Below are 480004 nucleotides of genomic sequence, written 5' to 3' on the forward strand. Positions count from 1 at the left end.
TTACCAAAAAGTCAGCAATTAATAAAAAAAAAAATATATATTGTTGGTTTAACTTAAAAATAAGTAACCTGGTTGCCTTAAAATTTTAAGTTCATTGAAATGGAAAAATTGAGTTAATACAATGGAGATTGATTTAATAATCAGAAACTCAAAATATTATGTTATCTGAACTACATGAATTATCTAAGTTGATTTGACAAAAGAAAAAATGTTGTGATTACAAATCATGAAAATATTTTTTACAGTGAAGAATAACTCTATTATTGAGATGTCACCCATTCATTGATCTCAGTTATCATTCTGTGAAATATCAACTTTGTCTCAGATGTTTCTCCTAAAACTCCTTTAGTCCTCCTTATAGAGTCAATCAATGTGGATACTAGAATTCAATGAGAAATTTGAGAGATATTTGAACAATGTTTGAAACATCTAGAGTACAGGTGAGATTACTTCAGTCTTTTCTCAGAGAAGCTGGAAACTTCAGGCATTTTTTTCAATTTGAACATTTAATCTCGCTATCTCGAAGAAACAACTGAGACTTGTATTTGAGTTTTCATCTAAATACACATTAGATATACAACGACTATAATTCACATTAAATGAGAAAAAAAGATTTTTCAATTTAGAATCTACTTACACTTCACTGAAACACACAAGCATATATTTAAAAAAAAATCACAGAGTGGAATTAAAGTAGCACCTCTTTTTAATATAGTTCTATTTTCATATATCTATTATAAAGTATCAACATTTGCTCAGTTTTGATATTTACATCTGGTTGTCAGGAATACAGTTTGCATAACTAAAGGAGTACTGAGTAATGTAATGTCAAATCGCAACCAGTAGAGAGAGTCTTAGGGGCTGCCACTGCTTTCTCCCAATGGAGGAGAAGCCAACAATCATTTATTAACACAAAAACCCTATAAAACATATAAAACGGTAATAATACAAGACTAAAATTGATGTTGGTCATAATAATAATTTCTGACATGCAGCCAGTTTCACAGTTGGACAAATGGACAATGAAGTGGAGGGTTTATATCATCCTTAAACAATGAAAAAAAAAAATGATTCCATTACCATGAATAAATGAATAAAAGCTAATATTTAGTCACTGTATGCAAATAATACAAATCTTACCAAGAGAACTCATTCCACTGCAAATAATGAACGATGCGCATCTCTTCAACCTGCTTGTTATAATCTCTACACTAGTAGTCCACTGTCGAGGGTTTAGTTGGTTTGTGGGTGGTTCTTAAGATTTTGGGGCATAAAGAATCACAGAAGGGAGTGAAGCTGCTGGCAGACTGTGGGTGGAGGTTTAAAACGCTGAGCAACAGGAATTGGTGGGAAATTGCTTCCGATGCAGAGGTGTTGATGTTTGCTGTGTGTCTGGGCACCACGAAAGCTGGGCCGCCGCACCTCGATCGTGGGCAAATCACCCGTTCTCTGGTGTAAATATGTGTGTGAGTATGCAAGTGTGCGTCACACCTGGCCTTTCGTTTGCTGGTGAATCCAGTCTGTGAACTTTATGACTCGTGTGTAAACTCCGGGCCGGTTCTGTCGAGCGCAGCCCTCACCCCAACTCACGATGCCTGCTAGAAACCACCTGCGGCCCCGTTCCAGACACACTAAAGGTCCCCCAGAGTCTCCCTGTGCGAACAATGACGCGAACATAAGAACCGTGGCCATTGACAAGCCCACAAACAGTGACTAAGTGCACACTAACCTGACAAGCATCCACTCCTCCCTGAATGTTTCCGGCGCAAAGCATTCTGGGAGTGACCGCATCGTCATACATTTTATTGCAAGTGTGGTGACTGATGATGTTAACAGAGGCCTCCTGCAGCAATGTGGCCAGTTCACCTGAAATTTAAAAGGTTTCAGGTTTCATTAAACAGTCAACATAATTACTTTTATAATATTTCCCAAACCCTTCAGATTTGTAAAGTTGACTGATTTGCAGATTAATTGCTAAGTTTAACAAATTACACATTCAAGCGATTTTAAACCAGTAGAGAACAAGAAGAGGAGAAAGAGAGAGAGAGTGTTACAGATTACACTTAAAATATAATAAATTAAAACCAACTTCAGACATTTCTTATTAGTTACACAGTACAAAAATATTTTCATGATTTTTAATCACAACATTATTTCTTTTGTCAAATCAACTTAAAAAAACGATGTAGTTCAGATAACATAATATTTTAAGTTTCTCATGATTAAATCAATCACCTTCATTGTATTAACTCAATTTTTCCATTTCAATGAACTTAAATTTTTAAGGCAGCCAGGTTACTTCATTTTTTAAGCTAAACCAACAATATTTTTTTACATTTTAGGATCAATTTTAAATAAGATCATCATAAAAATCTTGGTACCAACCAAACTCAGGTAGCACTAGAGGTAATATATCTTAATGAGTGACATTCCTGTTTCAATGGGGATCCTGGGGGATTTTTCAGTGGTAGTGGTTTAGTTCATTCTGATCTTTAGTCATCATATGTTTAATAGTGTGGATAAAGTCTGCAGAACAAGAAGCAATTGTTTGTTCTAAATGTGTTTCTACATTGTGCCGTACCTTCTTCTGTCAGAACCCCCCATCCAGTGACAAAGCAGCTGGTTCCAGAGGTGAAGGCGTGAGAGGGGGCGGGCACACAGACGGGCTGTACCAACTCATTGAAAAAGACAGGGGCGCTTAGTTCTAGTAGGGCGATGTCATAGTCAGAGGTGAATTGGTCGTATTGCGTATGCAAGACAATACGGCGGATTTGCCTGGTGGCTGCTGCGTTGCTGACCGAGTTCATTACTCGCATACCCATGTAGGCCCTCCATGAGCGCGCATCAGAATACCTGCCAAAACATGAGCAAACACCTGTAGCGTCACATGTTTGGAGCCAACAGATTTAGACATAGTTAATATTTAAGAATAAAATAACTTAAAATAAAATATTCGTTTAAAGATTAAGTTTTGGTTTTAATGTTATTAATGTTGTTTAATATATTATTTAATGTTGTAACTTGTGAAATATTACAATTTAAAATAATTGTCTATTTTAAAAAATAAGTTATACCTGAGAATAGAAAGTTCAGTCATACTTTAGATTAGGGTCCAATTCTCACTATTAACTATGACTTTTGGCTCAATAAACTCCTAATTACTGCTTATTAAAAGTCAGTAAGGTGGTTGTTAAGTTTAGGTATTGAGTAGGATTAAAGAGGTGGTTTACTGCTTTTTTTTCTTTGCATCGTGGTGTTTATGGTGTGTAATTTGACAAGTATTTGTGGTTTTTCTTTTTAAAAAAAGTCTTATTTTTCATAAATTTCACCTTTATTGTAAGCCGCTTTTTCCTCTGTCATTTGAACGACCGGTTGACTTCCTGAACCTATGAAACCACTCCCTCAGAAACAGGCAGTGGGCTTCAGATTGGTTAGTTTGGGCCGGAACTGTTTCATGTTTTAGTAACAGTTTTTTGTTGAATCCGGCATTGAATTCGTTGAGATTCTGGAAGTTGTTTTTCTTAAAATGAGCAGCACAGAGAGCTATGTCATTTTCAGGAACATAATCAAACATAAATTGTATCCATTGTTGACAAAGTGCGTCCGTGGGAAGCCCGAACACAGAAGACCTGACAGCTGGGTGAACATAACACAATTTTGACAAGCCGCAGAAATATGGCCATGCCGTTTTTTGCATATTCCGGAGGGAGGGTTGATGGAAATGTGTGGGTTAGTGACGTCTAAAACCCATTGTAGTCTCATTCGAGTCGTTTTTGTAGGCACTTCCTAATTTTTAAAAGACGATATCTCTGCTTACACTGAACTTTCAGCGCTGCAACTTTGCAGATACTATTCATGCACCCTATATCAACCACCCCTTTAAGGGATGCAGAAAATGGCCATGCAGAATAAGGCATTAAAATGTGCTTCATAAGTACTAATAAACATACAATATGCAAGTAATATGAAACTAGTTAATAGTGAGAACTGTACCGTAAACTAAAATGTTGCCGAAAGTACACTTTCGGAAAATATAAATATTTTGTAACATTATATATTAAATATCTTTACTGTCACAGGTTTGAATTAATTTAATGCATCCTTTCTGAATAAAAGTATTCATTTTAAAAAAATAAAATGTAGGTGCCTGATTAAAACCTCACTTGATTGCATCCGAGTCCTGAAAGCAGTGAGCAGCAGAGACGAGCCAGCGGCTGGCCACCAGAGATGCCCCACACACATGACCATAGCGCTCCATTTGAAGGCTGACCTGCCACGGCCATGAGCCTGTCTGGGCATCCGTTCCACCCACAATCTTTGCCCTCTTCCTGGGCCTTGTGCCACAACCTTCACGCACAGCATGGCATTTATAGGTTGACATTTATAACTGTTGCAAGCATTATAGGCAGTAAACACGTCATTCTTTGAACATGCTCACCGCAGCGCAACTCATCCGAACCGTCTTTGCAGTCCTTGATGCCGTCACACTCCGGATTGATCTTACTCAAGCACTTTCCACTGGCACATTTGAAGGAGGAGGGAGAGCATCCTTTTGAAACTGCAAAGGATCAGGCAGACATAAATCTGCATCATTAATAAAATAATGAATCAAAAAACACTATGCTCATATAAAACATTATACATGTGTGCTTATTATGAATACGTTTGTACAGTCTAAATACTTTTTTGGGCCAGTAAGCCCTGAAAGATGACTGAATAGAACCGAATTGTAGGCAAAGTGGGTTTTAATCACATGCTCTTGTGCAGTTGAGTTCATCGCTGCGATCTTTGCAGTCCACTATCCCATCACACACTGAGGCTTTGGGGAGGCAGATTTTGTTTGGGCACATATGGTAGCATTTACCTCCTAAAAAGTGGGCAAATTGAACACAAAAAGAAATGAGCTTGACAAACTCATGGGTGTATACACGTGCGCGCGCACACAAACACACACCAGAACTTAGGTAGGTCTTACCACAAACTCTCTCCACACATCTGTAGCAATAAAAAATGACATCTCTGGCTATCAGTGAATGCAGGAAGTATTAAATCTTCATGAGGACTGATAAAGACACTCTTACCACAGTTAGACTCTTCACTGCTGTCACCACATGCAGTGTTACACTGGCTGTGTGGTCTGCACTGACCGTTACAATAAACTTCTCCTGGTTTACACGTGTCTAAAAGCAAAGTAAAGCAGGTTTAAATAAGACAACAATGGAAAGAATGTAAGTATAACTTATGAACTTACTGCATTTAGCCTCATCTCGTCCGTCAGAACAGTCTTTTTCTCCATCACACACTTTCCTCAGAGGAATGCACTTGCCATCTCCACAGCGGAACTGCCTCGGACAAGCTAATATCGGAGAATGAACATGATCATTACTTACTGGGGTGTACATCTCTGCTCTGAAAATGATTCAGAAAGATTGTATTTATTTTCTGTGTAATAAGTCAAGAATTTTATTTTGTTTAAGAAATGAATCGGTAACTACATTTTTTATTTCTTAAGTGAGGTACAAAATATGGCCTCATACTTAAAAAAAAAGTAGATTTTTGATCAAATCGATGTTTCTATAGTATCTTGGGTAACGGTGTATTTTTTTTTTTTTACAAAATGTAATGATATTATTTATTTATCTTTCCACCACACTGTAGAAAGGTCCAAATGATGTTGAATTTTAGATTTCAAAAGGATGATTCTGTCCATTTTTTGTAACAGGGAAAAACATGTGGCAACAGTCCACCAGAGTATGTCGATTTACTCTTATTAATTCTGATTATGTTCAAAATGGACATCTTTCTGACTGTGGAAAAAAAACTAGCAATCTCATCTGAAATGAGCAGTGTTGGGGTTAGGGCGAGGGTTACAAGTAACATGCATTATGTAATCTAATCAGATTACTTTTTGATGTAACAAGTAAAGTAACACATTACAAGTAGCGTGAATTATGTAATCAGATTACATTTTTGACATAACAAGTAACGCATTACAAAAAAAATGCATTACAAGTAACATGCATTATGGAATCAGATTACTTTCTGATGCGAGTAAAGTAACATTATAAGTAATGTGATTACGTAATCAGATTACTTTTTTGATGTAACCAGTAGTTACGCAGTACAAGCAACATACATTACATAATCAGTATCTTTTTAATGTAAATTACATTAGTGTTGAAAAATTTATTTACAACCAAAAAAGTTACTGCAGATGAAGTATTTAAGAACAACAGTCACAGTAATGCATTGTTGCTGAAATATAGCTAGAGACGCATGATGTCCAAATTAGTGGACAGATGATTAATCATAATTTCCTCCCAATCTAACAACAAAACTTGGAAAATGTAATAACGATATGACTCCTTAGACGTTACAAAAGCAAATTTCACCTGCAAGAGTCTTCTAGGACAAAAGGAATGGATGGATATTCCTGGAGCAACTTGGCATTTCTGACAGGCTGTCACCATCTTGGTTTGGAGAAAAAAAATTCCACATACAATGGCTTGCCACTTGGTGGCAGTGTATAGGATGACGCACTAGTGTCCACTCTAGTTGATGTGCAACTGTGCAATCAAAACCCATGCATACGCAAGAAATGGCTTTTGGAATAGCTGTCCACTGTAGTGACCTCTATGCATGAAAGGGTTAAAACAATTAATAATCTAAAATAATGCTTTACTTTTAATGGCCCTGAAACATCACAAAGCAATAAAAGAGACAATGGTTTCAGATGCAAAACACATACCACAAACCAAACCCTGTCCTACAAAACACTTAAAACAAAAACGGATAAAAACAGAATACTAAGATCTCACCGCTTTCAGGAGAGAAGGCTCTGTAGATCAGGTAAAAACCTTTATGCGTCAAAGACTCATCCGAATGAAAGTGCAGCAGGACGGGTGAAGAATAGATCCTCTTTCTGCTGTTGTCCCCAATTGGGTTACAGAGCCTGTGGAAACGTAGAAAAAAAAACATACACATGCATATATAGACATGCACACAAACAAATATGATCGGATTCTCATATTATAAACCTAGTGCACGTAGACCCACAGCTCGTATTCCGAAGTCTAAGCCAACTGTTTACAACACGTGAAAGACATGACACTCACTTGACGCCACCTATTTCCAGCCAATCTTTTTCACAGGTGCTCGAGGCTGGTGAATCCTGAATGTCTAGCATCACAATGGTCACGGAGAGAAGGTATCCCGGCAACGGAGCCTAAAAGTGAAACCAGACTCTCAACGGACGCACTCGTACACAAAGCAGCGGCCACCCCGCGGCCCTCGTCTCAAAGAGGGAGCATCCCAGGCCTCTGAATGGGGTTCACAGGGCATGCATGCTAACACTGGGGAAGAGGCTCATGGGAAACATGGGAAAGCCTTTAGCCTTAGCTCACCCTGATTTTCCAGTTACAGTCCACATTTGGAGGGTAGTAGGCGGGGTAGTAAGGGGACGTCACTGTGCCGTTCCATGCAGTGAGGAAACCACCACACTCTATAGAAAAAACAGCGACACGGAAACCAAAGACATTCGAACATCTGAGAGGAATAACCACTACAATGATAGAGTCTCATGCTGACCACTAATTCACACACCGGTTTTGGGTATAGCCTGGAAATAAGCTTTGAAGATGGCTCCTTGCCTCTGACGACTGAACGAAAACGTGACGAGCATGACGTTCCCAGACGATGTCAGTTTCATTACAGGGGACGTTCCTGATATTGGCAGACCACACCATCTGAGAAGAAGAGAGATGATGGTTGATGCTTTGGCATCTTCAATGACGGCATTAAAACAAAAACACAGTATTCAGGTGTGGATTGGAGAGGAATCATATTGTTTGGGACAAAGCAGCATGTATGCTCAGATCTTATTTATGATCACATTCAATTCAAATCTTGATGCGGCATATTTGAGACAATTATCGACTTAAAATTCTGTCTATTCTTCACAACAAACAATCATATTGATTCAGTATGTTTAAGGTCAATAAAATTTACTACATTTTTGCAAAGACTTCTTTCAAAAACTTTAAAAAAAATCTTGTACAGATGTCAAACATGTGCATGGTAGTGTAGTTATGAAGTCAAACGAAGTTATGAAGTGCTTTTTTGGGGCATTTTTGGAGCTTGACAGCATCTCTATCCATTATGGAAAAAAATTATTCAGCAAAATATCTTTCTTTGTGATCCAAGAAAGAAAGAAAACATAGGTTTGGAATGAATTTTTTTTATTTTTGGGGGGGTGAACTAAACCTCTAAGCACTATAATTCAATTGTAGAGCACCAAATTGAGGCCAGGAAACGTACAGAGTATGTTCAGTGCTCATTTAAAACCATTGAGATCCTGCAAATGGACAAAAAATGCTATTCTCTATGTGGTGTCACACTTACCTGGCGATGATCTTGTTTTGAAGCGGCAGAAGGAAATCATAAGCAGACAGTTTGTTGGCGGAGCAGCTTCCTGGTGTTGCCCCTTGAAGTGTGAGAATGACCAGTCGCACGACGTGGCCGGACGGCACCCGCAGCCTCCACTGGTAATACGGCTTCTTCGGACTGACAAGACTGAGTGTGCGATTGTTCCCGTACTTAGCGTACAGGTCAAAAGACATGGCTGTTAGGCAGATGGGAGCAGGAAATGATCAGAATGAGAAAATAAATGAAGAATACAAACAGAAAATAATGATTGTACATGAGTTTTCATGACAGAATGATATAGTATGGTAGTGATAGTACACTGTAAAACCTGCCTGGTTGAGGGACTTGCATGCAGTTTACTCAGAGGATTAATGGGACATGGTTGCATTTGAATTGCCTTACCTACTTGTGGCGTAAATTGTGTTTTTCTTACGATGTATCATGGATGGAGGATACAGACGACCTAAAGTTAACCAACATTTGGCAACTCAAACGAGTCAGTGTTCATAAATCATGCGAGTAAACTCAACAGGCTTTACAGTGTATTATGGTTGTACCCTGCAGCCCCAACTGCCACTTGCCACTCTGCAAAGAGTTTGGGTTCTTTATTTTTTCTGCTTTGTCATCAGAATCTTCATCGTCATCATCCCCAGCATCACCACCGTCATCTGGATTCAAACCTGCAGACATAGAAACACAAGTTTAGGTGTTGTCCTTACTTTGGAAAGGACAAAAACAGAGGGATGAAATGCTCTTAACCCAGCAGACGCAGTGTGTCCTCATCCCTCTCCATGTAGTAGCGTTCCTCGTTCTTGCTAAAAAGGACCTTGTTGGTTCCAGGTAGACGACGCTGCAACCGGGCCGGATTCACTCTCCGCAGTTCCTCAGCAATAGCAGGAGGAGCAGAGAATTTACTCCAGTAGTACACACAAAGACCTTCCACTCCTTCACTGTCATCAGGACACATGACTTTTAACAAGATGACAACACCTAAAACTGGTGTAGTTTGAGTTGACGGGCTTTGAATTTTAATTGGCTAATGGCTGAATGACCACATCAGAGCAGCCCTGGAGTGGTAAATATAACCACTGCTGAAAATAACATCTGCATCCACTACAACAGCTGTAACTATAAGTTTACGTTAATTGAAATAAATCTGAAATAAAATCAAATTTAAACTTGATTTTGAAAAAAAAAATCTGAAATCTGAAAATGGTTACAAATGTTGCCTGCAAATTACTCAAAAGAAATGAGAGGTAAATAGAATTATTTAAAAAAAAAATGAAAATCACATAAAATTATAAAACTTAAAATATAAAAATAAAAGTTAATTCAATATTAACTATTATTAACAATATTAAATATTATTTTAATAACTTTAATAAATATTATTATACTAAATAAATAATTCTAAAACAACAATGGATCTTTGTGGTTTATGTTAACAGTTGTCAAAGTCTTTTTATTTGTTATTGATTTTCTGTTATTCCCTGATTTTAGTGATCGTTTTTGAAAGAAACATGCAAAATAAGTCCTACTACACGACAGACATCACTGTAATAGATGTTCTAATGAATGTCTCTGACAGCTCTGTAAAACAACAAATAGTCACAGATTTACACATTTCTTAGCCAATCAGAAATAGCCCTAATTTTTCATGTTTGGGTTTGTTGAGGATGGGGTTTTGGAGAGAGGTAGTTAAAGGGACAGTTCACCCAAAAATCATGTCATCGCTTACTCATCCTCAAGTTTTTCCAAACCTGTATGGATTTCTTTCTTCTGATGAACACAAAAGAAGATATGTTGAAGAATGTCGATAACCAAACAGTTGTTAGGCCTCATTGACTTCCACAGTATTTTTTTCTATAGGCTATTATGGAAGTCAGTCGGGCTCATCAACTGTTTAGTTACAGTACCTGTATTCTTCAAAATAGCCTATCTACTTTGGTGTTCATCAGAAGAAAGACATTTATACAGGTTTTGAAACAACTTCAGGGTGAGTACATCACATGATGACAGAATTTTAATTTTTGGGTGAACCAATCCCTTTGATTATTGTGCACAAATGCAATGAATAAAAAAACGTTTATAAATCATGACGTGTGTTTATGCACAGACTCACCTAAATGCAATAATTCCTGAGTTCTGGTAATACGAGCTCCACGGTGAAGAATCATACAACTCTGAGAACTTAGATCCAAGGTACATCGTACATCAACCGAAAGGAAGTAAAGAGATGACAGAGACACCATGAAATAACATCAGCCGCAATTGTATTTCACAACCATTTCTACACACCGCAAAAAAAAAACACTGATAACATCTACCAAGGTCGTGAAGTTTCCGTATGGTATAGCTCAGTGGTTCTCAACTCCAGTCCTCGGGACCCACTGCTCTCCACATTTTGCATGTCTCTCTTATCTGACACACTCAGTTCAGTTCATAGAGTCTATCCTAACGAGCCGAGCATCTGAAGGGAGACATACACAACATGCAGAGCAGTGGGTCCCAGCCTATACAGTATTCCGGGACGTCGCAGTGACATCAGAGCCACGAAAGGCGTGACATCACTGAAGAAGGTGAGACATCAGTGGCCCAGGCGAGACCTGCAGCCATGGCACAAAAGCGCCGTTCTTGTGAGATTGGCTTTGAGCAACAAGAGCTTTGTGCAACAACAGCGCCATTGTTTGGGGCTCAATGTCATCCCGAAGTGCTGGATGGAGGGGCGGGCAGCAGATTTAGACCAACTTTTATGAGCAAAGGCGCACACTTGCAGGCCGTCACTTCTCACAATCGCATTGGCTTGCTATTAAACTGGATTACAGGCACAACACAGATTACGGTTAGGCTAATTAGAGCATCGCACTGGACGAAATGCAGCACTTGGGCAGTTTCCTCATCTGTGGACACAAATGCCAACCATTCCCATGACACTGGCACACACTGGCCCTTTTGGCCCAGACTTTCCTGCGCTCTCTTTCAGTGGCCTATATCCTTACTCTCTCTCTCCTGGCCTGCTCTGTCCCCTGGTCTACCTTTCTTTTCTCCGCTGGCTGCAGCCTCTCAGCAGAGAGGTACAGAGCATCTGATTGTGTGTGAGGAAGCCCACAGACAATGTTTTTATTGAAGGACTGCTCTTCCTCTCACTCAGCCTGCCTGGGCCCTGTCCCTCTCACAAACACCGTTCTTGTCCTCGGCCCTGAAAAGCTGCGGTCCTCTGGGAGCCGGTCTCACCGCACCGCCTCACACCGAGCCGAGCTCCGGTTACAGCTGGCTTTACATTTAAGAGGGCCACGGAGCGGCCGAAGACTCGGCAGGGCCTGCTTTACATTTAAAAGGGTGACAATGAGGGACGAGCGCACCACTGGACCTGCAGCTCTGGCGGACTTTGCGTTTGAAAGTGCCAGGGGCGAGCATCGTTCCTTGAGTGGTCTCTGGAGAGCGGCCGCATTCCGGAGAGATCACGGAGAAACCGGCTTTGTTGTCGAGGGCGGCACAGAGAAACTGTTATGTATGTTTATGCTTACGTAATGGCTTAGCGCCTGAGACTGGAGGCGGAACTGTGTAGACGACGGGTCTGCCAGGTCTGGAGAGAAACTGAGGTTGGAGAACTCGATGCTTCCTCCAAGGTAGAACACTGAGGGCGATGGAGAGGCTGCGGGAACAGGAACATACATAATATCTTTCTATGTTCTCAAAAGTTTTAAATGTTGATTAACTATCCTAGACCCCAAAAGTGACAAAAGTAAATTATATGACAAAAAATCAAATCAAGTGACATTAATTTTAAAGAAAGAAGCACACAGATACTTTTCAAGCAAGATATTTAATTTTTAAGAGTTTATACAGGGAAAAGATGCAATTTAGATGCAATGTCTAGGACTATATATACTAAGACTGTAAGACTGGCATGTATATAGTGTATACACTAAAAACACGTGATCAAAAATTTCACTTTTTTTCTTGTTACACTAACTTTTAAAAATTTGTGGTTTGTATTTATTCCCTTTTTAAAGAAATAGACATAGGCGTCGATTTCAGTGGGGACACCAGATTTCATCATTAGTCATTTTGTACCCACCACTTTTGGAAACATTGAGGCTCGGGGATGAACCTAATACAAAACTTAAGTAGCAGAGTATTAATTTAGTTCGCTCTTAAATAAGAGATCTAGCGCTAAAATGTTTTGTTTTTGAAATAAAGCTGAGCGCTTGTTGCCGCTGCTGTCAGTTGCATGGATACAGTGTTCTCTTGTGGCTTGCGCAGTCTTCATTTGGATTGAGTGTGCGCACTTCAGTCTATCGCCGCTGTGGAGACTCTAATCATTCTGGTGAAATCACGAAATAAAATGCACACAAACGTGTCCCTGCTTGATATAAACTGTAACCACTGATGAACATATTCGGTTTTGATGAGAGAAAAAAAAAACTATACCGAGGGCGGATTCGAACCCGTAACCTCGGACACTCTTGGCAAAAGTTCTACCACTAGACCATTGAAAAATCAAGCAAATTTTTGACAAGTTTGTACCCAGCACTTTTGTAAATGCACTTCCGAATGCATCTCTGTTTTCAGCACATTTCAAACCAAACTGACGCCCGTGGAAATGGATACTATTATTAAGCAAAAGTGACAGTAAAACACATTTGCATTACAAAATATGTTTATGAAGGATCATTTTATACTAAAAGACTGGAGTAGTGCCTATTGAAAACTTAGCTTTGCCATCGCAGGAATTAAAAAAAATAAATATATATACAGTATATATATATATATATATATATATATATATCAAATTTCTATTTCACAATAATACTGTTTTTTTAATCAAATACATGGAGCCCTGGTGAGCATAAAAGACTCACCAGGAGCATAGAGCATAAAATGTTTTTCAAAAACATTCAAAAATATTACCGACCCCAAACTTTTAAACTGCAGTGTTTATTTAGACAGAAATTATTTGAACACATTATTTAAACACTAAAATTACTGTATATCAACTAAAAATAATCTTCATCAGTTAATTAACAGTAACCGCAAAACAACTATATATATATATATATATATATATATATATATATATGAAGTTAGTTCTGACAAAAGGTCAATGACATTCATACATTTTTATACAGTAATACAGTTAAGTGCAACATGTGCTGTCATATAGTTAACATAAAATTAGAACATTATAATTGTGTGCTTGGTGTAATCAGACTCTTAACAATTCAAAATGTATATATCGGTGCATCCATAATTTTTTTGTGTGATTTTAATAACCAAAAATGTCTATTTTTTTTTTTTTTTAGGGGGTCACTGTGGATGACGTGAATAAAAAAAAAAGAAAATCTACAGCAGCCTAATGTATACGGGTAGCTTATCAAGCAAAACTAAATAAGAATATTTTCATGTTCTGAAGACACTTCTTGGACAGCCGAGGATGAGAGGCGCTTCACTAGCTATACTGGAACATACCAGATCATAATCTCAGCATTCCTCTACAGCAGAGGGTCTTAACTTACATGCAAGGAAATGAAGAGTCAGTGCAATGGCAGCCGAGAGAGGGAGGAGGGGAGAGGCTCTCAGCGCCCACTTACTCCATGCCCCGCAATCCGCTCTCTTGCCCACAGGGCTCTTGATGTCAGACTCGCTGCTAGATGGGCTTGACGTCTGGACAGGCTTTGTCACAAAGGCCTGTGAAACATAAGTCGCGAAACGTTGCCTTAATGTCACTTGTTGAGAGAGACAGCATACTACATGAGCTGAAACCTTTCTGTCACCCTACAACAACATATGTGTCGTATTTAATTGGCTTCCCCTCATCATTCTAAACATCTTTCATTGGGAGGAAGGGGTCGCGGAACTAGGATATCCTGGTGGGATTCCCCTGTGGAGTCGCACAAAGCGTAATTTGAGGGTCTGCTTTCCCACGGCCTCTCTCCGCGGTGTCAGCACTCCATCTTTGACAAGCACATTCATGAGACCATCAAGACCAATGTTTAGACACAGGCAACCCCGTGGCCAAACTAAAAGGTTTAAGTTCATTATCACAGCTGAAATGAGCTTAAAATACCTTTTGTAAGTTTGCATAGGGGAGAGGTTAGTGTTGTAACACAGGGTGAGTTGGAACAGTTTAACCAATTAGAAACTATCACACACTCTTGAAAATAAAAGGTTTCCAGAGATGCCATAGAAGAACCATTGATTTCCCAAAATAACCTTTAAGTGAGCAGTTATTTAAAGAACCATCTTTACAGTGTGAAGAGCATTTAAAAAAAATACTTTAAAAAATATGAAAAAAAAAATATTTATAATATTTGACTCTAAAATGACAACAGGTATGATATACAGTATAAATCAGCAGGTTATCTTGGATAATTGAATATATAACATTCAGGCAAGTTTTTCATCTATGCGTTAAAAAAAAAAAAAAACTAGAACTATTATTGCTGACCAGGATCAATGTAATACTGAATATTCACAGAATATAGACATTTGCATCAACTGTGAGTAACTAATTTACATGTTTTGTCTATTTCAAAATTTTTCCAATTGCTGTTTTAGGTTAAAATGTGTCCTTAAAAGGAAGTGGTGATGAAAATAATACTATGCACATGATTTAAAACATCCATGTTTTCTTAGCTAGCTATATGTAGGTGGCAACAGCTGCACTAATTAAGACACAAATTTGCTACTAATTAAAATAGTTTAACCGAAGGCTATTTTAATATTATTCCCGAATCTGCTACAAAAATAAAATAGCCTACTTTAATATCAAAGTTTGAGACACAGCACTAAAAACACTGATAGACAGATGTTGAAACAATGTTTCCCTCAGACTCACAAAACATAATTATGTATTCTGTAAGTAAGAATAAACACATTTTACAGAAGTCTAAAAGTGCTCGAAAGCATCATCACCGTGTATAATTCGCTAGACGCTGCGTCTGCGCGCGCGGTGCTGATGGAGGGTCGCTCCTACCTGTGCAGGTGCACCGGCGGGGGCGCAGGCTCCTAAACCAGAGACGCTGTAAACTTCGCAGCTCCTGTTTTTGGGAAAAGTCCTCATGGCCCGCTCTGTTATGGCTCCAATGCAGCGATACAGAACAATTCCACGGGCAGAGAAATCAGCCCGGTACGTAGTGTGATCCCGGAGAAACCCGACCTGAGCGGGTCTGGCGCTGCGAGCAATCACTCTCCGTGTCTCTCCGTGAACAGGTGCTGCATGGCACCCAGCATGCACCGCGGCACAAAGGGAGCACTATGAGCAGGTACAATCCACACAGCCATCCGTGCGACAGAAATTGTGGGCAAACTTCTCCCGTGGTGTGCGTGTGCCATGGGCCACAATGGGCAGTCTGATGTTACATGATTAGAGAGTCATTAAATTAATCGCGATGAATGCATCATTAAAGCGACCCGACAGCTGGGGATGAAAAATAGCAGCGCATAGCTAAAATATTTGTTTAAAAAGAGTCAGTCTGGATGAAATATTTCCCTGTTGTTTCCCCCCGTGTCTCACGTTACGAGCCAGCGAGGCGTGCAGCCTGGGAACAAAGTAGACCCAATATATCCCCGTGTGCTGCACACTGTATTTATTTCTCATTGACTCTACATTGGGACCTTTTCCGCCTTATGAGAGTATATTTACTTTATGCTTTATCATTCTTGAGGTGGGTGGGGTGTTTTTTTTATTTACAAGACACCATTTTCAACTAAAAACTGAAAATTTGTATGCGTTTTGGCCGTTCACGACACGTCGATGATGTCATGGCCTGTTTCTCTACAAGGTGACATCATCAACCGCTGACCTGGAATGCATAATACAGCGTTACAATTTTTGTTTTCATGAAGACAATACAATCATTTTCAAAAAACTTTTTTGAACACTTTGAAAAATGTTTTCAAAAGTTTAGAGTTTTCAGTGCCCCAAAACACTGTTGTCAACTAAAAAACTAATAAATATATTTTAGTTGAAATAAAAAAAAAATATTTATATATATATATTAAATAAAATAATGATATATGAGGATCAGGCCACATATCATCATCTCATAGCCATCATTTACCTAATTATATGAAATATGGACAAATGGACATTAATTACTGATTTTCTTGCAACAAAACAAACACTGCAAAAACAATATTAAAGCATTGTTTCATATAGACTATTATTATTAATAATGAACATATCTACAAAGTAGGCCTAACATATCTTATTTTATTAAGCTCTCTCGTATCCAGCTCTTTGTGTCCAAGTCTTCCAAGGTTCAGAAACCAATACAGAAATCCATATGAAATGTTGCCATGTATTGATATTAAAGTCTACCAAGGCCATTTTTAACATAGCCTAACTATTTTGAATCGGAATATGGTGCCAATGAGCTATAAAGAGCAATTTGCACTTAAAAACAGCTGTGTAAAAAGTGCAGCCCATATTTTGCCACATGCAACAGTGAAACAGTATAGGCAACTAAGCCTAAGTAGATCGTAGAACCATTGGCACCAATGGTATATTATATTACAAACTATTATATTACATTTAATATAAAATGTGTGTGTCTGTGTGTATTATATATAGTATACATGTTAAACTTAAAAACACCAACAATAACTTTATTATTCAAAACAAATGTATTATAATGGTGTTACATGATTGAATGACCATTAAATAACACATTTAGTTGTTGTTTAGGTGAAAATGGCTTGTTTTAAATGAGTTAAGTTACAGACTGAATTATAAGGTGGATTTACTTGGCTTTGCATTTTAAATATGTCTTTGGATCCAATCTATGAACTTGGCCACTCTGGTGTAAACTCCGGGAAAGTTGGGTCTGCCACAGCCGGAACCCCAACTCACAATACCCGTCAGAAACCAGCGGCTGCCTGCGTGTGCTTGACAGGACAGAGGACCACCCGAATCCCCCTGCAATCAAAAACTGCTTATGTAAATATCCAAAGAGACAGCTCACTTCAAACAACGAGAAAGGTTAGTACTTTAATAATGCTCTGAAATTAGATAGGCTAAGCTTATGTTTGGTTCATGAGGCAGGACCAAGTCCAATGCCTGTTATCTCCCCTCACCCGGCAGGCATCTTGTTCTCCTGAGGCCACGCCAGCACACAGCATGCGAGGTGACACGGGGCTGTAGCTTCTCTTGCATTCACTCTGACTTAAAATGCTAACTTCTGCCTTCTGCAATACTGTGGGTGGCACCTTTTCTGTATAAACAGAGGAAAAATATGCTATTTCATTGTAATTTATTATAGACCTTTAAAATTGATTTCATTTTTCTAGTTACTCTCCTATTTTAAAGTTTGGGGTCTGTAAGACTGAATATTTTTTTCAGCAAGTGACAGTAATGACATTAATCTGTTACAAAAGATTTCCGTTTAAAATAACAACTGGTCTTTTCATCAAAGTTTTCACAAAAATAGGAAACAGCACAACTGTTGTCAATACTATTAATAAATCATGTGAGAGACTGGAGAAATTATACTGAAAATTCATCACAAGAATAAATTGCATTTTAAAAAAAGAATAAAGTAGATTTTAAATGGTAATACCATTTCAAATTTTACAATTTTTACTGTATTTTCAATCAAATAAAAAAATATTGTTGGTTTAACTTAAAAAATTAAGTAACCTGGTTGCCTTAAAATTTTAAGTTGATTGAACTGGAAAAAGTGAGTTAATACAATGAAGGAGATTGATTTAATCATCAGAAACTCAAAATACTAAGTTATCTGAACTAAATAAATGATTTAAGTTGATTTGACTAAAGAAAATATTTTTACAGTGTGGTAAGCACAGGAAACTTTTTTTTTTTTTTTTTTTTTAAATCTTTTCAATCAGCTTTTGAACAGTAGTTTACACCATCTGACATTGTTTTTTGAGCTCTTTACCCTGTTCCGAACGGTAACCCCAACCGGTGACCCAGCAGCGGTGCCCGTCAGTGAAGGTTTGAGAAGGGGCCGGCAGACAGATGGGCTTGATATATTGTTCTAGGCTGCTGGGCCAGGCCTTCTTCAACTGCACGAGGGCAATGTCATAGTCAAAATTTCTTGCATTGTAGAATTCATGAACCACAATTCGACGGATCTCAGCCACGTGCTTGGCATTCCCCTGGTTTAGCATGCCCAGATGAGCCATCCACATACGTGGATCTGACAACCTGTAAAATCACACATGCTCAAACTGCATTAAGAAATATCATGGTTTACTTACCTGATAGTATAACTTTGATATTCAACAGTTTAGGTCTACCTGACGTTCCTCACCTCTCTTTGCTAAAACAGTGCGCTGCAGAAATGAGCCACTCATCAGTGAGGACCGATGCTCCGCAATACAGCTGACCGGAAAAATGCATGCTGACCTGCCACGGCCACTCTCCTTCCACCGCATTGATCCCACCTACAATGCGCTGTTGTGGGGAGGCGCTATCAAATATGCGCTTTAAAGGGGTGGGATTGCCACAGGCTACAAATCATATGGAAACAAATAAGACACAAGCAGATAAAAAAGTGTGTTAGTGTACAGCCATCAAAAATGACTACGTAAGGATGTATAAATGTGTACACTGATACAGGTGTGTACACTACCACTGGTCAAAAGAATTTTCAATGGAACAATAATTGAAAAATGAATTAGAATGATTGATGATCATGTGACACTGAAGACTGCTGAAAACTCAGCTTTGATTATTCCAAACATTGATAGTGCATAAACTGTTCAATCATGACAGGAGCATCTAATGAGCCAAATCCAATAAAACCAGAGAGCGTTTAGAAAGAGAATGAACCATGAACAAAGCTCAGCTTGTCTCCTGTAATCTCCCTCTGATTCAACTCCAACACACACCAATTACCAAACATAGTTTCAAGACAACCATTGTAAAAAGGTCAATAGATCATAATAACAGCAACAATATCATCATAGTATAAGGAGGATGTTTTAGGTTGAGTGGCTGGCAAGTCATAAAATGGTGGTCCTAAATTAACTTTTGGAGTCTCTTTGAAGGATGTGAAACTTAATTAATTTATAGCATCATTGTGAATCTTAAAGGCCACTAAAGTGCCTTGAAATGTGGAGTTTTATTCAATGTGTTGATGAAACAGGAACACAAGGCTGGACATATTGAACAGTTCCTCCTCTTTTTTTAAACAGCCAATAGCGTTTACGTTCACAGCTCGGCCAGAGTGGTTGAGCTCAGAAAAGCCGCTGTTTCTCTTAATCTCCTCTATATCGCTTTAAAATATAGCATTCTGTGCAGAATTCAAATGAATCCAATGCGTTTTCTGGAGAGCAAAGAAAATCGAAGCGTGAGCAGGAAGAAAGTAGGCTAAAAGTGCAAGCAAAAAATGCCAGCGAGAGCAAAAAACCTGATCATTTTATGTAAGATGTGTCTTTAATTCTTTGATTCGCGTATATTATTTTTAATTCTGTGACCGAAATACATTTGAAGTCAGATTGATTCCGTATTGATTCCTTGTGTGGATTTGAAGCTACCATATTGTTGATAGTTTGGCTCAAAGGAGATTTTATTAGTAATAGTTGAATTTAAGAATAAAAGATTACTAATAAACGAATAAGAAAAACTCAAACAGACATAAACTGTATTTCGAGTTGGACTAGTTTACAAACCAATCTAATGAGTAACATGATGCTTTTGGATGTTGCCACTGTAAAACTCACCACAGTCCTTCTCATCACTGCGGTCGAAGCAGTCGGGTAAGCCATCACATTTTGCATTTTTCTTAAGAATGCAGGCTCCATTGTCACATTGGTAACTGACTCCAGAACAGCTAGTCTCTGCATAACCAACACATTAATGACTGTACAAACAATTGAGACTTAAATTTGAATTTTTTTAAATACTTTTCACATCACCTTGAGTACAGTTGGTCTCATCTTTACCACTGGAACAGTCCATCTCTCCATTACAGATGTATAATGGGTGCAAAGGGGACGAACCCCCACAGATTTTAGGAGGTTTAGCTGTCAGATAGATATCACACACAATAAAATATTGAATGTTCACATGAATACTATTTTGGAATACAGAGATATTGTTGTAAACCAGTTCTCAACCTTTCTCTCTTGCATTTAAGACAACATTCAAAGATCCTCCTAATATCTAAGCTGATATGTACCTCTAATACTACAAATAAATTCAAAAATATGTCAGCATTTTAATTAAAATTGTCTTGATTTTGTTTTTGGGGACTACTAGACTAGGATATCATGTTTAAATGTTCATAAATCACATTATTTTCAAATATCTTATATTGTTGCAGCACCCATAGATGTATATATGCAGCACTCTATGAAGCCCAATAACTTCTGATTGGTCAGCAAGACCAGTGTGTTGTAATTGTTCAAGCGCCTTAAGTGCAAGTCTCAACATACTGCTAACACAACTAAACCTGGCCTCGCACCTTTTTGTGAATGCTTTGTGCGGGAATTATTTAAATTAGGAATATTGTGACATGTATATTCCCGGAAGAGAACTCAAGACTACAATCGAGGCATTTCAGGTTCATAACAGTGCTTATAGAGTATATTAGTTTGTTACATGTTTTACTATAGTAGAACTACTTGGATTACATGATTTTGTGGTTTACATACAACAAAAAATCTCATCGCTCTCATCCTGACAGTCATCCAATCCATCACAGCGCTTGGACTTTTCCACACACAGGCCTGTAGAGCACAAGAAGTGACTTTCTGGGCACGCTAGGAGAAACAAACAAGACCAGAATACACCCATTTGGTGCCATGAGTCATTTTACTGGCATACAATTATAAATATCATTAGTTTGCTCGTAAGTCAGATTGTACTACTTAAGAAAAAGGACTATTTGTTCTCCATGTCCTTTGTTTCAGCAGCATTGTTCTTACGCTGACTGATGTTGTAACTGCTGTAAGTGGCACTGAAGGGTTGGTCAGCACTTCGTGAACTGCAGCGGAAAACCACTTCAGGCTTTTGAGCGGGAACACGGAAGACAGTTGAGTGGTCAATGTAATTTCCACAATATCTGTAAATCAATCACAGTTATTTCTATACCAGTTAACAAACGTTGAATATCAGACGTGATAAATATCACATACTGTCAACACTGAAGGAATAGTTTATAGTAGTCATTATTTACTCACCATCATGTCTTTCTAAACCTGTTTGAACTTCTTATGTGTGACAAATTGTGTTTTATGGACCCTTTTTATGGCCCTTTTTTTGGTGTTTGGTCAGTGGGAACTATTGCTGAACAAAAAAGAGAATCCATCTTTATTTTTTTTAAATTCATGCGCTCTCATAACCTTTAATCAAAATAACTTCCCTCTCTTGAAGTGACATCTCTTCTCTGATGATGTGTTTACTGGCGCGAAGGCCGGGATAACCTGTCGCTCACATGACATCACAGCAATAGAGTGCCGAAGTGATGACGTTACTTTGTACGGCAACTCGGAAACTAGCGGCGCATGGGTTCCTTCGATCGAAAAGCTATGCATTTTCCCCATAGACTTTTGGAGAATCGCAAAAAAATAAGATCTGTGTTCAACAAAGAGTTGTGACCCTTACACGTTTTGTCTATCAAGATAATCTTTACAAGTTAATCCAAAATGTATACATTTTGAAGCCTATATAAAGTTTAAAAAACCACAAGCAGGTTATAACTGGTGTGTTTTATGTCATAGATCAAAACGTGAAAATATTTAGAGGCTTTGTTAACCGCAGACCTTATTTCAGGCGATTTAGTAAAAACCCATTCAAAAATCCAATAGACTTCAGAGCGAGGGAACCGGTAGTGCTAAAATGCTAACTCACTTCCGCGTTTTGGCCTACAGAGAGACGTCGTAACTTCGGCACTCTAGCAAACCACAATTATCCAACGATCCAATAATTTCCTGATGGACAAAATCAAGTCGCGCCTTAAATTTTTTCCTGTTCAAGAAGCCATTTAACTCGGCTATACGTCACAATAGGGAAGAAAAGACTATCGCAACTTCCGTTTCATAGCGATCGGTGAGTAAAAAAATGACTTAACTATTCCTATAAGAAATAAAAAGTAGAAAAAATAAAAGAAAAGAAAACCTAAAGATAACGGACACAGAAATGAGGTGAAATGTACCCTTGACAAAGCACTTACATAATCTCATTGACTTTCCACCAGCCGTGTTCACAGTTTTGCAAGTCTTTTAGTTTAAGCATGTAGTTCTGGAACCTGAGAGCTACACCCAGAGCACTGCTGGGCATCTGATACATCAACAGCCAACAAAAAACACTCTGTCACGCAAATACTGTGGATAATATCTCTACACATAATAAAATAAATAAAAACGCTTTCGATTGGGTGCAGTACCTGAAACATCCAGGAGCAGGAGCACTGACGGGGCAACAGATTGGGGTAGAATGGACTTGTTATCACTCCAGCATCACCTGGGCCAGCGGGTAACGCTATCATATTTATACACTCTGTATGGGAAAGACAAAAGAGGCTCAGCATCACCAGACACAAACATACAGATACTTTAGTCGAAGGACTCACGCTCCTCCATGAGAGCCTGGAAGAATCCTCGGAAGATCTTTCTGCCTTGTGTGAGTCTGAATGAGAGCAGCATGACATTGGAGGTGGAGACCAATGAGATTGGGGCTGACACTGATTCACAAAACCTTGAAGAGAATGCATGAGAATTACACTGATCATCTCAGATTATTTTGTCCTTCGTTTCCCCAACCCAATCAAGACTGACTTCAAGATTTTTCTGACAAACCTGTAGAGAATCATGCCTCTCATAGGGAGCAGAGCGTCATACACGGTGAGGGAATCATAGACACAGTCACTAGGGTCAATACTCAAGCTGTTCACAGTGAGTCGGACGACTGACCCTGGAACACTTGTCAGTTTGATGTAGCAGCTCAAGCTTCCCCATGAAGAGAACACGTTGAGGGGAACACTCACATCAGGAACACCTGCGTACAGCTTATCCACACACTGAGAGCCTACACACACAGAGAGATGATTACAGAACCCATCAAACATTTTACAGAAACAAGACTCTGTTAATAATAATAATTCACATTTAAAAGGTGTTTGTTGTAGGGTTGGGAAAAATCAGAATTTTATAGCTGTAAATTTGAATTGAATTTGCATACAGGATTTGAAATATATAAGTTAAATTGACTGAATTGCCATTCAAAGAAACTCAACACAGTTACTTCCAGTTTTCACAAATTACATTAATCAACTTGCTAAACATAAATACAATATTAATAAAACATTTCTTTCCAGAAAGGAAGATTTTTTCTCTACGTATATTTTGTCAACTATAAAATTCTGTCAAAACACTGAACACCACCATTAAAAGTTTTTAATTAAGATGTAATTGATAATTAAATCAATTAATTTGATAATTGCTTTTATAAAAACAAATATTGACATCCATTGCTTCATTTTAAAGACTAGAGTAAATTAGAGCATGTAGGAAATGCCCTTACACCATAGTCCACAAAACGACATATAATTAATGAAACAAAGAAATATGTGTGTGTATTGATCAAACGTGACAGTAAATTTACAAAAGATTCATAAATATTTTGTAGAAGTCATTTAAATACTGTTTTTTAATCTTTCTTTGTATAAAATAATCTTTCTATGTAGCACAACTTCAACATTATAATAAGAAATGTTTCTTGAGCAGAAAATCCTGGAATGATTTCTGAAGGATCACGTGACACTGAAGACTGGAGTAATGATGCTGAAATTTCAGGAATAAAATAAGTTTTAAAATATATGAAAATAGAAATTTTACAATTTAAAATAATCACAATATTTCTGTTTTTACTTTATTTTTGATCAAATAAATACAGTTTTGATGAGAATAAATTACTCTTTTTTCAAAAACGTTTTTTTTTTTTTTTCCCCAACCCCAGACTTTTGAATGGTAAATGTACGTTAAGGTTCAAATTTTCTATAATGTAAATTCAATTCAAGTCAAGTTCTAGAAATAAGCTGAAATTTAAAAGGCTTCTCAATTCAGTTCTAAATTGCACAAAACCCCGGTCATACTTAAATATCTGTCTGGTCTTGACTGACTCACCCACAGCTGTTGATGTGTAATCCGAGCGTAAAGCAACTGGGAAGACAATATACATAAATAAATTCATCATAATAATGCTTCTGAAGCTGAAATTCACAAAAAAAAAAAAAAAAAAAAAAAACAAGAAACATGCACACAACATTTAACATGGTGTAAAATGAGTTATTCATAAGAGTCTTGCTAAAAAAGGAGTAACAGTGGCTAAGATTACCATTGACAAGAATGGAGTCGATGTCCACAGGCAGGCCTTGCAAGAAGCCCACTGAAGACCTGTTCTTCAGACTCATAAGCACAGAGTCCCTGAGGATGGCACTCAAGCACTCCTCACACACTGCTGGAGTCTTCAGGTGCGGCACCACGAAGATCATCCAGAAATGCACCAGTACACCACCTTGATTATTATTACTGATGGGGTGAGAAGTAATTGTAACCATGTGACATGTAACCATCTCAATTGACCTAATGAAGTAAATCCATCTAGCAGAGTAGTACCTCAGATCAGAGATGACGGTTTGTTTGTAGAGTCTGGACACCGATGAAGTTCGGTATACGCTGGTTATCTTATTGGAAGATAAATATTAAAGTGATGTTGACAATGGCTTTTGAAGGCCTTTTATTCCAATGACATATTTTGCTGTGTCACTCACCACATGCTGTACGCGGTTAGCCATGGATACAAACTCACTCGAGTCAGCATGCCTGTACTCTGGTATAAACTCCACGTTGGCAACACGGAACATACCAGCAAAATAAACACCACTGTTGCTCTCTCGCCGGACTACAAAATACATAGTGTCCACTTCAGTTAAATGATGTAGCATGTGGACATAACTTTGTATACCCTTGTGAAAAAGCATACTTTTAAAAGAAGGAAATCATTTACTTTAAAATAAACTTTTAAGTACTACCTGAATGTAATGATTTAATTTGACATTATTATAAAGTGCACTTTTTAAAAGTGTTTAAGAAACAGTACTTTGACTTTGAGTACACTTAAGTGGTCGTTCATTTCATTAATATTATCTGCGCATATATTTTTTCTAAATATACACTTAGATTATTATACTTGGATTACTTGTAAGTACAAGTCTACACAATACAATAAAGTGCACTTCTTTTTCACAAGGGTATGTATATGAGTGTATTTGTTGAGCTTACATATAAAAACCCACAGAAGAGACCACATTATCACCACAATGACGAACACCACCACTGTAATGAGGATGGCCAGATTCTGTAGATCTAATATTGGGTTTTTCTTCTTTGGCTTTTTTGCTCTTCTTCTGCGTCTGTTGTATCTTCTGCATAGTTTATTAAGAGTTGCGTCCACCGTAGCCACTTCCACGGACACGTCAGCTACCTGAAACCACAGGTATGTATCACATTCTGACCTGATGCAATAAAGACACACTGGTGAAAAAAGCAAACACTGTTAGAGTCAAGTGTGATGACCTACCTGGATTATAGTAATTTGCATCATCATGAGTACCATCATAACTTTCATCAGTAACTTTCTGATAATTTTATTACACAATAGTCACAACAAGATTATATAAATGTTCTGCCACTAAAGTGCTGATGTCATTTCAGGACTCCAGATGTTTTACATTTCTTGAACAGAAAAGACGGCCTCACATTTTAATTGGCTCAAATGGAGAATGAGTGGGGAATCAGTGGCTTTGGATTTAAGGTGTGTGTTGTGTGGTCTTATCACAAACAGATATTATTGCATTGAGCGGTTTGAGTTACATGGTAAAGCCACTCAGTAATTCTGAGAGAGATCCAACTGGGTTACAAAATCCACCTAACTCTGAGTTCACAATGACTCATGGGCACTGCCTCAGTCATTTCTCCCATAATACATGATTACAACCAATTACCACAATCTCTATTGTCCATCAACTAGATGCATGCATTTAAGGGTTTTACAAAACGTATGAATATAGATTTTTTTTTTTTTTTGCAAGAAATTTACCAGACGAGGATAAATATTTCTGAAAGGTAAGTTAGAATCATTTGTTTCGGTACCATCACAAATGACTCTCGCGTTCATTGAGGTTGTTCAGTCATGCATTATTTACATGATGTCATCCCATCTCTTTCGCCTTATTTAATTTACAACGAGGTAACACGGTATTTCCGAGGAAAATAAAGCTAAAATATTATTCAAAAACAATCAAGCGTTAAAATTTAATTTAATTTCGAAATGTCTCAAAAATTATGTTGATGTACAAAAATAGCAGGTACAGTACCCTACATGGGGACTATCTACAAAATGTAAACGATAAGAAAAACGTACAATGGCCCTGTCACAAAGAAAGAAAAAGAGAGAGAGAGAGAGAGAGAGAGAGAGAGAGAGAGAGAGAGAGAGAGAGAGAGAGAGAGCAATGTTCTCAGATAGATTTTTTTTTCTTCAAATCTTGGAGCAAACTTAATTTTTTATATATATATTTTGCGTACACTTGACAGAGTCATTGGACGTTTTTAGTAGAACCTGCTTTGTAGACGGTCCCAATCTTTCGCCAAGTTAAGCATAGTAAGAACAGTTTGCAATCCATCGAGGCAGGTTACAACAAATAAATTGCGATCACTTATGTTCATTCTTATGATAGACTATTGAGATAAACCCACTTTCATGCAGTTATGTGCTTTATTCAAATCGTTAAGTTATTATTTTCGAGGCTTAGGCTAGAAATGTCAAACCAATAACTTCACAGCCGCCCCAAGAGGTCAAAATGGTTTTACTCACAGAAATCACCATACTGACAAAATACATACAAATACAAACAAAATACATACAAAATAACTTAGTTACTGAAATTACAACTACAATAAAATTATAGAACTTACCACATAAAAAAAACGTTCATTTAGTTTTGTATCAAAATAGGCTACTAAACTAAATAAACATTGTTTATTTATTTGAAAGATAGATTTTTCAGAAAATAACAATTACTCAAGAGGCTTTTACTAAGTGCCTATTGAATACTATAACAAAAATTGTTATTTTGGTTTATCTAGGTTTACCATGGTGATATTCAAAGTATTAATTACTCACACTTGTGGCGTCTTCCCGGGCCGCATCATCCTCGCTCCCCTTCCCACCTTCCTCTCGCGCAGTGTCCATGGCATACAGTCATTCATTTGGACCGGTAATCTCAAATGCTGGTAGGCCTACCCTGCATTGTTAAAACAGTTTTCCCTAAAATACCTGTCTGTAACCACGACGTGAATGTGAGCAGCGGAATAAAGGCAAACGACACGAGCAGCTTCGTTTCCACCTAACAGTGTGTAACTGTATCCTGGCAGGTGTGCAGACAGTGAGCCCTGTGTTCAGTTATCCTATAGATGCATTCAACCTCTTTGAATAAAGATAGAAAATGTTGAAACACATGCAACTTAGATTAACATTTTTTAACATTCAGGCACAGACTGTGTATATTTGGTTCAACTTTATTTACAGAACATATATCAGGTTAGTGTTTGATTTTTTACACCGTTCAAGGCTCCAGCCTCATGGATTGGAAAGCAATAATATTATTTAGTCATGTAGCTAAAAATCTGAATATAACTCATAAAATACATTGTGTAAGACGGCGAATGGGAGAAACCCAAAGGGAAGCAGCTTTTTTCACAAAAAGATAAACACTTCCCATACTAACACACTGACTTAGTTAAGGCTAAATAATGAGCCTTTATACTAAGGCACACGTCATTTACACATACCTGCTTATACGTATATAAGTATACATATTCGTGTGTATGCATTTCAGTTTGACATAAAACCAGAAAGTGTCTCTTTGTCATTTCCTGAAGAGGGCACTGCGTGCAAGTGAGTACAGCAGGTGAGAGGGTTTCTTCTTTGGCTCTGCTAAAGAGAAGACCTGCTGCTGGGGGATGCTGGTTGGCACAGTCACATGTCGCTGATGGAGAGGATGTAGGGGCTGATGGTGGGGAGGAACAGGATGACCAGAATAATTCGTTTCTGGAAGCAGACAGAAAATCGTTTCACTTGATAAGACCCTTATTCATCATCTGGAATCGTTTAAAGCCCTTTGAACAGTTTGCAGTTTGCACTGAAACTGTCTTTTGGACCTTGAACCGTTTGGTTACCAGTAAAGTGCATTATATGGAGAAAAATCCTGGAATGTTTTCGTCAAAAACCTTAATTTCTTTTCGACTGAAGAAAGAAAGACATGGATATCTTGGATGACATGGAGGTGAGTAAATTATCAGCAAAAGTTTTTTTTAAAAAGTGAACTACTCCTTTAAGATAAAAACTAAAACTAGAAAACAAATTATAACTAAAAAAAACAAAATTAAAAATGACAAATAAAATGAAAATATGATCGAAATAAATACTACATTTAAAACTCAAATCGAAAACTACCCACACAAAGATAGTTTGAAAGACTGGACGTACTTTTCATTTTGCCTTGTTTAGATTTCCTGGCGTTGTGAACTGCTTGCTTCCTCTGGGCCTCAGTGATCTCCATCCCTGAAAAGAGGCCAAAAAAAAAAGAAAGAAAAGAGAAAATGGCACACTTTAAATACACTGGTATATTCCTATCCTTACAGATGCCTTCAGCCGTGAGACTCACCCATCTCTTGGTCTTCCTGTACCCGTCTGCGCTCTTGAGCAAACGCTTGGAGCCATTTCTGCTTGTCCTGGCTCTTCTTGCAGCACAGCACACACAGCACGTTCAGGTTCTCCGCATGCCGTAGCAGAAACGCGTTCTTCAGCTGGCCCAGCTCAGCGTGCCGTCCATCAGGCAGGTCGATCGGCTCGAGTAGGTCTGTGTCCATACGGCCACGGTAGTGTAGCAGGTCTCTCCGCAGGACGTCTTTCTTACAGAACACCAGCTGGTGGTCAAACAGGAAGTAGCTGCGTTGCTGCGTCTTACCGGGTCGTACTAGCCGCGTGAGCTCGCCGGAGTGGATGAGCTCGGAGCTTCGCGTTAACACATCATCACCCTAAAGGAAGCGAAAGAAGGATTGCTTTGAACAGCTTGTTTGAAACTTGAAATTATTATTCTATAAATTGTACACAAAGCCACATTTAGCCCTGTGAATGACCCAGCGTATTGACTAATAAGTAATCTAATAAACAGATCAACGTGGTATCCAATTAACATCTTATTGCATTAGACACGCACACCACGTCTGCCAAATCAAATTTCTTTATACAAAAAGATCAGAGGATATGGCTGCTACCTTGAATAATTCAGAAATAAAGAGTAATGTTGACCACAGTGTAGATATGTGTTGTCACTGACCGCCCAGTGGAGGATGGCCACCTGCCAGTGAGCGATGGTGTCGATGCTCTCAAGTCTCCTTTTTCCCTCATTTATCAAACTTGCCACGTTCTTCATTGCTTTATGTGCGGCACACACCCCTTCGTGGTCACTGAGGAGAATTTTATTATTATTATTATCATTTTGATATAAAAACGTACAAATATACACAATAAATTTCGGGTCAGTAAGAATTAGTTTTTTTCCTAAAGAAATGTATACTTTTATTCAGCAAGGACGCATTAAGTTGATCAAAAGTGACAGTTATCAAATTAGTATTAAACGGCACAACTGTTCAACACTGATAATAAGAAATGTTTCTTGAGCAGCATATTAGAATGATTTCTGAAGGATCATGTGACACTGAAGACTGGAATAATGATGCTACAAATTTCAACTTTGACATCACAGTAATAAATTATTTAAAAAAATCTAAATAGAAAACAGTTATTTTAATTTGTAATATTATTTCAGGATATTGCTGAGAAAATAATACACTTTTTCAAAAATCATACCAACCCCCAACTTTTTGAACGGTAGTGTTTTTAAGACAATGAGCTACCTGTGGTCTTTGGGTGTGTATTTCAAAAGCTCTCCCAGCTGAAGAGGGTATTTACAAATCTTCTGTACAGGTGTGAGTAAGAAGCCAGAAATAGAGATGTCGATCATCTGCTGTAGGAGACGACAGGATTCAAAGAAGTGTTTATATCTCCCTTGTTTCATCAATCGCTGTAATTCGGCACACGCCACAGGATGCGTGTTACAGTACTCAGAGTATATGGAGAAACCTTCCTCCTGACAGAGAGAAAAAGAAATGTAAAGAAATGCGTGCAATTTGTGAGGAGAACGTTCTTGTGCGTGTAAAGGTACCTGTTGAAGGAAGCAGGAGCCAATCTCACTTAGATGAGGATTTTCACTGTTGTATTTCTTTTCTAGGTCCTTGAGAAACATTCTCTGGAACCTGTAGATGTCCTCGATGTTGCTGAAGATTGTCTTTAGCTGTGCTTCAGTAAACATGCCAGGGTGTTTCCTGCATTGACGGATATATCCCTAAAACAACAAAATGAACATACTCGTTTTAGAGATTTTTGCTTTGGAAAGTTTTCCTTCACTTCACAATTATTTTAAGCATTTTACCAGCAGAGGTCAGCAATGAGAAAGGTTCCATTTTCGGTTACTATTATGCAAATTTGAAGTTTGTACAGAACACCCAGAGGACATTTATTAATGTGAGCCATTTACTTCTGAGTTTACATGCAACTCAGTACAAACTCATTAATGAAAGTAAAAGAAACAAATAAAAAAAGCAATATGATGAAGTCACATGATCACACTTTATCATACTGCTGTGAAACTACCTTATATGCAATGGTGTAAAGGACTAAAAAAATACTCATCATCTTCATCATAAGTATTAAGTATTGAACAACTTAAGTATTGAAACCTCTCTTCAAAAGTTCGGGGTTGGTTTTTAAAAAAAAAATGTTTTTGAAAAAATAGTCTCTTATGCTCTCCATGGCAGTAAAAACAGTAATACAAATATTATTACATTTTAAAAATAACTAAAAATAAATAGATACATTTCTATTTTACTGTGTTTTTGGTGCCCAAGAAACATATCTATTGACAAATGTTGTGCTGGTTAATTTTTTTTGTGGAAACCATGAATTTCTTTTCTTTTCAAGAATCTCTGATGGAAAGAAAGTTTCTAAAGTATTTAAAAAAAATTGATTTGTAAATACATAATGTTTACTTTCACTTTTAATTAATTGAATGCATACTTGCTGAATAAAAGTATTAATTTCTTTCAAAAACAAAATATGAACGACCAAAAAAATGTCTAATAGTATTCCTGCTTTCCTCTAGGGTGGAGTTACTACTCCCAGAACTACACCTATACTCGGAGATAATTTTATCTTGAAAGAAGGCAAACATGTTTCAACCATAATCTCATATTTAAAATGATAAGCTGATTACCATTCAGGCTAAATTGACGAAGGGTTCCTTTATGATGCATGTACACAGACCAGTAAACAAACTACAGAAGGTGGTCAACGTGAAATGGCTTGGAAGGAGGCTCACCTCGCAGATATCTTTGAGATGTTTTATGTAAATGCGCTCTGTGTCCATGATCTCTTTGACCACATTAGCTCTCATCTGCTTCCTGTGCTCGGAGTTTTGTTTGTGTGCATCTGATGGGACCGACTCTTCCGCACCTGGAACGCTCTCCACACTGTCACTGCTCGAATCCCCCTGATTCACTCGAACCTTGATGACAACAAATCATTACAGTCAATTTCAGTGGATCAAACTGAGGGTAACCATGAGCAACACAATTTTAATACAACAATCAACTGTGATTGAGGCAACTGGTTAATCCACTTTTACAGGAAGTTTAGATCAAATCACCTACAGCCTCTTTGTGTCTGATTGACTCATCTCGTTGGATCTTGAAAGAGTCATCGATTTACAATGGAATGCATTAATCTAGAGCTGAAAAAATAAAACACCATTCTGTACACCCTCATTTCCTCCAAACCAGTCAATCAGCAGCACATGCATTCATAATGACACATCTATTTCATTTCGGGTCTCACCTGGAGCAACCGTGAAGGGCCATGATATAGTTCAAGCGAAAAAAAAAAAAAAATGAACTGTTCTAGTGTAATTTCAAACTAAATCAGGCCAAAACAAAAATTGTTCCAGGAGCTTAAAAAAGCTTTCCGAAGTAAACTTTCTTGAAAAGTAAACATCTTGAGCACAAAGATGAGCATATCCAATGTCCATCCAGAAAATCCTTTATATTTTTCTTCTTCTCAGTAACATTTAGATAGTTAAAATCGGACCAAACGGCAACATAAAAAGAACTAGCTAAGGTAGATGATTACCTTAAAAGCCTATATATATCGCCGTCAGTTTGTACCGCCGTTAACTTTCTCCGACAAGTGGATTCAATGAGACCTGTTTTCCTGTTTGTTCATGTGACGTTCGGCATAAAGCCCATTCTAACTGAAGGAAACACTGACACTCTCTTCTCATGTTTAATAGTGTAAAGCTGCTTGCTTTAAAGCAATTTCTTTTATAAACAGCTTTACAAATAAACGTGACGTGACTGGAAAAACTAATTGCAGAGCTCATGTAAACATATTCAGATTGCTATAATTAGATGCTTTCTTAACTACTGGTTTCTCATTGGTCATTTTTGTTGTGCGTTTATTTTGCGATTGAGAGGAAAGTCCACCACACACATTTACATATTCATCTAAATGCCGTTTCTAGCCGAGTGGATGGCATCGGGATGTTTCCTAACAGTATACCACTGCAAAGGCATTTCAAACTTTGAACAAAAAACAACTTTGCCATGAGTTTATTGGGACCTTTACTAGGTTCAAGTGTTTAATTATTAGATTTAAGATCTGTGTGTTTGAACTAGCTTTCGTTTCACGTTCATTACTCCAAGAGGCTCACAGTGCGACTCACCCGCACAAAACTGGAGGGAAACCAGGCCTCGCGGTCCCCCACCATCCCCCACCACCAGTCCTGCTCTCGAACATCCAGAACCCGGATCACCTCCCCGGCTTTGAAGGCCAGCTCCTGCTCTTCCATTGTGACATGATCCCACAGGGCCTCTGCATACACGGCATGGCCTGATTGTATGTACTGGAGAAGGAGAAAGATTAAAGTCAGGCTAAAATATTGAGGATAAAGGTCAGATAAAATTATATGATAAGAACTGTATAGGGTGACATCATGCACCATGTATCTTATCTGTTTATTCATGTGTTTGTATGCACAGTTGTTTAAGTGTATATACTATATAATTAAACAACTCTGCATACAAACACGTGAATTAACAGATAAGATACACAGAATATAAAATATGACCTGGACTGTATAACAGACTGTAAGTGAAAACAGCAATAAAATGATTTAAAAAATGATTTTCACAACCTGATTGAGAGTAAAAAGATCAACTTCTGGTTGGAGATATGGTGTTCCTTCAGTCAGTTCTTCAAAGCTGCCATCCTCCTCACTAACACTGTCATCGAGCATTGCATCAGAGCTGCCATCTATAATACAACCACACTGAATGAGCTTAGGAATTATGCACGAGAGACTCAATATTTCCTCTCCATCACACCACTGAGCCCTTTATATATACATGCATATAAACAAAAACACACTAACCACTGAGCAAGCGGCGCCCTTTGCGTCGTCCCATCCTATCCAGACCGATAGGTGTGCTTTGGGAGAAGACGCAGGGTCTCAGACGGGCAGACACCGCCCGGTATGGAGGCACTCTGTGAGAGGGCACTGGTGGACGAGAAACCGGCTGAAACAAAACATGACATTTTAGACTTTAATCAGCAGCCTTAAAAGGAGCCCACCATCCAGCAGGCCTTATGTTTAGAGTTCAGTGACTGAGCAGAGCAGGACAATGACCTGCGAGATAATAAACACTGAAACGCCTGCTTATCCCCTCGGCCAAGTGCGTAACATTACACGCTTTGAATGTTATGGTGAATCTCACAAAGAAATGTTTAAATTATATTTGCCAGAAATTAAAAAGAAGAAAATATTAATTTTGAATAAGGAAAATGAAGCCTATTTTAGTTTCATATGTTTTTTTTTTTTTTTTTGTTTATTGGTTGGAAATATGCTTAAATAAATGTCACAAACAATTATTACTATAATATAAAATAATAACTATTCTGATTACTTTAAAACAATAATAAAAATCCTGTCTGGACACATTTTATCTAGGCATTAGTAAAAACCTAAATACCACTTTAATATTAGGTATAAATACTTACAATTAAAACAACACACTGCTTTCTGTGCTACGCACACATCCAAAACGTTGTGTACACAGAAAGCCGCCTAGAGCTCGTTACTGTATGATGCCCGATACTAAACTGAGTTCTCTACCGTGTCTTTTTCCACTTAAACAGACTTAAAATATGTCAAAATATCCTTCACAGTCATAAATATCTGACAGCAGCTTAACATTCCTGCTTCCATCTCTATAATATTGTTAATCAAACAAAAAAAAACAATGCTGTTCTTGACTGAATAACTTTTGTAACTATATTTGTAATGTATATTTTATTTATAAAGTCCAGTGTTATTTTACATTATGATTACAGTTTCTGTCCCAGGATTCCTGAAAAACTTAAAACACTTTTTTTTTAAACCGTATCAATGTTCAGGCAAAAGTTCCTTGTGTTCTTCAGCCTGTTGATTTTTGTTCATGGTTTTCAGCTCCGATTAAATGTTTCGCAATAAGACTTAGATAAATGTGATTGATTTTTTGTGTTTTTGTTTTTTACCTTTTTGGAATCGATAAGCAGAATCGGAATCGTTAACATGACCCAACCCAAAGCAGCATATTGATAAATAACAAAATCAGTTGCAATCAGGGCCTGAACAGTTCTGTCAAATTACCTGAAGTATGACATTATAAACTCATAATGCTACACCCCAAGGGAGAGACCTAATGGGACCATATTAATGTTTAGATCACCAAACATGTTTATCTTATTAAAGATTGAGCCTATAAGATAGAGAACCTCTAAAATAGCCTTGTAAATTATTTTCACTAACTAAATTGTTAACTACTTAATTTATATAGTATATACTATACTATATAAATTAAATGTCACAATGAACAAAAAATAAGACTACTCACAAAATAAATGTCAATGTAAGCAGGTTTCAAACTCCACAAGGCCTATCAGAGCCATGGTATAGAAGGAAGTACACATGCTGGTAACACATAAATAGCAGTAGTACTCAAAGGCACATGGGTTTGAATCAGGCCTTTAGCATGTCTCAATGTAGCCCCTCTCTATTGTCAGGTCTCAAATGCTCTTCATTAAAAAGGCAAAATGGCCTTAAAGCTACTGTAATTTCCATCTCGACTCTTGTCTCTGTGACAGCCCTTTGCAGGCATAAATAGATAAAAAGACTGTTAGACAATAAGATTTTGTTTTCTTGACCTATGAGGCAAGACAATCGTTTGTCCAAATAATAAAAGATAGAGAGAAGTGTTTGGGAAATCTATTCTACTTCTGATTTTTTTTTTTTTTTTGTAAAAAATATATACATATATAGAAGAAAGAAAAAGTGCAATAGGCCTTACAGAAGGCAAACTTTCAGTGTCGTCCTTCTGCTCAGCAGTTGGGGATGAAAACAGATCCACTCCTCCAATAACTGAGATGGGACGTCTCTTTCTGCTCTCTGTCTGAGCGCACAAATGACCATTCTCAGGTCTGTTGCTCTCTATGTAGCTGCCATTGCTATTGTAGTCCTTTTGGGAAGTGTAGTCCATATTCTCTGACTCCCTGTCCTCCTCTGGGATGCAGTACTTTGTGCTGGCCAGATGGCCATAGTCAGACACTGGACGGGGTTTGGAGCGCCCTGCCCTTTTCCTAGGCACTATAGAAGTGGGAGAGTCACTGGAAAAGGCTGGAGAGTTTGGTGTTGTTGGAGTTGCCAATGGAGATTCTGAGGAACAGATGTTTGTGACAGATGAAGCAGCAGTGGCTGAGATCGCATCACTTTTGAGAAACGCGTTTCTGACTAGGTCATCTGATGAAGCCTAGAGGAGAAATCAAATGCCAGCGGTTAGTTTATTCTATTAACATGTCCGATGAATGATCACTAAAAATTACATTAAAGGGGTGGTTAACTTGGAAATGAAGCCCAATATCCAAAATTCTGAAGCACCCCTTTAATGTGTTCAAGACCCAGTGATAAATACAAATACTAAAACAAACATTAAAGAGATTTGAGTTTATTTAGGTCAGAGAGATGAATAATGATTACGGATTCATTAAATAAAATGATTAATTAAAATTAAATTATTAACATATAACAAATAAAGTCATAAAAAAGTGGTTTTAGAGGCTAATTGTCTACCCAGACAGCAACAGTTTCGCCCAGATCCAGCCCACATCTGATACGTGTGGAATTCACGTTTATCAGACGTGGGCCGGATTTGTGATTTGTTGTCTGGGTAACTAGTTACCCTGTTTATATCAGCCATTACTCAATATTAACGATGACTATATTAACTCTACTTTCTTAACCACTAAAACAGACCACTGATTTTATTTGTAGGCATATTTTCACAAAAACATGCAATGCACTACAGTATTTTTATTTACTACAAATATTTTTATACAGGAAATTAATGAATGTCACTCAGTGATAACTGAATTCATAGGCGCACTTATGTTGGAAAATGACTGAATACGATGAAACAATTACTGGTTTTTACTATTTTAATTTGACAAATTAGCCATGTGACAGTGACAAGATAGATTCAGAAATATGACTTGTAGAACAGTAATGTTGTTTGACAAAAGAAATAAGCACATTTTAGTTTTCTAGTTTGTGCTGATGTAATTTTTGCTATCAGCAATAGAAACAAAAACAGATCTTACCTCAAGATCATCAGTTTCTCTCTCTTCAGTCCATAAACACTGAAAAGGGACACAATAAATCAGCACCATTGTGAGGAAGACTCAAAGTATAAATGAAAACACATCAATGCACACAGAAACACAAATAGATAAGCAAAATAAAGTTTCGCTGAGCTTGGCTCGCTGTAGCTTGTCTACATCTTTCTATTAAATTTCCCTGACCTACTGGAGTCCATTTGTGCCTAAGCAAGCTTGGTTACTGGACTTCAGCCCTTGGGTGGTTCTTCTGGGGAGGAGACACTGTCCTTGTTAATACGTGTCCAGACACAGGTCCAAGAGCTGCATTTAAGCAATCCCGCTAATCATAAACATTGGTTAATCATTAACTCTACTTGCTGTGTGGCACACAGCTGAGCAGCCCATGTGACACTGTAGCAATGTACCACTTCAAAGGAAGTACTGCCAAATGAGATGTCAGTCATCCAATAACACTTTTTGGAAGGGGTGATCTAATCAAGCCAGAGCGATGAAATGCATGGATTTGTCCTGATCGATTACTAAAACTTATCAGAATGAGGCTGTGGTTGCATCATCAGATACAAGGGTCACCTGTGTGGACACATGACGCGAAGCACAAAAGTTAATGCTTCGACAAAAATCTGTCTACTGTAATAATTTATGACTTCCTGTGAAAAGGTCAAGGTCATCCAATGAACTGGTCTATTCCAGTTAAATGTTTAGAATAAGATTACCATGACCTCTTTGACTTTATAGGAATGGTTCATCTGACATCTACAATCTGACAGTCAGTAAGAAAAGTCATTGTCCGACCTTGCTCATCATCAGTCAGACTAATTCAAGCAACAACAAAAACATGTAATCAATATCGTCTCGAGGAGAGACAAAAAAAGTTACACATGAAAGCGCACAGCAAATCTTACCTTAAATCTTGTAGTTCAATTATAACTGTGAATATTCATGTACTGTCTGTACTTTTTTTATATTGAAAGCCACATTTTTCTGTGGTAATAATCAACATTACACCACGAATGTTGTCAGGAGATAAAGGCCAACATATTAAATGTAACAATATAGGGTCCTTACCTCCAAGTTAGCGTTAAGGCCATTGACTGTCTGCTTTTGACTTGGACTTGAACACTGCTTTGGCATTTGAGAGTAGTGGCCATTTCTTCCATTTTGATGGCACTCCATAGGTTCACAGTATTTTTCCAGTGGACAGACTGGGGCATCTGAACAAAGGCCTGTTGAGGACACAGCCACCTGGACAGACTCACTTACGAGGGCTGTTGTTTTGCTAGGAGGCTCCAAAGAGTCATCTAGGGTGGAGCTATAAACGGCGGGGCAGGAGGGAGTGGGGTGTAAAGTTGGGATGTGTTCATGAGCATTGGCCTGCTGGGCTTTGCTAGGAGTGGGTAAAGGCCTCCGTTGACGCCCACTCATGGATACGCAGGGAGTTCTGCGGGAGTAGTCATCATGTAGCCTACTGAAAGGTGACAGCGGTACTCTGGGAGTGGGGTCTGGTGTGTTTTTACGCTTGACAGTCAGGTCTGTTAAACTACCGACAAGCTTTTGCAAATGCCAGCGCGACCTCATGGGGCTTTGATTCCTAACTGTACCATGTTCCTGTAAGTCAACCGATGAGGAACTGGAGGTCCTTTGAAGAATTATAGAATGAGTGCATTCTGGGTTCTGTGGCTCAGTTGAGGTGACTTTGCGTCTAAAATGGCTCTTGAAGACATGTAGATTATCTGCACTTTTGCTTAGTCTTTTGAGAACATTTTCTTGAGTCTCAAGGTTCTTACAAGGTGCAGCAGATTCCACAGTGTTGCTAGGAGAAGGCTCACTGGTGGGTGGGCTGTCGGTCTTGACTACGTCAAGCAATGAGATCCGTCCTGCCGCATAAGCTTTGCGTATACTCTGAGAGAAGTGGGAATTCCTCTGAAACCCACCATTTTCCTCCTCACAATCATCCTCATCTGAAACCGAAGACATCTTCCCAGTTTGAGACGTCCCATTCGTCATGTTGTCATATTCCTGGGTTTGATTGGTCGCGCCCTCTCGTTTGGTTACTAAGAAACTAGCACCATCCTCAAGCATCAAGGACATGTTTCTCTCCTGACCGCCAGACATCGCATTGCTCCGGCTTTGGATTCCTTGGAGCACAGAAGTCCGCAGTTTTTTGAAAGAGCCCATGACGCGGAAACCAGCCAATCCAGACCAAGCCTGTGGCATGACAGGTGGACCTCTACTGTCCTCACATTTTGTCTGGGTGGAAAACAGACGCACAGTCCTGGAAGGGTACAGCTTGGCCTGGCCTTCGGCAACAGACTGGGCTTGACAATTCAGTCTGTTAAGATGGTTCTCCTCATAGAAAGCCTCGGATAGCAGCGGTTGCACCTGGACCCTACAATCTGACCTCAGATTTGGATTCATCAGCTGTTCCTTTGTGAAACAGTCACTCTGCGGGTCATTGTTGTGAGAGGATCCCTGCGGGTCCGACGAAGGTGCCTGCTGAACCAGATCAAAGAAAGTTATTTTTAATTTATTTATTTCAAGCAAATAGTGTAACAACAGCACAGTAATGATAATAACAATGTAATATAATGTATACACTTATGCTTGAAATGGAGTGGGGAGAAGTAAAACTCATTGAACCCAACCCCGATCTGTCAAAGAATTTATACAAACAACAACAAAATAATTATAACCGCTTCCTCCTTCAAAACAACAACAACAAAAAATCTCAAAGAGGATAATAACAAAACAGAAACAATAAATAAAATAAAAACCACACATACTGTACATGCCATACATAATCATAATATACAGATATTACCTCAGGTAACAATGATTATGAAATACCAACAATGGTAGACAGAATACCACAAGGATACTGACAGACAGCTACCAGTTATGGTAACAGGAATACCACAAGGGTACATAACAATGACAAACAGCTACCAACAATGATAGAAGGAATCCCACAAGGGTACATAACTGATCCAACAAACCACACCACATGAATACAATCAAACCTCATTGCCCCTGTAATGGGACCAGACCTTTTGTTTGTAAAGATGTTTGAAATTCTGAATGCCTTGACATTACTTTAATTCAAGCCCCAGATTATTCCACAACCTAACCCCACATAGAGACATATAAAGACCTTGTGGAACCCGCCATTGGTACCGCAAATGCTCTCAAATTATACGACTGCTCTTTATGAGAAAACATATTTTGAACCTTCACTGGTAATAAATAGTGATACGCTTTAAACATAAACTGTGCATTATATAATTTTACAAGATCCTGCATTTTTATTAACTTTTATTTAAGAAAGAGAGCATTTGTATGTTCAAAACATTATATATATTTCGTATAGCTCTTTTCTGTAACAAAAAAAGTCAAGCTGACTAACTCAAATCAAGTCTGGGAACAAAGAACAAAGAAAGCATGTGACGTGGAGTGAGACGATCAATTAGGCTACCCATTTTTTTGTCTGAGGAAGATCTTAACTTTTAACACACTTCAATGAAACAATACAACACCACTGTGATAACCATAACTTTGATAAGTCACATTTTTAACGTTAAACTATTTACTTATACTACCGGTCTGCTTACTTGACCTATGAAATATTAAAAACTCAGCAGAGGTGAAGTAATTCAAAGTGTACTTATCCACACACAGGTGTAAATTAAGCTTCAACATTCCTGCTATGGATGAATAATGCCTTTATCTGGCAAATTGGAGGGTGTCGGTACTAAGTAGCATGAGAGCTTTGCTCATGAGTAGGTTACAGAAGTACTGTAAGATTTCCTGTAAAAGATTTAGGCTGTGCTTTTTCAATTCCTGAGAAAGAGAGGCCCCTCTACCAGGGTGTGGAGGTTGTTGCCTGGTGTGATGTTCGCTATGATGAAAGGCATTTGCGAGCATGACTAGGCAATGAAAAACCCTAATCCATTGTGATTAATGTAATAAATTGCCCAGGATTTTCTAGCCATATTCTGAGTGAGGAGAGAGGGGTAGACCTTAGAAGGTTGAGCTGTTTTTTAACCCATTTGTTGCAGAGTAAGTATGAACAGAGATAGCACGATATGCTGATAAACTGATTAATCACAAATAAATCGCATCAATTTTAATATTATATTTTCTCAGACATGCTCACAAAACACAGATGAAAATAAATCATAGCACTTGCTGTGAAAAAAAAAATCTAATTAAAAACATAATATATTTTTTTGAGCTGATTCTCAAATCTCTGAAATCAAAGCTTTTGACATTATATATTTTATGACCATTTAATTGTTCAGGGTCAACCCACTGTGTACAAATTATAAACAATTTCTACATAAAATATCAAACCCTTCATCATAACTAACTTTCCATTTCTCATTTTTCAAACTAAAGGCAGGGCTTGTATTTTGGCGAGTTGAATTTTATAGATAATACAGTTTTCAATTGTAGTCTTTTAAAAAGGCATCTGAAAAAAAAAAACACTAAGTGCAATCAATGCAGTGTTGTCAAAAGTATAGATTTTTGATATTGAAATATCTGAAAACTCATTTTAAACAGAATAGATAGATGATAGCAGCTGTCTCCGACAGCAAGTTGACACAAAAACCCGGCTCCCCTCACTCGCTTGTTTCATTTGCTCTGGAATGGATGAATATTGTTGGTGTTACAGGGCTTGAATTTCTGCATGGGACTGCACATATTACGCATCATTTTACTAATTCCTGCAGTTTTGTGTTCTCACCCAAAGTGCGCGCACATATAGCTGCCTCTCAGTAATGAATGGAGCTCTTATTTGTTGCTTTTTGCACTTAAATTGACAAAATAAATACACATAAAATAATGTCCAAAAGCCAGACTTGGTGAATATGCACGTAAGCAGTCAGTTGTGTTTTAAGTATTTGTAAAGTTGAGAAATAAAATGCATGTCTAACAGTATAATGGGTCTGTGCATAAGATCTTAAAGTGACAGCAGCCTAATATACCCGCCGTCAAATTATGAGATAATATTAAAAATATATAAATGAGTTTTTCCCCATGGCATTGATGTCAAAATTGTGGCCAGAGGAAATGCTGAGTGGCTAGTAACTTTGGAAAACCACTAGCCACCGTGGCTGGTGAGCAAAAAAGTTATTGCCAAGCCCTGCCAAAAACTATTTTTAATCAGCTGGTGTCAAAACAAATTAAATACATGTCATGTACTTGTTTGCGACATGTATTACTTGAAACATGTTTTCTTTCAAATAAATATTTTGTTATATTCATTCATACATTAAATGTGGCTTGAGTGTTCAAATACTTCTTGGGACCACCGTTTATAGATTAACCACATGCACCTTTTGACTTTTTGTCTTGTTTGCTGTGTGAGTATAGGTTGATTCTAGCTCAATTTTCAACTCTGATCTCTATCACTTCAAGTCCTGCTACCCATTAGCACTCAGCTCCATCGAGGCATGAGGAAGAAGCTGCCATCTGACCTTTTTGTTTAACTAGAGCTTTGAAAGAAAGCAATTAATTCAACTTTCAAGTCACTCCTCAGTCTACTCACACGTCCAACGTATCCGAGTTTAAAGTTGAACTTCTCTCCTACTCTTCCTCCTCTGTATCATCACTGATGCGGAGTAAGAATTAATTAAGAGTTCAAACAATCTCTGTGCAGATACCAACTGTAATCAGGCTCAAACAAAACTCCCTAAACAAGGTCTCAGACAAACATAAACACAAGCATGCCTACAGAAGCCTCTATACACCCAAACACACCTACAACTAATATGCACTGATGCAAGTATACTAAACACTGACTCAACATTCTTAAAGCCACGCACGCTTTTATTTTATAAACAGTCCACAACTCATTTTCTCATTTTCCAACTCCAGAGGAGGATAGAAAATGTATACTTCCTTTTACCAGACATCAAACTACGTACATATATAAGAAGTTTAACACAAGGAGGGATATGTTCACATCGAACAAATTCATATGCACCTCGTAACAGTTAAGGGTTCCTGCGAGATCAGGTAAAAATCCCTTTTGTAATTTTAGTACTGTTTTTAATTGTATAATCTTACATGTATATTTTATTTAGTAGCAGTAATAATAACATGATACTTTTTTTAGTCATCATGACATCTAACCACAACATTTTGGGCCATTTGTTTGCAGCACTACAAACCAGCACAGCTTCAAAACAAAACCAAAAATTGCCTTTTAAATCACAATTTTTATTAGAGAAATCACAATAAGAAATTTACCCCAAATCGTGAAGGAAAAATGAAAAGAGTCATCATTTACTGATCCTCATGTTTGACCAAATCAGTATGACGTTTTTTTATTGTTTTGGAACCAAATGACTTTCATTGTATTAAACATTCATCACAAATATCTTCTGCTTTCCTCAAAACAAAACAAAAAGTCATATTGGTTTACAACAACATGATGGTGAGTAAAAGATGACCGGATATTTATTTTTAATTTTATAACTATCCCTTTCAAAATGAAGGTGTCAACAGTTAAGGATGACTTAGTACAGCACAAATAAAAAGCACATAAGCCCAAAATGATGCTTCCTGACTAAGGAAATTCCTAAGAATAACCAACCACACAAGTTCTAATGATCTGCCCATCAAGATGAGCAAGTCTTGCCATGCTGTCACCTCACTATGGAATGCCAATGCTTTCTTTATTTACTCTTTCATTTTGGATACAGTACACGGCCACGCCCTTTAGTCATTGATAATTTCAGATTTAGTTGTATCCCTTATTGATTATCTTGTGTTTTAGGGTTTAAAGTGAGAGTAAAATCTCATTTGACTCACCCGTTGATGATCCTTTCACTGGATGAATGAGTTTCACAATGAAATGCTAAAGGACTCTAGCTTTCCTCATCCCTTCCGACAAGACTATACTCGCTCAAACCCACATGATAACATGTGCAGCACCCCTCTCCCTGTCCTAATCTGATTATAAGGCTTTATCAGTCTGGACTAGCATCAATATATCTGCATACTGTCCAACAACACACTCACACACACACATAGACACATATGCAGAGCGTGCTTGAATGTTCATTGAAGCAATAACCTTCAATCAGTCTGATAGGTTTGGCGTATGACAGAAAGACCACGAAAGCAAAGATTTATTATTTTTTGTTTGGTTACTGATACTACCTACCACATTACGACCCAGTTCTCCTTTTTATCAGGGAGAACAAGAATAGTTAGGAGGCAGACACACCCTGCCTGCTTCAGGCATGGGAAGCGTCAAGTAATGCTACATTTGACACCACATTCATCTCACCTGTTTCATGACCTGCATTTGTCTACTCCATGTCCACTGGTGGAAAACATGTCAATGGCATGTCTATGCATTTGAGAAAAACAAGGCTAAGCTATATGGAAAGGTCAGAACTTTCTCTATACTCCCATGTCATTCCAAATCTAAAGGACTGGATCTGAATTATAAATGTGTTACACTTTCTGTGCAATTACAATGAATGGGGACTGAAAAAAGGAAGCAATACTATATTATAAGTCTTCTGAGGATAGCTTTTGGGTGAGAAACAGACTTAAATAAGTTAAACTGATAGTCTAAGAATAACGAGAAGAATACAATAAGTTTGTGAATTGCATCAATGGTGACTCAATAAGGTCAGACTCAAAAAAAAAAAAATATATATATATAGCGCAAAAGTCATATGAAACAATTTTATGGTATGTTTAAGGCGCGTTTACACCAAGATAACTGCAAAGATAACTATACCGATAATATTAGCGCCCACACGCTAATAGTGCATGCTGAGTCATCTGCCGCTTTAAATGCTCGAGTTCTTTAGAGTAGGATGGATTCTGATTGGCTGTTGTTGTTGTTATCGTTCATCAGCTGGAAAAAAATCGTTCTGAAAGTGATTCCAAAGATATCGTTCCACTGTGGCCTTATTATCGTTATAGTTGTAGTCTGGACTCTGCTGATCTTTTACATTTAGAGTGATTTTTAGAACTATATCTTTAGCGTTATAGTTATTACTCTGGGTGTGAACATGCATTTATGGTGTTTTATTAGTCATTTTGGAGCAGCCAGTATATTTCCCAAAAAATGACTATTTTCCACAGAATATGGGATTAATAATTACAGATCTTTACTTTTTGTTGGTAATTTTTCATAGAATTCAGGGAATTATGACTTATGACTTTAATACAAAAGCACATTCAAGCAAAGGCAAAACACCATTAAACACTTAGTACATGAATGCATTTGTGTGGTATGAGAGTGAGATCATTGAGAAGAGGGGTGGGAAGTGAGATTTAGTCTTAATTTACGGCAGTCATGGCTTAGGAGGCACCCAGTGAGGCATTAAAGTTCCTTGTGCGTGTCTTGTGATAAGGAAAACTCTCATTATGTGTGGAGGAGTGCATTCCAGCACAGACGTGTTGACGTCTTAAAGCAAAGCAATTGTTTAGAGAAGCGAAAGTGCGGGGCATAGAACTTCTAACAAACTTTACAAATTCAGTGACGTTCTTTTTCTGGCAAGCTTCTTTTATCTGTTATAAATTATGATGCCAACTGCAGCACACTGCAAACGTGTGGTGGACTTTAGACATTATATTACAGTATGAGAAACGAGTCCCTTACAGACCTAAAGGTAATCAATTTTACAGGGCATTAATGTGCTTCTGTACTCCGAGGACCCCTGCTGTCAAAGACAGTGTTTCGAAGGCCCCCCATGTAGGCTAAAATACTTTAATTCTGGTGCTTTGGCTTTAATAATGACAAAGCTGCTTGTTTTCAAACGTTATGCAGATTAACGTAATTAACCTTGATTATATTCGTCGTTTTAGAAGCGTCAAGAAGTGTATGTTCACAGACTTTTTGATCAATGAATTTCCATGACTCCAGTTGTTAGTGATTATAGGATAAGGATTTTAATCATTTAAACCTTATAATGAATTATAATATCAAAGAATATCATTTTACAGACATTGTATTTATCTCAGAAGATATTTTAGAGCTCAGTATAACTAAATATATATATATATATATTGTAGAATATTTCATGACATTTTAATATTTTCCAGGCCTTCAGATCACATTTTTAAAATTCTCTAATATTTCCTGAGAAAAAAAACTGGGGTAGTTTTAACTAGGGTAGTGTAACAAATAAATATATTCACTTTAGATAAATAAAGTTTACTGGTCTCCCACAGTGTGGTCAAGCTGGTTTTAAAAGAGCTGACCAACTAGCTAAACATCAGCTTGGCCAGACTGTGAGACCAGCTAAACCAGTTAATAACAGCAGACCTTTGTAACCTGGTTTAAGTCATTTGTCCCACTATTTGCACCAGTGTTGCTGATGACCCATAGTGTGCCCTGGGTCCCTGGCTGAGAAACAGATTTATAAAACACTGAGTGAAATATTTGTTTCTTTCCATACCGGCGTTAGCAGAAAAAAATATCCCTTTTGGTTCCACCACAAAGAAAACCTTTCAAGCAATACAGATCAAAACAAATATTTCAGGTTTAAGAGCGGGCTGCTGGAATGAATGAAGGCGATTACAGAGTTCTTTTTTTTTTCCACAGAAGAAAAAAGCTCTCGTTTATTTGTGAGTTTAATTAACTCAGTCTCTCTATAAAGCTCTTTAAGAAGCACCTCGCCACCCCAACCAACCCCCTCCTCGTCTTCTCCGATCTCCCTACAAGCTTTGCGCGCTCGAACACCCCCCACATCACTATGGCAACAAGTGGGATAGTAACGCATACACAATACCCCCCTCCTCCCTTCATCTTCCTTTTTGAACCCAACGGCACTGGCAACATGATAAAGTGCTGCCAAACTCATGAACGCACATTTTAAATTCACGTGACATACATATAGAGTAATTTTAACAATAATAAAAAGAACATAAATATCTCCCTTCTTAATAAACCCCAAAATTATGTGTTATTTAGACGCGGAATCTTACCTTTATCATACTTCTTGAGTGGTGTCTTGGCCGGGTGTCACAACAGTTGAGCGGCTTCGATCGAATCGTCAGCCGCTGCTAACTCCTCCGACAGTCCAATGTCCGACGAATTACGCATATTAACTTAGCGGAAATCGTTAAACAGACCAGTGATAAATGCGAAAGTACAAAGTGAACAAAAACCAGCCAATATTTCGTCTGGTGCGTGATTCACACGAACAAACACCCCGTAGTCACAGATCTACCGGGACGGAAAACTTTCCATTAAGTGTGTGGCTCGAGCACTCCTTCGGGCAATTTAACAACACATGACCGAAACCAAACGGACACGAAGCAGATTTGCGGGTCCAAACAGCCTCCGTTGAAATTTTAAAGCTGGTTCGCTGCGGTGGAAAAGCTCAGCCAGAGAGCCATGACTCCAGGCAGCGTCGCGACAGGACAGCATCAGTGCACTTGTTGCGCTGATTGCTTTTGCTTCGGGGCGGAGAAACAGGGCGGTTTGTATAGTTGCCCACGGGACGCTAGCCAAAATCACCAGAGCGATATCAATATGCTTGATATCACAGTGTCCTGTAATTATTTTTTGTTTTAACATTTAGAAAATCTAGAAATCTCTTCTGACTATCACGACCGCAGACTTGTTTCAGACATTAAATCAAATAAATCATGCGTATGTTCTGTCCTGCCTGCCTTGTAAACATTAAGTAAAAAGGGTTTTTAGATTTTCGTTAGAAACATCTTACTGCTGCTTGTCATCGCAAAATCGCCAGATTGGATGCCATGATGTGTGTTATGGATGTTAAATAGTGTTGAGTGGTTTTAGCTCATAGCTCAGTGCTAAGTGTTTGCTAGTTAGTTAACGTTAATTAACTGGCCATTCCTATCGCCTCCTACCTCATTGTACGGCTAAAATGATTGTAACAGAGTGGGATATGCACAAATGTTAGCAAAAGGGTAACATTCAAATTCTCCAATGAGCCTGCATATTATTTACACATTTGGCAGATGTGTATCCAAATTTATCCCACAAGCAGTCAACCCCATGCATGACCTTGAAAGCCTCAAAATGAACAATTCCTGTTTTTTTTGTATGGAATATATTGCAGTGTTTAATAAGAACAAACATTGACATTGACACAGGTTTTGAACTTTATTGAAACAACAATGTTCTGAATTAAGCTAAATAATACACTATTATCTGCTGTAGGGCTGCTTATTGGAATTGAACTCATGTCACAATTTACATTTAGCCTACAGTACATTTATACAGTAGGCCTACATTTATAATTTATGACCGGTGCAACACTGACATTTATTCAACCAAATTGAAACAATTAAATTGAGCTGAATAATGACAATGCTTTACAGCTGAAATTGAATTAATTTCATAACAGATTAATTTTACAGCACTAATTATCCTGCTAGTTAATGTCAAGCTGCTTTGAAAAAATCTGTATTGTGTAAAGCGCTATACATAAATGTGATTTGACTTGAATGTGACTTATTATAAAATATCCATAATCATTTTTTTAGATTCTAAATAATTCATCCTAAATATTAAGTTCACTCCCCCATCTCTTCTCTGATGGTGTCAGCGTGAGGGTGGGACAAAAATCTCTCTTCTCCAGCAACCTTCCACTCACATGAGAGCTAACAACCCAATCAGTTCCCAATTGAGAAAATCAAGTCCTGTCTTTCACTGTTTTTCTTGTCAGAGAAGACGTTTAAATCAAATAAACGTCACAATAGAGAAAAATGGCAATCACAAATTCCATTTCATGCCGATTTTAAGCTTTTGTTCATCTCGGATCTAAGAAGCACAGAGGATGATTTACAATTATATTGAAAATTATAACACCATTTAGTGGATTTTAAATATTTTCTTTTAAAGCATGCTTTTGCACCACTGTATTCCTCTTCGGGGCAGCATCTTTAGGTTGCAAAAAGAAGAAATCCAGAAAAAACAGTGTCGTCGTCTTCATCTGCATATAACCCGTTAAATAGCTGTTTATCAGCCACTTGCAACCACACTTTATCTCCGACCTCCAGTTCTAGGACTGCCCCTCCAGAAGCCTGGTCTTCACCTGTTTGGTAGCTGTCCATAGTGTAGATCACTTTCTGACCATTCTTCACCAGGGCCACTTTGACATTGCGAGAGAAGACAGTGATATGGTAGGAGAAAAAATACGCTCCGCTGATGGCACAAGTAAAGCGGCCGGTCTCAGGGTTGTAGTGACCCTGACGGTTATAGAGGATTTTATCAAAGCGAATTGGAGCATTAATAGGAGGTAACTTGTTGCTTTCGCTCAGTCTAGCTGAGAAAGCACTTTTTGGTATCTCAGGCATGTCCCCCTTTGGACCTTGCTCCCCGATATCCCCTTTTGACCCTTTCTCACCACGAACACCAATGCTGCCTTTGATACCTGGTTGGCCGATCTCACCTTTTGGTCCTGGTCGCCCTGGGGGCCCCAAAGGACCCTGTATGCCCTTGTCTCCCCTAGAGCCAATGTCTCCTTGTGGTCCTTCAGGGCCTATAGGACCCACGTCCCCTTTGATGCCCTGTGGTCCTGTTAAACCAAGTTCTCCCTTCTGGCCTTTCAAGCCCAGTGGCCCTGAGAAGCCTTGAGGCCCCATTTTGCCAGGTGGGCCCCTTTCTCCATTGTCTCCTCGCTTCCCCTTCACTCCAGCTATGCCAGGAACACCTGAAAAAGCACCAATCTCATGAGAAGTAGTCATATGAAATTAATATTGACTCTATTCTATTCAACTGAATTGTATCCATACATGTTTAATTATATGCATACAGTTAAACCTTATAAAATGTACTTTAAGGGGCAGGCAAGAAAATATATTTGCAATCTTATATCTTAATTTGCAATTTTGGAAAAAAAAAATATATATATATATATATATATATATTTTGGACAATACAAATAAATGTATAATAAATGACCAATAAATATATGAGGAAATATAACTACCTGGAACTTATCAAAATATATTTATGTAAATATATTTTAGATTTTAATAATAGAAATATGCATTTTGTGTATGCATATTATGTATTTATGTTTTTTTTTTTTTTTTGCCATATGGGAGGACTTAGAAAAGGACCACACAATATTTACCATGTTCTCCTTTATCTCCTTTTGGTCCGACTTTTCCAGCTTCTCCACATGTTCCTATATCACCTTTAGAAAATATAAACAGTTGTATTTTGTGTATGTATTGCGTGAAACACATTACATGTAAGGAAGTCAAAATTATATCAATCTGATATAACAACGCTAGTGTCTCAGACTTTAACATTTTAATGTCAAACAGTATGGCAAACATCTTTCCAAAGAATTTTTTTTACAATGTATAATTTGTGTACCTATCTGACATCATACCTTAGCTTAAAGGTGACTGATTAACTGGAGTCAAGACATTTTTGCTTTCATTCTTACCTCTATCTCCTTTATCACCTTTGGCCCCATCTCTGCCATCCCGACCCGGCATTCCATTGTGTCCTGGATCTCCAGGGATCCCAGGGTGACCGTTCACACAGCCAGAATTTTTGTCAGGAACATTCTGCTCTGCAGAATTGAACAATACAACTAGAAAAAGCATAAAAATCTGTCTGGGAAAGAGCATGTTCCTCTCAAGCACATGCGCAGCAAGAGTCCAAGAACACTCGCTGTGTTTGAGGAGGCACAAAACATAGAATGTGCACAAAGATCTGAAGATTTTTCAGACTTGACTTTGCAAACCTGCCATTTCATTGGTCAGAATGTCGTTGTTTAGATTACTTATTTTACCCAAATATGTTACACATCACCTGTGTCCTCAATTGTAATTCATTTTTATATTTTAGTTTAGATAATGATCAACCTGAAACATGCTATTGCACAATCCATATTAGCATAGAGTTTTGCCAAAAGCTATTTATATTCATTATATTGTGGAGTAAAGCTAATATTAAACTAAGCCATCATGAAAGTCAGTCTGTCAATTCCCTGAGAGCTTGGGATGTTATGTGACCCAAGTATCTTGTGCTTTAATTTACCATGATTGATTTAGTTGCTTTATAAATGTTACTGAACAGTCATAAAGTTAGTCTAAAGAGCATCATGCAATTCATTGCTTAATGAACATGCCCCCATTCAGCTCCACATGGGTGTTACTCTATCTTGATTACATTTCCAGTTCAGTGACACTGCAAATGCAACCCAACGCTTGACCTTATGGATAATGCTTTTCCATTTGGCTTTAAGCTTTATAAATATGTCTCTCTTCCTCCCACTCTTAAACATAAAGGTTTCAATTAGAGCTAAAAGGTTTCTACAGCCATATAAGAAAACTTATAACAGAGCCACAACAAGCAGAAATATAAACAGGCTAGGTATTAAATTGTGAAGGCGAAATCCAACTGAACCTTTTTTTTAAATTTTATTTTAAAAACGTTTCAGTCTTAAGGTGCTGTCACATTTACTGTCGCTCAGTGAAAGTTTGTGGGCAAAATTTTCAATAGGAAGCTTGAACTTTTATCCCACAAATAATTTTTTTCCCCTCAGATTTTTTTCCACCCACAATTGTACGCTATAAAGTCCGAAATGCGAGTTATAAACTCACAATTAAAATAATTTCGCAATTGCGCGAAGAAAATTCTGAATTGTGGGAAACTTATAAGGTAGTCGCAAATGCGATAAAAAATGTATAACTCGCAATTCTGACTTTATAACTCGCAATTGCGTGTTTATATCTCGCAATTCTGAAAAAACTTTTTGCAATTTTTAATTTGGTGGCGGAAACAAGCTTCCATTAGATTGTGTTTCGCATGTTGGGCAAAAAAAGTTTCCCAAACAGATTTCGCTCTTGTTCAAGTTGGTCACACAAACTCGCCACATTTATGAACAGAAATTTGCTTGATTTGAAAGTGACGTTATGCCCGCGAAATTGACCACACCTTAATTCTTTATAAAACCACATTTTATTGATTTTAATAAACTAGAAACCAATCTCCTGATCATAAAAAATGATAATGTAACATCAAGAACATTTTAGATCTGTATAGACAGCCTATAATCAAACTAAATAACCATCGTAAAAACTATAGATATATTTAACATTTTTTACAAAATTCATTAGTTTTAAAACTTATGCAACCTGAAATATTATTTTAATGAAGACAAGAACGCATTTACCAATCATGTTAAGGTACCAATTTATTAAACATTTTGATCAAACATGGTCACAAAAACCAAACTTATGAAACTGACATGGAATGTTCACATACAACAATGGACGACACAAACAAATATTTATACATTTATCGACTATTATTAATCTGCATACAGTACTGGTTAGTATGTGAATTGACATTCTTAATTGTTCTCGTTTTTTTCCATTTTTCCAACAGCAAAAGGGCAGATCACAATATCAACAGGTGCAATACAGTATCTGCAAGGGCAAACATTTGTCCTTTTACTTTTCATTCGAACACTATGTAAACTGTTACAGTTGCTGTCTGTTATTTGGTATATCAACACACTGTTTGCTCATACAGAATAAGGCAGTTGTTTTGACTTGCTTAGATAAAACTTTAAGAATCACTATCACTATTTGCATACATTAAATAAATACATCTTATCACAGGCTGAGCAAACCAAAAATAAAATAAATATATCTAGCATGCTCTAATGTCTTAAAACCCCTTCTCATCTTCATCTGCCACCATCAAAGAACACTGCTTGGTAAGGGCTGAGGTGAGGGGGGAGGGGGGTGTTAAGGTTTTTTGGGTGTTTATGCAGGTTGCTTGGCACTCGTATACCTTCACATAATCTGCCGATGCATGCCATAACCAGTCATGCCAGCCTGAGATGCCCCACGGTTACTGCCCATCTGTAAGCCAATCAGATTCTGACCCTGCCGCATCTGCTCCTCAGAAAACTCTCGACGGTTGCCTTGAGATTTCCTGTCAGACGAGATCAAAAAGAGTTCACATGACACTGAGACACAACAAAGTCCATTTACAAGCCCAACCAGACAGGACTTAACACACCATTATGAATTAGTCTGGCAGAAATCTTCCTCACCTGTGAAACCAGTCCCGGTTACCTCGGTAATGTCCATCGTCTTTTGTGACAGCCACGCTACCCAGCGACATTAGAGTTCTCTGGACGGCTGCCATGTCTTTTCCTTTAACCAAGGGAACCAACAAGCACTGAAGTTTGGCTACACACCAAGAACGCAACTTGCATACTACAGTACATCACCCCAGAAAGCATTCAAAGGCCTGGTTGGTTAAAAGCAATCCCTTCGAAACAATTTAAAACTCCTATATTAATTTGCTACAGCCGCATGCTTTTACAAGCTAATTCCGAAGATCAAGACGTGCTGCTCCAGAACTTATAAAAACAAATTTCACTGTACCTTCCCACAAGTCTACTGTCTGAAAAATGTCTGTGGTGATTACTCCATAGGCTTCAGCTGCCTGAAGGAACTGGGAGATCTTTTCCATCTGCTTAAAGGCCATCTGTGTCTCTGGGATCTTCGTAATAGGCTCCTTACCACGCGGATACAAACTGTTAATGAGTCTACAGAGGATCTGCAGACATAAATAAAGGGAAAATTCAGGTAAATACAAGAACAGAATCATGTTGGTGTGATATTGTCAAAGTGAAGTTTACTTACAGTGCCATCCATTAGCCAGTTCTGAAAGTTTTGTCTCCCTGGCTGTGGTTTTTCAACATTTCCTCCGCACTGAGCAACAATCCAGTCCACCAGTCGAGATTCCAGCTCTGTGTCATATTTCTGCTCGATCTTCTCCTGCACCTCACGGCTCAGTCCATAACTGGGTCCTCGGTTCGCCATTGGTCACTTAAGTTTAATAATTCAAGCTATTTCCCCAGAAGCCTATATATATAAAGACACTAGCTGAACCTGTGCTACAAAGAGAGAGAGAGATTTCTGTATAGGCTACTTGTTGGGTACTTAAAGTGCCTGCAAGTCTTTGCAAATCTTAATTGTCAGAATCAGTCTTTAAGATCTGCAGAATATGAATTGTCCTGTATTGTGTTTATATTTTATTGTATATTAAGATCACGAACTGACAAGGGGTAATATTGACCGGGGTGTGGTCCATGCTTGTTTCCATGTGACTTCAAGAAAATGAAAATCTATAGGATATGTTTCAATCTAAACCTATCTCGAACTTTATAAAAGATGATGAATGCAATCATCCTATTATTTATTAGAATTAGATAGAGCGTGCAGATGCAAAAAGAAACTGCCTGCGCAGGTTTAGCCCAAATTAGTTTTAAACTATTACATTAATCCTACCGATAATTCTGGCTGCGATGTCCACAAACAAATTATTTTGTCAAGGATAACGTATTACTTACTGAAGGGAGATGTGCGTGTCGTCCTCTGTCGCAGCGAGGTCAAATCCTTCCTGTGGTCACTGCTGGAGATGCTGGACTGAAACATCCATGTAGCGGGGACGGGGCGTGGCTACGAGCGCACTGGCCGGAGTGCGGAACCCTACTACGGTGGAGGCTTGGCCTTGGCTTATTGTGAATATTAATTAGCTTGTAGCTTATGTTGATGGAAACGCTGATGGAAAGTTACCAAGTAGCGGCGGCCTGACTCAATTGACATTCATGAGCTTGTCTGGAATAGCAAGACTGTTCAAACAAATGCATGGAACAAAATCGCCCTACATAAGCAATGGTGAATTCACTTATTTTAAAAACAAGATTTTATATTTAGCTACCTCTTTACAACGTTATGCATTTTCATAAGGCGAGAATTAAAAGTTCAACCAAAAGTAAAAATTCTGTCATTAATTACTCACCCCCTCCCCTCATCTCGTACCAACCCCATCTTCGGAACACAAGCGAAGATCTTTTTGAGGAAATCTGAGAGCTTTCTTTACCTCCATGACATCTACACAATTAAAGTTCACTTTAAAAAAAACAAAAAAACTTTTGCTGATAATTTACTCACCCCCATGTCATCCAAGATGTCCATGTCTTTCTTTTTTCAGTCGAAAGGTTTTTGATGAAAACATTCCAGGATTTTCTCCATATAATGGAATTCAATGGGAACCAAACGGTTCAAGGTCCAAATGAGAGTTTCAGTGCAGCTTCAAAGGGCTTTAAACGACACCAGACGATGAATAAGGGTCTTATCTAGCGAAACGATCAGTCATTTAAAAAATAAATAAAAAAGCTTAAGTTTTATAACCACAAATGCTCACCTTGCTCTGTTCTGTGATGAGCGTTTGTGACTCTCCTGTTCAAACTCGTTCATCAAAATGAACAAACCTTTTTTTGAGTCATGACTCGAAGGGTCCTAGATAAGACCCTCGTCTGGTGTCGTTTGAAGCTGCACTGAAACTCATTTTATTTGGACCTTGAACTGTTTGGTTCCCATTGAAGTGTATTATATGGAGAAAATCCTGGATTGTTTTCATCAAAACCTTAATTTCTTTTCAACTGAAGAAAGAAAGAAGTGGACATCGGAAGACATGGGGGTGAGTAAATTATCAGCAAAAGTTTTTTTTAAAAGTGAACTACTCCTTTAAGCTTCAAAAAGAGAATCGTAAAACTAATCCACATAAATTGAGCGGTTTAGTCAAAAAAAAAGTTCAAACATGTTCGCTTGACGTGTGAGAACCAATGATGTTCATTCTCGTTTGAGCTTCTACACGAACCAATGAGGTTTATTCTCACGTATCAAGCGTTCAGTTGAGGTTCGAGCTTCAGTTTATTTTTGCAGATCAATGTTTATACCAATAAAACTAAAGCCTAAATTAAATTTGTTCATCCTATAAAGCGATTGAGTCGAGGGGATAAAAAAAAGAAGAAAAAGCCCCCGGACCATTAAACACAGCAACACTAATCCTGGATGTTAATAAACAACCAAGCAGTTCATAGAGCAGTGGCCCAATATGTCCTCCAAACAAACAAGGAGTGCAGGGGTGAGGAAGAACTGAAAGGTCAGATTGATATAATGTGCTCAGTATACTGTGCCTGATGGGATGTTCAGGTGGGCTAATGTAATAAAACACACACCATTTAACTCCTTACATTTAGGCTTCAGCACAAGCTCTATCCAGTGTTTGTGGCATAATGTTGATTACAACAAAAGTGAATTTCCAAAAAACAATCTGGGTTACGGTGACGTATAATAGAAATTAATGGGGCCAATTCATAAACTTTAAAATACTCACCTTTTCAATATTATAGTCACAAGATGCAAACAATGATTTAAGCGTGGGAGAGAGAGAGAAAATGATCACTTAAAGTTGTATGCAATGACAACGCAAAGCCATAAACACCAAAATGACAATAAAATTAAGTAAACAGCTCAAATACACAAGATCTAACTTTAACAGAAGTGAACGATGAGACATTTTATTTAGTTAAAAAAATTAAAATAACAGATCCATTGTTTTAATCAATGGATCAGATGAATTTACTTTTAAAATTCTGTGCTGTCGACTGAGCTTAACTTGCACTGAAACTGGAATATTCCTCAGAGGAATACAGTATATCATTATGTATTGGTATACAGAGGTTTTATTTGCATAAAACGGTTTGAAAAAATGGTTAAAAAAAAGGCACAGGAGATCTAGACAAATCTTGTGCTAGATAAACAGCAGCTTTGCCTTAAAGGCTTAATGGCACAGCATTGCACTGGTTAAACATGTAAAAGAAAGATTTTGCCCTCCCACAGTTCACTCTTTTCCCATCATTCTTGTCTTGCGAGATAAAACAGGAAGTGAGTGTTTGGCAAAAACAAGTGGGAGAGGGTCCGAAGGCTAGTTGCATGGTAACCTGTTCCAAAACGGTGGCTCACACCATGGTGGTAAGTTTGTCAATGAGGTCATCGATGGTGTAGACAATGAGCTTGATGTCATCTTTTTCAGCCATACGGTGCAGGCCGTGGCGCCGTAGAATGATGTCCACGTCAGGGCTCAGCACACGCTCAGCCACTTGCATGGAGATGTGCCAGGGCACGTCCTCGTCTTTCAGGCCGTGAATGAGACGAACCGGGCAGGTGATAGGGATGGGGCTCTGTAGGATGCAGTGGTTCTCCGCATCATGCAGGAAATCCATACTCACAGTGTACATGCCCTCCTCGTTACTTTTCGTGGGGATCGTCCATGAACCCTTGTCCTCACACTCTTTTCTCACCTGAATAACATACGTAGACTCTCTGACTAATTTCCAATATCACCACCCCAACATTTGAGACATTTAACGTGATGTAATGTGAACATGCAACCGCTACTTTAGTTGCATCTCACCTCTATAGGAAGTGTCTTAAAGGCTGTAACAAAATGATCTGCTGCTGTGGAAATGCCCACCAATGCCTTTGTCTTCTCTGGGCGAGCAATAGCAGCCAAAAGCATCAGCCAGCCACCCATACTGGAGCCAACAAGAATCTAGGAGACAACATGCATACTAACAGTCAAAACCAGTGTTCAATGGCATTAGTGACCTCTAGTGACACTCTTTAAAATTAATTAAGAATAAAGCCAAAACACTGAGCATGATTATTCCAAAATGGAAAATAACATATGTATTTTGGTTTATATAAATTAGTTTAAAATGCAACAACTGGCAATTCTTCAATTGGTCCTAAATTATAACGTCTAACAGGGCAGTTGTTGTGGGCTAATGGTTCAGACTGGTAACCTGAAGGTTGTAAATACTGGTAGGAAACGACTGAGGTACCCTTGCAGAGTACGTTTACTACTCACAACTCCTAATAAACTTGGATGGGTTAAATGCAGAGGACAAATTTCAAGTATTGGTTACCATAGTTCACGTCAATGTTTAGATAGCATCTGGAAAGTCATTGATGCCTTACCTGAGGACCTTCAGCAAGTTCGTCTAACATGAACAGGACATCTTTTTTCCAAGTTCCAATGGTGCCTTCTGAAAATACCCCTTCAGAAGCTCCATGACCAGAGTAATCAAACCTGTAAATCCACGTAAGAGTTTTGTGTGAACTTTCACCTAGTGGAATTCAACAGTTTTTCAATTGACAAGGGGTTTTGTCTGATCCAAATTATGGTAAGCAACATGTAAAGAGGGGACATCAAAAGAAAATGCTTCATTTGCAGTCAGATTAACCTCATGTTTCATCATAATATCATGGTGTAAACATCAAACTGCTCTGTAGTGAGATATGCAGGACTATGATGTCGCATTTATCTGCCTCCAGTCATGAGTGCAATGACCATGTCAAACTTGAATCAACAACCTTTGCATAGAAGAACCAAGTCCATGTCCAACATTTTTTTTCTTTTTCGATAAAAAACAACAACACTCAGATGTACGTAACAATACAAAAGAAAAGATCTGTCACTACTTGTTTCAACGGGACTTTAATACTTCTATTGTTTTATCACAAAATATATTATCAGCAAAACAATTTGATGTAAATATACAATTCATAATGTCAGCTTTAAGTCTCAGACCTTTGCACATATATGTGATTGTGAATATCAGACACACACCTCAGGTAGGCATGACCTAGAGATCTGCAGAACTCCTCCATGGCCTCTGCCTTCTGTCCGCTCATGTTGGATCCATATCCAGGCAGGAACACGACACCAGGACTCTTGCCCTTCACTCTACGATAGGCCAGCTTAGGTTGGTCTGGCCGTGATATGTACTGTACTGTAGATTTATGTCTAACTCCTGCAAAACACACATAGCAGTATGTGGCTTTAAAAGGATACTCCACTTTTTTTGGAAATAGGCTCATTTTACACCTCGCTCAGAGTTTCAAATCCATTCAGCCGATTTTCTGATATTTAGAAGAATATCAGTAACCAGACAGTTTCTGGTCCCATTGACTTCCATAGTTTATATTTTTTTCCTACTATGGAAGTCAATGAGACCAGAAACTGTCTGGTTACTGACATTTTTCCAAATATCAGAAAATCGTCTGAATGGATTCGAAAACGGTAAATCTCACTGTTTAACTCTGGGGGAGTTGTAAAATGAGCATATTTCCAAAAAAAGAAGAAAAAAAAGTGGAGTAACAGTTATCCCTTCAAAGTTTATTTCTGCATTTTGTGACCAGTCAAAAGTTTGGGGTCAGTGATGTCTATTAGTTTGTATTTATCAAAATATTCTGGATTGTTTTTTTTTTTAAAATATCACAATTTAAAACTGTTTTCTATTTTTTTCCCCACGCAATTCATTCATGTAATGCCAAGCTGAATTTCCAGCAACATTGCTCCAGTCTTCAGTGTTACATGATCCTTCAGAAATCATATTCTGATTTGCTTCTCAAAAAAACAGTTCTTCTTATTATAAATGTTGAAAAAAGTTATTCTGCTTAATATTTTTTCGGGAAAACGTGATTGATTTTTAAATGATTGATAAGGAAGTTGAAATAGAAATCTTCTGCAACATTATCACGTCAACAACATGTATTAACTCAATTCCTAACAAACCTGATTTGAATACATTGAATCCCATAAACATTTAAGACTTTAAGTTGAAGCACACTTTTACAGTTTTGAAGGTTAAATATCACTATAATTCAATCTTTGAGCAGTGAGTCCCACTCCCCCAAGGCGTCCTGATACCACACCCCCTTCATTCGTCCAGTTTTCAACAAGCATAGTTTGCTTGTTTGTAACCTAAATTTAGTTTGTTAGTTTAGTAACGTTAGTACGAACCTTCCAAAACCCTCGGTCTGACAGCGTCGACAGCTCCATTACCCGAGTTTAGCAAAAGTCCTCTCCAACAATGCTTCAGAACCAGCGCTGCCATGCTGTCTCACCACCCACCACCGCTGAGATAATAACGCGAGAATATCGGGGTTGCCATGTTTTAAAACGCACATGAAATCCCCCATTGCAAACCTTTACGTTGTTGCCAAATACACCGTGGAATTAAAATTTCCCCTCACTTTTTATGCACAAAAACCTATGTTGCACCTGTAGTACTCAAATAATTTCCAAAGAAACTTAAAAAAAGATAATATTAGTTTGAGCGGTTGCAAAATCTATCAGGCCAGAATTTCACCTCTGACTGAAAGAATAAAATGTTCATGCAGTTTTTGACCAAATTAATTTACAAGATTGCCGGGTTTTCTGAATTAGGATTATAGAGATTTTTATTAATTACTGTGCCCTTTTTAAGCTTGAATCAAAATAACCTCACTCTTGCAACGATTTCTCTTTTCTGACGACATGTTTAGTGATGTGACGGCAGGAGGACAAGCTAACATGAGATCACAGTAATAGCAAGCCACAATGATCCAATCAATTCTCAATGGACAAAATCAAGTCCCATCTTACATTTTTCTTGTTCGAGAGAGGCAATTTAATTGGCTATAAGTCACAACAGGGAAGAAAAGAAAGACTATCACAACACTAGGATTTTCCAGGAAGCATCGGAAATTACCATTTTAAAACAAGATGTTCAAAATGTTAAGATCTGATGGAAAAGGAAGGGAAAGTAATGCATTTTTAAAATTATGTAACCACACACTTTTCAAGGCCAGGTACCCTATCAATGTCTGAATAAGTATGAAAAAATAGCAGATGAAAATGTTCCCAGGGGCAGGTTTTAGGTAAATTTTTGGGTTTAAGATGTCACTAACCCAGGACGAATGTTGTGTAGTCCCTACCAGCCGTTTGTTGTAGTCCTTAAAAAAAAACGATTTCTGTAAAAGTAAATATCTTTCTTTGCTTTGAACTTTGAGCGTTGTAACTTTGTAGATATTGTTTATGCTCAAAAATCAATATTACACACTAACTAAATTTAGAAATGTGAAATCATAATCAACTACCCCTTTAAAACAACGTAACGTCATTGAAAGAGCTTAAGAAAAATTACAAACATAAACGTTAAATTAGCGATTGCTGAATTTATTACATACTTGTGTAACAGCTGTAATTAGACATTTACAAAATTAAAGCAGAATTTACATATACACACACACTCATTTAACTGTAGTAATGAATGTTGGAGAAGCTTTATGGTGCATTTCATCTTCTCCAGACATCCCAGAATACTCAACTTTGGGTCCTCATTGTCTCATCAAAGTGCCTCTTTCCATCCAGGTAAAGCATAGACTCTGCAAATGACAACAATATCAAGTTATGAATAATTCTATTCAAATGGAGTGTAACGATATGCATATATAATATAAATTATATTTATATCTAACCTCCATAGCTCTGTGGTACAACAGATGGGACCTCCTTCTCAACATGAAAGGTGAAGTGGAACACATTGGTGGTGCTGTGCTGCCGGGTCAATGGGTCAAGCACCTCTGTGTGAACCCTGACCTGGACGTGCATCCCTTCTGTGTAGCAAACCTGATTAAAATATCACAGTGCTGTTAGTGTGAATGATATTTAAATAAGCAGCATCAGCAAAAGTTACTAACCTGAGAAGACAACATGAGCAAGGATCCGATTTCTACTGGCTTCTGAAATAAGATGTCATCGACAGCCACCACTGTTGGTCTGCATCCACTGAAAGACACAAATACAGCCATGTGCAGAAATCAATAACATTTCCACAGCAAATATTCCACACATAGCTGTTTTTCTTCTTACGCAAATGCACAGGCATTGGCCCGACCGAGCTCATAAGCCTTTCTCATCAGAAAACCACCAAATATCCGGTTGAAGATATTTCTTTCCTGTACAAAGAACAAATTAAATTCACATATATGGTTACAATATTTAAAAGTGCCCCTATTATGAATTTCTGGGGAAATGACCTTGTAGTGTAGTGTAGTATGTAATATAGCTGTTTGCGAACTTCCAGTATGAACTTATGTAAGTTTGCAACAAATTTGCATTATGGCAGCCTATGTTCTTCACTAGCTGCCCACGAACAATGTGTACTTTAATGAGCCCTGTAGTTGTAGCTGAAGTCTGGAAGGGCATTGGTACATGTCGAGAAGGAACTGTTGTGATAAAACTGGAGGCATCGTTACTATTCGTGCACAAAATAAACGAATCACTCTCTGAGACAACTCGGTAGTCCCGAGTCATATTAAAATGAACAATTTGAGAAAAGAGGTGATGCTGTAATGTATATTATGAGAAAAGTAATATACATTGCAGTATATTATTGTAAGGTGTCTTTTTGGCCTTGGATGCATCATGTAAACCTAGTGTAGGAGACCTCCAAAATAAGATTATGAACCTTTAATATAGCATTAGAGGGGTACTTTAAAAGTTATTTAATTTTTTTTTTTATAATACTGATTTTCTCACCTGTGGATGGCAAATTTCAAGCCCTTTCAGTTTGGCATCTTCCATCCACACTGAATTTGGTGGTAGAATACGACTATGGAAACTCACACGTCTACAGGAAAGGCATTTATTTTATTAATTTATACCCATAGTGAAAATAAAGGCACAGCGATTTATATGTCTATTGATAATAAATCTCACCTCGAGTCTAGAGTGTTGAGGAACAGGTTGTGAACGAGAGTCCTCTCCTCAGCTGTAGGGGCCACTTTAAGAAGAGAGGCTGTGCTCAGCTCCACACGCCTCTTCTTGTTAACTGAGAATGTGAATTTGGTAATTAATTCAGAAGCCAAAATAAATAAACTAAGGCACCCTTTGCATAATTATTAACTTAATAGTTTGAATTTATCTCTAATAAATTACAAGCCGCACACCTTTTTTTTTTAAATAAATGTAATCCATCTGGGTTGAAAAGACGAATAATAGACAAAATAAAATGTACTCACTTTCACCCTGTAGAAAAATTGCCTCTTCATCCGGGCCCTCTGGTTTGAGTGGGTTTACAAAAGCTGCCCTTAGGAAAGAATATACGTATCAACTCACTGACACCGCATATCAATTTCTGACTTATCGACTGTATCATTGAGCTGTGATACCTTTTGTTTTCAGGATCTCGAGCCACCATTACAAACGTGGCATCTAATACATCTGTGTAAGCCCCATCCTGACACTGAGAGTTCATTTTATTTTAATTATTTTAATATGTGCAACATATAACACGTATATTTAAAAAAAATAAATAATATATACCTGAGACATGTGCATTTTAGCTTCTATTGAGGTCTTTCCAACCCATGTCACATGACCTGTGAACTTGATGTCACAGTCTGGGTAGATGATGTTTTGTCTCATGTCTGATACATATTAACAATAGCACATGAATAAATAATTAATCATGCATTCAATTTTACATTCAATCAACTTGAATGGCAACATAATAACTAGCTGTATACTGTATCTATTTCTGCATGAATGAGATGCAGTACCGATCTTGTCCACTAGGGCGGTGACAATAGACAGTGGAGATCTTTGTTGCTCCTCATTCCATGTGTGAGAGTAACAGATGAGCACTAAGGAGACAAGAATGAGACAGCATAACACCCTACGTGTTCATGTACATAATCACAGCATACATCTGTAGTACCTCCTAAACAGTCCAAGTCCTCCAAAATCCGTCCAAACCTGTGAAGAAAAAAGCATTTTGGCTTAAAACAGTGATCAGAAAGATATACAGTACATTCACTCTTTTTTTTGCATATACAAGCAACCAGCAACTAATAAGCATGCTGCGTGTGCATGGTAATGGTCTTTTAGTACCTGACACTGTTGTGAGAGTTGAGATATTTCTCTCTCAAGGCAGGCTGGGTACCCAGAGGAAGATGAGCCTCGATTGCACTGTCCTTCATTGTCTTTGCAGGCAGTTCATCCTGACTCCGAGCAAGATACTGGCTTAGAGATGCACGCTCAGTTAATACTTGCTGATGGTCTCTGTATGTTATGGAGAAAATGCATTTTTTGTCCAGTTGCATTTCTAATTGATTTGCTTATTCCAGAATAATGTGTGATTATTGCAATTATGATGCATCAGTAACATACTGCCAGTTGGTAGATGCCCCGACTATCTCTCTCAGCCGGTTGCGAACTGTGAAAAAAAAAAACCCCCAGCAAAATGTATTTTTATAGTAAGAGTCATTGGTTAGCCTTTTAGTTTTGGTATTAGAAACACAGATGGTTTATCTTCACACTATGTTGATTCATTTAAAGCCAATTATTATGACAATTGCATTATGTTAAAACAGGAAACACAGAAAGGTAACACAGAAGGGTAAAGCATAAAAAAAATGAAATCATAAGATGTACTAAATGGTAAATAAAATGCATTTATATAGCACTTTCACAGACCCAATGGCCACCAAAGCGCTTAACATATTGCCTCACATTCACCCATTCAGTGTTTCATTCATACACCATTCATACCATGCAAGGTGCCATCCAGCTCGTCGGGAGCAGCAAGGGTTAGGTGTCTCGCTCACGGACACCTCGACACTTGGTCAGGTGGAACCAGGGATTGAACCACCAACCTTTTGGTTTGCATACAACCTACATGAACTACTGAGCCACTGCCACCTTAAGTATATACTAAGTATGGACTACATGCTTGTATACCTTAAAATAGCAGGAGGGCAGCTGCATGCAGAGAATTAGTAAAAATAACTTTCAAAAGCTCAATATACATTCAGAATAAATTATATATGAAGGGAAATTAAAATTTCTTCCGTTTTACCATTGCTTACAAGAGAAAAAACAACATCATTGCTGCTGGGAAAACAACAAGCATTTGATGAATGTTGTGATGTTTAGTGATATTAGTCTGTGCTGTCTGAAAGAAACCAATATGACATAAAAATGTAATAAATGATTCAAATGATCAAATTAACACCCTCAAAGCTTCACTGAACAATGTCTAACTTTAGCTATTTATTTAGGAATCCTGTTAATTGCGTAAAATAATCAAAAAAGATTAAACCTGCATACTTTAAAAGTCTGCAATATAACATATTTTCAAAAGGTAATGCCGGTAATACAAATTAGGAATGACAAGTGTGATGGTCACTGTGATTTTGCAAAGTTAGACAATTCCTGTCCAAAAACTTTGTACCCTTTCTACCCATATATTATCCCTAAAATCAAAGGGAAATGATAGAATGATGTAAAAATGTTAATTGAATTGTTGTAATGCTAAACTTGACATAAACTGTGAACTTCTCCCTCAAATCTGATGGTTGCTTGGAAAGTTGATCCAGGAACATTGCACTTGGTGAAATGACGTTCACCGCATAGCCTAGTGTATTCCTGTTGTTACCTTCAGCCATATCAAGTGCATTTCCTTGTCGGGATATTTGACCCATGGAAAACTTCCTGAACGTGAAGGACACCGCAGACTTCAAGACCCTATACAATGCGAGTGAGCTGCCATGAGAGGCACGAAAAAGCCTGCAAAGGGTGAAGACATGCATCAACGTAAAAAGAAACAAGTAGTCTTACAGATACAATAGGCATACGAGTCAGAAGATACAGATGTAACTTACCGTGGACAAGACATGTTTTTGTTCTTCCCTCGCTACTTTTGAGAATAGCAGGAACGTTAGTTTTTCTTTCAAATCAACAACAAATCTCATCTGAACTTGATCTTGATTTTCTTTCACTTCTCGATCCTCCGCTCACAGTAGCCTACTTTTATTAATACTCAGTTTTAACAAACAAAAACACACAATGGTCCAGTTTATAACGTATTTGCACCCATTATTAAGAACGTTTTCAAAGCGAGTAATGAGCGTTATTTAGGGTAAAAAAAAAACCATCTCAACAACATGACTAAATATAATTCTGTCGTCATGACGTAGTGGCTCTGGCTATTTCTCACTCTTTCAATATTACGAGTTGGCCACTCGGTGGCAGCAATTGTTAGCTTTATCGTTCACTAACATTTTCCTCAGTAAAAATGTTTTAAACAAATGAAGGAATATCTTCAGTGCCACTCATACACAAACAATCACACACACATAGTATTTGTTTTGGTTAATAATATGGTTAAAAATGGGCAGAAATTCTGCTGAATGTTTTACTGCTTCTGGTTTGAATTAAATGCTCAAGTTCTTTATATTTGTCCCCTCATTATAACTTTAGGATCTGTGCCAACTAACCTCTGTAACACCTGTAACCCCTGTACACAACGCGACTTTAATGATGAACAAAACATTTCTAGCAATAATTTATGAACATTAAATGTATCTGTTGATTAACTGAGATCTTAAACTTTTAATTGTTACTGGTTAGACTATTTGAACATATATAGCATGACTGAAAAATATAACAGAGAGAGAAAAATGTGCCAACCAACCCCACTTGCCCCAACAACTCACTTCAGTAATCCACCTAATATTGGACACGTTTACTTGTGGAATAAGTCAATATAAGAATACATGTGATATATGAAGCAATATAGATGTAGATAAAGATATTTAAGGTTCTGTGTAGTTACGACATGTTATCAGAAAGTTAACTAGTTTCCTAGTTAAAAAATTGGACATGAATGCCCACTCAAGTCAAAATTGCAAAATGGCATGTGAAGGCAGCAGCATTATACATGTGAATAAAATATTAAAAGCATTTAAAAAAAAAAAAAATATATATATATATATATATATATATATATATACACACATATCAACATATTAAAAACATTGAAATGGCATGCATTCATTTATCAGTTTTTGATCATTCTGGCACAGGTAGTGTGTACATGAAAGGCATCATGTTAATTTCCATATTAAATCTGTAGTTTTAACTGTACTGTCCATTGCAGGGCCAAACTACCATTTTTCACAAACTTCCATGGTTGTTTATAACATTTACAATAATAATAATAATGACAAAAGTTAATATTACCCATATTGTCAGCATTCTGAAACATAATGCAGATATAACTGCAAGACCTGATTCTTTCCCATTCTGTCACTGAGCTCTCTAAGACAGATGTCTAAGGTAAAGTTTTTGGACTTATCTGATCTCCAGTTTAGGATCTCCTCATTTCCTTTTGAAGAGAGCAAGAAAGGAAGACTGGATTTATACTCCGAGTTTGTGCATAAATCTCGGTTGTTCATGAATTGCCCTGGCAGGATTTAGATCAGCAACTCTACAAAATCAATCAAATCAAAATCACTTGGTTGAATAGTCTTTAAAGTCCTCTTTCCTTATAAATGTAATTCTAGTGCAAATAAAACATGGTCTGTTGTAAGTCTCAATAACTATATAGGTTGCAACAGTACAACCATTGATATATGGCCGCATAAAAAAACACCCTTAAACAGCTAAACACACCATTTCCTAAAATGTCCTCTCCCGATGTTAACTTGAAATTGCTAAAAAATATTTTACATTCATGTAAAATACGGCGAGTAATAAAATATATAAATATAAAATGGCAAACTAAAATAAAAAAGCTGAATCCACACATACAAATGGTCATGTAACCACAGCTGAGACTGTCACTGTAGCTTTGCCAGGAATCTCATCCTATCAGCACATCTTGGAATGCTCAAATTTGGGTCCTCATCGTCTCATCAAAGTGCCTCTTTCCATCCAGGTAAAGCATAGACTCTGCAAATGACAACAATATCAAGTTATGAATAATTCTATTCAAATAGAATGTAACGATATGCATATATAATAAATAATATTTATATCTAACCTCCATAGCTCTGTGGTACAACAGATGGGACCTCCTTCTCAACATGAAAGGTGAAGTGAAACACATTGGTGGTGCTGTGCTGCCGGGTCAATGGGTCAAGCACCTCTGTGTGAACCCTGACCTGGACGTGCATCCCTTCTGTGTAGCAAACCTGACAGCAGAGTATTTTCAACAATCTTAGTCTGAAAAATTGTCCATAAACTAGTGCATTTGCTAATGATATTACAGAACTTAGAGACCTGTGAGGAAAGCAATAGCAAGGAGCCAATTTCTACTGGCTTCCGAAATAAGATGTCATCGACAGCCACCAGCGTTGGTCTGCATCCACTGAAAGACACAAATACAGCCATGTGAAGAAATGAAAAACTTCTTTACAGTCAATATTCAGTAAATAACAAAGGTGAACCCTCTTACGCAAATGCACAAGCATTGGCCCAACCGAGTTCATAAGCCTTTCTCATCAAAAATCCACCAAATATCCGATTAAAGATATTTCTTTCCTGTATAAATGCAGATAATAAAGAAAATTCAGGCACATAAAAAAGCATTACATCAATGTACTCTTTTCATTAGTCAAGGATTGCAAGAAATTTTCCCTCACTTGTGGGTGGCAGATCTCAAGCCCTTTCATTTTGGCATCTTCCATCCACACTGAGTTAGGCGGTAAAATCCGACTTCGAAAGCTAACAGTTCTATATGGAGAAGGTAACTATTCTTAAATAAAATGGCTATACAAATTAAGGCACAGATATTTATACCGGTGTATTGATAATAAATCTCACCTCGAGTCTAGAGTGTTGAGGAACAGGTTGTGAACGAGAGTCCTCTCCTCAGCTGTAGGGGCCACTTTAAGAAGAGAGGCTGTGCTCAGCTCCACACGCCTCTTCTTGTTAACTGATCAATATAAAGACCACCAGTCTTACTCTCTATGTTTCAAGTTGAAGTGGCAATTGTGATTGCAAACACACAAAAGTGCTACTCACTTTCACCCTGTTGAAAAATGGCCTCTTCTTCTGGTCCTTCTGGTATCAATGGGTTTATAAAAGCTGCCCTGGATAAACAGTACATAACCATGCTTTAATTTGCACACATAAATCATAAACGTATTGATCGTACAAACAGGTTTAACGCTACCTTTTGTTTTCAGGATCGCGAGCCACCATGACAAATGTGGCATCTAATACGTCTGTGTAAGTCCCATTGTGATACTGAGAAAACAGTTCATTTTATTTTAATGATCTTAATATGTGCAAAATATAACATGTATCTTTGATAAAAAAAGACTTTATACCTGAGACATGTGCATTTTAGCTTCTATTGAGGTTTTGCCAACCCATGTCACGTGACCTGTGAACTTGATGTCACAGTCTGGGTAGATGATGTTTTTTCTCATGTCTGTGAAACAATAAAAAAGTGAATTAAAATAATTATTATAACATAAAATAAAACTATTTATAAGACTTCTATACAAGATGCAGTACCGATCTTGTCCACTAGGGCGGTGACAATAGACAGTGGAGATCTTTCCAGCTCCTTATTCCATGTGTGAGAGTAACAGATTAGCACTAAGGAGACAAGAATGAGACAGTGTGTGATTAGACAAAGCAAGTTATGATCTGCCCATACACTGCTTTGCTCATTTACAGCTTAACCACTGTTGGGCCAAACTGTTCTCGTTTCTTAATCGTTCCATTCCGTGCAGTACAGATACAGTTTTATTTTCCACTGTGAGTGAGGCTGATAAAAGAGCTCTTTGGAATGTAATACGAGTGCATTAGTTGTTTACAGACAGTGTGAGAGAAACTGGTAGCAAGGCAACCAATCCTGAGTGTTGATGTCACACAAGAACTGTTCGTAATCATGCCGTGCCAAACCAAGCTCAAGTGGGAATAATAACGGAAAGTTTTTTTAGTACTAACAGGGGATAGCGGTTAATGGTTCTATGAAGAACCTGTAACATCCATAGAATCTTTCCATTGCAGAAAAGGTTCTTTATAGTGTAAAAAGGTTATTTTGAATATTAAAATGTTCTTCACACCGAGACAAAATGGTTCTTTTAAGAACTTTTCACTGAAAGGTTCTTTGGGGAACCAAAAATGGTCCTTCAATGGCATCACCGTGAAAACCCCCTTTTGAAACCTTTTTTAAATATATTACCTGCTAAACTGTCCAAGTCCTCCAAAATTCTTCCAAATCTGTTGAGAAAAAGGTATTTAAGGTAAGGTACTTGTCATGAAAGCAAAACTGACCCAATTTACGTTGTTAGTACTTATAGTCTTGTGGTGAACAATTAATCAGACAAAGTTAATACACAGAAAAAAAAAATATTTGTCAAGGCAATTTTTTATTAAAATCTGAAAATTTGCTTCTACTTTGGGATGGAAATCCTATATGGAAATGGAAATATATCGTGGAACCGCTCCCCTCCAACCACCAACTGTCTGCTTTGAGCAACGCTAAAATAAAACCCTGTCCTCTATTCAATGTTTTGTTTCACTTGCAAATACGTCACAACACTGCAGGACAGTTGGTAACAACTTCCAGTTCATGGCGACTTTAAGCAAAGGAAAATGTACTGATTACAATGCATATTCAAAAATTGTTGGTTATTATCTGAATGCCATTATTTGTATAACCTGCCTTTAGGTACCTGACACTGTTGTGATAGTTTAGATATTTCTCTCTCAAGGCAGGCTGGGTACCCAGAGGAAGATGAGCCTCGATTGCACTGTCCTTCATTGTCTTTGCAGGCAGTTCATCCTGACTCTGAGCAAGATACTGGCTTAATGATGCACGCTCAGTTAATGCTTGCTTATGGTCTCTGTACAATGCAATGGAGAAAATAAAACATGTTATGTAAAGTGGTCACAATCACCAAGGACTATCATTCTGCAAAAGGAATAACATAACATACTTCCAGTTGGTTGATGCTCCAACTATCTCCCTCAGCCTGTTGCGAACTGTAAAAATAAGGAGGAACAAAATAGAGTTTGAAAGATGCACTGAGACATCACATACTGTACCCTATTATGTACTAAGTTTAGTGTTGGATTGGAAAGTGTAGCAGAGTCTGTATCATCCATTAACAATATGGAGAAAGTAAAAAGTAGTGAGCAGAAATAATGTATTAGAGAGGAATCGAGACTAGTCTGTACGAACAGGCTGCTCACAGGGTGAAGGCATTTGAAAGGAAAAGACACTAGATGTCAAAGTACAAAGAACTACATGCAATGCACATGTACCATGAGATAACAGCAGGACAGTTTATTAAGCCACATGCAGAAAGAGTGTCTGAGCATTTCAAAGAGAGTAAATGTTCTTCCATTTTACCATTGCTCACAAGTAAAAATGTGTTTCCTGTGGGGACATAAAAGTGGGTCAGGAACACCAATGGGAAATAACTATTATAATATTTCAAAATAATAATTTTATATAATACTAAATATATATAGAGAGAGCGAGACATAAATAAATGTAGTCCCACTTTAGCTGCATTTATCCCAAATAAAGAAAGTAAGCACTAAAACGTTGTTTCAGCCTGATAACTAGCACACTCACTGACAATATTTCAGTGATTGTGACTGACTAAGTTTAAAGTGGTGATTGGATTGGGAGTTTAAACACTCTTTTTGTATATATTTACCCTCAGCCATATCAGGTGCCTTCCCCTGCCTTGACATTTGACCCATGGAAAACCCTCGGCACATTAAGGACGATGCGGACTTCAGGACCCTTTGAGCAAAGAAATGGGAGAGAGAGCTGCCATTACAACAAGAAATTACTTACAGCAAAGTCACAAAAACATGAAATATAATGAAAATACAAAGCGTAGCAGAGCCTGTATAACCCAAAAACAATATGGAGACAGGTTCCCATTGAAAGACTACGCTAGTCTGGAATTCAATATTTGACTGCAGTACACACCATAGACGTGTGTATATGTCTATGAGTACACACAACAAATGAGTGAAGTAAGATGGTAAAACTCACCGCGGTGAAAGCATCTTCCTTGTTCTTGACTAACCAATTTATAACAACACGGACTTCGTATGATATACAACAGCTCACTTCTTGCTTCTTACAGCGATGTCTGCAAGCTTTCTTGCATAGACAGTGAAAGCTTTCTTGACAATGATTCTCACTTCCTGGTCTGGGACGTATGTGTGGTTAACTACCGTACTTACCGTATTAAAAGCGCATAATAAAGACTTCTTCACTGACGGTCCAAATGTCAATGTTTTTTTTTTTTTTTTTTTTTCTTCTACTATCATTTAATTAAAAAAATGAATATAATACATTTTCCAGGGATCGTTGTAACATGCACATGTTTTGGATACAATAAACAAGATTGCAACGGAAACATAATAATAATTAAATAATAATAATAAGCTAATAATAAACATAACGGTCCAGCTTGTCCCGTAATTACGGCCGTTATACTTTTTTTTAAGTTTTCAAAGGAGTCAACGAGACTTTTTTGTTAAAAGGTCTTTTCAATAACTTTTTTTTGTAAAAAAAATAAACGTTATTGAAACATTTGACATAAGTTTACACATCTTCTATAATCGATTATTCTAGAAAGAAATGTGCTTCCAAGTGCGCAAAGACATACATTCCTACAGTGTTTTGATCCCGACCAGCATGAGCGAATAATAACGGTTGCGTCATGACGTTTCTCGAATGGACAACTGCTATTGGTCCGCAAACGAAGTATTCAGACCCCTCCCCCACCGGCAAATATATGCCCGCTCGAGGTGATAAACAAAAGACATTTACAGGTGAAAACCAAAACAGCCGGGTCAGTTGCTGCATGCGAGTCCTTTACAGGAGAAACCCAAACTTGACAGCGGAGGGTAATACTCTGGGAAGCGAATGAAGAAACACCTTTTGCTTCAATTCACATATAGAGGACTAGTGAGAAAAGGAAAAAAGAGCAAAAGAAGAAAATGGCCAATTTTATTTTGCGTACAGCGGAGCCCAAAGACGTGCCTGACATATTGCGACTGATAAAGGTAGACTTCACACTGGTTTATACATATGGATATTTTAAAGTAAAATATGTAAGATTAATATGCTGTGACTATGCTTTTTAAAAAAAAAAAAAAAAAAAAAACTTTTTAAATAGGTAACGTTATAAATGTGCTTTAGAATACGTTTATTTAATGTTCTGTCTCACAAAATCATATTACAAGTTATCATCACATCTATTCTGACTTTTATTTTAATGTTAAATTGTTTAAAATCAGTTTTATGTCGTTGATGAATTATCCAAAAATGACCCTGCTTGAAAACAAGAACATGATGTTCAACAGGAAGCATTTTTTCTTTACTACCTTCTGTAGGAACTCGCCAAGTATGAAGAAATGGAAGATCAAGTTATATTAACTGAGAAAGGTGAGACGACTCTATATGTCAAATGTGAAAACTCATCAATAGTTTGGCCGCAATGACAAGTTTTGTTTTTTAGATCTGCTCGAGGATGGATTCGGAGCTCACCCGTTTTACCACTGCGTGGTCGCAGACGTGGCAGCCGAGCATCAGAAAGTCGAGGGTAAAACACCAAGATGATCTTTAATGAACTGTTGAATAGCTGAGTAGTCTGTGCTGCAGTTGAATGTGAAAAGTTACGTCCTAAAAGGTTCTTACATCCCTTGTTTAAGTTTAACATTCATACACAAAGCACATTCATGCACAAGTAATGCAACTGTGTAAGCCACCAGTGTTCACACTTATAGGTTATTCTGTGATTGGATTTGCCATGTACTACTTCACCTATGATCCTTGGATTGGCAAACTGCTGTACCTTGAAGATTTTTATGTAATGAGAGAGTACAGAGGTAAGGGTGTTATTAAGGGTGTCTCTTATGAAACTGCAGGCATTTCCTCAATCCTTCTGACTAATTTCATACTTCACAGGTTTTGGAATTGGGTCTGAAATCCTGAAAACCCTCAGTGAAGTAAGTTACCCATTTTCAGACACTAATTCATAAAAAAATTGCTGACACAAATAGTAGAAGCAAGTAGTTTCAAACTCAAAATAGACCACAGATTATGTAAAGGTTTTATGTTGTCTTTCGATGGTTGTTGTTTTCACGTATTACACATCTAGATACTACCATAAAAAGTTGTTTCCTCCTACAGACAGCGGTGAAGAATCGTTGCAGCTGCATGCATTTTATCGTGGCCGAGTCCAACAAGGCATCCATCGACTTCTACAAGCGACGTGGGGCTTCTGACCTCTCATTGCAGGAGGGATGGCGACTTTTCAGGATTGATAAGGAGAATCTCCTGAAAATGTCTGCTGAAGAGTGAGCTGGCCCAAGGTTCCAGTGTTCAATGAGGGAGTAGGGATATCTCACAGCCATTTAAAGTTTAAAAAAAAAACTTTAATGGCTTTAAATATTTTATACACTGTGGGTATTAATCATGTTAACATAACAATTTAGTCTTGAGATGGAGTTATAGCAGTACTTATAGTCATATTCTATAGTGTGCATGTTAGATTAACTTATCAATAGTCATTTATTCATTGAATGCATTGAAAATAAAAGAAAAAATCTAAAGTATTGGTATTTAATTTTAAGCATAAGATAACACCTTCTGGCATTCCTCCCACAACAAATGCGCAAGTCATAAGGGTAAAAGAGTAAAAGCATAGTGCACTGTACTGTAAATGAACAGAGAATGGATTGTTTCCTGGAGGGTGCTGTACTTTGGAGAATGTCCCTTTGTTTATGTCCAGACTAGGCCAAGTTCATGTTTCATGGGACAGATTCTTATCAACGTAGTTTGTGAAATGGTAATGTAATGTAAACTTATGAAAGTTTAAAATCTTTGTTAAACGATACTGAAAAGCTCTAGAGAATGCAATGCCAACACTGGTGTAGGATACTCTGGAAATACAATTGGACCCATCAGTAAGACCTGAAAGTCATTGAGCTGCTGAAAAGTATCAGAAATTTCACAGTGCAGGTCAAGTAGGTAATTCTCTGTTTCAGTTCAGTCCAATTGGTTGCAGTGTACATTTATAAAGTCAATTTAATTTACATAATGCACAGAAAAAGGTTAAATATACAGTTTCAGTAAACGCAGTCAAGTCAATAACATAATACAGCAAAAAAAAAAAAAAAAAAAAAAAAAACACAAAACGAATACAGTGCATTGATGAGAGAACACAATCCAGGTGCAAAACAGGAACTTCTCAAAACTTACTGCTTAGTCTCAACTTGATTTTTGGCTGTCTGATTTATGCGTCTTCTCAACCTGTGAAGAAAAGGGTAAACCATTACAAAGAAGGAAAAGTATTCATTCCAACATTTTAGGAGGCTCTTGGTGTTAAAGATAGATGCCATCAAAACAGCCTCTCACGATTGATTTTGGGGTTACCTTGCTAGATTATTGTGATCGATTTTTTTGTAAAGAAACCGATACATTTATCAAAGATGCATTAAATTGATTAAGAGGTGACCATAAAACCATTTATAATGTAACAAATTATTTTCTATTTCAAATAAATGCAATTCATCAAAGAATTAAAAAAAAAAACAACAATGCGTGAAAGCAGCATGAACCATATCTTTTGAATGGAAGTGAAAGTTTCTTCAAGAATGCGGCATAACAATTTAGTCAAAGGCAATTAAACCTTTCTTTGGTCGTAACCTGTTTAAGACATTAGCACTGTATGCACTCTTATCTTGGGAGAGTGGGAAAAAAAACAGGTCAACACTGTGCCAGGTATAAGATTTCTCCTCACTTTGTCCTTGGATGGTGACTTCCCTCTCAGCAGCTCCTCCAAAACAACTCGCCCTTCTGAACCCCGGGAGAATATGTAGTCTTTTGTGGTCTATTAAAAACAAACAGAAACGCGTTGAGAAAACACAATCAGGTCATATTACTCATCATCAGTAGACTATACAGTTCTAATATTTAACTCACCCTAGAGTGGTTCCAAACCTGCATGAGGTTCCATAGTACTTTCCACTGTACTTCCATAGTATTTTTTCCCCATACTATACAAGTTAATGTTTGATTACCAACATTCTTTAAAATATCTTCTTTTGTGTTCAGCAGAAGAAAGAAATTCATATAGGTTTGGAACAACTTGAGGGTGAGTAAATGACGACAGAATTTTCATTTTTGGTGAATTATCCCTTTAAATGTTGTACTTTTGAATTTTAAACAATTGTGCAAATATTAAAGCATTAACTTACTAAACTTATTGTTCCAGTGAGGCAGGGTATATTAATAGTATATTATTCACTTTAATTGACTGAGCTTATGCATGGACAAATTCTCAAAATATCCCTCCACTTTCTAGTTTTACACTTATGGATAAAGAGGAAGGAACACAAGACTATCAGAACACACAATTCACAGACCGAATTTCCTCCAGGCAAGTGCTGTTAATATCCCAGGGTGCAAGTAATTTTCAAAGCCTCAGTTACTGCTGTGTATTGGGCGGCCTGCCGAGAAACATCCAGACTCTGTCCATCTGTACAGAAAGAAATGTATACTTGCCCTGGCAACAGAGGCGGCATGTTGTGGGTAGAACATAGAGGCGCTGAGAGCCATCAGCCCAGTGGGGAACATCAGTCTCTTGATTGTACTGCCTGTCCAGTCAAAACAAACCAAAACAGTAATTAATAATAACACAGAACAGATGTTACAGGTCAAAGACCTTGATATGATTAAAATGGAATAAACAATAACAAATAATGAATAAGAAATCATACCTTTGGCTAAATAAAGTCCCAGAATTCCAGAAAAACCTATAACACCCACACTGGCATAGAACTCAGATGGAGGGTCATTCAAAAATGCATATATATCTGAGAAAATAAAATAAAATACTGTTTAATATATACACAAACAGTAGTACAGATAAGGGGTTTCAAACTGAGGTCCAGGGATGGAGTGCTAGGGGGTCAGAGGTAATGTTTAGAAAAAAACAGTGTTGAAAATGTAATTGTATAATTGATAAAACATAAATAAATAAGATTACAATATAAGAAAGTAATTCATACAAAATAATTACATATATATATATACACACACACACACAAATGAATTAACAAAAACAATAAAAAATTATTCAATACCATATATCAAAATTAATTATAAAAATACACAAATAAACACAAAAATAGGAATAAAATAAATAATACGTAGTAAAGTACTATAGTGAGTAAAAAAACGTAGTAAAGTAACAAACTAAATTTAATATATAACATTTTACAAATATTATATATTTTTAATCATTTATAATATTTATTTTTCACAGTATAAAATTGTGTCTCTGCCTTTTAAATTTTAGGATGGGGGTCCTCACATTGAAAAATCATGATAAGTGTGTGTTTTTGTCCGTACCCTTTACAATATTTTGAGTGTTACTCACTCCGGGCTCAACAGTCTTGTAGTAAGACTATGATTAAAAGAGAGAACATTTTAGGTTTATTTTGTAATAATTTATCACAATCATAAATTAGTGGCATAATAATTGTGGCTAAAAAAATCCAACATAACTTGCCTGTACTTTCTCCACGGTAAACTGTGTCTTTTCCTGGAGGTGGACAAGAGTCATAAAGAAATCATGAGAACTATAAACCAAACATTATGACATTTAAATAATAAATGAACACATAAAATATGGAGGAGATGCATAATACAGATATCCTCTTTATCTTATTTATCTGCATCTACAATGTTTCCCTAGTCAAGCTTTACTTTCTAAATCGCTAAACAAAGTCAGTTTTAAAGCATACCTCAAACCATGAAATATAAGGTTGTGCTGTCTTTCTCAGAGATGCCACACCTTGCTCAACATGACCAACCTCGGGCTCCTCGTACCTCAGCTGGGACTCAGGAGTGTTATAGAGTGAAAGCTGAAAATAAAAGGGGTATGTTAAAAACACTTAACATCAAGCAAATAACCTCCTCGTTCTCACCCACTCCAACCCAAAACAAACTTCACAGGAAGTACCTCATCAGTCTTAAGGGTGGTGTTATTTTCTTTGGCCTCGCTTGCAGCGAAAACAGTGGCAGACATCAGGCCAAGGGCTCCAGGCACTGCCATGGGCAGCACCACCTGCAAAGGAAAGTGCACAGCACAGAAAACAAACATTAGAAATAAGTACCCCAGAAGCAGTGCAAATAATTTATTCGTATATGTTTGAGCATTGGACAACTGAAAAACAGTATTGCAATGGAGCAAAAAGTAGCACGTTTTAACATAATAGGAGGTGCCTTGTTTATTAGGCAGAACACCAAAGCATCAGTTTAACATGATTCAGGAGGAGACATGTCACTCTCTAAAGAGACTAGAATTCCAGGCATAACATAATTTATTAGAAAACGACAGTAATAGTAATCATGCAGCCAGAAAATTATAGTTCTTAAACATATGAATAGATTATAATCCGGTAAAATATAAACATTGCAATAAAAAAAAACCTTATCCGATCAAGCTACAGTTAGCTTAGCTAACGTTACATCAGTGCAGTAGTGCTACCTATGGTGCTGTAGCCAATGCGCGCATTTTTAAAACAATCTCAGCTTTCTTAAAATGCATAATTATCAACGTTAATTACAAATATGAACACAGTAGTATTTCCATTATTTAAATACATACACATAGTACCTTGGCTATTTTCCTAAAATTTGACATTTTTTCTCAAGAACAGCGCTCTGCTACACAGGGTTGCCAGGTCTGCACAACAAAACCAGCCAAATTGCTAATCAAAATTAACCCAATCACGGCCAAAATTAGTCAAAAAGCGTTCTGGGGTGTTTCCAATGTTCCGGGATATTTCCTACGTGCCAGTGGGTAAAAGAAATTCGCTTCAACCCGTGCACTACACAAATAACCCGCGGAAACAATGTAAAAGCATGTGTAAAAGTAGCTCCAATTGACTTGGCAACACTACTGCTGCTACGGCAAGCATGTAAGGACACGCAAGAGATGTAAATATTTTAAACGTTTTTGTGAACAATTATGTGAATTTATCATATTATTATCAATCTCGCATTCTCCTTGTTGTTGATCTAAGATTTTTTTTTACTACCGTATTACAAACAAGATATGCATTTCATAATTTTGTGTTTCAATCATGTGTAAACAACAGTGTTCATTTTTTAATGATTAAAAATTGTTTATTTAAATAAAAATTATTCAAAATAAATATATATATATTATAAGATGTTTATAGATATTAAATTGTTGGCAACTAACGGAAACTAAATATAAGTTAGTAGCCTATTGAAATGACTAAAACTGCAATAAAAATAAATACTGATAAGAACAAGCACATAACAAAATTACTAAAACTTAAACAAACTGAAAACATACACTATACATTTTAAATGTTATACCAATTTATTAACACTATTTGTCCGATTGTTAAAACCATGTACTTAAAATCCCTTTTACAACATGGAAATGACACCCTATGAAATAACCCTCAACAGTTTAATCTACATAGAGCTATACAATTATTCAGAAATATATATATATATATATATATATATATATATATATATATATATATATATATATATATATACAGTTATTATACAGCTATACAGTTGTATAATATATTATAATACAATATATATAATAAACTATAATATTATATAACTATACAATTATTCATAAAACTTCATATAGAGTAGCCTATAAAGACAAAAAAAAAAAAAAAAAATACTACTAGACAGGCTACTTAAAGAACAAGAGACCCAACCAATAAACATGACTTAATAAGTAACTGGTGGTGGTACAATCTCAACATCTTTTGGAGTGAGTGGGGAAGGAAGAACAATACCAAACTTCTCTCTCAACAACTCTGTAATTTCTTCATTTGAAAGATCTGTAGTGGTTTTCACAGCTTGTCCACCCTCTGAGGTCAAACTGGTTATAATCAGTCTGTGGCCCATGATAGTGATTCTTCCAGTGGGCAGTAAGAGTGAACAGAGAGATTTGCAGAAGAAAATCGAGCTAACAGAACTCTGATGGTAGTCACACATGGCTCTGAAATCATCTCTTTCACGTGACTCCAGGGTGAATTTGTACTGTTCCACCCAACATTCTTCTGCACTCCCTGATACCTCAGTCTCAGATTTCATTTCCATGAAAATGAAGTCTCCCTGAGGTCTGATTCGATACACTCCGTGGCTCTGGGCTTGAGGACTATATGTCTCAAGGGAAAGAGGGAGCTGGAATCCAGATCCAAACCCAACATCACAGAGCCATCTGTGTCCATCCAGCTTCACCATCATGATGAAGTGGTCGAAGGGAGGCCCGTAAGCGCCGGTGAACCGATTCCTGACCTGTGCGGAGAGAATAGTCACGTCAAAGCCCATCTGAGACAAAAGCCAAGAGAAGAGTCCATTGTTCTCAAAGCAGAATCCCCCACGGCGCATGAGGACGATTTTTTCATATAGAAGTGGCAACTCAAGCCTGACCCGCTGTCCAATATGCACAGTGAGGTTCTCAAAGGGAACTGCCATTAAATGATTCAGGTGAACGTATCGTAATGTCTCCAATGTCGGAGGACATAAACCCGAACAGCTGATACGTGCCAAATACTTCTGAATATCCATTGTTGTGCAAATATCGCTTGTAGGTTAGTGTTGCAAAGAAAAGTTTAAATAAAATAAAGCTGCTTATCACATTAACGTTAGACAACCTCATGCAAGCTTTCACTTTGCACCAGAGACTTTGAAAGTCGTAAACTCGGACTTTTCACGGAAGTCCACGTCTTGTGCTAATGAGCATGAAGTCAAGAAAGTCTTATAATTACATCTTTAACTGTGTGTAATGTTTCTGTAACACGATGAAAATCATACAGCAAGTTCCTGAATAAAATAAATAAATAAAATAGACGTAAACGGAAAGTTTCTGTTTGAGTGTTGCCAGATATCCAAAGAGAAAGCAACTCGGTTAAAAAAATCAATTCCTTGGAAATAAGTAATCAAATATATTAATTCAACGCTAAATATTTTTAATGTATGTCTATTTTGAGTATAGTCTCGAGAAATAACGAATTCTTAGAATAAACCCCTCAGTTCCATTTTTAAGAGAGAGAAAGCCATTTACGGCGGACATGGCAACATTTGCTCTGGTTAACGCCCTTTGTATTGGCATTGACCAATCAGATCTTGGAGCCCTTTTCGGTTTCTAGGTGATGCTTGCAAACAACCCGTTGCTGTGAAAAATAAAGATGCAAGTCGCTGCTGTCCTATATGATGACAAAGTAGAATACTACAAAGGACTAGAATATATTTATTTAGAAGGACCAAGGACATAACTCTGTATTTAAAATAAACTTAACTCAAAGTGGTAAGTCCTTTAGTGCGTTAAGAGTAGATGTTATGTAGTTTAGCTTGAGCACCTGTGCTAGCCTATTTAAGTACCACAATTTTCTAACTTTCCTTTTCCATATCATGTATTCAATGATATCTTGACTGTTTTATTTGTGCTCACTTTCTTAAAATACAACAGAGTGATGCCTCCTCCTGAAACAATGTATTGCGCCCAGCAGATCAACATCCCCCCAGAGTTGCCTAATATTCTGAAGCAGTTCACCAAAGCTGCAATTAAAACACAGCCATGTGATGTGCTACAATGGGCAGCTGAGTAAGTGCTGTTGTTAAAAAAAGAAAAGAAAAGTGTCTTATGATTACCAAGGCTGCAATTTAATTGAACAATCAAAAACAGTAATATTGCAAAAATATTATTTACCATTTAAAATCAGTGTTTTCTATTTGAATCAATTTGAAAATGTTATTATTTGTTCCTGTTATAGCTGAATTTCCATCATAATGTCACATGACCTTCTGAAATCCTTCTAATATGCTAGGTTGCTGAATTATTTTCAATTATTAATAATGATTCTTATTATTATCAATGATGAAACAGTTGTGCTGTTTAATTACACCTTTATAATAATAAATTACATTTAAAAACAATAATAAAATGCAAAGTATTTTAAATTGTAATAATATTTTACAACATTACTGACTTCTTTCAAAAAAAAATCGTAATTATTCTAAACATCTGATCGGTAGTGTATGATGTATGCTCTGGTTTATATTGCAATGGAAATCTAATGCAGTATGACAACAATAAAACTGCTACTCCTTCAGCTATTTTTCAGCTTTATCAAAACAAGGTCAGGACATATCAGTCAAGGAGAGACTGGAAATGCCAGTGGCAACTCAGAAAACGGACACAGGACTGACACCAGGCTTTCTAAAAATCCTTCATCAGCAGGTTTGATCCACTGCATCTCTCTTGTATGTTTTATACACAGTGCATCAGATTATGTATGAATATTGATGAGATTTATCTTGCCTGTAGTTCGCACCTAACAAAATCATTACAAAAGAGGAGCTCATTTGGAAGTGGAAAGATCTGTGCTTGCCAATTGAACAGCTTGACACAATCCTTGCCCTTGGCAACTTCGGTGAAAATATCAATTGGATGGAGTTTTTTGCTTTAGGATGCAGTGCATTGGGTGGGGTGAGTAGCTATAAATATCTTATTTATGTACTTTAATGAAATTGTGTGGTGGTGGATTCATTTGAGGTGTTGTAATTCTACTAACTGACTCTAGATGACAGTGTTGGATTTTTAATGGTCTCAACATTCAAGGAGTTGAACAAGGGTGATTCATAAAGAGTGATTCATACACTCTAAAAAATGCTGGGTTGTTTTAACCCTGTTTTGGGTCAAATATGGACAAACCCTGGAAAATTTTTAATCCAATGTTTGAGTTTGTCCATATTTAACCCAAATTTGGGGTTAAATAAAACAACCCAGCATTTTTTAGAGTGTAATAAATTCATTCAAAATGAGCTAAATTATGTTGTAAAATGTAAGTTTTGAAAGAAAGCCCACTGTACTGTTCCCACAGGCCATCATGAGTGCTTTGAAACATGCATGTGAAATACTCACAGAGGACACTGAGGGTGGTTCAGCCCAGATTCCTTTCGACACATTTCAGAGGCTGTACACATACTTGGCCCATCTGGATGGAGAAATTCCTAAAGAACAGATCGACGGCTTGTTGCACGGTTTAGAGGAGTGAGTACACACACGCACACACACGCAAACTCTCTCTGACACACACAGACACAGACCCAAAATGGTCTGATCAAGATGACCAATTGCAGAAGCAAAAAAACGCAAAACGCTTAATCATTCTGACAGCAAGCAGTTTGCAGACGTTGAGAAATGAGAAAAGGCTTGATTTTGAGGGCGATAATTTCTTTCCTGTTTTACTTTTGTTGCCAAAGAGGAGTTTTAGGAGGTTATAAGTGATAAAGAATAGAAATTAATTGCTTTGACATTTTAGCTTGAGGTGTATTAGTTTTTTTTATTGTTGAAATTTACACCTGTGAAATTACAAAGCCTTCTGTTGTTTCTTTCTTTGACCCCCCCCCCCCAAAAAAAAAAAAAAACTGTTCTATATTCAAAACTACTTCAAAAAATGACTAAAAAGATACTCATAAAAAAATAAATACGACTTAAAAAGTAGTTTTGCAATTGCATAATTTAATATATTTGGCCCCATAAATACTGTCCCAGGTTTAATGACTTCATGACATGTTGAAATAAAACATGTTTGTTAGTAGAAATATTAATTTAGTATATTTAATTACCATTTAGACATTACATCAGAAGGTGCTTTGTACTTACCAGTCCTTTGAAAGCCAGTCATTGGTGTTAAGCAATTTGAAAGACTGAAATGAAAGACTTATTGACTCTTTTGCAATTTAAATTATGAACTAAAGACAAAATGGACATGGACTTACACAGCTTTTACAATGTACTAGATATAGAACCTCTAACTAATAAAAATTATTAAAAAGTCCATATTGTAATTAAATAATTTCTTAAAACAGTAATGACCCTTAAAAGGATAGTGCATCCAAAAATGAAACTTCTCTCATCATTTTCTCAGCCTCACATAGTTACAAACTTAGCAAATCGTTTTTTGGTTTTTTTTGTCGATGCAATGAAAGTCAAAAGTCCAATATTGTTTTAGAACCCACAAGCAAAAACAGTTTTGTGTTTCAGGGAAGAATGAAATTCATAGAGATTTGGTTTCATTTTTTGATTCACTACCCTTGTAGCTTTTGTTATCCAATAATTTGATGTCATTGTTACTGTGGGATTTTTTGCAGTGATGTCATACCATTTTACCAGAACCATTTTAGTTCCCCAGAGAACCTTTCAGTAAAGTTTTTTTTTAACGAAAATAAAAACTGGCAGAGGGACAACAGGAAAAACAGATAAGACTTGTCTTCAGCTTTACATGTCTGTATATGTGTAGCAGTCACTGCTACAGCTGAACCAACCCAACATCCAACCAACCCAACATCCAACCAACCCAACCCCAGTGTGCCCTTTAGAACTCTCAAAAGATACAGCAGCACACAAGTTTTCTAGTGTTCATAGAAACAGGAACTCCTGAAACAAAAGCGGTCTATTCCTGGGAATACACAAATGTTTGGGAAGTGTGTTAGTGAGACAAATTCAAGTGAAAAATAAATGAAAAGAGGATGGTAGTATGTAATTAATAAGCAAAAACCGTTGTTCTCATAAGATCCGGCCAAGTGCAGTTGAATGCAGCAATCTCCTGTCATGATGAAAAAACAGATTACACATGACATTTAATAGAAAACTTTGTTTTTCCTGCTTTCAGAGAGTGCCAAGGAGGAATGGTGCAACCTTCAGATTTTACAAGCTTCCAAAGCGCTGAGAAGTCGGAGTAGAATCTAATCCAGTTGTACCTCAGGTGGCAATATCTTACATCACGCTCTAAAAATATTGATCCTAGTTACTATTGTATGTCCTGTTTGCACTCTTTCTTCTGTATATTGTGAGGTGATTTGCATATTTAACCTAAATAAATCCTCAAATCTCCAATCGAGGTAGCCTGGATTAATGTTACAAAAGTGAAAGGAAGCCAAAACAGGGCTACTGGTCTATTAGCTGCTTATTCGAGCATTATAAGCTTTCAGTTTCAAAATGATTGCACCACTGTGGTTGCCATGTGCTTCTATTTGAAAGAAACTATATTCTGTTGCAATCAAATGTACCACCTCTCATATCTACCTCAACACACATGTTAATGATATTCTCTACAGCATAACCCAACCCCCACCCATCACAGAAACATGTGCAAAACATTAAAGTTTTTTATTTTTATTGTTATTTTTTACAATTGCTAGGACACATTTCTCGATAGCTAGGTCATTTTTTAAAAACTGGTCACACAGTGAGCATAACAGCAGTTCCCTTTCGTTCGGGAACTCCTACGTCTCGTCAGAGGAGTTTCCAACGAATCGGGATCACGCTAGGGAGACCAATTGCCTTCGAGTGAATTTAAACGAGCCAATGGATATTGGCATGCAGGACTTGCATTCTGCAGTATAGTTTAATTCTTGTTTTGTACAGAAATGTGTCTTAGCGAGGACATTTGGCCCTCACAAGTGGCCAAACCTGTACACACACATACATTACATTGAAAACAATGACAGGATCTATCACATTTTTGTACCACACATTTGTCTTTGTCACACTGTTACATTTGTGTGTTTTGAAGAAGCAGAGGCACAGAAACCGGCAGTCACGCAGTTGGTCTGATTAATTACCTTTTTGAGGAAAGAGACTAATTTGGAACCAAAAAGAGGTACTCAACCTTCACAGACCTATAAATGAAAGGCATTTTCTACGAAAATATTAACTGATTGACCCCTAAGTAAGCTAATTTTAGATTGAAAGCCCTTTCTGGATGATGATAAATTCCCACCAGTGAGATGTTGTTCACAACAACATTTGCAACAAGGATAACTATTTAAAATTATAGGTTTTGAATTCGAAACAGACTCAGAAATAATTAGTTTGACACAGACACATCACTCTTGGACAAGTTGCTTTTGGATCGACAGAGAATCCCACATCAACCTTTTCCAAGGATGAGGTTCTCCTTCTTGATCAGCTCCTGGGGATTTATTAACCTAAGCAGGCCAGAGTGCTGAGCTAATGTAATTGTCTAAGCCGAAATAGCCAAGGAGCAGCAAGGCTTCTTTTATTTCTGAGAGAGATGGCAGTCAATTCCTGTTCTGATCCCTCACTAACAACTCACTCCAACTGAAGAAGCAGAAAGAGCATTTCAAAATGTTCAAATTGCATGTCAAATTACAGTGAATGGGGCAATTTTTTGAAGGATTTAAAAGCTAAAATAGTTTAAGTAAGGAACAATTAATGACGTGGCCGTTACATTATTTTTCAATAATTCACAGAGTCTATTTCTCCGCTTATACTACGGTTCACACACCTTTTGTCCTTAAAACGCTGATGTGTGTAGGACTACAGTAATTTCTTAAGCATCTAATCCCAAATTTCCAGTGCTAATTCCAGTACAAAAAGTCATTTTAGAGCTAGTAACAGAGGCTCGAGTCATTGATAGCAGACTAATGCAGTTATTGAGAGAGAGAGAGAGAGAGAGCGATTAACATGTGTGAATTACCTGAGTCTGTGAATCTCTCAGGCAGCAGTGTTAGCAGCCGCGTCTCTACTGTAAGTTCATCTGCTCCAAGGACAGCGAAGTTATTACCTCGCTAGTGAGAAATGTCATGCAGCTTTTAAGTTGCAAAGTATTTTATTTATAAAATCGCCAGCGCAGTTTCTGTCAGCGCAGTCTCATCCCAAGACGTCATATAACTGACGCCTTGGGACGTCTTTTGACCATACGTCAACATCCGCCTTTTTAGGGTACCCTTAAAAGTCGGTTAGATGACGTTATCGGATCCTAACCCTACCCCAGACCTAAACCTACCAAGGTAAAGCGTCAGTTGAATGACGGCCGGGGATCGTAAACTAACCGACGTTTAAGGGTACCCTAAAAAGGCAGATGTTGACGTATGGTCAAAAGACGTCCCAAGACATCAGTTATATGACGACTTGGGATGAGACTGTGTTATTTCTGCGCATGCAGGTGTGTATCCGTACTGAATGTGTGCGTGTTGGAATGGGAGAGACAGCGGGAAAAAGAGAAGAGAATACTGTATGTGCTGTATATGTAATAAATAATACATTAATAAAACGTAAATTAATGGCCATAAAAAAACATGGAAGTAATTTGTCATTTTTATCCTATTGTTTACTACATGTATTTGCTCGGTCAGTGTCGATGTGGGTTTTGGTATAGGTTGTAAAGCATGATGTAAAGACCTTTGAAATAACTCAAATTCTTTGTGTTCCAAGTGATATGGAACTGTAATGTGTTCAAGACCTGCCTGGAACTACTTTAGACATACGTTTCCCTAAAATAATTGCACACCTTAGAACGTTTGTCAACTAATCAGATTCAAGTATTCAGCCCTGTCGTATTATAATAAATAAATTAAAAAATAAAATAAAATAAAAAGCACTTACAATTAAAACATTTGTAGTATTTGAGCTGTAGAGCTGTTTAAATCGTAATTTTTACAACCGGTTTGGGACGTTTAGGGTCTGTGGCATTTGGAGTTGTAAAATAAATTTTAATTACTTTAATTACTAATTAAAAGTAATTTTTTCTCACTAAAATCATGTTAACTCTCATATTGGTCATATCTTGTGGCTATATTGCTGATAGGATTTTAATGTTTATGTATTGGGTCCATTCACAGCTCCAACTATGCCAGACTGTATCCCAGATTTTTGCTTCTTATTTTTTTAAAGGGTGGACAAGTGGGAATAACTTTTTTGTGGTAATCAGCATTATGATACAAATTGTAAATTTAATAAATAGCTATTTTATTTACTATGGTGTAGCATTGTGCAGAGTATATAGTGGGATATATATGGAGGGTATTCATTCACAGTGAATACAATTCACTATACAATTCACAGTGTGAATACAACTGCGTCACTGGCTGTAAACTGATAGTCAGGTCATGGCAGTTGGTTTACTCATTTTTGGCAGGCAGCACAGGTTACTTGTTTTTAAAACCACAGTACTTCCCCTCTGTCACAGATGTTTAACGGTCAAACACATGCATACAAAGCGGTGTGGACTGCTTTGCTGTATCTTGACTGATAAGATCACAGATGCAAGTGAAGGGGATGGAGCCCGAGCTCCCAGCTGTTCGGGGCTAAACGACTCACTAATTAGACACAGCAATTATGGCACTTATCTAAGAACTAAGAGGAAAAGGGGGATAAGATTGTGGAAAAAGCTTTAGCTTGTAGAGCACACACAATAATGTGTGACAGAGGCGTTTGTGAGAAGTTTGAGTGTGTATGTAATTTCCCTAATAAGAACTGATTTTTTTAAAGTGCATGTGAATGACATCATTTGAATGGGACTGGAGTGAAGAAAACTGAAATGAGGCAATACAAGGTCCACAGTTTTTAAAGATGTGAAGTCTAACAAAAATGAGAGAAAAAACAAGTGTTGGAAAGTTGATAAATTACTCTGCTATTGTCAGGGACATCCCCGACACAGCCACAGTCACTGAGAAAAAACGGAAAACCCATGATGATGGTTAACAAAACTTTGTACTTTCCAGAAATGAAAAGTTTCAGCAGCTTTGTGTTTAGTGAACATAGTTAACGTATAGGCTATATTTTACATTTTATATATTAAAAACGTATTTTTATTCAAACAAAACATATTTTAATTCAAACATATTTTCTTTCATATGTTTTGTGTCATTTTAAATGTTCGTATTAACTGAATTTAATCTGAGTGGGGGGATGCAAATATGCAAAACTGGAGAGAGAGAGAGAGAGAGAGAGAGAGAGAGAGAGAGAGAGAGAGAGAGAGAGAGAGAGAGAGAGAGAGAGAGAGAGAGAGAGAGAGAGAGCATCTAATCGGATTATGGAGGCAGAGTTTTGTACCGCACGCGTCTATTTCTCCTCTTATCTTCAACGTGAATGTCCGGCGTTTCCACACTTAATGCTGTTTTTTGGAAACATCACACTATCTGAAAAGTTTTTCCTGGGCAGAAATTGCGACATTCTGAAGATTATTTCACATTAGACGACATGGAACTGCAAATATTTATTATTGGGACTTTTCGGTTTCCACACGAGCTTCTGCTCGTCTCCGGGTGTTACTGAGGAGGAACACTAGCCTATTGACATTTCGCGTTATAGAGACATCAAGTTATTAAAATGAGTTGACAAAACTACGTTAAATTATTTTTATATGGACACTAATCTTATTTATAATCTGTAGGATATATGAGTGGGGCAACATGACGTCGCACACACTTAAAAGAAGTTTCGAACCTCAGTTTGGAGATTAAACGTGTTTTTTTTTTTATTATTGCATTTTTGCTCAATTTGGGATATATGATTTTAATGTAGGAAATGCCGACGAAGGAGACCAGGAGTTTGATCCGCATGACTTGAGGATTTTATCAAGGGGTTAAATGGTTCTGATAACAGACAGCAGGGATGGCGGAGGATCATCTCCAAGAAAGATTCAACCACTTAAACATGCTACAAGCGGCCAGAACTGTCCCACTATAGTGGAGGAATCACCTGATCGAGCAGGCGATGACGATTATGATGAATATCTCGGCTCGTGCGAGACGGAAGGGAACGATGAGGACTTCGAGGAATTGGGGGACTTCTCAGAACTGCCGGATGACAGGAGTATCGTCTCAGATGACTCATTTTATCCACCGGACGATGACTTTGCGGACTCCGAGAGAACCCCTTCTCCGGAGAGTCCAGAACCGCTGTCCTTTTTTCAAGCGTGTTGCAAAAACAATGCGCTCATAGTGAAATTCATGATAAGACAAGGTGTTACGGAGGAGGACGTTCGGGAGACGGACAAAAACAAAAGAGTAAGTATGAACATCCCACTTTACAGTACACTTATTATAAACTAGCCTACATACAGTGAAGTGTTTAACAACGATAAGATTCGTGAACAAATCTGAGTCGGAGTTATCAATGAACTGGTTGAACCGTTCATTATCGGTCTGAAGGATTCGTTATTTCGTTTGCGATTGGACTGAATCCGGAGTGTGAGAATCGGTCAGAGAAAGTAAATCTTTTCGAATCTGTCCTTCTAACGTTAGGTCTATTCCGGGTTAAATGGATAATTCAACCCAAAAATAAAAATTCTGTCATCATTTACTCCTCAAGTTGTTCCAAAGCTGTATGAGTTTCTTTTTTTTCTGCTGAACACAAAATAAGATATTTTGAAGAATGTAACCAGACAGTTCAGTTGACACTCTGTAGCCATTAAAGGTTGTATCAGCAATTTCAGGCCCAAACAAAAATTATCTCATTCATCTAATCTTTCCTAACGACCCGCTAGCTGCCTGCCGCAGGCTGACAAAAAAAAAAAAAAAAAAAAAAAAAAAAACAGGCTCTGAGATCTGCACACAAAAACAAATGGGTACAACCACCACTCAAAATCAAAATAAACAGTGTTCTAACCAATCACCAACAGGGGCGGGTTTTGTTTGTTTTTGCGCTAGTGCATGGCGCCTGCACACAAGAATAAGCCAGCGCTATCAACCTTATGCTATCAATGTACTAGATACATTTAACATGGAAGAGGCAATCCCCAAGAAGAGAATGAGGTTTAGGGCGAGGAGAGGGAATAATATCGTTATTCGTTAAAGAAACGAATAATAATCGGGAAGGCTTTTGAACGGTGGAGAGAACTCAAAGAATTGAAAAAAAAAATTTAATCAGACAACGCAAGGTTACAATGTTTCTTCTGGACAGGTGAGTTGCCTCTAGTGCTGAATTTTTTGTTTGTGAACTGAGTGTAAAAATATAATTGAGTAATATAATATGATATAATTGAGTGAAGCTCTACTAAACTTGAAAAGTGTGTGAGTTTTTGATGCACGAAGCGGGAGGGAGGGGCGAGCTAACTTGATTTGTTTGGGATCTCGCTTCAAACACAAACAGAAGTGACGTCACCCACAATCGCTGATACAACCTTTAACTTTCATTGTAGCCTATTTTTTTTTTTTTTACTACAATGGAAGTCTACCGTTGTGATTCTGAACTGTTTGTTTAAGCCTACCAACATTCTTTAAAATAGCTTGTGTTCCACAGAATAATGACAGAACTTTAATTTTATGGGTGAACTATCCCTTTAATAAATCACTGGTCCGGGTTGCTGCCTTCTCGTTCGAATAGTGTGTTGCCTAATAATTCTTACCTGTTTAATTGTGATTGTCACAATAACTTATATTAAGGCACTGCCCATAACAACTGCCTTACATTGATAAACTGATCCTACAAAACCCAACACTTCTTGTTGGGGTAGTGTGATATTTTGTTTGAATGTGGTAGTTTTATATACTTTCTCTAAAACGTGTTTTTAAATGTCAGAAAGTCAGTTAGACAATCAATTCTACTTGAACATCAAACACAAGTTTAAAGTTTGATTCTGGTAGACTGCTGGGACCTCTAAGGCATCTGCAAAACAACTGTAGGGGTGCAAAGTGTTTAAAAGTAATGCACAAATAATTTGCAGGCCTTTAGGTTTTAATGGAGTTGCACAGTCCCAAAAACAAGCCTCTTGCCTTTTCTCTTCTAGCACAATCCTTGTCATTCCTCGCAAAAATGAGTCCCTCCCTGAGTAACATCAACCTCCCAGAGCTTGAGCCCTCGACAGTTCAGAATGTATCACGTTACAACTTAAAAGCTTGGATTTTGGAGAATGTGTCTAAAAAAGTAAAATCAATACACTCAATAAAGAGAAGCTGATATGATGTCATGGCTAATGCAGTCCTGATAGCCTAACACACAGCTCTATAGGAGAATGACTGTTGAATGCTTTTAAAGAACCTCAAGAGCTCCACTTCACACAGGCGCTTCCCTTATCTCATCTGTCATCACTCTTCTATACTGGACAGTTCAGAGACACAGGCACAGGATTTCCCCACTAATAGTTCCAGCATGTGCACTGTTCATCTGAGACATCTCTGCATGGTGTAATGCTGTAAATGGGGTTATTAGTCAGTGCCCTTTCATAGGCCGAATGACATGGCAAAAAACAACAACACACAAAACATGTAGACACAGTAGTGGCTTAAAGTGATTTTTGGAGGGGGAACATTCGTTTTTAATGACCCCACATCTTTCATAGTTCGTATACATATAAAGTTGTGTTCAATATAATCGCAGTGTGTTTAAAAAAACTGTTTATTCAAGATCAAAACATGAAGAAAGATTTGTTTTTACTTAATAGAAAGTAAAGAAAAGGGAATATTAGGCTGTTCAAAGTCAAACAGTTACTGTATAAACTGACAAATGCGTGAAGATTTAGCTTTCTTGTGAATCACTGAACTAATATTTAGTTGTCTAACCACGGTTTTTGAGAACTGCTTTACATCTGTGTTGCATGGAGTCGACCAACTTCTGGCACCTGTGAACAGGTATTCCAGCCCAGGACGATCGCACTTCAGACCACAGTTCCTCTGCATTTCTTGGTTTTGCCTCAAAAACAGCATTTTTTATGTCACCCCACAGGTTTTCTATTGGATTAAGGTCCAGGGATTGAGCTGGCCACTCTATAACGTTAATCTTGTTGGTCTGGAACCAAGATGCTGCTAGCTTTAGCTTACTGGTGTGTTTTGGGTCGTTGTCTTGTTGAAACACTCATTTCAAGGGCATTTCCTCTTCAGCATAAGGCAACATGACCTCTTTAAGTATTTTGATGTACTGTGATCCATAATCCGTAGTATGCGATAAATAGGCCCAACACCATGGTATGAGAAACATCCCCATATCATGATGCTTATGCCACCATGCTTCACAGTCTTCACAGTGTACTATGACTTGAATTCAGTGTTGGGGTCTAGACCCAAAAAGAACAATCTTGCTTTCACCAGTCCACAAAATATTACGGCATTTCTCTTTAGGCCAGTCAATGTGTTCTTTGGCAAATTGTATCCTCTTTTTTAACAATGGGACTTTGCGGGGGCTTCTTGCTGATAGCTTAGCTTCACATAGGCATCTTCTAATTGTTGCTGTAGTTATGGGTAACTTTAGATCTTCTTTGATCACACTGGAGCATGTCTTTGCCATTTTGGCTATTCTTCGATCCATTTGAACCGTTTTCTTCCACGTCTTTCTGGTTTTGGTTGCCATTTTAAAGCATTTGATACCATTTTAGCTGAGCAGCCTATCATTTTCTGCACTTCTTTATAAGTTTTCCCCTCTCCAATCAACTTTTTAATCCAAGTACGCTGCTCTTCTAAACAATGTTTGGAAAGGCCCATTTTATTCAGATCTTCAGAGAGAAATGCACTATAACCACCATTTTACAGCCCAGTACTGCCTTCATCCTTAAATAAGGGCCACTTATTGACAGTTTTTTCACAGAATGATTAACTTCACTAATCAAACTCCACTCTGCTATTATTTTGAACACACCCCTTTCAATTAATTATTCAATTATACAGAATTAGCAATATACATGCCATGACTGTTACTCTACTACACTACTACTAATAAATTACTTGCCATGTAGAAATATAATTTCTACCAAAAAATGTATATATATTGCTACAGGTTTTATTACTGTGAAAAAAGAAACGCATACACAACATCTCACAGGAAAAATTATATTACAGTGACTACAACTTAATCAGTTATTAATATTATGTTGGTTTTCTCTTGTTATTGCACGTGTTAATAATTTATTTGTATGACAGCCTGCCATGCTTCATTGCGTTATCACAAATAAAACAATTGACTCCAAGCACAACTTTGCAATATGCTTACAAAATTTTAAAAAACTATTTTTTTTTTAAATACTTTTTTAATAAAGGGTGAAAATGCCAATTTTTTCTACAGCAGACATACATAATAATACTAAATAAAAGCAACTAAAATTGTTTTTATTTAGTATTTTTAAATAGTATTAAATAAGTATTTTATTTAGTATTATTTAATAAAAAAGTATTATTTATCATATATTTATGTATGAGAGAGCCGATCTAAGTGATTTTTGTTAGCAGAGGTGCCATAGTATATCATGCTGTCTTTTAATGTCATTATATCGCTAAACTTACATTACGAAGCAGAAAAATATCTAAGCAGTGCTGCTGATTTAAAGGTCCCTTTTGAGTGAACTGTTAACATCATTACGGGATGCATAACATCTGCATTTTCAAGCCCATCTGTATTTTACATTATATACACATGACCCCTAACATCCTGTTTACCATACAACTAATATTGCTAGGAGTTCACTGCACTTGTTCTTGCAAATCTGTGGCTGGGCTAGATTGCATTTGTTGGAAGAAAAATAGTATAACACTCTTAAACTACACCACCAAATAAAACAGGTCTAGCCTATTTACTAGAAAGTCTCACTCACTGGAAGATTCATGGCCTTTCATTCACACACTGCTTTGCAGGTAGTGCTTTCCAGTTTATGTACGCATCAGAATCACATTGAGCTCAGCAATGATGTAATATCAAGTCATGTTACCCACTGACCTGTTTTCTGGGACTGCAATGATTCACAGCCAGACTGACATGATATTATCAAATCCAGGCCAGCATGCTCACAGTTTTTTAGGACAGCTTCTGTTTCAATGTGGTTTGTCCTGTTATATACTACTGTTCATCCTAAAAATGAATGAAATTACAAGTTAATAAGTAATCTAATGTTCATTACAAAACACTTTAAAACTTAGTATAGTGCATAGTACAGTGCAGTATTGAGATTTAGCATTTCACACACACAATTATGATACCCACAAATACATCCACAATTCTATTAGAAGTATCAAAGACGCCGTATTTTGTCTTCTTTGTCAAAGCTGAACTGGAGGACAAATCCTGTAACTCCTCTTTCATTCAAATGCTCACAAGGCTAATCCTTTCTATTTTAAGAATCAACCAGGCCACAGATTACCCACAACACGTCTACATTTGTATTAATACCAAGCTGACTATTTGATATAAAGTTTGATATAAAGAGAAATGGGTTGAGTCCTGAATTAAATTTTAACGTTTTAATAAATCTGCCTATGATTTTTTTTAACAGTTCAACTGTATTGCTTGGTGATACAAAACATAAAAATTGAAAATGCAATTAATACCTTACAGGAACATTGAACATTAAAATTATTTGTCATTCCACATATGCTGTTTTTTTATTTGTTTTTATTTTTTTTGTACATGAAACATTAAAGGAGACCCAAAAAGATTCCAAAAAAGCATAAAAAAGCACAATTAAACTCTTCTGAGCCCATATAATAATTTTGTACAGAAGCAGCTTTTGACTGTAAATTACAGAAGGGCAGATTTTGGGTCTTAGCTCTGGTTTGATAAGCATTTAGTAAGATTGTCTAATCACTGACACTTTTGGCAGAGGTGTAACGTCCTTGCATTATTCACCCTGAAAAGGGTGCTCTAATGTTGATTGCCAGGCTTTAAAGGGTTAGTTCACCTAAAAATGACAATTCTGTCATTAATTACTCACCCTCATGTTGACCCAAACCCGTAAGATGTTCGTTCATCTTCGTAACACAAATCAAGTTGTTTTTGATGAAATCCGAGTTTCTGAAAAAAAAAAATATGGGGTAAGTTGTAACATTTGCACTTCTGTCACTTTCAGTACAACAAATGGTAGGTCCTAGAATAAAACTTTAAGTGTCCATTTGTAGCAGAGATGTGTATGTTGTGTAAAAGAAAAGTTGTACCTAACTTTTTAATAATTGAGCCAAAACCAAAATGTGTTAGGTTGTGCCCCGCTCTCCCCTACCCAAAAGAAGTTCTGCTCTCTGCTTGTTTCCATGGCTCTAGTGGCACCAAATGGAACTGAAAAAGGTCATCTGGGTACTTTTTGACTATTTTATGAGTACTATAAATTCGGACAAACATCTTTCATCACAGACTGTTTTTCACCTGTACTATATAGTATGGAAGTATGTGATTTCGGATGCAGCTTGAGTCACATTCACTAACTCTGAATATGCACAAATGTGTAACTTTTTATCCTAAAATTTATTAAATATGATCAACCGCAACCATATGTGGAAAAACGTATTCTAGGTGTCCTGTTTATTGTTTGAACTAGTTTTAAGGTTCTTTTAGAGAGCACAGTACAGTATGTTTTTGGAGAGTGGCAAAAGGCTATAGGAAAGATTGTGTGGAAAGCCCTTACATGAAGATGGTTTGGACATGTTTTATGCTGATTATTATTAACATTGGGCATTCAGGTTGCCTGATTTAGAATTCTCCAAATTCATTAACATTAGAACGAGGTTAAGAACAACTTGTGCTGTGAATTAGATGGAAATATTTAGTGACAAATGTAACTATTGGTTGTCTCCAGTAATTATGTAACTATAGTTGGGATTCTCAAACAGAGCAATGTTTTGATAAGTGGCACAGAGCCATTACATTTGCACTTCAAGGGAATTAACCTACCAACACCAAAATCTTGGTAAAAAGTGGTTATTCTGTATTATTATTATTATTATTTTCAGTTAGAACTGATAAGGCTGGGTAGACACTATCGTTAAATCAATTTTAGTCAATCTTCTTTGATGAACCAACATCAATCCTTAAATCTCAAAATCTATATTTTAGTGCAAGCGGCACATGCACTGTAAAAAAAGTTGCAAAGTATTTTGAGACTGTTTTCCTCAAATGTATCAACTACTAGTAAAAGTTTCCTGGCCAGGGTGGAAACTTCTTCACTGTATTGTCTCATGTGTGTGTTGACTCTACAGACTGGACTAATAGTGGCGTGCTACCAAGGGTATGTGGATGTTGTGATTGCTCTTTCCCAGTGTCCTCACCTGGATGTGAACTGGCAGGACAATGAGGGAAATACAGCCCTCATCACAGCTGCCCAGGCGGGTAAGAACCATCTAACAGCCTTCAATCCAATCCTGACATATTTACATTTATATTGCCATCATAAAGTTTAAACAACTTGTTTCTCAACATTCAAAATAAATGGAGAGTAAAACTTCAAAACACTACTATAACTGAACTGTCGAGTGCCCTATAAAGGTTATGTATTCAACAGTTGACTGCATTTCCATAATTCACCTGAACAATTGCAGGTCACATCACAATCTCTAACTACCTTCTCAACTACTTTCCCGGGCTTGACATCGAGAAGAGGAACTGCCACGGTTTCACCGCTCTGATGAAAGCTGCTATGCAGGGTCGAGTGGAATGTGTCAAAGCCCTGATGCTGGCAGGTACTCGAGCCTCAGATCACTGTGAAAAAGAACTGCCAGGAAACTGCAATATAAACCAGCTGTTACACGATTAGCTACAAGACAAGGATACAATACAGCCATAATCATACCACAGATTTAGTATTTTGTCATTTGCTATTTCTTTTGCCATTCTGAATCGATATGCTGCTATTTTGATTGGAAATAAGCAAACAAAGTGTTATGCAGCTCTTGCACCATGCAAACTAAAAGCACAAAAGTGCATTTCTCTCTAAGGTGTGTTAACTACTGTGTTCACTATTGCAGGCGACACAGACACTACTAAACAATAAAAATGTCTCCTTGCTATATTTGAAACATTCATAAGCATTACTTTTGCCGGTTCCTTGTGACAGCTTTTGCGTCATTGGCATCGTTTAAACACTCTCATTCCTGCGTAATAATCAAGAAACTTCACTGTCGTACCATGAGTGCAGCAGGCGAGATGACTACACAAACTTAGTCCCGGTCACATTGGAAGCTGGGCACTATTTTCAGGTGCTGCGTCATAACATTACACCTGCTGCACTCATGGTGCGACAGTGAAGTTTCCTGATTATTACGCAGGAATGAGAGTATAGTTCCTAGTCAGATCAGCCTAGAAAATCGCAACTTTACATTTTCCGTCTGTCTTAGTGCACGATGTAACTATAGAAGAGTCAAGTTTTAAATAGGAAAAATATCGAAACACTTTGGTAATTTTTTTGGGAGAAATGCTAATGGTCTTGTGCACTTCAATGATGTATGCTAAGCTATGCTAAAAGTGGTACCGCCAGAACCGGAGATCGGCTGAATGGATTCAAAAAAGGTAAAACTCAACAGTTAAACTCTGGGGGAGTTGGAAAATGAGCGTATTTCCAAAAAAAGTGGAGTATCCCTTTAAGTTCCGTGCTAGTCTCACGATGGGGATCTTAGATTTACGCCGGGCACTGGTTAGACTGGTAACCCCATTCGTTGTCATCCAACGTAACTCGGAGTGACAATGAAAGGGAACGTCTCGATTACGTATGTAACCCTCGTTCCCTGAGTAGGGAACAGAGACGTTATGTCTGCCTGCCACTTCCGCTGTGCCGCGGGAAAAAAAATAACCAATGAGAGTGAGTAATTACTTTTTTGGCTAAAACCGAAATGTTATTTAGTAGAATATTGTAAATGTGCCGTAACTCCAATCACATCAGTGCATTTACTTTTTCATCAGGGGCTGATCTGGAAGCCAGGGACAATGGGAGGAAGTTCACTGCGCGAGAGTGGGCCATCTTCACAAGCCGCTACGAGACCGTCTTTGCCATGATGCGGCTGATGCATCAGCCGTGTGCGGACCAGTTCTGTGACGCCTATCGGCCAGAGTGGCCCCTTCTGTCCGCATTGGTGGCCAAAGCTCAGGCGCCCAAAGGATGCATCCGTAAAATTTCAGAGACACTACGTGACTTCTTTGACATAAGTAACGTCACGGAGGCTTCAGAGGACGGGGTTCTGGATCACATGGTGCGCATGACAACAGCACTGAGCAGTCCGTTCATCGCAACGGCGTGTCGAACGGTGTGTCCGGACAGCCCGCCTTGCGTGGGAAAACGACGTTATTCAGTTCAGGAGATCCTGAAGAAACAACGCATCGCACAGCTGAAAGGTCTGGGACCCGAGCGCCTCGAGAACTACAAACGTCTTTTCCAGAACTCCCGCGTCCTGCTGGTGCCCAAACCCAAAGATCGCCGCGCGAGTCTGCAGGCCCAAACGGACATCTCTTCGTCCTCTCAAGTCATCCGCAGGACCAGTCTGCTCCCCTTAAACATGCTGAGGAGGAGCAGCGTCAGACCAGGTATGGTGGTGCCCAAGCTGAGGATTAGCAAGGCTCCTACGCCAACCTACGTGCCGGAGAAAGTGCGGCGGAAAAGCAGCTTTGTAGAAGACCAGTTCCTTCAGATCCCCAAGTGGAGATATAAAGAACTTAAAGAGGAGAGAAAGAAAGCAGAGGAGGCGGAAAGGAAAAGACTGGAGGCCATAACAAAAAGACAGCTCTCTACTGGCAAAAGGAAATAAGTGTGTGCAAACTCAACATTTGATACTTGAAATTCATTCCTGATATTGGATGGAAACGTATTTTACTATTTATTGTTTTTTTAGTTATTTTTTTGTAATGGTAAATGCTTCTAAACTATTTTTACCCTCTTCAAAATGGGGGTAAAGTTATTGACTTAAAGAAGCTCCTTTAATATTTTTGCAGGTTTATGAGCAACAGGAAGCTAGCCAAACCAGATCAGCTATATGGGTACACTACTAAAACAAGATGCTACTGTGTGTTTACATCCTTAAAATAGGACCAAATGCTAGCATTGGCTCAGATTTGTCAGTATTTAATCATCATGAATGTACTTAACAAAATACATTTTTAATACCTCATTTTTGAAAGTATTTTTCTAAACATTGTAGGAGACAAATAGTCAGACAATCGCCAGCAAATAATGAAAGACGGAGTAGTGTAGTATCACGGATCAGCATCTTGTTTGATATTTTCTATACATGTATTTTACTACGTTTTATACTACTAAAGCACAGTTTGTCGCCCCTATAAATTTGCACACTAAATGACTAGCCTTTGCCAGTAATTAGCAAGGACCTGCTTGTGATGAAGAGATCCACTTGAAAAATGGCTAAACAGGTAAAATGAACGGCAAAGCAAATTTACTCATGTTTAAAAATCATATAAACTACTGTTAAAAAACTTGGCATAACAGATTTCTTTTTAAAAGAAATACATTTTTTTTCTCACATTAAATTGATCAAAAGTGATAGTAAAGAAATTTAATAATGTTATAAGTTTTGTATTTGTAACACTGTTTACACAAAAATATTGGACAAATGTTAAAACATTGATAATCATAGGAAATCTGACAATGAAGGATGCAATAATGGCTTTATTCACAAGAATAAATTACATTTTAAATTAAATTAGAAAACAGTTATTTTAATTTTCACTAGATTACTGTTTACTGTATTGTTGATCAAATAAATGCATCATAGATGATCATTAGCCTTTTATTTATTTATTTTTTAACAGTAATGAATCTTGGCAAACTAGTAGTTTAAAAAATCAAGTCAATTATTTAGCAAAAGAGTAGCCATCAATTATTAAGTTGAAAGGTTTTTCCTAAAAAGATAGCTTTGGGGTAAGCTGTGCCAGAGGTTCAACTAACAGTGACACTGAAATTTACCCTCAAATCCAGAAAATACCGTTTTATTTTATACTGAATATTTAATATTATGCCAGCTATTATGAAAATGCAAATAAGGTGCAGCAAAATACTTGCAAAATGCAAACATTAGCAAACTATTCCCCAATTTGAACTTGACATGACACAACTTACCCCCAACATGGGCAAATGCTTTGGGATGGGGATTTTTTAAAAGGCCTTATAAACACTTTCTAACAATTTCAGTTTATAGGATCCATCCTGAAATATATATTAAGTAAAAAGTGGCACAACTTACCCCGCTCTTCTTCAGATCCAGGAACACTAAAACCAAATTCAACAACAAATCTCAGGTATGAACGGTTCTGTATGCAGAATGATAACTTTTTTTAAATGAAAGTATATGGAGTGATATCTGTTTGAAATGTCTTCTCACTGACCGTCTCGTCATCTCTACCGCACCACTGTGCCTCGGACTACACAAAACAAACACACACTACTCATTTTATATGGAAGTCAAAACCTACCAGTGCTGACGTTATGTCAGGTAACCCTGTTATTGTAAAACAGTGCTGTTTACACTATTTTAGGTTGTACTAAATAAACCAAAAGTGATGACCAGCAATACCTGGAATAAGAGTGTCATTGTAACTGGAATAAAACACAGCTGCTTTGTAATACTATAAAGTGTGACATCATTTTGTTGAACTTTAAGCAGGTGTAAAGGTGAAGCACTGACCTTATTAAGCTATTGAGGTCACCGGTATGAGCTGATAGACGCTGAGGTACTTATCTATCTGCAAGGTCAGCGCTTGCTCAGGAAAATGAAGCACCCTCTGCTGGAGAACCAAAGCACTGACATGTGATCTGCAGCAGGACTGATAGCCGATCAAAGACAAATACCCTGAGAGGACCTGAATGTCAGATAGACCCCTGGGTCACTCTGAACTGGCTTCAAAGTCACAGCTCAATTTTCAGATAGCACGCGATGGAAAAGTACAACCTTGACCTGAAACATGACATTTCGTAAGGGTTTAGCCGCCATTCAAGCTTTTGAGTTTCACCTTGAGGTTTGGCCAGCTGGTGTGCTAATGGCATGTGCCACAGAAGTCTTGCTGTTTCGGGCCCAGAACACGCCGTGGGATCAACCCGTAGCCTGCGGCAGCTGCTGACTCTTATCGCACCTGAGCGGAACACAAAGTCAATGGATAGGGATAGCAAAAGAGCAGGAGAAGACGAGATAATGAAAGAGAGGAAGAGGAGGAAGCAAATCCTGAGTGGCATTGGGAAGAGAACAGGAAGCCGTCAGGGCTTTGCCACCCTCAACTCGTCTATAGACCATGAAAACTAGGCCATGGGATTACACACAAATTTTTCCTGCTGTTCTCATTAATAATATTCAATAGGACAAAACAGACATGGCAATTGTTTGATTTTTTTATTACAGTGCTTGCAATGCAAGTATTGAAATCCCTCTACTTTTTACTTGCCACAAATTCAGTTTATTCAGCTCAAACCACTGTCATAAACATAGACAACTAAAACGGCATTAATTTGATCAATTCTTTCTTGTAACTACAACCTTCTACTGATTATTTTTCTTCTGGAAATGCAATTCTAACAAGAGTACTGAAATCCCTCTACTTTTTATTCTTCGCAAATTTCCCCAAAATGTATAAGAAGTAAATGTGTGTGCATGTGTAATATATATATATATATATATATATATATATATACACACACATACACATACTGACTGGAATCGATGATCACACTATTCATATACTGTCTCGCAAGCACTATTTTTTTTAAGGATATGCAATTCTAGCATATGAATGTTTTTTAAACGCAAACAAACTGTCCTTTTTACTCTCCATAACAACTTTTAGCAATTCATTTAAATTGAACCACGTAAAATTATTTTGTAGATGATTTCAGCTTTACATGTCACTACCTATTTGTAAAAGCATTGATATTTGCATCAGGTAATGGAATTGTAGCAATGAATTTGTTTTTAAGAGCAAAAAGCCGTGCATGGTTTTATATTAACTCTTTATTTAGATAACCACACCTAGTACCTAATGCCTAATATACAACATTCACCGAGTTCAAAAAAATGATTTATACAATTTACATCTCTCTGGAACTATTCATGTAAAACAAAATTAAAACACAGTTCCACATATCCCTCATGAAATGAACCCACGGAATTAGCATGTTTCTGATTAGTGATTGGCAATGGAGCCTTTAGTGTTGCAATGATTTACAGGCTAGAGAGATAGGAACGTTTGTCATGATACTGGTCGAAACAGGACGCTTGCAGGCACATACGGAATGGGGGGGGGGGGGGGGGGGGGGGGGGGGGCGTACGGAATGCTTGATGGCAAAAGATCCCTGGGAACCTGAGCAGGTGTTTGGGGTGGTGTGGTCCTGGCCCCGTGCCCGTGGTGGTCTACAGCTGGGTTAAGGCCTCACTTCCGAGGCTGGTGGATGTGCTGGTTGATGTGATGAGGCCCAGGAAGCTTCTGTACCGAAGGCACAGGTTTCTGATGGGCCACCTGGGCAGCAGCAGGGGTGAAGTCTTTATCTCCCTGAGGAGGACAAAAAAATAATAACAGCCAATTATAATGTGTCCCTATGATAAGTGACATGACAAATGATCTGGTGCAGTGAATAACACTGAAAATTATACAACACTCAGTCCTGGTCCTCTCATCTGATTGGCCGAGATGTGTTCCAAGAGTGCTATCTATTGTAACAGCACTGTGATGTTTTCCAGGGGTATCATTGTTAATAAAACTATTACATTTTGTTTTGTTATTTGAAATAAAGCTTAAATAAAATAAAATACAAATATTAGTCAAAATCCTTAAACTAAATTAAAATTAGAAATGTTTAATTGAAATTAAAGTTGTAGCACTAAAATTATGAACTGGACATAAAAACAAACTAAACTTAAATAACAAAAAAAAAAAATTACTAAAGTCAACCAAAATTAAACAGAAAGACGATAAATTATGGATTACTTCCCTCAACTGAGAATTCAGATGTGCACTGTTCGTCATGATGGTTTTAAATGACTTGAAATATGAATAGAATTACTATTTTTTTGGTAAGGAACTTTCCATAGGAGTGTGAAATATTAAACTTACACAGGTTCAAACTAGGCTAATGCTCTTTTTTATGTAATTTATGTTGAAGTGCTTGGGTGGCTTTTAAATGGTAAGACTTTTGTTTTTGTAATCAGGCTCTCAAAAAATTATATAACAATGTGGATTTAGATTTATTAGCCAATACATCGGCTTTTGATAAGAGACTGAGATCTCTTTGCCCTTGTTTCATGTCTATTAACATGAAAAGGAAAGCAGCACAGAAGCATCTGACAAAAATCCCATATTGCACGAAAGCAGCAGACATTCTCCAACATCACTTTAATCTGTATGAGAGAGTCTTTCAGAGCAAGCTTTTGAAGTAGATTACGGGGTGGACAGTCCAACACAGTGTAACAAGTCAAGACTGAACACAAGCGTGGCATTTTTCTATTTTCTGTCTGTTTACTCGCTTGCTGGAGGACTAAAAGAGCCTCAGATGTGAGTATTTAGAGAAGAAATGTTGCAAAAATTGTGTCACTAGAAGCCGTTTAGATGACTTCAAAAGTAAAAGGAGGCCAATGGCCCAGTAAAAGGGCTCCATGTGCATCGTGACGTCCTCTAGGGTCCCTCGCAATGGCCTGTGACATATGTACTCAAACACATCACACATCTCGAGCATGTTTACACAGAGGACCCTATATAATTAAATGGCAAACTCTCTCAAAACGCTGCACGCTCATCCTGGTAAGCATGCACAGATTTGTCACATCAAAACATAATAAATCCTGAGACACGGCCAGTCCCATGGCGGCAGAATGGATTAAGGTCAGCTTGGGCTGGGAACAACCAGAGTGAACTCTATGTGACGAGCCATTCAACAAACCCCATACAGAGTCTCCAGCATATCGGACTATTGATATGATCTCAATAAGTGATGCAAGGCTAAAACGGCTTTTATCGGAGCAAACTATGTCTCAGGAGCCTCAGGCTAGGATTTCATGAGGACAAACTTTGGGGATTTTAGATACGAGTAGGTTTAAAATGAATTTGGCTCTGCTTTCACACCAGATGTAAATATTTTTTGCAGGGAAATGTTTGATTATAAATAAGGCAATTCTATGGTCATATTCAAAATGAGTATAAACATTTACAAGCAAACAATTCGACAGTTTTTATGTGTACAGCAGTCCAAAATGTCTTTGGACAAGGAAAATTGACTGAAAAATTAGAATAAAATACCGGTAAGTACATAAACCTGGAGCAGCATTTCAATGCAATTTTTTACGCAACGCAAATTTAACGCAATAAATAAATACTATATCATACCTTCACATTTTATCCATTTATATTTCATCAAATTATATATATATATAGGATATATTTTATTTATGCACATTAATGCATATTTATATTTCAGTCCCTTGTGTTAAATTATTCTGAGATTAAAACGTTCAACTGTTTATTTATTTATTTGGTACTTATTTGGATTTAACATGAATCACAACAGCTTGCTTGATCTGTGTTTCTCTCATGAAGCTGTTAGACCATCTTTTCCTCTCTCTACTCTGTCAGCAGACCAGATTGTGAATTTTCACATCACTATCACATATCACACATTCAGGAATCTGTCTTTGGTGTGAATAGACCTTTATGAAACAATTTATCTCACATTTGCTATGAACAGGTAGCCTGGGAAAACCCAGACAACTTCCGGCAAATTTAGATTTGCTCTGAAAATTAGTCTGGCAAAGAGCTCATTCAAGCCCATTTCCAATCCGTCGAAATCACGGCACCAATCAGAAACGTTGGGGCGGGCTTTACACAATGATAACAGATTTTGAAGCAGATTTTGTAGTCTACATTACAAAGATGGATGCCGCTGTCGAACATCTCTCATTCGAATCAGCAATCACATCTGTTTTAAGCGATTTGAACGTTTCCTTTTTGTTACGTTGTTTCTCGCCGGCTGCCGCTCTGAATACGTCATCTCTTTCATCGCTCTGATTGGTTTTAGGTCTACCCGCGACGTCCGTTGGTGACGCCCCTCTGGAAATGATTCGTCTATGACGCTTTGCCTCAGTTACAACTGAGAATGGTCTGGTTTTATTCAAGCTAATGAACAGGCCTAGTTTCTATAAGCCATTTAAACTGTTGGACCAGGAATAATTTGGCCTTTGCTTTAGATTTTATGATGTCAATGGACATGTGTACCAACCTTAGTGACGACTCCCGAGACCACAACATGCATCTTTGGTGGGCTAAAGATTGGAAAAAAAGAAAAAAAAGAAGAGAAGACCACAGTTACAAACAGAAAGCAACGTCTCTTATACAAACAACCAAAAAAACATTTAAATATATATGCTAGTTAATGAAGCACAAGCAAAACAGATAACAGTGTTTGTGAAGCAAATCATTCTCTTTTCATGACAAACAGCAACTGATCGTAAATAAGCCTGTGTTTTAATCAGTCTCTGATTTTTTTAAGGATCATTAATTTTCCACAGGGAATGTGTGAAGGAGAACACAAACAACTCTCTAGTCTGGTAATGAATGAACCACTCATATTTCAGAAGGGTGAAAAACCCTCCGTGGGTTTCAGCCAGATTCGGCTCAATAGTGCTGCCTTGTGTCCAGGAATGTATGCAGAAGGTGAAGGCCAACATTTGACCAGAGAACTTGTTTGTGCTTGCAGGTAAGAGTATTAGTGAAATGAGATGAACTTATAAACCAATTAAAAGCAAAAGGTTCATACAGATGTAACTTTAGACAGCAGCTAGTGAGACAGAAAAAATTATATATATGAGTCAATATTTTTAAATTAATTAATAATATGTAGATAATTATTAACATACTGTATAATAAATATGTACCAACTAAGGCTTTACCAGCACCATCCATAATTGGGTAATTTATAAATTGATCAATGCCGAGCTGACAGCAGTTTGTCGGGCTGTGTGTGATGAAAGCGTGAGGCCTGAACTGATTAGCTGAAGGTCAACAGCCAGCTTCATTATGGGTGCAGGAGCTCGGAGTCAAATTGAGCTCAATCAAAGATCTGACGTGTCTGTCAGCAAACGCCCTCTACTCCAGAAAGCCTATTTTCTATGTCCGGACACGCATCTGATCAGGTGCATGGAGGGAATTCTAATGCAACAAATTAGCTACAGCGCTGATGGAAACACCATCATATAGATCTCACAATCAGCATGTGTGATCGAAATTCACCAGGCCACCAATTACAGTGGGATTAGCATGATAGTTCTAATTGTAGCATAACATGGTCTACAATACTACTGATGAGTGAAACAAGATAATGAACACGATATTGCCTAAACAGCCATTTGCATATGTGACATTGATGATGTAAACTAACAGACAGAAGGGACTCGTACTGTTTTCGCCAAAAGAGCAACCCCGCTATGTCGCATACCGCTCTAACAGAGACGTTATAACATTTTTTTTAACAATTTATTTTTGGCACTGGCCCACCAAATGTGATCGACACTCGGGACAGTTAACGGGCCAGTGCTGCATCATCAAAAAAGCTTAGAGTTCTCTTTCACGTCGTCTTGTGCTTGAAATGATATACTCAAACAAAATTAAAGCTGCAATCCATAGCTTTTTTTGGGTTAGAAATTACCCATAATACATATTTGAGAAAATACATAACCAGCCAGTGTTTAAAACTATCTGCTTGCTGTAGCCCGATTCAAAGCGGTAAGCTTATAATAATGTTTTTAATTCCAGTGGTACTGGTGGATTTCCGCGGGAGATTCGAGCATGTCTTTGCATCATTACGTCACATCTGTACACATAAGGAAGAAGTCTCGGCTAGTAGGCTATATTGTGAGTGAGGATGTTGGAGGTGGAGATTTATAGCCTTTTCTCACAACACTTCATATGGTTAAACTTATCAATTTGATTAGGGATTCAGAAAGGTTCAAAAGACTTTGTTCGGACTTTGGATTGGCTACAGAAAAAAAGAGACTGCAACAGGACCCATGTGAAAACAAGGATACATATCGGAAGGACATTACATGTAGTCACGCAATGCTGACGTTGTTAACATTATCAATTTGAGAAAGTATAATTTGCACGGTTTTGCCTGATATGATAACTTTGGTTTAATCAGCGCTATTTACTGCAGAATCAGAGCAAATGTGGATGTTTCTTAGTTCAGATGACATTTTCCATTGAAAATTCTTATGTTGGTCATACTTCCAAAAAGAATAATCTGTGATTCTGAATGCCAGTATCCGTGTCAAGGGTGTTGAACAACTCGCATAAAGTTAATAATTACGCTAATTACTGCAATTGCAGATTTCGAACAGAAATAGGGACAAAGAGGAAAAACACCAGACAGCAGCTTTAAGTCCCAATGCATATCTTGGTAAGTATCCTTGAAAACAGTCAGTTATGACTGGTAAAAAATATTTAAGCCTGCAATTTTTTTTAAGTCACTGGCCATACGCAGGTGTGGCAATGATTTAGTTTTTGGCACTGCATATACAATGATAGTCAATGGGATCCAATGTCATTGACTTTCAATGTATGAACCCTCTACAGGAGCAATAAAGACAAACAGGTCCAGAGCTAAATGACTTGAAAATTTGAACTCTCTCTTTAAGCCCTGGTCACTTCTCAAGGCCTGCATGAATATGCATGTGTGGAAAGTAGGGGGAGTAAATGGAGGGGTCTGATGTAAAACCAGGTGCTCCAGGCAGTTGGTGAGGTACAAAATGGCCTATAAAGATTCCAGAGGGACAGGGAATTTACCGCCACCATATGAGCACAGAGCAGAAACATAGCTCCGAGCATGTGGAAGCCGTCAGCCTCAGAAATGACTCTCATTCATTTTCCAAAGCCAAGCGTTTCCCTTAAAGCACTAACTCAAAAGTGAAGGTCAAAAGTGATAATTGACCTTGACAGGAAAAACAACTCAATTTTCCAGTAGCCCTTCTCAAATACTACACCGTCTGTAGTACATTACACCACCAGTCGCACACTGCAGAAAACCGAGCTGTAAAGGTATGGAGGTATTTTTGGTGCAAAATGCACCTGTGCCGCGCCTCCGTGTTGTGATTATTGTATGCAATATATTTACTTCTTATTTATTAAATCCAGGTAATTGGTTGATAAAACGTTAATTTAAAATTAAGATAAAATTACTACAAAATGAAATTCACTTTAGAGAAAGGCTTTGTGCTTTTTTTGTTTGAGGTTTCTGTGAAAGTTTTAGTACCGCTTCCAGAGAACTGTCACGTCCATAACATTGTTTTTTCCTCATAAATGTGAACACGAAAAACTAAATTGAGTAATTTATGTTTTGGGAGAACCAACCCTTCTTCATCCGGTGTTACTTTTGGTAATCTGTTAGTATGTAAGAGCCAACAACGCATCAAAGATGCTCGCAGACGCGTCGCCGAGCCCAGAAAAAGATCTAGCATGCTAGATATCCACAGCTGTCACATGACTCAACCTACAGCCAATCAGAGCGAGGTATGGGTTTAAGGTCAGAACCGCACAGTTCAGCCCGACGTTTTGTAGCATGAACAAGGCTTAAGCAACTCTTCTCTCTCTGTGACTTCAAATTTACTGATACACATGTGTGGCTGGCTATTCTCTACAACTACAAATTCCACTGTCACAGGCGTTCAGTTGTTTTGCACCAAAAATACCTCCATAAAATGAGACAATTCAATTGCGATCACAGCATGAGACATCCTGATGTCTCAACATATTAAAGGCTGAACATAAATGAGGGCATTGTGAGAACTGTGGGACTTTGTCTGTAATGCTGTGAAATCTAGAATATGTCAGAAGTTTGTGGCTTTCATCTTGCTGTGAGGAGGAGGAAACTCCAAAGATTCAACACAGTGAGAGAGAAAGAGAGACTTGCCACAGGGATAATCTCCCTTTGAGGCATAACAGTGCTGCTCAACCCATCTCATAACTTCCTATCTGTTATAATCTCAGATTAAACAAACACTCCTTTTAAGGGCACAAATCATATAAATCTTATAAAGCCCTATTTGGGGCTTAAAAAAAGGTGAGATTTTGGTATAAAAGCTCAAGTTATTGAAATCATAGTGTAAATTAATAAAAAAAAAAAAGGAAATAGGATTATATCTCTCCCTACAGAGGTCATTCACAACCTTATGTGTTGGGATATAATTATTAACCCCCTATGCTTTGAACTACGTGTGTAGCTAAAGATTTATCATACAAAAATGTTGATCAGGAGCATGTTTTAGCCACATTTCTTTTTTTAAATTCCATTCTACACCTGAGGATGGCAGCGGTGTGCTTGTTTTCAAATGAGGAAATCAGGCCAGAGATGTTGCAAGTACATTAACTACAGTGCCTAATTAGTAAAAATCATTGTTTAGAAAAATACATACTGAAATACATTGCAGGGTAAATATCAAGGTCAAAAACTCTTTAGAAGATTTAATTGTTAATCTTAATGGTGTGGGGGATGTTTTCTTGGCACACTTTGGCACACTTTAGGCCCCTTAGTGCCAAATTTAGAACCATTCCAAACTGGTTTCTAGAACATGACAATGAGTTCACTGTACTAAAATGGCCCCCACAGTCACCAGATCACCAGAGAGATGGAACACAGTGGGGTTTGGTAGAGGGAGTGGTTTTGGCCTTTCTGTGTAGAAAGAGAATGAACTGCTATGGTATAACCCAAGCTCAGCTTCAGGAGCAAAGGCGATTGCTGCAAAAGTCGGCACAGACGCTCACAGTTTGCTGTCGTCATGGCAACCACATGGCATAACTTTTATTTACTGATGAGCTAAATCGGGAGGAAAAAGTAAAATCCACTTGTCTAGCTGATGGAATGCAAAAGTTGAACCACACCTGAAGCTCCATGCTTAGCTTCTGCTGCAAAAACAGGACTGAGAATCAACATCAACAGAATACAAATACAGGGTGGACGGAGGAATGCATCTGCTCCTTTTTAGTTCTGTTTTACGCAAAAGAGTACACGCTTATTGACATATAAAATCCATATTCGAATGAACCAAAATATTTAATAAACGAATACACAAAGGCGTGATATGAGGGGTTTGTTAATGGGAGGCGTTGACATTCTGCTGAGCTTTCTGCAAAGTTCTGCATGTGCACATTCTGTGTAACCATGATACGGACACAACAGAGCTCTGATGAATGGCTTACAAATATCCAAATAAAAGCCACCCTGCTCTTAAATTAACTAAAGTAAGGGGGAAAACTACATTAGTATCTGTTCCTTATAATTATACAAAAGTAGTAGTGAAACTAACCCTTGATGCTTTTCCTAAATAATAAATTCACATTTCTACCAAATACTGATGATGAAAAAGGAAAATGTGAATTGCTAAACTAAAATACTTACAAATATAACATCCAGTTATGCTTAAAATCTAGATAATGCACAAGAGATCTTTTGCTCAAAGCCACTGGGTGAATGGGGAGGTCAGATTTGGACTTTAGTTATGCAGCTCCATGTGTGGTTTGACTGACAGGCAGAACATTTGAAAAGTAACTTCTGTGGTAATGAGATAACATATAGTTATACAGAAATTCTTCCGACACAGCAGTGAGGAAAATTTAAGCAGATTAACTGAAACAACAGACCAAGAGCCCATTATTCCAATAGCGTCAGCACACTTCGCTAAACAGCAGAGAGGGGGAAACTAGCGTGGAAATAATTGTCATCAAACTGTCAATTTTTATTTTCCTTTTTAAGAGTCAACATCCCATCCCACTTTTTGCAGTCGCTCCATCCATAGCAGAACGGAGGAACTGGGACCGTTCCCTCAACGTTGTGGGTGAAGTGTCCAAAAATTGACAGCAGTGTGTGAGAATCATTGCAAGTCAGCCTATGGGTTCAGCTAATGACATGAATCTGCCTGCCAGTTACTAGTAGTCACACACTCCATGTGTTACACGCTCTTACTGTCTAATTGAAACAGTTTACAACATCTCAAACATGAACATACTGAGATGCTCTATTATTCTGACATATTTTTTATTAAAAACAAAAAATAAATGTCTCAAGTTCAACTTAGCAATATTTATTATAAAATGTATTTTAATATTGATAACTATATTACACTACTGTTCAAAAGCTTGTGGTCAATTGATACTTTTTTATTATGAAAGTATTATCATAGTTGTATTAATATCTAGTTCAGTCATGAAACTCTAGAGGGCGCAGTCTAACAGGTCCTTTATATGCAATCACATCATTACAGCATGGCACAAGCTGATTGGCCTCTGTTGATCCTGCAGCCAATGAGATTGCTTGCTCAACATTTAAATAGTCCGTTTAGTCTTGCAGCACACTATAAGAGTTACTCTGTGGGTACATTTGCACGACAATGATATGCTTAAAACAGAGAGCTTTTCTTGAGTTTTCCGCGTAAAGACGACACCCATTCACACAGATGCGACTAAAAACCCTATCTGCTGCCAGGCCATTAGATGGCGATGAAACACTAATAGACCGAATGTGCATGACGTCATCGGCTTTTTTGTTGTTTACACAGAGACAGTTTTCAAAAACTTCCACAATGAAACTATTTTCAAAATTTGTTTTTTTCGGGCACCTAAAAATACCGTTGATGTGTAAATAAACGGCCAAAACGCATAAAAAGTTTTACGTTTTAATTGAAAACGGTGCCGTGTAAACAGCCCTTGAAACTCTCCACCTGTCTATATCTGCTACAGGATTTATGTATGACTATTCATGCAGCAGTTGCCATATTCAATTATATGCTAAAACTACTCCAGAGAGTTGTCATGATTAAATATTTAAACTCGAGAATAGTTTTAGCATGTTATTGAATATGGCAACGGTAATGTATTTATTCTTAGAGGACTAGATCTGCTGTGCTGCTAATAGATTGTTGTGAACATGTAAGATATGCTGCTGCTGCATTAAATATAGTCATACATAAATCCTGTAACATATATAGGCAGGTGGAGGGTTTTAAGAACTGTTAATATAAAAATATTGCAACGGTTCAGTGAATTCACCCTTGTGTCTTCTATCCCAAACAAATAAGCCGCAGTCATCAGAGCAGCCACCTAGCAGATACTATAGTCTTGGAGAAGGCCAGGGAAGACACTGGAGTTTTCTGCATCACGAACAGGCATACACGTCTAAGATCGAGCTCACCAGCATAGCACATCACATTAGCCATTCCATTTGAGCCTCTGATCCATCTCAGAAGACCAAATTACATTTGACAGGTGGTCCCCAGACAGTGCCACTTGACTTGCTGCGATAAATGTGCAGTTTTTTCATCAGAAGCCACCTGCTTGCAGGTCATCTCTCTGCTAGCACAGCGAAGTGGGAGGGAGAGAGACTAAATGCTTGTCAGACATGTTTGATGGCAGACACAATATTCAGCAGTCAGTCTAATGACTCAATTTTGTGATGTATTAATGTGTTTAATCGTTATCTACATGCATCGAGGGCTTCAAGTAATGTCCTCTTGGTTTGCAAATGTCATTTTATTTTAGGTTTGCGTAATATTCTGAGATTACATTTCACTTTTTTTTATTCATTTTGAGGAACACTGAATTTATTTTGTGGAAGTGAGATGAGTAAATACATGATCACATTTACATCCAGATTTACTAACAGCTTGTGTCACTCAGTGCAAACCCTCTTTTGGTGTTAAAAAACTACTGTCAGGATATATTAAATACAGGCCGTGAACAATAAGCACTGAAAAGAAAAAAGTAACACCCATTCACTAGCATTATATGCTCATGTGACGTGAGTAACATTGGTTTCGCTCTGTTTCACAGGACCAATATATGCTGTTGTTGTAATGTCAACTATAGTAACAAGACAGTTTTGAGTGTCATTGTTTGTCTAGTGCTGGTGTGCTGCTGGTGACTAACAACAAATGCTTGCTTTTATATACTCTTGTGTACTGTATGGTATGTGTTTGTTCTTAATATTCGTTTTATTTTTCGCAAAGCATTATTTTGCTCCGCTTCAGCTATGATAGAGATTCCTCCACTATTGCATTGACTGTGGAGGAATGAAGGGATTCTCAGAACTGAATGACTGAATTCACAGAAATCACTTACTGCACAATCAATGATACAAACCACCATCCAAGAAATCTCACTGGTGTCAACAACTAAAACAAGCTTTTTAAAAGATCTGAACACAAAGAGACTACACAGGAAAAGGACGAATTTCCTCTCGGCTTGCCAGCGTTGCGATGCCAAACATAATAGCGTGGGTGCAGGGATCACATTCTAACATCACAGTGTTTTTTTTGGGCACTGAAACCAGATTTTAACCTCTTCTCTTAAATGTCCAATCGCAAACGGCAGCCATGTTTCTGAAGGAATGCCAAAGAGATATTAAAAAAGCAGCTTCAGGAATGAAACACCTCGTGGGATTTCCTGCAGCAGGTTGAGTGAGCTGATAAGGGCTCGCTTGTTGTAACAGGGCGGCCGATCAGGTACCGGTGTGGAGGGGACAATGCCATAAAGCCTATCCAAACCCTGTGGACACACCTCAGTAACACTGAAAACAGGTCAGCTACAACACAACAAGAGCACAAAAGAAATCTGAGGACTGTAAAACCTTTGCACTACATATATACACTTACACAACAAGCAACAAGACAGCTACCCCAACCAGCAGCAGATAACTCACTCAATGCAAGCCATTCAACTTAAACACACTCCACCACAATGAAGAAAAACAACATGTGATATCCGGCTATTGCCTCATCTTTTTTACTGACACACCCAAGAAGATTGTTACGCTTAGTTTGCAACTTAAAATGATTGTCTCGAGCTCAGCAAATCAGAAAGTTGTTCAAAAGACAACATGTGCGCTGCTATATTCACCTTCACTCTTACTCATCGAGAGACAGATGGGCACTAACAGTGACTTAATCATCATATTAAATATTCTGGTTTAGTGTGGGCCGCTTAACCTACACAGAGCAGAGTGAGTTTAAGCTAAGAAAAATATTCTCGTTTAGCAGAATCCTCTCCATGTGCCCGCAGTCAAATGGGAATTGCACACCTGTGTCACTGATCAAATGTTTTTCAACTTGTCAAGGACTCAATGTCAATTGTCATTGGACTCAATGTCAAGCCAAGACTTTATGACCTTTTAAATGTGTTACTAGGGTCTAGTAAGAATTTTGTTACTTGCAATATTAATCACAATAAAACCAAAATCACAATATGCTTTAGTGCGATTTAATTAAATAAAAACATGCAATACATTTTTGTTTCAAAGTGAAAGTTTCAAATTTTTTTTTTTTTTTTACATGTGAGCCAGTCATGATAAAGTGTTTTCAGTGTCTCACAGAAGTTCGGTTCACAGCTTTCAAAAAAGCAATTTTTATAAGAATCAACTGCAGTTTAGTGTCATTATGCAACATATCCATTTGCAGAATTCAGCCATCAACCAAAACAAATGATATATTCCAGAGAGTTGTGAAATTAAGTAATACATTTAAAGTTGATAAGAGGCTGGTTATGGCTAGAAAGAAGTCAACAAAATGAATGTGTAAACATGAGGACACAGATACTAAGGTAAATTGATACATAACACTGAATCTTATTTTATCTTTTGGGCAACAAGCCCTAAAATTAATCAGTTAAAAAAAAAACAAAGCTGCAGCTTTTTTCCTGACAAGTCTGCATCTGAAAATATAGTCTACTATGTGTTTCACTAGAAGAAACAGCCTATCAGCGCAGAGAGCAGGTCCAGAGCCTTGACAGCTGGCCCGCCCAATCAGAAAGAAAAAAAAAATACTAGGCTACTCTGTATAGTTAAACATGTTATTTCAATAGTCACATTTTTGTCCCGCCAAAGTCTTTTTTGATCGGTGAGTGATGTAGAATTCAATGACAACAAAATGGGGAGAGAGAGAGAGTGAGAGAGAGACAGCCCCGGCCACGCGTGCGCACTCTCACGTCTTCAAACAACACGAGCGCTGTTTTGCTCTCTCTCTCGTGCGCGCATATTAATCAAAATCAATTGACATGATAGTAAAAGGTGGAAAAAACGCAGTTTCACGTGGAGCATTTGGATACTTTTTTCACCTAAATTACCGCGGTGTGTGAATTGTGCTTAAAAAACATGTTGCCTTATCTTCTCTAAAAAGCGTTCCGCCCATTCAGCTGACATAAACCACATTTCAATAAACGATAAAACCTATCCACTCCAGTGATTAAATGTTTTCTGTATTGACGCAAATCTTGTGCAATGTCCTAAACTGCCGAGATCACAAAAGCGTGCCGTGGCTAGACGTCCACTAATGACATGTATACACAAACGAATGTTCACTTTAATGAATAGTTAAAACAACTGACCTGTCCAACACTGAGCTCACGAGACCACTGAATCGGTGTATATATATATATATATATATATATATATATATAAAATAAAAAAAATCGGTAACACTTTATTAGATTAGTTAACATTTACTATTTATTTTCATACAATATAATCATGGAGGTGCGGGCACGATTGCACTGCAAGTGAACTAGAGCACATCTCATCATACATTTTGCTAATTTAAATAATAAATGTATGCATGTGTGTGTGCATGCATATATATAAAATTGCACAGCTCCCCCTGTCAATGATCTAGAACCCCCTCAGCACCTGCGTTAAAAATGATCTGGCGCCACCCCTGCATAAGAACGACGTAGTGATAAGAAGGTTTCAGAAAACCCAGCCCTGGATTCGGGACACCCGTAGATTCAGGCCCACCTCAAATTAATCCAGGCCTACCCATCTGTCACGTTCTGCATCCGCCACCGCCAGAGAGATGGTGAGCTGCAATTGGAATGCATACTGCAGAAATGTGAAGGTCAGCATACTTACATCTCGGTCTCATATTCTTCACTGTCTTTGTCATTCTTCTTGTCTGGCACTTCATTTGCAGACTGGTGCTTCTGAACTATCCTCATGCCTCCTCCAACTTTCACTGTCACAAATTAACAAAAACAAATTCAGATTTTTTTCCTGCATTTATTATATAAAGTTATAAAATGACATTAATCACAAGCGTCTATTTAGTGTGCAACAGGTTTCCCTTGGCCTACTTTTAAGGGTCATTACACATGTTGTTATCTGATTTTCTTGTGTACTTTACACCGCACTGATAGATATGCTGACGAAGTGAAACACAATGTGAAATCACACATTTACACCACGTGAAAGGAAAAATATGTGGGGGAAAAAATTATGCCATGTGTCACACGTGGTTGATCGGAACATACACTTTTCTTTTACAGACGAATGATTACTTGTGGCATGCAATGTGTAAGCATTTCCTATCAGCTCAACCCTGCACTGAGGACACTCCATGAAAAGTATGCCTTTCACATCACTTATGACCATATGGGTAAGCAATGAAAGGCTGACACCATCTTTTACTCTATTATTATAGGTATTTTGCTTGACACATCAGCAGAAATTCAGCAATTTTAGTCTATTTTTGTCAGATGCCTTTTATGGCTCATCCCAGCCCTGTAATTATATATTTCTATACAAAAATAAATGTATCTGGTATAATATTCTTATTCTCTCCCCATATCATTTCCTAAAATTAAAAATTATTAAAATAACATACCCACTTTCAGAATTTAACTCTTTAATTAGCCAAGCATGTTCCTTTCGGACAACAAACTGTACTGAACTATGGGTATTGTAAATATCAGCATATATATATATATATATATATATATATATATATATATATATATATATATATATTTTTTTTTTTCTTCTTCTTCTTCTTTCTTAAACCTACAGATGACAGGGCCCAGAGCACAAGGTTAATATAACTGGCACCCTATTCACTTTTTTTTCAGAGACAAAGCTATAACCCAACTAATAAGGCCCAATACAATTTATTAGCATTAAATCTGATGCAATGTCTAAAATCTACAGAGATGCAAACAAAACCAAATTTTCTAAATAAAAAAGGGCACAAATTTGTCGGAATGATCCACTAACATTAGACCTCCCAGCAGAAAAACAACAATAGCTAATCAATAGCATAACAGTTACATTACCAGCAGGAAGATGTCCAGCTTTGGTCTCGGTTTTCTCTTTGGGCGGCGATGACATGACTGCTGTCAAGCGCTTCTTCCAAAGAGTCGCTTCGTAGTCTTCAAAATAAAAACAATTCTCCTGTTTCCTGGATGAAAAACAACGCAGACTACTGTCGACTTCGTCAACGTGGCTTTTCCCTGCCCATTGTTTGGCAACGGTGCGTGATGACGGCAGTAGTCTCTCCAACCAATAAGAGCGTTTATTGAGGAAGGACGTTCCTCCTCTTTTCTATGGAAAGTCTGATGGAACACACGGAGAAAATCAGAAAATACAAATCTGCATGCGCTGTGTATAGATTAGATTTGATCTAATAAGCTTACAGGTCGCATATTTTGGAAACAGGTGATTTAAAGAAATTTAAAATGAGAAAAAAGCGCCACAAATCAGTAGTAGTATGTTTAAAATCATGCAAAATATGACTCGCATATGATTAAATCATTATTATAAGCTGTCAATATACTCGGTTTATGTTTGAAGGGTAAAAATAATGTCTGGAAAGTGTTAGCAGGCATAATAACCTTTAACAAAATGGGTTAGCCTATCTATGTCTGGAAAACTGTTCGCTTAACTCAAGAACATTGCTGAAAGTGTAAATAGACAGCAAATCACTGCTCTATTTGAATCTGGGTTAGAAGTCAAGAAAGCACACTGTTCTCATTAAAAATACAATGTGCACTATGGGGGAAAATGAATCTTGTCAGTCTTCACTAGTGGCCTACCATAATGGAGTTACCTTAAATAGACACAGAGGAACGCATATTTGAAATCTAAATCCTTATATTTTATTATTGTATGCAGAATCATATCATAGCCTACCAAAGTGCCAGAGTTTGGCCCAGTAAGGCTATCTGAGTAAAAGGCTGTGATGCAAACACAATTTCTTAGTATTGTTTGTCAGTATCAGTAAATCAAATTCTGTTCTTCACAAGTACATAAAGCAGTTCTTCAATAGGCCTAGATAAATCTCAAATGTGTGCCCTATTGCACTGCAAGTTGTGCAAATTCATCTGATGAATTGTGTTGATGAATTTACACTGAGGTGAATCATGACCACTAGATGGGAGACTAATGCTTTAATAAATGACAGGAATCTTCAATTTGAAACAAGCCATACATGTAATGGCACTTTTTAGGCTGCTGGTAAAATAATGAAAACACCATTCAAATCAATATACTGTAGAGTTTATTGTGATGGAGCAGAATTGTTTGCAGCATCAACTGTTAGCTGTTAGATTAGTTGCTAGGTGAAGTGTATCCGATCATGAAAGGAAATACATCCTCACTGAGCTCAAAAAGCAATGTGGCTCTGAGTTTAATAAACACTGTACGGTGAAAGGCAATAAAACAGTTATGAAATATGGTTTAGGGGGTCTACAAGCTTCTGATATGTAGGCTATAGCTTGTGCCATGACTGACTGACTGTCAATAATGTGGACGTATATTGATGGGAGCTTTATGTAAACTTGGATCATGCTCTAATCACTGAGACCTTTTGTTCCTCTAACATTGACAACCTGAAATGTCCGCAAATAATTTTACCCCCCTCCCCTCCCCCCGTTTTAATATTTTCACATATTTTCATGACAATTATGCCCATCCCTACCCCCAACTCTCATCTCATGTAGTAATATCTCTTAGTAGCTATTTTAAAATAGTGACCACTCTAATCGACATTGTTTTATAGAATTACAGTAGGCCTACAATTATTATTTTAATATTATTTACAATGAAAAAAATCAAACGTCACTTTAAAAATGAAACCAAAATGACTAAACCTAAAATATATTTAAAAAAAAAAAAAATGCAGTGTTTGGAAAGTTATTTTAAAGCATCAGGCTGAAGGAAATGCAAATTCACGCCTGTACAGTAGAGGGCGCAGCTTGGCGCAGCTCCAACAAACCTGCAGAAGAAGACTAAAGTGATGTTTATCTTCATGGGCGTCTCGCAGCCTCCACATGCACACTGGATATGCGTCAAAATATTGTGTTTATTTGTGCTTTGCTCCTTTTTTGGATAAAAGCGTCTTCTACATATGCAGCCTATAAAATGTTACAATAATGATAATTATTATTATTATTTGCGGACACGGAGTTTTTGCGAAATGGAATTGCCATGTGCGTATTTTCAGTTGGCAATTTCAGTTTGAAGGGTGATGGAAACGCGGCTTTACTGCTCTGAACTTACCACTGCGTTTTATTTCTATAAATTAATTTCGTTTCAAATGGGGTCCAACCAGTTATTAAAGGTGTTAAAAAATAACTCTGTATCGAGGTTGCGGCGCGCACACTATAGGTTAACCGAGTATTAACCGAAAGGGCCTCGGTTAACGGTTAATGAAAAACTTGAAAACGTGCAGCCCTAGTTTGCAGGTATTTGTTCGTCCTTTCTTTGTTGATGACGAACACAAACTTTCTTCTAAGAGCAACAGAGTCGCGCGATGGCACGAGCGTCATCACTAAAGACACATCCTTTACGGCATTGGTCCTGGCTTTTGTTCACACAGCGCGCGTTCCGGGACTGATTACGGCAATGTTACTAGGTCCCCAACCTGGGATCAATCCCAGAAGCAATCCCAGGTCGTGTTTGCGTTCACACAGAAGGCGTTCTGGCAATTTGCCGGCAATTTCCTGGGATCAACTCGCTGTGTGAAAGGGGCTTAAGTCATACTAGCTTATTAGTATATTTGAATTGGAAAACTCTTTACTTTTGAGGTTGTGAATGTGTTGAGACATTCTTTTGATTTGGGACTCGGGGTCAAAGGAGATGGATGCCCAACTTTAGACTTTTTTTGTGTTGATTTAAAATTATTTTATGACTCTCTTTGTTTATCAGCTAATAAGAAAGCTGCTAAAACTACTTTGTCTCTCAAATAAATTATGGTTTCATTATAAATTACCTCCTGATTTTCTGAAGATTATTATTTATTCTATGTTTGTATTTCACTGTTTCTATTACTTTTGAGGAATACTGAATCTATTTGTGTGCACGCGAGATGAGTAAATGTATGATACATGACTGAGACTGAGTATGGATGAGTAAATTTAGTCAACAAATACAATAAGCATAATGTTTACGCAGCGCACTCACAAGTTCACAACGCCTCGCTTACTTTTGATTTCTCTCAACATGGAAACTCGAAAGCTGTCAGTCAATAAATGAGAAAACAAAGTGCGTTGCCAATTTGAAAAAGTAACTCAGATATTTTGTCAATTTAAAAGCAATGCTGCGTTACTCTACCAGTTATTTGAAAAGGGTAATCTGATTACATAACTTTAGTTATTTGTTACCCCCCAACACAGCTAATACACTCGAAGGGTAAATAAGGTAAAAGTGGATCCTACCTTTTGAAAGGGTTCTGCCCCAGTGACAGCTTCTGTGCCTTTTCCTGAGAGTGTATTTAATTGTGGAGCAGAATGAGTTTAACTGAGCTTAAAATAATTTTACAATGCATACAATCTTTATGGTCCTATATCTCCTCTTCATATTCCCCATTACATGAAAAATAAGCTATTGTTCATTTTGGAAAGAAACAATGATGTAATCATATCTGGCACAAAGATGTAGCGCTGACATTCACAGATGCCTATGCTAACAACCCTGTTCAGTCCAAAATGAATCCTGACAAAAATTCATTTTCCCTTCATGAATAATTTAATCCGCAGTGGGATGATGATTCTTTTGTTTAACTTTTGTCGGCACAGAAATTGATTTTGTGGCAAATCTGCATTTTAGGGGGTTCTAATTCATGGATGTGTCACTGTCAACAGTAGCTATGAAAGAGAGATGGGTTTCGAGCTGCTTGCCGTATTTGCCCTGGCATAAAATGAATCACATAGTTGAATTGAAGACCTATTTTCATGCCACATTAGATTATAATCCCAGTGTGAGGTGGGACACACTGAAAATGAAACTTTGGATATTGAACACTTAATCATTGCAAGAGTTCAGGGGAAATTGAGCTATTCTACAGTCTCTTTGAATTTACAACTTCACAGTGCCGAGGGGACGAGACAGTGAAGGTCTGACTCTGAGTCTTGCATTGAAATACTTCAACCTGCGAGTCAGTAACATTTACAGGCTATAACTGAGACAAGTGCTCTACAACTGCTAACATTCAGACTAATATCCTAGAATTCAAGTGTCCAAAAAATGCTAATCTAATTTAACATTATCGACTCAAATATAGACAAATCCAATTATGGTATTTTGTAAATGGTCTAGGACTCAAGACTTTTGTTTATTGCAAGAAAATCCATATTTTGTTCCTGTAGTAGGCTAGGCTACTGTGCATGTGTCAGGGAGTGTCTTGAAAACAAGAACACACTGCACAATACACAATATTACACATAACACTATGACAATGAACAATATTTCTACAGAAATTATGCTGGTGACACTTTACAATAAGGTTTCATTTGTTAATATTAGTTCATGTATTGTAATGTTAGTTTAAAACTAACAACGAGCAATACATTTGTCACAGTATTTAGTAATCTTTGTTAAAGTTAGTTAATAAAAATACAGCCATTCGTTGTTTGTTCATGTTAGCTCACAGTGCATTAGCTAATGTTAACAAATAGAACTTTGATTTTAATAATGTATTTGTTAATGTTGAAATTAACATTAATTGAGATTAATAAATGGTGAAGAAGTGCAGTTCATTATAAGTCGCTAAGTAATTACCTTATTGTAAAGTGTTACCGAAATGGGTAATAAGTTAATCTCAACATTAATTTTTAAGATAAAAAGTTGTATTTGTAAAAATTAGTTAATGCACTAACATCAAATTTTGTATATTATTGACAAAGATTCATAAATGCTGTAAACATAGTTCTCTCATATTACGCAAGTTTAGCTTGCACTACGGGAAAGATTCATCTTCTTGAGATATTAAAGGCAAAAATTATCCTTAATTTTGTGTCGATTGTCAATGCATTGCAGCAGCTAGCAGACCAAAAGCAGGCTGTCTAGCGACCATCATTTTCAAATCCATTCAGCTGATTTTCTGATATTTAGAAGAATATCAGTAACCAGACATACAGTTTCTGGTCTCATTGATACCATATACTATGGAAAATATCAGAAATATCTAAATATCAGAAAATCGGCTGAATACATTCGAAAACGGTAAAACCCAACTGTTTAACTCTAGGGGAATGGTACAATGAGCCTATTTCCAAAAAAGTGGACTATCCCTTTAATGCATTTACTAATTAATAAATAGGCCTTGTTTTATAGAATTTCCAATATCTTTCAAAAGTTCATTAATTTTCTTTCTTTTTTCTATCCAGCAAGGATTCAAAAGTGACAGTAAAGACATTTACAGTGTCATCACAGGAATAAATTACATTTTAAAATATATGTAACATAGAAAACAGATATTTTATATCGTAATAATATTTCACAATATGACTGTTTTGCTGTATTTTAATCAAATAAATGCAGCCTTTTGAGCATAAGAGATTTCTTTCAAAAATGACTTGCTTATAGGGAAGAATTTTACCAGATATCGCTCAGGCAGATTTCAAGTTGTGTGTCAGAAAAAAAAAACCAACAAGGACACTTACTAGTGTACAAATGTCTCCAATAAGACCCTCAGCGGACAGGCTGATGATATCACGATGGCTCGAGGGCAAGTTTGACTCCAGCTACTATATCTGATGCAATATTCCAGAGCAGAGCAAACCTAGAAAAACATGTGGCTTTTTCCATGACTTTCACTTCAAAATCAATTTTACAATTCCCTTACATTTCCATGACCATCATGACCCTCATTGTTGTGCCACAGATCAGAACACACATCTCATTTCTGTATGTCCTTCCTGCTCTCTTCAGTGCTGGATGCTGGAACTCTGCCCCTGGAAGGAGAGAAGTAATGACAATACTCACACTGACAGGAAATGAGATCTCAAAAGGCTAAATTTAAGGTGCCTGTTACTTAATCCCCATAATGCCTCACCAAGCATGAGCCGCCACATCCTCCTTCACTAAGAGAATCCATGTGCTCATAGTTTTACCGTTTATCCATTTTATCTTTTTAAATATTTAAAAGTGATGTTCTTATCTTGTTTTAAAAATGTTTTATCAATTGTTTTGTATGTTTTCAGTCTTCCGTGCAGCACTTTGGTAACAAATTGGATGTGTTTTTTTGTTAGGTCACCTGCTACAGGTAATAAGAGATTCCAGGCCCTCTCTTCACGTCTGTGTGCCCATGTGCGAATTGTTCGGTAACCTAAATTGGCACAAAAGACCACTGTTGTACATCCTGCAAAGCCTTCTGTGGATGTAACACTCTGAAACTGTGCTCTCCACTGAGCTATGGATTATGGGAAGGATTCAACACCAGCCCCTCCCACTTCTGTTTTTCTGTTTCCTAGGGAACACTCCGTAGTCTCTCATCACGGTGATAGAGCATTCGGATGGATGTGGATCTGACAATACGGCACCCGACTGGAAGTGGTTGAGGAGCAGATCAATAAAATGAATTGTGGGTAATCCTACTTGGGCAGTCTCCAAATGTTTAAAAGACATTTGCTGTTTGGAATCTTTAAAAAACACTACTTAACATAGTACCACATTAAAGAGGCCATATTATGTATGCCCTTTCAAACATACATAATGCATTGTATGCATTTCTACATTTCTTTCCTTCTGATAAACACACACATCACACATACAGTATTTTTTAACATATTTTGTATTGTTACAGCACCTCTCTTCACAGTCTGTCAGTAACACTGGTTTACTTCCTGTCTCGATGAAGCCCCTCCTTTTGAAAAGAACAATGCGCTCTCATTGGTCAGCTGGACCAGTGTGTTGTGATTGGTCAACCACTTTGAGAGTCCTTACCATAACTGCGAGTTTCAAGATACACCGATACTAACAAAACTCAACCAGGCCTCGCCCCCTTTTTTTGTGTAGCCTTGGGCGTGAATTATATAAATGAGGAATATAGTGACATGTAAGTTCCCCAAAGAAAATCAAGCATATAATCGAGGCATTTCAGGGTCTGAAATCACATTTCAGACGCAGTAGGAACTTATCTTGGACAAGTACTTACTTTTCAACTGCTAAAAAGTATGTTTTATAAAGGATGAATGTGTGTATAAATGTAATCTGGACATACCAACCCGATCTCACCGGAATTCGTACGAATTTTACGAGGTGGCTAATTCGTAACAATTTGTACGACCTCACTCGTACGAATTAGTACGATTTTGCTAAATCGTACATATTTTACGAATTAGCCAATTCGTATGAATTCGTACGAATGACCTACCCCTGACCCCGCCCCTAAAAATAACCGTCACGTGGGTTTAGACAAATTCGCACGAGTGAGGTCGTATGTATTAGCCACTTTTGAATCACTCGTACGAATTCGTACGAATTGGTCGTGAGATAGCGTAGGACATACTGCTATGATTGTCATGTCACCTTCCAACATTTGCATTATGCGTTGAAGCCACTGTCATTCACACATCCTCTCCTGTGGCCACATGGGATCGTAAAGTGGCCATTGTATGTGTCCACTTCAAAATTTTGCCTGAAGTAGGCCCTGTCCCAAATGGCCCCCTTAACACTTGTGGTCTTCCAAAGAGTCGTCATTTTCGTGATGTCACGTCACTTTGAGTGATGGGAAGAAGTCTGCTGCTGTGCATATTGATCGCAAAAGGGGCGCTTGCAAGCACCCTTCTAAAACCTAAAACGACAAATGGGACATCCTACATTCTCGTGGACTTCACTATCACGTGCACGCCATTGCAACTCCACAAGACTGTAAGTGCATATGACGTGTGCCATTTGGAATAGGGCCGAAGTAGGAGGTTCACTTTGAATCATAACGAAATTGTACTAAATTTGAATAAAGGATTTTTAGAAGTAGGCGGATCCAAAGAGCACATCACGTAATTGCAATGCACCAATTTGCAGGTGTTTAGTTGGAACTTTACCAGAACGTTTTCTTTGGCAAGCTATTTCGAACTCCAAACAAACTTTGTTTTGGTTTGATTTTGCTCAAAATGACATCACACCAGTTTGTTCTTCGATTTTGCTTCGCGGAGTCATTCCAGAAATCATGGCAACAGCACTATCCATTATTAATTTAATTGAGGAAGACGCAGGCGTGTTATCCAAGCAATAATGGGAAGCCCACATGTGAGGTGTTTCATTTCTTTGTTGTTTAGAATCCCGTATTGAGTTTAATAAAGAACATCGTCTCATCTTCTGTCCATAACATACCGCGACTTCTTTAAAGAATGATCAACTTTAACGTACGCCAGGTAACCTGTAAATGCGGAAAAACGTTTCCATTCCAGTTTTGCGAAATATTCCGTTTTCGAGCTGCCTGAAAAACCACCTCATGTGAGTGTAGAATTTTTTTTGCGATATATGGACGTTTTTGTGCAATTGACGTGTTTCCATTGGTCGTATTTAAAATTTGCGCAATTTAAAGAGTAAAGGAAACGTGGCTACTGCCTTGTGCTAAACGTGTAGCGAAACTTACCCCATAGCACCACCGCCCCCTAGTGGTAATACTGGTGTAACTGGTTTGAAAGCGAAAACATTCGGTGTGAATATCACGGCAAGTCTAGTGGACATAAGAACACAGCTTCAAATCGCAAAGAGTAATTTATTGTCCTGACATCAGAACAAAATCCAAATCCAGCGTGATTATTTTTGTAGCTTGGTAACAACACAACTGGTACCAGGTCCACATTTCAAGTTTCATTTTCTCTTTTCTCTGTTGGAATCAGAACATGAAGGTAAACAGAATCGTTTTTTTTTTTTATACTAGTCTTCTCGGGTTTGTTGCTTTCAGTGACACTGACATCTGCACATAAAAATTATATAGATCTATATTTATATTCATATTTATATATTTATCATTCTCTATTAACATCTCAGTGTAGCAGTTCATCATCTCTTGTCAAGTCAAACAGTAGAAGCAACCTGTCAGAAACAAAGCCTCTCATATAAAACACTGATCGACGTACAGCACACACTCAACTAACATTGAAAGACAGGTTTTTTTGTACATCTTTGGAGGGAATTAAGCTTGCAAAGTTAAGTTTTGCCCTCCTGGTAGTATTCCAGTGTTTTCTAGACTCGCTTAATTCCAGTAAAACACACTTATGAAAAAAAAAATGCATGTACAAATCGAAGGAATTTTTAACTGAAAAACTCAAAGAAAATGTCTCCAGTGCTGATTGAAGAGATTTGAAAATTTGGCACAGTCATTTAGCACAGAAAACCGAGATCACGGTCTAAAACAGACAGTTTTCCTGCAAATATGGATGATTAAGTAGCCGCATTTATTTTTTCTTCCACACCGAGTCATCAAGAAAGAAAAAAGTGAAATAAAAAATTAATCTATGTCAAAAATCTACATCTATTTTTGTGGGCAGTGAGAAAGCACTTCATCGACAAGGAGAGGAAAGGAGAGGAGAGTGGAATGATGCTCCGGTCTTCATCTGCTTTTTGTTTTTAGTTGCCACAGACATATTCACATTTTCAGAATGAACGATACTGGCAAATACATCCTTGCTCTTCGAATGAAATTTTGGGAAAGGGACATTGAAGGTTAATACATCTCTCCAAGGACTTTTTTTTTTGTCTTTTTCTTTGTATTGTAAAACAAATACCTAAAGCCACAGGAAGAACCGAGTGGTCTGTGTAATTTACACAATGCACTTGTGTAATGCATCTCTAAATACTTTACATCAAATTAAAAAAGATCAAATAAAAATAGAGGGGAAAAATGTGAAAAAAAAAGCTTTTTATCCACTGTGACGTGAAAAGAAAGTTTAGAAAAAGGTGAAAAGCTGTTCCCATAGCTCGTTTTACAAACTTAATTTTCTTGTGCTTACACACTTCGCCGCCTTCAACTATTCGTCTTTTTTCCTTTTACACTTTTCAAATACCTTTCAATACAAACCCACTTTCTACACCAAAGGTTAAGCTTTCTTTTCTCTTTAAAGTACGTGCTCTTTCTCATCTCACGCGCATTCGTTCTCTCTCTGTCAAGGCCTTCTTTTCTCTTTCGCTTTCTTTCTTTTTTTTTTTCCTCACTCATTTTCACCATGGAATCAGCTTAGATGAACAAAACTCTCTGAAAAATGTTTTGTGACACACATGCACATGCAGTTTCCCGGCCTCTCGACGTGCTCCAAGTCCTAAACCCAAGAGTCGGGGGACGCGGGGTAGTGACTCGTTTCGTAGTTGAGTTCGCTATAGGGCCGGGCGGCGGAGTAGAAGTCCACGTAGTTTCCGGTGGACTTGAGTCCCAGGTGCATATTCAGATCGTTGGCGGGAGGGGGGCGATGGGCCTGATCCTCAAAAAATGGCTCCTCAAAGTTCCTAGTGGAGTTTTGATAGATGGGGTAGGCCTCGTAGTCCTTGTGCGGGGGCTCCTGTGGTGCGGGAGGCACTGGGACCTGTGAAGAAAGAAGCATTTGTGAGTGAAGTTTGCGTCCAGGGGCTCGAAGGAAATATTTCGAAGGAAAAGTCAGCTGCCTTTTCCTCTATTCCAAGCTGATGTGCTTAACAATAAGGATGGCTATATCCATTTTTTTTTTTGATAAATGTAGGCCTACCGGTATTTTTATGCCTTGCAAACATCAACATTTAGTTTTCTGTGACATTTGGGTGCAAATTCTACTAGTCAACTTTTTTTTTTTTATCTCGTCAGCTACGTAGGTAAAACTATCTTTGAGTTTTTGTTAAACGTGCAAGAATGACTTGTGATAGTCTTGGTAGCATCAGTAAAAATCGGTTGAAAATTACAAATTAGTTAGTAATGTTTGGCCATGTACTGTATATATTTATGAATTATTGCCGTCTTAAGAGTTTCCTGTATAATTATTTAATTTACAGCTATTATTTCACATTTTATTTGTCTTGGATTTTTTAATATACTTAAAACTTCAATAATTTACAGCTATTAATGCATGACTTTGTAAAAAAAAACCATAATATTTAATATTTCTTTAAAAGTGTAAGAAAAATGTATAATAATAATATTAATAAATATAGAAATATTTGTTAAAAAATGTATAAAATATGTAATAAATAATACAAATATACATTTACAATTAGATATGCAAAATTATTAGTGCTGTCAAATCGATTAATCGATAATAATACTATTAATTTAATAAATATAGAAATATTTGTTAAATTTTTTTTTATAAAATATGTAATAAATAATACAAATATACATTTACAATTATATATGTAAAATTATTAGTGCTGTCAAATCGATTAAACGATGATAATAATATTAATTAATAAATACAGAAATATTTGTTAAAAAATATATAAAATATGTAATAAATAATACAAATATACATTTACAATTAGATATGTAAAATTATTAGTGCTGTCAGATCGATTAATCGCGATTAATCCCATTTAATGTGTGTGTATTTACGTATATGTGTGCGCTTGCATGTATATGTACATATATATATATATATATATATATACATATATATATACACACACACACACACACACACAGTATATATAAACCTATACAGTATATACACTACAAATTATTCATTTGAACATAATAAAAAGTTCAGTGAAAATTTAGACATAATTTAAAACCTGAACTACTGACACAACCCAAACAAATCTTGCCCTGTTGAATCTTTATACCTGATTGGGTTTGTTAATGAAATAAAAAATGTACATTCCATTATATACTCATTCTCAATTCTCAACTCATTCCAAACCCATATGACTATTCAGTGAAACACAGGGGAAAGGTCACACTGATCTTTTTTCATATGCAGATAAAGATCTAAAATATCATAACATTCTGCATTCTTCATAATGTTTTCTCTTCGTTTTCCATGGAAGTCAGCAAGTCGTGCTAAAGTTTGGAACCACATGAGTTGGTAAACGATCACAAAATGTTCATTTTTGAGTGAACTAACCCTTTAAATTCATGTTATTCAGTCCATTCAGAGCTGCTTTGGATAACAGAGAGACTCGGAGCAGAAAATGAGATGTTACTAATTGAAAAAGATGCAGAGCTGAATGCTCTCCAGCTACAGAAAGAAAGATCCATGTGGAAGCCAGGCTTATCGGCACCCAGCCTCCTCGCAGCTGCTCGTCTGGGAAAGCATTACCGTCAACTAGCTCAACATACGCTGTATTTCAGAAGCGTGCCAGGGACATCTGGCAAACTTTATCCATATGAAATCGGAAAATTTACCATTATGAACCTTGTCAAGCAGAAGTAATATATCTTCTATATGGCCAAAGTGCCAAATATACTTCATCCCTTGGAAGCATATACAGTAGTTGCTATTCATTGGCATTCACAAAGTCAAATAAACAACATCTGACAGGTCTATGCAAGAATGAATACATCTTCATGCTTTTGTTTGCCAACACAGTTCTGGATTGGTAGATAGACATCTGCCTTGCGTTGAAAACATGCGCTAATGACTTATCCTCACATAACCGCATAACAGTTGTAGTAAATGTAAATGGCGTCTGATTTTAGGCAGGATTTCCACAGCCGGAGACACGTTTCACATGCTGCAGTCCCTGTTTGACCCTGGTTAGTTGAGTCATCTCAGGCTGATTCATCGCTCACCTGGTTGTGTTTGATCTCGTCATTTGAAGTCTCGTACGAGTTCCGGAACAATGTGGATGTTCCACAGGAGGTTTGAACTGCGGGATGAAAGAGAGAATCTGAGTGTGCAGAGAATGTTTTACTGTTTAAAAAAAACTGAATTTTACTAAATAAATCAACCATTAAACAACTATGAAACACTCTGGAACTGACTGAAACAAATCCAACCTTTTATAAGATGCACTGGCAGATCGATCGATCGATCGATCTATCTATCTATCTATCTATCTATCTATCTATCTATCTATCTATCTATCTATCTATCTATCTATCTATCTATCTATCTATCTATCTATCTATCTATCTATCTATCTATCTATCTATCTATCTATCTATCTATCTATCTACAAATTACACTCAATTAAAGGGACACTACGCAGCTTTTTTAGCTTAACTGAACAGCTTCAAGGTTTTTGAGTTGGTTATATGACTTCTTTCTGGTTGAATAATGGCCGTCTCGCCAAATATGACTTGCAACTTTGGTCCGGCGGGCTGCCGGCGTCAGGAAGTATCGCGTGATATCCACTCTCGCGATGTAACATATTCCTTTACGGCACTGCACACATACACACCCTAATCCAGGAACAAGGTCGAGAGGGATGGAGTTTTTCCACAATAATCTCGTCATGGCTGAGCCGGCATATAAGAGGCAGAAAGCTAGGAAAGCTGCTATTCTATTCGGAGGAACAGAGAAAGAGGAAACCACAGACTGACCGAGCGAGGAGTCGGACACAAGCATAGGCGTAATTTGCGGGTGTGATATGTCCCCATTGAAACATCTTGCAGCACGGATGCACCAATACAAACAAATAAAACATCCCCAGTTAACTCTAGTTGAGCTTTCATTATGTTCATTTGTTAAATAAGTGTCGATCTGAAATGTGTTTTTGAAATCAAGTGACCAAAGTGCTCGTTGCCGCTGCGATCAGTGCCACATACAGTACTCTGTTGTGACGCATCTTCACACTGAAGCGCGTTTCAATCCTTTGGGGACTGAGAGACTCTCAATATTTGTTACGGTGAAATCACAAAACCTAATGCACAAAAACGTGTCCCTGCTTGATGTACCACCACTAATAAACAATCGGTTTTGATGAGGAAAATAAACTATACTACTAGTGCGGATTAGAACCCAAAACTTCTGACACACCTGGCAAAAGTTCTACCACTGGACCATTAAAGTACACGGGGATAGGCAAATCTATTTAATCATGTAAAAATTCTCACCACTATCAAACGCAAATTAAACACAATGCACTATTGTATACTATGTGACACGTCACGCTCTGAGTGAGTGGTATTTACGACAGTAATGTTAAACACAAGTACTCCACAGCAACTCTAGGGGTCATTGTTTGACAAAAACGGAATTCCTGCATAGTGTCCCTTTAATAATGGATCATACATCAGTCCAACTAGAATTATTGTACCCACCTTAATATTTACAGTATATATACATAAAAAGCACAGAAAACAAAGTGGAACCCACAGTTCTTTAAGTGTATATAGTTTACTTGCTGTAAAGTGCTTCAAACTCTCTATCTCCTCTTTCTCTTAAAGTTAGACCCACCTGCCATCGTGTCTTTTCTGGAGGTGTGCTCTCCTTTGTTTCCATGGTAACCGGCGTTGGTTCCAGTGGAGTCGTAGTCGCTCTTCCTGTCCTTGAGGCTGATCATCTCTCTGGGTGAGGCGGGGGCGCTGGCTGCAATCCAAATAATCACACAAACCCTTCTTATGAGCATCTGGAGACACACTGGCCTGATTTCACACTTTGTAGCTTTCTCTCTCTTTTAGCCGTCGTTGTTCTGTTTGCCTATTCTCATTTTGGTGTAACCAACTTGAACTTTTCAATTCTCTGCTCCCCCCTTGCCCCAACCCTCAGTTTATTTTGTACAAATTATTTTGTTTCTCTCTGTTTCTTACTGACTTTGTTCATCGTTTCCTGCCTGTATGAGAGTCTGGACATGCAGAGATGTTCATCATTATTCATGATTAGTGCTGTTTAGCATGACAGCATGAAGGACGTTTCCAACAGGTCTTCAATAGCCCGCTTTCCCAAGTCACGAGAAATAATAAATCACACAAAACACTCTATTTTTGTCCTTGAAATGCCATTCTCTAAAATAAAATAAAAAGTCAAAGCACAAAAGAAAATTGAGTAGTTATAAGAATGTTGCTACATGGTTGGGTACCTCATAACTGTATATTAAACATCAAATTTATTCCGATTGGCTGTGATTGTGTCACATCCCATTGTGTGGACAGAAAAATTGCTTATCTCTGGAAATGCCACAGACTTTGGAAATGCTATTAATGTGCACAAGTTAATTAAAATTCATCACAACTATACATCTCCACCATTCCTTCAGACAGAATTATTATAAAGGCAGCATTCTTGTTTGCTAACACTTTAGTTATAGGGTCCAATTCTCACTATTAACTATCACTTCGCCTCAGCAAACTCCTAATTACTGCTTATTAAAAGTTAGTAAGGTAGTTGTTAAGTTTAGGTATTTGGATGTAGAAAATAGTCATGCAGAATAATAAGGCATTAATATGTGCTTTATATGTACTAATTAACAGCCAATATCCTAGTAATATGCATCTTGTTTGATCAAACTGTATCACTTGAAGTACATTCAGGCCGTTCAGAACATCTGTATGAAGGTCATAGAGATCGGGAATGAGTCTTCCCTCCGTGCCTAAAAATCCCTTCCAGCCTCAATGCTCTAACCGGATCAGCGCCACTCCCCCTCCGGCCCTCCCACAGCCTGGTCTGATAGAGCCTGGATCCTGGGCAGCGGCACTATCTCCAAAGCACACAGCTACCCGAGGGCTCACGGGCACGGAAGACCTCTTTGGCCAGCACAGAGGTATTTAGACACACCCACATATACAAACACACACACACATACACAGATCAGCCCTGACCACAACACATAAACCGGCTCATATACACACGCTCTTTAACAGACTCCAGTTTTCACCAATAAAACACATAATAGCTTTAAGCACCACTCTATCCACAATGGTCAAGAGAAAGATTAGCATGCTAATCATTTCAAACCCATAATCAGATTATATCTGCAAGTGATTTAGCCTCCTCTAAATTGCCTTGATATGACTCCTAATCATTGCTCCTCAACAATGCATCATTTTGCAAAAATATGCACATTGCTGATTATCAGTCTTAAATTTACCAAATGTCTGTAGAGGAGCGCTTCCAGGACTCAAAATGTTAGCTTGAGGTGCTCTTTGGATGGGATAACCAAATTTTGCAAAAATTCAGGAAACTCCAAGGCACTCTCTTTAGAAAGATTAAAAACGCAGCGTTTTGGCATACTAGCCTTCGTCAGGGAGTCAACGTCTTAAATATCGAGAAGCTCCGACTGTTATTGAGTCAACAAGCGCGGAAACTCTCAAAGGCTCCGGTCATGTTTCCATAAACCTCACGAATATGGATTCTGAGAAACACGCAACACAGTTTTGCAGGAAATCAATACTGATGCATTTAACTTAATGTGCAGTTCATGCTGATTTGATTTTCTTCAGGTAAGGCTTTGACTTTACAGAACAGTCCTGTCCTTAATGGTAGAAAATGAAAACAATATGTTTCGAAAGACATGTAAGAAAAATGGATATTGGGGAGAGATGTGCTCCACTGCAGATTGTACTGATTTCTGCTGGCGAAAGGGCTTTTGTGTCTGAGCTCCACAGGAACATTATCGCTATTGTTACACTTATATCACTTATATCTACTTGCCCACAGCACTAAAAACACTAGATTCTGTGAGAAATATGCCTTGATATGCCAGCTAATATGCACAACAGTTTGCAAAATCAACCATTATTGTCAATGAATTCCACTCAAATGGAAGTGAATTCCTATTAAATCATGCAATTTTGCATTTGTTGAATGTTAGTTAACTCGACCAACCATGTCACATAAGGGACAAAGAAAAGCAACAATTTGCCAGTATGACAATGAAACTCAGATGTGAAGGCCAACCCTGCCCTTGTTTCTCAGTGATGTAACATGAGGGTCAAACACTCAAGAAAGTGTTTAGCTACATCACTTATTGTATTTTATAACATATATTGTGGAGATTGCTTGCTGTCACCTGTGGTCCAATGAAGATACAATTAGTATTTTATATTTCCACTTAAACACCAGGAATGGACTTAGTTGTTCTCTAAGAACTCTTGAGTGCTGCCCTCAATGTGTAATACAGTAAAAGCTGGCAACGCTACATTTACATTTATTCATTTAGCTGACGCTTTTATCCAAAGCGACTTACATTGCTATATATGTCAGAGGTCGCACGCCTCTGGAGCAACTAGGTGTTAAGTGTCTTGCTCAGGGACACATTGGTGTCTCACAGTGGATTCGAACCCGGGTCTCTCACACCAGGCATGAGTCGCTGTGTTTTTAGGGTTTGGCATCCCATAAAAGTATTTTTGAAGGCCTTGTCTGGTGGCATTGGAAGCATCACCTCAATGCTTCATGATTAAATTATAAAAGTGAGCTAAAACATGTCAACTGCATTGAAGTTCATGCCAAACTCCTTGATGTGGCTGCAGTGACCAGGCAGAGCTCCAACTTCACTGAGCAACAGCCTCAGTCACACATTGATCAGTGTGTATTTTAAAGGGATACTCCACTTTTTTTTTTGAAATAGGCTCATTTTACCACTCCACCAGAGTTAAACAGTTGGGTTTTACCATTATCGAATGTATTCAGATGATATTTTGAGAATATCCATATACCAGAAACTATCTTGTTACTGATATTCTTCTAAATATCAAAATAAATCGGCTGAATGGATTTGAAAACGGTAAAACCCAACTGTTTAACTCTGGGGGAGTGGTAAAATGAGAATATTTCCAAAAAAAGTGGAGTATCCCTTTAATGTGTGGTCAGTTGATATTAGTCACACTAGTAAGTAAAAAGGATAGCAACATGTTTTTTTTTTTTAGTTAGTAGTCTACATAAAAATATTCACACATGTGCACCAAGCACAATACCATAATCTACTCTGCTAACTGTGTTGCAAATTCAAAGATGAACACTTTCAGCATATTCGTTGATTATAATGGGAGCGATTCACTTTTTTGATGTCACAGCCTTCTGCTCTTTTTATTGAAAAGATAAAAGATAGAATGTGCTGAGAAGGAGGGTGATCAAATGGCCTTTAATTTGAACTAAAACATGCATTAAACTCGCCTGCTATGCTGGTTTGTTCAATTTACTATTATTATTATTATTATTTAAAATCAGAGCTTAGCACAACAGAAAGGCTCTTTCTGGATCTCTTTCTGAATGTTGCCAGAACTGGTAATAATGAACACATAAATATTATTTCCCCCAGAGTGAATGCATGTCTCTAATGCTGCAACAAAATGACATGATCATGGTATTAGAAATAATTGCAGTGTTTGCCATTTTTTTTGCTCTTGACATGTACTGTATCTCAGGAAATGTTAATCTAGTAGCACAGGCGAGGACACTGATGTCACATTCTGATGCTGTGTGAGCTAAAAAGCACAGCAACCCACTCGCTCTCCAACCTTCCTTCTTTCTGTCTAACTCTGTGTGCTTTGATCTCCTGCAAGAATCTACCGTACCATTTTTATGACAAACGCTAGAGCTCAAACCATTGAGGAAAAGCCTGCAGACAACAAAACAGTATGACACTAGCTGCAAACCAGAGGATGACTGGATACATCAGTGATTTAACAGAGAAAAACAAGCAGAAAACAAATCAATTTATTTAAAAAAGCTGCAGAGAGCATGTTGCAATCATGCGAGCTCTTCTCTACGTCGAATTTCATATAGCGCTAGTCAACTGAATCCACAGTGTCACGGCAAAATGAATCACATTTTACATTTAATGTGAGCTTGCAGTCTGAATTGAATGCAAAGACAACACACTTTTGTCTGCATGCAAAAACACACAAACAATGTGTTTAGATAAATCCGTTTGATGAAAGAATAACTCTTATGACCTGGATCTTTTCATGAATCACTCAAAAAGATTTTGAAAATCAGCCTAAAGGATCCAACTCACTCACTTTCTGCCATGTTAAAATCCAATCAATAACTGCATTATTTATTATCTAATTAATTTATCGGCACATCGTGTAATTAATTAGATTAAAAAATCTATATGTAAAATAAAATATAATATAAAAATACTTTTAATATTTATGATTATTTAAAATTTATATTTAATTAAAAAAAAAAAACTTTAAAACTGCAGGATAACACAAGCTATATTATCATAAGCCACAGAAACGGCCTGGGAAGGAATTCAATACAAAATTTAACCCAACACTTAAATTTTTCATTGAGAAAGAAAGAACTTAATTTCATCACTGTTTACCTTCCAGCCATTTAAAGACCCATTAGTCCTAAAAATCCTGAAATACTGCGCCGCCAACGGCCCTCTCAAAAGCTGAATCCAGGAAAAGTACTTTTCTGCTTCAGCGAGATGCTAAGTCCACCGGAAAAGGTATTAGAGCCACAGCCAGCCGGCCATGAATCCACTAACCCCACTAGTAGAGAGGATCATTAACCTTGAGTCCCAGGATGCACTGAAAAATCCCCATCAGTTTAATAGGATTCTATCAGGGTTAAAGACAGAATCAAGCTACTATTTGTAATCGTTTTAAATCCATAAAGATCTGGAGTTGTTAAAATCAGACTTCAGGACCACCAACATCGTGTCTCAATGTTTCAGCACTTTCGATCAAAATGTATACGTTGTCTTTGTTAAGAAAGAAAAAAAGAACATTTGAAGGAAGAGATTTAAATACTCACCTGATCGATTGTTAGGTGAGGTCCGGACCGGGGAGACTGATGGAGTGCGTGAGGATGAGTATGGTCTCTGTCTATCTCTCTCTATTGTTGAGGCAGAGCCAACAAAGTGATACTGCGAGTAGCCATCCTAGAAAATAAATATAGAGACAGAGCAAAATCTACAATAATGGACAAAACAACATGCTTTCTTCAGGATCTAAGTACGCTACATTAGCCCACTGTTATCCTGTCAGTTTAGTTTAAGGCCTCCTAGTGTGGAGTCATTACTAAAATCAATGACCGGATTAAGGTTCAGAAATCAAAGGATGAATGATCTGGAGTCAGTGGTTGTGGAGAAAGCCTGTTTGATGTGTGACTGGCTGATGGAGGAGATAAAATAAAGCCATTGGCCACCGGCTCGATGACACGTCAACTGCTGAAGTTGAGTAGATATATTGTGCATTCCTAGTTTTAAAATATGGCTGTACTCTTTAAAACTGAACTATATTATGAGCATGCATGAGATTATAAGTTTTCCCTCACTGAATAAAAGATCAAAGGATTCATACAGCTGATTCATGTGGATATTTATGTAAATGCAGATTAGACTGCAAGAATAAAAGCTAAGCAATGACGAAACATTCATTCTATTACAAAACTCAAAAGTCTCACAAGGTCTCAGAATGAGTCAATGGACAAGTTTCGCAAGCTAAATATTCAGGCTATGAGGAAACGTTTTTTTAACAGGGACACAGAACACTACCCTTGACATCCCATTTGCCCCTCCGTGACACTCCTTTTGTTGGAAAGGTGAGGTATAGATCAAAGGGCCTGTCCCACCGACTCTGTGCGGTTCAAAGCTGCCCCACTTTCCCAACACAACTGGAACTCTGGGAGAAGGAGCCATCGCTCTCCAACTAATGTGCCTGTTGCGAATAATGACATTGGACAAGTATTTGAAGGCTCCAAGGGGTGTGACGAGAAGAACGGAACGGGGGGAAAACGGCACTTGTTGCCTGTCGACTAAGACCTCTTCAGTAGGGGACTGATGTAAGTATTACTTGAAGTTTCAGGTTCCCAGAAGAGGAAGAAATGAGAACTTTTTACCTTTATTCTTTATGATGATGGGTAGTTGGGGTGGCTGTGCAATAAAAAAATACCTCTACGGATGGTTCAAGCTTATGCGAGCTTGACTAACGTGACCTGAACTAAATAAGCTTGATATACTTCCTTTGAAGACGTTTCCACCATTTGAAAACAATACATTCAAGCAAGACTGAGTTTCAATGTGATTAAAGAATCTTATTGCATTCATTACGTCCCATAACTCCTTTCTTTCTTTTTTATCAGGTCTGAGAGAATAAGATGCATTGGATTGATGGATTTTCACGATAAGGCAAATGATTTCAAAGTAAATTCACTTGGTTAAACACACGTCTTATAGACCCGAAAACCTCAGTTAATTCCAGTTGAATGCATGAAGCATCATTCCAGGACTGATTCTGAGTGAAAAGACCAACCAGACCATGCAAAGATGAGGCATTTATTGCAACCTGCCTACCCATGATTACTCAATAATACTGCTTAAGATAGAAAAAAAAAAAAAAAAACCTTATGGTGCACTGAAGCAAGCCAATGGCAAGCGCTCATTATTATACTCCCAGAGGCGGATGGAGCCAGGAGCGCTGCTCTTGCTGCGTTGGCTCCCTTGGGTTGCTGAGGCAATTGACTACCCTGATACTTCCTTGTGGAGAGCGTTGGGGAAGGATGACTGCATCTCAAGAGGCTGCCAGGCTGAATGTAACACCTCTCAGCACAACATGAGTGAGGCTTCAGGCTCAAGATCAATGGCATAAGCTACTTCTCTCTTCTCTTAGGCTAAAACTTCACTTCATCTTAGTCCAGCTCTACGTCATACTGAGTAAATCAAGCCAAGTGCTCCTGGGCTTTCTCAGAAACGCACACACCTTATTAGTAGATGGAGCTGGAACCATCTCTTCAAAGATCTCTAAGTATCTATCAATTTGAAGTCTTTGTATGAAATGCATTTTATTATGCAAAATTATACAACAAATTGGGACTGCAATTATTAAAATATTTTTAAAAATCCATTTCCTGTACTGTACATCTGATTTTTCCCAAAGCATAAATGAGGTGAACAAACTAAATCTTTTTTTTTGAAACATAAATCATTGAAGTAAACATATTTTATATTAAATTGAATAAATAAATAAATAAATAGTGCTAAAATATTTAGTACTTTTCCCACAAATAAAATATCAACAAATTTAATACAAAATATAAAACAATGGCTAACACTTTACAAAAAGGTTTTATTAGTTAACATGAACTAATAATGAACTGCACCTATACAGCATTTTTAATCTCTGTAAACGTTAATTTCAACATTAACAAATACGTTATTAAAATCAAAAGTTGAACTAACATGAACTAACGTGAACAAATATAGTATTGCTCAATGCTCATGGTTAGTGCATGTTAACGAATGAAACCTTATTGTAAAGCGTTAACAAATAAAGTATTAAAAAACGAATGAATGAATTCCTAATTACATTATAAAACCAAATGAAAATAAAGCACACTGGACATACAGAACTTAATACATTATTAAACACAGAGTATTATTAAAGACTGTTTAACTACATAACACAATTTCCTCTCATACTGGCTAGAAGCTTCCTGGGCACAGGGCCATTGTTCACAGCCTTGGGAGGTGTCTGGCTTCCCAAACCTCTTGTTTCTGCTTCTCTTGTGTTCCCTCTTCTCTCTCAGCTTCATCAGTCACACCACCCCAAAACACCAAGAATCGCGCCTCAGGTGGCCCGACTCATCCAAATTGACACCTTTCATTTCAACGGAGGGGGAGAAAGACACATCCACGTGGAACATCTGTCATTATGCACTCATGAGATGAGAGACCGGGCTCTGCAAATGTTAATAATAGCAATCTCTTTCTTGCTGCCCTTTGCTTAATACCATCCCGGTGACATTTCCAGGGCTCAGCTGGGTTGGAGGGAACAGGTTAGGTTGCGGAAGGTTTTAAAAATCTTTGCAAACCCAGCCTGAAAAGGGTGCGAGAGGGCTCTATCCCTCCAAAATCAACGCAAGAACTGTATATAGCAATACTGTAGATTTAAGGACTTCAGCCTCTCTGATGATGCACTTAGAGCCTGCGGTTGTCCTCCACGCCCTTGACCTCATCTCTTTATATGCGTCAGCTAAAGCAGCAGTTCGATATCCTGCCTCAAGGCGGCATGCCAACACAACGCTGCTGAACCTGTGAGTGCTGTGGTCTTTCGTTCGATATTATTTATAGATGTTTAGTCAGCAAGCACAATGGGAATCAGCGTTCTAATTACTCTCTTTCATGATAATCTACGCATGCTACCTTTTCGTCAAACACTCTAAATATTTAAAAAAAAAAAGACAGAGAGGGTAATTAATAGTATGTGCACACGAAATTAGAGCTCTTAATTCGACATTGGTTTCGATGGGGACGAGCTCAGTGGGGTAAACTCACAAACATCCGTAATTACATATCATTACAGACATTTTCAAACAGGCATTGTGAATTAGCCCAGCGCTGAGCTCTCTTTTCCGACGCGGTTCGGGGGAAGGGACGCCTCTATTCCTGCAGACACACTTCTAAACTCATCTTGGTGGTGCAGGCAGTCAGTTCGTGGCCTTTTACTCATCTCTAAAGGTCAGCGTGGCAGCCATCGCCGTCTCCGTGGGCTGTAATTCTCCAGCACCTACTCTTCAGAGCAGAGTTGGCAAAACGACACATTACAGAGCTCAGTCTGGGACGTTCCTCACCTCCCAGCGTCGTATCTGTCAGGGTGGAGATTGCTTAGTGAAGGGGAACGGTGTGTTCTCGCAGCCTAAAGGCTTCTAGTGCTTGTTAGGGGGCCAACATTTGTGTCCTCATGCTCTACTACTACTAGTTAATTTTAGGAGATTTTAGTTTGGTTCGACCTCGTTAATGTGCTATTCGTTGTCTGTGTTTGAACACCTTAATTAGGTTAATTCTAATTGCCCTTAAAGGGTTAGTTTACCCAAAAATGAAAATAATGTCATTAATGACCCTCATGTCGTCCCAAGCTCGCAAGACCTCCGTTCATCTTCGGGACACAGTTTAAGATATTTTAGATTTAGTCCGAGAGCTTTCTGTCCCTCCATTGAAAATGTGTACGGTAAACTGTCCTTGTACAGAAAGGTAATAAAGACATCATCAAAGTGGTCCATGTGACATCAGAGGGTTCGTTAGAATGTATTGAATAGGGCTGTCAGTTTAACACGTTATTAACGGCGTTAACGCAGACCCATTTTAACGGCGTTCATTTTTTTTTAATCGCGCAATTAAGGGTCTTATTGTCCTAGCAAACTTTGTAGTTTTTTCACATGCTTTTGCAACAGGGCGTGGCATGCGTCCTGATCCATTTCGCCGTCTCGCGCTCGTCAGCCACTCAAAGCCGGCTCGCAAGCCCAAACGTGTGTTTGCGGCGTGCCTGTTGTTTTGTTTATGGTCTTGATCCGCTTGGACTAAATCTAAAATATCTTAAACTGTGTTCTGAAGATGAACGGAGGTGTACCGGGCTTAAATCTCCAAAGGTTAGCTAAAAAAAGATTTGATTTTGTATTTCAATAATAAGACTGTTTGATTAGTCGTTAATTAGTTGTTAATTAGAAATATGGGAATTCATACAATTCATACATTCATAAAAGTTCTCTTCACGTCAATCTATTTGCAATTCTATTCAGGCCCCAGTGCGTTCTAAATGCAGTCAGCGCTAGCCAAGGCCAAAGTTTGCCTCAATAATCAGTGACTGTGAGAGACACATCTGAATGAATACACACAATAGTAAGTGCAACAAGTGCTTATTGAATGGAAATATCTCTTCAGCCTGGCAGTTACTGCTCAATAGAGCATTCTTTGGTATAGTCACAGTGGATTAATGTTTGTAGTCGGCTACAAGGTGTCGTGCTGAATAAACAGTGGCTTGCACATCTTTGTCTAGGTGGAGCGGTACAAAAAAACCCAGTGTTTTTTCTCCAGTGTTTTTTCATTCCAAACTATTTTTTTCAAAAAGTTTAAACACAACCGTTTGGGAGTGGGAGATCAGTTAGCATGCTAAATGAAGTCCTTAGATTGGGATGGATGAAGTGGGACACAGATGTCGTGAGTGGAAGCATGTCTCCTACCTTCTTATATAGGCTCCGGAGATCTCTGTACTGCCACATGCTACTGAGAACCTGAGATGCTGCCTTTACCACTTTAGGTGAGTGTCTGAGAGAGAGAGAGAGAGAGCAGTCAAGTAGAGTCATGCAGAGATTTACCAGTAATAAATGGACATGTGGTTTCAATGGTTTCAGCAGTCATTCATTATTTTGTTTGTCATTATTGTTGTCTGGGTCCAGATGATAACAGGCGTTGAAAATAAAGCCATTTGATAAAAATTTGAGAGCATGTCACTGGAAGATTGATTCAGTTATTTATTTTATTATTTATTGAAAACTTCTAATTTATTAAATTAAATATTATTAAACAAAACGTAATAAAAAAATAAGCCATCATTGTATTAAAAAAAAGGTCTTGGGTTTAGACACTCTTCTACTTGTAAAATACATACTGTTCAATAATTTGGGTTTAGTAAGATTTAAGGACATTTATTTACTTTTTCTTTTTACTTCTATTCATCAAAGAATCTGAAAAATGACATCCTGACAAATTTCTACAAAAATATTTTCACAACACGAATGTTTACAACATTGGTAATAATAAGAAATGTTTCTTGAGCGGTAAATGATTTCTGAAGGATCATGTGACACTGAAGACTGGAGTAATGACGCTGAAAATTCAGTTTTACCATCAGAGGAATAAATTATATTTTAAATTATATTTTTTTACATTGTAATAATATTTCACAATATTACTGTATTTCAAATAAATGCAGTCTTGATGAGCATAAGAGACTTCTTCCAAAAACATAAAAAGTCAAACCCAAGCTCTTATATATCTAGATTAGCATCACAGACACGCATTTAAAACAACACATTTTCCAGCAAATTGAATGTAAATGGTTTACAAAATATCCAAACACACACAAGATCAAAATGCCAATACCAAAGCAAAATTAAAATCTAATCCTGGGACATTGTTGCTGAGATGAATGTTTTTTTTTTTCCCTTCTGTTTTCTGTGCAAACATCTCACACGGACAGCAGCTTTTGTTATAATTAACAATGCACCACAAACAAAAGAAACAATCTCTTGGTTCTCAAAAATGACACAAATTGTTTGACTTCAGCCGATTTGATACAACAGCTGCCTCTTTTGTCTTTCGCCGAGCCGAGGCAACCCATTTCAGCTCAAAGGACACAATGGAATGATTTACAATTGCCACTTGAAACGAAGTTGGAAGAAATCTTTGACGTTCTTGAGTGAACACGACTTTAATAGAGGAAATGAATGCCGCTCATCCTTCATCATTTCTTCACATAAATGACAAAATGCATTCTTAGAGGTGGAGCTGTACGTACGTTTGATTTGTTCTTCCCCTCATCTTTCAACATGGATTTTAACACTCAAATCTTCTGTTGAGCCAGGACCTTTCTTAACTTAAACCATAAAGACTGTCAGATCTATCTATCTATCTATCTATCTATCTATCTATCTATCTATCTATCTATCTATCTATCTATCTATCTATCTATCTATCTATCTATCTATCTATCTATCTATCTATCTATCTATCTATCTATCTATCTATCTATCTATCTATCTATCTATCTATCTATCTATCTATCTATCTATCTATCTATCTATCTATCTATCTATCTATCTATCTATCTATCTATCTATCTATCATCTATCTGGGGTGTAACTGTACACAAAGATGATGGTTCGGAGAAATCTAAACACAAAAATTGCTTCTTTTTTAAATTAATTTTTTTTTTTCAAAAAAATGTGTACATTTGTTTAAATAAATTCTCAGGGCTCTCAAGTTTTGAAGACAGGCAAGAGTGACATCCGCTCACTTGGGTTGGATGGGTCTCAGCGTTTTCATTAATAATATTATTATTAGTGTTTTTGTTGTCGTTATTAATAATTGCTCAAACTTGCGGTAGAAAAGCCACCGTTATTCCACCGTCTCCTCTAATGGGCCTACTCTTTTCGTCACCATCTCTGGGCCAGCATCCTCTAACCTGGCCTTTTTAGGGGGCTTTCCTCTCGGGGCAAATCAGAGGATGCCTAATTGACATCTTTGAAAGACAGATGCAATGATTAATGTATCCCAGGATATAATTATAAAATATGACATGATTTTAAAAGTAACCTAACATCGACTATGCAATACACTTTAATCCATTTAATGCTAATAAAATGATTAAGACTGTTTGGAGAGAGAGATGTTTGTAATGTGACAATATGTCAGCCATCGTGTGAAAACGAAAATATGACTAGACCTAGACGACTTGTTCTGAGCAAGTGTTGTCAGTGAACAGGCTGTAAAACTGTTGGCTAAGTTACAGACACTCATGAAAAGATGATGCTAATTATCTGGGAAATATTCTCTAACAGCAGTCAAGTTGTCATTGTTTGTGTCAAACAAGTTGTGAATTGTTGTAACATTAAAACAGGAGACCATGACTAACAAGATGTTGTAGCAGAATCACGTGAACAATTCCAGGATATATTTTTTTTTTTAATTGGCTGTTGCGTTAAATCTTACCCAGATACAATAGTGCTATTTTCTGATTGGCTATTGTGTAGCCCCTTTCTTTTCTTAGATTGGCTGATGAGTGGCAAAAGACGGGAATGAGTGACTGTATAATATGTGACACTTGAGAGCCCTGAATTCTATTGTAGATTTTATTAAGGATAATTTTTTCATATTAGCTAATGCTGTAAACTATATCGGGAGCCATTTATTACACATTATTATAATATTAAATGTTACAATTAACAACAGAGCCCACATTTTTACATTTAGTTGCTATTTATATTTTAAATAATCAGCATTAAAAAATGTTTTACTTGCATTAACTTCTAAAACAAACGTAATTTTGTACTCCAATTCATTTTTGAAATATAATCATTTACACAGTGGCTGTCATAACTTGTTTTCATGAGAAATGTATTTAAACATTCATTAAATAAGACATCACTTAACAGGTTAAGTAAATACAATGAATAGGCTAATATAGCGCAATACGAAATGCTTCTCTCTAGAGTCCCATCCATCCATTTCTTTTTTGGAATTGTTTTGCTACATCTTCAATATTAAATGGCTTATTTTCATCCATCCAAGAGCAGTGAGTCTATTATTTCGCTCTGCCATGCGCATTGCATTGAGAACATATCACAAACTGCTCCAAATCAAAAATGATCGAATCTGATGCATATCAGAACGAGAGCACACTGGTTGCTGCCATTTGCTGGTACTAAATCAACCGGTTGCATTTTCTATATCCAGACAAACAAGCACCCGAGTGGCTTGTCCCTTTGATAACCTCTCTGCAGGAAACTGAAAGCAGCTGTCATCACCATATTGGCTTGAACGGGGTGGGCACAGAGTATGAATAGCTGATGGGGGATATAAAGCAGTCGTATGAAGTGTCAGCTTGATGAGGGTCAGATTAATGTCTTTGACAGTGTGCATCCTGACTCGAGCAGGAAGTATCATCACTCACTCAAAGTCAGGCTGGCTACGCTTACGGTTTCTAAGAGACTAAAGCAAACACCGTAAAGAAATGATTACTTAATGACTATAATAATATATATAGTTTAGATTCTGAGTGAATGTTGACTTGAAATCTGATTGGATGACTCACATTTGAAGCAACCACCTGTTGCATGCATATCATTTATATCAAATTAACACACCTATATTAATACATCATTCTACATACAGGGGGCTATCTATATTTATATATAGATTTTCAATCTTTATATCTCCTGATGATTCACAAAAGTGATAAGCCAGTGCCAAGGCTGTGTTACAGTTGTTTTTAATCAAAGTTAAGGGTAAAGTTTTTTTGGTCATTAACCATTTTAAAATCACTGCTACATAAAGCCTCTTGTCGTTGTTTTCTTATTATTATAGCTTGTTATTACATGGCTTGGTTGAATTCTAATGTAGAATGCGGTCTGTTATGTAAGCAATAAGGTACTCGAGGCAAGTGCTGTATCGTGAATAAGTAAAGGCTGAAGGGCGTTGTTAGGCACGACGCGAAGAGAGCCTGCAACCCCTTCAGCCGTTACTTATTCACAATACAGCACTTGCCTCGAGTACCTTATTGCTTTTATAAAATGGTTACTACACAATAAAAATATTAAAGTAAAAAGAATATGAAGAGTTCAGATGCAAAAGCCTCTAAATGCCATTTGAAATTTTCTTCTTTAATGATGATTTTTATCAAACTTGTATATTTAAGTTCAGTAATTTCACTTAAATAACAATTAATAGGTAATTATCATTGCCATTTAAGTGAAATCACTGAACTTAAATATACAAGCTTGATAAAAATGATCATTCTAGAAGAACATTTCAAATGGCACTTAGAGGCCTTTGCATCTGAACTCTTCATATGTATTAGTGCAACTTTCATGAAGTAAAATCAATAAAAGCCTTCCTTCTGCTCGAAAAAAAAATAGTCCCTGACCGTAAACAGCAACAACGTTCCAATGTGTAATATGCAGGAAAGCTCAAATAAAAACAACATAGGAACTGCAGTGTTGCAGTGAGAAATAAAACCGTTAGGTAAAGCGGTCATAGCCGTGTTTTATCATGAATAAAGCTTGTATTATTGATTAACACACCGCTGCCAAGAAAACAGAGCGTTGCCATGGACAGTTCAGAGACGGAACGGACTATTTTCTTTAGTGGAAGCAATAAAATTGTTTTTAAATCAATAAACTCCTTTTTAAATCAATATTTTGTGTCAAATTATTGATTTATTTGGTAGGTAGCCATGTAATGTATAGAGAGACGGTTGTTATAGCAAATACAAACCCCTTCCCTCGCTATACAGTGCATTATCCCTTACGTATGTCGCTATCAGCTGGCACATAAGCACTATTAGGCTACAACTTGTGCAGTACTGATCATTTGTTGGGAGATGGCGTGATTCATTTTGTCTAGCAAAACTTTGTTTGCTTGAATGGTGTGCGATTTAGAGTGAAAATGAATGGAAACACACTTTCACCAGCTATATTCGCATGAGTTTTTTTTTACTGAACTTCAGATAATTCGATTGACAAATAGATGGAAACTTGGCTAATGTGGCCTTGAAGCTCATAAAATGACTCATGCTGTTCATCTCTTTAAAAAGGTGCTGGCATAAAAGTGGAACTGTGTAGCTGGAAAAATAAAATGTCTCCAAGAGCAATGCACAGTTTACAAAAAAACTGAGTTGTGAGAGAACACCTAACAGCGGTTACACCGGATTGCAAGTGGTTAGGGATAAGATGCCAATCTTTTATCAAAAAACAAACAAACAAACAAAAAAAACCTACTTACTTGTCTCCTTTACTTCTAGCAATACCGATGAGCTTCTCAATGCCACCGGCGTCTCGTAAGGCCTTGGCGTTCTCCATGTTCTTGGTGATGACCTCGTGTAGGGCGCAGCATATTGCCGTAACGGTGTCATCACACATGGTTTTACCTGCTGTGCTGTTTACCGTACCCCCGCTGCTTCCACTAGCATTACTCCCGCCCGGGAGCCGGTGCACGAGGTCCCGCATGGCGTACTTTCCTAGTCAAAGAGAAAAAAAATTGACAGAAAGAGCATATGAGGATGTGCTGATTAGCACTGGAGTAATTATGATAGTCAGGATGACATTTTTCACAGTCAGTAGACTATTGTGCTTCAACTTTTTCTTAATCTAAAGAATAATAATGCAGGAGCTGTGACAATTCAAGAGTGTCAGATGTGTCAGTTTAAGCGTCACTGGATTTCTATGGAGGGGGTGTTATCCTGACGGCAGAGCGGATATATGACTCGTGCTATTTGAACAAAGGAAAGAAAATATGAGAAAGTGGGAAAACTCTGACATTAACAGAACAGCAGGGGAAGTGTAATTCAAATGGACTTGGCAGCGCGCCGCTCACACAGCACTGGAAAAATAACTTGACCAGTGGGAGAAGCAATATGATTCTTGAGTTTGTGTGTTTGTGTCGGTGAAGCATGAGACCAATTTGAGCTGTAACACACTAAGTGATACTAACAGGCAATCACAAGCGCAATGATCGCTACAGGATGTTGAGTGCTCCTTCCTAAAGCCAGTGGTGTACGGGACACCCCCTCATGGCATTATGAGCCAATTATATGGTTACATTTTCTTAGAGTGGTTTTACTCCACATCAAAGCAGCAAATATAATGTTTGTTTATACACACTTATAATGCCATACAAATAAAGATTGCAGTAATTTACCCTGAAATTACAAAAAAAAAAAAAAATGGCACTGATTCACATGCACAGTGGACAGTAAACAAGACTTATTGTGAGATTAAGTTAAAGGTAAACGTTTTGTGAGATAGACACAAGCATTCGGACATTTTTCCGTTAGGAGACCATTCACACATCAGCACCAAAAAAACGGTCAATTATGTGATGTCAGTCATTGGAAATGATTGTTGAAACGGTAATTTACCCGTAAAGACTATATATGGGACCTATCTTGCACCCGACGCAAATGAACCACATTAATTATCTAAGTTTCTGGAGTCAGGACTACTCAAATTGAAGGATTTGGTTTCTTTACAAACTTTGTTAGTTGTTCACAAAGCTGATGGTCTGCAAACTCTTTTCACTTTAAATAGTGAGACAAGCAGAAGAAACAATGACTTTACACAACCTTTTGCTTGAAATACCCTCAAACAAATGTGTGTTTCAGTCTCTGGTGTGAAAAGATTGAATCTTCTAGAAAAATATCTAAAATGTTGTTCAAATATCTTACAATTTAAAAATAATTATAAACAAAAGATACTTAAAGTATATAAAGAGGAATGTGAAAACTAATAGAATTATTACAATAACTATGATTTCGTTGTTATTTTGTGAAGACTAAAATGTCATCTTTTAATGTTATTTCATTATTAAATATTATGTATCTGTATTATTATTCTTTATTAGTTTCCATAATCAATGTATTATCTTATGGAGTTTCAAAAGCATGAGTTTGAATGCATGAGAGGAACATATGTCAGGGGAAACCTATATATTGCTTAGAGAGGTATGTGTGCAATGTAACATGTTCACTCAGCATAAATGTTTCCACTGATGCAAGTGTATCACAGATGTAGACAACAAGGATAGTCGCGTACGTATGACATATACGTTCTAAGTTGAGAAGCTCAGAGCAACATGTTTGTTACCTTACAAGGAAGCTGTAAGACTGTGCGATGTATAAAAGCTCAATGTCATTGTATCGCCCTCAGAGAAACATGTAGGCATGACCGGGTGAGAGGGTAGAGAAACATTGAGAAACGCATAGACCTGGGATGAACACAACATCTTGAAGTTTCTCTCCTGACATATATATAATATATAATAAAACTTTCTTGGCAAGATAATGGTGTCCGGTCCCGTAAATTGAATAATAACGGGGAAACACAAGAGGCTTTAATTCCAAGTCTACATTTTGGTTGTTGGATCTGTCATTATTGCATCTTTGTTGGCTTTGTTTGTTTAGTATTATGCAGAATTAGTATTAATAGATAATAATAATAGACAAAGAGAGATATAAAATGTGTTGAAGATAGATTATATCTGGTCTGGGCTAGTCTGTATATGTATGTGTATATGTATGTATATATATTTTTCCTTTAATTTTTTGGTGTTTGTCATTTTATGTTGGTGAGGTCATCTAATTTGTGAAGATTTGTGTTTTTTCTTCATCCTAGTCCTGTTTTTTTTTTTTTTTTTTTTTGTCTTGTCACAACTTTTGTTGTGTTTGTTGGATTTGTTAAATTGTTCTTGTGGCACATTGTGTTGCATTCCCATGAAAAGAGAATAGAAAAATAAATGAAATGAAATGATTTGTCAAAAGATAAAAAACAACTTTTTTTTACAGTTAATAGTATAATAGTAATAGATAGGCTAATAATCATTTTCTATTATTAAAATGCTCATAATAAATTTTAAAATCCACGAACAGCCACTGATGACAGAAATATGTAAAGATATGAAATAAAGATAAAATTATTTAAGGAAAGACTAAATTGCTTAAAATGATCTCAACAGATGTCACCGCTATGTCAAAATACGCCATAATATATTTGTTGCTTACACTTGAGGGGATCTAGAATTGCCTACATGTCACACATTTAATTCTGCAATGGAGAAATGCAAACAGCTTGAGGGAAACCCAGTAGGCATAGATCACAAGTGTTTACATTTTGTCATTTTGTTGTTGTTTTGCTGCTCCACTGCATTTCTAATTTTAATTAAGAACAAAACATGAAATGCTATTGTGTAGAAATTTGTATTATTGGTAAAAACCGGTGTACAGACACAAGCCTACAAGATACTTCTGTGAAGTAGCCATCCATTTTCAATAAGAACAAGAAAATAGTTTGCAACTGAGTATTTTCCAGAATTCTTGCCACTTTAATCATCCAAACACTCAATGAATTGACCTTTGAAACACAGAAGAGTCCTTCTCCTTCTGGCATCCTATTATTCTATCACAGAAGCACACAGCTAATGAAATTAATCTAGGGCTGTTCAATTCTTTCCGCTAATTCCAAATGGTCTCCGAAGAAGAAACACAGACATCATTTTCTACATGAAGCATACTGCAGAAGGGCTTCGTTTTATCACCAATAAGCTTCCAGTTAATTGGTGTCTCCTTATCTTGTACCCGCAGGCAAAATCGTCTGTCTTGCGTGAGCTGGCATTACTGAGGCGGTCCAATGAGATGTGAGGTTTCTCAGAACAGCGAACTGGGCGAAAAGTATTTTTTTATACAATTATTGATCATTGATATCTCTTTGTTCATTTATTCAATATTCAATAAATAAACTGTGAAAGTTCACAATAAATGTAATTGGTGTAAAGACTGAACGGGAAAGATGTCAAAACTGTGTATGAAAAGTTATAACAAATGATCTGACAAAAAAAGCTCGTGATCAGGATCCCACAGAGGAAGAGTGGCATGAAGAGGTGAAACAGGTGAAGTGTGGGACAGTTTTAGTTCAGTTTTATGCTGTTTTATCACAATGATTGCATGATTACGAGTAATCACGAGCCACGGATGCTTTAAGCTGCTGATTTTCAAGAACACGAAGTACTGCAATTCGGACCGGTTGTTAATTCTGAACACCGATACAAAGATCTCAAAGTCAACATCAGAATGAAAAACAGCACTGGAGAAGTAAAAAGGGCTTTAAGTAACGCATTTACACTCCTCGTGATAAATGAAGAGTCTCTGCTACATGACGATGAGATCTAGCGACTGTATATGACTCAAGGCTAACCTTGAGTGCTTCATCTACGAGCTCTTGGGATACGAAGCCTTAAGCCTAGTTCACACTACGTGATTTTAAGCCCGATTTAAGCCCGATTTGCAAATCGTTGAGTCGCCGACAAGTCAGGGTGTTATCGCGTGCAAATCGCGGGCGATTAGCGGACGATTAACGCTCGCCAATCAGTTAGTGTGAAAGAGCCAACAACGCATCAAAGACAGCTCGCAGACAGCTCGCAGACAGGTCACAGAGCTCAGAAAAATATCTAGCCTGCTAGATATCTCGAGCAGTCGCGCGACTCAATCTCAGTGATGTCATGAGTACAGCCAATCATAGCAACGCGTGGGTTGAGGACACCAGGTAAATCTTACTTTTTCTTTTTTGCATTTTTTTTTTCTCAGAGCAGATCGTCGAGCAAACAGTGTGCAGCAGTTTCTGTCTGACGTCCATATTCGCGTGTTATGTTCTTCTCTGAAGTTTCGCGTCATTTCTGGTTCGTTTTATTGCGTGGTTTTTCGTTACAAAACATGGTTTCTAGACCAGATAGAATCGTGTTGTTGTCAACTCGTTATTTGTTTGATTATTTTCAGGATTTAGACCGTATTATAGTACTGAAACAGCTCTCATTGAGTCACAAATGATATGCTCTTATCATCCGATCGTGGTTGTATCTCTATGTAGTGCGTTGTTAACTCGTGTAGTGAGTTACCTCCTGTTGTGGATCAATCACGTTGTGTTGTGTGGTGTGAACGGCTAAACAACTTGAACACTCATGATTTCACTGAGAGCAAGTCATGTAGTGTGAACTGCACAGTTCAGCCCGACATTTTAAAATCATGTAGTGTGAACTAGGCTTTAGTGGTAATCAGAGGTAAGTGCAGACCCTCCAGCCTATAACAGCCCATTCTCCCGGAAACAGGCAATCAGCAACACGGCCCTGGGCCATCATGAGCTCCACAAATACACACGCTCACACAGACGTTTAGAAAGGGAAAGAGTGCCCTTCCGTTATTGCTGCTTTTATGTTCACTTAATTCGCGCTGACCAAGTTAGTAAACCTACGCTGTAAAGGACATTACAGGAAAAGTTCAGTGTTATTATTTATTTACTCGACTTTATGTCAAACCTGTTTGCTCTTTCTGTATAACACGGATAGTTAGAGAGACCATGCCTGTCATGCTACAGAAAGGACAAAAAAATGAATCAAAAAGCAAAATACAAGTTTTGACTTGTATACTATGTTGCAAAATATCACGCATTAAATCATTTAATTCAGTTGGGGTCTTCAACTTATAAGGGTTATATCCGTTATGAATTTGAGTGTTATATTTCAAGCTTGGCCTAATGTAACATGCATATAGGATCATATTAATGCATTTATACTGCCTTACAAAAGTTTGGGGTTTATAAGAAGTTTCTTATGCTCACCAAGCCTGCATTTACACCAATATTGTGAAATATTATTACAGTTTGAAATAAGCGTTTTCTATTTGTATATATTTTAAAATGTTTTTTTTTTTGTGATGGTAAAGCTGAATTTTCTGACCTCTTCGGTGAACGTCATTTCACCAAGTACCGCATATTCCTGGTTCAAAATTTTTGTTGATCCTGGATCAACTTTCTAATCAACCAATCAGATTTGCGGGACAAGTTTAGAGTTTATGTCAAGTTTAGGGTTCGAACCAGGGTGAAGTACTTAAACATCAGTGTTATTCACCTTTCATTACCCTCTGATTTTAGGGAAAAGTTATGGATAGCGTTAGGTTTAGGGGTAGGGATTTTGAGACAGGAATATTGATCCAGGATCAACAAAATATGTTGATCCAGGACCATGTCTTACTTGCCAAAATCACAGTCTTCAGTGTCACACGATGCTTCATTGCTTATTATGATCATCATCATGTTTGAAAACAGTTGTGTAGATTAATATTTTTGTAGAAACCATGATACATTTGTATAGAAAGTTCAAAAGAAGAAACACGATTTTTTTTGTAATATGCAAAAATCTTTACTGTCAGTCTTGGTCATTTCATTTAAAAAAATCAGATACAAATTTATAAGACAATTTGGCTGAACTTTAGTTTCAGCTTCATTTTCATTTCGTAATTTCATTTATATGTCATACTTTATTATCATGTTTACATGATTATTTTTAGCTTTTAGTTGAAGTTAATTTCATATTGTTTTGCTTAATAAATATATTTGATTATATATGTATATATATATATATATATATATATATATATTAAGATAAAACAATTACAGTATCATTGTGGACACGTTAAAAACAACTCATAACGGATGAGTAAATAATGATAGCATTTTTATTACACTATCCCTTTAAGCTGAAAGCCCCTCTGTTTCTCTAGGAAGAACACACACAGGTGGTTGACAACTGCATATAATGACTGAAATGGCATATTAAAATGGAACTGAATAAAATGAAGAGCATTCATTTTCTCAGTCTGAGTTCAAAGAGAGTTGGTAAAATGTTCCATGAAGGCCTGAGGGTGCTCGGCTAGGTTTGAAATGTCACAGTGGTGAAAGGCTTTGGGCAGCATTTCTGTGAGCCTTTATCCTCAAATAACATTTAAATGGATCCAAAGAGGTTGATTTTTTATTTAACGAAGCCAACAGCAGGTTCAAACCCCACAGGCAGAAAATTACCCACTTGGACATAAAAGAGAAGACAAGGCATTCGAAGACAGACCTTAAAACAAAATTATTCTTAAAGGTCAGGGAGCAAATTAAATTGTAAATCAGCCACCATGGAGACTATTTAAAAGGAAAACTTTTAAGTGCTATATCACTCCCTATTTCCACCTTTGATGTGTGTCATAATGGATTAAAAGCAAAAGCATCTTACTGGAGACGCCATTTTAAACAGAGCCATCTTGTGGAGGGGGAGCCGGGACAGATGGAAGGATAGATTGAATGGCTGGATTTAGCCACAGAAAAGATAAAGTGGTGATTTTCTCGTGTCATTATTATGAAGCAGCTCTTTTGCTTCTAGGCACCTCTGGCAATCTCCTAATGAAAGCGAGAGAAAACAGATAAAGGAAGGGAAGATGGAAAAATGACCAAACGGATGCATGAGGGAGCGTGTGAGAGATGGGAAGATTGGCTGCAAATTGAAGCAGGAGAGGACGTCGATTGGTCACAGCTGCGCACACACACACACACACACACACACACACACGGTTATTTCTCTAAAGGCCACTCTGTAGAGCATGGCCTCTTTTCTCATCCTGTGTGCAGGTGGGCGGCTAATATGAGTCTTTCAGTCATCAAATCCGGGATGAAACTTTCAATGATGGATCAGAACTTTTCAAATCCCTCTCCATCAACTCAAATGTCGGACCTTCGAAACAAGCCGAGTAAAGCTGGTTTTCAAACATACAGCACAACTTCAAACATTTCCAACAAATCCACCGAGCTTTGTCTGCTAGTCCTCTGAAGAACGTGTCTCATCATGGTCCGTATGCCCACACCAATACCCTCCTATTTCAATGTCTGGAAAAGTTTTCCCACCTGAAAGCTTGGAGAGCCTTTCCGATTGCAAATCAAACTGCTCTGCTGCTCATCCAATGCTATGCTTAACTTAGGTGTGTGTGTGTTCATTCATGCCCGTTACGCCTAATGTTGTGTGTGTTGAAGCTTCAAACAGCATATTGGGGATTACAAACTCAGCCACCGAAACTCACATAAACCCCACTGACAAATATACATGTTCTCCCTCAACTCAGTTTGTAGACCAAGTTTTTTTTACTTCTAATACACAAAATATTTCTTAGAGCCCATAAAATAGTAATATATATATAAATAAAAAAATGATATTATACGAGAGAGAATTTGTGATCTTTTTATAATTTCACATAAAAAAAATACTGTTACATCTACATATATATATATATCATTAATGTTTTTTTTACTTTTATTTTACATGTTGTTATTAAAAAATATATTATATAATTAAATATATATTTTTATTTCAATTAAAAAATGTATTTCGATTAATATACATTTAATATACATTTTTTTAATTGAAATAAAAATATATATTTAATTATATAATATATTTTTAATAACAACATGTAAAATAAAATTAATGAGATACATATGTAGATGTAACAGTATTTTTTTAAATATGAAATTATAAAAAGATCCCAAATTCTCTCGCACAAGGAAATCCAGTAGATGAAGTGCTTCTCTCTCTGGTAACACTAAATATTAAATAGGATATTTCTTGAATCACACATCAACAGGAGGCGGAGTTTTTTTCACTTGCTTATTTTATCAAAACAATGTAATACAAACAGTTTGAACCAGTTTCCAAATTGAACAAGAAATCAAATTGACCCCCCTTGACCCCTTAACTAAGCCTTAAACCTACCCGTACCACCAAACCAGTCCTTAACCAGTATCACGCCTTAATAGCAAAAGTATTTTTTTCGTAATATAGAGCCTAACAATACTTTTTCTTTTGATGTTTTTGATGAAGTACATAGTAGTTAAAAACACTATATAATATAAAGTGGGAACAGTCATTCTTATATTGTTCAATTTTCTGTTGAACATCCGGATCACTCATACTGTTGCTACAAAACATGTTTTGCATTGCAATATATGAACTGAAGTTTAAAGACACTTCTCATGAAGGGCATGATCATATGAATTGAAAGTTTAATGAAATTCATAAGCATTGTAATGATTTGTAGTGTTTAATACGTTCATTAGTAAACATTAACAAGCACATTATCTCATATTTTAAGCTTTGTGAATATATATTAGCTAATGATCTGTTAAGCATTATATAATGTTGGTTAATGATTTATTAATGAAAGTTATTATAAAGCGCAACCTAAAAATAATGATAAAAGAGAAAAAGACAAAGCAGAAACAGAGACTGTACCTGAGGGCTTTTAAATGGCAATACGTTTCAAAAGTGTACATAAAACTAAAATGCAGAAAAATCCATTCTCTTTTAATCTTGTGTAACAAAATCTTCCAGTGTGCAGTTTATCAGAAGAATACAGTATCAAAGCTCCAGGATAAAGCTTGATGCTGTGAGACTGGATTTATACAAACAATCAATCTTCAATCCATCCCTGAGCTAAATGTTTAAGAGTTTCGTAAAATAGTTCAAATATAGATTCAGTAAAATACATCCCTGATGAAAACACAAGACTGTGGGAGAATATACAAAAAGAGGGACCTTGCTTGATTTTTTTTTGCTCACGGCTCTGAAATCTTTTGAAGAATGGCCATGTTGAACTGTCTATAAAAAGCAAAGTGTGAGAACAGCCGCCAGTCACAGACCGTGTTTACATGCACACACTTCTGTCAATGCGAATCAATTGAGCCCGAATGTACTATTTATAAACTCTGATCTGATAAAAAAAGCAATTTACATGCACTGTATGCAATCTATTTTTGAATTATCTATGCATCTTTACATGCTAAATCTACAAAGACAGGAATCACATTTCAATGGCGATCAATAACCGAAGACAATGCGATCTGAATGATTTTGGATGATGTGCAAATCTAGGCAGACTCCAGGTGGCAAATGCGCACCAGTTGTTTTGGGAGCTGAGAGGGGCAGCGGAACGAGACTGGGGAGCCGTTTCCATGGAGACGCCGAGACTCGCCAGGGAAACCACATTTATTAGCGGGTGAGATCAATAGTCTGCTGGTGATGTCACTGGGAGAATTTGAAATGTTGTGAATCAGTGTGAGATGAGATGAAGGAAGAAGGAAAACAAGCTCTAATTATGCACCTGATGCGGCGGGTCAGCATGTGACAACAGGGACCCGCGGCGGACCCAGTGTCTGATCCTGTCATGTACATGTTAATGTGTTTAATAATTCGGAGGCAGTGCAATGCTAAACCCCAGCAGCTCTGTATGAAGGTAAGGTCACATCACAGTTGATGAAAACCTCAAAAATAATGACACATGATTGGAGTTACTTGTTTATGGTCATGGATGGGATGGGAGGCACAACTACTACCCTAAACATAGTCACTTCAACCCAATTCACCTCTTCGTTGAGAGTAAACAATGAAAGAACTACCAGCATCTTATTCTAACAGACACAGAGAAAGTTAATTTTTGGTCTGCAGTGATAATGAAAGATTGTGAAAACATTGTCCTCCCTATTCAGAGGCATAACTTGAGCTCTACTAATGCGGTGCAGCGGGCCAAGCGATTAAACGCATCCCTTCCATGTTAATCTTGTTCTAAACAGTGGAAATGTGATGAAGTACCACTCAAAAAGATATTGGGTGAACTCCATTGAAAGTGAGCATCACTATGCCCTACTTACTCTGAAGGGCAGAAGCACTTAAAGTGAGCACTCTGAAGGGTTTTGTGAGAACAATATAAGCGTTAGGAACTTGTATATTGTATCTGATTGTTACCGCATTCACACAGCACAATCAATCCATAAAAATTTTGTAGCTAATAAAACATTTGCATTAGTTTTAGTCATGGGTCATTATTTCCTATTTATTGTGGCACTTGAGGTAAACATGAAAATACACCAATTTGCAAGAAACTGATATTTTCTGTTGGGTTTTTAGTTACAAATAAATGATCTCAGTTTACAAATTTTTTTGAGGATGTGCCACTCATGATCATGTGATGGGATTTAGACAGTTGCTGACTTTTATTTGGAGTGACCCTTTAAATAGCCTCTGAAACCTTTTTTTTATTTTTATTTATTTATCAGGGACAATGCACAAAATACATGAGTCTTACGAAGAGATGCTTTGTGCCAGAGTTAGCCGAAGCTAATTTTCATCCGCAGTCCCCGGGGCAGGTGCACACAATTTAAGACATTAAAACATTGCATTACAAAACAACTATCAATAGAAATATAAGCTACACATAATATTATTCTATGAAGATTATATAAAAACAATCAGATGTACAAGATGAGAGAACATATTCAAAAGACCATTTCTACCTCTCTAACTCTCTTTTTGAGTTGCATGTCACTTTCAGTAAAGTCAGCTGGACAACACAAGCAAAAAACAAATAAAAAAACAGACAAAAAGCCAAAGCTAAAATCAAAACAGTTAATATGGAATGATGCTTTCTTATGTTGCCCCAAAGCAAAACCATAAAACGCACTTTCAGAAGCAAGTCGAACAAAACAATAAAAGAGAAACAAAACATCCAAACCAAAACAAACAAAAACCGATGCATGTCACTTTCTGTAATACCAGAAAACAAAACAAATGAAAACTTAAAAGAAAACAAACAAAATACAAAACAAAATCAAAGCATTTCAAAAGAAACAACTGGAGTAGCCTCCTTGAAAAACTTCAAAAACATCATGTCAGTTGCACAACCCAACCAAAAAACCAGACCAAAACAAAACAAGCCAAAAAACCAAAACCAAAAAACAATTACTTTTGAACAAATTTTAGATTAGCCTCAATGCAAAATATTCGAGTCGCACACTATGTCCAGTAAAGTCAGCAATGAAAAAAACCCCCAACCAAATCAAAACCATTTATACTATATATAAACAGTTCCACAAAAGCTGTCCCCCAAGCCTAGAATGTGCAGCCTGATGCCTCCTAACCCATTTAAAAAGATGAGTGGCCAGAAAATGTGTAATAATAAAATGACAGTTATCTTCCTTTGAGCTGAGAGCTATGAGCAGCCCTCTTTACCACACTGGCTAGGAGAAGAGACTGGACTCCATTACAGAGAAGCCAAAGAGACCACAGCTGTTAACCCTGAGCTCTACAAATCTGAGGGCTCAGAACCATATGAAACAAACTGAATAAAAGAAGACAGTCAAGAGACGGGGGAAAAAAAGGGCCGTACCGATTAACTCTTTATTTCTGATGTCCAAGGCCATGTTTCTGAGTGCAGTAGCGACGGCGCACACCACGCGGTCGTTGTCTATCCTCAGCAGCTCCACCAGGATGGGCAGACCCTTCTCTTTCCTCACCGCCGCACGGATGTACACTGACCACTAGGGGAGACACACACAAATAAACAGGTATGAGTTGCTAAGTATGACAATATTATTATTACAGTTTTCCAACTATATATAGTTCTACACATCAGCAGTTTTTGTGCATCTTCATAGTTGGATATGCCAGATGTCTGTAAAGTCTCATTTTGATTCAGCTTCCCGCTGATCGTGTGATCACACTACCCAGGTTGCAATGAAAGACTAACACTAGCTCAGAGCTTTTGCTCTCACAGGTTCTCTATGTATGACCCCAGCTGTGGGATCAGGCTTTATCAGTGACGGAGTGTCAGCTCAGATTAGACTATCTGCTACCCGGCACTTCTGCTGCAACAGGGGAGACCCAAAGGGCATCCCCTCACATTCCTCATTTTTGATGACCTCTGAATGTGTGCAATAGAAAAAACAGAGAGCTTCCAACCTAGACAGCATTTACACACTCAAGCACTCAAGACTTGAAAATTGTTTTAAACAGTAGGCTGTATAATAAGATACCTAATTTGGACAAATTCAAAAGCATCACATGGGTCCGTCACAGATGTAAGACGATTAAATTATTTATTTATTTGATTCAATATAATAATATAACAATATATATTTGATAGAGACAAATTTGCAAGAGACAACTTCTCACTTTGAACACATGAATGCACATGTCATTTATTTATAGAACGTAAACACAAGAGAAGCAAATGGCGCTGACAAGCATCCCACGTGAGTACGCATTCAGAGCATTTAAAGGGGCCGCGATCACTGAACAGTCATTAGCAGTCAACTGTTTTGCGTTTACAACCAACAGTGTATAGAACTACGCTTAACAACAAAGGTGAATTATGTATCTCACATTCACTACAATATAATATATATTATATATAAACAGTGATATTGTAAAATATTTTTCACAATTCAAAATAAACGTTTTTTTTTTATTTTATTTAAAGCCCGGCCAAAATCAAGCAGCATTTTGAGTTTAAATAGGCAAAAGTCCTAGCCTGGCTAAAACCAGACCATTCTCAGTTGTAAATTTCAAATCATTTCCAGAGGGGCGTCACCAGCGGACGTCGCGGGTAGACCTAAAACCAATCAGAGCGATGAAGAAGATGACGTATGCAGAGTGGCGGCCGGCGAGAAACATCTCCGAGCGTTGTTCTTTGCTCGTTTTTTTTTTTAAAAAAGGAAACGTTCAAATCGCTTAAAACAGACGCGATAGCTGATTCCAACGAGTGATGTTCGACGGCGGCATCCATCTTTATAATGTAGGCTACAAAATCTTCTTCTAAATCCCAGCGCTGTCGTCATCGTGTAAAGCCCGCCCCAACGTTTCTGATTGGTCTCGCGATTTCGATGGATTGGAAATGGGCTTGAATGATCTCTTTGCCAGACTAACTTTCAGAGCAAATCTAAATTTGCTAGGAAAGTTGTCTTGTTCTTCCCAGGCTACAAAAGTCCAATTAACGTGATTGGTTACAAGGTAGTTTGTGACGTCAGAAACACCAACGATTTCAAACCACGTTTTTTTGAGACTGTCTTTGGTTTACTGCAGTTTTAAAGGAGAAAATACTCAGCAATGGTGTTGACTTGTGAATTTTAACATGGTTTGTCTTTATGCATTTTAAAAACACCACATATATAAACAACATTAAAATCTTGATTTTCATCGCAGGGTGACTTTAAGAGTCTTTTATTGGACCATTATTGCAGTGATTATTATGTTTCTATCATGTTATATGTTTGGTTACAGTTCTTTTAACCCTAATCGATGGAGACCCAGAGAGACCATTTCTTGATGGAGATAACAATCACAACATTCATTTCCATCAAGAGGTGTATCATTTTTTTGGACAATCCAAGAGTAAAGCACTCAAAACAACAAATTCTCATCCCAAGGCATCATCTAACTGACACTTTTGACCATGCTTCAACATCCGACGCTTTAGGCACCCTTTAGCGTCAGTTAGCTATCCTAGGGCGTCATCTGCAGTAACTGGCGTTTTACCTTTAGCGTCAGTTAGATGACGCGGGTAGGTTTAGGTCTGGGGTAGGGTTAGACCACTAGGATAGCATCATCTAACTGACGCTAAAGGGTGCCTAAAGCGTCGGATGTTGAAGCATGGTCAAAAGCGTCAGTTAGATGACGCCTTGGGATGAGAACGGGCTGTCAGTAATGTCTACCCAAGCAAACTCCAAAGACTTCCAACAAATTTAAAGTCTGGACTCAGAGGTGCCAATTCATGAGTGAAAATGATTCTTCATGCTTACTCCCAACAATTCTTTCACTGTTTGAGCCTGATGAATCTTGACATTGTCATCCTGGAATATGGCCATGATGTGTCTTCGTACATGGTTGTTTAAGTAATGAAAAGCAACACATCCCAGATAGCAAACTGACATTGAATCAACGTGGAAATATGACATCGAAACAACGTTGATCTGACATTGTTTTGCTCATCGAATTAACGTTGAACCAACGTCAGACGCGTCATTCTTTCAAAACTAACGGAAAATCAACTTGAAATCAACGCGTTGTTTCAACGTTATGAAAGCAAACCAATTTTCGATTTTCATTTAGCTTTGAAGAATGCCGCGTCTGACGTTGGTTCAACGTTAATTCGATGAGCAAAATCAACGTTGTTTCAATGTCATGAGAGACGTTGTTTCCACGTTGATTCAATGTCAGTTTGCTATCTGGGATTCCATTAATTCGAGTTTGAAGAACTGTTGCCAAACATAACACGCTAGAAACAATAATCAGTGCAATAATGATTCAGTCACAGACTCCCAAGCATTGGCCTATTTAAATACAAACAGTCAGTGTATTTTAAAATGTAATTTATATCTGTGATTACATTTTCAAGGAGCTTTCATACTATTATCAATGTTGAAAACAATAGTGCTGTTACCTCCAAAGTGTTAGACTAGCAGCAAGCTAATTAGTTAGTCGAGGCTCTTGCCCTCTTTACTTGAGTTGCTGCACATGTAGAGTGTTTCAAATCAATCACTTGTAAGATTCATTTGCAGTTAGGATGCTGCCTAACATGGTGTCTAACAAGCAATCGGTTTAATTTCTGTGGTGTGCTGGAAGCCAGATGCCTGAGATTGTATTGAATATATCACAGAGGTAGTTTACTAGATTTAGGAAAAGAACAGAATAGAAATATTGCTATGTGGATATGTATATCTGTCATTTAGTTCAAATCAACTTGTATCGGTGCTTAAAGTAATTCAATTAAATAAATATCCTTGAAAATGTGTTCTTGACGACAAAGCATTCTTCACAAGTGGTTTTTTTTTTTAATGTTTTATATCCGTCTTAAGTTAAGGGCTTTGATTCCATTTCCTAGAACTCCCGGCGTGGGATTTATTAATCCCACTGTCCAAAATGAACTTTGAAAACATAAACAGAGAGCTTAGTTCACATATTAAACCAGGGCTCAATGTCAGCTCTTCTAGATGAACAAACAGAGAAGCAATTTTTGTGAACCGGACAAAATGGGCAGACAGACTCTGTCTCTTCCTCTCCCTGTTGCTTATCCCTTTGTCTCTCCTACAAACTCAACCCGACAACAAACACGTATGCAACCTGATGCCCTGTAGGTGTAAAGAGAGGGGTCATAGGGACGTCACTTTCATTTAACTTCTCGAAGGGGGTCTAAACCTGTTATGAGACTTCAAAACCAATCCAATTGCATCTGTCTCCATCTAAGAGTATTGATCTTGCAGAGCACATCTGGTGGATTAGAGCTCTCGAGCAACAGAGGTAAAACAAGCTTTTGTCGCTGAGAGACGGTAAAAAGGATGTGAGAACAAAGAGAGAAGCGGAAGCCAAGAGGGAGATTGGTGCTGGTTTAAACATCTGATGTAAGCAACAACTTTCAGATCAGGAAAAAAGCAATATTGCACCATTTTTTGTCACACTGTTCAATAAATGTAGATTCTGACAGCAGCGAGAATAAGTGTTTTGAGTGGTTCTTTGCATGTTGCTATGAATTGTACAATACTCAGAGCCATAAAAAAATATATAAATGTTTTAATCTATTTTTTAAAAATATTTTAAAGTTTTTTAAATATTTCTAAAGACCCATAATGCTATCAATACAAAAATATAAATAAATAAAATATATACAAATATAAATAAATATTATTTGAAATTATTTAAATACCCCCAACCAGTTTACATTTGCTTGCATTTTATTTTTTTTAAAGCATTGAATCCTTTTAAAAATATTTTTAATGACCCCTAACGCCACGTAAACAATGGCTTCCACTCAGAAAGATACCAATAACTAAGAATAAAAATAAATAAATTGGACGATGCAGATGCAGGTATCTGTACCAATCAATAAATTGGCCTAAATGGTCATATATTTCAAACAGTTCATCACCAATGATGAATGTTGACACATGAATTTCAGTTAATTTATTTGTATCTTAAACTGCAATATGCGTTGGATACCGAGCCAAGAGCTTACCTTCCAACTCCCGGCAGCCAGGTTCTGCAGCGCCCCGGCGGCCCCCTCCAGCGTGTCTGGGTTGGAACACTCGGACAGGAGGGTGAGGTAGGGCTTTACTATCGACGGATGCCACAGCATCTGAATACCCTTGGGGGGATCTGCAGTATCCGGCAGCGGTCCCACACCATCCCACTACAGAAACAACGAGTGTGACATGAAAAACAACAAAGTCAGATGGGAAGACACACATAAATCCCTCACTATTTACATTTAAAAGGGGTGTTCACACTGACATAAATCTGCAGCGAGCAGCTATTCGACTACCAATGAGAAATCAGAGAAGAGCATGTGATCTGACTGAGAAGTTACTGTGAGGCTTTTACTGTTCTGTATGAATATATATACGCTAATGTTCAAAATTTTGGGGTCGGTTCGGTACGTTTTTGAAAAAGTTTTTGAAAGAAGTCTTCTAAATTCACCATGGTTGCATTTATTTGTTTAGGACACACAAAAATATTTTAGAATTGAATAACTTTTCTATTTGAATGTATTTTAAAATCTAATTTATTCCTTTGATAAGAAAACAGAATTTTCAGCATCATTACTCCAGTCTTCAGTGTCAAATGATCCTTCAGAAATCATTGTAATATGGTGCTGAATAAACAATTATTATTATTAAAACATGTTTTTTCCACTTAATATTTATGTGGAAACCATTTCTTCCCCAGGATTCTTTGATGAATAGAAATTTCAAAACATTTATTTGTATGCAATTTATTTGAATAAAAATCTTTAGTCACATTTGATTAATTTAACACCTCTGCTGAATAAAAGTATGTTTCTTAAATTTTAATGAGACCAAACATTTTTTAACAGTAGTGTATATCTATCTATATAATAATAATAAAAATATATAAGGATAACCATATCAGAAATTGTTTGCATTCATGTATGAATAATTGTTTCTCTTCATCATGATATGATGTATTATACACTGCTGCGTTTTCTATTACAGTACAAACAGCTTCAGAGCTGACACAAACATTTTTCACTTTTACTTATTTATCTTTTGATAACAGAGTTTTCCACCAATAACATCACGGCATCCGACCAACAGTACAGCGACCTGGTGAACTCCGGAGATAAAATCACTGTCATTCTGTTCAGGACAAAAGTCGACTGTAACCCCGTGGCACACACACACACACACAAACCCAGATCTCTTGACAAATCTGGGCCTGAATAAACACAGACCCGGGCAGGAAAGACGAGCTGTAAGCCAGTGTTCGGCTGACGCTGAGGCGTGTGGGTGAGTCAGTTTGAAAAGTGCTGGTCTCACAGGCTGACCTACTTTCAGGCAGAGCAACTTGTGAAAAACCTCAGCATCTCAAACTAGCTCTGGCACTCAGCCTCACTCTCCCTTCATTATTAATGAGTCTGTTTTCATCTCCCCTCTGTTGTTCAATCAACTGCTGGAGGGTGGAGAAGCCCCTGTGAGGCTCCTGCTTTCCATACGCTGAACGCAAAGAAGCGGAGAGGAGATTTGGATTAATCTGTGGTTTCACTATATGCAAACAGTGAGTGCAACATTTAGCCTTACACCGTGTCTACACCGGAAGTGAGCGGTGCAAAGCATGTGACAAAAGCCAATAGAGGCCATTATAATCAGTGTGCGAAGTGTGATGTGTCGGGTCCCCCAAAGTAATCTGATGCTTCTTACAGTACAATACTCCACACACACTTACATTTCTGAAAGCAGGACATTAAATTGAATAAAAATGACGATAAACTAAATCATGATATTTTTGTAAACATCTACTCTTCGTTATAAGGTGTCCTTACAGTGTAATTATACATTTAAATACAGAGTAATATTAATTAACTACATGCATTTACTATAGGGTTAGGATAAATGTTTGGTTTAAGGTTAATTGCCCATAATGATGCATAATATATAGTTATTACTATAGTAACTACAACATGCATCATGTGTAACGAACACTAAAATAAAGTGTTACCAATATCTTATTATTAGATGGCTCTGCATTTGACCACTTGTCAAGGAAAATGTACATATCTGACCACTTTTCCATTGAAAATAATGTTCATATTTATGAAATTACAAAAATGTATGTGATTCTTTAAACAACAAAGATTACATTTCTAAGAACTTCTCTGATACATCATCTCGCACATCCATATTTATTGCACATTTCAAAGGGATACTCCACTTTTTTGGATATAGGCTAATTTTACAACTGCCTCAGAGTTAAACAGTTGAGTTTTACCGTTTTCGAATGCATTCAGTCGATTTTCTGATACCAGACTGTAACCAGACAGTTTCTGGTCTCTATATATTTTTTCCAACTATGGTAGTCAATGAGACCAGAAATGGTCTGGTTACTGATATTTTTCTAAATATCAGAAAATCAGCTGAATTGATTCAAAAACGGTAAAACTCAACTGTTTAACTCTGAGGGAGTTGTAAAATGAGCCTATTTAAAAAAAAAATGGAGTATCCCTTTAAGCCTCTAAACTCTGGTGTGCACCACTAATATTTTATCCAGCAAATGTACAAATCTAGATTGATTTGTCTCTTTTTGGAATGAGTCAAATCTGCTCAAATGCTTGTCTTTAAGCACAAAACGAGAGTGAAGATGAATCTAAAAATGACAATGTGATCCTAATGCTTCCTCTGAACTATCAGAGCGTAAAACCGCATCTGAAATTGTCAAAAAACTTTCTCTTGCCCTTTCCTTGTCAGCGATCTTCGAGAGTAATGAGCACTCCATGCACCATTTCTCAGCGTAAACTCAAAGAAGGGTATCAGTGCTCGGTGGGTTGAAATTGGTCTGGTTTACATACTCTCTCCTCTCAGTCAATTAGCTCCGCTAAACACTGCCCTGCCCCAACAGTGCCGTGGCGGCACGCTCTGGTTTCCTGGGCTACCTCACTGCCATTTAGTGATAAATGATTCAACAGAGTACATTAGCCTTCTGTTGCCCGGAGGCTCAGGTGTCCTCTTTCAAAACGTCTCGGCTGAGGAAAAGTTCCGGCACATGATACGAGAGGGCACCTTAGGTAATGGGGAGAAACGGCCCTCTTTTTACAGGACAACAGGTATAGATCCTTGTTGCATCTCCTTCATTTCTGTGATCTGACTGAAGGAGACACATCTGACTGAATCCTAAAACAGATCTGCAAACTTATGTACGGGTGTTCGAGGCGATGAATGAGGGAAAAATATTTAACTGCAAAAGAAAATGCAAAATATCCCCGAACTATGTTTAATAAAACAGTATATGCGCTCATAATCTCAACAGAGCAATAGCTTTGATGTATTATTCGAATCTGACTGCATAAAAATGTTCCCTGCTTCTTGTTAGAGACTGGAGAGTGTTGTGATGGACATCTCTTTCTTGCAGCAAACGCAGGTCTTCTTTTAGCTAGTATCAAAGTTATAGAGGATTATATCAGTGGCTACAGTATATCACTGGCTATTAGCTTTATGGCTCCTCTGGATCGGGACATCTCCAGAGGGAGTTGTGTTACACAACTGCTCTCCCACCTCCACGTCTGCATGGAGGATCCCGGCTGGCTTTTTCTTGCGTGAGATTAATGAAGAGATTCCTCTGCTATGGAGGAGCTGCCTGTAAAAAGCTTGTTTTTTTTCCCTCCTCCCTTTAGTCTGACGCCCACAAACAGTGTGATTTATCAGCCGTAGAGCGCTTCCCTGGGGAAACTCACTGTCTGACGGTGTGTTTCTGTGTAGGCGGTGAGGGTTACGTTTGGAAAGGAAATAATTGATAAAAGGCTGCCGTGTAAATCTGTAATTTGGGGAACTCACTGAAACATAAATTAGGATTATTCTGAGGTGACGAGGGGTGTATGTCCAAAATGTTAATTGTGTTATTCCTATTTTAGTCTAATTTATGCTCGGTTCAGCAGAAAAAGCATTTTACTGTGAAATAAAGCTACTATCTCTAGTCTGTTATATGTTCCCCGTGTCTTGTAAGGACTTTTGTTGTATTTCCTGTTTCTAGTGCCATGTTTGTAGTTCGTTGTAATTTGTCCTGTTGATTAGTTTGATTGTTCCAAGGTCTTGTTACTGTGTGTTCACACTGGACACGAATAGCGCGTCAAATTCGCACCTACCACGTCTAGTTATACGCTTGAACACTTTGAATCCATTTGCGCGTCAAAAGCGAAATTGATGCGTGTAAAAACAAAAGTTTGAAGCGAAATTTACGTGCGTCAGAATCGAAACCCGTTGGCGGCCATCTTTTTTATGTTGATCAAGCATTCATTGAGAGAGTCACCGCTCTGTATTTGCTGATGATTGGGGATAATCGTCGCCGAATTTGTGTCCACCAGACCGTTTGGCGAGTTTCACCATTTGCTCGCTCCAGGAGCTGCGCCTGGATGACGGCCACTGTCAGCGGTATTTCCGCCTGTCGCGCCCAGTTTGATGACCTGTTGTCCCGCATCGGAGCGAGGATCACCCTCGCCCTCATCCACCTAATATGTCATTTATTTTTGTTTTGATGATAAATAGAGCCAGCCTACAAAAGTTATAACCTGTCGTGTGATTTTTTTCTCTCTCGCGTCCAGACACGAACTTATGCACATGTATGTTGGTTGTCTTTACATTATAATAAAATTTCATATAATCTACAGTAGATATGGAATAAATAACATTCAATACAAAATGAACATGTCTCATATATTGAAATAAAGTTTTAAGTCATAAAATATTTGCTTTGTTGTGCATTAGAACCACACTAGGCATTTAGTCATCTTACAAAAATGATTGAATCCCGATACTTTACCACGAGAGCAAGCAGCTAGGCTCCTGATTGGTTAACGCGGCGCGAATTGACTCCAAAGTTCAGATTTTTCAACTCGGGCAGCAGGCTCGAATTCACGTCAAACTAAATAACTAAATCATTCGCGCTTAACGCGGCGGGCGCTCAATTCGCGCAAGACTCATTCACGTGTGTGACGTGTCTTTTCATTGACTTAACATTGAAATCACTCCCACTTTAAAGATCCTCGTTCATGTTACTTTGAACCTTGATTCCCAAGCAAATGTGTTCGAGTTATTGTTAGCATGTGTAAGGGTCACATCACAGCTACAAATGCCTGTAAATGCAGCACTTAACCGGCCCACCTGGTCCTGAGACGACTTCTTCTTTTTCTTCTTTCCCCAGCAGCCTGAGGTCTCTCCGTCCTTTCCACCTGCGTCGCTACACAGGAGGCCGTCCAGCTCATCCGTCCCCATCTGCTGTCCCTGAGACGTTTCAGCCGCAAGCCGATACGAGAGGTTCCTCAAAATGCATACACAGTTTTCTATGGTCTGACGGAGAAAGAGAGAGACAGATATTGGGCAGGTATTAGTCTAGCTTCACTGAGCTCTTGATAGAGCCCATCTGGCTAGAGGGGCCAAACTTCATCTATTCAACCCCTGCTGGACAGAAGACAGGAGCACACACACATTTGTTCACTCTCACACACAACACTCTACATGCACTACTTGTTTTGCCGTTTAGCTGAATAACGAATAACAAGAGGAACAAAAGCAGCCGTTATAGCAAGTGTGTCAGTTATTTACTTTCGGAATATTGCTTGTCATCCAGTTATTAAAAATGTCTTTACTGTTAGGTGATTGACTTTGAGAAAACACTGATATTCCTAGGGCTTGCCAAAGACAACAAGGTTACATGTATGTCCAACTGTGTTTAAAACCTAGCTTCTATTTCAAGACCTTCTTCTATTTCCTCTGTCTATGTCTCTCTTTCACTTCGTCTTACTTCCTTATTTCCTCTGTCTCATCTTTCTTAGTGCTGGCTGGGAGTATAGGCTGCATTGGCACTAAGTATATGAAAGTACTTAATTATACGTCTGACACGGTCTCCCATTTAAATGTGATTAAAGGATATACCCGCAGATGGGGAAAAATGACCAGCCAAATCCATCGGCTCACACTCCATTTAACAGGGTATTACAAGGAGACACAGCAGAGCAGGCACAATGCTTGACAGCACAAAATAGAAAATAAATGCTTGCAAAATGATGATGAAAAACGAGTGTTTTTCACAATCTCCATGTTTTTTCCTTTTCCCCCATCATGAAATGAGGAGGACTATTCCCTTCACAAACAAAAATAATGACTGTAATCAGAGAAATGCTCTGAGAATTATGCACTGGCATTTCAGACGTAAGGATACGTATTGACTCTCAAAAGCCCTTCTCTGTGCCAGACAGGGCTGGCTTTGCTTTCTCCGTTGGTGTTTGAGGAAAATGAAACAAGTTCTGCTGAGATTTCCCTAGAAATGTGCGACAGAATGAATTTTGGCGACATGGCGACATTTGGGGCAACACCATCTCTCTTACTGGCAGCGATTCAGAAAGTCCTCATTTTAAATGCAAAAGTCAACAGGAGAGAGCTTGACCAACCACAGGGTTAACAGCACATTGAGACCACGGGTGGCATGCTTTCAGCAATTACAGCTCTGCTGGGCCAACACCTGGTGAAAACAGCTCCAAATCACTTCACAAAGAAATAGGAGGGATTAGGGTGATTGACCTTTTTTAAAGCCAAAGTGTTCAGTGAAATGGTTGATGTTAATGGATGAAAAAGGGTGCTTAGTGCTATAAAAGGAGCTAAACGGGCATAAAGAAGAAGAAAACAGGTCACCATAGGTTGGATGTGCGTTTACAGGAAGTGTTACAGATTTAGTATTTTTAATTTTAGAGAAAATACAAAAGTCACAGTAAAATGGGGACAAATGGCCAAGCCCATTATACATGATTTCTATGCTTAGCACAAAACAGATCAGATTACTCAAGGGTGATGTAAATTTCATCATCAGCGCATTCGCTCAAATTCTGACTGTTGCTTCACAGTCGAAAAAATAATTGGATGAGATCGAACTAAAAACTAACTACTGGAGATGGCGACATCAACAGTCGTCTGCATAGACTCACTTGTGCAAGGAGGATAAGAAATACCACAACTCTAGTTTAAGTACAAAGACATTTTTAACACTCATAACATCCGGAAAGAAAAAGCGCAGAGCAGACACAGAACAAGATGAAACTTTCTAGTGCACATGTGTCAAGCAGCAAACCGAGTATACTTTAAAAGGCTGTGCATTCAGCTGTATGTTAAGCATTCGCTTAAACACTAGCACAATTTAAATTACTTTAATTGCGCAAAACTGCAATGTGATTTCAAAACGGGATGATTTTTGAGTTTAAGCTTACGAATTACTGTATACCTCATTTAATTATTACTAAAATATGTGATTGGGAAAAAAAATGAGATAAAAAAGCGTGCCAACTGGCTATAGCCTATTCACTAGCTTTCAAAATATCTAAATATATAAAAAATAAAGTCATATAGATTTGGAATGACATGAAAGTGAGACAAATTATTTTACATTTTCGGCAGAATTGTTTATTTAACCCTCAAAATCCTCCACATACAGGCTATAAAAGCTGAAGAGTTCTCACAAGTGCTGTGCATTTGGAAACTGTGAAAAGCGGCGGTTGAGAGCGCGCCACAGGGGGATTTAGACAGCGAGAATTGTGGGAAAGTCTGAAAATGACCAGAGGGAAAAAACTGTATCACACTCCAACATTCACACCCTCTGCTCTTCAATTCTCATTAGGACAGATGCATCCCCTCCGCTCTTCTATTAGCGCGCTGGGCCTGACGAAGGGCTGCCAGTTAAATCATGATTAAAGAACGCCATTTAGAAGAGCGGGCATTCGCAACCTTCAGAGAGCAGCCAACCACAGAGCTGTTTATTTGTTACAGAGCATTCCACGCACCGGTACACAGTCCACACATAAAAACTTTTACAACATGTTGCCTGCCTTTATAACACAGGGAGAGATGGACAGATCCCGAGAGGAAAGTGTACCTTGCTATCAATCTCACTGCTTCCGAGAGAAGTCTGGATGACGAAAAGCAGCGTGTCAGTCAGACCCTCACACTCTCTCATCCGCCTCCGAGCCTCCTCTCCTGCTGAACTCACATTCCTGGGAGAGAGAGAGAGAGAAGGAAACACAGGTCAGTGATGAGTGCATTAAATCCGGGAGATTCAATCACACGGGTGCAGATTCCCTCCGGGGATAGAACCCACTTTATATCGTACCACTGTGACAAACAAAATGCAAATGTCTCACATTTCACAAGACATTCAAACAAATCGCTCCAAACCTCCCACCTCTGACATGTATTAATACATGAATATATTAGTCTTCAGGGTGAGAAACACTGATACAGCTAGGTATTTGACTGTTAACAGTGTGAGAGAAACAAAGAATATTGGCATCATTCCAATTGGATAATCCAATAATGATTCTTATTAGTTTGTGTATTAAAAAAAAAATCAATCAGGTGTACACTGTTGAATATGGACGGATGTAATAGGCTTATTGTACAAACACAAACACATTGTTCTAACCAGATACAACAGCTACAAGTAAAAAGTGAAAGTGAAAATGCTGCCAATTTGACAAATCTCATCCGATTGGCTGATCCGAACATATTTGATGTTTAAAATGTGGTTTAAAAGATGATTGAGGACCAATGAGATTTCATTGTGGGTGGATTGACAACATTCAGTTGACAATTCTGGGAGGTAGTAGCCAATCATCTCTCAATAAACTATTAGTCACATGACTTGATACAGTAGTCACATGACTTTTTTGTGCTATGCATTTGGAAAATGTGTTACCACTTTTGCTTCTATGCATATTTTCTTATTTATAATAAGCCATGTACAATTTATGTACAATTCGGACATTTTTGCTACCATTCGGTACTTTACCTGAAAAAAGTATCATAGTTTACAAGAAAATATTAAGCAGCACAACTGAGCCAATTTCCATACGAATTGGAACAAATTTGAAGGAGGAAAAGTAGAAAAATTGAAAAGTGTACTCTTTCAGTGTACAAAATGACCACTACTGTAATGCGTGGAGTCTTATGCCTGGTTCAGATTACACGATTTTTTTTGTCTGTTACGATAGTCATGTTGTCAGATTACGCGATTTTGACTCCTAAAATCTTGTCGTGTCGTGGACAAGACACATGTCAGACTACATGTTGCTTCCTGACCAGTCATCGCATGCCGTCTTTAACGGCGCACGTGATGTCATCGAGAAGGCGAAACTAGTAGCGAGTGACTTCCGGAAACAAACGTAACAATGGATGAAGCGGTGAGTGTTGTATTGGCTGTCCTGTGTTCAGAAAAAGTAAAAAAAAGAAAGAAAACCCGACAATGGACACGTTTCCTGGATTGCTCGAAGAGGACAGTATGGGCTGTCAATCCCAAAGAGAACTTGAAGTAAAATATTGTTTTCTTATATATTTTTACTTTTAGTTTTAACGTTAGCACCATCGTCTCTCTTTCGTTTCGCCATTTTTGAAAGTTGTGTAAGTGCTCCTATTAGTCATCCTCATACATGTGACGGAACCGTCATGGACGACTGTTAAAAAAATTAAACATGATAGTCTTTTTTTCGTAATGTCGTGAAGCATCGCAGATGCCACGTAGGTTGTCACCCACTATGACACACTATACGAGAAGATACGATCGAATTTTCCGTCCCGACGCCGTTGTCGTTTACGAATCCCCACGACACCCTACGTCAAACGGATCGTGACAAAATCGGGCTAAAATCGTGTAATCTGAACCAGGCATTAATGTAAGATGTTGAATGTAATCAGCATGATGAGAGGAATCAGGTGTACTAACTTTCATTTTTCAAGATCAAAGGGTTCAGACGTTTTTTGAACTGGTGGTTGTGCTATAGACTTGGTCCTAGAAACCCCAAAGTTGGTCAGATTAATGTTCTTTACCATCACGACAAGTGTGCCAATTTTCATAACTTTCCTAGTTACGGTTAATAGAGTTCCATGGACTCCCAGTGGGGAATAGTAATAATAAAAAAAACATTTTGATTACGTATGTAAACTCATTCCCTTAAGAAGGGAACAGAGACGTACATCGAACGTGACCGACTGAAAGAGAACTAACAATCGCTAAAAATCGTACCAACCCCAATATTTTTAACTTAGATTATGACTTCTTCCAGACTGTATCTGCCAACTGTGACCTTTTCAATATCGCGGGCATGCTGAAGAATAATCGTATTTAACAACCCAATTACTCAGCATGACATAGCAAAACTAGAGGCCAAACAGCTAACAAAATGTATTGTCATGGTCAAAGCTGTTTAAGACAAAAACATTTAATATTTATCGTGCCTGGTGTAATGCATTCAATGTCTCTACAAATGAGACAACAGACATTAAAACTCCATCCGCATGTCTACTAAACTCTCCATTACAGCAAATCATAGTTCCATTAAACGCTCTACTCCTCATCATATCATTGTACTGAAAATGGTTCGATATTAGTTAAAAACTCCCTTGTGTGCCTGACCAAAAGAATATGACACATGTGTTTCTACACACACCATTTGAAACTGCTTTTGGGAATACAGCCCACTCGTTATGATAAATTTCACTCACATCATCTATAATGAGAAACAAGTCAACAACTCATAGGATTTGCATTTCTATATTCACCAGAAGCGAATCAATTGCTATGTATCATTTATTAGAGCCTGGCCTCCACCTCTATTATAGATGAATGAAACTGAAAAGGCATTGGAAATACATAATTTAGCCTGCATATGGAGCATTTGAATTACAAACTTATCTATTTAGTTTCTTTATGGCCCTGCTTTATTGCATCATTAAATATTCAACAGGCCTGACAGCACCAGCGTTTGAATTTAAGACCTATAGGTTTTACATCCAATTTGTTGAGCAAGTTTTCATCAAAAAGTCATATGAGGAGGCACGGCTTACAGAAACACTCATGTCGCAACCTACATGTTTCATTTGAATGGTGAAATTACTAATTCAATACAACAGACACCCTGAGGACTGAGTCACGTGCTAAATCATTGGATGTTTATGAGGTTAGTCATTGAAACCTGAATATGGTAGTACATCAGAAAATCTTTAATATGAATTACAGCCTAGGTAGACAAAGTCATAACTCTTGAAGTAATGTTGTGACTTTCTGTATTAGCCTAGGTCCATCTCTCTTTGATTGGGTGGCTTGGGGGATGTGAGATTATTGATATCCATTCTTTCTCTTTTTTTTCTTTTTTTTTTTGCCTATGTATTTCATTCTTGGCAATTAATGACAATTATTAATGTGCTTGTGACTGAAAAAAAAAACACTCTAATTAGTCATGTCACCCTTTTCTTTTGATCCACTGCATTTGACAGATGGAGGGAAAAGCATGTGATTGCTGGTGTGGGTCAAATCACAGCCAAAATGGCAACTGGAGCATGAGGACACTATCACTCCTACTGAAGAAATACATTTTAACCAGAGACCAAACATATAATGTGAAAAAATGAAGTCAGTCAGTGCTGAACATGTTAACCCTACTGTGACCCGAGTATTGCATAAATAGCATTAGTATGGAACGCCACAATTTTAGATTTGAATGCAAGCTGCCTAAGAGTGACAGACTGTGACAGACATGGAGATTATTTGCATTGGCCAATAACATGGCTGCTTGGCTCACTCACAGAGGTGTTACATCAACTAACACCCCTGTAAACAGATAAAGGACAGTTTCCGTGCTCAATTTAGGTTAATTCAGCGTAAATAGTGTTTTGGGTAAACACACATAGACTTTCAGCTTCAGCGATTATCTTATTTGTTTACATTACTTTAGACTATAATATAATTAATAAAAATAGATAATGAAATCCTAACGCCAATAAATTTCCCTATAAAATGAAGAAGACATATATAACTATAAATGTAAAGAAATATAAATAGATATGTGCATTTTATATATAAACACATTAACACACAAAAGCACACAATTTTTGCACACATAATTAGAAAAATCTATCTATCTATCTATCTATCTATCTATCTATCTATCTATCTATCTATCTATCTATCTATCTATCTATCTATCTATCTATCTATCTATCTATCTATCTATCTATCTATCTATCTATCTATCTATCTATCCATATTTGACCCAAAGTTGGGTTAAAACAACCCAGCATTTTAGAGTGCATCCATCCATCCATCCATCCAATATATGAAGAGTTCATATGCAAAAGCCTCTAAATGCCATTTGAAATTTTCTTCTTTAATGATGATTTTTATCAAACTTGTATACTTAAGTTCAGTAATTTCACTTAAATGGCAATGATAATTACCTATTAATTGTTATTTAAGTGAAATTACTGAACTTAAATATACAAGTTTGATAAAAATCATCATTCTAGAAGAAAATTTCAAATGGCACTTAGAGGCTTTTGCATCTGAACTCTTCATATATTATTATACATATACACACATATTAATTTATAGAATAATACAATTTGTTACACACACACGCACGCACACAAACAAGAAATGTATACATATTAATATTATGAATTTAATTATATTAATATTTATATATAAATCTACAATATTTCTTTAAAATAAATGCCAGTGGTTTGATCATTTATCTGTAAAGTTTTCTACACTTTTATATGTGATTTAAAATGGCACTACTTGACTTGCTGTTATAAAAAAAAGTTGTATTAAAACAACCTGAGTTCCTCTCAGGTAAATAAGAGGTAAAATGCTTTACTCGTGGACATCAAGCTCAGTTCTTGGCATGAAACGATGCTGTTCTCACTTAATGGAAGGCTCATTTTAGCCTTTTGTGTGGGAAATTAAACATCCAAGCACCACAAGGGCCATATGGGAAAACAGTTAATCAAAGGTTATGCTAATGCACATCAGGCTGAGAAGAGCGCAGGGCTCCCGACGCTTGCCTCCCCTTTATGCAATAAAACAGTTATGCGGGAGACATAAATGATGAGACTTTACAATTCATAACCAAGCGACTACCCAAACCAGATGTCGGAAAACACAACTGCTGTGCTTTTAGTCAGATTTTCAATTTATTTCGAGTTATTTCAAATGAATCTCTGCCACAGAGCAGTGAAACAAGCTTCCTAATTTTTCTCAATAAAGTTTATACACTAATTTTAAAATGAAAGCCAGACCCTCTGCTAATGTCACGGGGGAACATCCCATTGATCGTTTTGATGGCTTACACTAATCTATAAAACCACACAATTGCATGTGCATGGTACATGCCTCTGTGACTGAAACAAATTGGCACAAACTTCATGAATTATTGATAGTGACGCTACATAACTGTGGACAGAGCAAAAAGTTATCATCCACTGCACAAGACAGGAGGGAGTAGCAGTTGGAAAAGTTTCTCTCTGTTTGCTGTTTGGCAAGAGAGTGATATAAAGTTCATGGGCAAAAACCTATATCTCTACAGGGAATGAAGACAAGACTTCAAACATTGTTAAAAAAATGGTATCATTACATCACAAATCCAGTTCATTTGTGATAACGTTAGTGCATTAACTATTAACTAACTTGTGATTTTAAAAATGCAAATCATTAAATTAGCATTAGTTGTTGAAATTAACATTAGAAGTATTATATATATTTACCTGTAAAAGAAAACCTACTTAATACTGATGCACATATAAGGCGTTTTTCACTTCCAGCCCTCATTAACAATTATATTTCACTTATAAATGATTATATACAAAATTAATAGTAGTTATTAAGATTGATGTGGTTTGGATTTGGCAAAATGTGCTGGAAAATATGATCAGGATATCAACTTGACTAATACTGTGCATTAAACGATATTAATGCACTTTGCGACGGGTGGTTCATTGCCTCCATGACGTACCCTGGAATATCCCTAACATTTATACATATATATGTATATAATCAAAATGATAATACAAATCCAACCATTAGCTTTCAATAGTGAAAGTCATTCTGGGTTATTAAACAGTCAAATGAGTCTCATTAACAGCACACAGGGAACACTAATGGGAAGAGAGGAGACCTCAGGGTTTGAGTTCCTCCATAAACACAGATCATGAGCATCTACTCCCTCTTCTCAGCCCGCAACAGCAACCAATTAAAGCGTTTCATTTCCTGTTGGCCTTTTTCTCCCATTTCCTCTCGGCTCACAACAGTTTTTGCAAATGCATCAAACTCTTTCCTGCCTGTAGGAAGGGGTGTCCCGAGGAACACGTGGAGCCCTGTAATTGAGACCGAGCCATGAGAGATGATTCACTTCTGATGGTGAGTGATGGATGCGACTGAGGGTGCCTCCGCTCGCAGCTTGGCAGGAACGTAGATGATGCATCACGCGGGCCGAGAAGAGAAAAAGAGAAATTGTTTCATTACTTTTCAAGGTGTGTCATGCTGGACTGATATTAGAGGGAGAAGAGGGAGGGCAGCAATTAGAGGATGGTGGCGGCTTGATTTATCAGAACATCACTTTGATGGAGTATTCCAAAACGAGGAAATTATTTAATAAATCCCCCTCGGCTGATGCTGACAGGGCAAAAGTGCAAAGTGGCTGATATTGTCCATAAAGCATTTCGGCGTGAATATTTAGAACAGCTATACGCCTACGATAAGCACAAAAGGAGCACTGCACCATTGTGTACAGAGTGAAGGTGGGTAAGGGGAAAAGGGTTATAGAGAGATAACAGAGCATTACCCTACTTTTGATGCTGCCAAGTATCCCCTGTGCTAGTTTCATGTCTCTTGTGTCACTCCATATTTACATTCTTCTATCAAAAAGTAATAAATTAATAAAATTGATTAATGAGTACATAATAAATAAAGATAATAATTAATACATATTTGTGCATTCAATTTGTATTTGAGGTATAATAATAATAATAAATTAACAAAATAAAAAAATGTTTTTTTTTCAAATACATAATGACCATTTAAAAAAAAAAAATCGTTATAAGCTTTGCGCCACTCCACAGTCACTTTCTTCTCACATTATAGAATAAATACGATTAATAAAACAAAGCTAATAGTTATTAAATAAAACTAGCTTTGCATAACTTCAGTCATTTTCTTATCACATATCAAAATAAGTCAATTAAAATAAAGTTAATAAATCATAATTAATCCTTTAACTGACTTCTCAACCAAACGGTCACTATGAGAGAGTCACTATATTTTATTGAGAGGAGTACCTAATTTAACTCAAACTGATTGAGCGATCTCGATCATCTGGTTGAGGTATATTATGCCAAAAAAATCCACTTGATTTCACAGTGTCAATCGACAGCATTTGTCACAACACTATTTCTAACATGGATGTCAGATGCAAATAAATCACCCCTGCCAAGTGAACTGTTTCTGGTGAAATTTTGCAAGCTAAGCATTTTGATTTGATTTGAAGCGGTTGATTTGGCACATAACTGATAATTGTCACCCCCCTTTTTGAGAATGAACATTACAATGCACTATTAAAACTTGGTTGTAATTCAAGTATGCTTTGGAATAAAGACCTAAGTTTAGTCTAGTTTAAAAAAAAACAATCAGCAGATTATTGCTGAAGTAAAAGCACTTCAAAAAATAAAATTATGAAAAAGTTATGGAAGTTTTCAATTTACATTCAATCAAAAATACTATACTAAATATTTTTTTTATTTTATACAAAATATATATTTTACAAAATATTTTTTCCCCCCCATAAAATTACTATAACATCAAAGCCATATATCTAACCAAGTTGTGTTCCAAATTTAAAGTTGATATCACAAAAATTGAAGTTCTCATGAGATTTTGTTTCGGCGTAATACCAAAAATGACATAAATTCCATTGAATTTAATTGTATGCATTCTGCTGTAACAAATTAATAAAATTCTGTCCAAATATCACTTCTGTTACAAAATATGGGACTTTGAGACCTTTCTGACAATGTGTTTTGTCAAGACTAAAAAGGTTTTGATCATAAATTATAATGGGCAAAGAAAAAGTATGGCAAAGTATGTGTATGAATTCCGGTACCATTTATTACCATTAAGTGACATCTCAACCATTTGGTCAACCCGGTCTCATCCCAAGACGTCATATAACTGACGTTTTGGGACGTCTTTTGACCATACGTCAATATTCGCCTTTTTAGGGCCCCCTTAAACGTCGGTAGATGAGGTTATGGGATCCTAACTCTACCCCATACCTAAACCTAAACCTAACCCTAAACCTAACCCGTCACCTAACTGACGTTAAAGGTAAAGCGTCAGTTGTATAACGGCCCGGGATCGCCATCTACCGACGTTTAAGGGGGCCCTAAAAAGGCGGATATTGACGTATGGTCAAAATACGCCCCAAGACGTCAGTTATATGACTTTTTGGGATGAGACTGTGTTAATTTGGTAGAGGCTGAAATTTTAAAAATTATGGGATGTTTTAAAAAAAATACATTGAGTGTGGTTACTAGTGACATAAGAAGATAAGAAATGCAAACAAAAAAAAATTGGTGCAGACTTCAAATGGTTTTGGGTAAAAAAAAAAAGTTTTACACTCAAATATACTGTATAATATGTGTAATCTGTGTGTAAATTATTAGCTTAGCCTGATAAATTTCAGAAAATAAAGCAAAGACTTTATAATACTGTAGTAATAGGTAGATCTAACAATGTACATGCATGTCGTATAAATAACCTTGTTGTCAACACTCCCTCAGTGCTTTTACTACTGAAAAGCTGCATTAATTAAGTGCACCAGTGCCACCCCACTGCTAAGAAATACAGTTCATCTAGCACTATTTGTGGCAATGCTGCTTTACACACACACACACGCACACAAATAATAATAATAAAAAAACCAGCCCAGATCACATTGCTAGATCTAAACTTATGCTTTTAAATTAACAACAGAGGCTTGGGTGTGTCTTCTAAGCTTCAGTAGTAATGTTTTTGCATGCCTGTATTTGGCTGTACAAAATTTCTAAACACAAGACTGCTTAAGGGATAAATGGAATGATTGTCTCCAAATATAGAAAAACTTTGTACACAGTGTCCATTGTAAAACAAGAAAGCGCCATTGGTGTTTAACAGTTATCTGAAAAATACCAACATTGGTCAACACAAACACAAAGCACTGCAATTAATGTCAAGACTGAAGTATGCAAGGTCACACGATTCAATGTGAACTCGTCAATCGAGTTCTTGGTAATTTTCCACAATTAATGAGCCCCTTAGATTTTATTGCTTATTCATTCACTTTCGTTTCTGTCACCCGCACACTCCATCTAATTAATTAGCACACTTTGTTAGCAAATTACTTATTGAAACACAATTAGTGGTGTTTTCAATCAAGCACACCTTAAAAAATCCTTACAAGGAGAAACGTCTGTTCCTTCGTGCTTTAATGGCCTTGGTTAAATGAACTATTCAACAGCTGCAATGTGCTCTAGTAAAAATAAACTCGAAAACACTAAGGTGACCACTGGGAATACAGGGGAAATGTCTTCTTCAGGCTTGCTTAGCAGGGCTAATACTTTACAATGTCTAAACCTTATCTGAAAGATGCAGATTTTGACCAGTATCCCTTATGTGAGGTTTCATGACAGCAGCCAAAATGAAGATGTGCCCCGGTTACCACGGTTACAGAATCCAAATGGCAAGGTGAGCCAGAAGCACCTGAGCATCTGGAACACCAACAGCATCATTTCCCTTTCCTGCAGTCCAACATGGACCTCCACAGCTGCTCAAACACTGAACACAATTACCTGCTGTGAGGACAGAGCAGCTTCAATGTCTTACAAGGCATATCAAAAGTGTTCATCTCTCGGCAATGTCTGCTAACAAAGGGTTTTTGATTTTGTCAACAAAGATGAGAAGAAAAATGTGAAGCATGAGCACGATGATAATTAAGCGGCTTGAAACATGACAAGAAAATAACACTGCACAATGTTAATAATGCACTAACAATGTTTAGGATTAAGAAGAAAGGTTTCAAATAATCATTGTGAATAATTCTTCTGAGGATAATATGTTATATGAATAGTTTCATAATAACACTTTTGATCAATTTAATGTGTACTGTCCTTGCTAAATTAATGATTTCCTTTACCTTTGCAATGAGTTTGTAAAATGTCATCTCCGCTAGAGATTCCACAGTGGTATTATTGGAAAGTTGAAGAGTTTAGGAAGAACAGCGACCCAAAGTCACAGAGCGGGGTCACTGAGTGCTAAGGCGCATGGTAAAAGTCACCGAAACACTTTTGATTCCATACCTGAACCGGACAGTTGATGGACCCCCATAGAGTGCCGAAGTTATGACTTCACTTTGTAGGAGAACTGGGAAGCTAGCGGCGCATGGGTTCCCTTGATCGAAAAGCTATGCATTTTACCCATAGACTTTTGGAAAATTGCAAAAAATAAGATCTGTGTTCAACAAAGAGTTGTGACCCTTACACGTTTTGTCTGTCAAGATGATCTTTACAAGTTAATACAAAATGTATACATTTTGAAGCTTATATAAAGTTTTAAAAAACACACAAGCAGACACAATAAAGTTAAGAACTGGTGTGTTTTATGTCATAGATCAAAACGTGAAAATATTTCAAACAATTCAGCAAAAACCCATTCTTTGAACCCATAGACTTTAGGTTGAGGGCCGAGGGAACTGGAAGTGCTAAAATGCTAACTCACTTCTGTGTTTTGGCCTACAAAGTGACGTCGTAACTTCGGCCCTCTATTGTCTTCCATAGTAGGAAAAATAAAATACTATATAAGTCAATAGTTACAGAGATTCTTAAAAATATCTTCTTTTGTGTTCAACAGAAGAAAGAAATTCATACTTGAAACAACTGTTCCTTTAAGAACAAACTCATAACAGGCCTTTAATGCAATTTCTTGGGAAAAAATGTTTTACATTAGCAAGTCTAAACTTAAGTTCTCATGTTTACTTTTTGATCTCACTATAGGAAAAGTCAATTTTGCCTCAAAAACAATCTCTAAATCAACATTTGAAGGGTTTGAGGGAAGCTTTGACACGGGTTCGATTAAGATCCTGCTGACAGCTGGTGAGTTGCTGAATCTAAACAGAGTGAGGAGCTGTTTAACTCGGAAAATGGCTGATTCATCCATTCACTGAAGTCTGAAAAGGAAAATCCAATGCTGTGATGCCTTTTTGGGATGTCACAAGGGATTGTTCTTTGTGGCTGAGAATATCTCTTTCTATTAGATAGATTTTTTCCCCCCACGGAGACCCGCAGGTTTCAGAAATTTGATTTCTGCTTGTGGAAATGATTTACAGCAGCAGTGTGTCAAACTCCCATTGGGATGAGGCTCAATTCCAAAAACACTGCTTCACTGATTTTCAATGGCTTGCTGAAGTGTTCCCGCCTCCAAGGGAGAAAAAAAAAATCCCACTTTGACGAACATCATCAATCCGAATTGAAGTATTTAATGTCAGAAATTGACAACATGACTGTCTCCAAAGTGATACCCAGAAGAGTTGGCAAGAATGTAATGTAAATGCCTCAGTCAAATTATCATGAAATATTTTCAGAGCATGATGCATATTTCAGTTCTAATGTCTTTTTTTGCTTGCAGTATATTTTAAATAAAACATCTTACTGCTAAAGTTGTAAATTGTACAGGGCAGTGTTTATGATATATTCAAAATGGTAATTCATCTTTCTGAATAAGTCATTAAAGGATCTGGCTCATGAGTCAATCGTTTCAGGAATAACTCTTGTTTTTGCTTCAATACAAGAACCCATTCAAAAGAGGCATCTATCTATCTGCTCATGAAATCACACAACATTGGTCTCACTTTAAGTTTTTCAATCACTAAAAAGAAAGCGTTCATTCTTTTTCAGTCACATGCTCATGAATCACACTACATTGGTATTGCTGTGTGCTTTTAATTCACCAAAAATGTCTCTTAAGAGCAATTTGATGGCAATTCAGACAGCATATGTTTTCAATCACTAAAAAGAACCACAACACAAGTTATTCTCTTGTGAATCACACTACACAGGCCTCGCTGTTTGTTTTGTGATTCAATAAAAAGTAAATGTTTGAGTCAGTTACTTATGAATCATACTACATTGGTCTGACTGTAGGCTTTTGCAGCCCGTTCTCATCCCAAGACGTCATCTAACTGACGCTTTTGACCATACGTCAACATCCGACGTTTTAGGGTACCCTTTAACGTCAGTTACTGTAGATGACAACGCATTCTCACCCCAAGGCGTCACCTTTGACCATGCTTCAATATTTGACGTTTTAGGCGCCCTTTAGCGTCACTTACATGACGCGATCCTACGGCGTCATCTAACTGACGCTAAAGGAAAGCGTCAGTTAGAGGACGCGGTTAGGTTTAGGTGTGGGGTGGGGGTAGGGTACACACGATCCTAGGGCGTCATCTAACTGACGCTAAAGGGCGCCTAAAGCGTCAGATATTGAAGCATGTCCAAATGCTTCCCAAGGCGTCAGTTAGGTGACGCCTTGGGGGTGAGAATGGGCTGTAGATGACGCTATCTAATCCTAACCCTACCCCAGACCTAAACCTACCCGCGTCATCTAACTGACGCTAAAGGTAAAGCGTCAGTTAGATGACGCCCTAGGATTGTTAAAAGGGTGCCCTATAATGTCGGATGTTGACATATGGTCAAAAGCGTCAGTTAGATGACGTCTTGGGATGAGAATGTGTTGACTTTTAAAGGGATAGTTCACCCAAAAGAGTTTGTCATTACTATTGACCCTCAAGTTGTTCCAGTTGTTCCGTACAACTATAGTTTGCTGCTTCACTACCATAGTACGATGCATCGTTGGAGAAATCAACTAGCTAGTCACGACTGTTTCCCGAAACCTATTGTCGCACAGAATCGTCCAACCACGTTGGTTTCACACGTGGTGGAGTAATAACTACATTTAATGAAACTGTTTGAGATCCAATTAACGCTAGATTTTTTATTGTCATCTGAGGACTATTTCTAGTTGTTCTCAGTTATTTTGCTTTATTACCAGATTCAATATTTGGCTCGTTCTTACATAGTAGAGCACGTTTGCACATGCGCACTCGTCAAACACGGTACTTTAAACCTTTTGAAAAACTAAAAGACGCAAATTACATTTGTATGTATTCTAAATATATGGCACCGGTTGTACTGAATGTCTGTTTACTTGTTTTACTCAAGATAAGGATTTATTATGTCCGAATGTGATGCAATGTAGAAACTATACCTCTAAACACAGCTCGAGAGCTATCGTTCAAACCACACAACTTTGCGATGCTGCTTGCGAATGTTCGTTGGAACGATTGTTTCGGGAAGCACCGACTCATTGAACTACAGTATGCCGATAACGACAGAACTTGCGACCATAGTTGGCTAACGATGCTTTCGGGAAACTCACCCCTGTATGAGTTTCTTTATTCAGTCGAATATTTTAAAGAATGTTGGTAGCCAGACAGTTGACAGCACCCATTGACTTGGCGCTCAATGGTTACCGTCAACGAACATTCTTCAAAATATCTTCCTTTGTGTTCAACAGAAGAAAGAAACTCATACATAGGTTTGGAACAACTTGAGGGCGAGAAAACGATAACAAAATACATTTATGGGTGAACTATCCCTTTAAGAGCCATTTGCACATTATGTACACTATACTGGTCTGGCTATGCATTTTTGATTCACTAAAATAACCTGTTTATAAGAGTCATTTACTCGTGAATCACACTACCCCAGTCTCACTGTATGTTTTTGATTCACTAAAAAAAAAATTGGAAAGATCGTGATTACTCGGAAATTCAACATTAAATTGCACTGTGCATGTGGTAGAGGATACGTGTGGTCCACAATTACACAATACGCATAAGATACACATTTTACTTTCAGAAGCATGTGCGTATCTGACTAATACAGTGTGCGGAGGACGGTAATTGCCTCTTTACAGCGCTCCGACAGAAGATGATTTGTTTGAAACACAAGACATTGCCATTCACTTGGAGGAGTAATTTACTGCTGGAATCAGAAGCAGACTTGTTATTTACAGAAATATTAAAGTCAAAGGATAAGACGACTGTTTGTATTTGCATTTCGGTGTATTCGCATACAGTAGGTGCGCCTCTTTTTTAGTAAATCTCAGTTTAATGAGGTGAAACTGCAAAAATATGGTTTGAAAAGGTTTCATTCATTTAGTCAAGCTTGGGAGGAAACTGGGAAAGCAAAACAAAAGCAGTGTGATCCTCTCATAGCATGGACTTTAAAGTAGTTTAACACTGCGCTGTTGCTATGGATACAAGAATAAAGCCTTACGTGAGACTAGTACTCAACCCAAGAGAATCAACACTTTCTCACAGATATTTTTCAACCAACTCTTTGCAACAAGAAGCTATGTATAAATCATAATAAGCTAGATTTGCACTCCACATAAACATCATTATGCATTATTGCATAAATCATGAATCAGATGCTTTGACTGGAGTGATAGAAGTAAATCTTTGCTCACTGTGACAACGGCGTACAGGTTATGATTCAGTTTTACCCCGGGCAATCTCGAGATATGAACAGAACAGACGTGGCTGGGGGGAATGGCTTATCAGGGTTGTTCCTCACTCCATATAAAACAGGAAGGAGGTTGTAAAAAATTCCAAAGCTCACATTTTGTGTTAGTTAATCAAAGAAACCATCATTCTCAGTGGGCTGCATATAGTATAAAAGGACTGTTCTCTAAATCACATGGCCAGCTGTCATAGAAACAACTGCACGGAGAAAACCACAATCGGTTCTTAATGAGAAATCTGCCTTTTCGGCTCACACACAATCAATGTAGCCGTGAAGGTGCTTGCATTCGAAACAGGTGCCGTATGCCAAGGGTTGTTTCTAGGTACGTGGGAAGACTCCTTTTCATTCAGAAATAATTAATTTGAGGCCAAGAGCCGCCTGCTTACTACATGAATGGGTAAATACACAGGGTCAATTTGATTTTTAATGTTTGAAGTCTCTTTAATGAAAGAAGTCTCTTATGCTCATCAAAGTTGCATTTATTTGATGAAAAATATAGTGAAAACAGTAATACTATAAAAACATATTACAATTTATAATTGTTTTCTATTTGAATATATTTTAAAATGTACTTTATTCCTGTGATGGCAAAGCTGAATTTTCAGTCTTCAGTGTCACCTTCAGAAATCATTCTTATATGCTGATTTAAAGCATTTCTATGATGAAAACACTTTTTTTCAGGATTAAAATCATTTACATTAAATAGAAATTCTATATGTCATTACTGTCACTGGTGATCAACTGAATGTGTGTCCTTGCTCAATATACAGCAAGTACTAAACCTTTTGAACGGTGGTGTAATTCTTCTTATTCTTCCTCCTTCATGAAACATGAGCAGAGATTTTATGTAAGTATGACATTGTTTAAACATTGTCATTACAATGGCACAATTTTTGCACAAATGGATCTGTAAACAATTCACACATACCAACAATCTGCAGTCATGTCATTCCAAACCTGTATGAGTTTCTTTATTCTGTGAACCCCATTCATTTTCATTATTCGGACAAAGACAGCTGAAACACTATATAAAATATCTTTTGTGTTCCGCAGAAGAAAAAGTCAAACACATTTGAAAGTGAAAGTTCTCCATCCGTCACCCGGGATCCGTCATCCGGGCCCTATACGAAAAAAACACACACACACTCACCTCAGGCAGCCAGTGGCGTTGCGAAGGACTTGGGAAGTGTGCATTTGTAGCTTGCGGTCCTCCTGATGCGGGGACACGTCCCAGGTGGAATGGGGAATAATCACGGTGTTGGTCAAGACGGCAAGAGCGTCCTGGATTATAGGCATCTTCAGAGCATCACACGAGGACAGGTTCCACAACACACCTGCACAGGAAAACACATTTAAAGATCATCTATTAACATTTGAGAGACGGGTAGTTTGAGACCCCTACCTGAAAGTGACAGCGCTACTGTGCAAGAAATAATGCTATTCTGTTATTATTCTTTCAGAGGAGTAAAAAATGTATATCATTGTCCATTCTATGCTTGAGCTAGCCTGAGACAGGTTTTGACAACGTCTCACAAAGACTCGGAGACCCACATAAACGTAGAGCTGAACCCAGAGGGAAAAAAAACACAAAAAACATAATTTGACAAGCCTGCGGTCTCACATTACAATGTAATTTTACCAAACTCTTTCACAGCTCCGCCAAGTCTCCGAGGAATATGCGATATGATTTACTAGATGCAATTTACATAAAACAACTGTACTGCATAAACCTACAGATTACACTTTTGAAACAACAAATAGAATTTGTTAGCTGGTCAAAATTAAAGAGTCAATGCCAACTTTTGCAGACTATTAAAGGGTTAGTTCACCCAAAAATGAAAATTCTGTCAGTATTTACTCACCCTCATGTTGTTCCAACCCAGTAAGACCTTGGTTCATCTTCGGAACACAAATTAAGATTTGATAAGGTATTAAGATCGCTCCTGCATACTAGTCCATAGGCTTCTTGAGGGAATGACTTGCTGTCCTCGAAAAGTCATTAAAGACATCGTTAAAATAGTCCAAGTGACTACAGGGGCTCAATCTTAAGTTTATCAAACGACGAGAACACTTTTGTGCGCAAAAAAACAACAAAAATAACGACTTTATTTCAACTATTCGTTTATTTCTCCCTCTGCGTGAGTCAGGTTTCTAGTTTAATAGCGTAAGCTTCTGTTATTGTACGTCACACGCATCACACACATGACCAGCGTCGGCCAATAGTGAGCCTACGTGTGACGTAGCTCTATGCAATCACACTACGTTAACTGACTACAGACCCATGGAAAAGGAAGTGAATAGTTGAAATAAAGTCGTTATTTTTGTTTGTTTTTGCGCACAAAGAGTATTCTCGTCGTTTGATGAAGTTAAAATTGAGCCACTGTAGTCACTTGGACTATTTTAACGATGTCATTATTTAATGACTTTTCGATGCCAGCAAGAGTCATTCCCTCAAGAAGCCTATGGACTAGTATGCAGGAGCGATCTTAATATCTTAAATATCTTAATTTGTGTTCCGAAGATGGTCTTACGGGGTTGGAACAATGGGGTTGGGTGAGTAAATACTGACAGAATTTTCATTTTTGGGTGAACTAACCCTTTAAAAACATGCCAAGACTTAATATCTTTGGTTCCACACGTAGCATGTTCCTGTTATCATTATCAGTGCAGCCATTAGAGATTTATGAGAGCAATTCTTGCAGAAACATCATACTTCTCTCAGACAGTAATTTGATAAACAAATAGAAATTATGGAGAAGAAGAGAGGGGAGTCATTAGCATTTTAATTTTTTGTTCAGGAATGGATAATGACAGTGGAAGAGGCAATCGATATGTTTGTTCGGTCAAGACCTTTTGTTCACTAACATATGCATGACATTGTAATATATGCATTTCGATGGTGGATACAATGTGTTGAAGGATAGAAAGTGAAGCATACACAGTATATACGCATATATTTGTGTGGAAGCCCTAAACTAGCAGAGATCAATCACCAATACTCACATAAAGATTGTGGGCATAACGCATAAAGTGACTAAGCAGACGTCTCCTTTTAGACTAGTAGGAAAACCACTCATTTTCATGTTTTTGACACAAAATGATGCGCCTAGTTAGAATTTCAAACATGCTAATTACCAGACCCTAAAGACTGGAAGAATTCATACAGTTCGACAGCATTGACATATTAACACGACCTAAGGTTTCATCAGTTTAATCACACGCAGTCTATCAAACATCTCAAGATCTGCACAGACAGCTCTAATTTTCTTACATCACCATGGTGATAAGTCACACTGAAAAGGTCAAGTCAAATGCACTGCATTGTTGGATACAGTTGTTTGCACAGTGCGATACTACCATTTAAACCGTTGGGGTCAGTAAGACTTTCCTGCAAGGATGAATTCAATTAAATAAAACAGTAAAAATATTTATAATGTTTTAGGTTTCTACTTTAAATAAACGCTGTCCTTTTGAACATTCCATTCATCAAAGAAAACTGAATTTATAACATTTCCCACCAAAAATGCAAGCAGCACAAATGTTTTAAAAGTTTATGATAATAGTGCGAAAAGTTACCATGCGTCACTGAAGGCTGGAATAATGATGCTGAAAATTCAAATAGAATATGAAATTCAAATATTCAAATAGAAAACATTATACTTCACAAAATTAGTTATTTTTGATTAACTAATGCAGCCTTGGTGAGCATAAAGACTTCTTTCTACTAAAACATTTCAAAAATCTTACAGACTCCAAACTTTTGAATGATCATGTAGAATATTTGGCATACTAAGCGCACAGCATATATACTTACTGCATAAAGGAGTAGTTTACTTAAAAAAAAAAAAAAAAAAAACTGTTCGAGACTCTACTGTTCGAACTCGTTTATCAAAACAAACAATTTTTTTTCGTGTCATTTGGTTCATTCAATGAATGAATTGACTCGGGAAAAGATTTGTTCATTTGGAGTTCGAACAGGAGAGTCACGACTCACGGACACGCATCATAGAACAGAGCAAGGTGACCATTTGAGCTCATAAAACTTAAACTTTGTATTTTTTTTAAAATGAGCGATCGTTTTGCTTGATAAGACCCTTATTCATCGTCTGGAATCGTTGAAAGCCCTTCGAACAGTTTGCAGTTTGCACTAAAACTGTCTTTTGGACCTTGAACCGTTTGGTTACCAGTAAAGTCCATTATATGGAGAACATCCTGGAATGTTTTCATCAAAAACCTTAATATCTTTTCAGCTGAAGAAAGAAAGACATGGACATCTTGAATGACATGGGAGTGAGTAAATTATAAGCAATTTTTTTTTTTTAAAGTGAACTACTCCTTTTAAAAAAGCAGGTTCAAGGATTCTTAATAAAGAGTGACTTAAAAAAGTTATTTAAAAAATCCAGGCCGTGTTTACCATCGATCATCAGCTATAAAAGGTTCAAGTTACAACACGAAGAAAGTCTTATTAAGGTTATAGGAGGTCAATTTTCAAGCAGTCAATACTTAAACAACCTGCAAATGAGAAATAACCAGATTAGCCATGCGTGTGGCTAATAAGCCTATCCTGAGCTCATCAATATCTCACCTGAGTGAGCTCACTGTTTGAAGTGGTAATTTATCCTGACAGATGCTATATCACAGAGGATATCTCTAATTTCCTCTAAACCTCTATAGAACATTTTATAATGTTTAGCAGCTGCAAGGACACACATTTTAGGACACGTTTCACAACTATTGTGTTCTAATCACAAAACAGCATATTAGCTTGAATAAAATGATTAAGATTATGATTTATTAGATTCAATTTACATTATTTTCAGAGATGCATAATTAAACTCTTTGTAACAGGAAGCATTATCAAATTTGCCAACATTTCATTAACAAACATTTAGGAAAAGGTTGATGACTAGTTCAAATTCGGTGAAGCTTTAGAAATTCTCAGAATGTACATTGTATTTACTCATTAAGCATATGCTTTTAGACAAAGTGACTTAATAGGCAAAACATGTCTTTGTTTAAATGCGGAATATCAAGAGGTTTAACAAAGAACAGTAGTTGCCCACTCTCACCGGCCTTGGTTCCAGAGATATTTCTTTATAACTCACATTCTCAATAGAGATTAAACAAAAAATCTGCCAACAGCTCTGAAACGAATCACAAACTTTAATTTGAAGGCAAGTATATGAAAAAAGTTTGTAGTTGAATTATGGCTAAATATAAATTATAACCATTGCACAGTTATAAAAAAGGAAATATTTTATATTATTGCAAAATATTTATATTTATCTATTTATTTTTTGGAATGCTTAATGGGTAGTTATTAAGATTAAGTTCACACTGGCTTGTGGCACCAATACAAGCATGAGTACTATTGACTTAAAGGGATACTTCACCTCTGGGAAGATGAATGTGTATTTAACACTGGTCATTTATATAGTAGAAATGTGAAATTATTTTTGAAATTGAAGCATTCTAGACTGAGAAAAGGCAGAAAATGCTAATCCATACTCTACTAACACTAAAAGTTTATAAAAGAACCACAACCAAAGTGAGTTATAACTTATAACAACAGATCTTCGAAATCCCCTTCAGCCATTTCAACTTCAAAACTACCTTCCACCATCGTGATTAGCCTACTATACAAACTTTCTTTGTATAGTACAGTAATTCGAAAATACTACTGTTTTTTTACTGATACAAAGCTTAATGCTAAATCCTTAAAGGGATACTCCACTTTTTTTTTGGAAATAGGCTCATTTTACAACTCCCTCAGAGTTAAATATTTGGGTTTTACCGTTTTCGAATCCATTCAGACGATTTTCTGATATTTAAAAGAATATCAGTAACCAGAGATTTTCTGGTCTCATTGACTTTCATAGTAGGAAAAAAATATACTATGGAAGTCAATGAGACCAGAAACTCTCTGGTTACTGATATTCCTCTAAATATCAGAAAATTATCTGAATGGATTTGAAAACGGTAAAAACTCAACTGTTTAAATCTGGGGGAGTTGTAAAATGAGCCTATTACCAAAAAAAGTGGAGTATCCCAAGTATCCCTTTAATAAAATTAGTTGATGGGAAAAAAAGAGAGCTAAAATTGCTTAACTTATTTTGATGAGTTAAAGTAAAAACACATCTTATCATGACTATTTGGTCACATTTAAAAAATATTTGGCTTAATCTCACCTCCTGCTGTACTGAATGAACGGCCTTGCAGGGGCTCTGCTATCGCCTGTAGTGTGAAGAGCTTCTTGCTAAAAGCCACTCTGTCACTCAGCGCTATGAAAAACTAGCAGATGTCAAAATGGAGGACAAACTCTAAAAACAGCGATGATGATAAATTGCAGAACACTTATGCCACCTATTAGAACGAAGCCAACCTTCAGCTCAAATCCAGTCGCTTCTTTCCACTGTCCATCAGCTTCACAAAGGACACGTGAAATGAGTCAGACCAAACTTCTATTTTTCCTATTTGCCTATCTTCACTTTTCCTCTCCTATGCCCTATTCTCTCTCTCTCTCTTTCCCTTCTTTAAGAAACTACCCACATTTATGAGTCAGTATGAAGAGGTGGCAGCTGAATAGTTGATGAAGCTGACCTTGCCATTTTCTTGCTCTGAAACACACACACACACACACACACACCGTGAGTCTTTAATTCCAGAACCCATGAGGGCCGACTGTGGCTGATTGCAGGCGGTAAGTAAGAATGTGAAACATATTGGTCATTATTTTCAGCATCTTCAGCATAGTTTTTGCAGAATCTCGCACACGACACAGCTCTAAAAACATGGCGCTATAGTTAAAACGAAGGTCAACTTTGAAAAAAAAAAAAAACACGCCTCGAGACCTTACGTCTTTCCCCATTCCACTGCACGTGAAAGCAAAGCGAAAATGCACTTTGTGTGAATGGCCTCTTATTCTGTATACGTTTATAAACGCGATATTCTTATTGCAGTAGTAGTCTTCTGTCGTCCATTTTTTTCTTGACTTTCTTAAATCTTTGAACAAAGGCACGCATTCTGAAAGGGAAAGAACAACCTTGATTGCTGAACTGAGAGGGTATCTAATCAGAGGCCGCTTCTCATGAGGGAACAAGAGAGAGAGAGAGAGAGAGAGAGGAGGAAAGAGGAAGAAAGGAAGGCTCAATACTAGAGCACTGCAAGGACATAATTGTCGTCAGTGGTGACATTGACCAAGATCAAATCTCATGCCAGCAGAACACAGGCCCAGATTTAGACGGCTTAATTTCACTTGGGTATCTCACTGTACCGAACACAAATCCCACAGACATCTTCACATGTCTACACTTGCCTCTGTGGAGAGAGACAGATGTAAAAAGGTGAATTTCTCTAGTCCTGTAGTAAATAGTTCATTTACAGTGTCTTAAATAATTAGTGGAGCTTACAATAGCAACACTACTAACCACTGTTAACATAACTAACTATAACTCATAGGATTGGGTTTTAAAGGAGCTGTATGCAAGAAATTCATTTCAATTATTCATAAAATACTTATATCACTGACAACAGTTAGTCTGGCCAGGATATTGTCATTTAAAAAGTGAAGTCGCAGCCCTTGACTGATGTTGATTTTGTCAAGTTTTGTTCTGATGCGTCACCCTCCACCGATCTACCAATCACAGACTCAGTAGTGTTGCGGCATTCGGGTTGCCAGCTCTTCTCTAGTTACCACAGCTGCAGATACAAACGTGTCGGAATCTGATAAAAAAAAATTCTAACGTTGCGAAACCCCCAAAAACTCGATATGAATCCAAAATACTTTGTTACAAAGTCCGAAATAAATAATTAACAGAAAGAAAAAAAAACTCACTGTGTAGGACTCGTCATTTGCAATTGGAAGCTTCTTCACTCTAAAAATTGGTGGGTTGTTTTAACCCAACTAATATGGACAAACCCAGCCATTGGGTTACATTTTTTAAATGACATTCTTAACCCAACGTTTGGGTTTTGTCCATATTTGACCCAAAGTTGAGTTAAAACAACCCAGAATTTTTAGAGTGTTGTAGCAGCCTACATTCCTGATGGAACCTGCAGCATATCTGGCAACCTCGAGTCATGGGGGAAGGCGGGGATACACCCTAATTTGAAAGTGATTGCAGTACCAGTTTTGGCCACAATCTTGCATACAGCTCCTTTAAAGAAAACGTATAAGGGATGCACAACAGGTCCGGACCAAATCGGCTATGGCCACATCTGAGGCAGTAAGTGCATCATCAAATTACATTTTTACCTACTTACAGGTAATAAAGTTTACAGTAGATATGTGGGCGCTCGTTTTTTTTTTTTCTGTCTTTTGGCCAAAACCTCATGTTAAAGACAAAGTGACATGCATAGGCAATTTAAGATTGGCTATAAGACTTAACTGCAAATGTAGACTAATATACTCTTCTCCGCTCCTCAAATACATAAAACAGTAAAGAAAATTCTGTACTTCTGTACTTCTGAACCAGTTCTTTATTTACCCTTGTATTGCAAACAGGCAGAGACGGTCCAAACTGCGTGCAGCACTTCATTCACAATAGAGGAGAGGCGGAGTTATGAGGTTTGACAGACCATTTGAGGATCTAATGGAGTTGTGAGGTTTAGTCACAAGCTCTTTTTAACACTTTTCATTGGTTAAATATTTAAAAAAAACAACAACAACAACATACAGACGTAAAGGGTGACTAATAGTAATGATCTATGAAAAAATATAACACTGATGAAATATGGAGATACGAGGTTTCCGCCTGACCGTGACAATAATTAATGGTCTATTTTAAGATTCAGATCATCATCTATACAGCAACTTAAAGCGATTACTAGACAAGGGCATAGGTTTTAACACTTTAAGATTATGAACTATTCATTAATAGCATTCACTATGTAACTATTCATTATGTTTAAACTAAGGACGACCAAGTTTTTCTTGTTATGTTACCAAAGATTTAGAATTGAAATAAAGGCTGTTCTTTCGAACTTTTATCAAAGAATCCTGAAGATAGCGTGTCATGGTTTCCACAAAGTAGCATGACTATTTACAAAATAAAAATTCATTCTTGAACACAAAATCATATATAAGAATGATTTCTGAAGGATCATGTAAAACTGAAGACTGGATTAATGATACTGAAAATTCAGCTTTACCATCACAGGAATAAATTACATTTAAAATACATTAAAATAGAAAAAAAGTTATTTCAAATTCTAATAATATTTCACAATATTACTTTTTTACTGTATTTTTGATTAAACAAATACAGCCTTGGTGAACATAAGAATATTTTTACTAGAATCCTACTAACCCAAAAACATACGAACAGTAATGTAAATGGAAAAAAAATAGGCCACAAGACCCATATTTCATATTAAGCACACCATTTGAGACAAAGCCGTATGCTAGAGAACTGCAGCACGAAACAAAACCCAGACGGCGAGTGGAATTAGGCTAACAAAGCAAGAATCCTCCTTAATTTTAGCATACGATCACACTGAGCAGTGCAATTCAAACATCTCCTGCTGCCAAATGATTCAGACAGTTTCTCAGGGGATGTTCTGTCGTCTGGGTTTCTTGCGAGCTTCCTGTTCCTGCAGACCAGTGTTCCATCTGTTCTTCACAGCCATGCGATTCATAAAGGAACATGCTCATGCTCACAAAAGCCAAACACTCTTTTTGTCTTTCATATTGGCTCTGGAGAGCCATATGTCAAAATGTGTTATAGCTTATTTTGTTTGAGTATAAATAATAGGCTAAACAATGATTGAAGGTTATAAAGCTTCATACACAATTCGATGAATGTGAAATCAAAATAGGATTCATTTGGAGTGTGACAGCAAATGAGACATTTGTGGAGACGTTGGTTTTGAAAATGTTCCAAGATAGTCTCAGAACAACTGGCCACTGACAGGACAGCAAGCTGACAGGACACCTGACCATCAGGTCTGAATGGGTCCATATGGCTGCATTTACATTCTGCCTGTCAACAAAAAGACATCACTTTTCTGCAGAGTCAAACAGACAGGCAAAGCATGACTCACATGTGCTGTTTTGCTTGAGATTGAGAGACTGAGAATCCTCCGGGCAGCCGGAGACCTTGAGGCTTCCAACTCGCTGATTAATTTGTGACAGGAAGTCTCTCTAAGTGCCCAGTGTGCAATGCTTTTAATTTATATGTTAATCTAAATTCAGCGCATAGCAGGCATTTCCAGCGTGGCTCCGTTCCAAATTTTATCCATTCCGTTACAGAAACAATTTAGAAACATGTTTGGGAATGCAAAGCCTTTGGGGGATGTGGTGATTTATTTTGTAAAAAATATCTCTTTCCGTACTTATCACTAAATGGACAGTACGGACAATTTGAACTTTTTTTCTACATCATTGCTAAACTACAGGATGGGAAGTTTTAGTAAACATTAGGGCTGGGTATTGAGACAAATTTCACAATTCGATTCAATTTCGATTCACAAGCTCGCAATTCGATTTGATTTCGATTACGATTCGATTCAATATCGATTATTTTGGATATCAGTTACAATAAATGGCAATTTTCTAAAGGGAATCAAATCTCTTAAATGCTGTAAACTATGGGAGTCTAGTTGTAGCCTAATAGGCTTCATTAGCCTAATATGAAGGTAATAATTAATTGTTTTGTAGCTACACAAACACTTAAATTACACTTTTATTTATTTTTTATAATTAGAAGATTATATGAAATATAAACATTTAAATGGTGGCTGTCATAAAAACTTGCCAGATTTATTCAAATATGCATTAAATATGGAAGAACACTAACGAGTGTGGACTTAACGAGTTTATGTGGGTTTTCTGAGGTAAATATGACGATACATGACATTGATTACAAGCTGTTTAATTGACGTCTTTCCACGGTTGAAACGCAGATTGAGCGAATCAATGTGACATGATAGGGATTTAGATAAGTTGTACTCTATCTTTTAACACACTTTCAGATGCTCATTCATGTTTATTTCGAGCTGTAGATGATATTATTAACCCGGAAGAGAGATCAGCGCTGCTGTTTCTCTTGAGCTGCGCCAGAGCGATCTCACGCCACAGCGCCAAAACACTACTTATGTTTTTTGAATTTCTAAAGAAAATGGACGTAATTTGAAAATTGAGACTTTGTTTCATATCAATAGAAACAAAGGACAAAGATTATTGCGATTTTTGGATGCGCGCAGCCACGATACAATGTCTCATTCATTCAAATGATACAGGATGACGATATCGGTTTGTAAAAATGAGAATCGATTAATATCGAGAAATCGATATATATTACCCAGCCCTAGTAAACATCCAGAAAATAAAATAACATACGTAAGTATCAATAAATACAGTCACTGTAAAAAAAATATTTTCATGATTTGTAATCACAACATTTTTTCTTTTGTCAAATCAACTTAAATAATTTATGTAGTTCAGATAACATAATATTTTGAGTTTCTGATGATTAAATCAGTCTCCTTCATTGTATTAACTCATTTTTTCCATTTCAATGAACTTAAAATTTTAAGCCAACCGGTTACTTCATTTTTTAAGTTAAACCAACAATATTGTTTTACAGTGTAGTACAGAGACTTCTGTATTGCATTTCTTTAAACCATTTGAATGTACTGATTCTTTTGAAAAAATAATGAAAGAAAGAAAATGAAAATGAAATACTTCTGCTAATAATAATACATGGGTGGTGATGGCGTAGTGGATAGGACACATGCCTTTGGTGTGAGAGAGCCGGGTTCGAATCCACTGTGAGACACCAATGTGTCCCTGAGCAAGACACTTAACCCCCAGTTGCTCCAGAGGCGTGCAACCTCCGACATATATATAGCAAATGTAAGTCGCTTTGGATAGAATTGTCAGCTAAATGAATAAATGTAAATGTAAAAAATGTAAATATATATATATATAGAGAGAGACAGAGCATGAGAGATTAAGCGATAGAATTGATGACTTGTCTGACAGATGAAAATTCTCTAACCCGAAACACTGTGATAGAGGAAATTAAAATTCCTATAATAAAACTTAAACTGAAGAGTTATGTCAGAGCCAGCACAAGTTCTTACCTGTGACTAGTTCTCTGACTTCCACATCAGAGGTCTTGCGCAACAGGCGGACCAGCGCAGGGATCCCACCGCAGTTCTTCAAAGTGATTTTATTATCATCGTTGGCCTTGCCGTAAACCAGGTTCCTCAGGGCACCGCAGGCGCTTCTGTGTACTTCAGCCATCCTGTGATCCAACAGGTCCACCAACAACTGAATACCACCCTGCCTCCGTATCTGAAAGAAACAGACAGATAGAGGGTGATACTGTACATGTTTCCATATTTTAAGACCTGACAAAATAAAAGACGATCAAGTTTTCAACACAGTAAAAAGAATCTAAAGTTGAAGAAACACTCATATCATCTCAGGATGCCTTTTTATCCACTTGAGGCGCCAGAGGGCTGAAAATGAATTTTTATTCAAATTTTGAACTTGAACTCCTGATTTGAATGCAGCTTAAATTGATCTGAGCAAGAATTATTGGTGAGTGAGAAAATGACGGCCTTGGCATCTACTCATGGGAAGTCATTCGAAACGTTGACCTTTCCCAGACATTCCTCAGAGTCACATAAAAAACAAAAAGGAAAAAAGGCTGAAATTCAGCGTTAAGTCACACCAAAACAGCTTAGCGTCAGTGCATGAGATCATTTGGAGGATAAATGAACAAATAGGAGGCACTGAATCCATAACCAGTGTATTTGAAAAATCAATACAGAGGGTGCGGGAATGAATCACTCTTCAGACAGCTAAACAGACTGAGAGGTGTGAGTAAATCTCTATCAACAGGGCTTTGCTGTTCTACACTTAAGTCAATTAAAGCCAGCCAAGTTCATTACAGGATCTGAGACTGCACTAAAAAAAAGCCACGTGTTTCTGAAGGATATGGAAAAACAACAGTGAATGACATCAACTCAATCCCAGCCTTTGCATCTGGTTAAACCGCTGTCATTTTAGAATATTTTCAGGAGTAGTTCCCTCACAAATAAACATGCTATCATTATTTTCCCACCTTAATATCATTATAAATTCTGTGTGTAAATTGTGTAAATTCTAAAAATAAAATATATAAAATTAAAATATCTTAATTGACTATTATAATAGTTTTCATTAACTGAAATAAAGCTGAAATAAAATACATTTAATTACATAAATATTAGATGTTGCCTTGGCATAAATAAATAAGTAAATAAATAAGTAAATCAATAATATATATTGTTAATTGACAAAGCTGAATTTTATAAATTTTATTTTTTAATATATATATATATATATATATATATATATATATATATATATATATATATATATATTTGTGTAAATTCTAAAAATAAAATATATAAAAGTAAAATATCTTTTACTTGACTATTAAAATAGTTTTCATGATTAAAACAGTTTTCATATTAGATGTTGCCTTGGCATAATATATATATATATATATATATATATATATATATATATATATATATTGTTAATTGACAAAGCTATATATATATATATATATATATATATATATATATAAATAAGAGGAATACATAAAACAAGCACAAAAATACTTAAAACTTAAAACAAATTCCATTATAGTATACACATAATATATAAATAATAAAAAAATAACAATACAATGAAGGTGCATGGTAATTTTTACTGCATGTCAAGTACCACAAAAAAAAAAAAAACCCATAAGATTAGCCCAAATAAACATCATACAGATTTGGAATGAGATGAGGGTGAATAAATAACAGCATTTTTATAATAATAATAATAATAATAATAATAATAATAATAATAATAATAATAAAATAAAAAAACATTTGGCAGATTATTTTTGCCATAGTTTGATCCCTTTAAACTAACACACACCACACCAAAAGCATTTTGAACGATTTTGTCATAAAACCTGCAGGGCTAAATTATTAAGTGAGAAAGTCACACCTGTGTCTATCTGCAGATTCATCAAGTGATTGCACTATGAGTTTTCAATTTCCTGTCCCACAGCCAATTGGCACACACAATCCCCCGCTGCATCAGCCCTGGCAGATGTGCTTCTGAATAACACGTCACTACAGATCATCGCTGTGGCTTCACATCGACACTCACTCCAAAAGAGATTACAAGCCCGTTTCTTTGCGTGGCTTTGTCTGAAGGTGAGAAGTGATCTACTAGTCCATTCCAAGAGGTTACTTCTGAGCCTGTCTCTTCCTGTTTTTGGGTTGTACTGCATATACAGCATGAATATTCAAACCACACCTAACAGGAAAACAAAGGCACAGCACATCCCGAGCGGCAGACAGACATGTGCGTCACCAAACAGAAGCCTTCCTTTCATTCAAGTGGTGAGATTTGCACACAAGAGATGCGGTGAGACGGTACACAAACATTATATAAAAGGAAGCGCAATTAATTATCGAGATGTTCGGAAGCAACAGATGTTTGGAAGCCACTAAACAACAGAAGATAAAAGCAGAGACTAGGGATGTTTCTGGCATGTTCTATCAAGCAGTGCGGGTGAACTAATGGCGGCCGCATTCCCAGATAACAGGGAACGCTCTTAGTACTTTAGACAACCTTCTGGCAAAGTTCTCTGGGAGCTATGAACAAACAATCTTCCAATAATGTTAATAGAATGTTTGTTAATAATGTTCTCAAAACGTTAGGACAAATACATCATTTATATAACGTTCATGTTTTTTTCTCTGAAAAGTCATAGTTTATCCAACATTTTTTTTTAAATATTACGACTTGTTTCAGCGCGTTCAGAGAACAAAACATTACTATAACATTTGAAGAATTGATATTTGGATAAAACTGGTAACACTTTACAATAAGTATACTTTTGCAAAGTATTTGTTTATAGTTGATTCATAGTTAATATTTTGTACTCTCTACATTGTTGATATTTATATGGCTATATTCCATTAGTGAGTTCTTCATTCATTTTACTATAAATAACATAATTATTCATTTTTAATCAGCTCATATGTAAAGAGTAAGACATGGATTTTTTTATGCTTTGTTGACAACTTATCAACTGTAAATAGTTCCCACTTTAGATTAGGTCACGGAAAATAGAAAAAAATGTCATGAATTAAGTGCTTTAAACCAAGTTTTTTAAAGACATTAATTGCATTAGTATTAAAGGAGTAGTTCGTTTAAAAAAAAACAACAACTTTTGCTGATAATTTACTCAACCCAATGTCATCCAAGATGTCCACATCTTTCTTTCCTCAGTCGAAAAGAAATAAAAGTTTTTGATGAAAGCATTCCAGGATTTTCTCCATATAATGGACTTCATTGGGAACCAAACGGTTCAAGGTCCAAATGAGAGTCTCAATGCAGCTTGAAAGGGCTTTTAATGACACCAGACGATGAATAAGGGTCTTATCTAGTCATGACTCGAAAAAAGATTTGTTCATTTTGATGAACGAGTTTGAACAGGAGTCACAGAACAGAGCAAGGCGAACATTTTTGGTTATAAAACTTACACTTTTTAATTTATTTTTGAAATGACCGATCATTTCGCTAGATAAGACCCTTATTTATCGTCTGGTGTCGTTTAAAGACCTTTGAAGCTGCACTGAAACTCTCATTTGGATCTTGAACCGTTTGGTTCCCATTGAAGTCCATTATATGGAGAAAATCCTGGAATGTTTTCATCAAAAACCTTAATTTCTTTTCGACTGAATAAAGAAAGACATGGACATCTTGAATGACATAGGGGTGAGTAAATTATCAGCAAAAGTTTTTTTTTAAAGTGAACTAACCTTTAAGTATTACTTAAAAAAAGTTTTTTTTTTTTTGTTATCTGGGTTGTTTGAGAAGTGAACTGCTTTGTTCTGCACTCGGAGCAGCTAAGAAATGAATTGAGTGTTAACATCATCCTGAAGCAGCGGAGAAACTGAGATATTCAATTAGAGGCATGTGCCGGACGGAAGTGCTTGCTCTCGACTCCACAGAGCACGTGCAAATGGATATTGACGGTTTCGATTTTCTCCCCCAAAAGGGCTGATAAAGCTGAACTTTAGCCAGAGGTGGGCAGCAAAGTAGACAGAGCTTTTCTGGAGCCACCTGCTATAAATAGTGGCCAGCTGAGGACAAGAAAGAGCTGCCTTTGCACTTGGCCAGTGGTTCAGCAGAAAGACCATAAACATCAGAGCTCGGTCTGTCTGGCTGAAATGCTGTGCTAATCAGTATTCTCCTCACCTCTGCTGTGGGAGATACGGCTCTGTCATCTGATAGCCCGCTCTCAGTCTGCTTCAGTGTGTGTACTAGTTCCTGTCTGGTTAAAGTTCATTACATCCATCTTTAAAAACATCAATATGAAATGGCATTCACAACCCATTTTACCTCCGTAATGTGATGTTTTTTTTTTTTAGAAAATGATGTTCGGATGACGAATTGAGTTTGGTGAGGACAGAACACTGTAATAAAACACTCTAACAATGTTTCCTGCAATAATATTTAAAATACTGCAACTGAATCTACAGTTCAAAACATACTGAATCCAATTTCTGAACAAATGACCCTGTGGTGAATAAAAAACCAGCAATGGGAACAGCCCAAAAAAGATCATTATGGGCTAGTGGCATCATTTACTCACCCTCATGTCATTCCAAACCTGTATGCCTTTCTTTCTTCTGTGGAACATAAAACCACTTTAAGGTCAATATAACATAAGCAGATGCGTTTGAGTCACTGAAAAGAACCATCTCATAAGAGTCATTTGTTGGAAGTGCTCTAAATAGTATTATACACTAAATCTGTGTAATCTGACTTGTATATTTACACTTTATTTTATAGTATAGTAAGACTTTACTTTGATGGTGCCCTTTATTCTGTTGACTAGAAGTAATGTACGATTACGAACTCGTTCATCAAAATGAACAAATCTTTTTCCGAGTCAATTTGTTCGTTTCGTTCGTTGAATGAACCAAATGACTCGGAAAAAGATTTGTTCATTTTGATGAATGAGTTCAAACAGAAGAGTCACGAACGTGCATGGCAGTACAAAGCAAGGCGAGCATTTGAGCTTATAAAATTTAAACTTTGTTATTTATTTATTAAATAAGCGATCATTTCACTTGATAAGACCCTTATTCATCGTCTGGAATCGTTTAAAGCCCTTTGAACAGTTTGCAGTTTGCACTGAAAATGTCTTTTGGACCTTGAACCGTTTGGTTCCCACTGAAATGCATTACATGGAAAATGCTGGAATGTTTTCATCAAAAACCTTAATTTCTTTTCGACTGAAGAAAGAATGACATGGACATCTTGGATGACATCCCTGCTGAAAAATCCAGCTAAAACCAGCCTAGGCTGGTTGGCTGGTCTTAGCTGGTTTAAGCTGGAAGTAGCTGGTTTTAGTTGGTCACCCAGCCTGGCTTAGCTGGTCAAGCTGGTCTCCCAGCCTGACTTAGCTGGTCAAGCTGGTCTCCCAGCCTGGCTTAGCTGGTCAAGCTGGTCTCCCAGCCTGACCAGCTAAAACCAACTTGACCAGCTAAGACCAGCCTGACCAGCTGAAAAAATGTTCAAAACCCCTCTAAAACCAGCCTGATAAACCAACTATAACCAGGCTGGGAGACCAGCCAAAACCAGCCAACCAGCCTTGGCTGGTTTTAGCTGGATTTTTCAGCAGGGATGGGGGTGAGTAAGCAAAAAGCGCTTTTTTCAAAAGTGAACAACTCCTTTAATCCATAATTCATCCATAGTCATCCTTTATGCTGTCCTTGTGATGTCATTTCAGATGGAAAGACTGACACAGCCTAATGCAGAAGTGAATCTGGATGTCCACTCCGGATTGAATTAGAAAAAAATATGACAGGATTTGGACCTTTACTGAAGCAGATATCAGGGTCAAACTAAACTGCACCTAACTGAGACTGAGACTTTAATCCCATTGTAGAAAACCTCTGAAGTGTGAAAATGTATCGCACCAACGCATGCTTGTTGCATAATACCATGAGTTGCATAATGTATTGGATGTGTTAAGTCCATGAGCAATGAATGTTTGACCTTTTTAGAGACCTCTGATAGGATGACTGTGGGATGAAACCGATCAGTGGTTCATTACCCAAAAGTGGGCTGCAGTGGTTCTGATTGGGTCATGAACTGCAGGGAAGAAATGAATGCTGAATACATAATAAAATACAAAACAAATAGAGTGAGAAACATCAATGAGAAAAGAAGAAAATGAGAAACATCTTAGTTCACTGCCAGCATTCTAGTTCAGTCAATGGATATGCATCTAATCAAATTCTACAATATTTTTATGTAAATTCATTACTAAATTAGGCAGATGCCAACATGGACAGGTTGTGTCTTCAATCAGGATGTTATTATATTTTTATTTAATCATCATTTAAATGATAAAATGAAATCAAAGATATATATTACTGTGACAATAATACTACTGCGGTGTTTCATGTCATCTTAATTTCAAACATCAAACTATACAGCTTTTATTTGGTTGGAGATCTTAAAACTTCCCTTTTATTGACAAACGACTGATAAATCATTGCAATTGCAAATTTGGGAGGATAATTGGTAAGTGCCGCATTTTAAAACACATTACAATCTGTCGTAAAAACAGAAAACCAGTTGAGTTTATTTCCAAGAAAACAATAGCACACCACATAGAAGCTGAATATTATAGGACCAAATCTAATCAATCAAGATTGAACATTGCTCCAAATACTTTATGAGAACAACATGAAACAAGTTCACTTTGGTGTATGGTGAAATTGATGAACGGGCAGATCAAAGAAAGCAGAGGGATTCATTCAATGTCTTTTCTTAATAAAGAAGACATTTTTCAGATGAAGGAAAAATGTTGGTTTGGAGTGGAGCTCATCGCTAGATAAACTAATTTGGGTCTCACTGTTTTTTTTTTCCATTAAATATCATTTAAAAGTTTGTCGGCTAGCTCGTCTCTCCCTCGGTTGCTGTTTTGTTTCCACAGATTTATTCTCCAAATTTAATTTCCTCGTCCTCCAAGCCTCTCTTAAGCCTCTGGGATACAATTATGGAGCTGCTGTGTAGAGAAGGGCTGTCAATACGCAGCTCTCCCAGCATTGTTTGGCTGTGCTATTAGTGCTTAATTACTGGTACAATCCAAGACCCTCTTTATAATTCAGAAAACTTACTGCTGGGGGATCTACCATAAGAGACCTGGCATCAGATCTCAATAAAGGGGTGAATTATTTGTCAACGATACAGAATGTAAAACAATGAATTTCATGCAACAAAACCTGTCAATAAAAATCTTTCATTAGGTATTACAAAAGCGTTTTCCCAAGATAATGTACACTGTTAATATCCCACTGCAGATAGAAAACACTTCATCACCTACAATTGTGTCTTGGTAAGCAGATACAGATCATTAGAGCTTAGACCAGTGATATAAAGTTATATTTACCTCAGCTTTAATCTTGTTGTCTCCAAAACATAGGTGTTGCAAATATGCCGCTGCATTGGATTGAACTGATGGAAACTGGTGCTGCAACATCTGAATGACTTCAGGTAACTCGGGATCTCGCCAACCGAACTCCCTACGGGGAAAAAAAGAGAGTGGGAAAGTGAGTTTCACACTTCTGTTGTACAGTAGGTGGTGAAGTAGGACTTGTATGTTGTCGGCTGCCAGACTTGCGACATTACCGTGAGCATCTCTTACACGCGGAGGTTAAAGTGAAATAAATGTCTTTCCAGAAACTGTTCCAGGGAAAATGTTTTCCATTATTGTGTTATTGCGCTGAAACATTGGGCTCTGAGAGGTAGTAGGAGTTTACAATTGTGAATGCCTGTGTGTGAGAGTGTTTCTCTGGGTGAGAACTACTAGATTTTATCATTTCCACTGATGTCGAGGAAGTTTGACAGAAAGATTGGTTGTGCTCTTGAGGGTTTTTATATGATCTTCAGAACCGTGCTGCAGTAATTCTTCTCTTACGCCATAGCAGCCAATATCATAAAGCACCAAAACAATTTTTAATTCTTTTTTCAAGTTCAGTGCATTTTTTTTTTGACTCAATGTTAATGGCTTCAAAGAGTTACGAGTACATGAAATATGTCTCCCGGTTTGTTTGAGTTTAACGTGAGACCAAATATTCACTCTAGGGTTCAAATCTCGACTTATTCTCAAGCCACTTCTTGGTTGTCTTTGCAATCTTTGTCAGGCAGGAGTGAATATCAAGAGTTCAGATGCAAAAGCCACTAAGTGCCATTTGAAATTTTCTTCTAAAAATGATCATTTTTATCAAGCTTGTATATTTAAGTTCAGTAATTTCACTTAAATGGCAATGAAGATTACCTATTAATTGTCATTTAAGTGAAATCACTGAACTTAAATATACAAGCTTGATAAAAATGGTCATTTTAGAAGAAAATTTCAAATTGCATAGAGGCTTTTGCATCTGAACTCTTCATATACAAAATACACAAGAACAGTATACAAAAGGTAGCGACACAATAGATGCTATTTACACTTACATTAAGTGAAAATGGTGATCGATTCTATTAAGACTATGTAAAAATAGCAGGATTTTCTTTGCTAGTGTAGTAGTTAGATGCCCTTTATACTTATAAATAGTGGCAAATACTATTTGCACCTCAGTGTTGCACATTAAACAGTATGCAATAACAACAGAGTATAAATTATTATATTTATTCAAATTGTTAAATAGATGCCAACTTGGGACAATAAAGCCTTCCATACACCCAACCCTTAATGGATAAACACTTTAAGGGATACTCCACTTTTTTTGGAAATAGGCTCATTTTACCACTCCCCCAGAGTTATACAGTTGAGTTTTACCATTTTCGAATCCATTCAGCCGATTTTCTGATATTTAGAATAATATCCATTTAGAATGGATTCAAAAATGGTAAAACTCAACTATTTAACTCTGGGGGAGTGGTAAAATGAGCCTATTTCCAAAAAAAGTGGAGTATCCCTTTAACTTACATTGAAAATAAATGCCTTTCTGATCTGATATGTGATGGGAAAAGGGAGTAGAGCGAGTTCGGCAAAAGGAGGAATCGAACTCGGGTCGAATCCAGATGTCAGTAGGCGGAGTTAATGTAAATAGCCTCTGCCAACAAGGCAGACTTTATAGTGTAAATAGACACTCCGTATACAAAATACCTGACTTATGATAAAAATAAAGACTTGGTTGGACAAATTAGCATGCACCAAACACAGCCACATATCAATGACCTGGCAACCACAGACAAGACCTTCAGTTTTAGACAGTAATACCATTTTTCTCAAAAGGTGTAAAAGTCTTTCACTAGTACCAAGGCAACACAAACAAAAGCACACCTGCCATGGCCAATTCTTTGTTTTTGTGAAGAATTAAAGCTAAATATTTTCCATCACAGAGCGTGGCAGCCTTTGATAAATAAAGGCCTCAAACAAATGCCTTTTTATCTGAGTGAGATTGGATTTGATAGAGATAAGAAGAGGTTCAGGAGGGATGCGGAGGGTTGCTGGTGTGTCTGAAGCCCTTAACCTGAGGGCCAGGAGTGCTTGAAGGCGGATGGTCTCTCCTGGCTCTGCAAACAGCGATAAGCATCAGCCTGCCTGCAGTTAGGGGCCCGTTCCTCCTGAGGATCTGTCTTTTCTGACTCGCCAGCCCGTAATCAAAATGAAAACGATCAGCTGATAAGATAAGCATTGTGCTTTTTGATTAATTAAAACTTAGCAGGGACTCTCGGTTCAAATGAAACGCCAGGCGTGTGCGTATGCGCCAGGCTTCAGAGGCGCTGTGCTAAACACTGTAAAATAGGGCCAGTTGACAGTGACACCATCTGAACAGTTTCTTTTTCTTTTCCCCCATCGATGTGCAGAAACTTCACAGGCAGCATGACAGAATTGGGGCAGAAGAAAGAAGTTTTATATGTGTGTATGTGCATTTCGGTGCGTTTAACAGAGAGGAAAGATCAGAAGTAGTGCAACGCAATCCAATACACGATCATAGAGGCATGATCATGTGCAGACAACACACACACACACACACGCAGAACAGTCACCATGGCTACATCTTCCAGATTTTCAAATCAATTTACATCACAATTATCCATACAGATTCAGCATTTGCATACATAACAAAATTTTGAGGTGTTGAAATTCAAGAGTCAGTTTCCACTCAAAGAACAGGGACATGAAATATTTGGGTATTGTTCCTCTATATCAACTAAAAACTACTCTGACTTTAACAAATCAGACCTTTTACCTGGGGTGCACTTACGAAATTACACATACAAACTTCCTGCTCATCACTTTATATTAAACAATAAATATCACCCAATCAGACTGCAACACATGCAACAGTCCAGAGATTGAGAAAACCACAAATTCATAAGCTCGCATGCACAAATAAATGAACGTGACAGAGTGAGAGAAAGCACGAGAAGCCTGCAAAAGTAATGCTGTGTAAACATCTTTCCTCTCTTTGTCTGTTTAAACAATCGGTATCGCTACATCGCAGTTCCAGCTCACAGCTGCTGGACTTCAGGATAGCACAATGCCTCCTCCACCCAGCAAATCCGGGGAATGATGGGTCCACCCAAGACGACCACTGGCAAGGCAATGGGCAGTGGCTAATGCGAGCAGACAGGTGTTGCCATGGCCCCCGTCCAACGGCCTGCGGCCTTTCCTGGCCAGAGGATTATTTTTAGCAGATGTTAATAATGGACTTTCAGACATAATCACCATGGTCGTGTAATCGAGAGGTGCTGTAAAGTGAAACTGTCCCTGTGATTCCTTTAATGGCCATTTAGTAAAATAACAGGCACCCGGCAACATCATCATGCATTTAAAGCCATTAATACAAGTACTTAAAGCTGCCATAGTGAATAAAGCCAATTTAATCCCATGGCAGTTTTGCGGTCAGTCTCAGAGTTCATTGACAAAGCTGATTTATCCCACTTCAATCAATACCCCGACAGATTGTCTTACAACTACAGCCCCAAAAGGCAAAGGAGCAGTAAATAACTGGCACAGAGACATTAAATGAAACATAATGAAGTCTGCTGCGAGAATTCAAAGGGTTACATTGGTCATACGGACGAATTTGGAGGAGGGGATAAAGCGTAAACATTCATACTTGTGTTTGCGGTGTCGGAAAGAGACTCTAGTTCAGGGTAGTGAGGCGATTTCCACCTACACTACACAAGTCATGCACTGCTCTACTCTAATTTCACCCTCGCAGACCATGACATTCACGATTTCACTTTTCCAATCCACTGTGTCCTACAGGTTTATATGAACCTCTTCAATAGATTTGTGTCTGTGCATGTGCAAATGAATGTGTGAGTACTGCATTTATTTGTGAGTGTGATCCAAAGGTAAAAATAGCTGGGTTTCCATCCATATCACTTTAGACCTTATAAAAATGCTGGATGGAAACCCGAAGATGTGAATAATGTGAAAATTTCAAAAATGCTCACTTGAGGTGGATATACTGTAGGAATATATGCACATAATATATGATGGAAACATTTACAGAACACAATTTTAGATACACTACTGTTCAAAAGTTTGAAATGTTTTTGAAAGAAGACTTATGTTCAGTAAATCTACATCAAATTTCATTAAATGATACTGTACAAAATTGGTAAAACTCTGAAATTTTATTACAGATAAAATACCTGTTTTCAATTTGAACCTGTTTTAAAAGCAATTGTACTGATATACCCCAACAGCTGCTAAATTCTAAAGTACAAACTTTTTAGCTGTCTTGTCAAATCTATATATAATCAAAACCACCATCGATTCATGTGTACACATACAATTTTTGAACATGCATACTATTTAAATTACAATACAGTAGTGAATTGGCTATAGTTGTATAGCAGCAGAACACCATACTAAACTATCAAGCATCATTGCTGAGACACACTTAAGTCTCCTTCAATGAGATTTTAATAAGGTAAGAGTCCAGCTACGTTCCACATTTCTACATTCCAGGCCTGATTTATTGATAAGCTTGAGGAAGATAAAGAAACGAAATGGTGATCCATTGATGCCCTCTGAAATAGGAAAAAAAAATCTCCTGGGTAATGATCAAATTTATTCTCAAGAGTGAGGGGTGGAATTTGATTTTAAATGAGGCAATTAACAGGGCAGAGTTCCTTAGAGAGCCACCAGACTCCATCACAGTGGCACCACAGAAAGGATGGTACAAGAGTGAGAGAAACGGTCATGCTGGTTAATGGTGCTGAAAAAAAAGGTTGCTAATACATGGATTTGACATATTTACAGCTCTCAGAGAAAGACAGAAGGTTATGCGGGCTGTATATAAGGGATGCTCCCAAATTTAGGCTACCTGAAATTTCTGGCCGAAGCAGTTATTTTTGGTTTCTGGCTGAAACGGCCAAAATCAGTGAACAAAATGAATTCAGCACTTCTCCGAATGGCATGTTTGGACTGTTGAGAGTCCATTTCATGTGCACAGCATGGATAAGCTACAACAGTTAAACAAGTCAGTTGTGTGGACAGCTCTGGATTGACAATATTAATTACCATGATATGGTTTCTTAAATCAAAAATCTTATTGGCAGTGCTGTTTTCTGTTGATACATGAAAAAAACGTGTTACTTTTAAGTAATTTGTTCTTTTTACTCCAAGCAAAGTCTCAACTTTAAAATTCTGCCGATTTTATTATGAAATTCAAACAATAAACGTTGTTTTGACGCTCTTTAATATGGCGAGCCAGATCACTGTAGCCACCTCAGTTCAAGCGCATGTTTTATCTCCCCTTTACTAGTTACAGTAAGAAATAAACATGGGTGAACATCAGAAGGTATGTTGAAAAATGCATTACAACTTACCGAAATGGAACACAAATGTTCATCTTTTTGATGAAATCTGAGAGCTTTCTGTCCCTCCAGAGACAGCAACACAACTGACACTTTGACGCTTCAAAAAGTTCAAGATCACACAACTAATCCATGTATTGAGCGGTTTAGTCTAACATTTGAGTGAAGAGACATAATCGCTTTATGACAAACATAATGAATTTTATATAAACATTTATCAACTCACACATCAGTTGTGGTAAACAGAAGCTCAAGCATGTTCGCTTGACGTGCGAGAAACCAATGAGGTTCATTCACGTGTTACGCAGCTTGTTTGAGCTTCTGCAAGAACCAATGAGGTTCATCCTTGTGTAACGCAGCGTTTTTGAGCTTCTGCAGGAACCAATGAGGTAGATGTGAATAGAGGGACAGAAAGCTTTCAGATTTCGTAAAAAAAGATTTTAATTTGTGTTCTAAAGATGAACGAGAGGCTAATGACTACATGAGTGTGAGTAATTAATGACAGAATTTTAATTTTTGGGTTAAATGTCCCTTTTAAGTTACATTCACCTCAATAAAGCTATTAAGTGTCAATAAAATTTCCATATTCTTCAGAATAATCACCATTTATTTAGTCAACAGTTTACGTCACTATAATAATTATACTGACCTCACCAGCTACTTCAAAATGAATAAAACAAATCTTCATCAGCATTCCTGCTTCTTGGTGGCAAAACTGTGTCAAGTTCATCAAGCCATGATCTTGATTTAACCTAGAAGGCCCCAACAATTTTCCTATTCTAATCAGGAATATAGTGACACAATTAAAGAGTCAAACTTCTAGTCAGTAATTTAATTAAGCAAGGTGCTATGCCACGTTGCATACTAAGAGCTGTTACCCAGGTGACGTGACTTTAATGAATCCCTGCCTGGATGACTGCTGATGGAAGCTGAAGTTGTAGTCTCTAAAGACCTGTGTGTCTTTGCTCACTCGACTGTAACCGGTAACAAATACGTTGACAGAACAGGTCTGAACTCCACTTCACATCATCAAACCTGAAATAATTAGGCTGCGCAAAGGCGAGCGGAACGAAGGCCCGTCAAGAAGTTGTTATCCTTTGTCACACAATTATTACTAATGTGACATCACATCAAAAGGAGATGACACACCGCACAATGAGTCCTTGGTTTGCTTTAAAAGGCGAGATAGTTGAAGTGGAGGTGCAAGTTCGGAAATGAAATGAAAGTGAGGTTAATGAATATAAACATCCAGAGTTTGTCTAACACATCTAGAGAAGTCATGATTTAAAAGGCGAGATAGTTGTAGTGGAGGTGCAAGTTCGGCAATTCAGAGCTGGCGGTGCTCATTACTAGGCCTCCTACCGACGAATTCCATCATTCCAATACCTATGATTCCCAAACATCAACTCAACCTTCCTTGCATGTTTACACATTGAATATTCAGGGGTATTTGATCATTTTTTCAAATCAATGTGTTATATATATAGTAAAAGTCTTTCTTTATTACTATCATTTTCCACAATTCAGAATAACAGTAAAGCCAGAGAAGGTATGAAATTACAAAAAATGGAGGTATGGGAATATGGGAATGGGAATTAAAACTCTTAAACTTAAAAAGAAATCATTCTAATATGCCGATTTGGTGTTAGGAAACATTTCTTATCATTATCAATGTATGAATAAAATAAAATCTTACTAATCCCAAACTTTTGAATGATAGTATATACTGTATATATTTTTATTTACATTATTCTACATCCTTAGTTATTTTATCGTAAACTTTTAAATAAAAATCTCTCTAAAATCAGTCAAGGGTGTCCACATTTTTGCCTGATGTTGAATGCATATTTCCAAATTCAAATAAATTAAAAATTCCAACCACATTCTGCAAGTTTTTTCTCTTAAGTACAGCAGAAAATATGAAAAGTGTGTGCCTGTTCATTACCTTGATGAACTAAGCAGATTGTGTCGAGATGATGTTGCATTACTGAATGACGTCATGGCAGAGCAGTGGATACATATGTGCCTCTATCGCGTCGACAGGACAACTTTAAAGAGAGGTACATCTGAGGATTCACATCTAGAGGTCAGGTTGCATCTGGCATGGAACATTAAATGAATGTTTCTGAAAGCCTGGGATGGACGATCTCTGGGGTCTTTGGAGCGTCAGATCTACTCCATCAGGCGCAGCTCCACAATACTGATGAAAATGATCATATCACAAGTAAGTGACAGAGGAGCGCCATTTCCTGAATCTCTAAAGATTGCGTCCGTGGTGAATGGGTTTGTTAGGAATCCTGAACGCTCAAAGTTGCGTCCGGGTATGATTCTCTCTGACTCATCTGATGAAAGATGACAGTTGTCCTTGGTACTCTTCCCTCAGAGGCTCTAAGGTCAGGTACATGTCAATTAAAGAAGAAAGGAAAGAGGGACAGGAATGTGTGCACCATGCTGTGGGCGGTCAGTAGATATGAAGCAAAGGCTATTTATACAGGGAAAACATTAAGTGAAAACACATATAGTACAGAGGTGATGAGTGGATGTCGTTCGCCCAGTGACAGTGCTCATTACTGAGAGTATCCAATTAAAAATGGATTTACACTGATGAGCGTGGGAGTTGATATCTGAATAGGTTGTACAGGACAGGTTCAACTAATTAATGTAACATATGCATGGACACATTCACAAATGATGGGATACGCCTCTACCACTTATTTGCTAATCATTCATATTTATAAAGTTCCTTTTTGAAAGCTTGTTTAACGAAATTCTGTTACAATTATTATAGAAATTATTTTAAATATTTGTGACTATTTTTATATCAAAGTATCCTTTAAAATTACATAAGTGTAGGGAACTCGGGATATTCCTATTTGCTCAGAAACCAGGAATATAATCTTAATAACTAATCATGAAACATAACGGGGAATCACCTAAAAATTATAAAATTATTTTTAAGATTTATATATTTATTAAGAGAGAGAGAGAGAGAGAGAGAGAGAGAGAGAGAGAGAGAATCTGGAAGGATCAGTGGCAAAGTACAGACCTTAAAACCTTTGAGAGACAAAACGAAAAAACACAATCTTAATGCTCTGAAAGCTCGATAAACGAATATACTTGTATATATGGTTCTCTTATGTTGCTGAACACAGTTGCGTAGGTGAGCAGCCTCATGTTGTGTGTGTGTGCCGTCGGAGCGTCACTTGGTCTGCAGATGGTCCGGAGCGCGTGGTTTTAAAGAAGATTTAAAGGTCTTTGACGTACAGTATATTACCAAAGAAACAATTCAGGCTAGTTCATTTACTTGACTAGGAAAATGAAAGGAAAAACAAAACTTAAACAAACAAACAAAAAGATCACAAAGGAAGAAATGAAGAAGAGAGTTTGCAAACATGAGATCCTGACTTTTAAAAGGAAAGAGTTCACACCTCCATTGGGAGGAACCAACCAATGAGACTCAGTTTTCTTTGTCTTGTCAAGGCTCTTTATTTGCATGTTTTATGACAAGGGGGGTCAGAATCATGACGCGCATCATTTAATACATTGTATCCTAACCTAAGATGATTTTTTAAATGGAGGAAGCCGCAAGGATTCCAATGATACCAAGCGAGGCGTGCAAACAAGAAAGGAAGGCAAGGTCAATGAATATAGGCATCCAGAGTTTGTCATGATTATACTAAAATTACAATAAAACACCTGGGTATGCAGGAATATATCGTATTCTTTTCAGAATTAGTCAAGTTACAGATTTCAATGAAGGAATGTCTGTTTATGTGTGTGTGTTTCTAGAGTGAGCTTTTCTGGCCGCCTGGCCTGGCTCTGAGGAGATAGCAATCTCTCTTAGGCCTGATCCCCGACTGTGTGTGTGTGTTGTACACAACGTTCCTTCTTGCCGGAAATGGGGAAGGCTTTGTTTTAACTCAGTTCGCTATGAAAGTGTCAATGAACTCCATTAGGAACAGACCTCCTGGCGCTCGCTGGTGAATTACTAGCCGCGAGTCAAAGGTTAAAAGCTCTTCAACTGTAGATTTGAATGAGTCCCAACTGACACATGAGTCCAGATACCCACAAATTCTAAATATTATTCTAAATTATTTTTTATTACATACAACACATAATACATACACATACAATTTGCCACCCTGCTTTGCCAATATCACCACGTGTCAGATGACCATTAATCCATGCCTAAATATATACAGTACAAACACTTTCCTCTAAACATATCTTATGGAACACCTTAAGTTCTTAACAAGAGATCAGATAGTCTAAATGACCATTTCCACAATGGATCCTTGCTAAAAACGGTCCGTGTGAATGGATTTTGTGGCTTCTGCGAGATCTGAAGGTGGCTTAAATCTGAGATCCCATCTATTTGTCCCAGCATGCATCCAAAGGTAAGCAGAGCTGAAAATAATCCCATTCAATAAATCTCTATTACAACATGAACGGCTCCCATGGGACCAGCATCACAATTAGATGAAAAAGACTTAATGTCCTATGATACTATTTCGGGTCTTTCCTATGTATATACATGTGCTTTGTGTTTCAGCAAGTTTGGATCTGACTCCATGGTTCCACAACAGCGCACGTATATGGAAGAGATATCTCACAATTCTGTTTATATCTCACAATTCAAGTTGAGCTTAGGTTGAGATGACAAATGGCTTGAGATTGTATATGGTGTGTGGATTCTGTGAATATAATGCATTTAATACAAGATCTGGCAACTGGTCAACATTAGACAAACATATTGGTCTGATTATTAATAAAGGAGTTTGGGCCATGCAAATTACGGGAGTTTCTCGTGAGAAATAACAAACAGGGCTAGGGCTAAAAAACGCGAGAAACCCGAGAAAAACAGGAGTGTTGACAGGTATGGTGAGGCTGTCAGCTACAACTCTCTCTCTCTCTCTACCTTTCTTATCATGCAAAACGCAGTCTTCAGTTGTGCTGCCATAGTACAAACCAGAATGAATATGCTAGTTCACTGTAACATAACATGAGAGAAGAAACGACAAACTCCCCCTTGTGATAAAAACACAGATTATAGCTCTTAATGGTGGAATTGGACAGGAATTTAAAGCAAAACCCTTTATGGCCATTGCAATTTTCAGTGAAAATGTTTCCACAGCTGTGCTGAGATCGACCCTACCCAATGAATAATTGTTCCACGGACAGAGATGCTTCCAGAAACTCAATGCTGGGGAAAGTGTGAAAGAAAAAGATGAATGCTGCCTCTCAAAGTAAGTGATCCATCAATGCATGTGCTGTGTGTGTGGATTTTTTTACTCTGTTTGCTTTGAATAAACACTGAGACAAAAGGTGGATGACAAACACAGAGAACGTGTGAGTAAGAGAGGGATGGAAAGATGTTTAATTCATGATTCAACCTCTTCAAACAAAGATAAACCAAGGTTTAAACATTCTTCAAAAGTTTTTCCTGATGTCCAACAAGATCAGCCTGCAAAACTTTCTAAATCAACATGAGAGCTTTGCACACTATGCTTAACCCTTGGTTAAGCATGTCTCTTTAGTTTAAACCCCTCAGTAAAGGACTTGTTTTACACTAATCAGTTTGAAATGGGTTAGTGCAACTTTAACCTTGCACTGTTTTATCAACCCGGTCTCACCCCAAGACGTCATATAACTGACGTTTTGGGACGTCTTTTGACCATACGTCAATATTCGCCTTTTTAGGGCCCCCTTAAACGTCGGTAGATGAGGTTATGGGATCCTAACTCTACCCCATACCTAAACCTAACCCTAAACCTAACCCGTCACCTAACTGACGTTAAAGGTAAAGCGTCAGTTGTATGACGGCCCGGGATCGCCATCTACCGACGTTTAAGGGGGCCCTAAAAAGGCTGATATTGACGTATGGTCAAAATACGTCCCAAAACGTCAGTTATATGACTTTTTGGGATGAGACTGTGTTAGTTTTATCGTAGAATGCGACTGTGAATTGTTTAGCAAAGCTTAATAAATGCGTAATATTGACCAATAGAGATGCATACAAATCACTAATAAGCAATTTCATACCAATCCCCAATATAATGACACCCCCCCCCCCTCCATTATATTATCATTAATCCCAATATAGACTCCAACAAACAAAATGAAGGGGGGAAAAAAAAACTATACTGAAAAAAAGCATGGCCAAACAGGGAATACCCAAAGTTCTTTCCTGTACATCAGTGAGTAATGCTCTTTCAACAGCAGGCTCTTTTTGATCTGCTATTCAGTAAAGTGGACAGTAAAGAGGTAATGCTTCTGGGGACTCTGCAAAAAACACCATATTACATTTTTACTGCCTTGATCCATTTAGAGATCCATCTATTTTCAGAGACAGGCAGAGGAAGTAAAGGCCATAGCAAACAAACAAACTTAGACAAGCACTTAAAAACCATCAGATAAACGGTTAAAAGTCAAAAGCTTTGTGGTTAGGATTACAAATAGGTTACATAAAACTTTCTGATTACAAATTTACGATTTGTGTCCAATGGTAAATGTGGCAATTTCATTATTGTGATGAACCAAGGAAAAAGACTTTAAAAGACTATACAAAAGGGGAACTGATAAATGGATCAAAACGTCTGCCTGAGTGTTAATGACACAATGCTCAGCGGCCCAGATGGAGTTTTGACTAGTTGAGTTTGGCCTAAATAATTTGACAACCGAATGCCTACAGGAAGAAAAGAGAAAGAACAGACATCAGTCCAAAGGCTCAGTGAATGCGATATCTCAGCCTTTGGGAATCCATGCCCTTACTTTTAGCTTGAGCTGCGTCCAGTGTAGTTTTCATTCCCTGTGACTGACTAACCGCTATTTGATGTATGATATATGACAGACGCGTGCTGTACTTGTGAGCTGTATCTAATGTGCAGTCTGAGGTCTGGAAGTGATGGAGATGAGGAGGAACCAGATGAAAAGGGATGCTTATTGTTCGGCACAAAAAAGGAGATGATTTAGACCACGCTTTTACCAACAAAAGTAACAACAATTAAAAGTAAAAATGCTACTAACTTAACAAAAGACTCAGATTTCCTACTAGGAATAATGACTACTTTTCATCAGGTCCTAAGTAGCCTGTATTTGCTCAATGATTTTCTTCATACATTTAGAATTTTTTAATACTCTTGAGTATTAAGACATATTTTTAATGTTATGTTAATCTACTTTTTTGTTCCAGATTTCGTCATTTTTTATTTTCATGTTAGGACAAAGACTAGCAAGACAGGTAATAAACTGTATCTAAACTGTAATCTGTAAATATTGTCATAAATAAAGTCTTACGAAACTGACCTCCACTTGTAGACTTGAACTGGATAAATTCAAGAGGTTGTGGAATGGATTCTTGAAATTTATTCAAACAATAAGATCAGACTTTATCTGATTCATAATACCTGAGGCGCTCCCCTGTTTTTGTTCTTGCTACCATGTTTTTTTTTTTTTTTTAATTTTTTATTATTTATTTATTTACTTATTTTTTATTATTGATTTTCTGTTTCGTTTTGGGGAAAAAATCATGATGTAGGACAAGGACAAATATGTTGTATAATATAACCAAAAGTGTATTTTATGTCTTGCAACTTCAATAAAAAATAAATTAAAAAAATAAAAATAAATAAAGTCTTACGATGCAAGTTGTATTTGGGGCCCTTCATATTCAAGAGGTTTAAATGTGGCCCCTTTGGCATCTGAACTTGAGTACCGAAGCTGCCAGATCAGACAAAAAATATATTAATTCAAGAATCCGGTAAGAACGCATTTAAACTTTTGTCTTTCCTAATGGAATTTATGTGCTTATTTGGAAATGTGCTTTTTAGTGATTGGATTATTATTTTCACTCTTCACAATTATTAAGATTGAATAGAAGCGTGCAGTTAAAATTAGTTTTATATTATATTATTAATGACATTCATAGCGCCGTCATTATCATTTTTATGAAGGCTATTAGCAATTTTAAGCATGTTAACATCACTGCAAAAAAGACATCTAACATAAAACCAATATAAATATTTATGTTGATTTTATATTAGATGTCTTTTTGCAGTGATGTTAACATGTTTTAAATAGCTAATAGTGTCACAGTGTCTTGTTTGTGTTCCCTGGGTTTTGACTAGAGGTCTCTTTCCCTGATCGTCAACCTTATCATATACTGCATTTCCCATAACCCTTTGCCTGAACTCATCACTGATCATTGCACACAGCTGTTCCCACTCACATTGTTTGCACCTGTCTATTTATACCCTGTCTGTTTCCCTGGCTGCACTTCAGAGTTCTTTTCTTGTTTGTTTCTTGTTTTTGGACTGTGTTGTATGGATTTTGGTGGGTAGGTTTTGGGGTGGGTTTAGGGATCAGGGCGTGGAGCTGGGTAGGTTTAGCAATTAGGGGGTGGAGCTGGGTATGTTTAGGGGTGGGTTTATGGATCAGGGGGTGGAGCTGGGTAGGTTTAGGGGTGGGTTTAGGGATCAGGGGGTGGAGCTGGGTAGGGTTAGGGATTAGGGGGTGGAGCTGGGTATGTTTAGGGATCAGGGGGTGGAGCTGGGTAGGTTTTGGGGTGGGTTTAGGGATCAGGAGGTGGAGCTGGGTAGGTTTAGGGGTGGGTTTAGGGATCAGGGGGTGGAGCTGGGTAGGGTTAGGGATTAGGGGGTGGAGCTGGGTATGTTTAGGGATCAGGGGGTGGAGCTGGGTAGGTTTAGGGGTGGGTTTAGAGATCAGGGGGTGAAGCTGGGTAGGTTTAGGGGTGGGTTTAGAGATCAGGGGGTGAAGCTGGGTAGGTTTTGGGGTGGGTTTAGGGATCCGGGGGTGGAGCTGGGTAGGGTTAGGGATTAGGGGGTGGAGCTGGGTACGTTTAGGGGTGGGTTTAGGGATCAGGGGGTGGAGCTGGGAAGGTTTAGGGGTGGGTTTAGGAATCAGGGGGTGGAGTTGGGTAGCTTTAGGGGTGGGTTTAGGGATCAGGGGGTGGAGTTTGGTAGGTTTAGGTATATCTTGATCTTGATCCGACTCCTCCCCGTGGATTTCATGTTCTGCAGTGAGGACCATCTCAAAGAAGCTGGTTATGCCAGTGATTAAAGAGGCCATCTCCACCATCATGGAGAGAGACCTATCACCAGAGATGCAGGCCATCCCGCTCAGCAATGACAGTGTGGCTCGGAGAATAAAGGAGATGGGGCTATCAATGACTCTATCAATATAGTTTGGTGTATTTGGTAATGTTAACATGAGTCAAATGAAAAGGTCTTTCATATTCACTCATTTCTGTTAGTGCAAGATGCTTTGATGCCCGGTTGCTTCAGACAGCTTCGAATGATCTTTTAAATGACCCTTCAAATGTTCTACATTTCAGAAGCTGCACCTTAACATAAACAACTAAATCTCTATTGTCTAAAGAAGGGAATATTATTTGCATATTATAGCAGAGTACAAGTAAGTTGATTTCTTGCCCTGTGTGTGTGTGTGTGAGTGAGTAAATGTGTCAGTATTCTGTTATTATTCAAGAATTGTTTACACGGAGACAGATGCATTCCCCTCTTGTAGCCCTGTGCTGTGGGATTTGCTCAATAACAGCGGTGTCTCTGATGAGACGAGCTGCCAGAGGACCATATGGACGGCTGTCACTACCAAACTGTCCGTCTACCTTCTCACATCTCCTGGTTTCAGACAGTGTCCTGACTTGACTGATTTCACACTGACAAACAAAGACCTCAGATAGAACTGCTATGCTCAACTGTTGATAAAGAGAACTGAAGCCAACAAAAATCAAAAGGAAAAAAGACATACGGGTATTTAGCAGCCAAAGAGTACCAAAAATATGATCAAAGGATGTGAAATTTAATAGCTAGTTGGAGCCAGCGCATTAACAACATGCCGCAAGATGCAGGCAGTCCTGTGTATCGAGTGCCGCAGAAACACAGGCTTGTTCAAATATAGTTAGAGGGGGATTAGACCGTGTGAGCACAGTCCCAGGGAGAAGCTACTGTATTCCCTTCCCTTAAGCTAGCTAAAGGTTATATTTGATATGCATGCATTCATTTGCCACAGCAAATCCTCTTCATTGCAGTGTGACGAATTTTAATAGGTATGCAATTTACCTAAGAGCGATAACCAGACGGCTATATTGTGTATGCGTCAATAGCTTCACATAACTATGATGTAAACAGTGGTTCGTGTATGCTCATGATTATTGGTTCTGAAGGTGTGCACACGGCAACTTGTGACACGCAACACAACACGTTTCTCGTGTTCTTCTTGTTCACCTGTACAGATCATATGCCAATATGGACACAATCAAAAGAAAGTCTCTAATGCTCACCAAGGCTGCATTTATTTGATCAAAAATGCAGTAAATAATTATTGTTTCATATATATCCATATATTTATTTGATTGCAAATCTGAATTTTCAGCATCATTACTCCAGTCTTCAGTGCCACACGATCCTTCAGAAATCATTCTAATCTGCTCTGCTGCTCTCGAAACATTTACTTATTATTATCAATGTTAAAACAGGATTATTTGCCTAATACAAAGTTAGAAATAATTGTTTGAAAATAGAAAACTTTTGTAGCATTGCACGTGTCTTTACTGCCACTTTAGATCGAATAAAAGTATTAATTTCCTTTAAAAGAAAAAAAAAAGTTTTGAAAGATAATAAAATATTGAAAATGTTTTTAGGTGAACTATTCCTAACGTTAATTAAAAAAGCCAATTGAGTAAATAAAATTAATACAAAATAAAATTATTCTCTGAAAATACGTCTCATTATAATTGTTGGATGTTTAGATATTTTGCAGTACAAAAATACTTAAAAAAGTATACTTGGAAAAGGTCTGAATGACTTTCTGAATAAAACGTCAGGGCTTTTTCGAGTGATTTTGCCCTCAAATGCTGTTATTGAAGTGATGAGCGTGAATTAAAGGGTGTCGGCTAGATAGTGTTTCGAGTGTATTACCCCGAAGTGGAGTCGGGACAGCCTTCTGGCCTGATTCACTTGCTAAGTCAATAACCCGCAGGGATAAATGCATTATGGATTAGCTTCGGTTATGTAGCACACAGCTTGCTGAAGTCACATCATATTAGCATTCATGTGTGTGTGTGTTTGTGTTGGTTTGTGGAAGAAAACAGTGAGAATATGTTGCTCAGCATGCATAACTTGATTGTCACCGCAGAATTCTTCATCCAGCAGAGACTTTTGCCAACGCCCGACAGAAGAAGCTCCGCCGGCCTCCCTAGCAGCGCGAGCATTACGCAGATGTAAATGTTCTTGAGTGGTTTCCATAAGGCTTTTCAAACGGCTGACTGTTTTGGCATCACCGGTGGGATTGTAGTTCTGCGAGTGAAATAATGAGAGCCAAAGGACTTTAGCAACATGGGTTTAAGTGCCAAACGCCGCGCTGTCGAGTCGACTGGTGCTCCATGAACACGGTGTAAAACAACAAGGACAGTGATGGGGGAATGTACGACCCTCGAATAGACCCACTGTCGGCACACATTCCCTTTCATGGAACAGAAGAACAAGGAGCAGAACAAATTAAAACGCAAGAGTGAGGTGACTCACATGCACCTGTGTATGTGCGCAGCAGCGTTGCAGCAAACATTTGCTTTTCATTTCGAGGGAGGTCAAAGAACTGATGGGGAAGACCTTTGAAGATATTAGTGGCTTCTGGAAAGAGAAAGCTGAGCTTCAATCCAGAGACGAGCTGTAGGCTTCGGTATTGCTCTGCAAATAGCCCCACTCGGGTTTACAAATGGATCCTCACGTCCTCCCCCTGAAGAGTCTTGTTTTATGCCTCATCCTTTGGGGGAGATGATGGCCTATTTCAGAAAGCCGTTGAAGATAAATAAAGATGGAGAAAATACAGTTTGCCCTCTTTTGTGACCGTGATACCAAACAAAACACCTGGAGATGCATGGAGAACGACTACAATGGAAAGCAATATCGTAGGCAAACCATTCTTTCATTTCATTGTTTACAATCCTTGTTTCCAGTTTTTTTGCTTTAGCTCAAATCTCGATTGAGAATTTTTTTTCTTAGCACAGTTAGTTCAGATCTCTAAATCTTTAACTGATACAGTTTGAAAGAACATATACTGTATGAAGCTTTCCTGGACGTAATTTTGAGACAATTTTCTGTTCATTATATGAAGAGTTCAGATGCAAAAGCCCCTAAATGCCATTTGAAATTTTCTTCTTTAATGTTGATTTTTAAGTGATTTCACTTAAATGGCAATGATAATTACCTATTAAATGTTATTTAAGTGAAATTACTGAACTTAAATATACAAGTTTGATAAAAATCATCATTAAAGAAGAAAATTTCAAATGGCATTTAGAGGCTTTTGCATCTGAACTCTTCATATGTGACTTTAAATGTAGGAAATGGACACGAGGATTTTCGAATTACATGTAGGCCTATAACACATACAGTAGAAACACAAATAAATGTACTGTATTTACAAATGTGCATATTTTTTGTCTGTATAGTATTGACTTTTCCCAGTAAAAATATACCGTACTTTTGAAATATGTATGTAAAAAGCTCAGTGTGATGCATAATAGCATTCAGCTAGACAAAACTGACAATATTGTATAGTACACTGTAAAAATGAATATGCTTTATATAATCAAAAAAATTGTGGCAACATTACAAGCAATATTATTAATTAAATTTAACAAATTAGAATTGAGTAATAATTAATCATATTAATTCCTTAAAAGTTAACCATTAATGAGTACAACTTACAACAACCAAAAAACATAAATTTGAGTCACCATTATGGTGATCGGTGTTAAAATGACGGTTTTCTCCTTTAGTGATTCTGCTTGTTAACATCAGGTGTCTTCAATGTTGCCAATATAAAATAAAGAGTTCTTAATTAATCTTTGACGCCTGTCTGTTAGTGAGATGTTTTTGTTAAATTTTTTGGTTTAAACTTTACTCATTTTAAATGGTTAACTTTTAAGGAATAATTTGATTTACTCAATTCTAATTTGTTAAATTTAATCAATAATATTGCTTGTAATCTTTTGCCACAATTCTATTGATTAGATAAAGCAAATTCATTTTTTACAGTGTAAGCAGTCAGTGTCAAAAAAAAGAAAAAGAAAAAAAGAAAAAAAAGAAAAAAAAAAGAAAAAGTTACAATGTATTGCAAAGTTTCCAAGGTTGACAACTATTGTGAAAATAAAAAAATAAAAAATTGATCAGTACAGCTCACACTATGACAAAAAAAGTGGTGGCATTGGCCATTTTTCTTACACAATAACAAGGTTTTAAAACATAACTACATTTTTTTTGTGGGAGTTAATATATTTAGGAGACATGTTGTATCCATAAAACAGTCATGACAATTACACTTACAGTTTAGAGTATGTTAAGCCAAAGTGATTTAAAAAAAAAACTGTAATGTAATGGTCATGCTCTATACGGGTCTTGGGGTCAACCATGTTTATGTTGACGGCCATTTAGAAAACTAATTGGTCAAGAGCACTTAATGTCATTAAGTAATCCTTATAAAGCTTATTAGTGGAATTAATTGAATCACAACAGAGCCGTAAGCATTAACAGCCATCATGAAACATGCTATTTGCACACAATTATGGGTTTACAAACAAATGCGCTGGAAGGAGAAAGAGAGAGGGGAGGACACATGGAGAAATTTCTGAAACTGTAGATGCAGGAATCCAACCCAACAGATTAATCGCATTAGATGGTGGTAAACACCACCACGTGTTCGCCGTCCTTATATTGAGATCCGCAATCAGGACTAATCTGTTCCCACAATTTTCAGGCTCAAGACGCAATCACCGTCCCTGTATGTGTTGGTTGCTTGTTTGTGCAATTAGAAATATGCAGAAAAACTATGCCGAAAAACAAAAACAAACAAGATAACCTTCAGAACACATTTTTTCTTTTAATGCTATTTTTTTTTTTCTGTCTCGCCACCCAACTAAATGGTATTTAACATCAAGGTGGTGTGGAACGCGTGCATGCTATTGCTTTAAATCAATGGCTGTGAGGAAAAAAGATGATGCGTCTCTGAAAGAAGGGATGACTGTGAATATAAAATGAGCTAAAAATATTGCTGACCAATCAAGTGTTGCCATTACCACAAATAGCTGGTGTTCTTTTCCAATGTAAGTATATGGGGGATCGTGAGTTTTAAGTTCAATTTTTACATATATATATATATATATATATATATGTACACTTTGCATAGTAAAATATTGCTATGCAGATCCAAATGCTTGGCCATCTAGCCAATAATAACCAGCCAATGTGCAAATTTTACGAACAAATCATACTGTTCACAAGAATCTCCATTTCATTCCTATGAGATGTTCTGAGTTAGCAACAGTAAACAAGGGGGAAAAACTTAGGAGTCAATTCAAATTAAATAGGCAAACCACAACAGAATAGGTCTGCATGATGGGGAGCCATTTGTGATGTCTAAAATTGCACATTCATTCACTATTCCCATATAGTGAATGTCACTTTCACAATGTCACCTCTCTCAAGGCATTTCATAATCATAACAATTTCATCAAAAAAGATCTAGACCGTGTGGTGTTAAGTCATGCATAACTGTAGCTTTTTTTGCTGACTCTCTCCTGCTGAAAATTAACTGGGATCTCACGGTTACCGTGTAAATGACCTTTAGGTATTGTACCCAACCTCATTGACTCATATAATTGATTTTGAATGCTTGATTTGGTTTGAGTCACTGTCAAGACAATGTCACTGTCAAGATTCAACATGGTGGAATCTCGACCTCAGCCCAAACACATGACTCAGCCGAACGACCTCTGCCTCTACCACATAAAACACACCACCTCAGATAATGTTATATTCATAAACACTTATAAATGTGGTGACCCTAAATATCAAAGATTTTGCTTAGACAACATTTTCCTATAATTCAACTTGGGTGCTCTGGGAATGTCAATGAAATTAACCTGAAGTACCTGACATGACCGACCAGCACTGTGCATTAACCTAGCGTACCGCACATCTTGTTGTGTTCATTGATTCACTCACCATAGGTCTATTCCAGGCATCCATACTGCCTTCACTTTTGCTTTGTTTTTAATACAGAGCACTCTGGTAGCATTCATATACACCATACCAACGCTCAGCTCAACCACATAAGCATGCTTCAAAATACCTAAATCGAAATTTCTGTGGCCCTAAAACACTTTTTTATTTTATTTTAACTTTAAAAATTTGAATAAAAATTCTCTCACATTCGAGTTTGTGTGAACTTTAAATGATAGTTCACCAACAATGAAAATTATCATCATCATATTGTTATAGATTTTTTCCTCAAACCTAACTATTTTAGACTTGTTTCCCTAAAACTAACTATATTAGTATAACTTATTTGCTAGCGCGTCTATATATTAACGTTAGCTATGTTAAGCTTTCAGCGTGTCTCCAGACCACTCCAGCATCCGCTTCCTTATTACCGTATACTCCAGTGTGTCTCCAGACGACTACAGCCGAGTCGATAAATCTAACTTACTTGTTTTCTTGCTGTGCAGCTTAAATGACAGACAGACTTGAGTAATTGTCCTTTAAATGCTCTTTATAACTACCGAGGACTTGTCAGAGAATCTCAACCAAAAAAGAAGAATACAATAAGCTTTATAGGATAAATCAAAATAGAATCATCATTACTAACATGTCCTATCAATATGATTGGTTAAATTGCTTGAAGCAAGCCACCCCCTCTTCTCTAACTTTCAATATGAAGGTTAAATCATATCGAAAGTTCATCTGATGGATACATCAGGAAAAGCAAGTAAGATTTCTTTTGGTTTATTGTCAGATCTAGAATGGAAAATTAGTCACCATCAGACATTATAATGAGAAGTGTGATACAAGTTTATCACAAGATGCTTCATCTATAATCAGATTTTTATGGTTAGTAACATCATTAATCTTATCTATTAAAAATCCACCACAATATACACACCCTCGTGTTACAAACCTTGCAACTTTTCTTGTGTAGAACACAAAAGATAACATTTTGAAGAATGCTGATAACCAAATGGGTTTTGTGAGCACTGATTGGAAAAAAAAATGGGTCTGGGTTTGGGTCTATTTTATTTTCAAAACACAGATGATCCAAAACACCTTCAAATCATACTTCTAATAATGAGAAAAGCGAGAGTCAAACAGAACGTGCATTTACACTAATGTCAGCTCAAACAGGCTAAAGGAATATTTGACAGATACAGTAATTACCATAAACACCAGTGGCAACTTGGTAGAATGAAATGTGACAATGCCATCTTCCCATATGTGACAACACTGAAAAACTCTTTGCCACCTAAACTACAAAAAACTGAAAAAGCAACAAATACACCAACAAAAGCTGTCGCTTGCAAGGCTATTACGAACAAACCCCAAGGCACTCAATTTCCATCACAAAGCACTTGGCACTGAGTCACACTGGAGTCATGCGTCATAATGTTCCTTACTGTACGTTAACACAGGATAAATCCACCTGTACAGTCAATGGCATACACTCCTGCATCACAATGTAACCACATACTGTAGTAAATGCATCATTCATAAAATTCAAGGTGCCATTCTGTTTCGCTATCAACATCTTCATGTTAGGGGTTTCTCAAGTGACTGATCTGAACATATAAGTCGCACTCAGGGTCACAGATGCAGCTTGTCTATAAGTCTTTGTGAAGGGAAACACAGAAAGGTGATTTATCAAGTCAAGTCAAGGTTAGGTTAAAGATAGCATGGCTAAGGTAGAGGTCATGAATCTCCAGCATTTTATTACATGGAGGCATTTCTCAACTTGAGCTGGGTGTGTTTCTAATGCACAACAATCACCTTTTCTATGGCTATTCTAAAAGGTGGCGAGCTACATCACAGCTGTGCTAACATTCAAATCAATTGCGAATGTGATATTTTTTTTAAACAACGGCACAATAAAAAGAAGGAAATATTGAGTAACTTAAATTTTAGACAAAATATTGCTGGTTAGAAAATAGTTCCAAACAAATCCAGAGCAGGACCGTCACGCGTCTCTCTGAGGAACAGTAAATTATAGTTTTGAACAACTCATTCAGTATCAGTAATGCTACTGCAGAGACTAACAGTCCATATGAAACATGTATGTTTTATGATTTTCATTAACTGTTGGCAAAGTATAGAAGCGAATTGGTATTATGGGAAAAATCCTGTTGTAAATACAACAAAGATTAATGAAATAGGTTTTACAAGAAAATACTATTTCAGTCTTTCTATTTCACTTTTAATTCAATGTGTTACTTGCTGATTCTTTGTAATTATTTTAGGACTGTCAAACGATTAATCGTGATTAATCGCATCCAAAATAAAAGTTTGTGTTTACATAATACTGTATATGTGGGTGCACTGTGTATAATTATTTTGTATTTAATTATTTTGTAAATATATATAAATCTATATGTATATACATGAACATATTTCTTAAATATATAGCATGTGTGTGTATTTATATATATATATATATATATATATAGTATATAAAATAATTATACACAGTGCACCCATATTTATATTTTGTAAACACAAACTTTTATTTTGGATTCGATTAATCGCGATCAATCGTTTGACAGCCCTAAATTATTTGTAAAATTTCTGAGTGAAAATTATTCAAATTTGTTTATTTTTTTTCAGTATAAAAGTCTTATAATAGTATAAAATAATCTTTTCCATTGACTTGCATTCAAACAGATCTCTTTTGGGCCTTTTAGTGATGGAGGCACTTCGGCTCCCTGAAATAACCCTGATTGGTGAACCGGATCAATCTTAAACCGGTGATTCTTTCATGTCCCTTATTTCACACGGCAGACTCTGTTTCATCTGGAGTCATCTATGTCTCAGTTTTCAATGGTAATGGACCTTACATGACCTCAGACTCAATTATTGCAATATTGAAGCAGTGTTCATTTTGTTGCTACACTGAATAACTGAGGTATTTCAAAAGACATTGTTGGATCTAACTTAAAGGTGTGTATGCAAGTTAGAGCTAACAATGCATCCAACACTGAGTCTTATAAAAATCTCACTCATGTAGAAATCAAAATACCACTGCTTAGCTAAAACTAGCCAAGCACTGCAGTGCATAAGCCGCTTAATGTGTCAAATTGCTGCTACACCCTGCTACAGTAATGTATATCTGAAGATTGACCTCCAATTTCACAGACCCTCCACAGAACTTTTTACAAGCACTGCAGGGTTCTCTATTAACCATCCTTAGGCGACTACTCAAGGGCATCACCTTCCAAAGTCAGAGTGGCACAAGATGCTCTCTGTAAATCAGTGTGCATTTGTATATGTCCATGCTGCAGCGTCGAGAAGTATCTTTTTTGTCCCTGAGCGGACGAGGACGCCACTCGAGTGCACGTTCACATTAAAACAAAGCAGAGAAAAGGCTCCTTGGTGCCTGGGTAATAATGACTGTGTTGAAGAGAAGGTTTTGCACCTAAGCTTTGATCAATAGAAGGGGGAAGGCGAAGGGTAAACCCCTTTATTTTCCGGTGGCAATCCCTTCTTTTCTCCAGTCAGGGGCGGATCTACAGGGGGGCTCTCACGCTAGAGTCTTGGCCCCCCTGCAGCTGCCCCCCTATCTTTGATGATACTTGTAAAAACAACCCGCCACTATGTCCACAAGCTTCTCAAAACAGTCAACTAAACAATACATTTACCAAAAGTGAACAATTTAATTTTTAATTTTAAATGTATTATTAGCCCATGTACCGTATACCCCTGCCACCCTGCCGAGACCTCTTGCCACCCCATGTAAAATTTTCTAGATCCACCACCGTCTCCAGCTCTGCGGGATATGCCGGCAAATCAATAACCCCCATTCAATCACACTCATCTATCTTCATCCCTCAGTCTCCCTTCTTCCTCCATGTTCTCTCGCGCTGCAGATGGCTCATAACTTTGTTTATCGCTCCACATCAGCAACCGTAATGCGATAACGTCTGCCAAAGATTTTCTCACAAAATCCGTGCCAAGTGCCATGGTGTCGCAGCACCGATACAGACAGCACAGCAGTGGCTTCAAATTTAGACAGTTTACTGAGTGCTTTAACCATATTGTTAGCCAAATGATGAATGTAACAATGTTAAAGGATTAGTTCACTTTTGAAAAAACTTTTGATGATAATTTACTCACCCCCATGTAATCCAAGATGTCCATGTCTTTCTTTCCTCAGTCGAAAAGAAATTAAGGTTTTTTGATGAAAACATTCCAGGATTTTTCTCCATATAATGGACTTACATGGGAACCAGACGGTCCAAGGTCCAAACAACAGTTAATAACAGTTTCAGATGCAGCTTCAAATGTCTTTAAACGACACCAGACGATGAATAAGGGTCTTATCATGCGAAACGATTGGTTATTTCAAAACTTATTCCAAAAATGTAACTTTTCTAAGGACAAATGCTAGCCTTGCTCTATTCTGTGAGGCGCGTTTGCAATGTCACGTAATACGTAATTACGTTCAAAAGGTCACGGGCGACGTAGCCGGAAGTACAGAATCAAAATCGTCTGACATCGTTGTTTTGCCTTTTAATTCCTTTTTTGTAAACGGCGTTTGAGTTAGTTTGCACGTTCAACCTATGCGTTCAACTTGTAAACACTCTGGCTACGTCGCCCGTGACCTTTTGAACGTAATTACGTATTACGTGACGTTACAAACGCGCCTCACAGAATAGAGCAAGGCTAGCATTTGTCCTTAGAAAAGTTACATTTTTGGAATAAGTTTTGAAATAACCGATCGTTTCGCATGATAAGACCCTTATTCATCGTCTGGTGTCATGTCGTTTAAAAACATTTGAAGCTTCATCTGAAACTGTTATTAACTGTCGTTTGGACCTTGGGCCGTCTGGTTCCCATGTAAGTCCATTATATGGAGAAAAATACTGGAATGTTTTCATCAAAAACCTTAATTTCTTTCGACTGAGGAAAGAAAGACATGGACATCTTGGATGACATGGGGGTGAGTAAATTATCAGCAAAAGTTTTTTCAAAAGTGAACTAATCCTTTAATAACTTGCTAAAGCACTTTTTGTTTATAATCACACCGTGTCATTGACAGATTTCATATATATGGATCACAACTCCCAAACACCTGTCTAAGATTCTCTTTGAAGCAGATGTTCTCGCCGCCTATTAGTCGTGGGAATAATGGATTTCCCACAAATTTGATAACTTGCATGTTGTGGATAAAAACTGCTCGAGCATGTTTTGACACTTGAGAACAATTCTGACTTTACACTGTTAAATAGGGCTGTCTATAATGTGCTTTGTTTCTCGCTTTTTGGGTTGTACCACGTGCCACCCTTCAGGTGGAATGGTCAAAGACTATTTTTGTTGTTTTGAATAGTTTAGCGTTTCACTCAAGGAAACACTTTGCCCTTCCAAATTCATACAAAAAAAAAAAAACATTTTAGCAGTGCTTCACACACTTGCCGTGGGCCGGGGATGTCTAAAGTTGTTATGAGCTGCAGCACTTGTGGCAGTGTGCGGTTAGCATACCTGTCCTCCCTCATCCCTTCATCTCTAGGGAAGGAACACCACAACAGAACAGAAATAACCTTCATTAGAGTCATAACCTGCTTAAAGCCTATTATCACAGGAAAATACACAAAAATGCAATTAAATAAGCCATTTTCTCAAGAGATCAAGCTGGAATTTTGTCACATGTGAGAACAAGTGCTGTTCAGTGTTTGGGTCATCGGCTATTTGCCTTGCGTTCGCTCATAAATCCAATGGAGCAGAAGGGTTCCTGGTGGGGTAAAAACATTTATTTTCACCATAGAGACATTGATTTTAAACAATAAAATATAATCAATTCAACACAGACCTACTGTGAGCTAAAATATGTTAAAATATGTTATATGCTTATGTAGATCCCACAAATGTGATTTAAAAATATTTCTGTCATGACAACTCTAGACTCTAGGCAAAATAGATTTGATATGCTGCTGCAGAGAGCAAGTACGGACTTGCTACTGCCAATACACTCACAAACATGCTGCTGGAAGCAAGCAAGACATGCTGGTGCTGTACAATGTAGCATACATGAATTACTATAAAGAATGATGTGATTGCAACCAGATTGAGTTAGCCTGCGCCATCTAGAGTTTCATGACAGAACTTTGTATTATTTTAATTAATAAATTTTTTAAAGTACTTGTTTTAAGGACAGAAAACCCAGTAAAGAGGTACTACTATTGAGTTAGGGGCCGTTTACACCGGGCCACTTCATGCGTTTTCTGTGATCGGATAGCTATCCGATCGTTAAAAGACAAGTGTAAATGCCCTCCGAAACGCATACGAGACGGATTTGAATCCGATCGCTCAAACCACATCAGGTGGTGGGGTCTGGGCCGCATTCCAGACAAAACTGGACATAGATCTGGTTGTTGAAACCACATATGTAAATTTTACTCCTCCCAAAAATGCGGGAAAAAATAAACATGTGAGAGCGTGTTATAGGCTCATGTTTATAGGATGATTTCATGTTTATAGTCAGATATGACGACGCTACAGCGATACCTATGCTATCTCACGACCAATCCGTACGAATTCGTACGAGTGATTAAAAAGTGGCTAATTCGTACTAATTCATATGACTTCACTCGTACGAATTTGTATGGTTTGTCCTAACCCACGTGATGGGTAGGTTTAGGGGCGGGAACTCAGTACGAATTCAGTACGAATTCACACGAATTGGCCTCAGTACGAACTCAGTACGAATTCACACGAATTGGCCTATTCGTAAAATATGTACGATGTAGCAAAAACCCACTAATTCGTACGAGTGAGGTCATACGAATTGTTACGAATTAACCACCTCGTAAAATTCGTACGCATTCTCGTGAGATCGGGTTGGCGATATGCAATTTACGCATCACCTCAGATGAGCAGCTGAGCATCTAATCATCAAACCAACGCGCCGAAAATTATCGCAAATCAAAGTGAAAGTACCAATAATTTTGCAACCAAGATCGCAGAAAAAGTGGGTGGTCCCATTTGTGCTCCATTCACACTGAATCACACTTATTCAGACTCAGACAAGAACTCACACTTCATCCATCCATCCATCCATCCATCCATCCATCATTTAACATTATGTGTAGCTTCTACCATTTCCAAGTAGTACCAAGTAGTTTTTCCAACACTAATAGTACGTAGTCATCAGCTCTGCAAAGACTAAAAACACTAAACTGCAACATTGCTAGGCTGCAGTGCCTTTATTAGCCTAACCAAGATCAGCCCCAGCAAACGCCTGCAGAGTGTAGGTGTCACCAGTAATAATTATCCGCTGTCCAGTTTTCCAGGACTCCTGTAAAACTGAGCAGATGAGGAGCCACTTTGCATAATGGCAACATGCGATCAACTCGGTCCAATTAACAGAAGAAATAAATGGAGAAGAAGTTTAGTAATTTTATCAATACCATGGCACATATAAATGACTCCTTTAAAAATAAATAAAGTTTTATAATTGAGTGGTACTGAGAGAATGTGTGAATTTAAAGGAAAACGTGTTTTTTTTTAATGAACAATACAAATGATTCTTTATGGCATCTGTATCTTTATAAACAAAGTTTGAAGAATAAAAAAAGTATTCATATTTAAATGGAGCTGGCACATACCCCAAGTCTTCATTACTATGGTTTTTCACCAGTAGTCAATATTAAATAATGGTGTTTGCTAAGGCAAGCATCACTGTTAGTTTTCTCATTCTTAATAGGTTAGTGACTCCTACTCATTACATACAATTTGTACTATGGACATGAATATGGTGTTCTATTTTTAACACATGCGTAAACACCCAGAACAATGCATAGCAACACATTAAAATCACTGATAGCACCTTAGCTACCACCCAAAACACCCTAGCAACAGCATAGCAACATATTAAAATAACTCAGCACCTTAGCAACCACCCAGAACACCATAGCAACTGCATATCAATGCAGAATCCACCAAATTAATATGTACAAGTCAGAGAGCCAAAAAAGCAGCAAAATATGTTTTTTTCCCCCCCTTTTACATTAAATGTGGAATAAGTGCACTACCATTCAAAAGTTTGGGGTGAATTACACAATATATTGTGAAAAATTATTACCATACAAAATAACACTTATTGTGAACGCAAAGCTGAATTTTCAGCATAATTAATCAAGTCTTCCGATGATCATTTAAAGATCATTCTAATATACTGATTTGGTGCTCAAGAAACATTTATTATTATTATCAATGTTGGAAACACTTGAGCTGCTTATGTATCCACGATATCTTGATAAACAGAAACTTCAAAAGAACAACATTTATTTGAATTTGAAATCTTTTATAACATTATAAAGTTACAGTTTATGCTCCCTGTCATTTTGTTTTATGATCATGCCTGTGTGTTCAGTGCATGTTTTGAGTGAGTGTATCTCTATTATCAGCACGGGGCTTTAGAAACCTCATCCTCTCGAGAAACTATTCAGAATGTATTTTGATGTCTGTAAAAACTGCATAGAGTTCAATGCATCTGGCAGCCAAAGAGCAATCCACATCCTTCCAAAAGCTATTTACTTAGCAAATATATAAACGACAAGTGTATTTCAGCCAGAAATCCCATTCTAAACCAACACAAATACGTGTAAAAAGACTCTGCAAGCCCTTTGTGGTGTGACCCTGTGCAGAGGCCAACTAAATGCATTTACACAGAATCATAATCATGGGAAACAGAGTATCACATGCTAAAATATTAATTATACTTCCCTTATTAATTCAATTGATTTATTTGCACAACCAGTAGACAGAAAAAAAAGATGTGTCTGCAATATAATGACCCAGCAGGATTAGCCTTTGATAAGTCAACTGCTTTAACGTGAAGATTACAAAAGGAATCTCTTTTGGTACAATATGATTTCCTTTTCATTTATGTCATGACCAGTTGTTTACTGAGAAGGCTGAATATGCTTTCACCCCTGATCCAAACATCATGACATGGTCATGACACAAGAGATCAAATTTGCCAGGATCTTTAGAAGTCTTTGTACCATTAAAACATTTTGAAAGTTTCATAGCTTAAAAAATACTCCTCTTTATAAACAAAGCATTTATTTAACCAAGCTCCAAAAACAGCTCGTTTCGATATTTCGGGATCTGTGACGTCACATGGGCAAATACAATTGCAAATGACTGCTTCCAGAGCAAGACGTTAGCAAATACATTGTCGCATAATAGGCTCCGCCCACTTCACTGGATGTGAGCGAAACACAAATAGAACCCATTATAATCACCGACGATGTCTACACTGGATACAGTATACAGATGTACGTCGATTTTCAGACATAGTTCACATACTTAAATCTGTCGACAAATGGACAGATGGAAGACTGAGAGAAAACTGAAATAATAATTAAAAAAAATCCATGTGAAGAACCCTTTAACATCCATGGAACCTTTACATTACACAAAGGTTCTTTATAGTGGACATTTAAAAAAAAAAAAGTTATTTTAAGTATTGTTTACTGAAAGGTTCTTTGGGAAACCTAAAATGTGCTGTGACTGTGAAAAAGGTCCAGTAGGCATGCAAATTCACCTGGGATCCTTCTGAATGCTGTCAATGGAGGGAGAGCGGGCCAGGGTGCCCTCGGGTGGCAGGGTAGGGCCGGACTTGCTGTAGGGAGACTCCACCGATGAGCAGTAGGGCAATGTGCGGTAAGTTTCCGTGTAATTGGCACTGTGACCGGACGCGTAGCCGCCTCTGGGAAACGTCCCTGTGGCATTCTGACTTCCTGTTCGCTGCAAGGGTACGGAGTCAACACCAGGGGAGGACGGGGCTATGACAGGAGAGTAGGGACAAAACAAGAAGTTCAGGACCTGCTCACAAAACTGGTTCACTAGGTCTAGGTGCAGGAACAATGAGAGGACAGCGAGAAGACAAGCAGACAAAGACACGATGATGAAAGAGTGAAAAGGAGGGAGCGGAAAGGAGAGGAAGAGACGGCAGTAATGAGAACGACGGCAATAAAAAGCTCCTTAACAGAAACATATTATACAAGTGAGTTTAAGGCCCGTTCACACCAAGAACAAGAACTTTACAGCTAACTATATTACCGTCCACACAAGTCTTTATCATAACAGTTGTGGTGCGAACACTGCTATTCGTTTACATGTGGAACGATTTTTAGATATTTATCGTCCTTGGTGTGAGCAGGCCTTTATAGACACATTTTATATTTAACAGTAGAAACAGAAGCCCATGTGCTTGCGTAATCTCTAATTTTAGATGAACAATGTGAAAAATGATCATCTCCAAACATGGTGAGACAGGGTGTATGACTGCATCAGAAGCAAACTTCAAAGGTAGATCACTTTAATGCGTATTTGTTTGGTTTTTTACATATTGAGGTGACAGAGTGTATCCATTTCGCTCAATATGAGGGTAATGTGGCAGTCTGTGTCTGCAAGACAGTCACAGTGAGTGTCTCATAAATCTGCAGCAACGATCAATGGCAGGGTTCTGAGTCTTTACCACAACACTGCCAGTGAAGCCGTAAAACAGGACTATTAGTCACCATACACAAAGTGCACCCTGGGACCCTGGGAAAAAAAGGATCAATGTATCTTCTGAGACCATCCATGACTCTTCAGCTTCCTTTAGAGAAAATGTTGCACTCGCTCAGTGTAGGCTAACGATAATTAGACAGAGTTTGAGATTGATGGAGACTGGTTGCAAAAGAAACAAAGAGAGGGAGAAGGAAAGAGAGCTAGAAATAGGGTGAAAGAGGATGGATTGAATTAAGCTACCTGAGCCGGAATATATAAAGGGATGCTGACGGACAGAGATGTCAAGTTCAGTGATCGGACATAAGTTTTCCACATTAACCAAATCAGGTTCATTTTTCATTTCTGCTGGGCACATCAGTGTCAGCATTGAACAAAAGGTTCTTTAAAGTGGAAAAGGTTCTTCAGATTATTAAACATTTCTTCAGATCTGTTAAGAACAGTTTCATTAAAGATTCTTTGGGAAACACAAACATGTTCTTGGTAACACTTTATTTTATAGTGTCTTTGTTACACGTTACATAGTAATTTAGTAATTACAATAAATTGTCCTTAATTACACGCAACACACCCGAATCCAAACCCTAACCCTATAGTGAGTATATAGTTAATTAATACTACTCAGTACACAGGTGGATGATGCTAAATGAGATGTAAATGGGGTCTAAAACATTTTGAGCTTGTCCACTTTCAACCACTTCCAGAGGTAGTTTCTCTGGTATTTTCCAGAGACCACGCTCTTGCTCAAATGGACGCCGCCCCCCTCCGCGTGGGCCTCGGCAAAACATTGAGATAAAGCTTGAGGCCTCAAAGTCTTCCTAGCCCTCTAGAAAAACGACAGTGTGAAAGTCTCACAGCCCTCTATCATAATCCAGAGTTTTGAGAAGATTGGAGAAACTTAATTTTTCGCTCGAAAATGAGTCTCGCCGCGGCCAGACTTCCACCAATACTTTTCGCTCATTCAGTTCCAAAAAATGCGACTGTTCCAGTGTATTTTTCGGTAAACAAGCCAATACCATGGCCCGCTTGCATGCACACAAATGCCGTTTTCCGATAAAGAGTGTAATTTATGTTATTCCGACCTTGGCCGATGGTGTTATGAGTGTAATAAAAATGCCCACAGCCCAGTGTTCATTCCTACACACAAACACAGACCACCACAGTACAGGGCTCGCACATATAAAATCGACTCATGTCGGTTGTGCATTAAATGTAGTGAATGTGCCTACAACCCAGTGCCCACTAACACTACGCACTGCATGGCGCACGGTTTCTATAATATCGAAACCAACTTACATACAGCCCGCCGTGATCGGTGTTTTACACTGTGTTCCCCTAGAGTAAGATATTACGCAGTACGAGAGAACCTCTCATATGAGAACGCAGAGTGTTGTGTACTCGAGACTCGGACTCGGTCTCGAGTCCATATTTTAATGGTCTCGGTCTTGTCATGGACTCTGCATTTTGACTCGGAATTGACTCATACTCGAACATATTAGGACTCGACTTATTCCCAAGTCCACTCGAGTCCCATTCAAAATATGTCATGATTATTGCTGTATGTTTATATTTTTTTAAATTGTTTGACTGAAACATCCAATGACTGCTGACTTTCTTGTGCGAAACTGCCCATGACTTAAGACTATAACGTTCTCGGCGCGCAAATGCAGCAGGACCCAGGTCAGATGTGATGTGGAGCCTCTAGCTCAACTATGTTTTGAAAATGTCTGTCTTCTCATCCAAAATTCAGTTTGCATATAAGAGCCACACAGAATTTGTGTGCAGTAATGTTATGTTAAAGAGCAGTTAATGATAGTAGTAAGTAGTAATAATTTTAAGTCATGATTGTGATGAAATTACCTTTACACCACTATGTGGCTTTTTTTACCATTAAAGTGTACATGATTCCATGGTATATTTGGTTTACTGTTTGAGTATATGATGCCAATTTTATTGTTACCACCAAATATTTTCCATATTCTTAAAGATACCTTTAAGTCTGGTTTCAGACCCAACCTTAGGTTATCCTCTCTGGTCCCGACTCGGACTCGACTGTCTTTGGTCTCGGTCTCGATCCTCTATGGTCTCGGTCTCGACTCAAACTCGACTCCCTTTGGTCTCGGTCTCGACTCGGACTTGACTCTCTTTGGTCTCGACTCGGACTCGACTCGGACTCGACTCTCTTTGGTCTCTGTCTCGACTCGGACTTGATTCTCTTTGGTCTCGGTCTCGACTCGGACTCGACTCTCTTTGGTCTCGGTCTCGACTCGGACTCAATCCTCTATGGTCTCGGTCTCGACTCGAACTCGACTCCCTTTGGTCTCGGTCTCGACTCGGACTTGACTCTCTTTGGTCTCGACTCGGACTCGACTCTCTTTGGTCTCGACTCGGACTCGACTCTCTTTGGTCTCGGTCTCGACTCGGACTCAATCCTCTATGGTCTCGGCCTCGACTCGAACTCGACTCCCTTTGGTCTTGGTCTTGACTCGGACTTGACTCTCTTTGGTCTCGACTCGGATTCGACTCTCTTTGGTCTCGAGTCGGACACGACTCTCTTTGGTCTCGGTCTCGACTCGGACTCGACTCTCTTTGGTCTCGGTCTCGACTCGGACTTGTAACGTCGGTTCTCTCTAGAAGAGGGAACGAGTAATGTGTATCTTTGCCATGCCTGCAACATACTCTGGTTCGCTTCAGCGATCAAAAAACAGATTATATCAGCTCAGAGCTGTATTTATAGGCCCAGGCCACGCCCGTCTCACCACGGGCCTCTCTCAATAGGCTGCTGCAGTTGCTGCAGGACAGCCAATAGGCACACGAGCCGTCTTGCCTATGTCTGCATGCTGCCGCAACGCGTTTTACAATAATTCAAATTAAAGATAATTTTTGGCTTCAAATACGCTTGGGGAAAAAAAGGGTTTTTCCCAAGCGTAAGATATTACGCAGTACTCGTTCCCTCTTCTAGAGGGAACCCAGGTTATGATCTTAACCGAGTACATTTGGCTTTGGATGTGATCAAACTCATTAGTCCAATTGCGAAGACTTCAAATAACTCAAGGTCTCTAACTGGGCTTAGCACTGAAAACCCTAGAGACTTAATTTACAGCTCCAGCCGCATGCAAACACCTTTAGCAGGTGGAAATCTATCTGTAAGTCATTAATTAACTTAGTTAATTAAATTTATGTCTGTAACTGAAAGCAACGTACCCACCTCTGAGCGTCTTTAACGTCACCCGACCTTGAAACATCAGATAGTAAGGTCACACATTGATACAGTTAATGAAGGAAAGAAAAAATATATGCATTGGAATTGCAGCATTATTTTAATAAATACAGTTATTTGAACGTAATCATATAATGCTGCAATTCCAATTGCACATATTTCTTCTTGATGCACTTTTTCAAACAGCAAGTATCCCGCTTATCACAACTGTATATGTAGGCACTCCAGGCCCCTGCAAAGACTTTATCATTATGATGTGTTGCCACTCTGCCACAGCGGCGATGACTCGGGAGAATGACCTTTCGGTGACCTTCAGATTCTATTAGCTTATCAGAAAGAGTGTTAGAACCTTATGCGACCCCACACAGCACTACATGGACAAGGGCTTTCCGCGGCACATCGTGAGATTAAAAGCAAGGACTCACACAAACCCACAGCGCTACACGAGGTGGATAACATCTTGCATAAAATCTCGACAACCGACCCATCTCTCATTCATTATTTGTCATCGGCGATTGTAAACAATGTGAGAGCAGAAAGCAATAACTGGTAAATATCAGACTGCATACTGTATTTTCTGTATAAAATGATAAAATGAACCCATAAACAACAATAAAGCAGGTGTTTATAAACACACAGTAGCCTTTTCATCTTTTTTCCATCTGTGAGATCACTTAACGGTCAGTTCCAGCAGTGACTCAACACATTTCTCTGCAACTTTATGATCCAGTGCCGGTTAATTCGACTACTGTAGAGTCACATACACAGACCCTCTATCATCACGAATAGTTGAGAATAAAACAGTGTATTGCCTGGTAAACACATCTCTCTAGGGACTCATTGAGCGCTCACCACCTCAGCTGAAATGCTGGCAGTTTCTCTTATTCATTTTGCAAAGAGGCTGTTAACGAGGGCAACTAGCCGATAATGTGCTTCAGTGAATCCTGCCATTTCCTGACAACAGCGTTTGACGATGTAATTCTTTAATTAACTCGCATTCTAAGCCTTTTTGCTGCTGTTCTGCTTCCTTTGACACCGTATACAATCTCTTTTCTTAAGCCAGTTTGAAGGACACTTGTGAATAACAGACAATCTGTGCCTTCTCTCTCTGAACCGGATAAAGCAACACGACAACCAATAAACTTTTTTTGTTTTTTTGTTTTTCTGCTCAGAATCACAATACGATACAAAAAATTAAATTGAAATTGAAAAAGATGCATTAAACACATCATGATTTCCACAAAAAATATCAAGCAGCACAACTGTTTTCAATAAATGTTTCTTGAGCAGCAAATCAGCGTATTAAAATGATTTCTGAAGGATCATGTGACACTGAAAATTTGAGTAATGATGCTGACTATTCAGCTTTGCATCACAGGGATAAATTACATTTTAAAATATATTAATAAAAAAAAGTTAAAATTGTAATATAATATTCAGCATTTTGGATCAAATAAATGGTGAGTCTTCTTCCCGAAACCTCTTACTAAAGAAATAGTAATTCAACAATAGTGTATACTAGTAGAGTATACACTATTGTTGAATATGTAGTATACTTACGCGAAAGTGTAAAATATATATATTTTTATCCAGTCAGAATCAAAATATATATGGTTTATCTCAATGTTCCTGGTATCCCGGTTCTAAATTCACCCTGAGGAACTTTTTATTGTGATAAAGCAAGATTTCCTGTAACTGTGGATGTATATCAAGAGCTGGATGTAATTATTTGCATTTGGTGGTTTGACTACGATGGATAACAGGCCGCCGCAGCTGTGGAACAGCGATAGATCGAAGTGCATGTCTGTGTACACAAGAGAAAGATTAACACTGCTGCCTTCTGCCACTGATAACAGCCATGAACCCTCAGCTTTCAGTGCCAGATCACCATCATTATAACACACACTAACACAATGAAAAGTCCTGCTCAAGAATTGATGCTTTTCTGTTTATGTAGCCTATATATATATATACACTCAATTGAGGCTAAAGCATAGGTTTTTTGATTACTTGCTCACTCTTGAGCATCTGGCGTGAGTGATTTCAATGTTACGTCAATGTAAAGATGCATTTACGCGCGTCTAGATAATCCCGCGCCGTGATTGAGGCGTTTAGCCTGGTAGACGCGCGAATGAGGCGAATTGACTACCAAAGATAATTCTACTGTGATGGTTTAACTTTGCAATCAATCCGTGTTTAGCAGAGGCTGATATATTTCCTTCATTTATTTATAGCATGTTTTTTTTGCTGTGCATGATCACAGTTCTGTAAGATTGGAAAACTGGTTAAAGAGAAAATATCTGACCAGTGGCCTCTAAAGACAATGGCATTACTTGCAAATTAACATTTGACCCCCAACCCCCTTCCTCTGAGCATCTCATCTACATTTTCTCTCGCTCTCTCTCAGTCAGTAACACTGAAAACTCACACAAGAATATATATGGTTTTAATGTGAATGTGATAATCTTTAAGGATTGTTTAGTATCATTTTAAAGGTCTGAGGATGACTGGTACAGATGTCTCAGTCCCAAAGACGCAAATCAAAAGAAGAAATATCAGAAGGGTGTGCCTTCGAGTTAACACCTTTTGTCTGAATGCAAATTACAACTAAGCAAATGGTTACCTTCTGGTAAATTTCCAATGGAACTTACATATGAAATGAGGACTGACTACGTATATAAAGAAATGCAATGTTGTCTGTTTTCAGATTAGCCCGTGAGGGGAGTATCACGACGCTCCTCACGTATCCACATGTCAGGTAATATATGCTCTTCTTTGTTCTAGAAACATTTGATGGTTTGCATTGATTATCTTTCAATTGATTATGGAATTGTAATGGTACATTTACCTGACATAATATATTGTTATATTTGATTATTCTAACACACTTTGACTTTGTTTTCATGAGAGTTAAAAAGGAATACATCACACGTCAAACATTAACGTGTATTTAATGATGCACAGATATCATTGATAAACCTTTTTCATTTCATGGAGTCAGATGAAACGAGTTAATACATAAGATTAAATGTTATGCATTTAATTAAAAATCACTTTGCCGTGGGAAACACGGAACACGCGTCAGACCTAATCTTTGGATCGATTTTGTAACCCTTACAGTTCATATGTATGGGGAAAGATAAGCTATTAGAGTAAAAATATTGCGTTAGGCTACTTCATTATGTAATAAGAAAAAAATATTTTTCAAAATTCTTGCAAATGCAGTGATGAAGTTCATGTTCTCATGATTTATTTTTATGAATAAAAATGTTTCAAAACATCCCCCCTCTGTTTTTTTTCTACAAATCGCACCATTTATATATACATACATATATATAACATGTAAATCATGCAATCAACATGCACTGATTGTCATATAAACACCATTTCACACTATATTTAAATAAGAAATATACAAGAACAGTTGAATAAGAAATATACAAGTGTTAAAAATAAAAAGCCACAAGACCTTGACATTAGTATGAATGTGTTTCATTAGAATGAAAGTGCATTCTTCCAACACTGACGCTGAAATGATGTATGAAATACTCTGCACTCTCTTTCAATCTTCTATCTGCCATCTCATGAATCAAACGAACACACACACACCCCATCTAATGTTTTTTAATCTCCTCTTGCAGAGGGGCTTTGAATATTCTATAGGTTTGATAATGGGCTGCTCTTTTAAATTACCTGACCTTTCAGATACGAATCAGAGGATCCAGCATCTCCTTAGCATTGGCATCAGATTCAGTGCTCTGTTACAGTGTGTAATGTGATCATAAACAAACTGCCCTTTCTTCTTTTGCTTGGCCGCGTCTAGCATTTTTTTTTCTCTGCATGATATTACTACCAAAGGTCACTCCCACTCAACAGAAACATAGTAGAGGAATGATTTGCTGCTCTGCCATTTTCGATGCAGGAAAAAAAAGGTGCAACCCAATAAAGCGCTTTACTGTGATATCCGAATGACACTGTCTTGAATGGATTCATCTGTTTGCTCAGAAGTGCGATCTTCAAATGCTAACATTATGCTAACCAAAAATGCAATTAATATTGTGTTTATACTTAACTAAGATGTAATTCAGAAGACTTTCCAATACAGAAATACATGTTATGTGGATGAAATTATGTTGTGCATGTTGTCGATCTGAGATGTTTAGATGCAAATGCGCATCTTCTAAGCAGCAGAAATGCAACTTGCTGGAGTGTTTCATTTTTAATTATAAAACTTTTAGCTCCAATTCTTGATTGTGATTGGACAATAGCTGTCCTTTATTCATGATAAATCACGGCCGCTTCACCCAACAGTTCGATTTCTCACTGCGGAACACTGCAGTTCCTATGTTGTTTTTATTCGGTCAGGGACTATTTTTTTCTAGCGGAGGGAAGGCTTTTATTGATTTTACATCATTAAAGTTGGACTAATATATATATTTTTTTACTTTAATATAATTATTGTGTGGTAACCGTTTTATAAAAGCAATAAGGTACTCAAGGCTTCACGTCGAGCCTAACAACGCCCTTCAGGCGTTACTTATTTATGATACAGCACTGCCTCTCGTACCTTACTTATAAAGTGGATAGTTCTGGTTCTGTATTCTGATTGGTCAAAACATTATTCCAGATAGTATAATATAAATATACTTAAAACTAAAACTTTTATGCAGCAAGGATGCATTAAACTGATCAAAAGTGACAGTAAAGACACTGTCTAAAAAGTTTGAATTTACTATGTAATAAATGATTTTAAAATGAATACAATAAAATGAATCAATAAAAATCAAACAACAATAGTTTCCCTTAATATTTTATTACAAAGTAACTTTTACATAGAGGTAATGCTATATTGTGAATGGGTAAAGTGAGTTGTTAGGCATGTCACATAGTGAGATGCAAACTGCGGTGAACTAAAACTCAGTGTGAAAAATTCTTTAACATCACTTTGGCTTGGACTCACTCATGCAACAATCCCAACAATAACTGATCTGGGGTGCGTTTCCCGAAAGCATCGTTAGCCAACTACAGTATGGTCACAACTTCCGTCGTTACCAATAGAGTTCAATGGAAATTGCGACCAACTTGCGACCATAGTTGGCAAACGATGCTTTTGGGAAACGCACCCCTGGCCTGTTGAAAGATGTCTGGATGCTCCAGAATGAGTCCCACCACACACATGGCATTTCACTCAGAGCTCATGTGTGTGTTAAGGCCTTAAACACATGGCACAACCACAGCACAGGGGCCGTTCTGTCAGTAAATATCATCCGTGTTACGCCTTGCATCCTTGGAGCGAGGCTACAGGACAGTTACAAGGTGATGCTTCCCGTGAATCAAAACGGTGCCTCCATGTCTCACCGCCAGCACCTCAGCCTAAGTTATGAGTGCCATCCATCTTTCCTAGTGTGTTTGTATGTCTCTATGTGAGCGTGTAATTGCTCATTAGCCATGCTTGAGAGGAGCAGAAGCCAGATTCACAGGATGGTATTAAACTGAGCTCACAACTGGTTCAAACTGTTATTGTTCCAGTGATTTACAGACTCAACACAAACACTGCATACAATATGAGCTTTTGAGATCTTAAAATCTTACAGGTGAGGACTGTGGGTTATTTTCTTTTACTATTGCACTGTTACTATTTTCTAACAGTAACAGTGTGTGCAACTCACACATATATATCTACGCTATCTCACGAGCAATTCGTATGAATTCGAATTCGTACGAGTGATTAAAAAGTGGATAATTCGTACTAATTCATACGACCTCACTCGTACGAATTCGTACGATTTGTCCAAACCCATGTGATGGGTAGGTTTAGGGGCAGGGTCAGGAGGAGGTCATTCGTACGAATTCATACGAATTGGCCAATTCGTAAAATATGTACGATTTAGCAAAAACGTACTAATTCGTACAAGTGAGGTCGTACGAATTGTTACGAATTAGCCACCTCGTAAAATTCGTACGAATTCTCGTGAGATCGGGTTGTACATATATATATATACTAAAATAGCTAAAAATATAAATATCACTAAAAGTCTTTGTTGGGCTAATATGTTTTTGAAGCCTTAATCTAGACAAATTTATTCAGTACTTGATTTGCATAAACTCACTTTTTTTCTTTAGAGGAATAGGCTACCTTCTAGCTCTTACTAGTACATATAACATTCTTCAAAGGTATTACTCTCTAAATAATATATTACAGCTCAAGCAAACTTCAAATTGAAAAAGGCATGCTAAAGTAAAATGTTAATGTCTAGCTTCTGCTACCACAAATACCCTGAATATTTATAGGTCATTTAGTTTGTTTGAGCATTTTAGAATAACGTGAATGTGGTGAGCAGGACGGCCGAGGGACGTGAGGCCGGTGGTGCGATTGCTAATGAGCAGCACCTGCGAAGCACACCGGTCTCGCATCTCTCACGAAGGAGCGGAGCCATAAAGGGGGAGCGACGGAGTGGATGAGGGAGAGAGGAACAGGCCTGCTTTTGTTTGTGTTTTATATTTTATTTGGTAAGCCAGCAGTCGTCCGTGAGGGGCTGCTGGCCGGTATTTATGTTTTATTTTGGGTAGCCAGCAGTCGTCCGCGAGGGGCTGCTGGCAGGTAATTTGTTTGTTTATTTTATTTAAATAAAGTTTTATTTTTATTGTCATCCGGTTCCTGCCTCCTTCTTCCCTGAACTTTGTTACAGTGAAAAACCACTGCAAATCAAAACATAAAATAACTCCTATTCATCGACTCCGCATGATCTGCTGTCCAGTAAAAACTCATGAGCAGCTCCCGTTTCTCTTGTGTGTCTGGTAAGGGAAATAAATCAAGAACAGTCAAGGTAGATATATTTTAGGTGCTTCATCTTACATAACATCTGGAACAGACTGCTATATTCAGGTACAAATTAAACGGAGCTCCTCAATTGGGAATTGACTGCTGATCTCCATAAATTATGTATATGTGTTACAGCGAGCAACTAATACATTCTGAAAGCTCAGCAAAAACACAATGTGCCATTATATAAAGCACAGGTTTTAGAAATGTAAGGATGGGATGAAGACCAGCAAGTGAGACGCACATATTCTGGGAAGAGGACGTGTTTTTGTCCAATAAAGATGATTTTGGTGGTGCTTGACAAATTAATTGATTTTATAGCAATCTATAAAGTTGCTGAAATACTCTCCCTTATGTTTCCGCTTCGGTCTCGAGTGTTGCTGTAGACTCTCAAATCAAGGTTTAACCACTGAGCTACAATCAAAGTTCCTTCCTTATATCTGAAGCCACCCAGCAGTTCTCATTGGGGGTATGGTAGCCCATTCTTCTGCATATGACGCAGACTCAAGAATTCTCCTTGTGCGAATCTTCATCTTTTATGTTGAAATTCAGGGAAAAATGCACACTGTTTCAGTACACCGTGTCTTTTTCTGTGAAAAAGCCTGGCCAGTTATACAGGGATGTGAGCAGGAAAGCTCCATCAGCATTTGATAGAGCATTTCCCTCAAGCTCGGGTTAATTCCTCGCTCGGTTCCAAAATGAGTCTTTTCAGCACATTCTTAGCAACATATGCTGCTCTTCCAGTCCCTCTCACACAAAGCCTAATTAACTTCATGAAGTTTGAATTTCAGAGCTGAAAATGAACGAGTGATCCTGCTATGGTGCTGCAGCAGAATGAAAGGCCACAAGGAGCTTAATCACATTCACATTATCTGGAGCTTTGAGCAAGATCAGATTTGACTCCTGGATAGGCAAACTTATGATGAATAAGGTACTTGAAAGGAATCACCATTACAAGGAATCCATAATGGGCCAAACTAATAAAATGTGATACTATCATAATGTTAAGCTCAAACTATTTTGGGGAATCTCACGAAAGCTGACCGGATCATATCTCAAAAGACAGAAACATAAAATTGTGTTTTGCAAAAGGACTATGAAAACTATTTTGGCCAAGATTTTTTTCAGACCAATACAGTGGCACATTCAAATTAAACTCATTTTCACCAAAAATATTATCATTATTGTAATTTTATTGAAAACTTTGTGTAGTTCTTATTAATCTCAGCGATGACCTTGGATCGATACAAGCCTTTAAATAAATGAATAAAATCAGAAAAAGCCGCACAACTTTTACTGGATAATTTATTATTTAGTCTAAATAAATAATTTATTTTGGATATAATGTCCCATTACAGTAAATTAATTCAAAATATAAATCCTATATAGTAGCAAAATATTTTCAAAATTGATAATAATAAATGTTTCTTGAGCAGGAAATTTCTGAAGGATCATGCGACACTGTTTTTTTCTCCATTAGGTCACTTGATGGAGTTTTTCGGTTCCTTGCCGCTGTTGCCTTTGGCTTGCTCAATTGGGGATATTCAAAATAATTAACCAATCAGTAATACCCTTGATCAGTTATACCAAACGTGATTGTTTTTCCACGAACATTGTTATTATGTTTTGATTGATACTGTGAAGCTGCTTTGCTGCAATCTATGGAAGCTTGTTTCCACCACTGAATCAATTTTTTTTTAATAATTGCGACTTTTTATCTCACAATTGCGAAATATGAAGTTAGAATTGTGAGAAATAAAGTTGCAATTACGAGATATAAAGTAGCAATTCTGAGAAATAAAGTCTAAATAAATATCTCACAATTCTGACTTTACAACACGCAATTTCGACCTTATATCATGCATTTCTGACTTTATAACACGCAATTGCGACTTTATATCAATCAATTCTGACTATATCAATTAATTCTGACTTTATATTACGCAATTGCGACTTTATGTCACGCAATTATGACTTGATATCACACAATTCTGACTTTATAACACGCAATTGCGACTTTATATCACGCAATTCTGACTTTATATCTCACAATTGTGAGAAAAAAGTCGTAATAACCTTGACACTTTTATTTTTCATTCTGTGGCAGAAACAAGCTTCCATAGCAATCTACAGTATATGTGAAAAGCACTATATAAATATACTTGACTTGACTTGACTGAAGACTGGAGTAATGATGTTGAAAATTCAGCTTTTCTATCACATGAATAAATTATATATGAAATATATTAAAATAGAAAACTACGATTTAATTATTATTTTATTTTTTATTTTAATGTATTTTGTACAGACTGTATAGACCCTACCTAAATGGTATACACAGTAGACTAAATAAATAAATAAATATGCATTATTTTGTGAAATGACCCAGATATGTTCTTGACACTCATCCATGAAAGTCTTTTTTCTCTCTGAGAACATTTCACCTGCTTTCTCTTTATGAAATTTGAAAACTCCAGTGACTAAGTCAGTGACTTCCTTGCATGCACAGATAGAGATAAAAAAAATCATAGAACGGTTTTATACATGATTAACTTGCTTTATTTCAACATTATCCAATTTTGTTATTCCAATTTAATGTACTTACGTTGGGTCAACTTAATTTATTAAGGCTATGGTTGTTTTTTACTATGATTGGGCAAAGCTTCATTTAATATTGTCAGTGAATTTAAAAAGAATCCCTGATGATTCAGGAATTCAAATTCATAATATTCATTCATCCAATACAATCAAATTTATTTTAGTCTCACACTAATACATTTCTAGACTATAACCAAGTATTAGCTATATAGCACTTGTTAGCATCTTAAATTAAAAGATTTACATGCTTCATCAATCAAAGCATTTGCTGAGAGTATTGTTTAATTGGTTTTCAGAATAACCATATGCTCCACTCTTCTTGTAATTTAAATGGTGCTAATAATTGCAATGTAATTGAACATCAAACACAATTACACACTATAAAGTCTTCCCCTTTTCTCATTTTCTCAAAAAAACACATACAGTAACACTTCATTTACAGTAGACATTTATTCTCTCTTAATTCTGCAATATGCAAAGCATGCTGGGAACTAAGCACAGCCCAGTTTCAGTTAATGCAACACAATCATTCATGTAATCCAACACAAACGGATTAAGTAAACTTAAATTTTACATATTTAAGTAGATTGAACATAATCAAATTAAGTTTGGACAAAATGTATATCCATTGTGTTGCTTAAGCTCATTTTAATTAAGCAATTTCGACAAGCAGCAAAAATCTTTTTTTTTCAGTGATCATGCCAGGCTCTGCACCAAGACACAAAATAGATGCAGTCCCCCCAAAAAAATACTAGAGACTACAAAACATTTCATAAGAGAACACTGCCCAGCGGTCGACCTCGCAGTCTCTCTAATCTGCTGGTAATAGTGTTGGCCCTGAACCACCCTGATTGCTTGAGTCATTTCCACCTGGGGATCACAGGTAGGACAGTCTTCCAACCAATGTTATCTGTCCCAAAAAAACAAAACAAAAAAAAAAAAAAAAAAAAAACATGGCCATAAATCTCTCTCTTTATCTCTCCAGCACAGTGCTATAATAAGTAGAACACAGCTGCCACATGTTAGCAGTGTATTTGTGACGGTTTCTAATGTCGTCATTAGCCCTATACTTCATCTGCGGGTCTAATGAGACACTTAGCAAGGGGAAGCAACACAACTTGGAGGAAGAGAACAGAGACGGCAAAAAAAAAAGTAAGGTCAATGAACTCACAGACAGACTGAGCAATGTGACATCAAACACAAGACTGCATAGATCCTCATTAGTGACTTTTCATAAACTACTTGTTACTTTCAGGTGCTTCAGGGAGTCGAACTTGATCACATAAAAACACAAGAGTTGAGCTACTTTGTTCTCGAGACTCTGTTAGGCATTGTGAGACTTTGTCAGGCGTCTCAATGTCAGCCTGAATGCTATCGTTTCAGACACCTCGAGCCACAGATGAAATATGCTGGATGGAAAATGCCTGTTTATTATTGGGGGTGCGAATGCAGTGCACCAATTTTGACTGACTTGATTTGATCATGTTCCAAACGTGCAATAGGAGAAAAGAGAGGCTCTCATATTTATAAATGTATTTTTACAGTGCTTGCAGGGCGCTCTCATACATGTTTTCCTTATTTCTTTAACTTACTGCATTGAAGTCACTCAAATTCAATTTTGTAGATAAATTCAGTCTGAGATGTGCTCTCAATTTTTGGATTTTATAAACTTTGCCAGTTTTTTGAGGTTTAATCTCCCACCGGCATAAAAAAAACTACTGCCAGAATGAAGTTATATTTTCATATTGAATTGTGATTGTGGTTTACATCAAACAATAAGTTTATACTGTTTTTTTTTCATGGAATTTGGATTGGAGAGTCTAAACCCATCTCTCCTAATATCAGTTATAACAATATTTCAGTTTATAATATTTCAAAAGTATCATTTTACGTATTATTATTCATTATTTTATTCTCCAAGAGATTGAGTCTCAATAGTAGTAAGTTTGGTAAAAATCAGTAAGTAATTTCTATATACATAAATATTAGGGGTATCAAATGATTAATCGTGATTAATCGCATCCAAAATAAAAGTTTGTGTTTACATAATATATGTGGGTGCACTGTGTTTAATTATTTTATATATATATAAATGCACACACGTATGCTTGTATAAAATTAAGAAATATTTTTATGTATATTCTGTATATAGATTTATATATAATATATATATTATATATAAAAAATGATATTTTTTTCTTAAATATACATGTGTGTGTATTTATATATATAAATAAATAATTATATAAATACAAAATAATTAAACACAGTGCATCCACATATATTATATAAACACAAACTTTTATTTTGGATGCGATTACTCGCGATTAATCGTTTGACACCCCTAATATTTATGTTTATATAAATTACTTATTCATTTTTACCAAACTTACTACTATTGAGGCTCAATCTTTTGACGGCCCTAATAAATATTAAATTAAAATATTAATTAAAATTAAATAAAATATTATTTAAAATAAATACATCCCATATCTAACTACCAACAAAAAATTTAATTAATGAACTAGTTTCAAAGTTTCTATAGGAGGTTGTACATCACACGCATCACACACATGACCAGCGTCGGCCAATAGTGAGTTTACGTGTGACACACAACCTAGAAGTGCTGCGCCGTTACACTACGTGAACTCAAGGCCCACAGAGAAGGAAATGAATAGATGATTAAAGTTGTTTATTTTTTTGCACACAAAAAATTATTCTCGTCGCTTGATAAACTTAAGATTGAGCCACTGTAGTCACAAATTTGTAATAACTTTCTAGGCCGACAGGTTTCAATTACAATAGAAGCATATGGAGGAGTAATCCAGCTCTCAGATTTAATCAAAAACATCTTGATTTGTGTTCCGAAGATGAACGAAAGTCTTACAGGGTTGGAATAACATGAGGGTGAGTAATTACTGGGTGAACAAACCCTTTAATTTAACACTGGAAACTGAATTCTTAATCAAAGTGCTAAGGCAGGATTATATACTTTCTTAAATTCAGTTCCTTATAAATAGATTTAGTTTGATTTATGATCAATGTAGCAGATGGGCACTCTAGCTTTAGTCAACCTTTAGCTTCAGACAGAAAACCACTACAATGACAGATTTAATTCCTTCATTTACCTGTTTAATTGCATTTTAGCGCCATTCAAGGCAAATACGAGACACAACTGCCCTTGTTCTGTTGTGTTTATCTAAGCAAAGCCAAGGCTCTCTATTTTCCTCTTAAATCACAGTAACATCTTGAGGATGAGAAAATAAAAGGGCTGTGATATGTGAGAGCTCGGAGCGGAGAAAGCCAAAAGGAGACAGAGCATAATTTTCAACAGTCTGCTGATGCTGCCATACCATTAGGCAGAGGCAACAATTTTGAAAAGAAATAAAGTCTCTGAGGTACATTATAAGCTCCACTTCTCAAAGGTCACAGCAGGATTGCAGCAAGCATAGGAAATTACTACAGCAGACCTCAATTAAAATAGACCATATAGATTGTATCTGCTCTACTAAGCTAGGTGAGAGTCAACACATTTTTGCTTCAGGGGAGTCACGAGACCCTGTCATGATGCCTCCCTTCCACGCTCACAATTACAGTACATACAGTATGTTGAATTTTTGATTCCGATTGGATCACTGCCATTCTACCGTTTTGATCTCCCTTTGATTACATTACACACTATGTATGAAACCAAACACATTCAATAAAAATGAACACAGAGATACTTAATGTCAACGCTACAATTGCTATCCAACCAATAAAATAATTTTGCCACTAAAAAGCTGCATTACTTAAAAAAAAACAGTGATGCCACCACCCCACTTGTAAGAAATGCAATTAAACTAGTAGCTTTGCAATGTGTACATTAAAAAAATAAATGAATGAATCCAAATACATACTGTATAACTCTTCTGAAATGTTCAATATAAAACTTATTCTGTTTTTTATTCACATTAATAGTTGACATAAATATTTGTTGTACATATGTATTTTTTATATATGAAAAAATGGAAATATATTATATAAATATATATAAATATATAAATAAATACAATATATATATATATATATATATATATATATATATATATATATATATACATATAGTATGTATGTACTATAAAAGTATATTATAATTTTTTTAATATAAAACTTACAATTAACAAAACATATGAAATAATATATCATAAATAAATAAATGATTTGAATGCACACATAATACAAGTATCTAAGGTATTGATGTACAGTATAAAATCAATAATTCATAATATGATTATATTGGTACAGCTTTTGTAATCTACCCGGTCTCCTCCTCCTGAACTGGATTCACACTACACTTTCTCAATGAGATGTGAGGAATTAACAAAACTGGCGAGCCACATCAGATTATCATGCTACACCTGACCTACAATCAAAACAAAACGAACAATGTGCTAATTGAAAAAGACTGCTGAGGTGTTTTAATGTGATATGGTAAGACAAGTGAAACCTTTTAAGTAAAAAACATGCTCACAAATACAGATTGTGTGATGTGCTCTAACTCAGATTAATTCTAATGAGGTCAACACTCGGCTGTGAGCAAGAACCGTGTCCGATTTGGATAAATGCTCTCTGAGGATTTGGCTCTCTAGCAGAAATCCTGGAGGTGGGTAACTTGGGGATTAACACACTTCAGCACACACACACACAGAGAGAGAGAGAGAGTGTGTGTAAACTTTACCCGTGTTATTCCGGTAGGTTCCCGTATGGCCTGGAGGGAGCACTTCTCCCTGGCTCTGGCTCAGGCTTCTCATGGGGACTTTCTGGTAGACCCTGTCTTCATATATGGGATCGATGTGATGCTCAGGGGACTGCAGGGGCCTCAGTTCAGGGCCCAGGTGAGTGTGCTGACTGCTGTACGAACCTCGAGATCCTGCACAAAAGGCATCGTTCCTGTTAGTGTTGAGGATGAAAGAAAAAGTCCTGCAAGCTAAACCCCTTATGAATGAGAACAACAATACAGGAGTGCTAGCACATCATCGAGGCGATCATACTGTACATAACCTGTTGGCTATCACAATAGACCTGCCAAACAAAACATGTCCAAGGCATCAGAAAGTCAATATTTTCTTCCTGATCAAAAGTGTACAGTATCTCTGCAGAGCAACAACGAGACTGTGAAGATGGTGTTTTATGATCCTTACGAACCACTGGAGGAAGGCAAGTGATGTTAACATTCAACAGTGATCCAACTCTATTTGTATCCTGGCAGGCATAAATATCTACTTCACATATATGTGAAGTAGAAGTTTATGAACCTGAGACACGAGAGGAATGCGAATGCTAACACAACTTTCAATCACATTCCAGAATCGATCCACACACTTTATAGTCTGGCTTTGCACCGGCCCATAGGGACGCCACACTCACACAGACACACAATCTTTAGAGTTGTACCTCGGGATTGGAGGTTTCTCTGGATCTTGGCAGCTTGTCTCGTTGGTTTTCACTGGTGTACTACTCTAAACGCCTATGCAAACATTCAACGGAATGGAGATGCTTCCTCAGGGCCATTGGAACAGAACAAGCATGTGCATGTTAATCTTCAAACTACTGCAATGTCCGATCTGCTTCTGGTGCTCTGTTGATTCGCAGGACTTAATTGTGTAATGTTCTGAAAATAAGAAGGTGTAGATAGAGGGGATTTCGTGTAATCACCTTATCGGTGTCCGGCAGGCAAACGCCCATCCCTAACCTGATTTCTTTAGAATCAGGAGGAGATCCATCATACATCCACAATCGCTAAAACCCTATATAAAGCTCTCTCACTCTGCTTTATCATCTGAGATGCTCTACAGGATGGAAAAGATGAATGACATGAGATTCGGAGAATAAGACATGAACTTTTGTAGATAACACCAATAGTTGATTTGATTTTTTTTTTTAACTGATGTCTGGAACCTGCAGGGGGCTGCAAGAGGGTGTTTGAGGGTTTCAGAGAAATAAACAATTGGTAAGAAATACAGACCAAACCAGGTTTTTTTTATATATTTTAAATATTTGAACATTAATACCAAGTAAAAAAAAGAAAAGAAAAATACTGTCAATATACAAAGTAAATATTCTCCAGAAAATATTTAAATATATTTTTTTAGTATATGATTATTGATTATTATTATATGTTTATGATGAGTTCATTTCATCTTTATAATGAAACTTCAGTTGTAATTTATAATTAAACTTCACGTCAATTGAAGCAAATAATTAGAGAATATAAGAGTTCTATAAGAAGAAAAGATGTGAATTATGATGTTTTTGTGGGATTGAAAAAGTGAGTGTGCCACCAAGAGGGTGCAGATTTTTACCCCAGACTTTTTTTTTTAAGTTTTAAAGTTTTATCACCCAGGGGTATGAATAATGAAGCATTATTTAATGTGATGTTATAATTTTAAAAAAATGTTTTTTTAGTCCTTTTTGTTGTTGTTGTTATTTTCCCTTGTTTTATTATGATGTTTGCTCCTGTTTATGATGATGTGATGTTAATTATGTATTCAGTCATTGAGCCCATTTGGTTACAAATGGATCTGTGTGTTGATTTGTCATGTGATTATTTTAAATGGGATTAAGTTTGAAAATTTGTATATGCCTGATGAAGATTGTGAGACTGAAACGTTGTAAGAACAATTTTTATACTCATTTGCAAGTACTGATCGGGAGTTCCTTGATTTTTTTTTTGTTGTTGATTTTTTGACCTACTTAGGTGGTATCACGCTCACCTGATAGAGGTGTGGCTGTCTTCTGTGTACCTGTCTCTGCCGTCTCCCTTGCGTGCTGTCCCACATGATGTGACCGCAGATACCCGCAACCCACGTGTGACGTGCGCGCCCTGGTGTATACTCGTCCAGGTGAATTAAGTTGGAACAATTAGAAGCGCGTGCCCAGTTCAATCAGCGGTTTTCAAATACACGCATCAGTCATTTGTCTGGTATGCAGCGGACTAATGGCAGAGGCACAAACGCATCCACTGTGAGGAACTAAGACTTTTGATTGTGACGGAGCTCCAATGGACTCTTGATTCACATGGACTCATTTTGGTTTTTAATGTGTTAAATGTGTAAATGTCATGGGTAAAGTTTTAAAGTAGTTGTTATTGCATGGCTTGAAGAGATACTAAACTGATAAGAGCAAAATGCTTAAAAAGAAATAGGAATTAATCTATATGGAGTAAGTAAGATGCAGGGTAAAGAACCTTTTCTTTGGTTTGGTTCATCCTTTTAGATGTGCATTATTTACCTTTGTGTGAGTGTGTTTGATTTAACATTTAATTAGTTAACAAAATACTTAAATTGTAAGTACCTGTTTATTTAAAATGCTTTTTGTCTTTTTATTTAAAGGTTTTCACCTGTTTCACCTGATCCTGTTAGGTTGGTACCTATTCAACTGGTCAAAATAAATATTGTTCTGAGTGAAATCCGTCTAGTCCTTTTCAAGTGTGGGCACCTCACAGTTAAATACACAGCAGCTGCGGTCTGCAGCTGCTGATAGATAGGTGATGCGTTATTGGGTGGAGACGCTAACCGGTGAGAGGAGCCTGAAGCGTGAGTGCCAGGTGATCCTCCGATTCCCACTGCATTGATCGGCGAGCTACTACTGTAGGAATTGGCGAGCCAGCCCGGAGAAGGTTTCTCATGCACCTATCACCTGCAGGTGTGTGATGGCGTTTGCTAATTGATCTTTATAATGAATAAATATCATAAATATTTAGGCAACATCGGTTCCAGTGTATTATGGTATCTCCAGATAATTGTTCTTAATACTGTACAAAAGCCTCACTCGCCCGCTCTATCCCCCATGATTGGCCCAAATTGCCTGCAGCTGTGATTCCCTCGCGTGTTGCACAGGAGACACACCTGTCACTAATTATTAGGCAGGGGATATAACTTACCTGGTCAAGCAGTGCTTCTGTTTGCATCCGGGTGTGACCTAACCGAACTCGCATCTCCTATTTCCAATCTCCTGATCTCCTGCTAGCCTTGTGATTAATCCTGTGTGCGTCTTCCAAACGTGAGTTACTTTCCTTTCTCCACTTGCAACTGTTAGACGTGGTGGTTGCGGTGATATTACGTTTGCCACACCAATCTCTAATGATCTCAGCTGCCCTTTGCTGTCCATTGTGGGCCATCAGCGTGCAATTGAGTTGGCTGCGAGTGTCTGTGCACTAACAACAGTGTACTATGCAACCGGAAGTAGCATAAATTAATTATTCTCCATGCCTTGTCATGTTTGTACATGTTTGTTCTTTATCTTTAATGTGTTACTATAATACCGTTGTGTTATATAATTATAATATATATTATTATATGATATATTGTGATTATTTATGTTAATATTATGTTGATGGCAATATGAACTTTGATTTAAACTGTTATTGCTGGTTGTGTGCTGATTGTTTCTTTGTTCTTGTTACAGCACACACACCCATACCCACACGCTCATATACCAGCCAGGAAGACAAGAGACAATTTAATAAATACACCCTTTGCGGTGAACTTGGCTGAATTCTGTCTGTGTCCTCCTCCTTCCAACCTTATTCAACTCTCCAACCATCTGACCGTGGTTTGCCTGTACCCTGCCTCTTTCCAAAGTGTCCCAGCCCCCCACTGAGAGTAGCTGCTAATTTGTTCAATGGTCCTTCGAGCCGGAGGAAAGAGACGATGTCAGGTAATGGGTTGGAGGCAGAGAGGCCAGACGAAGAACGTGGTCTCCAGCGACCAGATGCGATCAGCCATGAATCTGAGCCTGAGCCAGGTGATGCCACTGTGACCGATCCACGCCCTCGCAGAGTGAGGAGACCACCAGACCGCTATACTGTCCCAACGAGCTCCAGCCGTACCCCCCGTGCTACTTTAGCCATTAACTTGAGTTCCCCCCCTTCACCAGAGAGAGTGGACGGCGCTAATCCGGATCCACCTCCAGTCCCTGTAGAGCCCTTGGCAGAGCTTCATGAGCCCCCCGGGAGTGGAGAAGGTCGAGCTGTTCCTCTTCAATCCAGTGATGCTGTGATCCCACGAGGTTTTGCAACAGTTCCTAGAGCTTCCGTCTCTGATGCTGCAGGCCTTTCCAGGCCACATGTTAGCTTGCTGAAGGCTTCGCCAGGGGTTGTGCGGATCCAGCCAGACGGCCCAGCCCCAGTACAACCTGATGAACGAAAGAAGCCTTTTGCACGTAAAAGCGAATCATCCTCCACATATACTAATGATACTGGAGGTAAATCCGGTAACTCGGCCTCTCGAATCTCTCTCAGTGACAGACAAGTAGCCACACTGGAGGAGAGGAGGAAGCTCCTGGCCCTGGAAGAGTTGGAGGAGCAAATAAGGGAAGAGCGAGAAGTGGATATGAGGTACCAGCAACTGGATGAACAAACACGCCAGGCCCTACGAGAAAGAGAGGGGATTACCAAGAGGCTGCAGGAGGAGAGAAGGCTGCGTAAAGCGAGACGCGAGTTGGAAGAAGCTCGGCTGGTTGCAGCTCTGATCAAGGAGGAGAGTGAGACAGAGCAGCAGGTGGACATCCACCCCTCCTGGAATATTCAGCAGCCGGGCGGACCGCAACTGAGACCAGGCCCTGCCCTACATCTCAGCTCATTCCCAACCGAGGATCTCCATTCTTCTCTATCTCGTCATGTCCATACCATCTCCCTTGGCGCGACAGAGCAAAATCAGAGCCCGACGCTTACCCAATCACCTTTCCGTCAGCTTCCACAGACTAGAACGAGTGCAGATGCCCCGGTGTTATGTGCCCGCATCAGTTGATTCCCCTGCAACAGAATGGGATCTCCACGTCTGTTGTGATGCATCTGAGAGGGTCTATGGGGCAGTAGCTTACCTCAGAGCACAGCCTGCAGAGGGTGAGGTTCAGGTTTGCTTTGTCTTGGCCAAGTCAAGAGTGGCCCCAAGGAGGCAGATCTCTGTGCCCCGCCTTGAGCTCTGTGCTGCCCTCCTCGGAGCCCAGCTCTCATCCACTGTGCAAACTGAACTTACCTTGCCCATCCGCAAGGTGGTTTACTGGAGTGACTCTACCACCGTGCTCTCTTGGCTGAAGTCAGAGTCCTGCAGGTATAAGGTCTTTGTAGGGACACGCATTGCTGAGATACAAGACCTCACTGATGTGAACAGCTGGAGGTATGTGGATAGCAAGAGCAATCCTGCGGACGACATTACGAGAGGAAAGACACTGCAAGAGCTAGCACAACGTCAAAGATGGAGTGAGGGACCATCGTTCTTGTGGAAACCTGAAACTCAGTGGCCGGTCTTCCCTCCGTTGTCCATTCCACTGCCCGAGAGTGAGACGGATGAGCTCAGGAAGTCTATTGCCTGTTACCTGACTCACGAGATACCTGCCTCTCCGCTGCCTGATGTTTCACGATACAGCAGGTTAGAAGATCTGATTGCAGCAGTATCCAAGATGGCCTCTGATGGGGCGGCTACTGCTGCTTCTCACCTTGCAGCGGAAACACTGCTGATCCAGGGAGCTCAGGCGGAGAGTTTCCCAGAAGAGCTTCAAGCTCTACTCAAAGATAGAGACTTACCGAGGAATAGCCGACTCGTCTCCCTCTCCCCTGAGCTGGACCCTGCATTGAACGTGATCCGGGTAGGCGGAAGACTGAGCCGGGCAGAGTTGGAACCTGATGTCCTACATCCGATTGTCCTTGACGGTGATCATCCTCTTTCCAGACTCATTATAAAGAGCTATGATGAGCAGCTTCTGCACCCTGGACCAGAGCGAGTTCATGGCGAGATACGGCGGAAGTATTGGGTGCTGAGGGGCCGGAGTGCCATCAAGCGGCACCAGAACACCTGCCCGGAGTGCCGCAAGTGGAAAGCCAAGCCAGACATTCCAAGAATGGCGGACTTACCAACTGCCCGTCTTCGCCTGTTCAAGCCTCCCTTCTGGTCAACGGGGGTCGACTGCTTTGGACCATTCCAGGTCAAAGTGGGCCGCCGGTGTGAAAAACGCTGGGGAATACTCTTCAAGTGCCTCACTACCCGATGTATACATCTGGATATACTTGAGAGTATGGATACAGAAGCATTCCTTATGGCCCTCCGTCGCTTTATATCTCGAAGAGGGAAGCCATTCGAAATCTTGGCTGACCGAGGAACCAACTTCAGGGGAGGTGATGTGTTACTCCGCAAATCGTTTGAAGCTATGGAACCCAATCTGAGACAACAACTGGCTGAGCAACAGATCACCTTCCGCTTCAATCCTCCCCATGCACCTCATTTTGGTGGTGTATGGGAGAGGGAGATCAAATCGGTCAAAACTTCCCTCCAAGTGGTCCTTGGCAGTCAGCCCATTCTGGAAACCGTTCTCCGAACAGTACTTATAGAGGTGGAGGGTATCTTGAATGCGAAGCCTCTAGGATACATCTCAGCCGACCCTTCAGATCCTGATCCGATCACCCCCAATCTGCTCCTCATGGGCCGTCGTGACTCCTCACTTCCGCAAGCCACCTTTGCATCAACCAGCTTTATCGGGACATGCAGGTGGCGTCACAGTCAACTTCTTGCTGACCACTTCTGGTCGAGATTTATCCGAGATTACTTACCCACCTTGCAGCCGCGAGGGAAATGGAGGAGGGATACCAGCAACATGACCGTTGGACAGCCAGTCCTGATAGTCGATCCTCAGTTCCCTCGGGCTCACTGGCCGGTTGGACGGATCACCCAAGTCATCTCAGGAGTAGACGGGAGAGTCCGAACAGTGGAGGTGAGGGTCGGTGAGAAGAGGTACATCAGACCTGTTGCAAGGCTCATCCCCTTACCAGAGTTGAAAGATGAAGAGGAGGAGGAGGGAGGCAGGAGCTCGTGATACTTTCTACGGTATGGAATTTGTGACAAATTCCGGGGCGGCTGTACAAAAGCCTCACTCGCCCGCTCTATCCCCCATGATTGGCCCAAATTGCCTGCAGCTGTGATTCCCTCGCGTGTTGCACAGGAGACACACCTGTCACTAATTATTAGGCAGGGGATATAACTTACCTGGTCAAGCAGTGCTTCTGTTTGCATCCGGGTGTGACCTAACCGAACTCGCATCTCCTATTTCCAATCTCCTGATCTCCTGCTAGCCTTGTGATTAATCCTGTGTGCGTCTTCCAAACGTGAGTTACTTTCCTTTCTCCACTTGCAACTGTTAGACGTGGTGGTTGCGGTGATATTACGTTTGCCACACCAATCTCTAATGATCTCAGCTGCCCTTTGCTGTCCATTGTGGGCCATCAGCGTGCAATTGAGTTGGCTGCGAGTGTCTGTGCACTAACAACAGTGTACTATGCAACCGGAAGTAGCATAAATTAATTATTCTCCATGCCTTGTCATGTTTGTACATGTTTGTTCTTTATCTTTAATGTGTTACTATAATACCGTTGTGTTATATAATTATAATATATATTATTATATGATATATTGTGATTATTTATGTTAATATTATGTTGATGGCAATATGAACTTTGATTTAAACTGTTATTGCTGGTTGTGTGCTGATTGTTTCTTTGTTCTTGTTACAGCACACACACCCATACCCACACGCTCATATACCAGCCAGGAAGACAAGAGACAATTTAATAAATACACCCTTTGCGGTGAACTTGGCTGAATTCTGTCTGTGTCCTCCTCCTTCCAACCTTATTCAACTCTCCAACCATCTGACCGTGGTTTGCCTGTACCCTGCCTCTTTCCAAAGTGTCCCAGCCCCCCACTGAGAGTAGCTGCTAATTTGTTCAATACTGTGACATTTTAATAATATTTTCTCAATATTTTATACTATTTTTAATCACAGTATAAAAGGGTATTTATAAAGAAAAAATAAAAAGCTGATTGAAAAGAAAGTTGGTTAAGTTAAAGCCTGTTGGGGACAGCAGAATCCAAAAAGCAACATATGCTGGTCTCTTCAACAGGGTAGACACTGAGAGACATGGACAGCCTGAGACAGACAGATGGTTAACTGGGCAGATAGGAAGACTGACAGACAAGCAGCTAGGAGGACAAGAGACATGTAAGAACAGAGAGATAGACAGATGTTGCCAACAGGTCCAAGTGATTACAAGCAAAGCAGCATGACTCACTGCAGGAGAATCACAGCTTTTCAAAGGCAATTTCTTGGCTAAACTCTTTGTCCAATTGAAGGATTTGGACTGGCAGGTCAGCAGCTCCTGCAAAGACACCTATACAAACTAGCAAAAGCATTTGCGGAGACGTGTAACATCCATTCAATCTGACCTTAAGCTCCCTACCCTCCTAATGATGAAACTTTATATCTAAAAGAGAAATTCACATGCCTTTGATACAGCTGGCTGAATAAATAGGTTTGTACATCTGGAACACATTTGGAAGAACTTAGACAAGCGCTCTGAAGCACCTCTTCACTGTCTAATCACAGGCAAAGTGCTAATAGCGCTTCAGACGTCAGAACATGGGCTGTGCATTGTGTCCTCTGTTTGCTGTCATTAAAGCTGGAGGATGATAGATTGAGAGTAGGATCTAATGTGGTACCTAGTGAAGCTCTCAGGCTAAACCTGTCAATTAATCTCAATTATAAAAACATAAAGCTCTGGCTCTAAAATCTGAGCTATGTTCGAAACCACTTTCAAAATTCTATACACACACAGATGACTGCCCATCAGTTTAATTATGCCTTAATGTGTCAAGTTGCTAAATTCATTGGCAACAATAAACAGCCTTTTGAGCTATATTATTTGTTTTGTTTTTTATTATTATTGTTTATTATTACAATGATCATTCTTATTTTTATTCATACTACTACAAATAATAATAATGTATTAATTTAATAATAAAGGGTATTTAATAATAAAATAAGTCGTTGTTCAATAATTGATGAACTTATTAAGTTAACTTTAATAAAGTATTGATCATTCAAATAATATATTGTGCTTAAATGCATGATTTTTTATTATTACGACTCCTTCTACTGTTAAAAATACAAATATTACATAAATATACCTTATTTTAATGATAAACTAATATAATTTCATAATATTTTAATAACACCACCACCAATATTAATAATAAATACAAATATTAAAGTCATTCAATTTAATATTTAATAATGAATTATTTAACAAAAATAACAGTTGCTAACAATTTATCATTAAACACCATTTATTATTAAAATGCAATATATTTATATTATACTTATGTATTTTTAAAATGTATTATATTGTTAATTTATTGTTAAATAAAATTTAATCATTAGTAAAATAATATTTCTACATTTGAAACTATGAATATTACATACATATAATAAGTTTTCATAATATTTTTAACAACAATAATTATAAAAATAATAATATTAAAGTCTTTATTACATGCAAGAAAATAAATGATCTGAGAGAAAAAAAGTTTGAGAGAAAAAGTTTTCACACTGTTAGCAAAAATGTATGTTTGATTTTTTTTTTCTCAAAAATAATTTTAAACATTTCAAATTTATATTTTTTGTGTTCTATGAGAAAATACTTTCTCTCATCCTTTTAAGTCTCCAATATATATATATATATATATATATATATATATATATATATATATATTTGCTATTTTGCTATTGGTATGAAAAGTTCTTCTCTCTAAAAAAAAAAAGAAAAAAAAAAGTGTTTCTCTCAAAACACTTTTCTTTGCTCTCTGTGCAATTTCTTGCTCTCGAGTCAGGATTTTGCTTTCACTGTGAAAATTGTGTCATGGGCGCAATTATCACCCTCAATCCCAGCTCCATATAGTTCACCCGAAGTTTCCTTGATGGCGAGTTATTTGTTCATCCAAAAATGAAAGGCTTTAGGCAATTAAAAATAGGCCAAACTACCTGTTTAAAAATTATATACAGCATGTCAGCACAGCAAAGAAAACTGACTAAATGATTTCATGGAGCCCCATGGCTAAATTAACAGGAACAATGATAGCACATGCAAGCATTAAAAGTCCATTTTTTTCAGTCTCAGTAAGAGTGCAACTCAGGCATTCTTTCTCTCACGGCCTCCAGCTGTAATGACACACATCATCAGCCCCTCGCCAACAATCCCTCCAAATACTACATCATGAAAGACAGGCTCACCAAACGCATCAAATACCCTAGAGAAATCAGGGAAGCCTTGCAAACAAAGTCTCTTGTCTAAACTACGTAATTGCCTTCAAATCTAATCAGCTTTCGGTCAGTGCACCGGTGGGTCGACTGGGCTCATTTTTCTCGGTCCATGGCTAGCATGCTGGAGTTTTCCCACTGTATAGACACTGGTGGAGGTGTACAAACACGGGACGCCGGACTTTAATCAAAGAGACAAGCGGGAGAGCCGGTGATGACTCAGCATGGGCTGAGGGACAGTTTGGCACTGGCCCGCTGTTTCCCATTGTGCGCCTGTTTCTCTCAGCGGGTTTGGTGAAGAGCTGACAATGTGGCAGGCAATATAAGGCTGTAATCCACAATACCTTACACAGGTCCACAATCAGCCTGTTAAATGGGTGATTTAGATAACAGGCTCCTGCTGGCTTATTTCACATCTCTGAATTTCAGAATAAAAAAACTTAGTAGATCCTCGCCTCTTCTTTCTTGCCCGACCCTGATGTAACATTAACAGATGGACTAAATTCATTAATTTGAACAACAAAAGTTTTGGGTATGCAAGATTTTTTTTCTTTGTTTGTTTGTTGAAAAAAAAAATATTTTGTTTATTTAGTAAGGACACATTAAATTGATCAAAAGTCACATTAAAAGCATTTACTGTATACTGTTTAAAAAATTATTTCCATTTCAAAAAATGCCGTTCTTTAGAACCTTTTATTCATCGAAGAATCCTGAAAAAAACTGTATCTGAAAAACTGAAAATAACATTATTAAACTATATACAACATTGATAATAATGATACGTTTTTCTTGAGCAGCAAATCAGCATATTAAAATGATTTCTGAAGGATTATGTGACACTGAAAACTGGAGTAATGATTCTGAAAATTCAGCTTTGCAATTTCAGTAATAATAAAATAAAATTTAATAAAACAGAAAAAAATATCTTTTCTTACAGTATTTATTATTTGTGTCTTTTAACAAAATTAGAAGTATGTAATAGGGTGATTGTTGTTTAGAGGCTTAATTTTGATGAATGGAAATCAAAAACTAACAGGTTAAAGCAGTTAATGAAGCAATTAAACCAAACACATTGAGGAGTATGAAAGCATTTCGCTTTAAAAGCATGAGGGTTTTTTTATTTTTTATTTTTTTGTGTGATTTTAAATCAAAGCCTGTCTGCTTTGACATAAGATTGATTGAGACTACATTAACATGTTAAATGCAAAAAATATCAACACTAATTACATCAACAGCCACGTATGGTATATGACTGAATAAATGAATTGTTACTGAACCTCTTTGATGTTTAACTGCGGAGAGAGAACGAGTCTTCATATCAAAGTGCTATGTTCCTTCAAAGGAAGAGCTGAAGTCTCTTGACTTAAGGGGCTGAATGTAGGGATCAGTAAAGAAAGCATGCATGGAAAACAAATGTGGTTCCCTGGGTGCTTTCTATATGAAAAGTTATGAGTATCAAAAAGAGTTGAATTTATTTACCCAAGATCCATGGGTACACACACACACACACACCCACACGCACACGCACACAGACTGAAGTGTGTAATGGCTTTTGTAGAATGTTGCTGAAAAAAAAAAATCAGCACTGTAGACACAATTTTGCCAGTTACTTTGAGTGCTTTTAATAAAATAGATCCAACGAATTATCAAATGCACTTCTCAGAAAAAAAAAACATTATATATATGCATTTTCTTGCTAATTGAATCTGTTTTTGAACAAATCAGTTGAATGAATGTTTCATTGATTCACTTACATTAAGCGTGTTCACTTAAAAATATGTTTCATTTCCATTATTATAATTATTATTTTCATTTTCCATTTAATTAATATGTTTTTGTATTTTTTAATGTCTATATTTAGCTTTGATTTGTTTAATCAAATCTTTTTCAGTGTGAATTCTCTTTCACTTCAAAGCTGATCAAAATCAATTATAAGTTTCAAGAAGTTTGCCAAGTTGCCTACTAGCACAAGTTTGCCGCACACTGATGTACTTGTTTTCGTTTCTTGCTGCTGTTTAGTTGAGCGTTTCACAGAAAATACATTCCCAGATTACAACAAATAATGGACTTGTACTGTTTTCTTGGGTGTCTGAAAGTATTTCATGCTTCAAAAACGTCCCCATAGAAACACCCACACAATGTTTATTAAATTGCCGCGACTTGAAAATCCCAGTTGGCTAGTCAAAAGGAGGTCATGAGTTGTTACTCACCAGCAAGACTGCCTGGTCTCTGTAGAGTGGCGGTGGCGTATAGATCATGGGATATCTTGTACTGCTCAGCCGAGTGCACCAGCCTTTTGGGTGAAAGTGTGGCATAAGTAGACACTCCGGCGGTCTGCAGCTGCTGATAGATAGGTGATGCGTTATTGGGTGGAGACGCTAACCGGTGAGGGGAGCCTGAAGCGTGAGTGCCAGGTGATCCTCCGATGCCCACTGCATTGATCGGCGAGCTACTACTGTAGGATTTGGCGAGCCTGCCCGGAGAAGGCTTCGGGGAGGCCGAGGAGGATGAGGAGGGCAGGCGCTGGGTGGTGGCGTAACCTGGTGTGTCAGAGGCCGAGCCCAGACGCTGCAGTTTAGACGGAGATCCGCTGGACTGCATTGAGTTCAGGGGTGAGCTGACGCGCTGGGCAGGCAGAGTAGAGCTAGAGTAATACAGGCCAGGGCCGGACGCTGCAGACGGATGCTGGGAACCGGACAGCAGGGCACCGCCATGGCTCTGACAAGAGTCGCCGGCCGCGAGCTGGGCTGCACGGTTAGATGTCACCTAGGAGAAGAGTAAGATAACTGTAAGATCTAATCAAAACAGATCCTTATTCAATTTTTTTTTAAACATTCACCCTCATGTCATTTCTTTCTCCTGTGGAACACAAAAGAAGATATTTCGAAAGAAGAGTTGGACTACCATTTAGAAGTTTAGGGCATCAAGATTGTGTTTTTGTTTCTAAAGAAATTAATATGTTTATTCAGAAATTAGATTAATTGATAAAAGTGACAGTAAAACCATGTATGTTACAAAACTTACATCCTGCCATTTGGGGTTTGTGCTACCATTTTTGATGTCGGTTCTTGAGTTATATTGATTACGTTTACGCTACCTTTATTATCTTTTTGGAAAGTTTTTGACCCTAATGACTATCATAATATGACAAACTTCTTTTGAGTTCCACAGAAAGATGAAAGTCAATGAGGATTGGAAAGACACGACGGGTGAGTAAATTATGACTTTTAGTTTTCGAGTGAACTATCCCTTTAGCGGTAAGTTGGTTTACTTAATATTCAGATGGTGATATATGTGACAATCATTCCCTTGAAAGTAATATGCAAGCATGTTTCCTGAACACATAAAAAAACCCTGTAAACGGAAGTTATTGTATATACATTTACAGCCATATGTCGCAGTTCCTCGTGGGATCACCAACCCTTATGTCAATGGATGTTGCTTCAACCAGAATTCAGAAGGGCAGGCGGGCACAGATACACCCTGGAAAATTAATGCTGGCGCAGGGCCAGTCATTTGGAAAGACGCTTTGGCGCGTGAATAAACATTTCTTCCTTTAGATTCCTAATCACCATGATGATTGTGGGTGATTACAATGAAACATTAGTTCCACTGTTTCTCATTTACAGAAAGCATGAAACCTGATTATTCTTATTCAGAATAAATTAGGTTATTTTTAAACTGGCAGTCAGTGCAATTTCCAGTGGGGAAAAAAAAGCTTAGTGGGGTTTTATTTCTCCTTCATTGCATTGATATCAGGTAATAACATTCAAATGTAGAGTTGAATAAATAAGAGGCAAAGGTCTTGAAGATGGAGAGAATGTTTTTGCTGGAAGAGTGTGTGACATTTAAAGCTAAACCTAGCTTTGGTTGTCTCCACACTATGTTCATAAACAACAATTCCTCAGTGAATCTCCTTATTAAAAACAGTTTTTACTGTATAAGTGGAATGTACAAGAAACCACCTTAAAAACCTTGAAAATAAAATAAAAAAAATGCAATAAAATAAAATAATGCCAGTTTCAGATTACACAATTTTAGCATGACCTGTTTAACATAGGGTGTCGTGGTGATTTGTAAACTACAATGGGCGTTGGGCCGCAAGAAACGATTGTTTCATCTCACAGTGTGTCATGGTGGATGACAACCGACACAAAGTTTGCGACACTTCACGTTGTCTACAAAAAGACTGGCCTGTTTCATTTTTTTTTGGTCCTTCATGATGGGTTCCGTTACATTTGTGACTTTGACCAATAGGAGCACAGAAGCTCTTCCGTATAGAGCTTTCAAACATGTCGAAACAAAAGAGAAACCATTGTATTGGTGCTAATAGGTGGAATTTGTGGAGCAATGGCAACAATACTCCTACTTACATATCATCTTCAAGGAAATATTATATATGTTCTTGGGGATATCAGTTGCTAGTTCCACCTTCTCGATGACATCACACACACCGTTAAAAATAGCTAGTGATAGGCAAGGAAGAAACATGTAGTCTGATGTCAAGGAGTCAAAACCACATAATCTGACACAATGACTATCGTAACGTACTGAGTATAATGTATATTGTGTAGTCTAAACCAGGCATAAAACAGTTAGAGCCATAGACCTGTGGGCAATGCTTCTTTCCTGATCTTGTTCTCCTCCCTCATTGCGTCCTGCCTTTCCTACACTGTTCTTACTAATACAGGCAAATCATTTACCTGAAATCATCTTAAACATCTTTGGCGATCACGATTTTTCCAACCCTGCTACGTCAACATTCCTGTCACCACTGGTAAATTTCTCTAAGCTAATACAATTTTAAGGATAAGGAAATGGATAGATTATTAAATTGCACAGTTCAAGTCATGCTGCACAGTTGTGTCCGCAAAGATTGTAAAGTATACCATGTATATATACACAATTGCTTAACTCAACAAGCTGGCAGCACTGAGTCATTTATAGGACATTCGCTCGGAAGGACAGAAGACAAATAGTAGCGGATTCTCCATTGCATGCAAAGTTTGGAAGAACAACCAAAACAAAACGATGGAGAACGATATGCTGCTTTGTTTAGTGTTCTTGGAACAGCGTTTCGTTTTGTATGAATCTTTTCACACTCTTCTTTGTCTACTGCACATCACAACTGCGTATTGCCACCTAGTGTACTCTTCCGTCTCAATATTCACCTTGCATTTAGACCAGGGGTGTCCAAACTCAGTCCTGGAGGGCCACTGTCCTGGAGAGTTAGTTCCAACTTGCCTCAACACACTTGTTTGTAAGTTTTTAGCATGCCTAATGACCTTCAACAGCTAATCAAGACCTTGAAATCAAGTTCAATTGGGGTTGGAGCTAAACTCTGCAGGACAGTGGCCTTACAGGGCAGAGTTTGGGCACCCCGATTTAGACTGTTGTACCCCCACTGTCCGCACGGACACAGAAATTGGGATGCACATGGGCGGTGTGGTTGGATATTGCAAACGGACAATGCGCGGACCGTTGCGGAACACAGACAGTACACTTTGAGCTTTAGTAATTCAACTTCAATGTTGTTGGGCAACGTGGTGATCACTGTAACCCAGGGATGGGCATGTCAGTCCTGGGTAGTTACTGTCCTTTCAAGTTTAGCTGCAAACCTGATCCTAAAAAAGCTTATCAATGTCTTCAGGACTAAGGCTCCAAGCAGGTGAGATTTTTTTATCAGGGTTGGAGCTAAACTCTGCAGGACAGTGGCACCCCATCACCTACTGTAGTTTCCCACCCCTGTAATATATCATTCAAAACCTAAGTCTTTGCTTTGTCGAAATAACTTCGCATATCTGAAGGTTGTGAGATCAAGCCTTGCATGGTACAGTGTTGTACAACTATGTTTCGCCTAAACAATGACAATGAAGAGCTTGCCCAACTTGGCCAAATCTTGATCACCTGATTCTTTGAAGACTATCACAGTACATTCTTGATGCACGGTCTTTGTCAACATATTGCTTCTTCTAGATATCCTGAAGCCCTGCTTGGAGATGGTTTACCTTAAAGAATTAAAGAATAAGATGTGGAATGTTAAAAGGTTCTCCTGTGATATCAGACTGCAAAAAGCTTAAAGTGTAATCTTTATTTTCAAGAGTGTGCTGCTTCTCCTGATAAGACTTTAATGAATGAGTTAGAAGAGATGGAAGAATCCTCTCAAGAAAATAAAACTCAAGATAGGATTGTGAAGAATTAAAAAAGGCGTTTAATAGCTCAATATCATGTTATACCAAGGTGTAATGCAATTATATTATCATTCCTGAATGCTTTATCTTTCCATCTCTCTCTCTCTCTCAGAGGGAGAACTGTATCCCGGCATAGAGAGAAGAGAAACACCTACTTGGAGAGACTGTAACTGGTTCCTGATGTGGATGAATTATTTAGGGAACAAGAGGTTTATGGTGTTAAAAATATCTACATAAAAGCACCTAACTGATGTGTTGTGTTATATAAACCCATCCTGGAGCAGACAAGCCCTCTTCAGATTACCCTCACACAACCAACCCAACAGTCCACACGAACACAGAACAGAAAGAAAAAGAGAGACGCAGGAAACATAATACATTTTCTGAGAATCCGCATTAATTTAAAATGAGAACGTTTTCAAAGAAGCTTTGCAGAGAGACCCTCCTCAACTGTCTCAGAAACAAGTCCAGAGGGCCGAGGACGCGCTGGGCATCTTTCATTAAAAGACAGAGGGCCTATGTGTTCATTAAAAGTGTCTAAGGATGTGAAAGGCAAGAGAGCAAAAGGGAGGGCGAGGGAGCAAGAGAGTCAGGATGTGCCAATGTCAGCTTTATCATGACCGACCGCTCAGGCACTTCTTCTGTCGTTTGCATCCATTAGACATCCGGTTAATAAGCGAACATGGAGGAAATTAAACATTTGTGGTCTGAACAGACGTTGTACCTTTTTAGGGAACATTTCTAGCTTGTAGCAGGTGTGCGATACTTATTTAAAAGAAATGAAAGTTGAGAGAAACCGTCCTGCAGGCTTTGCTGTAATTACAGTCTCATCAACAGGGCACAATTTAACTCCCCGGATAATGACAAAGTTTACCTTGCACACACCCGCCGCTCGATGCAATGCAGTACCACTGACGTCTGCTAACAAACGCTTCGGTCTTGCAGTTAATTATTTCAATTAGGTTTTGAAATCACTTTTAGGCAGCAGCTTGAAACATGATCCCAAGTTGGAGCCTGGAAAACATTCCGTGCCAGCACCCACCCCCCCCCCCAAAAAAGCAGAATCGCTACAACATCCCTGATCACGAGAGACTCGCGGTGCAGAACAGGGCAGTCAATCGAAAAAGGTGAAAATACAAAAAGTCATGGATGCTATTGTAACGAGACCAGGAGGAAATAAGGAAAGAAGCAGCGCTCACCTGGTTGTAGCTGTGCACGGCTCCTCCAGGCTGGCCGCTGGAGCGTGGAGGGGGCTGAGGCTGCTGGGTTTGTGGTGCGGACAAGCAGTCGCTCAGGGCCAGGGTCTGGTTACTATGGTAGCTGGCAGAGTACTGGAGGGAGCCCTCTGGGTTCGAGCTGAGCTGCAGTGAGCTCTGAGAGAGCAGACTCGGTCCTGTGTGAAGAGAGCGAGAGAGAGAGAGAGAGAGAGAGAGAGAGAGAGAGAGAGAGAGCAATTCAGCAAGGCAGCAATGCAGCCCTCAGCCTGGCAGAAATGGCATACATAATTTATTAGAAGGGGAGGAGTGAAATAGAGAGAGAAGCAAAGCGAGCGAAAGACAGCACGAGAGATGGGGATTAAAATGACAAGAGGAAACCCACAAGCAAAAAAACGTGCGAGAGGAGAAAAACCAAGAAAAAAATGAAATGTGTAAGTGTGTATGCATGTGTGTGCGCATGTCAGCAAACAACTGAAGAACTGGCAGAACTAGGGATGGGCATGGGGATAATTGATCATGATCAGTCATTAAGACTGGAATTATGGAGACTTTTTCATCCAAACTTCAAAACATTTAGTAACAACTATTCACAAATGTGTCAAAAAAGACCCCTTTTAATAAGTTAGTGGTTATGGTATAATTTTATTGCATTAATAACTAGCTGGAACTAGATCCCTCAAAAAAACTCGATTTGAAAGGGCAATCTTAGCTCATTGGAAGACTTTTTTTAGCCAATCACCTAAGCATTAAGTATCATGTGACTAACTAATATATCCCAACAATACATATAGAAAGTCCTTTACAACAATGCTTAAACACTGGCAAAATGATAAATCAGAGCTGTTCTAATTTTAAGTTATCACATTGATAAATGTTTAAACATTGTTGTAAATGAATTTATTTATCAGTGCATTATATACAATATTTATGTATACTTACGTAAATTATATTCAGCATATATATATATATATATATATATATATATATTGTATATATACTAGTGCTGTCAAACGATTAAAACAATTAATCGCGATTAATCGCATTAATGTCATAGTTAACTCGCGATTAATCACACATTTTTATCTATTCTAAATGACTTTTGATTTCTTTTTGTTACATTATTTTTTTCTCATTTTAATGCTCTTAGCAACATGGAAAATTGGATTGGCTTGTTTAGTGCAAATGTTTTTTTTTTATTATTATTATTGAAAATAACATTGGAATAGTGCTCAATTTCACACTAACATATATAAATAATCTCTCACAAAATGTAACACTGTCTATCAATAAAAGGGTGAAAGAAATACTGACGAGGTCCTGGATGTGTGGATGACGAGTGCGAGACGCCAAAATGGACCAGCATGCAAAAGCATGTGAAAAAACTACAAAGTTTGCTAGGACAAAAAGACTGTTAATCACGCGCTAGAAAAATTAACGCCGTTAAAATGGGTTTGCGTTAACGCCGTTAATAACGCGTTAAACTGACAGCCCAAATATATACACAAACGTATATGCTGTATATAATCTATTATTTCCATTCATTAATGATAAGAACAGCAAAAAAACTAAAACAAAAAACATGTGTGATAGGAAAGCCCTCTCTTGAGAACTCAGTTTATCATTTATCTGTCCAATAGTTTAGTGAACATAATGACCAAAATGTCCATCCCTGTCAGATTACAAAGATAATCAGCTACACTACAGCCAAACTGCGCGTTTGGAGAGCGGCTCTGAGAGAATCTGACAGCAAATGAGATTGCATCAACAATCAACAATCATAGTTTGTCAAGATGCTATCAACTCTGATGTAGCCTTGAGCAAGCCAATGTTTGGACTATCAGCCTAAAACAGATTAGCTGCTCCTTGAAACATACTGTGAAAATAATGATCGTTTTTTTTCCCCTCCACTCACAAAATACTGTGCCTTTAAAAACAGCTTGAGTTAAAGCATCTCAGGTTTCTCAGGAGGAGGATGTTGTCTGCTCTCCTCGTGCTACACAATAATCTATGGCTCCTCTATCAGACAGATCCATCAAGCTGGTCTGAAGAGATAAGAAAATTGGTGCATTATTTGAGGCCATAATAGCCTGCTGCTCTCATTTATGTTTGCATTGATCTGTAAACCCCTGATCAGATGTGAGGAATGTAATGCTTTGCAAAGCTTTGGTTTTCCTAATGCTTTCCTCAGTCTGGACCCTTGGTCATATTATCATTCAAATGATAAACTTTCATGACAGAGAAGCGCACGGGTACGTCACGTGAGCGTAACCGCGATAGAGACGATAGTCTCAACCGCTTAATCGTATCTACCAATATATCGCCCACCCCTACTTTACCTAAATTGTTTTGTACACTGTAATAGATTATAAGATTATAATAAACAGGTACAGGAGAGCCTCAACCGACTCCACCACAAAAATTACTAATAGAGTAAAGAGACCCAATAGACAGCAGAGGAAAGCTGGATAAAATACAGTAATTGACAACCTTTCACGTAATTCCAGGCTGTTAAGTTAACCTCTGGATGGAATTAACTTGTACTAAAAATATATAATTCCATCATGAAAGTGCATATAATGTTGGACACATAAAATTTTACTAAAAGTAGCACCTTTACTTTTTTGCTTGGCTCCATCTAGATTTGTTCCGATTCCGATACTAGTTTAGAAAAATGCCGCCGATACCAATACAAATTCTGGCATCGGTATCGGCGAGTATTTCTACCCGCGTACCGATCCGATACCATTTTCTTATCTAGTTATGCACGCTAGCTTTGCTTAACGCTGCTAATCGGAGATCAATTCTTCTACGGTGCTCTAAAGAGGGTTGCTTGTGGCAACCACTTAAATTATAAAGAGTTTATTTTCATATATTATCCATATATCATTTTTTTTTATTCCTAGTTTTATTTTTTGCACTTTTTTTTATAAAGTTATATTGTAAATCTAAAATAGCTTTTTCAGTTTAAAGTATTAGATGTGTGGCTGCATTTTAAGTTCTTTTTCACTTAAGAAAGATAAATAATATATCGCTGTGAAATGTATGTCAGATAATAAAATACTCTAGTTCACTGTATGTATTTGTTCATGTTTGATTAAGGGATAAGTCTGAAGCACACCATAAAATAATTCTATCAATTCATACAGTGCTAGTATGAATTGCAGCTGTATAGATACTGTACACACCCAGGTATCGGATCAGTACTCGGTATTGGCCAATTCCCCTAGTTCGGGTATTGGAATCGGTATCGAGAAGGGTAAAAAGGGTATCATAACATCTCTAGCTCCATCTCCCTATAAACATTTCATGAAAAATCTACTTTTTTATGTTCCTTTATAAAGCTTGCAAGAGCTAAAGCAAAAGCATCATGCTGCTTTTACTCAGTACAAGAAATAGGACGACATGGATATATACTGTATATATATATATATATATATATATATATATGAAACCTAAGGAAACAATTTTTCAAATAAAGTCTGACATTACAGTTTTGACATTACATCGTATTCCTGTAATGCTTAGATTACTAAAGCATTCTAAATAAGTCAAGGACAAGCTTCATTCAAAGAATAAAGTCTTTGAAGCACAGAGGCCAATGTTTGTTGGCCGTCAGATAATGCATAAATGCGTGTCCATATTAGACACCTCTACAACTCCAGCTAGTTTATCTCGACTCACCCTGCTATCAGATAAATTATTGAAAGCCACTCTGTCCTTAGTAAAACGTTTGAGCTCACTGTAATTCCAGACCGTTATAGTAAATATACTTAGTTTCAATACATAATTCATGGCTTTTATGTTCGGCTGTGCTGTTCTAACGCCTGAAGCCCAGAAAATGTTGTGGTTGAGATGTGTATTTAGAAGAGGCGTTATCTGTTTTGATTATTTCGACATTAAAGCTAGAAATGGATTGCAAAAACCTGTGGCATTTTTCTCGTCACCAACCTTAACAGAATGTGCAAAGTCAATAACTTATTTAAAAGCCTCTTTGAACTCCCAAAAAAGATCAATGACATTCAACTTTCTGGGAGGAGATTAGGAAAGTTTTTGGTGGAGTATTATATCCTCCATAAAACAGACACAAAGCCTTTGTGTTCTTAATCCCTGTCAAAAAAAGAAGAGGAGAGGAAAAGAGAAAAGGGGAATGAGTGGAGAAGTTACACTTCATCATAGAAAAAGATTTATGAATTCTAGTGTATCTTGCTCAGGTATCGTATACATCATGGTTGGCTATAGCAGCCTGGAAGTAGACAGAGCAATGAAGTGTGTTGATATTGTATAATCTTATTTTTTTTTTAAATAATTAATTTAAAAAAAGCCAGAAGACATTCAAATTGGATATAACACATAAAAAAAAAAAAATTGAAGTTGCAAATTAAGCAAAGAATATTGAAGTACGGTTTACTAGAAAATACTATTGCAGGCTTCTTCAAAATTTTGCCTTTGTAAAAATGATTCGAATTTTGGAACAGTGTTTTTAATAAAAATTGGAAAATTGCTACATACCACATTCTACTCTCAGGGAAAGCTGAAGAATTCCCCAAAATTACTCTCTCTCTGCAACAGCCTCATTCTGCTTTGGTTTAGTTTTCATTCTGTTCCCTGTTTTGGTTTGCCAATGTTCTGTTTTCTAGTTAGTTTCCATAGTTACTCGTTCGTTTTAAATATTTTTTTTTTAGTTTAGTTGATTACTCTGTGTGTATTTAAACAACATTGGTTCTCTTACTAAAGGTTCTCTCGTACTGCGTAATATCTTATGCTAGGGGAAAACCTTTTTTCCACGAGATATTGAAGCCAAAAATGATCCTTAATTTTGAATTAATGTAAAACGCGTTGCGGCAGCAAGGGACAAACTGTTGAGACAAACTGTTGCCTTTTACAGTGATTGTTGTGAAAAAGCTGTTTCCTCATTTTAATGTGTCATGGAGATGGTAAAAATAATTTTTGATTGCTCCACATTATCTACCTAGCTTTTTTTTTAAGTAGTATTAATATTTTATTAGTAATATTTAATTTTATATTTAATTTTGGAAGTAAAATTATTTAGCTTGCTCATTAAAAGTGTGAAGAAACTCCCAAAATAAACTTTTTTCCAAAAAAATATTATTACTTTTACAATTGTCAAACATTTACAAACCATACATAGTTTTACTGAAGCAAACTAAATTGCTCGAAGCCTTTATCAAGACATTATGATGATTAATATCAAAAGAGAGAAATCAAACTGCTGAGACAGCAGGATGTGAAAAAAGCTTTAATGCAATCAACTAGTATTTTGCGCATCATGAGGAAATAATGGATTTTTTCCCCAAACATAATTAGAACTGTGCCATTTTTGAGATTAGAAATGTTCTGCAATTGTGTTGTGTCAACAATCTTTGTGATTTCTTTTTTCTTTGCCAAAAGGCTCTGTCTGGAAATACTTTCATATTTTTGCAATAACTAGCACTAGGTTATTTGATGCACCAGTTACCACATGCACTGCCAATATTATAGATGCCATTAGTACAAACATAATTTACATTAAACTGATATTGAGAAAAATATTGAATCTTGCATAACTTATAAAAATGTTGAAAATTGCTTAACCTATTTTGATGTGTTAAAGCAATATAGGAAAATTTGTCATAACTTATTGATCACATCATTTTTCTAACAAAAACCTGCCCTCCCCTATACTGTATGTGCTGCCCTGTTAACATACAACATTATTGACAGTAAATGCACTCCTTTCAAATGAGTGTAGACATCAATAGTGTGACTCTCACAGAGGTTGTTAAGTTCAACAAATGAAATCAATGGTCAAAATCTCTTCACTAATTGCTAGGATTAGTTTTATGCTTCTTTAATAGAGCATTAAGCATTCTCAGGCACTTCTTCTTCAAAAAAGTGATGACTACTTACTATCAGCTGTGGTGTATTCCTGATGATCCAAGATCCCAGACTCCTGTAGGGAGCGGATACATGAATCCACCAGTTCCAGACCTGTGTTTAGTTCATCCTCAATGTCTTTCTGTCCATCTGTGGGGGAAAAAACAGGGAGGTTAATCACGCATACACTTCCTGAAGCCTCATTCATCACACTTGGTCTTTGACCTTCTAACCTTTTCCATTCACCTGCTCACTAAGCATCTAAACAGGCTAAGATTGAATTTAATTGGCTGTTTGGATGACCCTGTTAACCAGCATGCTGCTTGTCCTGTTAGAAGTGACTGCCAACTCTTCCAGGGCCAGTGTGGTGTAATTTGCCAAGGGATAAAGGGTTACACAAGACTCCTAAGACAAAAGATTAACCTCTCAACTAGAGCAACAACCATTCGTCCAGAAAGCATGATGCCAAGCAAGCTTGGATTCGTCACTCTTTAGACACACAAGAGAGTGACGCAGATGGGAAGTTTCTGGTTAAAGATGATTATATATATATATACACACACACACACTCGACAAATAACGTGTATTCAACACATTTTACAATAGTTTTCTGAATACTGAAATTCATAAAGATGATGCAATGATTCTGTATGCTGCAGCACAACTATTTCATTCTAGTTATGAATGCATTCTCCCCCCTAAAAAGAAAAAGCCTGGCAGCAAAATTGTGTAAATCATAAAAAAAAATTACATTTACCTTGGGTATTCCAGCGAAACTGCTCATCGGCTGAACTGCAAAGTAGAAAAAGAACACACGTCATACAAAAAAAAAAAAAATACTTTATTGTCTTATCTGAATGAGTAGTCAGGATGATTTTCACATAGTTTTGGAGCAAATGCTCTATGCTATGTGATACCATTTTCAAAAGTCTTGTGAAGAAATAATTAGTATGGGTTGCATGACCTTATTTCAGTGACAGTTTTTTCTCACAAACCATGCATAAACGTCATTATCACAAAACTAAAAACATTTACATACATGCTGCTGACATATTATTGTAGCAGAGTTTGTGCTGAATACAGTGTAATAAGATTTTGGCCATGAAAATGTCACAAGTAACAAAATATAAACAAAAATGTCAGGGCATGTCAGAGCACCTCCAGGACCCAGAAAACATTCGACATTGATCTATTTTTAGACCTTACTGAAAACGTACCAGTGCGACATCAGACAGGTTTTCCCAGATTGCATCACATATGGTGTATGCGCGTATTTCAAGCCATTTTGGGGTATTTTCATAACGATAAAGTATATGAATAATGCAGTGCTGATTGACAGCTTTAATTAGTGTAGAAAAAAAATATGTTCTGCCTTATTCTGTGATCATTTTGTTTTCTACATTGTAAAATCCATGATGACAATGCACAAGTGTTTCAACCAATCATATTATCAACCAATCATAAAACTCTCATTAAGAAACTATAGGGAAAAAAAAAATATGACAGTATTAAAATATCTTGTGATCTTTTTGCTCCGTATTTGACATTTTAACAATTGATGCTAATAGACTTGAACACTTTAATAATCATCATTTTATCATAGAACATGCAGAGATACATTTGCATAGAATCTTAAATTTACAATGAAGGCAAATTTCAAGTGATATCAACATAACATATTGAGTTTAGTTACAACATTTAAACTCAAAAAGCCATGCAAACAGTTACCTTAATTTTGTAATCTAATTTTTACAGTATGATGCACAGCTTTGAGGCCTTTTTTTGTCTATCCCCCTGATAGAATAGATTTGAGAGGCAAGATTATAATTGTGCAGTCCCCAACAACTCTCATAACACAACATTGCTGACAGGAAACAACAGCTGAGGGTATCACTTCACACAAATGCAGATTTATTTTCCCACTCTCCCAGATCTGGGATCAAAGGTTAACCAGGATAATGCTTCCCACCCTTTAGACCATCATTATCATACATATTTCCCATTCACTGAGAAAGAATTACATTGTACATGCACATGGTGGAGAATATTGAATTTCCCAGCCTATGATCGATAATGTCGGTGCCTGACTGGGCCAGAAGAAGGAAAAGGAGAGAGAAAGGGAGCGAATAGAGATGGGGTGTGCTAAAATCAGCTCTGTTGCGGTTGACTGCCCATCTACTGTATAGACCCCTTCAGGCGTAGCTCACTGTGACCCATGATCCTCTGCTGCGACAGCCTGACAAACTGTTAGAGGGTTTCCTGCATCGAAAAACGTCAATTTATCAGCAGTAGATCGTTGCACAAGGCACCATGGAAAAAAAAAACAAATGTGTGTTTACCAGCAAAATGTCCTACCCCCTATGGAAAACTCTTCTGCTGCCCACCGCTGTCCCCCATCGTCTGACAATCATGGACATTTATTCATTCAGCCTATCCTAGGGCTGCATTAAACAGCAGGTATTGGGAATACATCTAAAAAAAAAGTGGAAACGACTGGGGTGACATTGGAGCGACGGTATATTTACAGCGTGTGCCCTTGTTCAAGGACTAAGGGGACAGAGATGCTGTGAACTATAAACAGCAAGGAAGATGTCCGGGTCATTTCTGAAAGCAGAAGAACCTGCGTGTTAAAGGAAGACGGCGTAGCAGGAGAATTCCAGTAGAGTAAACATGAAAACACTTCAAAACACACAAACACAAAGATGCGTCCACGCAGTGCAGGAGAGCTGTTTCATGTGTATAGTGAATCTATTGGGGTGGGTAAATAAAAGTTGACATTTTTTTCTTTGTATAATAAAAAAAGAGCGCATACATTGTGCGAGTTTGTTGGTCCTGAGCCATTGCACAGGTTACGAGTTAGTCAACCTGATAATCTTGTCAAAGTAGCTGGTACACGGCACGACTGGTACATCACAGTGAGCTTTTGGGCTAAACACGGAGACCGGAGCTTTCAATGTTGCTGCTGCTATAGCTTTGGACAAAAAAAATAAAATAATATAAAATAATAAAAAATAAAAAAAAATAAGTGTGCAAATGTTTTGGTTAAATGTAGAGAACAGTGCATTCGTGTATTTGTGTGTGTTCTTATATACTTGATTTTGAGGACTCAAATATGTATAATGACATGGGTATTACAACATAATACCCAACAACACTTACTGTGCCCTCGTAAACCAAATGGTTTTAGAAAACACACTAAAGTGTGTGTGTGTAGTTTGAGCATCCTGTAGGGTTGCAGCCACACTATAAAAAAATATGATTTGTCAAATCAACTTAAATTATTTATATAGTTCAGATAACATAATATTTTAAATTGCCGACGATTAAATCTCCTTCATTGTATTAACTATTTTTTTTTCCATTTCAATGAACTTAAATTTTTAATGCAACCAAGTTACTTTATTTTTTTAAGTTAAACCAACAATATTGGGCTATAATAATATGCATAGATCTAGCCTATGGGACGTGGTTGTGTATGATTTGTCAATAGAGGACAGCCTATACATGCTTTAAAATCACTCCCCAAATTTTAAAAACATTTTCGAGAAGTAATCATAACGTACTCGACTCTTACACAAGCTGTGACTACGAGCATCAATGATTCTCAATGTTCGGGTTAGCTTAAGTGAGTTGTAAGATACTGTTAAAAAATATTTTTCTCATGCTTACCAAAGTTACTTTATTTAATCAAAAATACAGTAATATTCTAAAATATTATTACAATTTAAATAACCGTTTTCAATTTTAACACATTTTAAAATTATCATTATTCATATTTTCATATTTTTGTGAAAGCTGTGAAACATTTTTCAGGATTCCTTGAATAGAATAGAAAGTGCAAAAGAACCACACTTATTTGAAATAACACATTTCATACCTACAGTTTTAACCTCAGAGAAATATCAATTTTTTTTTTCAAAAATAGTGAGATGGTAAATTCAACACGTTCAACAAGTTCTGCAAAGGGTTTAAGTGAAAGGCCCTAACGCAAACCCCGTGAGGATGTTTCGAGCTAGTGCGCTTGGGGAAACATTACTTATGAACTTAAGTTCGAGACCAAGAATTTCAAAAGTGAAGGACGGGAGAGGAAGTTTCAGCTGACAAAATATATATTTTTCACCAGCTTGTTTATACAGATTTTTTCACGTTTAATAATGCATGAGTCTGGAGTCTGAATAATAAAAATGTTGACTTGTTTGAATGGGGAATGGTTCTAATAAATCAAAAACTTTACATAATCATTAGAAAGACATGCTGGCATGATTCGATAGGAATGTGTGTGTTTTTTTTCCGGTTGCTTAGTCAACATTTGAGAGAAAAATGACATCAAAGCATAAACTCTGCATCACAATTTAGATCATTCCTTTTCAGAAAATCGTTACACTCTCTTGGAGAGCTTCTCAGCCAATCGAACGCAAGGCCAGTGTTAACTGTTATGTAATGCTGATTATTTTACAGCAGGCCAATATTTGAAATAGCCTGTCTCTCAAAGCACACTTCATCACACCAACAAATCACTTCCACTCCTTATGGCTTGCGGTTTCATTTCCAAGAGGCTTTAACACGCAACGAACTCCGTGGCCTAGCAGATTTCAGCTTGAGATGCTGTCACACACCTTCTGTTCAGATGGATGCGACGGAGCCAGACGCCAGCGAACAAGGCAGCCAGAACCACCAGCATGATTGAGGAGCCTGTAGACCTGTGACAAGGCTTTTAATTGCAACCTGTTGGCAAGTGCAAACGAGCACACGGCCAGCAACAAAGGCATGCTGGGATGCATGCAAGTGTTAAAACGGGGCAATGGAAGTGCATTATAGGATGTAGATTTGCTAAATGTCATCTGTGCTAAATGAAAGCAATTTGAACTGCAATGTGATATAACATTAACACCTCTATGTCTGATGCTTAGAGGCTTAAAAGACAAAAATCACATTAACAACAGCAATTTGAATAATTCAGAAAAAGTGTTTCTTCTTCTCATTAATATTAATCCTATTAAGATAACACTTATAATTAGGGCTGCTTCCTACACTCTAAAAAATGTTGGGTTGTTTTAACCCAACTTTGAGTAAAATATGGAAAAACCCAGCCATTGGGTTAATTTTTTTAACTGACATTTTTATTTGACATCCATATTTGACCCAAAGTTGGGTTAAAAAGTTGAGTGTAATAGTCGACTAATCGGTAGTCTTTCACAGTTTAATAAACTGCACTAGTATCACAAATTCAATGTTATTTTGATTATTTGTTCAGTCCTAGTACATGCCATTTCTGCCATTCTCTCCATGAAAATACTTGACACCATAAAAGCAGTCAGGACTGTTGCACTAAGCCATCTGTGGTGCCTTGATCCTCTTGACTGACCGCAGTTTGTGTGTGTGTGTGTTTGGATCACAGCAGGCTATGCTCCATCAAGACACCACACAGAATTAGAGTCTAATTCACTGGGATGGATTGGTACACCTTCTACACCCATCTTTACAGCTGGTCCATTTGGAAAACCCAGTTACATCACAGATTTAGCAGTGCTCCGATAACTATCTGCTACACAGGCCTCCAAGCAAAGTTGTCCTTCAATAAAACATGCATTACCCCACCAAATCTAATAAAGCAGCTGTAGTCAGAATAAAAGATGAGTCACAATTAACGCCGGCTAAATATAATCTTATCAACTGCAGTAAAATGGCACAGCCAAATCAATAACAATTACCGCAAGACTGCAGATCCATACGTTACACATAGATCAGACTGAGCTAACTGCAATATTAACCTCATTACCACAACATCTATAGTGTACACATTGACATCCATCCCCGATGGGTTCCAACTAGAAAGAAATGCATCTTTACTCAAGCAAAGCCCAACGACTCTGCGTGCCAACGCTGGATGTCTTGGATAACTCACTCTGAGGTCTTGAATAAGATACAGACTCCCTCATTCATGGCTTTGTGGGAATTTGGACTTTTTCCTTTAACTCAGACACTTTAATTGCCTTCTGCTGTCAGTTCAATTGAAGGGACACTTCTTTTCCATAGGAAAATCTGTCACACGGCATCCCACTTATGGAAGGGAAATGGTAATGTGCCTAACACTGCGTTCCCATGGTCTCTATACCCATAACTGTACACTGAGTAGATGCTGTTATGATGACATTACTAGCTATAAATGTAAGTGTTAATTTTGAGAGCATTTAGGGAATATTGCGCGCACTGCCTCGATTTCTTGTTGAAAGTTGAAACTGTACAACAACAAACTATGGAGACCGCAACAACAATAGATGACCATGTTTATGAGTGCTTAAACTATACCACAACTTTTTTATCGCTCATAACTTCTGGAGAGAAAGATCCCAGACACTTGACAAAAACTCTCAATGCAACACTTTTAAATGGAGCATATTTGAAAGGTTATGCATACACTGTATGCAAGCTAAGCGTTGATGTAAATACTGAAATATACAGTGGTTTACTTTTTAGTGGTTAGGGCACAAGTTGTATGTTGAGTTTGAGTCTGGCTCGCCAACGTTTCCCCAATCATGTTTCCCTCGATCAATTCATGCAAAATGGTACGATAAAAATAAAAGAGAGACTGCAAGACACTCACAGAGAAGTAAGCAAAAGTTAGTGTTTACCTACGCTTAACCAGTAGTTTCAAAATTTCGTTATGATATGTGATGCAAGTTTAATCAAGGACTTGTACGGATGAAAAGAAAAACTTTGAACATTTAAAGGAGAACCTAAACGAATTTTGAAGTCTGAAAATACATGAACCTGAAACCCTAAGGATAACCCAGATCTGTCATTCGCCGCACTAGGGAGGCATCAGGCTAAAGCAATAATGACAAGTCTGAAACGACTGGCCCCTTTAGAAGCAATTAAAATCAACCTGCCATATAGTGCACTTTGTCTCTTTAAAAGTATCTGTATCACAGAGATTGACAGAGACTATCATTGTTCAATAGCTGTGGAGACCAATATCGACAAAGAATGGTGATATGCATACATCAATAAGCCACACAACTACATGGGAAAAGAGAATATGTGCACAAATGCATACACAAATTTGGGGATTTAACATTTACAGCCATTGTTTACCTTGTCCAAGGGTTCACTGTTAATTTTCAGTCAATGTTCAAAGTTAATTTTCTGTCCCAAACTAAAACTCTTACAGAAACTTTTTTGCATTTTTAGATCTTCATTATTAAACATGCTTAAATTAGACCTGTTTTTTAGGCAGCAGATTTCAGGTTTTATTATTATACTGGGAACATTTTGGTTCCCAACACACACAAAACTTGCTTATGACACAGTTACACTGCTAAAAATATTCCTAATCTGTTGGAACTATTATAAAAAGTCGCTACTTTTACCTGTTGAAACATGTCTTCACAAGAAAGAGCTGTAATTATGACGTTTGATTTTTGAGTCCTGCACAAAGCCTCTTAACGAGCTGATGACGTGACCAATTTTGAACCTATTATCAATTAAACAAAGACAATTATCTGCAGAACAAAAGTCAAAACCCAAACAGTCTTTAACTCTGCACAGTGTAACGAGGATGATGCTGCAGACAATGTAGATGAGAAGCATTATGGAGAGGAAGGAAATCCAAGGTTGACTGCTTTGCTGCCTTCTCGCATCCTGAGATGAAAAATGAAGTTTTAATTTTAGGACTCCATCAAAATGGAGCACAAACATCTAACAGGCAATCTATTTGTGTACCCTTCAGGGATGCTCTGTGTCTGCCTCCATTTGCTTGCACACACACACACACACACACACACACACACACACAGTCCAACAGAAGCCATTATAGCACTGATGAGAAATTAGTCCTTTCTGATACAAACACAAACGTCACACAGACATAACCTCACACAACGGGAAAGATTTTCCTCCACCTATATGGCTTGTTTAAAAGGAAGATGGCAACCTTTCAACTTCAAACTTCATATTCAAACTTCACATCCTGTTGCTAATGGTCACACATGCCCACATCACCGCAGGAACATTTATCTCCGTTTAGTAACTCATTACAGTAAACAGACATCCGCAATTTAGTGTCCTGTCCCTGGCTGGAGCTGTCCACGGAAATGAACCCGTTGTTTACTGTGCTAAATAATATTTAATAGGGCAGAACATCCTTTATGTGGTAAGAAAAAGGCCTCATAATAACGACTTATCAGTTTTGGTTACAGTTTATTGATTTAGATTTATGCATGACACGTTATTACTGATTTCATTTACAATTTACAATGAGCAAATTTTCTATATTTTTATAATATTATTTACTCAAAATGTATTTATAATTTATTTATAAATAATATTGTTATACTAAACTATATTTATTAGAGAGAGAGAGAGAGAGAGATACAATAATATACAATATATAAGTACAATAATTATACATGTATACATTTTATATGACATTAAATAATACATTTATTCTTGGATTTTATATAATTATAAATTAAAATATTTAGTTGTGTGTGCACATATACACTCACCTAAAGGATTATTAGGAACACCATAATACTGTGTTTGACCCCCTTTCGACTTCAGAACTGCCTTAATTCTACATGGCATTGATTCAACAAGGTGCTGAAAGCATTCTTTATAAATGTTGGCCCATAATGATAGGATAGCATCTCGCAGTTGATGGAGATTTGTGGGATTCACATCCAGGGCACAAAGCTCCCGTTCCACCACGTCCCAAAGATGCTTTATTGGGTTGAGATCTGGTGACTGTGGGGGCCATTTTAGTACAGCGATCTCATTGTCATGTTAAAAAAAAAACAATTTAAAATGATTCAAGCTTGGTGCATTATCCTGCTGGAAGTAGCCATCAGAGGATGGGTCCATGGTGGCCATAAAGTGATGGACACAGTCAGAAACAATGCTCAGGTAGGCCGTGGCATTTAAACCATATCCAATTGGCACTAAGGGGCCTAAAGTGTGCCAAGAAAACATCCCCCACACCATTACACCACCACCACCAGCCTGCACAGCGGTAACAAGACATGATGGATCCATGTTCTCATTCTGTTAACGCCAAATTCTGACTCCACCATCTGAATGTCTCAACAGAAATCGAGACTCATCAGTTCAGACAATCATGATCAAAAAAATAGAACAGAGAGTCTTCAACTGTCAATTTTGGTGAGCTCTTGCAAATTGTAGCCTCTTTTTCCTTTTTATAGTGGAGATGAGTGGTACCCGGTGGGGTCTTCTGCTGTTGTAGCCTATCCGCCTCAAGGCTGTGCGCGTTGTGGCTTCACAAATGCTTTGCTGCATACCTCGGTTGTAACGAGTGGTTATTTCAGTCAAAGTTGCTCTTTTATCAGCTTGAATCAGTCATCCCATTCTCCTCTGACCTCTAGCATCATATGCCGCATACTGGATGTTTTTCCATTTTCACACTATTCGTAAACCCTAGAAATGGTTGTGTGTGAAAAAAATCCCAGTAACAGATTGTGAAATACTCAGACCGGCCCGTCTGGCACCAACAACCACGCCACGCTTGGAGTTCAGGAGATTGTCTTGACCAGGACCACACCCCTAAATGCATTAAAGGAACTGCTATGTGATTGGTTGATTAGATAATTGCATTAATGAGAAATTGAACAGATGTTCTAATAATCCTTTAGTTGTCATGTTGTTATATATATATATATATATATATATATATATGCACACACACCATCGTTCATCACAGTTATTAACTAAGGTCAAATTACAAATTATTTTTTTCTTTTTCTTTTTTTGTAGATAATAGCATTGGACATTCACTGATATTAACCAGTACAACCCTCTACAGTTTCATTTTCAAAATGCTCGGGTCAGAGACAGAGAGAGAGAGAGAGAGAGAGGGAGGGAAAAAGAAAGAATAGAGAGAGGCGAACTGGAGTCCTGGAAGGCAAGTTGTCAGAATATATGTGAGAGTCTGGAGTTTATTTTCTTGTAAAAGAGTCTGCTGCATCACTAGTGGTGACAGGGTTATGAGACATACTGTAGCACCCTGTAACATGAAGATACAGTATGCATGAACTTCAGATTTCAGAGTGTCGAATGTACAGGCACAGCAGAGTTTTTGGAAAGGCACTATATGGGTGTGTTTGTATTTGGGGATTTGGAAGTAGATCTTATTGTTATGCACCAGCTGCAGAAACATTTGCTGTAATGGATCCCAAAAGATTTGCTGGGTTTAATGTAGGGCAGCCCCCACATACTGTCTGCCTGGCAAGTGCCAACATGGGGCAGAGGGAGGGTGTCGTCCGTCTGTGTGTATGAGAATGAATATAAAATATGTCTTTCTACATGTGCATGCCATGTTCATTTGCCTTTACCCACCACCTGGGTAAAAACTCAAATAACCCAGCAAGCTGAACACAACTTTGGGTTAAAAAGCAAACCAGAATTTTTTAGAGAGTGTGTCTGGAGTCCAAAATGAACACCGAGCAAGTAACAAATAAACACTAGTTTTGATCAATGAAAAAAAACTCCAACTGATTTTTTTTTTAAATACCACATTACTGGACACAAGCTATCAATACATTTCAGGAACAAAATTCAAAATTCAGCTCAAACCTGGATGGATGGATGGATGCCACTTGCTCTGTGGTCATTTTAGACACCAGACACACAAAAAAATCTGGTTTACTATTTTTTTTTTAACCCAATGTTGTGTTCAGTGAGTGTGTGTGTATGTGTGGGTGGATGGATGGATATGGATAGAAATAAAAATAATTTATTACAAGATTTTGGACATGCATTGGCTTCTTAAAATGATAGTGAAATTATAATTTAATTGCCTGTAAGGCATACAGTTATGACTGACCGCTGGCAGAGATGGGACAAAACCTAATCATAGTTTTATTCTGATGCAACAGTGTCTTTAGTCCAGAGACGGTGTGGTGAGAAAGGAGGAGTTTTAAGAGAGAGAGGCTGATCTGAAGTGATGTGGTCAGTGGCTGTAAATAATCTGGGACATTGTGTCTCAGTTCTTCAGTCACAGCACTGGCTAAGAGCGCAGACTCACAGGTAAGTTGCTAAGTCATGTCAGCCACACTTAAAAAGAGTATGAGGGAAAATCATTCGGTGGCCAACATCGTATCCCACACACATTCAGACTGAAAGTAATCCCTGAAAGAGCAAAAGTGGGTGTGCTCAGCTGGGAAGTGTGAAGGCTGCAGCAGAGAGTAAAATGATAAATTAGCGACATCAGCTGTGTTCTGCTCTTCTGAGCGAACATGTCATGCTCAGAAAACAGGGAAACCCCAAAATAAGCCAGGATCGCTTCCAGCAATGTAAAACAGCATTCACAACACATTTAAACCAAGTAATGCATTTCGGAGTAAAACACAACATTAAGTGGAAAACAAGGTTGAACTGATCTTGGTTTTTATTCCTTAGGCTTTCATGGGCTAGTGAAATGTAGACTATGATGTCACTAATTATTAACTAATAATCATCGAAGTCATTACAATAGGCTTAATTTTGATTTCACGTTGTGATTAAAGACAAATAACAGCAGATTATAAAGGACTGTTCAAAAGTTAATGAATGTTTAATGTTTATCAAATTACAATTTAAAAGAACTATTTTCAATTTTAATATTTTTTAAAATGCAATTTATGGCAAAGGTGTGAAGAATGATTCAGAAATCATTCTAATATCAAGAAACATTTCTTTATCATCAATGATTAAAACAGTTGTGCTGCTTAATATTTTTTGTGGAAACCATGATGCTTTTTATCAGGATTCTCTGATGAATAAGTTCAAATGAACAGAATTTATTTGAAACAGAAAACATGTTATGTCTTTACTATTACTTTTGACGAGTTTAATGCATCCTTGCTGAATCTGTTTTAAAAAGTGAAAAAAAAAGCATACACTCTAAAAATGCTGAGTTGTTTTAACCCAATTTTGGGTCGAATATGGACAAACTCAAACATTGGGTTAAAAATGTAATTTAAAAATGTAACCCAATGGCTGGGTTTGTCCATATTTGACTCAAAATTGGGTTAAAACAACCCAGAGTGTTTTTTAGAGTGTATATGTCCCAATTCAAATGGTATTTCGTGACTGGGGTGAACAAGTCTTGTGCTGAAAAAGCACAGCATTTGGACTGATGGCCTGTTACGCTCACAGAGCACGTCATTAATCACTCCTTTCCTCTCATTCAAATAAACAACACCATTAAGACAGTTCTGCCCATCCACATACTCATAGTAAATAAGCCTGCTGCGCGGTTTGAAATGTAAAAGCAAGTTTATGGGCAGGCAGGCAGTAATGATGTTTACTCAAAGGCTTCTGGTCCTCAAGGGGACGAAACAAAGACACGGCCATCAAGGGCAGATCACTTATAATCAGCCTCTAAACCCATAAAACACGCTGTCTGTTCTCTATAGACAAACAATGACTCTTGTTTTTTATATTGCGACGCCAAGACTTAAACGTCGGCCAGAATGTCCCTCTTAAACATAATAAAAATTAAAGTAGCCACTCAAACCAACCACATACGGATTTGTGAAATATATCCAGCATGACCCCCATTCGCCCAATTAAACGTGCTGTGGATCCGTCCAGGGTTTATCGTATTGAAGAAACAGCCATGAAAAGAGGAGGACAGGGTGATTTATAATTAGACTCAGGGATTATGTTGCTGGGTCATAGAGAAATCAATGGACATTTTACATAGCAATCGGCTTCAATCAAAGGAACGCCTTTCAACGCTTGGTCAGGGCATTGGCAGTGAGATTAGAGAATTAAATAGTCAATAGGATCTTCACTGCACAAGCAGACGCATGTCGAAATGAAAAATCGCTTCGCTTGTTATGTTGTAAGCATCTCAATTTCTATTTCTCATAATGCTCATGACAACCACCTACAACATCCCCAGCATTATGGCGACGTTCATACGGGTATAAGTTTACAGAAAATGTGAAAATCGTGCTTAAATAATATATGTTGTAAAACCTATGGATGCCATGCAGTTCACAAAAATATATTTATTTTAAAATATAAAAATAATACATATTTTTCATTATATTCAAATCATAAATAGCTGATATTAAAATTCAATAAATAATAAAAAAAGAAAAGTAAAATAAATTGATTGACATGATATTATATGTGCAAGTATGAAAAAAGATAGTCATAGAATATTAAATCATACAAAATCCTATATTAATATTATTTTAATACTGTAAAATAATAGCAATATCGTAAACTTATGTTATACACAAACACACACACAGACACACACACACCATCCCTAACAGAAAAAAAAATCAACAACATTAAATAATGATATTAAAATCATATAATATAATGAATTAATCAATTATCATTTTTATTTCAAATTAATAATTTACTTATTAATTATTTATATATAATGAATTAATTTAAGAATCGCAACAAAAATGAGAATGAAAAAGGATATTCAATACAAAATATCATCTGAAACACAATATGAAAAAAAAAAAGTAAGCTATATGGGTTATAAACAGAAAGTGCTGTTTATCTGTTGATCACTGTTGAGCTGTTGATCACTTACTGTACGTTCACACTGCCACCGACTTCAGCTTCAAAAGCGTCAGGAAGTCATTCATTTTCAATGGAAGCTGGCTTTTCTCAGCTGCAAGGAGCGTCAAATCCATCGGCGTCACGTTTTGGGCGTTTTGAGCGTCAATCAGAGAGTTGAAAGAAGCTCAACTTTATGTTAATGACTTAGGCTAGAGCTTCTGTGATGCTCAAGTCGGAGGCGGTGTGAACGTACAGTTAGGCTATTGAGCGTCTGCTCACTGAGATCTACACTCCTGCGAAAACTATAAAAGCTGTCTACACCACACAATGAATCATTTGTAATAATGAAACGATTTGTGATCTAAATCTTCTTGTGAAGCAAAACTCCAGAGATTCTGGCCAACACCTCTTATTGGCCACTGCGTTCAACAGAAACGTTTGTGATTGGCTACAATGATCAATGCTTTAAAAACGCACTGTAATAGAAACCTTTGATGCTCTGAAGCAGAGTGCTTAGATACACATGGGAGCCTTTGAAAGCATGTCATTGGGTACCGAATATACCCAGTACTGCAGAAATGCTGGTTTATTCACATTTTAAAAATGCTAGTACCAACTTGGTACCAAAATACAGGAACTTTTGACAACCTTAACAATATTATACATGTAAATTATAATATTAATGCCTAGAAAAAAAATGACAATGACATAACCTGGACCCGAAAGACAGTCAGTCAGACTCTTTTTTTTATGACCAACAGAACAAGACACTGATTTAACTGATAAAGCTTGTCTGTAGTGTGACACGATCTGCTAGATAGAAAAAGGCCAACAAGCGTACGGACCAGCTCGCGTGATCTCAAGATATGGAAACGAAAATAAACAGATTTGACATAATTGTGTGTCATACACACTGTAAAACAAGCAGCTGAGGGAGGAAAGGCAAAATTGATGTTTAGATAAGCGTTACATCATTGAAAGCTAAATCTTTTGTAATATATGTTCCATGCAACTCAAGCAACAGCTGTATTCCCTTTTCACAGAATGAATGACAGCTTGTCTTCATAATTTTATCCTGTCAATCAAACTCTGAACATCAGCCTTTGTTCGATGTATAGACAAAAATATAAATATGCAAATAACGGTTCTGACTCCCTATAATTTCAAATCTGACTGCTCCTTTTCCCCCCGTTTTGGTCAAATGCAAACACGCATGCAAAAAGGGCATAATGGAGGCAAGCTGTTAACCACATGATTGACATGTAAATTCACATAAACCCTGCTTCAATAAACAAGTAAAAATTGCACTACAGGTGAATATTTTTTAGATTTTGGATGGATGAGATTATTCGCGTGTTTTATTGTTTCCGGAGCTCGTGTGAAGAATCCGCCTCACGGGGAGCAGCAGCTCATTTGCATTTAATGGGACACACAAAAAACAGAGCGTTTTTTGTTTTGTTTTTTTGCTGAAATTTCACCAGACACATTCTTGGGACAACATAGATTTACGTATATCTTATATCTTGTGAAAATGGGCATAATATGTCACCTTCGAGTTAAATTTAAAAATAACAATTATACATTTCAATTTATTAAAACAAAGTGTAATTCAATAGCAAAATTACATTTGTTAAATTACATTCCTTTTTAACATTATTAAGTAGTTAAGTAGTAGTTTTAGGTCATTTTAAGTAGATAGTTGAAGGTAATTAAAAGATGAGATTCAGTCTGAAAAGAAATCATGACAATAATATTATAAAGCGCTAAATACTCTCAAACAGTTTGAAGAACACTTCCTTAAAGGTACAATATGCAGGATTTTTGCAGTGAAATATCCGAAAACCACTAGGCCAATGTTATATATTTTGTTTAGTTGATTACTTACAATATCCCAAATGTTTCCAATTATTTGTAAATCGTGAGAAAATTGCGATTTTTAACCAAGGAAACGGGGCGTGTGAGCAGGGGTCGCCAGTCAATGACGTCATATCCGCGTTACCCCCGGTTTCCACCAGGTTTAACCTCGTACTGCAATAGTAACCATGGCGACAGACGTAGACAACTGGGTCGGTTATGCCCATTATGTGTTCTCAACAGTGTAAGCGTCCCTAGCAGGGTTTTGTTCAAACATTATGGACCATGGCAAGCAGACTTTGAGACAAAAAGAGGACTAAAACAAAGATCAACATCTTTCGATATGCCGAGAGCTCCACGTCCGCGACTTGACAGAGTGTTGAGTGTTGCATGTTACTGTATGTAATCAATGTATGTAAAACTAATCAATGTTATATAGTTCAACATGATGAAAAGTTATGTTATTCTCTAATGTGAATCTAGCTTAGTCTCATACAGTCAACAAACAACCTAACTAACAACATTCAACACACACAAATGCCGTTTAGTGTGATCGTGAAACTGTTAGAGCAAGTGAAGCAGCGCTGCGTTACCTCAAGTTTAATTCCGATAATAAACTGACCTGTGTGAGTTATTCAGCATGTAGTTCGGTAGAATGAAATGTCCTTATTCCTTTACTGTATATCCGCGGGACTTGCGTGTGGCGCTGGTATACGTCTAGCAATAGCGCCCTGCTTCGTACTACAGTCATGTTAAAAACATCAATGTATCCATAAAAGATCTATCAGCTTGACGACAAGATCCATAATTCTGCTTAATGCGGAATATATGTCATTCATTTATGCCTTTGTTATTGTAAGAGGTTAGCGACCCCTGGTGGTGAAACAATATTGCATATTGTACCTTTAATACGATTTTTTGCAAATAATAAAACTTTCAGATCGAGTGAAGAAATAACTGATGAGTGAGATAATGAATCCAGTATAGAAATTGAACCAGGCACTATTTTACATATTTTTATTTCAGCAGTGTGTTTACGCTGTTGTGCTGTTTACGAATGCTGTGTGAAACAGGCCCAAGTCCTTTTCGAACATGCTTTGAAGATGACTTAAACACGTCCCTTCAGCGGTTTTTGGGAAAGCATTTATGGAACATCCATAACGTAAACACATACACACTCCCCTATGTCAGCTTCCAACTCAACAGCCAAACAAATTCTGATCCTCATAACCCTCCATCGACATACACACTCTCTGCATGATTGCATGTCCTTCATCTACCCCTGCTGTGTACCCACTAGGAGCTCCTATTTAATCCTTTCAGGCATGGGAATGCGGCATGTGTCGAATATGGATTCGTACAATTGTTCCCTCCGGTTAACTCTTCAGCTGGTGTACACAATCCCACACAAATCAAGAAAACACAAACATATTCACTGAGCCAGCAGCTTGCATGTGTATGTGTACATGATAAAGCGCCTGTGTCCATGTACCCTCTCCGCACCGGGGTTTGTGTTATCATGTTTTTTCGGCTTTATATACCGTATGTATGACGGTTACGCTACAGTCTTGCAGAAGCAGAGTGTCAAGAGCTAAGAACGTAACACCATTTAAACACACCACCGCAGGGCTGTGCTGAAACCTCTCACTCTCTCTCAGTGTTTTCACTGCTGTGCAACAGCGGCAAACAAAATGCCCTGCTGACATAACACTCTGGAATGACCAGCATCTACAGCGCTCGGTTAAGGTCAAGTCCAGATTTTAGTGGAGTCTGGCAAGAAGAAGATTGAGTGAATGCAACCATGTATGTGTGTGTGTCCAGCCCTGTTTGCAAGGTTTTAACATCTGACTTGTGTGATCTGATCACAAGTGGTCAGGCAATCCACAAGTGGTCGACATCTATACCTGGTAGTAACATGATTGGATTTTTTTCTGGTTTTGTGGCTGCATATCTCACTCATGATGATTAAGTGCTGAAGTGAATCTGCACAAACAGGCTGAATTAAATAATAATCAAATAATAATAATTATATCTATAATTATATATTAGGTAAATATATATATTAGGTGGACTTGAGAAATTAATTGGGGGTACATAAAAAAAAAAAAAAGAATGAATACTTTTATTCAGTAAGGATACACGTGTGTTCAAATGTGGCAGTCCAACATATATAATGTGAAAATATATTTATATTTTTCAATAAAATTGTTTTCTCTTAAAGTTTCTAATCATCAAAAAAGAACCCTGAGAAAAAGAAAAAAAAAACAGTACCATGGTTTCCACAAAAAAATATTAAGTTATACAACTTTTTGCAACATTGAAAATAATAAATTATTATTAACACCAAAGGAGTGTATTAATGATTTCTGAAGGATCATAAGACACTGAAGACTGGAGTAATGATGCTGAAAATTCAGCTTTGCCATCACAGGATTGATAATATTACTGCTTTTTTTTTTAACTGTATTTTGATTTTTTGATTAGTAAATACAGATTTGATAGCATAAAAGACTTCTTTTTGCATGTATTGTTTTTTTAAGCCACGATAAACATTCAAAACACTTGTTTTAACACAACTGTCTTTCACTGTACAAATGCAGGTGGTTTTTGATCAACTACCTGAGAAAGTGATCAAATCCCAAAATGCTTTGGTTCCCATTTACATCAGCATTTTGTGCCGTCCATTTATGATCAGATCACTTGAGATGGATCTAAACACCAAGAGTAAACTGCATCACTGTGTCCAAGTGTTCGTTCATTACAGATCAGATACAGGTAAACCTTGACCATGACCCTTCCGCTTCTCTCTTTTCCAAAGGGCAACCCATTTTTTAATCTCTCCATCTCATCTCAGCATGCAGATAAGTATTAAATCAAGCCCAGCATCTCGTTGTCTCGTCGAATTCTGTCTGTAATATTTAATCTCAGATTCAATTAATATCTCCGCAGTCCTTACAAACACAGCCCCACACTTAATCACTGTAGAAACACATCCCTCATTGTCAGAGCAAAATCAAATAATCCAGATAAGACTGATCTGGGAGCAAGAGGGACAGGGATTTTACAAAATGCAGAGACAGAATTCACTCATTATTGAGTATTTTATATGAATTTAGCATAAAAGAAGAAATACATAACTGGTTCTGTATCAGGGGTCAACAACAACGTGTGTTTTGGGTGCTGGTGTATTTTGTTCCCACCAGAGAAAACTTCTTCTGACACCATTCACGGTGGTTTAAATAAGTCTTTTTCAGCAGAGGCGAGCACAAAAAGGAAACACTGAATATTGAAAGCAAAATGTGGATGGAAGCTGATACGCTGCGGTACGCACAGCCAGGGCCCTTAACCCTCTGGATGATGCCCTAAGTAAAGGGATAAGGAAAATGGGGCTTCCTTTTCAGTTTCTGCTTTCTGATTACTACACAGACTAATTATCTTCCCCCCGTTTCATCTGAATGTGTGTGTGAAGATGCTGCTTTAGGCAAACAGCATCCGGCACCAAACTGTGCTCAGCCCAGCACAGCGAGAATACAAACCTCAAACGGCTGCAAGCGTTGACAGATATGCACCACAGTATGCAAAAAAAGTGCCCCAATTATGCCTTTTTGGATTTTAACTTTTATGTAGTGTGTAATATATCTGTTTGTGAATTTAAATTGTCCCCTTTTCAAAGAGCATAATAAATGGACAAATTGTCTACCAAAAGAAAGAACTGATTCTGAACAGCCAGGAACGAGTCATCAATAATTCCAGGCTTACGCCCTTCACACACCTATGTAGTTTTGTAAAATATTTGCATAATCATTTTATGGTCTTTTATGGCTGCTTGCAAAAACACTTAATTTGACCCAAACTCCAACACTGTAGTTGTAGCTTAGGCCTGGAAGATTTTGGGTCGTGTTGTCGACATGCTGAGGAAGCTGAAATTCAGATTGGTAATGGGTGTTTCGTTTCTGACACACACTATAAGCGGTAGACCAATCGCAGACTAGGCCATCTGACCAATCAAAGAAGAGTAGGCTCTCGAAAAGGAAGGGTCTCAAATTTGCGGCCGATATTTTGTGGCCCCCGACATGACATTAAAGTTTACTGTTAGCGAATTGTTTTTTTAAGTATAATAAATGGAAAAGTGCCTTCCAAAAAAATATAAAAAAAAATAAATCAATATCATATTATGTTGTATAAAGAAAATAAAAAGGACATGAGCAAATATAAGCATCACAAAGATGTGTTATAAGGAAAAGACAAAGAAAGTTTGTAAAACTTCAACTGTCAGAAGGACGACTCATGAAGAACCAATCATGTACAGAAAGGAATGCTCAACTTCAGAGAAACAGTTCAGAAGAAACATTAATAATAAAGATTGAGAACATTGGATCAGTTGTGCTACTTTTTTTGGAATACTGGAATACTTGATTCCAAAAGCCCAGCCTGACCCAGACTCTACATCCAGCGGCCCCCAGTTAATTTGAGTTTGAGACCCCTGGTTTAGATAGACTGTGTGTGTATATGATGCTGTATGTATATGTATATATGCATATTATGAGAAAATGTAAGTTGGATGCGTGTAAAGATATTGTGAGAGCCTTTTCCAATTTAAAAAACCTTTAAATTAGCCTAATATTGACACTTCAAATATACTAAAAATATAATCCTCGCCTGGCTATTAGTGCCATGTCAATGCGATTGAGTTACAATCTCAGAATGAATGAGAATTTGGTAGTGAATCAACAAAAGAAAGATCAATGATTCTGTAAACAGTTGGTCACATTTGCTGATTATTAGATATATAATATATTATGTGTAAGGCGGGTGCCAGTAGGGCTACCCCTCGAGAAGACAAAAGGCTCTCCTGGGAATTAACATTTGAATTCTCTCTTGCATTGCACATGTAACAGCGATTTCCGAGATGCACCACGCAGTCCAGCTCACACCTCACTTTTACAGTCTCATTATCTCCCCCTGTTCCCCCTCTTCTCCTCCACACCTAAAACTCACTAAACCTATGGAATGTTAAATGTGTACAATAAGTAATTATACATGTTTGGTATCATCTGAAATGTCTCAGTGTGACTGGTACAGATGTTTCATTCCCAAAGAAGTAAAGCAAAAGGTACTGAAGATCTTGAGATTTAAGAGATAACTTGCACATAGACGAGGGGTGGGCCATCCAGGCAAATGGCATTCTGCTCCCAAAAGGTGTAAATTCAATGAATGCAAATTCCCATTGTTAGCCATGCGAAAGAAGTTTGTGTCTTGGTCTGGGTATATAATGAATTGCAACAAGAGGCTCAGGGCGATTTGTAACTCAAATTAGCCCGTGATGTTGAGTGAATGCAAAACATTTCGCATCATGTATTTTATAGTGTCGGGTTTGCATCTTCTCTCTTCATTCCAGAGCATTTGATGTTTTGTATTTATTATCTTTGAACTGATTATGAAATTGGCATGATACATTTACCTTTACAGTTACATTTGATTTATTCGGTCTGACTCTGAAATTGTTTTCCCAAGTATTAAACGGATTCGTATGTTACTGCAAGTTTTGCGTCAGATTAGTGACAATTAATATTTGGCTCTAATTCAAGTGTCGTTGGTTTGCAAAGACAAGAAGTGAATTTCCGTTTAGGGCAGCAAACGCGCTGCTTGACCAACCTAAATTTGGCTGTGTCTTACCTCTGTTTTAATTTAATGTTACTTTAGATAAATGTACGTGGGAAATCATGTCATGGCCAATCCAAACCTACACTCTAAAAAAATGCTGGGTTGTTTTAACCCAATTTTGGGTAAAATATGGACAAACCCAGCCATTGGGTTAAAAATTTAATGTAAAAATGTAACCCAATGGCTGGGTTTGTCCATATTTTACCCAAAATTGGGTTAAAACAACCCAGCATTTTTTAGAGTGTATTATAAGAGAAGTAACGTTGGTTGACTTATCTGTAATAGTGGCCGTACTTCTACTGAAGTAAACGTTAAGTTAAATTCAAGTGTACGCGATTCCATAGGGGCTATACCAAAGTATCTTTGATTGTGTAAACGTGAATGTAACTGATCTCAGGTATATAGCAATTACCTTTGTTTGGTGACCAAAACTGATGAGCTTGCGAACGCGAGACACGTGTTAAACGCAAGACGCGAGGACCTCTGAGCGACATAGCTTCCTGATCTGAATGGGCTAAATATAATTAAAGAGTTAAAAAGAATAATCAAACATTTGCTCACTTTTAATGATGCTCGGATTTCATTAAAACCTTTTTCATTTATGGAGTCAGATGAAATAACGAGATAATACATATGAGAAAATGTATTTAATTTAATCTTGTTGATCCTCCACCTTCATCCGTCTTAACAGAAACCCCCATTTGGACTGATAAACAGGCTTACGATGTTCTACATACAACTATAAAACTGTGCTTTTTTGCAAGATACACTCCAGTGAGACTGTAGATCCACATTATTTACTGCCAATGGAAGAGACTGGAGGCTGGAAACTCACTGTTTACAGTGCCTTGTCCTCACAGACCCTCAAAACAGCAGAGCAATAACAAATAAAAACAGAGTAAAAATAAAAAAATAAAAAATAGCATAACTACCAACACACTACCATGGCAGTCCAAGCCGCCAAGAAATATTGCACCCTACAGGTCTTTTTTAATACCGAGTGTTTGTAGGTCATCTAATATACAGTAAGTGCATTTATCATTTAAGATCATTGTAAATTAAATAAATTTTTAGATGTTCTTATGCTATCAGACCTTGTTTATAAAAAGACTCCATATTAAACATAATTTCCCTATTGGAAAATCCAGCTACAACCAGCTTCTGTTATTCTGGTTGGTAGTTATAGTTTTGTTGAGCTGTCCAGTGGCCAATATGTACCGATTTATAATTAACCATTTATCTTTTCTTTTTGATGTAACAACTGATCATTAGACAACAAAAATGCATTATGGAGATTATTAATTATTAATATTTATTTTAGTTAATTTATTAATTATTTAGTACTATCCATAGTAATTGTAAGATGGATGGACAATATATCAACATCTACAGATGGATTAATGGATGGATAGTCTAGAAAGTTAAAGTAACTTAATAATACTTTCCATAATTAATCCACTTTTAAAATAACAGACATTTAATCCCTTCTGAAAAATGTGTATATTAACAATTAATCAAGCCCCCCCCCCCCCCAAAAAAAAGAAAAAAGAAAAAAGATTTTTGTACAAAATGTAGTGCAGAATCATTTTTGCATTAGTCAGTCTAGTACTCAGCAACTACCTATGAAAATTAGTATATTGCCTCACATTCGTTCTGGTAATTGTGCAAAATGTCCAGTCACCTGAAATGTTGAATTATCAACCTTCAAACACTGACTATTAATTAAGAAGATTGCATAATGCACACTAATCATAAAATCCTCAAGTAAAACATAGATATGCAAAACAAGGGTCATTTGTCATTTAAAAAGTAGTTGAGCAAAGCCTCACACATCCATAAATAAAGAACTGGCCTCTCAGTTTGGCTCAGGACAAATGATGTGACTTTAGATGGGCAAAATGCATGGCTGCTGTTGAGCTTTTAATTAACTTGTGAGCACTGTAGGCATAGTCACCTCCATTAATCACTTATTTTCATGTCTGCAGGAGTCATGACGATGCAGCCAAACCTGAACATATGCTTCCGGCTATGTTAATAGCCAAGTGCCCAGTGCCCCAACCTCTCTAAACGTCATCTCTTCCTTTATGATAATTTGCACTTGTGTTCTTTTTTGAGTTACTGACACCCATTAGCACAAACTAAGTACATGAGAACATTAATCTTTCATGGCAGACTTGACTTGTGGGATGTAATTTAATTGTATCCTGTATATGCAAGGTTTTAAATGAGTTTCTTCTGATGTTGCCGCAAAACTAAAGAAAAGTTAAGGATGCAGAACTAAGGCCTAGGACGTCAATTATTTAAACATTCATTAGTGTTATTTAAACATTCATTGGATTAAAAGTTGACTCAAGTCAAAGTATGCAGCTAAAACATACCCGAGTGAAAAGAAAAAATGTTCTAACATAAAGTGAAATATATACACGCAAAATATTGCACTTTTTATACATATTTTGAAGGATACTTTAAAAATAAAATAACAATCACAAATAAATATACTAAAAATACCTCTTAAATACACTGGAAATATGATGCTATCTTTTTTTATATTTAAAAGGTCCTAAACTATGGCCCTGTGGGCTTAAACTATGCAGTCAATGAATGGACAAAAGCCTCTTCACAAGATATTACAGTTCCAGCAGCTGCACATCTTGATTATTTGCACGGCAAACATTCGGATAGTATCTTCCCACATAAAACTGAGCAATCCAGCAGGATTACAAACTATTACTGCAGCAAAACAACGCAACACTTGCGTGTCCCGTCTACCAGATATGTTAATGCATTTCTCCCGAAGCATCACACAGCATTATATTGCAGGCAATCCTTATTCATGAAGGCGCTCGAGTTTACAATCAACACTTTATGAAGCATCTATTGCTATGCGGGGAATGTCTACAGTGGCCCTCCAGTTGCCCGGCCTCATGGGACTGGCACGCGGCTCTCAAAAGCAGCGAGCTCGGATTCAAAAGCATCAATGAGGGAGAGAAAAAGAACCGGAGGAAAAGTGAGCAAGGAAGAGAGAGAAGCAAAAAGGAGAAAAAGCTCTCCCTTCACCACGGGACTGCTCTTACTGAGATAAGCGTGAGAAGCCACCGGGTGAACCATCACCTACACCACGAGCAGGACCAGAGTGAGAGGATGGAGAGTAAACGGGATGAAAGGACAGAAGGAATGAATGCAGGCGGGCATGAGGGAAGGAAGGTGCACATGTTTGAAGTCCATGTATATCAATATCTCTTACTTCCTTCACTGAGACTGCACTGGAGAGATTGTAAAGAGCTCAAAAGAGCCACAGAACAAAGACGGGTTCCCTGGCTGAGGAACAAAGGGGCAAGCAGAGCCCAGCTCATTTTATGTCTTTCATGGCATTTTCATAGGCTTCTTGACATGTTTTCGATCAGGCAAGAGCAGGGAGAGAAACCCATCCACACCTTGAGCAGTATTCAAAAGCTCGTATGTAAAAAGATGCATGGAAGAAGTTGAATTGAGACCCTCATGGTGGCTGCCATCCTCTTCCTGCCAGTGTGTTGGACAAGATAGAGATCCAAACACACACACACTGCTTTAGATTTCTTCTGTCAGTGTGGGCTAAGACAGCTTTAAAATCATTCAAAGTAGAAAGAACAAGGACTTCAAACCACTTACTTTTTTTTTCTGAAGCAAACATGAGTGGTCTTGCTTGTGCAAAACTCCCTACCACAATCAAGCGGGCTGTGGGTGGCAGTTGCAGGTTGCTTTTGCATACTATACTATTCTATGTCATTTTGTAGTATAACAGCTAGCTGATTTTGCCCAAAACAAATAAATGTTTCGCCCGATAACAGATAAATAACCAATTTTAAAATTTTATACTACTTTGACTAAATAAATTTAAAAACACAATATTTAAATGCAATACATTTTAAATGCTATGTGAATGTTGAGGCAACTCAACATTGTAATGTACAGAGTGAAAATGGAAATTCTTACTAAAATGTGCTAAAGATTTCATTTAACAACGTTAGTAAAGTATCCATGCTTTTAAATGAGTGTTAGATGACGGCTGTCACACTCGCACATCATTTGGACTTTGTTTTCAGTTTGCACATTTCCCTTAGTTTGTCATCATGGTTGTTAAATGATTTGTCATTTAAAGGAGTAGTTCACTTTTCAAAAAAACTTTTGCTGATAATTTACTCACCCCCATGTCATCCAAGATGTCCATGTCATTCTTTCTTCAGGTGAAAAGAAATTAAGGTTTTTGATGAAAACATTCCAGCATTTTTCTCCATATAATGCACTTCATTGGGAACCAAACGGTTCAAGGTCCAAAAGAAACTTTCAGTACAAACTGCAAACTGTTCAAAGGGCTTTAAACGATTCCAGACGATGAATAAGGGTCTTATCAAGCGAAACAATCGCTCATTTAACCCCTTAACTGGCACCCCCCTTTTTGGCAATGGAGTGCAAACTGACATACCCATAATAAAATGGTTGTTGCTAATGAGTCCTTGTGACCACACACAAAACCAAGGTATCATTTAAAAGCTGACACTTGACAGTTTATTATGAAAGACTTAAAATTGTTCTGAGCAATTACTAACAGAGAGATAAATAAGCTCAAAAACAATGGACGAGAATTTTTTTTTTGTATATTAATTTTTTATGAAAAAGAAAAACGCTAAAGGCAAATATATATGGGCCTGGAAACACAAGCAAACTAAAGCCATAGGTCTTAACAATGTATGTTTCAAATTTGAAGTTTATACAAGCAAAAATGAATTTTTTACAAAGATTTATTTCAGCGCATGTCTAGGCACCTACCCAAAAAGGCCACTTGGAGTCTCCAAAGGGACACTTGGTAACCACCTTTTACCATGAGCTATAACAAGTTTGTTTGATCATTTCAATGTGTTTTTTTATTACAATATGACAAAGCACAATATATATACTTTCTCTGGTATATTTTTTACCTCCTAAATGTTTATAAAAATGTGTGTGTTTGCATTTTTGGAAAGGGCCCCAAAGTGACACTTGGCAACTTACTTGTAAAAAGTTTAACAAAGTCTTTGTTCACTACCATTCATTTAATGGTTAAGAACGACACATTATTTAGCAAATAAAAAGTTTTTATTTATATATTTGTATACATCTACAAACAAAAGTTTCTCTTTGTTATTAGCAATCAAGACAGTAATAAACATTTCTCAAAAAGTGAGCAGAAAAAGTTGATGTGCACAGGACTGTGACACTCACAAGATCGACGAGGAGGAGGGTCAGGCACCTTGCTTTTGTTGGGATGTCCAGCCAGCTCCAAAATCAGTCTCCCAGAATGCCTTTTGAGACATTGGCTTCTGGTTTTTAGCCTTTGCCAAATCCTGTTGCAGAATATTGGTGCTGAAGTGCCATCACTGTTGAACAACAAACAGGAAAAGAAATTTAGATTTCTTAACATTTTTATAAATACACATTTATTTTCAAATGACCATTCACATACAGCAATCTACCTCTACACCCACAATTGTTGCCCTGATTGCTATATTTGCACTACCGGCTTTGAATGTAAAATCTGTGAGGATCATTCACATACAGCATTCACCTCCATAGCCACTCTATTGTTGCACTGATGGCACATTTACACTACAGATTTTATATTCAAATTATCATTCACATAGAGCAATTCACCTCTCTTTTGTTGCCCTGATTGCACATTTACACCAGCTTATAGTGCAGACTGTAATCAGACAACAATGCCCTAAAATACTATTTTTTCCTCACTAAACATTACTTGCTTCACATTATTTACTTACCACAAAGTGCTGGGCTGTCTCTTTCCTCTTGAACTCCCAGAGACAGCTGTAGATGTTGCAGCAACACATGGACACTTTGTTTGTCTGTTGTCCAGAGAGGCCTCTGTCTGGTACTCTCATCATCATCATCGTCACTGTTGAATTACACAACATGGATTAGAAACACGCCTAACACAACTGATTATCTTACATATAAATTACATTTTGTTCTCTGAAAAGTTTTGTTTGAACTTCGTCTTGCGTTCTACATACAAAACAATAGCAGCTAGCCTATAGCTAAAGTTACATAAATAATGTTCAATGTTGTAACGTTACACTTCTAATTCAGCGCTTGAATAACAATGGAATTGCACTGCATTTCAATGCACTTATAAGCCCCAATACTAGTGCAGAAAATAAAAACTAAAAAGCAATGTAACAAACTCACTAAAATGTTTAGAAACTTACCGATCTAAAACTGGATCGAGACCTGCCAAAAACATATCCTCTTCTTCAGAGACGGCGCTGGATACAGAACTCTCTTCTGAAAAATACACGTTTTCTTCATCCCAGCTTCGCAGAAGTTATTCCATTGCAGCAGTAGGAGAAATAACTTCTGTCCCCGACGTGAACCCATTGCAGCAGGCGAATGTGTAAACAGAGCGAGTGAACGCCAGCCAGCAGGTGTAGCATAGAGCAGAGCCTGGGTGTCATGACAACCTCGTCACGTGTGCGTAAATTTCCATGAAGCAAATGGTTGCGCGCACAAAGGAACACTGTTATAAACGCGAGATTATGTAAATCCGCACATGGGCGTATTTGTTATGCCATAAGGTGTGTTCGACATCGCCTGCGGCTGGATGCAACCGATCGGCGAGAACAGCCGCGTGCAGGCGGGGAGGAGCTGCAAACGGAGACGTGAAGTCGGACAATTTCTGGTTCCCGTAGTGACGGCTCACGTGGTGTTTGCATGCTTATACCACAGCTGAAGTGAAATAAGTGCAACATTTGCCAAATAAACAGATATTTCAGACACATTTTCATTCAATACTTTACTGCTTCATACAGCATCTGTTTGAACTAGAATAAAGTTCAAAATAAGCCTATAATCAATGACGTGGAATCAACGTTTTTTAATCAGTTTTATTTTGATAAACATGACACAATATAACATCGAAACTACATGAAAAGACTATTAACTGTTATAGAAAACTGATTTGTGAGCTTTAGTGCAAATAAATGTGCGAGAACAAACACGAAACGCACGTGATCGTTGTCATGCATTGAATCCGGCGAATCGTGGAACAGCTGTGACATCATCAGAGCTCGTGCAGCCGCTCTTGAGAAGCTGCGCTGGCTGAGTCCTGCGGCTACTCTCGTATCGCTCTCGCGGTACTTTGATGGCATACATCACAGTCACGTGGAGTCAGCGCTGCATCAAGTCGGACAACATTTCTAACCGGCATGCACTGTTTCAAGTCAGCCGCCGATCGGTCTGCGCAGAGCTGCATGAAGTCGAACAAGCCTATTGGCTTCAGATGGGTGGCAACAGAAAAGTTTCCCATTGCTATTGGTTTATTTTTTTACCACACATATTAGCATTATACATGATCACACGTCAGCAAAAGCGCCTGACATCCTTCAATACTTTCTATAATTACATGGCCAGTTTTCATCGGACATCTTCTGGACCGATCTCATTCATTTCCAGACACTCTACTAAAAACACTGATATGTTGTTTTCGTTGAATAATGTGCTAGATGTGGAGAGTTCGTCGAATAAACAGGACAACGCCCCGTGTGATTAGCAATTGTCAGGATGTAAACAATAGAAGTAATATGGATATTTTTAACAGTTTGCATGTTTTTAGACAATTTTTTTCCCATGGACATCATATACTGGACTCTTCACGTGGTAAAAAGACCGATGTCATCATTATTGTGCCAAGCATTACATTTACACAACATAAAAAGGTAAGCCCCCCCCACCCCCTTCATAGTTGTATCACGTTGTTAAAGTTGATACAGAATAACAAAAAACGGCAGCAAAGTTTTCTTGATTGTATAATGCTTATATCGAAACGAATATACAATGTCGTAGCTTTACAACAATGTATTGGTTAACCTTATAACTTGACAAATAGATATTGTAAACACGCGATCAATGTAAACAATACAAGTTGGGATCACTGGTGATCCCATGCCAGGCAAGGGGTTAAAAAAAACAAAAAAAACAAAGTTTAAGTTTTATAAGATCAAACGCTCGCCTTGCTCTGTTCTGTGACGCACGTTTGTGACTCTGCTGTTCAAACTCGTTCAATAAAATGAACGAATCTTTCTCCGAGTCAATTCAATCGTTTCGTTCGTTGAATGAACCAAATGACTCGGAAAAATATTTGTTCATTTTGATGAACGAGTTTGAACAGGAGAGTAACTAACGCGCATCACAGAACAGAGCAAGGCTTATAAAACTTAAACTTTGTTATGTATTTATTAAATGAGCGATCGTTTCGCTTGATAAGACCCTTTTTTATCGTCTGGAATCGTTAAAAGCCCTTTGAACAGTTTGCAGTTTGTACTAAAAGTGTCTTTTGGACCTTGAACCATTTGGTTCCCATTGAAGTCCATTATATGGAGAAAAATGCTGGAATGTTTTCATCAAAAACCTTAATTTTTTTTCGACTGAAGAAAGAATGACATGGACATCTTGGATGACATGGGGGTAAGTAAATTATCAGCAAAAGTTTTTTTGAAAAGTGAACTACTCCTATAATTCAGCTGTGTTCCGCTTCTGTTCAGTTTGTTCTGCCTCAGTAATGCTTTGTGGAAGATATCCTTTGTTCATGTTACATGAGAGTTATATTAAAGTACTTTTGATCCTTCATCCTTGTCTTCATGTTTGCTACAAACCATGACAACGGCAAAGTATATACTAAATGTACTCTAAGAATAAGGGGGAAATGAGTATAGCATAAATACAATAAACATATACAAAATGATCATTATTAATTAAAAAAACTCAGCCAATAACCATTATAATCACATTTTTAGTTCCAATTCTTTAAAACTGTAACACAAGCAACAGTAAACAGTTTTTTACTCAATGAAATGTTTATGTGACTGACTAAATGATTATTTAAGGGCATTTAAAGTGCAGTTTCACGTGTTCAGAAACATAAATGGATGTTGCACCCTTGAAATTAACCTTATCTTTCACATTGCTGTTTTAATATTCACAATCTGTGGAAAAATAAAGACAATTTTAGCCAATTAAAAAGTGGTTTAATTGCTTTTAGCCTGTTTGTCTTGGCTCATTAATTGCTTGACTTGGCATAGATTTTGATCTGAATTTCACCGCATGCACGCAGACAGGGTGGAACTGTGTCACAAGACAAGGGAAAGGAATAAACAGCACAACAGCATTGAAAGGCAGAATAGAAAAGAGCGCAAGAGTGAGCGAGTTCTACCATTCCCAGAGGAAAGCTAAAAGCAAATGGCTCTGCTTTCATCAATAGTCTCTGTCTCTCTCTCCTTACATGGCCTCTCTTCATCGCCAATAACATCTGTCAATAACTGACACTCGACATCGAGTCACAACCGTTATGACATCAATCACTTACTATGACATCATCCATCAGCTCCACTTCAGACGGCCTGGTCTTGCCTGCCGTGCTTTTATTAAACACAATATTCTATGCTTCTTGTGTTTTTGGGTGTATTCAAAAACACGGGAATGCAGAGAACGAAAGAAACAAACACACAGCTGGAGTGGAGCCTTCATTAAGGGGGTGATGATGTATGCTGGTGCAGCTGAAGGCTCTGGCTCATAACAGGAATCTATACACAAAGCCATTAGGAGAGCTCCCTACGCTCTCCCGCCCAATACAACACCATTTCATCAGTTACTTATAACTGGCTTTTTACAGTTTCTGAAGACAGCATGAGCGGTGCTTACCTGTGCAATAGTCGCCACTGCAGTGCTAGAGAAATGGGGTTGGTTGCCAGAGTGGCATGTTGCAATATATTGGAATTGACAATAACCATGATATAGTTATATACGAGGACGTTCATTTGGCGAATGTGAACTAGTGTATAGTTGGTGCTGCAGGTAATTACACAATAAAAATAACAATATAGTTGCAACGATATCCGTCTGTTCGTTCATGTTGTCAAAGTTACCCGCCGAATTGACAACACGCTGACATCAGACGCACAACCATTTACTAAACCAATCAATGTCAAGATGCAGCCTACATGCATAGGCTGGACGTAAGTATGTTACGTAAAGTTCTAGAGTGCGCTCGCATTATTGCAGTGTGAAACCAAACCAAAACTTTCTGAAAGTATAAAATGCATTAAAACATGAACTTTGGTTCGAACCTTGGTGCAGACTTTCAGGTGTGAAAACGCTCTATTCAGTAATACCGCATTATCCATTTGACTGTACATCTGGATTTGAACTGAAGCGAGCTGAATGATGACACAACTGTTTTCTGCAGAGCTGTTGTGAAGGTGATTTGACATTTCATATTGGATTAATCAATAATGTTATTGAACTGAACTGAATAAACACTGATCTGACTCATATTTGATGAAGTTTGCATAATTGATTAAGTTATTTTCCTGTTTATTACTGAGAATCAACCTCTATTGCATAAAGTGCTGTATAAATAAAGGTGACTTGATTTAAAATGCCTGCGAAATTCCTCAGTGACAAAATTAACAGCACCATCTGTCTACTAGGAATGTTACATATACCTCATAAGAGAAGGTTTCACCATTTTTCAAACGCTTCACAGATTGTAGACTACCCTAGATTCAGTATATGAATTGAGAGCCTCCTTTAGTCTCAGTCTGTGGGTTTTATAGCTCACATGATTTGGGTAAAGGGGAGCAAAACTCGGTTTGTGTTTGATACAGGCTTCCACAGTGGGCCGGCCAACCGAACAAAACAAAACACAAAAAAGATTGCATCAACCTGTTGTCCTCCGCCTGTCAGACAAACATGCATGAGCTCCCAGATTTATGGAAATGGTCTCTCTATCTTTTTTTTTGGCAGCAAGACTGGCCATATCTGGACTCAGCCACTACTGTTTGGACTAGATAAGTTTGAATTTGCATTTCTAATGAGATTGATCATGTCCAAGCGTGCTTGCCGTAGATGCATGCTCCGCTCGGCCATGTTTTGGTGGGCAGGGTAGGAGGGTCACCACTGCATGCGGACCCCATGAGACATCATCCCATACTGTCAGAATTCACAGACAAACACACATTTTTTTCCCTCTCTCACTGTCTGCTTTCCACTTTGGCCCCTAACCAAAAACTGTAATCACATTTCTCAGCTTGCACGATCTTTGGCAGAGGAGGAATGCTGGAGATTACACAAGCTTCTGCACAGTCATGTTTCTGTTATGACTCTATCAATACTGCTGACAGCAACCTCATAATATGGCCTGAAAACTGGATTTCAGTGACTGATTCACTGAACTTTTGATTCCACGACAGCAACGTATGAACACCTTTATTCTGTCATCACCATGTTCTCATGCCAATCAAATTCATCATTAGAATGAACTGAAAACTAAGGTCTAAATATGTGGACTCAATTTTAGCCTAATCACATTCATAACCAAGGTGCGGTGTGAAAAATTAACAGCAATAAAGTTATAAAGCCATACAGTACGTGCGATAAATGACGTGTGACTGGACATTTAGAAATTTCAACCTACCACCCAACTTTAGGATAAGTTAAACATGCATAGAGCGAAAAAAGAAGAAGTCTCATGCCGTTTTTTCCCTGTTTGATGAATCACTGAGTTCAAACATGAGTGAATGAATGATGATCTTCTTCACATCAGCAAGAAGCGATCAGCAGACCCCAGAAAGAAGAGTTACTAATGAAAGAGAGTCAGAGAGGCCGTTCAGCTACATTACGGCGGAGAAAAGAGGACTTTTAGCCTCTTTCAGGCCATTTAACAACATTCTATGAAAGGGGTCTGCAGTTTTCAAATTGGTCCCATAATCACCCCAGTAATAGCCCATGGAATAAAGTGTGCTAGAAAAGGCACTCTGTCCCTCACTCAAGTGTGCTGAACCCTAAAATACCACCAGCTAATTATATAATGACCACATTTATTGTCAACAGCATGAAAGACAGAAGAGTGGAGTTTCATTTTTGGCAAAGTTTGAGTACCGTGTGGGAATATTTCTATCATAAACAGTCACGCACCAGCTAACACAGCAGGAGCAGGTACAGGCCAATGAACTGCTTTAATGAACTGTAAATGCCCTTCTGAAGAAATAGCATGTAGAGGGGTCATTTCATGAATTTTTATCATTATGTTTTCCCAAGAGGACCATTTACAAAGTCAATGTGTTTGTACCAAAATACTTGGTAGAGTAAAAAATAAATACAAATAATTAAAAAATTTATATATATATATTTTTTAATAAAAAACAAACAAATGTAAATAAAATGTAAAAATTATTAAATAAAAATTATGAATTTCAAAAATGTTAAAGATTATATATATATAAAGAATTAATATTATTATTTATTATCAAATAATATAATTTAATAATAAATTAAATTATTAAATAATATTATTATATTATTATTTAATAATATATTAAATTAATAATATAATATACCCCCCCCCCCCTTAAATCATATCACAGGGATTTTATTTACTGTTAATTTAATTATGGCCTTGATCTGTGCGCAAATTCCGTAATAATATATTTTAATCAATTAACACACAATATACCTTAATTAATTGAACAGTATATACAGTAATTAATTGAATACAATCTACAATTGATGATCTCAAATGGTACGATGCGAACCGGAGTCCTTCAACGAAATAAATGGACATAGAAGGTCAATTCCACTTCCCTCATGCCTCAGCGTACAGGAATTGAGGATTTTTGCTCAATTGTGTATGAGTTCAGTCATGCAGGCACATTTCCCTTTGCTTGAGCCGGTGTGCGTACAAATCATTAAATTCAACAGTAATTTTCTTGTTTGAAAAGCGTTTGAAGGTAAGCAGAGTCTCTGAATGTGTTTGACCAGTGATCCGGCAGGCCATCACTCTCTTTAGAGAGCACAATCAAAGCAAATGCCACTGCATCAGTGTGAATGTAAAGTCCTGAGGCCACTGCAGTCACTCTTCATCTCTTTCTACCAACTACACATTATTCTTTAACAAGTCCTCTGCCATGCCTTCAATCCTTCACTATCTCTCAGGTCTTTATATCAAGTCAGCTAATTAACACTGATGGAAGTGTGATACTATGGGTTGACTGCTGTCGATAGAACAGGTCAGAAAAAGGTCCTGAAAGCCTCATTCAAGGTTAAGTGTGTAATTACTACATTAAAATGACTTCTCCTATCACAGCTTAAAATACATTGTAAGCCATTCATCATATCCTACAACTCAATTCCTGAGACACAGACAGACAGACAGACAAGATTGCTAACATAACCAGATTCTATGTGCAAGACAAACTTCAACCTTTGATGAGTTGAACTTCACTTGTCAGTCCATATGCTAATTGAAACAAGTGTCAGATTCAGAAATGCTGCTTAAGTCTGAATATGGACCGTATAAGAAACAATGCCTTTAATGAGTCATTTCTCCAGTGTATTAAACGCTGCCCCCCATTTGTGTGGCCAGCTGAGTACTACACATTGATCAGAGTGATTCGCTGACCTCGCCAAATCTTTTGTTTTAGTTTGCTGTTTACCAGGACTTGAAGACATTAATAAATGCCCTATGTGATCCTTCTATCTGCCTGATTCAATACATTTGTTAATTCCTAACATGAGGGACCAATCAGTGCTTCAGTTTATCCCATTAGAGCTGATCTGGCAAATTTCACACAATGAATGTAGCTCAAAACAAAACAAGCCTATTATTAGGAATTTCTTTAGAAATGTGACATTTTTTAACTTTTTATGGCTATGGGCTAGGGCTATGACACATCTTCTAAAAGAGTACAGAATCTCCCTAAAATAACACTAATGTTACTGAATGAAATGTCGACTAGGACTGTGCAAGCAAACTCCATCTATGTTTTGTTTATCATTCTTAATCTGATATGGATATAATATCTGTTAAAAACACAATTTTCTCATATTTTTGATGAAAATGTTGCATTTTGATGAAACTTACATTCAAGAGTTGACAAAAAATGCATTAAGTTAGAATAAAACAAGTTTTGTTTAAAAGCAGAGGCTATGTCCTTTTATATATAAATATAAATGTATATATTGCATGTTCAGATAATCATAAATCAAAATATTGTGGGAGCCCTGAGCATTTTGTGAATATGATAAAAAAAAAAATGCTGACAGTGGCCAGCAACTTTTATAAAAAAAACTTAGTCAGAAACGAGGATTAGTTTGAGACGAGGATTCGAATGCAGAGGAAATTTAGTGACAGGTAGATAAGGTACAAACACTTTGCACAAGCGGGAAGGAAACACAAGAAACAGGTAACTTGTACAAACGAACCAGCACAGGACTACAAACACAGGGAAGAGTAATAGGGGAATAAACAAAGCATATTGTGAACACCAATAATCAGATAACAAGATGGGAGGGGCTAGACAAGAGACAGGAGAGCACATGGCACAAAGGAAACACCATGTGCTCACAATAAACAGAACTGGAAAACAAGCACATGACAAACCAGACACTGTGACAGTATTTATCCAAATAATTAAACATACTGTAGGTAAAACATGAAGCATTTCCACAGTTATTAAATCTAGTACAGTTTATATATTTTCATTTAAAACAAATGTAATGCACACTTATAACACTATACATTGTGTTTTATTACCCTGGGATCCATGGTTTTAATTTTTCCATGCTTATTTGTGACTTGGACTCTCAAAAAGATAATACAGATCTGATTTGATTGATAAACAAACAGACAAATCCTTCTCAGATAATTGTCAACTCACATCAAATCAATCTCTTGTAAAATGAGCAGCGATCCTTAAAAAAAAAAAAAAACTCACTGTGCCTAACAGTGTGCAGACTGTGTGTGGCATTTGACATTTGACCGCATGTGATGGGCGGCTTGGGAGAGCACACAGGAGATTAGATGACACACACACACACACACACACTGGGTCCTTCTCATTAGCTGCAGAGACTGCATAGAGAAACTGCTGACCACTGAGGGCTTTTACAAATGCTGACATGTGGCCCCACAACTGACCTCATGGTTAAACGAGAGATGTGCATGTGCCATACACACACAAACACACTCTCTAACCAATACGCCCAGTGATCCCCTAAAGAAAGAAAGACAAAAAAAAAATCAATGTTCTGTGTTTCACAGGCCACTGAAAGCTAATGAAAGTCATTCATTAAACCAGCCAGCTACCAAAACACTTTACACTACCTCTAAACGTTTTATACCAAACCATCTATTAGATTTTTTTCCCCTTTCCTCTCATCACATGCAAATGATTGTTTTAGACACAATAGAGCATTCATTTAGAGGTCAAGTTCCCTCCTCTTCCTCCATTACAGCATTTATTCCCTGTGATTTGCATATTAATGTCGACCTTATCTACTCGTCTACACTTGTTTGTTTGGCCCAAGTAATGGAATCTCATCATGTCCAATACCGTTTCAATTAAAAAAATTAAACAAAATATATAACATAAATCGGCCAATAAATTCAACAATTTCTGCTTAATTTATTATTTTAAACAGGATTTTCTTTTTCACACTGTCAATGACTTCTTGCTGAAGAGTATTTTCAATATCAACAGTTTTTTAAATCACTATTTTTGTCATTTTAAATGGTTCTACAATGTAAGAAATGTACATTAATAATAATGCAAAATAACAAAAATGCTAAATCGTTTCACCCATGCAAATAATACTATTGTGTCTTTGGCATAGGCATAACTGAAGCATAATTGAAAATCAAGGCTTGGTAATATTGGAAGGGCTTTGATGATGTCATTTTTCACATAATGCCATTCTATAAGTGAGCGTAATTCTGTTCAGAGTCACACTGGTCCCGTATGAGCACAGGCTCTAAGAGGCTTATTATGGCATTATAAAGTAAAACCTCTGCATTTTTCCAGTGGATACAGCATCCATCACTTCAGTTTGGACAAATTCAAATCAATAATCTATCATCACAATACCACAATAATGAATCATAATTTCAAACTCTTACATTGAAATACTGTGCTACCATTGAATAGTCTAATAGCAAAGACACACAAGCTCAGTATCACTGCCAATGCACATACAGTAAGTGTTAATGTAAGAACACCGTGACATCCTCCGAAAATGAGACTTCAATTTCTACAAAATAATGTTGAAGGAAATGAAATCACCCAATAATTCCATTTTCGTCCCTCCACTTCACTCCTGTTTGCAGTCACATGGTCTTTAGTATAATGACTTCCACCAGCTTACGCTTTATGCACAACCTTTGCCGTTTAAAAGATATGTACGGAACTTCAGCTGAAGCAAAATGGACAGTCATGCTTTCAGGGGAAGCAATTCACCACGGTACATTATTGCACCGGAGCACTGACTGGCAACCCATTATCCAATTTGAATAATAACACATTGCCTTCAGCCCGTGAGCTACGGAAGCCTCGGCTCTAAAAATATAGCATAGAATAGAAAGGAGCAGGCAGAAATATTGTGAAAGAGCTTTGCCTTAATGTCCTCTCTGTAGGTTACAGCAGCCGTTTAGAGAAGAGAGACCTGAAGCGGCCCACCCGCACACACACACACCTAACTGGGACAGCAGATGCTCAGCGGGAAAGATGCTGAATGGAAGTAACCGTGCACACACACACAAACAAAAGGTTAAATATGCTCTGCAGCAAAAAAAAAAAAAAGAGGAATAGCTTCATTAATGCAAAGGTAACCGTGCTTTTGTATATAAACAGCTTTCTGTTGTTGAGTTTGCACAAAAAAAGTGCCAATGGGAAATGAAGCTGTTTTTGTCTTCATACTAATGGATGGTTTGGCAAATTTGTATAGACAAAGGTTACATCTATAGAGGTCTGTCTTTGTCTCCGTACTAAATAATTACAATGGTAATGGGACTATTTCATGTATTTGTGACTTTGTCTCTTAAAGGGACAGTTCACCCCAAAATTTTATTCAACGTCAAGTTGTTCCAAACCTGTATGAGTTTCTCTCTTCTGTTAAACACACAAAAAAGTGTTTTGAAGAATGTCGATAACCAGACAGTTAATGGACCCCGTTGACTTCCATTGTACTATGGAAGTCAATGGCTACCATCAACTGTCTGGTTATCAACATTCTTCAAAACATCTTCTTTTGTGTTTAACTTAAGAGAGAAACTCATACAGGTGGAACAACTTGAGAATGGATAACCTTTTGAGTGAACTATCCCTTTATCTGTGACTTTATCACAATTGTTTACAGTCTCTTATAGAATTTATACATTATATCACACAAGTATGACTATTTCGACTGTTTATCAGAATTTATCAGAATCTTTCACAATTAAGTCTTTATCTCTCACAATATAACTTATTTCACAATTATGAGTTGTGCTTTTTACTCTGAAGTTGAAACTGGCTTTAACAGATCTCTGTACCTTAAAGCACACAGACTTAAATTTAGTTGAAAGCCTCAGGTTGACTTTAATACGCAGTGAGCGAGAGGAATTTTGGGTGAAAAATGTAAATGCACAGAGAGCTAAAACCTTTGGGGGAATTGGCCACATAGAGAACACACAGTGAGACATGTTATTCAGAGATGACCTTTCACTAAACACTCCCTGCTGTTCCCCAGGCACTGAGAGAAAACGACGGAGGAAGAGAAAGAGTGAAAATGAAGCTAGAAAGATAGAAGCGACTGCAACAACAACACACAGACACACATGCAACACTTAATATTAATATTAAGGATGTTCAGATTGCCTCCATACTCATATGTGTGCACTAAATGACCCATATTCTAATACTGTGAGCAGTCAAACTACTAATCCAAATGATATTAGCCGGGGCAAATATCTCAATGTCAAGATGCTTAATGTAGCATTTTGGGGAGTCATAAGCGCATTTTAAGTCGCCTGGTTCCACACACACTTCCACAGACATGCCTAAGCTGCTCAAAAATGGTTGTGTTCTATATAAAGACGCCTATGATGGCTAAAAATGTTGTGTTCTTATGCAACCAAGGGGCGGGACCCACTCGTGCACGGTTTTATAATCAAATCATTAAAAAAAAAAAAATTATTGGAAAGGTCTGAGACTCATGGATCCATATCTGGTGACTATTTTCTGATAGAAGTTATATTGTGACAAAAATCTATTAATTTGTGACAGGAGAATGCATTAGAAAAATCAATGAAATGTAGGTTTCGCCCGGTGGCTATTTCTGGTATAGCACCTAAACGAAATTTTTGTGATATCAACTTCAAATTTGGAATACAACTTAAGGCTTTGATTTCTTAACAAATTTCATTTAAAATATAGATTGTGTTAATATATAAAAATGTTTGCTTTGCAGTAAACTGTTCAATTGTGTTAACAGGTTCAATTTATTTATTTAAAGCTTGAAATTAAGCTAAACAGCTAGAAACAAGCTCTAAAGTGATACAATATTTCTTATATTTATTTGCTCCCTCAATATCTGTATTTCTAAGCAACAGGATTCAAATGATCTTGGGAAACCTATCTATAATAAAAATGTATTTAAATTACATGTATTTGTTCAATAAAATAATTATTAAATATATTTCATTTAAAGTTATTTTATCATATTACTCCTAGTTTGGAGTCAAAAATAGGATGCGCCAATATCAAAAATGCTGTCTAGGACTAGGTAGGATGCTCACTCATTTTAAAGACAGCCTCTGTCTAAAGTGTCTGAATGGAGAGCTAATGGGAAGCAGCAGTTGATTGAGAGAAGCAGGTCTGTATCACTTCCTGATGTCTGCTATCTCTCTTTAGAGATATTTCCAAATGCTCAGCATCAGGAGATTGACTGTCAAACGGAAGCGATGTCTCCTGACAGAATAAAGACTAAAAGGTTATTCATTCAGAATATTTTACCATCCAACCTGAGAGAGATGAGGGAGCTATGATAGACAAACTGAATATTAAGTTAAATTTACTTGAGCATGTTAAAATCATATTAACTCATAACACCACAGAAAAAGGAAAAGAGTCTGGGTATATGTGTGTGTGTAATCACGTTATTGGGCAGGACGTGTTCCAGACAGCCGTGAACCAGACTGATCCAGAGCCAAAGAGTGACTGGATTTACAGCAGTAACACATTAACACACATGAATCACACTCAATGTTTACTCAACTATGTGTGTCGCTATTGAAAACACAGAAAAACAAAGCAAAATAGGAAAAAAATTGAATGTGCAACCAGGTTAAATTGTTTTACGGACACAAGTTTTCCAATTATACATTGCGTGCATCAAGTTTACAGTCAAATTTTAGGAAATGTCTATTTTGCTTATTTTATTCAGCTTATTTCACACCGAATCAAAGTCCATCCTGCACTACAGGAAACTACCCAGGCTTCACTCATACTGTACAACTCATACAGTAAACCTTATTTTTGGCTTTGTGGTAATGAATCTATGCAAGCATGCAGGCCCAGTGAGCCCAGTGTCTCTTTATCAACTCTACCCAGAATTCCCAGAAGACTCATTTGACAATCAAGGCTGGTCTACTGTAATCGTATCTCCAGTCTTCAATATTGTCAGGCTGATAAGTCATTGCTAGTCGACACTGGCTCAGTGTCTGTCTCCAGTAAACCCAACTATGCAACAGATGGTAGGAAGAAACACACTATATACACCCACAACTAAAGATGAAAGACTAAACAGTGACACTTTCTGTTTATATAATGAATAATAAAAACATACTGTCTGACTCTGTTATCATTTCATAAATAATTGAAACCACAGTTAAAATTAATTAAAGAGTATATTTATATACACATGCATTATATATACATTCACCTAAAGGATTATTAGGAACACCATAACACTGTGTTTGACCCCCTTTCACCTTCAGAACTGCTTTAATTCTACGTGGCGTTGATTCAACAAGGTTCTGAAAGCATTCTTTAGAAATGTTGGCCCATATTGATAGGATAGTATCTTGCAGTTGATGGAGATTTGTGGGATGCACATCCAGGGCACAAAGCTCTCGTTCCACCACATCCCAAAGATGCTCTATTGGGTTGAGATCTGGTGACTGTGGGGGCCATTTTAGGACAGTGAACTCATTGTCATGTTCAAGAAACCAATTTGAAATATTTCAAGCTTTGTGACATGGTGCATTATCCTGTTGGAAGCAGCCATCAGAGGATGGGTACATGGTGGCCATAAAGGGATGGACATGGTCAGAAACAATGCTCAGGTAGGCCATGGCATTTAAACGATGCGCAATTGCGGCACTAAGGGGCCTAAAGTGTGCCAAGAAAACATCCCCCACACCATTACACCACCACCACCAGCCTGCACAGTGGTAACAAGGCATGATGGATCCATGTTCTCATTCTGTTTACGCCAAATTCTGACTCTACCATCTGAATGTCTCAACAGAAATCGAGACTCATCAGACCAGGCAACATTTTTCCAGTCTTCAACTGTTCAATTTGGGTGAGCCTTGCAAATTATAGCCTCTTTTTCCTATTTGTAGTGGAGATGCGTGGTACCCGGTGGGGTCTTCTGCTGTTGTAGCCTATCCGCCTCAAGGCTGTGCGTGTTGTGGCTTCACAAATGCTTTGCTGCATACCTCGGTTGTAACGAGTGGTTATTTCAGTCAAAGTTCAATCAATCGATCTCAGCTTGAACCAATTGGCCCATTTTCCTCTGACCTCTAGCATCAACAAAGCATTTTCACTCCATTCTTTATAAACCCTAGAAATGGTTGTGTGTGAAAATCCCAGTAACTGAGCAGATTGTGAAATACTCAGACCGGCCCGTCTGACACGAACAGCCATGCCACGCTCAAAATTGCTTAAATCACCTTTCTTTCCCATTCTGACATTCAGTTTGGAGTTCAGGAGATTGTCTTGACCAGGACCACAACCCTAAATGCATTGAAGCAACTGCCAAGTAATTGGTTGATTGATGATGAAATTTGGCACAGATGATAGGTATTATACTCTATTTTTTAATAATGCATTACAACAATAGTTACTATTATAAACAGTATTTGTTGTGCTGCATTTAATAACTGGTGATTTAAATAATAAAAAATACATTAATGCCATCAGAAGAATCGGTAAAAATATGGACAAACATATATAAATAATTTCAACACGCGATGGACAAAATCTATAACTGTCATGAATAAAAAAAAGCTTCATTTTGTTTATGCCGTTTTTTTTTTTACTAATGTGTTACCAGAAAATATGCCAGAATACACTGCTCACTTAGCGTTTGTTTATGAGGAGTCCGATTTTTATTACGAAAAAGTCACTTGAGTGAAGTAATTACGATTTCTTCTTGTTGGTAGGAAATTCCCAGGAGGACTCGAATACAGCACAGCTTTATAGAAAGCGTTACTGATTAAGTATTGCATTTATTCTGGAGAGTCAGATGCAACCGAGACCACAAACAGAGCAACACCATGCGTCAACAGTTTTGAACGAGTGTTTTGCACAGATGGCCACTGGAAACATCAGTTGAATGAAAATCTTAATCAGCTACTTGTTGTGTAAAGCTTCACTTATGGTAAATTAAAAGGCTAAATCAATATTACGCAGCAAAGTAACATTGTGGCTTTCTTCCCGTACCCAGCTCTCTGTGGTAACCTTGAGACTCTGAGCGCAGCAGGACTTCTTTTCTTTCTCACCCTGTCGCTTTCAACGGACCGTCTAAAGACTGATTCTTTTCATGTAAGACAACTGTGAATAGGGAATAAAAATGTGTGGTAAAAATGATGGACATCCTTTTTTTTGGGTTTTACACAGGCACATGCACCTCCTGTCCCACTGAAGTGAACTTCTTAACAGTTAAACATCTTCATACAGTGCATTTGAGAAGCTCGAGATGTCTTTTGAACCTGTGTCCCTCACTTGAGCGTTACTGTGAGAGAGTCAGGAACAAATTAAAGAGCTCAGAGTGACAGACCTCCACTGTTTCTCCTCCCTTCCTCTTTCACTGAAGAAAACAAAAACAAAAAAAACACACTCACAGCCAACCAGAGATTGCAGGAATTGGAAGGTCAAGCCACCAAGAGATACACATAATTAACAAGTGTGATGAATGTTAACTAAAGTTAAACGATGTTAATTGCTATTGAATGTTGGGGAAGCTAATGGGATACTCACTTAAGAGAAGACTACATTTCCCATTGGATTCAACAATACTATTTTTTTTAAAGAAAGTTGTATTTCATTCACAATTATCAGGAAATGCTATTCTTAGTGCAATACAAAACTGCACAAATATATATATATACGTTGTGTGTGTGTGTGTGTGTATATATATATATATATATATATATATATACACACACATACACACTACAGGTCAAAATTTTTAGATCAGTAAGATTTTTTATGTTTTTAAATGAAGTCTTTTCTGCTCACCAAGGCTGTTTTATTTGATGAAAAAAAATGACAAACAGTAATATTGTGAAATATTATGACAGTTTAAAATGACTGTTTTCTATTTTAGAATAGAAAACAGAGGGATCGTTCTTCCACCACCTAAGCTCTACCCACAAAAAAGCGTCACCATGTTTTCCAACTGAAAATTGGTCTATAGAAGTCTTTATTTAGCTAAGTAACGTGCAGATGTGAGTCCGATGCTCAGGTGGGGCTCTGTCATGCAGCAAATATCTATGAGTTTCTCTAAGGCATGAGAAGAAACCTGTGGAAACTAGTTTAACCCCGGTGCCCTCATGTGACGTGTGCACATGTAGGCAGCAACATGGGGAGCCATGCACACTTTCTTTCACATACAAACTCAAGGTAATGTGTCAATCACAATATGAGCTGAAATTACATTTGAAACTCCCGCTTGACCTTTGCGCAAAAAAGTCAAGAATATTGTCAGCATTTCCATAACCATACAATTACATCCTTCAGACAGCACACCCTCATTATTGAGACTTGTTGAAGAATTAGATAGCCGCTGCTGCACACACCCACACACAGTACATTAGCATTACCTGATACTACTCATGCTGCCACCTGTCTCAGATCCCAGTTTGCATCGCTCCAGCTGAGTAGCCACTATCTGACGCTCCGCCTCCAGCTCTCGAGTTAATCTTTCAAACTGTAGTTCCTGGGGAAAGAAAAAGACAGATGGTCAGTAAACAAAATTCATTGAATGCCATTATGCCACTTGACTATTGAAATACAACAGATTCAATCTATACAGTGTTACACAAGTCTTTCCACAGTAACAGTTCAAACTAGAATTGTCGAGTGGCATTTAATTGTCCATAAATTGCAGTCATAATGTTAAAGTGTTCTTATGTATCTGCTTCGTTTTTTTTTTAATTTTTGCAATGCCGTTTTTAGAGCTGGGTGAACAATACTGATTAATCATATATATAATATAATTATATAAACACAAATTTTTATTTTGGATGCGATTAATCGCTATTAATCGTTTGACTCCCCAAGTAGTGTGTGGGTGCTTTGTTACTTTTAAAACAGTCTCAGCTTTCAAATTCTGTCAATTTTATAACAAAGTTAGAACAATAAATCCTGTTTTGACATCCTTTAATGTGGCGTGACACACAAACGCACATCAACGGATCATTTCTTTCTCTTTACTACTAATTATAGCACAAAATCAATACAAATATCAGAAGGCATTTTTAAAGAAACAGAACAACTCACTGAAATATATGTGAAAAACAAATCAGCTTACCACGTAACAAAACCACGTAACGTTCCATTTACCTCGGAAAAGCCGTTCAATTATAGCTTGTTAGTTAGATAAAAAATAATTAGAGAGGAGATTATTGCAAAATACTACATATTTATCATTATATTTCTACCTAACCTGTAAGTGATGATTATCAGATGTAGGCTATCAAAAAAAAATTATTGTTACTTTTTTTTAATTACAGTGATTATTTAATGTTTATATTTCAACAACAAATTGGAGTAGACACATAATTATATCATTACATACAAACTAAAGTCTGTGTGAAATTCTGGTCTGGTACATCTGATTAGAAAAGATTAGATAACTTTTTAGACAAAAATAAGAGAACAACTTCTGGATGATTTGAATTAACATACTAATACTAAGTGTTTGGGGTTTGTTCAAATCCCTAACCATATAAGACTTAGCAGGAACCACTAATTACATTCAATGCCATTTATATTCCTATAGAGGGCACATTCTGTTCTCTCCTGTAATTATATCGAGTTTAAAAATTTGTTATTTTGATCATATTAAACTCTAGTCCCAGTCCCATTGAGAATCTTCTGTAGAATTAATGGAGCAACGTGCAAGCCAGCAATAAATCAAACGGACAGACCTCCGGCCGGCCCTGAGAGATGATAATCACCACTAACGCCCCAGCTGGGACCGAAAGCGCACTATCAGTAGATATAATCGCATAGACGGCCAGCCCCAAGCTGCCCCCTCCAAGACAACAGGGTTTCCACCAAACAAGAAGCCTTCAGACAACTTCCAATTCCTCAAATATACTCAAAGAAAGACTAAAGAGCTGCATAACACAGTGTTCTTCTAACCTGACGCCATGAGATTCCAGCAACAAGCAATTTAGTCTATCAATATGATCAATCTTTGACGCTCTTCAGACTACAGAGAGTCAAAACAAATAAGTACGGGACCGTTTGAAAGCAGATGCCTATCTGTAGGTAGGTAGGTACCGAATTGAGTCGAAATAGTCTTGCAGTGCGCCCATGTCTATAGATTCCCGACCCGCACCAGAATGCAGAATCGTTGTGTATTGTCATTGTGGCTGGTTATGACAAAAAATGTTCTGATTAACATAGAAAATATAGCTTTTTTAATGTGTCGCATCTGATTAGGGCACGGTGTAAGACCCCCAAAGTGTTTTATTCCTGGTCCAGAAAATGAAGATGAGGATAAAATAGAAATTGAGAAAAAAAAAAAAACTGATGCTCCTCAGCAGGTGTTCTCGTCACCAGTACCTGTTTTAATTACAGCTGTCGGAAGATCGATTGGGGTTCAATCCGTAACCACCTGCATACAGGGATCGTACAATAGAAGGGTTTATTGATCCAGCTCTGAAAGCCATTTGTGGACTAAATTAGATGATGGTGTGTCCCACCAGTCCCTATTCCCAGACACCAGAATAACTCCTAATTCCTTTTCAATCCGCACTTTTATCCGCACTCAATAACAACCAACTAGCTCTCTGTCACCAAACAAACCAGCATTCAAAAACTGTGGATTTTAACAGTATTTTACTTCTTGCATTGAATCTACTTGGCAAAAATAGCAATGAAGTTTCTTTTTGTTTTTATCTATTTCATTTATAAATATTAAAAGTGGCACTGTCAATTAATCGCATCGATTAATCGCGATTAATCGCATCTAAAAAAGTTTGTGTTTATATAATATAGGTGTGTATTATATATATATATGTGTGTGTATTCACAAACACGCGCACAAACACACAATGTATGTGTTGTGTGTGTGTGTGTGTATATATATATTATATTATAGAAAAACTTTTATTATAGATGCATTTAAATCACAATTAATCGATTTGACAGCACTAATAAAAAATATTCAAAACAAAAAAAATGGAAAATATCTCACAAAATGGCTTAAAGTACAGTAGTTATTATGGAACAATGTCACTATTAAAGAAGGTGAATTAATGTTGCAAACCACTAGTAGAGCGGCAACACCTGTTGATCAGAGTTCAAAGGAAATAAGTAGACATATAAATAAGAACTGACAGCTAATTGTGACTGAAATCTACCGATCAAAATCAGTATAAGTAAGCCTGGAGATCCAGCCAAAGAGAATGAATGTTTTACTGTATTATGTCAGATATAATGAGAAGCTCAACATATTTCTACAAGAAAGAAAGAAAAAAAAAAACTTTCATGAACACCGTAACCAACATTAGCAAAGCATATATAATACAGTTAAAGTTCAAAAAACTCATCCTATAAAATCAACAACAATCTTTCCACCTTCCCCAGCACAGATCAGAAAAAAGCCATACCTCGTCTCCTCCTCCCACACGCCAGAGCGAACAAGATCAGTGTAAAGCCAGTCCGTCGACCATCCTTCCACTTAGCTCTTCCCATTAGAGAAATTCCTCAACTCATTACAGGCGCGGCCGGTCTGCCAGCCGCAGCTTCCAAGCACCTCGCGCACAACACAGGCTCAGTCAGCCACAAAGGTCTCCATAGCAACAGAGGACCCAGCGCACCCCTCCGGCATTATTTATGCAATGTTTCATCGCCGAACGTCCCGCCCACCAGCCAGACTGCCAAAGCTAGCCTCCCTCCAATCACTCTCCAGTCTGCCCCTTTTCACAGGACGATTTGTGCCCGCCACCTCAAAGACCGGGCGAGAATTTCGAGTGCTTTTGGGGTGAAACGCTAAATGCCTCTCTCCTCCATTCTTCCTCCCCCATCCATCCCTCGGCGCTCTGAAAAGCCTGAGAACTTTCACTGTCTGTTCCACATCAATATCAGCCTGGAAGTCGGCGTTCCTGAGAGAGCCGGAACGATTTATCTAAAGCGCTGTGTCGAAATATCTTTAAATACAATGGAGACCCAGGAGAGGCAGTGTGTATTATCGAAGAAAGAGGGATGCCAGAGCGTTTCGGTGGCCAAAACTTCTCCAGCCTTTTTTTTATAGCGTTACCAGATAGGCATTATTTATTGAAAGGACACTATTTCACAGCATACGGTTAAATGACCTGTCTGGCTTCAGTCAACGTAAATGAGAAATGGGAGAGCATTTAACTAAGCCAATCTAACCACCATAAAAGCTGGGGTTTCTGAGGTTTAGTTGCTGGAGCAACAAGCAGGAGAAATAAAGAGAGAGAGAGAAATGTTGCTGACCGCCTGCTCAATAGGGCCGGTCAGTGATGAAAGCTGATTGATAAAAGGTAGCTCTCGCTGTTCTCATGCATACCAAGTGCGCTGTAACCCTCTCACCTAATAAGCTCCTCTTTTCCTTCTGATGATGGTGGTTGATGGTCAGGACAGATTTAGTAACGCCACTACTTAATGCACAGGGATCGAGGCATTCTTCATTAAGAATTAATTCACAATATATTGGTAGCAGTTGTCGGTTGATATTAGAGATTTTTAATTTATCGACAGGTATTGTGTATTTAATTGTGACTTTTAGATTTAGATTACCATTGGTGCCATCTAACACTCATTTTATAGGAAGCCTTTTAAAAACACTAAATGTAATAACACATTTACATTTGTTTTCATATTATACATTATATTGTTGGTATGTCTGCATTGACTTGTAACATTTAAAATTATTGGTTACAGTTTGTAGTTTTTATTTGTAGTTTTTAAAACACAAAATATTACTTTTAAAATAAGCCATTTATCTGTTATCAGCCATAACTTGCAAATATTGTTTGGAAATTATTTTAAATTTAATATAAAATGCTATTATATTACATTATTTTTTTACATGTATAATAGTATTCAAATAATAAATCAAATAAATTCATTTGATGCTAAATGGAGCCATTCAATTGACCAAAAGTGACATTTTCCGTGAAACAGAAGACTGGAGTAATGATGCTAAAAATTCAGCTTTACCATCTCAGGAATAAATTACATTTGAATATTAAAATAGCAAACAGTTTTAAACACATTTAAATTGTAATAGAATTGCACACTATATTATAGTTTCTACAGCATTTTTAATCAAATAAATGTAGTTTCAGTAAGAATATCTTCAAAAACATAAAAAAATAATTGAACGGTAGTCACGTATATTTAATATTTTCATTCAGGTGAACAAAACACTGATATAACTCAAACATGATGCTGAACCCACATACAACTTACTACAAAACCACACAAGCGATGGTTTTGTTTGCCCAGATCAGCTCAGACAGGGAATATCCTATTTCACCCCCCCAGGGAAACCACCTGTATCCCCCACAGAATGAACAATAGGTCATGTGATCTGCCGGCTGAGCGAACCCTTCCATCTCTCTCAGGTGACTGATGACAAGTCTGAGGTCATCTATAGCCTGCTGTTCACGAGGGGTCCGGACACTGGCCTGTTACCGGTTAAAAGTGGTTTTCATGTGATATTTAGCATGTCAAACATGATGTTAAGTGCTTGAAATAACAGTCTGCAAGAGGAAGAAAAAAAAACATAATTCTTAACTTAAAAGCACCATTAAAGACTCGTTTCGTAATACTTTAAACATTTTAAACAATGGAAATTGTTTTAAATAGTTTAAATGTCACAGCATGAATGTCTTTTAATGTAATACTGTGTCGAAAAAGAAAATGAATGCTATGTAAATATATATAAAAATAAGCCAATCCAGATTTTCAACAAACATAATCCATAACCAATATGATATAATATATCACTATACATTTCAAAATACTAAAGACCTTGTCAATGGACATTTTCTGGTTTCAAATATTGTTTTTTAATTAATTTATACCAAATATAGTAGAATAAGCATTTAAATTAGCAATTGCATATATCAGTCTTATTCGCTATCACTAAATTGTGTGTGTGTGTGACAAAAATAGAACACTATTGAGTATCAGGATAATAAAAAAAAAAAAAACTAGGCCAACTATTAATTTGAACTGAGTTTGACACTCATTCGTGGCTTTAACGTTCTTGTGTTGGTATATTATGCAATACAAGCTTTGAAGAGTTAGTATGAGGTTCAATGGAAGAGGATGATAAACAGGAACATTGCGTAATGCATGTAAAGGAGTAATGACTATGCTAATGTGCTACTTCACTGCATATTATATCATAAAGAGACATTCAACATTTATGTATGCATTTCATGTCAAATGATACTGTAGAGATAACACAGTACAATTTCATTGAGAACTAACAATATATATTTTTTCAAAGAATTGCAAAGGGAAAGAACGCTGTAAAATTGTTAATTCAATTCCCAAAGGTGTTCCCTAGCAAACAATAAACATGATCACAACGAAAATATTCACCCGTCTTCTATTTTAAGACTGTGCTGCTTAATTACGGTATCCTCGGAATGGGCTGATTTGGTTCACATGATCCTTCTGTTTACATTTTGATTACATTTCTGATTAAAGAAAGAAAGGATGTGAAAATAAAAAAAAACCTGAAATATATCAACGTGAGAGAAAGAGAGAGCGGACATCATCAGCATTCGGTGATGAATGGCCCAATTAAGTCAGTTCAAACCACGGCCTCTGTCTGTCACGTCTGCTCTTCAGCAAGACTAAGAATAGCCAATTTACCCCAACACATACATAAACAAACTACACTGAGCAAACAGCCTTTCCCTTGCCAGGGGAGGGGGGAAAACTCACTTAACCTTTACAGCCAGTGCTAAAGAAGCCAGAGATGGATTAGACCCACTCAGGATTGCATGTGTAAATTTATCTTCTGGAAGTATCACGAGAATGATTATTGTTTAATGTGACAGGACGGACATAAAACGTACCAGCAGAAGATTGCAAGCTTCTGATACAGAGAAACGAGTATAGCCGGGAAGTATCTCACTTCTTTGGTTTCCTCACTGTGACTGTGAGATTACAAAGTGTCAAATGGTAAAGCGAAATAGTTATGACATCCCTAAACATCGAAACATGTGAGCCGAGTTGTAAACAGCTTAAAAACAAGATCACAGGCAGGGACAGATACTACAATTCCAACACATTCTCATCCTTTGGCGTCATATAGGTGACGCCATATGACATTTCGTCGAAATACTACGCACTTGGCACCCTTTAGCGTCAATATATGGGTAGGTTTAGGTTTGGGGTAGGGTCTGCGTCTCATATTGACTCTAAAGGATGCCAGTCATCTTTATGACGCCTTGGATTCTGTGTGTTATATTGACGGTAAAGGGTGCCATGTGCGTAGTATTTCGACGAAATGTCATATGGCGTCACCTAGATAGGCTATGACGTCAAAGGATGAGAACGGGCTCTACAATTCAGGCTAATCTCATACACCGATATTCATTATGGCTGATGAGATACAGCCGATTTGAACATTTTGCCACTATTTAATCTAAATCAATTAATAATAAAACACTAAAAACTCAAATCAATCATTTGAAATGCTACAAGTGAATTTAGGCATGACAACATTAATGCACCAGAATGACTTTTATGTTTAATGTCTACTTTATTTTAAGATGCCCTATACTGAGTAATATTAAATAACATGTACATTTTAAACGATTAGTAGGGTTACTACATGTAAAATATATGCATCTACAGTAGGTGGACAACCAAAATAAGGTTTTTACCGCCACCGTTCTGCCGCAGAGGTAAAATCTGGGGTGTATTTGCTGCCTTTTGCCACTAAGAGGCGCTACAATCACAGACTTTGAAAAGTGTCCGTTTATTGCGTAATCTGCACCCGCGCCACGGCTCGTTCAGAGCGTTTGAAAGCTGGTAGCAGATTAATACAAGTGAAACATAGTTAAACTAATTAATAATCACGATACTGAAATTAAATTGAATAATGAAAACTTAAAACATTGCAGTAGAAACATTTTAGGCTACATCAATGAGGCTTTACAAATGTCATGTCAAAAGTGTAACAGGGACACTGGAAAAAGTGTTAAAAAATTTAAGTGAAATAGAAATGTAAAAATATGACATAAAATACTAATAGATAAAAATGTATTGTTCAAAATTACAGGGGTCATGAACTGGCTTTTTAAATTTTATTATATTGTTGTCTGAGGTCAACTTATGACGTTCGCTTGGTTTTTCCATTCAAAAACATCAAAATGAATAAGTAATAGGCTATTTTGTACCCAAGTTTTGAGCCTACCTGAAAAACGGTTATGGGCGTGTCGCACTGAAGACTTGGAAATAAACGCCCACTGCTGCGAGTGGAGAACAGTTTTGCATATTATTATGAGTTTAACTCACCACCGTCGGTGCTCGTGGGGGAAAACGTCCAATGTTGTACAATGGCAACCAAATTCGCCCATACATGTTCGACTTAGAGTCCGTGTGTTGCACAATTCCTGTCAGATCCAATATAGACCATTTCACAAGATGTAAACAACACTGGTCCAGAAGCACTTCCTGTTTCAGTTTGTAACTGTTTTCTTTATTTCACATGTAAAGAAAACATCTTAAAGATGTTTGTTTAACTTTTTGATTCAGTTTTAAATGTTCTGTTGGTTGTATTTTATCCCAGCTTTTATGTAGTGTTAAAAAAACGAAACAGGAAGTGCTTCTGGACCAGTGTTGTTTACATCTTGTGAAATGGTCTATAGACGGCACAGCACTGTTCTTTATTCTTAATCGGTCTGAAAATCCAGGCTTGTTTACAAAACAATCCTCAGTGAAATGAAGTGAACAGACGACGATGTTTTACCCTCATCAGCTGGAACGTCATTAAAAATAAAGTTTATCCATGCAGTCCTATTGGAATCCAGAGGAAGCTTATGCAGCGACTGTCTTCTTCCACAACCAGGCACTGCACAATATTCTGTATTGCTCGGCAGCTCGATCCGGTTTGTCATCACAAGGTAGGCATGGATGTTACTTAGCTTTGCATTTAATGTGTGAATCGGTGGGCGGGGCTAAACCACCTGTGTTGATCTTCTTCTGCGGGGGTGGGGTTTTATCCTCTTCGTCGTCATAGTTCCCCACTTTGAAAAACGAGTCGTTTGCAGAGGCTGGTGTCAATAAAAGCTTTTATTGGACTAATAAGGACGTTTTCAGTTCTGAAACTTACAGGATATTCTTATAATATGATGACCTCTTAGATGTCAAAAGCTCAAGGAAAATTTGATTTCTCAGTTCATCACCCCTTTAAGACAAATGGAATTACAGGAACTATGCTCATAGTTATAGTTAGTTACTCTGAATTTTTGTTATATAACACAAAGACATTCAGCCATATGTGGCAATACTTTTTGAGGCTACTACCGTTTGTCTATTCTACAGCATGTACATATTGATATTCCATCAGTCACCCTGACCTAGATATTGGCCATGGATCACTCCATTTTGTCATCCACTATTTTACAACTGACAAATATGCTAACCATGCACCCCAAGGTCACATACATGCACTGTAGCAAAAAAAAAAAAAACATGGCTTTTTAAAATAAGAAGTTCTTCTTGCTCTTATGAAGTTTGACTTTTGGCACAACAAAACGGCACCTTGAAATGTCAGCGACTAAATGCCAACTCACAGTCATGCTTATGTGCTTCAGCATTGAACACAAGTAAATTCTAGCTGGATAAATCCATTCACCCTAATTTGGTTCCACATCAGACATTAATTCATTGATCCTCAGAGACATTTGTTTTGACATACTGAGACCTAGAATGGCAGGTTCTCAGTCTCTTTCTCAAGACAGCAGCAGCTTTGCTCAACACTTTCTGTGAAACTAAAGGAAAAGCAAAAGGTCAGCTGAAACACTGGAGAAAACAATATAAGCACCACAGGAGATAAATCCCTTTTTTCCCAGCACTTATCCTCTTCTGGTGCGCTGCGCAAGTGAGAATGTAAAGAACCGCACAGCAAGTGCTCTCATAAGGGTGGACGAAGTGACAGGTTCAGAAAGTGAGCTCGAACGGATGGATATATCTGGAGTGAGATATGTGATGTGCATCGCTGCAAGGAGGGGGGTTCAAAAAGTCAGTGCATGACAAAACTTTATTATGTGTGGGAATCAAAAAAAAAGGAGATGAGGTGTCTCTTTCACACATTTGGCATGCACACATGGCGTTCATTTAGGAGGGAAGTCAGTTCCAATTTAAGTGGAAATTGTGCTCTGAATGTGTGTTATGTTGATAGATGGATGCCAGACGGGCAGCCAGAAACTGTCAATGTACATACGAGATGAGATAGAGAGAGAGAGAGAGAGAGAGAGAGAGAGAGAGAGAGAGAGAGAGAGAGAGAGAGAGAGAGAGAGAGAGAGAGAGAGAGAGAGAGAGAGAGAGAGAGAGAGAGAGAGAGAGAGAGAGAGAGAGAGAGAGAGAGAGAGAGAGAGAGAGAGAGAGAGAGAGAGAGAGAGAGAGAGAGAGAGAGAGAGAGAGAGAGAGAGAGAGAGAGAGAGAGAGAGAGAGAGAGAGAGAGAGAGAGAGAGAGAGAGAGAGAGAGAGAGAGAGAGAGAGAGAGAGAGAGAGAGAGAGAGAGAGAGAGAGAGAGAGAGAGAGAGAGAGAGAGAGAGAGAGAGAGAGAGAGAGAGAGAGAGAGAGAGAGAGAGAGAGAGAGAGAGAGAGAGAGAGAGAGAGAGAGAGAGAGAGAGAGAGAGAGAGAGAGAGAGAGAGAGAGAGAGAGAGAGAGAGAGAGAGAGAGAGAGAGAGAGAGAGAGAGAGAGAGAGAGAGAGAGAGAGAGAGAGAGAGAGAGAGAGAGAGAGAGAGAGAGAGAGAGAGAGAGAGAGAGAGAGAGAGAGAGAGAGAGAGAGAGAGAGAGAGAGAGAGAGAGAGAGAGAGAGAGAGAGAGAGAGAGAGAGAGAGAGAGAGAGAGAGAGAGAGAGAGAGAGAGAGAGAGAGAGAGAGAGAGAGAGAGAGAGAGAGAGAGAGAGAGAGAGAGAGAGAGAGAGAGAGAGAGAGAGAGAGAGAGAGAGAGAGAGAGAGAGAGAGAGAGAGAGAGAGAGAGAGAGAGAGAGAGAGAGAGAGAGAGAGAGAGAGAGAGAGAGAGAGATAGATAGATAGATAGATAGATAGATAGATAGATAGATAGATAGATAGATAGATAGATAGATAGATAGATAGATAGATAGATAGATAGATAGATAGATAGATAGATAGATTTTTATTTTTTTTATCAGAGACCAATTCTAGTTTTCTAATGGCTGTCAATGGAAAGGGAGGGTGTAGTTGCATTATCTACCAGCAGGGGCAAATGTGACTATGCTAACTAGACTTTGCTAACTTAGCATAACTTAGCTTAGCATAATTAGCATCGTATAAAGCTTGATCAACACTTTAAAAAACCAGTACGTGCACCTGTGAAAAGACACCTTTCTGTTATCTGAGAAGGTTCCATTAGGTTTTACAATCTCTTCTGAAGTGCACTTGAACTATACATTAATCTATGCTACAAACTTTCCCATGATTTATTGGCCAGTGCTAAAGAGTAATTCATTATTTCCCATGGCATTATGATTAATTGCAGATGTATAATCAAAATGACTTTAATAAAAATGAAAATAATAAGGTGGCTGTTTAAGCGCATGACCTTTTTGTACATTCCGAGAAATAATTAAAGTGAATAAAAATTGGCCCCTCAAAAGTTAACAGTTCTTTCAAATTCAATCTATATATAAAAGCGTATTACAGTCCTGTGTGGGGGAACAAAAAAACACCCTTATATAGGAGGATTCTAACTCTTCTAATTTATATTTCACATTGTCAGACTTAATTAATTCTGGTAAGGTTTCACTTCATTAGTTAAAATGAACTAACAATGAACAATAATTCTACAGCTTTTATTCCTCTAAACTCAACTTTCAGTACATTTTTAAGATCTGTTAACATTAGTAACGCACTGTGAGGTAACATGAACACTGTAACAAATGTTAATGAATACTGTAAAAAATATATTGCCCATTGTTAGTTTATGAAATAAATAAAAAATATATATATATATATATAATAAGAAATTATTTTTATATTATTTCAGTTAGTGGCCAAGATATAATTCCTAACTGATGAGCTAAAATAATTTAACAACATTCAAAATATAAATAAAAAACGATAATAGTATCTAGGTTTGTTTCCATCCAAAGTTGCGAATTTAACTTTTGAGCAAAAATGCAACATCGCATAACACATTTTCAAGCAGAGTTTCCATCCCATGCGTTCAAGAGAACAAAATCGTCACTTCCAGGTAAATCAGTGCAAAATATCTTTTGGAAGCAACTGTGGCTATTTTTCCATAAATAACTTGCGTCTCAGAGCGTGCAGACGATGTGCGATATATGCCGTCATCTATACATCACCGTCAGATATATCTTGCGTTCGGATGCCTGGTGTTTGTGAACACAAACATGTGAGGCAATTCTGGGCGGTCATTACACTAAATCATTCTGACGACAGAATTGGTTCAGGCATTTAAGAATGACCGAACACACTTAAAAACTGGTCCACTGGTTAGTCCAGTTATCCAATTACATCCTTTGTTTAGACAAAGTCACATGGGTTCTTTGTTGCACATCGAGTGATTCATTTAGTAAATGTTTCCATTATGTGCATGTCACAATTTAGCACATAGCACATGTTTTATGTGCATTTGTAGAATTAGAAACACCTGTTGTTCCAATGCACCGTTTTTTATGTGATATATATGCGATGGTTGATAGAAACGAATAATGAGACTAAAATAACACTGATTTTATATTAAAAGCCATGTCTAATGATAGAATTGATTCTTTCTAGTTACATGTTGCGTCACACAGCGTTCACACAGAGAACCCTTATTTTGTTAGGCCTATCTCATTAGACACTTGTGTGGTGCATGAGAAGCTGCATCCGGGGACGGATGAGTTCATGATTAAATCTTCAACATCAACAACGCAGTGCAGAACTAACACAAAGAACATGCACCGCTGGAGAGATGATATTGGCTTCCCACTGTTCCTGTCTCGTTTGAATATCACCTAACACAACGTGTCGCCATTACTGGCATGCTCGATGGCGTTTCTAATCAGTACTCTGCTTAAGGCTTCAGAGGGGATGCTACTGGGGGGATCATTTGTTAGACAGATATGAACACACAGCTAACATTCTTTTCTAGTAATTGCCATTAATGGTTACATCCAGGCAGGGTTTCTCTTCATAAAAACCTATAAACAAATGCCTCTGCAAAGTTACCAGTGCTCACAGGAAGATTTAATACGTTAGTGATGCTCATGGGCCACATTTCACAGCCCCTCAAGTGTTAATAGCTTGTCCTTAAATAAATCTAGCCCACAAATCAAATTTCACTTTTTGCATATTGGTTCGGGCTTTAGTGTTATCCTTGTAAGGATTGTGATACAGTGGCCTAATTTAGAAATGCAGAGGGCTGCAAGCGGGTGCTTCAGGGTCTGTGGCATTTTTTTTTTTTAAATAATGTTACAAACTATTTCTATTTCAAGTAAATGCTTTTCTTTTAAACATTATTCATCAAATAATCTTTTTTTCCATCCACAAAAATATTAAACAGCACAACTGTTTTCAAATTTGGGAATAATTGGAAATGTTTCGTGAGCAACAAATCAGCATTAGAATGATTTCTGAAGGATCATGTGACACTAAAGACTGGAGTAATGATGCTGAAAATTCAGGTTTACATTTTAAAATGTTATGCAGTAGAAAACAGTGCTTTGACTGTTATTTCACATTCACAATATAAATATTTGACTATATTTTGTAAAATACATACATTAAAAAAAAGTATTTTAATAGTAAGTGAAGTAAGATTGTCAACATAAATATGATCCAGATAATCTTTTAATATATTTTTTTTTAACATTACCTAAATATTAAACTATTTCAGCATTTATTTTTGGCCATCTGATTGAAATTTACAAACATTACATGTGTAAACTGACTGCTGTGAAAAGTTGGTATATTGAAATTACCAATGTTACATCAAATCCAAATCGTGATGTTTCCTGTCAATGGCAGTTCTCAAGAAATACAATCTCGGGCATCATTACTTCACTAAATGCAGAGCAAAGCATCCGTAGGTATGGGTCACTGGAAATGTAGTCCTAACCCGATCCCCAAAGATGTGTATCCAGGAACACTGTATTGTACTGTGAAATCACATAAACTACTAGATATGAGTCGTTCAACCCTGAAAATGCACCAATAAGTGTATAACAACGCCATTTTCTTTTCCCCAAATGATCAATGGTTACTAAATGTAAGCTTGATTTAAAAAAAAAAAAGTTTATATTTTGCGGGGAACTGGGGGTTCACAATTGAATTAGAAGTCTACATTGTTTCCTAAATCTAAAATTAGACAAAAAAAAATGTATGTAAAAATGCATTATAGCACCTTTAAGCTGTTATCACCTGCATTTACAGTTAAAGGGATAGTTCACTTTGAAATTCATTTTTGATATGTTTTAGCTTACCTCAAGGGCATCCAAGATGTACTGTAGGTGTCTTTGTTTCCACAGTATTTTCAATTTTGACATTTTTCAGTCAAACCGTTGTTGTCTATCACTCATACACTGGAGGCTAAGGGGGTCCACCAAAAGGCATGCACAGAGAAGTCCAAATTGAACTTGATTTAATGACTCGTAAATGTAAGTACACACTGATGGCCTAAGACACGAAACGAGCGGTTTGTGTGAGAAAACGAACAGTATTTATATCGTTTTTACCTCGTTTAATCACAGTGACGTCCAAGTGATCTGAATCAGTTGTGCAATGTCCAACTGAACCGAACTGAATCAGTTCAATTTTACGCCGGAAGTGATCGCTTGCGTGTGATGTCACTCAATATTTACATGGAGATTTCGGAAGTTTTACCTTTTACTAAACATATTTAGATATACCGAAATCGTCTTCCATTGCGGTTTCCCGTATATCTAAATATAAATATGTTTAGTGAAAGGTTAAACTTCCAAAATCTCTGTATAAACAAAGAGTGACGTAGGCGAATCACTTCCGGCGCATGCGCAGACCGAAGCGCCCGTGCCGTCAGATCATTTTGTCATGGCTATGATTACAAGAGGTAAAAACGATATAAATACTGTTCGTTTTCTCACACAAACCGCTCGTTTCGTGTCATTTACGAGTCATTAAATCATGTTTAATTTGGACTTCTCTGTGCATGCTTAACCTCCATTGTATGACTAATAGACAACAACGGTTTGACTGAAAAATGTCAAAATTGAAGATACTGTGGATACAAAGACACCTACATCTTGATTGCCCTTGAGGTAAGCTAAAACATGTCAAAAATTAATTTCAAAGTGAACTATCCCTTTAATATAGGACTTCTGAGACCCAAGCTGCCGTGGTTTTACCATGTAGCCAAGGCACCGTTGGTTCTCCACATCCTAATGTTCACATTTAGCTTTTGCATTTCAGTTTTACATTCACAGACTCTTTCTTCTTCTGTCCATGATTTCAATGGGTTGGACCCAGCACTGCCTCTTTCATCTGGGGGGTCAAAGCGATTAGAGCGTTTGAAGTGTGCCAGGCGCTAGCTGAGGGAAAAACATTAGTTCTTATGAGACCCGGCGTCCTCAGCGAGAAGGAAAAGACGGACTACAGAGAGAATGAGAGGGCTGCTTTGTAACAGCACATATCAGTGCTACGTGATGACACATTTGCATTGTGAGTGACAAATAGTTAAAAAGTAAGGCACAGTTCAGGGCCTGGTATATCGAGCCGAAGTATTGTACATCGACATCAAAAACAACCACTTTTTACAAACTCTTATCAGCTCTTGACTAAAAAAAACTATGTTTGTGAGGTGACGACAGGTGCAAAGCAGATGGGTACTGCAGTGAATACATAATAGAGTCATGGGAAATCAAGAGAATGCAAGTTTGCAGCAGTGTGTAAATTACAATATGTCTGTTCCATAGGGATCTAAATACAATAGCAGCATTCTAACCCAAATGGAACCTAATAAGTGCATGATTTGGAACATTCTAAATACAAGGCTCTAATAAAGTCAGGGTCAATACGTCCTATTAGGAATCGGTGAACTTTAAAACAATGTGTACAACGTAGTGATGCACCAATTGTGATGTAGTGATTAAAAAAAAAAACTAAAATAGACTTTAGTTTTTATTTAGACAAAAAATAAATAAGAAAATAACACGGTAATTACTTTTTTTGGGTAGTTAAATTTAGATAACTTGGTAATTGAATGTTGTTCAGTCTGTCGTAGTTTTAAGGGGGTCATGAATTGAGAAATCAACTTTTACTTAAAGGAGCCGTATGTAAGATTGTGGCCAAAACTTGTTCTGCAATCACTTTCAAATTGCTGTAGAGAGCTTGTCAAAAAGACACAAATAATTTTGTCGAAACTCATAATAACATGATGTTGTTAGATGCAAAACTGTGATCCAATCATAGCAGTGGGCGTTTACTTCCAAGTCTTCAAAACCCATAAAAAAAGTGTTTCAGTAGCTATAGGCACAAAACCAGGATAGAAAATAGCCAATTACTTATTCATTACGATGTTTTTGAATGTAAAAACCACGCAAATATCATATATATATATATATATTTTTTTTTTAAAAGCTAGTTCATAACCCCTTAGGGCTAAATCAAATCAGTTGGTTATTTGGTGTATCACTAATAAAATGTCTAAAGGTGGTCCAGTTGTTCTATAGCTTGTTTAAAATGAAAGAAAACATCTTATTTGACAATGAAATACATGAAACAATAAACAAATTGGAGATGGCATATGTGATGGTTAAGTAATTCATTTGGTCAACATTAGCTTAGCATAACATAATGTTGCTAATGTTATAAATGAAAGTTATTTGAAAGTGTTACCAAGAAAATCTGGCTTTGGCAGCAGCTTGGCATGCCACACAAATAGCCGTCAACAATGAAGTGCTACAAAGACTCGACTTACAATGGAGTGTTTCCATTAGCATGTTGCTAAGCTAACAACATGATACACCAACTAGTAAAAAGGTTTGTTTTGGGGGCGGGAAATATCCTAAAGTTTAATAAATTCCACCAAAGTTCTTTGCAATGCGTTCTGGTATTCGATGCTGCCACATTATTTACATGCAAAGCCATAATTATGTGTTGTACTGTAGTTAATTTGTCCAAAACAAGGAGTCTTGTATGCCTCAAACCATATTCACTTATTCCTGTAATTGTGGACAAATGTGGGCACAGAGGACTCAGGTGTGATCCTATTTTTTTATTTATTATAAATGTTATATCAATGTCTTCGATAAAGTTTTGTCTATCCATTTATAGTGTTTTATTTTTATTTTAGGGGTAGGCTATATTTGAATTTATTTACTTCAAAAAGTACCATATTTTCTATGTAAATTAAGCATATTTTTATGTTTTATTTTGAAAACTTTTTTAACTACATTAAAATATCATTCCAATAAGTTCTTAGAGCTAAAACCTAAAGATGAAGTGACTTTGCTGTCACCTGGTGTCTTGCTCTAAATTACAGTTTTTCCCATTCATTTCAATGGGTGCCCATTTTTGACCCAAATACAAGATTAAGTTGTTTTTGTTCACCCACTTAACATTGTAGAATTGAGTCAAAAAATTGTGTGTGTTCAGGAGGCAAACTTAGGAAAAGTAGCCAAGTCTTGTACCGCTCAGATCAAGGGAACTATTTTTTAAAAATAAATCAAAACTATTTTGCCCACATTTGTCCAGAATACGGTTTTAGGGTTGGAGTGGCATAGTTTTATGTTTTTCACAATAATTCCACTGATACAAAAAGAGATAAAAAAACTCAATAAAGCGAAAACTACGTCATTGCCTAATACCTATACTGTATGTAGGTTTCAAAAACGCTGAGTCTCTATTCCTTCATATGCCGCATGCCGTCTCTGGGTAAACAGGGCAGAGGACATGAATATGAAGGAGTTCTGTTTATTATGCAGTTTGGAAGACATATTTGTCAACTGACAGAGGTGGGGTGTGTGTGTTTGTGGGTGGGTTTACAGTCAGCAGTTTGCTGAGATAGGACAGCAGGAGGTGTCCCCAGAGGTCATTAAACACACACACACACACACACAAACAGCCCTGGGCCGCTTGTGGCAGATCCTGCATGTTGACAGGGGCTCTTCATCTCTCTTTGACCCCAGGAGACACACACTCCTCACCCTGGCTGGTATTACATCAAACAGACACAGGTCATCAGTCTAAACCCTGATATGACTGTCACCTTTCCAGCCAAATTAAACACCCCCCAGGACGATGTCCTCCAAATTTTCCATGACTCCAGATAAATTATCGAAATGTTTTTCTATAGACCTGTGGCATTTTCTCCAAAGGGGCAATAAATAAATAAATTATATATATACAAATACAAATAGAGATACAAAAATAACATTAAACACCATGCCGGCCTACCCATCCCTCAAAAGCTATTGAATGATACTTGTACTTAAATGGATTTCCCAGATATAACATGTTAGATATTGTTTTGCAGCATAATTACACTTCTCAGTTTTGTTGTAGGAACCAGAGTTGATCTACTTGAAAAGGCTGATGGGTGACAGAGGCCATTTCTTTGCATTATTAAGTGACTAAACACCTAATTTGTTAGCAAATGCCCTGCACACGCCTGTATTATACCCTCTACTTTCTGCTCTCGAAAATCCCCAACATCAGCAACAGAGACTGCAAGCGATGCCAACAAACTGGGCATACAAAGCGGCTTGTTTTATGGAAAAACAAAAGAAACCTTCATAGATCCAAAAGAGTCTATTAAAAAGCATCACTGCAAGGAGAAAATTAGAAATTCCCCTAGGTTGCACAAAGAGCTCTATATTACCAGGAGACCAAGGAAAGAGAAAGAATAAACAGTTTTATTCCTGACGAACTGTTTGAAGCACATAAGGGATGAGCTTTAAAGCAAAAAGGGACGTATGGAAACAGACATATATAAAGATGAAGTCAGACAAGGTGGATAAAGAGCATTTTCATACCTATGTTCATACATTACAAAGCCTTTAAAGCTTAAAAACATCCAGATGGTACAGCTATTATTGAGTTACTCTGTAAGCTATATTTCAATAGACGTGGCAAGTTTTGAGCAACAGTTTATCTGATTTTCATTGCACATAAGTAGGCCGCCGTCAATCAAAACAAATCAATGGCTAGCTGTCCTGAACCAAAGGATGAACATCTTTTTAAAAATTCTGTTTAAAAACCTGTTGAATTGTGAATGATTTTGGTTGACACATTTTGTGAAAAAAGGAAAGTTTGTTCTTATTCAGTGGGGCTAGTAATCACAAACATGTTTAAATTCATCTGAAAGGAAAGCTGGAAAACTTCCAGTCATCAGCTGTTCCAAAATGCATGCCATGAGCTGCACACGACCTTCAGAGAAATCCTTACTGGATTAAAAATGGAAATGCATGTGCATATGCTATATATACTGCCCCACATCATCATCTTCACTGCCTGAACTATAGATTCTTAAGCTATTAAATCAGCATAAATTTGAAACTATTACATGATCAACTTGCTCACCAAGGCTGCATTAATGTGGTTCAAAATACAGTAAAAATGCTAAAATTATACATGCATGTGCATGCAAGCTCATTGGCTACTGAATGATACAGCAGGAACCAATCAGCTGTGCTCAATAGAGAATGATGTGATTCCAAGCAAGTTGAATTAAAGGGATAGTTCACTTTGAAATTAATTTTTGGCATGTTTTAGCTTACCTCAAGGGCATCCAAGATGTAGGAGTCTTTGTTTCCGCAATAGTTTCAATTTTGATATTTTTAGGTCAAACCGTTTGTGTCTATCAGTCATATAATGGAGGTTTATGGTCACCACCTCAAAGAGCATGCACAGAGAAGTCCAAATTAAACATGATTTAATGACTCGTATATGGACACGAAACGAGCGGTTTGTATGAGAAAACAAACACTATATATATATATATATATATAGTGATCTGAGGTCGCGGGCACTGTGTGGCTGTGGTTACGAGAGGTAAAAACTATATAAATACTATTCGTTGTCTCACACAAACCGCTCGTTTCGTGTCTTAGGCCATCGATTTGTTCTTACATTTACGAGTCATTACCGGTAAATCATGTTTAATTTGGACTTCTCTGCGCATGCTCTTTGAGGTGGTGACCATAGACCTCCATTATGACTGACAGACAAGAACGGTTTGACCTAAAAATATCAAAATTGAAACTACTGTGGAAACAAAGACACCTACTGGATGCCCTTGATTTAAGCTAAAACACCAAAAATGTATTTCAATGTGAACGATCTACTATTAGCCTGCAACATCTAGAGTTTTATTACAGAACTTTGTTTTTGTGCTGTTTCATATTTTAGTGGAAACCATAATACTTTCTTTTTCTTTGATGAATATAAAGTTCAAAAGAACAATATTTAATTCAAATATAAACCGATTAACATAGAAATGTCTTTACTGTCACCTTTCATTCATTTCATGAATAAAAAAAAATAATAATAATTTTACAGACCCAAACTTTGAACAGAATTATGTGTAAAAACCACATTCTAATCTCCTTTGCAACCAGAAATCCATAACGTGACCAATCGAATTTAGCTTTTCACATGTTATATGATACATTTTTGTTGCCCATATTCACAAACCACTGAAACAAGCCACTGATAAAGCTCAACTAATGACAGATTTTTTAAAAAACAGGTCTAAGTCAGGCCATCTACTCTGTATGCTTCAAGAAGGGCAATAAATGAAGTTCCTTTTCAAGTGTTTGCTGAAAAACCTTATTTGTTTTGAGGATTTGAACACTGTGAATCTACTGATATCGTGCGTGTCTTCTAAACGTCATGCCTCACACAGATGTCTCCTTTCATTTACTCAAGTTAGCCTGCGCCGTCAGAAGGAGGTTTTGTTGTTTAGAGGAAATGACAGGTGTTGTTCTCACACTTGCACCCCTGAAGCTAATGGCAACTTGAGGGCTGAAATTAATTATTCTTATTAATCAATGAACCACTGCAAGTACTTTAGCCCGAGGCTTTCAACAAAATCAAAGTGATTTGTAACTACTTTTTTAATCCTTGTTATTTACCAGCATATTGGATGATTCCACACTTGGAAAGAGGTGCAATATTAGGCAAGCAAAAGACTCCTGCACTTAAAATGAATTAAGCAATGGCAAGAAATCTGTCAAAAGAAGAAATCTGTAAATGAATGCTTGGGTTAAGTTGAATTAGTTTTCAGAAACAGTGTGAAAGATTAGACTCCACTCAGCTTGTAAAACTGGTGGAAAATGTCAATAAATCAGACTGAGTGCAACAAAACTGAGAACATCAAGCATGTAAACTACTGCCAACACTGACCAATATCTCTCACTTTGAATTTTGCACATAGAATTTCTAGGGACCATATTTTTTGTTTGTTTGTTTGGTTTTCACTTTCCCTAAAGGAATACAATAAGCTTTTACATATTCAAGAAGTAAACTTCTGTAGCTCAGGGGAACATCACAAATTCTGGTGTTTCTTTTACAAACCATTTGTCTTGAACTGCTAATGACTGCTAATAAATGAATCTGTTTACTTCATCCACAAATACAGCATCACACAAATATTCAGTTTATGCTATTGTAGAAATAACATATTTACCGCCAGGCCAGTGTTATCATACTGCGCGTGGGTCCTCCTCTTCCTCGTTTCTGAAACACTCAGCGTTACAGTATTCCACATAAACTTATTGAATTAAATTTAGCTGCATAAGCAACTTTACTAATTTTAGCCTAAAAATTAAAAATAAAAGTTAAAGGGTTAGTTCACCCATAAATGAAAATTCTGTCAGTAATTGCTCCAATCCCGTAAGACTTTTGTTCATCTTCGGAACACAAATTAAGATATTTTTGATTAAAACTGAGAGCTGGATCCGTCAGAAAAAAAGGTACGAAAGCTGTCACTGGGGCGGTACCTTTTCAAAAAGGTACACTTTTGTACCTAAAGGTACAAATATGTACCATGAAGGTACCAATATGCACCCTTTAGGTACAAAAGTGTACCTTTTGAAAAGGTACCACCCAAGTGACAGCTTTCATACCTTTTTTTCTGAGAGTGAGGGATTGAAACTGGCCGGTCCAAAAGTTATTCAAGACATTGTTAAAATAGTCCGAGTGACTACAGTGGCTCAATCTTTAGATTATCAAGCGACGAGAATACTTTTTGTGCGCAAAATCATGAGAGATTTGACGTAGTGACACTGTGCAAAGCTTCTTTGTTGCACGTCACACAAATTGGCCAACGATAGTCATGCGTGTGATGCGTGTGACGTACAAACTAGAAGCTTTGCGTAGTTTCACTACGTGAAATCTCGAGGCCAACAGAGAAGGAAATGAGTTGAATAAAGTCGTTATTTGTTTGTTTTTTGCACACAAAAACTATTCTCGTTAAGGAAAGCGGATAGTTTTGAACACTGGCTGGTTATGTATTTTCTCAAATATGTATTTTGGATAATTTTTAACCCAAAAAAAGCTACAGACTGCACAACTTTAATTATAATTCAATGTGATTGATTATTGATAGTACAATTGATCTATGTTTGCCTACCTGTATGGAGAATAGATTATAATTAGTGGTATTCAGTTCAGAAACTTATTCCCTTTATGGGTAATAATCTATGCATGTGATTACTGGACATATCCATGACCAGTTATTAAAATTATATTCTCTTTATTTGAGGGAAAAATCGCTACAGTACTGTAAAACAGTTTTAATGAGAAAAAAAAATAATACTATGTGCACCTTCAAAATATTGTCAGGCAGGACTTGCTGACATCTGATATGTGCAAACATCTCTATATTATCCTGAAGGCAAACACGCTTTCAACACAAAGGCATTGGAGACCAATTATGCGTCTTCACACATGTCTTTGGCCTTACAGGCTTCTTAACAAATAACTGAGAATAAAGTGTTCAGACACTAAACATACAAAGTTTGACAGCTTATGCTAATACCATACATGCATTTGATTACACAAGTCTTCCCTTTGGTTTTGACCGACCGTTCTTCTGCCTAAGAGCTAAATGAATGCTAATGAGCGTGATGAGCATTACACAGAGTAATTCAACTTTCACTTTACTGATCATAAAACATGTGGCAATAATTCAGTGACTCACTGACACACACACAGCACAAAAAACATATTTTCTGGTTTGTCTGGATATATTCAATGTGTTTACATGCGCGATTATGCTAAATAGTCACAGCGTATAAGGTCATGTAAATGTTTTATTGAGTTTTATTGAGTAAAGACAAATAATTGTTTTGTATATTATACTGTACATTTGTAATGTCAAAACCAGAGAGAAAGAGAGAGAGAGAAAAACTTGTGTTTTTATAATGAGCTGATATGACAGTTGCAGGATTTCAATGTCCACATAAACACACTTAATATCGGGATACAACAAAGAAGTTGTTGAACACTAACCCCTCTCTCTCTCTCTCAATCTCAGTATCTCAGCCTGTAATTTTTACACCAATTAAACAGCACCTGATAAACGTGTGATTGTAACAGCAGCCGGGCTCGAGCTCTGTATAGACATGTGAACTGTGGAATTGAGTGTTAATAATTGTTGACTGGTTGGTGGTTGGCAGCATATTAGATTAAATTATTGGTTAAATGGTCTGTTCATAAAAACTGTACGAGATGGAGTGAGATTTAAAGTGTCTTTCTCGTTGTTGTTGCCCAGAATACTAAAAAAGTAGATATAGTAGCATCTAAGTCTTCCAAAGTTATACATTGCAGATCTCACAGAGTCGTTATGAGGTAAAATGCAAAGCCTTATCATCTGTATGCTTGGCTTGCTCTCTCCATAAGCACATTTTTCACTGTAATGTACTGTTGTGTAACTTGTGTTGCTCTGTATGAATCTTTAATGCAGAGTTTATGTTTAAACTTCGATCTGATGTAGGAAAGTGCACTGCACTGCATAACAAAGATGTCTTGATGACATTAAAGGTGCAATGTGTAATAATTTTGATTATCTATTTACAGAAATGCAATATGACATCCATAACTGTGTTTTCAGAGGTGTATAAAGAACTTACTTAATAAACCGCAATGTTTTTATTACCTTAGAGTATGACCTTATAGCCGACAGCGAACAAACAGAACGCGTTTCGTCACTACATTAAAAGAGAAGCAGCAGAAAGCTGGAAGCTAGCCATAAACACCGTGAGTAGTGACTTTTCCCTTGTCAGTGGTGTAGTTGGATTGTTTCATGTAACTTAGTTCTTCTCTCTCGCTGTGTTATGGATTTGCTATGTGGGGATAAATGTGCTGGTTACGTTCGCGAAACAGTTGATTAGTACTCGTGTCATTGACTGTAAAACAGTAACGTTACAGGAATCACCGACCCGCCGACTGAAGTCGACAAGTCGATCTTGGAAACATTTTAAGTCCATCGCGAAGAATTTTCAAAATCTGAGAAAAAAGCCTATTGTGTGTAGTAAATGGTGTCTAGGGGATGCATCATGTTTGTTCATGTTAATTCACAGTGCATTAACTATAAGATTACAAAATCAATTGTTGTATTTGTAAACATTAATGTATTAGTAAATGTTGAAATTAATATTAACTAAGATAAATGAATGCTGTAGAACTGTTGTTCATTCATAGTTCATGTTAACTAATGTAGTTAATTAATGTTAACTAATGAACCTTATTGTAAAGGGTTAGCACTATAACATTATGAAGCTTGTGAAGGCAACACTTGAAGCTTTGGTGGCTTCCCTTTTCACCAACGGAAGAGAGTGAAGGGGTGTCGTCCATTTTTTTTTACAGTTTATGATTATAACGAATTACCTACATAATCCTCATCCTTCAGCAAACTGAAATATCTCAAAATATTAGGCTGTATATCTGTAGATTTAAAATCCTTGCTTCCCCTTGTTTTTTAATTTAATGAAAAGACACCAGTCATTCTGCCAATATAACTTATTTATTTTACCAATTTATATAAGACATAAGGGAGAGAGAGTGACAATGGACCCGCAAAGATCTTCATTCCTGCTTCTCGTTATTTTTCTAGGCTGTATATCCATTTTACATCTGCAACGTATTTAATATTTTAATTAAAGTAGGTACAACAGATTTCTTGGAACAATTATCCAAAAACACTTGTAAGCGGTGTGTTGTGCTCTTGCAGGCAGCATCTGTCAATCAACTTGCATGTGTTAAGACAGATACTGAACTTTCCAATATGGCAGATTTACAGGCGTATGTATGGTGATAATTAAAAGCTCACTGATGCAACATCTAGATTCGATTGCTTGACAAAAAAAGAAGGGTACAAAAAGGGAAACGGACGGCAAAATTAAGCTTAAAAATCAAATTAATTGGCATGCTTGCATACGTGACTTTGATTATTGGTGCATTTGTAAAGTAAGTTACTACAGTAACAGACCAGTTAGTGCAGCCTGGCTAGTACTTTTTATAGAAAACACCAGAGCACTCTGGGAGAATGGCTATGATGAATGCAATGCATTGGAAGATGAATAGCTGGTAGTGCAAGCAAAGGGGTCACAGTGTCTGGTTTGTGTTCCCTCGGTTGTCACTAGAGGTCCTCGTTCTCACGGTGTCTTGTACGCTGTGAACGCTCCTTGTGCGCGCCTGGTAAATTCGCCATAATAATAACAATCCTACATGCATCATGCTTATCTGTTCTTAAAGGGTATGTTGGATGACGCTCTGATTGGTTTATTTCACGTTACGCCCAAACCACACCTATGAATAATGAAGCTACTTCAGACCAACCCCTTTAAAACGTGCGTCAGGTGGAAGAGTCATTTATAACGCCGGTTTAACAGCAATAACGCCCAAGACCTGCCCACAAAGTTACTTGCGCTTTCGCACTTCGCGTTTCCGATCGTTAAAATAAGGCCCAATATCTGATAACTCGGCCAATCAGAATTCATCACTGCTGTCGTTAATTTAATCTCTGGTCAGGAAGCCAAGTGTCTTTTGACTTCAACACTCAAAAGGGGGAAGCAAAGAGAAAAGAGCCAACCTCTTGACCTTGTGTTCTTTAGCGTTCAAAAAGCCATGGCAACTCTAAGTGTGAGTGATGCTCCAAGAAGGTCATGAATTAACTTCAAGCTTCGTTTATTACCTCAGCATACGTTTAAGCAACATAATTGCCATCAACACCTCACGCTCGTTAGTAACGTAAAGTGAGACACTCAACACTTGAATCTTAATAACTGTTTTTGCATCCTCCTTGCTAATTAATTTCCTTGACATTGTTCTTAAAATGGCATGCCTTGACACATTGAGTTTTGCGTGGGTAAGCTTATTAGACTCGTTTCAGAAGAATATAGCAATGAGAATGTCTCCATCCACCCACAGACTTTTCTTACCTTCGGGTTCCGCTTGTAAAGTGGTTGGATATCAATTATAAAACTATAACAAATGTGGTTAAAAGCATTTTATAAAATAAATGGCAAGTCAAAAAATCCATCGTGCTATACTGTAGGTGTCAATGATGAAACCAAGAATCACATTGCTGATGTCAAATCGGGACATAATTGAATATGAGCAAGCAAAAATGCGATTTTCAAAGCTTCAGTGAATAGGGAATTTTCAGTAATGACCACTTCCTCACACAAACCTATTGTAGCACATTTTATCTTCGACATGAAATCAATGCGATCCGTCTTGACAAAACATTTAAATAAAAAGGTTTGTATAGCCAATCAAAAGGCTTTGCATAGCATAGATGATTTATGAGTGAACCATTCTTTTAAAGGGGTCATATAATGGTACATGCACTTTTTCAAGTTGATTGCACTAAAATGTGTGTTGGCATGATAAAAATGATAAAAATTCATCCAGTGTTTTTGTTTTAATCTCATTATATGATTTCCCCTGCCTCAAATCAAGCTGTTCGACCGTGTGACGTCACACAATCAGACGCCCCTCCCACGATTGTTGATTGACAGCAGTGTTTCAACACAGACCCGCCTTGAGCGCGATGTCGTCATAGTCTGCCATTGTTGAAACGCTGGAGCAGAATGGCGTCTAAGCGATTGTGCTGTTCTGTTCGTAGGCGTAATAACGATCACGGCAGTCGTTTTGATGTTCCTAAATCCGAACCACTAATAAGACCCCTTTAAGAGAGCTGCATTTCAGCAACAACTAACCTGAGCTTGTGATCTGAAATCAAGGCTTAATTTTATTCACTCATTTGCATCAGCTTAGTTGGATGACAGAATTCATATCTGTATGGGAGGGGAGTGGGATGACTCATGTGAAAGAGTAAATTAGAGCTAGTCATAAAGTATCTGCAGAATCCAGGGTTCAACAGAACATTTAATGGATATTGAATTATTGGATAAAAGACTGTTTCTTTACAATGAAATGCAAAAAGTATGTTGATTTTGCAACTGCCACATGACCTTAAATCTTTTCCCATTAATTACACTATAATTTTCCACTTCTCTTAACAATACAAATGTAATTCATTTCTGATTATTCAAGCTCACACATACAAAATACAGTTAATGTGAATTATACATGAGGAATTTAACATAATTAGGCTACTATTTTTAAAAATCTTGAATGGATAGTTCGCACAAAAGAGAAAATTCTGCCATCATTTACTCACCCTCAAGTTGTTTCAAACCTGTCTTCAGCTGAATACAATTGTGAAGAATATGGGTCACCAAACTTTGATGGACCCCATTGACTTCCATAGTATGGAAAATAATACTATTGAAGTGGGTCCATCAACTGTTTGGTTACTGACATTCTTCAAAATATCTTCTTTTGTGTTCAGCTGAAGACAGGTTTGGGACAACTTGAGGGTGAGTAAATGATGACACTTTTCATTTTTGTGTGAACTATCGCTTTAAAAGATGTGAAATGTAGCTCTTCACAATCAAAGTGAAGCCTATTTCACTATGGTTCCATGATGACCATGAAATATTCTGCAATGAGGATTTATTTAAGTGGTAAGATGTCAGCTGGCCTCTTGTGAGACATTCAGAAAGCTTGTCAACCATCTCAGAGGAATCACCGCAGAACAAAATTTCAATATGAAGCCCCATGAGTGAGACACAGATTTGCCTCAAAACTTTTTATCTGGTACTCAATGCAAAATAATTAATTCAAAAGGGAATAAAAACTTCTCCTTATAGCTCTCTTCTAAAGAAAAAAAAAACAAGTAGCTGTCACTTTTCGTATATGGATCTCAGCTTTCACATAGTGGAAAAAATGAGCCATTCGGGATCTGTGAGCTGCTAATATAATGGCTTTCGCTTCACCATGAAATCTGCTCCCGGTCAGAACATTGCTATCGAAGGTTAATTAAACAGCCTCAGATAATTAAGCCGATTAATACCTTATGCCAATACTAATATACATTATGGAAGAATAACCATCTCTAAACACAGCTTGAAAGATCCTTATTCATTATGAGCTGCAGAATTGCTTTGAAAACCTCAGCAGACAGTGTCTCAGATCAGAAGTCTGTCCCTATCGATTCTCTTCTGGCTTGTTCACACCAAAAGCCCAGACTTTGGCCTTCAGTTAACAAATGGCCTGAACACCTTTTGTGAAATGTTTATTATATACTATTTTCTACTAATTCTGCAGTTTCTTAGTTATATTTAATTTTTAATTTTTTTTTTGGCCCACTGGTAATGATGGTTGCCTGATGGTTAAAGAGTCAGACTGGTAGCTGGAAGGTTGTGGGTTAGGGTTATGAGTTACTTGGCCTTCACGTCATGGCAGTCACTAATGGACTTAAACTATTTCAGCACAGACAAACTCAACTTATGTCACATCCAGTGTAGACGGTGTATAGCAGCTTTATACACAATAAAAAAACGCATTTTGGTATGCCATTAGTCAGACTGCCTTTAGGGCTGGTGTCTCCCAGTGTTCTGGAGCCACAGGCAGGGTGTGTCACTCATAGTCCTCTGAGTTCAGTCCAGAACACAGCTTACTGTGAATGGAGGGAGTTTCAAGGTCTGGATGATTAAACCAGGAAAAAACTACTCCTGACACCTTATTACCCATAGTGCCTATAGTGAGGCGCAGTCTCCAGCTGATGGTTCGTGTTGATTTCATGCCTCATTACGCATCCCGTTTAATGATGCAACTGTTCCTCATATCAGGTATTGTGAGTGACCAGGTGCAGCATTCAGAAACATTCCAAAAACATTAAAGGGTTAGTTCACCCAAAAATTCTGTCATTAATTACCCTCATGTCGTTCCAAACCCGTAAGAGCTTTGTTCATCTTCGCAACACGAATTAAAGTATTTTTGATGAAATCTGAGAGCTGAGAAATGGTGAGCCGACGTTCTGAAATAGAACCCAGAAGCACTGCGGTGTTTACAGGAGAATGACATGGAAGAGAAGAGATTGTTGAAAAAAGTCATTATTCATTTTTTTTTACCACCTTTCTGGGCCTTGAAAGTTGCAATGACGTTGCAAAAAAAAAGAAAAAGAAAAATCACAAGACTTTAAACCATGCATTTTAGGGTTTCCAGGAAAAAAAACAACATAGGAAATTATTTTTATATGTCATTTTGTACACAAATACATATTAATAAATCACATTTTGATGTTTGAAAGTCTAGAAAGTCTTTGACATTAATTCAGATATATCATTGTAATTTAAACAAATAATAATAATAATTGATTTCAAATATTGCCATTATTTTTGCCTATATATAACTTCGTCATTTTTATTTTTTAAACAATCGAGTCCTGGTGTCCACAGAGGTCATAGCATAACATATGAATAATACATATATATATATATATATATTATTTTTTATTTTTTTCATTTGCTTCTTATACTCTTAACAATGTGATTATATGGAAGTAAAATAATGTCAAATGTTTTTGAAACAAAAAGCATGTATTTTCATATTTCATATTTCACTTCCAAAATTTTCAAACTGTTTAAAAATACAACCTATAATATTCAACGGGCAATTTTCGGTCCATTTTATTTCGCCTTGAAAATTTGATGATCCGCCGCTGTTCTAGCAAATACAGTGCGGTGAATCTCTCGATGAATGCTCGATCAACATAAAAAAGATGGCCGCCAACGGGTTTCGATTTTGACGCATGTAAATTTAGCTTCAAACTTTTGATTTTACACGCGTCAGTTTCGCTCTTGACACGCAAATTAACAAAAGTGGTCAAGCGTATAACTAGATGTGGTAGACGTGAATTTAATGTGCTATTCGCGTCCGGTGTGAACAAAGGATAAGAGGTGGCTTTCTGTGTGCGCTTCGGATGTGTGTGCACAAAAATGTTTTACACAGCGCACAAGTACCGAGATAACTTTGAGTCTTCTTAAACTGTCCAGTGCGTCATTCAAGCTGGCCCCGGCCATCAGCCAATCCTTAAATAGTTTAGGCTTTCTTGGCAAAATGCCATCAAGACGATAACGGGCCCTTTTGGTGTCTACTTAGTGGTGCCTTAGTTTTGCTCATCCATTCCCCTAACTGTCGATTCAGTAGCATTGAACTTATGCAGGAATTAATGTTAAACAATGGCTGTTGTCATACTGTGTAAACAATAGATAAAACTATTAAAAGTGCATTAACTGAGAAAAAGTGAGATACTTATTTTCAAACAGACAAAAGCCCATGGGATGACATAAAAACAAAATAAAAAAAACTAGCTGAAAATGACTTAAATAAAATAAGCAGTAAGCTAGCGGTATTTAAACAGAAGCTGTCTTCTTCCCAGCAGGCTTTCTTTGAGTGACAGGGAGGTGCCGCTTGTCATAAGAGGTGAAGAGGAATGACTGATAAAGAATCTGAGCCTTGTGTTTTCCTCTGCGAATTACACAGGAGCCCAGCCAGTGTCGTTCTCTTTTCCCCTCTCTCTCTCTCTTTCCCTTTTCAGAGATTATTCTGCCCTGAGCGAGACGCATGTGCGCACACACACCCGGATGACAGCACAAAGGTGGGCAAAGCTGACAGAAGTGAGAAAAATTGCTAAATTTCCCACAGCCGGATCACAAAGTGCTCAAAACTTCTAAGCCGCTCTAGAGAGGATGCAGTGTTAGTCATCACACACAAAAAAAATTGCAATAACTCAAAAAAGGACATATATATGAAGCCTGGACATTCTTATTGTGCATTTATATATCAGCAGAAAGTATTCTTACTGGAATTCTAATATTTTGGTGTTTCTCCTGTACTTCACCCCCTTGTTTACTTCAGCGTTTGCTGTCAAACTGTGCCGTATGATTCTCTTTGCTGAGCATTTAAGAGTGAACAGATGAATCATTTAAATGAATTAATGAACTGGCTTTAAGCAAACAGTAGGCAGCAATGTCTCAAGTGTGCGGAAGTAGTTGGTAATCCAATATTCATCCTGGGGATGAGAGGTAGTGTGTAGCATATTGAGACCAGCCACATGCTGGGACTGTTTATGCTCTGTCTGGAGATCTGACCTCCCAAATGAGGCAGGGATGAACGATGTGGCCAGCAGATTCGACTTAATAGGCAATGGGCTAAAAATACATACACTGCAATGAAAAATAATTGGATATTTTGTGTATCCCCATTTACCCCAATTTTTACATTTTACATTATAGATTACTTTTATTGCAATCCGATGATCACTTAAAAGTTCATCTTTAAAACACTAATAATCAAATAACATGTAATCTTTAGCAAATCATTCTGTACATGATGTTGTTGTGAAGGGAGGCGATGTACAAATATTTGTCAGCATTTTAACACTGATAAGAAGATAATAGTTCCCATGTTATGGACAATAACTAATAAAAGGATTGCATCATAGTTTGATATAATTCTGTATAAATGAATTAAAAATTAAACACTGCAAACTTAAATACCACAAGTGAATTTAGACATTACAACATTACAATGTACAGAGAGAAAAATAGATATAACAGTAATGAATAATAATATTATTCAATTATACAGTAATTTTAAAGACTAAATTTAAGTGAACATTAAATGACAGCAAAGTTTTATATTTTAAATATAAATACATAAGCATGAAAATAAAATGATACAATTAAATATTAGCCAATAAATAATGGTATATATATTGCATCCCTAGTGTTGTAATGGCTAAATTAGTTGTTGTTTTTTTAATGATGTTATATTAATTTAGACAACATACTATAAACCAAATGCACATTTTAAATTTAATACCAACAAGTTTATAGTAAAGTATAATTTCAATTCAATAATGAATCATTTCAATATTAATGCATCCCTACTTGATTCATTGCAGCTGGAAATGAATCATTAGCTCGTGGATCAAAGCTTGAATATGTAAAACAGTCCCTGCTAAATAAGTTACTGTAAAAAGTAAAATTGTGCACCACTCTCAAAGACTATGACAGCAGTCAATCCTGTCGACAGGCGAGCACTGGGCATGGCGGTACATGACAGTCGCAAAACGGCATTGTGGGAAGTGATGAGAGGTGCATGGTTTTAACGGAGAGGTCGTGCAGAGAGGTTGGGGGCACAAACAGGTTCTTTCAGGATTAAAGTCTATTCAAAGCGAGCTCCCAACTACAACGACTCACTGTCAAACCTTGAGCCTTTCTGTCAGATATAATAAAAGCAAGTTGGGCTCAGATTGGGATGAGAATGTATGGGGCTTTTTAATGCAATTCGGTCACCTGGGAGGCTGCAAGGCAATTGACACATGAATTCACCCATAAATACAAGAAGAAAAAAAACGTAATGTCTAACATAACGATTGGTGTGAGCTTCGCTTAGAAACTAATGTGAAGAAATAGAGGAACAAAATAAAGTAGTTTTAAGTAGTACATTAGGGAATCCTTGAGACACATCCCAGAACTCTATGAAGCACAGGTAAAGTTCAGGGCCAGCTAGAGAGAAAGGAAAAGTTAACTAGAACACTAATGAGTAGAGCAGGTACAAGTACATCATAAGTGTTTTGACAGGGGATTTTGAATTTGTCCTTGCTCAATGACCCTGAGAAAATGAATTAATTTACTGTGCCTGCAAATTACTGTCAGACCAGATAATGAAATGGCAGAAATGTCAATACTGATATTGCAGTCAAAAGCAATGCATATTATCCTAAATTATCCTGATTTGATTTAAACAGATCTACAATATTCAGAATATGTATGTAGGACAGAAGTATTTCAAAGCCAACCCCCCCCCCCACCCCACCCACCCCCCATCCCCAAAACGTAATTATCAGCCTTGCTTAAAACGTATAATCATTTTGCAAGAACATCATTGCAAAATTGCCATTGTAGTGATACTAGTGGAACTAGTGGATGTATAAAGATTCCTCAGGTTTTATTTTCTGTCTTGAACAATATATCTGTATTGCTAAACACTGTCACACGTTTGGCAGACGATTTTGTCCAAAGCGACATATTGTATTAAAGGTTCATTTAATTCCTGTGAATCATAACCATGACCTTGGAGTTGCTAATACATGCATACAGTTGAGCTACAGTTATGCATTTAAGGACAATGTTAAAGCGGGATACTCCACTTTTTTGGGAAATAGGCTCATTTTACAACTCCCCCAGAGTTAAACAGTTGGGTTTTACCGTTTTCGAATCCATTCAGACGATTTTCTGATATTTAGAAGAATATCAGTAACTAGCCAGTTTCTGGTCCCATTGACTACCATAGTATATATTTTTTCCTACTATGGAAGTCAATGGGACCAGAAACTGTCTGTTTACTGATATTCTTCTAAATATCAGAAAATCTGAATGGATTCGAAAACGGTAAAACTCAACTGTTTAACTCTGAGGGAGTTGTTAAATGGTCCTATTTCCAAAAAAAGTGGAGTATCCCTTTAAGGACAAGTTTAATTGCATACAATAAACCACCTGTGTAAATGTAAAATCTTGTTCCTATAGAGAAGCGCTGATGGAAAACACACTGCTGGGGATCTTTTCAGCCTGCAAAAACATCCCTGTCAAAGCCTTTTCAATGTTTTTAGTAAATCCTTAGTAAAAAGCTGTTAGTAAATCTGGCCCCAGGTGTCTAAAGTTTTGCAAAGACAGTTCTTACACATCTTTTCAAAATGCACTTACAAACAGAAGAGCAACTTCAAGCAGTCAACTTCATGACTGTCAGCCTTAGAAGAAAGAAGACCAAACACTTTCTGAGACAGTTTGTTTCTTTCTCTCGGTCTGAAAAGAACTGACTTAAAACATCCAATTGTGGACCGGTCCTGCTGAGGCTCCCATCGTATGCACAAATCAAACCAGACAGTTCCATTCCACAAAAAATGTTGCCCTTATTACCAAACCCGCTATTTACAAATACTCTCTAGATATAGAGTTTTCCCACATGGTTCAATTTTCATAAAGCACCAAGTGAGGTTATGAATAATGTGATGAAGCTGTCCTTTCAAAATGGTGCACTCTGCATATGTTGTGTATTCTGGATTTGCTCTTGAGTTAATTTGCCATCCCGAATTGATGATTGTGTTCCACTGGTGTGGGGGTCCTGTGTGACGACTGCATGACTGAAACGGGTCAGTGCTGTGAACGAGTCTGTTTCTCACTCAGCACAAGAGCTCAGAGAATTTATGATCTCTGGTGGTGTCAGATTTTCATAGACTATCACAGGACAAAAGGTTGATATGTGGCAATATTAAAGTACTTCATTCTATTCCATTAATGTTCAGAGACATAAGCAAGCAATTTGATTCACTATGTTGTTTAGATTTGCATAATACAATGCATAAAATCTAATAAAAACATAAGAAATTATGATATATCAACCAGTCAATACCTACATCAGTCCATGATATATATATGCTGATACATGTATGAGTATTTTTTTAAAGAATACATCACCTACATTTTTAATAGTTAATGTGCTTTAGCCATTCATATTAGTTCAATTAAATTTTGTTTTAATATTTGTATTTCGGTTTTAGTTTTATTAATTTTAATACTTCCACTTAAACTTATTTTATTTCAGTTAGTTGCCAAGGCAATATTTCTTATATATATATATTTGTTTTAGTTTATTTTTTTCATCTGATATTTAAATTTTATTTCAGCTTTATTTAAATAATGAAAATATTTTTTTTTAATTGCTTTGATTAACAAGTTAACAGTAACACTGGCTACAAGTAAATTTAGGCATGAAAACACTTTCATCTACATTCATTAAAATGGAAATTCATTTTGAGATTTGCAAAAGATTACATTTAATTAGGGATGCACGATATATCGGCCACATTATCGTATCGGCCGATATATTATCATTTTTAACGTTATCGTTATCGGCCCAACAAGAACATTTAGACGATATATAAAAACTGGTAAATAATGTATTATTTCCTTTAGCTGAGGCACTTTAGATGCGCACTATTCAACATGATGCTTTTAAATTGCTTGAAATACGATTGAAATATTTGACATTTTTTATTAAAGAGGAATAGCCCCTTGAGATGAGCCATCTCGTTTTCGAGGGGGTCCTCGATTCTAGATTCAAATAAAACAAAAAAACTGACCTTACAGCAGCTTGAATTTAACATAACAAATAGCAAAAAGCCAAAAAACAAAAACAAAAAACAAATACACAAGAAAAACAAACAAAAAAAAAACAAAAAAAATGCTATGCAGTAGTGCTATACAGCTAAATATATAAACCAAAACAAAACAAGACAGTCATTCATGCAAGACTCCCAAAAGGTGACACACTCCTCCCTAAACAGAGTAAACCATATCATTTCATTTCATTTGTACCAAGACAACATCAAAATACAGACAAAAACTATATATGTACCATGCCAAGAGAAAAAAAAAAAAAAAGTTACAGTCTTTTACAAATCACGTTAAAAAAGGAAAATCCAGTTTTTGCAAAACTCTGTCATATCGGCTACACAACATTAAAATAAGAACATCATTGTGTTTGTATCTTGGCTTTTAATGAGGAGACTTTTTCATAATCAGGCTCTCAAAAATTGTCCAAAAATTTGGATTTAGATTTATTTGCCAATATATCGGTTATCGGCTTTCAAACATAAAGAATTATCGGTTATCGGTATCGGCCAAAATTGTCATGTCAGTCCATCCCTACATTTAATATTATTATTCAATTGTTACTGTTTTTAAAATATAAACTAAGCAATCGTAGATGATGGCAAAATAATCTAAAATGTAAAAAGAAACAAATAATCATGCACAATTAAATGTTAACTGATAACAATAAATCAGCCGATATTTGCCAATATATTGTGCATCTCTAATCATCATGTCATGCTGAAACCTGCAACAATAATTTTGCATGTTAAAGAAGTACAAAGAAAATATGTTTCTCTTCATAACAGTGCAAACACAACATGTGATTAAAGTGTAACTACCAGAAAAGTTAAAAACAGAAATAACATCTGGATCACAAGGTCACAAAACAAACATCCAAGGTCACAGATTTTGAACAGAGTGATTTATTTGACTTTGAATATCTATTTTAATAATATTTAATATTCACCACAGCTGAAAGTCAATACAAACACTAGTTCGTTCAGGCCTAAAAGTTCAAAATGTTACCAAAGATCTCCCACTCCGCAAGGTTCGCAAGGTTTAGTCAATAAAGCTAACTTGTGATTTAGCCTAAAGGGGCCGTATCTGCTCTCCCTCCTCAGCCATGAGGAAAGCACATTCATTATCAGGCAGACTGGGATGTAAGCCTGAGTCATGGGCACATCTATCAAAGCTTAGAGGTGAGAGATTAAAGAGGCGACTGTCAACTTGCCTCTTGGTCAAACAGAATGCTGAATCACAAAATGGCCCCGGCAAGTAAACGAGACGAAATCGCATATGTGCATGTGTGTAGGTTTGTCTAAATTGTGTTGTATTGCATATAAAATACACCTCAGCAAGAGGATACACAACTGCGAGGCCATTTCAGTACAAGCTAACAAGGATAGGAAATGGAAGATGATTAGGGTGAAAAATCAGTCTTTTTTTCCCCTTTACAATACGCTAGCGAAGTATGGATGCTGATTAAAAGGCTTATTCGTTCCTTCAGTATCTTAGGTCAGTATTATAGAAGTGTTGTGCCTAGTGGCAAGATCAAAAGTGAGACGCACAGAAAAGACAAACAAGATACAAAAACAACCTCTCGTCTTGTGGGCTTACATGTTCATTAAGAGAATCCTGAATTTGCTCGAAGAACTGACTAGTTGCTCATGGGAGTCTTTGATGAGGCTCTGCACATTACAAGAGTACATAGAAAGAGCTGAAAGGAGACGTGCCCAAACAGAGATGGCAATCAGAGCGAGTATGATATAAAAAAAAAATATATCCAGCTGTCCTCAAATATCAAAGGCAGAAGAGAGTGAATGCAGAATGAAATCCTTGTACTTCCTCATCCAATTGATTACATAACTGAACTAAATAATTAGAATATTTATATATATATATATATATATATATATATATATATATATATATATATATATATACAGTTGCGCTGCTTAACATTTTTTTTAATACTGTATATCAAATATTTCATACCAGGCAAAAAAAAAATATATATATATATATATATATATTAAATCTCCCCTTTTGACTAATGCCAAAAATCAGAGAGGCAAACACCACTGCCACTAAATGTTATAAATAACTGGTCAATATAATTACTAATAAAAATCCTTTGGAAGCCCATAACTGCAATTCATAAAAACAGAGTTCATGTGAAAAGCTAAATATGTAAGCCACATTACAGAAACAAAGACAATTTGATGTGAAGTAATAAGCTTCAAATGCTTTCATTCCACGGTTAAACTAATTAACAAAATGCATAGGCAATTTCTTATCACAGACCATTTAGTCAAGGTTGAATTACTAAGGCCTTCAAGAGAAACCCAGATTACCAATTTGTCATCCTAAAAATGTCTCGTCCAACATGCAAAACTAATTTAAAAAGCCATTTTCAATTTGTAATGTATTGTGTAGAGTTATTTCGATGAAAATACATCAAATGTGAAGTGTCGGGAACTCTGGAAATGTCAATTTTCAAAAACGGTAAATAAAACGCTATTTTACTGTAAAAAATACATTAAATGCACGGTTAGATCTATTACAAGACACAGTTATTCACCGTATGTATGGAAACTTTCTGGTAACCAATTAACAGTTTTTAACCGTAGTATTTTTACAGTCTTTTGCCGGTTTAAATCACGATAATATTTTTCAGTGTACACATCAGATGTTTTCACCACATACTCCAACAAACAAAAAGAAAAGGGAATTTTGCATGTCAGTCTACAAATGATGCAGACAACAAACAGATGAATGATGAAGCAGTGATTGCATATCCTCAAAGAAGCATTATCAAAAATTTCCCTAAAGATGATGAAAGAAATTCAATCTCTTTAAGGGTAAAATGTATGAGCAAGTGAAAGGATTGCACCACGAAGCCAAAAACAATGTTGATACTGCATTTGCAGATTGCATAATCAACGTGCAGCACTTCTTCACTCTGCAGGAGTCTCAACCGACAGTTATTATTTTCACCATGTTGCAGAGAGGACGTGATGTATGCAACACTAATGTTTGACAGCCTCTTTCTCTGGATTAACACAAGAAGTCTGTCAGCTGTGGAAACTCAAGATTGGCAAGTTGATACCTCGAATCTAAACCGCAGAAAGATCTGCCAATTCCGTGGTGAAGGGCCCCCAGGGCTAACAATGCATATGTCCCATACAATCATCTCCAATATGCGTTTTACTGATAACATTCATACGAGCGCGTTCAAGGGCAGAGTGACAGAACATGTCTGTACAATTACAAACTCATTGTAAACGTATTCTTACCTGCCATAATAAGACGCAAGCGTCTCAATACAGCAAGAAACCTTCAACATGTGACAAATTCCTGAATTAAGAAATCGTATGAGTGGGTTCTAACTTTTCAGTGAATCACAAACTGGATATATTATATTCAATATTATATATATAGTAGTTTATTGCACCACTGACACCAAAAACTCTTTAAAATTATTTTTTCCTTGGGTGACCAAGATCAGTAGTCCGATTCCTGAATGAATCGTGGATCAAATCCATGACATTTTCCAAACCGATGGTCTAATCTAGATACATTCGACTCAGTGTCCGAATTCACAGACTAGTTTTCATTCACTCACTCTCTCAAGTGGACTATACAGTATTAATGGACTAATGTAGGGGAATAGAGAATGGGCAATTTCGAATACACTGCAACCACTGAGTGTGATTCACAAACTAATAACTCTTTTAGATGATTGGTTATTTTTAGTGAGTCTATTTAGCAATGATACGCATGATTCTAAATGTTTTTAGAGAATCAAAACCATTCGTGACTAATATTTTGCCCCTCCTGATGAACAAAAAGCCCGTTTTGTTTCTTTGTTTATCAATGTTGTCATATTGTAAGATGTAAATAAGTGTAGTTACTTACTAAAAGTTCATTGTTGTGTTTGTTTTTTCCAGATATTCAACGCATTCTCATCCTAGGGCGTCATATTTTGACATTGCGTCTACATCCGACGCACATGGCACCCTTTAGAGTCAATATAATGCTTCGGTTAAGGGTAGGTTTAGGTCTGGGGTAATGTTAGGGTTAGACCACTAGGAGGCGCCTTCTGGCCCATATATATCTGCATCTCATATTGACGCTAAAGGGTGCCATGTGCGTCAGATGTAGACAATGTCAAAAGCATCATTTTGAGACCGGGCTGAGATATTCCTTCCACACAAAAAATGCCCCACTCCTCAAGTTTGTGGTTGAATTTTTTAAATACGTTTTTTGAGACAAGACAAAGTGAAGCTTAAACAATGTCCCCCAGAAATGCTGCATTTGTGAGCATTTCTTCTGAATTAATGTACAGAGGAACCGTGGCAAACAGCATTACAGGGCAATCTCATTATTGGCTAAAAAGACAAAGTGATGAGTAACACCTGGGCTCAGCACCTCGCACTGTTCCCCATCATGCTCAGCCTCTTTTGTTTCTGTATGTGTAAGTGTGTGTACATGCATGTTTGTGTGTTTGTCATGGACCTCCACCCCACCTCAGCCCAGTTACAATAAGGCTAAAGGTCAGTGTGCTCTTTCTGACTGTGGATACAGCCGGTCACTGCAGAAGCTACCAAACGCAAATACCACAGATTCAAAATATATTAAAGTTATGTCCTTAAGACGTTTAGATGAACAGATTCACTTTAAGGGTATATTTTCATGACAACAATGTATCAAAAATGGAGTACAGACAACAACATTGTCAAAACGATCCCTGTTGAATTACAAGGATCTGCGAAAACGATAACGATTCAGTTGCGTAGAAACACTACGCACCTGAACAGTGAACACATAATAGACATTATGTAAACGATGTCACCATTTTCCCAAATTCACATTTTTGTAGTTTACACGGATACAATAACGGTATCGTTTTTAAAAACTTGTTTGCATTTTCTGGCCCCCAAAACACTTTTTGTGTGAACGGCCAAAACGGATACAAAGTTTTCAGTTTTTACAGTTTTTAGTTGAAAAGGTGTCATGTAAACAGTCCCTAAGTCTCATTCAAGTAAAGCATGTTGTGAACATGTTGTGAACAGTCAGTAACATAAGGTGCATGTCAAACACAAACAAAAACAGATTTAACTAAATAAAAGATCAAAAAAAAAAAGCAACAGACATTCCCTCAAAACTCCCAAGGGTCATTACCAAATATTTTACAGGACAGGAACTAGTATTGACACATTTAACATTAAAAACAGTAACACTTTATTTTAAGATACAGTAGTTACACATTACATGCACTTTATGTAAATGAATATCAGTAAATTATGCACAATTACAAGTAACAAACCCTAAAACTCTTTATTTTACAGTTTATTAATATTACTCAGTACTCATTTGAGTAGGTTCAATGTAACTACGTCATCTTAAAATAAAGTGCAACCTTAAAAAATATATATATGATTTTATATATTGGGAATTGATTGGATCAAGAAAAGTTTTATCTGTGAATAGTTTCAGTTTTCATTTCTTGAAAAAGTCCATGCAACATTGTTTAAAAGTTCTGGCTCAGTAAGTTGTTTAAAGAAATTAATATTTGTTTAATTAGCAAGTGTATTAAATTGACCAGGACAGTATAGAAAACATTTCTAGAGAGCCGGAGCTGATAAATAAAAATGCTTGATGACATAAGCTACAAATATCGTTGCTTCAGAGGAGGAGCTAGAAATATTTTTATTATTATCTTGTTCTAAATAAAAATAATGTGAATTTAGAGAACAAAAAAATGTCCATTTTGATTTCACATTGAGCTTGTTAGACTTTCCAAGTACCAAGTTGAACTTTAATATGTCTGCCATCTAGTGGCAAGACTCTTTTTTGCAAAGCGCTCTTGAAGAACGTCAATGAAGGACATTTTCTGCATGGTCAATTTCTAATTAAGATGCAATCAGTTCAATAACGATAGTGTACACAAAACAAGCCAACATCCATAAACATAATTTTCATGATGTCCCACACCACTTTACCTGGTATCCAATATCCCAATGCAAGTGCACACACATTTACAGTTGATTACAATCGCTCAATGGAGTTGATTCTAGGTCAGTGTTCATGCAAACTGTTGTCTGTTAAATTCATTAGGGATTCATGATTGACAGCGGAGGGTGAATAAACAAAGTGACAGAAAACTTAACAAACCGCACACAAATACAAACATATACAATAAACCGAGCCGCCGAGCCCAGTCTGAGCAAAAGCAATGCAAAGCTGAGCTGTAACCCAGATTAACAGACAGACAGGAGGCTGTAGCTCTGAATAGGACAGCAAACTGGCTGTGCAGTCGAGGCAGACAGGTCGAGATGGGAGGGTGTGGGGTGATTTTCGCAGAGGAAACAGCCTGCCTGCTCTCTGGTCGCTGTAGTGATCCACTAAACACTGACAACATTATGCTGTTCTTCCCTAAGGCCAACCATTACTGACAGGCCCCTGAGGCCTTCAACTGCACACGTGTCTGCTCCATGTGTGACATATTCATTTCTCTTTGTTGCACCAGCTCTCGGTCTCTCTTGCTTGTGCTCTCTTTTCAATCTCTGGTCCCAATGCAAATGTTGCATTACAGAATTTGCACATCTCTCGTTCTTTTGCGGGCATATTCAGTGAGGGATGGAGAGGTTATGTTTGATACAGCAGCAGTGACAGCCTGTGCAGGCAAGCGAGGCCTGCATGACGCAGTCAGTGTGTAACACTGTTTACCAAACAACGTGTCACTCTCCATGTTCATATAGAACAGAAAAGTCACATTCTGAGATGTTGTGCTTCTGGGTCCATTGCAACGGACACTGTGAAACATGCATGTCTTGTTAAAATAAATATTTGTCATTTAGAAATAATGCTAATAAAGACAATAAGGAGCTCAGAAAAACACAAAATGTAAGTGTATTTTCTCTAAGTAATCGATCTATATCTTTTAGATCAATTTTTCAATAATTTATTATGATTATTTTTTCATGTAATATTCAATTGATACTCTAGATCTTTGTATCAATAATATAATAATTCATGTTTATGCATTTATAATTTTTTTCTATCATTTAGAATATATGAAGAGTTCAGATGCAAAAGCCTCTAAATGCCATTTGAAATTTTCTTCTTTAATGATGATTTTTATCAAACTTGTATATTTAAGTTCAGTAATTTCACTTAAATAACAATTAATAGGTAATTATCATTGTCATTTAAGTGAAATCGCTGAACTTAAATATACAAGCTTAATAAAAATGATCATTCTAGAAGAAAATTTCAAATGGCACTTAGAGGCTTTTGCATCTGAACTCTTCATATTTCATTTTATGTATATATATATATATATATATATAAATGTATATATTTATAAATATAAATATAAATTATAAATGTCATATATATATATATATATATATATATATAAACAAAAAAAATCATTAATTATTTATTTGCTCATTCAATCTATTTACATATTTAGATCATCTCCTCCAAAGCCCAGATGTAGAATAATGCAGAACAATCTGGAAATTATTGTGCTGTGAAAACAATATGAAAGCTTCGAAAAATGTCTGTAACTTCTGGAGACGGGCTCAAAGTTAAGCTCTTGCTCAACGGTCACATGGCAGAATGCTGGATATTTTACAGACTGAGAGTCCCTGACATTTACATTTATCTGAGGAAAACACTCTCAGAATTGACTGTCGCAGGCTTTAGTGGCTTCTGCCTCTCTGCTGGCTCCAACTCTGGATGCCCTTTAACAAAAACCAATGAGTACAAACAATGCACCATTTAAAAAGAAAGGTAGAATGGTTGAAGCTTCAAACTAAAAGTTTAAATTAGTGCTGGATGCCTAAGGACTTGGGTAGAAAGCTTTGACAAAAGACATTGAGACAAAGATCTAAATTCAAAAATATTGCTAATATCTAATGGAAACCTTTAATGCCAAATTAATAGTGATACAATTAAAGCAATAAAAGCAAATAAAGACTTCCATTATGTTGAGCAGCTCTTGATTGAATTTTAAATTCAATTTCCATGTCCATTTTAAAAAGCATCCTGAAAAGTGGCTGAAAATCCTAAAGGCTGTTCAATTCCGATTTTTTTGGAATCGACTCGAATCGAAGAATGGAATCCAACGCCTCGGAGTTGAGAAATGGTTTTCTTTTTCAAATCATCTTTCAACGCTAAAATGGCTCACATTCAGTCTGGAACGCCTTTTCACGAAACAATTACCTAAACAAATGTATTTTTATCTTCTTGTATACATGTTTCACTCAACAACGGATGATCATACCACCGACACTTCTATGTTTGAGTCACAAGTGTTTACTATTAGTCACCTATAAATCACATTCAATTTTCCGAGTTTCTTCTCCGTAATACGATCCACAGCAGTCTCATGTGAAACAAAGGCACTGATCACAGAAACTCTGCACGCCGTGCTGTTTAATATCAAAATAAAAGCTTGCCTTTCATCTCAGCTTATTCACTGAGACCTGTCCCACGCATCCACTTACACTGGCTCAATTTGGTAGATGCAGCCCCTTCCCAATCAATCTCTTTGAGTGAGCCCTCGCGTCCAAAATAAGATGGGTTCATTTATAAAATCGCCTAACACGGCCAACTTGATTGGGACACACAACTGCCGCCTCTTGTTGAGATCACACACATCGCTTCAAAAGAAAACACACAAGACGGATGGACATTTGCATGACATACATATTTATGAGCCCCCCTTCTCCATCTCACTAAACTCAATACAGATCTTGCGAAGCTCACAGTCAGCCCTGACACAAAGTCACGCATGATTCGAATTGCAGCAAGCCACAGAGCCTCGTCTTTTTGAGGGCCATGTATGGGTGACGTGCTGTACGTGAATGCATAACAGGGTTTACTCAAGAGCACGCCGAATCAGCGATCCACCGCTGAAGTGCATTACCATTTTGATGGGTGCGGTGATGAGGATGGTGATTACAATGATGGTGCCGTTTATGGTGATTGCTCTCGGGTGTAATCCTACAGGCCCGTGCTCAACGTGAATGAGTGGCGGGATGGGCAGGAGGTGGTTGAGAGATCTATTCAGGGGTGGTGTTTGGGGATTCAGATAGGACAGGGGCGGATGGAGGTCATAACAGCAATGCACGCCGTCGCCAGAGAAATCGCACAATAACGCAGCTATGATCCACATTCTGTGAGTAACACAAAGATATAAATAGCACTAACTCGCATATGAAATGCCATGGGGATGTAAAAGATTTGTGACACTTAGTAAACCGTGACAAAATGATACAAATCTCTTAATCCAGGGGCTTCCATGCAGGGGAAAAGTTCAGAGCAGGATCTGATGACGATGATACAATGAAATATTCATAAATGAAAATATTGTTTAATAACAGATAATACAACAAATCAATAATAATAATAATAATAAGTATTATTGATACAAATTCATAAATTAAAAACGAACGTAATTAATTTGGGCTGTTGACGTTAACATGTTAACGTAAGCGATTAATTCAAAATCCTCAAATTAATTTAACACAAATAAATTACTAACGAAATTTACGTCATGCAGTCAGATGGTGCAAGCACCTACCCTGGAAGGTGGAAATTCATATTGCAACCTAGCCTGGGTTTTCCCATACTGCCTTTGCGTATAGCGTGATTTTATTTCGCCTCAGCAAGGGGACCAATCACAGAACGGGGAGGGAGCAGCAAGGCGATGACAACGTCTATGTGACACTCAGAAGCAGTTTGTTTATATCCAACATGGCAGCAGACGCGAAGTTACCTTTTGATGCAGCCTTAGATATTGTTCTAAAGAACGCAAATAAATCTCTGACCCATTGTCGTCTTCCTCGTATAATTTCGTTTGCTCTAAATACTCTACATATCTGGTATGGCTATGAACTGTGTATAGGTGCATTCGTAGCACCCAATAAACGGCTCTGGCATTCATAAACCACGCCTCAAATACGAGAAAATGAACATATTGTTCCCAGACCACGTCTCGATGTCAAGACATGGTCTAACATTAGCCAGGCTAATTCAAACCATTTAATCAGAAAAGAGAAAAGAAAAAAAAAATCCTGTAAAAAAAAAAAAAAGATAATTTTCTGCCAGCTGGGGTGCCAAATAAACAGTAAATTTCCGTTAATAAAATATTGTTTATAACTGTAAATTTACGTAAACTCTTGTTTTATAGTGGTAATCGTGAGCAAAATTCACTTTTATATAGTGTTTGCATATAAATGTGTCTTTGCAGTGTGTGGACACAATGGGTCTCATTCATGAAACATTCGTAAATATACGAGTGATTTGCGCGTAAAGGGACCTTCCCGAAAACTTTTCTCCTGATTCACAAATACTTCGTAAACGTCAGATGTGATAGTGAAATGTGTGTGCATGCGTGTTAATGAATTCCAATCAGTCGTAAATTGGATGCGCGTGCACGTTCATTCTCAATTACCATAAATCCCGCGGCTGCCCATTATATCCGACTGACATCTTATATACGCATATAATAGCTATCAGAAGTTAATTTAAAACGCCACATTTTATTTTTAAGCGTACTAGTAGCATATCAGGTCCTAAAAAAAGGAAGCTTGGCAGCATATTACAGATGCAGTTAATGGAGTTTCATCTGTTAATCGAACAGTCCTAGAAGTGAGAAGAAAATGGTTTGCTTGACAGCAAAAAACTAATTAATTCAATTCGGAAAAATCGTATTAAAACTGGAGAAGGACCGCCATCGATCACCAGATCTGCTATTACTGGCTAAAAAAAAGTATGTAATTACTATATAAAATATTTTTTTCAAAATGCTGTTTAAATATGTACCCATTGGTGAATTAAAATGCAGCCTTATTAATGAGCAAAACATTCAGATGTTAAGCACACCATTTACGTGTGGCTGGGAGCAGGTGTAGATTTCTTGCATACCAACTAACATTTGGAAAATACGAACATTTTAATGAATCCGAAAATTTACGCCAGAACCACTTTACACACGATTTACACACAAATTCGTTCTGCTCGTGTTTCATGAATGAGACCCAATGACCATACAATGAAAAAAATCCATTCACTCCTTTTTTATCCTCAAAAAGTCTACACAATCTCAATAATCAAGCCGTTTGAATTCGTCATGATGTCATATTGCTCATGCTCCGCCCACTGACTGTCCCATATTACCATATTTTCACCCTCAGCCATTTGTATACTGTCCACCAAGGCATCATCACTCTACGTGTCTTTGTGTCGACACGCCCCATGGAAGAGGGGGTGGTGTCAGCATTTGCTCATTATCATTTAAAGAGACAACGGGTCGCTGTGAACGGAGCTGTTTTTGAGGAGCTAACAAGAGTGTTGTTTTACACACCCATTGAGGAATTTTAACCAAAGTATGTTACAAACTTTACATGAAGACACTAAATGGGCATCCGATGACCCCTTTAAAATAAAAAGCCAAATTCCTGGGAGATTTTCAGCCCAATGATCCAGTAGGCGAATTCATTCAAACAATCAGTCCAAAACATGACATGTACTGTACAAATGCAAGGCTATGAGGCATAGACTTACCGTGTTTTCAATGGCATCCTCTGTAAAAAACTGTCTAAACAACTCATATTTTCTGTTGTTTTTTTTGCCTAAAGAAATTTTTGAAGAGAAGAGATGTATATCCCTTACACCCTCGCTTTCATTCCCGATAAAAATCAAAGATGGCGCTGCCGTGAATAAGGTCTATAGAGACTCAAAGTTGCATTTTCAGTGAATTATTCATTCCAGTTCTGGGTTTGACTTTAAAACACAAGCTCTGTCATATTCTGTTATCGTTACTGAAGAGTGCGAGCCCTCGCTGTGAGAAATACAGCCTGAATGGAACGCCAAAACATCCCAACGTTGGCCAGATGATCATTTACGTTTTTCGGCTGTATAAAGCAAACCAGTGTCTTGCTATTGCTAATGTTTGTTTTGTTTTTTTTATCACTGATCTATATAAATGAAATTTATATAGATCAGTAGTTTTGATGGATGAGGATTGCAAGAATTATTTTATTCTATTGTCAACATAGTTGTATACCTCTCTTTATTCTAAACAGCATTCTAAACACCGAGTACTCTAACGGATATAAAAAAGGGCAACATAATAATATAGCTACCTTTATGTTCACGTAGGCGGTCCCTTGCAAGGGGATCATCATTAAGAGCAGCTTTCTTTAAAATGTCTGGCAATACAGTAGGTAGGCCTACATATAACAGTGTGCAACCTAATAGCTTATTTAATAAAGCACACTTCTGTTAGGCTACTTTTTTTTATTTCTAATCAGAGTATTCAACATGAAAGGATTTATTACACAGGGACCATCCCACTGGAATGTGAAGGCCAAACATGTGCTGGATTTCTGAAAGGAGTTGGCATAATGAGGCTTGAACACAGCCTGTGCTTGTCTGAAATTGCTAAGAAATATCTCTCACATTCTCACAATGATATCTCAAGGCTGCAAATATAATGCCTTAATTGCTTGTGTGATCAGAACAGCAGTATTTTCACTGGAGGGCTTGAAATGAATAAATTGTGCTTTTTCTTCTTGGAAGAAAAAAATATGCAAGTGGGTTTGATTTCAATGTTAAATAATATGCAGTCTTCAGTGTAGGCTAATATGTTATTTCTCTGCAAACATTGAAGTCAGTTAAAGTATGTCTGTGGTGAATGAATTAAATGACAAAATAACATAGGAATAGACTACAGGAGAACTATATCTAATGTACTGTGCCACAAAAGATGCGGATATGTCACTAAGCACCCAAAAACTGCTAGTAATGTTTGCTACTTATTTTTGTGAATCAGTGCTCTTGGCATCAAAACCAAATACTGATCCAGGTCGGATATAACAGTGGAGAAGAGATGCATGCTGTCAACTACTGTATAAAGCTAGATTTCACAAATTATAGCTTTTAAAATAGCCAAAAACAATAAAAGAGACACAAAATTGCCCATAATATTTAAATATGCAAGAATATCCATGCATAGGTCCCATATACAGTAGGTTAATAATCGATATTGGTTTTTTTTAGGGCTGTGCAAAAATTAATTGCGATTAATCGCATCCAAAATAAAAGTCTGTGTTTACATAATATATTTGTGTGTGCTGTATATAATTATTTTGTATATATAAATACACACACATGCATGTATATATTTAAGAAAATGTGTTATTCATATATAAAATATTTATATTCATATAATATAGATTATGTATTTATAAATATATACAGAATTTAAGCGCAACTAATTCTTAAATATATACATACATGCATAGGTATTTATATATAAAAAATAATTATATACAGCGCACACAAATATATTATGTAAACACAGAGTTTTATTTTGGATGCGATTAATCGCAATTAACCTTTGCACAGCCCTATTTTTTTTAAACATAATATCAGTAAAGTTCATTTGTAAAGTTCATTTTATCTATTATCTATTAACACTCATTTTAAGTTACACACAAATAAATTAATAACACTGAAACATAATATCTATTTTTCAGACTTTACATCAAATACGATAGATTGACACATTAACAAAATGATTTTTATATTTCATTTTGTTGTCGTTTGAAGGTTAAATCGACTGATTTTTCGGACTATTCTTTCATATGCCACGCATTACAGTGTTAAACACTGGTTTACCAACTTTAAAATAACCTAATTCTCTACGGTCACAACCAAGAGCAATACCTATAAATTGCGCAAAGATGTTTTACAGGTGGGTTGTTGGAGCTAGATGGGGCTTTAGAGAGAGTGAGAGGGGAGAGTCTCCAAACATTAGTATCATTGATTTACACAGCCTCCTCACAGCAAGTGCCTCACAGATATACACAAGTTTATTAATCAAATCTACCATGAAACCCCAGCACTACGTTGGACAGATGCTCAGTTCTGCTTGGTGAAACACTGCATCAGCACCTCTGATTTTAATGTAGCTTTTATTAAAGCAGTACATGAAGTCATCCACATTTTGAAGCTTTGATGAGCTAGCCGTCTGTACTCCATGCAACTCAACAAGCGAGAACCCGTTGTGAATAAAACTAATGGCTAATTTGAGTGACGGATTGGGCCGAAGAGCCACCTGCACAATCTTACGGCGCCGTTCCAGGTGGGATGGGAATGGCTGCCTGAACTACATACATCATTGAGTAAAACACAGGTGGCCTTTTACTGCTTAGCTGGGATTTGGCAAACAAGAAAAATGTAATCAAATGCAAATTACATACTATTATATGTTGCATACTGTAGTGTCAATTAAATCATTACCAAGACAGATTCCCAAGGTGTAACAGTTCCGCAGGCTCTGACTTTGGCAATTTTTTTTTCTGATTTCCCCCTCCATCTCTAAATTTGCATTCATTGAGGCAACTCTGGATTTTTTTCCTCCGGAAGATTTCCCTTAGTCAAACATTCATCTTCACACACAGTCGCTTTCCTTCAGCTTACTTTCCCACATCTAATATTTCAGTTTTTCATCAGCTAAATATTTAATCTTTTAGCAGCTGATCTTTGAATGGTTTATTAAAATGTCACACTTGAACTTTAACTCAGTAACCCTCAGGCCTCTCCAAATCAGTTTTATTATTTTGAATTAATTGACTATATTGGACACACTATACCGCTGTTCTTTTAAACGTTCAATTAATCAAAGAATCATGAAAAGTATTAAAGTTTCCACAAAAATATTGAGCAGCACAACTGTTTTTAACATTTATTAAAATAATCAGAATCAGAATGCCAAATCAGCATGTTAGAATGATTTCTAAAGGATCATGTGATGCTGAAGACTGGAGTAATGATGCTGAAAATTCAGCTTTGCCATCACAAGGAATCATTCGTTTTAAAATACATTAAAATAGAAAATTTTTAATTGTAAGAATATTTCACAATATTACTGTTTTACTATATTTTTGATCAAACAAATGCAGCCTTCGTTAGCATAAAATACTTAAAATCTTACCGACCCCAAACATTAAAAATAAATATAGACGGTAAAAATGTACTTTGAGTCTTTGCATATATATCTACATACGATTATATTCTACAAACCTACGATACATGTGTGTAATCTTTTACAATGTTCACTTTAATTCCACCCAGTTACCTTTTGACAAGCACTCAATGTCATACAAAATTGTCTGTCTTGCAATTATCATTCCACTTTTAATCTCCGTCTCCCAGAAAGTGTACAGAAAAGGTCCAGGACAGGAGTTAATATGACAAATGTGCGCAGAAAACCACTGTCTCCTGATAAATCATGGACAGTTCCGCAAAGAATTCAATTTTTCTACTGTAAAGGTCTGGCTTTGTGCCCAAAATGTGATTGAAGTAGTACAGTGGACATTAAAAGTCCTACCTGCTCTTTAACGGAGGCTAGAATGGCAGAGGTGGTCTCCGTCTCAGATCCATTCCCATTAGAAGCATTCAGTCCTGGGCTGAGCATGGTGGCGTTCTCTGCTTCAGCAGGCTGTTCTGGAACTGGCATGACTTCTGGGGAAAACAAAATACAAAATACTTCGTCATTGGACTTCAACACGGGAGCATGCCAAAAAACGTGTAACAATCCTAAAATGATTAGTTTATAAAGAAGACTGATCTGGTTCTCTAATTCTTAATGTTACTATTTTTAAAAATGCTTGACCATTTTGAACTTTCATGTCATTCCAAAGTCTGCGGAATGCAAAATAAGATAATTTGAAGAATGTTGGTAACCAATTATTTTTGGTACCCATTGACTTCCATTGTATTTTTTTGTAAAATGGACATACAGAGACTTGATAAAGTCAATGTTGGAAACCAAAACTTTTTGGTTACAAATATTGTTCAAAATATCTTATATGTTCCACAAAAGGGTGAGGGTGAGAACATGATAGATTTTTCACTTCATGAACCTAAAATTATAAATATAGTTTTGATAATGAGTCAATAAGATAAGTTTGAGGATTTATTTGAATGCTGAGAGTCTGAGCCTCCCACACCTCTTTGGATCTAGATGAAATAAGCAAGTGACACATTTTAGATTAATAACAGTGAAATCCACCAAAAGCAAATAGCCAGGCATTTTCAGTCTAATCTAATGTATTAGTTATTTCATAAACCCCCATGGTCTATTTACAGCAGCAAATGAGCAAATGTCAGGATGTAGAAAGTCATGATTGATACAACCAATGAAGCATCTGTATTGATTAGAAACAGATTCCAAATAATAACTGTGCTGGGCATTAGCTGGACTCAGATCAAGATAAATGGTTATGTAGGACAATCTCTGGATATTTTGTCACACTCAGTGGCGGCTGCGGCCAAGCCTGCCAACTTTGTTCCCTTGTTAATAAAGATGACTTGCCTCATCTGACACGACAGCGTACCTCTGCCTGGCGTTCTGAAAATCAGATTATGCCTCCTTAAACCAGCATTTCCACACTGTTTACCTTCCTCCACTCTTCCCTTCACACATGCTCACATAATTCACACCAAAGCTTCTAAATGCACCCACAAGAATAAAAGACTAATAAAATAATTCAGATGTTTATACAGACATCGTGCAAAGTGCTACAACACTCAGATGTGCAAAGGGATACCTGCCAAGCAAAGTCCAACTCTTGCACTGATTGCAAATTATTTGTTTTGTGACTCACTGACACAAGTGGAGGACTATGCTATTATTAAGCTATCACATGACTTCAGAATACTTGGAATATAGCACATAAGTTATATAAACTATGTTTAAGATATTTTTATGGTAATTTCGTGTCAATAAAACAAATGTATACAGGTTTGGATAGAATGACATGATGAGACTGAGCAAAAACATTTGGAACACATGATTTTTTTGACCAAACTATTGCTTTAGTACAAGAACTGGGGCCGTATTCACAAAGATATTTATCTTACCACTAGGAGTACTCCTAAATCGCACTAAAATATTTTAGCAAGGAGTTCTCTTAAAAGTTCACAATGCCTTTCAGACCTACTCTTTGCAAAGAAAAATGACAACTCCTAAACTAAGAGTGAGTCTTTGTTGCTATGGATGACGTCAATTCGCATGCACAAGCTTCCTCGCAATGATCAGGGTAAGTCATGAATTCAATTCAATTAAATCAAGGTAGCCTATACCCAATGAAAACCGCCACTTGTCTAAGAATGAAAAACGACACTTGCATGAACATTTGATTGGTTAATTGACATCCTAATATCCTAAATATACTACTTTTTAGTAGTAATGTTGCTCCTTTTGAAGTAATGTAATAGTTGAATGACAGTGTATTGTGAACTCCCTTAAACAGAAAAGAAAGCCAAAACTGGACACAGGATCAGTTACTGCTGCTGGCCCAGTTGGTGCTGAAAAAAAAAACATAATAAAAGGGAAAGGGTGCTACAATCCTTTGTGAATAGGTCTTAGTGAGATAAGAGTCCTCTCGACTACTTTTAAGCTGTCTCAGACTTAGGTGCTAGTTTTAGGGCTAAAATGCACACATTATTTGTGACACACACATTATTTTTAGGATTTGCTCCTATAATCGCCAGTTAGAAACTACTTTTAGCCTTAAAATTCTTTGTGAATACGGCCCAGTTCTTTCGAGCTGTAGTTTTCCCTGCCTGCTGTCTTGCAGTTTTTGGCACCTCCTTCTTCATCCTCACATTCTGGCTCAGCAGATTTTTCATGCAAACAAATGTGTGCTGCTGTAATGTGTTGCCGCATCTTTCAATGATACAGCTCATTTCATTCACTGCAGTTTGCCCTGGTAAAGGTAATGCGACCATATTCTAAACCCTGGGTACAGTATGTTGTGGGCAAATGGTGCAATGAAATATCTCTTGCCTCTGGAGTGGATTGCACTGTGCCCTTTTTTCTATAAACAGAGAGGATATTCTCTCTTCTCATACATTAAGCACTAAAACGTACTTTATCCAATTAGACCTCGGTCTAAAAGGTCATTTCGGAGAGTAAACAAACACAAGGATAAAAGATAGCCTACAAATGATCTAGTGAAACACACAGGGCTAGTGTGACTTATTCGGAAGGGATCTCAGTGAATCCGTGAATAAATATCTTCAATATGGTTAACCAAGTGAGAGAAAAGGATCATTGTTTGTTTGTTTGCTGTGCATTTGTATGTTTATTACAGTGCCCAATGTTAGCTTAGCAACATGCTAACGATAAACTTCATTGTAATCAATTGTAACACTAAATAAAGTGCTAAAACGTTTTCACTCATGCATTCAGAAACATTGTGATGGTTATCTTTTGGTTAACTAGACTGGACAATAGGGAAAAAGCCATAAACATTGTCAGTGTGCCAAGAGCTAAGTTGATGCCAAGTGGGCGTTCTTTGTCTGTAAATGGAAGGGGTCAACAAGCCCTTCTAAAAATGATCATCTCCCTCAGCCTCTCTCATCAGGGGTCTCAGATGATACAGCATGCTACATGACAGGAAATCGAATGAGGTTCATAGGTTACAGTTACTGATTGCATCGAACAAGCTGCTTGATGCCTCATTATGAATGCAGACTGACAACATATACATCAGCCCTCCCACCCAAATAACTCCAACCATGTTCAGGGAAAGCCAGAGACCAGAGACCAATTATTTAAAACACACTTGACATAATGTCAGTTTTAATGGGGTATATATATGTATATATGAGAGAGAGAAATAAGGAAACAAATTTTAAGGATGAATCCAGAAAGACAAGGATGACAAGACAATCAAGGTGGATTAGTTGAACAAAGATTAACTTCATAAACTGATGTGCCTTTATAACATGACAGGCACACAAAAGACGGAATCGGAATGAGAAACTCACACATGGAGATAAAAATGGAGAAAGTGAGACAAAGAATCTGGAAGAGGGCCTGGAAATTTTGACAGAAGGTGCAGACAGACCCATTGTCACCCTGGCTAAAATAAGGCTGCCAGGTTGTAACCGTCGATGAGCCTCTGTCTCATCAACGCTTGGCACCTTTACTGGCAAACAATCCGCTGTTGCTCCAGCCTGAACCCGAGAGCAGTTTGGCAGGCCAGTGAATAGGAACTGATTGAGCCTTGGAGTTGTTATCTATCCTCTGTCTTTTGGCCCCAACGTGGCAAGAAAGAGTTAGAAAACACTGGGACATGGGCTGTAGGCGTGAGAGACAAGGCTTCTGGTATAAGTCTTCTCTAGTCACGTAAAGTTGGTTTGTCTTGCGAGCCAAGGGAAAAAACAAAATATCATATATTCTCAATATGACAGGTCAAAATGATGCTCTGCCTACCTTTATTATTAACATTCCACCAGGATAGTGACTCACTACCCACCTCACATCATTAATCTGTCAGGAACACAGTTTATTGCTGATTCTAAATTCATAACTACCCGTGCAAGCTTTGGTATAGTCAATATAAACATTTACAACCAGGGGCATCAAGCAATTCAGTAATAATGCAAATTAATAAATCAAATCAGCATTATAGGAACTATCAGTGACGTTAGTGTACGTGGATTGGCACCCGCCATTTTTAAAACAGCTATATGCAAACACACAGATTATAGCCTATTTACTCCAGAAACTAACTGCGAACATGGAAAACAGTGACCTTAACCTTTATGCGGAGGAGAAAATAAAACACAACTTTGAGGGGACCAAGCCAAACATGATTATGTATTTCTGCTCAGCTACTGTAGCAACAATGTACACCAACCACACAGTACACTCGAATAACTTTTCATATCATATACTGTTCATAACACTTCTATCTAATAATGTATTTAGACAGGACTTTTAGACAGATCGTAAACTATAATGAACATGGAGAACGCGAGCACTGTTTGTTTGCTCAGGCTCTGGGGTTCTGACTCTGAGCGCCGTCAAAATAAAAGTCACAACAACGAGCGCTGCTTTACGTCACTTTAGAGTTCCTATTGGCGGTGCGAATGCAACAGAAAAAAAAATTTCCTATGGGAACCATTAGTTCTCGGGGAACCACCCTGGTAGTTAGTTCCTAGAACTAAGTTTCTATAACTATCCTGTGCGAAAGTCCGTTATCATTTAAAAAAAAAAAACATGCACTTTAAAATCGTGTAAATGTGTGAAGCGTGTGAACAGCCAAAACACATAATTTTTTGTTGTTGTTAAGAACGGTTTTGAGTAAATGGCCCCTTAGCAAACTACTTCCATTCTGAAACACCATTGAAACCATTGTAACTGTATATTACAATGTTATGATAAGTTTTATGCCTTTCTCCACTGACGTTCTGAGTTGTTTTAAAATGCAGAATGAGACGGTAACTGAGACGGTTTGATAACATAGTCAAGCAAAAGGCTAAATTAATTCCCGTTATGTGTCCGACGTTGTAAATAGCGATACAATAGAGAAGTGTTTACTTCAGTAAAGTTAACCGACCAAGTGGATCTCTGAGCTCGTGTGAGTGGGTGGAGGCGGGAATAATTCCCTTATTCATGAATGCGAGTACACTAAATGAAGCAAGGATGTAAAGTTACATTCAAGCTAGGGCTAGGATATTAAATCGTGATCGTAAACGCATAGTGAATCGAGAAATTATTCGGGGTCGATTCTGAATTTTTCTAAATGAGTCTGAGAATGTACTTGCATCGAATGCTTTTATGACACGAGATTAATGTAAAAACAGGGCCTGAGTTGATTCGAGAGAGAATCACGATGCATTCAGAAAATAAAGGAATCGTTCCACTTATCGCGATGAATCGATGTATTGTCCCAGCTCTAATTCAAGCTATTTTAAGAAATGAAGAAATTTTCTTTCACTGGAAAAAAACATAAATATGTCATTTGTGTGATCAAAGATGAGTTTTAAGGGATTTAGTTATTGACTACAGGGGGACTTTAAGCAGACTTGGCCTTTCAAAGTCATTTCAAAGGTGGAGATTTTTAATAAAATAATAAAAAGAGAAGCATTCTCTTTTTCTTTAGAATGATGTGCACTGATTATACACAATAAGACCAATGTGTATTAGTACACTAACCACATCGATTTTGAGTTCATGTTGACTTCAAACAAGTAATCTATTATATAACAAGAGACATGAAAATCATCCCAAAAATCAATGAACAGCTCCATGCTTCTCTCAGAACAGCCGTCCTGACAATGGAAACCCAACGGAGTGGGCAGAATGTCTCTCAATCTCATTCTCTTCCACCTACTCTCCTCTTCCAATCATTTCCCTGCATATTGCGCATGTCTTAGGGTTGGTTCTGGGCAGGAAGTCTGGCAGCCACACTGCCCTCCTTCCCACGCGGCTTGTGAGTTCCATCCCTGAGTTAATGCTGCAGGAAGCCAGCCAAGCGCCCGCATGCAACAAACAAACATCCCAGAACAAACCAAACAGCGAGAGCAAATCCTGGAAAGAGTCACACATCACCCTGCAAAGAGCTACATTTACCCAAAGGGAAAAAAAAGGTGGCAAAAGGGTTTCTTCGTCATAACTCTTTAACATAGCAGTCTGATCACATAAAATGCTGTTCAACACTGTAGTTTGTGTAAGGCATCTTTAGCCAAAGGCATCTGACATGTAATTGCCGTTCCTCTAATATGTGGTCCATTGAGCCGGCTGTCTGAGTTAATTGGTTAGGCCTGATCCTTTAGTCCTCAAGCTTAGATAAGAAAGTGGCTGATGAGCTAAACTGGGTAACAGAGGATGACATGTTTGTGAATAACATTGTGTTAAATTATCTGTTTCACATCATGATGTTGCTAAAAGTTACTAAAAGTTATACTATATATAGAGTTTGGAGCCAGTATTTAAAATTTTTTTTTTTTTTTAGAAGTAAATACTTGTTGAGCAAGGATGCATCAAATTGATCCAATATGACAGTTATCATAGTAATCGTCTGCACCATCCTGCTTTCAGAAACCTCCTCCACCTGCATTTATTTTTTAATCCAAAAGAAAACTCAGGGAAACAGATTATAGAACCATCAAACATTGTCAACAAGGAGACACTTAATATAAAGTGGGAGCACATTAAAAATGATCCAGCTGCAAGAAGAAACTTTAACAGCCAAGGTTTGATAAATACCTTTTAGTTTTCGTCTCCAATCGAGCAACATGTCAACAAACTTTGCACTCAAGTAGTTTGACAGCTGATCAGACAACTTCAGGTCCACTCTTGAGCCACAAAAAGTCAAAGCAGCTTCAATGCACACCGTGCAAACAGTCACGCTAGGCTACGCTCACCCCTTTGGAGGGAAACATCTCCAGAAGAGTGACACCGGCATGCTTTCTTTCTTCCTCCCTCCCGTCCCCCCCTCCTAGGCCGTGCTAGGCAGTTGTCGAGAAGGAGAGGAGAGAGTTTTTATCTCATCCATACCCATGGTCCCTGCCCAGGTGCGCTGGCGCATCACTTTATTTTGCCTGCACTACTCAGCCTGTCTCCACTAAAACCATCATTGACGCACTGCTGTCACAATGAACCAACCCATAGCTGTTTCTCCACAACACCCACCTTCTTTTGCTTTTTCTCCTTTCCATTCCCTGCAGCACACTCACCCGGACTCTCAAATCACTCCCACCATTTATCCTCCTCTGTTCGACTCCCATTTGCTCATTCCTTTAAGCCTTGAAGTAACATGCAAACCTTGGTTAATTTTCAAGTTGTGGTTCCAGGCTGGTTTAGCTTCAGGACCCAGATTTTACATTTTATCCAACACTTTACCAAATCTGTTCTATACAAAAATGAATTTCAATGGTTTAATGCTCTCAGCAGTTGATAAATGTGCAGAAAACACATTGTGGCTGGCTCAAACCATCTTTATTCACATTGCAAGTAAATCCTATTAATGTAGTCTAGGTGAAATTTCATTATACCAAGAAGATCTACCAAACATGGCATTTGACCCGTAATTTTTTATATAACATAATATACTAAATTATACTGAACTGTAATTTTCTGGACAATTTTCTACGGACCCCTTAGCTTCCCCTTGTGGTCAATAGTTTAAAAACCTTTGGTCTAGAGCATCCTGAAATATGCATGATTTGTTTTTCATCAAAACAATAAGGTATTGTATTCCTTTAGTCATTCTGTCCACTAGATTCATGCAGAACAGGCCACTATGAAAAAAAAATGAAATCTAATCTATAAAGCTATTAATGTTGCATCTCTAAAGAGAAAAACTGTCTTGTGCCATTATTATTTATCAACGCTGCAGTCGTAATGCCATAAGCGCACGACATTCAATTTCAGCCTGGTAATATGTAGAATAAACAAAGCCTTCTTATCAGCATTTGGGTCATCTTGTACATTGCTTTATTTTTCACATGCATTGAAATCCGTATACCCTTCAATGCATTGAGATATAGAAGTGCATTTCAGACCTGGAGAATGGATATTACATCCCTGCAGGGAACACAAGACATGAGCTAATAGGACAGGTGGATGTGTACAAAATAAACACAGAAGTTTTCATTTTAAAGGTGTAGTGTGTAATTTTTAGCAGCATCTAGCGGTTTGGTTGCGAGTTGCACTAAGGGCTCATTCCCAAAGCTAACCCCTCTCGTTCGAAGAAGCTATGGTGGCTAAAACAGGACAAACATATTGTCGTCTGAGACAATAGCCAGAGTAAGCCAAGAGTGTGTTGTCACTGTTTCTGTACCACAGTCCATTATTAACCAAATCATGGATAAAGTTTACATAGCTATAGTCAGGTGAGCATCAAGGGTCTTAATATATAATATAATAATAGTAATCAGAAAATGGTCTCATGAATGTAACCAGCACATTTCTCCCCCACATAGCAAACCCATAATACAGCAAGGGAGATGAACCACATGAAACTATGCAACTATATATTTTTTTTTCCTAACAATGTAGCTGGCTAATATAAGCTGTTAGCTGGTTAAAGCATAAAGCCTTGTTTAAACTTGACGCGTCGACATGAGCTCAAAGGTGTGCGTGGCAAAAATGACGTGATAACAGGGCACGCGCCTCCGCATCCCCTAGACACCATTTACTAAACACATTAGGCTTTTTTCTCTGATTTTGAAAACTCGCGATCGACTTGAAAATGCTTCCAAGATTGACTTGTCGACCGTGATCAACGGGTTGGTAATTCCTGTAACATACTGTTTTACAGTCAATGACTAATCAGTACTAATCAGCTGTCTCACGAACGTAACCAGCATCCCACATAGCACATAGAACTATGTTACATGAAACAATCCAACTACATATTTTACACCACTGACAAGGGTAAAGTCACTATACTCACGGTGTCTATGGCTAGCTTCTAGCTTTCTGCTGCTTCTCTTTCAAGGGAGAGACGAAACGCGTTCTGTAGCGCTGTTTGTTTGCTGTCGGCCACGGTAGAAACATGACGTCACAATATGTAGACCTTCATAAAAGGGGGTGCCCGCGGTTATGTAGATAAATGTCTCATTCTAAGTTAATAAAAACTTTAAGGTTTATTAATTAAGTTCTTTATACACCACTGACAACATAGTTGTAGATGTCATATTGCATTTCAGTTAAATACTCAAAATTATTACACATTGCACCTTTAATGCGAACAGAGGGTATGTGCATGCATTTGAGTCCTCCATCATAACATAGAGTATCTAGGAGGATTGCAGTATACATGTTTGACTCACACACCCAGAGATCTGCTGCGCTGATCCAGAGCATGAAATCCCGAACATGCAAATCTCCACTAAGGGCCTGAACATGAATTTTTTCCTTATCTAACACAAAAACCAAAAGCTTAGCAGTTATATTGATGCATAAGAATGTATTCTCCATGGATAAGCCTTATTCATACAGTATGGCCTTCTGATGCTGTATGCTGACCAATTATGCAACAACTTTAGTGATTAGAAAATGCTGGATGTCATAACAGTTTCGTGTGAAACAGGGTTCTCACATCTGACCAGTGAATTTCCAGGCTCCAGGCAGAAAACATTCTCTACTGCTTAGTTTTTTTTAAGTTTTAGTTTTTTTTACTATTATTTTCTATTGTTATATGGGCACCAAGACATGATTTGGCCATATGGTGCTCCATATGTTTGTACACCGGTCCGGCACCACGCAAAATCAAGGGTTTTCTCAGGATATCTTTGTGCTTAGCCTTTTCAGCTCATAGCAGGGCCATAACCACCATAGACGCTGAGAAATGGTCAAACTGTCCATTAATTAGAAATGGTCAAATTATCTTCCCCCTATCCTTGATATTCTTGATGCTGCCCTCCTGCACTCCATTACACACCGCTCTGTTGGTTGTTAGGATGACAAGAAGTTTTAAAAAGTAATATTTTAGACCGGTCTCCCTCCGTGGACGTACAGTGCTCGTCAATATCAACATGATTGAGATGGAAAATGAAATCAAAAATAGCGAACCTTACGGTTCACAGAAGACAAGTGCAAACTCCAGCATGTCGCTTTAAATTTAACTGTGAAAGAGAGCACGATAAGATCCAAGTAGCTTTAATAACTCATAAAACAGTAGAAATGCTAAACGACCGACAGCAAACCACATAGCTTTTTTTCTGGCCCAGCTCCGGTCGACACAAACCCTATTGGCTATTAATATGTGGCAATATACAGTGATACCACTTACTTATCTTTATCATCAAATTTTGTTCTTTTGTATTAAAAAAAAACACTACCATTTACATGAATCATGTAATTCATACCAGAAAGTGAATGTGTGCATATTTTATAGCAAATAATGCATATTATCTCCAAATAGTTTAAATGGATTTCTTCTCAACTATGCAAAGTATTTTTATTTATTCCATTAAATCCATTTTTATCCTTTAATTCCTTTACAGTACATTCCCCCCCATGACATGGTATAGGGCTTTTATATTACAACTTTATATAGACAAACAGAAATCACCTGGAATATCAATGTAAATTCAGATATATTTATGTACCATGCATGGTTATCATTATCAATAATGTTTTGCAATGCAAGAGACTATGAATAAAGCACCCAGTGATGTAATGTGATTGGACATAGTTTTATTTTTGAAACTGTTCTCTGAACACCATATAAATCATAATGCGTTCAGTTCACTAGTAAAATGTAATGCATATCAGAGATGTTGCCAGCCACATACATAAATATATTCAACCGTTCCTGTTTGCTGCCCCGGGACACTGTCTGTGACAACTTATTGCATGGGTCATTTGGCAACTACAAATATACTGCAGTTCAAACCGTCAAATCTTTCTTTATACTCATACATGCAAAGATTATTTTGGTGTTTGGATTTGCAGACAAGTAAGACTGCAAAACCTGCACTGGGAAGATACTGTGTCTATCTGGAGTGTTTAATTGCCTATGAATTCACTATCACATCATTAATTGTCCATGTGTTTGTTGGAAAAATGATTTAATAAAAGCTAAGGCATTTTGATCAGACCTAACTGAAATAACTTCATTTCATTAAAAAAATTCTATATGGTTTAAATATCATTTAGATATTTAATGACGATCTCAATGATGCATATTTATAATGGAGACGTTTTGATCCAAATCTTCAATTTTTGTGTACAAGGAGTGATCAGAATGAAACGTAATACTTGATTAAATTTCAGAAACGATCACACAAAAGCCAGTGAGCCATTTAGAATTTGTTCATTTATAATTTGTTCATGGACAAAGTTTGTCAAATGTTAAAATTGAGTTTCAAGTCCAGCGGATATGATTTTCTTTTGTGGCTGATGATGGTTCCAATTTACCTCCATCTAATGTCAGACATTAAATTCGGAGTGATACATATTATTTAGTTAGAAAAGAAAAGGGCTTTGGATCCTGTGGTGAAGTGTGACAGATACTAAATTGTCAGATGTAAAGAGTTGCTCTTTCTCCTGTCATTTGAAACTGAAGCCTGAAATTAGAGCTTCTTTATTAATTCTGTGAATGACCTATATGAAAGTTCACTAGGAAAAACGACATTAATATGAATCTATGTAAAGTTGTTTCTACCAACCATCTTGTAGATGTGTTATTTTTAGACAGTCTCGTCATTATTAACACAATGAGACAAACGGTGGCTTGGGTCACAATAAATATGAATATCTATGCCTTGTATAATCAACAAAACACTTGCATGTGTAGAAGGTATAATGAATCAAAAGCAAAAACAAAACTAACCTACCATTTCATTTGTTTTTGTTTTTACTATATCTCTTGTGCTCACAAAGGCTGCATTTATTTGATCAAATACAGGAAAGAAGAAAATAATTTTGAGAAACATTACAATTTACAACAGTCATTTTCTAATTATTATTTATTATTACTTTTTGTTATTTATTTCTGTGAGGGCAAAGCTGAATTTTCAGCAGTGTTCAGTGTCACATGATCCTTCTGAAATCATTCATACTGATTTGGAGCTCAAGAAAACTTTATTATCATTATCAATAACAGTTGCACGGCTTAATATGTTAATGTTGTTTCCCTTTTTTTCTTCTAAAAACAGTGTTGATTTAAAATAGAAATATTTTGTAACATTACTGTCCCTTGATAAATGTAATGCATCCTTCACAAAATAAATGTCTTTTGGATGGTGGTATATTTAGTAAAGTAAAGTTACACCTGACTGGACTGGAGACACGTGGCTCTAATTGCATTTATGTGTTTGACTGATGTTGCAAGATGAAGAAAACTAATTTTGCACATTTTGCATATTAACCAGAAAACATGGTCATAAACTGTTGCTGACTGGCAGGAATTCATGTTTTTGCTGATTGAGTGAATTAGCTGGTTGGCTAGGTCTGCAAGACCCATTTTCAGCCAAAAGCAAAAAAGATCAAAACATAATTTGCACTTTTCAATGCAGTTTTACTTTTACTTTATTCTTATAAAGTTTAATGTATTCAAATAAAATAAAAGTATTCCGGCGTTGTTCTAATAGTAAATTACAACCATTATCACTCTCTAGAACTTTAATGCTTGGTTGTTTTTTTGCCCCACCACCACCAAAAAAAAAAAAAAAAAAAAAAAAAAAAATTCAACTAGCCTAATTCACTGTTGTTTGGTGTTAATTAGTTGGTTGGTGATGTAGGTTAATGTTTACCACATGTGTTTTTCATTCAGAATTTATATTTCAAGATTTCACACCAACATATAATTATTATGGTAAAGGTTATGCGTACTTGGCATGCTGTCCAGTGGAGGGCTCGAGCTCCAAGCTTGGAATTTCTGCCCGAACCCTGAGTAGCTACTCTCCCCCGTTGGTAAGAGTCCATGGAACTAAAAGTGAGGAGATGGGGTGAGGGTGGGATGCTGATAAACTGTCAAGGAGCAAATGTGGGTTCTGCTGTTATTTATCTTGTCCTGAATTGATTACTGATTGATCTCCACTTGTGCTGATTGGGTTAATTATCTGCATCTGCTCCTCTTGAACTTTGTTAATAAAACATCATTTAAATTTAGGGAGGGGTTGTTGGTTTTTTAATCTACAGGAAAGATCTATTTTAATCGACACAACAGAGTGACCTATTGAATAGGCTGCTTTTCTGTCCTTCCCAGCCATGTTTTTGTTTATGCCAAATTAAACATGGTGTAGACTACAGTCTGACAAATGTCGACCCAACACCATCCATATGAGCTTCTAATTTGAGCAACCCTGCTGACCTGTTTGTGCCATTCACACATCGGTACGCTTACTGAACTGGCCCGGGTTCATGAGACTGTGTGATTGAGGTTAGCGAGGGAGGATCACGTCTTGACTGGCACCAAAGGAAGGGCGATCTCTGTTGCAGGTGGGCACGAGGACACCATGCTGCAATCTGCCTGTGGTTAGACTAATTGGTCTAATCACTGTTCCATCTCATTTTCAGTGCACATGGACTAAAATAACAAAGTTAGGAAATTAGCACAGCTAGAATATCATCTCATTCTCAACATGATCTGAGCTTTGCGAGAGAAGTTGGGGTAGGAAATGGTGGCGTAAAAACGTAAGTGCCATTTCAGCAATATTTGCGCCATTTATCTTGACAAGATTGTGTCTAATCTGTTTGTTACAGACAACTGTCCCAAACTCATGCTGGGAATATATAAAAGAGGCTCTTGTGGCTCTCCGCAATAAGCCATTATTGATAATAACGGGTGACTCTCATCAGCAATGCAATCATAAGCGGCGGTAATTAGCAGCTGTGAGAGACAGCAGCAAATTTCATTTCGTTGGTGCATGATGGCGTAAGAGAACTCAAGTTAGTTATGAAAGTATAGAAGAAATGCTAATATCGAGTGCTCATTAGGCTTCAGATGTTACAATGCATATTTCACAAACAAATAATTCAGATATGTCATACATTACTCACAGAATGCAATTTTAAAATTGAACTTGCTGTGGAGGTGTGGTCAAGTCAATTCAAATTCCAACTTATGAATGTAAATGAATAAGAATTTTGGACAACCCCAGATTTTAGGGATGTACCAAAAAGGCACCACCAACACAGGTAAGCAAAATCCCCCAAGACACAGATGAGAAGGCATGGATTTGTGGGGGAAAACAAGCTTTGAGGTTGAGGAAAGGTTGAGGACGTCATTGATGTGGGAGGCCATCAAGGCTCTATAGTCAGCAACGACTTTAGAGAGTATAATCTGTTTTTCCTCGCCCGTGACAAACGGGGATAAGGCTCAATATTATCTCCAAGGTCAACCTGATCCTGGCACTGAAAAGACGTGCCCAACTGGAGGACCCTGACTAGCCTCTATATCCCTTTCTCCTCCTTATCACCGTCTAAACACACTTGTTTAAACAAAAGAGAGACCGAAAATGCCCATATTCACTTTCTCTCATGCTCTCTTTACCACATCAATGCCGCAACGCAGATAACTTGAGTTATAACCACCAGCAACACATTTTGACAACAATAACTATATCTTTTATGCATTCTCTACTGTGCAAAGGTTAAATTATACAGCTATTAGAGAATTTAAAAGGGCATTGTTGGAGCTTGATGCAACCGTACAATTAAAGGGCAAAGGTCAAAGCAATTTTCTCAACTGAAATTGAAAGTATTACTCATGAAAGGTGACAAAAGCTTCAATTAATGCATAATGACAAAAAAAAAGGTACAAGCACAAAAAACAACAACATGCAACAAGATTAATTTCCGTAACATTTCCTGTTATTAAGCTCTCCATGGAACACTGACCAATGTGCCCTCTCAGCAGATATGAGAGGCCAAGGTAACCATTCAACCTTGTACGCCCTGCTTGTCCATTTCTTAGCACCATAACTTCCTCCCCCATGATCCATTACAAGGCCCTTGGAGCAGGACCCGTCACCGTGATGTATTTAAACTGTGCTGCACAGTCACAGACCGCTCATGGCCCCGATTCAACAAAATAGTTGTTCCCTGCATGAATCTGAGACTTTACTGAATGGCCAGGTGGCTTCCAGAATTTTAGCTCTGGATTGATTTTCTAGGGATTGATTGTGGTTAAGCTTTGAGAGCTATGAATGAGATTGAGGTAATCATTAATAACCGCCAGGCTGTTAAGCACTAAATAACCAATATAATTAAATTGACTATATTTACACCACAATTCATTCCCAAGTTTGCCAGCCCACAGATACATAGGCTAGCTGTATATATATATATATATATATATATATATATATACAGAACTAGGCCTTCATTCTCTGCCAAAAACTACTTTCGTCACAATGGTTTGTCCCATTTTTTTCTAAATCCTGCCATCACAACTCCCAATGGAGTCCAGGCAGGAAGCCTGCCTCACTGGCTGGATGAATGTCATGGTAACAACGCTGCTAATGGTTGCTAAGGTTTCCAGCTGACTGCTCTGCTGAGGAGCTTCTAGTGATGCCCCAGCGACCAGCTCTACACCTTGAGCAGTCACTCATGAGAGACAAGCCCCCCCAGATATCTCACATTTCACAGTCCCCTCATGCTCTGGTGGGGATCTAAAGCTAAAAGTCACCCAAGTCATTATTCACGGCTGACCTTCTCCTCTATTGAAGCTGAGATACACTACAAAAGTTATATGGCAGATTGATAAACACGATTGCTTGTCTTAAAGACCAAACCTAATTATTGTAGAACTTGACATTATGACAATACTTGATTTGAGAACAAAAGCAGAGGCTAAGTTTTTCAGTGAATAAATACTCAAACTTCACGCAAAGCAGTCATATGATTTCAGAAGACTCCGAATAGACAACAAGGGACATAAGGACAACTTTCATATTGACAGTCTATTCATTTAAAGTGCACCTATTGTGCTATTTTAAAGGTTCCTAATTTTGTTTTGAAGGTCTCCTACAACAAGTTTACATGCATCAAAGGTAAAAAAAAACATTTTCATTTTAATATTAAAATATACATTTTAATATACATCACAACATTTTTCAATTATTCTCAAACGTCTCGTGCGAAGATTCCGTCTCTTTAAATCCCTCCCATCCGCAAGCCTTTTCTGCTCTGATTGCTCAGATGGCCCAATCTCTTGTGACTGGTCTATCGCTTACAGCGTGTGTTGGAAACTAAACACCCATTACCATAACTGAATTTCAGCTCCGGAGGCCTCCTTAGTCCTCAGCGATTGTACACAGTGTAAAGACAGAAACGATGGCATCGAGTTTACCATATCAACTTAGTTTTTTTTACCAGAACCTTCATCGTAAGGACGACTTGAGCAGGACGTTTCTCAGTGATAACTACTTTAGTGATAACTAAACTTTAATTCCTCACCATCAGCATTAAGTGTATGTCCAGTGACAAACCAATATGTATCATTCATTGCGGTGCACATGTGGGAACTGTAACATTAACTGTATCAATAACAGCGCAACCCTAAAAGGAGTAGTTCACTTAAAAAAAAAAAAATAACTTTTGCTGATAATTTACTCACCCCCATGTCATCCAAGATGTCCATGTCATTCTTTCTTCAGTCGAAAAGAAATTATGGTTTTCGATGAAAACATTCAAGGATTTTTTTCCATATAATAAAGAAAGACATGGACATCTTGGGTGACATGGAGGTGAGTAAATTATCAGCAAAAGTTTTTTTTTAAAGTAAAGTACATCATAAACGAGCATAATGCAAATATGCTACCACGTTACGTATGCAGGTCTCGGAAGTGAAACTGGAATTCCTGACAACTCATTTAGGCAGGTCAGAGTCGATTTTTTCTTTTGCGTGACAATAATGTGCATTTTTGACTTTACTTTGAAGATGTACATAGCCTAAAATAACCTAACAGGGGAGAGTGCGGTAAGATGTGCCACCTTTTACTTTGTCCTTTAAGGAATGAGAAATGAGATCAACGTATTTTTCAATAGGCTGAGATATACCCATATACTGTATATAAAAGTTATATCCCCATATATATGAGTTATATCCCCATATAAAAGTGTACAAAAATACAGTTCTTCTTTTTCAAAAAAAAATTCTTTCGATTATTGCTTTCATCTATCCTTTCTAGACATCTTTTTCATTGAGCAGAACCCAGCTGTCAATCAAAGATGTCGCTGGGTGGAGCCCAACCATGCATTTGATTTCAGTTTCTGCACAGCTAAAAATATGAGTCTAAATATAGCAGGCTTGGTGATGAACGCTTTCCGCTCAAGGTGTGCAAAGCAGCTGAGGTACAACGCACTGACAGGACGCAGGCATATTCAGGAACATGATATGACAGGGTATTTGGCGGGATTTAACGCTTAGGGAAGAAATTCCACTGTGTCGTTTGATTAACCCCCTCTTCTCCCAGGGCAGTGTTTGTTATTTGATTCTTAGACCCTTTATTCTGCCTTTCCAAAAAGAAAAAAGAAAATCAATATAGTGAGAGACACACTCACACATACATGCACAGACTCCACTGACTCAGCAAATTAGGGTCAGTTGGTCAGAGAATTATTTCCCTCCACAGCATGAAAACAAGACTAATATAATATAATATAATATAATATAATATAATATAAAGCAAACATTCTATTGTGCGGAAAACAAAAGGCAGACAATACCACTCTATTGATTTCTCTATTCATTTTTTTTGTTTTGTTTTTTTGTTAATGAACTATACTTTATTGTTATATTATTTTAGTTTGGGCCATGGGTCCTTCTAACAAATTCTAACTGATTTATTGTGTGATTCACAATAAATTTATATTATAATTTAATTATTGTATTCGCCTTATTTTGTATTTGTCCTTCGGTTCTTTTGATCTGACGGCTTGCTGGAAGCCTGTCGTATCTTTTTTCTTTCATTTATTGCCACTGTACAGATGCAATACTGCCACATGAAACTTTCATTGTGCAACTGCTACCTTGAGGTAACAAGTCAGCTTTTCAGTTTTTGGACGCAGCCAGTCACTTTATTTCAAAGTCGTTTCATTTTAAATAGAGCTAACAAACATCATCTACTGGTGGGATGTGACAAGCTTATAAAATATGGTCACTTTTGTATACTCATTAAAGGATTAGCTCACTTTTCAAAAAACTGATAATTTAATGTCATCCAAGATGTCCATGTCTTTCTTTCTTCAGTCGAAAAGAAAAGAAGCTTTTTGATGAAAACATTCCAGCATTTTTCTCCATTTAATGCACTTCACTGGGAACCAAGCGGTTCAAGGTCCAAAAGACACTTTCAGTACAAACTGCAAACTGTTCAAAGGGCTTTAAACGATTCCAGACGATGAATAAGGGTCTTATCAAGTGAAACGATAGCTTGTTTAAAAAAAAATTACAAAGTTTAAGTTTTAAAAGCTCAAATGCTCGTCTTGCTCTGTTCTGTGACGAACCTTTGTGACTCTCCTGTTCTAACTCGTTCATCAAAATGAACGAATCTTTTTCCGAGTCAATTCGTTCAGTTTCGTTCGTTGAATGAACCAAATGACTCAAAAGAAAAATGCTGGAATGTTTTCGTCAAAAACCTTAATTTCTTTCCGACTGAAGAAAGAAAGACATGGACATCTTGGATGACATGGGGGTGAGTAAATTATCAGCAAAAGTTTTTGAACTATACTTTAAGGTTGAATAATACAATGATGATATACATTCATTCATATTAATCAACATCCACATAACATTATTTGAAAATAACTTCATTTTAGTGAATTCAAGCTACACATTTCTTGTATCAGCTCACTCATACCCTGAAAATCAAACCTAACACAGACACACTATAAATAAACTACTTGCCTGACATCATCATCATCTTGTTCGCACACAAAATGATGTTATGCTGAACCTGTCCCTTCTGGCTTTAATGACCTCACTGATTTGAGCTTAATGAGTCAACTAAAGTGACGGTATGTTTTAAATCTTATCATTGCGCATAAGTAGATGATGTCTGTTAGCTCTATATACATATCACACATGTGCCGGCTCTTTTCAACCTGTACCTGTCATGTTGTGTTCAGATGGAAAATAAAATCTCCAGTGCAAAGAAAGGCTCCAATTAAAACTGAACTGCCACTCATTGTAACCCAAGATACGTCCAACGGTTAACAACATAGCCTAAACGTCGATGAAATAAATAATTCATATCATGGAAGAACAAATATGATGACAGGTTCTTAAACGCCAAGCTTTCTGGATGCTCAATTAGCCTTTGGAGACCTTGACAGCTAAACTAATTAGGAATCTGCACAGCCAAACCAATCTGCTCGGTGGATTGAATCATCTGAATAACTGAAATGATTCTCATGAGTTTCTCATCTTCATTCAAAAGAGTCAATGCCTGATGACCAGGCCACAAGTTGATTTTCTTCGAACAACAGAAGCCTGAAAGCCAAGCATGAAACCCGTCTGTTAGAGTAGTGTCTATCTGTGAAAAGCACTTCACACGTTCTCCCCATTTTATCACCGAACACATGGTGCTTTTCAAGCACGCGGAAACAGCACAGAGACAACCGAGAAACGGCAGATGAGAAGAATTAATCGCGATCTGACCAAATCTTTTGGACCTGTAGAGCAAACAACACTGAAGCTCTGCGTTATCTCTGTCTCCGTGCATGCTTTCAAACAAACAGCAAGGAGATACCCGAGATGCTTTGATAAACAGGCTCTCAGAGCTTTAGAGGTCCTTCATCCCATTAGCAAGCTACAAGCAGCAGTGTGCATTTCATGTGAAACCGTGAAATGTGCAGAGGTCGGCATTGAGCATTCTGTAGATAACATTACACGCCTTTGATCCAGCTTTGTCCCTCATCTACAGCTCATTCAGTGGGCTTATTTACAGATGCGATCAGGCACACTGTGGAAAGATCTGCCAGGCAGCTCTCCAGATCAATACAGTATTTACTCCTAATGGAAAAAAAAAAAACTTTGTCACCTCCTTTTCAGCACTTTAAAATACTCACACCTGAAATGCCAATTAATGCCTTTGTAAACAACAATTGTCTTGAAAAATTGGCAAACTGATTGGCATCACTACAAGAGCAGCACCTTAACATGAAGGCAAGGTTAAACACGACAGCAACTCTACAGGTCTACAGTAACATCCAATGTCTACAAACAACACACCAACTTACTGGTCCACAGTGCTTATATTTATGCATAAAGAGCAAATTATTACAAAGTAATAGATGCAGGAATATCTTGAAATCATATTCAGTTCAACACTGCTGGAAGTGGACCAAACTGAGCCCGTGGGGATGTATCGGTAGACCTCGTGGTATTTGAAAGGATTTTGTTTTTTCTTTTAATGTCTGTTCAGCAGAAACTCTGGATTAGAAAGTAAGTATCCCAAATTCCCATTTAGTTATACCAACTTAATACAGTTCTCAAGGTGAACAGTAAAGACCTTTGGAAATGAATTACCTGGCATGTCAATGAAGAGCTTTGTTTCGGCGTTTAAGAGAAAACAAAACAAAACAAAAACAATTCTCCTACCCTACAACTTCCACTCACCCACCTCCCATTGAAAATTTGGGTCAGTACTATCTTCAAATGAGCTGTAATGACACAATCTATTGTTAAACTGAGCACCGTATATATGCCAAAGCTCTGTTTTCCTCTATTCAGCACATTGAGGCAGGTTTCTTAGAATTGCTAATGTGCTACATTCCTCCATTTTAACCAAAATAACTGGCATCTTTAACAGACAGAACCGAGCTAACCTGAAATAGTCCATTACCGGAAACAAACAGTGAGTGCAATGGAATGACATTGTACACTCACCAAATAATGTCCAGGGAACAAACGCTCCTCTCCCCGCTATAAATCCGAAATTCAGCTGAATAAGAATCCTGCGTTCATGCCCTGTAAAGGTTATTTAAGAAAATGAACTGTTCTCTGGATGTTGACTCAGTAAAGAGCAAGCATCGGCTGCTGAAAGGCAACGGAGGCAAAGCGCGCGGTGATGCTGCCTTTTCAGCTTTCATCCACACAGTCTACATACACGCGCAGGTCTCGCGCTGTTTTCATTCACAGAGCACCATCTTCTGGCAATATATATATCCTTTACACACCTGTTCTTATGATTTCAGATGATGGACCTACTATTTATGATTTATTTCTGACTGTAGAAGTTTGTTTTAGTCTATTAATTAATAATGTGTCTATTATTTATTATATTTGTACCCCTTTAGCCTATATATTAGGCTGTATTACATTTAATCTGTCTATTTTGTACGATTGCAATATGCTCATAACATATCTTTTAGCACAAAATTTAAACACATTTGCAGCCCAAGATTTATAAACAGTTATTGGCGACTTTTGGCTGTTTGGTCTCATTTATGCGCGCTCTGACAGACTGCGTTCTGACACCCACGCATGCGCAGCGATGTCTTTCCAGTTCAGGTGACATCATTCTTTTGGAGATGAGCGGCGTCTTTTGTGCACACATACTCTGTGAAAAGCGGTTAGAAGTCTTCTTTTCAGACAACACTACACTGCTAGTTTAATCGCTACCGCATGTTAGTAATATTCACGAGATTTTTCGTAACCAAGTTAAGGCATGTGCTCACTTTTAAAATATAATCCTACACAACAATATTAATTGGAGTGAAAAGTACGACTAGGCTAACTCTCTCTCATTGATTATTTGGATCGATCGATACACCATATGTCATGGAGGTTAGCACTGTGTATAATATAGCCTAGATTTGCGAATCTTCACAATGTCAGGCAAAAGCGCCATCTCTTGGTCGTTGTGGAGACACAGGGTGTTATGTGCTAGATTTATGTAGATAAATATGTAGATAAATAGCAGCACATTGTGCAACACTGATTACTGGTCAGTATTTTCCTCTCTAAATGAATCACTTTGGGTGGATTCGTCTCTGTTGAAATACGACAAAGGACCCGCCCTATTCTGCTGAATAAAACAGAAACAGACTTGTTTCTAAATGCTGTTCTCCATGAGGCAATTTACAAACCGATGCACAGAAAATAATGGACCCAAAAGCTTTGCTCATAAATTTCATATTAAGCGACTTACAATTGCTATGTCAGGGCCTGCACAACTCTCTGGAGCAACTTTAACTGTCTTGCTCAGGGAGGGGTCTCTCACAAGACATGCACTGTGCCATCACCACCCCCAAATAAAGAAAAATAGGCTCTTTTAGCCTGTTTATTTGTTTGAATTGGCGTAGACAAAACCAGTAAAATGATACGCAACCAAAACTTAATAAACCTGAATGACTGCCATACTCCACACTGTAAAAAATAATCCTTTAAAAAAAAACCCGGTAAACTACTGGCAGCTGTGGTTGCCAGCATCATACCGTAAAAATATGGTGTTTTACTGTCTTTGAAATTAACAGCTAAATACCGTATTGTCAGCTACATTATAAAATTTTAATTTAACAGATATATGCTCTAACACAAAAACAGTAACACACCAAATAGTTACGGTATGATGCTGGCAACCACAGCTGCCAGAAGTTTACCGTTTACTTTTTACAGTGTGTCTATCTATCTGTCTATCTATCTATCTATCTATCTATCTATCTATCTATCTATCTATCTATCTATCTATCTATCTATCTATCTATCTATCTATCTATCTATCTATCTATCTATCTATCTATCTATCTATGATACAAAGTCATCTTTTTGTTATAGCAGTCAGGTAGGTTGTAAATCATCCATTTGGCATAACACTTTGTTTCTTTCAACATATGTCACTTTTGTACAACTGAATGTCATAGACATCAGATCACTTGATAAATATTTGCTTATGAGGCAAAAGGCCAAAAAATTGAGGAAAAAATACATTAAAAAAACAGCTCCATTCTCCCACAGCCTTCAACCTTGTTCTGCTCACCACAAATATACCGCATGCCGTTCTCATGGCAGAGTTTACAGGAATTGTTTCTTTATCAGCCTCTTCTTTTTTACACTTGTCTGGGCAGGAGAGTTGCCGAATTGGCTGACAGAATTACAAGCATTTCTTTCACTTTTGTGTCTGTTTGCTGGGAATTTGAGCTGGTGGAATTGATACGCCTCAGAGAGTCATTGAAGGGTATTCATCATTCACCTGTATATGACACATGACATATGTATGCCTATTTTTGTAATAATAGGAAAAGCAACTTTGTTTCATTTCAACAGAAAATACTGTATGAGACTTTATAAACACAACTGGCACAACATGTACGCCTCAGAAATGTACAACTACACCTTTATGTGCAATGATTTGTAAACCACAAGATACAGTTAAAACAGCTGCCAGATGAAGTTATTAGATCATTTGTGTGAAACGATGGTTTGTGTGATCTGTGTAAATCACAGTTCATGAAGGGTGTGGAGACTTATACTTCTTGACTTTAACAGCTGAAGAAGAAAGTAAAATTTCAATGGATTAGAAGAGTACAGTTTAAATGTTTCAATTCACCACTATAAGACATGTCTTCCATTTCAGTGTTTATACAATTTGTTTTGGTGTAGGTGAATTTAAATTGATACAACAATAATCTAGATTTCAATCAGATTCCAAAAATTGTATACTTGTAATTGTATTTTATTTATACTCGTTATTTTAAAACACTAATAATCAGATCACAGTACATATTTTTTGATTACATGATTTCTTCATATTTACAAAATGACAATAAATGATACTTAATTCACTGATTCCCCTTATAATTATGTCACAGCTATGTTCATTTTAGTTTAATTTCCCCCTGTTTGCCTGTATTCTCATTAGTCTTCTACTCATTTCAGTCTTGTTTGTTACTATGGATACTCACAGAATATATTGGTCTGTGTTTCTGTAACTAAAAGTAATCAAAAAGTAGTCAGATTATATTACATGAAATGTGTAATATAATAGAGGAATGGATTACAATATAGACCATTTCACAAGATGTAAACAACACTGGTCCAGAAGCACTTTCTGTTTCAGTTTTTTAACACTACATAAAAGCTGGGATAAAATACAACCAACAGAACATTTAAAACTGAATCAAAAAGTTAAACAAACATCTTTAAGATTTTTTCTTTACATGTAAAATAAAGAAAACAGTTACAAACTGAAACAGGAAGTGTTTCTGGACCAGTGTGGTTTACATCTTGTGAAATGGTCTATATGCATACTAATTTCCTTACTTCCATTTTTGATATAAATGTTATACTTGACTAATAATATAATATAATATAATAAAATATAATATAATATAATATAATAGTAATGTAATATAATAGCAATTTAACTGGTAATATAATATAATATACATGCAGGGTAGCTACTAGCTATTTAATAGAAATAGATATGAAATATTTATTGGTTTGTGAACTACCTTTCTCCACAGTCTATTTATCTGCCTCAATGTTCAATGTTTATCTGCCTCAATCTGCCCAGTGTTTTTACACTTATTCTCACTTTTACAGCCAAAATCAGGTTTTAAAAAAGCATAAAAAATATGCGCTTGCGCAAATAGAGATATACGACGTGTTGCATAAATTGCAGCTTCCAAAAGTGTTGTGACATTTGCAACCTGCCTAAGCCAATCACAACACAGACCACAGGGATACTCCTGCGATGTTAAAAGCCTTTTAAAAAAAAACTGCAACCAAACAAGTGAAGGGGGTATGGTACCAATGAGAAATAAGACACTATAAGGAAACTGTTTTAGGAACGCTTCCCACGTCTCAAATAAATATTGACCCAAATATGTGTTAATGAGTAATGCAACATCTTGGCACTTATCAGCAAAACCAATAGTGATGTACTGGACAATAACTACAGTAAAGTAATATATAGTAAGTCCAAGTATGCGAGAGTTATGTGGATTAACACTTGAGGCTGTTGATACCAAACAGACAGACTTACCCCTTTAGATACTTGAGGAAGTGAAATTATATGTGGAATTTGTAAGCAGGAGAAAGTATAAATCTCAACAGCTTCTTTCCAACACCACCTTTCTCCTTGCCCACACACACACACACACACACACACACTGTGTGCCGATCCACGCAGGAGAGTCTGTCATCTTTAGAATATTGTCTTTGAACTTCCGTTTTTGCGGTCGCTCTGTATGGCATCGCTGTCGATGAGTAATTAGCTGGTGAAGTGGATTTACTAATTGTAGAGTTAACAAAAGTTATCATGAGCATTGTAATGTTTATCATAAGCATTGTAAAACAGATGTCTTAACAAATTGAGACCGGGAAAAATTTTTACGAGCTGTTTATGCAAGACCTATGCAAGGTCGCAGTGAAAATAGACCGGAAGTCGCAACGAAAAAGGGCGGGGCTATAAGGTCATAACAGTTTGCTGTTCCTTATACTTTATATTTGAGTTGACGCTCCTGTTGACACTTTGAAAGGAGTAAGATTAATTTATTGGCTGGGAGTCTTAAATTTGTGCATTTTAAGTATTTGGTGGTTTGGCTACCAAGTATGAACTGCTGAAAGAACCTTCTGTGCTTATGCAACTACAGAGTGTCCAATTTACATTTTGAAGTAGAAGGTTTCAGTGCTGTCAACGTTTTGGTACCTCAATAAATAAATAAATATAAAAAAATATATAACTATAAATAAATATAAAAAATTGCTGAAAAATATGACAAAATATACAGAGTGTGCTCATTCAGTTTCTTCTCTTCGTTTTCAGGGAATTGATCAGATTAAATTACCAAGAGGTGGCAATATAGATATAAGGCGTCCAAAGAATGAATCCAGTAAAGTTCCCTTTGGCATAGCACAGATAAAGTGCTATGCCAAAGGGAACTTTACTGGATTCATTCTTTGGACGCCTTACATCCTAAAGGTTTAAATGTGGACTTTGACATGAGTGTCATGCTATAGTCACAGCTGTACAGTTTTTATAAGTCTTGAATACTGCAGTTTATGAAGGTGTTACTGATGTTTTTGCAGTCTCCATGTACTTATATAGCCATATGTGTATTTGCGCCTATATTTTTGTATATGTATATTTATGTCTGTTTCTTTTAGTGTTTTTCACTATGTGGAGTTAGGGTTGATCACCTAAAAAAAACCTACAACTCCCACCTTTGGACTACAACTGGTCCTACCTGGCTTCTGCAGGTGTGTGTTATCACTGTTGATTGTCCTGATGTGTTTGAACACAGTTAAATGGAACGTGACATTTAGGTTTTGTATGCCCTGAGGATGTTTTTTTGACCGAAAGCTTGGCTATTAAATTTGCTTAAAGGATTCAAGTGTGTGGACAGTTTATTTAGTTGTTGTCTAGACTTGTATGTCTAGCACCTTGTTACCGTGAGTGTGGTGATTTTTTTCCTCCCAACTTTTGAGTTATTTAAGGTATTTTTCATCTGAGAAAAGTGCTATACCAATAATTATTATTATTTTTTTTTTTTATGAAGCACATACAAAAGATCTGAACTGGAAGCGATGCAATCTGTTTTGTAGAATGCAGAAGTAAGTTGTACACGGAGCGGAGCCTATTATTTATGACAGGGGTAATGGACAATTCCGTTTCCAACCTGTAGCTAGACCGCAGAGGAAAAGTTCTGTAATGCTGCTTTAATGTTACTATTGTTAGCCAAACAGCTAGCTAACAAATTCTTAATTGCAGTATCTGGTCTTATCTTTATTCAAATAAAACATTACGTATCACTCCCAAAACAATTGATCTGTTTAATTATTGATATTTAGCCTGCAGTTATTTTAATATTTACTTTTTACTTTCTGTACTTAAGTATGTTTTAAATCAGCTTTTGCACTTTTACTCAAGTAATGTTTGATTGGAGGACTTTCTACTTTTACTGGAGTATTATTATTATTTTTTTTATTTAGGCAGGCCTATATAAACTTTTACTCGAGTATAACTTTTGAGTACTTTTACCACCCCTGCATACACAGTTTTTACCACGTTCAGATTAATTTCCTATTTGATTTGTTTGTTGTGCTAGCAGCCTAAACAGAAGCAGCATTGTTTCTATGAAGGTGGATAAATAGTTGCTTTGTGAATCATATTCTTTTATAAAAGCCTACAATCCTGTATGATAAGTCATCAGGAACTCATGTGAAATCTGACAGCTTGTGATGGATGTTTTAATTATGCAGCATTTTTGTTTCCCACTTATGAGGCTCACATTTGCTTTCACATGAGACACTTCTCAGATGACTGTGTGTGATCTTGTTCTCTTCCTCAAATGCAGAAATGTTATTTATTTATTTGAAAATCTAGAAAATCTCATTTTAATGCCAGAAAGTCATGGAAGATCATTCATGTTTGTCTATCTGTTCTTAAAATAAGTTTACATAGAACTTAGTTAATCCTTATTTGTTTAAAATTAAATTGAATAAACTTTGGAATCCTCTTAAAAAAATGGAGGTTGTCATGGAAAGGCACCTGTGTAGCCTACATATTGGATGCCCTTGAGGTACGCTAAAACACACCAAAAAAATGTATTTCAAAGTTAACTATCCCTTTAACTACTTTGGCTAACCACATAAGAGCTGCATTTTATTTTTATTTTTTTTAAGATCTCAATATTAAAAATAAGAAGCTGTAATTTTTTTCCTACAAAGATCTCTAGTCATTTCAGTGAGATCAATTTGTGTAAAACCTTTCAGCATGTGTCAAGCAAACTTAGTCTTGGTAGATGCCATATTTAAATACAGGTGAATTGCTGTGTCAGACAGGCATACAGTCAGTTCAAAAGGTTGTACTATCTAAATGTGATGGATCTTTCTTCATCATCACCATCCATGTTTTCTTAAATTGATGTCTAATTAATGAAACCTCCCTTTTGTTCCATTTGTGGATAAACAGAAAGAGGTGCTGACACAACAAATACGAAAGTGGAAGCCTTGCAAAGTGAAAGACATTCTTGTCAACTTACAGAGACACTGAACAATACATTGCTTACCATTCACTCAACAAAGACTCTTCAGAGCTAGGGAAGACTTGAAAATCAATAAATAAATGAATAAATAAATGTGCTTTAGATGATTTAGAACAATACTTGTTTTAGAGAAGGCATTTTGTAGCACTTTTATGTTGTGCTGCAGTGTGATGTTGAGGCTTCTGTAGTCAGCTCTGCAACAAGATCATCCTTCTCCTTTCCTAATTCAGCACATATTTAATGTTAGAACAAGACAGAGAATAAATGTTTTTTCTCATCAGATTCTCATATTCTGAAATTGATCACAAAACTTTCATTATTAAGAATCTATAGGCTTGTAAATAAATAGAAAACATGCATTATTCATAAACTGTTACTTTTGTTTCCATTCTTCAAGCTCTTCTTCAAATCATGTTTGTGTTTCTAGCGGGATCGTCTCTCCCCTAACTGCCCACACACACACACACACATGACATAACCAGCCCGATCTCATGAAAGTTCGTATATCTATGGCACGAATGTCATTTCTCGTGGCATTTATACGCCAAAAACAGTTTTTGCGTGTATTTGGCACGCGATTTTCGCGTACATATGATACGCGCTTTTTTGCGTATAATACGCACGAACTCCCCACCCCCCTCCCCCCTAAACCTAACCCAGGGTTTTTTAGTGCGTACCATATACACGAAAAAAACAGTTTTGGCGTATAAATGCCACGAGAAATGACACTCGTGGTATAGATACGCATCTTCCTACTTTTAGATCCTACTATCGGTCAACATGTCCTTTCCAATTGAGGGTGAAATGTATTAAACATAAAGCACTCTATAACTTTAAACAATGGAGGTAGCTGACTTGTGATTATTTTAGATTGGAAACTTCAAGAGTCAAGAATGCATACAAATTATATGTCATGACATTCTCCAAAATTCACTGGTCAAACCCCTCATAACTCAATTTGAGCTTAATAGTGACACATGCTATCAGACCATAGATTATTTTCTGTTTTGTAACTTTGAACTTGAAACTGTGCTGCAGTTTGTTTGTTTTTTTGTGATAATTTAACATGTAGCCTAATTTTACTCAATACAATTTGCCCACCCTGTTTTATGAAGGACCTCCCGTTTGAACATTTCTGGCATCGTCACTGGTGCCACCCCAGACTGGGTTGTTGTTGGCCCTTTGGCCATAAAACTGTCCTGGCTCCGCCACTTTTTACATTTTACTTAATTTCAAAATATCTAACCTCAAAAGATTGCTCTCTGGAAATGTATTTTAAAATGCGTAATTACTACCCGCAGATCCTAGTAAGGCTAATATTGGTGATGTGTGTCCTAGGCTAGTTGACTGACAATAAATGGTTTGTTTTTGCGATAGGAGTGAATGGAATTTCTTGCACTGCATGTGGAGCGCAACATTATTGATGATATGCTAAACTTTTTGTTGGTCGCGCACTTGACGTCTTCCGACGATATAATCCGATCAAACCAGAATTACTCTAGCTGTCACCAGCCGTCATGTGGAAACCGGGAAGTCTCCTCCTTTCGGTAGGCTAACTCGTCCTCTCCGCTCGGTCCGAACTCACACGGAGAACGCATGGCTTGAAGAGGTATAGTCCAGTCATACAAAGAGAAAACGAAAGCGATGAGATCCACCACGGAAGTTTAACTCCCATGGACTATGAGCGTTTTAATAACTGATAGAAGAGGAAAGCATTCGAGTCATTTAAACAAATGACCATCAGTTTGATTCACGTGGAAAATCAATAGGAAATGGGAAAACATGGATATCCATCTATCCATTTTGATACGAGTTTGCAGTGACGGCTTCGGTCTGAATGTGAACATGGCTCAAAAATGACAAATGGTAAGTGCATGCAAAGCAAAAGTTGACCAAAGTGTCCAAGTCCCGTCTCAGTGGAGCATGAGGAAACGAGCAGAATATTAATGCATTAGGCTACTCTTACCTTCACGCGCACTTAAGTGTCTACGAATGGCGTTTGAGCCGGACAGGGAAAGCTTGTATTTATAGCTATCGTTACTTTGGGGATTCCCGGTGATTATAACCAACAATCAAAACGAAACTCGCAAGTGATTTACAAGAAAGCATGTTACGAAAGTGAATGTTCACTGAGGGCTTATTCATCCCGAAAGTGAGTCAAAATATCAATCAGAAGTAATGACTGATTCGAGTGGCGCATACGCATAATTTAATGTGGGCTAGAAAACTTTGTTTTGTAAATCCTATACAACGGTTCATACGACTGAATGAAACTGTCTAACACACTGTTATATATTTTGTAGGGTCACCCATGTGCATTTTTGTATTCGCAGCATCGTCTTGGTACTTCTGTTCTGATGCTTATTGTTCTACCTCTTGCGTTTTCCTGCAAAAGTGGCCACACAAATAATCATATCACCGAGGATTACCGCCATATAATTGTGAAACAGTTGAAGCACGTTGTAAGTATGACTTATGAACTACTATCAGATGTATAGCCTATAGGTATACCATTAGATCAGGGCATGTTATTGGCCTCTTTACAATTATGTTTGCATACATATAGCCTACCGTTAAAAAAAAAACAAAAAAAAACAAAAAAAACTGGCTGCTGTGGTTGATGTAAATTAATTGTAAAAAGGTGGTTTCAGGCATATTTGCTTTATATTTTACAGTTCATAATCATACATTTCATTAATGGAGATTCATTGAACTTCAAATACTTCAACTTATCACGGATATGTAATAATATCGGTGATAAAATAGGGTACATAATAAATTAAAGTTAAAAATAGGCTTTTCCTCAAATCATAAACATACCGACAAAACATCATGATAACACTAAAATAATGCTTTAAACATTAGCTCAAAATGAACATCTAACACAATGTAACTGATTACATATTTACATAATCATTTTAATGTGAACATTCATGTGTTTTTACTATTATTTCTTTGTTGATTTTTTCAGGAGGCCAGTATTGAACAACTAAATTCAAACTGCAAAATAAGAAATGTCTGGAATGGGAAGGACCCAAGAAATGTAAGTCAGTCTGTTTCCTCATGAAGTCTGGTTTCTCTCTTAAACGCATGTGGCAGCCTCTTCTACGTGGCAGTCACGTTCTTCACTAAATTGTGACACTGATGGACTTATTTGATTTGGCAAATGTTTCGACCTGGCTTTCCCACTCATTCCGGAACTTCTCAATGTAAAGTTCAGGCATGTGGGTTCTCATTGGACACAGATGGAACTTGTTAGTTAAACAACCATATTTAAAGTAGTTTCTCCTCCATACTGCATGCATGATCAATCATCTCTTGTCATTATTCTGAGTTCACTCATCTGCTGTTTGTCCTTAATTGGTCACAGGGACAAATCATCCACAGAAGAATCTGCAGGGTTAACGGACAACTGAGGAGATTTGATTTTGAATCAGATCATGTAAATGGACAGCTGAAACTTGATTTAGATAAACTTGTGGACGAAATAAATGGGTCCTTGAGATGTTGGTGTCATCGAAAGGTAGCTGAAACAACCTTTTTCCTACATTTATTTTTCTTATGTATCATTTTAATTATTGAAACCTCCCTTTTGTTCCATTTGTGGATAAACAGAAAGAGGCACAGACACTACAAATGCGAAAGTGGAAGCCTTGCAAAGTGAAAGACATTCTTGCCAACTTACAGAGACACTTTGAACAATACAATGCTTACCATTCACTCAACAAAGACTCTTCAGAGCAAGGGAAGACTTCAGAGCAAACCGGTATATAATACTTGGCCTCCATTCATCTCGTAGCTCTATTGCAACAATTTCATTTACACAATATGAAGAACTGGATGCACCATGTGCCATTCACACTATTCAGTATTTGACTGAAGAAGAAAAAAAAGCCATCCAACACCATTTTTATGGGAAAAGAATATGCTAAGCATAAACATGAACATACTACTGAGCGTGAAAATGTTTTAAAACTTAGACATTGCTTTTTTTTGACCAGGTTTGTTTTATTTGCCACAGATTTCTGAATGTGTATATACGGAGGATGCTGTGAATTAAACTCGCAGAGTTTAATTGCACATTTCTGTAACTACGCAAAAATGAATTATATAGGCCTCAAGTTACAGACTTTATGGACTTCTTGGGAAAGTGACCCTATTCAGCCCACCCAAATCCAAACTCCAAACACAGCATTCCAAAAAAGTCAAATATCAAATATAAACACTTGAGCCCCTTTCACACAGCGAGTTGATCCCAGGAAATTGCCGGCAAATTGCCAGAACGCCTTCTGTGTGAACGCAAACACGACCTGGGATTGCTTCTGGGATTGATCCCAGGTTGGGGACCTAGTAACATTGCCGTAATCAGTCCCGGAACGCGCGCTGTGTGAACAAAAGCCAGGACCAATGCCGTAAAGGGTGTGTCTTTAGTGATGGCGCTCGTGCCATCGCGCGACTCTGTTGCTCTTAGAAGAAAGTTTGTGTTCGTCATCAACAAAGAAAGGACGAACAAATACCTGCAAACTAGGGCTGCACGTTTTCAAGTTTTTCATTAACCGTTAACCGAGGCCCTTTCGGTTAATACTCGGTTAACCTATAGTGTGCGCGCCGCAACCTCGATACAGAGTTATTTTTTAACATCTTTAATAACTGGTTGGACCCCATTTGAAACGAAATTAATTTTTAGAAAAAAAAAGCAGTGGTAAGTTCAGAGCAGTAAAGCCGCGTTTCCATCACCCTTCAAACTGAAATTGCCAACTGAAAATACGCACATGGCAATTCCATTTCGCAAAAACTCCATGTCCGCAAATAATAATAATAATTATCATTATTGTAACATTTTATAGGCTGCATATGTAGAAGACGCTTTTATCCAAAAAAGGAGCAAAGCACAAATAAACACAATATTTTGACGCATATCCAGTGTGCATGTGGAGGCTGCGAGACGCCCATGAACACTTGCAGTTTCATTGCAGTTCTTTCAGTGGAAACAACTTAAAATACTCTTTCATTTCTGGTCATACAGAAAATAATATACATTATTCGCAAATACATTTATTTGCGTAAACTCACAATAACAAGAAAACGTTGTGCTTTAACAAACAGGCGCGCTTCATGATTTCCGTGAACTGGAGCGCGAGAACTGAAACAGCCACATTCGAATTTGTTCGTTTTAAATTGGACATTTAAAGGTTTAAATGTCCAATTTAAAACGAACAAATTCGAATCAAAAGCCAATATCTTCTGACCATGTAATTATATAGCTTAGCTAATTATGTATTTAAAGGGCACCTTTCACCTCTCTAAAGGTGCATCCGGGGATGGAGATTTGTTTTTAGGAGAAACTGATTTAGAAAACAATAGTTTATTAATAAACAATTAATGCCTCGTTATTTTATATTATTTTAATATCAGACACATTTATTATATCTTATAAATCATCTATAAATCCCCTTTCTGTAGGCTGTGGTTACGGCTCTTCTCATTCAGCACTGCGGGGGAAATATAATTTCCAGGTTCTAATTTGGCCTCAGAAAACCAGTAAAATCTTTTTTTTTTTTCTCCATATTCATTTGTCAAATATTTTAAAGGTTTAAAGGGGCAAAAAAATCAAACAAATATCTGAAAATTCGTCGATATATAGCCTAGCCTATATTTTTGCGCATGCAGCATTTGATAGTCCTACAGTTCAAAAGAACATTTTGGTGTTAACTCTGCGTTTTACAAAATACAACAACCGTTTATTTTTCGTTTTGCAATTAGGCCTATACGGATTAAATAAGGGGAAACAAATGAACACAACAGTACACTGACCGTTTGGACATATACGAGGCAGAGTTCTTTTTTAAAATTCATAAAAGATACAAGGAATAGCCTACTAGACAAAACCTCAAAGAAATGCCACAATCAAGACCGCGGAGCAGAAATGAGGGAGAAACACACAGAAACTCTGAGACTTTCCCTGCCATTAATGCTTGGATGACACACCACGTGTCCTTCCATAAATAATAATAATGTCTAGTGCGGTGGCTGTGATATACCAACGTCCGTTGCCATTATTTTTGGAATGGCTTATCGCGAAAGGAAAAAAAAATGTTTTAGTCGCATAACACCGTTAATAGAAACGCTGTCATTTCACAATATTTTTTTATCGACAATCAGAAAAAAAGCAAAAGTTTTGTGCAAATATGTATTTACGCAGCCCATTCTCACTCCCAAGGCGTCACCTAACTGACGCCTTGGGAAGCATTTGGACATGCTTCAATATCTGACGCTTTAGGCGCCCTTTAGCGTCAGTTAGATGACGCCCTAGGATCGCGTGTACCCTACCCCCACCCCACACCTAAACCTAACCGCGTCCTCTAACAGACGCTTTCCTTTAGCGTCAGTTAGATGACGCCGTAGGATCGCGTCATGTAAGTGACGCTAAAGGGCGCCTAAAACGTCAAATATTGAAGCATGGTCAAAGGTGACGCCTTGGGGTGAGAATGCGTTGATTTACGCCACTTAACCGAGCAAAATGGTTTCACTCGGTTATGCAATTTTAAACGGTTACTGCTAATCGGTTAACCGGTTAACCATGGACACCCCTACTGCAAACTGGAGCGAAGCAGAGACCAGGAGCTCCTCACTATCCGTACTGAAGCTGAGATCGTTCACCAGTGCGTGTACGGTATGCGCGTTTACATGTTTTCGACGTGTCCGTTATACGTCTCATCCTGACGTCGTGTGTCTTCCCGGGATTTTTACGGGTTGTGTGTGAACACACACACAGATCCCTGCAAATCACTGGCAGTGTGAATGAACCGAAATCAGACAATTCCGGGACAAATGCTGGGTCACATTATCCGTGTAGCCTATTTTCTGGAATCTCTGTGTGAAAGGGGCTTTGTTTTCTCATAAATTGACCAAATTAAATTATGTAATTGCAAACAAAGAAATGGCTGGAATGGGCTTATAAGGTACATGTGTATCAAATAACACCCACTATGGTTTTTGATGTAAATTCATTGCACTTTATTAAACAATTTAGCTATTAGAGGGTAACTAAACCCTAAACCAACTTTTAGTTAATGATCTGCAAGAATTAGTGCTGTTTGTTGATTCAAGTAATTTTTTTGACATTTGGGTATACAGTGTTTTAATTCTATAAAATATGGTGTATCCTCTGCTGATCCTGCAGCCAATGAGATTGCTTGCTCAACTTTGAAATAGTCTGGTTCAGTGTTTTGAGGTACTCTGAAACCCTACACCTTCCAGCTCCACCTGTCAAAATAGAAAGTAACAAAATAAATAGAAAACGGAATTAAACAAAATACAAGATGGGCAAATATTAAAATGACATTAAAATTCCTGGGAGAAGAGATATTTTTTCAGCCTCTTTTTAATAATGATAATAGAAGGTGCAAGGCGGATATCTAGTGGCAGTTGATTCCATAAACGAGGGGGCAGCAGCTAAGAAAGCTCTATCACCCTTTGTTTTTAAACGGGATTGAGGGACGTACAATGGAAACCTGTCAGAAAATCTTAAAAATCTCCTAGATGAATGTGGAGGAAGAGATCTTTGAGATAAGAAGGAGCTTGATCATTGAGAGCTTTAAAAACAGTCAACATTTTTAAACTGGAGCCTAAAAATGGACCAGGAGCCAATGGAGTGACGTTAAAATTGGGGCGACATGCTCATATTTCTTTGCCCTGAAAAGACCAGGCTGATAGAGGACTTGTACAACTATATAAATAAATAATATATAAAAATATGAATAATAGTAATGCTATGTAAAATTAATATACTAATATACATTAAAGTAAATATTGTTGAAAAGCTATTTCTAACTCCAATAAGGTCCTAAATAGCACTTTTAAATCCTTATAAAAAGGGTTCTATTTACCACCAAAAACTGCTTGTATAAGTATAAGAACCCTAATTTGGTACCGTTTAGAAAATCTTTTCAGATTGCCTTTTATTAACCAATGTCTTTATTTAAAAGTTATTTAGAATTGAAAATATATATAACAGTAGGTGGGCTTATATGGTACATATTCTTTTTAGGGTCACTTACCCAATATAATGGCTGAACAGTTCTCTTTGCTGTCATATTACACAAATATATTTTTTATAAATAACGGTACAGCACAGTGTTACTGAAATTTCCAGGGCATTTGAAGTGAATATATAATGTTTTAAAAAAGAGTTAGCAATTATTTTACATTGTACAACAAATGTCCACTTGTTAACTACATTTTTATATATCCTGTTGTGTGTATATGTCAGTGGCATGGAAATATTGGGTTCATAGAGAAACTAAAATATTATGTAATGGGCCATCAATTATATAATTTTAATCATGCTTCATATAAAAACACACAATTAAGAAAAGTCTTTCAACGATATTACATTATTGCAAAGCTAAAGTTTTATTGGACCCACACGCAAAACCTAAAGGGTTACTCGGGGGACATTTAAATATTAGGAGCGTTGCTTCAAAACTACTTATGGACTCAAATCTGGTTTTCCTTTGTTTGTTGGAATCATGGCTGAAAGTCGCATCACCGGACACAGCATACTGTACGTGGGACTACGATAAAACCCTTATGCCTTTACAAACATGCAGTAAAAAAATAAAATCAATTAAAATTGATCATTGTCTTGATTAAAAAAAAGAGAAACTACCACAATTACACCATTATAAAAAAAAAATCTAAAAATTTAAGTTTTGCTGACCACCCCCACTAAAGCAATGTGTGTCATTTTGTAGAGATGATGTAAGGGTCACCAGGGCTTCTGTAAGGTGTGACTGTCACACTCCATTCAGGAAAACTAAATTTGGTCAATCAGCTTTTTCATAGTAGAAAAGTGGAACTTAATCCCACATTATATTAGAGATTTTGCAAGTCTTAGTAGTTTTAAAAGGTCCGTAAAGATTTGGCTGAAGGCGAATCAAATATGTGATCATTGACCTTTTTACATATTGTATATTTTTTGTATTCTGGTTTATATGCAAGTAATGTTTATGTTGTACTGTTTATTTTTCCTTGCCGGGACCGCAGATGTAAATTAGCCGTACAGCTAACTCTTGCACGGAGCTTGAACTGTGCATGGTCTCTGACAAATAAACTAATAAATAAATTGCATGTAAATAATTGAATAGGCATTAAAGAGCACTGGAAATGAGAGTATGGGAGGCATGAAGAAATTATTATATTTTCTTATAAACATAACTGTGCAGAATTAATGTATTGTATTAGCAGCCTTAATTCAATTAATTAAACAAACAGGACACAATCTGAGCTTTGTCTACCACTTTATTTTTTTAGGATCACTTTTACCAGCCAATAATTTAATGGTAAAATTTCTGTCCAAATAGTATGTATTCATAAGCTGTGACGTGGTCAGAGCAGCAGTAGTACAAGCATATTAAGGTGTAGAGTGATGCCCAAGATACACAAACACACACACACCAGCTCCTGGACTTCACTACTCTGAACAGCAGTTCAGCACTCTGAAGCTATAAAATACCATAGTAAAGTCCTTTTTGAATGCTGCAGTATGATGCACACTCTGGAAGGATGTGACGTATTTCATTTGCCTTTAAAGTTTTGAATGTTGGGTTAATGTGTGAATATGTTAAAGAGGTTAAATAACCCAAGGTTGAACAGATATGTAATAAATATACAACAATGACATTTTCTACAAGATGTTTTCATTGTGGATTACGGTTAAAAACGAGAACACGTACAATCGAAGTGAAATACAAAACTGGATTGCTCAGCGAAAGAACTGTAGTCAATGCATTTAACATAGGAACCATTTAAGCTACTTTTTTAAATAAATAAATGACACTACAATAAGATATTGCCCTGTTTACATCAGAATGGTTGCTTTGTGTTATGGTCCCATTTTAAGGCTTAGATCAATTAAAGTCAATTTAAACATTTAAATCATAACTTTAACTGTGATAATACTCCTTTTGTAGCAGTAACCAATCATATTGCACTTTCATTCAAAAAAAAAACTGAGCAGCAGGGCGAGATGGGGTTCAGTCTATAGAAACAGAAGCAGATTGAGTGAAATGTTTGTACAGCACATGGATTTGCTAAATAAATACACAAGTGGGTTGGAAAGGAACGCTCAGTTTTTTTTTTTGCTGCTACAGTGGGTCAGTCTTTCTATCATTTGTACTATTTTAAATGTACATTCGTTTCACTCCGCACTCGCAGCAAAACTTGGCCCAGTCCACAGGGTACTTGGTCCCACACTCATGGCAAAACTTGGTGCCTATTGTAGAGTAATTGTTTTCATGTTCTTTCTTCACATCATTCCTATAAACAAGACCAAGATGTGCATGAGTCAATGTTGACTATTCAAAACAAAACTGTGGCCAAAAAGATTTAGGAAAACTGGCCTAAAACATAAACAACTATAGACCTTTTGTAACTGATGGAGTGAACTAAAGTGTTGTTCTTGAATAGGGACCCATTAACGAGTTGATGGACCTTCATTTGCATTCATCGCCAGTCCCAACTCCCAAGAATGTAGCAGTGCAGTACAGCAAAACTTGTAACAACATACCTTGAATTATCTGCATTTTGGACTTTCTTCTTATTCATCCCTATACCAGAAGGTGGACTTCTCAGGGAGTTTTGCAAAACCATACCCTTGGGTTTCACATTCCCTCTGCAAAAAAGAGCAATGATGGTCATAAAACCTGGCGATAATGTCAAAAATCAGGATTAGTCAGTGACTCTGTGTCTTACTCAGAAGGAGGGCTGTTCAAGTCGAATGAGTTGTTCTGTAACTGAGAATATCCTGATGATGAGCTCCTCACTGAGCCAGTGGATGATGTTTTGCTGCTGGGAATCCCTGTGGATAGAGCGGGGAAAAGCGATTTTGATGTGCTTATTTTAACATGATTAAAAAGTAGCATCTCTACATTTCATGATCTGTATTGCAAGTCTACAGCTATAAAATTGCTTTGTGTTAGGAACAGATTCAGATAGCATTGGCCCTTACATTTAAGATCTTCTAGGAGCCAGTTTTATTTTAGTATCATTGAGATACTGTAATAGTTATATATATATATATATATATATATATATATATATATATATATATATATATGAAGAGTTTTGCAAAAGCCTCTAAATGCCATTTGAAATTTTCTTCTTTAATGATGATTTTTATCAAACTTGTATATTTAAGTTCAGTAGTTTCACTTAAATAACAATTAATAGGTAATTATCATTGCCATTTAAGTGAAATCACTGAACTTAAATATACAAGCTTGATAAAAATTATCATTATAGAAGAAAATTTCAAATGGCACTTAGAGGCTTTTGCATCAGAACGCTTCATATATATATATATATATATATATATATATATATATATATACACACACACATGCATACATAAATACATCAGTTTTAGTTATTGTATTACATCAAGTTAAACTAAATAAAAATGAGAGATGCCATCTTGTTAGTAGCCAACTAAAATAAAATAAGTTTATTTTTAATATTTTATTTCATTTGAAGTTTTGATGGTTTTACCTTTTTACTGATGTTAAAAAGTAAAATACCTCATATCCAATTGGAGGTGGGGTGACATAAGAACAATAATGGACTGGATCAATGTTGTAATTTTTATTTTAGTTAATAACAACAACAAAAAAATAAATTAAAAAAAGATTGTAATTGCAAAAGATTAAATAAAATCAAAATATTAGATAATAAATATTTGAAATGTTGAATTACTGAAATTACTAAAACTAATATACTTAATATAGTAATAAACTAAAGCATATATAAAACTGAAGACTCACAATCTCATCATTTAACGTTGTTTTTAGTAGTATTATTTTTGTTTTTATTAATATTCATAATCTTTTCATATACATTCATAATTTTGTAATCATTGTGTTTTATGAATTTGGGAGAGTTGGATGAATATACAGTGTTTTCCATCGAGCATAGAATATAATATATTATATTATATTCCTACGTTAATGGGAACCACATGTTTCTCTGGTAATGTAGTTAGGTTTTTTTTTTTTTTTTCAGCCTATATGAACTGAATCCTATTTCAGAGAGAGAAACGACTGACAAGCAGGAATGAAGATCTTTGCTGGTTCATTATCACTCTCTCTCCCTTATGTCTTATATAAATTGGTAAAATAAATAAGATATATTGGCAGAATGACTGGTGTCTTTTTCATGAAATTAAATAACAAGGGGAAGCAAGGATTTTAAATCTACAATAATTTCTCTACAGAAAATTTGGACTAAACTAGGGATGCACCGATACCGATACCGGCCTCGATACCACATTTTCTATAGTACTCGTTAAAAGTCCCCCGATACCGGGGACCGATACCATGTTCTGAGAAATGGGTTAATCACAGGCGCCAAGTGCCCACCCCCAGGCTCCGGCTGCAGCTCAGAGCGGGGAGATGGGGAGACATGTCAGCCGTGTGGAACAGTGATGCGCGGGTCAATGTATAAACAACCCGCACACTACCAACGTTTTCAACTACCCGCCCGCTACTCGGACCGCAAAAAAAGTAAGAAAATATTGGACCCGACCCGCTTCCTGACCGTATTTTTTAAAAGTAGTACATGCTCATCGTAGCGTCATTGGGCCATAGACGTGCAACAACACCGCATCGCAAGAAGACGTAGCCTACATATAACAAAGCCAGCACTTTGGTCATCCTCTTTCATTATTTCGGCAAATGTCTCCCACACTTTTACTCTTTCTATTTGTGTATTTGCGGAGCTTCCACTCCACAGTCTTCACCTTTTCTCTTACAGCCTCCATCTCTCTGCAGACTAGTGATCATAGACATGGCCGGTTCTTGAACGAATCGTTCCTTTGAACCGCTTCTTTTTAATGAACCGGTCGAACCAGTACACTAAATCGAACTGAATCGTTCGAAACAGTTCGCGTCTTGCGTCAGTGCTGATCCACAAGTTACTAAAGTTACTCACTTTCAGACATGCCTGACAGTCCCTCCGAATCGAAATAAATCAATCCTGAATTATATTTTACTCCAGTAACTCCAACAGTTCACTGAACCGAGACATGTTGTTGCCACAGCTGAGAGAAGTGATGAGCACGAGCAGCTGATACTGCGCATCCGCGTACTACCGAACGCAGAGGTACAGCGGTTCTCGGATCACACCAGTACAGAACTGAGAACTGTTTAGACTGAGCTTGTGTGTCATCTTCGTGCCAGTTATTCAGCCAATAAAGTGTAGGCCTATATATTTCATAGAAAATTGTATCTAGTACTATATAAATACAAAGGTTTAATTGGCATCTTTTTCCAAACGACCTGACCGAACGCGACCCGAATATCATTAAAAATATTTTTGGATGACCCGTAACTGCGGGTAACTGCGGGTGACCGCAGGCACCCGCTCATTTTGGATCAACCCGTGCATCACTGGTGTGGAACTATTTCAAAGTGAATGGCTTTGGGTTAGGAGAATAAGTTTACTTGTAGTCGCCAAGTTACTTATAGTGTTGGAGAATTCTGCTTGTCCTATGTACATGTGAAAGAAGAGTGCTGTGCATGTGAAAGAAGCGTGCATGTGATGTAATGCCAAGCAGAAAAAACTAGGGTCTTAGGGCACATGAGGACAGGGACGAGAGTGGAAAAGTACCCAAAAAACACTTGTAGCACAGATGCAGGTGTTGGGAGGCACTGGGAGAGAAACAGATTGTATACAATGTAACAATGTGCCACTGGGAAAAGTGTACTGAAACAAGGAGCCCATTGTGTAAAAAGAAATGATACGCATGCGCAAGGAAGTTTGCCCCAATTAAAAATAAAATGATAATGCAGGTGTTTTTAATCTGGGAGGAGTAATAAGGAGGAGCAAGGAGAGAAAATATAACAATTTGAGCGCTAATTGGCTACCACAAGGTATAAGAAATGAGTGCAGACCATTGTAAGATCAGATGCCTGGCCGACATCTCACATTGTTGAACTGCTCAATAAAGTTATTCTTCTGAGACCTGTAACCTCGACTCTGAAAGATTTTCTCTGAGAGCTGAACCAGACTTTGATGATTTGAGTTGGGACTGGAAATCTGCCACAACATAATAGTCAGTTGAATGTCTTTTGGGGGACCAAGTGTTATCAGATATTAAGCTGATCGTACTAATACTCTAATGACAGTTAGTTGACATGTAGTTGAAAAGTTACTTATAGTTAGTAAAGTGGACTATCGAAATAAAGTGTTACCCAAGTAATTTAATCAAGCACCATTTAAAAACCCATATATAAAAATATTTAAATCACGTTTTTTTTCATTTTTTTTCATTAAGTACTCGGTATCGGTATTGGCGAGTACTGAAATGCAGTACTCGTACTCGTTTTCCAAAAAAGTGGTATCGGTGCATCCCTAAACCGTAAATTCATATGGATTCATTTTAGAATCTCTTTATGAACGTCAAAGTGGTAGGTGCATAACCGTCAATGGAGTAACAGAAATCTTTCAAATGTTATTTAAAAAAAGATATCCTACTTCCTGTTCCGAAGAGTTTTGGAAGGACATGAGGGTGAGTAAATGACGACAGAATTTCCATTCACTACACTGAAATATAATGTTAAGAACACATAGAGGGATGTAACATGAGCAATCATACAAGTTTAATAGCTTTGGTTGCTTCCCAAAAGGGATGCTTGACAACATAAGTAAGGAAATAATTGATAACATATGTCAGTGACAAATGGAGGAACAATAACTCAATAAATATGAGTCCATACCCGTGCCAGCAACCTGTCCATAGGCTGAGCGCTGAGGTAGACGAGAGGACACATTAGGTACAGCGGGAGAGTTTGCCTTCTTTTGTGGTGGAGGTTTGTACTGCAGACACAGGAACATGCAATGTGTATATCAACCCACTCATACCAACTTGCTTATTGTATTAACAAAACTAGTTTGAGGCTGCTATTTAATAGCCTTACCATATATTGTTTATTTATCAGTGTTAGTAATATTCTTACAATTTATGCACATGTTAAGTAAAGAAGGTACGTATGCCATACAGTTGTGTATGCCAACCATTTTTGGAGAAATAAATTAGCTTCATTCAGATTCCTAAAAAATGACGTGGTTCAAGTAATGTTCACAGTGAGTGAAACCTTACCGGAATCCTGGCTGGGGGTTTGGCTTTCTCACTTCCAGGAACCTTGCTCTTATTGGAGATTCTGGATGCTTGCTCCTTACAGAATTTAATGTGGCGATCTGCTGCATTCTCACTAAAGCGTCGCTGGCAATAGGGACACTGGATATAATCTGAAGAAGCCAATAGCTGTTAATGTTTTTACTCATATTACTGTAACTATTCCAAGTGTCAATAAAAAAAAAAATATATATATATATTTTACCTGGATCATAGGATGGAGGAGGGGGTGGAGGAAGAGGTCCACCATCTTTTATGACTTGATTTAAGCCTTTGGCGGCCCGAATGGTGGCAATGAATTCTTCATGCTTTCGGCGCCAATTTGACTGTTTCTTGGGTGGTTCAGGCTGTTTAAAAGCAAACATTTAGTTTAAAAGGATAATATACATTTCGGGGGCCTTACAATGTAGTTATGTACCATTATTAAAAGTATGATACATATTTTCATGCTATGAAAACGATAATGGGTCAACAGTATACCATTCTATACTTTTTGAAAATTGAAGACAAAAAAAATATATATATATATTGGCTCATATGCATCCACTAGTGACCATAAAAATAAAAATAATAATAATATCGTCTGATAACTGATATGGTACCTATACATTGTGAATGAAAATTAAAATCAGTTAAGTGATACAGTTATTTCATTTTATTGAAATCATGATGTACAACATGTAACCGACATTTGCCAATTTGTCCCCTCAACTGTTGGTTTTACAGAAGAACGTGTAGTTCTTGAAACATCTGGAATCACAAAATTAATCATGGTTAATTATTTTAATCTACTGATATGCTTAGTTTCTGGTAATAAAGAAGTTTGAAATCAAGCAGCTCTGTCATCATTACAACATGTAACACCAAGTTTACAACAGTAACCATGACTCCTTGAGAAGGGGAAAGGTGCTACGCTAGTGTTGTCACAATACCAAAACTTTGACGTCGATACAATACCCAACTTAAATAACACGATACCGATACTATGGCAGAAACCTAAAACAGGAAAAGTAAATAAATAGACAGAATGTCTATAGGGAGAGTTTGCTCTAGTCCCAGTTGAACCGAAGCCCCAACAGGCTGAGGTGCCCGAAGGATAGGATTTTGTACTGATACGCCGGACCCTCAAAAGCAAAGCGCAGAAAGGGCTGTGTCCAAGAAGAATCGAGACGTGAAAGTTTGCATCCTTCAGGTCTTGTTCTCCTGAGAGAACATGAACCACCATGAACGCAGCTTCAGCATACTTAAGCCCAGACATGCGAGAGCTTTTTTAGGAAAAATTTGCTCTCTCTAGAGCTGAAGCGCACAGGGGGATGTCCATGGCCAACAGCGGGGAAATAGTGCAATCCACTGAGGCACTCAACTGAACTGCCACGCTCAAGAGTTTTTTTCTTTCTTTTGAGTGATAAGAGTGATTTTGCTGTAGCACGCCATTACACAAACACGAAGGAGAGGGTTTTTCCAAAAAGAACACTCAAAAGTTGTCACTTCTTTAGAAGTAAGACTGCTGGAACAGGTCATGAATCAGCTCGGCTCCAAAGCGAAATGTAAAGATGCTTTGCCCCTGCTGCTCATTATATACTTGCACTGCGTGGTTGACCGAGTAATTTTCAGGCCCGTTGAGAACTCCATTTTGGAAATCTACAAAACTAATATTTAAGAAATTGCAGGGGCTGCCTCCACTTGAGAATTAGATTGGCCCATTATTAAAGGAGTTGCTCACTTTTGAAAAAAACTTTTGCTGATAATTTACTCATCGCCATGTCATCCAAGATGTCCATGTCTTTCTTTCTTCAGTCGAAAAGAAATTAAGGTTTTTTATGAAAACATTCCAGCATTTTTCTCCATATAATGGACTTCAGTGGGAACCAGACGGTTCAAGTTCCAAAAGAAACTTTAAGTACAAACTGCAAACTTGTTCAAGGGGCTTTAAACGATTCCAGACGATGAATAAGGGTCTTATCAAGCGAAACGATCGCTCGTTTTATAAATAAACAACAAAGTTTAAGTTTTATAAGCTCAAACGCTCGCCTTGCTCTGTTCTGTAACGCACTCCTGTTCGAACTCGTTCATCAAAACGAACAAATCTTTTTCTGAGTCATTTGATTCATTCGGCGAAAGAAACAGACGAATTGATTCGGAAAAAGATTTGTTCATTTTGTTGAACGAGTTCGAACAGGAGAGTCACGAACGTGCACCACAGAACAGAGCAAGGCGAGCGTTTGATCTTATAAAACTTAAACTTTGTTATTTTTTTTTTTTTTTTTAAATGAGCGATCTTTTCCCTTGATAAGACCCTTATTTATTGTCTGGAATCGTTTAAAGCCCTTTGAACAGTTTGCAGTTTGTACTGAAAGTTTCTTTTGGAACTTGAACCGTCTGGTTCCCACTGAAGTCCATTATATGGAGAAAAATCCTGGAACTTTTTCATTTTCGACTGAAGAAAGAAAGACATGGACATCTTGGATGACATGGGGGTGAGTAAATTATCAGCAAAAGTGTTTTGAAAAGTGAACTACTCCTTTAAGGTAGCAAATGTTAAACACAAAAGCCTTAATATCAGAAATGACATGTTGAGACACAAAATTCAGTTATATGAGGAAAAAAAAAAATAAACAAAGTCAAACATTCAACTTACTTTATCAGACTTAGAGCTGCTGGAAGAACTTTGTAACTGAAACATAATCAAAAGGGGTTTCAGAAAATTTTAGAACATTGGGGTAGATATGTGGGTAGCCGTGGAGGAAAAGTTTCTGAGCAGAGGCTCTTTGAGAGGCCAAGGTATTCTTCACTTTTGATATTCTTGCTTGAGGCCAAACCAGAGTTTGACTGTTCCAAGGCATGTCCACTTAATATTTCAAACAAGTAAGCTGAGAAACAACGGCCCCGTTTACACTGCCCAAACAAACATGAGGCTATGGGTGAATACATACATGACATTTCATTAGACCAGTGTTTCCAATACTGCTCCTGAAGGACCCTGAACACTGCACGTTTTCTTTGGCTCCGTAATCAAACACAGCTCATTATCACATATATCCCCATAGACATAAAATAGATCTAGACGCCCTATTGGCCGCTGGGTGCAAGAAATGTGACAGCCATCTTTAGCCAGTCATACTCCTAATTACGTTGCATAGCAGCAGTTAAGATGCTAGAACACTGTGCAGCATATTCCTGCTCGAATCAGCGGACCATCACAAATAGAGCTCGGGGGGATTACTTTTCACAAATCACCGTACTATTGGTTGTATTTTGTTTATTTCCTGTATCATAGCTACATGTATGACCTTTGCAGCAAAAAAACCCATGAAAATCAGTTCGGTATTGAGTGATAAGATTAATTAAATGCACCTGCCAATCAGATTACACTGAGTGGAGCGTGTGACCGGTCTCCAGTAGGCAGCGGTTGATGGGGCAGCTACTCTCTATCATGTGATAATGAGCTGATGAGTTGAATCATGTGTGTTTGAATAGGGAGACAAAGAAAACGTGCAGTTTTGGGGGTCCTTCAGGATCAAAGTGAATTTCACAAAAAAAGAAGTTCAAAATTATGTCCTCCAAGATTTTTTTTTTATTATAGAATTTTAGATTTCTTTAGAAGACTTTAGATTTTTAGGTTGCTCTTTGTTTTGAATTAATACACTGTAAACCTTGATGTATTTTGAGTCATAACAAATCATACATTTTTCTTAATATAATATAGAAAAATACCTTGAAAGTGCTGCAAGTCATTTTGGATAAAAGCATATGCCCAAAAAGCATCAAAATATTTCCTCCTGCCCTGCCGATTATATCTTGCTCTGTCTAAATGCGCTTAAATCCACAATAAGGACGCTTACTATCACATATTACACATGAACACTTTAATAAGCCAATAGAATGCAGGTTTACGTGTTACATGCCAGGCAAAATTGGGGTAAAACAGCTTAAATAGTTTACAACCACACGCATTGTCAGCTAACTAAGCATAATCGGGTTAAGAATGTGCATCTAAATGCACTCATTGTCAATGACTGTCAATGGTTCACTACCATATCAAAATCATTATACCAGACCAACCAAGTTGAGACACTCATTGGATGTTAGTGTGTAGGAGCAGTGTAAACTAGCCTTACAAAATACATTGTCAGATATTATTAACTAGTGCTGGAAACTGCAATAAAATCCAGTAAAATGTATGGATTCTTTGCCTTTTTTCTTATGTTGTAATAATACTAAGATGGTAACAAATGACACTTTTGCCACTGCAGACGGATTTTATGGTGACAGCAACTACACTGTTTCTGAATGTGCATCATTATCAACTATATACTGCGTGTAATCACTCACGGTTCACATCTCATCATCTGTGAACATGGTGTGGTTGTTTCCTCACCTTTGGTTTTATGGGTTTGACTGTAGAAATATCGGTCCCCTCTGCCCTTTGCCTGCTGGAGTCAAACACCTTCCTTCTTTTTGCCACTGCCTTCTGGCAGATCGGCACATGTTTTTTCTACAATAGATAATAAGGTGGGCGGGTATGAAATGACTGTGACAGCACTGCGTTGACAGGGTAATAATTACAGGATTTGTGTCTACATAGTGACCTGTGAGAAATACATGCCTTGTTGCTAATCTTGATCTAGCAACTGCTATATTGATATAGCAACTTCTTAATATAGCCTCAAATGAACCCTCAAATTTTGTGTAGGTGCAACAGGGAAAAATCACTCACTGTGGGACAACATATTGAGTATCATGGTAAAGCAATACTTTTTGGTTCAAGAGTGTCGCTGTGGCACCAAGGATCACTTAATTTCTTGATATTTTAATGGTTTTATTTTGGCCCATCTACATTGATCTGATGACGATACTATGTTAAAATTGCTTAACACTGGGATGAAAAATAGATTTTTTCTGACCTACATATGTGCAATTTAAGACTTTTGAAGGCCAAAAAAGGATAATAAATAACTTTAAAACCATGTCAGTGGGCATTGGATTATTTTGTCAATAAATGCTCTCTCCTCAAACATACAGCTTTCTTTTTCTCTCAGTGTCCTTATCCTGCCCTATTTCTTCTCGTCCTAAAGCTGAACTTTGACTAATAGTCTTTTCGTTTTCATCTGTGTCCGTGAAGAAATTAAACAGGCTTAACTGATAATTATAGATTTTGTGAATCATTATCTTAAACAAGTTAATTTACTCAAAGCTACCAGGTCAGTATTGCCACCTTATACCAGCTTTGGAATTAGAAAAGTAAAACAGATTATATCATGTAGGGATTTTTATTTTATTTTTATGTTTGCAAGCACATTTGAATGGCAAAATAATTTACAGCAACCATCAGCAGTCAATTCATTATATATAAAGACATACTTACAATCACCCTCGAAAAAAAACTTCTTCCACATATTTTGCAGGGCACCAGGTCTTCAGAAACAGGAGGAGATTCTGAAGACAAACAGAAAATATAAATAGAAACAGATCATCATAAGACAGAAACAACAAACACAAAATGATAAAGATCAAAGAGTAGTTCAGTCTGTTTGGGTGTCTATGCAGCCAGTTTACTCAAATGAGAACAGATCAAGCAGTAGTATGTGAAAATAGGTCAATCCTGTCAGTCTGAAGAATGTCAGTTTGTAGGGAGAAAGAAAAAGGGGATCCAGAATGGTATGTAAAGCATTTGACCTTGTTTTCGCTTATGTTTAAACAGACCTAACGTTACACTAGAACAAATTAGTGACATGGAATCAAGCTTGCTGAATCAAATGTCACAACAAAAGCACTTCTCTCTCTCTCTCTCTCTCATATATATATATATATATATATATATATATATATATATATATATATATAATTATACACACGTGTGTGTGTGTGTTTGTTTGGATGTGTATGTACATAGTCCCTAAAATAACAGTTAAACGTCATTATTTTCCTACAAAACGTCATTCTCTTCCGTGGTGATAACCTCAAACAACAGCGCTGAATAAACCAAAGCTGTGCTCCATTATACAAACACACACACTGAGTGTTAGAGGTTAGATGCACAATATTCAATATATTTTCATATGCATCTTTAGCTTATTTAAAGCCTTACCTTCTATTTCCTCCATCTTTCCTGCTCGGTAAGACACTAAAGACGATGCTGTAGCAAGTTGGCTCTTCTAGGTTACCGGCCTGTCCACATGCTAGTATCCTTGTTTTTGATTGGTGTTTTCCAGTTTCCCCGTTTCCCTGCAGAAATAAACGCTGTGCAGTACCCGCATCTGGCCGATAGATGGAACGTGGGAGGCGACCAGGCTGTGGATTATAATCGTCCACTAACATTTTATATCATTTACGACTTTTTCGAAAAATATTTTCTAAAGCTATAATTACTTTAGCATGTTGTTGTTGTTTTTTTTTTATATAGGGCCCAAGTTATTTTTCTACATCTTATATCTAGCCTACTGCTGGCAATGTCCAGAGTCCAGACTAAAACTAGAATTTCCAATCAAGCCATTCAATTGAGTCAATTGCAATTGAGATGTCATATTGCACCACATTCCTCGGTTTTTAAACTCTGTAATCTTATTAACAAAGTCCTGGAAAGCAACACATCAACATGTCTGGACGAGATATCCAACAATAGAGCCCTTGACATATAGCAGTTGTGCTTGGATTCAAACCAAACTAGTATTTAAAAGGGCTCTATTGTTCGACATTACTATGTGGGATAGGAAATGCATGTGAAACATCAGCTGCACTGTCTAGAATTCGTCGCGCTGTGTTAAATAGCCTTTTGATTTTGATTTTTTTTACCCTTTAATGTAGGCAACATTAAAATCTTTTACAAAAAAGTAAACAAATCTTTCTCGTTCACTTCCATAACTTATACGTATTTTTTACCCTTAAATGTACATTTAAAAAAAAGTTAACAAATATTTCTCGTTCACTTCTAAATAGGCTACGTCTTGATTGCGTGAATTATTTTGACCGCGTGACCAATAGTGAACCAGAATGAGTGAATCAGGCATGACATGTAAAGCAATTAGTTTCAACCTATGGTTTCAACAAGGGGAATGCAAAAGAATGTAAAAAATGCCTACAGTATTAGCCTACCCGTTTAAAAGTGAACAAGTCTTATAAAACACGACTCACTTTCGCCACCTATTGGAGAGTACGATGAAAACACAAAATAAAGTGTCATGCAAATCAGTGAACAGGTTCGAAAGATTCGAATCACTGAGATGAATCAAACTCCTCACCACTAGTCAGCATAAGCAGATATGATGGTCTTTGGATAATCCTCGCATATAATCAGCACTCAGGAACGCGCATACGTCATCCCTTTCTTCTCATGCAGACTCATGAACAGAGGCAGCAGCACCTCTGACAGCACCGTCGCATCCCACTGAAGTATTACCAAGAGCGACAAAACTGCACAGCCTTGACAAGAAGAAAATTAAACGTCTAGCCTACAACAGGTACGATTTGCGGATTCGCTCGACTTTATACGTCTTCTTAACCGCATCCTATGATAGATTTAGTCGCGCAGACTTTAGCATCTGTGCTGTAGCCTGTCCGATTTATATAACAGGTGCATTCATAAGCTCAAACGCAGTATGTTGTGCTGTAAATGAAATAATTGCTCCACTGAGATTTGCACTTGTAGCTCTTATTTTGAATATGCCATGTTGATACTATGTTGACGTTATTGTCTTGCACGTGACATGCCAAGGACGAGACGAGTTTCCTCACAAACGTTTATATTTATGTATTTTCATCATTTTTAACGTGACATCATATAAACTAGTGCATTTTACGCTCTAATAATACATCTGTCAAATTGTCACGAATAGATTGTGTGTTCGTTTAAACAGTGTAAGAACAGAATAGCCTATCATATAACATTACATTTAGCCTGATTATATGTGTTTATTTTCAAGTCTGGTTTCAATTGATAAGGTAATTGATATTCTGAGTTTAGGGCATTGAAGGGTATAGTTATGAATTAAGCCATTTTTAAGATTATCTCACCCTTATTATGCTGCACATTGTAACTCATTAGAGCCGTTATCATTTATTAATATACTAGGCCTACTGTATGTAGTTGGTTCATTTAAAAAAGTGCTTGTTGGAGGACAACTGCATTGATTTGTGGCCTTTGTGGTACTGATTCCTGAGACATGGGAATAACAGGATAACAGGAAGTTTACAAATTAATCCAAAATGTAGAATGTAAATGACTACTTCATTTGATTCTAGATATTAGTATTAATTAGAAACATTGCATTATCACTCAGGTGTACGACCTGTTCTCTGATCATCCCTCAATACTTCAATTATAATGAGTGGGTCTTTAAAGTGAAATGTAAAGAAATGCATATTTTACCGTCAGATATTTTTGAAACCATTTATACAGTTGAAATTAATTTCTGTGTTCATCCTCAATAATTTATCTTGAACACTAATCAAGTTAATTCCTTGGTACATAAACTTTTAAGTTTTGCAAGCTGTTCTATCCCAGGACTCAAGCATCAGTGGTTAAGTTTTGTCCAAACTGTTGCACAAACTTTTTCAGAGGGTGGGTTGGTGGATTGCACAGAGGTCTCTGAGGCATAGTCAGGGAAGTGTGTGACATCTCTTCTGCATGGTTGTCAATGTTGCCTTGAGGAACTGCTCACTCAAGTCCATATAGATTTTTTTACGCTTAGACCTGAACTCTTGTGCCAAGTGAGCTTTAAATTACATTTCTTTCCCATTAATACATAGACAATTACTTTGGTGTTAATGGACAAGACTCTTTTTTATAGATATGATACTATTGATCTGTGTGGTATTATTTTCATGTTATCACTGTGAAGCTGCTTTGATACAAACTCTATTGTAAAAAGCTATATAAATAAAGGTGACTATGGTATATTAAGTGCAATGGTGATAAAAAAATAGCCTATGTGCACCCTTAATGTGCCCCTATTATGCTATTTTAAAGTGTCCTAGTTTTTGTTTTAGATGATTCTTACAGTAGAAAAATAAACACCTTCATTTTCTCAATATACATGGCAGCATTACATTTTTTTCTTACAGTGTCTGAAATGGTTGGATTAAAGGATTCTCTAAACCCCTCCTTTCTGAGAGCCTACTCTGCTCTGATTGATCAGATGGCACAGTCTGTTTTGATTGGTCTACCGCTTATGGTGTTGGAGACTAAACACCCATTACAATATCAGAATTTCAGCTCTGGAAACTTCTTCAGCACTTGTATGTGGTGAAATGAACAGTAACTATGGCGGTTTTACCATTTAAATTCGAGCCACTTCCAATTCAGTCCTCATTCTTTGGAAGCGCATGTAAAGTGGATTTGCTTTCGCACCACAGAAAACAGCGTCTTCTCTACATTGTGACAACAAGAAACAAACTCTTAGGCCTCAGCTACAACTACATCCGTCAAAGTGGGCATTGTTCGCAGGCAGCCTATATGAAGAGCAGGCATAGAACATTATTTGGTGCTAACCTACGTTTGTGGAGGAATTAAGATTGGAACTTGTTTCAGGCATTTCAGAATCAGTTGTTTCTTTTGGGAGACAATAACTCCATTTATTAAGCATTTATTAAGACCTTTTCACAAACAGCTATATTACACACTACATGAAAGGTATAATATCTGAAAAAAGCATTATAGGGGCACCATTTTCTGTATTTATGCATAATAATACTCATATAGTTGTATTATTATTTCACTCAGCAACCAGAACCTGGAGAATCAAAAAGTCAATATTTTAGTTTGAGAAATGGAGTATGTGAAATCCTTTAATACCGTGAAACAGCCCTTTAATGATGACCTCATGCGTGTTACACCACACACTCACAGTTGCACCATTTTGAAGGCAACAGCTGAGAATGACTGTACTAAGATGATAGCATGTGCTAAATATAACTCTGAGCTCAGGGAAGACTGTCCTTGCATCTCATGAGTGATATTTAGTTCAATAAAATTCGAGATAATCTCGCAGATTTGTGCCACGTCTGTTTTGACGTGTTTGAGGGATCAGAACATTAAAATATTTTATGGGACTCCCTCCCCCCAACCCACACAATATTTAGAGGAGTTTCAGATAAGAAATCCAGAAGGACAATTTAGACATGCATGAGATCACAAATGTGTTACAGAATAAACTGTCCCTTATCCAAGCTTATGTTCTTATCTAGGTCAGATTATGGCTCCTTACAGTCTTTACATTGTTGTTTGGGATTCCTAATAGTTATAACAGTTTTTGTTCAAACACTGATTAGTATTTAAATCAGTTTAAAATGTGTGAATTTAAGGAGTAACATTTTCCATTTTTTTTTAATTTTTCAGTCTCTTATGCTCAGCAAGGGTGTATTTATTTGATCAAAATACAGTAAAAACAGATATATTGTGAAATATTATTACAATATTTTTTTTCTATCTGATCATATTTTAGAATGTAATGTATTCCTGTAATGGCAAAGCTAATTATTAGTGTCACATAATCCTTCAGAAATAATTATAATATGCTGATTTGGTGCTCAGGAAACATTTGTGCTGCTTAATATTTTTGTGGAAGCCATGATTCATTTTTTCCAGGATTCTTTGATGAATAGAAAGTTCAAAAGAACAGCATTTATTAGAAAATGTTAAAGTTATAACGGCTACTTTTGATCAATTTAATCCTGAATAATAGATTTAAGTTCTTTAAAAAAAAAAAACTTTTAAATGAATAGTGTACATTTTAGCGGTGTAATTTCTAGATTGTTGCATATTTTCTTTTTGAATTAATTACAAACATCCAACAAATAAATCTTTTAAACATTTAAAAACAAATAAAATATTTACAATTATATATAAATTATTAAACATTTATTTATACGTTTCACAATTTACACTTATTATACGTTTAATTTTATGAAGTGCTGTGAGAAAAGGCTATAAATCTCCACCTCCAACATCCTCACTCGCAATATAGCCTATGTGACGAAATGAGGCGAAGACATGCTCAAATCTCCCGCGGAAAACTTTATTACAAGCTTACCGCTTTGAATCGAGCTACAGCAAGCAGATAGTTTTGAACACTGGCTGGTTATGTATTTTCTCAAATATGTATTTTGGATCATTTTCAACCCAAGAAAAGCTACAGACTAGAGCCCGACCGATAAAATCCGATATTTCGGCCGATATTTTTTTATTTATTTATTTTTTATTTAAGGAACGCGCAACAAAACATTAACAGATTTCCCTAACATTAGTTATTCGTAGTTTTTTTTATGAGTTTTAACTAAAATAATATGATAATGCATTTAAAAAAAATTATTTCTTTTATTGTCACAACAGAACAGACTGATGATAGTGGCATTAGCTAGCTTTGTGGTTAGCTAGTCTATGATGAGCCATAATTTAGCAATGTACTACGTCATACTGCAAATTGTAAAACATACATTTTCAATACAACAATGAGAGATGATATGTCTCATTGCTATAAATATCACGCGCTATTAAAGAAATACTTCAGTCACATTGTCAAAAGTTAAAAGGACAGTCAGTCAACTACACTGTAACAACGTAACGTTACTATTACTAGCTAATTCCGCTTCATTCTCGGTTTATTTAACAGCACCAAAACTGGACTTGATAGTCACAAATTTTGTCATGCTTATTTGAGTTAAGAGAACGGATGGAGATGTTCTTTTAATTGTTATTCAAGCAATGTATGTCTCGTGACCAACTCAACGTGGACAGACTATACAACTCCAACACTCATGACATGGTTCAAGTGTGTTTCGTCTGTTTTTATTTTGTTATTCATATATTCATTTATCGGCCATTATAACTGCCGATACCGATAGTTTGGAAAATGCCTAATATCGGCCGATAATATCGGTCTGCCGATATATCGGTCTGGCTCTGCTACAAACCTTTGTGCAGCTTTAAACCTTTAGGTAATGTTGATATAGAAATTAACTAATATAAATTAACTAATATAAGCGCTGTCACTATACACCTAGGATGGCTTGAGGGTGAGTAAATTATGGGATAACTCAAGTGACTTATTTCTTAAAAGTCACTTGAGTTTTTTCTTAATTACTTGCAAGGCATCTGCATGCCACAGCAGATCTGTGTTTGACCAAATAAAACCATCTCTGTCTGTCACAGGCACTGCTATGTTGATATGAATTAGATATGACTGATGTCGAGGTGACATATGAAGACTTCATCGCCTCTGGAAGGACCGGCAGACGCAATGCTGTGCACGAAATACTGGGAACCTCCGGCGGGCTGGATGCTAGTGGACTCTCCCAAACTCTGTCTGAGCTCAATATCAGCAAAGCAGGTGAGTAAAGTCCCCATAACCCATCACGGCTCCTTCAGCAAGAACATGGAGTGTCGTCAAAACACTGCAGGAATGTAATATGGCACGAGAGGCAGGCTGGCCATGAATAATGTATCAGACAAACCTGCTTTGGGCAAACTAGAGAGTTTAGACAGCCTGTTGGTGGCTTCCCAGACCAGTTTTTAGCTCAAGACAAACATGGATGTGCTTTATCAAATATAGGCCTGTTAGCTGAGGGCATCCTTAAGAAAAAGCATTGCAGCAACTGTTAAACATCCTGCCTTGCCGTAGGGTGTCGAGTATCTGCTCTTGTTGGGCAACAGCTCCCTAGTCTTCATTAAAACATCTGTTTTTTGGTTCTGTTCTTGCTTTCACTAACAAAACAAATTTTTTCACTCTCAGAGTCAGGGAATGATGGAGAGAGGAGCCAGAGCTTTTCAGACTCTGAACCGAAGCAGGAAGAAGACAAAGGGGAAGCAACATAACAGACTTCAGTGAGAGAATCAGTCAGATACCCCCTCTAGTGGCTGATTTTTATAAGGATGGAGGGGTTGACACTGAAAATAGTGCAGCATCCCTCTCTCTGAAGGATCCGGATGGAGGAGACTTTGCTTTGAGGAAGCTACTGTGAAAGGATGGGCCTTATGAATCATAGCGCTGCTGTTTTACTACAGTGATCACTACTTTAGCTGATGTAGGTATGACTTTTACTTCGATATTCGCTCTAGTTGGTAGGTACCTAGAGTGACTGGTGGGATTTGAGTCAGAAGTATTCACATCAGAATGATGAAAACACTCGGGAGATGAACAAAACCCACTAAACTTGTGATTTTCAATTCACCAAATAACTGCCAGTGTAGTGCAGCTATTACGCATTTTTATAGGTGTAGTAGTGTTGTCATAGTAATATCAGATTTTGATATTAAATTGTGCTTTGTCTTATCTTAAACTGATATTTTCAGTTAATGTTTTCACTAGGTACACATAATATAAGTGCTGCACTTTTTGTAAACACTCACTGAATTCGTATAAACTGTCTATTATGGTCTTGCATGACACTGCCCCTGACAGAGTCGGTATGTATAACTGTTCACATCCCACAAATTTGTGAACCCATCATTTTCAGTGTTGCGATTCTAATTTGTTTGTTTCATGATGAAAATTCGTATTATATTGTGAAATCTGGCTCGATTTGAAGTCTTAATTACACTGCCTATTTATTAATCCATTTGAAAATGTGTTCAATTGAGCTTGCCTTACCAAACCTCAGCCCATATTTTGTCTTCCAGCTCTATGTCCTAAATTTTGCATAAATATATTTGATATTTTCATCTTTGGGTATATACACATTTGAATAAATTCAAGAAATCTTTGGGAAAATGGTGATATATTTTTTAATTATTTCTGCATATATTTATTTATAATGCATTTACCAATGTTTCGTGAATCAATGATTATTATAAGTGCTCTGTACTAACTTAGGCACTGATTAAGACAGTGATACAGATATTCCACTGGATGGCACTGTTCACTCACTAATCTATTTTATTCTAAATGCAGCTCCATAATGAGTGATTGAAGCCAGTGAACATCATCCATTTTGGAGTTTTATATTCTTTTCATATGTCAGTTATATGTTGTTATATATATATTTAGGTCACGAACCATTTTGGCTACTTTTTCTCCTTAAAGGGATAGTTCACCCAAAAATACAAATTTACTCACCCTCATGTTGTTGTTCTAAACCTGTGGCATATGATGAAGGAAGGAACCATATGTTGGTTTTCCCACTTGCTATTCATTTCAAAATATCTTTTGTGTTCAACAGAACAAAGAAACTCGTATAGGTTTAGAACAACTTGAGGGTGAATAAACAATGACAGAATTTTAATGTTTGGGTGTACTATCCCTTTAAAATATGGCAATATTTAGCAATGCAATTCGCATCATTAAAATTAATTTTATTAATACACAAATAACTGGAAGAAATGAATTGCAGGTGGGACAATCTTTGGGAAGACAACCTTTCCTTCCTTCATTTGCCGTGCCATTTCTCAGTAATATTTTGAGACCTCGAACCCTTTGGCAGAGCCGCTGACCTTTTCTGTCTTTTAAGTGGCAGAGCTGCACATTAATCATTAATCAGCTTACAGCACACTGGAGTTCTCAGCCAATTTTCACAACCAATGAATCCATGTGGCTTTTCTAAGAGATCAGTTCTTTAATTGTGACCCCAGTGCATGAGCCATAGAGACGTACGGTAGTTTAAAGGCAGATAGTACAACAGCCTTAAAACTTTGATCACACACTCCAGTTGTAATTCCAAATCTGTCAAGCGTGTCCGTCCACTCAATCACACTCCATAGAGGTGGCATCTGGTGCCCCCTGTAGTTGGTGTTTGATTGGAAACCAAACAGCAAAGGTGAATTTGTGGATGTAATCATGGGCCTGTATGAATACAATCAGTGTTGGGGGTAACGTATTACAAATAATGCGAGTTACATAATCAGAATTAGCATTGCTTTTAAATTTACAATAAAATAGTTACTTTTTCCAAATAAGTAATGCATATTCTTTTCATGTGGAGAGAAATCATGAGTAAGATGTGGCGTTAATACATACAGTATTCTCTAACCAGACATAAAGGAAGACTGCGATGTTGGTCTAAAACATGATGTTAACCCCTTAAAAATGAATTCTGAAGATCTTTTCCATGCAGTTACAATTGGAGCTGGACTCATGAACTTGCACATCCTCTAACAAATGAGCTGTTTACATTTTGATATATTGGAACAAAACTCTAAATGTTAGACTTGGACTGTGGTTTTGCTCTGGAGTGCAGAGTGAAAATTCAAATCTATGCAGAGCTATTATTCAGATGGAAGGTGTCTGTATGTGTGGGCAGGGCTGAATGGCTCAAGGGAGTGAAATTGAATCTGTGGTCTTGGAGCTCTGATACTCTTAGTCTGCTACCTCTGACAGTGATGGATTTTGTCCTGATGGGAGTGTGTCATACCATCATTTTTAATCTCCCTCTTTCTTTTTCGCACACACACACACACACGCATTCACATACAAATTACCTTAATCTGTGAAAACCTAACTACAAACCACAATTAACTTTTAACAATGTATAGTTCAACCAAACATGAACATTCTGTCATCATTTACTTAACTGTTAAAAAAAAAAAATCTGTATGACATTCTGTGTGAAGCATAAAAGTTGAATTTTTACAAATTTCCTGCTGCTTTTTTTTCCACACAAAATAATAAAAATGAATGGGGACTGGGGCTGTCAGGCACCAAAAATACCACAAAAAAAAAGGTCTTTTCAGGTTATACAAAAACATTGTCCAAAGAACAGATTGAGACTTAAAATTGTATTTGCTAAAATCTCTGAGCCGCAGCTCTTAAATCAAATGTGGCACCATTGACATCAATAACTTCTGGTCATATGATTCACGAGAGCCAATGATGTTTGGCATCACTGACAGCAAAAATATATTGGCTGTGTCCGAAATTTTTGGAGCTGCAGTCCACAGTTTTTCCTCTTTGTCGCCATCTCTGTTCGAAATCTGCAATTGCAGTCATTGGCGGAATTATCAACTTTACGCGAGCAACTTTAGTTCGAAACGGCACAGCGTGGATGTACACAATGTTTGAGGAGACTGTGCAGCTGTCAATCGCCGCGTCGGTGTTGATACTGGCGATATCATTTTCTAATGGCATTCAGAATCACAGATTATTCTTTTTGAAAGTATGCCCAACATAACTTTTGTTCTGGTTCTGACATTGCAGTAAATCGTGCTGATTAAATCTAAAAATCGCTTATCATCATGCAAAACTGTGCAAATAATACTTTGTTCTCAAATTGTTAATGTTAATAACCTCAGCATTGCGTGACTACATGTAATGTCCTTCCGATATTTACCATTGCTTTCGTTTTGTTTTCGTGCTGCGGTTATCAGTCCGCCATAGTAGCAGTGCTTCGCCTTCTGAGAATATAGTTCCCAATATTTATACGGTAAAAAGATGGCTGTGTCTCATATGACCTTGTTATTTGTACACTCTGTGACTATGCAAATCACAAAATGCAAATAGGAAAATGTTTGCGTTATTTTGTCACTTAGGATTAGTATGCTACTGCAACCATTTACATCCAGTCTTTGTGCTAAGCTAGGCTAGCGGTGGGTGCATCAGACAGAGTTACAGCACGCACGGAGATGAAAAAGGTATGTATGGAGTTATCTAACTGTTGGGGATACTGTCGGAGTGTTCCATTAATTTAAATTAAATTAAATTCCATAAATTAAAGTGTATTGGGTGATATTTCAGTCACATGACTTTCATCTGGCTTACTTGACTATAATTATAACTAATAACAATAAATCAATGAACCTGACAAATAATAGATTGTATAAAACAAAAGCTTTTAAAGGGATAGTTCACTTTGAAATGAATTTTTGATATGTTTTAGCTTACCTCAAGGGCATCCAAGATGTAGGTGTCTTTGTTTCCACAGTATTTTCAATTTTGACATTTTTCGGTCAAACCGTTGTTGTCTGTCAGTCATATAATGCAGGTTTAGGGGGTCCACCTCAAAGAGCATGCACAGAGAAGTCAAAATTAAACATGATTCAATGACTCGTGAATGTAAGTACACACTGATGGCCTAAGACATGAAACGAGCGGTTATAAACCGCTTGTTTCGTGTCTTAGTGTACTTACATTCACGAGTAAATTCACGAAAAATTCACACCAAATTTAGTCACAGAGCATTCATCATTGATCTTAAAATGAAATAATTATTTAATGATCATTATTTGTAGTGATTCATTCCTTTAAGATAAATAATTAGTTCAACTATAATTTTGGTGTTAATAATTCCAATTAACAGTCAATGAAGTTAATGAAGAGAGCTAGAAGCATTTACTATAATCACAAAAACACATCACCTTCAAATAAAAGTAGCCTAAATATATTAATTTGATGCGTTATTATGAATTAATTGCTTGAAAAACTTAGAAGAGTAGGTGATTTAGAGTTTTAAATCGGATGAACTTGTGCCCACCTGGCCTAGCGTTTGCCACCCACGGCGTGTCACTCACACAGGAAGTGATATTGGCTGTCCTGTCTCTGCTTGTTAACAGCTGGTTCACTAATGATCCTCCGCCTGTCGGGAGAGCCGCGAGCGAAGCGTCGTCCTCATCAGTCCTGTCGGCCCGGCTCAGCACACCGCCTGCGGGGGAAAGACCCTCGGCACTGCACGCCAGAGAGCTGCAGGTCTCGCGTCATGATCGAGCAGATCAAGGGTGATTGTAATTAGACAGTGACATCGGGTGGCAGTGGGACGCTTGTAATGAGGGCCATGGGGTGGTCTTATGTAGAGAGAGTGAGTGATAGAGACAGAAGCGGAGATATCATGGATTTATGTTTCATAAGGATTACCGGCAAAGGTCAGGCCGGAATCTTGCGGATGCTCAACAGATAGAGTAACAGAATGCTAAACAAAAGGAGGACAGAGTTGACACGGAAACTCAGGAGGAGACAGCTTGACTCTGACAGGCAGGACTGACTGCATATGGTGAGTGAGTGGCCCAGAGTGTTTGGGTGTACAGTAAGTACGGTGGCAAAACTTTGACCTGCCGCGCTTTAATTGTACAGCACTAAGATAATTAATATACTCCACACAGATTCATATGCTGCTATAAAAAAAATAATTATTTTGCTGCAGTGCATTTCTAGATTGCTACAGGGCCAACTTCAATTTTATTTTCATGAAGATGTTTCATAAAAATAAAATTCAAATAACTTTACAAAACTTTGAAGCTATTTAAATAAATGTTTTTCTATATGACAATAATAAGTTCTACATTTACAATAAACTACCAGGTGTCAGCTTTCAAATGAGATCATACTTGTGCATTTAGTACAAATGGTTCGTGAATGGCACTGAAATAAAAATAATATGCTTTATCTAATCAATAAAATTGTGACAACATATTACAAGCAATATTATTAATTAAATTGTACAAATTAGAATTCATTAGAATGTTAATTTGATTAACTATTACTCAATTCTAATTTGTTCAATTTAATAAATAATATTGCTTGTAATCTGTTGCCACAATTTTATTGATTAGATAAAGCATATTCATTTTTACAGTGTGCATCTGTTTCAGTTTGGGTATGTCATTTCTGGGGATTTTTCAAAAGTGGGGTTGAAGCTTAACAGGTTAATTCTAGTGGTACTGGTGGATTTCCGCGGGAGATTCGAGCACGTCTTTGCACCATTACGTCACATCTGTACACATAAAGAAGGAGTCTCGGCTAGTAGGCAACAGATTCACCCGCTGTAAAATGTAAAAGACTTCGTTCGGACTTCCAAACTTCCAAAAAGAATAGTCTGTGATTCTGAATGCCAGTATCGCAACGCATTCTCATCCTTTAACGTCATATAGAACGCTATATGCAAAAGCAGCGCTATTCTACGCACATGGGACCCGTTATCGTTAATACAACACGCGCTGTGAGGGCTAAGCTTTAGGTGTGGGGTAGGGTGTGCGTGTCATATTCACGCTAAAGGATTTATGACGTCTTGGGTTCGTGTGTTATATTAACGATAAAGGGTGCCATGTGCGTAGTATAGCGTAATTTTTGCATATAGCGTTCTATATGACGTTAAAGGATGAGAATGGGCCGAGTATCGACACCGGCGCGGTGACTGACTCTCCTCAAATATTGTGTTCATCCACGCTGTGCTGTGTCGAGGGTGTTAAAGTACAACAAGTAAAGTTGATAATTCCGCGAATGACTGCAATTGCAGATTTCGAACAGAGATGGCGACAAAGAACTGCGGACTGCAGCTTTAACACTTTTTTGATCCACTTCAAATGTTGAATACTAATAACATATACAGTATATGTTTTCATAATCCTGAATTAATCAATTCAATATTTCAGTCATATTTGAGTCATTTTTTCTGTTTGCATGTTATAGAATAGAATAACTTATTTTAGCTTCAATATAGTGGACATCAATGAGGTCCGAAACAACACCGGACCCTATTAAATATTATTGCAAATAGACAAAATTTCCTCTTTTGTTTCCATATTTATGTAATCAGTCCCTTTAATTTCTACCCCACTCTCCCCTATACATCTGTCATAAACAATGAAAAACAGTGTCTATATAATTATCCAAATAATTTTCTTCCATTGTTTATTTTCCACATATTTCCTGACTGAAACAGTTGAAGCGACCTGTTGGCTTGTACATAACGTCCAGTAGAAAACTAGAAACAGAACAGGACTCAAACCTGTGTCTCAGCTGGCTGTGATATATCATTCTCTCCAAAGTACAGACCATGCTCTACACTCACACAAATACATACATTGTTTAAGCCTTCCACCTCACATATTACAATATTATTTCCTGGCAGATTGCGAAATGATTCATATTTATTACCGCTTAATATAACAATTTTTCTTATTTATCTGTCAGCTGGAGCCAAAATACATAAATCAAATATATAGGGATGCAGACTGTAACAATATGTAATTACCACAGTGTCTGGGCCCTCTCCCAATAAACACAATTACAGTGACGCATATTGCTCATATTGGGTCAGATTTTACAGGGCGGCAGACTTTTATGATTCTCACACAGTCTCCGTGTTTATGTGCCGCAGTGTCTCAGAGTGACCGATGCATCGGCTGTTGTTGAACGCTTCTTTAACAGAATCCAGAACAGGACATTCAAACAAACTAATGAACATCTCTAAGTCACTAAGTATTTGAATCGCATGGATTATAAGTGTAATTTGCATCTGGACACAACAAAGCAATCAAACTTGAGCAAAAGTTCCCTCATCAAGCAACATTCCCTCTTTCCTACGTGAGAAAATAAAAATGAATTTCTGATATTGTATGTGTGTCAGAGCCAGACCGATATATCGGCAGACCGATATTATCGGCCGATATTAGGCATTTTCCAAACTATCGGTATCGGCAGTTAAAATGGCCGATAAATTAATATTTCAAAAATAAAATAAAAACGGACGAAACACGCTTGAACCATGTCATGAGTGTTGGAGTTGTATAGTCTGTCCACGTTGAGTTTGTCACGAGACATACATTGCTTGAATAACAATTAAAAGAACATCTCCATCCGTTCTCTTAACTCAAATAAGCATGACAAAATTTGTGACTATCAAGTCCAGTTTTGGTGCTGTTAAATAAGCCGAAAGTGAAGCGGAATTAGCTAGTAATAATTACGTTACGTTGTTACAGTGTAGTTTACTGACTGTCCTTTTAACTTTTGACAATGTGACTGAAGTATTTCTTTAATAGCGCGTGACAGTTATAGCAATGAGACGCATCATCTCTCCTTGTTACATTGAAAATGTATGTTTTACAATTTGCAGTATGACGTAATACATTGCTAAATTATGGCTCATCATAGACTAAACCACAAAGCTAATGCCACTATCATCAGTCTGTTTTGTTGTGACAATAAAAGAAACAAGTTTTTTTTAAAATGCATCATCATATTATTTTAGTTAAAACTCTTAAATAACTACAAATAACTAATGTTAGGGAAATCTGTTAATGTTTTGTTGCGCGTTTCTTAAAAAAAAAAAGAAGACAAATAAATAAAATTATCGGCCGATATATCGGAATATCGGATTTTAAACCCAACAAATATTTGTATCGGTATCGGCCTTCAAAATCCTTTATCAGTCGGGCTCCAACTATCTATTCACTGCATCCAATAACATACTTCACAACATAAACGCGGCTCTATTGACAGAGATAACACAATGCGGTTGCCTTTGGCTTCTTAAAACGCAAATAAACATTTATATTAGGGGTCCTTCTGTGAAAGTCCAAAGAATATGTTCCCTTGTTGAATTCTATGCAACTCTGTGGTGTAATATGAGGCAGCGGGCGACTTATGAAACAGATATATTGCTGTAGCTCCAGTTTTCGCTTTCAGGAGACTGAAGGGCATTTCATGCTATTAACCTCCGGTCTGGGAGAAAATTCAGCTGGGTGCGTGATTGAAATGCTTCTCATGGCAAGGGCCTTGTAGTGAGGTCCCTGATTGTTTGCCTTGTTCATTTCTGTAATTCTCTTCATCACAGGGCTCTCAGAGAATCTATTAGAAGCACATGGCTATATTTTTTAAAGGTTAAGCTCAGCTTTTCAGACTCACCAATCAAGCAAGATGAGTTTTAGATGAAAAACAGCCATTATTTGGAGGTCTAAAGTCGCTCCCTTTGGATTTTTATTTGCTGCTTCGGTCCTTTGGAAGATGGCTATAGGCCTATTAGAGTTCAACATTTGCCACATAAATCATTTTGAAAACATCAAGTCTAAACACATTTCTATTAAAAACTTGGTGTTTTCTGCTCAAATGTCTGCTTTGTAACTGTAAAATTTAACCCTTGGTGTCTCTTTTAAATACTGTATACAGGCTATAAAAATATAATACGCATGCACTAAAATGCAGTATCGTATAACAACAGTAGGGTGCGATGTTGCATAACTAAACTGACACAAATGCTCATGATGTCACTTGATCAACATGCTCCCTCTTGTTGATGACTTGAAATGTTTAGTTGTAAGTCACTGCTTTCAGCATACTGTATTTGTTGCCTGGTTTTGCCCAAATGTTTTATTGCTAACATGAAAATGTATTTAATTGAATATAGTTGGAATACACACAGTACCGGTCAAAAGTTTGGAAACTTTACTATTTTTAATAGTTGTCACTAATTGTCATCAAGCCTGCATTTGTTTGATAAAACCCAGTAATATTGTGAAATTACAACTTAAATATATACTTATATTTTATTTTTTTTCCAATTTTTAAAATACTTTAAAATGTAATTTATTTCAATGATGCAAAGCTGAATGAGCCACGACTCCAGTCTTTAGTGTCACATGATCCTTCAGAAATCATTAGGCATTAACCAACATTTAATCTTTCTTTCCTTGGATGTGTACGGTCTTGCTCTCAAGTTGTACCCTGCATATTTGTGAAGTTTGTGGTTATTTTTCCAGCATTAAATGTTTAATTAATGTCGGGGTGAAAGGGGTACGACGTCCATAAATTTAGCAAATGAAGAGTAAAATAATATGTAGTTAGGTCCAGGTTTACAAATCTTCAAGGCATTTAGTAAGCGCACCCATAAAAGGTTGATAGTGTCTAATTTGGACTATTTAAAGGTACATATGTTATATTTCTCATGCGACACATCTATAATTCTGATATTTTACGTTGCCAACCCTGACCAGACAAAGATTTCCAATAATACACTGCACCGCTCCTGATTGCTGCTGGAAAACTATTCACGTTTATGAGGAAAATCCATCTCTTTTCAGGAATTTGTTTTCAACCACACACATTACAATAATTGGTTGCTTTTTAAAGAGAAACTTGATCCAGTGTGTGTGTGGATAATTATACAGCTTTTGGTTTCTCTCTAGAAGAATTTTCTTCCCCCTCTTCCCTTCTCATGTACTCAGTCACAAACTCAGCGGCACACCCACATAAACACAGAGACGCAGAGCCACAAACTCACACACACTCAGCCAGAGACACTAATCAATGTAACCACAGTGAGGCTGATTGGTTTACAGACACACATTGAAACAGCAGCCTCCACACTTCTCAGTATGTCTTATTGGCCAACAGTATTTAGTTTGTTTGGACAGCTAGCAGTCTTGGCTAACCACTGCTAATTAGGCCCCATAAAGCTGTACTGGAACAAACAGTGCATGCTAGCTGAGCTCTAAATCAACACTTGGCGTATGCTGAATGGAAACGTAAATTACATTTTAATTGCTCCCACTAATTCCACGAGGAACATGTTTGCTGAGATCAAAATGATCATAATTAAAAATGCTCCATTTCATTTCATTTCTCATCCCCTTTTTTGTACCGTCATGCAGGGTAAATGAGAAATGATGAAATATCCCTCTCATTAAACCCTCTTTCTATGTTTCTCGATGAAGTGTAAGGTAAGATTAAATTGCTTTATAAGAATTATGAAATAAACTACTTAGCCATGTGTAGACCAATTTATAGCCACTGGCGCTAAGACGACATGCAGTTATCCGAGAGCATACCATGACGGTTCAATAAATCGTAAAAGTTTGTTTAAAAAAAAAATTATTTTATACAAAGGCTGATTCCTATGGATAAAAAAGCACCATAAATTAGTCTTTGCGACTCAAAAAGACTATTAAAAGTATTCTTATTCACTGAAAACCTTAGTCTAACTGAAGTTGGAGTCAAAATAATGGCATCAACCTCTCTGCATTGATTCTCAAGTGTAGCCTATATACAAGTAGTATGAAACGATTTATGACGTGTTAGTAAATAATGACAGAATTTACCATTTGCATGAACTTTCCCTTTAAATTCTGCTTAAGCTCTTTAGGTCAAAAAAGACACATGGAAGCTCCGAGCCTGGAAAATCTGATAAGCACAATGAGCGTTCCAGATACTCTTTTTATTTTTATTGAGACGCATTATAACAGTGAATTTGTCTATTCTGTCTGGAGTCACTTCGAACCACATGGAACATGCTGGAACCCTTACATATCTAAATTTACAGCACTGTTCTTGTCCAAGGCTATATTTTGTAAGATATCTATCCGCATAGCTGCCTACAGAACCCCCCCACAAACATACAGAGTACATATACACAACCGACTGCATGTAGAGACTGCATCCACGCCAAGCTTTTTATGGACAACATATCCACACATAAACAAACAGCAATTCACACCACTTTACACAGACTTTACTGTTGTCTGAACATGTGCAGGCTATGATTTTTGTCCTGTGCCAGTGGTATTCGTCTGTGACTAATATGGAGAGAAACATTCTCTCTCCGCTGGCTGGCTCACACAGCCAGTTGTTTTCCATTTGTAGAAATGGCAATGCGGTCTTTTTCGTTTTCCCCCCATTTGTCAACTTTTGAACGCACATCTCTCATCACAGTTTGTTAATTGTTCCACATGTTACAGCTGAGCCAGCGAAAGCACCCCAGCCTATCCTGAGCCATGAATGCGGCTGCTGACTCTGTATATTTAGGGGGAGCGTTAGCTGGTACACATCTGGCTGAATGCACAGGGCTGGCGTGTAATGCAGGGAACGGTTGCACGGGTCATTGTGGGGAGTTTGAACATGATGGGAGGTCTCGGAAAGGTCGGGAGAGAAAGAGGTCGCTCTCATATGTTGCTGTCAGCACTCGTTTTTTATCTGTTTAGCAGAGACTTGATCATAAGAATTGAGAAAAAGTGAAGAATGAAATGATGGATGGAATGTAAGATAAATAGATAGATAAATTAATAGAGACAGACAGATAGAAGGTTGATTTATTTAATAGACTGGATGAACAGACAGACACATGAAAGTATGGATAGATATTGCCTAGATAGATAGATTGATAGAAGGGTGAAGACTGATAGATAGGATGAAGACATACACCTGAAAGGATAGATGAAAGCAGAGAGAGAAAGAAAGAAAAAGGGTGAATTATTTAATAGACAGGCAAATGGGTGGACAGACAGACTGACATAAAGTATGGATAGATAGAGACAGATGGGTGGACAGATGAACTGATGGACGGATAGATAGATAGATAGATAGATAGATAGATAGATAGATAGATAGATAGATAGATAGATAGATAGACAGGCAAATGGATGGACAGACAGACTGACATGAAAGGATGGTTGGATGGATGGATGGATGGATGGATGGATGGATGAGTTAATAGACTGAAAGATATGGGATGGACGGAAGGACAGACAGTTGAGTTAATTGATGGAAAGATGGATGGACGGAGATGGTTGGAACGAAGGAAGGAAGGAAGGAAGGAAGGAAGGAAGGAAAGGTGAATTATTTAATAGACAGGCAAATGGATGGACAGACAGACTGACATGAAAGTCTAAATGAACTGATAGATGGATGGATGGATGAATAGAGTTAGTAGACTGAAAGATATCAGCCCATTCTCACCCCCAAGGCGTCACTTAACTGACGCCTTGGGAAGCATTTGGACATGCTTCAATATGTGACGCTTTAGGCGCCCTTTAGCGTCAGTTAGATGACGCCCTAGGATCGCGTGTACCCTACCCCCACCCCATACCTAAACCTAACCGCGTCCTCTAACTGACGCTTTCCTTTAGCGCCAGTTAGATGACGCCGTAGGATCGCGTCATGTAAGTGACGCTAAAGGGCGCCTAAAACGTCAAATATTGAAGCATGGTCAAAGGTGACGCCTTGGGGTGAGAATGCGTTGAAGATATGGGATGGACGGAAGGACAGACAGACAGTTGAGTTAATTGATGGAAAGATGGATGGACGGAGATAGCTGGACAGACAGATGGTTGATATAGAAGAAAGATGGTTGATGAAAGAAAGAAAGAGGGAGAGACAGAGCAATTAAAGGAGAAAGGGCTCAGCTGTGTGCAGCTGTGTTCAGATGACAGTAAATTAAAGATAATACAGAATTGAAGTGGGTTTGACGGGTCTGGAATGACTTGCACAGACCGTCTGGGCTCACGGGCACAAGGACTGACGTGCATCTTCACTCGCCCTGATCATCAGTCCTAATGACACACATCAGCATCTGATGCTCACGTGTGTTCAGGAGTCACACTTTCACCAAAACACACCAGGAATCCATGTCGGACAGGGTCCATGTCTTACCACAATCACATGTCTCGTATTTTTTTATTTGATTTGGGTTAAAAAGCTAAACTGAGGCGCAAGCTTAAAACCTAATTAATGCTCAGTGCAAAGATCATTAGCAGACTGCATTCCAGAAGAGAAAAGTTCAGATTTCGAGTGCTCGTGTTTCACTAATTCCCTCTTGACAGCGCTGTGGCACTTGTGCTTAGGAATGTGGAGAAGATTACACATTGCTTTTAATTATGGCAGCTCGTTTGCATATCTTTCTAAATCATAATATATGGTAATGAGCATTTTCCTTGCATTGAGAGTCCCAGGCAGCAAATGTGGCCTAAAAATGTCTGTAAATATTAGTTTTCCTGTCAGCTCAAAGGAATTATCTTGAAAGGTTTTTAAATAGCATCACTTCTATTTATTTTCCAGAAGAAATTTAAATGCATTGCAATTAAAACTAACATTAATTAGTGAGTGTGCTCTTAAATATCCTCAAACTTTAGTCATACTAATCAGTTTGAGTTCTGAAATTTGACACAGGGTTTTTACAGAAGGCCGTTCTCTGCAAATTAGCAGTATTTCTCTACAAATTATATTAAGATTAATAATAATTAAAAAAAACATAATGACTCATAGTAAACTAAATAATAAAATTTTAAAAAATATTAAATCAAAAATGAAGAACAAGAAACTTAAATTAATACTTTTAATACTAAATTAATATTAATACTAATACTAATATACATATAATGTATATATATATGTATATATATATATATATATATATATATATATTATACATTTATTTAGAATGATATATATATTATATATATATATATATATATATATATATATAAAATAATATATATAATATATAATAGAATGCTATGATTAATTTGTACAACTCTGTTGAATAGGCCATGCATCATTATATAAACATTACACCTGCACTGTAAGTTCCTGGTTCATTTCAAACCAGACACAACAGAAAAATAACTGGCAGTTCATTTGATTCAGTTATGAACTCAGCAGTGGCTCTGAACAATTCACAGATAATTCAAATAGCTTTTTTGGCTAAAAAGATCTGGTTCAAAAGAGACATTTTTCAGGAATCAGACATCACCCTTCACACTATTGTTGTCGTGTGCATTAAACTTTCATCAAACACAAGCAGGAGACAATAGGCCATCTGACAATACTGCATTTGAACTTGAAGCTTTAAAGGAACAAAGACTTTAAAGGCAGGGTAGGTTTGTATTATTTATTTATTTATTTATTTATTTTTATGCTGGTTAAAACACTATTCACATCCAGAGCAAACACTAAGTGAAGTGGTCTGAACGTTCCTAAATGTATTTATAGCATCTGTGGTAGGCGTAGGACCATAAAATGTTCGTCCAATCATTGAATTTGGCCCGAATGCAATGATATGACCCTATAACTGCCTATCAACGAATGTATTTCCATACATGGCTTTTGGAGAGGCTCTGAAGAAAGCGTGGGATCTTGAGCTTTCAAAGCTAGCTCGCTATTGCTAGCCTCTCAGAAAGTTGCCTACCCTGTCGATTTTCATTAATAGTCAAGTATTTATTCATTTTTATACTTAATTTATCTGGCTATATAAAGGCTTCTCAATGTAGGCTATATACACAATCTGTGTTTTAATGTAATTTTGGCTTTCATTCACATATAAACAGGGCCTAACACGAATTTTTGAGCCACAACTGTCAATGGAAAACAATTTAGTGTCCAAAAATATATTTTTTACCAGCCATGACAAAACAGGCAGTTTAGACACATTTAGATAACAGTGAAAATTCACATTCCTCTATTCCAATTTGCTACCACAGATAAAACTACTAGCTTATCTAATATAAATGTAATAGCCTACATTTTTATGGACAAGTAAACAGTCAGTAATCAAATTAAAAGCAAAAGCACAGATAAATACAAACAAATGAAATAAACAGTGCTCTTCAGGCAGGTCTAATAGTTTTCAGGTACAGTATACCGAAATCGAATAAAGGCTAATCAAATAAACACTGCACAGTCTTCATATCCTTTTTAAAGTTCAAGAGCAGTGAGTGTTTTTTTCTTTGTCCTTTATGTTTCGTTAACATAAAAAACGTCTGTCAGTAGCAGGGTTATTAGGATGCTGTCACTTAAAATGCATGATCCGTACGTGCATTCGGTCTTAATGATTGCGTTCGTTTAAGACATAACTGACTATGTTTACTAGGATGTTGACATCATTTTGAGTGAGTTTCTCCATTGAACTGCAGGAAGGCATGAAAGAGAGCTCTACTTGGCGCAGTTTTAGGTCGTGCTCCGGATGTTAAACTTTCCACACAGCGTTCCAACTTTCGCGTGTTGCAACGCTTGAATATTTACATTGGAAAGGCTGAAACTCTTGTGATGATGAAGCATCGACCCGTCAACTATACAGACGTACAACTGCACGTTCACCTTTGTTCACTTCCATGTGGTCACAACATTGCAAGAATTAAAAATTTGACTGACTCGACTTCATACATTCGCCGATTTTTACTCGCATTTGGCGCTTGAAGAGTTTCAATTACCCCTTTTCCACCAAAAAAGAACTGGCTCGCAACTAATGCTGGTTCGGAGTTGGTTCAACTTGCGAACCCTTTCAGAACCTGTTTGTTTTTCCACTGACTAGAGCGCCCTGGGAACGACGTCGTTACGTCACTGTGTACGTCGCCATACGTCTTAACTAGAAACGCTTGCAAGTACAACATTACTTTGCGATTATCTAACTCGTGTACCAAGAAGGCTTTAAAAACAATTGAAATATGTAAGTCTTTTAATCTTTTCTTTGGATATGTAATCTTTTCTGATTAGTTATGTACCCCTGTCTTTTTTTCCTCTCCATTTATTTGTTCTATATTGTGACTGTTTCCTTCATTGCTTGTAATGATTTTAATAAAAAAAAAAAATAGAAACGCTTGCGCCAACTATAACAATTACAAAGGCAGACTCCATCGTGTGTCTGCAAATGTTTCTCCTGGCTTTGCGATGGTCAGAAAATATGTTTAGAACACATCTAAACCCGTCCCAGCCCCCGACGTAAGCACGACGTGGTAAAAGAACAGTTCTAGTCCAGCAAAGAGTTGGTGCCGCTTTGGAACCAGTTCTCCTGGCCGAGAACCGGTTCTTTGGCTGTCGAAAGTTCGCACGCAGGCACCGGCTCCGAACCGGCTCTTGGTGGAAAAGAGCTAAATGAGGTTTAGTTGGTGGACCTGCATATAGTCATGCTTTTCTCAAGCAAAACTGAGCTGGTTTAGCTGGTTCCCCAGCACTCTCACTTCTTCCCATGCTGGGAACCAGCAAAATCAGCAACCGACATTTCATGCTGGTCTCAGCATGAAAAACACCTCCTACTGGTGATTAGCAATGCTAGATTTTTCAGCAGAAAACATCTTGTATTGAAATCACTTCGTTTCTCTCCACTGAGTGCACGTCTTTCATTGAGCCCTACAGTACATGCAATGATCATTTGATCCTTTCAATAAGTCCAGCATCAGAAAGCATACTTACACCCTCAAAAATTATTTGATTCTCTAAAAGGTCTAAGAGCTGAAAAAGCGTTGGTTGAGGTACAATTCAAAGAAGCCAGGCGATCGGCAGAAAGACGCTCTTTATTATGCGTATCAAGTGCGTCGATCTTTAGAAGACACTCTCAGTCTGGAGATGGAGCTGAAGACATTTGTGCTCTGCGGGCAAGACAATGAGTTGACCCGTAAACAAAGCAAGCGATCAGACTGAAGCACTTGTGTGGAGAAATAGCAGGGCTTTTAAACAGGACTGTAATCTGTATCTGACTGAAGGGAAGAGTGAGGGAGGTTTTAATATACACCACTACATGAGAGGAGGAAGCTGGCCGGGCACATCAGAATGTGATTTTACACTCAAGTACACTCTGGACTCCTGCTTTTTACATATTTTTTTTCTGATGTGATTGGCTGAACAGATGGATCAGAAGATCCACAGCAAACAAGAGGCCTTTGTAAGTACAAGCACTGAAGGCTGTGGAGAAGAGGATGGGGGAGAACTAGTGGAGAGGCCTAGTTAATTCACCCCCCCAAAAAATATAAATGTATGGGTAATTGTATGTGAAGCAATAATGATAAATGGATGATGAAAAAGTAGATTTATGAATTTATTTTAAAATATTCATACTTAGAATGACCCAAATACACATCCTCTATGATGACCATGTCTTCAAATTCCAAATTATGATTTTTTTTTTACCGAAGTGGCAGGTGATACAACTGTCCTAATATTATAATAAATAGAAACGCCTTTAAAAGAATGACATTCTTTAACAAAAAAATTATTGTCATTTTTATTTAACAGTTTTATTGCTTATTGAAAAACTTTCAAATATCTGTTTGCCAAATCAAAGTCATTTGGTACAACCAATAAAAGAAATTAACAAAAATAAACAAACAGGAAAATAGGTTTGGTTACTTTATTATGATGGTCCACTAAATATTCTCCAATATATAAGTAACTTTGCAACTACCTCTCATTGGTACACTGGCTGAGAGAGCTCAACGCATTGCAACTGAAGAAAACATGCAAATAGAAAAAAACATCATCATCAGTTTCACAACACAAGTGTGTTCCAAATACAGAATTGCGCTGCAAAAGTTCACAACACAACCAAATACAGAAACGCGCTGCAAATAACACAGACCGCAACGGAAATGTTTCCAGGGGAACCAAATAAGTGACGGACCCGGCTGGGACGTGCTATTTATTTTAATTATCATCCAGTAAGTAATTTAACCATGTATCACTTTGGAAGGCTTTTGTCTTTCTAATACTTAAGTACAAAGTCACGTACTGTAATTTCAGACTCGATCCGGTTGAGCCATTAAGGCTATGTTTACACGGAAACGATTCTGAAGAGAAAATGCAAAAGTGGCGTTGCGTCATCACTTTTTATTCTGCCTTTAGACAAGCGTTTTGGGTGTGAAATCCGCGTGCAGATTGTGACGCAATAGTCTATGAAATTCACTGTAGTATGCACTCGAGGCGGCTAAGAGTGCATACTACAACAACACCAAGCCCGCGCGCCTGCGTACAACCTTCACTGTCAAGCAGACCTTTGTGTTTTTACCGTTTACACGGGAACGCGGCGGTGGAGCATTTTAAAGATTTCCACTTTGGAGGGTGGTTTCACTTTTTTGCGTTTTTAAGCCCCAAAAATGCCGTCGCCGTGTAAACGAAAGGCACATCCGATAAAATATGTTTACGTTTTCACCCGCGAGCGTTCTCGTGTAAACAGGGCCTAAGTCGCTACTAGCAAGACCTGCTCCTCATCCTCCCTGATTTTTCACAGTGTTTGTGCAAGTACGGTCACTGGGGGAAACACATATTGCATAGGCCCCGGGGCAGCCGTGTGCCAGTGAGTCCGTGCTGAGGGTCCAAAACAACTGGCAGTGGGACGTGTCCGGAGAGGCAAACAGGTCATTATTAATAATATTTATTATTTTAGAAGTCATTATCATTATTATTAATTTGAAATAAATATTTATTTATTTATAAGATGTGTACACGCATGTAGTTGTAGGGACAATGTTATCACTTTTCCATCATTAAATTCCATTGTTTTTCTCAGAACTCCCACTTAATTCTCCTTTCAAGGCCGTAGGGAAAACACTGTTTACGTTTTCTTGAAAAATCTGGGAGGATCTAGTAACTGTTGGAATTGCATTAATGAATTCATGAGTTTCTGTAGGGCCTTAACAGAAACACAATTGGAATGAAAAACAGTAATTGTAGAAAATATCAGCACTTCATTGTTACCAGGGCCCTCACCTCATTTCAGCTCCTGTGGCTTGCACGTTTGATTGGATGGCACATATTACCTCACCTATCCATCGTTTCAGTGCTGGCCCCTCACACATCTTTAAAACGATTACACAAGAGCTCATACAAGCTAAAGAATCATCTGGTGGTGAACACAGATAGGTTGTCAAGTTAGCAGTGCTATGTAAGAAAGGACCCATAAGTGAAGAGAGCGCTTTTGTTTATTTCACACACTCAGAGCCTGTTGAGCCCCTACTGTAGTGTGGAGGAGAACATTGATTTTACTGTCAGGGAAAAGCACTTACTTCCAGTGTCAGGTAGATCTATAAACCGGAGTAAGTGAAGTAATCTGCTCTGAAGCTGTTGGTCTAGGGCAGAATGAACACAGTCCCAGCTAACAGGGAACATTCTCTGAACTTTAAGGTTCTCTCAAAGTTATGATCAAACAATCTTCAGTACCATTAATAAAGTGTTTGATCAAAAGTTATCTTGTCTTTAATAATGTTGTTGACACGTTATTTACAATACGTGGTTAAGGGATTTTTTTGCCCTCCCTGAAGTGTCTTAGGCCCCGTTTACACGAAGGGAAAAAGCAGATATTTCCCTGCGGATTGGCCTCTCGTTTACACGAAAACACAGTTATCACAGAAAAGGATTATTTCTAAAAACTCTGGCCAAAGTGGAGATTTCTGAAAACGCTGGTTATGTGTTGTTGTGTGAACTGGGAGAAACGTCGTTTTAGGTTCTCTCTTGTCGATTCTGAGGTTTCTGATTGGCTTGCATGGCTTTATCCTTCTCCCTACACTGCCGCCAAAAGGCTTGGCATAGTTATGATGGTGCTCGACGGCGTATTTATGTGGGTGTGTGAAAGATGTTATTTTTGAAAACGGAGAGAGGGAAAATATTTGTTTTGCTAAATACCCGGCTTTGTGTAAACGTGGCCTTAGTTGGACATTCTGCTTTTTTTTTTTAAGTTACATGATTACCCAACACTCTTATGGCACTTTTCCACTGCATAGTACGGTACGGTTCGGCTCAGTACACTTCGACTCGGCGCGGAACAGTTCGGATCGCTTTACGTTTCCACTGCAGTAGTACCCCTTCAAAGTGTGTGGGGCTGATCGTTATTTGCGCGCGCCTCTACTGCCATGACATCATCTTAAAAGCGCCACGTTTTCAAACCCACAACACAGGAACAATGGAGACTATCGAGGGGATGGTGTTCCTGATTCTCGGTATGTGGTTGTTTTTAACTGCTAGACGGAAAAATATGTTTAAAATGAGGCTGATGGCAGCAAAACAAAAATACTGATAAAAAAAGTGTCTCGTGTCGCAAATCCAATGACGCTAGTAGTGACGCTGGTAGTGACGATTCTTTCTGACCAATCAGTGATCTGCAGTGTTTCACGTCACATTTTAGTACCGGTACGGTACGCTTGGAACCTCAACAGACCAGGTACCATTTAAAGCGTCCCGAAGCGAACCGTACTGTACCATACCATGCAGTGGAAAAGCACCACAAGTGAGACGTACCGAACCGAACCGTACCGTACTATGCAGTGGAAAAGCGCCTTTAGAAGAAATGGTTCTATTTAGAACCAGAAATGGTTCCATCCCCCACTTCATATATGGAACTCCAAAATGGTTCTATATAGAACCATTTTTTGGTAAGGTTCTATTGGCCAAGTATGGAACCCCAGGGTTCTATATAGAACCCAGAGGAACCCTTTTTTAAGAGTGTATAGAACCTTTTAGGGGTTTCAAATATGTAGCGCTGATAGAACCTTTTAAGGAACGAATTAATCTGGAATGAAACGAATGAAAAAGAATGTTGAATCTGGCTTTATCCATGCAGTGTTAAGATTTGTGTATTGGAAACTTGGGTAAATTTTCCTAAATGTATCAGGAATTAATGTAATTAGATCAAAAATGTTTTTAAACGATTAAAAGTGTTGCATAAGAGTGAGAGAATAAGAGTTAGAGAAAGAAAAAAATACAAATAGGCCCCAATTGGAAAGTTTATAGAAGTCATGTAGGCAATTACTTATAGTTAATTTAGTTAGCCCTTAACTTCCAGAAACATCTACAATCAAGCCTACATGACACATTTGAATACGCATAGTGTATTGGACACAGGAAATATAAACCATTTAGACACCGTTGTAGTAGCCTTTTTTCTGTACATATTAATTTTAGTGACTTAAAGGAACAGTTCACCCAAAAATGAATTTACGCACCCTTGAGTCAGCGTGTATGACTCCCCCTCTTGTGTCGAACACAAAAGGAGATATTTAAAAAAAAAAAACAGGGGTTTGAACAACATTGTACCCCATTAACTTCCACTGCATGGACAAATAAATATATATATATATATATATATATATATATATATATATAAAGACATAAGAACATATACATATATATATTTATAACTCATAAGAACATATATATTTATGTATATGTTCTTATGAGTTTCACAGAAGAAAGATATGTATAGTGGTATGCATGTATGGTTTAATCTCAGGTCACATTGACACATCCAAACTCTACTCTAGTCAACTTAAAATTGTGTCATTTCTTTTAATTTAGTAGTTTTGTTACAGCATTACTGTAGCTCAGTATTTTTTTTTATGATTTATGGATATTATTGTCTTCTCATGCATATGTTCAATTCCTGTGTTTTAGTTTCTCTTTCCAATGTCTGTATCCGAAATCATCCCCTATACCCTCATCGACTATCCCCTACATAAGTCCACTATAATTCACTTAAGGGAAGGAATGAATGAAAACGAGAGAGTGAATTCAGACACTGAGTGCTGTTGAAGGACTGCCTCTTTTGCATAGCTTGTGCTTGCTGTTTAATAATTAAATTAAACTTAGAAAACTTGCAGCTCAAATGAAACTTAGAAAACTTGCAGCTCCAGTAAAAAGATGTAAAGATTTATCTTGAACTCTGTCATGTAAACTATGTAATTAAACCTTAAAGTTTAAGGTTTAACAATTTAATAATCAATTAAAAAGGAATTTATGATATTACGCTGTATCCACATTGGACCAGTGGATTGTAAAATAGATGGATGATTCAGCCGCGTGCGGTATCTTATGGCGAGACTTCTATTGGTGCATGCCTCAAAGTGCATTATGGTTATTTATCTGTTGTTACTATGGTGTATTGTGTGATTGAATGAGTCCAATTGAAGGTCATGGGTTCTTTAGGGAGTAAACTGATAAAAAGTATACCTTGGATGCAATATGACACTTAGGATGAAAGCGTCTGCTAAATGTATATTAAATATATTTAGTGAAATTCCAACACCTGTATTAAGTGCTTCAAAGCTATGGCCATAATGCTTTACAATGAAGATGGAGAGAGATGAAGGCCAGTTTTACATGTAGGCCTGTGTGTGTGTGTGTGTGTGTGCATGTATCTGTGTGTGTCAAGGCCAAGCTCATTAAGGGCCTCCAAGCCTGTGTTGTAAAGGTCTGGTCACAGCTTGGCCATGGCACTGCTATCTCTCACCAGATTGTGTGTGCTAGACCACACTTTAAAAAAATGGATCTGTTAATAAGCCAAGCACTTCATCAGCCCGCCTGAGGCAATAATGGTGTCCCACCAACACACTCATTTCATTTTCGCCTTTCATCAAACATGCTTTCCTTCCCCTTTTCTGCTTCTCTCCCTCCTCCCACTACTTTCCATTTCAAATGGGCAAAGAAACAAACCTTGGTATCCTTTTGGTCTGAAAACCATGAAAAACACTTCAAATCATCACAACAGCAAATCTGAAATCTGGTCAAAGTGCAAAGAAATGAATAAAAGTGTAATTATATACATGTACGTATTTAAATTAAATGTACATTTTTTATATATTATGTAGTAGTAATATGATTGTAGTGGTTACCCTGTTTATTTTGTTTTATATTGAAACAATATTTCCAAGTATTATCTGGTAACCAACATTTATATAACATGTTTTTATATTATATATTGGGGTTAATTTTGTCAACTGTATATTCTTTCTACAGACAGACAGATAGATGTTGTGACACTAAATAGAGTGAAGCGCACTCATTCTCAGCTATATCAAAAGAATTTGTCTCCCCGGTGAAATTGACCATGCATTAACACACACCGGTATGTTGGAAATCCTGATCCCATCTTGAATATAGATGGTTAAGTGGCTAGAGGAGAGAAAGGAAAAAAAACACTCTTTTCGTTTACCCCCTCCATTAAAAAAAAAACCATGTGGTGAGAAAGCTCAGAGGTCAGAAAACAGCCCAGATAATCCACACCTTGAGCACCAAATAAACTCCATCACATTTTAGCAATCCTTTCTCAAGTCTTCACACTGCTAGGTATTTTTATATTTGTTTATCAGACAGCTATGGTTACATATTTTGCCAGTTAACTTGCTTAAAGAATAAAACGATAAAGGCAGTCATGACATATCCGAAACAACACAAATATATACAATGAATTTAAACGCTTTTGCTAAATCAATGTTTTTGAACAAATTGGTTAAGTTTTTTTTCTCAACCAAGAAGAAAAAAAACATCACTAACAGGTACAGAACCTGTCTCGAGCAATTAAAATAAAGGATTGTAACAAACTAAACAAGTAAAATAGTGTGATGTGAAATACATCTCTGCGAAAAAACTGGACTACAAATGGTGAAAGAAAAGCTACCAAATGGCATTTCACATATAAAATAAATAATGAAAAACATGTTCTGCAGCTGTGGGACATCATTCTATGCAAGTTATTTATTTATTTGTCAGTGTCACATTTTTGATGATTTGCCACAATTTCTCAGAAGGTTAAAGATTAAGTTCCCTCTCCATTTGTGATTGGACTATATAATTATTTTTAATTTATACTTCCATTTGCGAGTCCAAAGAGACCCCGTCAGTCCCTCTAATGCAGCACTCGATCAGAGGCCAAACACCGCATCACGATTCGGTTTGTCTGTGAGTGAGTGTTTGTGTAACCTCAATCATTGCTTTAATTAGTTCAAAAGAGAGCTACAACATATAATAACTGAGCCAGTAGGCCTGGAGGATCACAAAACTCTTATCACTCTCATTTAGACTTAATTATTAATGTTATACACCATCTAAGTGAAACAATTAAAATAATACGACCACAAAATGGGTTGGCTGGCAGGAATAATGAAAACATTATGCTTATAAGGGGTGGCATGGATGGCCAATTCCAGAGACAAGAAAATCGTCTAATGAAAAAGACAACCACTAAAGCTCATTAATTGTGCCAGAATATGATGTTTAATTGAGAACAAGGCAGGGCTGGACAGAAAAGCCATTATGAAGGTTTTATGGACAACATTGCTTTGATGGATAATTTTAAAAGGCTTCGTGGGTGTTAAACAAGAGAAGGCACACTGGGGAAAAAAAAAAAAAAAAAAGAAGCACCAAACAATTAAATGTTAGTATTTTATAGACACTACGCTTACTTTTGCTCAATTCCAAAAAAAAAAAAAAGATTTGTAGCATTGTGATTGACATGAGTAATTTTTTTAATTTAATATTTTTTTTTTAAAACATTACCAATCTACATCGGACATGGAGAATTACATAGCTACAAATGTCGGTCTCAGAACACAGGTTCCACAGGGGTCAAAGGGCATGAATGCAGAGCACTAACTGATGTACAACTCCAAAATAAAGTGTCTTTAACAGTCAATGCTCCCAAGTAGAGAATAAGGTCAAGTTAAGTTTAAGTGTGTCATGCTTAACCGATTGCTCCCTTGAAGCTGAGTCAGTGTGAGTAAGCACCGAATTGAGTCAGTGTGACTCCCGGGGCTCCCCAAGGGCCCGGGTCAGACCCGAGCACTGAAGCACAGCCGTCTACACAAAGCTAATATCAGCCTTAGTTAAGGACCTGTGAGAGCCGGTTTCATTACAGCTTGACTTGGTCTGTGTTTAAAGGCCTCCTGCTCTTTGTCAGGTATTATTGGAGAAGGCAGCCCACACTGCATGGAAGACACTCAATGAATAGATCATTATTGATTTTACCTAAAAGGCACGTTGAATGAAATCAGTCTCTCTAGCATCTCCACTTGCCCCCACCTCTCCACTTCGTTCAGCCTTCAGGCCGGCGAGAACTCCCTCCAGCCCTCCAGCCGGCCGTCTATTCGCAGGCCTGCAACTGAACGCACAAAATATCCGCGTATCGATCACTGGCCCCAAAGGTCAACTCTTGAGCATTCACTGCAAACGCTTCAACAATCCAGTTAGGCGGTGTGCTCTCAGGCTTGTGAAGCACAGAGAACGGCCATTTTGTTTAGAGTGTGGTAATCCCTCTCAAACACCACACGAACGCATACAAAAAAAAGGATGGGTGTGAAAGGTTGAATGTCTTTCTCGTTACCTGGCCCAACTTTGAACTGGTTTGTCTTTGTCCTCTCTCGACTATTTTCATGGATGTGCACTTTTCTTCAACAACAAAGAGCCGAATTTGATGGGGGCGGCGCAGCTGGAGAATTGCAATCTAAAAATCACAGCTGGCTCACAGTGGGCGACTGGCCATCCTAGCATCCCTTATACATTTACTGTGTGTTCTGGCTAAACAGGCTTGGATACTCGGTCCGCCAGTCACGGATTTAGAAAAAAACACTGAATCTGAAGGCACAATGGTAGTAATAAGTCCTCGAGCTACGGAAGCGGACCGCTGCGAGGACACTTGTGGGGGGTGTGGTGATTGTTTCCCTGCATACATATTTTCATTTTCATGTTTATGTATTTGTGCCGACACCTCCGATTTTTTCAAAGCTTTGTACGAGTCGCCCACACTTGGACATCGAGGAGATGGCATGGATAATAAAAGAAAATGAATCTCTAAAAAATAAAACGAGACACCAAAACATGTCCTTCCTTCTGTTTCATCATCACACGACCGTTGTTTGCTGAAATTCCCATCTGCTCGTGACGCCCCGCTGTCTTTGCTTACGCCGGCAAGCAGCAGCACAGCCCGTCTTTCTCCCCGTACACTTTCTAAATCACCGACTTGACTATTTGTCAACCTCAGTGTGACATGCTGTGGTTTTAAAAAAATTCATGCAGTCTAATTTATGCTAATATGCTGCCTATTTAAGTACCAGTAACTGGCTGTTGGAGCTAAAGAGAGAAAGCTGGAGGAGGGAGCGGTTTGTCTGCATTCTCCAGGTTTAGATGATCAAAGCGTATAATGATCAGGCCACGACCGAGCCAAAACCGCATGGAGCGCTCTGTGTTTACGTTCCTGATGATGTAGCATTGCTGGGTGGTTCAAACCATCGAAAGCAGCCAAGCTTTGGTTTTGTGTGCACTGAACTGATCTAGTTCTGAGAAAAAAAACGAAAAAAAACTATGTAATACAATGTTTCGCAATACAGTTCTTTACTTTCGTTAAAATTGTAACATGACCTTCTTTTTTAATTGGGACTGACTCATGACATGCAATTTCATGTTGCAACAAGGCCCTTTTGCATTGTACACAAAGAGGAGCTGAAGCTTTACTGCAAAAGCAGGCTCAAGTGGTGTGTTAACAGCATTTCTGTCGCTCTATACAGAAAATAGAGTGATAGAAAGGAGTTTGTCAACATTTGCCATGAGTCATTGAGTGCCATAAGAGATTTGATGGTCACTGAATCCAATGTGCAAGTAAACAACTTTCAATTCCCGATGGTAATTCATTTATAAGGCCATTATTTAATGTTGCTTCATAAAAGCCTATTTTGCAAAATACCAAAAGGTTTATAGCGTATTTGCAACATGTTTTCTGCTGCGTTTGACAAGCTAAATACGGCAAGCTCGGCAATGAAACAACTTATATGTGCACAATATGAACGCTGTAACTAATGTGTTGCTTATATGTTGTGTACATTTGCAGTATGAAAACAAGCCTACGCCATCCAAAATGTGCAATAGGTTTTGCATATTAAGACTTAATCTAACCTGTAGCAACTTGTTACCCTGTAAACTTGATAAAACAATTGTGTGCCAGCCAGTCAGCGCTGGAACTGGTGATTTATGGCTAATGGTTTCTATGTTTGTAGTTTGGATACGTGTAAAGCTTGCCCTTGGATATGCCATGATCTAAGGCTGAGACAGTTGGTCAAAACATCTTTGAACACATGCTTGGAGAAAAACTTAGACATACACACTCCATTTACTACTGTATTTTAAAATGTTAAATTATCTGCCTGCCTTAAACTAAACTCTACCCAACACTCAATATGACATCATGACTTTTGCGTAAACATACACGCCACTTTCGAGTCAAGTGGCGTGTTATCTCTACGCATTTTGAGCTATCCGCGTGTATCCGCGTGTATGTCTACGCCATTAACGTCCGAGTGATTCCGCGTGTCTGTACACGCCGTCAAATGTCCGCGCGAAACGACGCAAAATGTCGATCTACATCTGGGGAGCGATCTTTTTTTTCCTAGGATGGTAAGGGAACAGTCATAAATGCCATTAACCCCAGTGACGGTCAGGTTTAGGGACGGGGTTGAGGTAAGTCATATATTTATATATACAGTAATAATGTTAAGTCAACGGCGTTCATAAACACGCTGAAAAGCGATTATGCGTCTTGATAGCACGCCAAAAATGGAAATATGAATTGGCGTGTCATACACACGCTACTTCATGAGATCAGTCTGCAACACTGGCAATGAATGTCTTCCCAAATAAACTTCCCAAACAAAATGTAAACGCTTTTAGCTCAGATGTCTAAATCCCATTCCCTAAATATTGAATTGAATTGTAATAAAGAAGATGTCATCTGACTTTTCCTATAGATCCACATACACATCTTCCATACCATACAGTAAAAAAAAAGATTCTTTCTTGTTTGACATTTCCATGCAATCAGGCTTCTGGTTTGAATCACATTCCACCACCTCTGCAACTGCACCGTTCACATGCCAAGAAAATGAAATCGACATGCAGGCAAAAATCCTGACTCAAGTTCTGTGTGGACAGCAAGGGGCTTTCCTGCTGCTCATTGTCCCTCCCTCAGGTCTATTTTCCTCTCCAACAAAATCTCATGAGCTTCATTAGAGGGTTTTACAATGAATCTGCACATTCTTGCAGCTCAGATGTATTGTACAAAAGCCGAACTGACTGTCTCCACAAAGAGACATTAACCCCTGGCCTGATTGGTGGAACTGTTGAGCCAGTGCTCCAAATAAGGTTATCCTTAAAACACAACCCCTTTCAGGCCTGAGCTTAGACTGGTAACACAAGTATATTGATTCTCAATTCCTCCAGCAGTGCGGGAAAAGCATTATTCCAGTTCTGCTTGACTGTGCCTAAGACAGGGGGTAAACAGGGACTCTCCTTTTGCCAGAGACCAACAGTAATGTGCTGATTAAGACGAGGGGGGTCCCACCAAGGCCAGACAGTGACATTTGACTATGGCCTCCATCTGAGACTAATCAATCACATCATTATAATGGGAATTTTCCAGCATGGTTGTAGGTTTTGGTGGTTTCCTCCTGTGAAGATGACTTTTACTATATCGCCATATGCAGTAGAAAGGCAGATATTATCTTCTAGAGCAAACTCTAACCTTGGCTGATTATTGTATGCTGAATGTAGCAATTACAACATAATTAATTATTATGTCATTACTATGTCACATGATTTAGGAAAATGAGAACATTAATAAAAAAGTACTTGCATTAATAGAACAAACTATTTAAACAAAGAGATTTAACTCAACCCTGTGAATTGCTTGGGAAATATAGACAGCACAATAGAATATTCTGTAATCTGTAATGCTAAATACTACTGTTTTATAGTCATTCATTCAGAATACACATTTTAACCTCAGTAGTAGCGTTGCTCTTAATGCAGAAAGTATATTGCCTCTTCACATTAAACACTATCTTTGCAAAAACTTACTTAACAATAACACTTTTACCTTTTTTCTACGATATAAAACAAATACACAGAGAAAAAGGTGGCGCCTGCACTATTACATTACCACGCTTTAATCTCGGCCCACGTGACACAGCCTGCATACAGGCAACACAGGAGCAACACTTCACGGTTAGCCTGCTAAATGTGCATATACAAGTACTATAATCATTAAATTTACTCCCTGCATGTTCCTTATGGTATTAAACACATATAATCGTTCAAACATATTAGCCCATTTTCTTACCTGTTAAAAAGGGAAATAGAAAAACATGACACGGACACGATGTGGCTTCAGTCAAGTCCAATATTGTAATGGATGGACGTCTTGGACGAACGTAAGCCGCACGTTCCGTACACAGGCTGAACAAGGCATTAGCAATCGTTAACAGATCCTCCGATCACAACTTATATTTACAGCAAAGGAAAGTGAAACTTATAAAAACAAGCAAACTCTGCATATTGTAAATTAAAAAGCATTACCCAAAAATGTTATAGAAGTTAAATAAGACAGCATTTTAAACACATATCGTCTTTTTATCCTATTAAGCTCTTTAGCCTCGTATACTCACAAAGCAATGGATCACTGATCTACCGATCATACATATATGTTTTTTTCTTTCTCCTGTTTTGTAAAAAAATTTATGTTTCTTAAAATTAAATATTTCCTAACTATTTCTTTTCTTGATATGAACAATATTAAGTATCTTTTAACTTGCATCAACCCATTCAATGTATCAGTACTAGGCTACATCAATTTTATCATCCTTATCTATGTGATCAATTTTTCCAGGATTATTTGATGAATAGAAAGTTCACAAAAACACTTAAGCCGCGTTTCCACGGCAGGAACTAGGAACTTTTGGGGTGGTACTCGGTGTGTTTACACCGCAGGAATCAGGGTCTAAATGAAGTTCCGGGTAAAAATAATATGCAAATAAAGGAAGTCAGTAATGTTATCAAATATCTAATTTAAACCATCTGCTCACAGCTAAAACAATGATTGTCAATAGATTTTTATGTTCTTGTGTTCTGTTTATGTTAACAGAACATAAACAAAACATTAATTCTGGTGGTAACTCCAGAAGTCTCATTGGTCCAAAATCCTCAAATATTATGCAAAAATCAAATGCGTCCTAAATAATGGCTATTGATGCACACAATTTTTACTTTCAGTAAGGAGAAAAAAATAACTTATGCCAGAAACTTGTTGCATTGCACCACGGTGTAAAACATATAAATATGAAACGTACAGCTAATAAAATGTGGCCAGTTTCACAATATCACTTTGTCGATAAAAACACAATCGTCTCTAAACCCTCCCAGAGGTAAACAGTAGTTGTTCATGTTGGTTCCCTGAAAATCCACTTGGCGCAAAAGTCAATAATCAAGTTTATCTCCGAGCTGATGGGTTCAAATGAGCACTTAAAGAACGTCTCTTCATTTTGTGGATTCAGTCGCCTTATTAATTCAAATCTGACTTTGAATGCCTGCATGTAGCCTGGATAATTATTAGAAGGGGAAGATCAAAGGAAGCATATTATGGGCCTTCTTCAATTTTTTTTTTCTTTTTTGCTGATGTGTATGATGTGCCTCCACTTTGATGTTGTAAGCTGTTTCATTTAATGTAGAGAGGATAAAAATACTACACCATGTAATCTGGCATTTATCCTGGGAGAGCAGAATCCCACTATGTGACACATGTCAAGAGGCAGAAAAAAAGGAACAAGAGGGGAAAGAACGAGTGTGCAAACCCCCCGCCCCCCCCCCCCCCCCCCCAAGAATGAGTGTGTACCCCCACTACTAGTGTGTATTAGTACTAATCTATTATCAGTCGTGATCAATTGTAATCCGTTGTATTGTATCAACTGTAACTTGTACATCTTTTCTTAAGTAATTATTAAAAAAAAAATACTCCACTTTTTTTTTTGGAAATAGGCTAATTTTACCCCTCCCCCAGAGTTAAACAGTTGGGTTTTACCGTTTTCGTATGTATTGAGCCGATTTTTTGATATTTAGAAGAATATCAGTAACTACAGAGTTTCTGGTCTCATTGACTTCCATAGTATATTTTTTTTCCTACTATGGAAGTCAATGAGACCAGAAACTGTCTGGTTACTGATATTCTTCTAAATATCAGAAAATCGGCTGAATGGATTTGAAAACGGTAAAACTCAACAGCTTAACTCTCGGGGAGTGGAGTATCCCTTTAAGTTAAGTGAGTTATTAGGTAAGTCACTGAACCATTCATTGTAACCATTCTTTGAAAAAAACTGATTAATTTATGAACGAAACAAGTGACTGGTTGAACAGTATGAAAAAAAAAAACAGTATGTAAAAACTACTTCCATTGAGATTCTGATGTGTGCATCAAATGGACACTTTACTATCCCATGAGGCCATGGGAGAGGATTTGTGTCGAGCAATACAACAGATTTTGACCAATGAGAATCAAGGATTGGAATTAACCATTGTATAAAGTCGATTTGTAACATGACAATGAGGTCTTAAGAAAATAATTAAGAATAACGTTTTAGTAAAATGTTCTTCATTGCAAAGTTAGTAGTTTCAAATTCTTTTTTAAAAAGTGCAAATAAATTGCTTGAAAAGCACATCTTTTATTGACAACTATTTGAGGGAAATAAAAAAAATGAGAAAAAAATAGGTGAACAAGATTTTTTTTTTATATTTGCTTATCTGTCTCTAATCTTTCCCAGAAGAGAAAAACTGAAAAGAAATACACGTCTGCTATTTTTTTTGTCTCCACAGTGACAGTGAATTTTGTCATCATGTACAATCCAAACACCACTAAAATTAAAATTTCACGTCTTTAAAAAATAGTAGTAGTTGTATAGAGTGTGTGCTGAGCACAGTGTGCAGTTTGCAGCAAGCTGAGTGTGTCTGTGATAAAATGAGAGAGAAAAAGGAATACAGATGAGTCCTTATATGTTGATATGAACCCCCTCTCTGACAAAAGTATTGATTTTTTCTTGTGTAAAAGGAGCTAGAATGTGTGTGTGAGAGAGTGAGTGAGTGAGTGAGTGAGAACAGAGAGAAAATGTAAAAATGACTCCCAATATGAATATACATTGGGGAAAAAAATAGGTGTTAAAAAACGGAGTGGTGCTGATTTTGTATATATCCTAGAAAGATACATTTGTTCAATTATGAACTTGTGCATGTGTGCTCTGCAGACAGATAGAGGGATATACTGTGTGTGTGTGTATAAAGTGTGTGTGTGTTAATGATATATCTTCCTTGGTCGGGCCTGTGCTTCCAATTTGGAGGCTGTCAGAGTTCAGGGTGATGGAGTGTCAGAGCTGGAAGCTTGATGCACGTGGAAAGGGCAGGTTCTATAGGGGCCCGGCAGTGCCTCTGTCATCAGACACACACACACACACAAACGCGGGGAAATGTCACGCACAAATATGCGCTCAACCCCACACACTGTCAGGGCACAGCGCGTGCACGCAGAGGGGCCCACACACGCATGACCCCCTCCCTCCGTTTCATGTATTTCACACATGTCTGAAACGAGAAAGCGAAGAGCATCAGAAATGACTGGGAATTATTATCCGGCAAACCTTCCACGAAATAGAATAAAACAGCAGCGGCGGCCCAGCGAGAGCTGAATTCAAGCCGTCAGAAGCGGCTCTGTGTACCTGCTCAACCACCATGAGGAGCCTCATTAACAACATGCAAAGTGAACTCATTCAGAGGCTGAGACGACGAACCCAGCTGTCACTGAAGATGACTGCTTTAATTGTCTAGGGAGGGGCGGCGAAGGGGAATGAAAAAGGAATGGAGTGTTGTTCGCTAATTGAAAGATTTCTCCTCATATTCCAGGTTCCTCGTGACAGATGCCCGAGGAGCCATTGAGGAAACGGGAGCCGACTTCATTGTGAGCTGATGAAAGAGACAGACCTTGGCCTCCCAGAAGGAATTCTACTCCGGCGTCCTCTGAGGGGACTTGAAGAGGGGTTTTATCGCACAGGTGTGTGACAGCCCATCAGAAACACAACGCATATGTTAACCGTACACATACAAATACACAAATGAGAGACACAACTGGCAAAGGACGGACTTGCACTGGGCACCTGCGGCGCTTTGATCACTCTGCCACAGGAGATGTTTGGAACATCTTAATGGTTCCTCAAAACACAGTTGTGTTCGGATACTATGAACACAACAACTGTGGTTGGGTTTTTCTGAAGTGTCAGAGTAAAAATGCTACTCTGAACTTCGGGAGCATAATCATACTTCGGGATGGCCCTCATCATAAAGTACTGTGGTACAGTTATGATGTCAGATGTTATGGTGCTTTGATATTTGGGTGTTCCCTTTCCGTCAGTCACGTTTGACGTTACGTCAAAACGGTAACAGTTACCGTTCTGACGTAACTTCTCCATTCCCTCCTTCAGTGAAGGGGGGTTACATACGTAACCTAGATGTTCCCTTTCAGTCAGTCACGTTTTTTAAGATTGAAAAAAAAAATCCATATTAAAGGTGTTAAAATGTACAGTAAATGATCAAAAGTCATTAAAGTTTACACGGAAACGATTCTGAAGAGAAAACGCAAAAGTGGCGTTGCGTCATCACTTTTTATTCTGTGTTTAGACAAGCGTTTTGTGTGGGAAATTCGCATGCAAATGGTGACGCAAAAGTGTATGAAATTCAATGTAGTATGCACTTCAGGCGGCTGTGAGTGCATACTACAACAACACCAAGTCCACACGCCTGCGTACAACCTTCACTGTCAAGCAGACTTTTGCGTTTTTACCGTTTACACGGGAACGCGGCGGTGGAGCGTTTTTAAGATTTCCACTCTGGAGGGTGGTTTCACTTTTTTGCGTTTTTAAGCCTCAAAAACGCCGTCGCCGTGTAAACGAAAGGCACATCCGATAAAATATTTTTACGTTTTCACCCGCGAGCGTGTAAACCCGTTCACCCGTTTCTCATGTAAACAGGGCCTTAATGTAGTTTTTTTTTTTTTTTTTTTTACCATGGCTTCCACAAAAATATTAAGAATCACAACTGTTTACAGCAATAAAGCTGCAGTCCGCAGTTTTTCCTCTTTGTCGCCATCTCTGTTCGAAATCTGCAATTGCAGTTAGTTGCGGAATTATCAACTTTACGTGAGTTGTACAATGTTTGAGGAGGCTGTCAGTCGTCTTCCGATATGTATCCTTGTTTTCGCATGGGTCCGGTCAAAGTCTCTTTTTCTGTAGCCACTCCGAAGGTCGAACGAAGTCTTTTGCATTTTACAGCTGGTGAATCTGTTCTCACTGGTGAATGTCGTTTGAACCTTTCTGGACTCCTTTATGTGTACAGATGTGGCGTAATAATGTAGAGACATGCTCGAATCTCCCAAGGAAATCCCGAGTACCACTGGAATTAAAAACATTACTACAAGCTTACCGCTTTGAATCGAGATATGGCAAGCAGACAGTTTTGAACACTGGCTGGTTATGCATTTTCTTAAATAAGTATTTTGGATCATTTTTTAACCCAAAAAAGCTACGGACTGCAGCTTTAATGAAAATAAATGTTTATTGAGCAGCGAATCAGCATATTAGAATGATTTCTGGATGATCATGTGACACTAAAGACTAGATTAATGATGCTGAAAATTCTGAAAATTGCATCACATGAATAAGTGACCTTTTAAAATGTGTTAAATAGAAAACAGTTTTTTGAAATTGTAATAATGCGTCACAATATTATGTTTTTACTGTATTTCACATTGGTGAGCATTTAAGATACTTCTGTCTGAAACATTTAAATAATCTTTATAGCCGAAAAGTTTGAACTAAAAATAAAATGGGGAACCCGTTAAATAAAAGTAATCCACGTTCAAAAATAACAATACACCTCCGATATCAGTTTTCACCATACAGCTGAAAAATAAACAGCCTGCTCACATTACCATAACATCCCACCAGTGTCACAAACAATGAAACGTCCTCATATGAACCCAGTTCAAGTTGCAGCATTATTCCTATTGGCTGAAGTCCACAATCCTATAAAAGCCGCCACCCCACCTTCACGTGGAGCTTGGGCATTTTACTTTTAATCCAGTATGTGCAGTCAGGAGGAAGAGAGGGGTACAACGGCAACTTTGCAAATGTCAGAGATTTCAAAGTTTGACGTAATGAAAGGAAACAAGCATCATCCTCCCCCTGCTCCCATTAAAACCAGCCCGCAACACATCCCCCTGTTTATCAATTAGCTCTCCTGTATTTTCAGACGACCAGAGGAGAGTAGGAGAAAACAAAACATAGAAGAAGAGAGGGAGGTAATGAAGAGGGGATTGTAAGGGAGGGGAGGCTGGAGCTGGTCTCTCTCTCTCTCTCTCTGGCTGCTAGGGCCCAGCAGTGCCCTTAGGCGGTGAAGACAATAACTGACACATTTCTTAACCTAGTGTAGTGATGCCCCATATCCTGTAGCCTGGACCTTCCCTGTTCTCCCAGCATCCCGAGCTTTCCTTTTATCCCCATCCATCAGAGAGAGCTGACAGCCTGCCACAGGGGCACTAACAACACACTCACACACACACATGCAAGAGAAAACTCTGAAGCTCCTTTCACACCAGGCACCCTGACAACTCGGTGATAAACACAATATGCAGAAAACTGCATATTAAAGAACACAAATGATTATTATGTCCACAGGGCAGCGGTTACAATACTAACCAATATGATAGATGATGGTGCTGGAAGGTTTTATGGGCGCAGAACAGCCAGAAACAAAAAGGAGATGAAATTGCAAAGCAGGGGAAGGGAAATCACTTTTGGGTTATAAAAATCATTCGGCGCTATAGTGCCGAGATGAGGGGAATAATAGAGGTAACAGCATCGGGTACAATTATTTAATTGAAAAACGTTGGGAAACCGTATATATTTATGCAGAATTATCACCCATCCATGGGGAATTTTAATATTTCAAAATATTGGGACATTGACTGTAATTGGAACTTCTTCTCTTTTTTTTAGTGTGAGGAGCACACATGAGTGTCTGGTTGGGCTTTGCTGCTGTTGTGGGATTGTTGAGCTGGAAACAGACAGGAACATGTTGACAGACCTGAGAGCAGTTTGTCATCTGATCAAATTTTCATGGTCAAGCATTTCTGCAGTCTGCTACTGAGAGCCTTGTGATAGGACAATATTGGCATGAGGACAGTTTCATCCATCCATCCATAATTTTCCCCTGCTTTTTACTTTCCTTTCATCCAGGATCCATCTTAATTTTTCTACTTTAAATATCTCCATCCATCCATCCATCTACTTTTTTCCCTTCCTTTTTCCTTCCTTCCTTTCATTCGTGATCCATTTGTTTTTCACTTTCTTAATTTTATACTTTAAAACCTCCATCCATCCATCCATCCATCCTTGCACTTTTTTCTGTTTGTCTTCTCTGTTTGTCTCCTGTCCATCTTTCTCTTCTTCCTTTTCATCCCTTCACTATTCTTTTTCATCCACCCATCATTCATCTTTCTCCTTTCCATCCATCCATCCATCCGAATTTCCACCCTTCTTCCTTCCTTCCTTCCTTTCAAAAAGCAATCCCTACTTTTTTCTTCTACATTATTTTTTATACTTTTGCTACATCCATCCATTTTTTCCACTTATTTCTCTTTTCTTTCCACATTTTTTCCCTTCCCTATTTTTCTCCTTCCTTTTCCCTCCCTCCCTTCATCCATCCTTACATATTTACTGTTTCTTCCTCACTCCCCCTCCATAGTTTCTTCATTTTTTTTCCATCTGTCCTTCCTTCTTTCTTTCATTCATTCCCTCTTTTATTCCATTCTTCGTTTCACCCACCAATCATTCTTGTTTCTCGTTGCTTTTTCCATCCATTCACCCATCTATCCTTGCTTTTCCCCTCCATATTTTCCATTTTCTTCCTTTTATCTATGCTTTTTCTCCTTCCTTCCTTTTACCCCTTCTTCTTTCATCCCTTATATTTTTTCTTGTTCATTCCTCCCTCCCTCAGAACTTTCTAAATGTTTCTTCCCCATTCCTCCTTTCATCCACCTATCACCCATCCTTTTGCTTCCTTCTTTTTAATCTCCCCTCTACATCCATTCTTTCTTCCTTTCATCAATCTTTTTTTTCAAATTTCTTCATTTTCTTCCATCTATCCATCCTTACTTCACTTCCTCCTTTCTTCCTTACACACATCCATCCATCCATCCATAGTCCCTCCCTCCTTTCTTACATTCTTCTTTCCCTCCATACTTCCATCCATCCTTTCTTCTTTCCTTAATATTTTCCTATACTCTCCCTACCTTCCTTCAGTTTTCATTCTTTCATTTTAAAAGTCCCTTTCTGGCTGTTGCTAGAGTTGAACCCTGAAACAAAAGGAGAACAGACTAAGATTGATTAACAAGGACAATTTACTAACAAAGCTACAAATTCTGTCCAGGCTGTTGTGTTTTTGTTCTGATCTTATCAACGTAAAGAAGAACAGGGTGTAAGAGTGCATCCACCGGTCTTATTTAATGTCTCTATTTGCCCTTTCACGAGACCACCTGTTTTATCATGAATATTTAAAAGTGGTTGCATCGTCTGCATGCCACTGCTCGCTTTTTTAACAGAGCTCCTTCTTTTAATGATCTTAATGATGAGGAAGGTGAACATCCTCGCAAAGTCCGCTCAGCCAACGCACCTCTGAGGCCTTGCCGCTACACTTTATGATGATGTTCTGTGCAATTAATCAAAGTGGCGTTTATTGCTTGTGCCAGACATATTAAATTGCTCCCTTGTCCTTAGGGCTCGGGGGCTACTGGGTGTCATTACGGCCCCGCAATCACTAAAACTCATTTCCTGTTTTTGCTACAGGTCACATATAATCTAAAAAGGTGCCCGGTCTCCTATCCGATTGTAACATAAACTATATTGGAAATGGGGGTAAATTAGAGAAAACCCCAAGCCTACAACCGTATTTGCGTAATGCGTTCACAACAAATGTCTGCTTTGCCCCGTGCTGATTTGAGAGGCAATACATTTTATAATATAGCCATGCAGGGAATATGAACACACGAGTTATACGCTGCGTTTCCTCTTCGTTTCTTCGAACTTGTGTATGGAAACAAGCTTTTTTATCCCCTTTGTCTTAAGTGGCAAACATCTCTCGTATGGCCACAATAAACAGCTCATTAACAAGCAGAGCCTGTTCCTGTCTGGTGTGCGGTAATACAGGCCGCTAGCAAGGAAACACAGACAATGTATAATCACACTCACAAACGTGTGAACAAATGTGACGAGTTGCATTAAAGAAGTGATACTGGGTTAGAAGGCCACCCCTCCTTCTCTGAAAAAAACTGATACACTCACATGCTCTTGCCCAAAACTATTGTGCTGTTACAGAGGGAGCTTTTAATGTGTAATAAGTGCTCACCTTGTTCTGAAAGCCATTATTAATGTCATCCCTTAAGATACCTAATTTTGAATAAATTCCAAGGCAGCATTGCAAGTCTCCGCATCATGGATGAATAGATATAAATTCTAAATAAACATAACAAATTTTATTACTGAAAACACACACACACAACTGTTCAAGGTTAAAACAAATTCTAATTGTATTACTGTAATATTATAGTGTAATGCATAATAATAAAATTGTGAAATATTTTTACAATGTAAAATACATTAAAACAGAAACATTTTTCTTTTAAAATGTAATTTATTCCTTTGATGGCAATGCTGAATTTCAGCCTTCATTCTTCAGTCACATGATCCATAAAAAACATTATAATATGCTGATTTGATGCGTAAGAAAAATGTCAAATAGCTGTTCAGCTTAATAAAAGAACAGCATTTATTTGTAACATAGTATATACTGTATATATATATATATATATATATATATATATATATATATATATGAAGAGTTCAGATGCAAAAGCCTCTAAATGCCATTTGAAATGATTTTTATCAAACTTGTATATTTAAGTTCAGTAATTTCAATAACTTTAATAACAATATATATACAATATATATACTTTAATAACAATACATATAATTTTAAATAACAATTAATAGGTAATTATCATTGCCATTTAAGTGCAATCACTGAACTTAAATATACAAGCTTGATAAAAATGATCATTCTAGAAGAAAATTTCAAATGGCACTTAGAGGCTTTTGCATCTGAACTCTTCATATATATATATATATATATATATATATATATATATATATATATATTACTGGCACATACTTTTGAACGGCACTGTAAATATACATCCATAAATACATATATATATTTTTTTTTATTTTATAATTTAATTTATTCTGTCTAATATTTGTGCCAATATTATTCTTAATATTTATGCTTAGTAGGCTACTGTCTCATGTCATTAGCATTAGCAACTTGCTAACACCCAATTTTTGGTGTCTGTAGTTGCTGCCTATCCAAATCAGTCACCTTGATTGTTAGGAGACTTTCTAAGAAGTCAGTTGCCTGAGCAGGAAGCACACAAGGGTTTGGTACAGACCAAGCAAACGCACCGAGACATTGAAAACTATGTACAAACCTAGTCTATTTCTAAAACCTTTATGTCTGTCATTTCTTGGCAGCGAGTTTTTGGATGACTTATCAGAAAGCATCCCTGGGTCTTCTATGTTTAAATTAAACAGACCCATCCATAGGTCTCTCTTTCTAGATACCGCGTGAGCCCTGATCCGACGGGTCAGTCTTCATGAGATAATTTGCAGCTGCAGTTGGAATGGGAGGGTGGGGGAGGACAGTTATTTCAGTGGGACAGGCAGTTAGTTAGCTTTGCCATCAGGGTGGCATCTGTCATCCCACTGTGCTAGTGCTTGTGTCCTATGATGGATGTCACAATTTGGACCATCAAAATAGGAGCCCCCCGCTGCTTTTAATTGCCAAAGCTGGGCTCTGGCACATTTGTTATTACCGAGAGCTTGTTACGTCACACCAAATGAATTAACAGGTGAAGATAATAGATGTGCACCCGGGCGACCTGGCCTACAGCCTTGTATGAGGGCCCCGAGTAATTATGGGATAATAAATGTTCTGTATTGAAGCAGTGGGGGGCAGCATTAGACAGGCAAAAAAAAAAAAAAACCTCCCTGACAGGCTTTATGGAAATACACTCCACTGCCAGCAATGACACACACACACTCATCAGCTGTCTGACAGACGCTTGTATAATTAGACCTGTAATACATGCAATTAGAAAAATAGTGAAAAGTGTGCAGTTTTACAGGTATAAATATATTCCATCGATTCCATCGTTTCATTAAAATCATTAAAACTTGGCACCGCTCGAGTAAGTGCAATGGTGGCAGCTTCTTGAGGACAGAATGTCTATAACAGAAAGTAATGGGTGCTCAACAGTCGAGTGCAGAACTTCTAAGATTGTCAGAAAATCCTCAAAACACAGTCATGATGTCTGCTGAACCTTTGTGGCAATTACATGCCACCATGCAAACCAACCTTTGCTCATTGGAAATACATGCTTAACATAACACAGGGTTCATGCTTAACATAAACTATACTACAAAATGGTTAACAAGTAAAGAATGTATTTTTAAGGTTTTATAGTGTATTGTTTAACACCATTAAATGCGACTGAAAATGTAATTAATAAGACAGTTGAATGCAATAGTGATACGTACAAATTTGTAGGTCGGTAGATTTGTTCATACGTAAATAAATTACGTTTTTGTGCTGTCAATACGTAAATGTTTTAATACTGTAAATACGTCAGTATTATACGTTTCTGAACGTATAAAATGTAAATAAATTTACGTATGATAGAACTACACTTCACGTACAAATCATAGACTGTAAAAAAAGATGGACGACGCCCCTCCGCTCTTTTCCATCAGAGAGAACTGAAGCCGCCAGTGTCTCGATATGACGCTGACATCTTGGAACTTGAGTCTGCGCACTTGCGTGTTTCTGGACCAGACATGCGCAGTCGTGAGCAGGAAGTAAAGCCGCGAAATCAAGGCCACGCCCTCATTCTCGCTGAATCAAACGCAAGCACACGCCCCGCACTTTCATTAAGTGGCCTCTGTCTACTTCTTTCTTCTCCAATGATGTCTGCTGATTGCAGAACCTCGTTAAAATAAGTTAAATACATCTACTAACCACATAATCAACATTATTAAAAAAGTCCGCTGGTGCTTCAGTGACTACCTCGCACAGAGAACCTGTCAATCATGATGTCAGAGCACCGTTTTTATCATCACATAACTAACTAAAAACAAATTTATTTTAAAAACGAACACTTGAAATGACATCAACGTGATAGAAACTACAGTAAATGACAGAAACTATCTACGGAAAAAGGATATGTGAAGTGTAATTTAATTGTTTAGTTGGTCTCGCGTCCCATTGAATAACATGGGGAGGCGGGGGTTATGAGCTATACTAGGACCGGTCACAGGGGGGCGATCAAGACGGTTTGGCTTCAGTTTTGAGGGCTTGTGCGGCACGCTTGGTACAAATACACACGTATTCTCATGAGATCACGTTGACAGCGCAACATGTAAGCGAATAAATAAATTATATATAAAAGCTATTTTGTCCACACTGGATTACTGACATTCTTCACATGCTTGCGCAACTTCCGACAAAAGTGCAAATGGATTCAGAACTCTTGTTTTAACTCGTTTAGTTTAAACATCCTCAAGATGTTGCGGGCGCTAAGCGTTCGTGCCCGATGTAGACACGGTGTAATAAAACGTGTCATCTGCCACTCACTGGACTTTTCACATTGACTCTATCATAAAAAGTACGAGAATAAACGTAATTTTGCATAAATGTCGAGACAGGCACATATTTCCAATGAGCCTAGGTTGATCAAAACCAGGAGAGTAAATATAACAGTCTCAAAACCGGAGGCAGTGGGAGTCAACGCGTTCAGTACAGCGTCAGCCAGAGATGGCTAGATATAAATAAGCCCAGAATGTCTAAAGCAAACAGAAATTATACAAAATTAATTAGCGAACCCTGTATGATAATTACCAGTGGTGAGCGGCTGGGCCTTTGCGTGGGGCTGGAAAGAGCCCAGGCACAACAGAATTTGGGAGGATGTGGCGCAAGTCTGCGTTTCTGCCTGCTGCCGCCTCCGCACAAACCCCTGTAATTACTAACTTACATTTCTCTCCTTCGCCTTCACCTTTCATTTCGCAGTCATTTGGGAGAGCCAAGGTAAACCAGAGGACTAATTGGCAATAGACGTTTCCACTGGTGAGGCGTAATGCATTAAAGATGTGGGGCTTGATCTGGCTAGTTATGAGCAGCCAAATAAACATTATCCTTTAGCTATGTAGCTAAAATTCAGTATCCTGCCCCCTACACACAATTCCCTTCCTTCTCTCTCTCTGTCTCAACATGAGCCTGTCTCTCTATCTCTGACTCTCTTTCTTCCTTTGCCTGTCTCTCTCTCTCCATATCAGTACTTTACTACCAAAGCATCAATACACACAATAAAAGCAGTGACACAAATCAATAAACAAACAAATGAACAAATGAAAGAATGGAATAATGAATGAATGAATGAATAAATAAAGTGCCTGTCCCACTCTCTGCTTATATATCACCCTCTTTCTGTCTGTTATCCATATACAACATTGACAAATGATTCATACACACAACAAAATAAGTAACAAAAAAAAAATTGAGGATTAAATAATTTAAATAAATAAATGCATTACTCGTGGGGATAAACAGACGGACGGACGGATGGATGGATATAGATGGATGGATGGATGGATGGATGGATGGATGGATGTAGATAGATAGATAGATAGATAGATAGATAGATAGATAGATAGATAGATAGATAGATAGATAGATAGATAGATAGATAGATAGATAGATAGATAGATAGATAGATAGATAGATAGATAGATAGATAGATAGATAGATAGATAGATAGGATAATATTTGATCTCTCAATTTCACTTTTTAATTTGCAAAGTGGTTTACTGGCACGATTATTAGACCTCTTACAAAAGCATCAACACATACAACAACAGCAGTGACAAAAAGAAAATATTATTAAAATTAAATTTTTATATTTTTATAAAATTAAAAAATATATATTCGTACATAAATGATATATATTTCACCTGTCCCTCTATCTATCGCTCTTCCCCTGCCTGGTTCTCTCTCTACCAGTGTTCCTCCCACTCCATGTTCTCAGGCATGATGAGTAGCTCATGTAATATGATGGTTGAATGACAGAATAACCTTCTCCAAACCGAGGGCTGAGGTCTTGTGTATGACAACATGATGCCCAACTGTCAAAACACTGAGGTATGTATGCATGTGTGTCTATACTACATGTTAACGAAAGGCAACTGCGCTCTCTGTCACAAACATGCCATGTGCAATGGGCTGGAAATCATGGCAGCACCTCATATGTGGTCTGTACAGTATTCCAGAAGGCATAAGGCAGGAATTATATATTTGGCAGAGTTCTCAGTAAAGCATCCATGCCTTAATGTACAATGATATCTGGTAATCTGCCATTTAAGAAAAAGGGCCTGGTGGGAAGATCCTATTCAACTGTAAAAACTCTCCATGTTACCACAGGAAAGCTTTGCATATAAAAGTCTGGCAATGCTGAATATAGCAGTGAAAATAATCAAGTATGTCCATACAGTATGTGTGGCTAATTTGAAGAAGCTTATATTTGGTGTGTTTCATCAAGATGGTTCTCAAACCTGTCCTGGAGGACTACCAACACTGCACGTTTTCCTTTGTCTCCCTAATCAAACACGCCTGATTTAACTCATCAGCTCATTATCACATGGGTTAATGAGGTGATGAGTTGAATCAGGTCTGTTTGATTAGGAAAACAAAGAAAACGTGCAGTGTTGGTGGTCCTCCAGGACAGGTTTGAAAACCACTGAGGCTATGTTTACACGGAAACGATTCTGATGAGAAAACACAAAAGTGGCGTTGCGTTATCACTTTTTATTGTGCGTTTAGACAAGCATTTTGGGTGGGAAATCCGCTTGCATATGGTGATGCAAAAGTGTGTGAAATTCAATGTAGTATGCACTCCAGGCGGCTAGGTGGCGATGTGAAGCACTGCCACACAACAACACCAAGTCCGCGTGCCTGCTTACAACCTTCACTGTCAAGCAGACTTTTGCGTTTTTACCCTTTACACGGGAACGCGGCGGTGGAGCGTTTTTAAGATTTCCAACCTGGAGGGTGGTTTCACTTTTTTGCGTTTTTAAGCCCCAAAAACGCCGTTGCTGTGTAAACGAAAGGCACATCCGATAAAATATTTTTAATTAGCATTACAATGTCCATATTACTTACTTCAAATTATTGTAAAATGATAAACAATAAATAATACAATGCATTGAAATAATTACAGTGCATGTGAATTTATGAGGCCCATGTCTGTTCATAACCACAATGATGCACTGCATCTTATTCAAATGAGTATCTCAAGAGTGATACTCTATCAAATGGAATACATGAATTATGACCAGCTAATTATTCCAATCTTGCAAATGATCTACTTAAATATGATTCTACACTACTTTGCATAGATTGCTGCGAGTCATTCTGTGAGTGTGATCAATGCATATTCAGATGTTATAGGTAGTGCTGTCAAATCGATTAATTGCGATTGATCGCATAAAACATAAAAGTTTGTGTTTACGTGTGTGTATATATATTTTATTACAATTATATACATTATATGTATGTCTCTCTCTCTCTCTCTCTCTGTGTATATACAGAGACACACACACTTGTGGGTATAATATGCAGTATATAAATACACACCCACACATACTGTATATTATGTAAACAAACTATTATGTCAGATGGGATTTATCATAATCGATTTGGCAGAACCAATCCATGGACTATCAAGGACTCCCAGGTTTGGGAAACTCTGCTGTAGAGACTAACGGATAAAGTTCAGATATTTATGCTTCTTTAAAATTTCATAGCAAGATCACAAACATAAGGGGTTATCTTCAGATTCAGGCACATCTGGTGAACGGTGAACAGTTTTATAGGGGGACTTATATAGATATTCTGTGAATAACCGCAAAAAAAAAATAAATAAATAAAAAAAATAAATAAATATATATATATATATATATATATATATATATATATATATATATATATATATATATATTTATATATAAATAATTACAAATTATTGTTGGCTAATTATATAGATACATTTAAAAAAAATAATTTTATCTGAAGTTTAGGCGGTAAATAAATAAGACAATTTTCCTCTAAATAATTGTAGTCTGCAACTGTTTGTTAATCAAGAGATAGGTCACCCAAAAATTTTAATTCAGTCATCATTTAGGCTACTCTCCCTGATACCATTCCCCTTTTCCCACGGAACACAAAAGGAGAAATTCGAATGACTATTTTCCATGCAATCACACAGAGCAAGGACTGAATAAAGCCTTAAAGCTTCAAAAAAGGGTAAAAGTGGTCTATGTGGCTATAGTTCACATCTTCGGTAGCCAGCAATAGCTTTGTGTGAGAAACAGAGTGAAATCAAAATTTTAGGAATTTCTCCTTTTTTTCTAAAAAAAAAAAAAGATATATGGGAGCAACATAGGGCGAGTAAATGATGACAGATTTTTCACTTTTGTGTGAATCCTATCCTTTTAATTATTGTTGCTTCCCCAAGACAGCCTTGTTTGTAACTGAAGGTTGAGATAAAGGAAAAACAGTAAAGATTTTTTTAATGAATATTTGCTCACACTCACATTACTGTTTAATGAAACTGGACACTGGCGTTGAATGTTTGTGTTGGATGGGGGAGGTGAATAGTGAACGTGTTTGCGGTCAGTACTTCCTTGCTTCCAGGCCAATACATCAAGAAAATTTAAATATTCAGCATCAAAAAGGCAAAGGGTACATGCCTGATGATCTTAATTGCCCCATATTTTTGATGTGAAGCAATCATAACGGCTTCAAAGTGACACAAATTGATTTGTACGTCGACTGCCGTGTGCTTGTAAAAAAAATACGCCCATGCGGTTAATAGAATGAGTCTGTCTTTGAGGCTTCGGACGCCTTTTTAAACTAAAGAGAAATGCAAATGCGTTCATACTTGAGTAGCTCAGACATCTGCGGGGTTAATGGAGGTATGAATATTGCTGTCCAGCACAATGTTATTCCTTTAAAGACAGAATCAATCATAAACAACGACTCAGGGAAACGCTTGCCTTTAGAGTCAATTAAAAGTAGAGTGACATAACACAAAAATACACCCAGCATAAATTAAGTGGCCCGCCATCATTGTTTTCTTGTTTACCATGTTATGAAGCCGATGTTTGATGTGCACGCAGACCGCTCTGGGCGATAGTTTATGATCATTATTATTTAAATGAGCTGTTGTGTTTGAAGGTCTTAAATCACTGAACAGGAATTTTTGAAGTCCGGAATTATAAATGGCTTTCCATGCAAATGGGGGAACGCTGCTCTCTTGACTGCTTTCATTTCGCGGCACAACCGTATTCATGTTCGCTATTTAGAATAACATTACTCTAAAGACAAAGTTTGGTATTTACGCTTAAACTATTAGCAACTTTATGAAGTCTATGTTTTTCCCCCCTCTATGGACCCTGATGTGAGCGACATGATTGCTTGTTGCTAAACATACTTCCCAGAGAATGATTAATGACATACTTTTAATGAGGGACAACTGAACCCCTGCCACGCCATAGCTAAACACTCCACAAATGAGTGACTCACCGAGACTTGGTGGACTGAAGCTTCGGCGTCATTATCAATACAAGTTATGCTCTCATAAACAGCTCGCAGGCTTAAATTCTCCTGACACTAAGCGAAAAGCTCCAACGCGGTACCATATTACACATATTCACAGGATGCCGCTCCTGAAGTCGATGCTGAAATGGTCAAATTGATAGAAAACTACTCAAACTGTTTCACAAACGGCCATCATTTCCCTAAATCTACGAAGAACCGGGGTTGCTGCTTGTTTATGCCAGGAAATAAAGATGCCAAAGGGAGCCTCTGGGAGCACAAATGAGGGGGGATAAAATAAGTTTAAGTGTAAGGAACTTTTAAAAGCATTTTGTCAATGAATCATAAAATTGAATATGATACAGCAGGACTCCATGAAGGTGCCCGATAAATGGGCCTCATGCTGTAATTCAGTTTGAAAGCCCATTGCAATGGGAAGTTCAATACAAGATGAGTGGCCCCATCGACTCTTAGTGCCCGAGCCACTTTGTCGAGTTTTGCGCTGAGTGATCTATGTTTCAGGAAAAAAAAAAAAAAAAAGCACTTTGGACATTTATGCAGTTTCTCGTTAACTAGAACATGACCACTTGAAAGTGTATGAATGACATGAAAACATTTATACAGGCTTTCGGGGAAGTTTGCTGGATGAGAAGGTTAAACTATTCGGTTCATCAAATAGATCATTTCTATTGGAAAAGAAGAATTTATATATATATTTTTTTACTTTTCCTCAATAAAAAGTTTGAAAACAGGTTAAAAATATTTTGAAATGTTTAAATCATTCAAATGTAGGATTTCTTTTTTTCTTTTCAAACCATTTTTACTCAGAAATTGTAGAAACTGTCACAAATAATTACAAAGAAATGGCAAGTAACATTGAATTGTGTTACTTGCCATATGCAATATTGAAGTACTGTAAAAAAAAATTTTTCTAAGTTGTAAATAAAACAATGTTTGAGTATGGTATTTGTAATTGTTTGTGAAATTTACAACACCATTTTTTTTTCAGTGTAGAAAGACTCAAGTATTTTCTTGTAAAACATACTCCAATAATAACTGAAAATTGATGTATAGATGATTTTCACTCAGAAATTGCTAGGAAATTCCACAAATAATAATGAAGAAATTGCAAGTTGTCATAGTTCTGATCAGTTAGGTTCATTTTCATGGACTTTTAGTTTGTTTTTCTGTGTTCAGTTTTCTCTTATTTGTCATGGTAACTGATATGAATCGTTTTCAGTTCACCTGTGTGTCATTTATTACTCATTTACCTTGCTATTTAAGTTAATTGCTGTGTTTGTATTACCCATTGTCTGGTCACGGTTCTGGTTGGTTTTGTTTGTATCATCTTCATCGTGTGTTTCTTGCAATTAGTGGAGACACAAATATAGTGCGTTGTTATTTTACACAGCCCAATACTACAGACTTGCTGAATACACACTACACACTTTATCAACCACTTTAACTCACAGAATATATAAGTGAAGCGTATTTCTACAGCATCATCGGTAACAAAAACATGCTTTTGCATCATGTTACTGTACATCCACACCACTAGGTGTCAGTATAAATCCAAGATGACAGCACATCATAAACAGACAATTACTTCAGTAGGTGCACCTTTTAACACTAATTTACAGGAATGAGACTATATGTAGGTATTTTTTTTTTTTTAAAGCAACCACAGGTTTGCTACAGAGGGTCAGGAACCCATTACTTTTAATAGGGAAGAGTCCAGCGAGATATTTAAGCGTGTGCAGATGCGCTCACATTCAGCTCGTTCTCTGGTTTAGTCTGTCAGTCCCAATCTTTCCATTTCCCAGCTCTCGCCACCCCTGGAGGTGATTCATCTTAGAGGGGCAGATTAACACATTACCGCTGTTCCTTCCTCAGCTCTTGAAATTATGCCTCGCTTAAACATTCCTTTCATTTGCTGCTTATTTGCTGCTTAAAGCTTCTGTGATCAAGAGAGGGGAATGAGCAATTGTCTGGGACGCCGGCCTGTTTGCATATGTAAAAAGAAAGAAGGGAACTGACTCGGGCATGAAGAGCTCAAGCATTCAGGTAAAAGATGAATCTCGCACAGACACTGGGGATTTGCCCAGTGGACAATTCCATCATGGACGCAGACAGCAAAGTAATTTGGAATAGATCTTGATTGGTTTCTCATTGTGTGTTCAGAAAATCCCTTGTGTGTGGGAAAGCTTTAATTGAGTTTGACATCTCAGGATTATGAATCCTATGGCTATGTTAAACGGACAATTTACATCTTAATTTAAAATTCCACATGGGTAAAAAGATATTAATTACATTCTGCAGGGAATGAAATTCAAGTTGTTGTTTTTTATCATTTTATTATTATTTTAATTTCAGCCACAGGGCATTCAAAAGAGAACTGTTTATTTAAATCACTGAGCAGTAAGAAACCAGGCCAGTACATTCATTTTGCATTCTTCACTGAAAGTCTAAAAAGTTTGATTCTGAAAGTTGAATGAAGATTATATTATGGGAAAAATCAAATATTAATGGGCAGAAACAGAAGATGTCTTAAAAAGAGCATGCAACAAACGATTCAGGTATTGCAACATGCAACAAACAGCATGCGACATGATTCAGGTATTATTTTATATCCATTCATCCATTTATATTTCATTTATTTTAGTGCCACATAATTAAATTGATAGACTATAGCTAGCTATTTGCTAGCAGTAGCACATACTAACATCTTAAATGCTAAGTTTAACATGCTCCTTCAACCAAAACAATAGAAACAAGTTAATTCAGTCGACAACCAAACAAAATGCTCCACTCTTCTCCACAATGGTAACCCACTGTAATTTAAATGGTTTTAACAATTCCAATGTAATTTTACATTAAACACAATTACACGCCTTCGGCCTTTTCTAAATTTCTCAAAAAAAGATAAAATAACACTTAATTTTAACATTCTCTCTTAATTCAACCATGCAAAGCACGCTGGGAACTACTGTAACAATCACCACCTAGTTTCAGTTAATGCAACACAAATCAATCATGTAATCCAACACAAACGGATTAAGTGAACTTAAATTGTACATATATTTAAGCAGATTGAACACAATCAAATTAACTTCGGGTAAAATGGCAGTTGACTCGAACTATATGCCACCGTCTGGATGTGCGATTTTTTTTTACTCAACATAAATGGTTTGTGTTCAGACAACACGTTAGTATTTTGTACTGTTAAGTTGAGACATAATGAATAGTGAATAGTGACATTACGTTTAAAGTTGGTAGATTTAGACCAAGTACGTAAAGCAAGGTGGATTGTGGTATCTTCAATCCTGCTTTCCTGATAAAGAACAAAAACATATCCGTCAAAAGACAGCCTGGTTTTGACACATGAAACAAACAAAGCAGTGTTTGTCATTGAGATTAGAGCCGATCAAAGGCTAGTGACCATAAAATGCATCGCCTTATGAACCTCAGAAAGAAGAAGAAAAGAGAATAAAAATCAAAAAGTGAATTGTATCTTCCCGAGGAGGTGGAAAAATAAAATTGTATGTAATAAAAAAAAAGCGTGCGAGGGAACTACTGCATTATAGACTGCTCTCTCAATGAGAATGTAAAAGGTAATTTCACATATAAAAAGAACTCTAATGCATGGTAGTAATGTCGTGGGGATGGAACAAAGGCAAACTTTCATCTCTTTAAGCTTGGATGGAGAAAACCTTTGATGCTTTGAAAATGATAATAAAAATCTCAGACGGAACCAGTGAATGCGATGCAGGCCCCCCAGCACTTAATGCAGACACATGGGCTATCTACAGGGAGAGAAAAAAAGCCCTCAAATTGTGACACTTAGGGCGGCCAAATTATACCCTGAACAAACACAAAAGTGAGGGGAATAAAAATCCTATTATATCAAAGATTAGTTGAAATCTCAGCATGCTAAGAGACAGAATTTATGTTCCAATGACGTTCTACATTTTGAAAAGCAATATTAAGATATATATAACCGTGATATATTAAAAAGAGAGCCGGGAAAGATTTAAAGATGGCTTTAAGCACAATAAGTCAAAATGCAAAAGTTTGATTGGATAGAAAGAAGTTAATGCTCTTTCTGAACTAAAAGGCCCCTTTGTAAGTGATGGGGGGGGAAAGACAAAAGGTCTGTTCAGTGCTCTTTAGAAGAGGAAATTAGGCGTGAAAATTAGACTTTCCACCTCCAGCCCAGAACCCCCATGCCTGGGGTCCATCCTGCAGGACATGATGATCGGAAAAGTCTGCCCGTCCTCACTAAACGCATCCCCCCTGAACCCCTGACCCTGGTGTCCATTGAAATAACCCATTAGCTGCGTAATGTATTTAGACCAATGTCTTACACTCCACCCCCTCCTTCACAGAAAAACATTTTGACTCCATATTTCCAATTATTCAAACCATTTCCTTTGACTAGCCTCATCCCTGTGCTCTGAGAGTCGGGTGTTCATCATCACTTCCTGTAGCTGTTTTCCAGTACTAGCATACATTATCATTGGAAGATAACCTAACATGAATAACACTTAAAAACATGGCAAAAAGTTTTTCAATTTCTCACCCTCATGTTGTGTGAATAATGTGGTTCCTCTTTTGCTACTGGAACTGTCAAACTTCAAAAGGAACATCATAAAATGTTTCTAAAAAATATTCTATATCAACAGTGCACTGTGTTTCAGGTCATCATAATGTTTAGTATTATTTATATGCTATTATTCGTTAATATTTAGAATTAGCTTTTAGTTTTAATTTTAAATTTGGTTGTAGTTATTTTGATTGTTTGTTTCTTTTGCTTTCATATTATTTTGTAATATCTGTATAGCTTTAATTTATTTTATTTCATATTTGTTTCACTTTACGAAAACATTTTTAATAGTATTTTAGTTAATGCAGTTGATAATAAAATCACTGTTTGTGTAATGAACATACTGAAAAATAAGTTCCTGAAATGATCAAAAAAAAAAAAGATTGACATCTGATCAAATTTGTTTTTTTGACTCGTTTCCATGAACCAAGTTGATCCAGTTTACAGAATGAGTCTCA

General features: G+C 37.4%; 17 protein-coding genes and 3 long non-coding RNA genes across 33 annotated transcripts; 6 read left to right on the plus strand and 14 right to left on the minus strand.

Moving 5' to 3' along the window:
• Window positions 1–672: 672 nt before the first annotated feature.
• LOC120476083 (suppressor of tumorigenicity 14 protein homolog) lies at window positions 673–16071 on the minus strand. Its single transcript, XM_039667032.2, has 19 exons — window positions 15404–16071; window positions 13944–14115; window positions 11952–12079; window positions 10547–10614; window positions 9184–9374; window positions 8982–9104; window positions 8401–8620; window positions 7603–7745; window positions 7404–7501; window positions 7116–7225; window positions 6819–6952; window positions 5252–5356; window positions 5082–5180; window positions 4754–4867; window positions 4439–4558; window positions 4164–4347; window positions 2582–2853; window positions 1730–1866; window positions 673–1653 (listed from the first exon to the last, which is right to left on the minus strand). Exons 1-19 carry the CDS (start codon window positions 15488–15490, stop codon window positions 1486–1488), a joined length of 2673 nt encoding a protein of 890 aa, XP_039522966.2. The 5' UTR covers window positions 15491–16071; the 3' UTR covers window positions 673–1485.
• Window positions 16072–17022: 951 nt separating this feature from the next.
• Window positions 17023–27866, minus strand: tmprss7 (transmembrane serine protease 7). The gene is made up of 18 exons (XM_039667033.2): window positions 27578–27866; window positions 25678–25879; window positions 25167–25297; window positions 25012–25079; window positions 24731–24924; window positions 24520–24555; window positions 23194–23422; window positions 22968–23092; window positions 22782–22894; window positions 22569–22675; window positions 21322–21458; window positions 21049–21156; window positions 20311–20418; window positions 20116–20232; window positions 18702–18900; window positions 18327–18595; window positions 17506–17642; window positions 17023–17347 (listed from the first exon to the last, which is right to left on the minus strand). Exons 1-18 carry the CDS (start codon window positions 27644–27646, stop codon window positions 17189–17191), a joined length of 2508 nt encoding a protein of 835 aa, XP_039522967.2. The 5' UTR covers window positions 27647–27866; the 3' UTR covers window positions 17023–17188.
• Window positions 27867–27957: 91 nt separating this feature from the next.
• spata13 (spermatogenesis associated 13) lies at window positions 27958–47983 on the minus strand. Of its 2 annotated transcripts, none has more exons than XM_039667031.2 (14): window positions 47234–47983; window positions 38345–39769; window positions 37262–37300; window positions 35956–36414; window positions 34002–34146; window positions 33765–33883; window positions 33294–33473; window positions 31896–32081; window positions 30684–30863; window positions 30376–30608; window positions 29796–29925; window positions 29121–29493; window positions 28943–29017; window positions 27958–28504 (listed from the first exon to the last, which is right to left on the minus strand). In XM_039667031.2, the coding sequence occupies exons 1-14, from the start codon at window positions 47240–47242 to the stop codon at window positions 28323–28325; spliced, it is 3735 nt and encodes a 1244-aa protein (XP_039522965.2). In that variant the 5' UTR covers window positions 47243–47983; the 3' UTR covers window positions 27958–28322. The 2 variants fall into 2 exon arrangements, with proteins under 2 accessions (XP_039522965.2, XP_039522964.2); XM_039667030.2 differs by having other exon boundaries at window positions 38345–39772.
• Window positions 47984–48369: 386 nt separating this feature from the next.
• Window positions 48370–51034, minus strand: c1qtnf9 (C1q and TNF related 9). Its single transcript, XM_039667034.2, has 3 exons — window positions 50683–51034; window positions 50362–50424; window positions 48370–49935 (listed from the first exon to the last, which is right to left on the minus strand). Exons 1-3 carry the CDS (start codon window positions 50867–50869, stop codon window positions 49166–49168), a joined length of 1020 nt encoding a protein of 339 aa, XP_039522968.2. The 5' UTR covers window positions 50870–51034; the 3' UTR covers window positions 48370–49165.
• A 1388-nt stretch (window positions 51035–52422) lies between these two features.
• tagln3b (transgelin 3b) lies at window positions 52423–54775 on the minus strand. Of its 3 annotated transcripts, none has more exons than XM_089125661.1 (5): window positions 54619–54775; window positions 53909–54162; window positions 53648–53822; window positions 53311–53413; window positions 52423–53189 (listed from the first exon to the last, which is right to left on the minus strand). In XM_089125661.1, exons 2-5 carry the CDS (start codon window positions 54086–54088, stop codon window positions 53048–53050), a joined length of 600 nt encoding a protein of 199 aa, XP_088981787.1. In that variant the 5' UTR covers window positions 54089–54162; window positions 54619–54775; the 3' UTR covers window positions 52423–53047. The 3 variants fall into 3 exon arrangements, with proteins under 3 accessions (XP_088981787.1, XP_039522969.2, XP_088981788.1); XM_039667035.2 differs by having other exon boundaries at window positions 53909–54130; window positions 54619–54754; XM_089125662.1 differs by having other exon boundaries at window positions 53909–54157; window positions 54619–54749.
• Window positions 54776–56618: 1843 nt separating this feature from the next.
• Window positions 56619–60084, minus strand: abhd10b (abhydrolase domain containing 10, depalmitoylase b). Its single transcript, XM_039667036.2, has 5 exons — window positions 59925–60084; window positions 58749–58932; window positions 58097–58208; window positions 57531–57668; window positions 56619–57417 (listed from the first exon to the last, which is right to left on the minus strand). The coding sequence occupies exons 1-5, from the start codon at window positions 60016–60018 to the stop codon at window positions 57076–57078; spliced, it is 870 nt and encodes a 289-aa protein (XP_039522970.2). The 5' UTR covers window positions 60019–60084; the 3' UTR covers window positions 56619–57075.
• Window positions 60085–61105: 1021 nt separating this feature from the next.
• acot9.2 (acyl-CoA thioesterase 9, tandem duplicate 2) lies at window positions 61106–66308 on the minus strand. The gene is made up of 15 exons (XM_089125843.1): window positions 65612–66308; window positions 65386–65516; window positions 64119–64164; window positions 63840–64010; window positions 63667–63704; window positions 63509–63592; window positions 63273–63376; window positions 63119–63192; window positions 62969–63036; window positions 62667–62778; window positions 62487–62577; window positions 61818–61903; window positions 61646–61733; window positions 61424–61574; window positions 61106–61330 (listed from the first exon to the last, which is right to left on the minus strand). Exons 1-15 carry the CDS (start codon window positions 65623–65625, stop codon window positions 61269–61271), a joined length of 1320 nt encoding a protein of 439 aa, XP_088981969.1. The 5' UTR covers window positions 65626–66308; the 3' UTR covers window positions 61106–61268.
• Window positions 66309–66461: 153 nt separating this feature from the next.
• Window positions 66462–71983, minus strand: LOC120476090 (acyl-coenzyme A thioesterase 9, mitochondrial). 2 transcript variants are annotated; one of them, XM_039667039.2, is made up of 16 exons: window positions 71764–71975; window positions 71417–71505; window positions 71104–71130; window positions 70688–70733; window positions 70424–70594; window positions 69931–69968; window positions 69255–69338; window positions 69065–69168; window positions 68908–68981; window positions 68757–68824; window positions 68556–68667; window positions 68375–68465; window positions 68188–68273; window positions 68013–68100; window positions 67774–67924; window positions 66462–67682 (listed from the first exon to the last, which is right to left on the minus strand). In XM_039667039.2, exons 1-16 carry the CDS (start codon window positions 71775–71777, stop codon window positions 67621–67623), a joined length of 1305 nt encoding a protein of 434 aa, XP_039522973.1. In that variant the 5' UTR covers window positions 71778–71975; the 3' UTR covers window positions 66462–67620. The 2 variants fall into 2 exon arrangements, with proteins under 2 accessions (XP_039522973.1, XP_039522974.1); XM_039667040.2 differs by lacking the exon at window positions 71104–71130 and having other exon boundaries at window positions 71764–71983.
• A 522-nt stretch (window positions 71984–72505) lies between these two features.
• On the plus strand, window positions 72506–74921 carry sat1b (spermidine/spermine N1-acetyltransferase 1b). Of its 2 annotated transcripts, XM_039667047.2 has the most exons (6): window positions 72509–72785; window positions 73116–73167; window positions 73241–73324; window positions 73509–73610; window positions 73690–73730; window positions 73915–74921. In XM_039667047.2, exons 1-6 carry the CDS (start codon window positions 72720–72722, stop codon window positions 74083–74085), a joined length of 516 nt encoding a protein of 171 aa, XP_039522981.2. In that variant the 5' UTR covers window positions 72509–72719; the 3' UTR covers window positions 74086–74921. The 2 variants fall into 2 exon arrangements, with proteins under 2 accessions (XP_039522982.2, XP_039522981.2); XM_039667048.2 differs by lacking the exon at window positions 73509–73610 and having other exon boundaries at window positions 72506–72785.
• Window positions 74794–78859, minus strand: apoob (apolipoprotein O, b). 2 transcript variants are annotated; one of them, XM_089125844.1, is made up of 9 exons: window positions 78401–78859; window positions 77753–77857; window positions 77535–77654; window positions 77300–77332; window positions 77140–77194; window positions 76506–76601; window positions 76291–76382; window positions 75527–75616; window positions 74794–75036 (listed from the first exon to the last, which is right to left on the minus strand). In XM_089125844.1, exons 1-9 carry the CDS (start codon window positions 78434–78436, stop codon window positions 74995–74997), a joined length of 669 nt encoding a protein of 222 aa, XP_088981970.1. In that variant the 5' UTR covers window positions 78437–78859; the 3' UTR covers window positions 74794–74994. The 2 variants fall into 2 exon arrangements, with proteins under 2 accessions (XP_088981970.1, XP_039522976.2); XM_039667042.2 differs by having other exon boundaries at window positions 78410–78851.
• A 465-nt stretch (window positions 78860–79324) lies between these two features.
• LOC120476091 (arylamine N-acetyltransferase, pineal gland isozyme NAT-3) lies at window positions 79325–80804 on the minus strand. Its single transcript, XM_039667041.2, has one exon. The coding sequence runs from the start codon at window positions 80365–80367 to the stop codon at window positions 79522–79524; it is 846 nt and encodes a 281-aa protein (XP_039522975.2). The 5' UTR covers window positions 80368–80804; the 3' UTR covers window positions 79325–79521.
• A 147-nt stretch (window positions 80805–80951) lies between these two features.
• Window positions 80952–85041, plus strand: ropn1l (rhophilin associated tail protein 1-like). Its single transcript, XM_039667044.2, has 6 exons — window positions 80952–81106; window positions 81269–81403; window positions 81913–82039; window positions 82127–82288; window positions 82683–82852; window positions 84477–85041. Exons 2-6 carry the CDS (start codon window positions 81273–81275, stop codon window positions 84544–84546), a joined length of 660 nt encoding a protein of 219 aa, XP_039522978.2. The 5' UTR covers window positions 80952–81106; window positions 81269–81272; the 3' UTR covers window positions 84547–85041.
• A 4100-nt stretch (window positions 85042–89141) lies between these two features.
• On the plus strand, window positions 89142–100654 carry ankrd33ba (ankyrin repeat domain 33ba). Its single transcript, XM_039667049.2, has 4 exons — window positions 89142–89619; window positions 96499–96628; window positions 96838–96978; window positions 98195–100654. Exons 1-4 carry the CDS (start codon window positions 89200–89202, stop codon window positions 99031–99033), a joined length of 1530 nt encoding a protein of 509 aa, XP_039522983.2. The 5' UTR covers window positions 89142–89199; the 3' UTR covers window positions 99034–100654.
• LOC120476098 (uncharacterized) lies at window positions 89762–94902 on the plus strand. Its single transcript, XR_005622057.2, has 2 exons — window positions 89762–90514; window positions 91341–94902. It is a non-coding gene; the product is annotated as an uncharacterized LOC120476098 (long non-coding RNA).
• A 1565-nt stretch (window positions 100655–102219) lies between the features above and the next one.
• On the minus strand, window positions 102220–117551 carry dap (death associated protein). The gene is made up of 4 exons (XM_039667050.2): window positions 117350–117551; window positions 116154–116256; window positions 105492–105534; window positions 102220–102775 (listed from the first exon to the last, which is right to left on the minus strand). The coding sequence occupies exons 1-4, from the start codon at window positions 117402–117404 to the stop codon at window positions 102656–102658; spliced, it is 321 nt and encodes a 106-aa protein (XP_039522984.1). The 5' UTR covers window positions 117405–117551; the 3' UTR covers window positions 102220–102655.
• A 5642-nt stretch (window positions 117552–123193) lies between these two features.
• LOC120476097 (uncharacterized) lies at window positions 123194–123997 on the plus strand. The gene is made up of 3 exons (XR_005622056.2): window positions 123194–123316; window positions 123545–123558; window positions 123767–123997. It is a non-coding gene; the product is annotated as an uncharacterized LOC120476097 (long non-coding RNA).
• A 2003-nt stretch (window positions 123998–126000) lies between these two features.
• On the minus strand, window positions 126001–402192 carry ctnnd2a (catenin delta 2a). 5 transcript variants are annotated; one of them, XM_089125770.1, is made up of 22 exons: window positions 402174–402192; window positions 372347–372480; window positions 321777–321892; window positions 278541–278575; window positions 277817–277933; window positions 271892–272085; window positions 266712–267267; window positions 254096–254287; window positions 235767–236007; window positions 205741–205873; window positions 198350–198563; window positions 187416–187599; window positions 171699–171816; window positions 168941–169126; window positions 163789–163962; window positions 159169–159319; window positions 147378–147612; window positions 142058–142142; window positions 136856–136982; window positions 131606–131737; window positions 129997–130073; window positions 126001–127822 (listed from the first exon to the last, which is right to left on the minus strand). In XM_089125770.1, exons 2-22 carry the CDS (start codon window positions 372473–372475, stop codon window positions 127562–127564), a joined length of 3657 nt encoding a protein of 1218 aa, XP_088981896.1. In that variant the 5' UTR covers window positions 372476–372480; window positions 402174–402192; the 3' UTR covers window positions 126001–127561. The 5 variants fall into 5 exon arrangements, with proteins under 5 accessions (XP_088981896.1, XP_088981895.1, XP_088981894.1 ...); XM_089125769.1 differs by lacking the exon at window positions 402174–402192 and adding an exon at window positions 397204–397413; XM_089125768.1 differs by lacking the exon at window positions 402174–402192 and adding an exon at window positions 393105–393311.
• LOC148969605 (uncharacterized) lies at window positions 303245–305377 on the minus strand. Its single transcript, XR_016149306.1, has 3 exons — window positions 305068–305377; window positions 304621–304754; window positions 303245–304221 (listed from the first exon to the last, which is right to left on the minus strand). It is a non-coding gene; the product is annotated as an uncharacterized LOC148969605 (long non-coding RNA).
• A 4719-nt stretch (window positions 402193–406911) lies between the features above and the next one.
• On the minus strand, window positions 406912–457546 carry zc2hc1a (zinc finger, C2HC-type containing 1A). Of its 4 annotated transcripts, none has more exons than XM_089125775.1 (13): window positions 457440–457546; window positions 432795–433101; window positions 432206–432320; window positions 421489–421691; window positions 420766–420836; window positions 419779–419895; window positions 418039–418074; window positions 415606–415747; window positions 415365–415513; window positions 414982–415081; window positions 410963–411068; window positions 410778–410882; window positions 406912–407473 (listed from the first exon to the last, which is right to left on the minus strand). In XM_089125775.1, the coding sequence occupies exons 4-13, from the start codon at window positions 421502–421504 to the stop codon at window positions 407455–407457; spliced, it is 861 nt and encodes a 286-aa protein (XP_088981901.1). In that variant the 5' UTR covers window positions 421505–421691; window positions 432206–432320; window positions 432795–433101; window positions 457440–457546; the 3' UTR covers window positions 406912–407454. The 4 variants fall into 4 exon arrangements, with proteins under 4 accessions (XP_088981901.1, XP_088981899.1, XP_088981898.1 ...); XM_089125773.1 differs by lacking the exon at window positions 406912–407473 and adding an exon at window positions 409493–410527 and having other exon boundaries at window positions 421489–421625; XM_089125772.1 differs by lacking the exon at window positions 406912–407473 and adding an exon at window positions 409493–410527.
• Window positions 422475–432212, plus strand: pkia (cAMP-dependent protein kinase inhibitor alpha). The gene is made up of 3 exons (XM_039667059.2): window positions 422475–422857; window positions 427546–427723; window positions 428126–432212. The coding sequence occupies exons 2-3, from the start codon at window positions 427573–427575 to the stop codon at window positions 428206–428208; spliced, it is 234 nt and encodes a 77-aa protein (XP_039522993.1). The 5' UTR covers window positions 422475–422857; window positions 427546–427572; the 3' UTR covers window positions 428209–432212.
• Window positions 457547–480004: the final 22458 nt, after the last annotated feature.

This window comes from Pimephales promelas, chromosome 22, assembly GCF_988280905.1.
Source record: "Pimephales promelas chromosome 22, fPimPro1.hap1.1, whole genome shotgun sequence".
Taxonomy (NCBI): Eukaryota; Metazoa; Chordata; class Actinopteri; order Cypriniformes; family Leuciscidae; genus Pimephales; species Pimephales promelas.

Coding starts and splice junctions, on each gene's coding strand:
- LOC120476083 (XM_039667032.2), bottom strand. CDS start 15,490: ATGAGGACTTTTCCCAAAAACAGGAGCTGCGAAGTTTACAGCGTCTCT. Junction 4,559..4,753: donor ACTCAACTGCACAAGAGCAT/GTGATTAAAACC, acceptor GATCCTTTGCAG/TTTCAAAAGGATGCTCTCCC. Junction 2,854..4,163: donor CAGGACTCGGATGCAATCAA/GTGAGGTTTTAA, acceptor ATGTTTTGGCAG/GTATTCTGATGCGCGCTCAT.
- tmprss7 (XM_039667033.2), bottom strand. CDS start 27,646: ATGGACACTGCGCGAGAGGAAGGTGGGAAGGGGAGCGAGGATGATGCG. Junction 21,157..21,321: donor CAGTTACAACATCAGTCAGC/GTAAGAACAATG, acceptor TGTTTCTCCTAG/CGTGCCCAGAAAGTCACTTC. Junction 20,419..21,048: donor GAGCGATGAGATTTTTTGTT/GTATGTAAACCA, acceptor TCTATCTGACAG/CTAAACCTCCTAAAATCTGT.
- spata13 (XM_039667030.2), bottom strand. Junction 30,864..31,895: donor ATCTCAAAGATATCTGCGAG/GTGAGCCTCCTT, acceptor TTGTTGTTTTAG/GGATATATCCGTCAATGCAG. Junction 29,018..29,120: donor ACAGGAAGACCAAGAGATGG/GTGAGTCTCACG, acceptor GCCTCTTTTCAG/GGATGGAGATCACTGAGGCC.
- c1qtnf9 (XM_039667034.2), bottom strand. CDS start 50,869: ATGCTCTTTCCCAGACAGATTTTTATGCTTTTTCTAGTTGTATTGTTC. Junction 50,425..50,682: donor AGGTGATAAAGGAGATAGAG/GTAAGAATGAAA, acceptor TATTTTCTAAAG/GTGATATAGGAACATGTGGA. Junction 49,936..50,361: donor AGGAGATAAAGGAGAACATG/GTAAATATTGTG, acceptor GTGCTTTTTCAG/GTGTTCCTGGCATAGCTGGA.
- tagln3b (XM_089125661.1), bottom strand. CDS start 54,088: ATGGCGAACCGAGGACCCAGTTATGGACTGAGCCGTGAGGTGCAGGAG. Junction 53,414..53,647: donor GACAGTAGACTTGTGGGAAG/GTACAGTGAAAT, acceptor CCTTGGTTAAAG/GAAAAGACATGGCAGCCGTC. Junction 53,190..53,310: donor AACCGGGACTGGTTTCACAG/GTGAGGAAGATT, acceptor CTCGTCTGACAG/GAAATCTCAAGGCAACCGTC.
- abhd10b (XM_039667036.2), bottom strand. CDS start 60,018: ATGGCAGCGCTGGTTCTGAAGCATTGTTGGAGAGGACTTTTGCTAAAC. Junction 58,933..59,924: donor CAGACCGAGGGTTTTGGAAG/GTTCGTACTAAC, acceptor TGTGTTTTGCAG/GAGTTAGACATAAATCTACA. Junction 58,209..58,748: donor CTAGGTCATGCCTACCTGAG/GTGTGTGTCTGA, acceptor GTGGATTTACAG/GTTTGATTACTCTGGTCATG.
- acot9.2 (XM_089125843.1), bottom strand. Junction 63,705..63,839: donor AACTCTCACAACAGTGTCAG/GTACTAAAAGAC, acceptor TTTTCTTCACAG/GTTTGGACGGATTTTGGAGG. Junction 61,904..62,486: donor TTGAAATTTGCCATCCACAG/GTGAGAAAATCA, acceptor TTCTTTGTACAG/GAAAGAAATATCTTCAACCG.
- LOC120476090 (XM_039667039.2), bottom strand. Junction 70,734..71,103: donor ATTTTTACTTGTGAGCAATG/GTAAAATGGAAG, acceptor TTATTTTTACAG/TTCGCAACAGGCTGAGGGAG. Junction 67,925..68,012: donor TGCTATTGCTTTCCTCACAG/GTCTCTAAGTTC, acceptor CTCTGCTGTCAG/GTTTGCTACACAGAAGGGAT.
- sat1b (XM_039667047.2), top strand. CDS start 72,720: ATGGCCAATTTTATTTTGCGTACAGCGGAGCCCAAAGACGTGCCTGAC. Junction 72,786..73,115: donor ACATATTGCGACTGATAAAG/GTAGACTTCACA, acceptor TACCTTCTGTAG/GAACTCGCCAAGTATGAAGA. Junction 73,731..73,914: donor TCCTGAAAACCCTCAGTGAA/GTAAGTTACCCA, acceptor TTCCTCCTACAG/ACAGCGGTGAAGAATCGTTG.
- apoob (XM_089125844.1), bottom strand. CDS start 78,436: ATGTCAAATTTTAGGAAAATAGCCAAGGTACTATGT. Junction 77,858..78,400: donor AAATAGCCAAGGTACTATGT/GTATGTATTTAA, acceptor TTTCCTTTGCAG/GTGGTGCTGCCCATGGCAGT. Junction 76,602..77,139: donor CACTCAAAATATTGTAAAGG/GTACGGACAAAA, acceptor TTATTTTCTCAG/ATATATATGCATTTTTGAAT.
- LOC120476091 (XM_039667041.2), bottom strand. CDS start 80,367: ATGGATATTCAGAAGTATTTGGCACGTATCAGCTGTTCGGGTTTATGT.
- ropn1l (XM_039667044.2), top strand. CDS start 81,273: ATGCCTCCTCCTGAAACAATGTATTGCGCCCAGCAGATCAACATCCCC. Junction 81,404..81,912: donor GTGCTACAATGGGCAGCTGA/GTAAGTGCTGTT, acceptor CTACTCCTTCAG/CTATTTTTCAGCTTTATCAA. Junction 82,289..82,682: donor GATGCAGTGCATTGGGTGGG/GTGAGTAGCTAT, acceptor CTGTTCCCACAG/GCCATCATGAGTGCTTTGAA.
- ankrd33ba (XM_039667049.2), top strand. CDS start 89,200: ATGGTTCTGATAACAGACAGCAGGGATGGCGGAGGATCATCTCCAAGA. Junction 89,620..96,498: donor AGACGGACAAAAACAAAAGA/GTAAGTATGAAC, acceptor TTGACTCTACAG/ACTGGACTAATAGTGGCGTG. Junction 96,979..98,194: donor CAAAGCCCTGATGCTGGCAG/GTACTCGAGCCT, acceptor CTTTTTCATCAG/GGGCTGATCTGGAAGCCAGG.
- dap (XM_039667050.2), bottom strand. CDS start 117,404: ATGTCATCGCCGCCCAAAGAGAAAACCGAGACCAAAGCTGGACATCTT. Junction 116,257..117,349: donor AGCTGGACATCTTCCTGCTG/GTAATGTAACTG, acceptor AATTTGTGACAG/TGAAAGTTGGAGGAGGCATG. Junction 102,776..105,491: donor TCTCGGGAGTCGTCACTAAG/GTTGGTACACAT, acceptor TGTCCTCCTCAG/GGAGATAAAGACTTCACCCC.
- ctnnd2a (XM_039667053.2), bottom strand. Junction 163,963..168,940: donor AGAAGTCGTCTCAGGACCAG/GTGGGCCGGTTA, acceptor TTGTTTCTGTAG/TGGGATGGTGTGGGACCGCT. Junction 127,823..129,996: donor ACGAGATCAAACACAACCAG/GTGAGCGATGAA, acceptor CTTTCTTCACAG/GTCCCAGTGCCTCCCGCACC.
- zc2hc1a (XM_089125773.1), bottom strand. Junction 415,082..415,364: donor AACCCCCAGCCAGGATTCCG/GTAAGGTTTCAC, acceptor CTGTGTCTGCAG/TACAAACCTCCACCACAAAA. Junction 410,528..410,777: donor CAAAATGCAGATAATTCAAG/GTATGTTGTTAC, acceptor TCTTGTTTATAG/GAATGATGTGAAGAAAGAAC.
- pkia (XM_039667059.2), top strand. CDS start 427,573: ATGACTGATGTCGAGGTGACATATGAAGACTTCATCGCCTCTGGAAGG. Junction 427,724..428,125: donor GCTCAATATCAGCAAAGCAG/GTGAGTAAAGTC, acceptor TTTCACTCTCAG/AGTCAGGGAATGATGGAGAG.